General features: G+C 41.1%; 20 protein-coding genes and 2 long non-coding RNA genes across 49 annotated transcripts; 17 read left to right on the top strand and 5 right to left on the bottom strand.

Moving 5' to 3' along the window:
• Positions 1 to 48319: 48319 nt before the first annotated feature.
• LOC121901987 (A disintegrin and metalloproteinase with thrombospondin motifs 2-like) lies at positions 48320 to 161950 on the top strand. Of its 5 annotated transcripts, none has more exons than XM_042419120.1 (22): positions 48320 to 48378; positions 52062 to 52486; positions 102806 to 102980; positions 132979 to 133184; positions 142734 to 142817; positions 144544 to 144700; positions 145718 to 145823; positions 146094 to 146237; positions 146665 to 146797; positions 148668 to 148781; positions 148924 to 149069; positions 149367 to 149542; positions 151673 to 151806; positions 151896 to 152019; positions 152564 to 152644; positions 152751 to 152914; positions 153484 to 153640; positions 153762 to 153897; positions 154125 to 154332; positions 154615 to 154744; positions 155189 to 155275; positions 158720 to 161950. In XM_042419120.1, the coding sequence occupies exons 2-22, from the start codon at positions 52106 to 52108 to the stop codon at positions 160729 to 160731; spliced, it is 5055 nt and encodes a 1684-aa protein (XP_042275054.1). In that variant the 5' UTR covers positions 48320 to 48378; positions 52062 to 52105; the 3' UTR covers positions 160732 to 161950. The 5 variants fall into 5 exon arrangements, with proteins under 5 accessions (XP_042275054.1, XP_042275053.1, XP_042275052.1 ...); XM_042419119.1 differs by lacking the exon at positions 48320 to 48378 and adding an exon at positions 49228 to 49575; XM_042419118.1 differs by lacking the exon at positions 48320 to 48378 and adding an exon at positions 50002 to 50300.
• Positions 161951 to 167971: 6021 nt separating this feature from the next.
• Positions 167972 to 170379, top strand: si:dkeyp-72g9.4. The gene is made up of 2 exons (XM_042419599.1): positions 167972 to 168163; positions 169273 to 170379. Exon 2 carries the CDS (start codon positions 169275 to 169277, stop codon positions 170076 to 170078), a length of 804 nt encoding a protein of 267 aa, XP_042275533.1. The 5' UTR covers positions 167972 to 168163; positions 169273 to 169274; the 3' UTR covers positions 170079 to 170379.
• A 10717-nt stretch (positions 170380 to 181096) lies between these two features.
• On the top strand, positions 181097 to 182479 carry LOC121902213 (C-X-C motif chemokine 10-like). Its single transcript, XM_042419471.1, has 4 exons — positions 181097 to 181281; positions 181489 to 181606; positions 181969 to 182046; positions 182224 to 182479. The coding sequence occupies exons 1-4, from the start codon at positions 181218 to 181220 to the stop codon at positions 182291 to 182293; spliced, it is 330 nt and encodes a 109-aa protein (XP_042275405.1). The 5' UTR covers positions 181097 to 181217; the 3' UTR covers positions 182294 to 182479.
• Positions 182480 to 183421: 942 nt separating this feature from the next.
• LOC121902541 (putative monooxygenase p33MONOX) lies at positions 183422 to 191349 on the top strand. Its single transcript, XM_042419892.1, has 8 exons — positions 183422 to 183559; positions 184508 to 184630; positions 184807 to 184994; positions 185192 to 185303; positions 185588 to 185715; positions 189084 to 189271; positions 189529 to 189695; positions 190235 to 191349. Exons 2-8 carry the CDS (start codon positions 184603 to 184605, stop codon positions 190438 to 190440), a joined length of 1017 nt encoding a protein of 338 aa, XP_042275826.1. The 5' UTR covers positions 183422 to 183559; positions 184508 to 184602; the 3' UTR covers positions 190441 to 191349.
• Positions 191350 to 201246: 9897 nt separating this feature from the next.
• gfpt2 (glutamine-fructose-6-phosphate transaminase 2) lies at positions 201247 to 219869 on the top strand. Its single transcript, XM_042419970.1, has 19 exons — positions 201247 to 201359; positions 202587 to 202694; positions 203642 to 203749; positions 204119 to 204244; positions 205222 to 205280; positions 207187 to 207321; positions 208349 to 208410; positions 210229 to 210308; positions 213120 to 213237; positions 213430 to 213593; positions 213996 to 214091; positions 214545 to 214642; positions 214832 to 214952; positions 215220 to 215377; positions 215682 to 215796; positions 215996 to 216123; positions 216266 to 216433; positions 216750 to 216911; positions 218707 to 219869. The coding sequence occupies exons 1-19, from the start codon at positions 201353 to 201355 to the stop codon at positions 218749 to 218751; spliced, it is 2058 nt and encodes a 685-aa protein (XP_042275904.1). The 5' UTR covers positions 201247 to 201352; the 3' UTR covers positions 218752 to 219869.
• A 696-nt stretch (positions 219870 to 220565) lies between these two features.
• mapk9 (mitogen-activated protein kinase 9) lies at positions 220566 to 236053 on the top strand. 4 transcript variants are annotated; one of them, XM_042418548.1, is made up of 13 exons: positions 220566 to 220815; positions 221813 to 221919; positions 226818 to 226964; positions 228356 to 228485; positions 228962 to 229020; positions 229375 to 229513; positions 229939 to 230104; positions 231733 to 231804; positions 232635 to 232817; positions 233250 to 233374; positions 233481 to 233544; positions 233668 to 233739; positions 233944 to 236053. In XM_042418548.1, the coding sequence occupies exons 3-13, from the start codon at positions 226849 to 226851 to the stop codon at positions 234078 to 234080; spliced, it is 1263 nt and encodes a 420-aa protein (XP_042274482.1). In that variant the 5' UTR covers positions 220566 to 220815; positions 221813 to 221919; positions 226818 to 226848; the 3' UTR covers positions 234081 to 236053. The 4 variants fall into 4 exon arrangements, with proteins under 4 accessions (XP_042274482.1, XP_042274481.1, XP_042274483.1 ...); XM_042418547.1 differs by lacking the exon at positions 221813 to 221919; XM_042418549.1 differs by lacking the exons at positions 220566 to 220815; positions 221813 to 221919 and adding an exon at positions 220822 to 220920.
• LOC121901652 lies at positions 235051 to 238685 on the bottom strand. Its single transcript, XM_042418552.1, has 2 exons — positions 237389 to 238685; positions 235051 to 236431 (listed from the first exon to the last, which is right to left on the bottom strand). Exons 1-2 carry the CDS (start codon positions 238405 to 238407, stop codon positions 236194 to 236196), a joined length of 1257 nt encoding a protein of 418 aa, XP_042274486.1. The 5' UTR covers positions 238408 to 238685; the 3' UTR covers positions 235051 to 236193.
• Positions 238686 to 282775: 44090 nt separating this feature from the next.
• Positions 282776 to 302644, top strand: LOC121901607 (ras-GEF domain-containing family member 1C-like). 3 transcript variants are annotated; one of them, XM_042418452.1, is made up of 14 exons: positions 282777 to 283161; positions 294984 to 295199; positions 295430 to 295552; positions 295770 to 295907; positions 297009 to 297230; positions 298398 to 298472; positions 299350 to 299448; positions 300049 to 300151; positions 300248 to 300327; positions 300424 to 300519; positions 300642 to 300737; positions 300822 to 300945; positions 301077 to 301149; positions 301239 to 302644. In XM_042418452.1, the coding sequence occupies exons 2-14, from the start codon at positions 294990 to 294992 to the stop codon at positions 301261 to 301263; spliced, it is 1464 nt and encodes a 487-aa protein (XP_042274386.1). In that variant the 5' UTR covers positions 282777 to 283161; positions 294984 to 294989; the 3' UTR covers positions 301264 to 302644. The 3 variants fall into 3 exon arrangements, with proteins under 3 accessions (XP_042274387.1, XP_042274386.1, XP_042274385.1); XM_042418451.1 differs by having other exon boundaries at positions 299347 to 299448; XM_042418453.1 differs by lacking the exon at positions 301239 to 302644 and having other exon boundaries at positions 282776 to 283161; positions 299347 to 299448; positions 301077 to 301153.
• A 1366-nt stretch (positions 302645 to 304010) lies between these two features.
• tmem126a (transmembrane protein 126A) lies at positions 304011 to 304933 on the bottom strand. The gene has a single exon (XM_042418454.1). It carries the CDS (start codon positions 304747 to 304749, stop codon positions 304123 to 304125), a length of 627 nt encoding a protein of 208 aa, XP_042274388.1. The 5' UTR covers positions 304750 to 304933; the 3' UTR covers positions 304011 to 304122.
• Positions 304934 to 307157: 2224 nt separating this feature from the next.
• Positions 307158 to 314265, top strand: clk4a (CDC-like kinase 4a). 2 transcript variants are annotated; one of them, XM_042418449.1, is made up of 13 exons: positions 307158 to 307304; positions 308404 to 308564; positions 309781 to 310030; positions 310696 to 310792; positions 311112 to 311178; positions 311320 to 311436; positions 311557 to 311723; positions 311835 to 311929; positions 312037 to 312166; positions 312261 to 312343; positions 312437 to 312516; positions 312727 to 312817; positions 313513 to 314265. In XM_042418449.1, the coding sequence occupies exons 2-13, from the start codon at positions 308404 to 308406 to the stop codon at positions 313696 to 313698; spliced, it is 1524 nt and encodes a 507-aa protein (XP_042274383.1). In that variant the 5' UTR covers positions 307158 to 307304; the 3' UTR covers positions 313699 to 314265. The 2 variants fall into 2 exon arrangements, with proteins under 2 accessions (XP_042274383.1, XP_042274384.1); XM_042418450.1 differs by lacking the exons at positions 307158 to 307304; positions 308404 to 308564; positions 310696 to 310792 and having other exon boundaries at positions 310013 to 310030.
• A 530-nt stretch (positions 314266 to 314795) lies between these two features.
• On the top strand, positions 314796 to 437069 carry col23a1a (collagen type XXIII alpha 1 chain a). 4 transcript variants are annotated; one of them, XM_042419197.1, is made up of 30 exons: positions 314796 to 315889; positions 316527 to 316596; positions 402990 to 403034; positions 406295 to 406302; positions 407595 to 407621; positions 414270 to 414296; positions 414387 to 414413; positions 416526 to 416552; positions 417454 to 417480; positions 422205 to 422264; positions 423926 to 424042; positions 426433 to 426459; positions 426700 to 426726; positions 426856 to 426909; positions 427011 to 427070; positions 427194 to 427238; positions 427350 to 427427; positions 429949 to 429993; positions 430151 to 430195; positions 430355 to 430435; positions 430530 to 430583; positions 431036 to 431110; positions 431210 to 431236; positions 431330 to 431389; positions 431499 to 431570; positions 431667 to 431693; positions 431804 to 431857; positions 432178 to 432264; positions 433361 to 433399; positions 434196 to 437069. In XM_042419197.1, exons 1-30 carry the CDS (start codon positions 315608 to 315610, stop codon positions 434244 to 434246), a joined length of 1725 nt encoding a protein of 574 aa, XP_042275131.1. In that variant the 5' UTR covers positions 314796 to 315607; the 3' UTR covers positions 434247 to 437069. The 4 variants fall into 4 exon arrangements, with proteins under 4 accessions (XP_042275131.1, XP_042275133.1, XP_042275132.1 ...); XM_042419199.1 differs by having other exon boundaries at positions 433723 to 437069; XM_042419198.1 differs by lacking the exon at positions 407595 to 407621.
• Positions 435708 to 457394, bottom strand: phykpl (5-phosphohydroxy-L-lysine phospho-lyase). 3 transcript variants are annotated; one of them, XR_006097438.1, is made up of 14 exons: positions 457303 to 457394; positions 457068 to 457186; positions 456775 to 456934; positions 456609 to 456683; positions 456434 to 456521; positions 456228 to 456344; positions 456020 to 456102; positions 455708 to 455933; positions 455160 to 455314; positions 453902 to 453991; positions 453613 to 453746; positions 453417 to 453463; positions 452989 to 453072; positions 435708 to 437566 (listed from the first exon to the last, which is right to left on the bottom strand). XR_006097438.1 is itself a non-coding variant. In XM_042419201.1 (13 exons), the coding sequence occupies exons 1-12, from the start codon at positions 457392 to 457394 to the stop codon at positions 453441 to 453443; spliced, it is 1362 nt and encodes a 453-aa protein (XP_042275135.1). In that variant the 3' UTR covers positions 452844 to 453072; positions 453417 to 453440. The 3 variants fall into 3 exon arrangements, 1 of the variants encoding a protein (XP_042275135.1); XR_006097437.1 differs by lacking the exon at positions 435708 to 437566 and adding an exon at positions 447275 to 447360; XM_042419201.1 differs by lacking the exon at positions 435708 to 437566 and having other exon boundaries at positions 452844 to 453072.
• On the top strand, positions 440345 to 444688 carry rack1 (receptor for activated C kinase 1). Its single transcript, XM_042419211.1, has 8 exons — positions 440345 to 440583; positions 441057 to 441228; positions 442367 to 442514; positions 443034 to 443129; positions 443365 to 443475; positions 443822 to 443962; positions 444222 to 444332; positions 444576 to 444688. Exons 1-8 carry the CDS (start codon positions 440475 to 440477, stop codon positions 444639 to 444641), a joined length of 954 nt encoding a protein of 317 aa, XP_042275145.1. The 5' UTR covers positions 440345 to 440474; the 3' UTR covers positions 444642 to 444688.
• Positions 444780 to 447457, top strand: nme5 (NME/NM23 family member 5). The gene is made up of 5 exons (XM_042419213.1): positions 444780 to 445612; positions 446349 to 446554; positions 446798 to 446898; positions 447006 to 447124; positions 447274 to 447457. Exons 1-5 carry the CDS (start codon positions 445487 to 445489, stop codon positions 447355 to 447357), a joined length of 636 nt encoding a protein of 211 aa, XP_042275147.1. The 5' UTR covers positions 444780 to 445486; the 3' UTR covers positions 447358 to 447457.
• Positions 448760 to 452102, top strand: hnrnpaba (heterogeneous nuclear ribonucleoprotein A/Ba). Of its 4 annotated transcripts, none has more exons than XM_042419207.1 (9): positions 448760 to 448855; positions 449351 to 449583; positions 450026 to 450194; positions 450280 to 450438; positions 450523 to 450654; positions 450755 to 450845; positions 450976 to 451131; positions 451238 to 451323; positions 451768 to 452102. In XM_042419207.1, the coding sequence occupies exons 2-8, from the start codon at positions 449366 to 449368 to the stop codon at positions 451306 to 451308; spliced, it is 996 nt and encodes a 331-aa protein (XP_042275141.1). In that variant the 5' UTR covers positions 448760 to 448855; positions 449351 to 449365; the 3' UTR covers positions 451309 to 451323; positions 451768 to 452102. The 4 variants fall into 4 exon arrangements, with proteins under 4 accessions (XP_042275141.1, XP_042275142.1, XP_042275144.1 ...); XM_042419208.1 differs by having other exon boundaries at positions 448808 to 448909; XM_042419210.1 differs by lacking the exon at positions 448760 to 448855 and adding an exon at positions 449061 to 449142.
• Positions 457395 to 457532: 138 nt separating the features above from the next.
• LOC121902032 (protein FAM53C-like) lies at positions 457533 to 464009 on the top strand. Of its 4 annotated transcripts, none has more exons than XM_042419206.1 (5): positions 457533 to 457581; positions 459943 to 460190; positions 460298 to 460358; positions 460438 to 461270; positions 462488 to 464009. In XM_042419206.1, exons 2-5 carry the CDS (start codon positions 460107 to 460109, stop codon positions 462743 to 462745), a joined length of 1236 nt encoding a protein of 411 aa, XP_042275140.1. In that variant the 5' UTR covers positions 457533 to 457581; positions 459943 to 460106; the 3' UTR covers positions 462746 to 464009. The 4 variants fall into 4 exon arrangements, with proteins under 4 accessions (XP_042275140.1, XP_042275137.1, XP_042275138.1 ...); XM_042419203.1 differs by lacking the exon at positions 457533 to 457581 and adding an exon at positions 457891 to 457970; XM_042419204.1 differs by lacking the exon at positions 457533 to 457581 and adding an exon at positions 458003 to 458148.
• Positions 464010 to 464437: 428 nt separating this feature from the next.
• On the top strand, positions 464438 to 480798 carry LOC121902167 (C-terminal binding protein 1). 4 transcript variants are annotated; one of them, XM_042419415.1, is made up of 11 exons: positions 464438 to 464617; positions 465773 to 465821; positions 466184 to 466326; positions 469993 to 470147; positions 470485 to 470629; positions 470747 to 470953; positions 471136 to 471350; positions 472183 to 472313; positions 472421 to 472548; positions 476730 to 476847; positions 476935 to 480798. In XM_042419415.1, exons 3-11 carry the CDS (start codon positions 466266 to 466268, stop codon positions 477119 to 477121), a joined length of 1347 nt encoding a protein of 448 aa, XP_042275349.1. In that variant the 5' UTR covers positions 464438 to 464617; positions 465773 to 465821; positions 466184 to 466265; the 3' UTR covers positions 477122 to 480798. The 4 variants fall into 4 exon arrangements, with proteins under 4 accessions (XP_042275349.1, XP_042275351.1, XP_042275350.1 ...); XM_042419417.1 differs by lacking the exon at positions 464438 to 464617 and adding an exon at positions 464647 to 464851; XM_042419416.1 differs by lacking the exon at positions 464438 to 464617 and adding an exon at positions 464858 to 464962.
• A 6754-nt stretch (positions 480799 to 487552) lies between these two features.
• On the top strand, positions 487553 to 501500 carry spon2a (spondin 2a, extracellular matrix protein). The gene is made up of 6 exons (XM_042419253.1): positions 487553 to 487697; positions 491595 to 491823; positions 493715 to 493935; positions 498329 to 498520; positions 498910 to 499081; positions 500569 to 501500. The coding sequence occupies exons 2-6, from the start codon at positions 491598 to 491600 to the stop codon at positions 500754 to 500756; spliced, it is 999 nt and encodes a 332-aa protein (XP_042275187.1). The 5' UTR covers positions 487553 to 487697; positions 491595 to 491597; the 3' UTR covers positions 500757 to 501500.
• Positions 501501 to 503282: 1782 nt separating this feature from the next.
• kdm3b (lysine (K)-specific demethylase 3B) lies at positions 503283 to 528860 on the top strand. Of its 4 annotated transcripts, none has more exons than XM_042418622.1 (25): positions 503283 to 503817; positions 513789 to 513953; positions 514544 to 514657; positions 514889 to 514994; positions 515583 to 515707; positions 515800 to 515859; positions 516005 to 516706; positions 516925 to 518086; positions 518178 to 518394; positions 518543 to 518757; positions 520247 to 520399; positions 520556 to 520663; positions 520804 to 520931; positions 521034 to 521334; positions 521435 to 521688; positions 522394 to 522666; positions 522836 to 523007; positions 523137 to 523227; positions 523408 to 523538; positions 523663 to 523782; positions 524507 to 524530; positions 526236 to 526375; positions 526871 to 527047; positions 527171 to 527305; positions 527858 to 528860. In XM_042418622.1, the coding sequence occupies exons 1-25, from the start codon at positions 503611 to 503613 to the stop codon at positions 527936 to 527938; spliced, it is 5361 nt and encodes a 1786-aa protein (XP_042274556.1). In that variant the 5' UTR covers positions 503283 to 503610; the 3' UTR covers positions 527939 to 528860. The 4 variants fall into 4 exon arrangements, with proteins under 4 accessions (XP_042274556.1, XP_042274554.1, XP_042274553.1 ...); XM_042418620.1 differs by having other exon boundaries at positions 516889 to 518086; positions 521037 to 521334; XM_042418619.1 differs by having other exon boundaries at positions 516889 to 518086.
• A 2483-nt stretch (positions 528861 to 531343) lies between these two features.
• Positions 531344 to 543731, top strand: reep2 (receptor accessory protein 2). The gene is made up of 8 exons (XM_042419549.1): positions 531344 to 531637; positions 534081 to 534153; positions 536105 to 536181; positions 536520 to 536640; positions 536786 to 536899; positions 537833 to 538013; positions 539710 to 539876; positions 541315 to 543731. Exons 1-8 carry the CDS (start codon positions 531606 to 531608, stop codon positions 541384 to 541386), a joined length of 837 nt encoding a protein of 278 aa, XP_042275483.1. The 5' UTR covers positions 531344 to 531605; the 3' UTR covers positions 541387 to 543731.
• Positions 543732 to 548738: 5007 nt separating this feature from the next.
• LOC121901291 lies at positions 548739 to 549582 on the bottom strand. Its single transcript, XR_006097229.1, has 3 exons — positions 549537 to 549582; positions 549148 to 549174; positions 548739 to 548827 (listed from the first exon to the last, which is right to left on the bottom strand). It is a non-coding gene; the product is annotated as an uncharacterized LOC121901291 (long non-coding RNA).
• Positions 549583 to 569597: 20015 nt separating this feature from the next.
• On the bottom strand, positions 569598 to 570259 carry LOC121901389. The gene is made up of 3 exons (XR_006097275.1): positions 570178 to 570259; positions 570020 to 570046; positions 569598 to 569683 (listed from the first exon to the last, which is right to left on the bottom strand). It is a non-coding gene; the product is annotated as an uncharacterized LOC121901389 (long non-coding RNA).
• Between the last annotated feature and the right edge of the window lie 6457 nt (positions 570260 to 576716).

Below are 576716 nucleotides of genomic sequence, written 5' to 3'. Positions count from 1 at the left end.
CAGTAACACACACATGTATGAACAGGCTGTTCTGCCCCCTATAGCACTCCATACCATATGTCACCCCTGGAGGAAAAGCTAGCTCAGGCTGTTGCCATAATAGTGTGGGTATGCTGCACATCATGCACCAAACATCACGTTAACACATTAAAACACACAAACATTTCATTACCCATCATTATGTGTGCATTTTCATGTGTGTTTGTGCATATGCTTGCATTAGTAGTTCTGTCATCACACTTCAAACTTGTGAAACCTGTTAATATATTTGTGTATTAATGCTGCATGCATATTGCTTTGTTTTCTTGTTTGCCTCTCTTCCAGCATGAAGTCTCATCTCCTCTCCATCGTCGGTGTAAGTTGTAATGTTAACAGGCTTGATGTTGTCTGGGTGATGGGCTGATTAGTGGCAGAGCGGCGTTCTCACAACCTCCACACACATCTGCATGGCAACCAACTTGTTTTTCTCCTTCCTTCTCCTGTCCTTCCTTCATTTGTCTCTAACTCAGGGTTATAGCAAGCGATTAGGGCTTTGTTAGAGGGAGAGTTTGTGTGCTTGTGTATGTTATATAATGAAGCTGTTTATAATACAGAAGCATTATAGTCAGTGTTGCTTGTAAGGAAATAATGCATACACCAATTGACTTATAGGACAAGTTAACCTTATTTTTAACCCCCAGACTTATTAGAATGTTGTTTAACACCATTTATGATGTATAGCACAACTTGATTAATAGTTTCAGTCTGCATCAGCGGCTCACTGGGCTTAAAACTTCAATAATCAAAATTTTTATATTGACAATGGCTCACATGACTTTGTATAATGTGAAAGAGTTCACTTGTATTGACAAGCCCTCAGAGATCTATCATCTGACTCTGCAGTTCTCAGCTCTACAGAGCATTTTACTGTATTATTTTGGTTTTACAGCCCGCAACTTTGCTCTCATCAACCCTGGTCTGGTAGCAGCAGGCACTAGTCTGTATTCAGCAAAAAGCTTTGATAAACCCACTCTAAGCACCAAACTGGAGATAGACAAAGTTAGCAACTAGCTGGTAAACATAGTGTCGAATTTAGCAGCTAAAGAACTAGATATTTCCCTCAGGAGTTGGTGGGGACCAAAAACCGAGTTTAAAAGGATAATGAATGTTAGGCTCACATTCAACAGGTGGACAGAAACAAGATGCCAAATGAATGCTCATGTTTCTCTGTGTCTTGTAGGCAACTGTTTGCTAACACCTTTGCTGTAACAATTTTGTAGGTGATAATATGTCAATAGTCAAGTTTCCATCACAACAGATTTTAACCAAATTTCCAGAAAATCTGTAAAAGAAAATGTGAATTCATGTTTTCATCCAATACTGTTATGTGAATATTAGGAGATGTTAGGTACATATAAATAAATATCTGATGGAGCTAATTCTCCAGTCTGATGCCATCAAACCATTGCTGAAGAAAGGGGCACAATGAGATGACAAAATTAAAAAAAGGAAAACCATGTGGAAAATGTGATGGAAATATGGCATTTATGTTTGTTTCATTTATCTATTTATTTATTTATTTATTTAGACAGAAAGTCCCCTCATCAAGGACATAGAGATCTGAGTACTGGTTTGACTGACATTTAAGTCACATACGCCGTGTATGCCATGATTTATTCGTTAAGTCTGTTTCCATTGCACTTAGTCGCATTTTCTTTTGATTGATACACCAACTCTTCCAACTCAGCCAAAAGTACTGTTTTTGCGATTTATTGCGCTCACTCAGGCTTTTTATGCGCAAATTGGAAATGCATTTAAAAACAGGTTGACGGAAATGTCAGACTATGTCAGTCATCATGGTTTTAAGAAATCTAAACAATTCTACTGAACTGGGTTCAAGCCCAGCGAAAAGAAACTGAAGTAGAGTTGAACATCTATAAACTATCAGTGAAGGGTGTGCAACTTTTTGAAATAAGGCCAGAACTGCCAAAAAAATGACAAAAAAAACTAGTCTTAAAAGCAGGGAGGAGAGACAGAGACATGCAGTAGCAGTGTGGTGCTTCATCATTTTGGGCTTTCCTGTTTATGACTGCTTCTGTCTGCCTAAGTCAACAGCCAGACATGGAAAAAAAGAGAGCTGGTATGCGTTTTTCCATCATACTCACACTCTCCCTGTTTTGGTTTTAATTGGCTGTTCCTTTCCCATCTCTCTCTCTCTCTTTGCACTCTTCTGTGTATATCTTCACTCTTTCCCTTTTCTCTCTGTCTATCTTTCCCTTTTGGTTTTTCTTTTTTTTTTGCTAATTCTCTTGTCTTTCCCCCAACTATTTCTGTTAGTCTGTCTGTCGTAGTTTCCCTCTCCCTCTTCCTGCAGAGGCACTGTGTTTGTGTCAGGTCTTGGCATGGGTGGCATGCTTCCATATGGAAGTGTTCAGGAGATGATATAGAACATATGTGACCCCAGCTCGCTGGCGGGGGACTCTGTGGAGATCACACCGTGTCATTAGTGGCGGTGAGAACGCCAGCACTGCAGTGGAAGGGAGGAGAAAGAAGGATAAGGACAGATATAATTAGGTTAAGGAAGGGGGAAAGGGTGAAAAAGGAGGAAAAGAACAAGAGATGGTGCTGAGTACATTGTGTCCTTTGTGGAGCTCAGTATGTGTGTGTGTGTGTGTGTGTATGTGTGTGGTTAGGTCTCGGCGCTGATGTGAGGCAAACTTGGCAGAAAGGCCAGGTACACTCTCACACTTCACTGTGCATTCAATGTTTGCTTTGAACCTGACTCCATTGGGACCACCTTTAACAAATTGATTTTGTCTGAACCTGTGTGTAACAGGATCAGTCAGGATCTATTAACTTACTATTCTAAAGGAAAAGTGCGCTTAACGTTTAATGCAATACTTTCATAACATTTACCGAAATGATAGATCACAAAGTCGTGAAGACATGCGCTGATGTCATACAACTTCCACAGACCTCAAAATGAGAACCAAGACTTGATCTTCCACATTTTCCACATAATCCCTCACAGTGTATGAATCTGTTTTGATTGTTGCTGTCAAAGCCTGGCCTGTGGAATGATTTGGTCAAGCCACAGTTATTTTGGTATGGCTTGTGAAAATCTTTATTTCTCACATTGCATATTGTGTGAGAAATATGGCTCATATGAAGCCTTTTCATTGCATTTTTGTGCTTTGGTGTGGATTGTAGAGCCACAAAGGGAGGTTTGACTAGGAAAGACGTAAGCTGGTCTTACAGTGTTCATAGTAGTAGAGGATAAATGTCCTTTATGCAGCAATACTTTTCCATTAAGTTGATCTCTTATCTATCATGGAACCAATCTTCTATTGTACATACAGTAGATCCTTCAAGCTTTAAATCATAGCACTGAACCAAATCTAGGAGGGACTGCACTTTCCAGCATGGAAACACAATAAGTAAAAGTCATGTGACAACTGCTAATATGAAAAATGAATGTAATTTAGGAGCATTCATTATTGTCATTATCATGTTATAATCACATTGTAAGTATGAACACAATATTTGATTCCCAGTCAGGAGAAATGAATCTCATAGCAGGGAGTGTATTTAGAAGCATGGAAACTCTTAACTTTGATCACTAAAATTTAAGTTTATAGCCTATTTTAGCTACATAGAGATGGAAAAGAGAAAGTAGATTTTATTGCGTGAGGCATAATTTTTATTAATGGTACAGGAGCAGAAAATTGTGAAAGAAGAAAGACAATAGCCTGTGGGATGAGATGGAAAGCTGAATAATTTAGAAGAAATTAAGAACATTTTAAAGTAAAAATTGGAGTTAATTAGCTGACAGAGTGCATGTAAAATAGTCCATATTGAATAAGACTACGACTATCTGAAAGAAAGAGGGTCAGAGAGAGCGAGACAAGACAGTGAAGCAGAAGAACTATCCAACAGAGAGAAAGATGGCGACTGAGAGAAACAGACAGAGCTTGTTTGCTCAGGCATTGATTCAGGGCCCCTCGAGGCTGCGTCTTCCATTTACCAATTTGTGTCTTTCCTTCTCTCATCCTCACCTCCGCCCATCTTCCCTCTCTCTGGCGGATCATTCGTAGGGAACAAACAGCGTCGCTCGGGAACACCGGACCCTTGGTTGCTGGGCAACCACACACTGACTTGATGGAGTGGAGGCAACTTCAGAGGCCTGTGTGAGAACAGTATCAAGGTTGTTATTAGACCTTAGTCCCGATAACAGCCACAACACACATACATGCAATCTCACAGAAAGCTCAGAACAACACATGTAGACAAACAACACATGTGGAAACATGCTGGAGACATGCAACTGTAGTTAAAGATATGTGTAATCTCTGCTCCTGTTACCATAAAGCAACTGGCAACGGATGCATGTACCCCCTCATCATATGTATTAGCGACAGAAAAAGCAGCGTGGCAGCAAAACGTGTTGGCCAACTGCTATTACAGTCCATATGTCCTGTATTTTACTCCTGTGCTGTGAATTTCAAACTTCTCTTTTGCCACCCTTTCTGGTTTTTTATGAGGTATAGAGGGACGACTTCCTCTCTCCTCCCTGCTAAAGATGAGTGTGGCTTTGATAATAACAGGCAGTTATTAATTAAAGGGGGAAACCTGACTGACTGCTACCCTCTTTAATTCACGACCATGCCACATGAAGCTGAGACGTGGACATGTGTGTGGTATGTGTATGTACGTGTTGGTGGTGAGCAATTTCCATTTTTTCTGTGAGGTTTTTTTTTGTGGGCATTTATCTGTTCCATATCTGTATATATATGTGTGTGTTTAAGTTACTACAGTAATAGCAAGTTTCAAACTTTTCAAAAGTGATTTACTAAATTGTGTTGTACCTTTTAAAATTTAAGAAATTTCTTAGCTAGAACTCGGGTTCTAATGTGTAAATCAGTCACTAGGAAACATGCAGAGCTATCCAATCAAAAGCAAGAACAGTAAGTCACTGTAGCATCAAGCTGTGGAGCACAACCTCTAAAAATCATGTTTTTAAACATACTGACTAAGTATTTCTAGACAGAAGTTGAGGCTTTTTGAGTGGGAGTCAGTTGAAGCCAGCATCTAGTGGCCATCTGTGGCATTGCACTTTAAAGGACTTCCACATTGACTTCAGCCTCAAGCTGTGGCACTTACCACTTGGATACAACCGGTTTTTATTAAATGATGTGTAAACCTCCAATCTGTAAAAATTTACATTATAACTAGAGAAGGCTAAATTCAAACTTTAGAAGAGCTGGTGCAGTCAGCTTCACATGTAGGTATATTCTTACCAACCATGACTCCAACACACACATAGAACCACACAGCCCGTCCTCACAATAAAAATTACAGCATAGGTCTAAAATTCAGCTGGCAAAAACAGCCTACAGTTATGCTATCTAGTGGCTGCAGAAATTATGACTTGGGTAGGTGATGCAGTTCAGATGACGTCAATATAAGGTGACAATTTGCCTTATTAGGAGGAGGAGGCGGGTTGGGTGAATGGCTAGATAGTTAGATGGCAAAAAGTGGACTTAGCTGCAGGAGACCGCTGTTCACCTCCCATTTCCAACTGTGAGTCAGGACATTTTTTTAAAAACCCTAACAATGATTATTGTGGTGTTTACTGTTGCCATGACGATGAAGGTTGTGTAACTTTAAGGAAGTAGAAACCACGCTTCACATGATCATGTCAACCCAAACCATGATCTCTCCCTAACCCTAACCAAGTGGTTTTTGTGCCTAAACCTAACCGGGCCTTAACAGGTTGTCAAAGTATGCCAACAGCATTGTCACACCATAAAACATTATTATTTTTAACAGTGATTTGTAATGGTTTTGGAAAGCAGCATATTACGTTCCTACAGGTCATTCTTAAAACGCTCCTATGGGTCGTTCTGGAGTGCAGGTACAATCGACCTATGTGGTTGTTTAATTATGAGGATGTGTTGAACCAGAATGTCCCTTAATAGCTTGTGCAGACAGGACATACCCAGATAAGTTGCTGTGTAGCATGAGAGTCTCTTAAGCAAAAACAAACAAAAGAAAGAAAGTGAAAGACAGAGAGAGACAGGCATCATTTAACACTCGGTCACCACTGAGTCCCTCTGTGCCAGTGGGAATGCCTTCATGCTCCTTCTTTCTGTTTTACAGAAAAATACTCCATCTCTACATTTTCTAAATAATCCTGCTGGGAAACAAAGAAGCTAAGATAGGCTTTTATATGGGCAAGCTAATGCATTGCTTACAAGCCAGAGGATATGCTCCAGGTATAGGGAGCAGTATGGAATCTTAGCAATAAAATAGTCTGAGGCGGGATCTTTCAAGTTCAGGAATGGTGATCAAAGGAATGTGGGGCTATATCTTGCTCACCTGTAAGACAAGGGGTGTGGTGAGATCTGATGTCTGCTGCAAGAGAGTCCAACCCTCAAGGAAAAAAAGAAAAGAATAATTAAAACAAAGCTATATAAACAAAAATCCACTCAATTAAAAAACTTAAAATGGAAACCAACAAATCTTTACTAAATTACACTTGTAGTGATTACAAATTGGCTATTGAAACAAAGAAAACAATGGTTAGTGTCTGTGCCCACTGAAACACAAAAAGGTGAAGACAGAAGTCATTTTTAAAAGGGACATATTATGCTTTTTACAGGTATATATATATATATATATATATATATACACACACACACACACATATATATATATATATATATATATGATGTTACAATGTCAGATGTTCATATTAAACGTGGCCAGTTTCAAATAACGAGGTACACATATGTCAAAGTAATCCCTGCTAGCAAAAAGCTCAGGCTTCAGACTGCTCTGATCACTGAATACCAATGTTTTTTTCTACTTTCACAATGAGCTGATGTCCCAGATTTCTGTACATGGTCGTGCATAGATATTCCAAGCCAAAAGCCTGTGAAACTACAGTCCTCTTGGAAAATGTATGTACTGTAGACATTCTCACAAAACAGTCTACTTAAGTAGTATTATAGGCATTTAATGTACTCCAGCATACAAATAACCAATGGCGCACTGAAATACTATACACTTATTTGGCAACAGCAGAATAACATTTTACTAGCTACATTACCTTTGTTATTTCCTGACAGCAGACATTTTCCACTTCAGTCGGCATTTTAACGCATTTCCCACACGTATTAACGGGGGTATATATGGAAAGATTTTTATATACGGCTTGTGATTGAAAGACTAAATCTACTGTTATGTCATGTCATCATAATATTTACCGAACAGAGACATCCTACTATAATCATAGGTGGAGTTTGAACTTTAAGGTTGGGGGTTCACAAAAAAAAAAAAAAATCTAGAGGAAATTAAATATGTACAACAGAGGCTTCATTTACATGAAAATTAATAATCAGGATACCAGCAGATACATTTTCATATCCCGACTAATATGCCCAATGAATGATGGAATATTATGACAATTACAATAGAAACCAAACTTGCACAACTTGAACACATATGCATGCATTTAGCCTAAAATTACTGCCTGAGAATTAAAAACAATGAATAGCTTACCTAATGCAACAAAAGGCGTCTCTTTTTAAGGCTGGCATAAATGTCCACTATCTTCTCAAGTGACAGTTTTGAAGTCAGATCACCCTCAATGTTCAGCAGGGCCATGTTAGAGAATCTCTCCTAGGCCATTGTAGATATCAGTTTATCAGCAGTTTCTTATCCTCCTCATAGCAGAGAAACTTCTCTCCGATGTTGCTGATCCAATTGGCAGCATCAGTGCCAGTTGGAGTAGTGGGAAAAGGTTTTGGTAAGCTGTCCTTGCTCACTTCTTCTTGAAGCTTCTGAAGGGTGATGGGAGATGAGATAGCACATCTGATAAGGTCCATTTCTGCTGTTACCAGTTGTGGGTGGATCTTATGGCTTGCATAAGTATTCAGAGGGTGGTCGATGCCTTTCTTCTCACACTTTATCACAACATCACGTGCCATTGCAAGGCACATGGCTTAATCTGAAAATCATCTGTCCAACTTGGCCATCATGTTGTCCAGCACAGGGACCTATAGGTGACAGTAGAAGGTGTTAGCCTCAGATCTTCCATCTATCTCCCCATTACCTCCATCTCGCCACCCAAGTGCAGCCCATACTACATACTGATCAAGTGACAGAGGGGGTCTAAACCCTCTGTCTCAACCAGCTCCAAGCGAGCTGATTGAGGGCTCGCTCTCTACAGTGAAACCGACACACTGACATCATCACAAAACTGTTTGATCTGGCTCCATATGCCATCCCAAGCTTCCTCCTCTCCTCTGCACAGCTGGAAGTGGATCGCAGAGGCTGCATCTGCAAGTGTTGTGTTTGTGGACTGTAGTAGGTCCTCAAGGATAATGAGGCAGGTGATGAATTGTGGGGTGGTCATGTGCTGATACAACCACTTGCCTCCACTGACCACTTTTCTCCTTCATCTTGCATCTTCCTTCAGACAGTGTGTGACAGCAACATACTGTGATTTAACAGCATAGAGACATCGCCATTTGCATGCCCAACGCGTCTCACTGGGCTGCACAATTTCCATGGGCTTCATCACCAGTGCTACGTAGATGGCAAAGGGATATTCTTCCTTGATACACTGCTGCACAACAGTTAAATGCCCCAATATAACTGAGGCCCCATCATACAACTGTGCAACTATCAGAACATCCTGCAGTCCATATGACTGCACCCTTTCTTGATATCCTTAATAATCCCAGCAGCATCACGGGAGGCGGAGCAGTCAATGAAGCAAATTAATCACTCCTTAACCTGTAGCTACTCTGTGTATCTGATGCAAACAGACAGTTGATCGGACTTTGATGATTTTGCTTATCCGCAATAACAGTGAAAAAACCAGTCTCACGCACTGCATTGGCAATTTCTCCTCAAACAAGATCTGCACGCATAGCAATTATCTAATTTTGAAAGTTTGAGCTAGTACAGTTGAAGTGCTTATCCTGTATTTTATGAAAATCTGGATCATACTTAGAGAGAAAATCACATATAGTCAAAAAAGTTACCTCTTGCTTCCGAACTGTTGCCTTCAGGGTGTCCACATAAAGGTAGTACAAGTCCAGAGAGCAGTTTGACATCTACAACTTTGCACAAGTACTCCCTGTTTTTTTCCACCGCAGCCTGGTGGCTGTGAGACAGTTTGCTGCCACGATCCAGATGTTTCACTCTGCTTGTAGCTCGCCAACAGCTGCATGCAAGTTAAGTGTGCCTGGGATGTTCCATGCTTTGTGAGCCTCTCAGACAATTTACTGCAATACCGTACACCTTCGTTATTTCTTCCCCATTTTCCATAGAGAAATGGCAGCAGCAAAAACAACAGACAGCGTCCCTTGACATAAAGTGCTCAAGCCATGGATGCTTAGAATAGTACAACGTAGAAAAGGCCCGATAAGTATTGCCAGTGGCATGTCTGGGGTAAATGGGAAGCACTGGTTGCTTGGGGCTCGAATGTTTTTCACTTAGATCGCTGGGACATTGCAAACCATCTGAGCCATTTGTTCCAGGTATCTTGCTAGGATCTAGACCAACCAGCCCTTGGTGGCCAACAGGAGCAGGTGCTGCTTCAGTACTGTTGCTGCTAGCAATGGTGATGCCACCATTAACGATAGCAATTGCAGTGGTATTCTCATCAGGGCCGCTTGACTCAGTCTCTCCGCCAGCAGTTTCTTTTCTGGGCCATTGTTGTTTTTTTGCAAAGAAATAACGTATACCCATTATTTGATCATGTCAAAAAATTCAAGGCAGTGGTGGTGAGCTGACGAAACATATAATCTCTCATTCTTTGCTTGTCATGGGTGTGTGTGCAGGAGTGCCCATGCAGGCTACCATACCACAGCATTGGAAATAATACCAGAACCAAATGTTTTATAAAAATAATCACAGTCACACAATTAGTTTATCCTCTGTATTTATTATTATAGAGCAAGGCATTACAATAAAATATTAGTTCTGTGTTATTATAAAAAATATATAGATAATATTAAATCCATACATGCATTTTTGGCTACAGCCAATAGGGGGTTCAGTGAGCCCCCTGAACCAACACACCAACTGCGCCTGTGGCTGTAATCTTTGTTGCTGCGGATGTTCATGCTGTCCACTCATATTATGTATTGGATTCAGGCTCAGACATTTATGGATGGATTTGAGAAGATGTCATTTCCAGTCAAGAACGTGAAATTATGTTACTTATTAGGTTTACAGTTGCTTTCAGAAACTTCACACCAGCAAGAGGATGAGGTGGTGCTCACAAGCACTGGGTGCTGCTCCTTGGCAGACATCTGGAAGTTGGCCAATCAGAAGACAAGGCCCCCCTAAAAGTGGGCTTTTAGGGGGGCCTTAAAGAGACAGGAAACAGCTTGTTTAAGACATAAAACAAACTGAGGGGCTGCATAAAGTGCCAGCATAAGATACTTTTTTTTTTTTAACTGTGAAGCATGCACAGCTATTGTAGTGGAGTCCCAGAATAAAAATGTAGAGCTGGAAATGAGCATAATAGGTCCCCTTTAAGGAATGTCCAAAAATGAAAAATATATGAATCTCTCGCCAAATTTGCCCCAATAATATTTTTAATACACATACAATACTTATTTTATTTGTGTTTTAACACTAATTGCTTCATTCCAAGTATTGTGTACTACTGCGTTTCTTTGTATTCACACTTTTTCTTTATTTACACAATTTGGTCAATAGTATGTGGACACCTGAACTTTTCCATGTTTGATTATTGAATTTCTTATTTCCAAACCCTTGGCATTAATGCACTGCTTTAACAAGGCTTTCCACAAGATTTTGGAACTTGCTGCAGCAATTTGTGCAAATTCAACCACAAGAGTACCTAACCCTAACCCTAACCCCCCATATTGTATGAAATAGCCTCATTTTTGTTAACTGGAAATGGAGCACAAATCATGAAAAACAGCTACAGACTGAAAATACAAAAAAGTTACATGCACACACCCTGTCCACAACTCTCTCTCTCTCTCTCGATACATATATATATATATATACACACACACACACACACACACACACACACACATATATATATATATATATGTGTGTGTGTGTGTGTGTGTGTGTGTATACCTATCTATCTATCTATGTATATATATGTATGTATGTGTACATATATATATATGTGTGTGTGTATACAGTATACAGTATATATAGTATACATACAGTATGCTTTGGCAACATGTTTTTTCTATTAAGATGTCATGACAATACAGACGTGTGTGGAATAGAGCAAGAGAGAGAGCAAAAAAGAAATTTAAATGGATTTCACACACACCTGCAGTCCAGCTGCCATGGTCGAGTCCCATACAGAGAAAGTGAAAGAGAAAGGATGGTAAGTGGGGTGAAGTCTGCTCTCATTACAAACAAAGGAAAAAATGTGAAGAGTGTGTTGCTTGTGGCTGTGAGCCTTTGTATGTAAAGTATGACTCAGTGCATTTATACTGCATCTGTGCACCCTCTGCCCCCCTCACACTGAGGCAGTTTGGCTTACAAGCCCATCCTAATACATGTGGATGAGATATTACCTTTTCCAATATGAGTGGTGTTGTTCCAGTGACCTGGTCCACCCAGGTATTTCTCTGCTCCCCTCTAATACCTGCTATCATCCTCTTAGTGGGCCATAGGTTGATTAAGCACAATGAAATGTTCCAAAGAGAGGCTAACAAGGAGCATGTGTGTGTGTAGGTTTATGTGTGGTGGAGGGGAGTTGTGTGAATGGTGTATTACGTGTTTGCGTGTTGATTATTTCTGTTATAACTTATTCAAATCTCATAATTTTTACAATTAATAAATATGTGTTAATTATAATAGTAAAGCATTGTGTAGACATGAATGATAAGCTTATATATCCTCCTCCTTAAACTATGTTTACAAAGTGCCTTAAGTAGTAAAATGGGTTAAAGCTGGAGTGTGGGACTTTTGTCTCACCCCTCTGGCAGTGAGAGTAATTACAAAAACACTGTCGACACGTGCTTACCTCATAGGCTCCGCCGTGACTACTCCATCGCCACTGTTGCAACTGTAAAATGGTGGATAAATTATTTTGAGTGTCAAACAACCCTCGCAAAATGACTCATTTCACTATCAGAATTTGATCCATTCGGTCCGATTACATTTGGAAAGTCTAGAAGCCGCATAATTCAATTATTTTATCACCATTCAAGTTAGTGGAGAGATAACCAGAAGGTAGCCAGCTCAGCCAGGGATGTGTGCATGCTCTGTCCATAGAGCATGTGCAGTGCATTCATCCAGCTAACACAGAAATGCCAAACCTAACACCAGATTAAAAACTCTGGGATACTGTGAAATACAGAGATTTATCTGGCGGTGATAGGCTTAATCAGCATTGTGTGAACTCGTTTGGCAAGGGCTTGAATGTAACGGACATTCATTTATATGTAAAAGTTCCACACGGCAGGTTTAAAACAACATAAAAGTTGTTGGAAAACCCCCAAAAATTACATAAAATGTCTATGACAATATCTTTTCCAACCTGATTTTTGCAGGATTTCTGGTTATTCCAAAGCTCAAGTGCACTAATGGCAAAGACATGATCATCCTCAGCTCTCAGTCTTGATATACCAGCAACCAGTGTGGCTTTATCTGACAATTTGACATAGCACAGAAAGCTCATAGTGTCAAGGAACCAGACAGAATGTACTTTTGATATAATCAATAAAATCTGTAAGTCTTTTCAGTGAGTCAGTGAATGGATACTGGGTCGGGGTAGTTCTCTCTTTTCTACTAGTTTATAGTTCAGCTGCAGCTTTCGGAACAAGTGGGAGGTGTGCTGGGGACTTGATGCCAAATCCAGAATCCAGAACATTAACACAGTCTAGACGGTTGTGATAAATGCACGGATAAAGGTTTCAAGGTTATTAACATAGGAATGTTATGATCTTAGAAAGTTGAGGGAAGGATGACTTCATCACTGTTTAACAATATGGCTGGTGATTTTCTATATCTTTTATATTTTAGCAAATCTCGTGCAGAGCCAAACCAACAATAAATTGATCCTATTACAAGTATTGTGTGTGTATCCAAAGCCTGATATATCATATTCCTCTGAGCTGCAGACCTCCGTTGTTGTCTAAAAATTAATATGTCAGTGAGTCACACTGCTCTAACGCCATTGTGCTGTTCCATTTACAGAGCTTCAACTAGCTTGTTGTGATACACATCACATTGCTTGACTTTATACCACTTTTTAATTTCTTGAGAATTTTCCTGAATAGGATTTTAAGTTAAATTTTGTGCTACACAATGCTGGTTGCAGGACAGTAAAACTGGATATCGTCAGCATAAAAAAATAGAAACTGATATTGTGTTTTTTAGGGGTGTGCCCAAATACAAATACATTATTTGGCAAAGCGCAAATAGTGGGTTTTTTATGAATATTTGTTTCATACAACTATTTTAAATATTATTCATTTTTGGGAAGAAAAAAAACAAACATGTCAAATACCAGCGCACAGGTCGGTTACATCGCTAACTCAGTCTCTCTCCTCTGCTCCGCTGTTACACCGATCAGCAGGTCTCAATGAGGGGAGTCACATCCACCTGCTACATGACGCACATTTCCTAATTTGGACATGAGTCCCAGACTTGGAGGTGTTCCTCTGAGATAAAGCTGGGCTACTGACACAAGTGAAGTGCTCCGAAGGGACTCTCCATCACCAGTTGTTCCCTATCTCCTTTCCACAAAGTCAGGTTGTAAAAAATAGGCAACAATGAAAAGTGCAAAGCAGTAATTGCCTTTGAAGTTCTTCCCTACATGTTACACACTGTGCTGTCTCTGTGTTATGGGTGTATAAATAGGTAGAGGTCTGTCTGCAATGAGGCGATGAGTTTTAGCTCAGTAGTCAGAGCAGTTGTCTATGATCCGGTAGACTCCAGTTTGAGACCTGGGGACCTCCTTTGTAAGATACATTATTCATGAACACTTATTGTAACACTTTTATTTTCTAAAATTAAAAGTGTAATAAAAACAAAAACAGGATTTTTAAGTCTCTCTCCAACTTTATTCGAATACAAATACAAATAATTTTGCTGCCTCAACAAATACAGATACAGATACAAATACTGGGCTCTCTGCACATTCCTAGTGTTTATGAAACAAACGGCTCAAACGTAACACATACAGTGTATGAGACAAAATCAGTCCCAACACCAGGGTCATCCCACAGAGCATCTTGGTGGAAAGAAGCTGATGATCCTGATCTTAACAGTAAAATTCACTCTTGAAGATACAAACTAGTTTAAAGCAGTCAAACCAGTGCTCATGAGGGTCAAGAGGGTTAGAGTGATCACTTGTATCAAATGCAGCGCAGAGGTCATGGTGAACTAGAACTGATAAATGACCAACATCAGCTGCTAAAAGCAAGTCATTCATCACACTAAGTACCAGTGTTTCAGTGCAGCCCCATAGCCTAAACTTCTCAAAGAGATCATTCTTGTTCATAAAAGCAAATTGCAAATCAGCAACAACTTACTCCAGGATCTTGGCAAGATAAGTAAATGTATTGTTGTATTGTATTGTATTTATTGTGTGTAATTGTTTACGTTCCATCATGCTGATTAAATGTATGCTTAAAATCAGTTGTAAAAGACTGTACTAGTATAGATAAAAATGACTACACACTTCAAGAAGCAATATAGATGCCCACACCCAAGCTGTAGTCCTGTAGTCCAGTTATCCCAGGACTTTGAACCTGTTGACCTTATATTACCTTTTTTATCTCTCTCTCTCTCTCTCTCTCTGTCTGTGTGTGTGTGTGTGTGTGTGTGCGTGTGTCCATCCATCCCTCATCTCTCTCTCTCTCCTCTTCCTTGCACTAAGCTCAGGGACACATCCATTCAGGGACATTGACAGTGTACTGAGACCTACTGTTTCAGGTAGAGTAAAAGTATGACTACTAGATTGAAAGAGGGTAAATGAGAAAGAAAAGGAAAAAAATAATAATGCTGGAACAAGAACAACAGTGACAGCAAGTTCCTGGCGGTGTAAAACAGAGTGTGTTTCCTGAGCGGGACAGATTGGACATGTATCTGAGGGAGGCCTCCCAGAGAGCTGTGTTTCCAGATTGCTCCTGACACCCTCTATTACAGGGTTATGTGGTTGTCAACAGTGGTTTGAAAAAGGGGTCAATGTGTGAATGGGGGTGCTATGAGAGGGTGCTAAAAAACTGAGACTATTTCACAGAAAACATGAAGGCGAGAGACTCTCCATTTACCACAAACTCATCTCGCACTTTCTCTCACCCAAACCTCAAATGAAGCAACACAGCTCCCCAGCTGTTGCTGAAAATGTTCCAGCATGTGACGAAATGTTGTAAATCCTCACCGTTGTTTTATGACGACAGACATAAAACTAATCACGGTATGATGTGCTGTTTATTGGATTTTTTTGGCTGCACATATATCGGATCAACTTTGCCTCCAGGAGGCCTGTTGCAGATCAGCTGTTTGGCGGGGCCTGTTTTACCATGGCGACCCTGTTCATTTGCTGCAGACCCCGAGGGTAGGCAGGGAGGAGCGAGGTCAAGAGGAATTGGAAATCTGATCCCCCTCCAAAAACAGTGAAATGACATTCCAATAAACCCTTCTTGGACCTGCCTCAGATAATGGCCTTGGGCCACTGTGTGCATGTTTGTGTGTGTGTGTGTATGTGTATGTGTGTGTGTGTGTGTGTGTGTATTTGCATTTTATTTATACTGCAAGTTTGCATGTACATTTATGCATGTGTGTGCATGTGTTTGAACGTGCATATACGCATTTGCATTTACGGTTAAAGTGTGTACAGGCTACTGAGCACTATTCCAGCATAAAGAATGAAACCTCACAGCTGAGCAACAATTGCTAGCCTTTTTTAAAACATTCAAATGCACAAATTTCGAATGTGTTATAAGCTCTAAACAAGTGAGAATAAAACAAAGCAGAATTTTCTTTGGTTATGGCTACAACATAAAGGACACAATTACATGATGGGAGAAGTAAAAACAGCATAAAGATCAGGAGTCAGTGTGAGAGACAATGTTTTGTGGATAAAGGCAATAATGAGCAGTACAGCATACTGTTTCTGTACCACTGTTACAGTGATAACGCTTAACATGACTGCTTGTGATGTTTGACATCACCAGGACTCACAGTGTGTGGTTTTCATGTTGAGCTGGCTGAACATTTTCAGGAATGCCTCAAAAGCTTGCCAAAAGAATGTCATCAGTGCCATCACATTGTTATTCAAAGCATTGCTCAAATGCTAAACAATTATTCTGTTAATGTTATCTGAAGAAAAGTGTGTCCAACTCTGTGTGTGTGTGGTTGTGTGTGTGTGTAATGAGAGAAAGAGAGAGGGAGAGAGAGAGAGCAAATGAAATGACAATCTGTGATGTTTTTTGTGTATGTGGAACACATCTATGACCCAGCACACTGTCTATTTTTCCATCTTACGTGTGTGTGTGTGTGTGTGTTGACTTCAGCCTGTCCAGCTGGCAGAAGACTCTGGAGATTCCAGGAAGTTATAGGTTGAGTAGGCGTCCATTTTATAATTGGGGGTGGATTTGTTTAATATGTGTATGTGTCTTCCGTCTGGGGGCCGGATGATTCCCCATCATATCAGCAGCATCCTGTGTGTTGCCAAAGAAAAGAAAGCTGTGTTTGTTTACTCCAACAAACATTGTGTTAAACACACTTATCTTGTGCACCAACAGTATGCATACTAAACTAGAAAGAATAATGAAAAAAACAGAAACAGTCATTTCCCCTCACAGTTAGGCAGAATAAGCATAATATGTAAAACATCTTCTGCTTCATAATTTCCTCAACGTTGACCTAAAATTGCGTAATCATGGCATTCCTCTGTTGAGATGTAAGCATAGTTTTTCCCAGACTAGGTCAGGTTTCTGGTTGTCAGTGCCGCCTGTGGATCTCTCCAATTTTCCAGTGCGGTAAAGCCAGCAACACTTTCCCCCTAATGTTTTGTGTGCTTCTTGGATGAAAAACATTTTATGGGTCCTTTAAGTGTCAGCTCAATGTTTTCAAATGCCTTTCAGATCTAATGTAAATAATTAGCAACATCTCTGAGTCAATTACCCCACATTATTGGTTGAATGAAAGATACTGCTCATCTGATGTGGATGACCCACCACAGTTGGCCAAAAGCAGGCTTGATATTTTTACTGCCTGAAGTACTCTGCGACAACAACTGGGGTCCTTTCAACATGAGTTAAGGGCCACATTATGTTGTGGGACCTCCTGGAACATATGCTGGAGGTATTGACATTTTAAGTGAATTTAGTGAGGTCACTAATGAAAGTGATTGTAGCTTTTCTGTATCCATTGTGCAGCAGATGCATCAGGCAGGAGCCAAGCCCAACCATGTGTTGTGACATAACACTTTATTAAAACAAAACATAGCCTCATCTGGGCATCATCTCCGAGAAGTAACCTTCAATGGCCAAAGGGAAACATTAAAGCTTGAATTTAATTCTCAATTTGGTCAATTCATCAGTCACAAAACCATAAGTTCTTGTCCTGACAGTGACCTCTTGTTTACTGTGGTGTTCAAAGGAAACATCCAACCACTTTTTAGGATAAATGAAGACATTTATTAATAGCTAAACATCTTGAGGATACATGATAAAGCATAAGATGATAAATTAAAAAAAACTAATAATAAGGCCTATAAATGATAATAAAATAAAATACAGAAAATTGTTCAGGAATAGTGACTCAAAATGACTTGAAGCTAACATATTGCAACAGGGAATACTGAGGGAAAGCTACTTCAACTTCTCTAAAGAAATTATCTTTTAATGTTAACGTTATTCAACATCAACCCTTGATCACAAAGCCATGTTATGCCTTACTGTTGATGAGTTTCATTGTTGTAGATGTCAGGTCCAGCATTGTTTTGGTAGTTGGCTGCAAGTTACAGCTTGGCAGTGCAGTGTGGTCCGTGTTACAGATGAGTCTTAGTGGTACAGTGGTATTGAACCTATGTATAGAGGAGTCAAACTGTTTCAGGCTGCTCGGGAATGAGTCTTCAAATCCGCTTAACTCCTATTTGCTGTATTGCTCTTAGCAAGCACAGATCCAAGGCGTCGCTTTCTTCTTCAGGTGTTTAAGTTGAGGATTCAGACTTTGGTTGTCTTGTAGTAACCTGAGTTTAATGCTGAATCAAGTTTAATGTGACTTCACTCAAATCTTCAGCAGCATTTACTTAAAAATTAAAATACTGTACATGGAAACACAAGACTTAATGGTACAAATAAAAGCAAAAGCAAACTAAACTTGTTCAATAAAAGATTAAATACGCATGTACTTGGTCAAAAAACAAGTAAACGAGACATCTTAAGAATTTTTCTCGAGTTCTGGAGACCAGAACATAAAAATCTCTTTGAGGCTTTTTTATAAGTTTGGACAAAATGAGCAGAGTTTTGGGTGTGTTTTGAATGTTTTTGCACCGAATTACTGATTCTTTTTTTGTTTCAGGGACTTAAATTGTGGTTTATTCCGACTGGAAATGGCAAATAACTTTCTTACACCGGCGATTTAAGTTATGGTCTTAAATGCAAATTCACACTTCAGTCACTATCTCTGAATATTTCATGTACCATATATTGTAAAACTATTCAGAAAAACATTTCAACATTATGCATTCATTTTGTAATAAGTCAATTTTTCTATCAACATGTCAAACATTAACCTTCATACTAATAGGTCCAGGTATCATCGGATAATTCGTAATTCATTTCTAATTCAAAAGCCAAAAAACAGTAAATCAGTTATTTGTTTCAAAACAAAAAACGGAAAACCATTTTTGGTGTCAGAATCAAATAACGATAAACCAATCAAACCCAGCCCGTTTTTGTTTTTTGCCGATTCGTTTTATCGTTATTCGTTTTTGCGTTTAAAACCAAAAAAAAAAAAAAATCAAAAAATTACATGTAACAGTGGAGGTTGAATAAAATGCATCTAAAGTTCAGTTTGATGAAAATTACGAAAGTAAAAGTGTAGGGCTTAAATGAGAGATGTGAAATGTAAAGTTCAGTTTTATAACCCTGTCTTCAACCCATTTACACACACACGCAGCTGTCGCTGGCGTCTTCACCATTGGTCGCTGAGGATCATGGGTAGGCTAATGTAGCAGCTTCCGCTATCGTATAAAACTGACAAAAATAATTGATTTCTAAACCAAAATTGCACGGTCTTTTGAATTTGGTTTTCTGGATTTTCGTTGGGAAACAAAAAAGGAATAGATAACGTGATTTCGTTTTTCGTTTTTGGTTTAAAATGAAAAAAGGAAAAAAACATGTGACTTCAGTTTTTGGTTTCAAACGCAAAAACGAATTGGCTGAATGTCCGCAGACCTGTGCAATATTCACTCCAAAAAGGAATAACGATAAAACGAATCGGCAAAAACCAAAAACGGGCCGGGTTTGATTGGTTTTTCGTTATTTAATTCTGACACCAAAAACGTTTTTTTGTTTTTTGTGTGGAAACAAATAACAGATTTACCACTTTCTGGTTTTTGAATTACAAATGAATTACGAATGATACCTGGACCCTAATATTACATGATGTCCAAACATCCAACCGTAATTGATTCAACTTTCTCAAACCATCTACACTGAAATAAAAGTATTAATACTTTAGCAAAATGAAATAAAGTTAAAGCAATGACTATGTGACTAGATTATACTTACAGAAACATATTCAAATATAATTATAACCCTTATCTCATAATATAAAAGCATTTAATATGACTATTGTTTAATAATACAAGAAAACTTCAACCTAAAATTCTTCAAACATATCTTTACATTCCCATTACTTCAGAAAATGCACTCTTTCAATACAGCTACTTAATTTAACTATTAAAATATGATTGTCCATGAGGTTAATAGATCAAAAGTTAAACACTTAAGTGATTTTAAAATACAATTGCATCATTATCGTATAAACATTCATTAACTTTAAACATAAAGAAATTCAAATATTACCACTCAGGGGCAGTATTGTCACATGTAGTAAAAAGGTAATAAAATCAAAGTACAGAACTTTTGTCTCCCCCTTCTGGCAGTGAGAGTAATGTGCACCCCAAATGCCAGGCACACAGAGAGGGCTGCTGAAAATGGATGTTTTGACGGTCCACCAGCCCACCTGGATTTGTCCCAGTATGCTCGATGGCCAGTACACCACCACTGGCCGTAACCTACTGTTGCAGATGTAAAACGGTGGATAACTTGTTCTGAGTGTCACACAACCCCCGCGAAATGACTGAGAATTTGATCCGTTCAGTCTGATAACATTTCAAAAGTCTAGAAGAACCATATGATTTACGGCCAAATGGCCAGCATGAAAATGTCACCCCTGACATGAGATTTAAAAACTCTGTATATTGTGAAATACAGAGAGATTTATCTGCCAGTGATAAGCTTAATCAGCATTATGTAAACTCATTTGGCTCGAATGTAACGGACGTTCATTTATATGTTCCACACTGCAGGTTTAATATCTCCTCAGTAGATTACCAAACAACTATTAAAGTTATACCATTCTTCGTGCATTTACATGACAAATAACATTACATAATGCAATATAGACATTTAATTTACATGAAATTCAAGTTTGGCTCAGATATGCAGAGAGACTCCAGGAATGTGAGTTAGAGTTTATGGCTTTGGTCTGGGGAAAGATAAGAGGCCCAAAATAGGGGGGGTTTCTGTCCATGTTTACTGAGTTGTTGATCCTGTCTCCTGGTTCAAATGACCTCAGAGGTCATTTATGCTTTTAGTTCAGGCCATTATTCAGTTATTGGTCAGAAATGGTTTCTCAGGAGGTCTGTTCAATCTCCATTTTGTCACGGTGTTTAAGTGTTGGGGTGATGTCCTGCTAACAGACACCCACTTGGCAAAAAGTCAGTTCAGGGTCCAGGGGTGAGACATTATCCATGTTTCTCAGTTTGAAATTAATGAAAGGCTGTTTTACCCATGAATTATCCATGAATCATCCTGGATGTCCCACACGTGTAAATCCACTCCATCGCGGATCATTTACTCCCTAAATCATTAGGGCTGTCTGGAGAGGAGACAGGGTTCCCCAGACAGGGACAGCAAGCCAGCAGAACACAAACTTCAGACAGGATAAGTGGCTTCTGTTGTATGTTTACACTCCTCAATCGATGAGTGTTGCATAACTTTTGGTCAGGCACTTATCTAACCGCTTGTCCCTTTTTTTTTCTCTCCCTTCTGAGGCGCTACCTCTTCATCTGCGAGGAAAGTCAGCCAATCACATGGCCCAGAGAGCTCTGACCACGCCACACTGTTCCCTCATTCACGCATGAGCTGGTCCCTAATTGGCAGATGCAACATGTGGTTCACTGGTTTCTAATTAACTGCTGCAACTGAATAATTGAAAGAAGGAAAGTAAATAGGTGCTGAATCATACAATGAGTGCAATATAAATATAAATGTTTAGGTCCTGTTTAGTTTCACAATGTCACATACTTCATGTACATCATGATTTATTCACTAAGTCTATTTCCATTGCATTTGTTGCATTTCATTTTTATCGATAAACCTACTTTCCAGCTCAGCCAAACAAAAAACTTTTCTGTGATATTTCAAACTTTCAGATTTACATTGTTTCCACTGAGGTTGTTTACTCACAAATTGAAAATCTGAGTGAAAACAAGTGGATGGAAACGCAATAATAGACTTCCTCTTGCTGTGAGTTTACCAGGCAACTAGTGGGCAAGATGGCCAGATGGATAAATAGATGAAGGGTTTATCAAGAAATAGTTCTAGTTTACTGATCAAACAAATGAGATAAAGCAAGTTAATTAAGCTTTAGAGGTGTCAGTGTTCAGATTTCTGAACTTTGGACAGAGCCAAGCTAGCTGTTTCATCCTGCGTCCTGTTTTTTATGCTAAGCTAGGCTAACTGCCACCTGAGTCCAGCTTCAGCACAGAAACAAGAGGTAGAAATCCTGTCTGACTTGAGATGAAAGCAAATATGGGTCTTTTCCAAAACACTTCCTGTCACTATTTTCTTAATACATGTTTTCACAGCCACATCCTAACAATTAAATTTAAATTCCCCCTCCACTCAAAAATGTGTTTTTCTTCTTGTTCCTACAGTTGGGTGTTTGAGCTTCATTGTGCAGAATGATGTGCAGAGTTTGACACGGAAAGGTTGTTTTCACATTCATCTGCTGAAAAAGGAAAGTTCCTCTGTGTTCGCTGAAAATCTGAGTTTAAGGCGTGTACCTACGAGCATGATTTGTGACATCACAAATAGTTTGGAAGCCAATTCTGATCCAGTATCAAACACAAGAACGATGTGGAAACTTGGAATCTCCAGTGCACATACACTGAAAATGGACTTTTCAATGAAATAGGAGACAGCAGTTAAATGTTTGAAATAAAAAAATAATTTGCATATTCATAGATTCTGGAATCGTTAATGAGGGAGAAGGTGTCACATTAAGGATTTTAACGAGATAATTGAACTTTATTTGTGGAAAAACCGTACTAGATACAAACTCAAAGTAGGGTGTTTTAGTAGGGTGTTTTATATACATCTTAAAACATGTCTGGGGGGATCTTTATAATATCTATAATATCTTTTGTGTTTTACAGTACAGAAATTAAAGAAAACTAATAATATCAAAAAAGTTCCCTATCAATGATTCTGTTGGAAGAGCTTCAGCAACCTGCATCACTTCTTTTTTTGTTTTGTTCTATTGCATTGTGACTGTGGTTATATTCTTAGTGATATATTGCGTTGTTGCTGTACTCTATTGTACATTAGGAGTCTATATTCTAATCATAATTGTGAGCAATTCATTGGGTCCAGCTGGTTCTCTCCAGGGACATTTTGAGATGTTTTCACCTTTAAGGAGATGCCAGACAGCAGCGTGCTTAGTAAATACTGGAGGTGTGCAGCCGAATACATTACTGGACAGGCGACAGGCAGGGATTTATTTGTTCTGTGTGTGTGTGTTTGTGTGTGTGTGTATGTGTGTGCACGTGCATGCGTGTGAAAGAGAGTCTGCAGAGAGACGGGAAGAGAAAGTATGTAAATAATGTACCGTAAGGGTGTTTGTGTAAACTCTGTGTTTGTGTGGATAATTCATCTTTGATGTGTATACACATTTGTATAATAATCAATACAGAACATGTTCTCCGTGTAGTCCTGAGTGTTAGTGGAAATCAGTTCTGTGGTGGAACGTAAGCTGGAGGTTTGAATTGGGTTTATTGATGTCAGACTCTGGAACTGTCTCTCTAAATCCCCTCCCAATGTGCATATGTGCATATATATGTGTGTGTGTGTGTGTGTGTGTGTACGTGAGCATATGTGTAATTGTCACCTATCCCCTGCCTGCAGAGAGGGCTGTAAGGATTTTAATTGAATACCGCCTGTAGATGCAAAGTGTATTTCTCCAGAGAGAGTCACAACCCCTTTAATGTTCCCTGTATTGTACTGTATCTCAAAACATAAGATGAGGAACCTCTATGATTCTCAATTTGATCAGAATTTGTTTTAATACAGATTAACGCTAAATCTGTGTTATTAATGTCTTTGATGCGGTTAAAGGCTTGTCTACTGTACCAGTGTTTGTACACAGCATTAAAACTGGGCTTTGTCTTTCATATATGCTTGAATTGATTGTTAATTTGACAGTTACCTAACATAACTGAATCTCTCAATGACGAGTCAATCCTTCACTTACACTGAAATAACTGAGTTAGCTGACAGAGATCATTTTAGCTGGTTTACATCATATTAGCCTAGATTAGCTAAACCAAGCATGAAAAGCAAGGCACAGGTCTGTAAATTACATTTATTACAATTGGTAGTGTAACATGCAAGATGTTGAGTATCAAGTGAAACTGATATGTGTTGAATATGTGACTATGCCTGTAATTTATATCAGTCAAAATAATTTAATAGTGTATTTCGTTTAAGCAGTGTACACTATTCTATTGTATATCATGTAGCCCACTCAATATACTTCCCTTTTAACAAAGAACTCACTCACCTCCTTGACACAAAACTTCAAATACCATTTTCCCTGGAAAATCAAAATAATTTTGTACGGTTTAACCCTTTAATACTCATACCTAAACTGATTTTTAATTGATTTTGAAATATTAGACATTTAAATTTAGAGACAGTTTTCAGGTTTATTTTGGCATGCATTATATTATTTTACAAAAGAGCATTCTTTAAAAGACGTTATCATAATGACCAAAAAGTTAATTGATCAATATCCATATCACATATTCAAGTAACTTTTCATAGTAGCAGTCCGTGTGTGGGTGATAAAAAAAATTAAAGATCCCCTCCACACATGTTGTAAGAAATATAAAAAATACTCTGCTTGGACTAATAATATGTTTTTTCCTCAAATAATTACAATTACCACATTAAAAATTGTAAAATTCCATCTGTTGCTTCTTGTCATTGGAAAAATCTATTGACAAATATGCAAATATTGTTCATTTCAAAAGTTTAACTGCTTGACACAGGATCTCTCCTCCTTCACTGTAAAATCTATTCTCAGTGTAAGTGCACTGGAGGCTTCATGTTTCCACATCACACTTGTGTAAGTTGCATACTGGACCATGATTGGCTCCACACTAGTTGTGATGTCACAAATCATGAACATAGGCCCACCCCTTAAACACAGATTTTCAATGAGCACAGAGAAACTTTCCACTTTCAGCAGGTGAATGTGAAAAAGGTCTTCTAATGTCAAACTCTGCACATACATCATTCTGCACAGTGAAGCTCAAAAATCCAATTGAAGAACAAGAAGCAAAACACATTTTTGAGTGGAAGGGAACCTTGAACAAAATTATTACATGGAATACCTCCGATTTTTCCTTTTTCAAGTTTTTGCAGAAGTAAATTTGAAGTTTACTTTTGTTTAGTTGAGGGCAACTAGCTAAATAAACAAACCTGAAACAGGACAGCTAGAGTGTGCAGCTAGAGTGCTATGTGCAAGATATAACACCCATTCTAAATTATGAAAGTTTATATTGACCAAATTCATCTGGGAGAAACATCTAAGCTGCCTTTTTTTTCACTGCAACTGCATTGCTTTCTGGTGGTGAGATGGTATTTTTCTGAAGACAACTTTTATCTGGATTTTAAAATCTCAAAGAGCACATGAGAGTAGCTTAACCTTGAGACCGAACACAGTTGACAAAGAATAACTCTGACCAATATTAACATCTAAATCTTTTGTGTAGTCTTCCATGAAAAATAATTGGCTACCACCAAGTGAAAAGTGAACCACGCGAATGCGGCTGCCTATTGAACATATGTGTTCATGTACAGCATGTGTTTGGGGCTCTGTACTGTGTATCTTGGCAGCAGTTGGACCATGATAAATGAGCATGAGGATTGATCCAGTGTTTTTACAGCTGGATAGTATTGCATTTAGGAATGAGGAGTGTTTACCAAAACACCCGACCCTAGTTTGTCTTCATTATATAAAACAGACACCACTGATTCCATAGATAGTAAGTTATGATTTACATGCACAGTTGTACATATGTATACACACAATAACATACACCCACACTGGTAACCACAGGAAACGAAACCATTAAGACCACCCAATTTAGGGTTCTGTATGTTCAGATTTTGTTTAAGTATTCATGTATTTTTAAATTTTCTCCTTCTCCTGCATTTGTGTGTGTATGTGCTCTGCAGTAAGCGTTAGAAAGGGCCAGAGGTCATTTGGCAGTAGTGTCAGGTGTGTCTGGCAGACAGCCGGCTCCTCACTGGGACAAACCCTGTCTCTAATTCAGGCCCACTCTGTTATTGGCATATGGATACAAGCCAATAACAATAATGTAATACTTATCGCCTCACACCATGGATATTACAGCAACTGACAAAGCATTATCAGTTTTTATCTAGTAGCTTTTATTACCTGTTTTTCATTATATTTGGGAATGATACCACAGCGGTAGGTTGTTGAAGGAGGGGCTGATGTGTGATTCAATCCCACAACATTAGAAGTCGATGGTTTGTATCTGGCACACTGTGCTATGTGCCCAGAAAAATCACTTTTAATGGAAATATGTGAAGACATGTTTTCTTTGGTCAGCAAATTCCTGAGAAAAACCTTCCATCCAGTTTTGTTTATATCTGTTTTGTTTACATTCAGCTGTTGAACCAAATAGAGAGACTGTGTTGATGCCTAATCTCCAAAATGACTTCCTGGCTTGGTAAAGAATGATCTTGTTTAAGTAGTGAATTTGTTTGTTTGGCATGTAAAGCATGTAAAAACCAAGCATATGTTTAACACACCCTTCCTTCTAAAAGTTGAAGTTCACTGAAGTTCTTAGTGTTTTATTAGTTTCTCCTAACCAATATTTTTTCGTTTTTCTAAATACTTTTAAACTATTTTTATTTAAAGCATTTTTCTTTTTTCCAGATTTCGTCAACTTGATGCTATTTATACACCAAAAAACCTGTAATTGTGAGTATCAAATGCTTCTTGTTGAAAGTTCGCTCCAACAGTTAGATTCAAGATTAAAGATTCAAGAAAAGGTTTCGAAATGTCCACACAAACTGGTGAGGAGGAGATCAAGGTTTTAACTGAAACATGGTCCGACGACGTTATAAAAAGTCTAGTGGAAAAAAAATAAAAATGCCGACACTTTCCAGGTATTTTCAGATGAAAGAGAGAGGATCTGAGAGGATTGGAAAGCAATGCCACCTGAAGACAGTAATGCCATAATAATATTATTATAGTGGCAACAAAATGAATCTGTTCATTTATTTTTCTCCATTAATTCAAACAGCGATATAAGACTACCCATCGAATTGACAGCACACCAAAGTCAGATGCACGCCCGTCTAAAAACCAGTTAATGTCAAGTATAGGGAGACGCTGTTTTTTGACTCTTTGTGTTTTTGTTGGCCTGAGTTTTGTGTTGCACTTATGTTGCCTGGATTTGGTTTTCTCTGTGTTTCCCTTGTGTGTTCCTTACTCCTCCTGTGTTCATGTGCACCTCCTCTCACCTGCCCTTGTTAGCCCAGCCCTGCTCCTAGTGTCTTCCCTGGTTTATCAGCTCCCAGTCTGCCCATGTGTTGTGTCACCTGTTGTCTGATTACTTTAGTTCCTGATTTATTTTGAAATGTTTTCTCCTTGTACCTTGTTACCTTTACTTCCTGTGTTTTCCCACCTTTGTTGATTGCTTCATGTGTTTCACTTGTGTCTTGTTTCACTCACCTGTGCTCAGTTTGCAATCACACCATGTGTATTTATGGTCCAGTTTTCTGCATTTGTTCTGTGTTTCTGGTTAGTGTTCCTGTGACTCAGTGTCTCCAGTGACTTTTGGTATTGTTTCATTAAAAATTCAGCCTCGTATTCAGCCTGCCTGCCGTCTCTTGCGTTTGGGTCCACCTGCTCCACTCACCCACATGACAGACGCAGCCCACGTAGGTGATGACAACAAGACATAGGTATGTCATGTAAAGTTCTTCAAAGTTCTCCATAACTGCAATGTAAAATCAAAGCTAACCGGATCAAATATATTGTAACAAAAACATGAACCTTGGTTTGGACCTTGGTTCAGACTTTTGGGTGTGAAAAGGCAGTTACAGCCGAGGTGCTCCATGAAGAACAGCCTTTTTTACAGCCAACATTCAAGACTACAAATAGTGAGTATTTGATATTTAAAACATTTTAGTTAGAGCAATTCTTTAAGCTAAATATCTTGTGGGACAGCTTGTAGCTAGTATGTAGCTAGCCCTGGGTTGCTGTCTCCCGTAACTCAGACAGGGGCTCATTAACTCTGTAAATTTGTTACAACATCAGGTGGGTGAAAAGTAACAAATATATAAATATAACATAATTTACTCCAACCAAGAAAGATCTCCTTCATCACAGTCAATACAAACCACAGACTGTGTATAAAGATAGTCGACACGTCTCTGAGAGCTGCCATCTTGCTTGTGTGACGTCATTTGCAACCTGTAAAGTTGGGTGGCGGGATGATGGCCCACGCCCCTTCAGCCATCCCATCACTTGACAGAGGTTTGAGAGCGGCTGTCACAGCTGTCAACCATGACGTCACACCTCCTTTTTATATTGTCAAATAACTAATTAAAAAGAACTTACCAGAAAAATGAACACTTGACAATACATCAGCATGATAAGAGCTAACTAAAATGACAGTGAAAATCTATTTGACGTACACTTAGATCTTTCAGTTTGGCTTGTGTGAATAGTGATAATCACCAGTGGAGCCTGAAAGGTTATCCCAATAATTTACTGGGAACTATGTGTGAAAGAGACTTAAGATTTGATCACAACACCTGCTCCTTTGGGACAAATCAAATGCATCTAGAAATGAAGTTGATCGTACAAGTGTTGCTGTAAGTCTCAGTATTCTCTTTGCTCTTCTCTTTCACCTTTACTGAATTACCTTTGCATAATGTGCAATGGTCCTGTTTCTGTAATCACAGCAAAGTAAAAACTGGAGTAGAGAATGAAGGTTACAAGTGAAATCAGTGTTTAACAGTCAGGGCTGCAGGCTTAATCGTTTTAAAAATGTGTGACTAAATTGAACAGATTCTCTTATTGTTGCTGTAAAGACCTATATCAAATTCAAGGTAAGAATGCCTCAGGTTGACAAGATTAGTGAAGAGCTCAGATGATAATGAAAAAAGGTCACAGTATATGATACTTACACATGTCATACAGATTCAAGGGTGAACTAAAGTGGTAAGTGCAATTTTCTTTGCACCCATCTGTTGGAGCAAGAGCATCAGAGCCGGCGACTCTAAGAAACAGAACAAACTGATAAAGGACGTGGGCTCTGTGCTGGTGACTGCTCTGGGTTGTGGAGAGGATGTTGCACTAGTTGTCCAACATAATGGACAATACTACACACCACCTACACAACCTTCTGGTCAGACAACAGAGTGACTTCAGTCAGAGGCTCTGCTGCAATAAGGACCGTTACAGGAGGTCATTGCCCACCACAATAGCATTTACAATGACTCCCCTCTGTGCCGGGAGGGGAAGCTCCTCCACTGATTGGCAATGCACAATATACATTTTACATTTAATTTGCACATTAACCCATTCAGAACCTAAGTATGTTCAAAACACAAAACAAATATTGTAAATTATTGGTGGATCTCTACTCTAAATGCAGTCATAAATCACTGGCAATTAAAAAAATGATTAAAATACTTTATTATGTGTGTCCAAGAGACCTTTTCGACAAAAAACATGAGTTATTTTTTTCATGAATGTTAACTCACATCAATGAATAAAGTGATGCTTTAAATATATATATATATATATATATATAATTTTATATTTTTTTAACAAAATTATTGATTAAAAAATAAGGGGTCAGTCCAGACTGGTTCATTCAGTTCATTGGGTGTACATAATCAGTACGATGCATTATAAGCTGATTGTATCATTATAAAATCAAAAACAAAAAGTGAGAATAAATAAACAGTATTTCCCTATTCATTCCCTTATTTCCCTTCTGGTGACATTCAGATCCCCTGACTATTCCAACGGACGGATCTTTTTGAAAAAACCTATAAATCTTTCATATAATATTTTGACTGATATATTTTGACATGTATAATACATATAGTAATATAACATGTTTACTTTAAACAGTGTAAACAAATTATGTACTTATGTACAATATGATTAATAGATTAAAATGTGCCTTACGCTTCCCCCTTGCCTCACTGTTGGCCATTCTATCTATCCATCTATCTATCCATCTCTCTATCATCTATCTATTGTCTAAAGATGCAGTAGTATATGAATGTGAAGGGGATTAAGTAGCTGAAGGCATGACCTTCAAGAAACAGTTTCCTCCTCTTCAGCAAAGGATTTTGACACAAAGCACCAAAGGCATTGAGAGACTGCAGCTGTCTACAGTATGTGCTAGTTCTGTATGGCAAGACAGATGTTTAAGTGTACAGTAGGCCATATGTGTTGTGTTTGTGGATTTTTCTTGTCGCTTCCTTCTGCCAAGTCCTTATGCGCTTCGGTTCCACAAGAGTCCAATGATCCTCATCTACAGACAGTGTGTATGTGAGTGTGAGGTATTGTGTAAGGGTTAGACTGTGAACTAATATGAACTCTGGATCCCTCCCAACGTTTATGGATATGGAAACTAAATTGCACAAATATTGGAGGACTTTACAGTTCATCTGTTTATATCTCCACAGTTCTCCTCCCTCTGCCTCTGTCTCATTCGCTCCATTTCATCTCTACTACACATGATCTCAAGAAGTCTGGAGTTGGTTGAGGATGCTGGTCTCACCTGTCAAGTGTCTCACTTATGGAGAATGTGCTGTTGATGCTTGCAGTGGTTAAGCGACTAGTCTTAAATAGGGGTTATCTACTGAAAGATAGACAGCAAGATTAAATTGGTTAAAGACGGATTTAAGGGGCTCAGAGGGAAAGAAAGGTAGGAGAGATTCGACAGTGAAGGTATGTATGATGTATGCTGGTCTGAGTATTGAACTCTGACTGAACTTGTAAATCATGTGTGTATGTCACCTGTGTTTTCCTTCACTCCTGCCGTCCCCCTCTTCCCAGCTCGTCTTCTCTCACCTCTGCCCAAACATGCAACATAGCAAACATTGGTCCAACATGACTCACTAGCCACTTATCCAACACTTTCCCTTACATTTTTGTGACACGCTGTTACTTACAATTTACCCACAGACATCGCTGGGATTTACCTTGATCTAACACTGTCCCATGACAAGGATTTTTTACTCATGTCCTCTCTATAATGACAACCACCACACTCAAATCTTATTTCTTGATGTAAAGAGCTTAAAATGGCAACTCATCTTGCTTTTATAAGTTTAGGCTGTGGAGTAAAGGAACCAGATTGTCTCAAATTTGAGTTCCTGATTTCAGAACTGAGAGTCTTATTGTGTCAGCAATGGTTTTACCCATGCACATGGAAGGTAATGGACTTGAGGACTGATTTTTCAGTGATAGTTATTTTGAGGTGACAAGTGCCAATTTCAGAGTTTCATAGAGCTGATATCGGTTGTGGACGCTCTTCAAAACGGTCAGATGTGTTAAATTAACTGACTGGTGTGGTCTCACTGTACATAAACATTGACACCGTGGACATTATAACACTAAGGGGCAGATTAATACTGACAAAGAGAATATGACAGAAGACGTGTAAAGCTGCAGCTGAGGAGGACGTCTCCATTAGCACCTCTCCTCATCTATTATTTGGAATCTCTGGCGATAATATCAAAAACAAAGAGGCAGGCTATGTTTCATTATACAAAACATTTGTCATGTCATGTCAACACTTACGTGAATTTATTACAGAAATCTGTAACCATTAACTATCAAGACTGTTTTTCCACATTCTGATGTACAGCATGACTTCCTGGAATGAATATTGGCTCGGCATCAACAGGACTGAAGAAAATGGGGTTTCCTGGAAGGACTCAGTGATGTACATTTGAAGAGTTCATAAGAATGTCCTGTTGCCTTGGTGTATAAACACACACACACACACACACACACACAAACACACTCCCTAAAACTGTGCAACATAGGCATAGGCGACGACACGCTCACAGCACACAAACACACTTGAATTGCAGACTTGGCAACTGTTTTTCTTTCTTTTTTTAATTAGAGCAAAAGATCAGAGAAATACCAAGTGTCAATACCGCCGAGAATGAGAATATGGCAACAGCGACCTTTTAGAGCTCCCTGATCTTTTATAATGTCAGGAAAGGAGCATCTTGTTCTTTTCTACCACAAGTTTATGCCCCTTGCCACGTCCCCACATGGAAAGATGGAGAACTGCAGACTAATAAGAAGTGTAGGTATTTTCTAGCGGCTATATTTAGTTTTCCTGATTGGCGGAAACAAGCTGTTTGGCATGAGACATGTGGCTGATCTCAACAGGTCTTGAACCCTCTTGTTAGACAATGTCAACAGACTTTTTAGTGGTTGTCAGCAGTGTGCTGATACCACAGGAAGATCAAATAATGAATAAATATTTCATATTTGCCATGACGTGCAGCTGCAAAAACCACAGTGATTTTATGCCCTTCTGAAATTGCCATCATGCATGTTCATTTCCAAACATAAGCCATATAGCTGTTAAAGTTTAAAGATATGTCTTATGTGGAAAAAAAGACGTATTAACTTGTTTTTCTTTTCTTTAATTGGATCCAGTTTGAGAACAACATGCAATGCCATGAGACATTATTGCTACACTTTGCGACAGTGGCCATATGCTCCTTTCCCAGATTCCCAAGTAGCAGGCAGAGGATGAAATAAATCATCCAGCCTAGAGGCCCACTGTCTGGGATCATCTCTATCTCTGCAGCCCTCCCTTTCCCCTTCCTCTGGATGAAGGTGTTAGCGGTTAGCACGAGTATTAGCCGCAGGCTGTGGGACATGGGAGGATTTCTGTGTGGCGCTGGTGCCCTGGTCAAGTGGAAAGCAGCCTTATCTCCTAATCCTGTTAAATAAATAGCCTGCATTTATGTTGTCAGTAGACTGGAATAAAAAGGCCCAAGTAAGAAGATATATAATGGCCTGTGAGATAAATGTGCTCTTTGCCCTTCTCTGTGGATGGCGGTGGAGGTGGTGAAATGATAGCTAGGGAACTCCATGACCTTCCACCAGTGTGTTTGTTCTTCTCGTGAGCCACTTATGACTTACAGCGATACGTTCAAGCCATAAAAAAGACTTTATCACTGTAGGCTTGAGAGATGCTGTAGATTTTCTTGCTAACATGATAAGTGCAGCAGCTGAAGAAAGAGCGAGTAGAAGAGATAAAGATAACAACAGCAAAAAGGGCAAATTTATCAAAGGATGCATCAAAATGATTGAGTGAAAGAAATAGGGTGCTTGAGTAAACGGTAGTCACAAGGAAGAGTAGCTGTGTGGTGTGTGAGTGCATGGCTGTGTAACCGTGTGTGTGCATGCTGCCCTATGTGCAAAGCTCATACAGTATCTGTGCATGCTCATGTCCATACGTGTGTGTGATCTCATGTCCATGCATGGCTGCCAGTGGAGTGGGTTGGCCTGGCTGGTGGCCTACGTTTGTTTAGCTGTGAATTCTTCCTCCTGATCCAGTGACTCACAGCCTGTGGCTTAGGCAGTGTGTGTGCCCAGAAAACACTAATCTGGAGCACACAGACCCAAGACCACAGCATCACTATAACTTCATCGCTTTCAGTGGACGTTCAGATTCTCAGTTTACAAGCTGGAGTTAGTAAAAATGTTGAAAATTCATTCATGGTGAAAGGAAACGCATTAAGCAACAAGTTGGTTTGTTCGTGCAAAAGAGTTGTGCGTAAACTGATAAACATTAGCTGACTCTTACAATCACTAATCATGTCATATTGCACCAATTAGTAAACATGGCTTCATGTAGGGAGCAAAAGCTGGCCTTTTTCCCACCAAATACAACTGTGTAATCATTTGATGCAATAGGCAAACTATTTCTGACAGTAGTAAAGTAGTAGAAGTAAATAAAAATTTGCATGAGATTTTACTAAATGTACAAACAAACTTTGTATTTAGAAGACAAAGTAAATATCATAAACATCTGTTTCGGTAATTCTGCCACTATGACTTGATCCAAAAAGCTGATACGAGTAGTTTTAACGGGAAGTTTCGGTTTCCTACAACCTGGATATTTTCATATTTTTGACATTCCTCTTGGTAACAATAACATTGCACTACTACTTACCGAGTTACTTGCTGAACTCTCAAAAGATGAATTGCCCAAAAATCTAGCAAATGGGGACGCCTCATGTCAGCCAAAGTCCATGGTGATTAAATATAGTGTTATCTTATCAATGCACAGTATTTTTAACTTGGTCAACTCTGTAATAACATATCGTGTTGAGTTGTTTGATTAAATGAACGCTCGCAAGTTGTTAATATGGGAATCTTTTCTATCTCTACCATCATTGCCATGACATGAACACATTATATGTCTCACTGTCTTGCTGAAGGACACTTCAGCAGACTTGATTAATGCCTGTATGGCAGCTTGAACAGTTTCCAGGTACAGGCTGAGAGTCTCTCTGGCCACTAGTCTAGCATCCTACCTTTGACAATCAACCATTATGATCAACAGGTGCTCAGTTCAGAGGAAAAAACACCCAGTTATGTCAAATGCAGCTTTTAGACAAGTATATCTCGCCTTCCTTGCACTTTATCTGTAATCACAGCACTGTTTTCAGTTCCCACACAGCAGTTGTGCCATTTCAGCTTCCCTTGCTAATGTCACAAGTCTTGTCAGTAATTTCCTAAACCTTAACAGTAAAGGCGGTGAAACAAAGCCAATCTGAGGAGCAGTCATAACGCTGCTCTCACTGAGTCATAGCAGTGCAGCCAAAACTGAGTTGTACAGCACATGTGACTTGCTGCCTGGAGCAACGGCATTGAATGAATAACATGTATTAGGAATGTGTCATTATTTTGGAATTGCGTGACAGCCATAAGTGGAGCTAATGAGAGGGAGAGAGAGAGGGAAAAGCAAGGAAGAGAATTTATAAATAGTGTGATCGTGTGAGAAACAGACTTTGCAAGGCCAAAGGGACATGAAGGGGGTGTGAGGAGCAGTACTGGCAGTACACTCCGTTATTGTGTGTGTGTGTGTGTGTGTGTGTTGGACCCAGATGGACTGTACTGAGGTTACTTGGAGAGAAGAAAAGAGTCGTGTTGCTTGGGAAATGGACTTGCCTAAAAAAACCTGTTGAATTTGATTTGCTTTATCCCTCCAGAAAAACACTTCTGGACGAGATGTGCTGCACAGCATCGATGTACTGCATTGTAAGCTGTCAAACGCCATTTGTTCTGAATTTAGGGTTACACTAAGGAGGACTAGCAGAGAAAATTAGAGGAACAGAGTCTGAAAAGAAAGTGAAGGGGACAGGGGAGAATTGAAAGAGAGAGAGGGAGACAATAAGAAAAGTTGCTACTTTGTGCTTATTTTTGCTTAATATTTGTATGGGATGTAGTTGAGGGAAAAACACCTTACTCACTAAATGTTAAAGTAAAACCTTAACCTAGATCCTTTTTGTTCACGCTGTATCAATGCTTTGACCACACACACATGCACGCACACACATGTAAAGATTGTTCGGTGTTATACAAGTGGCCAGCTGAGTGGAAATCAATCAGGTAAACTAGGTCAGGGGAGGAGAGGAGAGGGAGATGCGGGAGGTCTCAGAGGAGCAGGCCTTTGTTCCACATAGGAGGTGGATACAGAGAGATGTATCAACAAAAGGCCTCTAGCCTTTCCCTAAGGTGCAGAAAACACATCAGGTACCCAGTGCGCGTCTGCATGTGATGCATGAACACATGTAGACACATCATTTCTCCCATGTGTTTGGCGATGCCCTTGGCACAACACATGTGCGTCCGTGGGTTACACAACATCTGATCCACACATCTAGGCTCAGTTGATCTCCTTCCGTCTCCGAGGCGATGCCTTTAGACCCTGAGCCCAGTATTACTGAGGCATTACTGTCCAACTGAAACTCCAATAAGAATCCACCATGCTAAGCCCCATCCAGATAGACGGATGACCATGTTATGTCCTCAGTAACCTAATAAAGGCATCACATAACGCTCAGCAGCTATGAACAGAGAGAAGCCGTGTTGGATAAAATGTATTCAGAACCAATTCCTGTGTATCATTCCTAATAACTGGTGTTATTGCATCCACAGAGTTTGCCCGTATACATGGAGAAATAATGAAGCGCAGAATCAAATCAATGAAATCCACCCACTTTCATGTAATAGAAAAGATGCATTATAGGTTTACATGGTTATTCATGCTGTTCTTTCAATTATGCACTGCCGTGTTCTCAGGATTTATCAATATTTATTTTTAGGTGTTGAATTTTAAATCATAAGTTATATAATGATTTGATTATGCATCGACACAAATTATTTTGCATCCTCAGTCTTTGTGTGTCTATGGCGTGTGTATGTGTGAGTGTGTGAGACAATCTGCTTCTCCGCATGAGCTGCAGGGCAGTTCCATAAAGTTTAATTATATGTTGCATTCCCAGTGGAAGGGCTGAGATTAAACTAAATTAAATCGTGTTGGGGTGCATAAAATGTTTCTGTGCTGTGAAGGATATACACACACATACACACACATGCACATAAGTGCACACACACAAAGGAAGCATGCCGGGCTACAAAAGGGGTAGAAACCATGGCACCGCTGTTAGCAGTCTGAGTGGCTGCTGTCTGCCTTGTCTGATATCACTGGAAATGGCTAAGTGCAGTTATTTAATGTCTGTGTGTGTGTGTGTGAGTGTGTGTGTGTGTGTGAAGAGTTTTGATTATTTCCTAAAGAGGCTCTCAAACTAAGTGAGATCTCAAAACCTTCCATCAGATAAGACAAACAAAAGGCAAACTATTAACCAAACACTAACGAAAAAATGATATGATATTGTGCTTTACTTCAAACCCTGGATACAATTATGATTTTCAATGTTCATTGCCTTTATTTATTATCTTCTATATGACATATTACCACTTTATAAAGTTTATGTTAACAAACTGTTGCCTATTTACACATCCATCAGCAGACATTACCATTTATTTGGTGAGGTTTTTCTCATCACCCGTCAAATGTGCAGTAAGTCATAATCTCTCTTTTTGGGTCTATTTTGGTTTCTGCAAACTCCTAAGAAAAAGATCAGTCTCTCTAGCTGCTAAATGCTTCACCCACCATTTTTACCAGCTAATCACTAACTTTGTCTGTGGTTTGGCGCTGTACAGGTATGGTAGTATACTGCCAACAGTTTTGGTGAGAGTGAACCAACACAGTAAAGTTGTGGCTGTGCAACTAAAACAATGAACTGAAGGACACTAAAACGCTCCTTAGAGCTGAGGGGAACTGTGTGATGCTTCTCTGTCACGACTGTCACTACTATTTGTAAGTGTAACTTTAAAGTAAGGCAACTAAAACCTCTCTGTTTTGAAAAAGATCAACAGCGAGGTAAAAGGACCAGCAGTGCCAAAAGGGCTTATATTCCTTGACCTCCACACCCTCACATTTTATTGCCATATACTAACATCATACTACTTCCTGCATTGGCAGAACACATTGTTACATAAGTTGTTACTGCAGATTCGCCAAACAGGAACATAATTTGTCAGCAACTGAGCTCTAAAAGAAAATGTCTTTCCCCTTCTTCACCCTCTTGTTCTGCAGACATCAATCATACACTTTCATGTCCAAACAAATTCACTGATTCATACTTAATGCACTCTTTGGACTGAACAGCTGCATGTCCGGCATCTCACACAAGAATTTCAGGATCATAATGTTTATTCATTGTTGTGAAATATTTGTTTGTTTACTGGGTCTGGTCTGTTTTGTTTTTACTTTCATAAATTGTGGTTCAAATAAAATGTGTCTCAGTGTGCAGTGCCAGTGTCCCACTATTTTGAAATGATATCAAAACATGCCATGAGCTTAATTAGGATTAGGGGAGTGATTATGTTTTATTATCAAAGCAATAATAATATGGCACATTTTACATTTAGCTATGTTAACCCAGGATAAGTGTTTATAATTCAGAGCCAACTATGGATTGGAACATTGTGTGCTTGCTGTCCTCTAGTTTTTGTGTTTCTTTATTTTGACTTTTTTTGCAGCTGGACTTGTCCTATTTATTTTTCCCTCCTCCTCTAATGTCTCCTTTTTCAGTCTTCTTATATTTTAGCAAACATAGAACAACAGAGAAGTAAGTCAAGTCATCAATGGTTTTTGGGTTTAGCGTGTTTGAACAAGTGTGTATGCGTGTCAGAGTATAATTATAGCGATCAGAATCAGTACTGATGTTTTCCATGTGGGGAGTGTCTGGTCATGGTGGACATTATTAGCCTACTGACACAATATAAATACCTACAAGCAAAGGAGAGTGGTCATTCCCCTATTACTGTAGGACTCAATTTAATGATGTGGCTTATAAAGAGCAACCAATGTAGGTTTCACTCTTGTGGTTTGAGTGACATGTCACTCTTGAAGTTATAAGTGATGTAATCTTCTAGCAGGTGCATTTTCTATTTGTTGGTATGTGGTTTCCTTGGACTACATCTGCACTGTACTTACGTGGCTGATTCTTCAAAAGTTGTTTACGTGTGAAAATGGCTTGTGTCTATTTTTGCAAAGATTTCAGTCCACACTAAAAAGCCAGATTTTCTTCTTCTTCAACCTATTTAACAGTGCTTCACAGCCAACATCTGGTCGGTAGCAGGACTGTTAAGCCAGGCTGGCTTTAACCCCAAATGCAAAATGTCTGCCAGATCAGTTGTCGTTTGGGGTGAAGTTTGACAGGGGTCACATCATCTGATTAATTGCCTGGACGTAAAAGCAAGTACATGTGTCTAAAAACTGCAGTCGTGACTGGGACTGAACTGAACTGGAAACTGAACTTAGCTGCAGAACTTACGGATCATATCACATCCAACCTCTGTGGCTCCATATTTTTCTTCTTTTTTTTGTCTGGCTTTCCGTTCATAGAATAATTGCACAAAGTAATGTTGCCTGTCTCTGTTGTTGATGAGATCGTCTTGTTTGAATAAACTTTATTGGAATTAACACAGGACAAAACCAACCAGGGGTTCTGTGCTTACTTTGTGGGAGTACCCACGATGTGGCCTGTCAGTTGATCATCACAGTGTGAGCGTAACAGTTGCAGTTTCTGGATTTGCAGAAAGGCTGATTAAACTGTGTTGTGTGAGTTCACACAACGTATAAGACTTATAAAAACACACAGTGTCTGCCCAGCTTCAGTCTGCTTAGTTTAAGGTTGTTAAACCTCTGTTCTCTCTCCTCCTGCTCTCTATGATCACTTATATTGTGTGCAGCCAAATTGACAATTTAGTAGATCTCATTTACTCATTTTTCTGTTTGTGTTGTCAGACAACTGAACTAGAATAAAATAGGTCGTTGGTCATAAAAGATACCTGTTAACGTGACAAAAAGCATTCCGAAATGTTAATAAAATCAGTTTTGTATGAAGGTAAAGTCATCTAACAAAATCAAGATAAAAACATTGATGACAACACCTGTGCTTTGTGATTGGCTTCATTACATTTACATTTAAAGTGAATGGTGGTTTAACCCACTTTGTGAGTGGTCACAAAGTGGGTTAAAGATGAGAGTTTTCCTCTTAACAAAGGCAGGAATATGTCATGTTTTCCTATAAAGATTTATCATCATATTTTTAATCATATTTTCCATTCAGGAGACCATATTAGAAAACTCACATTGTTGGGTGAGAAAAATGCAGGTTTGATGAGAACAGAGAGAAAGATGCGACTCTTGGTTTGCATGGATCATTTATGAATGCTTGCTGGCTTTAAACAGGAAGCCTCAACTTCCTTCCATCTTCGCACTGCTCTGCTCTCTCTACCTCTCTCACCCTCTCCGTCATTAGATGTCTTGCTCATGTCCTCGCCTCTCCTCTGTCTGGTCCACCATTCATCATTCTCTGTCCTCGCTGATGCCCTAATTTGTCAGCCGGCCTCCCCCTTTGCACACCCTAATACTCTCATTCCTTTACCCTTTGGCCTCAGACCCTTGACCTGCTGAAACTGCTTCTCAGGGCAAAGACCACAGGAAACACCTACCACTCCTGGTTTTACACACAGCCCAGGTTATCAAGCACAAGTACATATTTGCATTTGTGAGAGAAATGTGCAATTATCTCAATTCAAATATATTGTTGTTATGCCCTCATGACAGTGTTACATACGTAATTTATCGTGATATAGTAGACATAGTGAATGTTTTCTAGAGTGCATTTTAAGTTTTACTGCTGGGAGACAAGGGGAAGAGATTTCCTTGTATTTTCTGAATAATGCAACTTAAGATTAATATTGTTTATTTCACATTATTTTCAATGACAAGGAATTAGCTGGAATGCAATGGGTATAATGACTGTCCTGTGCCTTGTCTCATTTTCATTTGAAACACTACACAAAATAATTAAAATTGTACATTTAAGCAGGCTCAACAGACCATTCTTAACGCCGTACAATGCACATGGCATTGTAATCATGTAACTTCCACTGTGCCTCATTAGGTGATATCTTCACACACTCGGCTTCTATATAATGATTAACACTGGCTGACATCCTGTATGTTGATATCAACTCTGCATTCGATTAATAGGCAAAGAAATAATAGAGTCCACTACACCAGGGATAACAATCACATTGGACTCATGCTAATGCATCAGTAAAAACTGTTTCTATTTGTGTGTCACTATAACACCAGTGTCACACCAATCTCCTCAGAATTGAATGGTTCACGTGTGACTGCGCCAGCCTCGACCCTGAACCCGCACTATGCGGGAGAGAAGAAGAAAGGTTTCCATTCAATCACTAGGCTCTCTTGCCCTCTTGCACTCTGCAGAACTGATAATGTACCTGCAGTATATGCGTATACGTGTGGGTGTGTGTACGTGTGTGAGTGTGCTATCCAACCTCTCATTCTTCTGAAAGCTAGACATGCCTCTGAGGGATTATCCCACCTCGTGAGCAGCATTGTGACTAAAAGTCCCTTTGTCCACTTTATAGAAATGTTAGCCACATTCTCATTTCTACCAGCTCTTATAATGTGGGGAAGGTAATATAACACAGCACAACTCAAATCGAATCAACACAGTAATGGAGCAATGTACAGGCACTTTTCGTTTACCTCAGTTTTGATGCATATTAATATCTTTCATGAAGTCCTTTAAACTAATACCTGATTATTCTGGAAACCTCAGCATGAAGAAAGCAAAATTTCCACTCGCTGTTTTCACATTCATTTTTTGATGTCGTCCCACACACTTTGCTTTCAAATTCATTTCACTGTTTTTCCAATCTGTACTACATTTGCATAATAAAGTTCATCATCAAAGTGCAACTGTTTATTATTGTTGCTACGGAACAATGTTGGCACCCATTTTGACGTGTGAAAAACAGAGAACAATTTTCGGTACTGTATGTGTGGCATTAAGTTATGCTTGACTATTGTCCTCTATTTTGTCTTCTGGTTTGGTTTGTCAGTTTTCCACCAAAATCTCATGGCTAACATGCATTAATAATGCTAAGGGCCCATTCACACCAGGCAGTAGCAGAGCAAAGTTTCTTGTGTCATTATGAGCACCAGGAGCTTGCTAGCACAAGGAGCACATTACTGTAGAAACACATGTTTCTACAGTAGCCCAGAACAGACAAACCAAATGCTGCCTCTAGAGAGGGCCTTTTGCATATTTACGAGTGTCGCGGCCTCCATAGGTTCTCCTACACACTTGAAAGAGAGGGGTGAGGGTGAGGGGTATTCAGTTGGTTGCAATCTGCAAACTCACTGCTAGATGTCACTAAATCTTATACACTGGTCCTTTAAGCTAGCTATTGATGGTCAGTAAATATCTCCAAATTGTAGGCTGGCTGCTAGTTAAACCAAAGAATCATACACTTAAGATATAACATATGTCTTTTTGAAGCTGCTTAAAAGGCACCTTAAAAGCTGACTGAGTAACAAAAGTTAAGTAACAGGTAATCTAATTACTTTTGCAGTTAAGTAATTTGCTATTTCTAAATTACTATTGTTTTTTAAGGAGTAATATGTAATTTGTAAATAATTCCATTTTTCTAGTAACCTACCAACACTGCTGACTACACACAACCACAGTTCGATTGAAATAAATCTCAGGGATCATATGGACAGTTTTTTGGTCTGCACCCAGCTTCAGAAAATGCATTTATGCCACCGAATTATTCAACAGAATATTCCCTGATTTCACTGCTGACGGTGTGAAAGCACCTTTAGAGTTGTAGCAAAGGGGGAGAAATTTTCTGCCTGCCACCTTTGTGCCACCTTTGTGCACACTCTGACCCAGTCCTATGACACGAGCTTTAAAAAGATCCCAGCTCAGTCTTTGCATTTCTTCCTGAAACAGATATGTACTCTTCTTTCTTTCTTTCCTTCCTTCTTCATTTCTTTCTTTCTCACACACATGCACACAGACATACTTTCCCACCGATGATTACAGTACAACAATAGTACTCATTCCTGGGCAGGACCTTAAGCTTCCTGTGGTCAGGTTAAATTCAGTGACCACTGTGCCACAGAGGTCAGGGAGCAGAATCTGTCTCTGCTGGCACGGCTGCCTCTCCGTGGGATGAGACACTGCTGAAATTACAGGTCAGACTGCCCTCGGTCATCCAGGCCCATTTGGTCTTGCGGCAGCCTGGGAAAATCCACTTGCCCATTGCCCTGGTCACTGGCACAAGCCCAGTCCAGGCAAAGATTAGCAACAGTAAAATATAAAAATTGAATCCTAATCTTCTTACAGTAAGAGAGTGGAGGATTAAGAAATATTAATTCAGTGCAGGGCAAGAGAGGAATTTCGAACATAATACAAGATAGTTTATTTCCTCCAACAACTCCTTGATTCTTTTTGTTAGAGTGTGTGAATATTTTTCTAGTGTACTGATCTACTGTATACTGCAATAATACCAAATAGTAACGCATTTGATTACTCCATTTTAGCACAGCTGCAATAGACAGAAGCAAACACGCCTCCATGCTCCAGATACATGGTGATCACTTATCAGAAAGGGCACATGGGCCAATCAGATCAGTTAAGGGCATAAAGGGAAATAGGCCACAGGCACCCACTGAGAGCTTAGATAACATATGGTGCATAAACAGTCAATAGCAAAGGCAGTGTGTGTGTGTGTGTGTGTGTGTGTGTGTGTGTGTGTGTGGGTGTGTGTGCGTGTAACCAGCTAAATAAACACCTGAGGGTGGTCCTTCATTGGATGGCGTTGTATTGGCATTGCCAGTGAATAAGTAAAGGTACTATTGACCCGAGGGTCAAACTCCATGGGCTTTCACAGTACTCCAACCAATGAAAAGTGAAGGTATTGACAAAATCACTCAGTAAACCTCACTGTGAAAGAATAACATTGTGCAAAAAATAAACAAAACAAAATAAAAAAACAGTGAAATCGGTGTATGATTTCTGCATCCATTTCTCAATACTCTTGTGTGTTTCTCCAACCCTTCAGTGAAATAGAATTTGTATATTTTTGCATCAGCTTCGGATGGAAAAAAAAATTCCAGTACACTTTCTCACTTGGTTAAAGTCTATGAATCCATTCTTTGTGTCAGACTCTCAGAAATCAATACCACAGTCATTGTTTCTCTTCCTGGTGCTTTTAACTGTTGTTCATGATGATCAATATGCTTGTTGAAGGTGCAGACTAGCAAGTGATTGTTGGTCTTAATGGAGTTAGTATTTGGACATCACCATTGATCAGTTGGACCAAGTCCCTTTCAAATCTGGTGTTGGGCAAAACTATTGTACAGTTTGTGGTGTTTAAGGATTCTAATCTTTTTGCTGTTTGAGTCACTGCCAGTTGTTCCCACTGAGAATATTTAAAACATGTTTTATTTTTCAGCTGGAATTGGGACTATGAAAGTGACAGGTGTGAGTTTGAGGATTAATAACAGAAGCACACTGTGTTGTGAGTGACATAGTATTAGTAATGGTTATCCTATAATCCATTTCATCCAGGTTTTCACACAGTACCACTAGGCTGAAATCTATCTAACTCTTACAAAGTTCACCCTCTGGCAGCTCTGTATGCAGTTAACAGTCCTTGTTTCTCATGTCTGTCCTTTTACTTTTTTACCTTAATTTGCTGGGAATTACATTGTGCCCCCTGGCTTATTTGATGGTTGTGTCTGGCCCATGTATCTGAGACACATCTGAGTTTCTTCACCCTTTTCTGGACATATTGTAGCATAAATCAACAAGGCAAACTGTTTATTGATGGACGTACCTCTCTGTTGGTACAGCCACATGAGAATTTTCAACTTGAACATATGTGTCCACGGCTATGTAAGTACTTACTATTATTGTGTGCACACCATTTGTACGCACATTCATGCACAAATATGCACACACACACACACAGACACAATTTCCTGCCCACAGCTCTCCAAGTGGAGTTATATGAATTGACTTTCAGTAGGCACCTGTGTCGGGGTTCATGGCTTTGGCCTGATGTGCTGTCATGGGGCTTTGATGTCTCATCATGAAACCTCTCTGAGATACTGGGAACACCTGTCCTTGCACTCATAAGGCATGCTAATACATGCGGACACATGGTGGCCTGCTGCCTGACCTTGCTAGGACAGCAGGAGTCATTGGAGAGACAGGCCATGGCGGCCATGCATGACACAATATTATATACTCACACTGTATAGCCATTAACACATGCAGCATAATCAAACTGCCAGTGCAAAAAGGCACATGATGCTTAGGTGAACTACACTAACAGCACTTAACAGCAGTTAGTTAAACCAATACAACACAAATTTGAGCAAACAAGAAAAATATTTCAAAAAACCTTGTAATAAGCACATCCCTTAGAAACTAAATGATTTTTTCTGTTAGGCAATCAGAGGTAATTATAATAAATGAATAGTACAGTAAGTGTGTGTGGGTTATATTTTTGCTCTGTGTTGTTGCTGCATACTATAGTGCACAAAGTTTTTTTAAGAATTTGCTTGAACGCCACTATACAGCGGTGACTCTAATTCATAAAACTCAAGGATAACCACTTGAGGCAATCAGCGATTATGACCATTTGTAATTAGAATCTATATTACCACATACAGCGCTGAAACAGTGCAACACGTCGAGAACACAACAGATTTTCTCCACTTGTCTCGTCTGACCATGTAGCTCTATTTCTCCACTCACAATCTGTTTGCACATGCACAAGCAATGGACATCTGAACACCCACCTCCCAGACAAACGCACAAACACACGCCTGCACACACACACACACAAAACTCCACCCTGCAAAACATAGCTATAATAACCTGCACTAACACATGAGTTTGTGTGTGTCTGTTTGTCTGGGAAGAGGGATATTACTGTCTGTCTCTCCCTTGCTCCTTCCAAGTGCACTTTTCAAGGTAGAGGGCTTGGTATCTCCATGGCAACAGCAAAGCGACCAGGAACGGTGGGAGGGAGGAGGTGGTGGGCGTTGAGAACGGAGGAGAGGGGAGGGGAGGGGGGTGGTAGGGGAGTGGTGCAACAGGGCGGAGGGGGTATCCTCTGGTCACAGATAGGCATGCTGGGTACATAGACTTGGGAACACTGACATTTTCGTGTGTTGTGTCGTGACTGGAGGCAAGAAGGGTGTGGCTTTCTTTCAGAGGTGTGTGTGTGTGTGTGTGTGTGTGCATCTGTGGCATTGTCTGTCTGTCTGAGGGTCTGTGTGTTCCCAAACAGCCTCTTAGAGATCTATGCACCGAGAGCCCAGGTGTGATCTCGATGCTTGGTGAAAGATGACCTCTCACTGTACAACACACACACACACACACACACACACATTCTCTCTCTCTCAGTGGAGGGTCAGTGTCTGTGTTTGTATAGCAGAGACCTCCAGGTATTATTGGACTGTGTTTACATGTGCATGTGTCTACAGTGGCCCAGATATGTCCACCCCTGTAAATTTTTCTCCTCTTTCAGTCTACCGCTCTCTCTTTTGACCTTTACTCTCCTCTGGTTACTTTTGCCTGCCTCTCCATCTTTGTTGAACACCTAGTTCTCCTTTTTTTCCCAAGACAGACACTCTTTTTCGATCCCTTTCAATCTGAATTTTTGTAACTTTCACTACAGGTGCTAATGCATTCATAGCCAACTGTCAACTGTATTAGTCACAGAAACAAGATTAAACTGCTGTAAGTTGAAAGAATTTAAGAAATAAGATGACTGCCTTCAGTATGACTTCACACCTCTGTGGATGCTGGCATACAAGTCCTGAATAGCGCACAGTAAAATAGCGGATACTGCTTCAACAAAGAGGGTGGTGAAAATGTATTCAGTCTGCTCTCCAGAGCTTCCTGTAAAAGTTCAATGATGATGTGGCAATTGAGGAGTCCCTGGAGTTTCCACTTTTCCTGGAGTTCATGAAACCACTCCTAATTAGGGCCCATGGCCATCACAGAATATAAGAAAATCAAGAGGAGTCAGTGATGCCCGACAAGGTGAACCAACAGACTAGAACAAATCAATCAATTATAGGTTTCTGAGAGACAATTTAAAGCCTTAGATTTGTGAGCTTGAGGCAAGTTTACAAAACTATAAAAGAGTAAATCCTGTCAATCAATGCAGACAGACACCAAAACATGCTTCTCTTGAAATCTTAATATGTTCTTCATTGGTTTAACAGAATGTATTGAGAGAAGCTGATGTGGGTTTTCCCAATCACTGCAATACATACTCTTTTCTTGGAGCCAGCTTCCAGTGGCCATTAAAAGAACTACAGGCACCTTAGAATTGCCTTTGGTGTTGGTGATCAGTCATTGTGGTTATGACTAAAATCCAACCTAATGTCACAAGATGGCTGTCTGTATACTTACAGATCCACCCCCATGTTTAACAGTTGGCAGCACAAATTGTAGCTTAAATACATTCCTTGGTTTTCTACACTTAAACCCATGTGGTTGTAGAAAACTGTAAAAAAGTATTACTGCATCACAACATGTGTTTTTGTTTTGTTTTGAGGCTTCCATAAATTGAACCAGTTTTAATGATGTATATGGCTTTAGGGATTCCCTACAAACCATAAACCACTGTCATTCAAAAGCAGCAGCTGATTTACTGTGATGTATGTACATATGAACATGCAGCATTACAGAGAAACTTGCTCCATATAACTCACTTTTTTGGAGTTGCTATTGTTTGATAGCTTGCTTGTCAGTTAAAGAATAGTTACTGTATGTTACAGTGTACTATATCTGCCGCCCAGCACAGTGGTGAACAATGGAACAAAAATCAAGTGTTATGACACTAAATAAGGTGATTAAATCAGTGTATATTTATATTTACTGAGGTAAGCAGGTACAAAACATCATGAAGATGCATATAAAGTGCTTCACTATGTAGCTTATAAATTTTGGAATAGTGGAACAATGAAGAAAACCGAAAAACAGGACAAGGTCACATCAGGAAATACATTTGAAAATTCTAATCTCATAAATCGGACCCCTCTAACTTTAACTTTGTGTTTGGCCTTTTGTAAAATGTGAAGAGTGGATTAACCTTTGCAGCTCAAATGTATCAATGTTGCCTAAACACATTATACAGTATGTCCTTATAGCTACACAAAACATCAAATAGTTGCTGAAATCACAATAGTTCAGATACCAGGATGGATGATACATTTCCATATTATGCAAATGAAACTAAAAAGACCATTTAAATAATACAATCAACCACAAATACTATATTTTGAACTTGAACTTGAATTATTTGGAACATTTCCAAAGAACCAAGCCATTTAAACAGGAAATAAAGATGATACAATTCAAGCTAGAACAGGGAAACAACAGCTATAATTTAGTTAATGTCATAATAGTTAATGACAACAACTTTGAGTTGCTTATAGCTTTACTTTAATATTTAGGTAACATTTACTACAATCTGCCTCCAGGTTGCAAGTAAGCTAGACTTTACTAAGCTGACTTAACTTTGCAGAGACATTAGCTAATCCAGTTAGAAAGTTTACATCACCTGGCCTCTGCTGACTGTCTCTGAATAAGTGAAAGGGAACAGATAGGTTGTTGGAGGAGTCTTAGTCATTAAAGTTACTACAAGTACTTTCATTTTATGTTTATTTTAGAGGTCCCTGTGGACAAAAGCGGTAGTGTTTTCCTTGAATGAAGACTGCATTTCCCATGAGCACCACCGCCTCATTTTGTAAAATTTTGGCTTGTCAGTGCATTCATTTTGGAAGTGAGTGAAAGAAAAAGACACTTAATTTTGATAATATTTTTCTTCTTTAAACACAGCTGTTTGCAGGATGCATAGCGATGTGGTAATTTATCTATTCATGGCTATGTAAGATTAATAATTGTAATATGATGGTGAAGCAAAGTTTTTGTTTTAGTACTGTTCATACATCTAGGTTACATGTAAGGCTGCATGTATACCAAGTCTGGTAATGCGGCACCCTCTCACAGGGTTGTGTGGAGGTGTGGGCGTGTTTATTTGTGCTTTAGAACGTAACCGCTGTGAAACAATCAGTTTGCTTATGTAGGTCATATAGAGGCATCATGAGACTGTTTCATAACCAGTTAAAAGTTCCTTGTAGTAACACGAAACACCACTTAGCTCTTAGTTTATCCAACTGACTCCTCCTTGGCTGCAAAGGGACGTTAGATGACTTGAATAGGGGCACCAAAGCTGTAAACAGTAGGTGGACTAACACTTGGATTTGTAGTGTGATGTATTTATGACATATAGGAGTTGAAAATCAGACCAGAAGGAGCAATGTTGAAAGAGAATTTTATAAGCCAATATAAACTGGCTTTCAACCACTTATGTTTTGAGCAAAAATATACTTTTTGCATGTTAAAAAAATCCTTAAAATGCATACTAATGCTCTTGCAAAAGGGATATGAACAAAATGTTATGCAGGTCTCTGAAGCTTGGGAACTGTTAGTTATAGGATGAAAAACAAAAAAAGGTTAATTTTTATGCAGAAATCAAACTCTTCAAATATACATAAATATACCTGTAATTCATACCACAAGTATTTTACTCTTACTGTACTACTGTTTGGTATCAGGGGCTGTTGTCTCCTCATCTAGCTGTCAGTGAGCTTTACCAATGTTCCATGACCACGTTATGATGTCATAGAGCTTTATGATGTCATAGGTCACTCATGACCACTGTGCTGATGCTGTTCATTACTGTTTGGCATAACGGTGATGACTTTTTGAGAATACAGCTGCCATCTTTTACAGATTTTGTAACCGGTGTACCTGCAAACAGACACTATTTTGCTTCTTTTGAACTCTTCGTGTTGCTTTGAAATTCTGGGCATAAAAGCAAAAAATCAAGTGAAACCAAAGACTATAAATAAATTGAGACCTTTTTTGATGTTGACACACTGCTAATTAGCACTCAACAGATTCACCTTAATAGCTGATGTTGGTGTATCTTCAAAGAATCATTTGTCTGTTGTTTTTTTCTATTACTTTGTACATGTTTTCTTAGAAAGAAAAAAGTACCCCCAAAAATGTGTTTTCTCAAAATTTAATTGGTTTTGTTTATGCTGCTCAATAGTGTTTAATATAAGATTAGTGGTCAAGAAGGGTAAATGATGTGCTAAATGAGGGCAATGCAGGTTAGGGCTAGTAAGACTTCTCTTTTTTTCTGTCTGTAAATTGGACCCTTGGGTCCTGCGAATCTGGGTGCGTTTCCGCCAGTGAGCCACACGGGGCGCTGCTGCACACCCAACCCAGGACGCTTGACGGGATATTCAAAGTTTATGCAAGCCATGCAGCTTGTGGGGAGACGCGGAGGAGAGACTTGAAACAGTAGTTATGATAACAGAAAGAGCTTCCAAGTTGCAAAAATTACTTTTGGGCGGGCCACACACTGGAGGTGTGATAAAACATCTTGCTCGTTAATTTCACTGCATTTGTTGTCGATGCGAGCTGTCTTTCTGTCTGTCTGTCAGTCAGTCAGTCAGCCAGCGCTCCCTGAAATATCCTCTCATCTCTAACAGTGGAGACACATGGAGAGTGTGTGGGCGCCCGGTGCCCGGTGTGTGTGTTAGGTGTGTGTGTGTGTGTGTGTGTGTGTGTGTGTGTGTGTGTGTGTGTGTGTGTGTGTGTAGAGTCGGGGAGTTGTCAGAGCACTAAGAGAAAGAGTGGGGGAGCACGCACTATGCGAGAGAGGAGTTGAGAGAAAGAGAAAGACAGAGAGGAAGAGAGTTGAGTGAGAGTGTGTGTGAGTGGGAGAGAGAGAGAGAAAGAGAGAGAGAGAGTGAGAGAGAGAGAAAGAGAGAGAGAGAGAGTGAGAGAGAGAGAAAGAGAGAGAGAGAGAGAGAGAGACCTCGGCAGAGAGGAAGAGAGAGAGAGAGAGGGGAGGAGAGCTCCGTCTCTCCGGTGCACTTGGCAGTCTAGTTGCGGGCTGCTGTGCTGTTGCTATCGTGGCGTGGCTGGTCGCGCCAGGCGGGGAACTTCACCACACTGGAGCCCGGAGTCCCACTCTCTCACCTGCGCAGTTCGGAGCTGCCATGGGTCTCTCGCCTGGATTTACTGTCCTAATTATTCTACCGGCCTTTCTGCTGCACACCAGCGGCCTTTACATCGCCAGTAGCGTTGGTACGTACAGTACAGTTAAACGTGGTCAGTGTTTATGTTGTTCTCCGTATCTGCTGATCTCCTATCAGCAGGGCTACACTGGGCTCCTCAGGCGCTCTCTGGAAGTCTGGAGCTCAGCGTAGCGGCAAAGCACTGCCCGGTTTCTCCTGCTTGCGCTTCATTTGTGGCATGCTTTGGCAGTTTTTGCAAACAACATTGCAGGACGCATTTGAAACTTCTGTGTGTCCTGCTGTGGTGCTTGCAGAGACTTTCCGGAGGTCCCTCAGCGGTGCAAGCAGTTGTGATTTTGCTTTCTCCTTTCCAGGGGATGATAGTATCTGGGGTGTAAGGGGCCATCTGATGCGCCGGTTTACTGTCGGATTTTGCAGAGAAGTAGCTCAACATTATCTGATTCGGCCGCTGTCGCATCTATCGATCTGTCACAGGACACTGGAGTCGGATGTCAGCTTATTGATCACACTATTATCAAATCATTCCTCCAACATGGGGGTTGAGAATATTAACAGAGTCTGTTTGGTTTTGTCAGTCAGTAAACTTTAGAAATGAGATATGATACATGGACAACCAAATAATAATGTTTATAATAACAAGGGCACCTGAGGACCACATAAGATAAGGTGACAGCATAACTCTGACCCTGTGATGGCATTGACAGCATTAAGTGGCCTTGGTTCAGAGTGTGTGTGTGTGTGTGTGTGTGTATGTATGTGTGTGTGTGTGTGTGTTGGGGGGGTGGGGGGGTGGGAGCATCCCTCAGGTCGCCTCCAAAATGCACCTGCATGTCACTTTCACATGGAAGCAGAAAAATGTTGCTGAATCCAAGAAAATGTCAGAAGCATGAAATGTGACTGTTAAACTGAGATGTGTATCTTTTACCAACAGTGCAGCAATTATCGCGTAGTTAAGCTACAGTAATGATGATGAATGATGATTTGGTTGATGGTGATGATGGCAATAGGATAAATGATTACTAAATGCATTCCATTGGATTTTTTTTTTCAGTCGATGTCGAGGTTATAGATTTTTTTTTTTCTTGGATCGAGCAGCCTGACAGTGAGAAAACAGCGTGAGAAAGCCGCAATTAGCACCTTGATCTTGTACTGGCTTTCCTGTTGACGGTGGAAGGGCACAGAAGGTGTCAGGAGCGCAGCGCGCACTGCTGAGGCTGCCGTTTCCAAAACGCGCACTGCTGTGCTCCGGGGTCGCCTCTGGGTTCATGGGTGGGGCTGTGCGTGTGTGTGTGTGTGTGTGTGTGTGCGAACGTGCGTGTGAGTGTGTGTGTGTGTGTGTATGTGTGTGTGTGTGTGTGTGTGTGTGTGTGTGTGTGTGTCTGTATGTGTGTGTGTGTGTGTGTGTGTGAAAGGTTTATGCTTTTATTTCTTTTATTTATTATTGTGCTCCATGTGACGCAACTAGGAATAAGGAATCAATAATTCCATGACATACTTGACATTTCTCTAATCCCTTCTTTTTCCTCCTATCTCTTTTTTCCATTCTTCTCCGGTATTCACCTCCTACACATGACTCCCCATTTTCTCCACTGTTTATACCTCATACTTCTCCCATGACGTGTCCTCCTCTCCATCCTGTGTCCCCCTCCCCCACCCCCCAAACTCTAATGTTCTTTTTTTCACACCATTTTCCACATTTGCATCATAACATTTTTCTCCCCAAATAACAATCTTTCTTCCTCTCTCACCTGCTCCTACCTCATCCTCTCCTCTCTCCTCTCTCCTCACACCCCAACTGTCCTGCTCTCAGACTCCCTGCAGCATGTCCTGGGGGAGTATGGACTGGTGAGGCCGATGAGTGTGGACGCAGAGGGCCGCTTCCTGTCACACGTCGTCTCGGCTGGCCGTGTGGCAGGAGGGCAGCCCCGTAGGCGCCAGAGGAGGGAGGTAGGAGTTGGCAATGATGAGTGGGAAGGACCAAGAGGAGTCGAGGAGGACCAAGAGCCGGTGGCCCGTCAGGAAAGGCTTTACTACAACGTCACCGTCTTCGGCCGGGAGTACCACCTGCGCCTGCGCCACAATGCCAGGCTGGTGGCCCCCGGAGCCAAGATGGAGTGGCGTGATGACAGCGACAGCACCCGGCACTCTGAGCCGCTGCACGATGAATGCTTGTACGTGGGTGACATCACAGACACACCAGGAGCCACTGTGGCAATCAGCAACTGTGACGGCCTGGTGAGTGGACAACCTGTGTTACCTGTGCCTTGCTTTTGTCTTTCTGTCTTCTTTAGTGTTTGTTCTCTGAGCTTACTGCAAAGGTGTCTGTGGACAGAGGGACATGAAGGGACACAAGGGAGCAGATGATGCATGTCTGAGTCTTTAGAGGAAAAAAACTGACAAAAAGATATAATGAAATAGCAAACGCAAGACATTTTTTGCCCCTTGACCCTATCATTGTCTCTGGTGAGTCTTTCTGGTTGACCCCAGAGCTGCACTGCTGTTCTCCCTGTTGTCCTCTAAACCGGTTGTAACACCAGGCCTGCCATGAGAAATACCTGAGTCATGTTTTCATCCCTCTGTTCTCTGCCCCTTTTAGTGTACTCATGTAGAAGGGGGAGGGATTATTAAAGGAATACACTGATGCTTCACAGATAACCTTAGCATTTATGACTATATAGACACAACGCTTTTGGAATAACATTTAACTGGCTCACACTGCTCACAACACAGAGATACAGAAGCAGTGCACAAGTAGTACAATAGAATTTGAATTGAAACAGCCATCATAAAATAGTTTTAACAGTAGCTCAAAGAGCTTGAATTGTGAATAATTTTAAATAGAGCTGACAATGAATAGAGGAAAAGAAAAAAAAAGAGATAGCAAGCAGTTCGTGAACGGCTGTCAGCAAGGGAGAAAAGTGAGATGTAGACAGAAGAGTGTGCACAGGAACTGCTGAGATGAGAGGATGCAGAAAGATGGAAAATAGTGTCCAAGGAAGAGGTGGAGGGATGAGACTCAGGGCAGCGGAAAAAAAGGCGAGTAAAACAGCCATAAAAATGGGCAAAGAACGTGTACAGGGAATGATGGGATTGGGGGGAGGAATTCCCCTCATTAGGAGAATGTTCATTAGTCAGCCAGATCAGCCCACCACTGGAGCTGAGTAGCAGCAACTGGATCCGTTTAGGGTTGAGGACACTGGGGACTGAGCGAGCTGCCGAGAGAGCAGGCAGGGAGCCAGGACAGCACAGGCCTGACATGCCCATTTAGCACGACACCAGCCAGCGGCAACTGACTGCTGCTGCTGCTCGCTCCGGCCTGTCATTCCAGCGCCTACTGGCAATTGTTACGAAAGTCTACTATCAAAGTATAGTTGGGTATGGATAACAGATGACCGGTCGACACTGGCCGTTGGTTTGTGGAGTCGCTGACTTCACTGCCGAGCAGGCCAGGTTTTTAAAGGATAGGTTGATGTTTTCAAGTCTGTCTCACGTAACGGTACTTACATACTCCCTATTGGCTGTTAAAATATCATATTAACATCATATGAGCTTGTGCTACAGTTAAGAATGCATTTCTGTAGATAACTATGGATTTTGCCCCCCATCTCTTACACTGACGTTGCTTTAGGAAGGGATGCGACCAAAAACTGTTTCACTGTACATGTGGGCATGAGAGCATCGTTTATGTAATGTTTTCTTTCAGAATGAGCCTTTTTTTGAATTGCTGAGACACATGTATCAATAATATGTCAAGTTATCTTACTCCACCAGTGGCAGGCTGTGTATTTTACACCTAGGCCTTCAGTGCTATCCTCCCGCAATTAAACCACCTTTGAATAACCTCACTATGACACAAAGGCTATAAGCCATTGTCATTTGACGATCTAAAGCAAGCAATAATCAATAGTAAAGATACATAGAAATCCATCAAACTTACCAAACCTGCTCATCATTTGAAGACAAAGTCCATCCTCTTTTTTTTCTTTATAAAGAGTTTAATGACATGGTTGTAGTAGCTAAATTGGTATGTTTCAGTTCCAGTAAAATGTCTCGAAAAAGGTTTTGCCAGTAAATCTGCCACCAAATCCATTTCTTCTCCTCCTTCAGCCATTGTGTTTAAAAACAACAGAGCTAAGTAAAAACCTGAACAAAAAAAAGGAAAGCGCTACATCTAAAAATCTGAACATCACAAAAGAAAGTTTAAATAAATTAGATAGTACTGGCTAGTTTTACTTTGTTTAAGCCAGGCTGACGATGAAAAATGCTGACATAGGCAAGCTAGAAGGCTCTGGAGTCTCAAAGAATACGCCCAACATGACAAACCGGAAATCTGATTGGTAAAAGAATATGACAATCAACAACATTGTCCCCATTTGCTTTAAGAGCAGAGGGATTCACTCGAAACACTGAAGGCCTTTGGGTAGATTTTTCACCCGGAGACAGCACAGGGGAGAAATCTGATTGGATAAAAGCTCTAATTTATATGAGCTGCACTGGAAGCAGTGCATTTGATAGAGAGAGTAGCATTGAAATGACATTAATAGACTGATGGGAACAAACTTTGTAAAATACATATAGCATTGATGATGTATATTAAATTATAAAAATATAATTTTCTGATTCTGACAGTCTCTAGGCCAGCAGAGAAGGCTTTGCTGGCCATAATGGCTCACCACTGTACTTTACTCATTTGATCTCCTAAATATGTACAATAATACAATAATGTTTTTGTTAAAATTAACATTTTTTGGTCCTTTCAATGAAAAATTATAAAAGATATCATCAATATTCACACAGAATGGTCAAAATAAAAAAGAAAGAAAAAACCCTTTTAATCATCACATTAGTGCTGTCCACTTGTATTTAATTGGTTTCTCCCCGCCCCTGAACAACTCATGTCATTACTTATCAATTCTTACAACCTTCTTAGGCATGCCAAGAAACACAGCCAAGCTCTGTCAAGCTCTGCCCATATCTGCCTTTTTAAACCCTGCAGAGCCACGTAGCCATGCTCTGCCCTGCTGAGCCCACTTCCTCAGTGACCCAGACACCTGGTTAGAGCCTCTCTGCCCCGTGTTGCCATTCACAGCCAAGAACCTCTTTCTGGCTATGATCCAGGGCGTGTGACAAGGGGAAGAAAGGAGAGAGCCAAAAGCCGAAAAACAAAAAAATAAATAAAAATAATAAAGAGGCAGAGGACGGGAAACTGAGGAGGGCAAGGGGTATAGATTTCAAGAAGTAACAAATGACCAGAATAAATAAGAAAGGAAGAGAGAGAGCACAGGGAAAAAAGAAAAATCTTTGAATGGACAAATGACCTTTGGAGGGAATTGGATTTCTGTGAACAGAGGCTGTGATCAGCTGGTCAGTTCTCTGGATGGTTGAGAGGAGGCAGCACACTGTACAGTATGAGAACTGGGGAGTGTGTCTGTGTGTGTGTGTGTGTGTGTGTTTTAGTGCTAGATCGGTGTGGGGCAAAATGAAATTAAACTGCAGCTGGGGTACACACACACACACACACATACACACACGCCACGCTTGTTTTCTGTGAGTGTGCAGAAACGGGGACTGCTTGAATCAAAGAAAAGAAAAACTTATAAGCTCAGGAGGTTTCCACTGCATGCATGAATGTTGTTGTGTACAGTATTTGTGTGTCTGCGAGCAGTTTTTTGTGCATATGAATTAGAGTAGAATGTTTTCTTTTGGGTTCAGGATTGTTACTTCTTGGGAATATGCTACTTATTTACCTGGAAAACCACAATTTCTTGGTTCCCGTTTTGATTTTAAAAGGCAGAATTTGCAAATAATAAATCAGAAAAGGGTGTATGTTTAATTGTTTTGTTGTCATTCTTTAATATTTGTCACTGTATGCAGATTATATGGATGCATTATACCGAGGAATAATCCATTGTATGCAGCAGTTTTGGAAAGTATTTTGTTGTTGTAGTGGTTGGTTTTGTTTTTTGCATGTCAGATGAAGCCCCTTTTCTTTGCTTAACTTTTCTGTAGTTTACAGATTTTGTAGTCTGTGTATGCTGTTCCATTCACCTCTATTCTAACAAAATTCTGCCATACAGGTGAGCCATCATTTTGGCATTGAAGGAAATTGAAAAACAGCAGCACGATCAAAAGTTGAGCCAGTTATATTACTGTAATAACTGCTTTTTGATGTTGTACTTCAGTATCCATTTCAGTATCTTAAGGTGGTATTCAGCACACACATACCGGTAAGCACACAGGCTCAGTCACAAACATGGTAACAATTCTGGGATCCTGCAGGCATTTTTGGCTAAAGAGAGTGGATTAAGATAAATCCTGGTAAATACTGGGACTTTAAGTCTAGGACTTCAACACTGTGTGAAGGTACATGTGCATGTGTGCACATTTAGGCTCAAACAAACTACTATTTGCATTATCAATTACTCTGCCGATTATTATTTTTTGATTAATCAATTGTTTGGTCTATAAAATGCCAGAAACAAGTGAAAATGACCACTACAATCTCCTAAAGCCCAATCTGATGTCTTTAAATAGCTTGCTTTTGTTTGATTGTCTTTCAAACACCAAAATTATTCATTTACTGTCACATAAGAAAAGAAAAACAGCAAGTTGTCTCACTTAAGAAGCAAGAACAAGGGAATGTTTGGTATTTTTACTTGAAAAATGACGATTAATTGATTGCCATAATTGTTTCTAATGAATTTTCTGTTGATTACCTGTATGTGTTTGAACCTCTGGCCCCGTTGTGACCTTTCATTCAGCCTCACATGCAGTATTTGTTCAGAGATGAGGAGGCTTTTAGCTGTGTTGGCCTGATTTTGTGTGCATGTGGGTTTGAGGTCAGGTGCATTCATGTGTGTGTGTCTTTTTGGGATCTTATGTGGAATGTTGAGTGTCAGCAGAGCTCTTGCTTTTCCTCTTGTCCAGAAGAGACAGAGAGACATGGTGATGTGAGACCAGGAATTACTGGCATTTTGAGAAATGATTCTGTCATTGTGAGACACTGAAGTAGTTAAGTGGGGACTGTCATATTGAAACACAGTGTGCTTACTCTCTAAATCCTCTGCCAGAGGCTGGAAATTAATTATTTTTTATCATGTAAATAGTTGCCACATGTCTTTTTTGTGGTTTTCTTTTGGTTCTCATGAAAGTTGGTTATGAGTCCTGTTTAGCAGAGCACAGTCGAGCTTTAACAGGGTGAAATGGTCTTATTTTCTAAGTAGACCAGAAATTCTGTCGCAAATGATTAGTATTATGTGACCAGTTCTAACACTTCAAATGCTCAGCGTGCACTAATGTGACCCAGCAAAAGGTAAAAAAAGGAGACACTGGGAGAGAAAAATCAGAAAAATGCAACAAGTAAAGCAGAAAGTATGGATAGAAGGTTACAGAGTACGACTTTTAAACCAATCTATAAACAGATACAAGTACAGCCTTAATGTCATAGCTGTGAAGCAAAACATGTCATGGCGGACAGATAATGTTTAATTCAATTCAATTTCTGTAATGGAAACAACATATCGTTATTAATAATCCTAATTATTTGCCGTATACTTTACTTTGCCAGTCATAGCTGACACACACACTTGTCGTACTGCTACACATCCAGACATCTATCTCTATTGTGAGACTTCAAGTCTTCCAGATGGGCCACCGCACCCGGGATAATCAGTGGGTTCTGACAAATGGTAGGGCAGCTTCAGGTTACTGTGGGAACAGAGGGTCACACAGGTCTACGGAGCCAATAGGCGTGCATGCAGGCCAGAAATGAGATCCAGCTGGGTGAGAAGTGATCTTCATGTTTGTAACAGAGGAAGTGTACTACCTGTCATCTTGGGGGTTTACTCCTAAAATCCAGGTGGGTGCACACCTGGATGACAAGACACGTGTTTCTACAGTTGTGATGTACATACACAGCACACCTTCACACACACACACACACACACTAAACACACTGCACACCTTTGCTTAAGTGGGAATCAGGTGCTCCAGCACACGTGATCACACCTACAGCATGGACAGATGCTCAGACCCGTGACGGGGGACAGACAGCAGCGAAAAGCAAAGTCCCCTTGAACCATCATTTCCTCGCTGCATGAGAAAAACCTCTGCACACATTTCTCTCATTGTCTCCGCCCCTCGCTTCTCTCGTTCCTTTTCCTCGCTCTCTCTGTCTCGTGTGTCTTGGCCAGCAGCGGTAGCAGCAAGCAGGAGAGCGCTCCTAATGATGGTATTAAAAGAGTCAGGAAAATGACAGAGAAAGAGAAAGAAAAAGAATGTGGCAGACAGCTTTTTGCTCCCCAACACCCACAGATTCAGAGCTCCGGCAAAAAAAAAAAAAAGAAAGACAGCAAGAGACAGTGTTCCTTTAGTGAGCAGTCTTTGTCTGTTTTTAGCAACAGCTCTGCTTCCAAGCATTGATCAGACTAGTGGTATTGAGGGTTAAGGGTCTTGCCCGCTGTCTATATCGAAAAAAGTTGAAAGCTAAGGATCTAGATCTCAGAATATATTTTATGCCCGCTTTTTGTATAGTATGGGCATCATCATTTGTTGGCATCAGTTGGCGGATAATTAGCCCATGATCTTGTGCAGGTGTTGCCCTTTGTATATTCTGATATATTTATGTGTGCTTCCGTCTGTTCATGTGTGTTATTAGTGCACAGCAGGAATGCTGGAAGGCAGTGGTGTTATTTTGGTACTTTCATTGAAAAGACTCAGACATCAACAGCGAGGAGAAATGCCATAGCATTGACAGGTGTTTTATTTATTTTTTCCTGTGGGCGGGTGCTTGGAGATGGCACATTCTTTGCAAATACTATAAAAATAATCTTAAGCATATATCAGGGTTATAATACTATTTCAATGTAATGATGTTATGACTATAATAACACTAAAAATCGAAAGGTTGTAAAGTTACCCAAAATTACAAAGGTACTTACACACACACACACACACACACACACACACACTCACATAGAGCCACTTCTGTGCCAGCAGAGGGCTTAATCATGTGAAAGTGTGTTGACAGAGGGGCAGGCCCATCACAATAATATCCCCAGAACTACACTAAATGCCAGAGACATGGACACTTGCGCCAGCCATGCCCCAGGAATACGCTCAGTCATTACCTCCGCATTAGGAGTCAATAGAGAAGGCAGCCCTGGGCTGAGCCAACCCATCCATCCATCCATCCACCCAGCCAGCCCGGCAGTTAAGCTTGGTCAGGCGTGGCAGCTCACTGGGCCCTACAGTGTGTTATTCCACCCCGGGTCACACGATAAGCAGCTCTCAACTGTAATCAGCTCAAATTGAAATGATGACATCAATTACAGCACAGCGCACAGCTGTTATTGACCCTAGCCCTCACTGACTGTGTAGGGTAGGCTGTGAGTAGAAAAAAAAAAAACAAGTGGAGGGGTGAGGGTGGAGGAGTGCTTGCAGGAACCGCAGGGCTGGAGGGAGGGCCGGGTGTGGAGAGGCCAGACTGCTGAGGCATGGTATGAATGGAGAGGCAGACAGTGAGAGAGAGAAACGTGTTCTCAGTATCTGATTGCAGGTTCCACCCTGCAGTGTAGCTCCACTCAAACACACAATTACTCAATCTAGAGCTATTATCAGACAGAGAGAGAAATAGAGGAACAGAGAGAGAGAGAGAGAGAGAGAGTCAGAGTGAGAGAGCTCGCCCATTCTGAGGAACGTTGCACAAAGCAAAGGAGTGCTTTTACCAGAGCTGTGATTACTGCCGCTCACTCAGTGCACTTAACCAGCCCCCTTGCCTCTCTTTCCTCTCACTCTCTGTCATTCACAGAGTGCTGGCTCAGAGCACACGGATTGTTTGAGTGGTTGAAATAACAGGGTTCGCCTGAGGAAATAGAGCAGTGGAACCCCAATGATTATAGGGAAACACCTCTGTGATGTCACGATTGCAGCAGGTTATTTTAGATGACACTAAAATGAGCAGAAAAATACTGGAGTGATGCAGCAGTGGATAGGTGCACTGTAACTGTGATGTCATAATGAAATGTGGATTTCCTGGAGTCTGAGATGTAACAGAGATTCCAAACTCAATGTTGCAATGACCAGTAAGAAGTGCTCTGTTTTGGCCTGTATTTGTACGGAAGGGTCCAACTGCAGACCTCGCATCTGGGCACCACAGGTCTGTGAGCCATTGGGAAGAGAGCAGGGTCCCCAGATGTGAGGTGCATCACTTCCTTTAGAGGTCTTTTTAAAAAGTTCTATTTTACTGGATTTTAAAATGTTAACATTTCTCTCTCTGCTCAAGAGAGTTAACATTTTCTTTTTCAGTTAAAAAAATCTAAATATTGTTTCTTGTTGTGCATTAGGTGTGAAAGAAATACTGTAGTAAATTACTGAAAAAATACAACCTGGTTGTCATTACATAAAGTTTACGTTAGTTTACGTTAGCCTGTTGGAGAAGCTAACGTTATAAAGCTATGTGAAAGAGACCGTTAATATAATATATCCACTGGAATGAAACTGAAATCATAAACCTCTTTTGTCGCTAGTGACAGTTTAGTGACTTATGTGTGCCTAAACTCATACTGCCTTCAAAATATATACATACAATATAGAAATTAAAAAACATTACTGTATGTTCCAGCATTTTCCCACTCAGGATAAAAATGTAACAATGCCATTACTTAATTGACAAACACAAAATCACTGTATTCAAAAAGCTTGTTAGCATACTTTTTCCACACCTTGCTAATGTTAAAATGCTAATGTTAGCTACAAATGTCTTTATAAAAGACTAAAGATGCATTTTATCTGTCCAGTAATACCTGAACATTTCACTCTTTGTGGCTTTCTTGGATTTTTTCTCACATGTAACACGGTATGTTTTACATGGAAGACACTGTTACCTTTTCATTCTGAGTGAAAATTAGTTAAATTTAGCCTAAAAGAAATAGTCTATTTGCTTTTATGCTTTTGTGGCAGAAAAGGAAGTGATGCACCTCACTTATGGGGACCCTGCTCTCTTCCCATTTGCTTCCAGACCTGCAGTCCCCAGACATGAGGTCTGCAGTTGGACACTCTTGAAAAGGATTGGGTTCAGTGAAATTAACATTAGTAAATAATTATCTTCCTGGCTAGTCACATTACTTATGCCATTTAAACAGATGGGCCATTCACTACAACACATGATGAAAATGACTCAAACTCCATCCATTATGTTGTCTGAGAGGTGCATAGTGGGCACAGTAGGGCATAAAAAATCCAAATGGGCAAAGCTCATTTTAAGGAGAAGACAAAAATGTAGAGCTCATAGCATGTCTTGTGCATTTCTAACAATTTAGTGTAACAATGAAGAGAGCAACTGTGATGTTGCAGGGGCGAAAATAGAATTAGCACATGCTCGTAATGAAATAAAAAAAGTAAAACAGAAAATAGAGCAGGCTTTGTTGGAGTTTTTTTCTTGCCTGCTGGAAAGCCGCTACCAGCACGCCTGTCAATCAGTCAATCAGTCAGCCAGCCGGTCTCATAGGCCACAGGGCTGTGCAGGAAACTGATGGATGCGATCCACATCAGCAGTTCTCCAGCTTCCAGGTCCCAGCAGCCTCCGTGGAGGATCTTGGAAACAGGAGGAGACATCCTCCCCGTGTTCCAGCGCCTTAACAAGCTTTCTGCCTGCCCACCCCTGGCTGACCCGGGCCCGTGTCTCCCGTGGCCAAGCTGTTTTACCTTCCAGCCATCACACAGGTGGCTTTGTACTCTTAAAGCTTCTGCTCGTCTGGAAGTTTTCACTGCATAAACCTCACAAACAAAACACAACATGAGAGAGAGAGAGGGAAAGTGGGGGGGGGGGGGGGGGGGGGGGGGGGGGGGGGGGGCGAGGGTAGGTGAAGGGAAACGACAGTAACACAAAGGGGGAGGGAGGCAGAGCGCAGTGGAATCTTAATGTACCCAAACCTTAACAAGAACAACAGCCACATCATAACCGTCACCACCTGCTCAGTGCTCAGTCAGGAGAGATGGAGTATAGAAAGAGAGAGGAGGAGGGGAGGAGGAGACACTCTTCTTGATTAGCATGAAGAATTTCGCTTTTTATTGTCTCTTTCTCCGAGCTAAGGTCACTTGCCTGCTTCCAGGAGCTTAGACTTCTCCCGACTGATCATGGATTTTTTATGTTTGCCAGTCACTTTCACTGCATGAGTGCACACTTGAACCCCCCACACTCTAAAAATATGAGTGCATTTTGTCCTAGCCTGATCTAATTAGTTGTATTTGTTCTTCTTCTGGGTTGAATTGTTTAGCTGTCTCATTTGTGTTTTCTGCTTGCATAATGGAGTGTCTGTCTGTCTGCATACAGTATCTATGGTCGAAAATCAGTTTGCTCGGTGCAGCAGGCAGCTAAGCCGCAAGAATCGCACCTCATAACAGAAACTCACACCCTCCTCATCTTACTAAGGCTGCTGGTTTTTTGTTTTCTGCAATAGAGAAATAATCACTTTTTTCTCTCCCAGTGTATCATGTTTGGGGGGTTTTTGCTAGTGCACAAGGACCTCGGGAATTGTTAGTGTACCAGCATATGTAATATATTATATAATAATATATTGTATTCTAATAACTGACTCTGTGGGGGTTGGAGTGAAGCAGCAGAAACAAAGAAACACATCTAGCGCTTTGATCACTGTGACTGATCGTCTGCCAGTGTGTACAAGGAAAGCTTTGGATACTGCCATACAATTATATAATCTGTTTTCCAAGATCTAATGGAGACTTTGAGATGACCTTGTCCATGTATAGCTCCGTGTTAGATTGAGTTACTGTGTAGTTGGGCTTCCGAGATGTGTGCTGGATATATCCTCTGAATCAGGGACAGGGACCGATCACTTCATCAACACCCGCAGCAACACCAACAGGAATCAGGTTCAAACCTTTGCATCGCATCTGCTTTTCTGAAGTGTCCTTGAGCAGCTCAGAGCAGCTGCTTTGTAGCCAACCCTGACCCCTGACTTGCCTAGAAAGAAGAAAAAACCCCAGCAGGGATCTATAAAGCATCATGTTAATAGTGAGGCGTTTGCTGTCACCCTTTCTGTATGTTCATGTATTTGTTTGTGTAAGTGCTGTTGAAGGCTACACTGAGATGTAGATGGTTTATGTTAGGAGTGTGTGGTGGCATTTGTGTACAGTATGTGTGGCCTTAGTGTGTGCATTAAGTGCTCAGCTATTAAAACAGGAATGAAGGAGCAAAAGATGAATGATTAAAAAAAAAAAAAAAAAAAGTTCTGCTGTCAGACTTATTGCTTATGATTACTGTATGGCCGCAGCCAGTCACACACATACAGACACACACACGGCTCCTCTTACAGTGCGATGATTGACAGCATCACTTGGAACACAAAGGGAAATTATTTTTTTTTTCACACAAGCTAATCCTTTGCCTCTCTCTTTCACACACACTGACACTCAGACACAGACACACTGGGGAGAAGGGACTTATTGTCAGGTTGTGCTCTATCTCCACAGTTCATTTCTAATCCTCTTTCTCCCTTTCTCTACTTCCCCCTCCCCACTTTCATCGACTTCTACACATACCACCACCACCGCCGCCGCCGCCGCCACCACCACCCAAACTGTAGTCTAGTAGCTCTATCCCAAGCAGGCTGGGATCCACCACTCAAGTCCCTATTGTGGCCAAATCAGGGAGACTGGCAACATAGTGAGAGGGGAGGGAGACTGCTGGATGTGAGGCAGGCTAGATGAGGAATGAGATACAATTGAAATGAGACACACTGGAGAGGAGAGACTAATGGAGGAATAGGACAGAAGGGGATGTTCTTTTTCTCTTTGCTTTATGCTCTAGTTGTCCCTTGTTTCCTCTCCTCTCCTCTCCTCCTCTCCCAGCAGCAGGGTGTGTATGCTTGCAGGGCGGGTGTGGCTGCAGCTGACTCTGATGCGATGTGACAGGGCCCTCCTCTCTGTCCTTTTTGCTGCTGTGTGACAGCATGAAGCCGCCATCCACCTCCATCTCTTCTATTCTCAGTCCATCCAGTTTCATCTCTTCAGTTGGGAGAGGCAAAAAAAAAAAAACCAAAACCGAAAAAACACATTTCTGGGACTAGCTATGTACCCTTCGTCTCAAACTGTCTCTCTGTCTGTTTGCATGGAGATGTGTGTACCTTTCTCTGTGTCAAAGCTGTTTTTTCCAATTCAACTGAGCATGTAAAAGCACCATATTTGTGGCCAAAGCAAGCCATGACAATACAACAAAGAAGAAATAACATCTGCTCAATCACGAATCAAAGAAAATTCAATCAATCAATAAACATTGCAGATAAACACGAGTAATGATTGAACATGATTGGAAACTTGTATTTCATCTGATTTCAGAGGGCTTGCAGTTAGTGTGGCATACTCTCTTTACTCTTGGAGTTGCATGTCAGGTATTTTTGATCAAATTAACTCTAGAATTTTCAAGATGTTTTCCAAATATTTTGGCTGTGATTGCAGCACAGACAATTATTTGAGAGCAGGGTGACCTCCCAGTTCTGTTGCTGTGTCAGAACATGCTGATTCAGTCTCTTCAGGGTCAGTCACAATGGCCAGGCAGTCTTCCATTGTGTATAGTCTGCGTAAGACCTAGCATGTTCCTGTTCACTTTATTTTGTCATTTCTCGCTCAGTCCCAAATGTGTGACATGCATTCATTTTGTTTAAATTCAAAAAATACTGTTGGAGTAAGACATAATTTAAATTACTTACAGTCAAAATGATGTTTTTCTTCTTGTTGCTACAGTTGGATGTTTGAGCTTCACTGTGCAGAATGATGTATGTGCAGAGTTTGACACTAAAAGGCTGTTTTCACATTGAAAAAGGACAGTTTCTGAGTTTAAGGCACATACCTACAAGCATCATTTGTGACATCACTAATTTGGAGCCAGTTGATGGCCAGTATACAATTTACACAAGTGCAATGTGAAAACTTTAAGCCTCCAGTGCACACACACTGCATATTCATATGTTCTGGATTTTTAATGAGGTTGAAGGAGAAGGTGCCATTTTAAGGATTTTTAAAATGGTAACTGAACATTTTTTTTGTGGAAAAAGACATCAAACACAATTTATTATTCCTAACGGAGGATTTTTATGTGTCCTAAAACATGTCTGGAGAGATCATTAAGTAATTGTAGTTATAAAATCTTTTTTAGCTTAACTACTCAGTCTAAATGTGGACTTTTTTCTCCTGGAAAATCATTGCTTTTGTTTTATTCAAATCTAAAATCCAGTCCTGTCTGACTAAACTTTTTCAGGATAATTAGTCCCAATTTAGAGGTTGGTGAACAGTTGACCCGAGCAATCTGTAATCAATTTAACTGAGTCATGAGAAATATTGTAACCCATGTTATTTAAGGGCTTTGAAAACACGAAAAGATATTTTATAGAGCTGCTAACAAGCTCAGCAAGTGTTTCATAGTGTTATAGTATGACTCAACACAGTCAGCTCTAAAATTGTCGTTGCCTCCGAATGTTTCGTGGGATCCTGTATTAGTCACACCGTCTTCGTTGTACTGTAGTAGTGTTAGGGTTGTCACTTCTATGGGTTTCCCACCAAATTGCTCTAGTTGGAAAGCAAAGTAGTCCAACAATTCTTGCAAAAGAAGGTGATCCAATAATCACCAGTTGGAGATTTGTTTTTGCTGAGGCCCTTAAATTTTTCACTTGCTTAGGTCAGAAAATGTAAGAACAAGCAGCTTAGAAGTAGTTTGGTCAAGCGTGTGTCTTTCTCAATATACTTTCTCTCTCTTTCTATGTAATTTCACGGCATGTGTATGGAGGAGTGAAACTGTAGGTATAATCACCAATAGAAGTGTTAAAACAACTAACCAACCTCTAACCACATGCGTGTAATGTGTCTCGATGGGGCAAGAAGTCTAGAGCCTAACACAGAGAGAGAAAGGTGCTCAGATTAGGTCGATGTTTGGGACTGAAGCGCTCTGTGTCTGATGTGCTTTTTTTTTTGTTGTTTCTCTTACCTCCACTGACCATCCATCTTCATATCTCTTTTGCCCTCTCCACGTCTCTCTCCCTCCCTCCCACTACAGTGCATAGAGGTCATAGCCCCGGCTGAGCCACAAGCTGTTGTTGCCTTACACCGGCTACTCTACCTGCTAATATGACCGGCGAGCCCGGTTTATCACGTTACTCTCAGGCTCTTCGTGGGGGAAGATCACACAAACAGCGTTAATCTTTTAGTAGAAATGGATCGAAAGCTTCATCAAAAGCAGTAAAAGTAAATTTACAATTAGACAACCACACCTGGACTGGCATTTATACTTTGAAGGGGAAAATCTGACATTCTTGGTTGTTTTAACAGTGTGTTGATGAAATCTTCAGTGTTAAGTGATCACTGTTGTGGTGTTTTTGCATTCCACCCCCACAGATAAATGGTAATGAGTGTTGTGCTCCAAAATAGAGGTACAGAAGCACATTTTGTACAAAAAAGTAAATTTATTTATGGATGTATCATCCAGGCAAATAATGCGCTCCAGATGTTTGCATTTAGATCCACTACATAGCCTTTGATCCACCAAGAATTTGCACTAACTCAGACTGATCAAAATGAAGAGATGTGAATCTAGTGAATTAATATAATTGACTGAGTCACTTGGGATGCAAATGGATGGGGTGCAAAAGTGACTTACCAGAGGGGGAGGTGTAACTTTAATGCACTTGTACTGCCCTGGAGACAAGCTTTTATGCTCTGAAAGGTACAGTTCTTTTTCCTTTTTTCTCCAAAAGGGGAGGGTTGTGGTTTGTTCATTTTCTGTCAGTGAAGAGTGAATTTTGTTGGTGCTCGTCTTTTCTTTCTCTGTGTGGCAGTGGCACTTATTTCAAACCAACTGTGCCAGAGGTTTTATAACTGCAGTGTAAAAGCTTTCATGAACTGAATATAAGCAGCAGTAAAAATGGACAAGTATTTATATGAAAATGTCCGGGTTTTTCACTTTCAGTGAGTAAATGTTGCTCATCCATTTTTTAAACTGCTTTCGATTTTCCTGCAGAAATATGACAGCCAGGATCTTTGTTTGCTCGCCGTGTTTGTTTACGCCCGTTTCTCCTCAAATGCTGCCGGACATTGCTGCTGTCTTTTTGAGGCGGCTGTTTTCTGAAGCTCATCTCTCAGTGTCTACAGGAGAAGGGGGGGCGGGTGATGCGGGGGTTGGGGGGGGGGTAATTTGGTTAGGCGGAGGTAACTATGAGATATGGCAGAGAGGAAGGCAGGCTTTTTGACACAGCCACTCGCTGGTGCTGTGCTGTGATGTATAATGGCAATAGGAGTGCGCTCGCAGAGAGCTGAGTGGCCTGCATGAACCACACACAGACAAATTACACACATACTGAACCTATAGGCTTTCTTTCTACCATATGAATGCACAAGCCCTTGTGTGTTCTCAGGATAAAGGTATCCGTTTGATCTCAATGAAAGTATTACATGAAAAAGAATAATGTGGAGGACGTCTCTCGGCCAAATTGTATAAAATCCTTTTCCACAAGGAGCTCAAGTCATTTTTGCTCTCTTTCAGAATATGATAGTTTAAGTGGCTATTGCTGAAGCCCTGGCTGGCAGCACACAGCTCAAAGCAGAGGCGAAAAGGGGCTGATTTCCTCCCAGACGATTTGATTGTATAAAACTGTGGCTGTTGACTCCGCTTCCAGGCCCCAGTAATTGGGGGCAATAGAGGAGCCTGGTGTTTCCCCTGTAGATGAAATCTCTGGTCTAGCTCAGATGGGGTGTGAATTACAGTGTCTACTGTATTCCAAAGCCCAGGAAGAGGATGCACATGTGTGTCAGTGTGTGCGTGTGAACATGTCTAAAGGGTGTTTATGGGTGCACAGGCACATATTTATTTGTTTGAAAGTGGTGGGATTCCCTAGCGATTGTCAGTTTGATAGCTTGCCTCATCTTTTATTTTTCTGCTGGTGAGTTTTTCTCTGAGGAGACTCTGTATAAATCTCTTTTTTTTTCTGTATGTGTGACTGAGCGTGTGCACGAGTGAATAATGCCGTACATAGAAGGGAGGGCAGGCTTTGGACTCGTTTATAGATCTGGGATTAGAGATAGCTGTTTTCAACCTGATATGTTGTATTAACAAAAAGCCTTTGGATCGGATGTTAGAGAAAGGTGTTGATGTGTCAGCTTTTTAATTGGCACCCACAAATGTATGCAGTGCAACATATACTCAATGTATGCATTCACACACTGACACAGCCTCAGGCTACATCCTTAAACCCTTCTTCCCTTCCCCCTGTGCCTGCTTGCATACTACATACAGTATATATATGCAAAGTATGGTCTTTATTTTAGTAGCAGGCTGTAATTTAACACTTATTTTAATGAGTTGTAATGAGAGTAAACAACTTAATTAATTGGTTTAACAAGTACTATTATTGTAATTTTGACAATATAAAGTCATTCAACAGAGTAAATACTGTTAAATTTTTGAGGAGGCTGTATTATTGCCTAGAATGCTGATTTTTCAATGTTACAGTACAACGTATTGAAGTCTGGTCAATTTAGCAGCACGATCACATGACCAGGACATACTCTCATCTGTTGAAGATGCAAATTATTTATTAGGAGTGCGAGGGGCTAAAAAGAGCTACAAATTTCTAAAGAAATGTTACCAGGTAATTTCAAATGATACGTATATGTATACACCGAGTCAGACCACATACCTCAGTGTCTATTGTCCATGACACCCTTCAGATAAAATAGGGAGTAAGTGTTTTTCCAGTCTTTTCATTAGTGTAAATGTTGTAGATCCTGATGAAAGAGTCCAAATACATGTTTGTATGCATGTCCTGTACATGGGAGGAGGTTGTGCATTAGGTTTATAGCAACAAATTCAGTTGAACAAATTGAATTGTGTTATATTTGAAGACAAACATTTAAATGTTTAATTGTTAATGTTCAGCTTTGTATGCAAGTCCAACAAAGTCTCAGGGACATCTGATGACAAGCACAAGGTTTGGCTATGTTAAAAAAAGGCTCTCTATTCACACCTCTCTACACTTGACCATCGTATGCAGTACATCCCCAAAGTATATATTCAGGAATTTGCAGTTTTTTTCCATTCTTCACATTTCTCCACAAACCCAGTTCTTTTAACAAGTGTCTCCAGGGACTGCTGCACACTTCTGCAACAGTAAGACTGTAGTGGATTGACATACTTCTTGCCGTTAGAATATTTGACCTTCTTCAATAAGTCAGAGTCACATTTTTTTCTTGACATCCTCTCTGGCTGTGTGTGGAATGGGGTATTTGCACTTTTGTACTATCCCGTCTTATTGGTTTCCTTCAATGTCTGTGTATGTCATACACTTTGGGATTGCAGTATTTATCCTCATTTTTTATAACAATTAGAATTCATAGGCAGTATACCAACATTTAATAAATAGTTTAAAACACATTATAATAATGTATGTATATAATGTATAATATGTGATGTATTTGTCAGCAGATATAAGTGTTAATATATGAATGTATTTGTCAACAACTATTAACTCCTCCCTATAAAACATGACTTCACAGTTGAAGTTATAATTGCTGACATCTACTATACATTGATAAACACTTCAAAATGTATTTATATCTGCTTACAACTACATTATAGTGTGTTAAAAACAATTTATTAAATGTTTGTATACTGCTTATAATGCTAAACAGGGGGACTTAAAGTGTTACCAAGAAAATATATCACCGAACAATAAATTGGACCCAGAAATTAAAATAGATCACTAGTTGCAGTTTATAAACATGTTGGTTGAAATTAGTTTGGGCTGGATTTCACCTTTAATTCTGTATGTGGTAGTGACAGAATGAAGAGTAGTGGGGGAAGGGTTGACACGTCACCTCAGAGTTGTGTTCACAAGGTCTCCATATATCCTTAAAATACTCAGAAGCACAATGAACAGACACCCAAGTCTCTGCTAGTCCGTGATGCTTAGACAGCTCGATTTGTATGTAATTCTCACTTTGCCAAAATGCATTTCATGTTAGAATTATGACGTGAGGAAAAAAAAAAAAAAATCATCATCGTGGGATTTTTGTGTGCATATGTATTGTGCATATGTGTCAGCAAGTGTGAATTTCTGTGTGAGCACCTGTTAAACGCTGTGTTTGTGTATAATTGATAGTTTGCAAAGGCGCAACGATAAAAAAAAACACATAAAATATTCTCTCCATTTTCTTTTGCTTTTATCAGTCCCTCAGCTTGATGGATCCAAATATTCCAAGTGTTTTTGATACCCAAAGAGGAGAGCAATCTCTCTTTTTCTCTCTCTCTATCTCTCTCTCTCTCTCACACACACACACACACACACACACACACACACACAATCTCCAGGCAGAGAGAGTGAAGCTTGGAGCATGCCTGGGAATATTCTTTCTCAATTTGTGTGTGAGTGCTGTGGATACACGGGTGCTGGCGGAGGCCCTCCTTTGTCATGGAAACACCAATTTTTAATCTGGGGTCCTTAAACCAATGAATTCAAGCCTCTCACATCAGCTAACTAACTCACTGACTAATGCATGCACCCCCAGTGTCACTGATGCATCTGAAATGTCTGTTATATCCAGGCACGCACACGCTGTATCGGAGCCAGAGGTGTGCAAAGAGGCAGAATACGATGAGCCGAGGTGCAAAAGGTTCAAGCAACACCTGGATTGTTAATAACGTGGTTGGATTTGTATTGTGGCAAAGTCAGCATGCTAATGACTGTTAAAGGTAAAGTGCTAATTGGAAATGAATAATACGTCCTTCACAGCATATGAAGAAACAAAACTAGCTTTTGCACATTTGACGAACAAGAGATGAAATATCAGTTGCACTAAACATACATTTACACAGTTTTTAATATATAAAAATGTAAACAGTAGCATAAATTTGTTCCCTTAATTGTGGAATCTTTGACATGAAGATGTAGCCGTCGACCAACAAGACTTTGGCCACACCCATTTTCTACATTTTCAGAGGCGGCTCCGATGGTATCCCTGGCTACCGCTGGTAACCTTGGTGATACCGGTGGAGATATGCTGCAGTCAGTGGGCGTTGCCAGGGTGTGATATGAAAGCATAGCTGGAGCAATGTGTCTGTGTGTGCGTGTTTATGTGTGTGCATGTCTGAGATCCCGATAGCAGCTTCTGCCAGAGCCTTCATTTTGACGTATCCTTTGATGACGGCATTGGCATTCAAGCGCACACACACTCACACACACACACACACACACACACACACACACAGAAGAGGGGAAGGTGGGAGAGATCGAGGGAAAGCTGTGAAATATGAAACAGGAGCATCTAAGTTCAGGTACACTCTTGCATAAACATCTATTAATTAATCATGGAAGCCAACAGCTCATATGAGAAGAGGCTGTTAAGTGGGGTTTTTTTCATAGTTTATATACTTCTGCTCTATAAACTGAGAGTGTCCATGTCTCTCCCCCGTGGGCCTGAGAGGCCAGAGAACAAGGACTGGTTTCTCTCTGTGTGATTTATGGCCGAATGATCATGCTTCATCAACAGTATTGCGTACTGTATCTCCACAGCGACGCAGCCGGTGCCACTACACTTCCTCAGCATGGCCACTAGTTCTATATTTGTTAGGCTATTAGGATTTGATAATAAGCTAATCAATAGAGTAATTAGCATTTGGAACTACATAGTGCAAACATAATGCGACTGCAGATTAGGCTTTGAACTGCAGCCCTCCTTGGGCCATAATGAATTAAATCAGGTTTTAAGTTTTTTATTTAGGCTAATTTAGTCAAAATTTTCCAATATTTTGCACAAAAGCACTTGTCTTGGAGTCACCTCATTAGTTGTTCAGTTGGTTCGATTCATCACTGATAAGGTATCATGTAAGTACCAGTCAAAAGTTTGGACACACTTTCTCATTCAATTTAATGGGAAAGGATGTCCAAACTTCTGACTTTTGAACACCAATGACGAGAACTGACATTTCCTGTTTTTATGCTTAATCCTACACACCTTTCTTTTTTAACGTGCATAATCCCTCCCCGTGTTATCTCAGGCTAATGTACAAGGAGTAGCACAGCCGAGTGGAGGAGATGCACTTGCAGGCTGAAGCTAGCAGCTTCCCAGAGAGGGTTGAGGCGGAGGCCAGTGATGTTCACTCGTCTGTCGAACACGCACACTGTCTGTCCTCCACCAGAGAGAGATTCCCCTGGCCTGGGCTGCCTTCATCAACACATTAGCAATATGCTGCGGACAGCGTTTTCGACTTACTACAACAACACACAGACGCTATCCAGAGACAGAGGGAAAAGTGGGGAGGAGGTGTGAAGAACATAGTCACTGACTACAGACAATATGGAGATGACTTTATTGCCATTCTGTCTGTGTTTTGCCTTGTTTTCACTTTGCCAGCCTTGGCTTCGTCCGTTAACATTTTGTCTCTCCTCTCCTCTCCTCTCCTCTCCTCTCCTCTCCTCTGCACTCTTCTCCTCTCATCCTTTCGGCCCCCTCCAGCCAGAGAAGGAGGTCATTACTAGATTCCCCCCAGGTTCTTCATAATCAAATATTTGACCTAATGAAGGGATTTAATTACTGGTTGCCCAGCACTGGAGGTGTCAGATTACTGCTCCCCCTTTTCATTTTCCCTGCAATTTATCACTATCCTGACAGCAAGGGTGTGTATGCATGTGTGTGTGTGTGTGTGTGTGAAAATATTCTTTGTAGCAGCATGTTGAAGGAGTGAGTGTGGACCTGTGTACAAATTTGTAGTTAGTTGGCCACTTGAGATTGTGATAGCAGAATGGCATCTAAACTATGCTAATGCTCGTACTTTTGTGCACAAGTACAGCCATACTTTACATTCTTTCTGTGAAGTGCCCAAACAGTATGACGATCAAAGCTGTACCCTCATTGCTGGGAAAGCCAAAAAAATTACTTCCTCACACTGAGAAGTTGCTATGTGTGCACACAATATATACTATATGCGCATGTGCATCTTTATGCATGTGTGTGTTAGACGTTGGAGGGCGTGGGGTACACAGTGGTGGCCCATCCGAGCGTAAAATGAACAGTAGTGGAAAGGGTTATATGAGTGTCCAGACCGTTTAGATTTAACTATGAATTAATAACCAGACAGGATCACAGCAGTAGAAGAAGGGCAGGCGGCTGAGGGGGCGAGACAAAGGAGAGCAACAACAGAGAGAGGACTGAGGGGCGAAAATTACTCCTAAAGCCATTCTCTCAGAACGTTGGCGGATGCCAGAAAACATTACACAGGGAGGATCTTCAGTGCAAACACTCAGCTTGACTTGTCTTCATATATATATATATATACACAGTTTGTAGAGATATGAGGTAGAGGACAAAAAATATCCAAGGGCAGCTATCCTGCAGTTACATGTTAAGTAATTCTCTTTACACCAATGGTCGATTAACCAACTACTTTGTGATTTTCGACATCAGTGTGATTAAAAAGGCCGCCATGAAAGCTTTTGGCGGGCATCGCCTAACATGAGGCATTTGTCATCTAGGACAGCTGCTCCCAACTGTCTTTAACTGTTTACTATTGAAAGTGACTAATTCTTCATATTTAGTGGGTTTCACTACAGACAAACATTCATGAGTCATTAAACGCTGACAAGCTTGCAAAAAACACAAAATCAGTGTTTTGTTCAGACTGCTGGGGCCATGCTTTTCTGGGGGTCGTTTGAAGACGTTTTTGCGGGTGTTCCTTTTATACATGCAGGCATTTGTGTCCACACCTCTGCGTGCCTGTTTGACCTTCAATTACCTATAACACCCTTCTCTCCATAGACCTATGGATATATAACTCTACCCAGTGTTATCTAAAATGCAGCCTATAAAAAGTGCTACTGTTGTATTAGTTTTATCCATCCATCTTGTTTCTCTTTCGTAATAGCGTGTCCCTCTGTTTCTATACAGACTGCATTTACTTTTGGTTAACACTTACTTTGGAACTTATGTACTGTGTGTTCGTGTGTGTGTGAATACAAACAGTTCAACCTCAGGGGACAGCAACTCATAGATTAGTACAGCTGTTGGATGAAACACTGAAAAAATTATATGCATGGAGTCTTACTTAGCATTATTACTGTAATAAGATATACCAATTTTCCAGTTTAAATACCAACACAAAGTTGGTATCACAGACATACATCATGATGGTGATGAAAACTTAGTTGAATCCGTTTGTGTGTACTGCAGAATGTAAACTACTGTATATGCTGACACACAGAGACAGCGTGTGTAGAAGGATGCTCTGTTGTCAGTTATGCTCCACTTCTTCATGACACCCAATAATTTTTCCACCGTTGCCCCTATCTCAACTGCCCAGATCAAGTCCCTGAGGCCTGATCCTGTTCTGTCGCTCCCTTCTCTGCCTCTTGACCCAGTGAGGGTTAAATAAGTGAGAGGGAATTTAAGGGAATGTGGCAGTTTTCCCGGGTCCCATTCCCTTCCGTGGGTCTGGCCAGGAATTATTAAACTAATTCTAGCTAATGAGGGGCGTCCTGTTGCATGATGGATAGATGCAGACATGGAGCCAGGGTGTGTCTGTGTGCGTGACATAAATAGCTGGCATCACCAACATTATCCCTGACCTACTGACCTCTGCATTACCATGGCAACCAGGGAAGATTAAACACTGAGTTTACTGCTGCTGCATTAATTTCCTGGAACTTTTGGTATGGTATTTGCTTTTAAAGGTTGCCTAACTTTATCTGCAGCTCCATGTAACCCATTCAAACCCAACTGTGTGACTCTGAAACTCAAAACTGCTTTGTTTCTGTTTCTGAGTTCTGAGTGTCTAAATAGTTCTCTTTTCAAAGACGCCGGTTTCATCTGAAAGCAGTTCTCTGTAACCTTACAGCTCACTGGAATATCAATAGCATTACCACTGTGCTTTCCTTGACACATCTTGAAGCATCTCCTCCTCGCAGATAGCACAAGATTGTAGCCGATAGATGTGATGCTTTTCAAAAGGCTGGCCGGGCTGACAGATATCTTTGCTGTACATGCTGTGCTCTTCTCTCTAGTGTTGTGCCTGCTGTGCGGAGCTGTTATGGCTGCCATTCACTGGGTGGCCTTCTACAAGGTTTCTGGCATAAAGAAGAGTTGACCTCCAGTGTGCTTGTGCATTTGTGTTAGTGTGTGTGTGTGTGTGCGTGCTTGATCACTGAAAGAAAGAGGCCAGAGGGTGAAGCAGAAATGCAGAAAAGCAGTGTTTGTGTTTGTGCCTACTTACTGTACTGCATCCTCACAACTTACCATACCACCCAGTTATACAGCATTCAATGTTTCTCCTGTTCATTCAGTGCAAAGATGCTGCTGTGACCATAAAAATAATAACATGAAAACAGGTTTATTTGAAAAGCGCTTGTGATTCATAAAATGTGTTCGCATCAGGAGTCATTCATGCTGTATGTAGGTTGCGTGACTAACTGTGTATCCGTCATCTCTGATTGGCTGTTTGACCACAAACAAACTGGCACAGCCGGCGAGAGCAGAGTAGTCGAGGTTGGGCTGTTGAGTGGATTTGCAAACCTTGGAAAAGCTAACAGCTAAATGACCACTTACATATCCTTTTCTGCTACAAAGATGAGCTTACCATCACAAAACAAACATCTACACTCTTTATCTTTGTTAGTGAGATGAGCTACGATACCTGCAATACCTTCATTAAATAGACCAGCACTATTAGATAATAAAACTCCCCACCTTGCCAGAAGCAGTGTGTAAACAAAAGTACTTTAGCCACATTCTCCACCAGTGTATTCTTAATCATTAATCTGACGTGATGTGTAATGCGCTGACAGTAATGGAGTATTTTATCCTCTCATCTCGCCCAATCTTTCATTCTCTCTGTCTCTCTCATTTTCCCTCATGTTCTTGATAATCAGAAGCACTCCATTTTGATCAGTGCAGATGTCAGTCATCACGCTGTATCTAGCTCAGTACTCGAGTCCAACATCGTGTGATTTTAATCTGTTTGAGTTGTAGTCTGATGTAAGTGCCACAGGATACTGGGGTTACATGATAATTTTTTGCTACCTGTTTATTTTTTACACATTCGATCTGCACCTGTTCAAACAAAATGTGTGTGCTTAAACACAGTTGTTATGGTATTTGAAGAGCTATTATTGTTATTTATTCATTTGGTTAATGGTCTGATTATATTAGGGCTGCCCCCTAATAGTCAACCAAACGTTGGTCGATAAAAAGAGTGTCAGTTGATCAAGTTTTCATTGGTCGGTGAGTCGCAGTTGATTATATGGCCTTTTCCCAAACAAGACTGGTGGACAGATCTACTCAAGTTGGGCAGTCCTTAGTGTTTAATGTCCTCCAGGTCTGAGCTTCAGTCAGAGAATTTCAACTAATTTTAAATCTAGTCCCCTACAGTAGTTTCCTCACCTTTTTTTTTTATCACAGTGCGGTCATTTTAGTGCCACCTTTAAAGTCAGCAATTCTCCCCATGAAATGTGTTGTTCAGTGGTCCCTCAGCAGTTGTCATTTATTTCTTCACATTACACAGCTAAGTGTAGAAAACAGGGGCCGATAGATGTGGTTTTAAAGCTCGTAGACCTCAGAGGATCATATCTAACCTCCTCACTGAGTCTGTTGACTGTATCAGAGGGCTTAATAGTTCAATTTTCAAATGCTCCCTGTGGAACTCAGTATCTGGTTTCATCACTTCCCATGCTCTGAATTTTATTTTTCTTGTTGAAATTTGGTCTGATGTTGATATTTCTCTCACTGAGGCATGTTCTCAGGGATATACTGTGCATCTTTTAATAGTCCAGGATTATCTAGTCTGGAGGAGATCTTGAAGTCATTAACAAGTTTTGTTTCTTTTAAACTTCTCTCAGAGAGAGAGAGAGAGAGAGAGAGAGAGAGAGAGCATGTGAGAGCGTGTGTGTGATGGTGAGGCTGCAGCTACCAGAGCAACCAGCCTACCATCTGAGAGCAGGCTGAGCAGGCAGAGAACGGGAGAGTTTCTGCTGAAAACAAGCACCAAGACCTGGGGAGACATGAGAGTAGCTGCTCGCTAACAGCTAGCGTTATGTGTGTTTACAGCAGAGAGCAGGGGGGAGGACAGATATCTCACTTCACTACTCTGTGCTGCGACTCTGCTGCTGTGGACGGTCGTGGAGAAGACACTTCCAGTTAATAATTGTAAAAAAGAACTAAATGAGTTTTATTTCTATAAAAAAAAGCAAAACGGCGGTGTGGCGATGGGCAAGTAATGTTATCGGTGTATGCTCGAACACCGTGTATCACCGGTATTTTTACACACAGTAACACATTTTGCTCAGCACCAACCCACCTGAGTGGTCACTCAGAGTTTCCGCTAGAAACTCTGAGTGACCACCATGTTCTTAGGTCTGATTTACTGTCCCCCACAAAACAAACAACTGATCCCTCACTGATATTGCACACCTACTCTCCATTATGACCACAAATTCTAAGACAACGCCATTCATAGGAGACTAAAACCATGAGTATTTGTGTCTTCAGTTGCTTGATCTCACGATACCTTTGAAACTGCCCATCCACAGGCTACACCTTTGATTTGCTAACAACTCATGGTTGTAAACTTGTAAATCTCTTGTGATGCCTTAAATTTCCCCCTAACAACCACAAACCCAAAAAGTATTCAATTTCTTATAATAGAACTGCAACAATTAGTCAATTAATAGGTTAGTTGATGGACAGAAAAGTGATCCCAACGATTCTGATAATCAATGAATCATTGTCAGTCTTTTTTTAAAGGGAAAATGCTTGTTCTGGCTTTTTAAATGTGAATATTGTCTGGTTTCTTTTGTTCTCTATGATAGTAAACTGAATGTCTTTGGGTTGTTGGCAGTTGTTTGGGACAAAACAAAATATTTTAGGTTGCATCTTGGACTTTGAGAAATTTTCTAACACAGATGAATCAATAATGACAGTACTCATCAGTTGCAGGCCTACAGCATATTATAATAAGAAACAGGGACGAGCAAGTAACGCTTCACTTTTTAGAAGCTGTAAACAACAATTGTTTGGCATTTGGTGTTTTTTGTGGTAAATTGAGTAAGCTGGTTGATCCGTTAGTACTATTACTATTCAAATTTAAACAACCACCTTTCACTTTTCAGGAGGTGAGTATTCACATTAAAATGCATATTTCCTTCCACAAACCACGATGTAAAACCCTCCTCATGTTGCCTTTTTCATGCCAACAATGACAAGAGGAATGAAAGCTCTTAAATCCCTGCCAGACAAACACACACACACACAGAGGACTCCATTGGTAGGTAACTTCCTGTCTCAGTATCCAGTCCTCTCTGCTGCAGAACCAAGGGTGCCAGAGGCCTCTCAGTTGTGTTTGAAGTGCAACAAGCCATCTCGGTCCTCCAACATGTCACAGATGGGGAACCCGAGCTTGGCATCAGGAGAGAGAAGGGGCATCCCAGAGAGATCAGTCACAGGAAACAGAAAAAGAGTACAAAAACATGGCCTCTCCGAAAGGGAAAGTACATGGAACACACACAGAGCACCTTCTGATCTGAAAAGCTGAGAAAAAGGACTGAAAGTGAGCCAAAAGCTGTTTGAGCATCAATGTCACTTCCGCTGAATCCCGTCTGTGTAGGTTCTACATTTCTGACCTGTCAGCTTAACTGAGTTTGTTTATGATCATCTTCCCAAATCCTTCCAAACCCTATTTTCTGTTTTCGCTATCATTTCTCTGATCTTTGTCTTCCCCCTTTGTTTTCTATTCTAATCCCTCTTGTGTTTCGATTGTCTATTTCTTGTGACGTAAACCCTTACAGTATCAGCACACACTGATTTACACACCGACAGGCAATCTCATGTGTCAGATGAGTGTGTTTGCACTTGAAGAACAGTCTTGACATTCTGATCTGATGCTTGTCTGCATCTATTTGGAACAACTGGGATAGTTTACCTCTTGGGGAACCAGTGTCAATTAATCAAATAGTGTATTGGCAAAAAGTTTGATAATCAATTCATCATTTAAAGGTAGAGTCAGCAATTCTAATCCAATACACTTTTTGTCAAATTCAGCAAATATCTCCTCACGGTCCGCTAGCTGTCCCTTCTGTGTGTGCACTGAGAAAGAATCTGGTGTCCATACGTAGCCCAAGCTCTGTAAATGGGCATGTAAACACAGTGGCTCAGAGTGAGCCACACAACACTACTTCGGCCAGTCAGCAGGGGGTGTTTGTGCTCGTGCACAGGACTGGGAAGTCATCAGAGCAGCTGTCTGTGTGAGAACATGACAGTCTCCCATCTCTAGCACCTGGTAGGTGAGAGAGGCCATGGCCAATTCACATAGAAAGTGTTTTCTCACGGTACACATGCGCTTCCATTTTATTAAATGTAACAATCCACACTGAATCCAAGACAGTCTCACAGAGACCCTGCATGTTTTTTTACGCTCCAAGTCTGTTTCTGTTGTGTTTAGTGAAGCATAATCTGAGCAGGCAGCTGTTTAAATCACACAAATGTCCCACTGTATATGTGTTTTCAACTTATTAACCATATCAATTAATCAATAAATACAAACACTGTTGATTTCTTCCTGTGGAGCCGACATGCAAACTATTTTGGTTCATTAAATTTCTGCTGTCATTCAGCCTGATGAAGGCAGTTTGTCCAGCCGCTGTCCTCTCAGCTCCCCAGGAGCTGCAGCTGACGGACGGCTGCTTCTGTGGACAGAGATGCTGAACGCAGGTCGAGTGAGAAGTGGGAAGGCCTTAGAGAGGCGGAGAGTGTGGATAGACTGTTGTGCTCACATGAGACAAAATTCTTTTTCCGCTTGTGATATAAGGCGTTTCTCTATATGCATTCTTGTCTGTGTTTGTGTTCTTGTGGACTTGTGAACTTTCATCAGTCACAGCCCAAGTACTGTCCGCATCTAGCCAAGTACAGTCCAAATACTCAGAAGTGTTCTCGCTCTGCCTGTTTTATCAGGGATGCATCAGTAGCTGACTTATGTGGACTTGGGACAGCCAAGTATCCCGAGAACATTTCACATCAACCTGCAGCGATGGCTGAGACTTTGATCCAGTCTAGAAACTGTTGTAATTTTCGCTGTAGGATTATTAATATGTCACTTTATTAAGTTTTAATATTTTTTCAGTTGAGAAAGTAACCATGTAGATTCCTAATATGTGGTTAGTTTATCCAAATAACACCTGTTTGGAAATTTGCTCTGACGTTTTTCTGAGATGTTTAGGAGCTGTTGACCAGGTGAGACCAGCTGGTCATCTCAGCTGTTAGCCACCTGACTCCTGAGATGATCGGCCGGTCAACGTCTGTCGCCATCCCAGGGAGAACATGGTCCAATTAACTGATCTATGCAGCTTTTTGGTGATAAACCCGCTGGCTCTAACGTCTCTGTAACATTTTGATAAATGATATAATTCCTGTGTTATTCCGGTGTTAGTGGAGCTTTGAGTTGAGATTACTTTGTCACAGTACAGTCAGGTAGTTGTGTTAAAGCTGAGCTGCTGTTGTCAGCAAGTACGCTGCTGTTCCAATTGCAGAATGACCGTACTGCGTCCTCCCGTCCCCGGAAGTTTGTACTCTTGAATCCGAACTAGCAAGTACACCAAGTCCAATCTTGGCGTACTTGGTATTGCGCATCGCTCTGAATTTCACCATATTTCTTATTTCATTCATATTTCATTTCATATTTCTTTCTTTTGGTCGTTGCCTTAGCAATGCACGTCCATGAATTTGGGGGGTTGAGCTTCTAAAGGAGTACGCAAGGAGGGGTGTATTTGTATTCAAAAAATCAGACAAACCAATCATTTAAAAAATAATCATTTAAATCAACATTTTATTTAGTTCTGGTGTAAATTCAACCAAGAATTTGTTAAAAAAAAAAAAAATGTGTGTAGCCTTCCTTGCAGTAGTGACATGAATGATGCCCCGAAAAAACATCATATTCACAGACAGAAAGTACAGACAGGTTGTGTCTAGATACACACATAATAGGCACACTTAGAGAAACACACACATAGTACATGTACACAGTCAGACAGAAGAGAGATCAGAGATCAGATGTACACAGACGGTTCAGTGCAGACGGTGCCGCTCACATCTCTATTGGCGTCTGGGCCAGAAGAGGAGACATCAGGTAATTAAAAAGAAAAGTGAGATAAAGAAGGGGTGGGGGGCGGGATGGGGGGAGAGAGGGGGAGAGTGGGAGGGAAGGAGAGCAAGCGGCCAGTAGGGAGAAAGATAATGGACAGCCTCATGCAGCTTCGCCTGAAAACATAACTTGTCATTAGCAGTGCCATCAGCAACCGCCATGTTAAAGCCAGTGGGTTCTGCCACAAAGACCGTCACTTAGGTGAGACACAGAAAGTTCTCTTGGACTGTATTGCTGTGCAGAGGTGTGCATGTGTGTGTGTGTGTGTGTGTGTGTGCCTGTCCAGTGGTTAAATATTAAGCTGGAACTGTCAGGCTTGCTTAGGAGGAACTTTGCTTCCAGGCACGTCCACCTCGAGCTCCCAGGGAGCAGGAGAGGGAAACGAGGAGGTGAAGAAGTTCAGTCATTTGCAGCTGAAGGTGAAAACAAAAACACTATTACAGAAAGAGAGAGAAAATTTCACAGGGAAGGATGAACACAAGTGACAGATTTCTCTCCCTTCCCACATCCTGCGTTTCAGTCATCTGTCCAGACCAGAGAGAGAGAGAGAGAAAGAGAGACAGAGCTGTCATTATGAAAATGCAGTATGTTTTCATTTTCTATTTGTTTTCTGTCGTCATGGAAGCGGTAAGTGAAGTTAGCTTGTGTCAGGTGCCTGTTGGTTTGACCCCCTTCTTTGAAGCTGACAAGTGCTTGAAAAACACACAGAGGAGTTTGGATGGTTCACTTTCACACACCCACACAGGCTCACACACATGCACAGGGACACACAGGCGTGCACCACACACACACACACACACACACACACACACACATACACACACACGGTAAACCAGATCTCAGATGCTAAGCATGACAGGGGCGGGCTTGCAGGAAAGTGTTGAAATCGAAGGTGATCCTCTGTCTCCCATAACGCCCATCATACATAGATGAGTAGAACTGATTTAATTTTAAAGAGAGATAGTAAAAGAATAAGTGTAGAAGAGAAAAATGCAAAGTAAGAGTTGTGAAAGAGTGAAGACCAGACACCTAGCACGAAAAGAATTAGCACAAAACTTTAAATAAGGCTCTTAAATGTGCACGTATGAGAACAGAGGCCTGCTAGAGTAAAAAATGCAGTTAGATTAGACGCGAACAAATAAATTTGTCGCTGCACTTCCTCATCTTTAAACCTTCACCTGTAAACAAACTGAAGCAAAAGTCCAACATGCCGGGGCAAAAATGAATAAGTAAAACAAAACACATGCACATTATTCATGCGGTGCTGTCCATTTGAACTGTATGTGCTGTACCTCAGTGCAGTGAAGAGGTAGGAAAGTGGCACAGCTCTCTCTCTCCCTCTCTGCTCCAGCTGATTGAGGAAGTGAATGAGTCTCTCATTCTGTGAGCCTTGTAAATATTTCAGCAGTTCAGGTGCCTGCGCTAAGCCTAGCCACAGCACTAACATGTCATTGACCATTAGTGCTAACCTGCTGCTTCTGCATCTCTGCTTTATCCTCTTTTCCTCTTTTGTTTCTCCCAACTTTATTTCCCTTTTTTTGCTCCTTTCCCCTTTCAGACCTCTCCTGGGTGTGTAGCGCAGATTAAAATACTTCTCGTTGAAATGGTTTTAACCACAGAGAAGCTTGCATGATGTTCATACATGTTCAAATGATGAAGAATAATACATTGCTAGAACTTGAAAGGCAAAATCTGTTTTCCAGAAATCAATATGTTGGCCATAGCTACTGGAAAAACAGGAAAAACACTCAGAGCATGCCAGCTCGACTTGAGTCATGGCTTGGCGTGACTAACCCCATAACAATGGAAAAACACCATAATGCTAGCGGAGTGGAGCAGTGAATTTGTGCGCTGTGCGTGGAGTAGATGACCATATAAAGAATTCCGTCATGAGTTGATGTCGGCTCAGGCTGAAACTAGAAAAAAACGTTGGAAACCAAGCATTCAGAGCAGTCTGAAGCCGGTGCTTTTTGCTCACAGAGATTACTTCTAGATACGTCTACCTCATTATTTGACTCTTTGACCACAGTTAATATGAACATTCGACATTGTAACATTATATATATGACTTGAAAATAAGAAAAAGCATAATAGGTCCCCTTTAAGGAGAGTTAATATTCTAAGATCACACACATATTACACATGTTGAGTTTGATTTTGATTTTTAGACTAAATCTGAATCTTTGTTGGATAAAAAAAGTAATTAATTAAAGGAATTTACTATTCTACACCATAATGTAAGAGTGTGAGTAAGATTGGTTTGTCAAACTAGGGGAATTAAGTCTACAGAAAAATTTATTCAACAAATATAATATTTTGAGTTTTTCTTTAAATACTTAAAATGGTCAGTTTTGGTTGGTGGCTAATTAAAAATTTCTTTGTCAGTTCTGACCTAACCCTTCTAAAATCCTGGCTACAGCCCTGGTTGTAGTGCTGGGTATCAATTCACTACTTGTTTTGGCACTGACCAAAATGTGTCCTTAGGTCTGTATTAATCATACATGTTTGCCAAAATTAGACTGCATTTTTACAGGCAGATTTCCTTCACAGCTGCTTGTCTTTGGACGTCCTTTAACATCTGAGAAGTTTGGCTTATTTTGTAAAATGGAAAAAGGGTTGGCTCAAAAAAAGTGTTACTACAGATTTGGTACTGAAATGCATGTATTGTATTGATTTTATATCAAAAAATTCAAAAATAATACTCAGACGTAGTTCTTAGTTTTGAGGTGGTATTTGGAGCTCATGAAGCAAGTTAGCAAAGACTCAAAGAAATTGAGTTTCCAGGTTGTCTGACCTCCTGAACTTTCAGTGCAGATTTTGACAGACAGTGTGTGCTCAGGGACGCACAAATCAGGATTTATTAAAGGTATTTAAACAGAGGACGGTTACACAGCATGGAAACAAAAACACACCAAAAGCCCAAGTATCTTAATCATTTTATAAACCTTTCTTTTCTGTCTTGTATAGGCACACACATACACACATACATACACCCACATAACACAGAGGTTGGATCAATCAAGAGAACAACAGGCCCGGCCTGTCAACTGAGGCACAGTCTGAGCCCAATCGATCCAGAGGCAGATCTTATTGGTGTACGCTCTATTCGGGCTGGAAGATACACACACACACACACACACACACACTGTACAAACACCAAATCTTCACAGACATACACAGACCTGAGTCATAAGCTTTTGGTAACGCTTTTATAGTGGCTTTGGTCCTAGTTACTAATCCATCTCTACCACATAGATGCCGTTGTGGGGATATCTTTATATGAGTCATGCGTGTGCGTTAGTTTGTGTGTGTGTGTGTCGGAGTCTCTGGAAAATATCAAGGGAGTTGACAGATAAAGTAGGCCCCTTTAAGAGTCCCAGTTCTGCGCTTAACCTGCCAACGATTCACACTGAAATGAAAAAGACTTGGAGAACATGGAGAAGATGGAGCAGTGGAGGGGACTGAGAGAGAGAGAGAGAAATGAAACTGACCCTTTTTTTTACTTTGCTGGGTGTGAATGACCATAAGACTCTTAAATGTAAAGAAGCCCAAACAACTTGAAAGTGATTTTGTTTGTGACACCTTTTCTTGATGCTTTCATCCATGTCCAGGAGTGTGTTTCCCAGAAGTGTTCCTGCCAAACAATTGTCATAAATTCTGTTGGATGAGGCACCATTGGGAGTTTTGGCGTTCCTGAGTGGTGACAAATGGTCACAACTGCTACTCTAAAGCTGCACAAAGCCACACCTCCAGAGATGTAGTTAGAAGTGCAGTTTGTCATTAATTATTGAAATTACTGCTGATTTCTGTCACTGTGTGAATGAGAACAGTAATGTGAGGTTCATGTGGATTGATTTCTCCATAAAAAATGACATAAAGCCATAAAGCTTTAAGAAACAGACTTAAAGACAACATGAGCTTGAGCATGAGGAATAATTCATCACCTTGCAAACACATATCAGTGATAAAATATTCTAAACTTGAGATTCACTTTCTAGCTTTTGACCAATGAATGTTATGTAACTTGCTCGGGTGTCATCAGGTGACTTAAATATGTAAATTTGGTCATTTGATAAAAGTGATATGACCCCCGTCCCACCAACACCCACCCACATATATGACCATAATGAAGAGGGCTGTATGATTTGTTGAAAGCTCTGGAAAAAGCTAGTAAGTGACATTTGAGATTAGGTTATTTTATTATAGTTTTAAAAGTGGTTTTATGGAATTTAATATAAAAAAAAATCCAATATAATTACATTTTGAGTTTAATTAAGTTTTTAAAAGATTTTGGGGGGGCATTTTTGCCTTTTTTTTCATTGGATAGAGGATAGTGAAGTGGCAGGGGGAACAAGGGGAGAGAGATGGGTACGACATGCAATAAAGGTCACTGGCTGGAATCCAGCCAGGGACGGTGCAGTTATGTGGCATGTGCAGCAACCATTCAGCTACCAAGGTGCCTCAGGTTCTTACGCACTGCAGGTTGTCTCGACTTAGGACATGTCTGGACATGATTATGGTCATGACGGTCCTCACAATTGTTAGTATATAGCATATTATAAGGCAATAAAATGTTAGGGTTGTGTATCTGGCAGCTTAATTTTGTGTTTTTCTACCTCCTAGTGACCCTCCTAGTGACCAAAGATTGATGCAGCTTTGTGTGTAAGTATAGATGTTGCCAAGCAGTGGTCATTTTTCAGGGAAAAACCTCCCAAATTACCTGCTGTCCAAATATTTTATATCATGCTAACATGGTAACTTTCAGACAGTATTGTCAAGTTTTATACTACAATGACTTTTAATGCCATCTCTCGCTCATATTGCCACTCCCTTTTTAGGCCGCCCAAAGCTAAACTGTTCCCACTGTGTGTGTTTTTTGGTTCTGTTTGACAATTGCCCCGTCTATGCTGAAGTGAGGGCCAAGTCTGTCTGGTGTGTCTTAGCTAATTAAAGCTGAATTATTGATACTCTAGTGAATTATTCAGAGGGGGTGATTAGATATGGAGACAATGGTAAACACAGGTACGACTGCACAACAGAAGAAAGGAGAGATAGGAAGTGAAAATGAGAGGGAGAAGGGGACAGTATGGCCTTTATTCCTCTGGCTCTTTGCCAGCCCACTCGCTCACTGTGCCCCCCCCCCCCCCCCCCCCCCCCCCCAGCTCCCCCTCCTCCTGTTTCATTCCCTTTCCTCCATGTTTATATCATTCCCATCACTCCTAGCCTGATGTCTCTGTCCTTGACTCTGCAGTGTTGATCTCTCTCTCAGTTTCCTCCCTTCTTCCTTCCCTCTCTGCCTCTTTTCCCTCCTTTATTCCCCTCTTTCGTTCCATCCTTCCTCACTCAGTTTCTTCCACTCTTACCTCCTCTTTCTACCTGCTCTTACTCCTCTTCTCTGTGCCGCACCCATTAGACTTTCCTTCTCCCTGTTGCTATGACATTAGCTAGCTGTAGCAGTGTCAGGCTGGCCTTGAGGGATGAGACTAAAGAGCTAAGTCTTGCTCTTTTCATTTAATTACTCCTCCCTCTCTTTCTCATCGCCTCCCTCCTCCCATCCTGGTTCCCCTGTATATCACACCCAGCCTTCCTCTCCCTCCCCTTCTTTTCCCCTCTCATCCTTATGCTTCTTTATGTCTTTTTCTACCTGGTTCTACCTGTCTTCGTGCATGCATCTGCAGCTCTCCCTCATGTTCTGTCTGTCTCTTTCTTCATCTCAGAAAAAGAGGAGGAGGAGGAGACAGGAGGGACATAACATCACACCCACATCCCTCCTATGAAACAGTTTAGACCATGTGGGATCCTATAGGACTCCACCCATCAGCTTCTTGCTTTTGTGAGGCTATACTGATCGTGAATTGCTAATTCCAGCTGTGCACACACACAATGTGGTTCTGTGTGTCCGACTGCGTGCATCTGTTTCTGTGTGTTGGCCTAGGCTTGACCTTGATTACCACGGTGACGGTGAGGCTCCTCATTAGTGCTGGACTGGAGGAAACAGTTGGGTAATGAGGGAGCAGCATTGTCCTTAGGCGCACAAACACACAGACATATACACACACACACAGATGCCAATGCACCACTTCGTATTAGTGCTTGCATGCACCTGCTGACACCTGCGCTTATGCAAGAAGCCTCATGTACTGTACACACACACACACACACACTCCTTCTGAGTACATCTCAGTCTCATGGCCCCCCACTCAGTTGTCTCGCCTCACCTTCTGTTTAGTGTTTTTTCTCTCCCACACACATTCTGCCTCTTCCCCCCGTCTCCTGTCTTCCTCTCTCTGTTCTGCCCACCAGACAGACCTTGCAGACCTCGCTGCCCACTGAGTTCCTACAGGCCTGGAACATCACAGTGTCGCCCTGTGGTGGTAGTGCTCGCATCTCGGATGGAAATGGCTTAAAATCTCCAAATGGGATTTCATGATATGTCAGGGTATACTGATTTGACTTGTGTCAACTGTAAGTGATTTGGATTTTGCACAAAATGGTCAAAACTGTTCATTATTTTTTTTATAGTAATTGTTCACTGCAGTACATATCCAGAAAAGCTGGTCACTAAAATATTTGTTTTTCTGTGGAGGAACCCAGTAACTAGAGGGTGTAGATTTACACTTTCTTTTCACATTTGATTGGCAATTCCAAACAGTTCTAAACGAGTTTTAAACTAGTTCGCTGAGTAAAAATTGTTTTGTGAAGTTCACACTGTTACTTTATAATGGCCTCCTGCTGCTTGGAACTTCAAAACATTTTTTTTTTTTTTTTTACTCTGAGTGAGAACCAGTTCACCTTGTTGAAACTGCAGATTCTGCGGGTTTAAACGCATCCGGTAAACAAGCGTGACATCTGATAGGCCACAAGATATCACCGTAATTCATTTGCATTTATTCGTGTTTTTTGGGGTTTGAACAGATGAGAAAAAAATCTGTTTCTGATCAGCCCTAAAAGCACTTCCAGAATTAAAATATAACTTTGGGGAAACAGAATACAGTAGCTCAAGTTTCACTATTTATTATACTGTACAAGTGCGTGCGAAATTGTGGCCATTTAGGTGTTCGTCATATGTTCTGTGTATCATTCTTATTTTTAAAACGGTTCTACATGTGCAGTTTTTCACACCTTTGTTATGTCCATAGTGAATACTCAAGGAAGAAGCGCTTACATTTCTTGCTACACTGTAGAGCAAGAACTGCTGTAAGGTTTTGCATCGGATGTGTGCAGATAAATTTAAATGAAATTGCAGCATGATGTTGGGGCTGTTTAAGCTACAGTGTGGTATTCACAGGTATTCACAGGTACTACTACTTCTGTCTTAGTCTTGCTTCATAGTTAACCACAACTGACCAGGTCTCTCCCTTCACACACAGATAACAAAGGCTGATTGAAATACACACACTGTCCTCCATACACATGCCAGATAGTAACAGTATCCAAAACACCTTTTCCCAAATAAGATAATGTTGCATTCTCTTTCACTCGTGTAAGCATAGATTCTGTCTATGAGCACTCATACATGTCAGTAGCTCTACAGTAAGAATGAAAGGGAGAGAGGAGCAGAGTTAGGTGGAGAACAAAGAGGCTGTGTGGTCTTTCTGGCCTCAGTTCCCATTGTTTTTTTATTCTTCATGCACCAGCCATCTGCAACCAGTCAAGTATACTGTACATAGTTGGCGCGCTCTTGTACTTGCACTTTTATGGAGAGACTTGTCATACTTTTGCAAAAGAAATTATGACACGCTGGTGTTAAGATCCTACATTTGCCATTATGTAGGCCAGTAGGCTTTAGCTTCTGCAGTTATTAGTCATAAAAACTGATGAATGAATCAACAACAATTCCTTTTAACTTTCCATCTCCTTAAATGTAATTCTTTCCAGCCTGCTGCTATCTATGTGTCAGTCCAAACTTCAGCCAGAAAGTGAAATAATTTTCCTCCCCACAGAGATGAAAATAAGTTTCCACTAAGCTGAGGTGATACACGTAGGAAAGATTATGTGGTGAAATAACCTGAGAGGTAATGTTGCAGTATAACTGAGTACATCAAATACACAATGTTGACAGTACTATAGGAATATTACCATAAGGCTCTATAAGGTTGGTCTATAAATGAAATATTATATAAACATTTACATTCCTGCCACAGGATTATTATCAGTTGGATACTGGATCACAGGAATATTACAGTCGCTTCTCTGCAGCAGGACTACAACTACAGCAGAATTATGAAGCCCCCATCAAAAATATATTTACAGACTAAATTTCACACAAACACCTGCTGTCCTGCTTATGGTGCTGTTACTGTACCACTGTACCATGTGATCTCTGCATTTTAAAGGATCCTACATTGCACACTACAAGCCAAGTTGGTACATCTGCAAAAGAAATGTTTATATTTTCAAGTCTGCATGCAAGACGCAACTATATCATTGAGGAGTTGCGCTTAAATACACACACACACATTGTGCACAAACCTACAACAGATTTCATACCTTGAATTCTTGGAATACCAGTTGGAGGCCTCGGTTGTCTTTTTCTTTTGTAAACCTGAAAGTATTTTATAAAAAGATAAAAGATCTCAGCCTCCCTCACTTATGACACGCCTATAATAACAGTTCCTGGAAAGTTTGCTCCTCTGATTACACTTAAATACTGATTATTTTCATTCACAAGGAACTTGATTGTATTTCCATATGTGCATATGATGTCAGGGCGCACGTGAAAGGGAGCGTTTGTAGTAACAGATGTGTAAATTTGCGTGTGCCGAGATGACTATCCCTTTCCCCTGTCTCTTCTCCCTCTGTCCCTCCTTCCCCTCTCTCAGCTATCCAACAAGAGTCTGATTAATTCTCGCAATTTTCCCACTTTGATCGCTCCCCTCAGAAGCGATGCAACTGGAGCCATCGACAGAGCAAGAGAGGGAGCTTTTACAATTCAAAGGAAGGCAAGGGATCCTCTCCCTCACACGCTGCCTTTCCTCCTATCCACGTCCATGGTGGTGGTTGCGTTTTGACAGATTCCAGTGGAAATGTAAAAAAAAAAAAAACTAAAGAAGTGTAGGGCAAGGAGGGAGTTTAAAGAAAAAAAAATAGAGAGAGAGATGAAAGAGGAAAAGAATGTGCTATGCCACACAGATGTGTGCAGCAGGCATCTGTGGATGATGCTATACAAACTTTACAACAGAGAATGACACTAGACAAAGCAACAAATGGCAGCTTAAAATGCAACAGTTGAATTGAAACAATGGAAGAATAACGTTTTTAAAATGAGTACTGCTGAAGGAATTACATAAAAACATATTTATAAAAGTAAGTTTTGAGACATAGCAAGTGAGCCTCAGACTGTCAGGCAGGACGATCCACAGTCTGAGCTCTTACAGCAGGTCACATTTGGCTTAAGTCTAGATTTTGGCCAGAAGAGTCCTCTCTGAGAATCTGAGAATGCGATCAGGCTCACAGGAAACCATTTGGTCAGAAATGTATGTAAAACACTGTGGTTTAAGTTATAAGTAAAACTTAACAATCAATCCTATATTTAAACCATTGCATATGTAGAGACGACAAAATTTCTGCCCAACCTGAAAAGGACTATCTGGATCTTAGCCTCATAAGACTAAAAAAAAAATCAAAAATAATGATTTCTAATTTGTAGGAAGTTCAAAATATACAGCTCTGACTGTCGAAAACATTGTCTAGGACTCCTGGTTTTGGCAGTAGGTAATCTGTATCTAAAGTATCATCTGCACAATAAAGAAGACAGTACTGCATGTCTGCACAACCAAGACGGAGCATCAGATAAGAGAAAAAAGAGTTGTATGGAGACATAGAGGCTTTTTAACACAACAGGTCCAGATGTCATCAAGGCTCCATAGCAACAGCAATGTCTATAGATGGACACATGTTGATTTTGTACCACAATAGTACAGCAGGAAGCCACTAGTCACACACTTTTACCATCACACATTTCATTCATCACCACATGCGGAGAGAAATAAATCGAGAAGTAGTCAGTCAGCAGTGGTCAAAGAGACAGAGTAACACAGAGGACATATCTGATTAGACCAAGATGTCGCTGGATCTCCAACAGAATATAAATATTGCCTGACAGTACTGAGTTAACTGTGCTTACAGAGAAAGACTGTTGCGATATGAAATATATTTCACCCATGCAGCGGTTTTATATGCTTCATTGTAGAAGCTTGGGTTTTTTTGTCAAAAGTTATACTCACACATATACAGTCATACGTGTGTGTATATGGTTTCCACAGGTAACATTCCTCTCTGCTAATGAAGGATCGGTTGTTATGAAATCAACAGGCAAGTCAGCCCAATCCTTTGATCTCTCCTGGTGGCCTCAAGAGATTTGTGCTAGTGTGTGTGTGTGTGTTAGTGTCTGTGAGAGGCAACGTGCACATGCCTCGTGTGTGCGTGCGCATGCTCGTTTCTTTGCCCACATGTGGGGTCAAAAAGGTGGAGAGTGGGGGGCAACTCCCAGCCATAGCAAACATTTGATTGGCTCCTGTTGCTGCCCCGAGACAAACCGATTGGCTCTCGGGTCCAGCAGTCAGCGCAGTGAGCAGGTAGGGGAGGGTCTTCACTCGGCTCTGTTGCTAGGTTACAGGTATACCCAATAGATGGGGAGATATAGAGATAGAGTAGAGATAAGGATGAGGATGGGTGTGGATCTGCGCGTGTGTGTGCTAGTGTGTGTGTGTGTGTGTGTGTGTGTGACTGTCAGTATCAGGGAGGGGTCGATAAGACTGAGGGTCAGGTGGGTGGAAGGAAGAGTGAGACAGAGGAGGAGCGACAACAAGTGAGAGAGATGGAGGGATTTCTTGTAACTGAGAAGAAAAAGCAGGTTTATTGTGTTTCAGCGCAAACACTGGTACATACAGACAAACCTCATTTATCCACATTCCAGCAATCTAAACTGACACCTTCTCCAAACAACTGTAATGGACCAAATATGGAGAGATATGAAATTGCCAGACTTTTCTTGTTGTTCCATTTTGTTGTTTAAACATAAGTGACACCTGATTCTTCATTTTGGAACGCTTGTAAAAAGACACAGAATGTCATGTTTTTCACAAGACGCCCTCCAAACTCAGCGTTGTAATTACTACTGTCCGGCAGATCTCGGGCCTGTGGTTGGCTTATAATTCATTAGAGTGCTGTTGTATTAATCACAGACTGCTTTAGACAACGCTGCTCTGAGAACAGCTGCTCCGCTGCACTTAGATTGCAATCATAGAGCGGTCAGTCGCCACTAATCGGGGTCATTTATCAATCCGGAAGACCACACACACAAATGCACATACTCCAAAATACACACACACACACACACACTGATCGATGGCTGGGCTGGGCCAGTAAGAGGGATTGATGGGTGCTTGGATGGTACTATATATGTGTGTGTGTGTGTGTTGAGCACAGCGACAAAGGTTAAAGATCTGTAAAGATTAACCTCCAGTCGATTGAAATGTGTGTCAGTTTTGTCATTCACAAACTGACAATTTTGACAAAAGGTCCACGTACTAGCTTTTTCCGAATTGTGTTGATTCGGAATTGAGACTGTTATTGTCAAACTGCTGAAATCTGATATTCCCAAGTACAAATATTTATTTAGCAATAAGTTATCACTTGAGGGTAAATAAGCACTTTTGTGTACACTACACTAAATACCAGCAGCTGCTTCACAGTAAAGCACGTGTACACGACATGCTGAGTCAGCAACCAAATTATTTGGATAAAGTTGGTCACAAAGTGGATTCGTTAAGATTTCGGTGCTTCTTTTTATGTAGGTCAGCACAGGATATTGTGAAATGCATATTGGATATACATCACCTTTGAATGTGAATTTCGGCTGGTCGGTCCACCACTTTGGACTACTGAAATAACAAATTGGACGTCTAAACATTAATGATCAGCAGAGGATGAATCCTACTGACTTTGCTGATCCCCTGGTTTTTATTCTAGGGCCACCATGAAGTTGATTTTGTTTTGTAGTGACATATTTCAACAACTATGCGTGTTTACAATGAAACTCGTTTAGTATTTTGTCAAAGAAAGTTTCTTGGATACTATTGTACAATGTGGAACCAACCATTTCCATATTGTTTACTGCTAGGAAATAGGAATCAAACCTCAGTATTCTGTAAATATGTGTCTGTTATAATGTATAACTCCAGGCTCCTGCATTTGTTTGAGTAGTTTTATATATGTATTATATGTATATATTCACAAATGTACACAAGGCAAAATTAGTCATTTCCAAGGCTTAAACAAACACTAAGCCCTATAGGCATGCATCTCCTCAGAGATCGCCTTCGGTGCACTGCCCCAGGGTCTTTCCTTAATGGCATTTTGGCATTGCTGCAAATGTAGCACAACATCTCTCCACACACCAGCTCATGACTGGTATGCACCTTCTTGTGGGGCTGGAGTGAGTTTGATCCAACTATGTATCAGCTTTATGTTTTATAGCCTCTTTGCGCTCTGCAGTAAACCTGTCACCCTCTTTAGAAAGTACAGGCGCTCTCCTAATACCTAAGCCACACTGTGAAAAGACAACAGTAGAGACAAAGTGTGAATGCTTATGATGATTGGAGCTTGTAAACATTCCCCACACTTGTCCTGACTCCTCCATCCTGGTTAAGCCAAGAACATTTGGCTGTCTGGGGAAGCTGTCAGACTGCTGAGATAAAAAGAATGAAAGGATGAGACAGAGAGGAGAGAGAGAGAGGAATAACAGGAGAGGAGGAGGAGGAAAGTTGAGGTGGAGGAGGACCTTTATGAATACCAGTGCTGAGTTGATCATGGAGTGAATGAAGCTAAAGCTCTAATTTGTAGATTTTCTCCTCTATTTCCCCTTTTATCCCTGTCCATTGCCCCAGAATGCCTTTCAGCTGTTTCCCCAAAGCAGTCTTGTTTCCACTACTTTTTCCTCTTTTTTTTTTTTCTTCCCTTGTTAATTCTCATGCATCACTTTCAAATTGTGTCATTTTTACTTAGCACTTCCTTTACCCATCACCTCTTGGCAGCTGGTTATCACACATTTCTTTCCCTCGGACTCCTCTGCTCATTCTGTCCCTGGTTCCTCTCCTTGTCCCCTCCTTGTACTGCTGATTCATAATCTCTGTTTGGACAGAAAACAGAGGGAGGGAGCTTCTGTCCTGATGAATAACAACAGGAATAGGGAGAGGGAGAGAGAGAGAGAGAGAGAGAGAGAGAAAAAAAAGCGAGAATGGGATACTGAGGCAGCCTTCCTTGCAAACTGTCTGTCTGGCTGGCGCTCTGTCTCTCAGTCGATCTGCCAGGCTGTCAGCGACTGTGTTTCTGTCTGTGTCAACGCTCTTGCCCTGAACCAAAATTTCCACAGATCATGCGGTCAGGCTAACCAGGTTTGGCGTACGACTGCTATTCTTAAGTCTGTGCCATTCAGAGTCTGTTTGAATAACATGGCCTGTGCTCTGTTGTCTTTTGTCTGTCGTCTTTTTCCAACACCTGGGCCTGCACACCATCTTCACTCCCACATTTAGAGTGCTTCTACCACTTAGTATTACGAGAAACGGAAAGAGACGGAGTAAGGGAGGACGGGATGGTAATGGAATTGTGAGAAAAAAAAAAAGAAAGACAAATGAAAAGAGAGACGACGATGGAAAAGAAAAAGTGGAAAGCAGAAAGCCATGGAGAAAAGGAACAGAGAAAGAAGTAGATGTTATAGGAGATAGAGGAGTTGTGAAAATAGGAATATGAGGGCGGAAACAGAGAAAAGCCCAAAACCAAAGTGCACTCATAAGCAGGAAGATGTTGCTGATAAGTGAAGCCTTCGAGTGGCATTGTGGGGGGACTCACACAGAGGGGCTTTCCTGTTTATTCATGTCTCACCCTCTTCCTTTCACTGCTAGATTTTTACAATTCCCCTTTTCATCTTTTAGGGGTCACAGGCAGTTGGTGTGTGTGGGCCTGACCGGAGAGTTTAAACCTGAAATGACCCAGACTTTCTCTCCCTTCCTGTGTGTGTGTGTGTGTGTGTGTGTGTGTGTGTGTGTGTGAGACAGTGCACAGAAGTTTGGCTGACATACTGTGAAAATGTAGGTCAAAGATGAGCAATTTGCAAATGAGTTGGAGAAAGCAGAGAGAGAAAGAAATGGGGGGAGTGACTAGAACGGGGTTGCCATGCATATGTATATGTGTGCGGTTGTGTAGGTGTGTTGTGCTTACAATACAAGCATGCATCTGTGTGAGTTGTTGCTTTTTTTTTTTTTTTTTGGAGTGACCATTTTTAGAGACCACTCTATGTAATGAGCTGAGCAGGGTGACAGGGACAGGGCTACATCGCTAAGTCCTCCATGGCTTAAATCACACTGGCATCTGGATTCCACCCCCCGACAAATACACACACACACTCGACCTGACAGCGTGTGGGGGCGTGCATACGTGTGTGTGTGTGTGTGTTTGTGCAACTGACAGAGGATAGAGTATAAAAAGGGATGAAAACAGGGGCGTCACATGCAGTCAGTTTTTTTAAGGGGGCACAGTTTCACAATGCATAATGTTAATGTTTACACCAAACCAAGTTGTTACCAGTAATTATGCTTTGTTATTATGCTACAAGCTTTGGCTTGTATGTTTATGATCAAACTGCCCCCCTATCAGTAATTATCTACAAATATAACTGAATGACAGTTATTATATAACTATATTGCATTCAGTTGCAATATTGAACAAAAAATGTTAGCGAAAAGTCTTGAGAGTCTTGTCTAGTCTTGAGAAATGATCTAAACAGCAAAATGAGCTGGGTTTTCCAATAGTTATGAACATTTATTTTCATTCAGATTTTTGTGGCTGCTTAATGAGACACTCAAATTTGATATCATATATGCATTTTGACTATTTCAAGCCAAATTTCAGGAGGCTTTTGGGTTATAGTTTAAACCACTGCTGGTAAAGTCACTTTGAATAGAGAAATTCTGAGGCTTTAAGTCATTTACAAATTCATTCAAGTCATACTGTTTATGGTGTAAGCTGAGATTCATATATTCATGACATTCACACTTTACACTGTGGTTAAAAACGATCCTACACGTCTTCCACAACCACACAGCTGAGCGGCTCCACTAGCTCTGGTAGCGCTTCCTAAACAGACTGTGTGTGGCAGTCAGAGTTAAACACCAATAAAACATGCAGAAAAAAGCAACTTAATTAAACTTAACTGATTAAAAACACTTATTGTGAAAATAGAATTGAACAATTTTTAAAGTCATCCAGTCTAAAATATTTGAATATCAGGTTCAACGGGCATGACGTCTCTGTATGAGAAGCTTTACAGTAAGTATGGCGAGGCCCCCCCCCCCCCTTCATGTGTTTACACCTGATAAATTCTGTTTGCTGCATCGGATTTATTCTCCACATCCTCCCAGCATATCCATGATTACCATAATTGGGCAACCGCCTCGCTCTTCAGGACATTAAGCAAATTATTTATTTCGCTTAATGAATCTGTCTCAATACTTAACCTTAATTGCAGTTCTCTCACTTCCTTCTCCTTCTGCTCTCTACCTTTTTTGTCTCCGACAGTAAAGCTGTAGAGAGGTTTGCCAAGGGTCATAAATGTCTTATATATTTAGCATCCCAGAATGTTTTAAATAGCTTTTGCTTCATGCCGCCTTCATAAATTTCACATAAATCTACATTTTCGCTGGAGCCACCGTCACTCGTAATCCAAACACAAAAGACGGCTTTCTCGGAGATTTGCGGGGAGCATAAAGGTATAATTTGCCGCTGATGCGATTAAATAAAACACTATTAATATTTATGGTGATGTGTCCTCTTAATCTCAGGCTCTGAAGTGTGTCTAATTTTTCAAATCAGCCTTACTATTGTACAAGGCTGATTCTCTTTATGACTCAAAGGTTGAATGAATTGGAGGGTTACACAGTATGAGTGAGTCACTATCAAAGCTATATTTGTGCGTGGATGTGTGTTTGTGTTTGTGCGAGTGTCTGCCTGCCCGTGGATGCATGTGTGCAACTGTGTGTAAAGTTAGCCAGCAGTAGCAGGGTTATGAATCAGATCAAACACACTCATACACACATAGTGACACCAGATCAAACATACGCACACAAACACACGCTGCCTGAGCTGGACTGAGCTGAAGGGCCCCAACCGGGTGTGACTTTGATCCTCACCACAACATCCGCTCTTCTACTCCAACACTGCTTTTCTGCTACTCTTCTGTCTCACGTGCCCCTCAGGACACTTACACAGGACTCGAGTTACTCCTTTCAGATCTTCAAATAGAGCTCAGTGTGTCTTCAAACACAGAGGATGCTCCTGTTGTAACGGGACACTCGTGTGTAAGCTCCAGATTTGGAGCCTGCAGATGAGCTTCAGGTCTGCAAGGGAAGGTTGTGGTTAATGTCACCATCTCAGTGACCATGAGAGTAATAATAACCCACTATATATATATGTTGAGTTGTGAGCATGAGCCAGATGTGACTATGTAGTAATGGGTTGCAGGTGCGAATGTTTTCTCTTCTTTAATCCTGATGATAAATTACTCAGATGTCATTCGCATCATTATCCCTGTTTGAAGGAGCTTTATGATTTATAAGGAAGTGTTTAAATTGATGGAAATATGACCTGAAATAGATTTGACAGCCCACCAGTGAGACATCTTTAGAGCCTTGTCTATGTAAAGCACAGTCAAAAGAAAGTCACATTTTTGACAACCTTTAATTCACATGTATGTGTTTTAACTCCTGGCTCTCCTCAGTATCAAAAAAGGTAGTGACACAAAGTCAGCCATATTTAAAATACATGTTAACTGCATTCTGCTGGTCTGTTTATGAATTATTAAAGCAATTGTTGGTTGACTGTTACCTTTTGCTAAGCACAGGTTACAACTAATTAGATCATTATGGTAATTAACTGTTGCAAATTCAACACAAATTCAACAATTGTCCATAACAGTGTGCATGTTCAGAAAGCATCTAATAAGCTGAAAAAAAGCCTGAAAGGGTCAGTTCGAATTGAAGAATTGAAGTTCGTTTGTGGTGCTTAAGGCACTGAATCATGACATTTGGAAACCTCAACAGGAATGTTTCCATTTAATTAGATATAACTTTCATTGGAACTGTTTTTCTGGAAGATCAAAAATCATCATGATCAAAAAAGAGTGAAAACTGTCCACAGCAAAGTCTGTAGATTATTTTGACATCATTAACATTTAATACAGAAACACTGGCCATATGAAGTAAAACGCTCTTCATGTTATTTATTGTATATTTCCTTGACTATATCTAATTGATCAGATGTTGTGGTGCAGAGACAACAACTTGGAAACAGTGACCTGCAGATGTGCAGTGATCTTTCTAGTCTGTGTTGTAAGAATTCCTTATAATCAATGACGACGATGATATAAATGCAGAAAGCAACTGTGTCTCTTGAGGGGTAGGAGGGCTAATAAGCTAAACTTGAACACGTCAAACCTAATAAAACGTCTTCAGGCTTATCACCCAGAGGAGCACAATGAATTTACTGTAATAAGAGAACAGCAACTAGCAGCACAGCTGATGCTACAGCGATCCCTCAACAGGCAAGAGCAGTCACAATAATGCTGAATAATAAAGCTTCTGGCAATTACTGAAGAAATGGCAACATTCATGGCAGCAGATGAACAAAAACATTAGATTCAATCATGTTCTGCTTTACTCTGAGCGAAGATGTACACCTCCGTCTCAAGATGTCAGCGCAGTGGTAAAAAAGGTGTGATGATAATATTATTTACATTTGATTAATGGTGACAATGGCATGAGTGACTAATTCAGTTGTCGCTATAAGGATTAGTTGATTAACTGATTATTCAATTGACAAAAAAATGTTTGATAATCAATTATAGATACAGATGTGCCCCAAGAATGTGCATTAGATGTGCCTCCAAAACATAAATACATATATACAGTACATGTGATTAATTGTTTACGTCATTTTTTGAGGAAAAATGCAAAAAAACCCTCTAATCCAGCTTCTCAGTTGTGAATATTTGCCGGTTTTCTTAATTCTCTATGATAACAAAATCAATATCTTCATAAACATATTTATGTTTTAGATTGTTGTTTAAAATTAAAAGGCCTCAACTTCGGCACTGGAAAATTGTGAGGGGATTTTTCAACTATTATCTGACATTTCATAGACCGAACAATAAGCTGATGCACCTAATTAATGACTTTCGGCTTGGACCAGTTTTGAAAACAGTGTGTCAAACAATGTTGGGAGAATCCGGTCGCTCACTACATCGATTGCTTTGTCTGCTGAAGAACTAGTCACAGATATACAGTGATACTAATGAGGAGTGTTTAACCAACAGTGTGCCGTCATGGTTGATCTTTATCTATAGCTTACTCTAGATGTGAGCTTCACTCCTGTCTTTGAATAACCTGACTTATGCTGGCACATTAAGGCTGGTGGTCTACCTCTGATGAATCAATTGTTCTGGACACAGTGTTTGGACAAGCCTTCCTATAATCCCCTCAACCAGGACTTGGCTGCTCCTGCTTTAGAGGAGATGAAGATAATGCTTCTCACTATGGAAATGTGCTCAGATGCTTTGATGCTTTATTCACTTCAGCTTTTCAAAGGACGTGTCCAGTTCTTCAGCTCCCTCACACCTTCCCCTCTCTCTAACCCTCCGCCCCCTCTATGGCAGCTCTGATCGATCCAACCATGTCTCCCAGTCCCACATGTCATTTTTTTTTTCTTTGACACAGCTCTCCTCTCCTCACTGCTTGGTATTCTGGAGTGGGAATGCATGCACCATCGCAGATCCATCAGCTCCTATCGGAATGCCGCACCACGGCTCGGGGAAATGGAGGGATGAGAAGAGAGAGAGGTGGAGAGAGAAAGAGGGAGAAAGGGGGGTGGGAGGGGGAGAGAAAGAGAGGGCAGGTCAGTGGCTTGTCGACATCCCTCCGGGACCAAAGCCTCAGGCTGACAGGGAGAAAGAGAGAGACAGAGAGAGGAGAATGGGAGAGTAAAAGGAGAGAAAAAGAACAGCTTTTTCTTTCTGAGGGACCACTGTGTTAATATCCATATCCTTTCAAATCAGCCTCTCTGAGGTATTCAAGGAACGTGCAAGTTCTTTCCTCTGCAGCTCAAAGGATTCAATAAGTAGTATGCATACTTGTATCCACATTAGAACTGATTTTTAGAGTCTATAGATGGTACTTTCATAAATTAACACTGCTCTCATATCTGATATCTTCAGGCTCCAGTTACTATACCGATAGATACATCATGGATAAAAGTATGGCCCATGAAATAAAAAAGTGACTTATTTCATAACTGCACTTCATGTCTTTATCAGGTTTCATATATTTAACCCAAGTCAAGTCAATTCTATTCATGTAGCACAATGGCCAAGAGAGCGCAACACACTTTAACTCAAGCAAATACACGCAAGTAGACAAAACACATGTAAGTAGAGGAAAAGATCTTCATCATCTTGACAACATGTGAGCGGACAAAAAAACGTTAAAAATACACAAAATACAAGTTAATCGAGAAACCGTTCACCAATTAAAGAACGTATACTGTCTGCAGAAGCAATGTGCTGCAAAAAACAGAAAGCAAACACAAAATCGTACACAGCAAAAAAGTTTATTTTAGTTATCACATTCTGATTTTGTGATTCCAATATTATCGACCATACACCTATATTTTGCCTTTTACTAATAAGTAATTTCCAGTATTCCATTGTTGTGTATACATTCACATGACACAGTGAATGTTTTTCTTAATTTGCTTTTTTTCTCTACATGTACAAGTTTTCTTGAGGCCAAAATATGATACAAATTGGTTTTAGAGGGCTTTACAGTACAATCTGATTCAAATTCTACTCAATTCACTGTTTTAAGGGCGTACTTTAAACAAAAAAACACTTGACCAAGAAAAAAAAATAGAAAAAAGGAAAACATGAGCCACAGAGGAGAAATGGCTCTTCCAGAACAAACAGACAAACAATATGTGCTGAACAGTAGACAGCGGCAGCAGTATTACAATTACAACATAGAGAAACGGAATTGCTAAATACAGTAAATAACATAATTAATCAGTATTATACATTAAAAGAGTCTCAGGCAAAGTGTGCAAAGTGTTAATCTTGCAAATGACACAATCTATCCAGCTCACAGTGTCATGAGATGTAAGATTTTGTGGAGAAACACAACCCAAAAAAATAAATATAAATAAAAATTCTGTTGATTTTAGTAATTTGAGTGTTGCACTTCAGATATATATATATATATATATATATATATTCAATTTCTGAAATATGTCTTGAGTAAATAATGTCATGACAGGCTATAAAATCTGTATGAACACAGTTTGTAGTTTAAATGTGATATGTACACTCTCACAGATGTAATAAGCTAACACCATTTGTAGCAGGTCACTGTGCTCCAGGGTGGGATCTCTGACTAAACTGTCTTTCAGTAAAACTCTCTGCAGCACAGCCCGCACAGAGCTCTCCATCGCACACATCTTCTGTAATGTATACTGTATCGCTTTGCTTTCCTCTCTTCAACTCGCTCATCATCCCTTCCTTTCTCCTGTCAGAGTGAAGGAAGAAGTAGACAAGCGCTGATCGTATTGATGTTTTCTCTCTTCTTCATTTATCGCTCTCTTTCTTTGGCGCTCTTCCTCTCCAAAGCCTCTCCATCCTCTCTGTGTGTTCTCCCCCATGGCTTTCCTCTACAGCAGTGCGTTGCCTTGGTAATTACTAGTTGTCTTAAACAGACAGATGGAATAAGAGAGAGTGACGGGCAATTTTCCCAGTGCCTATTTTCCCCGCGTATGTGCACGCAACTTCTTCTTCTTCTTTTTTTTTTTCTTTTTTTTTTGGCGTGTGTGTTCTGTATGCTTGCTTCTTTACTCCTCTCCATCTCACTCTCACTCTGTGAGTTTGCATTTGTGCACGGCTGATGTGTGTTTGCGTGAGTGTGTGTGTGTGTGTGTGTGTGTAAGGAGGACGTAGGGAATTACCTGACAGAATGTGTTAGTCCAGGATGGGAGTGGGACAGTTTCATCTCCCGTTGTTGTGTTGGCCATTTTAGATGCCAGGTGTCACTCTGGCCCTCGGGAGGGATCACTACTCTTCTTTTTTTTTTCTCCCAGCATGCCCCAAACCGTGCAAGCAAAGGGCTATTTCTTTCTTTAAACTGTCAGGGCAAGAGAGGAGGTCAAGGATGGATGGAGATGAGAGTGAAAGGCAAACAAGGGGTGGGGCGGGCGGAAAATTAACACAGTGACAGAGTTCATGTACTGGTATTCATATTGTCCAATTAAATTTCCACACTCTCTTCTTTCTCTCTCTGTTACAGGCTGGTATGATCAGGACGGAGAAAGAGGAGTTTTTTATTGAGCCAGTGGAGAGGGGCGATGGAGTGATTGAGGAGGAAGAGGGAGGAGGAGGAGGAAGGACGCACATCGTCTATCGCTCTGCAGCTGTAAAGAAAGCGCCCATCAGCAGCACAGCAGCAGAATACCACAACAGAGGTCAGTCTGCAGCTCCCACTGTCCAATCTTCCACTTTTATACACACTTTCACTCCATCTAAACCATTTTAACTTAAACTAGTCACACATGGAAACTGATTTTAAGCCTTTAAGCCCCCTGATCATGCACCCTAAATTTTAAACCTACACAAGTATCTTTTTTTTTTTGACTTCTTGTCATCATTAATGTTCTCCGCAATACATCCAGAAAAACTGCACATGCTATGCTCATTTTCCCTCAAACTACAGACATGCATCTTAAAGCATTTTTCCCCTCACACACACCTGGTTATATAATCATATCAAACTATTGTATGCAAAGACAGCGAGTCACAGCGTGAGCATACCCTGCTGTCAAAAAGATTACACCTACACACAGCCGAACGCATCCTCCTGTCACTGCACTAATTTTCCGAGCGAGAGAGGAGTGACATATGGAGACACACGTGTTTGATCGGTAAAGGTAGCACCTTCTGTAGCTTTTATAGAATGATACGCTGCCTCAGCTGCCTTAACAATTAACAGCTGGCACTCAAGTCTTTGGTTTCTCATTGTTGTCTGCTTCCATTTTCCACTCAACAGATGAAATTAATGAGCTGAAACAACAAGAAGGGGAGCATTTAGAGGAGCGTCATACTTTTAGTTTAACATGGCATGTCTGCTCTAGGAAGACGAGTATATATTAAATTAGCCGTTAATGCTGAAGGTCTGAACATCATCGCAAAAGAAAAAAATATATTTTCATTATAAGAATTAATGAATGTATCTTTGGTATATTGAATTACTTTTACAATCTTATTTCTTCACAATAAAATGGGAAAAAAATGAACTAAATCTGTTCATCTTCACTTGGCTCCAATTTAGTGAAATAAGGCCGTTCAACTCACTTCAAGGTGATGTCACAGGACTGAAGAACCATTTTGAAACCAGATGAAGAAAATTTAAATAATCAAATGAAATGATCTTACCGTATTTTTTAGGTTGAACACAAAATAAGTGAGAATTTTGGTCAATTAGGAAAAAATACATACAGATAATATGTATGTTTTTGTTATGTTATACAACCCAAAGGCACCAGATAACTTCAGTATCTTCAGCAAGATGAACTGCACCTGTAAAACAGCGCAGAAGCACATATTTTCCAGATCTAAGACAAGATAACAGATAGATAACACTTGCACACAGTGTGACACTTTATTACTTTTCAAGCTAGTTTCAAAATTGAATGCAAATTAGTAACAAATTAATAAAGCAGGCTCAGAAATCTGCATTCATTTGGAGAATACGACTTAGAGACTGTCCACATGTTGGCTCACAACAAAACCTGAAGTTTATATTCAGGATATGCTGTGGGACTTGCACATTGTCCCTTTAATAATATTAAGTGACTTATTCAAATTGCAAAACATTTTTATTGTGGGAAAGGAATCCCTACCTGGGGTTAACACTTAATAAATTTAACATATACACATTATAAAAAAATTGTAGGAGTTGTTTTTCATATGGTGCAGGTCTCATTGTGGAGCAAAACAAAACTGTACTTTCAAGGGTTTAAGAACTGTGCTCGCTGGAGAAAAAAAAAAAAAAAAAAAACATCACTGCAATGCATGCCTGCGGCTTGTGTCAGTAGACAGTGGCTGTCCAATCACTGTGATTGATCTGAAGCCTGCAAGTCAATCAATCGTGACCCCGACCGGTGCAAGAGTCTGCATCTCAACTAATCAGCAAAGCAAGAATCTTCTCAGAGAATCTCCTGTAACATGTACAGGCGCAAGTTGAAGCGCTTTATAACGAGTGTATCGCCACGGATGAGATCTGTGTCTTCCTATTCTGAGCAGTTGACTCAAGAATGTCTAATAATATACAGAGAGAGAGAGAGTTTCCATAGGAACACCCAGTGAGGACAGACTGCATTAGAGTAACACAGATCTGCTCCCACTGTTACTGATACCTGGCAGTACATCCACATACACACGTACGAGCATGCACATACTGAAAAAAAAAAAAAAAAAAAAAACTCAGGAACTCACACATACATACAGGATGTAACCACATGCTGCTTACACAACTCCCTTGATCATACATTTACACTTTTGAACACACATACATGCTTCCTGCGCACAGACATGCAGACACACACACACACACACACAACACGTCTCACTGCTCCTGTTGCCTTTGAATTTTTCTTTCTAATGAAGAGTGGGGTGCAGATCAATAGCGTAGGATAGAACAGGCCACAGTGTGTGAATGTGTGTGTGTCTGTGTGTGCGTGCATGTATGGCGTGGGCATGAGTTCTGTGGTCGTCTGGTTTCGAGAGCTGGGATTTTCAAGGCTAAGCAGACAGACAGACAGACAGACAGACAGACAGACAGACGAGCAGGCATGTGCTGCTCCCTGTAGCATTTGATGTGGATCTCTCTCTCTCTCTCTCTCTCTCTCTCTCTCTCTATCTCCCTCTTCATTTCTCTTTTCTTCTTCCTTTTTATCTCTTGCCTTAGCTATTCTCGACCACAATATTATGTAAACATAAGTTTACCTTCCAGTTGTTATATCATATCACTGTAATATCAGAGCAACATGGAAGCACATTATAGATGTCTTTACATTCTGCTTCTCTTTAATCCATCTACAAACCCAAATCAAACACTTTCCTCTCCTTTTCTTTTATCCTCCCTCATATTCTCAGACAATCACTCCTCCCCGTAGATCAATCAGGAACATTAGCGAATTAATTAATAATCAATCAATCATTTTCGGAGATCTCTTTTGCCAAGCCTGCTTAATTCACAGCCAGTTATTGAATGTTGGACTCATTTCCTGGCTAAAGACAGAGGGAAGGAAGTTATATTTAGTAAGGTAATAGAGGAGCTCAAGAAAGAGAGAAAGAGAGATGAAGATGGAGCGAGACTGATCGGTTTCTTACACCATAAGCTGAGGAGGTGTGAATCAATGTCCTAAGTGGGGAGAGCAAGCTTTATTATTAATGTGGCACATTCGTCAATTAATCGCAGCGGCGATAGAAAGCGAAGGATCGCCATTCATTTTTGCCGGGCGGACAGAGCTCCATCCTTCAATCTGTCTTCTCTTCTCCTCTTACAATTTCATTTTATCTCCTTCTTTTATCTGTGTTTTGATCTATGTCTTCCTGTTTTGCTGATTTTATTTTCTTCTCCTTCCCTCTTTTTCTCTGGGCTCAGCTTGACTCGCTACTTTTTGCCTCCAAACAAACTCTCATCGCGCTTTCCTCTTTCCTCTTTCCAGCGGTGACTGCAGAGGCGTTGGTTTCTGGACAGTGAGGAGGGTGGAGTTTAGCGTTTGGTCTGGGGGACTGGACTGTATGTGTGTGTGTGTGTGTGTGTGTGTGTGTGTTACTGCAACTGCGTGCATGCAAGTACGTGTATGCACGCCATTGCAGTGTTGTGTCCAGGGTAGTGAGACTTGCCCAGACAGATGGACTACCAGAGGGCTTTTTCCCATAATCCCTCTCACCCTAGTCTGCTACCTTATGCTCCCACATAAATATTATGTGTAAAAGTCATCAAATTTCAGCAACGAGAAGAAATGTTTTCTTACTTTATTCTTGTTAAAATACTATTTTGGGGGCTAAAAAAGCCACATTATGTTAGGCTGTATCTTGTTATTATAGTATCATTCAGCTCTGTTCTGAGTTCTTACACACTAGGCCATACTATTGTGTTACAGAAATGCAGTTGACTTGTTTTCATTGACATTTCAGAGACCTGTATTGTTCTTGAGGCAGAAAGGCTTCCAGCAGCGTCTGAGGCAAAGCGATTGCAATTAGTTGGTGGGTAGACACTGGGCGGAGGACTGAGGCAGCGACACAGGACCTCATGCAGCTGCACAAAGCCAGCATTTGTTTTACCAATCTGGAGCTGCCACTCTTGTATGTTTTGTGCCAAACTTTATTATGCTATTTTCTTCTGAGCCGCTGTGCTTGTGCTGTTGTCGGTGTGCGCCATGTTGCACAGCACTGATACAATGACACGTCAGCCTAGGCCTGAGCTGAGAGGAGGTTGGAGCGGGTCAGCCAGGGGCCAGCGGTGCTCGTCACTGTGGCTTAATGTCTGTCTCTCGCATCCAGAAAGTGAAGGGGGCTCCCACGAGAACTCACTCTCTTCCTATATCTCTCTGCCTCTCTCTCAATTTACTCTCCCCTCCCCGCTCTGTCTCCGTCTCTGCCGGTGTGACACAAGGATAGTCATATGGTGCAAGGGTTTTAAGAGGACACTCGTGACTAAGCACTTAGAGAGACATGAGCACACACACAACCACACACACAAATGGTCTGAGCTCATTTTCAGTATCTAACAGGGGTCCCAGCAGGCATTTTGCAGTACATCTTGCCTCTTGTTGGAATCCCAAATAGAAACACTGGGAAGGTGACATTCTTCTAACATCATTATGGGTCATATTTAAAAGATGGAGCTAAATTGCTACTTTACTACTACAGCTTATGAATAAAGACAAACTCAAAGGGAAAATCAGGTATCATTCGCCCCAGGTCTTATTTCACAGAAGTCAGACGGGGCAGAAACACGAGCAGTCAGACAGGTTTTTAAACAAACCCTCAGGTTAGACAAACTTATTTGGAAGTAAAAAGCAAAGGTAAACTATAGAATTATTACACAAGTTGTCTAGTATAAAAATTCCATCATATCCATAACCTCCTGGTTCAACTTTAACCTACCAAACTTATTGTAGTTGTAGGCGCACAAGTTTTTCTGTGCAATAAGGAATTGTTAAAGAAATTTGCACCTTTAGGGGATTAGCTAAACTGGTCATCCCTTCCTGTATTATTAGGATGCTACTTAGCAAGTAACTATTACACAGTCACGCTCCTCATTATACCCCATCATCTCACTTCTGACTGCCAGACCAACGCCTCTGTACGCTTCCGTTATCCAGCCCAGTTCCCATGAGCAAGATGACCGTTTAAGCCATATGAACAAAACCAGGAGCTGTCTGTCCTCTGCGTCCTCAGGCTGCTGTTTAAAGCTCTAAAATGAGCAGTTTTGGAGGTGAATTCCTTCACTTTAAATAGCCTACGTAAACAATGTTCTTTGCCAAGGCCTGTCTGAGGCTGTGCGATTTTAGCAATGGAAACCCAAAGCTTTGCAGCAAATTCCAGAATTTGGAAACATAAACTTTAGATAACCATCATTGTGTGGTTAAATATAGGCTTCAAAGGTTGAAATAGCAGTCCAAAATTCAACATACTTAGCCTATTCAGTAAAAAGAGGTGTGAATTGTAAAAAAAAAAAAAAAAAAAAAAAAGAAAAAAAAATTAAATTTAGCAAGGATTTACACAGGATCCAGTGAAAAGAACAAAGTCTCTACTTGTACTATAAAATACACAGAAAATGTATTTATCAAATTGTACCACAACCACTTTTTAAGAGTTTGTGTTACTTTTACTAAAGCATTATGTTGTGGTAGAACGCCGACTAAAAGCTGCCTATAACGGGGTACTAGTCTCAGATCAGATGGTGAATCAGTTCTTGCCACATTGCAAATGCATCTGCAGCTGATTTTAGGTCAGCGGAGCAGCAGCACCACACTGCTCGCAGCTTGCATTATATATGGAACGTGTGTTTTATGTATGTAATAATGTGTAATACTATGTAATAATACGGGTGTTATATTGGGCCGTATGGACACACATTGGATCAGCAGCGTACACCTGCATAAACGTGTGCACATGCAGCCAAGCAGAACATACACACACAAAAGAATAAACACACTCACATGTGTGCACTGTACACACACACACACACACACACACACACAGTGATACAGTATATATGTGTGAATGAGTGCCGGCCCAGGTGTGCCTCTGGGAGGAAATTACAGTGCTAGGAGGGGAAGTATTTCAGCAGCCAGCTGCTTCCTCCCTCCCTCTCTTTGGCCACTGGCTCTATCCCTGGAGAGCACGGCTGGCTTATTACCACGCTCAGCATATGTGTTTGTGTGTGTGCACAGTCATGCATTCCTGCATGTATGTGTGCTTCCCTGTGCGTTTGCTGGTTTTATTTCTTGCCTGTTTCCACTCACGACTGACTGACTGCATTTGTGTGTCTACCGGTGCGTAAGTGTGTATTTGTCCGCGTCCCTCTGTGTGTGTTCTCCCTCTGGCTCGTCTGACTCCTCACCTGCTAGTAAGCTCCCAGCAGGCCTTCCATTGAGCCGTCACTCAGTGTGCCACTGCACTGCCTTTAAACAGAGCAGGACTCGGGGGATAATAGCAGGGTGCGGCCGACCTCTGCTCCAGTCTGCAGCCACCACTGCCGCACTGACCCACACACAGTCTGTCTGTGTGTGTCTCTGTGTGTGGGTTTCTGTCTGTCTGCGAGACAAAGAGAGAGTGAGCGAGAGGAGGATGAGGTGGAGAAGAAGGAATGCCTTGGAGGGATGAAGGGGAATAGTATTATTACAGCTGTAGTGATTGAGAGAGCGTCACTATAATCATGGTGATCATAGTGTTTTGACAAGATTAGCACCTTTCTGAGTCGCTGTGTTGCCTCTGATGTGGTGTTCATATTTTCAATACCAAACTTTTGATGTTGAAATCCTGCTACGTAGCTAAGTGCATTTCTCAATGTAGGAGTCAGGATATATGTTTTCAGACTTTTTTTTTTTTTCATTTTCAGACTTCCTGTGATAAACAATGTTCAACGCCAATGCAGGAAAGTCATCTAGAGGCCAGAGTTTGCATCTCATCACAGACTTAATGTTTTTTTTTTTTTTGTAACCACAATCTCAGAGTTTTTAAAATGTTGGCATTAAACATTAAAAACATTTAATGTAATCTGTGGTTTTACAGAAACGTTCAATATCAACAACCTCTTGAGGCCCCCACCTCTCCAGACTTTTTTTTTCATGTTTCATGTTTTTTTAAACTCCGTAACAGAGAAAAAAGTGTTGTTGCTGGTGTTGGATTAAAAAAATGGATAAATTGCTCAGAAATGTAACTAAAAAGTATAAAAATTTTATGAACAATGTAGCTGGAGTGTCAATGTGCAGCTACACAATGATAATATAGTGTGGTATATAACATTACAAGTATGTTTTAATGTATGCAGGCATAAAGGCAGGGCTTGCACACCGCAGCAGGTAGAACTGTGTGGCTGCAATTACGTGCAACAGACCTCCCTGAAGGTGGCCACTGTTCTGTGTTAGCATCAGTTATGTAACCAGTCAACTTAAGGGACAGAAGCTCATGGAAGATGAGATGGCGTGTGACTTCCTTCCTCCCACTACTGTCACAGTGCTGCAAACACACTCTATACACACACACACACACACACACACACACACACACACACGCATACGCACACACACACATACATGCTGTGTTAAATCTGGCGCTCCTTAGAGAAGTGTGGGAGCCTGTGCCATCGCTGAATAAGCTTCCTTGATGTGCACGCTTGAGCAGAAAAATTTGACATTGTTTTCTAATGTTAAAGCATTTACGCAGCCACAGTGAAAACACAGATGTTTGCAGTTATTTTGACTGATTATGGCTCCTCTCAGGACTGTGTGGGTGTTCTCCTGTTAGTTTTGTTTGAATCTGTTAGAGCAGGACAACCTTTATGATTCTGATGAGTACACGGAGTTTATGGTTCCACCCAACATCAACTTGAAATGAAGTCTAATCAGCCAGAATAACTGAAAACACCTGCATGTGGCGTGCAGGGCCTTTAAACTGCGATATAATGGTATGAGCAACCACTCGCTAAAACACTACGTAGGTAGTAATGTGTATGTAGAGAGGATGTAATACTATGGCAGCTGATTCAGAGGTTAATGGAGCCTCTCATGTGAATGAGGCTTTCATTGCTCTGGAGACCCAAACACACTCACCGTGATTATAGCAGTTTCCTCATTCTGTGTGTGTGTGTGTATGTCTGTAGCTGTGTGTGTGCAGTAGCTACAGTATCTACTTTCAATGAGGAATAAACATGTTGCTTAAATGCAAAATCATTAGAGTTATAGTGAATTGTGTGGTTTTGTCCTTTTAGTACTGTATGTCTGTGATAATATTTATTTTCCTATGAAGACTGTGAATTTTCACCAAGCCAGAAACTTGTGCGCTCTAAAAAATGGACAAAATAATCCTAACTATGACCTATGGCCCACTTAATAGCTTTTTCTGGGGCTTTTAACCATATCACATGATTTTCATCATCAGATTGGGTTTACTAAATTGGATCTGTTGGTATATGAGCTCAGTAGCTGTTATGATTTCATCCATAATCAACACCTTTAGGACTTTTTGTCCTTGTTGGCCTTTAAGTTAAGCATGAAAGTTCATTCTTGGCCTTGGAAACAAAACAATTCCAACCCAAGGTCCACTTACTATGTTTTTTCCAGAGTTTTCAATACACTTTTATGTTTAACTTACAAGCACAAATGACAAATCCTAAAAATGCTACAGATTAAATCATAAAAGCTACTGAGCTCACATGTCAACTGCACAAACTCCACTTCACTGATGAAGCTCTGAAACTGACATCTCTAAACACCAATTTTAGATTTCTGCAGCTTCAAACAAGAGGCACCAAATATTTCTTATTGACCTGAACCTCTTTTGTCTCTAGCTCGAAAAAAAAAATCTTAAAGGAAGACAGGATATATTTCTTATTTGTGTACACAATGGCAATAATGCACAGACTTTCATGCGGTAAGAATGAAACTGTCAAAGTGGAGTGCGCGCCTCATGGCTGCTGTCTGATTAGCAGAGTGATGTGTGGTGGTGGGAGTTTGTTAGGCTGCAGTTCATTTGCCGCTGCGCCCCCTAGGGAAGTTTAATTGAATAAGACAAAGCTCTGTGCTTCTTCATTCAAAGATGGCTATAATACTAGCCACAAGCGTTGAGATCAGACACACTAATTTATGGCTCAGACAGACAGTGGAATAAGAGTTATAAGACAGATTATGGATGGATGTAGCATGGATTTTATTTTAAATGTGATGAACTGCTGATTCTATACATGAGAGACAGAGAGAGGGAGAGGGAGAGAGAGAGAGAGAGAGGGGGAGGAACAGAGAAATTCCAATCATCTCCATCTTCCTGTGTTTTCCATTCTGTGCTCCCACTGTGCCGGCCGATATGTCTTGTAGCATTAGTCTGATGTGTTCAGATTTAGCTCGAATAAAAGTGGAGAATGGCTGCAGAGATGAGAGGATGGAGAGAGGGAGGAGACAACAAGGCCTGCTAAGAGCTTAGCAGGAGCTGAAAATACACATTTATCATTCTGTTTACTGCATCCAATGAACCAGAGTGACTGTCAAATCCAGATGGGTCATGTTGTGGTTGTCCGTAAACTGTTGATCCTTGACCTTTAATTGTGTGCGCTTATGTGCAGCAATTACAGTAACACAGTGATGGTAGGAGGCAAACTGCTGGCTTGGTTATATTACCGTTATTAGCCCTCATTTTTCAAAGCTACAATTATCTAATGATACATTTTAATTGTCTTTTCCTCGTCTCACAGGCTCTGTTCACACCCTGTATCCTGGCTGCGGCAACATAAGGTAGTCACCGTCAAGTGGTTAAAAGGCCGAGCAGGGGAATAAAACCTTATCAAACTATAATTAACTGTGATTTAATAGAAGTGTTCATTCAGATGCAACAAGCATAGTGTTTACAATTACAATCCATATTATTAATTACAGAAAATAATCTTCAATATTAGAGCAAACTCAGTTATTGTGGAAAATTGACTTGTCACTCAGGAAACACACAACAAGAGCATTAGCTGGTTTTGAAATAATGTAATCAAAAATACAATCAGAAGTACAATGCATTGTATTTCTGAAAGAAAGAAAACATACCAATGTCACTTCCTAAGATCCTCATTTCTCTCTACCAACTGGGCGCTCAGCCAGTTCTTAAGTACGTCTGAACAGAAGCAAAAATGTCTACAGTCGACCCCAAAGGTCAGTGAAAAGGTTTCACATAGGATCATGGTTCAAAGGTCCAGTAGTATAGGGGTAGAATGTCTTCACAGGCATATACTACAAGACAACACAGTTGTGTTATCAAGCTTCAGGAATAAACAGTTTCTAAGGCTGTAAGCTGAGGTATAGAAAGACACAGCAGGTTGGTGCATGGACCAGGCTTCGAATACACAACCTGTTTACAAGTGTCCCTTAGATATCCCAGGATTCATGTTGCAACCCAACTGTCTTCAAGGCCATGAGACAATACAGAAAGCAATAGGAGATATTAAACAGAAAGACATATAAATGATTACCATTATTAAATTACTTTCATATTCTACAGTTTCATTTAATAGTTCTGTCAAGAAAATAAAGCTAAATTTCAAATTTATGGAGTGAAATGTTTGCTTTGTTGAGTGGTTAGTGGGTGATTGTCACATGCAAATATAACAAAGCACACCTTGGCTCTTGAGGACCAAAAAAGATGGGTGATGGGTGATGGATGAACACATCACATAGCCACAAAAGATTAAAAATTAATGCATAACTTAAGTTGGATATCATTCATGTGTGTGTCTCTGTAATCCTATCTCTGGTTTATGTGTATGTATTATAATACATAAAGCAGCTGGCATTACATTACACAAAACGTATTTGATAATGCAAGTTTTGTCAAAGCAAACGTTTCTGTGCGACAGCAATGCTGATAATCTCATATCAAAAGCTACATAAATCAGATCTGGGTTGGATCGGAGTGTTATTTTTACTCGACTGGCAGTGTGAGACAGGATGGGGTCTGCAGTTTTGGAGGATTTTGTTTGTTCCACTGTGGCATGATCTGCATCTGAGGAGCGTGTAATAGAGATAATTGAGCCACTGGTTAACACAGTCGGTTTCAACTGACTGTGAAAGCCCTTTGCTTTTATGTAACGTGTCCTCTGCAGCTGTGGTCATAATCACGCTGAGACAATTACTAAGCACGATGGCGTGTCTTCACCTCCGCGTTCTTTGCACGCGCGCGCACGTGCGTGTTGTCACAGAACAGCCTATGCACTAACTCTACTTCTCCTGCCATATGTGTCGTCCTGTAGCGATGAGAGAGAGAGAAAGATTGTCCTCCACAGCAGATGTGCTGACGCCAGAGAAAAGTTTGTTCACTTCCCTGGCATATTACCCATGTTACCACTGTGATTCTTCTTTTTCCCCCCGACTTCCCACCATCGCTCACAACTGAGAGATTTCTGAAAGGATTCCCAGCCAAGTTGACAAACCCCAGTGTTCTGGCTAGTGATCATCAGTGTGCATGTGTCTTATCCTGCTAATATACCACTATCTCGCCTTCCTTTTCATCCCTTTGCTTTCTCCTTTTGACCTCTATTCCTCATCTTTTTTTCTTCCTGTCCTCCCCCACTTTATTGAACCATCCGTTCCTTTCCTCTAACTCCTTCATTGCCTCTCTTTCTCCTTCTCCCTACCCTCCTCACTCCTTACAGAGCAACTGCACACCCCGTTTTAGTTTGAGCTTTAGCTTGAGCTCCTTCACAAATTAAAAAAAAATGCATTCAAACCCAGACACACACACTGTAGAGGATGTGAATTTGCCCCAAACACTAAAACACTGACTAAAACAAGTAGTAGTGCTCTGGGTTGCACTCTGTCTGTCTCATAATACTCTCCATACTTCTGACAGTTGATTTCTATAATTATATGTCAGTGGATGAGGGTTATATGGGGGGTGAACGCGTTGCCTTGTAATTCAGAGGGGCTGGTGCATGATGGTTTAAGAATTAATGACTAGTAATTCTTACTTGCTTAAAGCCTTAAGTGTGATAAAAATGCATACCTAGGATGTTTGAGGTAGGTTTGTGTCTCAGGTTTTTCTTTAGTAAAATGCAAATATGTACTTTTGCAATTGACTGGAACAAGGATCAAATGACATTTTAAAATACAAAAAAAGTGGTTTTAGTGTTGAGTTACTCTTTCATTTACTTGATTACTCCCCATTTGTGCTGTCCCTGAATCCCCTCTGGCCTTCCTGCTGTAATGACTTTGAGCCAGGTTTAAGATCACAGCATGTCTCACCATACAGGCCCTCTCAAAGAGTGACTCACATACAATACAGTAAGGAATATGGGCCAAGTTCAGTTCTGGCTTCTTCCACGTTTCCTCCCACTACAATGCGTCTCTCTGTGTTTGAATTCCTGTACAGCATCGATATCACAAGAGCGTAGTAGATGTTGACTTTCCCAAAACTCCACTTGTAGGTCATATTTCATCACTTAGTTTGAGAATGTTAAGCGTGATGAAAATGCATACCTGGGGTGTTTGAGGTAGGTTTGTGTCTCTGTGTCTTACATATGCTGTTTGTTGTCTTTGGAGATGAACCAGTAATAAGTCAGCGCAGATTTCAAAGGGTTCTTTTATTAGGGAAATAAACAAGATAGAAGACAGAAACAGGACAGGGAGTAGAGAATGAGCAGAGGACAGGTAGAAGAAGTAAAAGGAAAAAAGGAAAAAAATGAGCAGATAAGAGGGAAAGATGAGGAGATGAGAGGGAAAGGGCTTTCTCGTTAAACTTCTCATCACCCCAGTTCAAACCTCGGAGGCTGAAGTTCATGGCAGCAGTATCTGTAATTTAGCCATTGAAATGATTTAAAGCCATTAAAAAGAGAAATACTGTAAACAATTAAAGTATTCTTAAAATAACCGCTGGGAACACTGTTAAATGTTTCACCAACAAAGCTGTCATTGAGACCTTTCAGGAAAAAATCTGCCATGAGGAGCTGTTTTCAAATTTCCGCGAACAAAACATGAATACTGCTGCCACACTGTCACAACCTCTCTGTGTGGGTTATTTTTACTCTGAAAGCAGATAAATACGGCAATTACTAATGTTTAGCTGAGCTGCTGCAGCACCAATCTTGCTAAATCCTGCTAATTAAGACCAGAGAGGTAAAAAAAGAAGGAATTATTCTGTACAGATATAAGAAGACATTATTTTTGTAGTCGAGAAGTTCTAATCTACTTTAATCACAGCTTTGACGGGTTTGCGGCTTTAATGCCTCTACTCTATTGACACACCCACACAATCTAAAAATGAGGAGATCCCTGGATATACTTTCTTGTGTGTTTGTGTGTATTTGTGTAGTGGGTTTTTTTTTCAAACTGTTTTTCATGATATTAGCGGGCGTATTTATTTCCCGTAGCAAAACTCACCCAGAGCACATGAAAAACACACACAGAGGCAGACACGGTGGTGGTGTCTGCCTGTGGCAAGCGTGTTGCTCTCTCTGTCTGGGTAGTTAGGGCTGAGATTGCCAATAAATAGTGGCCGGTGGCCTTCAGCATCACCAGCGGGGAGAGATTTGTGTTCTCATACCTGATTGGTCGAGGCCTGAGGAAGAGAACAAACCATCTCGTTAATCAGGGAACACTGTGTGGACACAATGTGTGTGTTTCTGTGCCACTCACACTCAGTGATGGTGGCACATTGTCAAAATACTCTGTGTGTGTGTTTGTGTGTGTGTGTGTGTGTGTGTTAAAGAGAGAGAGAGAGAGAGAAAGTGAGTGGTGTGTGTGTACAGTATTATGTCAGGCAATTGAGACAGCAGTAGTGCAGAGCTGAGCTGATGGATGACAGATGACTGGGTGTTAAAGGCCGCAGGAGCAGCCATGACTCATATATACACACGTGTGTGTGCACAAGTTTCTTGCTGCCGAATCTGTCACATTACAATCCTACCTGTGCTTACATTCCTCCTAGCACCAATTTTCACCTTTAGGGCTGCCAAATAAAGCCTAGTGTGATGTCAGGTTTGAGTATCATCACTCTGTCGTCTGAAGACAAAGACTTAGAGACCTCAAATAATGTGCTAAATTCTCAGCTTTTTCAAATGCTGAACTTTACAGAAATAAGAAAAAGAAAGACAGTGTTTTCAGATTGATAACTTTACTTTTTCAAGCTGTTTTAATGACTATGTGCTCCCTTAAGCGTTGAAACTCATAACAACTGTTCTTGGTCCTGTGTGTCTAATTGTGTTAAACTGCCAGGTGTAGGGGCTCACATTTTTGTTTTGCTTTTAATCAGAAGCAACAAAAAGTGCAAATGTACACAGTGTACAAGGTATAGTGTTGTGCTAACATATGGAACAGATATCTGTGTAGCTTCAATACTGTGTGAAAAAAACACAGCTGAGTGGACATTCCCACAGTGCAGCAGTCACAGTAACTTTACAGAGGACCTATTTTTTCCAGTCTTGTAGAAGCTTAAGTATTGTAGCTGATTCCTTTCTCTTTATGCTAAAATCATTACCATGACAGCAGCAACTATTACATCTGACAATGCAATGACAGTAAAAAAAGACCATAAGGATGTTAAAAATGACAAAGACCACACTCATATCTGGAGATTTTTTTTTACCGAACAGAACAAAATGTACCTCGTAGATATTTAGTAATGAATCAAAACATGCTTGAAATACTTAGTAATGCAGCTTACTTGTACAATAAAAAGTTGCCAATACTCAACCTCCTGCAAAGAAGAAAATGTCTCCTTCACTAAAAACCACAGAACAAAAAAAAAAGATTGCCCATCAGGTCTGGTATTTGACATATTTGACCATTTGAAGACACCTTGACATTGTTCAGAACTGGAATGATTCCGAAGTTATGATAGAGTAAATAGAGTCAATTGTTGCTGGTATCTAAGTGAATCCAAGATAGTCACCTCTCAAACACAGTACCATAAATCCAACACAGTCCACAGTCTTCTCTTCAGCTCCTCTCCTTGTCTCTACGTTTACATCACCATCCCCCACTTATTCCTCTCCTTCTCTACTTTTGCTTTGCCTTCCTCTAGCTCCATCACCCGTTCTGTCCTGGAGGTAGCCCCAGGGCTGCCAGGTGTGCGTGTGTGCTTGTATGTACTGCATACGTGTGTGTATGTGTGTGTGTGTGTGTGTGTGTGTGTGTGTGTGTGTGTGTGTGTGTGTGTGTGTGTGTGTGAGTACCTACTTTTTTACAGCTTGTGCACAGCGAATCCACGTCTAACTTTTTAGTTTGGTGTGTCCAAATGTACCCGCATCTAAGTTTGATTGTTCCCTCTCTGTCCATGAATCGTCAAGTTTTAGCTTCACATTGGACATTTGAATTGTCTCCACTGCTCTTATACAAATCCCTCTTTCCTAAAATACAGCCATCCTCGGGAGGTGCAACCCTTATGTGGTCACTTGACATACAGACCGTGTTGTGGGAAATTTGTAAGACGTGTATTTATTTCTTAACCTAATTGTAAAATAATTGCAGTTGCTAGGAATAGACTTTTTTCCAAATAGTTTTCGCACAGTCTATTAGGAACCTCTAAATGCATTTATAAGTCTGCGGCAAAAGTATGCCTGGTCAAATTCACATGACATCATGAGAACATTTTTCATTAATTGCTGGGGGTCGTGAGAATTTAAGGACCTAAAAACTGGGTTGAGCAATATTGCTTCACAAATCAAAATAAATGAAAAATACATAAGTAAGATGTCTTTGAAATAACTTAAGTATCTTTTTATGCTTGAATATTTATTTTTTACATTGACATTTGGCACTCCAAAGCTTTTTAAACGTACCTCTATTAGCCTTTTAAATCCACAAATTCCCCACAAAAACCAATTCCATAATAAATTCTGTTCACTCAAACAGTTGACAAAACATACCTTAACCATCCACTGAAACACACTCACAAAAAACCTCCCAAAGCAACAGTGTGGTGGGTCACAGTGAAAATAATCTCCCCCCTCTACCACCACCATCCATATTCCCAGTCTGACATACTGAGCAGCCAGCCACGGGGTCAGAATCAGTGAAGGGAAAGGTGATGTGCTGTATTTAAACGAATGAAATATTAATAGAGTCAGCCAATTAAAATAGGTGCAGTCGATGTGTCCCAGGAATCCAGAGCAGACGTTAGCACAGCGCTAATAAGATGATTTCCATCAGCCGCAGCCAGACAATGCAGGTAACGACAGCCGTGGCCAGAGAGGGGGGGGGGGTGGAGGAGGGCCAGGTGGTGGGAAGGGTGTCAGTCAGGTGGGAGCAGAACAGTGGGACGACCTGGAAAGATGGATGACGGCAGCGGCCGATAATTTAAATGCCTAAAATAACCTTAGGTACAAAGATAGATAGTGTGACATTGTTATAGAGCCTTGACTTGTTCACATGCTGTTTCCTACAAACAGTCAATGTTGCTTTCTTTAACCCATAGCTACAATCTTTCCCTAATGTTAACCAAGTACCTTTTGTGCCTAATTTTTTTGGAAAGCACCCAAAAACACACATCAGAAAATTAATATCAGTTATTTTAAAAGGCAATGACAAACAACGTATTTAGTTTGGAGGACTTTTAATGGTGAACAGTGTCTTGTATGTATCGCATAGAGAGCTCTGCCAGTATGTGAGTGATAACAAATTGGGGGACACTGCTTCTTCTCTATCTGTAAGCAGGATGTTCACTTTATCGTGTAACTGCGTGACAAAAGCAACACAGATTACCTTGTCTCTCTCTCTCTAGTTCTTTCTTTCACTCCCTCTCTCTTCCTGTCTCAATGCAGTTCAATGTAATTCATCACGGAAATTGGAATTTTTGTGGGTTGGCCACGTAAATACAGCACACTGCGGGGCACATGCACAAAAACACAAAGCACTTATGAACTTGTAAAAATACTGCCTGGAAAACATTAAGAGTGGCATGTTTGTATAAGACAAATATATTCCTCTTTCAGTATCAGTATTTTGTAATATTGATCCTCTGAATGCTTTTAAGAAACAAATATTTCATAAGCCAATAGTTGCAAAAACAATATAACTGTAAGTTTTAATTCAATGCCAGCAAACGTTTTCAATTAGTGAACACCTTATTTTGGATTTCTTTCCGTTGACCACGTGTGCCGCTGTAATTTGCTGACTCATCATCACTAAAGGACACACAGCTCATCATATCACACTCCTCTTTCTACCCGCAACCTCCCTTTCTCTCCTCTTTCATGGCTAGCTATTGCTATTCTTAGCAGGGGGACGTAAAGTTCTCCATTACAACCCAGTGCATACTGATGTCTGTGTGTGTGTGCGTGTGTGCGTGTTTGTGTGTGTTGTGTCTAGTACTAAGCTAGCTTAAGCCAGCTGCATCTCACACGCCTCATGCATGGCTTAACTGAGCGAGTGCCCGTCTGTGTGGGTGTTTCTGTATATTTGTAAGTCTATGCATCTGTGTGTGTGTGTGTGTGTGTGTGTGTGTGTGTGTGTGTGTGTGTGCTTATCCAATGTTTAATTCTTTTTCATGTGTGTGTGTGTGTGCATGTCTGTTCATATTATCATATTACCCATACGCCCTCTATTCCTTCTTCTTTTCTCTCTCACACACATAAAACGCATAAACTGACACAGACTGGCAATGGATTCATCACCACATATTAACCTTTAACATTCTTACTGTTATGTAATTCGATATTATTTAATTTACCTCAGTAATGCAATGTCAGTAATCCTTTTGGAGTGATTCACAGCGTAATATGCCAGTGACAGGCAGAACAAATACTTGGCTCACACATTGTGAGTAGGCACTCTTCCATATGTGTAACACACACACACACATACACAGTGGTATTCACAGAGTAATCAGCGCTGCAGCTATTATTAATGAGAGAGAATCAGGTCATTAATATTTAAGCAGTGTCACTAGGGCCACCGCCATGTGTGTGTATGTGTGTGGTTGTGTGTGTGTGTGTGTGGTCTGTTTGTGTGTGTGTGTCCACATATAGAAGAGGGGCAGAGGGACTATAAGGCAATTTCCTCAGGCAGTGTAGTGAGACCTACTCCATTACAATAGGATAGACAGAGATGGAGACATATTACTCCCTTAAACAGAGAGGGGGAAGAAGATAAAAACAGAGGAATCTGCTTTTTGCTTCTTGTCCTTTAGTTCCCATCCTCCTCTCCTCTCCTCTCCTCTCCTTTCTGTTCTGTAGAGGATGAAGAGGCTAGATTGGGAAAGAATGGGCAGATATCTCATTACATCACGCTGGACAGGATGGGCCTGGGAGCTTCCTGTGTGTGTGAGCGTGTGTCCGTGCTGCTAGCGTGAACCCTTCTAAATGAACACTGTTGGGGATTGTGACTCTTTGGTCTGTGTCTAGTCCTCCACACTGGGCATGCTCTGGTGACAGCGCACACACGTATACACTTTCTCTCACACCCCCCAAACCAACGTGATGGGGTTTAAGAGTAAGGGTGCGAATGGTTGAAGGAAGGACTTAGCATAAAAACTGTAAATAATGACATTAGCTCTTGCTCTTCTGTCTCTCCTCCTCCTCTCTCTCATCGCCACAGCCTCTTCCTGTGTCTGGGATTAGTGGGTATTACTTGCTCTGCAGAGCGAGGAGAATGAGACAGGTCTTACTGCCAGTTCCTAGATTGGGAGAGCAGGGAAAATATTCCTTTATAATAACCTCTTTTTATTAAATCTAGCTGGAGGACATATAGCAGCCTGTTTCACACCTCTGAGCCAGTCTGCCAACAGTTGTCCTCTGGAAATGCCAGAGTTTATGTTGTTTTGGAGTTTTTTTTTTGGATTGGGTCAATGTTAACATTGATTGAAAGCTAATTACTTCATAGTAAATATTGTTTGGGGATTATTAGTATGAATGGGATTAGTCTAAATGCATTTTATCCAAACATAAAGCAGATAATAGTTTATAAGTAAAGAATGTGTCATTTTCAAAACCTATCCATACAAATTAGTCATCAGAATCACTTTTAATCTTTTATCCCACACAATCACGCTCAAAGCAGCAGAATATCTGTCAGTCCATCATTTTTATTGTGACAAAACTTTAGGGAGTGATGTGATTCATTGCACGATTCCAGCCCTTTTGAAGTTCCACTGATTGGCGCAAAGGGAGTGGTAAAGTGTTTATTTAATAGACTGTACATCAAACTCAATATCACAGACTCTGCCCATCAGATTTTTACAGCACATATGAGCTGTGACTGAATGGTGATAGCATTACTAGCACCAGAGCACTTTAGAGTTTCTTTATTGCTCCTAAATGAATCAAATTCATAGACCTTTTTCACAGCTGGTATTTTCTCCTCTAAATCGCAGGTGGAACTAATAACATTGATGGTGGATCTGTTCCGGCAGTTATTGCAGTGCAATGCTGCAGTTACTGATTGTATTAGTTACACTTGTGTTTGACAAATCGGAATATCTTAGAACCACTGATCTATGCAGAGAATGAACAAGACTTTTACTTCTGGAAAACCTGGATGCCTGAAATAACACGTAGCAACTCTAGTCTATTCCAGCAAGCGAAAATGCATCTTCAGCCATATTTAGCTCAAGTCAGCATGTTACCATGAAGGCACACAGTTTCTTCAGCTGTGTCTGTGGCAAACTTCAAAACGGAGTCCAGTGCCATAAAGGACACATGTTCAATCTAGATGCAGAAAGAGAAGAAAGGACTCATTTGTAAGTTTTAAAAACTTTGTCATGATAAAAATCGAAGAGCCCCGGTGACTGGTCCCCTTATTGGCCATCTGCCTGTGTGTACAGTGATTTGATTACCTGGGAGCTTCATTAGGATAGAGAGACAGGGGAGGCCACGCTGGTAGCTCCCCTATCCTCCCTCCTCGAGTATAGAGTTACCTTTGCACGGAAGAGGCTGCATTGATTAGCCATATGCCTGGGAGGTGAGGGGGTGTAGCCTCACCCTGTGCCATCAGGGTTGCCTCTGGGGGACTGAAAGCTGGGGAAGTTGGATGTGCAGAGATACACTGTGTACAGGATAGGTCCTGCTTTCCCCCAGTGCATCTTTGCATTAAGATTTTATCACGCTTGGTTACCAACAAAGCAGTGATAATCTGGATGTTAATATGGGAAGCCTTGGCTAGGGGTTTCCAGGAAAATAGCGGTGCAGGAAACTGCATGTCAATCAACAGAATGCACACAGATAGACCGGCACACGGCTTCAAACTGAAGCAGACACACGCTGTACCGACAGTCACCAAGGGCCTAAGGATGGACTTGTTTGTGTGAAGTCTCTAGCATGTTATAAGTTTCTTCACAGCTTGACTTTAAATCTGTTCTCATCCTGTTTTTCTCCCCTGTTGTCACTTTTTCTGCACAGATCCCGCTTCAGTGGCCATGTGTTTGTTTGATAGACGTGCGCAGTGTTCTGACCGGTGAAGCTAGTCAGAGGTGTGATCTTTACATAAACATACCTCAGCTCTGTCAAGATTAGCCTCTGTTAAAGAGCGCTAACTGATTATGGTTTTGATTACATTTTATCAGCTCCTCTGTCAGCACTGCTCCCCGTACGCAGGCGGCTTTGTAAGAATGATGAATGGCTTTTTTAATTGTTTCTAATTGATAACTGCTCTGAAAGACTTTGTTATGAAACACTGCCAATTTAGTAACACCGATACACTGTAGTGCCTTATTAATTCTCTCCCGTCTGGCTCGAGCACTATGCAATTGAAAAGAACTCCGTCTGTGCATCTGTGGGCCGACTAGGCAGTAATATTTCTTGGTGCAGGAGCATGCCAGTTTTTAAATGCCAAAACACTTTTATTTTTATTCAACTGCCTGTGTCCAAAGCTTTGGTGTGTTCAAACACTCCGCGCCTTGATTGTTTACAACATCACAATGTAATCTCTGCTGATTTACTACTCTGTTTAGGTAGCTGGGTCAGAGATGGTGAATAACTATGTTACAGCCTAGCTTATGTGTTTATCATTATCATTTATGATGAGGTGATATTGGATGATAAATCCTCCTCCTTCCACCCTATGGCAGGCAGGCAGGCAGGCAGGCTTGGGCTCTGCTATGCTGGTGAGCTGCTTGGAGAGAACATTTGCATACATATTGTCTCACACCTTTAGATAGACTTTCCCTTTCTCCCGCCCACTCTTAATCCATATCTACCCTTTCAAAAGCTACTTTCAAATATACACTTAATGAAGAAAGGAGGAAATGAAGGAAGCAGGAGACAAGAGGAATGTAAAGGGCGAAGGGAAAGTAGACAAGAGCTCGGAGGTCAGCTGGTCTATAAACTGAGACACCTGTAACTTGTTTGGCCATTTTGTCTTTATGTTGGCAGTGTGACCTGTTGTGTTATTTCACTCTGGCTGTTTCCACCTGTTTTGCCTGTGGGGCAAGTATTTACTGGTCCACCTGTGTTTGTCTTGTCAAATAATCCAGGTGTTAACAGCACAAAATTAATAATGAGTGAAAAAATCAGAGAAATACAGCAAGAGTGATCAACTCAAAAACAGGGAGCAACTATAATGGACCCAAAAGCACAACTCAGAGGCAGGCAAGTTAAGTTAAAATAAAGTTGACTGTGCCCAGAGTGTCTGTTACCAGGTAAAGGCTATGACAGTCTTACAGTAAAGGGCGAAATATATTAGATACTTCAGTTTCACTGCAGGTTGGTCGTTTGAAACATCAACACCAAGGTGCTGCTATTTGCACTTTGCCAACGGCAAAGTATTTTAACATGACAGGGATCCTGTTTATAGTGAGTTTATGGTCTGTTTGGAGGCTTGTTGCCTATTTCAGGGAACTTTTACCAAACAGGTGGCTTCCAAATGGTGCTAACTAATAAGATAAAGATGCCCTCTAATATTGGAGTGTAAAATGGAAGATGAACAAGGTAAGATGCATTTAAATTAGGTTCCAGGAAAAAAGAAAAAAAGATTTTACCTTTTGCTTTTGATACCAGAATGAACAGTCATGCTGCTCCCTATTAATGCTTCTAAAATCAAATGAAGAGTGATTCATCAAAGCAGTTTAACATTTTACAGGACAACTCGAGTGCACGTTTGATCATTAAAAACAACAACAAATGATCCGGACTTTAGATACTGGTGTCAGTTGTCACCCAACCATTTGTATTTGCCGTTATAAAAACTGAGTTCATAATAAACAACTTACAAGCCAATAATGTGTACAGTAAAACTTTCACACTTTGTCAGAAGATGATTGGAACCAAATCCCTAGTTCAACCAGTATCATCTCTCCGCTTTCTCAATTCTTTGCCTTTTTTGTGTTGTTTCTCCTTCTTCACTTGTATCTTTCCCTCCCTCTGTCCCCTCCCGCCTCCTCCTCACCTCCTCTCCTCCGCTCCCTCCCTCCCTACAGTGCTCAGGTTGACAGATGTTTGGCTGGCTGGCCTGTCATAATAACTATGGAGGTGGGTGTCTCAGGTGGCTGGCGTTGGCTGCTCTCTGAGTACTTCACAGCCAGGACAGGGCATGACATCGCCTCAGGCTGTGGCTGAAGGAAGGAGAAATGAGGATAGGAGCAGGAAGGAGAGGAGTAAGGAGGATCAGAGACAAGACTTTTAATATTTGTTGATTTCATAATGCTCTTTACATAACTTATTAATACACGCTGCTTCAGATTCTCTCGGTAAAAGGAATAATGGACATGTTGCACTACATTACATCCCTTTACAACAGAGAAGTCATACGTAAGAGGTAGGCAGTACAAGGCAGAGAGCTTTGAAACTAAAGGCTGGGGTTCACATCCTGTATCCCACGTCTTGTTAGGTTACGAACTGCTTGTCTTATGGTTTAACAGCTTCTGAAACCCACTTTGGGGAGGGGAGGGGGTCTTTGTCCAACAATTATTATAACTTCCCAAAGCTGACAATCTGACATTAATACCCACTTCACACAGTGATTGGCCAGCTGTGCGGAGGTAAGAAAAGAGCCTAGGTCTAAACTATTTTATCTAGCACTCTTTTTTCATTCTTTTCACAACTGGTTCTGTCACATTTTATGCATAAAGCCAAGTGCAACAGTATGAATGCCCCCAACTGGCCGAAAACGCAATTATTGCTGCTTTAAATAATGCTTCAAATTTAATATTTAACCAAGAACTCCCTCTTTCCCTGACATTAAAGAGTAAATGCACCCGTAAATTCTGCAAACCTTTGTCCCAGCATACATGGATGTACATAGTATGTGATGATGCAAGGGGTTGTGAGGAAACTTTCTGGCTGCCGCTGGTAGTCAGAGCTGACCAGTTACGAACAGCAATTGTCTCTCTGTGTCTCTGCTGGAAAGACAGGGAGTCTGGCGGAGCTTTGACAATCATGTGAAGTACATTTATGTGCCAGTGACAGAGTCGCTGTGTTGTAGCTCAGCTAGCGCTGCTTCTCCTGGTGCGTGTTTCATTAGAAAGTGTCAATACTTAGTCATAACCCTGCTTTTTGGTTAAGTTAACGTTATACCCTGAATATCTTGTTAAGCTCTGAATATCGCACAGTTATCGGCGGGGCCATGTGTTTTGTTGACTGCCACAGAAGAGGAATAAATCTAAATATGTGAGAGACACAACTGGGGATACAATCAGCAGTGTTCCGTTATTTACAGTCTAGTTGGTGTGACAAGTGCTATCACAGTTGGGGGGGGTCAACAAACAAATCAGAGTCTTGCCTCACTGTATGTCACAGTAAGGGAGGGGCCAGGGGAACTTTCAAATCCAAACAGATGTGGACAAGCTAATTTTGCACATAAAAAACACAAAATATGTGTATTGTTGGAAAAATCACTTGAAGTTTGAGTTGCCAACCATAAAAATGTTATTCATGCTTATGTTGCCAGGAGCAGATGTAGGCGAAAAAGGTATATGATGACAATGAACATTCATACATTCAAAATATTTGCTAATGGAAATGAGTCGTATATACACATCATATTTAGGAGACAAGATTGAGAGGATGAGGTAGAAGAAGGAGAGAGGGGCTGCAGGCTAAGGGAGAGAGGTGGCAAGCGGGCCACAAACCCTTCAAGACAGCGGTAGGCTGTCTCTGCTGAGATTTATAGGTACTCTGGGAGCCGGACCTTGCACCTCGCTGTCAGCCTCTGTCTCTTTATCTCCCTCTTGATGCACACACCGTTTCCCAGTAAGATTGATCTATAGCTGTACAAGTTTTCTTAAAGTAGACATACAGGCAGTGGGGCTTGATAAGACCTCAACTAGAGATGCAGATGAAGAATATGTCTTGTCTGCATATCCTGTCGTCTGCATAGTGATGCTATTATGTGTTTATTTTCACTGCCCTGTCATGGCTGGAGATGTTTTCCAATTTTTTGATTTCATAAGAGACCTTTATAAATGTCTGACTTTCTGAGGCTGATATAGACAGACACAGGGAAGGACAGGCAGGCAGACAAGTCAGTTTTAGACTGGATGAGACCTGCAGTAAGCCCTATATCAGCCCGGCTTTGCTGTCTTATTGGACACTAAAGCTCGCCAGTTTACATCGAGCTCCTTAGATCTGACCACAGAGCAAAGAGAGAGTTTGGGGACATGATTGATCTTTGCTAACAATATTGCCTCTGTGGATGGCAATGATTAGATTACCGTGTTTTGAAATGTGTTTTCAATGTTTACATGGGCTGTTCTTCCTTGCTGTAATTATTGATGTGACAAGAAACACTCACTTGGCTCCTTACGAGAAATATCACCACTCAATTTGGGCTCATTTGTGACAACATTTGCAATCATGAGTGTGAATTTTGTCAGTTTCAAACCTCAGTAGAGCTTATTTCATGTGGTGGCTTTGCATTATGAATGTGTATCTCTGCATACATTATAGAGTTTATGAAGAAATGGCGCAGCTAGGCTAATGAAACCGTGGCACAGCAGGACACAGGGGGAATCGGTGTGCACCACAGCACCTCCCCAGCAGCCAACAGCCCCGTGTGTTTCTGACAGACAGACAGTTATGTAAGAGGGGAGAGCTAAAGGTTGCCTTGTCTCCTGAACCACCAGAAATCCACACAGACACACCGAGCTGCGGTGAGGATAGGTGGCCCTCTAGCCTGCTGATTATAAAGGCTGCTTCATGCAATATTAAAAACGGTCCTCTACTCAACTTCAGGGAGCACAGATAGGTAGATATAATGCATCAGCCTAAATATTATGGATCTCTGGACATGGAAGTCGCAGCCAAGGCTCGACCACTCAAAACATCTCATCAGCATCATAGAATCACTGTTAAAAATAAACAGCCCTAACCTAAAGCGGTTATTAATAAACGGGCAAAGTTCAGTGCTTGATGTATGAATAATTATTATGGTCTTTTGGGAGCTGTCCATGTAAAATTAGATTGCTTATTGCCATCCTAAATAATTAACAGCAGTATGATTATGGGAAGCGTAGTTCACTATGTGTACCTCACTCTTTAGCCTTCACAGCTGTCATTTGACAGCTCAGAAATAATGAGCATTCAGTATGGGGACACTGTGTGGGACAGCGAGGCATGTTGCTACCTGCCCAGATGCTAGCAGCAGCATTAGCAGTCCTCTGTCCAAGACACTCATCACTTTGACAACCCATAAAGCTGTCACCAAGGAAACAAAATGTCCATGCCCTGAGCTATGTGACTAAGACGTGTCTGTAAGTAAATTAGTTCATGTGCGTGTGGAGCCTTGATCTCAGGTGAGCACTGATGAGTTCACAATCTCCCCTCCTGCCTGCTGCCACTCATAAGCAAGAGCTACGTTTACACAAGAAATTTTCCTTTACACAGAAAGATTTAGATCAGACTGTGTGTGTAGGCAGAAACTTGGATCTGTTTGGGCTACAAAAGTACACTTTTTAGTGTATGACCTGAAACACACAAGCAGAATATATGATAACTTCCACAACTCTACAACAAATACAGCAATTTCTAAACCCTGGATTGTTTTTTTTTTCTTCCAATGCCGTGAACGCCTCTTTGAATTTAAGTGATTAATCTAGACATACAGTACCAGTCAAAAGTTTGGACACACTTTCTCATTCAATTGAATGGGAAAGTGTGGATAACTTATATCAAATCCCATAAGAAATGAATACAACATAGTGCAGCATTTACATCTGGAGTAATTCAGCAGCCGTGACCTGTTTTAACCACACAAGTTAACACTTAACTGTATTTTGTACAAGACTTTACAAGTTTTGAGACTCTATTAATGGCTAATCAATCTGTATTCCTACATTTACTTGCCTTTCCCTGCTTCATTTGGTTTCTGTTAGTCTGTTTTAAAAGTTTACAGGCGCTATAAACCAGCAGGCATTACCAGCCAACCAACCCCGTATTTACACCATTGTGGTCACGTGTATATTTTGCTATGTCCACGTGCGAGTGTGTATTTACAATACAATACTGCATAATTCACTATATTGTAATTACTATGTAAATACTGCATTTACTGAGTCTGCTTTGCCACATAAATCACTATTCATGAGGCTCAGTGTTGTAAATATGTGGCCTGTGAAATGTACTGTAACATGCACACTGATCCAAATGCAGATGTTTGCATACACACACTGTCACGCATGCCTGCCTCGAGGCTGGTTGGAGTAGCCGCCATAAGGTCAAAGCCAGTCATTATACAGTAGAGCCTCTGAATGCGGAGCAGAGCGATGTGCCACACCTGACTGCCAAACATTCACCTTAAACCAAAGACCACTGCTCACTAGTAAGATGTTGCTTGACCTGAATTATCATCACCATCCCCTCTCGCTCTCTCTCTCGTTGTGGTTTGTAGTCTCCCCTTACTCTCTCAACCCCCCCCCCCCCCCCCCCCCCCTCTCCCCCTACCTCGTATTCAGTGGGCAACCAGACATTCTTGACATTTTGCAAAGGTTGAAAGACAAAGAACCTTTGTCTCCTAATAAGGCCGTGCTCTATACCCCACCTGAATGAGAATACTGGGAGAAAGAGGGTGGTGTGTGTCGGGATAGTGGGGGTGATGGTGGAGGTGGAGGGGGGGGCAGTTTATATAGGGACATAGAAACCAGAGTATGGAAATGTAAATGAGGACTGAGAATGGGTGGGTAGGAAAGGAAAAGGAAAAGAAAGCTGCAGGTAGGATGAGAGGTTGTGTGTGTTGTGTGTGTGTGCATGCATGTAAGGGGTATAAGAGGAGGAGGTTTGGGACTGAAAACGATCCTTTCTGAGGAAAGAAAAAGAGAACATTGTAATGAACAATCCCAGAGTGAGAGTGATAACGGTTTGGTTTCAGACGCTAATGTAAGGTATTGCCGTGAGAAACGCGGCAGCGCATCCCGATGCTTCGCCCGCAGTCACACAGACATACAGGGATGTTCTACAAGTGAGCGATATTCTCCATCACTGCAGGAGCTTGAAGCGGAACTCGCAACACCCAAGGTCCTTCTGGTCTCTTCTCATCTCTCTGTCTCATCCATCACACCCCTCAGCTCTACCTCTCACCTCCCTCGCCGCCTCCCTCAATCTCTCTTGCACCTTATTTCTCCACAATTTGCTCAGAAAAACTTGCTCCAAAACAGCCCAAGCGAGAGAAAAACAGTGTTCTAGCAAGTGTAAGCAAGGACAGAAGTGCGATGAAACTGAGACATTTAAATAGTTAGAGTTCGCCACCTGGTCAAACACCTTTCAACCTTTGGTTTAGTCACTCCTCGTTTTCCACTCTGCCGGTGTCACTTTGAGTTATTCCCTCCACTTAACATACAGCTGTGGTCCGTGTTATGCAATGTCCCTGCATTGTCTCATTTGCAGTTTTCAAGGCACTGCAATTTTTTTTTTTTTTTTTTGCAAAGGCGCAGACTTTAAAGTGAGAACACAATACTGTTTTTCTGTGTTTTGTCTCAACATTACATAAGCAGAAGGTAAAAATATCTGGACCTGTCTTTAAAAGCAGATGGTGTGGTTATGACATCAGGCTCGTTAAAGGCAGCTATAACTAGGAAGAGCCAAGGGTTGTTGTGAAGTACACCGCCTTAAATCCAGCTTCCTCCACTAACAAGGACCAGAAATGTTCAGTGTGTGTGCGTGAGTGAGACGAGCTAGGAAACAGCACAAAAGTATGTGCTGCAAAAGTCTTTAAATTCTCCTCTCATGGTGTCTTGTCTTTCTCCGTATTAGTGTCGATCCCCCCACCGCCACCCCCCCACCCTCCACCCACCTCCTGTTTCTCTTTCTGTGTGGGTACAGTACTCTGTCACTCAAAGGAATGTGGGCAGATATGGGATCATATTCAGACTTCCAGATTCATTCTGCTAGCGACTCAGAAGCCAATATTAGCCACGCGGTCGTTGTTTTACCCATGAGCCCGTTGCCTTGGAAACGTTGCATAAGAGGGAGTGGGAAAGCGGGATGCCCCTTGCTGATTGGGAGACAAGGTGGCAGATCTCTCTTTCTCTCTCCCCTCGTCTCCCCCTGTATCTTCTCCTTGCATCTTGTTCTTTTCCCTCCACTCAACACTTGCTGTAACTGTATGTGTCAAAACACAAGAGCTCCAACTGTCCCTTCATGCCACGTGTTGAATCAACTCACCACCCAGCACCTCCAAATAAAACTCTGGAGTCAAAAACAGCATATCTGTTACAGTTAGCCAAGCTTCAGCTAAATTAGAGCTCCTGTTGCAGCAGTGATTTATAGCCCAATTGGAAATGTTTGTACACACAGTGTGTGTACGGTCACACACAAGCACACACACACATACACACACACACACACTACTCCATGAGCAGCATTGTGTATCATCCTTGGCTGTGGGAGGCCTTGGCTGGAGTCAGAGAGGATAGTGCTTTGTTGAATCCACTGAGACCACATGTTCAAGACTGCAAGACGGCCTTCCATGGCTTCCATACACGCAAGGCCATGCTGTGTCTACATACCAGGAGGATGAGAGAGAGAGCGAGAGGAGGATGATGAGGAGGAAGGGCAGGGAGTGAAGGGAAGATGGCCTTGGCTCTGGAGACAGGACGATTTATCTTCTCTCTCCTCGCTAATTCCAGCTCTTTGCTTGGTTTAAAAAGGAAAAAGAAACAGGATCAGAGCAGATACTTAAAATCGTTTACTGTAGGAGCCAGAATTGTAGCATCCAAAATGTCCAAACAACACAACAGCACATAGTATGACATACATACCTATGAGGGCCAAAACAGAGACGTGATTAGTGATCTGATCAAATCAGGGCTGCTATAGGTTGCACAGTTTCCGATAACCTCAAATCGAGTTTCTTGGGTAATTTGCATTTTCCTCCAGCATGCAGCAAGCCAAGAAAAGAGCAGGGTGGGCAGCCCCTGTGTGAGGGAGCTGTCTTAATCCATGTGTTTAGCAAGCACCATCTGCTGCTTTTATTCAGATGGGAGTAGAAATATTTGGTTGATTAGGAGAGGATCTGTGAAGGATAGCCGCACCGTTACCACCGGTTACAGGGGACACACATGCTCGATTCTATCAACTGGTGTCTCAGAAAGCAAACAGAAGACAGACACACAGACATCAACATGCAAGGGCTCAAATGAGTACACATGTGCATATGGAGGTGGATGTGCAGCACGGACACACACTAAGAACACAATAAAAGTGTTCAAAACATTGTAACGTTGCAGAGAGAAAAAAGACACACACACTAGCTGGGCAGATTTGAAAGAATGCAAACACTTAAAGATTTACAAGAAATTGCTGCTTAGTGAGGTAACGACAAACAGGATAACAAACAGGATAAACAGGAACATACGCCATAATACGAGCCATGTTTGGTAAATGTCAGGACACACTTAATGTATGCTTTCTATAGATAAAGGTTAAAGATAATTTTTGAGTGTTTCTTTCCGATGAAAATGGCTACTACAGAGATTCTATGATTCAGCCTGACTATGGCTTTAATTTGAGTTAACTCAGCTGGTAAAACATTGGTTTGTGACAACAAATAATTCACAAAATAGTGCTGGCTGCCATGGTCCTCGTCCAAACTTCAGGCTGGTTGCAGTTTATCACAGATTACAGACTTATTTAATTAAAATACCATCTCTTTGTAGATAATAACACAAGTTGGATGCAGTTTAATGAGATTTTTATACAGGCAATTACTCATTTCAAATAAAAATAAAGGAGTTTAAGTGTTTTTTTGTTTGTACTTGTATGCAAGTATATCTGCATCTAATCTCCTGCTCTCATTGCACATGTTAGCTTCAAAACTTTGTGTTTTCTGTGTCCAGGTGCAGATCTCGGTGGTCTGATGGACCTGGAGTCTCTGTACCGCGGTGTGAAGCAGAGTATCAACCACACACGAGCGGGACGAACACGCAGACAGAGCCTGGACAGGGCCTACAACATCGAGGTGCTGCTGGGCGTCGATGACTCGGTGGTCCAGTTTCACGGGAAGGAGCACGTCCAGAAGTACCTGCTCACACTCATGAACATTGTAAGTGTTGGCAACTCACACAGGTGGATGCGCACAATGACAATCAGGCGCAGTAGATGGATATATGTCAAATAATAGAATGTTTGACTGAATCCAGCATTGTCAAATAAATTGCCAACATTTGAGGTTATTCTAGGGTGTCACATTACAAACATACTATCAAAGAAACATATAAATGCATCTTCATGAACACTCATCATACACAGGTTCCCAAATGCTCAAAAGTGACACTACTTGTCTTCCTTTAAAAAATGAAATCATTACAGTAAATGGGAAAATGGTTCCATTTGAGTTAAATGGGAAATAAGTCACAGAGAGGTCAAAGAAAGAGGGTAACACACACACACACACACACACACACACCAACCAAATGAGGATTCAATTCCCTTCCTACATGTTCTCATCCAGCAATCAGCCGCGGGTAATCCTTTCTTCTCTATCTGAATATGATGAGATTTCATTTGTGTGTGTGCGTGTGTGTGTGTGTTAGGTGAGCCCTCTGCTCTCCTACATATCGTTTCATCAGGCTTTGTGTCATGTCATCATTCATTGTGAGTGTGTGTGAGTGTGTGTGTGCAAGGGAGAGAGAGAGAGAGAGAGATGCAGAAGCAGCAGGCAGTATGCTCCAGGCCACAACAACACTTAGCCAAGCACTCACACTCCCAGGTGTTTTTGCATGTGTGTGTGTGTGTGTACATAAGCTTGTGTGTTGGTGTGACACTGAACACACTGCAGACTTTAATCTTTGCAAATTAAACCTGTGGTGAGAGTGCTATTTGCACGCATTTGTACGTGTGTGTGCCCGCATTCATGTGTGTTTGTGTGCGTGCTCCTGTTTGCTTTTGCTTGTATTGCGACCCACTGTGCAAGGAACCAATCTCCGACTGTTAAGCAGGTGCAAGCATACAGCAACAAATCCTGCCACACCTCTTTGTCTCGGCTCAGCGCTTGAGAAAGAACAAGAGCCGCTGTGCTCTCTGCCTCCCCTTTTAGATATTTGTTAGACAATATAGGAGAAGGGAGTACGCAGCTCTGTCGCAGCCCCCCTCTAATCTGTGGGGAAGAGATGGAGAGACAGAGGGAGAAGGAGTATTTTAAACACGCATTCGGAATAAATTACTGACAGCCAGATAAACAGAAATAAATAAATAAGGGCTGCCTCCTACGCGTGGCATCTGGGCAACTTTCTTCTTGAAAGTTTGCTTTGCTCACTTCAGGATGGGTGTGCTCTCTCTCTCTCTCTCTCCTCTCTCTCTCTCTCTCTCTCCGTCTTTCTCTCCCAGTCTCTAAGCAGCACTAACTCACTCTACACTGAGCTCCTTTGCATTGTTACCCCTCCCTCACTCGGGAAGTTGATGGCAATAAATCCTCAACGATGTTAAAAAAACTTTTTAAGTATTATGTGAGTGACAATGAGATATATTTTAGTAGAAGGAAAATTTAGGATACAGAGAGAGATTTAAGAACATTTATTTGCCACAGGTTCCGTTTGAAGACACTCATACATAGAACAACTTTTTGAGTTATTGTAATGAGAAAAAGTTGCCGTAGTGTAGCTGCTTAACCACACAGGCAAAAGAGGGAATCCTTTTCTCCAATTTATTGCATTTTTCTGAGCTTTTTATTAGTAAATAGTATTTTATTAATTTTACTTTAAGAACTTATTGAATTACATATGACTATTTCCATATCATCTGTATAATTTATAGGAAACAAAGGCAGGGTTACCATCTCCAGTACATTGTGTACTTACAGATATGACTCTGATGCTTTCTTATCTAATTTCAAGACAGCATTAGTCATACAGGAAACTAACAATACTACTAAGAATTCTCCTCTTCTCTCCACCTGTTTTACTTTACTTGAATTCCTCTGTCTAATTTCTCTCTTCTCTCAGGCTTACTCTTATTGTATCTGATCTCCGCCTTTCTGTATGCGTGTGTGTACGTGTTTATACCTTTAACACATACCTAAATAAGTGTGTGAAGTTCCACACACCGCTGTCTTTTGTTAGAGCAGCTGCTACACTACACAGCCACCTTCAAAAGATAAATGAAGCGCTGGTGTTTTAATGCAGAAGGTTACTCTGTAAAACTTAATTTTCATCACTCTCATGTGTTGTCATCTCTGTCTGTCTGTTTGAATGACTGCAGACAAGAGCCAAGAGTCAAGGTGGACAATTTGGTCAATTGGAATGTGTATGTGTGTGTGTGTGTGTGTGTGAGTGAGTTTGCATGTGTATGGAGGATAGGGGGCGGCACTGCTGTCTTCAGGACATCAAAGGGCTCCCACAGAAGACCACTAAATCCTGTCTGCCAAGTTCAACCGGAGTGTCAAAATGTGTGTGTGTGTGTGTGTGTGTGTGTGTGTGTGTGTGTGTGTGTGTGTGTGTGTGTGTGTGTGTGTGTGTGTGTGTGTGTGTGTGTGTGTCAATGTGTATGTTGAGTTGAATGTGTGCATTGGTAATTCTTCTTCCCACTCCTTTCCCATGTGTTACCTCCATGTTGTCTTTCTGCTCAATTTCATCAATGGACTAAGAATGAGTCTAGCCATGTGACTTGATTAACCACTAACGTGAACCATCAATGAATGAGAATGTGCATGCCAATATATGCACAAACAAATAACCATGTATAATGTAAAAAAAAAAAAAAAAAATCACATTCAGAATGGGGAACAGAGGAAGCAACATGACAAGGAAATGTAAACGCTCATTTTTTTCTGCAAACGGCCACTGGGGAAATGAACAGCAATAAACGGACCAGACCTGCATCAAAAAAGCAGCAAAAAAAAAACCATAGGATTAGGATTTCATTTGAGTGATGATTTCTTTGAGAGGGAGACAGAGATTAAGGCTAAAGTGGGACAACTCGAGGCTAAACAGACATAAACACCTTGCACTGTTGAGCAGAGGCTTCATCATTGTTGTCATCATGTTCTCTCTACACTTCTATAACACTGTCAGACTCACAATGGACAGTTTTTCAAAGTCAATGCAGCAGAACCAGAGATATTGTATTTTTTATTCCATACATTCTTCTTCCTTGTCAAAACTTTGCACCTACGTTACCCAAAATGTTCGACTCTTGACAGTCAGAAATTAGAGTGCGTTATGCTAATGCGTTAGCCTTGAGCTGCTAGCCTCAAGCAGAGATGAGGAGCAGGAGGTCTGGTAACCTCACCTCTTTCTAGTAACCGCATGTCCCCATATTTTTTTCATTTTCAAACAGGTAACATTGTCTGGGGCTTGATAATACAACTTATCAGATTACAAGACCTTTTTACCCCCCATTTATTTCAGTGGAGTGTGTGACTTCAGCACTGTTGGCATCCAGTTTCCTAATAACAGGAAAAGTAAATGATCCCTTATACCCTAAATGTAATCAAACCTCAACCATAGTGCTGGCAGATCAGAAAACCAAAAAATATGAATAACTTTTGTAAAGCTTATTTGTAAGAGTTATGACTAACAAACAATATTGTCCTGCCAATAAGTGCTTTAAGATATCAAACACTCAGGTGGGTCGTTTAAGAACAAATTACATTTTTTGAGGTTTTTATATCATTCTGTAGCTTCCCAGGAGTGTTCCATATGTTCCTCTTTCGAAGTACGTATGTTTTAGTTTATCAAAATGCCATTTTCCCAAGCCCTTCTAAAAACCTTTTCCCACGTGACCTGACATAGGTTTCTGCATGATGACATTGCTACATATAAACTGATAGAAACCCCCTAACCCTCCTAACCAGTAGCCACAGAGACGGACTGAGCACTCACTGTTGCTACTGTTCAAAGTTTAAAAAAAAAAAACTCTGAGCTCTCCTCCTGCCAATAAATGGCTCCGGATCAGGGCAGAATCCGGTGTGACTCGCGGGTGTTATTTGTCCCAAAGCTCTGGGCCTGCTCCCAACTCTCTCCTCCAGAGCTGCGGGCACTCAGCAGCTGTCTGTCCCTCCGCTCCGTCCGGACTCAGCGCAGCGACATCACTCGTAGTATATCTGGACAATTTTTCATGCTCTAGCGTACAGCGAGCGACATACATTTTGTATGGCAGATAATGCCTGTACATTAATTTGCACATGACTGTATGAGGATTTATAATTACATTTCCACTATGATGGACTTTCTACACCTTTTGACACAATGAAGGTGGTTTATCAAAAAAAAAAGGAAATGACAGAGAAGAAAAGCATTTCACTGAAACGGGCTCTTGAAAACAAGAGTGTCTTAGTAACATTGTTGGGGTAAATACTGTAAAATATGCTGTGTTCCAAATGCCAAGTGGGGGCCATTGTGCTGTAATCTTCCTGTGGCAAACATCATGGTGATAGATTTAGTAGCCGATGATGATCAGTCTGTCTACCTGTCCGTCTCACCCATTAATGGAGACCTTTAGAGGGGTGCTGCAAAGTGTTAATCACATTCTCCATGGATATGAATAGTCCCTGCTAATGAGGGAGGGGTGTGTGTATGTGAGTGTGTTATTGATGAATACATGAATGTGTGTACATATTTAATTTTGATGATGTATATTGTTGTGTTCTGAGAGCAACACATTATTGCCTCCAGTATACAATAAGCACAATTTAGTAGATTCTTCAGCCTCGTCTTTACCAAAACCCTGAGCAGTGAAAAGTCATATTGTTAAGTGGCTGGAAGAGCTGGGAAAGGAATGGGAGTCCAGGTAATAATAGACACCTTGTTAGCAGGAAGTGTCACAGATACTGTATGTAAGGAGAACTGTCAGATAGGAGCTCAAATTCTGGGTCTCAATTTCTAAGTATTCCCATGTGTGTTGACAAAAAGACGTAGAAATGCTGTCCAAAGCCTTATCTAATTTATGTAGCACTTGTGCCAAATTTTATTTGATGACTCAGTTCTGTCTCATCAGCAGCTGAGAGTGTTTTTAATGCATATTTTTAAAATGGTTTCCTGCGAATTAAGTCCACTCTCCATGATGAGTTGAAGAAAAAACATGATAGTGAGCTCAGTGTATGAAGCGCAGTGAAAATATTCATATTATTACAAAGTTAGCTGGAATGTATTTTAAGCCCTTATGAGGGTATTACTACTATGTATCCCTTGGTCTTTAGGGCAAAGAAATAGACAAATCCAGACAGAAATAGACATATTCTTATCATTTATGTCATAAAATATAAGGTGAGGTATCATTGTAATAGTAGATGTAGGTGTGGACCTACTAAATATGAGGTGCCAGCAGCTAATTAAGTGCAGATTAAAAGTGGCGAAAAGTCGCTGCCCTGTGACAGAACTGCTTGTGTCTCAACTATCCCTCTCTTATTCTTTCCTTCCTTTTCTTCCCCCCCACCTCTCCCTTTCCCTTTCTTTGCCTTCAGCATCTTTTTGCCTTTCTTCCTTTTCATCCGTCAGGTTTTAATTCAATTTCTAACTCAACGCTGAAACAAACAAACTGATTGACAGGCATGTACACGCACAGACCGGCAACAGCTAAATTAATATTTTCTGAGGCTGTCAAAGGTTTATTCGCCTTAGTTTTGTTTGTAAACATGAGTAAAACAAGTCCATATTTCCAATTATGAGGAGTTCACAAACAAACAAAATCCTCATTATTCAAGTCAAACATTTCAATTATACCTGTAATTTATGGTTAAACAGTTACTGATTCAGTCTTCTGTCGCTCTTTGCTCCTCCTTTGCTAGTTTTTTTCTCCTTCTTTCTTCATTTCATCCTCCTTCTTGCAGCGTTAAGTGACAGGCCCTGACTACATTATTTATCTGATAGTAATGATTTTGTGCCTCACTGACCTCTAGGCCTGCATTAGTAACCACACACACACACACAGACAGACACACACATTCACAGCTGGGCAAATCTAGGCTATCTTGCATACCTGTAGGCTGGGAGGTAAGAAATGACACTTGGCGTAGCCCCTCAGAGCATCAGCCAGCAGCAATAATGAGAGACATGCCTGTACAGTTGTTAACAAGGAACTCTGGGTGTGTGTTTGTTGGCAGTGTGGGTGTTTGTATGTGCATGCATGGGTAAGCTCGGTGAATATGTGGGTGTGTTTGGGATTATGAATCGCTGTGGCATATCTGTCATGTAGTGTACAGTATCTGTGTGTGAATGATCCAACTGCATGTGAGTGTTAAAATGCATGAAGACATATAAAGCTCAAGTTGGGACTGAAAGGACACTACGCTGCCTCTCTGCATGTGTGTGTGTGTGTGTGTCTCATTAGAGTGGAACTTGTGGTGACGAGGTCACCTGGAAATCAACCACCCCTAATTGGCCTAACAGTTGTCAAGGAAACAAGCTGGATCAGGCGACGTGTGAACTGACCCACCCAAGTGTCCATGTCATCTGAGATAAACAAACACAGCTACAAACAAACACACACACACACACACACACACACACACAGACACACAAGTGTGTGTCACTTCCTCACATATACTTCAGCCTGCCAAGATAACAAGGGAATGAAACAAACGTTACAGAGTGAGAGACACAGACAGAAATACCAGTAGGTAGCCAGACAGGCAGGCAGGATGAAAACTGCTGACACACAGTCTCTCTCTCTTTCTCACACACACACACACACACACACACACACACACACACACACACAAACACATAGTCTCAGACAGGGTTAAACTGAGAACAGAACTCTCTGTCTTTGTTTGGTGGTTGCCTAGCAACTCCGTATCTTTTTTAGTTAAAGGAGCATCCAAAATATGAAGCTGAAGGTCACTAGAAGAAAACTTTCCCGCGTCTTCTCCTGTGTCTCTTAATCTTAAATTCTTCCATTTCAGAAGACCACCATCAAATATTAAAACACAATCCAAGGAGAACTTGGAAAATAACTTACATTCTTTGTCGTTCCTGAACTTTTTGTGTATTTTATTTATAATGTTATGCTTTGGTTATATGGGTTATTATTTCAATAAGGTGACACTGCACTGATTTTACATGTTAAAGTCAGTTTACCAGAAACAGGAAGTATTAGTCAGCCAGTAAAAACAGTTGCATCCTACCGTGTAATGTCTTCTGTGGCTCTGGAGGAAGCGACAAAGTTTACTTCTCCCAGCTTGGTTTGGACACTACAGTTTTTTAACAGAAAGCCTGCGTTGTGAGGGTCCAATGAGAAAATGTTACTGAGTGAGTTTGGAAGCATAGGATGCAATGTTTTTTGGAGCTCACACTGCAGCTCATCCTGTACCAGGGACTCAAAGTCAGGATATCTCAGCCTCTGCTGCTTCAGTTTTGAACATTGCTAGAGTACTCTTTAATGGCTTTGTGTTGCATAGTCGTGCCTTATGGTCACAACTTCAAGTGTTTTCCTTTACATAATGCTCTGTTCCATTCACAGTTAGAGGTCAAAAATTCCCAGTTAGTGTCATATGCTAATTACAGTCTCCATTATTTCGAGAGTGTTCCAGCTCGGAAAACCAACATATGGGTTAGGGTTAGGGGAAAGTCAGGCAAAAAATGCTGTTTCCACTAAAACCACTAATGTCATTTCAGTGATATTTGGCCACATTTGTAAGTTAGCATGTAATGCTGTCATTTGTAAACTAAGGTTTATTAGTATTTGATCATTTAGCAGACAGATGTCCCTAATTACACAAAGGCCACGCATTGCTGAAAATCAAAATAGCCTCTGTTTTGAGGTTTCTGAAAGTGATGTAACACTTAAATTAGAGCCATGTTTATATGTTGATGTAATCAAATAAGTTTATTCCAGAAAGTTTGTGGTTAACAAATTAGAAATTTTGAAGGATCACTCCAATGGATTTTTCCTATAACAAGATGTTGGAATTTCCTACTTTACACCGCGTATGGAACAGAACATTAAGTTAGTCTTTTTTTTTTTCTCATTTTTGAAGTCTTCTTCGCAGCTCTATGCTACATTCATTTTCTAAGGAGGCATTGTTTTCTTTCGCTTCCAAGCTCTCTCTTTTCTCAGTTTGCCACTGTGCTCCTTTCTCCTCTCTGCTCAGCTTCTTGTGTCTTTCCCTCTGTCACTCCTGTCTTTATTCCTCAACTCTGTCTCATACCTTTCTCTCACTGGATGTATCTGCAATTTTGTTCCTCATCTCTGCACCTGTATGTGTGTGTGTGTGTGTGTGTCTCTTTCTCCGCAGCATGTCCATCAGCCATCTCATTATGGCTGTCTCTTTTTACATCCCCTTGCCTCATTAGGCACCACACACAACCACTGAGGACAGCAGGCCTCAACTCCCGCGCCAATTTGCCTCTCTCTCACTCTCTTTGTGTGTGTGTGTGTGTGTGTTTTGCCAGTATAGTGCTCTCTGCATCTCCCTTGTCACACATTACCTTGTTTCCCTGCATTAGGTGCTTTCCTTCTTCCTTATTTCTTCATCTCCTCTCCATCTGTGCTCATGGGAAACAGAGTTCTTTGCACTCTTGTCACCTTCCTTTTCTTTCTTTTTTTGGTTCCTTTCTCGTCTTTTCGTCTCTCTTATCACTTTGTTCCTTAAGTTGGTGGAAAGCATTTAGTCAGATCCTTACTCACTCTTGGTTGTTTTCTGTTCCATTTAATTATAAGGGAAACATGTTTAAAAGTTGTACGTAATGGATTTATTCATGGTATAAAAGTCATATAATTATGCTTTATAATTCAGTTATAAGCCATTAGTAAGAGGTAATTAGGTTTACAGGTTGTGAAAAATACCTTTGGTTGATTTATATCAACCTCCAGCATGACACTTGCTTTATCTGTTTAGCTAGCTCTTTAATTAATCAGGGAGGCAACTGGAGTTGACCATTTACCTTCTGAGAAAGAGCTGCAGAGCATCTGGACAAAAAAAATCAATTTATTTAAGGAGTAGTTTGACATTTCTGGAAATACACTTATTCATTTTCTTGCAGAGAGTTAGATGAGAGGATTGATACCACTCTCATGTTCAGCCATCAAATATGAAGGCAGGCCAGCAGCTGGTTAGCTTAGCTTAGCATAGCAGTCCCAGGAAGTCACTGCTCACAGCCACAAAAATAGTCCCACACATAACCACCCTGTCAAACCACAACTTGTTGTCTATATGTTTTGTTTTTGTATGGATTAAAGAAATGAGACACGGTATATGTTAATTAGTGAGGTTTAGAGGTGCTAATAGGGCAATTTTGTTACCTTTGAACAGAGCCAGGCTAGTTGCTTCCCTGTTTCCAGTCTTTGTGCTAAGCTAAGCTAACAGGCTGTTGGCAGTGGCTACTGTGTCAAAAGGCAAATAAGTGTTTTCCCCAAAATGTCAAATTATTCCTTCACAACTGTAAAAACTATTTATTTATGACTTTGTAACATTTATAACTGTACACATGGTGGCTTATTAGAAAGTGAGAAACACACATGCATTAATAAATGAATTATCTCCATCACATCACTACAAAAAAGTAGTTCTTATTAATGTCTTAGAACTGATCTATGAAGAATTGCATTATTCATTAACCATTAAAAAAAGCAATTTACAAATCCTAGATTTTAGATTAGATTTTGCTTCATTTCTTCTTTTGAAACTTGTGTTTTTTGTGTGTTTGTGCGACTCCAGGTGAATGAGATCTACCATGACCAATCTTTGGGAGCAAAGATCAATGTGGTGCTTGTGCGGATTATCATGCTGGGCTACGGCAAGGTAAGACAAAACATGAGATCTACGTAAAAGTTGACTGAGATGCAATTCCTGGAAATTAGATGCCCTGTCTCTCTATCAGCACTATCTTTGATACTAGGACTTTGCTACAATCACTTTAAGTATCTACAGTAAGCAAAGCCAAGTCGTACACACTTATAAACAAACAAACAGACACACACACACACACACACACACACACACACACTCATCAGCACGCACTGATGCCCGGAGCCTGTTATTCCAGTGGACTGAGCAAAAGAGGAACTAAAAGCATGCAGTATCCCAGGGGAGTGTTTTCAAGTCGCACGCCTTCACAGTTCAGCACCAAAGCACACAGAAACTCTGCCCGTTATGCAATCAGCCTTCCTCCCAGTAGACTGCAGCACAGAATCATGGGAAGTCCAGGCAAAGATAAACAATCAATGATCGCCCTCCCTCATTCATAAACAGAGAGACCGGACGAAGGGGGTAGCATCCTTTTCTTCTCGACTGTAATTCTATCTGCCTGTCTGTGCTGAAGAGAGGAAGAGAGGGAAAAAGAGAGATAAAGCAAGAGATGGCAGGAATAGAGGAGGGCAGGGATTACCCCACAGGATGATACAAATGATTTTACTGCTGAATAGGTGCTCTGTGATGAACTTACACTGCTGTAGCCTTATCTCTTCCTCTCTTCTCTACATGTCTACAGTCCCACTAGAGCCCTGGAACACACACTCCCACACACCTACACACACGCACACACACTCCTACATTGGTCATTCTGGGCCAGCCCCTATGCAGCTTCAGCCAAAGCTCCGGCTGTCCATCATCCCCAATTACCGTGGCAACAGAGCTGCACCCAGACAGCCTGCAGATTGGCTATGTGACCCTGAATGCAGGCGCACCCACACACCCACACTCACACACTCCAACACAACATGCACACACGGTACACCATTAGAAACACATCTTTAAAGATCAGAAAAACACACACGAGCACCTGATGAACATGATAAAGCACACACACACACACACACGCACACACACACACACACACACAGTGCACTCTGTCTACTTGGTGTTTGTGCAGACTTCACACTCCATCATGTGTGCAGAGGCAGGCCATATGTCTTCGCTGCAGCACACTCACACTACACACACTTTTGGTTCAACTGTGCATTGTGCATGTGTGAAAAAAGCGAACAAAATGTGGAAAGCGAGGCAAAAAGAGAGCGGTGAGATGGAAAGACTTGTATGGGAGCAAGGAAAGGGAGGGGAGGAGAGCGGAGATCCTAATGAGGAAGAGCATGAGAGGTGAAGGTGAATGAAAGGAATTGCTGGCATCTGGGTGTTTGTGTGGGTGTCGGTATTATGAATTTAATCATAAGTAAATATTCTGTAATTGGACATGTTTTTGACTATTAGTGCATAGCTCATTAATAGGCAGCCACCGTGTTCGGTTTCATGTTCATTATTGAAATCATCAAGATTACAGGATGCTTTTATTGTGTGACTATACTTTATATTACTGTGTGTGTCTGTTTCTGTGTGTTGTACACCTCAGCAATTTGCAGGATGTGCTGACAATATATAACATTGTGACACTGCCCCCTACAGGGTTGAATTAAATGTTGTTGTACCAGAATTGAATTAAAAAAACAGTTTTAGTACACAGTCTCTTGGGGGTTTCGTTATAATTTCTCTTTTTCACTCTCTTTGTGTGTATTGTCTCTCTTTCTATTTCCAGTCCATGAGTCTGATTGAACTAGGGAACCCTTCCCAGAGTCTGGAGAACGTGTGCCGCTGGGCCTTCCTGCAGCAGAAGCAGGACACAGGGGATGCTGAGTATCACGACCACGCCATCTTCCTCACACGACAGGAATTTGGCCCCACGGGCATGCAGGGTAATGAAGGACACGTACACATTCTGATGATGCATGAATGTATCATCCAAAACTGTGTGTCCACCCTTTTTCGGACCTAAAACGAACACATAGAAAACTCCCATCTTCCTTCCTTTGCCTCATACAGCTGCATAGTGCACTGTGGGTTTGGTGGTTGGTGGTTTTCTGTGCAGCAGAGTGCAGGCTAACAGGCAGGCCCAGGGGAGAGGCCTCTAAAGGCAGTGGCCTAGCTATCCAGAAGCCCTTCAGCTGCCCTTGGGCTCAGCCTTCAGCAGCAGAAAATCAATAGACAGAGCAGGACCGGCCACAGCTCCACAATTAAAGGCAGTACAGGACAGACAAGCACACAGGGAGTTGGAGATTGGCATATGTAGGGGTGGAAGGCGACGGTTTAGGGTTAGGATTAGACACACAAAGACGCACACATTTGTGCTGGTGTGTGTGCAATAGACTAATACGTGTGTGTGTATCTTTAGATAGTCGCAGGTTTACGTTGAGAGGTGAGCAACCAAATCACTTTGATGTCACTGATCACTAGGGTCTTTTGACTGACATGACTGACATTTGCACATACAGCATGATAGCATTTAGTGTTTGAAGTCAAAGTGAGGAATTCCCTGCAGAGTGACTTAAAGAATAATAATAAAGTATTATTCAGTTTAGGAAAATGTACAGAGATTGAACAATTACAGAATATGGACCTAATCAGAAATATTTATGATTGTCAGACTGTTATTTATCTTGTAAATGGAATACCTTCGATGTTTAGGTTACTTTATCATTTTGAGAAGGGGGTATGCAATGCAAGGTTTTTCTTTTCCCTGTTCTTTTTAAATGTGTTGGTGTGTGTATAAGTTTGTTAAATTTGTGCATATTTTGTGAGATGTGTTACATAAACAAACTGGTCTGTAAGTTGCTGAGCATATTGTCATTGGTGCAAAAGTTTTGCACTCTCCAAAGGTTTCAGTACAAGACCAAAAAAAAGTGCATACTGTATCTTTCTTTCTGGTTGCTTAGGTTACGCCCCAGTGACGGGCATGTGCCATCCAGTGAGGAGCTGCACTTTGAACCACGAGGACGGTTTTTCTTCTGCCTTTGTGGTGGCGCACGAGACCGGACACGTGTAAGTGCATTGCCATACTAATGTCTTCAAGCCTATTCTCATGATACAGCAAAAGACAACAAAGCAGTCACTTAAAGGACTGTATTGATTTATTACAGTTTTGGTCCATTGGTCACCTCAGCCAATATCTGATGAGAGAATTGCTACTGCCTCCCTCCTTTGTTTCTTGTGCTCCTTCTCCTCCCACACATTCCCAATCTGTCTGCACTGCTCTGTCTCTATTCCCTTCACTTCACTCATGTCCTCTGTTTTTTCTCCCTTTTGCTGCAGGCTGGGGATGGAGCACGATGGCCAGGGCAACCGCTGTGGAGACGAGGTGCACATGGGCAGCATTATGGCTCCGCTGGTTCAGGCTGCCTTCCACCGCTTTCACTGGTCCAGATGTAGCATGCAAGAGCTGGGACGCTACATTCAGTGAGACACAAACACAGACACAGTACACACTCTCACTCATACTAGGATTTGATTATATGGGTTTTTAAAGGTCAATACTGACATCAATATTTTACACAGAATTTGCGTCAAGTTGATCTTTTGTGCTAATATTTATTGTTTTTCGGATTAGATATTATTATCTTGAAAATATTACAAAGTGTACAAGTCTTACTGCCAAAATTGGATTGTTTTCAGCCCATATTTCAGGCCAGTGGGCTATGAAACTTTTCATAAAACCCATTTTAATGACTTTTTGGCCGGTTGGCGGCCTCTGAAGGGATGCTGATCCTCCTCACGTAATCCATCACATATGAAACAGTGGAAAAACTAAGGACTTTAAACAACATGAATAAATAGGCAAAGAAAATAAAAATTTCATCACAGTCTCTTCTGACTCCTCTCACAGTTCGTATGACTGTCTCCGTGATGACCCCTTCGACCACAACTGGCCATCATTGCCTCAGCTTCCTGGTTTGCACTACTCCATGAATGAACAGTGTCGCTTTGACTTCGGTGTGGGCTACACGATGTGCACCGCGGTAAGAGATCCCCATAGTCTGATAGTCACTACTACTAACATAGCTAGATTATACCAACACTTACTAACATTGTGAAGGACATAATGTACCCTCCTCCAACTTCTGCTGCCACCACCTTTTCAAACTTAGCATCACTTTATCTTAGAGTGGGGGTAAACTCACTTTGAATTCAGTCAGTTCAAGCTGATTTTTTTTGAAAGAGCATCCTTTTAAGATACATTTTAGGGGGAACTTTAGTGAATGGACATATATCTACACTATAATGGAATGAGAGTCGCACATACACAGCTATTCACATTCTTCTGATGTCCTCTGCTTTCCTCTCCTGGCCACTGGTGGGATTGACATCTTGCTTAAAAGCAGGTAATTGGTTTTGATAGCTATTTCTTTTTTTTCTGTTATTAATGTTAATTATAATAAATTATACATGATTTATTTTAACACTTAACACTTACCTTGGTACCACAGTGCCTTTACATGAACCCGTTACAACCAGTGCTTTTGTAAACACAAAAAGTCACACAGTAGATAAGCTTCACCCAGCTGCAGCATCTTGGCAGGCATCTTACCTTCCCCCTGTCACCCTCACCTGCTCTTATGACTGTGAAGCCACTGTGGCACGCTGTTGGGAAGCTGTTGCTTGATTGACAAAAGGGCTTGTTTAGGAGCTTTGCACACATTGCTAGATTACCCTCTATTCTCTTGTCAAACCCATTCCCTCAGCTACAAAAGGCGGGCCAGTCAGGAACGCAGGTAAGGTTACCCCACCTCCTGGAAGACATGTGGCCCGTCATTTTTTTTCTCTGATTTTCTTTTTCTATTTGTCCTCTGAAGTTGTAATTGTTTGTAATGTTGCTCCTTACTTTTCTTTTTTACTGTACTTCGTTTCTCTGTTCCACCCATCGTCATATTTTGGACGTTAGCCTGCAGGATTCTAAAATGCTCACATTTTTAGACAAAGTGGCTGTGAAATGCCTAAAAACACTGTGACTCACCTGGTTCACTGGTAGCTATGGTACGGTTCAACAGTTGAACCGTAAAATAAACCAACTCTTCTCCTGCATATCTGTGTTAAATCACTGCAGAGCTGGCAGGAAGAACCGCATTATATTGGCACACTCATGACTATAAACGAGTGGAAAAGGTTGGCTAGATCTCTTTCCCATCCATGGGGAAAGGGCTGAGCCAGAACAGAGGCTGTTTTCCCATGTTTCACCTCAGCTTTTAGGATCCTCCAGTCTGATGTCATTGGTGATTACCTACCACAGTTTAGCCATTGATTGTGACTTGCCCTCTGACCTGCAAAAGTCCCCTGTGGTCATGGTGGGTAGGGAAGTCTGTGGAAAGGAGGGAGGAGGGCACGGCCCCTCAGACACTGGACTGCAGGTCAGTTTGGTGGTATCCTCATCAATGGTTTATATCAGACAAGGAGGAGAATTTGGTCCTTGATCTGTGTCTAGGGGCATTTTAGAGGTCAATGAGACCTCACCTTTTGGCCTTTTAACCTTTTGCCCTCTGCCCTCTGACCTCCCTTGTGACCTAATTAAACCATGGGCTGTCTCATTCAGAGAGTTTTGCCTCTCTCTCATCCTTTGGTTTAGTTTGCATGAATGGCTGTGTGTTTCTCAGTGGAGCGTAGTGTACAGTGTAGTGACACAGTACAGGGTTTATGTTGTTATTGTTGAGTATAATAGTGTTGTGGTTATTGTTGTGATATCTCTCTTCTCATCTCTTTTTATTTCCTATTTTCAGTGTTTAGTCTCATTCCAGCTGTTGAATTGTATTATTGAGGGTCAGTCTGTTGCCCAGTGTGTGTGCTGTATGTTATAGCGTTGAATTGTAAGAAGGAGTTTCTCTTTTTGCCCCGCAGTATCGCACTTTTGACCCATGTAAGCAGCTGTGGTGTAGCCACCCAGACAATCCCTTCTTCTGCAAGACCAAGAAAGGACCACCCATTGATGGCACCATGTGTGGGAATGGGAAGGTATACAAACACTACCATACTCTATTTTCTTTAAGAGGCATTGCCACTTTTCTGTTGAACCTGTCATCATGAAGTTAATTAAATATTTAAATGGCACACTATTCAAAGAGCAACCCTCTACTATGTTCTTGGCCTGTTGCAGCATTGCTTTAAAGGTCACTGCATCTGGCTGACCCCTGACATCATCAAGCAAGATGGAAACTGGGGTTCATGGAGTGAGTTTGGCCAGTGCTCCCGCACCTGTGGTGGTGGAGTACAGTTTCGCACACGCGAATGTGACAATCCTAGGTATGAAACTGTGTTTCCCAGTGTGTATAAAAGATTCATTCTGTGCTTAATTATGCTGAATTTCTCTGAAGCACTAAACTATCTCAATATAAATTATTTTGTTTGTTTGTTTGTTGAACTGACTCTTGATAGTGATTTGAATTGAATTGCACAGTGGCAACTTGCTCCATTAACATATTTCAAGATGATTTATGGTGTCATTTCTAGCCCATGATTTCAAATAAGAGCAGATGAAACACAACATACATTTAGTCAGGTAAAAATATTCATGCGTCGTCTTCCCTGCTGTCCTCCCAGACCAGCCAACGGAGGCCGCACCTGCGTGGGGGCGATTTACCAGTTCCAGATGTGCAACATCAATGAGTGTGAGGATATCTACAGTGACACGCGAGAGGAGCAATGCCACGCTTTGGACTCTCGCTTTGAAGTCCACGGCAACAAGCACCACTGGCTGCCTTATGAAAACCCAGAAGGTGAGTATACACTCGCAGATAGAAAGATGGATAAAGTCATATGATGGAGAGATGGAAACAGAAAGGCTGTCAGAGCAGAAATACCAGCCTGGGAATGACAAACTCTTAGTCATGATACACTGTGTAAGTTGTAAATATGAAACCAAAAACAGGGAGCAAACTCATAATCCTGAATGTGGTTGGGTTTTAGAGGTTTTTATATATAGGTTGTGCTCTGTTATGGTCATTGACATCTGGCTGTCCTGCTGAGTCTGAGTGCAGATTTGAGGTACGACTACGCCCTCCCATAAAAGCACTCCATGTCTTTGAAAATCTCTTTAAAAACAATCTTCTTTGAACTTTCTTCATCTTCTGTTTCTCCACCCATTCCCTGATGTTCCCTGTGAACCTCACTAACCCCCTCTTACCTCCATGGTTTTCCCCTTCCTTATAGCTTCTATCAGTTGGCACATATGGACAAACTATCAGATTTACATGCTAATGTTCTCCACCTAATATCCAAAAACCTCTCCACATCATTGAGAAGTGCGATAATGTACGTGTGTGTGTGTCTATGAGGTTGTCAGACCCACCCTGTCTCTAAGTGGAGGTGTCACTTCTTTCCTGATACTGTAGGTATTAAATTATCATCCAACTAAAGGGCAGCCCTAGAGAAAAATGCTGAGCTGTCTCCATATCTAATCGGAGGTCACGCTACGCACACTCCACTAAGGGGGGCCTTGCTAAATTGTTTTTCTCCGCTCCTATCATTTCTAAATGCCATATTTTTCAGCAAGGCTTTCTCAGTCTCAAATTACTTTTCCTTGTATGTGTGTGAGAGTGTGCGAGGACAGATGTGCGTGTCTGTGTGTGTGAGAAAGAAAAAAGTACATAGGGAGGTGAAATTGAATTCCATTCATGGTCTGTCATCTCCTGAGTTGCAGATAGTGCGAGGAGAAAAAAAGAGTGTCTGCTACGAGTGTGAAATTGTAGTATTTGTTTAGAGACGTTTGACACACTGTTGTTTTTGTGTCTCTATTTGGGTCTTTTCCCAAGTCAACAGATAGACTGTAAAATTCTTTTGAGCAAAGAAACATTAAATGTAAGGCTGTCCTGTGTGTGCGGATGTTTCAACCAGCTGGTTAGAGGTATCCAACCAACCCTTTGGTCTGTCAAGATGTCTCCCATCTCTCCTTGTAGAGTAGTATGCGGAGTATGGGGGGTCTCGGCAGGTGTTGGACCCCTTAATTAACACCTTGGGGGGTCTAAAAAGTGAAGTTAATTATGTATTTTTCTACACTGTGAATTTATTTGCACGTTGAACTGTTGAATACAGAGAATGCTGACTGACCATGAACAGGCAGCTAATGTACATCAGCTGTAATGTACAGCTGTATATATATATATGTATATCTGAAAAACTGGCAACTATAAATAGTCTAACAAATATGTTTAAAATATATTTAAAAAGCCTAATTTAAGCCTTTACAGTCCAATAAACTTACAGTAAACCAGAAGATATAAAAGACAAAAGTCTTTATAATGGTCTTCATACCAATAGGAAATAAACTTAAACTATATATATATACATACATATACATATTTATATACATATATATACATATATAATAAAGTATAATGAAATGCCATAATGCATGCAGCACAGGCCCCTTGATCATCATAGTGTATTTCTCACAATGTAGATGAGCATTCAGTCAGATCACTGAGAAGGCAATTCAGATATTGTTTCAGTGCATTCTCATTTCAACATGGCAAAAGTGTGTTTTTTCCACATATTATAATTCTACAGTAGTATGTCTGCCACCTTCTTATTAGTGTCAAAGCACCATAAGAAAAGGTCTTTGGATTATGTCCATGTGTAATAAACGTGATGAAGTAGGCGTGTTGATCCTGACTGGGATGAACTGCCAGGTTTTGTCTCTGGAGGCTCATGTAGTTGTAGTATGAGTCACACAGACACAATGAAACACAGCGTCACGCTGACTCATGCGGAGCTCATTCAGAACATAAAAAATAATCACATGTTGCTTGTAAAGATGAACTCATCCAAATGGATTGCAAATGTGTCATTCTGACAGTAATTGGAATAATTGAGTTTTTGTGTGTTTTTTTTTTTTGTTTGATCTTCAGCTAACAAACGCTGCCAGCTGCATTGCCAATCCAAGGAGACACGGGACGTGGTCTTCATGCAGAGAATGTTCCTGGATGGCACGCGCTGTTCATACAAGGACCCGTACAGCGTGTGTGTGCGTGGGGAGTGTGAGGTGAGTGACGTTAATGTGTGCGCAAGCAAGAGAGCTGCTTGTGTTTAGATGTTGATGTGTCGTTAAACTTTCCATGTCCTCATGAACAGAAAGTTGGCTGTGACCATGTTGTGGGCTCCTCAAAGCAAGAAGACAAGTGTGGAGTGTGTGGAGGAGACAACTCCAGCTGCAAAACCTTCAAAGACACCATCACACGTACTGCCAAGAAACAAGGTACACATTTATTTATTTTACGGTCTATGGGTACACACTCACAATCACAGGACCTCTTGTCTAAATCTAGGACGGACTTGATTTGGTTCCATCAGTATAGCACCTGTCTATCAAGCACAAAATAAATACTTGGCCAATGTTAAAATCTGGACCCATTTTCCCCTATATTTAGTAATGTTCAGCTAAACATCACCCTCTAGAGGAAGATTTGTAACACTGTTATGAATTTTGAGTTGATATGTTTCCATGTGAGTCCAGCATTGCCAAGAAGTTACATTAAATCTCACTCTATGATCTAACGTTTATATTATCTAACTCTTGACATTGGGAAAGACCTACATTATAGCACTGAAATTCCCAGAATCAGATGTTTACTCTAGATGAAAATAGTCAAGACTTCTGGGATTTACACCAGTGAGCAGGGATACTTGGTTTTAATGAGTTAGAGCTCTTTATTGAATTAGCTGAGGCTCTTTGTCAGGAAACTGTAAAATGATATTTTTATGATGTTGAATTCACAAACCAGATGTGTGCTTAATTTCAGGTTTCCTCAAAGTTCTTGAAGTGCCCAGAGGGGCGAGACACTTGCTGATCCAAGAACTGAAAGCAACATCACACACTTTAGGTATTTGACAATTCATATTGTTTTCTTTTGTGAGCGTGTATGTCTATATCTTTGTATATGTGTGTCATACAAGTATAATCAATGTACATTTCTCACCCATCTACAGCTGTGAAGAATGTGGCATCGGGACTGTTCTTTTTAAACGGAGAAAATGAATACCCAGAATCCCGCTCTGTCATAGAGAAGGGGGTGGAGTGGGAATATGAGAATGACAACGACAAGGAGACTCTTCAGACCACTGGCCCTCTCACACATGGCATTCTGATTATGGTACACACTATGCACAAGCATTTCCTGTATTACTTATATTTCCCAAATTACACTTACATTAAAGGTGCAGTGTGTAGAATTTAGCGGCATCTAGCAGAACAGACATGTCAGAAATGGAATATAATATTCATAAGTTTGTTTTAATTATTGTGTAATCACCTGAAAATGTTTTTGTTACCTTTGAATGAGCCCTTTATATCTACATAGGGACGGGGACTCTTCCACAGAGCCTGCCATGTTGCACCACCATGTTTCTACAGTAGCCCAGAATGGACAAATTAAATAGTGGCTCTATAGAGGGCCTTTAACATTTTTTGCGAGTTTCATGGCCGATGTATGTTCTCCTGGAGGGGGGGGGGGGGGGCGGGGGTTCAGTTGGTTACAGTCTGCAACCTCACCTGCAACCTAAATCCTACACATTGCACCTTTAAATTATGAGAGTTTTCTGTTTTATGCATGAGGATTTGTCACATGGCCCAGTTAAAATTCCAGCTGTTTGTGCCTCAGTCACACATACAGCAAAGTGCTTCTATCACAGTATTGTAATGAATTTCTTTTTCTGTCTGTAGGTAAAATTACACCGAGATGAGGACGTGAATTTGTCCTATAAGTACATGATGAACATGGACAGTGACTCTGCCATTCAGAACAACATGCTGGTAGAGGACAGTGCCTATGAGTGGGCCCCAAAGAGATGGTCCTCCTGTTCCAAACCCTGTGGTGGAGGTGCAAAAGCAAAAAACTGTTGCTGCTTCTTTTACATTACAGCTGTTGTGGCAGATTTGCATGCCTGTCTTTGTCTATTTGTGCTTACATTTGTTTCTTCTTCTATTAACTCCTGCTGTAGGGAAACAGTATCTGCGATACGGCTGCAGAAGAAAAGTAGACAGTAAGATGGTCCACAAGAGCTTCTGTAACAAGTCTAACATGAAACCTAGAGGAGATACCAGAGACTGCAACCAGAAGCCCTGCCCTCCACCCATGTATGCATTGTATTGTGCTGTATGTTCAGGAAAGAGTGGTTGATGGATTAGTATTAGTGTTTGTATAGTTATAACATGTAAAAATATAACTTGGGAGATCTAACTAAACTGTGATACAGACATTTTTATCCTTTTTCCACATTCAGCTGGCAGTTTTTTTCCTTTGTAGTTCTTTACTTCAGCATTTTGACACTCTGAATGCCCTCAATATTCTTGTTTCTCTCCAGTTGGGTGACAGGGGAGTGGCAGAACTGCAGCAAACCATGTGGAAAGACGGGGATGCAAATCCGCTCAGTGAGCTGTGTCCAGCCGTCAGATGACAACACCACACGCTCCATCCACAATAAACACTGCAACGACGACCGGCCAGAGGCCCGCAGGTCCTGCAACAGACACCCCTGCCCCACCCAGTGGAAAGTTGGACCTTGGTCACAGGTACTGAACGAAAGCTGGACATGGATAAAACTGAAAAACAGAAAATAATGTCCAACCAATAAGGGTTTTTTTCAGAGTAAAATACCTGTAATGATATTTTTGAGTTGATGCCCAACAGCTGCTATTTTGATCAGACATTCAGTGTTTTTAAATATAACAAGACGTCCTCCAAACTGTATTCTTGGCGGGTTTAACAAGCTTCCTAGAAAATCAAGTGATGTTCAATGTGTTGCTCAGAGTAATGTGTTGATTTGTGTGTATGTGTGCATCCTGTTTCTCCAGTGCTCACAGACATGTGGAAATGGGACCCAGCAGAGACAAGCTCTGTGCCACACCAGGGACAACACTATCGGCCTATGTTTAGACAGTAAGCCCGAAACCATCAGAGTCTGTCGGATGGATCCATGTCCCAGTGAGTGTTAAGGATGCAAACATGGACACTCAAATTTATTAAATTGCACAGAACTGTCTTCATCTCTTACACATCACTGATACCAAATATGTCAGGCTGAAATATGTCTAAAATGATGCACAAGAAATCTAGAATATTTCCATTTGATGGAATGGTGCAGCCATAAAAACATGTATTGGATTTGAATATTTCACTCAGTTGTAAAGATCATATAGCTGCAGTGACAACCTGGAACAATCTGATACAGAATACTTATATATGATACTGTCAGACAGTGAGGAATAAGATGATTTCTGATCTTTAAAAGTCAGCCAAACAGACCCTGACATCAGAATAGAAAGAAAGAGGGATAGGACAAAAGGGACTTAAGAAAAAAACATAACCAGTAAAAGAATTCCTGTGCCACCCTAACCTTCTCCATCACTCCTCCTTCTTTCTCTGCAGAGGGCTCTTCAGACCTCAACAAGAACGGCAACATGTTGATCCAGTGGCTGTCGCGCCCTAACACCAACTTCCAGAAGACCTCCTCACGTAAAAACTCCCTCTATAGTTCCCAGCCTGGCCTCCACAGCGGCAGCCGCAGCTGCATGTCTGTCCTCTGCTGGGCCCTGCCCATCTCTGTCCTCCTGTCTCTGCAGGGCCGGCCCCGGCTGGCCCCCTGACCCGCCCCTCCCCTACGCCCTGTGCCTGTGCCCACGCCCGTGAGCGAGCGGCAAAGCTTTCGCTTCTCTTTTGGGGGGGATGTTGTCTCTCTCTCTCTGTGTCTGAGACGACTCTGACTGGGGGAGGTCTCTGGCTCCTGTGTGTGCTAGTTGGTTCTCTCTTGCTCTGTCTCTCTCTCTATCTCTCTCTCTCTCCTTTGTGGAGCATTGTGTTGTAACCGCTGGCCAGTCGAAAACTCAAAAGATCAACAAAAAATTTGATGTGAAAAGGATTCGAAGTGGCAAGGTGAACAGATTTTTTAGTGGCACCTCCTGAGACGTGTCGAAGAGTCGTTCATGTGTGAGGGACCCCCTCTGCATGTGGCGGCCGTGTTTTGCGCGAGCTAGCTGCGTGTTGTCATGGGTTACCACTCCTGAGATGCAGCTGCGCTTTTTTCTTTTTATAGCGCACTGTCATCGTGGGGAGAAACAGGTGTGAAAATAAACAGAAAAGGTATATAAATATCTATATAGGAAAAAAAAAAGTTATAAAAAAATATGAAAGCTTTATTGTGAATGTGATCTTGTCACAATGAGGACATCTTTGCTAAAGTGCTCATCTGACATCCTGGTTCCATTCGGGGATGAGAATGGTGTCTCATTCTTCATTCCATTCTCAGATTGACAGGAACTCAGCACAGGGACAGGAAGTGACATACGTAAACCTTTTGATTTTTTGGGGGGGAGGGAACTGTGAGGTGAAGAATCTTGAAGTAAAAGCTAATAAAAAAAACAACAAAAAACAGGGTAGTCTGACCGCTTGAGGTTGCTTCCCATTTCACCTCATCATCAGCCATCCTCTCTTTGACTGTTATACTAAAGTTCAATAAATGCAGCTTATTTGTGCTTGCAGACTTTAAACAAATACATCTATAAATATATTTGTATTTATATATACCTATAAATCTAAATCTATATGAGTAACAATAATATTAATAATGTTTTACCATGAATAAGCTGTAGCTTATTTGCCTAAAACCTTTGGACTGCTATTGATCGCTTAGATCCTTGACTGTTATGTGTATTTTTTTATTGATTTTACATGAATACAGATGAATATTTAATAAAGGTAAAGTGTTTCGGGGGAAAGGGGTTAGACCTATATTATGCAGGACTTGGTCAGTTAGTTGCCTCTCCATTCTCTCAGATGGATCAGTGGTTTACTGTTGCTTCTTGTTTTCTTTAAGCATAGGATCACGTTTTGTCATGCACATTTGCATCCATCACTTCTATGTGTGTGTATATGTAAGAGTGTTAGTCCATCTGTGTGTGTGTGTCTGTGTGTGTGTGTGTGTGTGTGTGTGTGTGTGTGTGTGTGTGTGTGTGTGTGCGTGCGTGCGTGTGTGTGTGCGTGCGTGTATGCGTGTATGTGTGTGTATGTGTCTGTCTGTCTGTGTGTGTGTGTGTGTGTGTGTGTGTGTGTGAGTGTTTGTCTTGTATGTAAGCTCAGATGAGTGAGTAAATGAATGTGTGAGTGTATGAGTAATGCCAGTCTTGTTGGTGAAAGTGTGTTTGTTTGTATGTGTATGTTTCCATGTGTATTTGCTGTGTGTGTGTGTGTGTGTGTGTGTGTGTGTGTGTGTGTGTGTGTGTGTGTGTGTGTGCGCGTGTGCTGGTGTGTGTGTGTGTGTAAGGGTGCTTCATCATTCGGGCTTTTACACATTGCGATCAGATACAGAAATACCTCATAAACCTTGATTTGAGAGCGTCCGATGATCTCATTTTATTTTGATGAACATTAACCACATGAACAATGCCTTATCTTGGATTGAATGTAATGGCATTTATCTGTGAAAGAGATGGCTTTACTCATTCAATGTTTCACTCGGAATAGAGGCAGCTTCAAACCAACTTAACAAACTCACACCCGCCAACCATCAAACCTACCAAGGTGATGTTGGACCAATGTCCGACTACTGGGAAGGGTTTACAAAGGGCCTAGGGTATTGACACATACGGCATCTAGAAAAAAAAAAAAAAACACTTCAGACTTGTCATTGTATTGTGATCACATATTTCTGTTGTGACTATGTAGCGAGCTATCCAAGGTTTCCTTCTGCTGGAGTTGGACTGTATGAGACCAAGCCAGACCTAGCAGTGCGATACTGTATATAACATTGGTGTTGACTGTATTTAATAATGTTCATGACTGTTATCTTCTTCTATAATATTCTATACTATGGGTAACTGTTTTGTGGCTTCACTGGCCTGCTGCGTGGGGCTGGCTAACGTTTGGCTAACGTTGAAGAAACATTCAGATGGACTACGTGCACTGCGTCTATATGCACTTTGATTTATCAGGGAAATTTTATTAATGTTTTGTAAATGTTTCATATGACACTTAATGTGCCATTCCAGTTTTTACATCATCATGGAAATTATGTATTTTATTTAAACAGCAAATATCATTTATGTACTTCATTTTTTTTTCAATCGATAAACAGATTGACTGGTTGATTTCCAAGTAATGAAGTGTTTTACCAAAGTGACTGTGAACTTGTAACTTTCGATACAGTTGAATTATTTTTCTTAAGAAAAGAATATATCTATATATTGAGCAGGGGGGGGCGTACATCTCATTGTTTCAGTTCCTGTCATTCTCAACAGCAAAGTTGTATCAATAAAAATGTTTTAAAAAGTGTGATCTTTCTCTCACCAGGAATGTTCACTGGCTAGATTCTTTGTCAGAGAAATGTCAGAATGTCAAACATTGCCAGGAGAACTTAGTTATTTTTACTGGCATGGTACAATAAGGGTACAAGTCAAGAAGTGGAGTATTCCAGTAACATCTGGGAAATGACGCACACCTGAGACAAAGGCAACTCTTTGTGCATGAGTGAGTGGGAGTCAAAATTAGACATCAGATGTTTTAGATGAAAAATTCAGAAGTCAAACAATTATATTGACAACACAAGACTGGCGACCCTTCTTTTTCCATTTCAGTTGCTCTGAACTCATCTTATGACTGCTCTTGATGTTTGGGTTTTTCTCCTCTTCCTTCCTGCATCCTCTGTTAATGGTCTGGCTTTACTACTTAACTCTGCCTGGTGTGGAACCACACAAACACTAAAACACACAATTACGCATGTCCTGTATATATACAAACATACACATGCAGACTAATGCTAATGCAGCTTACATACTCTTGTTGTTGCACATTCTTTCACATACACCAACATATCCCAGGAATCAGACACAAACACATATACACACCTCCTCGTAGTCTCTACCCCTGGCTGCGCCCTGTCTCAGCTCTCTGTTCTCTCCTTCACAGGCCAGCGTTGTCATGGAGACCGCTCAGTGTTCTGTCGTATGGAGGTGCTGAAGCGCTACTGCTCTCTACCGGACTACCAGCGCATGTGCTGCAAGTCCTGCAGCAATGTCACCATCACAGACCCTCTGCCCAGCTCCACCCCCAGATCCACCCCCATCACTTCCATCTGGCCCAGTGTTACTGCTCCTCCACCCACCAGCAGCCTCAGCTCTGGTTTCATCACCACCATCCAACCCACCGAAGCTGTAATCACCACCATTTCAGCTTCTACCATCAATCCCTGGACCATCACTCATCCTCCTACCTTCACGACTCCCGTCCCTCATTCCACCCCAACCTCACTGCATACCACAGAAATGGTCACCACTCAACCAGCACCTGCCACAAGTGTCCCCGTCCTCCCTACCACCTTTTCCATGGCAACCACTTCAGTTATTACATCTCCCAGTATCACTGCTCATCCCCTGCCTCTGCCTGTCCCAGACATAGATGAGAGCACAAATCCACAGTTACAGAGCACTACAAATAGTCCAACAACTTTAGATCTGATAACGACCACAGACTCTCCAGGAAAGACCAGTCCAACCATGACGAGTCCCACAGAAAACAGTACCAAAACAGTCACCCCACTAAAATACAAGCCCAAAAAGAATATTCCACCAAAGAAAAATCCCAAAAAAGTGAATCTACCAAAGATCAATCCAAAAAAGAATACTGCACCAAAAAATACTACCAGAAAAGATGTTCCACCAAAGATTAATCCCAAAAAGAAAACAAACACTATTCCCAAAAAGAATACTCCTGTAAAAACAAATCCCAAAAAGAATACTCCTGTAAAAACAAATCCCAAAAAGACCACTCCAGCAAATACTACACCTAAAAGGACTCCTCCAATAAAGACTACTCCCAAAAAGACTCCTCCAGCAAAGAGTACTCCCGAGAAAAAACCCAAACTTACTCCCAAAAATAAGGCTCCACCAAAAGCCAATCTCAAAAAGAACATTGGGCCAAAGACAAAAGTTACAAAACAAACCCAAACAAAGACAAACCCCAAAAAGAACTCAAAAACAGGTCCCAAAAATGCACCAAATTCACAGACCAAGGTTAATCAAAATAAGGCCACAGTGAAAAAGACAAATCCAAAAAAGACACTTAAAACAACATCTTCACATTATACCACTCCATATACAAGCCCAGAACCATCAAAAGAGTACTTTTCTTCCACAGTTTCCTCCACCACTAGTGTTTATGCTACAGCAGTGAGCACGCCTTTCCCTGAGTCAAGAGTCAATGTCACATACATCAGCAACAACACAGCAACAACAGATGAAACTCCACTGTGGTTCCATGACAACACAAACTCTGGAGCCACAACTCCTAGCACTTTTGATGATGTCCTAACACCCACTGGAAGCATCCACTTTGAAGACACCACAATGCCCAGTGGAACCATGCCATACAGTGATGTCACAATTACCAGCAGCGGTGACACCACAGCAACCAGTGGGGCCATTCTAAGTGGCGATGACATCACAGTATCCTATGGCAACATGGGGGTGGCCAGTGACACCATGGTGCTGGATGATGGTCTCACTATGGTGATACCGACCATCAACAGCGAGGATATGACGGATCTGGCTTCTTCGCCCTGGGTGGACCTGTCTGAGTACATTCCTGTGAGTGTCCCTGTTCCCACGACAATGCCAGACCCCACCACCACCACCTCACCTCCCACCACCATTTCTCTGACAACAGAAACAACAGTTACTGTAGCTACAACGACCTCTACAGTAAGACCTCAGCGAAGGCCAGAGGAGAACAGTGAGAACAACTCTATCGACATCTTATACAACAGGATCGTTGGCGTAGACAGTGACGTCTCTCAGAACAACCTGATCCCAAAACGTCGGGTCAACCTCCGGGAAAGAACCAGGAACAAACGCATTCAGGAGCTTCTGGAGGAGAAGCGGAACTTTCTCCTCAGGATGAAGAGAGGCCAGGCAGCACAATAGACCAAGCCTTCTCATTTCTCTTATAGAGATGAACGTTTTCCTTACAGACTTTTGTAAGCCCTGTTTAAACCCCTCTGAACTGCTATGGTGCTTTCTATCAGGCCTTTCCACACACAAAAAAAAACAAACTTTCATATCACTTTTGTGGCAATCAGGACTGTCGCGGAGAGAAAATATCATGACCAAATGTTTGAACAGTTGCTTCGAATAAAGAAAAGCCCTTTAGAGTACAGACTGTAGCAGATTTGAAGCAAATCACCTCGCCTGTGTAAACACAATAATGAAAAAAAGAAGGGATGGAAAGCATACATCCAGTTTGACCAGCACTTTAAAAATGCAAGATTTTATCCTTCCAAACCCAAACCATCCACAGCCTTGTTTGAGGATTCATTCGGTGATGATGTTGATAAGATGTAATGTAGTTTGTCAAATGGTATCATCGCCACCGGCATTTATGGAGCCACAAAATCTACCACCTAGAATCCAAATCTGATATATTACTGCCCAGGACTGCAGCTCATTTCCCCCAAAACAGATATGAGTACCGCTCAACCCCCTAAAAACAGCTACTGTAGGACAAAATGAATATGTATCTGTCGCCTTGTTAAGTGGCCAGCACTCTGAATACCCTATACAATGTGGAAATTGGAGCTTTTGGAGGCCTGAAAGTGATATGGTAATGCTACACAAACAGAAAGTCAAAGTTTACTTTCAGTTAAATTGAATTGTCAAAGTTTATACTGCTTGAGTTGTGTTGCCTTTTCCAAACCAAACGTCTGTCTGAGCGCATGCATGGGGTTTCTCATCTCTCAGGAAGTTAAGATATGGAGTGGTAAGGGACATTGCCAAACACATGGTGCTTCCTGAATCTTGATGATATATTTTAATATCTCATTAAGCTATAGGTGTTAGAGCAAAGAAGAGAAAAAAATATTTTTATGGCGTTTTTTTGTTTATCTTGGTCAGTCAACTATGGTGCTTTTTTTTGTCAGTGATGCTAAAAGCAAAAATATAATAATAATAAAATAAACAAGTCTGTTTGTATTAACGTTATCCAAATAGAAGTTTTGAGGGCCAGTTTATTTTTCTTTTCTAAAAGTTTTATTATTGCTACATTTCTAACTTGCAGCAACTGCAAAAGCACCTACGGATCTTTCTGTACGATATCTGTACATATGAAAAAGAACTTAATGTTTAATATTTATTAAAGTTTAAGTGCCTGTGGTATTTTGCAAATTTGTAATTGTTGTGTGATTTTTGTTGCAGTGTCAACTATCATGCTGCTGCCCTACTTTATCTTTTTGATTGCATCAGTATCTGTTATATCACTCATGTGTGACAACCACTGCGACCCCGACTGCTGATCAGTTTAAGTCAGTGATGGAAGACTTCACGGCTTCTAATCCAGTTTGAGTCAGTTAAGCAACAATCATCAAATTATCACAAGCATGCTACAAGCTTTTCCTCAGTCTATATTAAACTTTCATTTGCACAGTAATGCAATATCTGGCACATAGAGGGAGACACAGCACTTAAATTTATGTGCATTGTATTCTGGTTGTGTTCATGTTGCCTTTGACAGAATCAGAGTAGCAGGTTCGGGAAATGACTATCTTTGGACTTTCTAAAAATATAAAATCACTGACTGCTAATACTGACACTAATATAGCGATGATAAGCTAATTTCCTTTTAATGGAGCAGCTCCCAGACATGAGTCAACATGACATGCCTAAATGCCCCAATGACAGGGCTAAATTTTTAAACAGGAAACTCTTTGTATAGAAGGTTAGAAAAGTTATGAAAGTAGTTCACAACAAGGTCTGGATACTGTTTCTGAAAAAAATCATGTTCTTAATTTATGTTTTCTTTAATTTAAGTACCATAAGATTCCATCATTTCTAGTGTATTGTGGTGGCAGATAGCCAAGATAATACTATTAGATACCAGTAGCCATGCAAACTGACCCTTTGACTTGAGATGAGCCCCAGAATAATTGTGTTTCTAAGAGTAGAAATGAGTTGTGAACACATTTAATGTGATTACTGACACAGGAAATATACCGTTACATTGCACTCACTCTCTTGCTCTCAGATTAGGCTCTGCGTCCAACTTTACATCTGGTTACTCACAGATTGTGTGAAATGTTGAGTCAACTCATTCAAACACTTGCCCTTTGACAGTAAACAGAAACCAAATTTAATTACCATTCTTACAGTATATGTAACATACAATAGTTCCACATGCAAACATGAGGAAAATCATTTTTCTGATTCTCTAGATGAACAAGACTTGACGTTGAACCCTAATTGTTTACATCCTTTATCTATCAGTAGATAAAGATTTTTGTTTTTGTCTTTTTTTGATTTGCTTCTTCTCCCAAAACTGGCCCCAGCTGGCCTCTGTAAAGTATCCACACCATTCTTGTTATGATCATTAAAGGTTGCCCTGTGGCTGTTAATAACTCTAAACAACTTCACTGCATCAGAATATTAGATTACTCATAAGTTCCTGTCAGGAAAGCTGAGCAGCAAATTAGGACTGAATGAAAAGTGTTATGTACACCCAAAATGGTGTTGGGAAGGAAAATACGAAGGTCTAACATGTGTCTAACTCCTCATGAGCTCAATTGACACCTTTCTGTGCCTTATGATAAGTCCACAATACGGAGAAATGTTTTTATACAATAGCAGATGATATTATATTTTTTATATTATTATTTTTTATTATATGATATATTTGTTGACCTTTGAGACAAGTGCTTAGCTTGTTAATTTATTCAGACAAACGCCTTGTTGGATTGAAACGATGCAGAAATCAGAGAGCCATTTTGAAAGCGGCACATGGTTCATGCAATTATGTGGACAAAACACACCAGTAGAGAAATATGAATAGGATCTATTCTCAGTGTGATATGATGATTAACAATCATAATTAAAACAGTGCAGTGTCCCCTTAATACAGTGTAATGTCAGCCCTCATGCCACAAACTGTAAGGCTCATCAATGTGTTTTATTTCTGGTCTTGTGAGATTGGATTCTCTTCTTATGAAATCAGGTTTCATAAGAAGGCTCCTAGTCAGGCTCCTTTAGACACAGTAGTGATGAAACATTTTTTTCCTTTTTTGAGATAAAAACGAACAAGTTCATGACAGCTCACGTGACTCATGGATGGTATACCCCTTGTGCTTCACTACTCAAAGCATGTACATGGTACAAGGGGTTGATACAATAGTACAGTAACAGTAATTGTGACACCTTAAAGACTATTGCAGTCTAAAAGCCCTTTATAATCAGTGCTACTGAGGTGAAGATGAAGCTACAGTTTTGCTATAATATATCTGATAATGCCATATAAGCGACTGTTTTTCACCCCCTGTGATGTAATCTTTTCTGCAAAAATATTTCAAAACAACTTATTCTTGGAAGAAGACATCTTTCTGAGGAATCCCCCCTCTCTGCCCTTCAGAGGATGACTACCGCATATGACCATTTCCCAGAACCCCTCTGGCAGCTGGAAGCTTGTTGATGAAAATCAATATCCAGGCTCAACAGTCGCACCCTTTCCATTTATCCATCTTTCAAGCTAAAGAGTCCACCTCTCTCTACCTGTACACTGAAGCTTTGATCAGCCATAAAACACAAGCATCCTCCTTTGTCAATCTAATTCATAGCAAACCCATCAGTGGATGAAAACAAGAGGTTCAAGAAAGAGAGAAGAGGCACGCTGAAGAGGAGTTGGAGTATTTAACCTGCTTTTTGCCTTTGAGCATAAAAACATGCCTTTTTCTGAAAATCTTTTTGTATACAAATTTTTGTATATCATTTTTTGTTGTAAGCTGGGATAAAAGGTCAAATTTGGTGGTTGAAAAAGTCTTGTCAAAATCTTGATCTCGTGGTAGATACAGAACAATAGGCCTTTTTCCCTGAGGACGTTTTGACATGTCACAGGAGGAAAAGGACAGGTGTTACTAATAACATTAACGATGGCTGAATTTTAGTGTTCCTGGTATTGTGCATGCTGGCTCACTGTCACACTGTCATAGCTTAATAGGACACTTGAATAGAACAGAGCCATTGTTAATGTTTTTAGTAACATCTGTGCATTTCCTACTATGACAAGTCAAAATGTCTGCTGTGAAAAAAGGCCTTGTTGCTCTGCATCTTCCATGAGATCAAGATTTAATATTCTTTCAACCATCACATTCAACCATTCAAATGTCAGAACACCCTCTCTGTTGTGTCACTCTGACAATATTGTAAATAATAAGCTTTATAATTGACCTGCATGAAAATCAATGTTTAGAGAATGAAGAAGTGCAATTTCTACTCATAAAAAGATGAGTTTATCTGCCAGAGCCTGTTATTTTAAATCCATGTGTTGCAGTGGGCAGGACTTGTAACAATCAGTAACAATCTTCATATATACACATACATGTAAAAAACACACAATCACAATCGAGGCAGCTGTGGCTCAGGAGGTAGAGTGGGTCGTCCGCTAATCGGAAGCTTGGCGGTTCAATCCCTGGCTCCTGCAGTCCACATGTTGAAGTGTCCACCAGTGTGTGTGTGTGTCAATGTGCATTAGATTAGATCCTGATGAGTAGGTTGGCACCTTGCATGGCAGCCTCTGCCATCAATGTGTGGATAGGTGAATGTTAATATGTATTGTAAAGCGCTTTGAGTGCTCACAAGACTAGAAAGGTGCTATATAAATTCAGTCACCTACGCAGCATACTCATATAATGTTGTGTATTTATGTGTTGAAAAATATAGATCTACAGTATGTGATCAAACAAACAAAAAATAGACAGAAGTTGAAGAATATTATCACTATGATGACTTTTTAGTAAAATGTCATATGTAAATCTTGAGGAAAAAATTGCACAGCTAATTTTAGACTTCTTTCTGCCAAAGTTACTTCAAAAGTAGGTATGTTTCTATGATCTTACCTTAATAAGACAGCAGTTGTTATGACGTCACAGTGGCTTATTGCCTTATCTTTCTACAGTACATACATCACACACATAAATGGCATTGGGCTACACAGCATTGAGGTCATCAGCCCATTAAAAAAACAAATGGACCTATTCATAATCGCTTTAACATGTCTGCTGATAAGACAGCTATTTCCTTGTAAACACACACAGAACAATAAATATGAATACCTGGAGCTTAAAATGATCTAGATCTTGTTTTTGCTGTTTCTCTCATGAATTCACTCCAGGCATTTTATTTAGATGTGAAGCCTGGCTGATGTTGTGCCTGCTGTTTGTGATTAGCAAAACGCAGTCAGTTCGGTGCCTGAGAGTCTGTCAAGACTATAACTGAACAAAGCCACGTGCCGGTGTGTGCGCGTTTGTGTGTGTTTTTGTGTGTCTTTGAGGCAAATTTAGTTCCTTGTGACCAGTCCATTAGAGATCCATAAAAAGCTGGGAATCTTTTTATAGGTTGGATGCAAAGAAGATGTGACTCATCTGACTCATCAGGGGTCATGCTGCTTCCAGTACACACACACACACACACACACTCTTACTGAAAGCCTTTTTCCCCAGACACAGGGGCGAATTGTTGACTGAAAGGTCTGAAGCAGGATGTTCGTGAATCCTCTGGTGAACAGTTGTGTGATCCTACACAAATATACACACCATGTAAAATATTGATAATCAATGTGTCACACCAGAAATATATTTAAATGCATATGTAGCTCTTTAGTTGTCTAATAATACATATAGAGCATCCAGTATTATTAGTGAGGATATGTGAAGTAAAATGTGTAAAATTAGCCTTCTATCGAAATGTCTCCTGGCTGCTTCTTGTGAAATGTGTTTGCAATAGTAGTCCTCTACTCTAAAATAACTGTAGCAGGTTTCATAATAACACTGTAACTTCATAAACATCACAACAAATTCTTGTTTAATCTGCAAAAAAAAAACAGATATTTTTTTCCTTTGGGCAGAGGTTATGTTTGTGAAATTAACTCCTGTAAAATGAATGCAGTTATTACAAATACCACAGTGGTCAGAAGCCTGACTCTCCTTGTGATTTGACCTTTTTAAAAATTCAAAAGATTATCTCAAATGTCCAAAAGCACCTAATGCCAGAGAAACAATCTTCTCCATGAGATCAATTCAGTTTCACAGTGATCAACATCGGAGCAGGGAAATAAAAAAGCACCACCTGCTGTCCATTTATTTATTATTTATCATTAAATCTTTATCTTGATGCAAGACACGAATTACAGCCAATTTTTACCACAAAGCTGATCAGTGGACAATGGTTTTGCTTATGTAACTCTTTCTACATCTGCCCCAGATCCTTAAAAATGGGTTCTTCCTCAAAAAGTACAGTCAGTACAAGCTGAAGTGCTTGTTTGGTGTTAAAATATATGCTTTTTTATTCATTGCTTCGAAATAGGTCTTTACAGTCAGTGTGGTCTTCGCTGAAGTTTATTTTTACACTAACTACAGTCTACTGGGGCCTAAACCACAAAGTCTTGGGGAAACACATTTCAGTAGCCTGCATAATAAAGAAATGTTTGTGGAAGATCAAACAGTTATACAGTGTCTCACAGATTTAAAGGTTTAATGAATAACTGAGAAATGCATCCAACGGAGTGAGATTGTTGACACAAGTGACTCATGTTAAGCCTCGGGTGAAAAGCTTGTTAAATCCTCTGATCTCAACAATGTGTCTTACAATCACACACACACAGTAAACACGTGCAAAGCTCTCACATGCACATCTGATTGTCTACATTCTTTACACAATTAAAGCCAAATATGTTTACAACAGCGCCACAGTAAGTAGATGTCTGTTGTTAAAAAGCATCATTCATTTTGGCAGATTTACCAAAATTGCAGGGGGTGACTGTCAGTGTTTCACAGAAATGGCACATTCTTAAAAAAGAGAGACAAAAATAAACCTCCATCTCTTTCCCTCTTACTGTTTTGTTTTCTTTCCTCTTTGTCTGTATCACTCTCCCCATTTCTCTATATTTATTTCTTAGTCCTTTCTCTTTCTCTCTTCCCTCTTTCTCTGCCTCTGTTTTTCCTCTCTCCATCAATACAGTCAGCCAATGACAGTGCTCGGGCTGAGGAAATGGATGGTGTGTCTATTTTTAGAACCAGGGAAGGAGGGCAAATCAAATCAAAAGTAAGCTAGGGAGAGAGAGAGAGAGAGAGAGGGAGGGAGGAGGGTTGTGAGGAGAAGATAAATCTGCATTCTACTGCTGCCTCTGGTCAGAGACAGTTGGAGCTACAGAGCGCGCTCAAGGAGAAGCATCATCACTGGCTGGAGTCACAGCATCATAAATAAAATAAAAAAACAAAAGAAAAACAGATACTGAACTGTGAAAAGGCTCCAGACTAATATTTGAGGTTGCAAGAGCACAAAAGAGAAGAAAACATCTACTGGACTCGACATCTGCGAGCAGGTGAGTGTGAAAGCAAATTGAGCAGAAAAAACCTTACATAATCATTATTACTGCAAATGCATGATGTGAAACGACACAGGGTGCCTATTCTGTGCTTCAGCCCCGGAGCTGCAGCCTCTGAACCATTTTTAGTGGCTGTATACTGAAGGTGTGGTCTAAATTTAGCAACGGTTACACCTTGGAAGAATCTGGGAGAGGCTGGCATTTTGGTTTGGCATGCTCTATTTTTGGCATGGAGGTCGAGACTAAAATATATTGTGGGCTACACTCGGGGTTATAACAATATGGGGTTACATAAGAAAACATAGGCTGACACATTCTGTGGCTTTACATGAGTAGGATGGCATTTAAAATACTCATCTATTTACGTTGCCTCTCTGCTCCTTGCAGGGATTGTTTGTATTTTGGGCTGTTTACACTGCCACTCCAAAGTAAGCAGGGGATGGTGTCTGAAATGGGGAAAAGGGAGAGTCAGGAGGAGGACAGATGAGCTTACATGTGAATTAAATTTGATTGATACAACAGGGGCCAAAATAGATGGTTGTGTTTCAAAAGGCTCCAGTCTACTAACTGTTATTTATCATGTGAGTGACATCCAGATGTAACAGCAAAATGATCTCAGAACAAAACACATCAGGCTGAAGAGGTCTTGGCACAAAGGACACTTGAAAACACACAGTATCCTTCAAACATGTTGTTTTCTGCTATGTATAGATATTTTGTTTCATTTCCAAAATGCTGTTGAATCAGATGTTTTCTTGAATGGAAATGGCATGGATGTGATCATGTTTTCCAACAAACCAGAACCAGCAAGGCAGCCACATATAACCTTATACCTGGACAAATCACATTATCATTTCAATTTGAGGATTGATACTATTAATCAGTGTCTATTGTTATCACCACGTTGAGTATATGTGTTTAAATCTGCTTTTGTAAGAAAACATCTTAAAGATTCAGTGAATTTAAAGTAAAATTGAAAATAAATCATTGAAAAACACCTTTCCCAGGTTTATATGCATTACTCTGACTGTATACTCCTGTACATTTATGGTTTTGGCAATAAACATGGCACCCTTCTCTCCTCCCTCCTTGTCTCCCTCTCTCAGCTATGCGGCCGCGGTCCAGACTGCTGTCCAAGAGAGGACTCCTGCTGCCCACAATCAGAGAGGGCACAGAGGAGACAGTGAGGGATTTGAATGAGGCCAACACACTCCACATGGCTGGCCATGGCCAGTCTGTCTCCTCAGAGGACTACCTCCTCTCCATCTGCCACCTGGCCCACCCCACCTTCCCCACTAGGGATGTTTCTCCCAACAACATCCACATACGCCAGCTGGACACCGTGCACCAGAGGCTGCGGCTGTCACGACTCAGTGGGACTACATCAGCCACCTTTGAATTCAACCCCAGAGAGGAGGCACCTGCCGTGGGTGCGCAGCAGGGAGAAGAGAAAGAACTAAATGGTGAACTGATGTTTGGCAACTCTGACCCTCTGGAGTATCTTTATGGACACCAGAACAACCTCTCCACCTGTCAGTCAGAAGGTGTGAGGGGGGCATTTGCGGAGGGAAGGTTTATAAGACAGAATGGGAGAGTATGGGAGGGACAGGCTCGCTCCAGGGCGCACAGCGTCCCCCGTGCTTCAAATCCAGGCCTCCCACGGCAACGCAAGAGCAGCTGCCCAGAGTTACACACCAGCACTAACAATTCCACTCCAAACAACTCCCCAAAACACAGCCTGTCCAGGTTAGAGGCCAGGAGAGGGAGCCTAGCAGACAGTGAGGAAGAGGGGGAGAGGACAAATCCAACCATCAAACAATCCTTCATCTCCCAGTGGATCTCTGACTGCAGGTCAGCTTGGAGAGAGGCGCGCGTGCGAGCCTGTATGCTGCCCGCCATTGCAGAGATATAGGATGCAAAACTGGACAGTCATTAGAAGAAATTTCTAAATAGTATCCTACTCTTTTCCTGTCAGTGACACTAAGAGACATTAAGAGATATGTGGAAATGTTTCATGCAGTTATATATAAGGGATATGATTAAATACACTTTAAAAAATACTGAGACAAGTAAATATTGTCATGATTGTCCATCTGTAACATTATATTAATGTCATTATTTACTATTACAGCCCTCCTATGCTAAGGCTATGTATGCTGGTGGTCATACAAAATCATAAAAAATGGACAAATCTGCAAAATCCTTTTATCCAGTGTTTTGTGAGCTAAGTATAACTAATTAAAACATTCTTTTGATACTCTCAACCAGTGTGATCAGTGTTTTTTCTCCATGCTGTGATCTTTGTTTTCTTGCATGTGCATGAACTCCCGTTCTTGGCTCTGCTGGTGCAGCCGCCGGGGTTTCTATGGTAACTGTCGTGGGATGCAGCTCTGGTAAACACAAGTGTGGCGGATCACGGTCTGAGCAAAGATGACACCATTGAACCCAGACATGCAAGATGGAGGTCATCTGTGTTAAAACAAGAGGAATTATCAGGCATAATAATGAGCTGAGAGGCGAAGTTACTGATTCACATGAGTACATTTCAATATTACAAAGAGCAGAAGATGATGAGCAGAGATGATCTGTGATGATCATTTAACCAGAATTGTTTTCGTCTGAACAGGTTTTGCCAGAAAACACACAAAGCATCCTTAACTGTTGTTTTGAATCTTAAACACTAGAGGGCAGGCTTATGGCATTTACTACTCAATACATAATCTCAGTCATACCTAATAATACACAAGACATGAGCAACACATCACACATTTTACCTTAAAATCTCAAATAGGCAGGTCAGGTCCTTGCAGTATTTATGGTATTGAAGGTGTGTAGTTATTTTCAACCTGACAATTTAGAGTTAGTTGCCTGCGCCCAAATGTGTAGGGCCCTCCTTCCCATAAGAGGACAAAAAGAACACACGTTTGTCTGAAAACTGGCACAGAAAAAAAGTTACAGAAAAAAAGTTCAGCCCAAAATAAATAAATAAACAAACATATATGTATCTAGATAGATAGATTAGCCTTTATGGTTATTTGTCTTGGGCATTTGAGGAAACATGGCAGCACACAGCCTTAACTGTCGTTTGATTGTATATGTATATGGATATATTGTGTATATATGACACACTATAGCCATATACATATACAATCAAACGACAGTTAACATGCAGTAACACACACAGATCCGTATACAGCTGAATGTACCCACCAAGAATGTTACGCGATGTACCACACCAGGATATTGCACATTCCCCTCAATAAAAACCATAACCTTTCACCCTCCCAGCCCGCCCACACACACACACACACACCGAAATATTGCACAGATGACCTACACCACGATGTTGCAAATTCCCCCCAACAGAAGCCATAATGCTTCACCCCTCCTATTGCATACACACACACACACACACACACACACACACACACACACACACACACACACACATTGCATCTCTTACTGTCTAGTAGTTTGACTGATAGTGGAACTAAGGAGAATTTATTCCTGTTCAACTTACAGTTTGGTCACCTGTACCTTCTGCCTGAGGGCATCAGCTTGTATACTTTATGAAGGATGTGGTTTGTGTCACAGGTGATTTTAAGGCCCTGCCTCCTCACTGTCTCCTCAAATATCTCCTGGAGAGAAGATGGGGGCAACATACCAATTATTTTCTCATCCCTTTTGATCAGGTTTTGGAGTTGTGATTTGAGTTTAACAGACAGGTTACCAAACCATGTTTTGATGCCATAATGAATAATAGATTCAATGGCCACCCTGTAGAACAATAACATAATGCTTTTATCCCCTCCATGGACCCTGAGTCTTCACAGAAAATGCAGATGTTGACTAATTCATTAACAGACATACTCCACTTGTGATCACCAACAGAACTGAGATCGAAGACCATTTCTTTAGTTTTTTTTGACGTTTAAAATCAGGTTGTGCCCCTCACACCACTGCACAACCTCAATCTCTCACTTATACACAGAAATGTCTGAATCTTTTTTCAGTAAACTTGAGTATGGCTGTATCATCAGAAAACTTAATAATGTAGTTGTTTGTGTACTGGTTATTACAGTCATTTGTATATAATGTGAAAAGAAGGGGAGAGTTTACTCAGCCTTGAGGAGTTTCAGTACTTAAAACCTGTATGTCAGAGAGAGTTGAGTCAACTTTCACCTGCTGTTGTCCTCCTGTGAGAAATGCATGATACCACCTGATTATATAGGGATTCTCTCTCATCTGTTTCAGCTTGTTTAATAGTAGTCTGAGGGAGAATGGTATTAAATGCTGAACTAAAGTCCATAAACATCGGTCTAGCAAAAACTGTAGGATTTTCAAGGTGTTTTAAAATAAAGTGAAATGTGGTGTTTGGAGCATCATCAGTGCCTCTACCATCATTATAAGCAAATTGGTAGGGGTCTAAGAGATGTTGTACCTCACTTAATAGGTTCCCTACCATAACGCATTCAAGTGATTTCATCAATATTGATGTCAATGCTACCGGTCTAAAATCATTATTTGCCTGTGAGCAAGGTTTTCTTGAAACAGGAATAATAACAGCTTTTTCCATATTGTAGGAATGGTACTGACCGATAGCTAGAATAGAGGGTTCCAAGCTGGAGTCAACTCATCAGCAAATGTATTAAGAAGAAGAGCCGAAATACCGTCTGGCCCACTGGCTTTCTTAGTGTGCAACCTTTTAAAAACTTTGGCCACAGCACTTGAATCAATTACTACTCTATGTGTTGGATCACATCACAATAATTGACAAGTTTCTACATTCATCAGTACAGTCACTCCCTTCACAATCAAAATGTTTATGGAAATTGCTGAGTTTATTTGCTTTTGCCAGTTCATTCAGTATATGCAATTTCCTCTTGCCCGAGTTCAAGTTGGCCATTTCTTTCACAAAGTCCCACAGTTTTTTTGTGTTCTTTGTTGAAAAGGCTTCTCTGACATTTGTGGTTGTCGCGGTTCCCTTAGTTTCTTTGAACTGCTCTCAGTTCCATTATATTGTTCCGGAGAACTTGTTTCTTCTGTGTTGGGCCTCAAACCACGAGGTCACACAGAGAAGGCCTACATGTAACCTGTGAGGCCTGACCACGAGATGCTTTTTCCTTTGTTTCCCCCGAGACAAAGGAATAGCGCCAAAATGCTGCTTACAGACAATGGGAGTCCATTGCAAACTCCATTTCCAAGGATGCCAGGCGGAGACGCTCCCACATGTGTCCAACCCTGTACATAGCTGTTTTGTTTGGTAGAATTAGATTTTAGAAAAGTTGTTTATTGAATGAAGCATTTGTTAACTTTGTTAATTTTGATAAGTTTGTTAAGTATTTTGTTAAGTTTAATAAACATTGTTATATCTTTAAAGAGAAGTTCTTTTGTCATTATTGTGTGTAACATATTGTTAAAAGTGGCTGATTGAAGGAGTCAGAGCTTGAATTCAACTCTTCTTTGTTCACTCTCGAATGTTGATATCTCTCAGATATTAACATTCTAGGTGAACTCCCATTTGTGAGACTATCTTGTTTGGTTATTGGTCCCAGTTTCTGGGTGGTGCCCCGTATTTGTTAATTCATATTGATAATTCTACTAATTGTCATAATTAGTTAATTATCTTTGATAATTGATAATTATTGCAAATAATCAACTGTGTTCCTCACAGATCTAACATCTGTCTGATGCAATGTCTGCTCACAAGCCACATAGTTAGTTTTGTTTTTATTTTTCCAGGTTTTAATTTCTGCTTGTGCGACCATCCTAGTATAATGCAGGCGAATGTCTCCCCAAAAGACATCACACATTTTGACCAGTTTTCATTGAACAATGGGGACACTGTTTCTGGAGAGACATGTTGCTGTTATATTATTTAAATGTAATGTCTTAGTGATGTAAGCACCACAAATAAAAATCTACCCCCATTGTGTTACGGTAGAATGCAGGCAGGATGTCTCAAAAACCTGTGCAAGTAAAACCACACTAACTGCATGTTCACTGCCACTTCAGTAAGTGAGAAGCTATGTTACTTGTAATTTGAATGAATTTACCTTAAGATGAAATGTTATTCTTTCCAAAAGAAAGAAATATCTTAAATATTCGACATAAACAGTACAGAACCACAACATAAAAACACAAGTTTATCATAACTCCAAAGGTAATGCAGATGATGATAAAGTTCATGCTGAAGTCTTATCAGTTGAACATTTTGACCAGGTGAAATAGCATGGAATCATTTGGTTTTACATTTTACAACCTAGCTTTACATGTAAGTGAAGCAGCCCCATCTGGAGACTCTTTCTCTCCCAGAAATAAACAGCATTGCCCATTTGTTCTAATAGTTGAAAGTATAATTAAAGTTTATTACAACTTATGTCTTATATTTTGTATTTTTGGCCCAGCATCTTATTGTCAATATTAATGATTTACTCAAAAAGAGCAGTCAGAGGATCATACATGTTTGAAACCAGCCCCCCAGGTTAGGGAAACATTTGAAAGGGAAAACAAAGGCATTTGGTGACCTTATTACCAAACCACACTTAACAGAAAATTCCCCTGGCAACTTTTGCCAACTTATTTGCCAAATACATATGTATATATATATATATATATATATATATATATATGTATTTATTATATTTTGAGTGTACACTTTTGGTTCTGCCAACAAGTAAAGTTAATCTGATCATCTGAACACTTGTGTGTCATGTTTCTAGATCAGCTACATTTATCATAATAAAAGATGGCAAAAACTATCAAAACTATCAAATAAGACTCAAATTGTATTTTATCAGAAATATCCTGTCAAACAACTTAGGAGTAGCTCGTTAGTGATCACAGAAACATGAACTGGAAGACAGACATACCGGAATAAGGGGGGGGGGGGGGGGGGGGGGGATACATGCTGATGGTTCCTGTGAGAAAACCACCGTCACCGTCACAAGAAAAAAAGTCATCTACAGTGGCTGGAAACTCTCAAAAAAGGCTCATGTGGTCATATTGACTTGCAACTTGCAACCCTCTTTACGTTTGCTGCAGTGCACTCTAGTCAAAGGAAAGCTCTATTGTTACTTAACTGACAGCTACTGACAGCTACTGACAGCCGGTGGTCCCGTGAAAGGATGTGACATGTATATTATCAAATATAAAGACATTTTATCAATTTTGTTTAATGAGTTTTACAATTTTTAAAAATCTGTCCTTTCTGCAGGCTATTTCAGACAAACCAAAGCAGCTGTCTTGACCCCTGTTGGCTCTGTTTATGGCAATCAGGTTTCATTATTGTTTCTGCACTGCCTATAAGGTTAAAATCACCTGATTTAGCTATAATGTATTTGGTATAAATATCATAAACTGAATAATATGGGGCAGACAAGGGATCATTTCAGCCACTGACCACACTAAAGAATCATCAAAACATCAAATGAAACTAATTTTTACCCTTTAGACCTTCATCATCTGTCCAGAAACACAAAAACACTTCTCTTTTTGTACAGCTTGACACACTGAGTTACTTATGTTGCAGAGTTGTGTATGCATGAATCTCCACAATCGTATATATATTGTAGGGTGACAGACACAAGCTGTTACCACTTTGTTCAGACAATGACCAATATGGATTTGTAGCTGCAGCAAGAGATAAGGCGGTTATCACGTGTGTCCCAACATTTGTACAAATGTATTTTGTCCATCCATCATTTTCTCATTCTGATTACTGTGTATTTCATCAGCTTTTTCCTAATGTAAGTGATTTTGACTTTTAAAGTGAAATGAGAAGTGCAACCACACCAGTCTCAAAGTCTGCAGAGGAAGCGACTGCTGACGTTATTAGTTCCTGTTGGTTCATTCCTACACGGGTCACACATTGTGGTTTTGACATTTGGTGAGCGATCACAGCTTCACACAAAGGAAATACGAACTATTAAAAATAGTTATGGTTGATAACTCTCTTACATACCCAAGCGCACATTCAACCCTACACAGCCAATAGGGCAATCAGAAAAAAACTATTTCCACCAAACATGATGGTCATATAGGTACTGCCACTCAGATGTAAACCGCAAAGTATTTAGTTCCTGTGCTTTAAGTCAGAATGTGCAAAGGAACATGCTGTACTGAAATGATGTGAGTCGATGCACTCTACAGTCCCCAATAAGTAAAACCTATTAAATATTCACTGGGGGGATATATGAAATATTCAAGCCTGCTAAGTGCGGTCTGTCTTTCAGAATGAAAGTGGAGTTTATTAGAGGTGGCAATAAGTATACTGTGCCACTGCAAACTGCTGTGTGATTCCTAAATCCCCTGACAAGTCAACCAGAAAATGTCTTGTGACTTACATTTTTGATGTGTTGTAATGTGAATGAGTGGGTATAGACTCATTTTAGAGAAGTCACTCTTGCTGACCACTTGTGTTTAGTCTGCACCATATGCAGCAATAGATGGAAGTCCCTTCCACTAACCTTTATTGTCAAGGAAGACCCAAGTGTCTTTAAATAGCATGGACTGGTTTTAACAGATTTCAACAGAATTTAAAATTCAGTCTTTATTTCAAAGATTTAGAAATATGTTTGATGAAACATCAAGTAAAAATACATTATTACCATACACCAATTTTAAAATCTGACTTGAAGACAGTAAAAAACACCTCATGTTTAGACAAGACAAAGTTAGTTTATGTAGTATAGCACATTTCAACAACAAGGCCAATGCTTTACATGAAACATTAAGCATTAAGACAAAATGCAAAAGAAACACATTATAAAAGACATTTAAATACAATTAAAAATAGTTATTTAAGAGTTAATAGAATAGAAAATGAAAATAAGCTAAAATAGAATAAGACATAATAAAATACAAGAATAAACGTTACAGTGTAGTGTAAGAAATGAACAAGTATTTTATTTAAAAGTCTTCAGCCTTGAGTTTATTCCAGATATGTGATGCATAAAAACTGAAAGCTGCCTCTCCATGTTTAGTTTTGACTCTGAGAACAGAAAGCAGACCTGTCCCAGACGACCTGAGAGATGTAGATGGTTCATAACGTAGCATTAGATCAGAAATGTATTTTGGCCTTAAACCATTCAGTGCTTTATAAACCAACAACAGTATTTTAAAATCAATTCCTTGACAAACAGGAAGCCAGTGTAAAGATCTGAGAACTGGAGTGATGTGATCCAGTAAAGACACTGTTACAGTCGTCCAGTTTACAGAAGATAAATGCATGGACAGTTTTTTCCAAATCCTGCTGTGACACAAGTCCTTTAATCCTTGATATATTCTTCAGGTGATAGTAGGCTGACTTTGTAATTGTCTTGTAATTGGCAATATGGCTGTTTTTCTGGCTTGGTTTGTGGTTTTTAACATTACCGATTGAACCTGAGTGCTGACTTTTAATCGTTCTTTCTTGGCTCCAAAAACAATTCAGTTTTGTCTGTTTCGTTAAAGAAAATTCTGGCACATCCAATCATTGATTTGTTCAATGCCCTTACTCAGTGCTTGTAGTGGACCATAGTCCCCTGGTTATATAGTTTTGTAAATTTGTGTGTCATCTACATAATTATGGTAACATATTTTGTTGTTTTCCATAATCTGAGCCAGTGGAAGCATGTAGATGTTGAGCAGAGAAGGCCCCAGAATGGAGCCCTGAGGAACTCTGCATGTCATTTTTGTCCTCTCAGGTGCGTGGTTACATATAGACGCAAAGTTGTCCCTGTCCTTTAAAGGACCAGTGTGTAAGATTTAGTGTGACCAAGTGGTGAGGTTGCAGATTGTAACTAGATAAATACCCTTTACCCTACCCTTCCAAGGAGAAACTACGGTGGCTGCGAAACTTATGAAAAACACAAAAGGCCCTCTTTAGAGCCAGTGTTTGGTTTGTCCATTCTGGGCTACTGTAGAAACAAGGCGGTGCAACATAACGAGCTCCATGGAAGAGGACCCGCTGCCTATGTAGCTATAAAGGGCTCATTCTAAGGTAACGAAAATACAATTGTATTTTGTATTATTATACACTAATTAAAACACATTTATGAATATTATATTCCATTTTTGTCAAATCCATTCTGCTAGAGCCACTAAATTCTACACACTGGTCCTTGAAGTAGGATTCAAACCAGTTTAGCACTGTACCAGAAAGTCCCACTCAGTTTTCCAGTCTAGTAATATGTTGTGGTCGACTGTGTGAAATGCGGCACTGAGATCCAGTAATATTAAGACTGAAATTCTACCACTGTCTGTGTTTATGTTGATGTCATTGAAGACCTAAACAAGATCACCTGAGAGAAGAGACATGTTGACAATTTGTAGAAGATCTGAGGCCATGCAATTAGAAACATTTTTGAAAAAGCCTGTTGGCAGAATATCAAGGCCGCAGCAGGAGGTTTTCAGACATTGTATAATGTCCTCCAATTTTTTGTGGTTGATCAGATAAAACTCATGGTATTTGGGGTGATTTAAAGTGAAAACAGGGACAACACATACCCTGTACCTGATATGGAGACACTGACTGCTTGTCTAATTTTCTGAATTTTGTCAGAGAAGAAGGAGGCAAATTCATTGCAGGCCCTGGTGGCTGCTGACAAAGAAGGGTTTGTTAGCCTGTCGACAGTTGCAAACAAGGCACATGCATTATTATCATTTTTGGCGATAATGTTTAACTATGTATCTCCAAATGTGATGATTTTAAAGATAAGTTGAAGGTTAATATGCGCCTACACCCTCATAGCTTTCAAAATGCACCCATATTACAAAGAAAGAAAATAAAATATGCTTATTTGTTTGTGTATTTATTTTTGTAGTTTGGGGGAAGTTGACCTTTTGGAGATACATGATTTTCACAAAACAGAAACCTGCTTGGATAAGTAATGTGGCAATATAACACTTTCATCTAGTGTCAGTTAACATCTTTTTAACAGTCACATGTTTTCTAATGCACTTCATTGCAAAATGGCATAGTGCGATTTACAGGACAAGTATGTCAGTATTTTCACTAGAAGATGACTATGCACTTTTATTTTCATTTTATTTTGTTCCTTCTTAGAATAAATGAAGAGGAAAAGAGAAGGACATTAAAAATGGAGAAGGAAAGAATGACGTAAGATGGGATTTCAGTTTGCCATAGAAAAAAATGACGGAGAACACAAAACTGAAACTGACATTAAACCACTGCTTCTGCTGAAACCAAGCATTTACCTACAAGCCTGTGGCCTTGGAAGGGCATATTGTTCCAGATCAACTACAGAATATATATATATATATATATATATATATATATATATATATATATATATATATATATATATATATATATATATATATATATATATATATATATATATATATATATACACATATATAAAGAAAAGATATTCATGGAGCCCATCAGATAATGTTGATCATACTGATTTATTTACATTGCAAACGTGTCATTACAGTAGAAAACTACCACGCAACCACTGTGGAAAGAAATGAAATCATACTTCTCTTCATTTTTTTCCAGAGTACTCACACATTTGATTTGGTGCTATAAATGCTAAAGGTGTTAACCACTGATGCGCCCAAAATATGAACAGACCCCCAAGCTGCAAAGATCCCCTGCCCACACTTTGTCTGGCAAATACAAAATAAGTCACACATACAACATTTAAAACCAACTTGATTCAAATTTTCATCTCAAAACTATCACCAAGTATGTCAGGAAAACATTCAGTGCACTGACATGTCAAATGAGATAAACTTCAGAAGGTGTGAAATAATATACTGAAATAAAGGATTTTAACAAGTCATCATTCTATTTTCTTTCTTTATTTGGGGTTTTATTTTGTTGTTATTTTGTCTTTGATGAATTATTTGTATCATCCATGTGTCATTTTATGCAATTAATCCAACTCAGCTTTGTCAGTAGACAAAAAAGACATGAATACAAAAGTCTTACTTTCCACCATCACAAATGATTACACATTTACTGTATAATGTGTGCGTGTGTGTGTGTGTGTGTTTGTGTGGTCTGACTTTTGGGGACACATTTTCAGACTCAAGACCTGTTAATTGTGGACGTCTTGTCCAATTGGGGACAAAAGCTGTGTCCCAAATTGGTAAAAAGCTGTTTTTTGGGTCAGTGGTTAGGGTTAGGCAAATAGTGGTTATGGTTAGGGTTAGAGTAAGTCTCCAGGAAATTAATGTAAGTCTATGTAATGTTCCTAAAAGTGATCTAAATCTAGGCTTAAAACCAAAGGGGCCTGTGGTTTTACACTTGTTCTTATAACTTCCCCCAGTTATAAAAAATGTTTTGAGTCAGTCAATAGTTTTAAGAAGCTCTCAAAAACTCGTCTGTTTCATAATGGTAATGTGTAACTTTTATTGTTTTTATTGTTTGTATATCTGACTTCTGTGTTTGCCTTCTGTGTACTTTTATGGTTTGTATTGTGTTTTATGTTGATATTTCCTGTTTTTAACTTTCAATTTTTTGTCAATTGTTTGCATTGTACAGCACCTTGTAACTCTGGTTTTGAAAGGTGCTTTATAAATAAAGTTTTTATAAAATTTACTTATTTACTTACTAGGTATGTGTGTGTGTGTGTGTGTGTGTGTGTGTGTGTATGTGTTCTTTTTTTAAGTATTTTTGGGCATTGTATGCCTTTATTCATAAGAGACAGTGGAAAGGTTACAGAAAACAATGGGAACAATTTGATATAAAAGTTTTACTTTACATGGGTGTTTGCATGTACAGTATTTACCATTACAATGTCAAATCTGGTCAAATTATTAGTACTATATCTAGAGGAGGAGTAGAGTGGGATGATTGGGGGTTTTTTCTTACAGTTTTGAAGTTTCACTTTCCACTCGGAAAATTCCCCTGAACACAGGAAGGATGAGAGTATAAAAGATGACCCTCATCCTTTACTCCTCACAGTGCATCTGTCACCTAACCTTCTGTCTTTCACTCAAGCTACACTTATTACAACGTCTTTCTATCATCTTCACCACAAGGAACAAGATTTTTTTTCTAGCACCAGTGCCATTTTGACCAAAGAGGAAGCCAACAATGTCGAGCATCATTAAAGTGACACTGCTCCTGGCTGTCGTGGTCTGCATCTCTGCAACCCAAAGTAAGTTTTTATCCCTCCTTTTGTCATTTTGGATAGACAATATTACATAGACAACATTAGGTTTGTATTGTTGACAGACAAACAATGAGAGTACAAGAATAAAAAGTGTTTATTTTGGCTATGTTGGTAGCTATGAGCTGGAATTCTGCACAGTCTAAATGATTGTTGATTAAATTAATTTTTTTTTTCCCTTGTTTTCCTCTCTAGTGGAGGAAGGGCAGCATTGTCTGTGTCAACGTGTCAGGAATCAATTTCCCCCAAAATCTGAAATAAAAGACATCCAGATCTACCCAGCAACCCCCTTCTGTGACAAAGTGGAGATTGTGTAAGTATTTGAAAAATTCAGTTGATATAGAAGTGTAGCTCAAACAAAGCCCTACATTTATAAGGAACGACATGCCATATAAAATGTCACATAATTGTCTGACCTGAATGAAAGCACAGAGTTAGTTATAATTGTTCCAAAATATATTAGCAATAGAGAACAGCCACTGAAGTTACAAACAACAGGATTATTAACTCCTGCTCAAGACACTGTGACATCTAAGCAAGCACTGCCATGACTTTTGAAAGGAGATCTCTAAAAAAAAAAAAAAAATACAATCACGATACCAATGAGTCTGCCTGCATGACTCATCTGTTAGGTGTTGGTTCACTTGAACTCACTTCTACTTTCCATTTCAACAGTGTCACCATGAACAAGGGCCTTCGCTTTTGCCTGAACCCCAAGTTAAAAGCAGTGAAAAGACTCATGAATAACATCCTGTGAGTATACTTAACAATATCATCTTCAGCATAAACTTACCACGCACTCATGATATTGATATTTCTGTGAAACACTATTTTTGATAGAAATAATAGTGCTTAGTAACACAATGCTTTCTGCTCACTGTTGTAATGGGTCTAATGTGTATTCTTCTTGTGTTATTATGTGTGATCCAGAAAGCAGAAGTCTTCTACAACAAACAGACCAACTGAAGTCACTTCAACTCAGGTCACCGCCACCGTCTGACTGTCTCTTTAACTCCATGGATCAATAAGAGGCTCTGCTGACCTCTGACAAATGCACCTTCAACCAATGTAGAAATACAATGGATTAAATGTTATTTCTATTTATCTTCTATTTATACTGACACTGTATATCTATTCTATTGTATCTCCACCAGCTTGTTTAGATAAATAGATGTATTTGCTGTAAACCAAGTTTTTTGCATTTTTGTAATTTCGTTAATATATATAATAAAAGAAAAGAAAATCAAGGGAGCGTTGAGTAATTGTTTTCTGTTCCAAGTCTGTTTGTATCCTATATCAAGAGTGCTACCTTGTGGTCCAGGGCTGCTAATGCAAGAAATATACAGCATATGTGCCAGTTTACATATCCTCTGATCTCAAGCAGGCTTAGGTTGCCAAACATTAAATATCAGACCCTAAGGTGTCCTCTAGATGTGATTAATGTGTTGTACTAGTCATTACATGCGTCAGATATCAGAGGACACCAAAGCTCTGGGATCACAAGGTCAATATCCTGCCACCACTCGTGTCCCCATTCAGCTCTGACGGGGGCGGCTCAGCTCAGTTGAGTCTCATAGGCTGTAATCCTCTACACCCATCACACACACACACACACACACACACACACAAACACACACACACACTGGCATTCAGTAATTCCCTGGAAACTCACCCCTAACCTTATAACCATAATCACATGAACCCCAACCCCTACCCAATAACTTTAACCAATGGGAACCAGCTTTTTGTCTACAATGTGATGTCATGTGTGAACAGGTTTTTGTCCCCATAAAGTGAGTGACACATATATATTAAGCTGGGCACAATTATATATATATCACATATAAAAGACTATTTCAATTCTTACCCACATTTAATAGAAAACCTATTATTAACCTATTAAAACCTATTATTATCAATCTCAATTTTGAAATACAACAGCATTGCATGTTTTCCTCACGCTTGTTGGTATTGCTGCCTATAAAACTACAATTAGGCAATCATTACACATAGCACTACACTTAACACCCAAACAGGCTGCAAGGCTTTTTAAGTTTCCCGTCATTACTTCTTCCGCCGGCTCCGCTGACGGAGAGGCGCGTTCCCGGGTGCTGCTGTTTACTCTCTACATGTCCAAAAGTCATGGATGACCAAACCGGTGAGCAAACATACAGTATTTGTTCGGTCAGTCTGTCAAATCGGCGCGACTGTGACAGAAAAATCACTGCCGCTGCGGAATAACTTCGACAGGAGAGGAGATATTGAGGTGGGTGTTTAATATTCTGCAGCATGCATGACAAGCTGTTGTCCTTAAACGCTGCCAATGACTGTATATTTCAAAAGACACCGGCTATAATTAAATTTAATGCATGCAGAGATTTTGGAACATACCAGTCAAGATACGGTTTAATAATTTTCATAGTCTCTCGGAAAATACTCCAAAATGCTTTTGTTTATAGGCTGTAATATTAGTTTACATGTAGACGTTATTCCCACACCCCCATGGCGTGACTTCGGTTCCTGTTTTTGCAAGTCACTGTATCTGGCTTCCCAGTGCTGACGTGAGCAGTGTTAGATATCAGCTGTCTGGAAAGTAGACTACAAATACCAACAAATATCTGCAAAAGGTGAATTCTGACAGAATTTCTGCCCATCAACAGTGATTTAACGTGGAGAAGATGCAGGTGGATTCCAGTGGAAAGTGAGCTCAGACCAGGCTGATTAGGAATACTGGTCACAGAAGTGGACAGGTTCACTATAACACAATAGCACTATAGAGAGGCTTTATCTGGTGTATAAACAAGGAACTAACTGCAGGACAAGTTCTACCATTTCCTTTATTCCAAAACTATAATTTCCTTGTGAGAAATAGTCTCATATGATTTATAGTTTGGCTGTTCTTTCATGGATGGACGTAGAGGCCGGTATGTGAGGCTGATTCTGACATAAACTGATATTAATGACACTGCCGGTAACTGAACTCTCTGCTTCTATTTGAGGCTGGTCAGAAACAGGACACCATGCGCTGTGCACAGTAAATACAAGTCCAGTCTTAGACGGTGTGTTTATTCTCTGACGTATTACATAATAAGAATATTAACGTGCATTTATTTATCAACTAGCCTGACCATTGTTGCATTACACACCTTGCTTCCACAGGACCAAGCCTCTCTATCAGCCTAATGATAAACATGTGTCGTGTCATGTGATGAAGTGTTCAGGTTTGGAGTCCAAAGCCAAGCGGAGTGGACCTTCGCACCGTCACCCTCCAAATTCTCCAGTGGTCAGCCCCTCTGATCTGGTGTCGAGATGGCCTCCAGACAGGGAGACATGCCAGGTAATGGGAGAAGGATACGATAAAATAGGCAAAAATTGTTTAATGCATGGTCTTCATTGGCAAAGTCATCGATATATTCACTACTGATTGATACATTTTCTACCTTGTGAAATGGGCTGGTGGTTTTGCAGAGTTATCAGAAATATTATACTTATGTAAAATACATTATGCCTCAGCGATAGAGTCTGGCACGTCACCCGGACTCTTCTCTGCCATGTCGGCTCCTATTGGAATGACCCGACGCAATATCAGCTATGACGAGCACATGGACGCCCCCATGAATTCACCACCTTCAGACTTGACTGTCAACATCTTTTGGAAGGATCCTGTCATCCCACAGCACAAGTTTAGGAACACTGCAGAGGTGCTTCCCTGTTTTTTTTTTTGTACTTTCCGACCCAATTTGTTATGGAGATATGAATTGAGAGTTACTTATACAGTTACTGAGAGTTACTTGAAGAAAATGTGCATGTGCATGCCTGTTCACATTTGATGTGCTTGTCTATTTGTTATGTAATTGGTTTGTGAGTTAATCCTAACAGTATAAACCTCTGCAACCAGGAAGGTGAGAGCGGTGTGAAGATGCCGACTTTTGAGGCAGCGTTGCCAGCCAAGTCCCCAGTGCCTGTGGTGAAAGCCAAAGCCACCTCTTTAATGAGCTCGCTTATGATCAGTAAGTCTACAAAACCAACTGAGTAACTTAATTGAAGAACATTCATTTGCATTTTGATAAATATGTGGACATGTAAGTTACAAAAAAACAGATAAACTAATGTCTTCACTACATGCCACAGAGTTATATAAGCTTCACCTCCTGGGATTTTCCCAATGGCTGTTGTCTTAGCTACTAAATATGGATGAACAAGCTGCAGCGTAATTTGCTATAATGGATCACAGTACATTAAAAGACTGATTAATTTAATTTCCACTGCTGACTGTATGTCCATCTTCACATAGAGCACACCCAGGAAAACCTCCAGAGGTTTGAGCACCAGGCAGGGCTGACTGACACTGGGTATTCACCTCACAAGGGCCTCTCTGCTGAGGAGACCCGCTTTCACCGACGGGCTGATGGCACACTGCCAGTGAGTATGAACATATATGAGGCCTTGATGTGGCCTCAAATAATAATGGAAAATTATCTCTGCACACCTGAATGTGCAATATGTGTCGTAGGGCAGTAAAACTCGAATACAATTTTAAAAACTTATGCACACTGTCTTGGTGCTGGTTTATTGGAAGGTTTTTGTGTAAACAAAAGATCTGATTTTCATCAGGTATACCTGTTCAGACATACCCGGTGAAGACTGTTAAGAGTGAAATGTCATTAAAAAAACAGCAGTAAGTGAGACTGTATGAGAGTTTTTTTCACTTTTATTAAAGTTTATTTGCCGTTAGTGGACTTTTGGCTAGATTCAGTTTAACAGATTCCAAGGTAGTGGAGAAATTTTGTTGAAAATGTTACAATGTAACACAAGCTCTGAAAATATGTTTTCGTGATCATAATGTGGTGCACAGAATGAACACTGAAAACAAGAATGTCTCCAGTATCAAAATATAACTGAACTGGCACACACAGAAAAAACTGTGTTAAATGTTGACCAGTTGTAATGATTAAACATTGTCCTCAATCTTCTGTACACGGATCCAGGTGGGAGCTTTAGCAAAAAGACTGTTTTAGAAAGGAACAGAAGAGGGCGCTGTGCATGCATCTTTGTGCTTGCACCTATGGCTTGCACACAGCACCTGAGAGAGTGTCCATGCACAAAGGTTGTGTTTTATTTTCTGTCTAGATTTGTCCAGTTTCACTGCCCACTACAGCCCATCAACCATGCTCACGTTTCACCTGCTATGAATTGATCGGTCCAACTTGTGATGCTGAACAAACAAGAGCAGAAGAGCACATTTTCAGGGAAATATTCCTTCTTAAACATTATGGTGTCTTACAATGAGCAAGTATTATTGCGAGAAATATTGTTGTAATTGCAGGCCGGACACGGAAGAATATCTTGGTAAACAAATTACGTAATCAGCCCTGTGCTGCTCCCATAGACTGGAGCTATATCAGCAGTGTTGCCAGGCAACGCCTTTAAATGAATCGAGCCCCCTTATTTTCTCAGATGGACCAATCACGGAGCTCCTAACAAAAAGGGACGGTTTGGAGGCCTACTGCGATCTGTGTACAGTTGTGTCGCTTGTGTTTTCGAGAAATAATCCTCCCTTACACTTGTTAAAACAGCTAATTATGGACAAAATGAAGAAACATGACGGACTGGAACGTCAAAGAAATCCTTTTATAAAAAGGTATGTGAAGAAGTTATTAACGCTGCGTGTTAACTTGCATTCTGCGGCCGGTTAACAGGCCGTTAGCACAGCAACCTTGTTGGCTAGCTAGTAGAGCTGACTTTCAAGCTAACTCGAGTAAACAAATGTCTTTATAAATCTAACCGGCAATTATTAGCCTTGAGTCAACGTAAGATAGGTTGCAGTGGAGCTCATAACTTAGTCAGAATCAAAGAGATTAACGTTAACGTTACTTACACAGTAGCGTTAATGCTTATTGTGTAGCTTGAGGTTGTTATGTGGCAGTCACCGTTAGCACCTAGCTGCTAACTAACGGTACACGAAGCTACATTTAACGGCAATCTTGAAAATGAATTCATCACAGACCTTCAATGTCCGTGGAAGATTTCATTATTTATACATTGCCGAGGTGACCTATTAATGGTTATGCCCGTTGTGTCCTGATTTAAGTTAACCCTAGCCTCCTGAGTGGATATAGCCCCAATTTATGCTCCTCATGTAGGTTAACTTGATGTTAATACATGAAGTTCAAACTGGGGTTATTCCACCTGTCTTGTCATGTAGGGGTTATTCAAAATAAGCTTCACGCTGTTTTCAGATGGTACCTCACATATTTTATCATTGCAAGATGATAAAAATTTCCCTCATGTACAAATACATGAGAGGCACTGGGGCTAGTGTGCAACACATTTTTTACACTGGTGTACAAATAAGAAGGCAATATTGAAATTTGACTTTTCCACTGCCCTAACCCTAATTTATAAATTCAGAACAACGTGTAACTACTAGAAAGGCTGTGTAGTTTGGCTGGGGTCCAGCAGGGTTGGGGCACTGATTAAATCTAAGAGGATATGACCCAGATAATACATAGGGGTTGCCCCCTGTTATTCATTTGCACAATGGCCACAGTCCTGAGCAGAATACTGGACCAAATATTCAAGGTGGATGTGAGTTTAGAAGGACGTCCAACATATGGATGGAAATATACCGACACTGAATGGAGACTGAACATTGCAGAAATCCTATCAGAGATTGTTACCAAAATAAACCTAGATGTTAAGGCAAGTATTGTTGGAACATGTATTTGGTTTGCTAGAATAATCAGAATCTGAAATTAGCTTTTGCACAGAAGAGGATTTGATAGAAAATCAGAGGGTATATGTTTAGACTGGTGGTCTTGCAGGTGCTGCAGATAGATCTGCAACCAGTTTTCTGAGTGAATTTCAAGCATTTGACATTCATTGCATTATTGGTTCTTAAATAGTACAGGTTTCTTGGTCAGTGGTTAATTTAGTTCTGACAGTAATATGAGTGATTTTGTTATATTTAACAGAATTTAATCATGAGGAGGTTCTCTCTCTTTTTCCACCCAAAACACAGGGTGACAGGTTATTGGTTCCTAAGATCTGTGACGCACTTTGTTGTTTATTTTTTTATCTGTAGCTCCAGAAAAACACTGTTGACCTTTTGTATTGTGTATTCAGGGAGTGTTTGCTCTTTAAGTGAGATCAATGCTACGTCTCTGACAAATCTGTCACAAACATGTGATGGTAGTCTAACATGGACATGGGATAAAAATAGCATCACAGGTCTGCTGTTTATACAAGATACATAAGTCTAGGGCTGCCACTAACAATTATTTTCATTCTAGAGTAATCTGCTGATTATTTTCTTGATAAATCTGTATGATATCCATATCTATAAAATCTGACTCGGCTTTGAACTGCAGACGTTATGGCATGCGTCTTAACCAGTAAGCTACCAGGCTGTGCCCTCAGTTTAAACTTTTTAATCTTTAAACTTGTAACAGCTCTTTCCCCCACATATTTTTTTTGTAAATTTTATATTATTAAGTTTTGTGCATATTTTGATTGTTATGCACCACAACACAAAGGTAAATTCCTTGTCTGTACAAACCTATTTGGCAATAAATCTGTTTCTGATTCTGAATCGTTAGTGATCGATTTTCTGTCAATCAACTAATGGTTGCAGCTCTACATAAGTCACAAATGAACAACCAGCCAACTGTGGTTATAGATATAAAAAGCCTTGTTTAATCACTTTGTAATATATACAGGCTGATTCTGGATCAGTGGAGGGCATTCTTTCATTGTTTGTTTGAATTTTTTTTTGTCTTTTCTCTCTGCAGAAGTTGAGAATGCCAAGCGGGGACTTCAAGGAGGACAGGCTTATAACATCAGCACAATCCACCCCGAGTGGCACCCCTTGTGTCACCCCCTCCGTTACACCCTCCGTCACACCCTCTGTTACACCCTCGGTCACCCCATCTGTCACCCCCTGTGTTAGTCCCCACTCATCACCGGCTCTTAGTCGCAGGTAGGCAACATGCAGCTGAAACATTTAGATCATATTCAGCTCATACTGTTATTTGATCTAAAATCTTGTATTTGTAATGGGTGGAAGTAGAGCCTATGTACAGTTGTTGTTGTTCACACTACATCCTGTAGCGAACTAACATGCTGCATTTCTGAATATGACATTCTGTTTTGCTCATACTAGGTGCCATATGGCATCTCCTTGCTCTTTTTTTTGCTTGTATGTTCATGTGATGCTCTATCTTGGCGTAAATACAGGAGCTGGTTCCAGCTGAGTCCTGTGCCATTTCTTGCAACCCCAGAACTCAGCCCCACCACAGACATGGGAGGAAACGAGGGAGGAGGAGGAGAGAGGTGGAACTTCTTTGGAACTCGCTCTCTGGTACAGAAGTCCCCCACTGACCCTGGCTCTGACACCAGCACAGGTGAGAGATTTATACTTGGTTGAACCCTGTGCCCCAGTGTTTTGTTTTTTCTCTGAATACAATAGTACTGGTAGCACTGGCACAGATGAACCCTGTTTGCAACTCAATAGCATGTGAAATCAGTGGGAATTTTCCAGTGTCAGGCTGGGACTACATTAAAGCCTCTATCTGTGATTCAAATGTAAACAAAAAGGTAACCCCACCACCAATTCAAGACTCACTGGGGGATTCTCCATCACTCCTAATAATTGGCAGGTGACTTTATATAAGAACTAACTCTAAAGAAACAATAATTGTAAGTCATGAAGAAATTACTGGAGTTAAGCAGGCCAATACTTTAAATTATGAACAGCTGAGAAATTCACAAAATGTTTTTCTATCCAAAACCCAAACTCTCCAATTATGTATGTGGACATATTTCAGATTTTTGTGGTTTTAAAAAAACTATCACTAGGGCCTTTCAATCATGACACTAAAACTTGATCACGAAAACTAGGGTTAGGTCATTAAAGCCATATTTTCTGTCCTCTCTCCTACAGGCTTCTCACTGCAGTCCTACTTCGGCCTGCAGAAGTCCTCCACCATGGATGGCACCAACACCCAAGTCAACCTCAAGGTGGAGGACCCTGCCAACTTCATGCCCCCTAAGATTGAAATCACAGGCATCGACGCCAAGCGGGTGTCGCCACGGCCACACAAACTCAAACCTCGGGACATGAATGTTTTAACACCTTCGGGCTTCTGAATCCAAACCAGCCGCGTACTGACACCTCTGTACCACATGCTCCGTAGTTTTCTCCTCCGTGTGGTTGCTCATTTTCTTTCCTGGCCTCCTCCATCCCCTCTGCCTCCCTGCACTGAGACAGAGGGGATGGAGGACCACTTATACTTTTAGCTCACCAACCCCAGAGACATTACCGCACTGTTACATCCCTCAGCGGACCCGACTCAGATGGATTGCAATCTTGTTGTACTTCACATCATCTCTTCCAACTAATTAGTCCAAATAAACCATCAAATCAAATAACTTGATTTGTTATCCCTAATGGTACTGCTTTGTATTGTTATTGTAGTTATGTCACGTAATGGGTGCACTGGCATGCATTGCCTTGTTGTCCTCGGTCCATTTTCAGTGATGTGGCACGAGATTGAAGTTGTTGAAATATCTCGTCAGTCCTTTGCTTAAGCTAATCCCTTTAGCATTGCCTCTCATACTAAAACTGACCAGCTATTTCGGTCCATAATGCTCTTTGGCCTGATTTGTATTTTTTTTTTTTTTTTTTTAATAAGCTCACAGTTTTGTAGTTGTGTGGTGCTTTTCTCTGTTAGCATGCAGAGTATAGTGAGGTATGACTGATATTGTGCCTAAACGTGCAGCGTGTTTGCTTTTTGCATTCGTGCCACTTTTTTATATATATATTATTTGGCATTTTATTTTACCTGACGAAAGAGTATGACTGCTGACCTGAAGTGATTTTTTTTTTTTTAATTATTATTATTTCAACCTAAGTATATTTCATATTATTCTGCTTTAAATCAACATTGTTCATTCTAAATAGTAGTTTGTATGTTGGGTTTCTCACATTTTTATATTGAATCACAATATGTTTCAATATGCTATAAGAATACAAAGCATTGAAGTGGTCATTTTCAATTTTGCATTTTTTTGTGTGTCACAATCCAAGAATCCCTGCTGTTTTGATTGAAAATGTTGATGAATTCCAGTAAATAATTGCACAAGGGAGATTTTCTCCTACATCTGTAAATAAATCTGATATTAACAAGCAAAAGTGGTTCTCAGGTTCATTTCTTCATGAAAACATAATGCAAATATAGGCAACATGAAAATGCACATTAAGCCTTTATTATTTACCCTTATTATTTTAAAGTTAACCATTTACTTTTAGTCAAGCACTGTAATTAACTACAAATTTGAGACACTTATACTTTACTTGACTTTCCGTTTCAGGCTACTTAATACTTGAAGGATAGGCTCACAATTTCCTCAGTCATAAAACAATTGTCAAGTGCCCACATGAACATTAAAATAGGTTTTGCTTGCCGTAATTGTTCATACTGACCATTAAAGGATCCCTTCCTAAAGAGCTTTTAATATAAGTGATGGGGGACAAAATCCACAGACCTTGTTCACTGCAGAAATGTAGTCAAATGACTCTGAAGATAATATGAGGCTTCAGTGGTCCTAATGAGTCAAATCAAGTGAATGTCTTCCAAAGTTATTTTAGAACAAAATTCCCTTTTTTATATCATCCTGCACTGCAGCTCAACAGGGAAACAAAGATGTAATTTGATACTAAAAAGACTTTGGAATATTTCCATTTGATTTGACTAACTGAAGCCTCGTATTATCCTCAGATAAATATTTGAATATATATCTGAGGATATATAGTCATCATTTACATTGAAAGCTCATTAGGTAGGGCTCTTCTGATGATCAGTACTAACAGGAAAAATGATGCAGCATTAAAAAAACTTGTTTCAGTGTTCATTTGTGCACCTGACTGTTGTTTGAAGACAGAATTAGAAAAATCATGAACTTATCCTTTAAACTCCACTACAAATCAGATGCAAATATTTTACTTTTTACTCCACGACATTTAAGTGACAGCTTTAGTCAATAGTTACCTCTCACATAGACTTAACAGTCCTTATATATCTTTAATACAAGTTTATAAGATATGATGCACTTTTATAGACTAAACTACACAACAGTATTAAACTTAGCTCCATGTCAACTATTTATTTTACTGAATTATGCTGCTGTTGTTGAACTGTTGCTTTTGATATTTTAAGTACATTTTGCTCTTAATACTCAAAGAACTACTTATGTGACATTTTCAGTGCAGACTTTTACATGTGATGGACTTCCTTCACCACTAGAACTAGACTGATGAAAACATTGTATTCATATTTAGTCAGTGTAAACCGTGCATCAAAGTAATAGTGATATCATTTTGGTAAATTAACAACCTCAAAAGTCTGGCACCAAATAAAAATTTCCACTACCATGCACTCAATACATGAAGCTGCCTGAAATTTGACCCCTGTGGTGATAACATGGAAAGATTTTAGACCAACCCTCAACTATACTTGTTGGCCAGAAGATGGCAGAATAAGCTCAGCATAGTTCATGGGAAAGGTCCTGTTCATTAGTTTGACTTTTATATTTTATTTGTTTAGTTGCTCAGACCTTCATCAGATTAGAATTAAGAACAGAAGTGTGTATACTGCAGTAAAATTATGTTTAAAGCAGCCATTACATCATTTTTGTTACACAAAGTAAAAAAGTGTGACGGATAATTGCTCACAGGAAATTAATTTCACCACACAAGCATAAAGGGCAAAAATGAGAAGAATCTGGAGGAGAGTATTACAGCGTCTCTGGCGACTAATCTATCGGGTCATCTGGTGTGTACACATTGATTTAATTAACTGTGTCTTACTGTTGTCTGAGAGAAAGATTTTATTGTACCAGAAATTTTAATGTCACCAACGATATCTGAATACTATTAAGAGCACAGCCTCCTCTCTTCACATCAAAGCAAACATCCAGGCAAGCAGACAATGAGCCAGCAGGGAGAAACAGTAGAGAACAGAGTCCTTCCCCGTGGGCACAGCCATGAACTGGAAGGGTTTATGGCCTCATTAAAGCTCTCAGCAGTTATTGTCTGATGTGTGTGTGTGTGTGTGTGTGTGTGTGTGCGTGTGTGTGTATGTGTGTGCATGGGAGGGTGAGTGGGTGTGTGGGTGGGTGGTTGGGTCTGTCATAAGCTACTTTCGGGGACAAATTTCAGATTTAAGACCAATAGATTGGGGACGGCTTGTCCAATTGGAGACAAAAGTCACTGATTTTTTGGTCAGTGGTTAAGGTGAGTTTCCAGGAAATGAATGTAAGCCTATGTAATGTCCCCAAAAGTGACCTAAGACAACATGTGCGTGTGTGTGATATGACTTCAGTCACTTTCAGGGACACACACCAGATTTAAGACCAGTTGATTTGGACAAAGTCTATATAAATACCCCAAAAGTGACTTAAGTTAACCTGAGCGGTGTGTGTGTGTGTGTGAGAGAGAGAGAGCAGCAGTGTCTGTGTGTGTGTGTGTGTGTGTGTGTGTGTGTGCGTGTGTGTGTCTTTGTGTGTGCATGATATGTGGTAGATTTATTACAGGATGTGCCTGTTGCTGTAATGTTGTTACTTATAGAAACACACTAGAATGCAGATACAAAACAGTTATACTGTATGTTGCCTTATTTTTAAAAGGATAAGTCAGCACTGCATCCTCCTTTCGATTTGGTCTTTTTGGGATACGGGTTTGAAAAAGTAGCACGGCCTTGACTTGAGGCACTTACATTCTCATCAACTTTAAACTTTAACTTTCATTTCTCCTAAAGGGAAAACACATTTACTTAATTACAGACTGCTGGGCGTCCACACGTCTGGTTTTCAGGTGGTGCTAGAGGAGTGAAGGGGAACATCAAATGAGACAGGCAAGTGCGGACAGAGAGCTGCCCATCAAAAGCTTGGAGGTGGACAGTTATTAGCGGCAAATAAAGGGATGGGTAGACAGACACAAGATGAAATGCAGAAAGATGGATGAAGAAAGCGCAGCCATGATTTGGTTTAAAAGTTTGGTAAAAAAAAATTAAAGCCAGATGAAGATATTTAGTCTTGGGTCACATTTCTATTACAGGCATGCAGCATTGCACATAAAAAAAAAATGGGCAGAGGTGTGTCAGTTCCACCAAACCAAAAACACTCTGCAATAAAGCTAGAGCAAGAGAAATAGTGGGTGGGAGAGTCTGGAAGGGAGAGAATCGGGGAAACAGAGAAACAGGAGCAAAGGGTGGAGTGCCCCGGCAGTCATGACATAATACAGATGGCTCTCTCTCTGGGTCTGACATGACGTGGTTGCGAAGCCCCGTCTTCTCCCCTCCCCACCCCCATCTCGGATCCCACACAGATCATGCAGCTCACACACAGATGTGCGATGGCAAGCAACACCCTGCCAACGTGACCGCGCACTAAAACAAACACTTGGGTCTCATTGTACAATCTAACACGATGCACTCACTTACTCATCTATATTTTGAATAATTAGTCTGGCTAAGTTCCTTCCTTAACAACCTCAAAACAACAAAAACCCACTCCACCTTAAGTCCTCACACCCATATGACACAATTTAGACTTGCCAGTCTGGCCAAACTACTATGATCCGGACACATATGTAGGAAAAAATGCTAGTAATGGTTTACAAGAAACCACATGTTTTTTGTTTTTTTGCAGATCAGTTTGCCTCAGTGATCCAGGTTTTTTGTGTACTAGTAATAATGTCTGGGAAAACAGTGTTAAAGTCTAAATGTGTATAAAGGTCATCTTTGAGGAAGAGTGTGTGAACTTTCATCTAATAGATGAAGGAGTGGTAGAAACACTTTATGTCAGGGTGACACCGAGATTGTGCAGGAAATCATTCCAGAAGCTGTTGAGTGTGTTCATTCAACTATTTTATAATAAATAGATATTTAGTAGCTATCGTCAAGTGGCAATAAACACTTTTAAAGGTGTGCATCTCTTTGGTGTCTTTGTGTAAACTGCTCATTTAATTATTATTACTATGCCTTGAAAAAAACACTAGAGACACTGAGATAATGTTATCTGTGAGTCATACGAGACTTACTGGAATTTCATCTCATTCAAATCTTCAAAGTATCCATAATATCTCTTATCTATTAAATTCAACCTGTTTGTGTAAACGTTACCAACCCCAGAGATGACTAATGTGCTGTTTTTCAGGGGCTATCTACAGCTGATGACAAAACTTAACGAGGGATTTGAGGGGGGTCCCTTTTGACGTGTGCTGCTGGGTGGGTTCGCTGTGTCGTAGTGTACATTCTACGCCATCTGACTCCAGAACCACATCTGGGTCTGATTCACAGTGAGCTGGCCCTGAGGTGAACCCACCAAGCTGAGAGGAGCTTGTTTGGGGGAGGAGGAGGAGGAGGAGGCCGGGGGGGTACAGGGACCCGAGCAGAGCTGATGGTTGTGTTCAGGTACTGTATCCTGTCAAAGCAAACGTCAGTCATGTCCACTACCTGGGAGGGTTACCATGTTACGGCTGTTGACACAGATGTAGGTCACACACAAATCAAATCAGTGTGCTTATGTTACGTAATAACAAACCGCTGTACCTCATAAATTCTGAAGACCTCTGTTGCTGTCCCTGAAGAGCCCCTGCAGAAAATGTCTGCATCTTTGTGCAGCTATGTAGGGATGGGCATACCTGCTGTCTTTATATATATATATACAGTATTTATAGTTTTCAGAAGTTAGTCAGTTTTTTTCATTAAAGTTTTAATGTTTTCTCATATATTAGCCAAAGTGTGTCTCTTTTGACCTGTTTTATAAATGCAAAATGTGTCAGTGAGGATTTCTCAGCTCTACCTGTTCGCCCACAGCTCTACATCTAGGGATTTCTTTCCTGCTGACACGAAACTATCAAGATCTAATCTGAAATTGTGAGTCTCTGTATGCTGCGGGCAGAACACTGTGTTACCATTCAATAACAAAATAACCCTCCCTGATCATGAAAACACACATCTAGCTCTGCACTCTTTGACATACCCAATTTTTGCATAACAGCAGTAAAATAAATGAATCATATACATTTTACATACATTTTTTTTGTATTTTTGTCTAATTTTTTCTTTGCTTGTCATATTTATTTATTTATGTATGTATGTATGTGAATGAGGTGGAGAGGAGTGACATATCCTTTCTCACATGAAATGCACTTTTTTGTTTTTGCTCTTTGTTGTTTTGTTTATTGTGCCTTTTTTTTTTTTTTGGACTGAACTGAAAAATCAATAGATACATTCAGCTAAAAGTGTTACCTGGTTTATGTAACCCAGTTTCCAGTCTCTTGCCATCAGGCTGTGTGTCTCTGTGGTGTTCATCAGGCATTCTCCTGCCATCCCCCACTGAGAGAGAGAGAGAGAGAGAGAGAAGCAGAAGTGTATTGTTGGGCCCTCCTGTACTGGCCCCCAGGCCCTAACGTGAAGCAGATGTGGAAGGGAGATCCCCTACGACAGGGTCTGAACAGTCAGCTGGAGGTGCTCAACTCACAAGAGCCACATCCGGCTGATGCACTCAGATCTTTAACATTTATTTCAAGCTGCCGGTATTTAATGCTTAAAGAGAAGATTCAGACACAAGAAAACTTTTAACACACACTGCGTGTCCGACTCTGCCCGTGTGAGTAAGCTTGAAAGCAAAATGTGGATGTGTTTGAGATGATTCATTTCTTGGCTACTATAAGGGATGAATTTAATACCCAAGCGACGTGTTGTGCAATTGACCAAAGTACATAATATTTCATAATCTTAATCATATAGTCCAGACTGCAATGCTTCTAATTAAATCTAGCCAGAGATTAGGGTGTCTCCATACAATTTATCTCTGTGACTTGGCTGTTAAGCTGCTTTTATCGTCATTCAAACAGATATTGGTTTATTATCATAAGTAATGTTTACATAAACTCTGAGTTAAGATCACAGTTCAAACATCTATCCATTTACAACCCTCAAATATTCAACGACTATTGCCAACATCATATTTTGTGCATATTCTACCTGCCACATGAAGCAATTAACATTTATTTTTTTATTGTGTTAGTATAGAAAAATTAATGGGTAGATTAATGTTTATTTGTTTTCTCGTCATGGTGGTTTCAGACGTTTTTGTCGTCTTTGAATGCTGTCATTCCTATGGGCTCACCCACAATTGGAGTCGTTTATGTGTCTATATCTGTTACTGCCCCTAATCTCATAATAACCTGGTATTCCATATAACAATGAGAGAGGATGAATCACTAATGCTATCTTTCCGAAACTCAGCAAATTAGAAAACATGTACATCTCAACCTGGCTCAAACGTATGTGACAAAAGAGGGAGACAGCACATAGTCTTAAAATAATGCTAAATGTTTTAATTAAGTTAATTAAATAAGCAATACAATAGGGTGTGTCTGTCAGTGAGTCAGTATGTATGCAATCTCTATGTGAGTGGTGAGGAGTGTGTGGGTGCATGTAAGTGAAACACAAAGGACAAACAAATGACAGTATCAGTCAGCAGGCCAGGGGAAGAGAGAGAGAGGATCTTGCAGATTTATAGGCTGAATCCAAATGTCACCCCTCCGGACCTGTGGCCTGAGGGGGGGACCGAAGTCTGCAAGGCTGTAAGTGCGATGAAGTCTGGACATTTGGATTCAGCCATAGCATCCTGCGCCCAGGCATCTCTGACAAGGTCTGAGCTTCACCCATCAACTTCCTGGAACAAAGGGAAAATTCACAGCCAACAAGGAAGGACAAGATAGGGCCAACCCTGAAACTGTCATAGATGTGAAAGGTTAAAAGCCTCAAAAGCAAATAGTGAAAATTAAATAAATGGTTGGAACGCCCTAAAACTCCTTGATAAGCTGTGAAACCTTGCAGTCTGCACATCATTTTATATCACCATAGCAATTAAGAAACCTTTGATCTTTGGGGTGGATCTCATTGGATAACAAAGTCATAGTGCAAACATGATTATACTTATTAATCCTTTAAGCCAGGAGAGGAATGCAGTTCTTTGGCTTCTGTCACTGGTTTTCACTCACGCACATCCTCAACACACCTAAACACATGTCAATATATAGTACAAATTAGGATTCTCACATGGAAAAGCGTAGTGATGTTGGATTGTGCTAAAAATGGGTTTAAACACAACTTCAGGACACTTCAAACACACAAATACATGTCAAGATACATGTCAGTGATAGATGTACTGCACCACTACAGTGTTAGTAGGTTTGAGTAGCATTTCCTCTATGCGGGTTTCCCCTTTTGGATGACTGGATGTGGGATATTTCAAAGCAAATATGGGATTATCTTTTTTCATACATTCACGATAGGCCACCCCCGTTCTTCTTCATCATGATCACATATGGGCCGATGTGGTTTGGACAAAGCGAGGTGAGGCGTGTGACTTGGCCAGACACTCAAACATTCCTCAAGCAAAGATGTGGATAGTAAGTGGACACGGTGTGGTCAGGGAGAGAACACAGTATGAAATGTGTGCTCACCCATTTCATACTTTTCTAATTCTGATTTTGTGCCACTTTTTTGTCATTTTTGTAGGTTTTCCTCCCTAAACACTGTGTCTCACACACACACACTCTCATGGCCTGTCTCCCTCTACCCACTCAATGTCTGTTGTTATTCATCCAACTGAGATACAGGCAGTGACTGTTTCTCCGACTCTGTTTTTTCCTCGCACTAACATCTTTCATATGTTTTTATATATGCTGTCTGTAGTTCAGATGTAGTTTTAATAGACAATTAAACCATAAATTATACAAGAATCTGAACTCCCTCAGTATCTGCCATGCAAATACACATGTTGGTGCATATAAACACATCAAAGTCAATCAGTTCCCATCATTCATTATTGCTTTAAATGTTGCCTTGACATCAGATCTGAGTTTTGGCAGGACTTTTGTGTGGGGAAAACTAGAGTGAGTAGGAGTAATCAAGGTGATAAGGTTGAAACATTACAGTATGTGCTTGACTTCAGTGCTGGAAGGCTGTTTTGGTTGGGCTTTTGATTTATTAACATGGCAATAGAAATTAAGTGCTAAGACAATACTGTGTATTATTGAATAACCTATTTAGTTTATTCATTTTTCATGTTTGACGTCACTCAGTTTCAGCTCAACTGTGCTCAGTCCAACTAGTTGTACCTCTTACCTGGGGCATCTATAAAATGTTTTGCTGGTATTACCTAATGAGGAGTAGTCCAGCTAACCAGGAAACTGAATTGAAATGTTCCAGAGTCCAGGAAATATTCATAGATGATAAGGAAACAACCTGTGTCAGGAAAGGAACACAAGGAGACTTGTCCAAGTCAATCAATTTCTATCATGCCTTATTGCTCTAAGTTGTGCTTGGCATCACATCATCATCAGTAGGAGTAGAGACATGTGACATATTCCTTTTCATTCCACACAGAGCACAACTCAAAGCCAATCCTGTGCCAAAGAGGATTTGGTAATCTCCCACTGTGTCTGCAGGTTCCTTGGAAAAGCAGGTTAACAGTAACATGAGCAATTGGGGGGGATAGGTTTTGACAAGAGAGTTCTGACATTATTTCCTTTGAGTGAATGTACGTCACTCTTCAACAGGGTAGATCAGCTCCTTCTTAGACAGGTATGCATAAAGTGATTGATTAGTTCGTTCAAAAAGGAATGAGGAGATGGTTAAGTAATGATTAATTAAAATGACAAGTATTTCCTGAATAACACTGAATGAAGGACTGATAATGTGACCTCAACCCTCTCACTTCAAACATGAGTATGCATCTGACTCTGTTTGGAGCCCCTTTCCTTGTACTTTCTTCCGGGTGCCTCTCAAAGTTCAACACTTCATCCTTACTGCGGGAAGTGAAAACAGGCAAAGTAAAAGGTTGCCAGAAATGTAGTCACCTGGATCTGTATAGTTTAAATGTATTGACCAACAGCACCAATGAATCAGAGAGGACCAATCGGACGCCCAGTGAATTCAGCATATTACAGAAAACAGTACAATGAGCCAGCAGCTCTGTGGCTTCAGAAAGAAGTTAGTCATATTCCAAATGACACAAAACACATAACATCAATACTTCCTTATTACTATTTTTGTTACGGTTGCATAACTTTCCTTAATTAGGGACATTCATAACCATTTTCATTAAGAAGCTCTTAGTTCCTTGTTTGTTCTTTGCTCATTTCTTACTCACTCCCAGGTAAGTACAGTACAATTCACTTAGCAACAGTTCATAGTAACAGTATGAAGAAAATTGTTTCTATGTAAAGACAAATTAATACAAAAATATAAATTGTGTCTCCAAAAACATGAGACACATGAGACATAACATTGAACTGAATTACATTCACCACTGTTCATATCAGGTATTAATAATACTACTATACTATAATACTTTTTTCCTTTTGTTATTAATGTTAGTATATAGAGCACAAGGTTTTCAAATAAAGTGATAGCAGATATTTTATTATAAACAAGAAGCAGCAGGTAGAAAAAACTAAAAAGTCTCCCAGAATATAGACTGAAGACTGACTGCTGGCTCTGTTTCAGTTACAGTCTGATTCTTCATTCAAAGTCAGGTGAAAACACTTCAAGTTCATACAAAGAAATCAGTACAAAACGACCACCTTCGCCAAATAAGATGATGCTTGACGATATACTGTGTAAGTCAAACCTGACTGAACTATCTATGATTTTGTTTTCTCGTCGACAGTCCACAAACTCTTCAGTACTGCTGACGTTATCAGGTGGGGTGAAAAATACCTGAGTTAATAGGCACCTATCCATCTGTGACAGATGAAGTGGTGAACACCTGCGGGGAGGCAGGACGGTGACAGGAGTGGCGTTAGAGGAGGTGGGGCGTGGGACGCTTGCCCTACCAGGAAACACCATTTAAATGCAAAGTGGGAGTGTGTAGTCGTCCTGGATTTAACACGAGAGAAGTCGAAGCATCACTCCGACCGGGAAACTACAAGTCTTTTTGTCATAAAACAGTGCCCAGCAACGACGGCAAAGCTTGAGTCATGTGTGGTAAGTTCTTTTTTAATTGACTTAATATTTTTTGTTAAACTTATTGGAGTAACTGCGCGTATTACGCATAGAAATCGCCTTTACGGGCTCCTGCAGTTCCAAGTGGCCTTCTACATTACTGTTTTATTGCATGTAAACTACGCGATGAAGCCAGAAATGTGCGAGGTTATCAGCTTTTACTTGGTCTTATGTAGTTTTACCGATCTTGATCAGTTGTAGTGGTTAAATCGCAACACTTGTAAAAAAAATAATTCTGTTTTCTGAACTGTGAGGATTCCTGAAGAGCTTTACGCACAACTGCTACGTGTCAGTATTTTTTTTTTCCTCACTGGTGTTGACTGCAGAACAGTCAAGTCATACCAATCACACTTCAAATAAGATGCAACTGATGGTCGTTACCGTGTGTCACTGAAGTGACTCACTCACATCCACCCACCACAACAACGTAAAGTTGAGCCCAATACTGGGTCTGGCAACTTTTGACAGCTTCTCGCAAGTCCAACCATCGAACAGGGACATTTACAGCCGAAAGTAAATCTTTAACAGTCGTTCGGCCTTTCCTCGCTTCTGCAAGGAAGAGGCCAAGGTTGTGGGAGTTGACCGCAACCTGCCTACCTGGCTGCTGCAACACTGCGCGCAATGTGCGTCCGTCAATGGCCAGCTGTGTGCCAGCGGGAGCAGAGCTTCCCGGAATATTCCTATAGGACGTACGTGCGCGATCTCACACATACAAACACACACACACACACACAGTAGGGGGGAGGCTGCACTTAATATATATATATATATATATGGACAACATACCCAGTAACCTCATGCTGTATACACACTGTTATTTTTTGATCTAATAAAGAGAAGCATCATCTTGACTAACTCGTGTAATTAAATGTAATTAGATGCCATTCCTGGTTTCTCAATCTGCCTGTTGTGTGCTCCCTTCCCAAGAATATTAGGTGAACAACTTGGGTGAAGATTATAGATGATACAAATGATAAAGCTGAAATCTAAGAGTCAACCTCACTAACCAGCTTTGTTCTTCCTTAATGACCAATCGACAAACCAGACCGTGGATATTATATGGATATTACTGTCACATAACATGGCCACTGTTAAAATATCAAAGATTCAATCAAAAGACTGCACACTTGGCAGTTGTGTAAATTCTGCCTACAAGTTTAAGCATCTCAGAGGATTCAAGTTCTGTTTCTCTTTCTCCCTCTCTAAAAGGGATCTTTGCCTACCTAAATTATCGAGTGACTCGCACCAGAAAGGAGATATTTGAGACGCTAGTGAAGGGACTGCAGAGACTGGAGTACAGAGGCTACGATTCAGCAGGTGAGACACTCGGCTTCACAGTGTTTCCATACACACACACACACACACACACAGACACACACACATCATGCACAAAAGCCTAGTATTCCTTGCCAGCACCTGTGTGTCACATCCAAAAATTAATCTAGGCAACATTTCATTGCGGTTAAAAAAAACATTTTATTATTTGCAGGTAAAAGACTACTTGAACATTATTACACATTCATCTGTGTGAACATTACACACACAGATTGATGATTCATTTTTTATGGTTATACTAACAATCAATATCACGTCACTCGTTGGTTTAGTACAGTAAGGACACGACAACACCCTGACCCACTAAACTGCTTCCTACCACATGTTATTAACACCATTTTATTTTGAATGGAATGATGTGTGACTTGTATTACAGGTGACACATACAATTACTTGACAGCATGAGGCAGGTGCCATTTAGGCACACCTAAATCATTAAACAGAAGAGGAAGTATCATCATAGATACTACTAGACACACTCCCACTGTACTTTAAGAAGCTCCAGTGACTTCAGACTTCAAAAACCTCTTGTCATCTGGATAAGTTATAATGTCCACATGCAACAGAAACACACACCCACAAGTGTAAGTACGCTTTGTGTTTGTTCATCCTATTTGAGCAGGATGAAGCCACAGGACTAAAAGGTCCTTTCATGGCTGGTAGATGACATGTCTTACACACACACACACACACACACACACACACACACACACACACACACATACACAATGAATAATACCTCAGATACAGAAGTACTTGATCCTCACGATTGACTTCCCCAATATCTTGTCTTGATGAATCTAAAGCTGAATTTGACCTTTCACCACTATTATATAGAATACTTTGAATCTGTGACAGTTGTGTGTTTAGTGTCTTTCTGTGTGACCCTACAAAAGTACACATTTCATTCCCCTCCTGCTTGTTTGCAGGTATCGCTGTGGATGGCCCAAACAAGACGACCTCTGACATCAACAGCAACACCATCTGTTTGGTCAAGCAGAAGGGGAAGGTCAAGGCTCTGGATGAGGAACTCTACAGTGGGTTTTCCACATTTGATTAATATTTCTCTCAGCAGATATTCTGTGTATCAATAAATAAGTAAAGGGATTTTGTTCGCATGATCATGTGATGATAGTAAATAAGTTTTTAGTGACTGTGCTCCATGTATATGGGCAGAAAATGCTCCATTTAGTTGGTTATGGTTATTTGAAAATCTCGTTATTGTGACCTGTGTTATTTTCCTCGTCCTTTCTTGATGCAAACATTTTGAGGAAAATGTGAAAATAAAACTCAAAAGCACCACTCTCCCCTCACTGAGCATCATGTGCTGCATTTTTCTGTCTTTAAAATTCCCTGCAGTCTGTTCATGTCAGTGAAAGGATTGGTGTTGTGTTTTGCTTGTTCAGAGAAAGACTCGCTGGAACTGGACGAGGAGCTCTGCACACACTTTGGCCTCGCTCACACTCGATGGGCCACACACGGAGAGCCGAGCGCTCTCAACAGCCACCCTCATCGCTCCGACAAGGATAATGGTAATTTGTACTTTCATGCATGCTTACATGTTCAGTATATAAACGCATCAACAGCCATAATCAACCACCATAAATCTATGCAAAAAATATGTAGGAACGTCAGTAAACGTAACTTCAATGAAACACGCTAGTTGCATTTGATAATCATTAAAAAAAGGAAATTAATAATAATGATCATATTTTGTTTTCCAATGACTCCAGTAGTCACATGTTATGAATACTTTATTTGTCAGCCTATAATAATAACCTCATAACTACAAAACTGGGCATTAAAATAGAAGGTTAAGACGTCATATACCTGTCATACACACCCATACACACCTTCTATTCTAATCAGCTGTGCACCCTTCACTTTGCCATTAGTGTGCCATGTTATTAGATCTGTCAATAATGTACCTTGGCTTTAGACCAAGGTATGTAACCTCATAAAAGTCCAAAGTGTGAGACTCTCGCACAGAACAGGAAAGAAACTGTGTTACCAAGTCACCTCTGTTTGTAGTATATTACAGTTTAGTAGTGTTCTACATTGGTATATTATTAATTGGCCTGTCATTTATGATAACTTATCACCTTGTTTGTTTGTAACCCTTTTGGAAGTACATGTGGTTGCCTTTGTTATCCCGCTCTACCATGTCATTGTGGTAACACTGCATTGTTGTTATCTTAGCTGCTCCTAAATCCACTGCTGAGCACGATCTTCCTGTGCTCAAAGTAACATTCTTTGAATAATGACAACCAGTTTGACCTGGTTGGCAGTTAGACTTGCTATACTTTCCAATTGACTGCAATAGTTAGGATCTACGGATAAGGCAGATGTTTTTAGTTTGTCGAGAGCTTTGACAAAACATGAACGCAGTTAGAGTATGAAGAATCACTGAGAGAGAACAACGAGAGGTCTTATTACAGCTTTGCTAAGACTAGCTTTTGGCCTTTAGCCCCTTTATCTAATCTTTTCACTCTCGCTGACTTTTTTCCAGAGTTTGTCGTCATCCACAATGGCATCATCACCAATTATAAGGAACTGAAGGAGTACCTGGTAAGTCATCCTATCACAAGGAATTCCTCTTGTACAAGCTATATGATTGGCTATAATACTAAATTCTAAATAATGTGTCAATATACTGTAATGTTGTTCTGTTTAGCCCATGGTTCAAAGCAGGCTGAAATACCAACACTTGCCACAGGTTAGACAAATGTAAATTGCTGGCTATTTCATTAGTTTCGTACATTCAGTTGGGTTAGTTATATAAGTCAGCCTGTCCACTGCCAAGGTAACCAAGCACGTCACAGCTGCGGGTGTTATGGGTGTTGCAACACTGGCACTTTTCACAGAAATATGATTCCACCCCCCACCTCCAACTTTTTCCTGAGGTAGTCATTGATGAAACGAAACTGAATTCCCCGCACATGAAAACCTATTGGTCAAGTTAGACTGATTGAACCGCCATCCAGCCAATCACAGCCATTTGAACAACCCACCAGGCCAGGACAATTGAAGTACGGTGCTTCTGTCACTCCGGTTTTGAGTAGAGTTCTGTTTTTGTAATGTGAAAGCTGCTGTGTTCTTGCCAATTTCACCCACTGACGCCTGATTTGAGTAATGGGTATGCTGGACAATGTAGCTCAATGTAGCTAGTTTTCATCTTGTTGTGTATCATGGATGAAGAATAAGAAAGATAAGAAAAAAGAGATTTAAAGTCTTATTCTTTATATTTTTATGAAAAGCGTGTTTTTTTAACAGACACTAAAAAGTCTGAAGTCATTGCTTAATACTGTGGTATGTGAATGCTGGTGAATATAATATCTTGGAGTGAAGGGTGTGGTGCTACAATGTACATTTTGAACTCAATATTATTTGCATATGGTGTTGAAGAAAATGTAGAGCTGCATGGCATTCAATTTGATTTGGCATGTTGTGGAGACTGGAACGGGGGCCGAAGGCAGGGGGGGTTACGGTTCTCATGTCCCACACCTACAACCCCCACACTTTTGAAATCACTGCTCCTGTAGGTAACCACTGCAAACAAATGACCTACTAAACAAATATAAGTATATATAATGTATTTGCAAGAATGCAACAATATACATACAGAGACACTAGAATATAATTGCATGTTTTTATATTAATGGAGAAGAAAAATTTATGAGTTTTCTAATTTTCTGAAATCACTCCGGCCTTCAGCACCAGAACTGTCTCTTCACAACATTATATAATGTTACTAATAAACTAAGAATGTTTCAGAAGTGATTTGTTCTCACATTAGTCGTTATGAATGCTTTTTACAGGAATAAATAGCAGCGGGAATTTACTTTTTGTTGATAGAAGGAGAAAATCAAATTATTAAATTAAAACTTAAATACATAAAAAACAATGAATATGAAATTCTTTTTTCTGAATGGTGGAGAGTTGTTACATGTGAAGATTGTGTGCTCATGTGTAAGCATAAAATTACTGGAAAATTAGTGTCATCCACTGCAGTGTGTCACTTTAGCAAACTACTGAAGATGTTACTTGGTTGATCAATAATATTTTCACTTAACTATTGTAGGTAAATAGCTGTTCACTCACACCAGTGACATGAGAAAAGAAGTAATGCTCATTATTTCAATTACCTCTCGGTTCATAAGTTTGCAAATATAGCCCCGCCAAATATACAATGGCCACTGTCCTCACAAGACAAACAACAGCATGATTGTTTGTTCAACTACCGACAATGTCCTGACAGTTTTTGTGTGTAAATGTAACTAATCCTTAACAAGTAAGGTGGAAGATCATGAAATTGACATATGAACCCTTTTTTGTAACTGTCGTTCGTACAGCAATGGTTTTTGAGTCATTTTGGATGCCTGCTACACCCCAATACAGACTTCATATCCTCTGCATGTTTATGTAAAAATGATATGTATATGTTAATATATACTGTATCTCTTACCTACCTCAGATCACCAAAGGATATGAGTTTGAGTCAGAGACAGACACTGAGGTGATTCCCAAATTGATCAAATATGTTTATGACAACCGGGAGAGTGACAGCGTCTCCTTCTCCACGCTGGTAGAGAGGGTCATTCAGCAGCTGGTGAGTAGCTCACACATCAGCACATCACTGACAACACTGACTGCTCCAAAACAAAACCAACCAACACCTACACACATACACATACACACACAACCACACATTTAACAGCTGGACAGGTGGTGTTACAATACTACTCTTTTTTTAGTATGTACAACATGAGAACTTCACTTTTATTTCCTCCCTCCACAGTTTCTGTGGCGTTTTTGAGAATGGAAACTTTTATAAACAGTTTTCTGGTAACTATGAGGGACAGCATCATGTCACTAAGTGTCATTATCCGGTCATACACACATACTCACTCATTGGCTCATTCTACAGTGTGTGAAACTGCTTAAATTTCCTGTCCATTAAAACACAGTACACCATCACAAAACAGCCGCTATGGCAACCACCCTAACAGCATCACAAGTGACATCACCTCTTTACAGAAGCTGAGTTTTCGGGTGAGGTGAAGCAAGCCTCTTTTTTTCCATTGTATGACTTTTACTCCTCGGAGTTTGACACTTTTGAGTTGTCTCTACTTAGAAGAACAGAGGAGGTAATAGCAGCCATTTTGAATGTGGAGTAATGGGAACCAGATAGTTCGACCCACAAACAGCCTTACTACGACCATGACATGCTTACCCCCGCCCCCCCCTAAACTTTCAACATCACACGCACACAACCAGCCAGTTCTGCTTCTAACCACCACAGGCGGCATTGCAGAAAGTGCTTTCGAAACACAGCTGATGTTATACAATAGAGGTCTTATTTCCCTCACACACACCCCACCACCATTCCCTGCTCCTTCCCAAGACTCAACCACACCCCCACCACAACTACTAAACCCCACAGGGCCAGGAGAAACATTTGTTTGTGTTCAGAAAATGTTTACGTTACTCTCTCTAGGAATACTTGATTAGCGCTACATTTTTTAAATTTGAGATTATGAATTGTTTTTCTTCCTCCTCCCTGACGCTAGTGTATTATCAGTCTTTCATCACACTCATGTAAACTCTGCGTTTCCTCTTGCTTCTTTCTGTCTCAGGAGGGGGCTTTCGCTCTCGTGTTTAAAAGCCGTCACTTCCCTGGAGAGGCTGTGTCAACCAGGTTAGTACGCGCACACACACAGACACGCACACACACACACACACACACACACACACACACACACACACTGCTGATGTTTCACTTCACATTATGGTCCAGTATCTGTGCAATGATCTGGACTCAATGGAGATGAGTCATCCTCGCTGTGAAGCAATCCCAAATACGATTTCAGGAGATTCCTTTGATTCACTCATTCTGGCTTATGTCAGCTAACATCCATTACATTTGACACGTTATGACTCTTGCTTGTGCTTTGCTTACGCTAATGGCTAATTCTACTGTTTTTCGAGCGCGTAAGTGTGCGTAATTTCCCGCACAACTGCATGTGTCAGTCCTATCTGTGTCTTAAGACCAAGGCAAAGAGGGAGCAGAGCAGAGGTTGAATTCAGTTTCCCTCTCTACCTCCTGGGCCTCTGGCCGCCGGGTTGCTGGCCCTCCACTGGCTTCTCTGTGACTCATTACCGGAGAGACTAGAGAGTTTCCTGTTTCGGCCTTGGGGAAATGCCCCTGCCAGCATGACTCCTGGTTAATCACCTCTCATCTTTTTATCTTATTTTATACCTACCTGGTTCAGTGAGCCGTCGTGGATCATGGAGAGGGAAGGTGCCTGAGCAAAGGAGTGAGAGACTTAGAGAGAGAAAAAGGAGGAGGGCAGAAGGGCAAAGAAATGTAGAGAGATAAGTGGGCTTTGATTTATGGTTTATGCAAAAAGGTTTCCTGGCAGTGCCAACGCTGGCAAGGATAATAATTCTCAATTGTCCATTGTCTGCTTGTAGTTAGAGAAATTTCTTCTAGATAATATATTGCACCAATTTAGATAAACTGAGAGACTGTAGTTTTGGCAAATATGCTGAATTATCAGCATTGTCGCTCATGATACCGGAATGTTTGTTTAGTGATGCTTGTCACCCGCCCTTTGTTGTCAAGGATCGATCTCCTGGCAGGACTTTTACTCTCTTTACAGCGTTTCTTGCTTTGTCTCATTCTGTTGTTCTTCCATTCTCTCTCTTTCCACCCCACCACCTCTTTCTCTTACTTTTCTTTCATCCCCCTCTGCTTCCCTTCTTCCCGTCTCTCCCTCCCTCAGGGTAAATATTGTATTGGATAGCGACCACATGTTTCTGTTTGCAAGCCTCCCTTTTCAAGCCCCACACCCCTTAAAACAACCAGTGGTCTTACGTCAGTGTAGCCGAGCCCCGGAGAAAGCTTAACCGGAGAGAGAAAAAGGGATCCAGATAGAGAAAGAGGGAGGGGAAAAAGAAGAAATAAGGAGAGGCCTTTTGGACTGAGTTTCTCAAGAGTCTTGTATCATAATAACTAACTTGCCATGAAGAGGTTTTGTTTTGATGCACTGTGTGCAGTCTGTAAAGCTTTCTTCGGATTTAAGGTTGGTTTCATCACACCCTCCTCACTCACCTGTCTAGTCCACATGTGGTCGTACCTTCTCAGCATCCACAGCCAATCAGAAAAGCCCACATAGAATCCCTCAGCCAATGAGGAAGTAGTGTGACTCAGTCCAGGAACTGTGAGGAAATCCTAAAGGGATGTAGACAGATGAAGGATCAGTTTCTATGTTCAAGATAAGATATTAGTGGGGAGAACTCTGACACAGGGGCAAACCTCAGAATTGTGTGAACTTAATGTTACAATGATGTTTAGGATAATACGGTAGTCAAATTGCCTCAACATTCACAGCAAGGTACAACATGAGAGTGTGTGTCTGACATTGTTGTGTGTCTACAAAACATAATCCTCTCCTTTCTCCCACACTTTCTCCCCCTCTCTCTCTCCATGCCTGCTTCATTCTTGTCCCGGCAGGAGAGGAAGTCCGTTGCTCATTGGTGTGCGAAGCAAGCATGAGCTGTTGACCGAACACATTCCCATCCAGTACAACAGTGGTGAGCTGTGTTCCTCTCTCTCTGTCTGCCATTATCCGCTTACACTTCAACCTCAATTATTGCCTAAATGCACTCTCACACACACAGACCTGCTGTAGGTACATACATTCACAGCAGCATACGCAGAGGTTAGATAGACGACATAAATTAAATTTATGACAGAGTATGTAGTATTTCATTATCTAATTTAATAGCACTGCTGATTATCGCCTTACAGCATACGTGCCTCTGAGCACTAGATACTCAGTCACATAGGTAATAAATTGCATAAGTCATATGTGATAAGACTGTTCGATACTGTATTGTCAGCAGCCATACCATCATGTACCCTGTTTCTGCTGAATGACGAAAGCTAAGCAGGTGTTGGTTTGGTCAGTTCTTGGATGAGAGACCTCCTGGGATAAACTAGGTTGCTGTTGGAAATGGTGTTTGGTGGGCCAAAAGGGGGCAATCTTTCCTTTGGTCCTAATAAATCCCAGTGCAGTGACGGGGACACTGTGCCGTAAGAGATGCTGTCATTCAGATGAGACGTTAAACCGATGACCTGCCTCTCTGTGGTCATTAAAGATCCCATGGTAGTTATTGTAAAGAGTAGGGGGTTCCCCGGTGTTCCTGGCGATACTCCCAACCTGGCTCTCTCCATCTGGCCACCTAATCATCCCCCAGTGTAATTGGCTCAATGAATCCCTCCCTCTCCACCTCAAGCTGATGTGTGGTGAGCCTTCTGGCACGAAATGGCTGCCATACATCACCCAGGTGGGTGCTACATATTGGTGGTGGTTGAGATGAGTCCCCTCCTTTCACTGTGAAGTGCTTTGGGTATCGACGGGTATTATTATTATTATTATTATTGTTGTTATTATTATTATAATGGTCTGTGTTTAGCTCCACATATCTCTGTCATAGTAGACTGAGACGTATTGAGTTATTGTTTAAGATATGTGGATCAGGGTTAGGTGGACCAAGAGCTGCTTCCTCAGTCTTAACACAGCAAAAAAGTATAAAGAATAAATGCCAAAATAAAACATAAAACACAAATAAAATGTATCACATTTAACCTTTTCTAAAACCACTTTTAAACACAACTTTAAACAATAACACTATTCTACATTTGTTGTCAACAAAGCCCATGAAAAGACCAAGAGCAACAATGTATTAGTCCGTCTCTCAGCTTCATGCACCAAGTGAGGTTGTAAACCTTGAAAAAACGGGTGATGAATATACTATTTTTAAAAATGGCTGAATCATTTCCTGAGACAGTTGGGCAGTGTACGTTTTAGTCAACATTATTCAAACAGGAGTAAAGAGTAAATATTTGTTGGGGACTATTTTCAGCCACTGATTTAGTATGCTAGCGAGTTATTTACAGCAGCAGGATTGTGTATGTGGGATTTAGTCAAAAGGAGCAACAGTATATGTGTTCATAGCAATGAAAGAAATGTCACCAAGTAAAACTGTGTGGCTCATTGATATAACACAGAGGAATAAGCTATGCTGCACAGGTAGTGCTTGTTAGCAGGATCAATAAATTGCTTCTAATTTAACAGGATATGCAGAAAGTTAAGAATTTTCATTAAGCACAGTCAGAGTTCACTCATACACACCACGTGGCCAACTTACACAATACAGTAGCCATAAACATATATCCTATGAAGGGGGTCTTTTCTCACTGGAGTTTAATGTTGCTCTATTCATTGTCTCAGATGTATTGTATCAAATCCATATTGACTCTGTCAGAATGTTTCTCTTGGCCAACTGTTTAAGTACTACAGAATGTTTTGTGGCTCTGTTATTTATTGTGCAATAATTCTGGTAAACACTTTCTTCTTAGAAAGCCCTCTTACTTGAAGAGTTGCCATGTATTTCTGTGTGTAGTTTTACAGGGAATTGTTCTTCATTCAGATACTTTCTGCTCAGAATGTGGTTCTCGCCCAAACAGAGACAGAATTTGAGATTCTTTGTAATATTTCAAACAGATGTGTTTCGAAGAAAACATCTGTCATCATGATTATTCATTGTTAGTAACAACGTGCGTGTTTTGTTTTTTTCAAATTTTTGCTTCTTTTGTCTCTACTGTGCGTAGGACTGTGTCTTAAAGATCTTATCTGTTTACTTAATATTTATGGTTCTTAATGGCTCGAGTGAGATGTGTCCAAAGTACAAAGAAGAGGTGGTGTGATGACAGGAAAAAGCTAAGCTGGGTGTGGCTTTTCAATGCTTCTTGGACTTTTCTTTTTATAACATTTTATGTTTTTCACCCATACATGTGAAGATGATAAGTTGTGTAGTGACAAATACCTCTATTATCACATACTTAAATCGACTTGTATTGTGTTAGGTCTACCTTGTGCCTGTTTAAACAGCATATAAACACCACAGTGAAAGTGCCAAATAAGACCATGCTTGACTCTTTGTCATGCTAGTCCTATTGTAAACTAAGGAGAGGATTGTCCTTGTCCCCGCTCTTCCTCCTGAGCCTAAAAAAGGACACATACACACATTCAGCAAAATAGAACAAATCTGATGACAAATAATATGCATTGATGATTTTCACAGGATAGAGGCCTATCACATCATTTTCACTCCTTGTTCATTTGTTACCGTAAAGCCATTTAGAAGTTTCCTCTTATGATCTTACCGACGAATCAGAATTTCACAACACAGCAAACCCACCCACTTCCACAGCAGCGATCTGACTACATCTGGAAGTTGAGAGGAAGAATTTAAGCGATGAGAACATCTTGATTGTTTTAGTGACTCAAAGCCACCGTGCGACCTCTGACACTTGTCCTCTGGCTTTTGACCCTATAGCTCTCTTCAAGGATGGAGTGCAGGAGAAGAACAGCCATAACCGTCCTGACTGCTCCAACAGTATCGACTCTGTGGGGGATGGCAGAGCTGTGGAGTATTACTTCGCCTCTGACGCCAGGTGAGAAACTAATTATCTGTTTATCCTTTGATGAATCCAACATGGGAATATATCGTTGAATTGTCATTTCTTATTGACTTCTTTCCTCTAGAACAAGAACAATAATCCACAAAAATAAGAAACATGCTTAGTACCCTAAAATCACACTAAAAGACATCATCAGCATGTCTCTGTCTTTTCCTCGACTCACAGTGCCATCATTGAGCACACCAACAAGGTGTTGTACCTGGAGGATAATGACATCGCAGTGGTGACCGGAGGGAAACTCTCCATCCACAGGGTAAACCGGCAGGCCGGTGAGGACCCAGTGAGGGCAATCCAAACACTACAGATGGAGCTGCAACAGATCATGAAAGGTCAGATGATGGATCAAAAAAGCAATTTTGCATTGGTGGAGCTTATGATGACCAATACATTGCTTTTATTTTATTTTAGAAAGTAATTTTGCTTAAAAAGGAGATTATATGAGCATATAAGAGCTCAGACGTTACAAATGACACTAACAAAGCAGCCTCTAACAAATTCTGTAGCATACAAACGGTAACATGCATGTAGTACAGGCTACGAATAAGGTCTGGTTAATAGAGTTATACTTGCATGCCCTCTCCTGGCTGAATAAGTTAAAACATAATACTGCTGGGTTTGTTTGTTTTTTGCATAGACTTTGGCTCCGTATACCACTGTTTTTTTTTTCTTATCTCTTAGAAGGATGTGTCATGTCCTGGGTCATAATACAAAATATTCTCCTCCCTTTGCAGGAAACTTTGACGCCTTCATGCAGAAAGAGATCTTTGAGCAGCCGGAGTCGGTGGTCAACACAATGAGAGGCCGGATTTGTTTCGACTCTAATACAGGTGACCTGTCCTACCTTCAAGGTTTAAGGATATGTCAGACACTCCACCAAGTCCCTGATCTTTTGAATAGGTATTAGCAGGGACTGATTCAGGTTATGCACACAGGATCTGTAGTTTGCCGTGTGTCCTGCTTACCATTGTCTATTCAAAGTACAGTCATAGACTAAAAAAATATTTGCACATCATTACAGTCCACATTTAAACGCCCTCTCTGTCATTCAAATCCTCCAGCTTCCACGTTATACATGTACATGTAAAATGATTTTATACATTTGAAATTGTTCAAAGATGCCTGATTTACTCACTAAACTTGTACTACCTTTTAATTGTACACATAATATGCACAACAAGGCAATCCTTACATGATTGAATGTAAAACATATTCAATAGCTAATGCCTAAGGGACCAGAAACGTGCAGTGAATCAACAGTATGCTGTTTTCTATTTCCTCAGTGGTTCTCGGAGGGCTCAAGGCAAACCTGAAAGAAATTAAACGCTGCAGACGGCTAATTATGATTGGCTGTGGCACCAGTTTCCATGCTGCAGTGGCTGTGAGTAGAGAGATCAAAAATTAAGTTGACCTTGATGATGGCATGTTGTAGGAAAGACAGCTTAGATAATTAGTTTTATATCATAAAGGTAAAATAGAGTGTAATACATGATATTGCTGTTTGCACTGAGAGTGGTAATGATGATGATGATCATGGTTAAGCTGCTGCTTTTGTTTTGATCATTTTCAGACCAGACAGATCCTTGAGGAGTTGACAGAGCTGCCTGTCATGGTGGAGCTGGCAAGCGACTTTCTGGACCGCAACACACCTGTTTTCAGAGATGACGTTTGTTTCTTTATCAGCCAGTCAGGTGACAGCAACACACACACTCCAGGACACCTGTTCTCACAGCACAGTCTTTGCTCATATTTTTTGTCTCCTGAGGTCGCTGGTTTAGTTTTGTTTGATCTTAAACACTCTCTTGAGATGACTGTCTTTTTGTTTCTTTGACAATTCTTACCTGAAACCTCCTTCAATATGATCCTCTTTTGATGAACCTCTCCTTCTATAACAGTGGCCTCCTTGTGCTGTAATTCTGCATCATAAGCATATCTTTTCATTCCCTTTGCTCCCTCAGGAGAGACAGCAGACACATTGATGGCGTTGCGCTACTGCAAGGACCGTGGTGCTCTGACAGTGGGTATAACCAACACTGTGGGAAGCTCCATTTGTAGAGAAACAGACTGCGGAGTCCACATCAATGCCGGGCCTGAGATTGGAGTGGCTAGCACAAAGGTACAGTTTCTACAACATTCAGATAAACTTTGTCTTATCACATGGTGGTCAAACTAAACACAATTTCCTCAAATGTTCACTGCATTTTCATCTGGCAACAGCAATATGCAAAATACACATGTTTTTCATATTTAATATAAGCTGTCCAGCAGTATTAAAAGCACTTTGCACACAATTTAATGATAAAATTCTTCTCTGTAAAAGCTGCACAATAACACAGCAGTGTTATTTTCTAAATAGGCTGATACCACACTGTTCAGTACAGCTTGGGGTAATATGAGTGTTTCTTGTGTGTGTGATCCAGGCGTACACCAGTCAGTTTGTTGCCCTCATCATGTTTGGTTTGATGATGAGTGAGGACAGACTCTCCCTACAGAAGAGAAGACTGGAGATCATCAACAGCCTCAGAGTGCTACCTGGTCAGTGTTTTAACAGACACCAATAAACAAGCAAGCCTATGCCCTTCACAGTCTCAACATGAGCACATCTTTAAATGTAGACAGGCAGATGCTCAGTGATGTTTAGCCATATATGACAAATCAAGCTAACAAAACACTGTCATAATCTCATCACAAGACCTCCACATCCACATGACGCATTATTATTCTGCTCTCCTAGAAATGATAGAGAAGGTGTTGTCTCTGGATGACAAGATCAAGGCCATCGCCCATGAACTGTATCAGCAAAAGTCTCTTCTGGTCATGGGCCGAGGTTTCAACTATGCCACTTGCCTAGAGGGGGCGCTGGTGAGTCTAGAATACTTCAGTGTAGTATGTGTAAAAAATGCAATTTGGCATATGATTATGACACTCATAATGTCTTTTGTGTGTGTTATCTTTATTCAGGATTATGTTCTGAGCTACTTTTATTCCTATTTTTCTAATGCAGAAAATCAAGGAGATCACCTACATGCACTCAGAAGGCATCCTGGCTGGTGAGCTGAAGCATGGACCTCTGGCACTCATAGACAAACACATGCCAGTCATCATGGTCATCATGAAAGATGCCTGCTACACTAAGTGCCAGAACGCTCTGCAACAAGTCACTGCCAGAGCGGTAGGTCCTGGAAAAATATATTAATAGGGCTCTGAAACGCACAGATGCATGCACACAAACATGACATTCAGAGAGCAATAGTAGAATAAACTTATAAAATAAAATATATAACCAATCAGTCATAAAAGTATGGCAAAGAGCACAGAGCCCAGGTACGTCATGTAAGAGAAAGGTGCAGGGGTAATAAATTAGATAAGAGTCATAGTAAGACAACCGCACACACACACACAGAGTATTCTCATAAATGACGAAATAAAAATGGACTGACTAATGTTAATGGTTTTATCCTCTATGCCTCTCTCTCTCTCTCCATCAGGGTCGGCCCATCATCTTGTGTTGCCAAGACGACACTGAAGTGACCAGAAATGCCTACAGGACCATCGAGCTCCCACATACTGTGGACTGTCTGCAGGGCATCCTCAGTGTCATCCCCTTGCAGCTCCTGTCATTCCACTTGGCTGTGCTGCGTGGATATGACGTATGTAGACATCTTTTTTTTTTGACTCAATGCAACCTTGCAAATTCTCAGTGTATAGTAGTATAATAGTGTAGTGTAAGTATAGTAGCAGTAGTGTATGGTAGTATAAAAACACAGTCTTTCGTACTTCAAGTATTTTTTCTTTAAGATTTGTGTTAAGTAATGAACAAAAATGTCAAACTGTCTGCTAATTAGTCGATTACTAATCTGGGTCCCAGACATAAGGAAGATCATACAAACAATCAAATATTAAGTCTTTCTATGATATACTATCAGGACATGTGCGTCCAGAAGGGTCCAACTGCAGACCGACCTCCCTCCTGAGGCATCAGTTCTGTTAACCAATGGGGTTTGAGCATGAGTAGTAGGGTTCTGTTGTATGAAGTTCGTAAACTTTCACTTATTTCACCTCAGCAGTCCACCACAGTTTGTTTCTGAACAAAATTGAGACAAGAAATAAGCTATCTAGTTGCTGAATCTTCACTCATATTAGATTTACAAGGCCTAATTTAAAAGTTTGTTCCGACTTTCATAAGACAAGGGCACTGTTGCACTATATATTGTCTTCATATATTTATAATTAGATTTCTAATATGTAGTTTTCATATAATTATATTTTGTCAACTATGACCTGGCAATCGAGTTCTGAAACAAGATACAATACATCCTCCAACCAGGGGGGGGCGGTAGTACCTGCATGAGAGAGGTCTGAGGAGGGAGGTCTGAGGTGCTGCAGTTGGACCCTCTCGAAACTGTCCTGTCTAAATACTGCAAATATCATTGTTTTATTAAAATACAATATAATCACTGGACACACTGTATTAACCTGAACTTATTAACTATTAACTTTTCATCAGATAATTTTAAATAGGTCCGTAGATATTTTCACACATTGATATCAAGATTATACTATGATGCTAATTCAAAACTGTGTGGGAGTATGAATTTGACTGCACATATATTTTAAAACATCTTGCACATATAATTTGCTATTGAAATGTTTGCAGTTGCTTCTATCTGCACGTGGCTTTGACACAGTTGTGTATTTGTTTAAATGTCATGATATGCATATGCATGATTCAGATACATGCAGCAGTTCAAGCTTTTTCCACCAGATGTGGGACTGGGTGGTACAACCTAAAAATTATATTTTAATTTATATTAAAATGTGGACTTAAGTTGAATTTAAATGCAGCACATGACTCTGGGAGACTATGACATGTAATAGCCTGCAGTTAATTAATTATTAATATATTGTATGGTGGTTGTGTGTGTGTGTGTGTGCAATTTGTTTCACTTTCTCATGGCAGCTGCAGCACTGCTTGAAATTAAATGTTTTAAGTTTAATTATAAATACTGTGAACTGAGTGTTTAGACATTTGCCTTGAGAGACATCTCTCTCACCAATTTTGACAGGCACCGTTCTTTACATGTCAACATGATGACCCACAGTAATATAATTACTTTTTTTACTATAGGGTCAGGGACCCAAGCATCAGTGTGTGCATTATGGTTTTTTCTTTCTTAACACTACAATGAGAGCTTTTTAAAATCTATTTTTTGTTAGCCTGCAAATGTGCACTTGTTTTAGCATAAAATGAAAGTGTATGCTCCCTTGTTAATATGCAGTACACTTCATGTAACATGCCACATATAGCCAAATCTGTATCATGGCATATCTTCACATCCTTGGCACCCTAATACAATGTAATGTTTCCAAAGTGGGAAATATGTACAGTACAGAATCACTGATTACAGATAATTTGCTCTAACAAACTTCTGTCTCTTGTTGCAGGTTGACTGTCCCAGAAACTTGGCCAAGTCTGTGACAGTGGAATAATTACAGTTCACAACGTACAGGAAAGGAGAGAGGAAGGCTCATAGATTTACAGTGCAATTGTAAAATTGAACGTTCAGTATGTTTTTGTGTGTATGCATGTGTGTGTGTGTCTGTGTATGTGTGTGTGTGAGCGCAGATGAGAGTCTGAGTGACAAATGGAAGAGGGAGGTATACGGTACAATGACTTTTTTTTTATAAAAAGAGAAATGTGAAGTCCGACCAATACACTGCTGAGGAAGTACTAGTGCCATCGAGGCCTTGCGGAACAATCTATGAAAACACCTTACACACATCCAAAGCAACATGCTGTGCCTTTTTCTTATTATGACTTGAGCCAAAAATACACACAACAGGCTTAATAGAAAAGCATTGATATGGTATATTGAAGTGTTTACAGTTGTGCAATATGGGAACCAAATGTACATTATGAATGTGCACAATCATGAATGAAGTGATCCATTCTCTTCATTTTATGAATTTCTTATGTCCATTGGGGGCTTCTAATCTATCCATTGCATTATGGGAAATGTAGGAATTATGCAGTTTTGTGCCAGAGATATCTCTTGGTTATGAAAATCTCATGTTATATGTATTTTATTGCACATTCATTCAGTCACTGTGCCTGGTGGGTCATTATCCCATAAATACAATATTTTCAGCAGAAGCTAAGAGAAGATATCTAGCTTTCAAATTATTACTTGATTGTATTCTTTTGACATGTTTCTGCTCCATTTTTATTATTTCATTTTAATTTAAAATATACTGTATGTCTATTCTGTTTGACAGAATGGCAGCTTCCAAAGGTAGTTTGTGGTAGAACATGATCTTTTTTTGCAGGCATTCTGTATACATGTCATAGGGTAGATAATTTCAATGGACATACTTAAAAATTATTTAAAGAGCAATCATGCAGCAACATAAAAAAGTACCATGACTTTTAATAATACTTTGTTTTGTCAGCTGTTTGTATGGGTTTATCATAATGATAATATTCTGTATTTATCTGATTTTTATTTTATAGGGGTTAAAGAGGGGGTTTGAATTATATCTGTAACTATGATTGTATTTTATAATGTATATTTTATAGACACAAACAGACACTATCAATCAATAAATAGACAAAGCATTCTACTGAAAGTGTGTGGCTGTTTTTTCCTTATTTCTCCACCTGCTAGTGTTTGCTGTAAGTAAGATCAGATTTTGATGCTATTTGCTAGGCTAGGCATAGTGAGATATGTTAATAGTATTTATTTGAGTTTGTGTTTCTAATGTATTATTTACAGGAGATGTATAAAATGGGGCTAGTTCAGTCTATGGCTGCAGTGATCAGATATATTGCAGACAGAAATGATAGTAGCAACAAAAATATTTAAAATCCACAGCAGATTAAAACTGCATTTTACTACACTTGGTTATCCTCTCAGACCTCACCGCAGGTAACTACTGAACTACTGTCATGTTCAACAAATCATTATGCTTAACTGTGCATCTTATACAGTGGTGGGATGTAAGAAGTATGACTTAAGTATATCAGTACAATTTTGAGACACTTTTACTTGAGGAGTCCTTCCATATAATGCTACCACTATATTTCAGAAGCAAATATTTTTTACTCTCCTACATTTATCTGATAACTGTACATTGCAGAAAAAGATTTTACATATAAAAAAGTTACATGATTATAAACTATGAGGCATTTTTATAAATCAATTAAATGATCTGAATCTGTAATTTTTACGTGTGCTTTTAATCAATAAACATACAGAACAAAAAGTTTTTGGTGAAGTAAGAAGTTTGCGCTCACGTAAACCGTGCGTGATGACGTCACCCGCAGGCTCTCCGCTTGTTGTGGCGTTCCCTTCCTCCGCAGCCGTCTCTCCCATGGTCTCTCCGTGCCGCCGCTGGAGTTAGCTTGGAACTGTGGGGAAGGTCTGTCTGTCTTGACAGCCCGGCCAGCCGTTCACCTAAACTTTTCTGAGTCTCGGTTGTGACTGAAAGACGGAGAGAGTGTTTCCTCTGTGTTTTCGATGCATGGGAGTGCCCTGGGAGCGGCGAAGGGAGAAGGTAGGTCTCTGCCGCCGACGCCGCCGCCGCTGCCGCCTCCTCCGCCGCCGTCCGAGCTTTCAGTTCCAGCTTCCCGGCCCCGACTACCGCATTGCTGCCACAGAAGTAAGAAAGACGGGCAGTCTAGGCCTCGGGAACTTCATAAATCTGCCAGACGTGGTGCGAATTTCACTGGCTTTGTGTAACTGAGATTGCGTTTGTGAGAACCGTTGATTTGGGACTGTTAAGCCACCGTACCAGCGTTGCTGCGGCCGCGGTGGTTCATATATGGGTGACTTCATACCTCTGTCCGTGTGTGTATGTGTGTCTGTTTTATAGCGGGCATGCATGCTGCGTGTGGTAATTATAATAATTCTCAGTTTTATACCTTTTTTTGTGACACATGAATGTACGTGTCCTTAGCTTACCCATGGACCTACGCAGCTGTACATTTTAGCTGAATGAATGACATCCCTGTAGGCCGAGTACGATCAGGTTTCCAAACCAACACCACAGTTACACACCAACACAGGTGTGCACGTGATGAAAGCTGGTGCTATAGATCCCCCCCCATCTAGTTTATTTTGCCCGGTGTGTCAGAGGCAACTTTCAACTGTGACACAGGATTAATCTGTCACGTCTGCACTGAAACACACCCAAGAAAAAAAAAAACAGTTTGGCACGGGTTGTCTGAGCTAGTTACACTGGCAACATAGGTACACACACAGTACACACACACAACAAGGGGTACCAGGATTGTGTCTAGTCATGCCATGTGTCAACAGCATGTGGTACTGCCATCTTTTTCTAATAACACATCTGTAGCATCCTTCATCCTTTTTAAAGAGACTAGTCTCGGGGCTCAGACCACATCTCTGGTGCAGCAGCAGCCCAGTTTTTGTTTTTTTTTAATCCGCCCCTGTGTGTGTTTTGTAACTCTGCTTCATCACTATGAGATGCTGAGTCTTTAGGCCATGCTAATCAGATATCATAGCCAGCTCACTGACTTCCCATCCAGCTCTCAACTGAGAGCCACAGCCATGTCAGACCCCAAGGCTCGGACTGGACTGAACTGGACAGTAGTCATGATGAGCGAAGGTTGAGGATGGTGATGTTTGCGTGAAGGTCAGTCGTTCAGCAGTAAAATGAGCAAAATCATATGCTTATATAACTATGTATTTTAAAACACTAGAGAAAGAGACATTTGTACTTGCCTGCTGCCACCGTTTCATTCATATTTCAACCTTTTGCCATTTTATATCTGCCTGATATTTTTAATCATGGTACATGCTACTGCCGTTAAACTTGAGGCAATTCATGATGTATTGAATGAATACCATAAGATTGAGCGAGGTGGCACGATAAAGGATGAAAGCAATTGTTTTACTGGATAATGAGGCAGCTGTAACTCATTTGGTAGAGGGGGTGGATGTTAATCTAAAGGCTGGTGGTGTGACCATGTCCTCATGTTGAACTATCCTAGAGCAAGACACTGAATCCCAAATTGCTCCTAATGTGTGTCAGTGGGAATAGAGCTGCAACAGTAATCGATTAATTAATTAGTAGTGATTAGTTGCCAACTATGAAATGAATCGCCAACTATTTTATGTTTGATTAATCATTTTGAGTGATTTTCTAAGAAAAAAAAAAAACGATTCCAGCTTCAAATGTGAATATTTTCTGGTTTCTTTAGTCATCTATGACTGAGTGTCTTAACAAGACATTTGAAGATGTCATACTGGGCTCTGAGAAATAGTGAACATTTTATGGACCAAACAACTAATCAGTTAATCAAGAAAATAATTGGCGATAACAAAAATAGTCGTTAGTTGCAGCCCTAAACAGGAAAAAACAGTACGTTGCTTAGACGAATGAATGTAATTTACTTTAGGCTATAATTAGACTTGAATGTAGTATAATATTAATATCACAGTTTTTTATTATAATGATTTACACATCTTTAGTAACAAGATAGTTTTGGTTTTGCACCTAATAACACTGTTAATAAACATATAAATAAAACATTAATATTTTCATCTAAAATAATAATTTCCTCAGTCTTTCTTCGGTCCGTCTCCTTAGCTTAATATAAATAAAACTGGATCAAAAATGTTATGAGAGAGCTGATGTATTCCTATGTAGAACATGCAGTTACATTATACTGGTGGGTCGTCTGCAGCTGAAATGATTTGGGCTTTAATAACTGGGAAGTAGAAACTGGTTATTCACAGCATTCTCATCATCAGGCAGTTTATATGTTAGAAACTGGCTCTTTACCAGGCAACGCTCTAATTATGGCTGATCAGGTTTAATTATTGTGGTAACCAGATTCGTGATCACCATTATTATATGATTAATTGTCTGGCCTATGATTGGTTTCTTGTTTTTTTAGTATTTTGCTATTTAGGGGCATGGTTTCCTCCACGTTTATAAAAATGTGCTCTAGATAAAGGTTTTGCAGTACTATCCGTATTATCATACTGTCATAATGTGGGCAAATAATTAGATTTTACTGCTACAATTACATCTTTATTACATATGTGAGAGATGGAACAAGCGGTTATGTTTGTTTATTCTTTTCTTTCCTTAATATCCTCATAGCGTTTGATGTGTCCCACTTGTAGCCTCCCTGCTGTGGCCTAGATTTCCCGAGGGGACATTAACTTTCATCTCCACTAATCGAATCGAATCCCCCTCAATGCCTGCTGGACAGAACTATAACAGGTGTCTGCAAGCGTCTGTCTGGCTGTCTGAGCTTCCCTGCAATTTTCACCTTATATCAGTTATTTCTAATCAATGTCCCGATATCTGTGCTGAGTCAACTGTAACTTAGCTTACAGGCCTGCCTAGCTTGGCAGCAAGTGAAGGATGGTGCATTCGCTGTGCCTGCTGCGGCTGAAATGGGTTTTGGTTATGATTAATTGCCCTATCATTATGCTCTTTAGTTTGATGTGTATGTTCTGAGTCAGTGCGAAGGATGTTTACTTAAAAAAAAATACTGGAGAAAAATATCAAAATGCCACTGTTAGCTAATGCAGTTTTCAAACTGAAATAGCAACGCCTGTATTTTTCTCAGAGGGAAAAGCGTTTCAGTCATTTTTGTTGCACAGAGGTGTTTATGACCTAGAATCTGTGCTGCCTGCATGTCAAGGAAACTTTCATTTTAGTCTAATTGAGCACAGCCTAGGCATTAGCATGTTGTTCCTTTTGCAACTGCATTTTTGGACATTTATGTAACCAAGTGGGAAAAGCTCTGTCTGCATGTCATAATCCCAATATTCAACAAAAGTCTGTCAGTACTATTCAGGCCGTCAGTGGGGATTTCTTTGAGGAAAGCCACAGGGAAGATGGAGGAAACCAAAAAAAGGACAGAAGAGTGAGGGAATGACAGGAGCATGAAAGGATGACAAAGGAAGACAAAGCCAAGGAAAATGGAAAGAGTGAGAAAAGCGCAAAGAAAGTACAATTTTTTTTGCAGCTCTCCCCTATGGGTTTAGTAACAGGGCCAGCTGGATGCACATGTGAGAAGGAGGAGAAAAAGCCACGGAGGCAGAGGAAGAAAGTAGCTCGAGATGAGACGGATTCATTTTTCATCTGAGTAATGGTGTGGTTGCAGACCCACACCTCCTACTGTACATCTGAAGGCATATTTTCACAGTTTGTGTGGATTTACAAAGCAGCACGGAAAAGAGAGTGATTTAAAAACCCACATTTACAGAAGACAAAGCAAAGTGGGATTAGATAACACAATCAAACAACGACAGAAACACGGTGGAAGGTACCTCAACGAGATGTGTAAAATGACGAGGGAAATTAGTAGTTGCCATGAAAACGAACAGAGTGATGAATGATAGTAAGTGGGAGGGATGTGTGTTTGTGGAAACACAGCTAAGATGTGTATTTACAGGGGGAGGTGGGGTGGGTTGAGAGACTGTGTGGGCTGTGGAGTTAATTGCATTTTAATCTATTTTTAATGTATTTACACAGAATAGTAATAAATGACTGAGGCCAATAAAGATAGTGACAGACCTCACTGTGTTAAGACAAACATTGTTATACTATTATTTAAAACATTCTCAGAATAACAACCAATTTTTCCATTATTTGTAATTTCCTTTTTTATTGCATCTTTATATATACATTGTTGAAAAAGAATGAGGATTAGCAAATAATATATTATAAAACAATTAAGTAATATATATATATACTATATGTTTTCCTCAAAGTACTAATGTACCAATAGATTTAACACTCATTTCACTATTATATGTGTGTTGGTTTGTTGAGTTTATTGGTGCCCTGTGTCAGAGAGGTATTTGTCAAAACTGATTACATCTGTGAAAAAAAGATATCAGCTGAGTCTGCAACGATGAGTCTATTGATAGTTTTTAATCAGTAATTTAATCAAAAACTACATTTAAATAAACAACTTATAATTTCTTTTTAAAGATAAGTTTCTCTAATCACCAGCAATAATAAAAATAATGATTTTATTACTAATACTACTGTTAATGATAATAATAATAATAATATCACTACTACTGCCACTAAATAATAATAATAGTAACTAATAATTCAGCTGACTTTGTAATTATTAGCATTGTACAGTTTTTAAAAAATCTGTCATAGATGATTCTTAATTGTGAAGAAAAGATTTCTTTCTAATCCTAATTTTCTACCTTGTGATCCAAACTGTGGCTGCATCTTTGGCTGCTGGTCATTTCATAGTATGAAAGAAAGAAAAACCACAAAATGTTACTTTATTCGATGTTAGAGGCAAAATCTTCCATCACTACACTAATCTTTTCTGACTAACAACAGTCAACTGACATTTGAGCCGAGCGGACTTACTGATGTAGCTCACCACTCACATGCTGCAGCTCTTTTTAATTCTGTGAGTCAAAGCTGAATGAATAGCTTTACAATTCGAGCAGCTTGAGGTGTTTTTCTGGCTCTTTTCGATCACAACCTGTCCCCTGCTGCTCCTTTCTGTTTGGCACCGTTTCTTTCTGACCATGAAAAAAAAAACCCAGTGAGTGCTCGCGTCCTTGTTGCCTGTCAAACAGAACGGCTAAAATATCAGACTCCATTTAACCTGTGGCTGTTTTCTGAAGGAATGACAAACAGCCGTGACTCGCTGCTCGCTGTTGCATAGCTACACAATTGCGTGTCCTCGCCCACACATACACACACACACACACACACACACACACACACACACACACACACACACACACACACACACACATACACACATACACAAACCCCAGCCAAGAATAATACTCCTCCTCCCTGCCCGAGGAATCAATGCTAACACTGCCATATTTTTTTTTATAAACACACAAACACATCATGCTTTAACATCTATTAACATGTATCAAGCACCATGTGCTTACCCCATGCTGATGGCTGCACACACACACACACTTGTAGTGAAGCTGGATGCAGATCAGAGAATAATGAGCAGGCTGTCCACATGAGTGTGTGTGTGTGTGTTATGTATGTGTTTACCGAACATGAGTGTGTCAGCATGAGTTTAGAGATGGCAGTGAGAGCCTTAGGAACCCCAAGCTGTCAGCTGCCTCTGCTCTACACTGCACACACACACACACACCAAAGCATGTACAGCCTCCAACCTACTTCGTCAGAAGAACAAACTGGGCTAGAAAGCGATAATGGATTGGTTGGCTTTAGACTGGGCTGAAAGTGAAGGGAGTGATGCCAGGGACAGACAGATGGAACCATATTAGGCCCTGCCATTCACTGTGGATCATTTGAGTGACTGAGTGGACTTAAAAAAGGTTTCAAGTCCTTCAACAGTGTAAGAACCTTTAGTATGTTGGCACTTTATGTAGGCTTTTTAACATGCTGTAACTCGTTTAGCATTCTGCTTAACTGCTTGGAGATAGGAGATGTTGTATACAGTAGAACTGCCTGGTATGGAGTCAGTCATGCCGTTTGTTTATCTGAGTGTGTGTGCGCGTGTGTTTGTTTATGTGTGTGTTGTTGTTGTCTCCCTGCAGACAGTGCTGGTGGTCCTGACTGTTCAGCAGGATGAGTGAGGCGGAAGGCCAGTTCTACAGCGTTCAGGTGGGAGACTCCACCTTCACCGTACTCAAACGCTACCAGCAACTCCGCGCCATCGGCTCCGGGGCCCAGGGCATCGTCTGGTGAGAGGCCGTACTTTTCATTAATGTCAGCCTAGAGTTTTGTTAATACCCTGAGTCCCTCCTAATTAGATACGCATTGTCATTGTTGCATGACTAAAGTAAACTTTTGCCCACCAAGTGGTCAATGATGGCTGAATCTAATTAGCTGCTTCAGTGCCAGGGTCCTGGTATTGTGCATGCTGGCTCACTGTCAGACTGTCATGGCTTACTGGGACACTTGAATAGAACAGAAACATAATTAATGTTATTAGTAACACCTGTGTTTTTCCTACTAATGACAAGTCAGAATGTCTGCTGTGAAAAGAATGATGACGATAGTTTGTCAGTGTCTGTCCAGCACATTAATCCAAAGCAAGAAAGTATTAGCTAAATTACCATTAACCCCTTAACATCAAGTTTCCCCCTTTTAAGTAGCTTTAAGGTTAGAAAAATCATCATATCTCAGGCTGTTTTATTTCACTGAAGCTGTGAAAACTCCATGTTTGTTATAGCTGCATCATTACATCAAATGGAAATATACAAAATGTCATGTGCATCATTTTATACAAACTATTTTTTTTTACAAATTTCTCCTGAATTCACTCTGACGCATTTGGCATCGTTGAATTTCCACTTGAGTTTAAAATAAAGTTGTGTTTGAACAATGTTTGGCTGCGCAGCACAAAGTCATACCAACAGTGTGATTTAAGAGTTTACATTTAAAACAGATTTTCCCCAAAAGGATTCTCTGTAATGGTTTGGTTAAACTTTAAGCACCACTATCAGTTCAAAGTTTTCCCTTCGAACAACATGGTGGTCCAGAACAACGTTATCAAGAAAGCCAATGGCCAAATTTCCATAAAATTTGCTGCGGACACTCATGGTCTTCATAATATTTATTGTGACCCCTTTGACCTCACTGGCAAATGTCAGACTGTAACAGGCAGTTTGCCATGATGTCATATTCAATAAGCCCTTTCCATTTTGGACTCTCCATGAGCTTTCCTCAATTGCCCCCTGAGGCCAAAATTTCACAACTGGACATAAGGTTTTTCATAATGTAACATCCATATTGTAAAGGAATTTGCTGGCACTTATGATAACCTAACAGAATTTTTTTTAAACATTTCTTTAGGTGGACATTTCCATATTGTAGGTTAAGCCGAGTTTCAGACTGAAGTCATGTTCTTTATACTGATTTTGAGGATTTGATTACTTTGTGCAGCCACTTATTGTTTAAAGTGAGGAGAGAAAAAATCTATAGTACTTTAAGAGATGAAGAGGTAGTTGGCTTTTTGCTAGTCAAGTTGGTGGTGAGTCAGACAATCTTTGCTCTGTGGGATGTATTTATTTTCTTCCTTGCTAACCTTGGTCTCTCTCTCTGTTCCATCTTCCATACAATGTGTACTCAGCTCTGCACTAGATACAGTCCTCGGTATACCAGTGGCGGTGAAAAAGCTGTGTCGGCCCTTCCAGAACCAGACACATGCTAAACGTGCATACAGGGAGCTGGTGCTGCTAAAATGTGTCAACCACAAAAATGTAAGACTCAGATTTGATGTCAGCTCTTTTTCCCTACCTGCTGGAATATGCGCTGTATGTTTGCTACAGACCTATAAAGCAGCAAACATACACTAGTAAAACCTTTCCATAAAATATTCCAGGTAGTAAAAACTGTTGGCAGTCGAATCGAAATGTAACTCTACATCTTCTCATGTATTGTTTCATAAGACAGCTCTGAGTTATAAATTATATCCTTCTTTTGTTTAACTGATGTGATTTGCAGTAGGAAGGGAAATGACAAAAACAAAGCACTCTAAAAAAAAAAAGTAAGAATGAAATAATGTACAAACCTGAGAAAGTGAGAGGGTGAGCTTGCTGCTATACAAATATCAGAGCAAAAGATTTCAGACAAGCCCACTTAGTGCTCTGCCCTCAGTTGGCTAGATCTGCACTGTGAAGTGTATGTAGATGGGAGAGTAACAGAGTGGACTAATGGCCTGTCTCTTTGCTTGCAGATCATCCGTCTGATCAATGTGTTCACGCCTCAGAAGTCCCTGGAGGAATTCCAGGATCTGTGAGTGGCAGTTTAGCGTGTTTTTTAGCTGTAACAATCTATTCTGTCCTTTCTTTTTCTGTGGGATTCAGAGATTTTAGCGGAAGCGTTTCCTTTCTTAAAGTGCTTTATTCCATTGTACTAGCATCCCTCTGTTTACCTGTCAAACTCTTCTGCTCTATGTTGCTCTATTAATTTAAATAGCTTCTTTGCTTTTGTCACTGCTCCTTTACACACACGTTTACTACCTTTTCTTCCTCTCCTTTGTGCCTGTTTTTCCTACTATCCCTTTCTCTGCACTTGTATCTATTACCATAACATAGCCATTTTTTTTTATCCCTACTTCACTTTTTTCATTCTTTCTTCATCTTTCAGATATCTGGTGATGGAGCTGATGGATGCCAGCCTATGCCAAGTGATCCACATGGACCTGGACCATGAGAGAATGTCCTACCTGCTCTACCAGATCCTCTGTGGCATCAGGCACCTGCACTCTGCTGGCATCATCCACAGGGTAAGGACAGTGGATTGTGCAGAGCAGTAAAGGAGTTAATAATGAATAAAGCATTGAGTCTTACAGTAAGTACTTTTTTTAACCAGGTCAAAAAGTGGAAGGAGAACATTTGAACTTTTGAACTCAAGTCAGCTAATTTCAGGAATTTGCATGAGAAAAGTATCATTTTTTTAATACTTGCTTGAGTAGTTTGGACTTGTGTGGAGGTATTTAACCCGTTCAGTCCCACTGTATGATTAACAGACTTCAAGATTATAGTGAGACTAAAGACATTTTATAATGGTAGTTCAGTGCACCAGTGTGTGGCCTTGCTATGACTTATGTCTAAACTTTCATCAGCTACTGCATGTGTTGAAGAAAATACTTCCAGGTGGATGTTTTATGTCTGTATGTTTCTATAGATTTTGTCGTTTCTATCTCCTCAGGACCTGAAGCCCAGTAACATTGTGGTGAAGTCAGATTGCACTCTGAAGATCTTGGACTTTGGCTTGGCGAGAACAGCCTGCACTAACTTCATGATGACCCCCTATGTGGTGACCAGATACTATCGCGCCCCAGAGGTCATTCTGGGCATGAAGTATAAGGAGAACGGTAAGAAGGACAACTGAGCAGCAGTCTTAGTTTAACAGATTTTGTATCTCTAAAATATTAGCGTGAGCTGAGAGAGATAGATGAAGGAATAAAGTTCCTCTGCTAAGACCACGTTGTCATAAAACACTGCTGCGTCCTATTGGAATTATCTTTAAATTCAGCATCAACAAAGCTCTTGTGATCATTTGATCAACTTTCATATGTTTATTGGAAGGACATGACAAAGCAGCAATGGTAAACAGTTCAGAAATAATAAATGCTTCAACACAGAGAAGAGGCACTCATGTAGAGCCAGTTATTCACTTTTATCAACTGACATTGTTGATAGTTTTTGTGTCTGGCAAATGCACCATGAATAAATTATAGGTGTTGTAGTTCTGTGCTGAGCCTGATACAGTGTGACAGAGGCCATCACCCTCGGTTCATATTGGCTGATCACACATTCAATCAAAACTTGTATCTATGTCAGCTAGTGTGCAAAAAAAATAGCTAGAGAGAGAAAAGCAGGAGGTGATTTAGAAACAGTGTTGTCAATTCTCAAACCATGTTCACTGGTAAAAACTCTTGTCTATAAACGGTGACAAGTCTTTGATCTGTTATCAGTCAGGTTCTAGTCAGTTTTGATTTTTTCACTATGCCGCTACTCTGCTGCAGTGGACCTGTGGTCGGTTGGCTGCATAATGGCTGAAATGATCTCTCACAAAATCCTCTTTCCTGGAAAGGACTCCATTCTTCCATTATTGTCTCTTTAGACTTACCAGTTTTTTTTTTCTCTGAGTGGAGGCAGGAGGAGAGGATGTTTTAAAAGTGTTTGAACAGAATTGTTGATTTAGTTCATTAGGACATATCCCACCGACAGAAATAAATAAATAGTAGTTTCATTCATAGTTTAACACAGTTATTTCACTGCTGAGACCTTTACAAACTAACTTAACTACAAAGATTTGCATCAAACGTCTCTTAGAGGTATGATTGCAAACAGGAAAGGAGTCTTATCAGGCCTTTCTGTGACCTGGCTAAACAGGAAAATGTTTTAGCCCTGTACCAGATTAGAGCAGTCATGATGCATAATGTAACTGTTAAAATGTATGATTAATGTTGTTTATGTAGTTTTGACTGGCAGTTTTCTTAAAGTGACCAGGAGACATTATTGGAGCACCAAGAGCTTTTAGTTTAATCTGAAATAGAGGGAAGAGATGAGAGATGGTTATTTTCCACATACACACGCTCTGTATCAAACAGTCAAGTCAGAGAGAGAGAGAGAGAGAAACAAACTACATCCTACTGTGTTTAGCACACACTCTCACAGCAACAGCTGTGTAAACTGATAAGCAGAGCTGAGGAGAAAGGCCTGGGAGGCAGCGTGTGGTTCCCAAGCCAGAGAGAGAAAAGAAAGCCAGCCTGAAGATGACTATGATGAAAGCAACAGGCCATGGCACAGCTGGAGGATATACAAAAATACAGAGCACTAGTGTTCTGCATTTCAGTGTGTGTCATTCAAATTTAAACCATGGAGACTCCGTGTGTCGTTTTCTTTGCATTTAGTGTGAATCGTACTATGTTGTTGATGTTATGTGATCTTTTTTTACTGAATATCTTGTCTGTATGTGTGTGTTCTCTGTTCCCAGTGGACATCTGGTCAGTGGGGTGTATCATGGGAGAGATGGTAAAAGGCAGTGTCATCTTCCAGGGCACCGACCGTATCCTGCACCGCTCTCACTACTGTCTCCGTCCTCCCTCTCCTTCCATCTTTCACATCTCATTTATCTTGACAGTTTTCTTGTCTTCTGGTTCTTCTAGCACACTTGTATGTCTAGACAGTTCCTTCTTCTGCCCTCTAAACATTATCTGTTGAATAGGACCACTCAAGACTTCCAGCAGACCCCAGTTTGAACAGAGAGCTATGTGTTTTCAACCCCCTTCAATAATCAGTGGAGCTGTTATTCAGATATCTGTAGTACCTTAAAGGGACAGTTCACCCCCCAAATCAAAATGACATATTTTTCCTCTTACCCGTAGCGCTATTTATCCATCTAGATAGTTTTGGTGTGGGTTGCTGAGTTTTGGAGAGAGATATCCGCCTTCTCTGGAATACAATGGGACTGGATAGGTAGAAGGAATCAAATTGAAGTGATTTTTAAACCATTTGCATTTATATGGGCAGTGTCTCTGTTTCTAATGGGTTTGGTCTCCTCTTCACTCACCAGCTCCTTTCAGTGGCACTGTCCATTTACACCTGAGTAGCAGCATATGCAGGGTGCCGCGCTATTCTAGGATAGATTGCTTTTTCATCCGGTGAAAGTAATAGCCTTTCACTACCATTGTAAGTCAGCAGGCTTCTTGAATGTGCATATCAGTGTTTATTTTGCTTTTTTCCCCCGCACTGAACACTCTCAATATATATACATGGTATGCAATTTCACCTATTTGTCCCTGGATCCCTTACCTTCTCATATGTTCCTTTCATCTGCGTACATATGCACATCTCCATAATGCAGCAAGGTTTTTCCATAACTAGCGTGTTGTTCAGACATTGACCAGTGGAATAAGGTGATTGAGGTCCTGGGTACGCCCAGTCTGGAGTTTATGAACCGTCTGATGGAGACCGTGAGGAACTATGTGATGAACAAGCCGCAGTATCCAGGCGTCAGCTTCGCAGAGCTCTTCCCGGACTGGGCCTTTCCCTCTGACTCAGAACATGACAAGCTTAAGAGTAAGTATTTTGGACACTCAAATACACTTAATGTAAATTCATATTATATTCGATATTTTAGAAGATTGTTGGATTATTTAGTTGTAAATCTTTTACTGAGGACTGGATGTATAGATCATAGTGACGCTGAGATATTTGTCTGCAGTATATTGATGTAATGAGACATTTCCTAACACAATTACAGGGACACAGAGGCTGAAACAGAGCCTCTTATACAACTAGTCCAGAGAATAACGACGCAGTTTTTCTGCCATTATTTGTGGCATTTAGAGATCACATCACTGAAACAAGATGAACAAATCTTGACGTTACCAGAGACATTACCCAACACCGTGAGGGGAAGTAATCAGCTGTCATGAAGACCGCTTAAATGAAATGATGTCATAGTCCTGTTTCCATAGTAACAGTGTCCTTCCTCTGTTGCCATAACAGCGGGTCAAGCACGGGACCTGCTGTCCAAAATGCTGGTCATTGATCCTGAATGCCGCATCTCTGTAGAGGAAGCCCTCAACCACCCCTACATTCACGTGTGGTACGACCCAGCGGAGGCTGACGCGGTGAGGAGACTGTTCCACTCCAGGCGGTTCAGAGGTGTAACGCTTAATCATTGCAGTGACTCTGTGTGGCCTTTCTGTGATATATGTATTTGTCTTTGTGGCACAGCCTCCTCCCCAGATTTCAGATAAGCAGCTTGAAGAGAGAGAGCACACCATCGAGCAATGGAAAGGTAGGACGCACTGCCCTCTAGGGAAACATCACAGCAGTGCAACTTTGATTTCCTGTACATTTTAATTATAGCTTCATTCTTAAGACACTTTGATGACACCTAACATTTTGTATTTCTCCTTAGAACTCATTTATGAAGAGGTGATTGACTGGGAGGAGAGGAACAAGAATGGCCTAATGAAAGAAGATTGCTCAGGTGTGTACATCTACCATCTTCATTCATTATCTGGTATATTGTGAACCAGATGAGTGGTGTTTAAAGCATTGAGCTTAAGACTAGTTTCATGAAATATGCCACTTTATAGACGATGTATTAGATTAACTCTAAATATTATCTAATTTGTGCAATTTCTCTTCTCTTCTCTTGGCTCTCTCTACTCATGTACGTGTCATGTATCAGATGTGGTGTCCGGCTCAGCCTCTCAGTCCTCCTCAGCCAATGACATCTCATCCATGTCCACGGAGCACACCTTGGCCTCGGACACAGACAGCAGCAGCATCGACACACTGACGGGACCACTGGACGAGAGTCAGTGAACACAGTCCATGGCCACATGTGTCTGCCTGCCTCAGTCCCCCCACCCCCCCCCCCTCACATTTTCAATATCCAAATATCAATCAACCATCACCTTCCTTTCTTCTGTTTACTCCCTCACCCCCACATTTTCTGATTTTTTTTTTTTTCGTTCTGTGTTTTCCTTCTTTCTTCTCAACCTCAATGAATAGGTCTATTTTTCTATTTTCTTTTCATGTGTGATCTAGTTGATCCTCTTCAACTTGTTTTGGACTGCTGCTTAGAGGTCAAAGCTGTGCTATCTGTTGGGTCAAAGGTTTATCATTCTCTACTTTGTGGATATTGTTTAACTTGATCGAGTATAAATGATGTATGCATCAATATTGATTTTCAGGTTACCAGGAGTAGGTGGGGGATTGTTGTTTGTTCTGTATGCCTGTATTTTAATAGTTTTATTTTTTTAGGGAATATTAAGTTGAGACCAGAGGTTATTGTCATCAAATTTGAGCAGACGTGCACTGAACATAAACCACAGCTGCAGCTGTTCTAACGCATGTTACGCCAAAACGAACAAAAGCTTAACATAAGTTGATTGCACCAACCATCTGATGTTCATCAAACACTAATTGAAAGTTTGAGCGATCCTTTTGCTAGCTAGCGGTGTTGCAGATCCCCTCGGTGGTGCTTTCTGCACTGTGGTTCTTTTTTTATTAATTGGCTTGAGTGATATGGATTTTGAGCTTTTACTCCTGACAGCATGGGGAAGCTGTGGTTGCAGTGTTACAGTTTTATTTCCTGATTTAACGTACTGTATGTTAAGATGTCATGATCTGACACTTATAGTGGCTGTTTCATTACAAATAGATAAAGTGTGTTTGTTTTCTTAAGAAATTCACCGTACCTGTAAAACTGTGTATTGCAATCACCCCCATTTTACATAAGGTACTGATTAATATCAATGTGTATATCAAAAGAACATCATAATCCTTAAAATTTAGGAGAGGCAAAGAGATACATGTGGTATTTATTTTTCTGTTCTTGCAAAATGTTGCACACAATCACGCCGAGGCCCATAAAAATCAGTCCTCTTGTCGAAGCATTTCATTGACAAACCAGTGCATGGGCTACTCCTTTTCTAAACCATTCCATTAGTACTGGAGCATTTACCAAATCAGTCATGAATCAGACACCATGTAGAACACATGTAAAGGCAGTAAAACACAAATAATGGTGTTTAACTTGCATGAAGGCATTAAAGATGCTGTTAAGATATTGTAGTTCTTGTTATAAAGAGAAAACCGTTCAGGGCAGTTCTTTTACTTACAGTACCTTGATGTTCTCGGTTATGAAAGCCTGTTTGAGAGATGTTGTATTTTTTTTTTTTTTTTTTTTTTTTTTTTTTGCCTTGTAAGCCTATATGTGTGTATGTGTTATCAATATGTACTGTGCAGCACTCTCCTTCGTTGTCTCCTTTAAATTGTCCTTAAAGACAGCAGTCACCCCATTTTGTAAAGGCAAAGTCTACGGAGGAAGTCGGCCCAACGACAAACGAAAAGCAGACATGTTGTGGTTAGAAATGAGGATCTGAACCCTGCAGCTCCAGATGGAAACTTAAAGATAAAATGGACTGTGGAGCTGCTTTTTTGCAGAACTGATTGCACAGTGTGATGGACATGCAGAAATATGACATTATGGAGTCACTGAGGACTAAAGCACCATGTTGTACACTATATTTTTCTTTTAAAAACCATGACCTTGTTCTTTGAGTCATGCCTTAAATGACCTGAGGAGTGGCCAATTCACTCCTGAAAATCATATCAGATAAGGACTGAGCATTACAATGCTCAGAACATCTTGTGTGTTTATCATGTTTTTAAAAAAGCTCCATTGTAAACACTGTACATCTTGCATTTTTGTTCTGTTTGCAATGATCACAATATTATCACTTGGCCAACATCTTTTGCCCGTACGCAGCTAATAAAGTGGACATCAGTGATTCATTTTCTTTCATTTATGTTGTTTTATATATTTATCTGATTCCTAGGTAGGCCTAGGTAGAGACAAACTACTACACAAGGTCTTGCACCTTTATACCCACACGTTACACACTCGTTCACACACCACACATATTCTTTCTCAAAAGCTCTTGACAATGTACTCTGTCTTCTTGGCCTCATTGTTGAGTTCCCCAAAGGTGTCAAAGAACCCCTCCATGTCTTTCTGCAGCGTTGAATTGCGTAGTTCTGCGTCAGCCCGGGCCCTTTCAGCCTCCACGATCTTAGCCTGTATAGCCTGGTACCAGTGCCGCTGCTGCACGAGGTTCGTTTTCAACCGAACGACCTCTACCTGCAGCTCCTCGTTTCTCTGCTCCAAGCTGAGGTTGAAGACATGGTGGAGAAGGGGAGACAAACAAGGTTTACAAAATTAGTGGGTTAATGTAAAAGGCAGAAACTAGATTGTGAAATTCTACCAATGGTTTAGAGTGAGAGAAAAGGTCAGTAGTGGATTTGAAGGTCATTTGGTTTTGGCAAATTTGATTCTTAACTTATAAGGAATAATATGAATTATACTTTATAATAATGGAAAATCTTTCCTTTATTATACTATTATGAACTGCTATATCAAGCTAATTGCATTGTAATTTTCCTCTTGTCCTTTCCAACCATTGCCAATGTCTGACATTACACTGAGACTTGCTCTAGCTATATCAGTAATAAATGAGGTATGTGTTGTGTCTAGGTCAGCAGCATGGCCCCTTAAATTAGCTCTCTCTCCAGTGCCATGAGCTGTTTCTATAGGTCAACTGCATAGGCTTTTTTTCCAATTGAAACTCTACAAAACATGAGATCAAAAGAACACACACATGCAGAGCGTACACATAGATACGGCATATCAGAGTAGTTAAAATACAGCTTTACACTCTAAACTGGAAACATAAAAGCAGCATTGGCGACAGAATAGACAATAATTGTTTTACATCTTAACATAGCCAATGTTCCCAGCAGTTGTTGATACAATGTGAACTAAACAGGATATAAGGTGAAGCTTGGGGTCAACTGAGTGACCAGAGCAGCACAGCTGACTGGACACACGCACTTTCTGGGCCTGGGAACATTGTGTTTCCCTTCACTGGAAATACACCAAGGGGCTAGAAAAAGCTCATACTTAAGTCAGTGAAGTGAAAATGTAATATTGAAGCCAAGAGCGTAAGCCCATGAAATTTAGGACATTCCCTTTTGTCTTTAACACTGTGTGCCTAATCTCTGTAAAGTGATTATGTGAGCTGTGTAGTTTGAAATTGAAATGAAAAACAAAACAAAATGAACATTACCTTATTATTCGTGCCTCATACTCCTCCCGCTGCCTGACTATCTGCTGTTGGAGGCTGGTGAGGAGGCTGCGAAGCGCGCTGGCAGAGGGGTCAGCCTGGGGTACGGGAGGGGGCACCCTAGGAGACCAAGGTGAGTGCTCTTGTTGCTGGGCTTGAGCTTGGGGCCAAGGAGCTTGGCACCCAGTTTGGCATTGCTGAGTGGAACTTGTTGCAAGTTGTGGCTGAGGAGGTGACATCGTTGGGGACAGCTGGAAATGCAGCAGTGGACCCCCCTGCTGAAATCCACAGGATCCTGAGTCCAGCTCGGGCTCCTGTTCATGCTCCTTTTCTTGGTCTGGATTCTGGTCCTGGTTGATGGAGTCACTTTCAGCGAGGATGATCTCACAAGAGGACCAAGGGCTCCTCTCTTCACTCCCTCCCTCACCTTCCATCAGTCCCTGGAGCTGCTCAGGGGCCCATGCTTGGTACATCTGTTCCTGCAAGTGCTCCTGGAAGCTTGTCTCCATGTCAAAGGTGTCCTGGAGGCTGTCAGGGGTGACAGCGTCAGGGAGGTTATCATAGAGAGACAGAGCACTCCGGTGCTCCTCGCTCTGCGATGGGCTGGGGTTCTGGTTCGGATGAGCTCTGTCTTCTGCTCTGAATTCTGCTCCCCAGCTACTTCCCTGCTCTCCCCCTCTCTCTCCTCCTTGTGTTCTGTTCATGCCTGGACCCAGCTCTGCTCCCCAGTCCTGTCTTCCCAGGCCTCCTCTCCAGCTGCAGTAGCTGTGATCTGGCCAGGCGCCAGGCCCTCTTCCCCCACCAACTACTGTGGGAACCTCAGCCACAACTGGGGCCAAACCAGGCAGAGGGCTGCAGGGGCCTGGGAGTCTTGTTACAGCAGGGCACAGAACTCTACTCTCCATTTCCTTTTCCCTGGCCCTCCCTCGCTGGGCAAAAGGTGGGCAGTTGTCGTACAGGGGATCCGTGGAGCAGGAGCTGGCTGTGGTGGGGGTATCAACAGGAAGACAATGCAGCTCCATGATCCAAACAGGCACATGTGGGTGCAGACAGCTTTAGATAAGTGACCTCCCCTCCTCTGGGAGCCTTAGATTGTGGATTTGTGAGCGTGCTATGGAGCCTCCCTGGTGGTTGTGCCAAGAAAGAGGTAATGTGTGGTGGGGAGAAGAAGATGTAAGAGCCCGCCTCCCCTTTGGCTGGCTCTCTGCTGTGCCCCTGACGCTGCTGTCTAATGGTAGTCAGGTTGTAGTGTGGGCGTAGCAGACAGGGACTGTGTGTGTGTGTGTGTGTGTGTGTGTGTGTGTGTGTGTGTGTGTGTGTGTGTGTGTGTGTGTGTGTGTGTGTGTGTGTCTTTAAGCAAGACTGACATCAGCTGTTACTTTAGCACAGCTTCTGAGGGAGGGACCAGGGTGTAATATAGTCTGGCTCATTCCTAAAGACAGTCACACATAACTGCAACCACAGAAATAGACGGTGGCCATGGGTACAAAGTGTGAAACACACACAATAAGCCCCATAATCTACTGTATCCACAATGTTTGTGCAACGAAATCTGCCAAAGACACACATGTATAACCACAAAGATGCAAAGATTTGATATGATACAAAATTTGAATCAAGCCTGTTAAAGAGAAGACACATTTTCCAGATTGCATGCTACTTGCCTGGGCTTACTACTTTCGGCTGAGTCATTGAGTTCACCCAGCGGAATGTACTACAGAGCATTTATCTAATTTGCGAGAGCTGCTCTGCACCGAACCACTGCTGCCATCAATGAGAGCCAGGTGACAAATCACACCATCCCTTGGTTTAATCAAATCAAGAGAGGTGGCAGCTTTATGGGGCAGGAGGGAATTCTGGTCAGGAAAGTTTTCTTTTTTCAGGGGTACAGGTGAAAGACACAATGGCAGGAGGAGTTCGTCATGAGAAAAAAAGCAGAGAGGGAGAAAGGGTTAAAACAAGTAATTGGCTAAATAGCCACACTCACACACACTCTCACTGACACAGCTGCCATACTCAGCTCTGAGGATTGAAACCACAAGGTGGAGCTACAGACACATTTATGAAGAGATTCTACTTTAAATGGGCGGTGTACCTTGAGCTCATTTAAGACATTTAGTTGGTTTTTGAAGCGTCATAGAGACCAGGTAAGAACTATTGATCCACTATTATCTACTGTATCTATCAACCGGGTGAAGAGCTTCCTCATTATCTTGGTGCCATGGAGGAACCACTATCAAAGGCCCTTTGTGTTGATCAGAGTAAACATCAATACGCATTTCTGCACTTTGTCCTTAAATTACCTCCAGTAAAACAGCTGAGCAGAGTGTCAGGAAGTGACGTCTCTCAAACTGTTTTTTGGTGGGGTTTTTTAACCATGTGTGCTGCCTATGAGGGCACTGTTTTTACACCACTGATAACAACGCATTCCACGAGAGCTTCGGAGTGTCACTGCAACGCTTCACATATCAAGGATGCACCGCAAACTTCATTCCAGTCAGTTGTCCATCAACACTGATAAAGCTCCGCTCTTATCTGCCCTATGTAAATCACTCTGCGCCCTTCAAGGCTACACAGAGGGAATTTCAATGTTTTATCTGTTTGTAGACGTACCATGCAGGGTTTAAATGTGGGCAGAGTTTCCTAAAGTCCTTCATGTGGCGTCATAAACTGATACAGGAAGATGATTGTGGGATACTTTTCGGATGTTTCTGTTTCCAAGGTGAGGCTAGAAAATGCTCTGAAATGTTCATACTTGAGACGGCAGGGACAACCGAATGAAAACAACCAGCTGGGATACCAGACATTTGCTTTAATCATTCTCATGTCCCTCTGAGACTTTGCCCTGACCTTCATCTGTCATTGAAAAAAAATGATGCCGTCTTTACCCCGTCATCCCTTAACCCCGTAACTGGATCACAGCTGGATCTCTGCCACGTAGAGGTTAAGCTTCCTCCAAGACCCCTCATCACTCCGGCCCTCCCTCCCTCCATCCCTCCCTCCATCCCTCCCTCCTCCTTGGTCTTTCTCCACTTCCTGTACATCTGCGTAGTTGTTTGTAGCCATGACGACGGAATCCATGGCAGCAAAGATCCCTGTTGTTCTAAATAATAAAGGTGCATGGATGAAGGAGGGAGGGAGGGAGGGAGGGTGGAGAGGGGAAGGGCTCTGTGGCTATTTTAGCTTGTGTCTCGATGGAGTAATTGAGGAGGGCTCTTGTTAACAAGAGACAGGGGTCTGCTTAACAGGCGAAGCTTCCAAGGGCAACGCACAGCCGGCATCTCTTTGAACTGCTGAGTGGTTATAGAGAGGCATAATGCACATATACTCCAGGATACAAATTCATCACTTAGTATAAAACTAAGTAAAATCAGGGGAAGTGTGGCTGTGGATGTTGACAAGGAGACAAGCAGATATGCAGCAACTTGGACTGTAAGTGAGAGAGGAGAGATAAGGGAGAAAAACAGGTAGAGTTGGTCTGTAATGCATTGGTGTATTCCTGCATGCAGGTGTGTTTTTGAAAGATTAACATTCCTGCCTCTCTGTCCTCTGATCCCCAACCTCTCTCTCTCTGCATGTGCGCTTTAAAGCTGCAGTGCTACCTGAGCAGATTATATACCATTTCCTTGCTGTTTACTTGTGTTTTATCAAAACAACCACAGTTTGCTATTCTGCAGTCACCTCAGTAGCTAAGAGTCTGCCTTTGATGATGTGAAAAGTGTTGTATATGACTCTAGGCCAAGGCCTTTTTTTCTCATTTTATTCATATTTAAAGAATAGCTCCAATCCTTTGAGCTTTAGCAACTAAATTCAATATATTTAGTTGATAAAACAATTACAAAAGGTCCATTTAGCAGCTTTTCTGGTTCTCTCGATCATATCAGATGATCATTAGTAGATTGAGTTTGCCTAGTTTTCATGAACGTCTTCAAATTTCCTTTTTTTCCCCTGATAATTTTAAAGACTTCAGATCAATGTTGGCTCAAGTATTGAGTTTCAATACATTTAACTGAGTCCATTAAATCACAATGAAATGATATATATAGAGCGGGGGGGGGGGGGTTTCCTTAAAGGATACACAAAGTCTTCTTCCACTCAAAACTGTGCTTTTCTTCTTGTTCCTTGACTTGGATGTTTGAGCTTCACTGTGCAGAATGACGTATGTGCAGAGTTTGATACTTGAAGGCTGTTTTCACATTCATCTGCTGCAGTGTGAAAATCTGAGTTTAAGGCGGTTACCTATGAACATGATTTGTGACATCACAACTAGCTTGAAGCCATTCTAGGGCTGGTAAACAACTTACCGAAATGTAATGTTGAAACTTCCTCAAGTTTTAAGGATTTTTAACCAGATAACATTTTTGTGGAAAAAAAAATGTCAGACACAATTTAATGTTCCAAGCAGAGTATTATTATATGTCCTAAAACATGTCTGGAGGTGATTTTTAAACTTATCTAGGCACATCTGACAGGTGTGAATCATTGGCTCCATTTTAAGGAGTGGGATACATACAGGTGCAGTGACTCAGTCTCTATTGTTCAAGGTTGACACCTCAACTTTGTTTATCAAATCCAGAGTCAAAGTCGACCTTGACCCTGTTGAGCAGAATCATAACTCTTCATGTCATGAAGCATCTGTGCATCACTCTCATCCATTTTAAAGACATGTCTGTTTCAAGGTTTCACTCACCACAGAGAACATGAACAAGGTGTCTTCTGGCAACACACACTCACATCCACGCAAACACACACACGCTCTCTCTGTCTCACTCTGCCTATATTCCTCTCTCTCTTAAACAATCCTACATGAATTTATACACTGGAGATGTGCGTCATCGGTATCCCTGTGTGGGTAGGTTATGTTGCTGCCATGCTAAATTGGATTATATTGCTTTTTTAAAACCATCCCTCCACTACACGCATCCTCAATTAAAACTCTTGGCACATTTTAACTTCTTGACACATTCACGCCTGCGTGTGAGTGTCCACAGGCTCTACAGTTTCATTATAGCTCATATCATTAACATTTTGATTAGATAGCTCTTACAGTTATCTCTTGAGGCAGCTGTGTGATGTGATTATCTACCCAGTAATACGATGGTATACATTTGTTTGCAGGATTTTTTTCATCACACATTTTGACAGTCAATTAACAGACCTGGCAGTGTTACCATGGGAACAACTTCTTTTAGAGTACACAGCACGGGAGAGAGCGCTCCAGAGCAACACCTTTAACAACCAACCTGCCTGTCTGACTAACTGCATGTGTTATATGTATACATGCAACGGACACTCTTTATCACACAGCTGTCGTCCCAGAGTAAGGTGAGACAGATGTTCATTTTACTCAAACTGAAAATGAAATGGAGGGAAAGAGAATTTTACTGGAAATCCCCTTTTGAGCCGAGCAGTTATTAGTGTGTCCTGCTGTCACATTCCTGGGTGAGTAGAAGAGGAGGAAATCTGTGAGAAAAGGATGGGAATAAAATAAAATTATTACAGATATTTTGGATGGGTAGAGAGGAGTGAGGGGTAAAATAATGGAAATAAACAGAGAAAAGGAAAGAGACAGAAACAAAGTAAACAGAATAAAGTTAGATTTGGAAGAACTGAGGAGAGTGAAAAGAAAAAAACTAAGCAGGATGAAAATATTTATCCACAGGAGTCAAAAGAAACAGAACAAGCACACAGACGAGAAGATGGAGGGTAAAGGGGAAAACGCTGCCGATTTGAGGACTTATTCAGGGTTTCTTCTGAGCTCTCCTCCAAAGATCTCTTTGAAAAGTAGCATGTTTGAAGTGTCTGCATATGTGATTGTCTGTCAGTGGGAGGTGGAGCTGAAGGCTGGTAGAACAGACAGAAAGACAGATACAGAGAGTGAGGAGGTGAGATAGCAAGGGAGGAGGGGGGTTGGGGAAGGATGGGTGGATGTGAGGGAGGGAGGAAGACGGCATATCAATGCTCTCTTCTGCACACTGCGGAGCCCTCAACAGCCGTCAACAAGGTTAGAGCACTAAAATGAGTTTTTAAAAGGGCCCAATGCTGATCTTTCACACTTGATAAGGGGAGGAAACAAATGCTAAAGGAAGGCAGGAGTGCAAAATGGGAAAGAAAGTGTTTTAAAGTGTTAATTATACAAAAAGGAAAAATAAAAACTGAAAAAAAAAAATCTGTGAATTGACGTAATTGCACCTCAGGAATTGCAATGATTATCAGCTTTTCTTCTCCACGCCCTTGTGAGGAGTAAGGACATGTCCGACCGTCTAGCTGGCAGCTAATAGGCAAACAGAGTCCTGACAGTTTCTCAGTTTAAACAGGACGATCTGGGCTCACAGTGTTGGCTCCCAGGCCCACAGAATGTGTGTGTGGCTGAGCACACACATTTGAAACACGTCCAGTTTGCACAGAGCGCCTGGAGAGCGTGGCTCATTGGCCAGCCCTGGGTCGCCGTGGGAGACGGTCCTGGGATGGCTGATTGGGTCTGGGGGAGCAAACAATGGGATGATGGGAACAGCCAATGTGAGGGTCAGAGGTCAGCAGTGTGGATTACATATATGAGCTGTCACCTTCCTCGGTGCACCCTGCACATACACACTCAGGACACATGACGGGCGGCAAATATCCCTTCATGTAAATGAATGCATAGTAATCTTATTATTCTTGGCTTCTCCCCAAGTGTGTGTATGTGTGCGTGCGATTGTGCTGAGGCAGCACTGCATGTGTAGCACTGCCCAGGTTAGCAAAGCCTTAATGCAGCATGAGTGAGACACAGGCTTTACCCCAGGACCCTTTCTATTTATAAGCCCCGAGAAAGCCACAGCTCATATTTATTTATACAACTGATACACACTGAGATAGCAGAACTGAGGGCTGTTACGCTGCAGATAAACAGGGATATGTGTATTTATGAGCTCACGGTTGGTGTGGTTTTATGAAACAACACAGATAGGCTGCGCTGTTTAATGGATGAACATTCATGCGACTCTGTCGCACGCAACGCTGTGCTTTTACATAGCACAGAGGGTTTTAAACAGAAAGTGGGAAGCCGATCATAATGACTCCACGGGTGATGACTGTATTTGTAGTGATGGTGTGTGGCATGTGTGCGTACTGTAGATTGGGTTTCTATTGCTGAAGCTGCCAGGCTCCCATCCCCCCCCTGAGAACAGTGGAGGAAGGCCGTTTCTGTGCTGTTTACACTGTAAACGGACAGGAGCTGTGCCTCGCTCTCATTACTTTAACAGACACACAGAGCCACTGCTGCTCTACCTCACCCATCAACATATAGACCCAAATGTCTCTCATGGGAAAATTATGAGTTGTTATAACTTGGGGGTCTTATTTTTGTAGTTTTGGCCATCATTTCGATCCATTATGATAACAAAGTAACTGCTGTGATCTGGGCCAAGCCAGCAATTTAGTCACATTATCTAAGTGAGCATTCTTGAAATGACTGTAATAATCCCTCAATGGGGCGTCCCTGTGTCATTTGCACTTTGGTATTTCATGTACAAACTTTTCACAGCTATATTTTTGCTACATGTATGTTTTTGTTCTGTGTTTACCGTGTGAGCCATGTCAAAGACACATTCCCATCTCCTGGCGATGGACAATAAAGATTTTATGTTTGCAATGTTATCTAAATAACCATGTAATCGCAATGTCCCGGCTCAGTTCAGGCTTGGGTCCTTTGTTGCATGTCATCGACCCTTCTCTCTCCCTCCATGTTTCATGTCAATCTCTACCGTCATCAGTCACAATAAAACCTTCTTTTCAGCAGTTTTTCAGGTGCTTTATTTCCACATCTCAGCAATTAACTTGAAGTTATTACTCATAGAAAAAACTATGTAAACAATACCCATGTAATATGAAACTGATATTTAACATCAAGATTTGGAAAGGTAAAACAACATTGACAAAGAGGACAAGGTTAAAACTTAAGGGGTAAAGATGAAAAGAATGGAATAGGAAAGTAGGGCTGCAACTAACAATTATTTTCTCCATTAATCATTTTGTCTACAAAATGTCAGAATATTGTGAAAAATGCCAGTTATAATTGTTTCCAAATCCAATCAGCAGTCCAAAATCCAATTTATCGTGTATGACACAGAAACACTTCAAATCCTCACATTTGAGAAGCTGCAACCAGAAAATATTTTGCTTTTTTTTTTCTTTAAAAATTACTAAAACAATTATTCAATTATCAAAATAGTTGCTGATTAATTATCTGCCAATCAACTGATCGATTATTCAATTAAACATTGCAGCTTTATGGGGAAGAGAATGGAAGAGACAACACTGTTTTTGTAAGTTTTTTAATGGTGGATATGTGAGTACAAATGAAGACACACACACACACACAAACACACACACATACAATACATACACAGAGACACAGGGACTGATGCAGCCAAACTACAAGTGATGAACACATGTCAGCTTGTAAACTGATTCCTCTGTCTTGCCTCTCTCTACGTGCTGCCTCATGTGTCATAGCCACATCTCAATCTGAACAAAAACCTTTTTTATAACATTTAAGATTTTAACCTCATACTGTACTTCACACCGTCTGTACGATGGCATGAATTTATATGTTAATAACTGCAGAACAGATTAATCATTTCTGTCATACAGATTGTAAAGATATCACAGCTCACTTTATTACTTTATTTGCAGCAGAGTGGCAGTTCCCCATTTGGTCATTTTGTCAACCTGACCTGAATGTTAATGATACAACTGTTAACAGGAAGCTTTCAAGGAAGTGTACCCAAATGACTTTGCTCATTGCCAGACAATGTAATTAATAAATATTTGCTCTCTGGTAAATGCTGGAAAGATAAGAAACATGATAAAAATGTGACGTGTCTTTTTATCTGCAAAGCTGATTGCTGTTTGTTATCTCAGCTTCCTGTTTTCTTATTATATGTCTGTCTGCTCCATTGCTGCTGTAGTTGGTGTGCAGAGATAAAGAGTGGTAAACTAAAGAACAGACATAGAAAGCAGAGATGAAGCTGGGTGAAAGTAACACTAAGAAGAGCCAGAGGCATATGTCTCTATTTCACACCACTGTCTCCTTCAGTGGGAGGGCTGATGATCACATACTCAACTGTCTACTTCTCTGCTGTGTGTGCATGTTCGTCTGTGTGTGTGTGTGTGTGTGTGTGTGTGTGTGTGTGTGTGTGTGTGTGTGTGTGTGTGTGTGTGTGTTTCTGCACACCTACCACTTCCAGCCCTGCAGGCACAGACATTTGCTATCTATAGAAAGATTGCTTGCTCTTTAATTCGGGCTCAGAGGAGACTTGTGCTGCAAATGACAATAATAAAAGATTCACAGCGCAATCGTTGGCGTCCTTCTCTGGATAGTCATTCAAATTTCCGTAGAGGAATATGGGAAGGTTTTATGGTGCACAACAAGAAGACCAATATTCCATCTGTCACACATAATTCCCAAACCATTATCAATCCTTCCATGAGTACATCCAGGTATTAATACAAAGAGTCTTATCCTCTACAAGATGTGATTATGGGTGAGAGGGGAGACCATAAAGCGGAGATGTAATAAGCAGAGACTGCGTTCTTTTAACGCACCTGCTGTTGCAGAGGCCCACATTCATCAGATACTCTTTAAATTCTCCCACACAATGACAGGAAATAGGCTCATTCAAGCTTACAGAGTATCCATATAAGATCAAATTATTGAATATAATGCTTTCCTTCTCTTCTCTCTCCATCTCTATCTCTCTGCCTGGCTCGTTTGCACACATGACCGCCTGCTCGCTCCTCCCCAATTCCACTCCGTCTTCATGAGCAGGATTTTTGAAGATTTTGGAGATTTGGTTCCCATCAGGAAATGTGTCAGGCAGAACAATTGAAATATTATTTCTATTTGCATTAGAGGGAGGGCGTTCATTTGCTTCTCCGTATAAAGGAGGATCATTGTAGAATCTTCCGGATGTGGCGCCCGTTTGCACTTTGAGCATGAGAATTAAGAGAGATGACAAAGAAAGCGAGACATCTTTAATCTATTTTTAGAATGAGAACATTGTCGAGTAAAAATTGCACAACAGCGTGAGGGAACTCACGTTTTAATGTCAGCTCACATCATGTCCATAAAGCTCCGCAGTGACAGTGATTCATACGGTATTATTACATGTTGTATGGATGCAAGGCCACGTCATTCACAGCGTCATCTGTAAATGATGCTTTCACAGCCATTACAGCCTCGTTACATGACAGTCAAGAGGCTACAGTGCTGCAACGTCTCTCTTGTTTAGTTGTATTTCTTTCTCTCTTCCTTGCCCACCATCCCTCTGTCCAGAACTATATCCCAATTTGACCATATTAAAACATAATGTATGGATACTAATTTTCAGTTTTTTTTGCAGCTGTGAGTAGCTCTTCTTTTTCCTTCACACACTGCATCATGTGACAACGGTGTCCACAACAACACACGCAAATATGAGCACATATAATATGCATACTGAAACTTCTGAGCATACTTAATTCTTTTAACTCCATTGTATTTGCACAACATTCTCAAAACCTGTTTAGACTGTTGTTTGGGCGCAGCTCAGGTGTAATCAGCTGATTCTTCCCACCTGTGAACAGTAGATTGAGCTCTAACTGGTAATGGTTAGATTAAAATCCACCGGGCCAACTTTCTACATTTACACTCTATGAAAGGATACCTTGAACAGAGCAAGTCTGTTCTCTCATTGACTGTTGTAAGTTTAATTTGCATTTTGTGTTAGAGTTCATTGCATGGAAAAAAATCTGTGTACCCATACAACTACAGTAAATACAGAATTTGAAACACTCAGTTTGCAAAATCTACTGTTCATTTTCATTTTGTCTTCCAAATAAGTCCAGTCTGATCATCTGGTCACTCATGTTTCCTCCCCTGTTTCTGTGAGATGTGTCTATAGATAAGTGAGGCATTTTTGCATTGGTTTGGGTTTTGTTTGATGATTAAGGCTTGTCAGGATGAGTTTTTTTTTATTGCCAGCTTTTATTTGGCAACAACATTTTCATCCTGTTCCTCCACTTGTTTGGTACAATCAGTGTAAATATTGTAAATAGTAATCTCGTTGTAAACACCACATGTTTTGATTTGCATTCTTTTTTTGTTCTTGTTGTTTCTTGCTAATCTCTTTTTGTCCTCCTGTGAGTTTGTTGTCCTCATACTTTTTATATTCGTGCTGGATGTATTTTTTTGTTCTCTCAGTTTCCCACATTAGAGACATAGCAAGACAAGACCTACTGCATTTCTGCATTAAAATTACATTTGACATGAAATAAGAATATAAATAATTACATCGGATAAATTCTGAAGAGATTTTCAATATTATAGACACATTAAGTGTGGTATAATGATAATAATGTTTATCATATTTTTATTCACTGACTGTATTCTACACTTAAAGCCCCCCGCCAGTTTTTTGAAGGTGTTCTTTGTAATCATTAAACATGCTTTTCAGTACAAACTATGACTGCTGAAGGAGCTGGAGGCGTTATTTGTACCTGAGCTTTAAAGCTTGCTGCATTCCTACACAACACAAGCCTGTTTCATCACATTTGCGGAGACGTTTCCTCTTACCTTGTTAGTGTAATTGCTTTCTCCGTTTCATAAGAGGCCTCATTAAAGGAGAGGCAACACCCAGTCTCACACACCAATAATGACTATTCCCCTGGATCTTATTAGGTCTCCTATTCAAGAAATCAATTAGAACCTAGAGAGAGATTACAGAGACTACTAACCCTGATCAGCCAGCAGTTAAAGATGAGATGTGTAGTCATTATTTAACCGTTAGATCAGCATCCAGACAGGAGTAGAGGAGGCAACAAGCCAGCTCCAATACCACAGAGTGGCAGTAATGATGGGAGCAAGCATGAGAAGGAAGATGGGCAGAGAGAAGGGAGGAAGGCTACAGAGCTCTGTCAGAGGGAGAAAAATCTAAATTGGCCTATCGAAGAGAGCAGAAGAAGGGAGATGAGAGAGGACAGAGAGAGAGAAAAGCGGTGAGAATGTGGGCCAGGTCTCTTAAAGGTTCCTGTCACATTAGAAAGGCACCACTGTCTTCAGTGCCTCCTCTTTAAAGGTAAACCTTGTTTGAATGAGATATCATTTTAGACGGTTTGACTTCTTAAATCAAGATTCATAGCTTTTATAGCCAAGAAAACCAAATTCAATAGAGCACATCTCAGTTTGTGTGGAGTATGAAAATGTGTCCAGAGCTTTTCTAAAGGGCTGTGATGAGATTTGGCCTGTCTCCTATCCATAGTATTTTACAGACAAAAGAGAAGCCCATTCCAGCACCTCCTCCTCCTCCTCCTTCCTTCCCCTGCTGCCGGTAGCCATTTCTCAACTATCCATTAACTGCACCAACTACATGCCTGGAGGAGGAGAGGGAAAGGCCCTCACTCTGTTAAAGGGATTTTCTGAGAGATGGAAGGACACTGAGAGAGGCAGAGAGGGAGAGTTAGGTAACAATGAATGGGTGGTGGAAGAGAGAGCTAAGAAAGAGAGAGAGATGGGGGAGGGAGAGATGGCTTTTAAAAAAAGGGGGGTAGGTTTGATAGAAACAGGAGGAGGTGGATGGATGGCATTCAGCTGGATGAAAACATGATGTAGAAAATACCCCGTGACCTACTTTTGCCATGTCAGTCATTACGTTCCTCTTGGCCATTTCCTTGTCGCCGGTCAGTCATTAACTCACTGTATAGACTCTTATTCACTATGCATGAGATGGAGCCATCAGTTAGAGCATGGAGCGCTGCACTATCTGAAGGAGATATGCTTTTGCTATCTGTTGGAGAATGAAAGAAGCAATATTACCGGAGGAGATGAAGTCCAGCCCCCTTTTTCAAGCCGGACTCAGTTCAAGTAACCTCAGCCTGTCAAATATTCTTTTATTAGTTTTTATGAAAAGTTGAGACATAATACTGGAGCTTTCTGTCCATATTTTAATCTATCTGGGTACTAGCTACCATACTGGATAGTAATATATGACTACCCACTAATTTTAACACAGATAAAGCACCGATTGTCTTGATAATGTTCAACAGATTTCAAGAGTTTTGTTGTTGCTGCAGTTGTCAGATGCTAACAGAAAAAGTCGTTGCATTATCTTGTTCAAAATGATTAAAGATCCCCTCCAGATATGTTAAATTATCTCATTAAAATCCTTAAAATGACATCTACTCCTTCTCACTCATCAAAAATTCCAGAAAAGTCGATTCTTAGTGTGTGTGCACTTAAAGTTTCCACATCACACTTGTATAAGTTCCATACTGGACCACGATTGGCTGCAAACTAGTTGTGATGTCACAAATCATGCTCGCAGATACACATCTTAAACTGAGATTTTCAATGAGCACAGAGAAACTTTCCCCCTTCAGCAGTTGAATTTGAGAACAGCCTTTTAGTTTCAAACTGTGCACATACATCTTTCTACACAGTAAAGCTTAAACATCACAGTGAAGCAAGAATAAGCAAAATACGTTTTTGACTGGAGAGGGACTTAAACTTCTCAATTTTTACCGTGCACTATAGTAGTGGATACCAATTTATTTCACAATATGGACAGAAAACTGCAGTATCATGTTTTCAGTTTGTCAGGAAGAGAGCCAAAGCTTCATTAATCATGTCAGGCACTGATGTTGGGTGATAAGGTCTGGCTCACAGTTGGCATTACAGTTCATCCCAAATGTGTTTGATGGGGTTAAGATCAGTCCACTTTTTCCACACCAAACTCTAAAAACATTCTTTTTTTATAGATCTCGCTTTGTGCACAAGGTCATTGTCATGTTGAAACAGGAAAGGGCCACAATCTGTTGCAACAAAGCATCAAATTGCACACAAAAAATCCCAATAGCATTAAGATTCCCCTAAATTGAAACAGCCCCAAAGCAAAGAGTACACAAGAATATGCAGACAGGTCAACAGGTAATTCCTGAAGATAAATAATATTGTGGAAAAACATGAAGGTGTTTTGGGTATATGAGCTTAAATAATACTGTACAATTAAAGTACTTCTACTTCATACACAGGTTAATTTAAGGACACCAGCTGACGTATCTAATATCAATATTACTTTGTGTCACTTTTGGCACACTCGTGTGTCTTGGCATTTTCTGCTGTCTCACCTTGTGTGGAGGTTGCTGTAAGAGATAGCCTTTACTGTGACTGTGTTAGATTCTCTCACTTGTCTCTGTCCTTTTGTAAGCATGTTACTCCCCCTGAAATATTGAAGCGTGATGCTCTTGTCAGGGGTCACTCCTTGTCCAGGAGAGCATAAATACACAAAAAATTCTCTCTCTGAAGCGTAGAGTGAATTTATAGATCAGCCATGCATCAGAAACTGGGCCGTATGCCTGCACCACACCACGCTGCACAGCTCTCTGGGTAATCTTCGCTGCGGTAATCTGCTGTCACCCCTGGGATAAGGCAGAGGTTCAACGTCTAATACTGTGTAATGGAAGGAAGGGTAAGACTCACACACACATACACTATCTTAAGGAGGTCAGGAATTGGACCATCACACTGTGCATCACCTGATTCCCATCACCACACCACACAGTCCCAGTTGGATTCTGTAGAAATAGATTCCTCTTTCTGTCAGGTTGCTAGTTAACTATGCAACCAGTGCCTGCAGCTGCAAGGAGGGCTTTCTGCTGGTGGGCAGCCAGAGCCAGACGGCTGGGAATGGCCTGGATTTAGATGTAGATCTGGGTTCAGACTCCAGACGCAGCCTCTCTGGCCTCCAGTGCTTTCAGTCTCCTCTAACCTTGCAGACTGAGGTAATGGATGAGCTAAATGCTTTTAGGTCTTCTTTGCGTTTTTCGTTTACTTCCCTTCAATAACCGTAACAACATTTCTTCTTGTCCATCTTATCCAAAGCCTGTGGTCCTGTCAGCCTTACTTTTTACAAATACATGAATGACACACTGAGTATGAAAAAGTTAAACAAGACATATTATGCTTTTTGTGATCTTTAAACTGTTGTCATGTCAAATATCTATGTTAAACATGGTCAAAGTTCCAAAACTTGAGGTGAATGTATGTAAAAATGTGCCCTAAAAGTCAAAAGCACAGGCTTCAGTCTGCTCTGATCCATGGATGTATTAAGGATAAGTGGTTCTGTGTTCAAAGATGGCACCCACTCATGAAAGTTGCTCAAAAAAATCTGCCACATTACTGCCATGTTTTCGCAGACTTCCTCACCAATCTGTGTTTTTGGGCCTGTAGAGCATGCAAGTACTTCTGCTGGCTGGCTGAGCCGGCTGACCTCTGATTGACTCCTCACTCACTTGAATGAGGATAAAATCACTTAATTATGCGACTCTTTTAGACTTTCCAAATGTTATAGGATTGACTGGATCAAATTCAGATAATAAAATTAGTAATTTTATGGGGATTGTGACCCTCAGAAAAATGTATATTACTGTGTATGGGGGAAATGGGGAAAATGCTTTTTGGGTCAGTGTGCATCATGTGACTGACGCGGACATTGTAATTACATGGTTTGGCCACAAACAAATTAGCTTCACAGCCCAACGCTGTTCCTCCTTGCTCTGAACACTTTGTTAGTGTCGCCGCAGCGGTCAACGGAGTGAGAGGGAGAGAGAGGCCTCCAACCAGCCGAGAGACAGTCGTGGACCAAGCGAAGCTGTGGCAACAGCACAGCAGCAGCAGGTGCACACTGAGCACACAGAGCAGCAGCGGAGACACAGCAAGCAGCCAAAACAGCAGGGGACAAAAGGAGACAAATGGACCGGAGACAAAACAGCAACGGCTCCAATCAGCTGGTGGTGACGTCCGTCTACACCACCGGTGGACTCAGCCAGCTGACAAAGGTTCCCTAACATAAAACAAAGTTAGCCTTGCTACACTAAACGATAGAATTAAGGGATTGCAGGAGAGAAGCAACCTACCTTTAGAGCATCCAACACAGGCACAGGAGAGTGAGGAGAGAGAGAAACCCGCACGGCCACCAGCATTTACCCAAAATAACCGCAGCCAGGCAGAACCATGGAGCGAGGCACACTAGTGCTGCTTCGACGGACCAGAACTCCCGGACTGGAAGTGAAGCGATGGGGGAGCGCAAGAGGAAGAGGCAGGGGAAGACTGCCACCTTTATATAAAGCTGAACCAATGACCACCACCAAGTGGAATCAATTATAAACAGCAACCTCCATGCTGCTACATTAGCAATGTTACCTCTAACTTCCTCCTCATGATGACTTCAGATTGTTCACTCATGCCCACAAATGGCCGTCTAATCTTCAGCCTTTGTTGCTACGGTTGTTCCATGGTTGTTAACATTGTCCACTCATTGGATTGGATTCTGGCTCGAACATGTACGGCTGTATTTGAGAAGTTTTCATTTTGAGTAAAGAATGACAAAAAGAAGTGAAATCTGACTACTATTGTTTGTTTACGTAGCCTCCTGAGCTGCCAGAGGTCTGCCGAGGAGCAGCTTCCAGAAGCTAACCAATCAGAACAGATTGGGCTCATTGGGAAGGGGGCCTTAAAGACCGAGTAGCTAAAACAGTCTGTTTTAGACAGAGGCTGAACTGAGGTAACCTCACACACCAGATGGTTTGTTCCACAGAACCATCTGAGAAGTCACCCTTGTAAACTGTTTGGAAAAGTGCAGGCACTGTCAAAAAATACTTGGTAGGTGATTGGATGAACCATCTGTCTATCACCGTCTTACCTTGCGAGGCAGCTGAATTCATGAGCTCACGAGAGAATAAGGACACTGATTGGTCCAACCACTGGTGGTTCGGACACAAGCGGATAACTTGAAGCCTGACAAGATGGATTCTTGCATGATCTTGTGATGTCATGATCTCACGAATCCAGCTGCTTCGCAAGGTAAGAACTGAGGGGCTGCATAAAGGGCTGGTATAAGATAAATAAGGAGTTTTTTGAACTGTAAATCATGCAAAGATATTCCAGTAAAGCCCCAGAATATAAATATAGACTTGGAATATTTGTGCATAATGCGTCCCCTTTAAATGCTTTCAAATTGCCTATTAAGTGGGCATGAATGTGTAATGAGCAGCAACAGGATATATTAACCCAAAACGATGGGTTCAGACCCATTCTCTAGCAGACAATGTTGCTATGACGACTTGGTATGTGCATAGCTGAGGACCTGTTAAGGAAATGCCTATCATCTAGTGACAAAGAACGATTCTTCACAAACAAAAGGATAAAGATGTGGGAACAATGAAATGCAAACATGCAGATTAGCTCAAAGTGAAGTCCTGTGTATTGTGTGCAGAATGATGACGGGCACAGCCGGGCATCTTGTTGTCTGGCTTTTCTTTGATTTTAAATCCAGGTATGATGAGAACTTACATGTACCAGATATGACAGCAGGAGTAAAAGAGAGATGCAGGAGGGCTTTGTAAATCACCATGAACTGGGGAGAAAAACAATATAATAACAGATCGTCCTCCAAGGGAGGGCACATACAGTAAACAAATGATCTGCTTCAAAATGAATTCGCATGGTTATTCTCAGTGGGACAACTGGCGAATAGCTGTGATTGTATTTTGTTCCCTTGTGTGAGTGCATCCGTCTGAATCTGTTTCTTTGTGTGCAACATGTATCCCCCACATAATCGAAATGTAATATATATGAACGCTAAGCTGAAGGATATTGACCCGCTCTGTAACAGGACCTCTCGGGCCTCAGAGAGATAGAAATATCTATATCTGTATTCTTCCGCTCTGTCTCTGCCTTCTGACTTTAATTCTCACACATTCAGCCTCCTCTTTGTCTGCAGACATCTCTGCTTCTCCTGTACAAACGTCCTTCCATACGCCCACATCTGATCATTTTTCCTTCTTCTTCCTCCCTTCCGGCCTTCACCCCCACACCTCCTCTGTGCCAGAGAAACATTCATTACAACTATAACTTTCCAGATGATCAAGAATCTGTAGTGCAGGGCCAATAAAGGTTATTTATCTCCAGACAGGGAAACTCATCCCTTTTTCCTTTTAATTACTTTAGTATACAACTGATTTGTAACTGATTTTTTTTTTCAGCATTTAACAATGAATGCAATCTTTCACTAAGCTTGACTAAGAGGCTTAGTTGCCTAAAGATAACCATGAAAACCTTCATTAGGCTTTAGTTGCCACAAGCAGACACTATAGGGAACACAATTTTTTTTTTTAAATGCTGATTTTGCAGATTTAGTGTATTTTGGGTGACATCAAATTTCCTCCATAATGTATAGTTGCATATGCAAAGAAAAAGTTGGGACACATGATAATTAACAATTATGTTTTATGTTAGCACATGATCCTTAAGCAAGTTCATCCACCAGATTTCATTTAAAAAACATCAAGAAGCATGTAATGTTATTGGTCCAGTATGTTTATAAATACATGATTAATTCAGCAATCAAATGAATAGATAAAAAAAACTACAGGAAGTTGTAATTAATATGCTTTACATCGCTTCTTCTTTGGTGGTATTTCCACAATCTCTATATAACATACAGCCATATGAGACAAAGCAGACATACTGATAAATGTCTGTTGCCTTTCAGAAAATTGGATTTTTAATTGGATCCACCTGACTGCAGGACAATACAATATCTTCACGAGTTTTGTCTGCAGTGTTGTTGTCTTGAGATGGGTGTTCACAAGAAGTGTGAAAACTTTGGTGCACCTTGAACAGTTTGGTATAGACTTTAATTTAATATTCACACATCATTAAGTACTCAGTCAACTGTGACAATAACAAATGTGTCGTAACTTTCTGTGAAGATTGAGTGTTTCTCCGTGAAGATGCTGGTCATTTATATGCATGCATGGCTCCCTCTTATATTTCATGTACCACTCTCTCATTGGGTTCCTCTCCTCTCTCCAATTTCACATTCAGCTCTCCAGCCATCACTTTCTATGTGTCAAGCCCACTGCAGCTGATTGTTTCACTGTTAGAAAATCTAATAAGCATTTAGTCTGTTTGTAAAATTCCCTGTGACAGAGCACTTAATGACTTGGGGCTATTTACACGTACATGTCAGCTTTAGCATGTGGGCTAATTCATCAACTGTCACACGGCCACTCTCATATACTGGCCCCCCTGCAGTTATTTATCATAATACTAATATTATGGATTGAGATTGCTATTTTATTCTGGTCAGCTCAAGCATTCCTATAGTAATGCCAGATGCCAGACAGAGACTGTATTGCTGTAGCAACTCAACTTGAAAGCCAAAACACCACTGACGGAGGATAAATGAGGCGGATCCAAGCTGCCTCTCATTTATATGACAAGACTAAAGATGCTTTTCCCTGCAGGCAGAGCAGTTTGAGTTTCCCTCTCTGAAGCAGGCTAATTGACCACAGGTGGTCTGTCTAAGTAGTTCTGAATACATTTTGTATCACATCACCTGTCCTGCAGTGTGTGAGGCATACGTATTTGAGAGAGAGAGAGAGAGTGTGTGTGTGTGTGTGTGTGTGTGTGTACCATCTTTGTAAGAGGTCATTTCAATTTCAGACCTTAATGAGGACTTTTTATTCTTTTATGGAAAATTTTGGCCAGTTCTAACTTAATCAAGTTGATGTTTTAAGAGCAAGGAATTGGTTTTTAGGATCAAAAGGGTGCACCAGTGACTACAGGTGCAATTACATTACATTTCCATTGTACATGCTGTGTATTTAGGTGTGCATTTCCTGTTTTGGTGCAATGTCTAGCTGGCTGCAGTCATAGGCTGTATATAATTTAAATATATACAGTTTTATGTACAGTCTATGGCTCAAGTGGATTTGCAGGTCAGAGTTCACCTTTGTTCAGCTTTGACCAGGCAGATGTGCTCGGTCAGCCAATAGAAACAGTGTTGCACTGTGTTTGAAAGTTATTATTCTTGTGTGTTTTATCACCATTTTAGTACGTTGTCACATTACCAGACTGCAAAGAGTAGCGTCATTTTTTCACACTTTGCAGTTTGTGATGACTATAATCAATATTTATTTGTTACCCACATCAGAAAGGTGACATCACTTCCTTTTTCTGAGCATAGTGCAGGGAAATTTCAGTGAACGGAAACATCATGTTGACGCACCTTTAGTGTGGAATTTTCACAAAACTGAGGGACTCAGAAGAGACATATTTCTTTTTAAAGATGAGAAATAGTATTGGTCAAGCTGCCAAAGCGTTGGATCAAACATATCCTATAATGCAACTTCATAGCATCAAGCCAAGATCTAATCTTGATGGCTTATTATTTTATTATTGACAAGCTGCTCCAAAGCCACAAAAGACATCATACAACAGTTTTTACTCACTGAGTAGTACTCGCCATGATGTGTAAACTGACCTTTATGTGTAAAACGGGTGGAGTTATAGTTTTAATGTAATAATATTCATATACTAAATGTTTCAAATAATTCACACTCCCAGTCGATGATGATTTTAATGTTGAAAATGTAAGCTGGTTATTCAACATTTCAAAAGAAAAGACAAAAAACAACTAATGCTACTGCAGTTGTATAATTAAAATATTAACTGAATTAATCATTTCATTACAATGATCATCATGCTGATGATGATGATAATGTTTTGGAAGGCAGAGTGGGGGGTAGTTCATGGGGAAATCATTTACTGCTCTTTGGGTCGGGTAATAAGGTTTGGGAATATGGACTGCACTGTGCCAGTAAAGATCCTCATAAGTATAGTATTACAAACATGATGAATGAGAGTGAGAGGGGGGAGTGAGACCACACACCGGAAATGTCAACGTAATGAACTACAATCTGATGATGACAAATAGGAGAACAGAAACACACCCCACTGTAAAATGAGATTACTGAAGCATTATGGGTGATGATGTCACATGTAAAGGGTTTTGCGGGTAATGAGGAAGTCAATGTGGGTACGAGGGCTAAAGTCCCAGTTGCAGAACAGCACATATTGTATGCATGTTCACTAATATGAAAACAGAAAATGAAACACAAATGAAGAGTTTTATTCTGAAATTAGGATATCATCATTTGAATCAATTTTAGATTAGATTAATAGATTTTAGATTAGTCTAAAGAATTTTAATTATTATTGATGGTGAGTTTGCAAAAACATTAAAACAGTGAATAGATAAATACAATATTTTTTCATATACAATTAAATATAGAAACGGCTCCAATTCCTTCACTATTCACCAAATATGTGAAATGTCATCTGCACTTTAAGCTCACAACAACTCAAAACTGCACTTGGACATTTTATATATTTCAATTTTGTCACATTATCTCATGTAGAGCAACTTTTTGCAGTTGGTAACAAAATATCCTGCTAAGCTTACAGTCTGTTATATTTTCTTCCTGTAAAATATTCAACTTTTAAGTCTGGAGAAAGAAATGTGAGGACCTCAGCAAAATTTTTTGGCAGATACAAGTCTCTAATCTGTTTATATTTTCTTCAGAAGAAACAAGAACAAAGGGAGTCTCAGTTTTCGCTTCTCACTTCCTCTCTTTGGCCAACCATGATTTTTTTTTTTTTTTTTAAGTTTTTCAAGTTTGAATGGCCTGAACACACATACTCTCTCTCTCTCTCTCTCTCTCTCTCTCTCTCTCTCTCTCCTTCTCTCCCTCTCTCTCTCTCTTTCTCTCTGATTGGGGAGACCTTGTACACTGGATCATGTAATGAATCACACAGGAACACAATCAGCCTAAAACACAGACCATAAATCTCTCTCACATACACACACATACACACACACACAGCAGGTTTCTTGTTGAGCTGGTGCAGCACAGAGGCTTTCTTCACTCCATAACAAGTGTCTGAGCAGCCTGCGGGCTTGCGGAGCTTTTTCTATATATCAACCGGACTCCCAGGGGTTGGAGGAGGACATGTTGTGCTTTCCTTCCATGAATAACTTGTGTACAACAGTCTGATGTTACCCATGCAAGTGTCCCATCTGTCTGTAAGTGTGTAAGTGTAGGCATGCATGCAGATATTACTGTGTGCACATCTGCTCATATTCCCCTTTTCTGCCTGAGCTAACCGTTTCTAAAAATTACTCACCCGTTCCTTTACAAGAATGAAGCCTGTCTGTCCAAGGGGCCTACATGAGTGTTGTTGTTCATGTGAATTAAAGCCCACTTACGGGAATGGTTTCATGATTGAGCTGAGAGAGAGGGAGAACAAGGGGACAGGGGCTAGTTATCCACTTGCTGATGTGGGACCTCATGTAAGGAGCAGAATATAGCAGAGACTAATCTTTCACCCTAATACAGCTCTATACCAGCTGTCTCCCAAGCCCCTGCAATGAAGACAGATGATAGTGAATGACTATGATCAGTGGGAGCGGGAATTCATTTGCTAGTGTAAGAGAGTGAGAGAGAGAGAGAAAAAAAAAGCGTGTGCGCGCGCTGCAGCTGTAGAGCAGTGATAGAGAGGAGCGAGCCATTCTGTTTTCACAGGCCATTTCCCCCAGGCTTTCTGTGTGTACAGAGACGTGGCCAAGATATAGAGACAACTATTCATGTAGCTTAAAATATTCAAAGTAATAGATGAAGCAATCATAATGACTCTGGGGTTGAAAAAAGTTATAAAGATGATTCAAAGTAAGCAACAGTTTGCACTCCTTTGAGCAAACTCTGACTTGCAGATTAATATTACGATAAACAGCGGTCTACCCCTTTGCTCCAGACTCAAATATCTTGGAAACTGTTGGCTGGATTGCCATGAAATTTGGTGCAGATGTTTATGGTAACCAGAGGATGGGTACCTTTTGATCATTACCTTAGAAATTGGCAATAAGTTGTCACTTATCTAGCGAAATATCTTGAGATTTACTTCATGAATTGGCACCAAATCACATCATTCCTAGAGGAATAGAGAGTCTTAATCACATGGCTGTAATGAACTTTGCACACGTTTTGCCAACATTACACAGTCTTTTAAGTATGAACAGCTGCATGAAAAGCATGAAAGCTGATAAAATTCCCCCTGCATCAAGAATATACCTCTTATTCATACCCAACACAAGGCCACAGAATAAATAATGGTTTACCCCTAAGAAATTTGTAATTTATATCAGTGTCTTTCAGCACAATTAAACACAACAAACCTCCTTGTGAATGCAATGTAATGTACTGGAAGCATTGAGATGACTGTGGCGGTGCTCTAAACTCTTTTATAAATGCAGCCCGAGGCCCTGGCATAGATTAACACAGGCCATCTGGGTACATGTGAAGTGCAGCTGATGCCATGCTACCAGTCTCTCTCTAATTAACAAGAAATTGTGTGACTTGTTAGGAATCAATCTGAAGAGCAATTCATTTCCATTTTATAGACGAATAAGTGAAAAATCTACATGGTAAATATAATCCATGAAAAAAGGCACAAGCACATTTTCTGCTAGTGTTTGTTTCCGTTTTTTCCCCCTAATTTTTTCCCTGTGTATCAATAAGACAGTGAGAGATTAACAGCCTCCCCCTCCTCACTGGGGTTTAATTCCCCTCAGGAAAATATGAATGACACAGAACAGGAGGTTAGGTAGTTATGCAATAAATGGAACGTCGAATGAGGAGATGCCCTTTTCAAGCACTCCCTCCGCTCTTTGCACCTGAGGGACATTTCAGCGCCCCGAATCTGCTGACTCATTAATGCAAGCGAGAGAATACTGCTTAGTACACACTCCATGGGTGTACACGCTCTACACACACATATACACGTTTCTCAAAGTAATCCCCTTGCTCTGTTTTTCCTAGCCTCAAATCAAATTGAGCAGCCACCACAGTGAACACCACAAAAACAATCTGGCTCCCAGTTCGCTGTGGAAATGGTGAACAATCATCAGATACAGTAACTGTGGCTGGAACATTTGTAGAGAATCTGACACCTCGCTTCTATATAGACTCTCTCTCTCTCTATGCAGCGGGAATACACACTGAGAGATGTGATGGAGACAAAGCGAGAGCAGGAGGCTGGAAATGACAGAATCACAGAGACGCACAGATACAAGCGTTCTCACACAAACACAGCGTGTAGGCATATTTGCTCACACACTCATGCATGCACGTACATTCTGCAGCGACAAAATGTGTTGCACGCACAGATAAGCACACAAGTGTAAATACAGGAGATTCTGAAGACGCAGCTACACATGCACAGAAAATGAACCCACTCTTATCACCCCTTCCCCCAATAACACATCTCACACATGCACATGCATGCACGAGTGGGTTTGAATAGTAGTTTGGATAAGCTGCCCTGACTGATTGGTGTGGGTGTGTGGGTAGTAGTGGGCACAACATCTTCAAAGTCTCATTGTTTAGTGATGAGGTACGCATGAAAACAAATCCCCAGGACGAGGAGTATAAACCCTTATGCTTCATCCACATACATACAGTATATGTTTTCTATAGAACTATGACAGCTATGCTGTTATGTAATCAGCTGTGTATTGAAGCTGTCAGAGTCTTTAGCTGGCTGCGAAGACGTGCTCTATACATAGACGCCTCTTTCTGTTCCTCCTGCGCTAGGCCTACACACTCTGACTCACCAACAGCTCCACACTGATCCTCCAACACCATGTATCTTAAAGATAGGCATCGACACTGCCAAACTTTTAGAGCAACAGTACGGTGGCTTTGTGAAAGGCTTTGTCTGCTATCTTCTGACTTTAAATAAACATGATTAAAGGAAGTCAACAGGGATGCTTTCAGTGAATTCTGGCGCAATGAGAAAATGGAAATGCATTGTAACATTGGTAAACACTGTTTCTCAGTTCTTCACCATAGTAACCGCTCTGCAGGGAGATGGGCTGTGGCGGGAGGCTGAGTGGAAATGACACAAGCAAATGCACTGAGCTGGGAAGGCTCATGGACGTTAAGAGGAATTTTCTTTACTTGGCCTGTGTTCATTTGCATTTCAAACTGTGCCCTCAGGATGTGGGCATTTCAATAGTAAAAGCGCGGGTGTTATGTAAGAAATCACTGCAGATATATGGAGCATACCCTATATTATACAATATAGTGTGACTGTCACTCATCTTCCACAACTCTGTACATGAGAGTGGTCCAATCATCAGAATCAGAATCATCTTTATTGGCCAAACTTACACATACAAGGAATTTGACTCCGGTTTACTGGCTCTCAGTGTAATTACACAGAATAACAACACAACAGTCTTCAGAAATAAACACAATGAATAACTATACACAGGTGAAACTGTTTCTATGAGCTATAAACAGGATACAAATACCGCGAAGAAGAAAAGCACATTATGCACAGTGCAGTCCACATTGCACATTATGTGTCAAAAAATGCTAAAATAAATATATATAATTTGTGGGTACAGTAGGTATTGTAGTGTTGAAGGGTTATTGCACAGTGCCACAGTGAGTTAACTGTTCATAAGTGTGATGACGAGGGGGAAGGAACTCTTCCTGTCTGGTGGTTTTGGTGTTGAGTGTTCTGTAGCGCCTACCAGAGGGGAGATGTTGGAACAGGTCATGTCCAGGGTGTGAGGGGTCTGCAGTGATTTTCCCTGTCCGTTTCCTGACTCTGGATGTATAGAGTTCCTGGATGGTGGGCATATCGGCGCTGATAATCTTTTCTGTAGACCTGACTGTCCGGTGTAGTCTGTTCCTGTCCTGTTTGGTGGCCGATCCAAACCAGACACTGATGGATGTGCAGAGAATAGACTTGATGACTGCAGTGTAAAACTGGATCGGCAGCTCCTGAGGCAAGTTGTATTTCCTGAGCTGGCGCAGTATATCCTCTGCTGGGCCTTTTTGATGACTATGTCACACTCCCACTTCAGGTCCTGGGAGACTGTAGATCCCAGAAACCTGAAGGATGCCACAGCCGACACAGTGTTGTTGAGTAGGCTTAGGGGTGGCAGTGTTGGGGGGCTCCTCCTGAAGTCCACTGTCCTATCATCTTCACAGTTTTGAGTGTGTTCAGCTCCAGATTGTTGTGACTGCACCACAGGGCCAGCTGTTCTACCTCCCATCTGTATTCAGACTCATTTTCGTCTCGGATGAGGCCGATGGCTGTTTGCAAATTTCAGCAGTTCATGTACAAAGTCGCTGCATTCAAATTAATCAAATGATAAAATATGTTAATAAATCAGTCAATAGCGGAATACTTTAAAGGTGATTTATATGGATTTCTTTGCTTCATTATGTCAAAGCGCCTAATATGAGATGAGTTTTATCACAGCCATAAACAGTGAGAGTGAAGCATGCAGTGCGGTGAATATTTACTACCATACAACTTGTTCCAGTGACTCACAATCTCTACCCACACAATAGCCAGTGGGATACATGTGTATGAACACACATGCATACAATATGTACACAGACACAAAGACACAAATCCAAACACAAATTTAGATATACAGGTTCTGTTTCTCCATGGGAACTTTTTGTACCAGGCAACAGCAAGCTGCCTATGCAGCATGTGCACATGTAAAGGAGTGTCCTACTGTACTGCACTGTAGGTGCACTGTAACAATATTTGTGAAAATCTGTGTGACCAACTGAAAAGGAACAAGATTAGGAGTCTACAGCCACACAGCTCTGTGAGGTGAGTGCTTTGAACTAAATGCTACTATCAGCATGCTAACATTCTCACAATAACAATGCTAACATGCTGAGGTTTAGCAGGTATAATGTTTACCGTGTTCACTATCTTAGTTTATTATGTGTGCTGAGGCTGATGGGAATCAGTTTCCTGGGTATTTTAAAGTACTGGACGAGTTAAAATGTTAAAATTAAAAATGACCTGATGATAGTACTAGATGAAAAGTTAAAGGGGACATCATGTTTTTTGTGATTTTCTGTTATTTTTATGATGTCGGATGTCTGTGTTAAACATGGTCAAAGTGAAAAAGAAGTGAAATCCGACTTTTAGTGTTTGTTTACATAGCCTCCCGAGCTACTAGAAGTCAGCCAAGACCGTCTCTGGAAGCTAAACCAATCAGAACAGAGTGGGCTCATCGGGAGGGGGACCTTAAAGAGACGAAGCTAAAATGACCGGTTTCAGACAGACGTTGAATTGAGGGGCTGCATAAAGGACCACCATAAGTTTTTGTACTGTAAGTGATGCAAAGATATTCCTGTGAAGCCCCAGAATATAGACCTGGAAATGTGCATTGAGAGATTACAATTACAACCTGATCCCCAAAGTCATTGAGATTCATCGTCTGGCCACCATGGATTTCTGTACCAAATTGGCAATACAGTCAATAGATGCTGAGATCTTACAGTCTGAACCAAAGTAGTGGATCAATCATCCTGGAGCCACACCACTAGCATTGCTAGAAAAGAGCAAAACTTCTCAAGCTTTTTTATTTTTCTCAAAATTCCTTGAAAAAGCACTCACAGCAATCAGTTATAAAAAAAGATTACACTGATCCATTTTATTATCTTAAAATGCAAACATCATTCTGTTCATCTTAAAAGAGAATAGATTCTCTAATAAGTGATAAGAAAAAAAGAGGAAAGAAAAAAAACGGCTAAAGTGGCTCCAGCAGCATTAAATGAGAGGTAGATGCAGAGTTGATGGCTAATGGGTGACCTCTTTGATTGCTGCCAATCTATGGGAGTCTAGCAAAAGACTATGAGCCGGCAAAGGCACATACCCAAAGAGCCTTGCTTCCATTAAAGTAATTAGAGGGTAATCAGGATGGGGACACTGCTTTCCCCCCTCGTGCCAGCCCTCACAGAGACCTGTTGCTAGGAAACCCAACAGAGGGCCCGTGGAAGGACTATCAAAAACAAACCAGCCTTGTGCCTGATAATAAATTCCCTGCATCATGGAAGACATCACGGAATGGCAAATACAGATGTGATGGAGCAGCTGTAAGGCTGAAAGACAAGGTTGGGGCTGTGAAAAAGAGCGCAAATAGCATTCCCTCACAGGTAGGAAATTGGTTTTGAGGGCTGAGAAATGACATGAAATTTATTATATGGTTTTATTTGATGCAATCTGAAATGTATCCATTTCAGTAAGGCAGGTTAAGAACGTAGGAAGAAGCTGTGAATAGGCTGTGACACATGTTATACTGTGTCTCCATAGGAGTGTTATCAGCGCTGTTGTATAGGGTGCCCACCCAGTCACACGGCAGTTTGTGAAATAGTCACAAAATTTAATCTAAGGAATCATGTATATGGACACAATTTTTCCATTTTTTTTTCATGACACTCAGCACAACTTTCAAACTAATGTATTTCAATTGGAATATGTTTCATTCCTGCACCGCGTTTTTTTTTTTTTTTTCTGTCAGTCAGTGCTCAGGAGTACAGAAGCTGTACTGTTTTTCTCAATTGTAATTTATTTTTTAACTATAACCACTACATTAGTATTTTTCCTAGGATAGGAAGTTATAAATATTGAATTGAGAGTACACTGAGGAGTTAAACACATTTGTGTGATCGGATTTTAAATATCTAAAAGGTGAAAATTAATTTAATCATACTTTACTTATATTTGAGAGCACCTTCAGTTGCGGACTATTCTCACATGATAACTGAGGTCAAGAGCTCTCTATAACAGTTGGTCCGCCACTTTTGTTGCTAAATCATAAGCCTTCAAACATGCACCAAGGTCAAGGTTCAAAGGTCAGAATGTGAAAGCAGGAGCCATGTAGATGCTTCATACTGACATATGTTACTCTCCAGGTTGACACCTTTCCAATGATGTATTCGGTTTAGCTCCAAGACAAAGTTTTAATTTTCTCATTTCATGGACACAAGCCATCCCAGCCTAGTTTCATAGAGCACTTTGAAGGCCCAATATATATAAAATGAAGCTTTTTGTTTGTTTGTGCGTTTTCTCTTTTTAGTGGAAATAGCGACCAAAATGAGTCACTTTCAGAGATTACAATACTGCTGACAATCTAGTGCATTACTCATTACTACAGGCACAACGAGTGTTTTATTGAATGATGTGATTCAATATTAATTGAGGAAGACTCTATGTTTTAAGAAAGATGATTTCATATCAAATATCCTCAGCCACATAATCTTGGAGATATAAAATTAAATGAGCAACTTTACATTTTACAATCACAAGCTATAAAACACCTTTTTTAACAGAGAAAGTGGCGTTTTGATTCAGGTTGTGGTGGACTGGTGGCAATTTGAAATGGAATGAAGCCCATCAACGGCAGATAGCCCAAAACAGGAGTCGAACACGCCACGTCCGCCCACAACACAATGCACTTCCTTAGCCTACCGCTATCAAAAACTGACAAAAAAACATTATTTCTCAGAATCGAAGGAGAAATAATTAAAACTGATGGCCTTAACATTAACCTATTGTAGTGTTGAGTTACCAAGGACACTTTTGTGTTTTTGTGTTGAAAAACGTTAAAGATATCGTATATAAAAGAAAACCTTAACACGGTGAGGAAAATAGGCTACTTACGGGTGGCGGGTCATCCAGTCCGCCCACCGGACTTACGCAGGCCATTGACTGTACTGATAAAATTAAAATAAAAAAGTAAAAACAAGGATAAAATCTTGTGATTAAATGTTGAGTAATGTAGTGGTTATAGTTAAAAATGAATAACAAATGAGAAAAAACAATACAGCTTCTGTGCCCCTGAGTCTTGACTGAGAGAAAAAAAACGTGGTGCAGGGACGAAACATACTTCCAATTAAAAGTTGTGCTGGGTGTCACGAAAAAAATTTGTATCCATGTACACGAATCTATAGATTAAATTTCGTGACTATCTCGAAAACTGCCGTGACACTGGGTTGACGGTGCCCAGTCTGTATCCATCCCAGTAATGATGGAGCAGCGTGTTGCTAATTATGGAGAAGAGGGGAAGACATGGGTTAATTATCATGCATAATGAGACAAGATGTTTCTTCCTCACAAATCTTTTTCATTCCCTCTGCCACTCTCCTCTATTTTCTCTCTTTCTCTCTCTCTCTTTCTGACAAACACGCAATCTAACTACCTCTCTCTATCTGACACTCTTGATTTGCCTCCCTCTTGATCTGTTCTCTGTCTCTCAGACTCACACTAATTATTATACATTTGCTTTCCTAATTGCTGATTCTCTTGTCTTTGTGAATTCCCCCATGGATGCAGAAGTCCTGCAGGCCTGGATGGAGACTAGCTGTACTGAGAAATCAGGGTGCAGAACGAGACCAGGGAGAAAGAGAGAAAAAAGACAGAGAGCAGGAGGTGTTACAGCACAGAGGGTGCAATGAAGCTCTCCTGGAAAAAATGTAGAAAGTGATGTTTTCGTCAGGGTATGATTCACTCGATCAGCTGCTGCTATCAAACACATGGCAACAATGTCTCACAACACAAGACTCTAAAGTCTTCCAGAGTCTGAAGTTGTTTTTCAGTGAAGGAAGTTTATGTCGACTGCTTAAAAAAGGGGAATCCTGTATGACTTTCTCTACCACGAGGGACAACTAGTAGCACAGTAGCTAAAACTACAACAGGCTACTCGGCACATGTTGGGCCCTGGACAAGGTGACACACACACACACACACAAACACACACACATTACAGACATACATAAAATAATCCTAACCCTGGCTACACTGTCCATGAGTCATATCAGCACTCTCATGGAAACTCTCTTTGCATAATATATGGTACTCGAGGGATCATAATCGTACACCCACTCAGTGCCCCTGAAGAGTTCTCTGCAGCTGTCCGTGACTTGGAGCGATGATACAGTGATCTTCATGCAGCAGCAGCAGCAGCAGCAGCGGGGATTTTTGTATAATAATCGGCAGACTATGGATTTTCTTGTAATGTAAAGCCACACATGTCATGAACAATAAGCTATAACCAACATAAGTGGGCTTCTGCATCCTTTCACTGAAGTAATGGCTCTAATGGAATGTCTTTTTTGCTTGTGTGGACATGAGTCCAAATGATTGCATTTGGATTTCCAATGTCAGTCTCGGGGCCTTTTTCACTTCTATGTGCCTGTCTATGTGTAGGCATGTTTCTGTGGATGTGACGCTGCTGAGGCGTTTTCTCTGCAGAGAGCACATTTTTTCACTTTTTTTTCCTTCTCATACTCATAGGGTGCTGTCAGAATTACTGATACATGCGCTGCTGACTAGCAACTACCAGGACAGTAACCAGGGTGTGCGCAGGCAGAAATGTGCTTTGTGTGGTAAATTTCATGTTTAAAGTATTACCCACAATCCCTCACCTTTTGACAATGCATTTAATCCTACTGTCAGCGTTGAATGCTGACAAAACCCCCCAGGGTACAGTAGGAACACCAGTAGAATATATTTTAAAAGAGTGTTGCTATATTTTATCTTATAACAATAACAAAACTGATATTTTTTTATTATTTTTTCAAATTATTTTGTGCAATGATTATATTTTTGTGTATCACTTCAGACTTTTGTGGTTTATTAGCTTAACTTTTCAGTCATTTAAGTCTTATTCTAAAGAATATACATGTGTTTTGCCACATGTGAAGCAGGTATAAACAGAAAAGCAATTTTCAGGATTCAATTAGTGGAATCAAAAAGCAAACCTCTTAAAAAAAATCCTCTCATGTATTTTGGAACTATTTCCTAACAGGCTGTTGATGTCAATATGGATGTGTGACTGTGTGCTTGGTTTTACACTATTTCGCCACTTTATTAGGTACGCCTAGTTGAAGCTAATGCTTTTTTTTTTGGAACTTAAGTTTTTATTTTTATTTTTTAATTTTTGAAAGACATGGAAAACACAGTCATACTACAACTAGTGTTAATAGCAGTATTCAGAGGGCATAGTATCACACACCATGTAATAAAAGTACAGTACATGTAGTAAATCCACAAAAAGAAAATAAAAGAAAAAAAGAACCCATAATAATAATAATAATAATAATAATAATAATAATAATAATGATAGATCCATACATATTATAAATATTATGAGTTTCTCCACTCATTGACGTAAATGGGGTGGATGAAAGACTGGAAACATCTGATTAGAAACATATAAAGGAATACATTTCAACAAAATCTAAGCATTTTATCTTCTATAAGAGTACGGTATTACTGCAGGGCTGTTGTATTAGACTGCATTAGTTTTAACTAGGTGTACCTAATATACTGGCAACTAGCTGTGTGTGTGTGTGTGTGTGTGTGTGTGTGTGTGTGTGTGTGTGTGTGTGTGTCTGCTCATACTTATCCAGGTCTTGTTGGATCATAGGGGTGCAGAGAATATAACCCCTGAGGCATCCTCGTCATAACTGTAAACACCATTCACCATGTCTGAGCATCCGAAATGATGTTCATTATCCACCCGTAATTAAACATGTCACATACCTACTGAACAATATAGGTGAACTGCTGTCAAAAGTGACAGTATGGGTGTGTGTTTGTGCGTTTGTGTGTATACCGAGAGAGTGTGTGTATCCAGCCCCTCATGACTAATCTGACAGTCACACTTGTCCACCTGGTTTTTCCTTCATTATCACTGCAGACAGCTCAGCGCCTCACCTTGTTCCCTTGTCTGCTTCGTCTCTCACATGTCTGGTTCCCAACAGGGAGATAATATACTCACCTTCAAATACGGACACTCTGAAAATATGGCACCTCAGAAAACTAGGAAACAGAGAAAAGATGCAGCAAACAGGGTCCAGGTGTACAGGCACAGGCGCTTGAGCAGTGGAGCAAGTGGAGCAAATGCATCCCCATTATTCAATTAGGGGCAGCAAAGTTACCCCACTTCTTGTCTTTTTAAAATAAATTTATCATCATTCAGTCCCTGCAATCAGGTGATTATATTTAAGCAGCTTATATCAATGATCATTTTACTATTTTCAGCAACTGACAAAAACAAGTAATAAAAAAAACTCCAACCCCTAGAGTTGGTTCAGTCAAACCCTGATTGTTTGCCATAGCATGCTTTGGCTGTCAGTCACAATCTGTTAAATCACACTCGAGTGACTGTTTACAAAGGTGAGAAACATGCCATTTAGCTTAACTGTGATCATTGACTGAAAATAGAACATAGGAAAAGATAGGCGTATGTTGAATGAACCTGCTTGGCCAAACTTTAAATTATCTTAAAGTAAGATTGTAGTGTTTCTTAAATGTCGAACCACTTTGCAAGTCAGTGTTAGCTAACTTTACCAGCCCACCCACCTAACGTTAGCTCGCTGAACAGACAGGATTCAGCCGTGGAGTTGAGGCATTCTCGAAGGAGCCAAATCAGAGTCAGCTCTTTTAAGTGTAATGTGATTAACATTTATTATATAATTAACATTTATATAAATTGTTTGACCTTGAAGATGGCCTATTAGCCTGCAACCCACTACCATTTTAGGCTACATAATGATTTTATAAATATAATTTCAAATATGAATAGCTCCTGTCCTGATCCACCCATTCCTGCATCCCTGGTTTTCATAGCACCCACAATCTAACTAATCTAGTCTAGTGCAGGTGACTGTTTCTTGACTTAATCCAAGAGGTTAAGTGATAGAAATGCCAGAAATTTGTTTTAAATTACAATCCCCCCACTAAAATACTGACCTTGAGCTTGAGAGAAGCTAAAACGTTGCATTACATAGTAATGTTTAGCAAACGTGTAAGAAGATTTAGATGGTTGACTGCCGACATTAATCCTATAATTTACTCATTCCTTTGAATAGCAGGACAACTGAAAGTAACATTAATGTTACATCCACAGCACTTGATAATTAGTTTACCTTTTTATAAAAAAGTCAGACGTACTGCTACTCTGCTTCTTATTAATAGTAGTGTAACTGTTCAAGCAGCTAAATCATCTTATAAACAGGAGACATTTTGGGGCGGTGGAGGATACTGTTTTACTGATCCAGAGCGATACAGTGTGTGATTCCACAGATGCGTGTGAGTAATTGAATAAGACTTTGCATTAAAACAGCGATAAATTTATCCATTTGTGTGTCTTTCACATTATCATTTAGTTTTTATTCACTGACAAAAAAATGTAATGCCTTTTGTCATAGCTCTCATTTTCAAATGTTACTTTTTATTAAGCTTTAGTCTTGTTTTCATTGTGGGAAAAAAGGTTGCCAACAAATAATTTTCATTAAAGTTTTCTTTGACGAAATGATGACTGCATCTGAGAAACCAGAATCATAGCAGTAAATAGAAGTGGGGGGTTTTGTGGTTTTGCGTAGGGTGGCATACTTTCAGAGTGTTGTCTCTGTTCCATCAAGACCCACTCAGAGATGAAGGCATGACCCCCACAGAGCTCTGACCACACAGGAAAAAATACCTTTGATAAGAGTATGATAAGCACCGTTTCAGTGTGTGTGCCCACTCACACATTCCAGTAATGTTTGTCATTAAGTTCACCAACAGTATTTTACTCTCATCTCCCCGTGGGAACTCACCTCTGGGGGGAATCTTTATCTTTATCTTTATCTTTAGATTTCCCCCAGAGGTGAGTTCCAGATCTTTTTTTTTTTTCATTTCTTTTTTTTATTTAGAGAGTGTCGGTCTGTTTCAAAGGAAGAGAAGAACGCAGAAATCTACAATATGTAGTGTTTTTCAGGGCTTCACTACTGTTGCTGCTGAGGAGATCTAACAGAAGACAGAGCTTAGTAGGAAAAAAAGATGAATCCATTGATTCATTAGACTCACCAGCTGTTGTACCTACACATAAAAACACTGTGACTGAATATGAGTTTGTGTATAGTAATGAATAATAGAACGTGAGCAAACAAAAACAGCAAGAAACACAAAAACAATGCTGTACACACACACATAGGCAGATTTTCAGGAGCCAACATGTGTAATATGAGGCATTTACATACAGTGCGTATGTGTGTGTGCTGTAGGGCCGCCGGACAACTGAACTGCCCTGTGTCCTCATGTGAGACACCTACAGGGTGAGATAACGCTCAGGAAGTTGATAGGCTCCACTGACTCTCATTACTTTCTTTTCTTGTGCGTGTGTTTGTGTGCGGGTGGGGATGTGTGCATTTTGTGGGTAAGGTCCAATGAGGTAATGTCACACTCCATTATTCTCGAATAGCCCTAATACTGTAAGTGCGCATTGTGTGTGCGTGTGTGTGAGTGGTCTCCAAGGAGAGCCTATCAGGATGGACTGGGGTCTGATGAACAGAGCACGGGAGCCGAGACTCAGCGCTGTTCAGATTACTGAAAGGGAGGGAGGGGAGGAACAAAAGTTTGAGCTACATCCTCCTCTAAAGGTCTCTGTCACATTAGAGAGGCTCTACTGTCTTCCTGCCCTGTAAAGGTAAACCTTATTACAATAAACTATCATGCTGTATTGGCTTCCAAAAGTGAGAGCGTGACTCTTACTTTTGGAAGCCAATACAGCACTCAATAAGAGACAGAGAGAGCAACGTTTGTCTGCTTCTGCTACAGGTGAAAGAAGTAGTAATGTGATTTTTAAAACCTACAGGAGCAACTGTTTGTTATATTTGTGTAATAGGTGTAATATTACATGATAGTCTGTTTGTGCGATTGTCTTGTAAGATACAGCATACAGAGGACGGACAAAATAAAAGAACCACTTGACAATACAATGCAAAGCAATAAAGTAGTCCTTAAATAAATAACTGGCTCTGTGAGGCTTGTAAGTTTTTTTCATAGACAGAGAGATGAGGAGGGGGTACGGTTGATATTCAGTGGAATCGGATAGAATGAAATAGAACCCAATAGGATAGAATCAGAAGGGATGGGATAGGATAGGATTGGATTGGATTAGATCAGATAGGATAGGATCAGATACTGTAGGGAAGGAAAGGAAAGGAAAAGGTTGGATAAGATAGGATTGGTTTGGATAGGATGGGATAGGAAACAATAGGGTCGGATAGCATAGGATCGGATAGGATTGGAAAGGATCGGACTGGTTAGGATGTGAATAGGATCTGATTTGATTTGATTTAATTTGATTCTGAAACAGACTAGAATAGCAAAGGATTGGATCGTATCAGATAGGATAGGATAGGATAATATCGGATAGGGTCAGACCGGATTGATAGGGTGGGATAGGATCGGATCAGATTGAATCAGACAGGATAGATTCTGATAGGATCTGATTTTATTTGTTCATTCTGTCATAAACACACTTGTCCAAATTGGATCGACAGGAAAGGACGTGAAAAGAAAAGGAAATATTCCAGAAACAAAGCAGGTGTGCATGATGAGATTTCCTGCAGGTTCACACATGCGCATATGAGGATTTGAATGCACCAGATTTTTTAGAACAGCACATAGACAGTCTAGATATGAGTCATTCTTCACACCTGGTTCAGTAGGATAGATGCTCAAACTCTTTCAGGAGTGATCAAGGACCTGTAATCGTTACTAATAAAGACACCAAAACAGATTATTAGACACCAGCAATTCTAATAATTGACTCACATTGGATGATGTCAGTGTCTCCGTAGGGAAACTAGCTGAAGGATGATGTCATGGGCTAAAGCTAATCATGTCCAAGGCTCCACATTGGTGTCTGGGAGCCTGATTGGATTGGCGACATGGACAATGGATGATGTCATCCATCTCACTTGGCACTGGCCCAATTGTGCCATGGGCACTGCCTGTGTGAATGATGAACTGTGCTAATAGTAACACTGTTGTTATTCAGTAGCACTGAGCTGATGCTTAGTGACAAGAGAAAGCCCGACAGAGGAAAGGAAGTGGATAGTGAAACAAAATGAGAGCCTGAGAAGTAGTTCCCTCCAGGCTGTTTCTGACCTGTTCTAGATGGTTTTAAATAAAGAACTCCTACCTTGGAAAGGGCAGGCAGCCAGAAAATGGTGCTAGAGAGGAAGAATATTATGATTGTGAATCACGGACAGGCCCTCACAGGCTCTGGCATGCTTTTTATGTCGGTTAACACTCCAGCCAGAGAATAGTGTGCAAGATTGGTGTTGAGCAGAGTGTGATAGACTATGAGACACTGTCGCAGTTAAGAGACATAAACTAACACTCACTGTACATTGTTTGTGTGCACCACTGTCATTTGTCATGGGAAGTGTAGGATTGACTGAATCTCACCTACCCCTCCTCTCTCTCTCACTCACTCACCAATCTGAGGTGACAGAGATGGAGACGGAGTGCTTCGGCAGAGAAATCCCATCTGTCACCCTGGCAACGGGAGAGGTAGGAGGGGTATTATCCAGTGGAGACAGAGCACAGGCCTGTCAATCACACTGCCTCCTGGAGCCTCTGGTTGGGAAGTGAGGAGAGGATCAATAAGGGGAGACAGGAGGAAGAAGTGTATAGAGACAGAATGCGGACATGAGAGAGATTAAATGGTGAGTGATACTGAGGTAAAGATGAGTTTTTTACTCATTTATTGTCAGCTCACTGTTGATGAAAAGTTCAGAGAGGACATTATTCTCTGTTTCTTATGGGATCTTGTTCAGTCCTATCCACTGACAAGCTTGTCAATCCATCATTTTAAAACTGAGCAGTGTGCAGGTTTGAGACAGAAATAGCATCAGTGTTCCTGTCAAGTAATGTCTTCAAAAACTGGTCACAGGTTCCTGGATAGTGTTCAGATCAAAGCTCTTAGTCGTAGTAAAGCCCTCAGAAGTAAAGGCTCTTACAGTTAATTTTGCGCATATTACATCAAATTAGGACAGCTTAACTAGCACGTACAGGAAATTAACAACTTCAAATGCACCCCAAAATTTTTCCTTTTAAATTATGTCAACTAAGGGTACCAAGTATAATTAAATTAAGTGCTACTTTGCTTGTGGTTAATGTAGAAAGTTAAACCTGCAGTGTGGAACTTTTACATATAAATGAACACCCATTACATTCAAGCCCCTGCCAAACGAATTCACACAATACTGATTAAGCCTATCACTGACAGATAATTCCCTCTGTATTTCACAGTATACCAGAGTTTTTCATCTGGTGTCAGGTTTGATATTCCTGCACTAGCCAGATGAATGTATACTGCACAGAGCACGGACACTAAAGTCTTCTACCGGCCAAGCCAGCTAACTTCCAGTTAGCTCTTTGCTAACCTGAATGGGGATAAAATTATTTAATTGTGCAGCCCTTCTAGACTTTTCAAATGTTATCGGACTGAATTAATTAAATTCTGATCATTTCGGGGGTTGTGTGACACTCAAAACAATTTATCCACCATTTTACAGTCGCAACAGTAGCGATGGAGTAGGCTACAGCAGAGCTTATGTGTTTTTGTAATTACTCTCACTACCAGAAGAGGGAGACGAGAGTCCTGCACTGCAGCTTTAAGAAAATGAACAAAAAAGTATCATAAAAATATTATTTTCTTTTTCTCAGTAAGAAAAGCTCAGAGCAAAGACAAGGTTACAAAAAGGATATAAAGTAAGATGATAAAAAGAAAAGTGTTATAAGGTGATTCAGTGTGCTGAATAAAGGCAAATAAGAAAGCCAAAGGAAATAATAGCCATTGATTATAAAGAATTCAGCACTGTAGCCTTCTGGCTTTGTTTCAAGCCTTCATGGCCGAAAAGATTTGTTTGCAGAGAGTAAACAAGTGGCAGAAGACAAGTAAAAGAAAGAATGAAAACGTCTGTTACGTAGCAAGGTGTGAATAAGTTCCCCACTGAGATTCTAATGTACATGAAGGTTTTAAACCGCACTCCCTCTTTTACAGACCACTATTAATCATCAGTAAATACACCTCCGTGTTCTTAACATATATCGACCACAAAGGCTTCCATTACTCACGAAAGACTTTGGATATAAATGACTACAGTTGGCAAAGGTCATGTGAAACCACCAGTGGAACCATGGCAATGGATGATTTTTTTAAATTCAGATTCATATATTCGGTGCCAAGAAATTTAATAACAGCAGCACTTATTCTTTCACCCTTTATCATCTATCTTGCTCTTAAGTCTTACTTTTAGTACTGAATATGATTCAAATAAATTAGGTTTCAGCTGTTTTGTAACCATTATTATCGACAATAATTTATTGTAATAAATAAAATCTGTTGTCATTATAATTAAGTAGTATAAATTCTAAATCTGGTTCATACATTTTGAGATTATGTGAGAATGAATGTTTGGCTTCAGTGTCAAACCTTTGTGTATCATCTATTCTGTTAAAATTGTAAATGAGTCAGTGTAAACAGGTAAATACTTGTATTAGGCAACTCTGAATAATCTCATTTGATCCGAAGCTGTAATATTTTGTAAGAACTGACTGCCACTGAGGCATGCAGCCAGTGTGTACAGTGTTTGCTCTAAAGCCTTGGGAGATACATGATGTCAGGACCAATGCTGTCAACATGGACTGCTAGAGTCCCACAGTGACCTTGAATGAACCAGTCAGTCCCGTATCCTTTCTCTCCGTCTCAGTGTCAACATACAACATAACACATGTCAGAAACCGTCAGGCACAACAATGTCAGAGCAGCTCAAATACAACACGCTCATGCCCTTAAATCATTGAATGCATAAGCAAACTACACAAGAAGATTCATGAGGCTGTATGACAAACGAAACTACACATCTTCTCCCCTTAGTCCTGCTAAATATTGCAGCTGACATGGATTTGGATCAGTGCTGTTTGCGCATCTGTGTCTTTGATAAGGAGCACAGACATCAACTGATACATCAAATAATCATTCTCTTAAACAACTGAGGAACATAGTAACCCTGAAGATTCCCCAACTTGGATGAGAATATTTAGGAATGTCTCCACATTTTAAGCATTTTGATAGAACTATGTTTAGTGCTAGATTCAATGATTTATAATTCTTGCTCACTCTAGTGTCTAGGAAAACAAATCTGAAACCCTCAAGCAGAGAGCACATTTCCCTTTATGTGGTCATGTAATCCCCTCTACCCTGCTGATCCCAGAACCACAGGGAGTGTGGCAGAGGCCTCTAGCCCATTGAAGGAGCTCTGTCCTGGGCACACTAAACACAGACAGACACCTTCACCCCGGGAGTCCCGCAGCAAACATGAGAGGGATTACGATAGCTGCTGGAAAACTCAGCGTGTGATTGACGTTCAGGCACACACATCATGATAACGTCATTAATTACATCTTCCTCTTTGATGGAATAGCAGGGGCGAGTGCTGTGTGTGGGTGGATGAGACCGTGAATAGATGCTTATCATCACTGTCTCCTCTGGTTGTTAATGACAGGTGGCAGCTTGCGCAGGTGAGGAAAGAAAACCTCAAGATGATGAAGCTTCCTCATACACCCCCACGGACTCTATATGGAAGGTTTATAGGAGCTTTCAAATGATGTGTGATAGCGTCTGGCAGCAGTAAACTAGTCGGGGTCTTCAGACCTTGAGCAACAGCATTTGTGAATTGCTGCTTCTAAACACACTGGCTTTCTCTATAGAATTCAGTAAACTTTTTTATTTCCTATGCAGGCATCAGAGGTAGAATTTATTTATAATCTGTTGCCACAAATTATTAGGTTTGGCTAAGGTAAAAAAAAGAAAAAAAAAGAAATATGAGACAGACATGTGGGTGTATCTGTTATTAAATTCTGGCTCTGTTTCTTTCCGTACCTCCCCGCCTCTGTCTCTTTCTCTCTCATGCTATTTGTCATGGGAAGTTTGTGTGAAAGTACTTTGCGGTCTGCTTTTGCAATTATTATGTACAGCTAACACAATGCCATCTGAATTACCATCAATTTATCACCCTATTGCACAGGCGCAGTTAGACGCACAGTGTATAAAAATACACACTGTACCCCACAGGAAAAAAGTTTTGACAATTTTCTCATGTTCCTACTGTACAACATGCAACAACTCTCCTTTTAGTTTTCACACATACAGTGTAAGGTAGATTGTATCCCCTTACTGACAGAGTGAACATAGATTTCTAAGACACACACATACACATAAAAAAACTAAGAAGTGATGCCCCAGAAACCAAATATAACCCAGATTTAAAAGATGCCACTTGATTGGAATAAAGTTTGGTATATCAAGTTTTTACACATCTTTGTCTTAGCCTGGAACACAGTATTCTGGCTCTTGTGGGTCTCTCTGGCCTTGTTATTGTGTCTATTTAGTCCTCACTACTAGTCCTCACGATTTGCCTGCCAGAGGGGGGCCCACGACTGGGAGTGTCAGACAACCCTCCCTTTACTCCTCAGCCATCACAAAAGAGCGCCCCCCTCCCCTTTTTTTTTGGTCACCTCATCCTGTTTATCCCTCTTTCTTTTGAAAAGGGGGGACACGGGACGGGTGGCGTGCAGGCCGAGCCATTCGCCCAAGGAGACAGAGAGGCGCCTGGGGAAATGAGGGTGGCAGACTAGACTAAGATCTGCATGGCACTAACAACAATTTGGCCAGCTTGCGCTCTTCACAAGTAGCAGTGCACCAACAAATGACAGACAGCAAAGGTCTCTCAGCTCTCATAGATGCAAAGCGTCCGGGAATCTGTCCTGTGAAGTCTTTGAATCTGTTCAAAGACTTCACTTTGAGTTCCCTATTCATGCTTCTCAATCTATCTCTCTCCTGAATGCCTCTTCTCTGTTCTCGCTTTCCTCCCACTCATCCTCTGGCAACTAGTTGTCTGTCCATCCTATTGTGCGCAAGGGAAGTTCTTCTGAACATCCTCATGTTACATCATAGGTCCTCCTCCTTGAATGTGACAACCTATTTTATCACGTACAGGAGGATTAACAGGGTCTAACTGCACAGCACAGTACATTTGCAGCATTAGAATGGAAGCCTAATTTGTTTAGTAGAACTTATAGCCCCATTTAGAAGTGATTTATATTTGTAACAGATGCAAATGCAATTTCATGTTGTTTTGGTACATTTTCAGCAGCATAAATAATGAGTACACTCCTGGCAAGGCATGTTGGGCCCGGCAGGAGAGCCAAGGAAACAGGGTTGTTAGAGAAAGACAGAGGGGGAGAGGTGGGGACTGGGAGCAGACACAGAGACAGAAGCAGAAAAACTAAAGAGCGACCGGGAGTCAGGGAGACAGCAGAAGAAAGAGAGAGAAGAGAAAGTAAAAACTCTTTGCTCTGTAGAGAAAGATTTCTAGGCTTTGGGTCAATCAGTAAACATTAATGAGACACCTGCGTTTAACAGCTGACATTTCTGCAAAGTCACCCCGACTGTCTAAAACGGCTTTAACATCGAGCTAATATTGTTGAACACCGCCGTTTCTGTGAATACTATACTCGTGAACACGGCATTCTTACCTATACTGGCTGTTAGGGCTTGACTTGATCTGTGACTGTCAAGTTTATTAACAGCACTTCTCTGGGATGTTTTTCCCTCATGCACCAAGCAACAGCTTTTGATAAAGGCGCAATGCGGGTGTTAGGCCTACATACTGCATGCAAATCATTTTGAAAAAAGGGGGAAAAAAAAGCAAACAAACTTTGAGACATTGTGAGTGTGAAAGCTGCTATCAGCATCTGTCACTGATACTGTTGCAACGCCTTCAGTGTATGTAATGTGGGGGGGTGAGTTGGGGCAGGGGATTCGAGGCGATGTGAAACATTTGAATGCGCCTCTATCTGCTTCCTCTGCGATTCTAGAAAAGCTGTTTGGAAACTATAACAAGAACCATTCTCACATGTGCAGAGGCACCACAACACAGCTCTTGTTGTGTAATCATTAGTTGAGGCTTCTGTTCAAGTGACTACACACACGCACAGGCGAGGGGAACTAACCTAAGAGACTGATTAGAGAGGCAGAGTAAAGTAAGCGAATGTCTGAAACACTGACAAACATCCTCATATGGAAACTAACCTCAGTAAATCAAACATTTTTAAGCTCTCCGTGTCCTCTCTCATATGCCCGGCTGAATCATTATTGTGCTTTGGTTTCTCGTTCATCTTTGGCCTGCTCTACTTGATTTATAATCTCAACGCAATCTTCTTTCTTTCTTTTTTTAACATCCAGTGCCAACGATTTTTAAAAATCTGTGCATGGAAACTACAGTACAGTTAAGGTTAGGGAAAGATCATAGTTATGGCAAATAATCTCTGTCCTCTGCTGCAAAGTCAGATGTATTCTTTCCCTCATGCAGAAGGCCCAGCAGCAGGCGTTAAAGCTCCAGGGACGGCTAGTTCACACACAGCCCCCTCATGGCCTAACAAGGACCTCTACCACTCTGCATCTCATCCGCTTAATTATTTCTCTCACTGTCCATTGCTTCCTCCGTCTCTCTACAACACTTTCCTTCAAATTAATTACCCCCCTCCAATAATTTCCATCTCTCCCGTGCAGAAAACGTGATGACTGTAGCAGCCAGGGTAACAAAAAGCAACGCCCCAGTCCCTTAACCCATCATTCTAGCTTCTCATCTCCTCTCAGTAGCGAGGCTTGGACATTCCCTCATTGTTGCTTTTAAATTAGGTTAATGGTATTAATTAACTCGGGTTTTAATGGAAATACAGCCTGTCTTATTTCCATATTCAGCGATGGCCCCTTCATTTGGGGGTCATGGTTAGCGAGTGTCACTCAGGCCGTGTTAATGGAAGAGGGTTTGCCTGGGGATTACAAATGAAAAGTGCGCTCATTGTTTCTTGTAATCTGCCCACGAATGTTTGGATAACCTCGCTAGTCTGGAGCTTGGGAATAATAGGTTGACTCATTAGCTGAGTGAAGAGCAATTTTGAATAATAAATTTTGATTCAATATGGTCCTGGTTGGATTCAAAGCTCCGCTGTCAGCATCTTTCACAACTTGACTGACTAACATGCCACAGGACAAGTAATTTCATTAGATGGACAGATGTTTAGGTGTAGATTTAGATGTTTCATCATCTTTAAGTAGTTCCATCGGGTGAAACAAGGGTACAGTCTACAGGTGAGAGAGTATGCTTGAGCATCAGAGCTCTACTGAAGTGTGTGCGTGTGTGTGTGTGTGTGTGTGTGTGTGCGTGTGTGTGTGTGTGTGTGTGTGTGTGTGTGTGTGTGTGTGTGAGTCTGTGTGTGTGTGTGGGGAGAGAAAGATGGGAGAGAGGTAGAAAGAGAGAGAGAGAGAATCTACCAGTTTGCCTGCAGCAGCATCAAACCACAGAGACTACAACATACTACCGGAAGTCATTTTTACCTTCAAAATAAAAGCTACAAGCTATAAAGTACTGATAACATTGATGATCGTACTGATTTTAGTTCCGACAGAAACTGCAAGTATGTTGCGAGTTTGTATACAGGTACAATGTTTTGGGCTCTTGATGGTCAGGTCTGGATTACTTACTGGGTAAATTGAGCAATAGCCCCCAGACCCAGTCAGGGGCCCCAGTTTGTAGTTTGTCATTGGATTAACAGCAATTTTGTTTGGGCATATGCACCCAAAATTACAGTTTCAAATGAAGCTAAAATGACAATGCTCTTTAAATTGGTCCTGCGTTAAAGTTACAACAAGGAACTTTAAACTGGTTATGAAACAGTCTCACTTTAATACTGATGCCTCTCTATGACCTACATAAGCAAACAAGACCATCAGCGAGAAGATTGGCTATTTCTATATAGTTATTCTAAATGTCTGCCGGACAGGGGGAGGACATTTCTCTTCATTTGATAACATTAAAAGTAAGTTAGACTTGTTGTTGGCTTCCTGACTCATTTCAAAAAAGCCGAGAGAAAAAGAGAGAGAGAGCGCAAGACAGAACCAAGGAGTGAATCTGAGAAATAAAATGTTATTCTCTTATTGTTCCACAGCGGCTACATTCTAAAGCACAAATAAACACTCCCACGCCTTCGTACAATCCTATGGGAAGGTGCCGCATAGCCGGATTTGGTGTGAATGCAGCCTCACATGTAACAGTGTATGAACGGTACTAAAATAAAGTTTACTTTGCTTCACCATCATCATATTACTGTTATTAATCTTACATAACCACAGACAGATACATTACCTTGTCATTATGCATCCTGCAAACAGCTGTGTTCAATAAAGAATAATAAATAAATATAGATATAAATAAAAATAAGTTGCATCTTTCTTTCACTCGCTTCCAAAACAAATTGTTTAGTCACTAGTTAAGATCTTTACGACACGAGGCGGTGGTGCTCATGGGAAATTCAGTCTTAATTCTGGGAAAACATTTTTGTCCACAGGGGCCACTGAAATCAACACAAAATGAAAGTTCTATGTAGTAACTTTAATCTGGAAAAAAAATAGTTTTAATACCTTCATTATTTAGGTCTGTATCATGCTCATATGGTGCCATGACATGGTTTAATTTGTTTACTTGAAGGTGACAAGATATATACACAAAGCACAGAAATTTGTTGTTGTTACTGATGGTGTCAATAGGTTTCAAAGCTCATTTGTGTCCAGGGGCCCCCAAATGTGAATTGTGCGCTCTTAATAGTCTCGGACTTGCCCTGTTTAATACAGTCAGGCTTCTACAACCCAGACAACAGTGCAGCCCCTATTCGTCTCTAATTTTGAAAACCTAAAGCGGAAGTCATATTTCTGCTCACTTGACTATTGTGAGTAGCTCCCTCTCTCTCCTCTCCTGTCTAACCACTTGCTCCGAGGACGTGTTGATGCGCTGTGCGGTCCGCGGTGTCTCCGTGGCGCAGGACAGGACGGGTCGCCACGCCTTCAGGGACGCACTCTTTCGCGGGGTCAGCTCTCCGTCTGTGTCCGCTGTTCACCGGTGGAAACCTGTCCACAACCAGGACATTTAACAGGCTGCTATCAACAGACATTTCCTCCACATCCATCAATCAGGCTGTGCCTCTGGAGTCCGGCTCCACTTCTCCCACCGGTGCCAGTTGACCGGGCTGTTGTGTGAAGGCTAATTAATCTGGGAATATCAGCAGTTTTATTGATTTGTCATCGGATACAAGTCGGATCAAAGATGGGGATCAGAGTGTAGTGCTGGTAAGTAACCCATAAAATCAAGGTTACCCTACTACTACAACCGTATTAGCATATTGAGATTGCGCTCACGCCCACAGCCAGTGTTTGTGTGTGCGTATTTACGCGTGCGAGTATGTGTGTGTCGGGATGTTCCACGCATGCGTTTTGTTTACTGTGACAAGAGAACTGTGTCGTCACAGTTAAAACTTTACGAGCAACAGTGATGACATCATAATTCCTTATCTTGTTAGAGATAGTGTACCGCCGCTTACATCCCTTTACTACGATGCAAAGCATCACAGTCTGTGGCGTGAGTCAGCGGTGTGCACTGTGCCTGTTTCAGGGCGTGTGAGGGGACCCAGCTCGTGTCAGGGACTGGAGTCACTGCGTCTTCTGGCTCTGACACATTTAAAGGAGTGAATATTGGATACGCATGCATCTGACATTGTAATAGTGTGTTTACAGCATTGAAAACAAAGATAGCTAACTGATAACTCGGACAAATAGATTGTCACATGTTTATTATGTTGTTGACTGGGTTTGGCTACATGGTGCAAAGCTTATCTCGTTTTGTGTAATTATTAACGTGGGAGTGGAGCCTCTATGTAAACTCACTGCTGATTTCCTCAAGCACACCATTGCATCTCTTCCCCTCTACCTCTGCATATATACATGTGAGTTGTGTTATTTCAGAGCCTGAAGGAACAGGTGTGGCACTGGTGACATTTTTACTCTATTTTAGCAGGAATGAAAAAAATCTGCATCATCCACTAAAGCAGCCTTTTTTTTTTTTGCCCAAGGGCGATGTAGCTTACCAACACAAACCAAAAGGATTTGTTATCTGTCTTCTGCAGCTTAGGTGCATGAAAGTAAGACCGACTCTGTTGGAAACCAGTCAGGTGGGGAGAAATTCTAGCCTGGGTTGTTGATATTGACAGTAAAGCCACTTATGGTGTCTGCGCTTCCCACGCCCTCAGCTCTGCTCTCCTCCAAATCTCAGCCCCTCCAGGAGGGAAGCACCGGAGTGGGGCATCACATTTATGGGCCCTCCTCTCTCAGCATGGAGCTCCAGGAGGCATTGGCAGCTTCTCTCACTTTCACCTTTGCTGGCACTATGTGCTTCTGTATGCCCAGAGGGGTGAAAAACAAACATTTTTTTCCTTCTGTGTTGTGCTCGCTGTATGAGAGTTCCCTTTGTGAGACGCTGTAAATCAATTCCTTGATTCTCTCCAGTCTTACATGTCATCCAAATCTGGATAAAATCTGAATTATTTCTATTTTGTGCCATCATTAACATTCTTTGACTTTGTACCTCCAGTGATCAACCCTGTGCAGCTCTTTGTTCTACCTCTTCTGCATTTACCTATTCAGTTGAGCTCTCCCCTGCTGAGCCCATAAAACCACTCTATGCCCTTGGCTATAGAACGGTTCTGATTTGAAATGGCAGCTTGCTCTGACAGTACAGTAGGTAAGGGTTGTACAGGCATGAGTCACCCGAGCGGAGGTCTGTCAGGAGTCACCGATAACAAGTCTGCAGGTACAGACATTGACTGCAGCACATGTTCCCCTCCAATTCAGGCCAAGTCTGCAGAGAATAACAGGTGTGCTGTTAATGAGGGCATCGTTTGTTTTTGTTTTTTTGACGTGAGATTGAGAGAGGCAAGTTCCCAGAGAGTGAGACCAGTCATTTGTGTGTGTGTGTGTGTGTGTGAGTGTGTGTGTGAGTGTTTGGAGAGTGAGAAAGAGAGGGGGCAGGGTCTGTCTGCAGCAGGTCGACAGGGAGGTAAACACAGTAGCTGTTAGTCTGGTAGCAATGACAGCTTTATCACCACCACAAGGTTATTACACATCTGTCCGTTCCTGGGAGAGGGATCCCTCCTCTGTTGCTCTTCCTGACGTTTCTTGGGGTTTTTTTTCTTATTCGAATCGAGGGTCTAAAGACAGAGGATGTTGTATTGCTGTACAGACTGTAAAGCCCCTTGAGGCAAATTTGTGATATTGGGCTATACAAATAACATCGACTTGACTTGACTTTATGGCTGTGTAAGGGGGAAGGGGTTTCTGTATGTGTGTGTGTGTGTCTTTGGAGTTATAGATCACAGGCTATTCTACTCCACAGACATGACAGAATTCCACTACCGCCTTATTACGGAGCAGTCGAAACAGGAATCCACTCCAACATCTTACTGGCAGTTCTGTTACTTGCGCATTAGAAAGTTAAGCTCATACTGTGGCTGTTAAACACACATGAAGCAATCAAACAAAATTTTCTATTGAGTGTTTATTCACTTGTCCAGTGCATGCTGGGATAGGTTTGAAACCCAGCCTCAAGCTGTATGTGTTGAATGGATGGATGATCAGTCAGAGAGGAACGGAAATCTTTTGTTCCTGTTTTTTTTTTTTTTTGCTGAAGCCATTTTTCGATTTATAAGGGGTCCCTTTGGGAAATGACATAATAATGAAAGGAAACCAAATATAAATAGCACAAAAATGACAGTTGCAGAAAGAAAAACACTGTTCCCACTTAAATTTTTTTACCACCAGTGCCTCTAGACTGTCAATTTTTTTTTTTTTTTTTTGCACCAAACATAAACAGCTCCTCAGCCCAGCGGGAGCTCGACTGAAAAAGGGACAGAGCGTCGTGATGGCCTGTGTACCTGACTGTGTCCTTCGGCTGCACCGTAGCTTTTGCTGCTGCTGACACCGGGATGATGAGACTGATCTCGCTGACAGGTGGAGGCAGACAGGGTTCACATGTGGAATCACTCTGTCACAGCCTGCTGCTCTGTCATGAGAGCGAAAGACCGAGAAAGAGAGAGAGAGAGAGACAGAGAGAGGGGGGAAACAAGGGATTATGGAATGAAAGAGAGAAGTGGGGGGGGGGGGGGGGGGGTCACAGTAGGGACTCAACAGGCATCTAATTACCTCCCAATAGGAGCCCTGACTCCATGGAAACGCTCTACGCTCTCCAGAGCTGGTCTTAGCTGCCTGCACATGGCCTGCATGCTGGCATATGGGAAGCTATTGACAGTCTGTCTTTATGGATTGGTTGGGTCAAAAAAAGCAATGGAATATGATTAGATCCCAACGAATCTGTTCAATAAACCATTGAAATAAGCATATATTAATTCCATCAGATATAGGACCCAAGTAATGAAATGATCCTCATCATGTCAACTGTATGAACGGTTTCATCAGAATTTTGTTTGTTTAGCAGACCGTAAAGCTTCTGCACAACTGAGGTACAAGGTGAAAGGTATATAAATCACCAGAAATCACCGCTTGATCAATCAATGCTTGATCCGATTCATACTCTCATAAATCGCTATATATTCTCATTAAATTATTTATTTGGTATTGCTACTGGGTGTCAGGTATCATATTGGCACTAGTATCAAGTAACAAAAGTTTGATTTGCTTCCAGGTGCATAGTTGGAGGGTTGGAGTGAGGTTGAAAACTAAACTGACACTAGAAACCTAGTCCATGAATGATAAAAGCAGCTGTAATACAATGGTTCCGCTTGTAAATAGTTAATTTTAGCATTCAGTACACGGAATATGTTGGCAAAGTCCCTTTCTTGAAATCGATGGCACCAGCATGCCAACGGGGAAGTCGCTGTTCATCTGTGACTGTTGTGGTGCCATACTGTTGCTGTAATTGAGAGATCAATTCATCCAGCACAAATGGAAGTTGTGGCATAGAAAATATGGATGCATCATTAATCTCCTTGCATTTCAGAAAGCATTTTTCAAACAAGCAAATATCAAAAAGCAAATATCAACTTAAAAAGCTGGTTGTGGATGATTGAAGCCTGCTTTCTGACCTCTGCTTTTCTCTAATCATATCAAAATACACGAGGCATGAGTTACGAACAGACCAGACCCTGCAATCCCCCGGCACTAATTAGTAAGCTTTGACATCATACATCAACAGTGACATACCGCATGGCCTCTGCCCATGCTGGTTGTAATGAGCAGATAGATGTACTTTAGCAGGAAAGCAGACAGCCATGATGAAATTAGTAACGTCTGCTTATTAGATTTGCATCTGTTACCATCTCGCTCATTAGTTCGCTGCATCTATCTGGCAGGTTTGATTGCGAGTACCACAATGCTGAGTGGGTGTTTAGATGAACAGTCGAATTTTTTTTAAAGGCGCTCAAGGGACTATTGAGGTAGCTACACATAGGCATTGTTTCATTCAGCTTTTCTTTTTTTCACTCCACTCTGTTTTTCACTCGCAGATTCTTGCATTCACTTACTAAGCTGGTAATTCCTCATAAGTGGCACTTCAGGCAAAATTATGTCTGTTTAGGACAGAGACAAAATCACTCTTGCCCGATTCCCCTCTAAGGAGCATTGCATCAAGGGTGGTTGTAAATTGGGATATTATGAATAATACATGACTGTTTTTTAAAGCATTATGACCGTTGTGAATGACAGATTTAGGGCACTCAAGGCTCAGACACATGCTACGTGCCCACTAAGAGCCAGCCTGTGCTCAGCTCCAATTATCTCTATGTAACATGACAGATTGCACAAACCCATCATATGTGTCAGAGACCTTCAGTTCATTTTATTATACCATTTTTAAACTGGGGAAATAGATTCAGGCATGTATTTTTTTTTTTCACACATGAAGTGGTTTGAAAGTGGAGTCGGTGGATAATGGTGCTCCTCAACCTTTAGAGTTTGTCTGAAAAGCACAGGCTTTCTCTGAGGCTGATGATTTTGTGTAAATGCTAATCTTCATTGCCTCTAAATGTAAATTTTAGTGAGGTAATAGTTTGACTGTGGGGATTAAAAGTGTGCAGGTTCGCTCATGTCACGTAGTCTTTGCATCTTGCTTTTCCCCTCTCTCTCTCTCTGTTTTTGCCCGAGATGCGAGAAAACATCGAAGCACAGCCGCACCTCTTGGAGAACAGCAGGACAGATGGTTGCATTCACAGTGAAGGAGTGACTTCACTTGGACTTAGATACACTCTTGACTCTCTCAGCCCTTTCACAAGTCCATACACATAAGTGCATGCACATACACAAAGAAAAACACATACATGAACACGACTGTGTCCAAACTCGCTCAGGAATGAGACTGGCTACGCACATGCACAGGGTGTGTACATGCAGGAGAATTCCCAGTGAGCTTTACATCGGGATTTGATGGAGCGGGTGGGTGTGGAACAGGTGCCAGGATGTCAGGGCGACCCCTCTCAGACACTACGGGGGAATGCCAATAAAGGGATTTAGGGAGTGTGTGCCTGTTGAGCCCTGAGTGTGATTCCCAACCTCTGTCAGGCTCGTATCACAGAGACTGGCTGGGGAATGGGTGGGGAGCTGGAATGCCTCTGCGGTAACTCAATCCTGTGTTTGGCTGCTTGTGTGGGTGCAAGTGTGCATGCATGTGTTTTTTCAGGACACAATGAACTCATTTGTTTTCAACTCCGCTCCTCCCCAAACACACACACACACCATTAACCACCAATAGTGCGCTGGTTTGATTTTGTTGCGACGCGTGTGCTGTGACATATGTGCGGTATTTTGCGCTCTCTCTCCGTTGTCAGAGCTGCCAGGCAGTCACTGTGTAGCTCAGCAGCCCGATTGGCTCTGCCCATGTATCTCGGCGTTCAGTCTGGACGCCAGTACACTTTTGGGCTCCTGTGGAGACTGGGGATGATGGTAGGGGCAGAGGGCCAAAAAGCCTCCCATGCCAGCAGCTCCCACTGGGAGAGCAGGCTGCTGCAAGGCCATCTGTACAAGCGTCCTGACTGGGCACATTGGAAAGTAGGGCGTGGAGAGGGAGATAAAGGAGGAGAGAGGAATGGAGGGGGACAAGGGGAAGGGGGAGTGAGGGAGGGAGGGGGAGAGGCTGGGTGACAAAGAGGTGTTTACTTTCTTTTAAGCCCCTGCCATCATGAGAATACTCCAGTTTTTTTTTTTTCCTCTTAGTCGCATCATTTCAGCTTTCAAAGAACACAGTGGAAAATTTAGGCCATAGCTGCAATACACTAAGGCACGCAAAAACAGTGTCAGTACCAAAAATACGCGAGGAACTGCTTTTTTAGAGCACACTCCCAAAAATAGATGAAGTGTTGAAATTGGAATGTGTTAAAGGAGTGAACATGTGGGTCTTAAATTAGAAAAGAAGTGTTGGAGTATGTAAATTAGTTAGTGAGGAGGAAGCATCGGGCGTCATATGATGGAGTCTGCAAGGGAAAAGAGGAGTTTAGCGAGTCTGGCAGGAGGCAAGTTTAACATTCAGAGAGCCTAGACTGTCTGCACACTGCCCTGAGGGGAATATCACCCCCCTTCCCCCTCCTCCCCCTCCCTCCTACAGAAACAAAACACAACGTTGCTGCAATACCCATGCCGGATATTTGCTGTGCTTACCTCTGATGATGTGCTGCTCCTCTAAGAACAGCATTGCAACACGTCCTAGGTTTCACTCTTGCTCTGTTGTGTTTCTCAGTATCAATATGTCATATCCTTTCTGTAAAAAAAAAAAAAAAACGATTGTAGAGTCAAGGATATGAGTAGACCTCATTTAAGAATGCACACAAATAAAACTGTAGACATATAAATCAAAGTTTTTCATATTTTGAAAACATAATATCATGCAATTCCTGGGAAGCTATAGAGCAGTGGTTAACAAACTTCCACACCCTGCAGTATATTTGATCTGTTCATCCAAGAGCACACACCTAATTGACACACCTCATCAAGCTTGTCACCAAAAAAAGAAATCAGGTGAATAAGGTACAGGAATAGAGTGAATTGGCTTTTGTGTATCAGCTGTACCCTCAAGGACATGAAAACAATTTAAGAACACCCTTGTCTCTGACTTATTCAAGCTTGAGGAAGAATACTATTGGACATAGATATAAATGTTGTTTCTGAATCTGGACAATTAATACATAAAAATACAAAACACTACAATATTTTTCTTCCCTCATATACAGTAGAAATGACAAAATATGTCATTTTCAAAGAAATTTGTATCTATTAACATCTTTATAAAGGATCTAGTCTCTCTATATGACCTGTCGACAAATTCTTAGCCCGTAATTTTCAATTTGGGTGATGATTAATAGACGTGGCCAGCACTGCCAATGAATCAAAGTCAGCTCTGATGGCCTTAAAAGTCACGAAGACCTTTTTGTAATGTCCCTAACTGCAGACAAAGCCTATATGAAGCCTTGAAACTGAGCCAAGCAACAGAGCATTAGTACAAAAAATGACCCCACAGTTTGGATGCAAACAATGCTGCAACTGTACTCCATCTACCCCGACCAAGGATCCTTAACTCCTCACCTTTGACCCTTGACTCTTTAACAACAGAGGTCAGACAGTGGTTTGATTTGTTCTGAATGAGCCTCTTCAGTCTTAATGGAGAGCTGTCTCTCATCCATTAACCCTTTAAGTCCTTAGTGGCAGAACAGACTGTCAGCATCTGTGTCATCAGTCTCTGCAGGTATGAGTAATACTATCTATGTGGTGAAACAGGTTTTACAGAGAGTGAGGTAGATGGGGCTACTAGAAAACAGAGATTCACAAAGTTGTGAAGTTGCTTGACAGCTTCAAGCTGCTAGGTCGTGTCAAGAATACCATTGTTTCATCATCACGGTGACTATGCACCTCCGATTTACTCCGCACATACACACAGAGACAGTCAAGGGTGTTCTGATAAAGATTGCCTGTCTCCAGACAGTGCCATTCTGTTAATCATGATAGAACAAAGCAGGCAGATCCCCCGATGGTAACGATAACAGCCTGACAGAAACACAAGACAACACACACATGTATACATACGCTGCAAGGGGCCTGAACAATGACACTCCCCCAGCTGTCTAGACAGAGTGCAGGGCTGCTGGTGGCTGGCTGCTGGAGATCTCAGGGGGGATTAGAGCACACACCACTACACTCACCTGTTCTGCTCGTTTCTCTGTGTGTTTTTTCATGCGGCGTTGATGCAGTATGACAGCCACAGAGGGAGCTGGGTGTATCATGGGGTATGGAAACAAGTTATACATAGAATACAGCTGTGGATGACTTCTTGGTCACACTGTAGGAAAAAAGTGGTGTAAGTAATATGGTTGTAAAATAATAAATGTGGTTATAAAAAGTAGTAAACCGTGCTTTTCTTTGGAAGTAGCTGTTCCAGTTTGCATTGGGAAGTCATAAAACTGGATGTTGGGTGTGTTGATCTTTAGTTCCTGGGGTTTAAAAGAAGTGATGGATTTTATTAAAGGAAGTTAAAATGAGCAGTTCTCGCCTCCACTGTTTGATTTCAAAGTTATCTATGGGACTTAAAGCACAAAAACTCTACTGGAATCACAGCTCAGCACTAGAGATGTTGCCAAAACCCAACAAAGCCCACACAACAGGATTTTGCAGTTTTAAAGCAAGTTCGAGTAACTTTTGAAAGACAAAATAACCCAATCTTGGTCTAACAAATAAAAAAGTTGAATTCCTAAAAAGTAAAACTCTCCATTGCTCAATTCAATACACTCAGGGGTTTTTCTGCTACAAACTCACTTGGTCTGGTACGACCAGTAGCTTAAAGTTATTGTCTAATGTTAGCAAACTTTAGGTAGGCTAGATATTTCTGTATAACTGACATTACCGAGTTCAGTTTTCTTACTTTATGACTCTTCTCTAGTACATGCCTGAGTAAAACAATAAGTGAATACAGTGTAACTCACCTAGAGACATGTTTTTTGTTTTCTGTTCTCATTACCAGTCAGGTCGCCTAATGATGAGGAAGCAACTGACCAAAGTGGCTGCTGTTCAGCAGAAATCCTGCTTTAACTCGATACAAGCACTTTAAAATGCATCAATGCAGTTTCCCTCATCTTTGTGAAACTATAATGGGCTCAACCATTTCAAACTCTGACACTATTTTGATCTTAAACCTACCACTGAAATCTGTTTCACAACTATTTTAATGGCACAATCAGATCAAGGCCTTGGTGTATCACACACACACACTGATGACTGGCCTATCATAAAATGTAAACATAAGCAATATGAGAAATAAGAAGAGTGAAGATTATCACAAGCAATGAAGGGAATCATTGACAGTGTGGGCACGTAAAATAAAACTCTCACTCACCCCCGTATATATATGAGTACAAACGCTGTAAAGGAGGGGTGTGTGTGTGTTTGCATGCATGAGATGACTCAGATAAACTCCTGGATTTAGTCACACAGGCTCCTAGAGCTGTGCACACTTTGTATTCCTGTCTGGCCTCACAGAGAAAGTTCCTTCCAGTTACCATAAAGCTTTCCCACTGCATTTATGTTGTTATAGAGGCTTGTTGGATTTGTCTATTTCTCTGTTTATCAGCCCATGTCTTCACAGTGGCAGCATGTTGTAATCCAATCTAGAGGAGGTCGCTGCAAGGGCACCACAGGCTTTCCCCATTTGAACCGAATCCAGACAGTGACAATCACTTTTGTGGAAAGAAAACAGCTCAAAAGAGCAGCATTTTAGATTATGGTAGTAATATTTTTCAACTGGGGTTCCCTTGTAATGTCTAACCCTGCAAAATAGACCATTTGAAAGCTCATTAAAGTCTATGTATGCATGGCAGCATATTTAAAGGGGACCTATTATACTTTTCCTTATTTTCTGTCGTATATATAATGTTACAATGTCAGATGTTCATATTAAACAAGGCCAGTTTTAAATAATAAGAAGAACAAATGATAAAATAATCCCTCTGAGCAAAAAACTCATGTTTCAGACTGCGCTGAATGCTAGATTTCCAACATTTTTTCTTTTTTTTAAGACAAGCTGACGTCAACTCGTGACAGATTTTTTATATAGTCATCTACTCTAGGCACAAAAGCCTCTCAAACTACAGTCTTCTTGGTAAATGTATGTAAACAGACAACTCCTGTCTCTTTAAAAAAATATAGACCTGGAAATGTGCATCATAGGTCACCTTTAAGAAAGTGTTCTACCTAATCGATATGGTATATAGTTTCAATATTTATATGCTCGGTTAAATACCTGTTTTTCCTCTCACAGGCTGTTGTCAGTGTTTCACAGAGTGAGGAGCCATGATTATAGCTTTTAGGAGCAGACAAGATGATGTCGGCCGTCTTAAATCACCACATACGTTTTTAGAGATATGGCTGTGGGTGTCAGTGGTGTAAGAAGGAAGGAAGGTTCTTAAAGCGCCTCATAGAAAGTCTACCCATCCCCCAGCCTTTTGTGTGCCTGTCTGTATGCGTCCGTGTCTAGGTGTGTACAAAATGTACAAATAAGTGTTTGCATGCTCATGTGTTGGGGATCGGCGAGAACAAAGGACAACTGAGCCCCTCACACAGGAAACTTGAGACATGAGCTGCACTTCTACACACCAGTGTGTGCTTGACCTTTTACCCCAGGGACCCGTGACACCGGTTTATCGAGGTGGCTGATCAGCGAGGGGGGAAGGGAACCTGAAGGTCAACCGAGGATGAAATGATTCCATTCCCAGGATTCTTCCAGGGACTAGGGATGATAGCTGGTTTTGCCATTAATTTCTCAGATCTCAGGTTTTCTTTTAATTGAATAGCTGCATAATTTTTGGTAGGTTACAGTCTTATAATGACAATTAATGTCTCTTCTAGTCAAGCTCTGCCTTATCGAACAACATAAAAGTAGGGGAAATAGTTCTTTTTTCACCTCTATTGTGCTTTCCTTTTTTATATATATATTTAGTGTGTGTTCATGTGTACATGTGTACTCATTCAGGCCCGGCCCTGGCAGTTGTCTGATCTACAAAGAGCAGGAATAACAGCAGTGCTTACATCTGAAATAACTTCCTGCATGTTGCTCAAGGTCTCATTGTCAGCATGTGGGTTTGCTGCCTTTCTCGTGACTCCTGCAGGCAGAAAGGCTTCAGGCCACTGAACTAGCCTGAAGGCACCCAGAGATAGCAGTCGTCTTTGGTGATGATGAGTGATTCAGGTGGACATAGTCGCCAGGGTTAGTCAGCGAGAGCACGAGCACAGCAGAGGCTATTTTTATGTCAAATTTCATAAACTAACATAATAAATCAAAGCTTATCATCAAAACTGTTTCTGAACAATTACTTGCTAATTGCTTGTACAACATTTAATTCAATTGAATCCAAATCTTATATTTACTCTAACTTGCCATTTTGAAATATTGACAAAAGAGAGGTTACAGGTAGATGGACATAACAGTGCTGAGTAATGATGATAATTGTACCCTGAGGATCATAATATACTCTGTCTCCGTAGTATCTCTACTCTAGCGTACAGTACAGTAAGTGCTCCTTTCCACTACAGCTGCAGGGTTGGTCCATTGAGGGAAGGAGCATGTTGAATTTTTTAAATGTGTAACCCAAAGCATTCTTGAAGGGAAAGACATGCAGGGCAGAGATGGAGGCCGCGCAATTGCTCTCAGGCAGCAACGGTTTCCACGGCGACTAAGTGACCCACATTTCCGTTTTCTCCTCTGTCTTGTCGACGTGGGAGACGGGGCAGCTGTTGGGGGGTATTCTGTATCCCCCGACGACAGCAGTGGGTCATCGGTTGGATGGAATGAGTGCATTGCTGTGTAGAGTTAGAGTGAATAGGAGATGATACACTGGGAGGATGAACAGAGGACTGAGAAGAGAGGGAGAGGACTGTTAGAGAATTCAGGCTTGTAGAGAGGCCTTGTAGATTGACTGCAGAGAGAGTGTTGGATAAAACACACTTCCCCTTACCAGATCAAAAGTGCTACCCTACTTCAATTTTTGTTCAATAAAAAACAAACCATATCCTTATTCCTCATTCTGCCTATATTGTTGCTGACGGTATATTGTCTCTGTCTATTTGTATTCTAGCCAGGAATGCCCCAGACTGTGTGCTCAGGCACCATGTTCACCACTCCCAGTGGCTTCAGCCCCCATCTGGCCTGCGCTGAGCCTGGGGAGGAGGAGGAGGCCGCACAGGAGGGCCAGGGGCCCGGGGCTTGCCTGGCCGATGGGCCCCCGATCACCTCTGCCTCCCTGGACACCCTTATCCAGAACTTGGTGCCCACTGCTGATTACTACCCCGAGGTAAATGACACCAACAGCGATGAACCACAGTCACACCACTGTTCATTATAAACTCCTTCAGAAAGTCCATTTCAGTTTATAGTGGTAATGACAGTAGTTCCAATTACATTCTTAGTACCATGTCTCTGTTTAAAGTGCTACTTTTCTTCATTTAATTACAGAAAGCTGCAGTGTTTTTTATTGATGTAGTGGCAGTGTCTTACCGAATGTCCCCTTCTGTCAATTGACAGAAAGCCTATGTGTTTACCTTCTTGCTGAGTGCCCGTCTGTTCATCCCTCCTCCGGAGCTGTTGGCCAGGGTGTGTGAGCTGTGCATTAAACAGCAGCAGCTGGATCAGAGCCCACTCGATACGGTCAGTACTGCACCACACACAAATACATACAGTACTCCTTTATGCATGTGCACTAACTAACTAACAAACAGACTGCCTCAGCAAAAACACTCAGACTCACTCGTGTTCTGCATCTAAGCAACCACTACTTTTTTGCCAAACTGTCAAATTGTTTTGTTCTGCTTATGGAATCACAAAAATAGAAAGTGGTAAATCTCTTTCACTTCTTCAACTACAGGCAAAAGTGCGCAAGTTTGGTCCCAAGATCCTGCAACTGCTGACAGAGTGGACAGAGACGTTCCCCACCGACTTCAGGGACGAGAAGATGGTTGGACACCTTAAAGACATCATTCACAGGATAGCTCCATGTGATGAGGTACACAGATGACATGAAACTGCATGATAACATTAATGTGAGATGGTTCAGTCATCTTTAAAAGATAGGATGCTTTTTTGTACAGTTTTGGAAAGACCCTAGATCTTCTTTTAAAGGAATAAAGTTAAATAATAGCCTGCTACTCATCAAGTTATCTGTTTCTACAGCGTAACAATTTGTGATGGCCTGATTTTGATCTACACTGTATTTGTGGCCATTATAGCCTCTTATAAGCTGTAGCCGCAGTGAGGAATGCTCTGATGGGGAACGAAATTCAATTATCATCACTACCTCTGTGGCGAGGTGGTGGAAGGAATCAGAGTGTCAGTGTAGGGTGAGTAGCCACAGCTCCATGTTACACAGTCTTGCACTATAGAGAGAGAGAAAGCGAGAGGAGAGAGGAAGGAAGGATGTTAGAGGAGTGGCTCTATCTGCAGCCTCATGGGATAATCGAGCGAGAGAGATGGATGGAGAAAATGGGGGGGGATGGGATACAGGGGCACAGAGAGCAGAGGAAAAAGGTAGAGGTGGAGGATGGAGTCAGGGTGGAAGACAAGGAAAAACGGAGGGAGGTGAAGGGAGGACAGAAAGAGGGGAAGGGCAGGTGGTGATGAATGTGCTGCTATTTACAGCTGGCTGTCTACAGTATGTGTGTGTGTGTGCATGTGTGTTCGTACATGTGGGAGCTATGGCTCTGGGTCATTTGTGAGACAGACTGACCTAATGGCCTCAGTGACCAGTCATCTGGAGGGAGGAGCACAGAAACACACATTCCTGGACACAACACACAGCACACTGCTGCTTTTGAGTGAAAACCTGTTTTAATGCAGCTGAAAAATTACACAGTTCTGTAAATTCTTGGGCTCATCAGTGTGCTTGATTACTTATTTTATATTCAATTGTAAGTTGTTAAGTAAAGAGATGACAAGGTATGCTCTTTTGGCAAATAATTGACCACTTGCTCACAACCCAGTAACACAGAAAGTCTTTTGATTTGTGTCTAATACTGATCTATAAAGCATTAATAAATTATTCACATTAATGAAGACCTTACTGACAACTCCCTATCCTCTCCTCTCCCTTTCCTCTCCCTCTCCGCAGGCGTACTGGAAAACCCTGAACCAGGTGCTGCAGAAGCTTAGCCAGAGGCTGGCCTTGATGAGCCAGGGGGAAGAGAGCATCGTCAAGGTCTCCCTCAATGCCTCCTCCATCTCTGACAAGCTGGTGGCCTTCAAGACCAAGCCTCCGCCCATCCAGAAGGACATGCTCTCCATCTGCAATGACCCGTACACACTGGCACAGCAGCTCACCCACGTGGAGCTGGTGAGTAGAAGGAGAGGGAGGGAGGGAGGGAAGTGTGGGTTAGACAGAGGTCAGGGTAAGAGATGATAACAAGGATGGACGAGGAGGAGTGGAGAGGATGCTGGAAGGGGGCGGGGAGAGAAGGAGCTGAGGATAGTAAAGCAGGGGTGGAGACATAGTTTCAGGCAAGGACATAAACATGGAATCTGAGACATCAAATCGAGCGGGGATGGAGATGAAAAGATATGAGGGGTGATTGAAAATGTATGATTCTGAAAAGAACAAAGGAAAGATAGTGGGGGGTGTAGTAGCAAACTGAAACTGGCACACTTAACTCTGGTCCGAAGAGCTCTGAGGTCTAACCTTGATTATTACTTGTCAGTGATTGCAGCACTAACTGGTCTTCACCCAGTGTGTTCAAAAGAACAAAGGGTGTAGTGCAATGAAACATACATGGGCGAAAGATGTCTGCAGTGTCCCTCACAGTGCATACATGGTGCCGTCAGTGTGTTCATGTGTGTCTTAATGTGGGCACGTGTATTTGGGAGTGGTTGTGTGTGTGTGTGTTTGTGTGTTTGTGTGTGTGTGTGTGTGTGTGTGTGTGTGTGCCTGAGTAAGCGTGTACCCTTGTCTGAGCGGTGACATCACCCCAGAAGTCAGTGATGTGCCTTAGGGCTCAAACAAAGGGGATAAAACCGCTGTGGATATATATGACCTGACAGCTTCACACTCTGGCGCACACACACACACACACGCACACACATAGAAGCAGAAAGAGAGACAGGCATGTACAGTGCTCACATACATACAGACCACTTTTGTGGGTTTTAACAACATGCTGATTAAAAACAAGATGTGTTTAGTAGTGAAGCGTTTCTGTCACTATGTGTGGTATTCGTGTGTGTATGTGTGTGTGTGTCTGTAGTACTGTTTTGGTTTTTTTTAATGTCATGAGTTGAAAATAGGTCTAATGAGTCATTTTGATATATATACATATATATATATATATATGTGCGGTTACCTTTTAATAGAAGTGAATATTACTTCAAGTGTCAATTTGATGAAATATAATTCCAATGAGTCATGTCAATGAGTCATTACTTCCTCGTATTGATTGCCTTCCATTACTGAAATGAAAGAATTATTAATGGGACTACAGCTATCGTTGTGTGTGTGTGTGTTTTCCAGGAACATTTAAGTCATATTGAACCGGAGGAGTTTGTCCAAGCCTTTGTTCAGAAAGACCCACTAGATGGAACTCAGGTAAACTTTGATTTTGAATATTGATATTATTTATAAATCACCATCCATTCTTCATGATGTTGAATGTAAATGTTTGAGCTTCGCTGTGCAGAATAATGTATGTACAGAGTGAGGGAGAGGGAGTAGATGTCATTTTAAGAATTTTTAACATGGTAATTTAACTTTTTTATGGAAAAACAACATCAGTCATGAATTAGTGTTCAAGCAGAGTATTTTAACAGTCTTAAAACACATCTGGAGGGGATCTTTAAATATGTATATAATGTATTTCTGGGAGAAATAAACATATATGAATTCTAAAATTGATTTCTTATTATCAAAGGTCAAACCACAGCAGTTTTTAGAGATATGTTCCGTTTTGTTTTATTAAATATGAACATTTTTGGTCAAAGGTTTCTGATGGTGGCAGAATTTTACACCAACCTGATGTAAAAAGCCCAGTCTCTTATGTTGTGGAGAATGTGTGGCTATGTCTAATTAAGATTTGCTTCTTCAGGGCCACGTAATGGTCAGCAGGCCACTAAGGTCACAAACAGCACATCATTGTATTGACACAAGCTATAGCAGCACACGATTGCTTCATCTGTCCTGTCATTTAACTGATGAATGCTTTCACTCTCTCACTTTCCGCCGGTCCACTGTGGATTTTTCCTCGTGTTTGGTTGCCGTCTCCTTCACTCTGTCCTTCCTCTGTTTTTTTTTTTTTTTGTGCTCTCCATTGATCGTGTTATTTCCGCTCCCAGCTCGCTGTCTTTGTCATTTACACTCGCGAAGGGGGGTCAGCCTGTAGATAGGAAGCTAATTAGGATCAGAGGAATTCCCTATGGTAGCACTGCCTATACTCACGTCTGTTTATGTGTGTGTATGTCATCAGCAGCCATGCTTCAGTGACCAGAAGAAGAAAACCTCCAACCTGGAGGCTTATGTCAGGTGGTTTAACAGACTGTGTTACCTGGTAGCTACTGAGATCTGCATGGTGAGTGGCAAATGCTGATGCACCAGGTCCTCATTTACTCTGACAAACACTTCAGAAGCAAACAGAACACAGAATAGACTCATAATGCCAAAAATAAAGTGAGTAAAAGGTGTGCAAAGCATTATGAACACTGTTCACAAAATAGGACAACTGATGAAAAGCACTTTAATCGTGAAATTGACATAAAGATGAGGAGACAAGATATTTTTTGAAGACTAGTAAAAGGCAAAAGGTGTTTAGATTATACATCAACATGTCAGTAACACTATTGTGTATATTTGGATCAGTATTTTAGAGTATTTATGTACATATTTTATATTTTATTAAGCCTGGTATTTCATTTTTTAAAATATTTTAAATAGTATTTTTTGAAATTATTTATTACAGTATAAAGAAAAAGAGAGGGAGCATGTCAAGACAGTTTGTTGTTATGAAGCGTCACTGCCCCCTAGTGGTTATTTTGTGTCACTACTTTCTTGGGTACTAAATGGATTGTGTAACTCTTTGTGCCAGTGTAAATTAGGGTTGTGAGAATTATAATAAAATGTCTTCAAATTGAGTTCATGTGGTGTGTAATTCCTTCTCGTCTTATCTCCGCAGCCTGCGAAGAAGAAGCAGAGAGCCCAGGTGATCGAGTTTTTCATTGATGTAGCCAGGGAGTGTTTCAACATTGGAAACTTCAACTCCCTCATGGCCATCATCTGTGAGTGTTTAATTTTTCGCATGAGCCTATCAGCAGTTCCAATGAATTCTAATGCCCGACACTGTATTAACAGTTACAATCTACTTCCTTCTCTAGCTGGTATGAACATGAGTCCCGTGTCACGGCTGAAGAAGACTTGGGGCAAAGCCAAGACCGCCAAGTTCTTCATTCTGGAGGTAAACACAAACTCACAGACTCACCAAGTAAAAAGTACAAGGCAGGTAATAACTTGAGGTTGACAGGGTATTGTTTGTTTCCATTTGCTTTGACAGCATCAGATGGATCCTACAGGAAACTTTTACAACTATAGAACTGCCCTGAGGGGGGCTGCCCATCGCTCTCAGACTGCCAACAGCAACAGAGAAAGGGTAGGGTTCGGCTCCGCATCGTTGGCTGTTTCTCTGGAAGCATGCAGGCATCCATTCAGTCATTTCTTTTCATCGTCAAGTCAATATTTTTCTATATCTTCCTGTTTGTTTTCTCTCCTCAGATTGTGATTCCCTTCTTCAGTCTGCTGATCAAAGATATTTACTTCTTGAATGAAGGATGTGCCAATCGGCTGCCCAACGGCCATGTCAACTTTGAGGTGAGACCGCCCCTTTTCACCTGACACTGCCTCATGTACTAATAACCTTAGAAAACATTCACTCAGTGTCATTTCGTTGTTTAGAAATTCGTGGAGCTGGCACGGCAGGTCGGGGAGTTCATGACGTGGAAACAAGTGGAGTGTCCGTTTGAGGAGGATCGGGCCATCCTGCACTACCTCCACACTGCTCCCATCTTCAGTGAGGACGGTGAGAACCTACCATGCTGTTTTCATTTTTAGAAACTCTTCTGCACATGCTTGATCCACGTATTTTCACCATAGTTTTTTCCCCACTAATTTACTTATTTTCTATCTCTTTCTTTTCTTATCCTTCTGCAGGACTCTACCTTGCATCCTATGAGAGTGAGAGTCCAGAGAACCAGGTAGAGAAGGACAGATGGAAAGCACTCAGGTGAGAATCATAGCACCAGTCTATTGAGAGATGCCACCCAGTGTCTATAGATACACCTTCCTCAATCAACATCTCTTTTCTCTCGTCAGGTCTAACGTTCTGGGAAAGACATGAGGCACTGACGGCATCTAACCCTCCCACCAGCGAGGGGGCGCGTGTTCTCATTGCACTAAAATGAACTGTGAAGGAGCCTAGCTGGTACTTAGGTGTTTTTCTATGAAGAAATGACGACAAAAAAAAAAAGAAACCCGATGAACAGGATTCATCAAGAAGAGTGTGAAAAAATCATAAAAAGAAGACACGAGATAAAAAAAAAGTCAAAAAATTAAGCTATGGAAACTGGAACAAAATGCCTTTACAGCATATGAACTATCAGTGATGAGGTACGGTGTGTTGGAGAGGGACACAACTTCTCCTTCTCCCCTCGATGTGTGTTTACTCTGTGAAGACATGTTTACTACCATAGAGAGTACAGTTACAGGGAAAACCACTTTATAAAATGAAATTCCTACTGATGCTATTGTTGTTTTTGTATTTGCTTCTCTCCCTATTTCTCTCTCTTTCTCTCTCCCCCTTTTGGTCCAAAGCCTTGTCTAGGTATTATATTTTACTTTTATTTCTCCTTACTTGTAATGTACTGTAATGAAACTTACAAGGGCGCTGGCTAGCCCATATCAGCTGTCAAATATTTTATAGGTCTACTGAAGGAATAGCAGAAGAGGACATGCCTTGAGCATTTCACCAGTTCGTCTCACATGTACTTTTTTTTTGCGTGTATGATTGTGTATGTGTGTGATCCAGATGAGAGACACCTGTTCATGCATTCATGTCTGTTCAGGTTGACAATGTCTTGCATGAGAATGACTGGAGAAACCTGTTCATAGGTCATCTCTTCCTATGTTCTTATTTATTGTATTTTATTTGGAGAAAATGTTGGAGTGGGGAATATGAACTGTTTTAAAAAGAAAAGTGTTTACTCATTTTAAATGTATTGTGCCATTAATGCAAGAAAACTACAGTATAGCTTAACCAGGCCAGGTGTAGATTGTGTACAGGTGACATTTACCCCTCATCTTTCTGCTCTCCAGGAAGTTCTTCTCTGACTGACGTTCAGTTGTCTGATATATTTATGGAGATTTCTGTGCTGACAGACGTATTGTTTTTATCGTACTTTTTCCTTTACTGAATATGAAGTGGAACGGCATGCTACGACAGGTGTTATTTTTTTGTTTTTTTAAAGGGGCATTAACAGTATCCACCTTGTAAAGACTACTACAGCAACACAAACTTTGTAGTGATGATGCGGTGTTGCATTCTGTGGAAGGACAATGTAAAATTGGAGACTTTTGTTTTTCTATCAAGTTGAGAGGGAAACTTGTGCCATATGAATCGCTGTTTGTCATGACAAATCAGGTTCCTCTGACTTGAAATGTGTTATTGTTTCGTGGGGTTGTCACTGAGCTTTGTTTTTGGCAGTTTTTTCGTTGTGGTTCGGGAGACGTTTTTAAGGGTGGGTGGGGTGGGTGCGGAGGGTTATGGGGAAGGGAGAGGGAACTATGTAATTATAAGCTTTTTAAAAAAAAAAACAGTCTTATTCAGTTTGCGATAATTGATTGATGTCAGTGTTTCCTCTTAAGAAGCACCTTCCCCTCTCAATAACAGACTGACTTTAACTCGCCCTTCCCTGTTTGTCATCCATACACTTGCTTTCCCTGTAACACGTTCCCCAGATAAGTTATGACTATAGAGAGCCAGAGATGTGATGTCGAACCTGCCATTCAAGGTGATGACCAGTTTTAATAAAACTTTTCCTGTGTTGAACATGTGTTTTCAATGACAATCGCCTGCAGTACATCAGTTCTGCTTTTTTTAATGGTGTCATTGCACTCCATCTTAAAAAACTGTTTTCTCACACACACCCATTGCTGTGTGCAGTTCAAGGATTCGGGTGCATACAGTGTTTACCTGGTTGTTATTTAGGCCAAGCAGACACACTTTGTTTTCAACATCACTGGAAAATTTGTGAGAAGTTCCTAAGAAGCCTTTAATAAAAGTAAACCATGTTTAGTCAATTGACTGCGCTGGATTTTGTTTATCATAATGTTTAGTTTGATTCATTTCCATTCAATTGTTTGTGCCTTGATGACAGCATTCTATCAACCATACATTCATACAAACAGTCAGGGTTTCCAAGATGATGACGGACATATCCTGACATTTTATTGATCTGCAAGCATCTAATTTCATTTGCATGTTGAAATTTTTCAACTGTTTGCGTGAATAGCAAAATGTCTAAGTGGATTGGCTGTTTACCAAACAAAGATAAATTCATTAGAATGATCCTAAGAGCCCATTGCAACCTCATGTTAAACGATATCTTAAACAGGGATGCAATCTTTTCAATTAATCAATTAATCAGCTGTAACAACTTGCCACAAAGTAGTGAAAAATGCCAGTCACAATTTCCCAGAACCCAGGGTGATGGCTTCATAGTTGTTTCTTTTGTCCAACCATCTAAAATCAAAAGATGTCAGATTTAAAATGTAAAAAACAGAGGAAAGCAGTAAATCCTCACATTTCAGATGCTGGAACAAGCCCATCTTTTGCTTGATTTTGCTTTGATTATTAAAATTGTTGCTGATTATTTTTTTCTGAGGATGACCAATAGATTTTCCAAATAATCATTTCAGCTATTTTAAACTACTTATATTGTTTAAGTGTATGCAAAAAGTGAACAACAATAACAGTTTCATCTACATACTGATTCTCGTTAAAAATAATCATCTTCATGCACAAAAAGCAGTGGATTCATGCAGTTACTTCAATTTGAACTGTGACAATCTTTAAAAGAAAAAAAAACATACAATTATGTTTTAATCACAGACCCATTCCTTATGAAATGGTTTATTATTACATCATACAACTCACGCAACAAACCTGCAACAACGCAAAAGAACCAATTCATTTAGATGTTTATACATTTGAGTCTTCGAGTTCCTCTCCACCTGAGCCAAATGTGATCTGGGCCAGTTTTGTGTACGTTTCAAAGTTCCTGGAGCTCAGGTAGGTCCCGAAAAAGGCCTGGAGCACCAGGACTGCCCTCATTCTCCTCATGATCGGTCTGGAGAGGTCCACACAGTGCCGGAGGACATTACCCTTCTCTGGCATCGGTGCTGTGCTGTACCTGGAGGCGAGGCCGAAATTCACAGGTAAGGCCAGGAGGATGGGGTACACCCCACCGCCGACCACACCGACAAGTGCACCTCTTAGCAGGGCACAGGAGGGACAGTTGAGGTCGCCGGACAGGAGGGGGCTGGACACCGCTGCGTTGTACAGGGCAAATGTTGTGAGGAAGGGCAGCACGGCCATCGGCAGGCTGGAGGTGACCGCAGCCTGCGTGACGTTCAGGGTTCTGCGGTACAAGCTGTTGGCTACTAGTCCTGCAAGACCAGCGTTGCCACCCAGATACATGGGTCCATAGAGGAAGAGTTTCTGATCAATGTCAGGAAGTCTCTCGAAATTCTTCGCCAGCATTTCAGCAATTACTGCTCGTGTGAGCGTCTTTCCAGCGACGCCCTCCTTCAGGATATTTTCCGACATCTTCACAGTTTATGCACGACACCGACAATGTCAACTGTTTTGTATCTTAAACAATTCAATTGTCACATTTGGGTAAAGGTGGTGCAGTTTCTTAGGTTCAGGGCGCAGCCATGTCTTACCCACAATTCCGAGCGCAATTTTAACAAAGGGTTATTTTACCCTGAGTGAAATCTCTCAGGCAAGACACAGAACTTTATCGTATATATACAAGAATACAGTGCTCTCTCTCTCTCTCTCTCTCTCTCTCTCTCTCTCTCTCTCTCTCTCTCTCTCTCAATTCAATTCAAATAGCTTTATTGGCATGAACAAAAAAAACAAAACATGTTGCCAAAGCAGTTTACAAAGGATTCATATACGTATTAAATACACAGGTGTCACATGCAGGTTCTATATTACACTGATGCAGTACAATACAACTGATTGCAATACAATATAGTACAACACAGTTTTATAGAATTGGATACAGTTACTTAATATCTTATAAATATAGATTTTAAAGTGATTGTGAGTCCCTCAGGCTGTGGCAGGCAGATACATATTTAGCTGCTAGAGGAGCTGCTGTCCCTTCACCCAGGAGAACTGCCAGTTTCTCTGGAGTTAACATTTGGAGGTTTGGTATTTTCTTGGCTATTTCCCGGTAGCGGAAGTCGAGAACTTCTGACAGTGGAGGAGGAAGTGCATCTCTGTCTCTACCTCCCCTGTCGAGCAGTGACTGCATACACGCTCCTCTCTGTGCAGCCATGTCTGTCTATATCTTCCTGTTTCTACTGCCAGTTGGTTGTCACTGAGCCTGTATTTGGTCAGGATCCGTCTCTGCTTCGTATCTCTGACAGAGTGGAGATACTCAGCCTGTTTAGGGCCAAATAACAATTTAGTTTGCTTTGGGTTTTTGTTTAATTTCTCCAATGTTCTAAATATAGATCTTTTGATTGATTCATAATTAGTTTTATTCTGTTGTGTTGTTTTGAATCAGTGCTTTGAAAGGAAGTGTGTCTTTTGGGCTTGAATTTAGATGTGTCCAAAAATATTTCCTGTTTTTGTATATTTAACAGTAATGGGAAACATCCCAGTTCTGCTCTGCAGGCGTTATTTGGTGTTTTCCTTTGAACGTTTAGAGTTCTTCAGAAGAATTCGGTGTGGAGGGTCTCTATTGGGTGTTTGTCCCATGAGCCATGCTCCAATCTACTGAGCGGGCCCCGAACCTCACTTCCATATAAGGCTATGGGTAAAATCACATTATCAAATATTTTTGTCCAAATTCTAATTGGAATATTAATGTTGAATAATTTGTTTTTTACTGCATACGTTGCCCAGCATGCTTTTTCTTTGAGTGTGTTTATTGCCATATTGAAATTTCCTGATGCAGATATGTTCAAACCAAGGTAAGTATAATTTGTTGCGTGTTCAATAAGGGTCTTGTTCAGAGTAAAATGGTATTTGTTTTCAAGATTTTTTTTTTTTTTGAAAGATCATGATTTGGGTTTTCTTAACATTTACATCCAAGGCCCAGTTCTGGCAGTATTGTTCCAGGATGGTCAGGTTATGTTGAAGACCATCAGATATCCTGATATTTTCAGGTAAACCTGTTCATCAGTCGAGGTTCTGAATCTTAAAAGGTCCTAGTAGAAACAGGGTTCTCCACGCATCTTCCAACAAAAAGCAGCTGAATCAGGTGCTTCTCTGTTTGAGGACAGCAGACCACACTGATTAATTTGCAGCCTTTAATAGTGCAAACTTGTGCTCCAGTCCCTTCTGTTTTTTGAAGTCTGAAAAGGTCCTGCTATGGTCCCTTTTTCAGACAAATAGGAACAAAATTAATGTTTTAAGTCTGGTTGGGGTTTGGATACAATAGAGAATTTTGTGCAGATACAGTTTTCAACTAACATTTAAACATTATTGACAGCCTCAAACTTTCTCTCTTTCTTTCTTTCTTTATTAGGATCCCCATTACCACCAGCATAAGCACTGGCTATTCTTCCTGGGGTCCACCACTCATACAGCCATACATTCATACATATTATAACCACATAAACACAAACCAGCTCATCTTCTTGAATTAAAAATCAAGTGCATACAAGAGAAACTAAAATGTCATTCTTTCAAAAATCAGTCACAATTCATGGCAAACTTGATTTATTTTTCTTTCTCCATACAAATAAATAGTCATTCATAATAAACATAAATCTTTGCCTGATGACATTCTTAAATTATATATTTAACAAAAAAAAACCCTTAAAATGATTACACCATTGCTGTGTAAAACTATTTAGCCTCAGTCACACGTTGATGTTGCTACATGCAGCCTGAGCGAGCCTGAGAGGAAGTGTGCACCTGCCAGACTGAACCCAGGGCAACACCATTCGTACTGTCACGTGAGTGGGCGTTGTTATTGTGAGTTGCGTCATGGAATTTGTTTTAGAACGTTCTGTCGAATTCTAGAGAAGCTCGCCATCTTTGGAGACAACTGTCTAGAGATATTTCTCCGCCTTCTTTGTTCATATTTTTCATATAACTACTAAATTTAGTGTCGCGAACCCCGTAGCTGTTTAAGGAAGGTAAGACCAATTCTTGGTTCGCACCCCATTACCACTCTATTACGTTAACTACTGTTTAATGTAAGCTAACATTAGCCAATTAGCTTTCCCGAAATTCGACGTCTCGCCAACATGGCGACAGGCTAATTCACTTTAGCTAACTACGAGAATTTATTCTCTCGGATGTTGTAATCAGGCGAATTGGGATGCAGCTTTGTACTATGGTGGTCGGTCGGAATTTAACTACGAAACTGGTAACGTTAGTTAGAATAAGTAACGTAATAAGTTACGCTAGCAGACGTTAATAATATTGTTTCATAACAATAAACGCTCATGCGCTCGACGGGCCTTTGGTTCGAGATCAATCTAAAATTCGACGATCTCCTGCTTTATGTTTTCACATTCAGTTAGTTGACAAGTTATAATCATAAAACTGTTTCTAAGTACCATATGTATAGTGACAATTAACAAAATAGCAATACAATAATGGATGTTAAGTGGTGGTTGATGTCTGGCCGTGAAAGGCCTTTAACTTGTTGACGAAACGTCGACCATACGTCAACGTTTGTCTCAGTGTAACGTCCAAGTGTGCATGTGGTCCCCAGACATTTTTCAACCATTGTTTTTAAGTTAGCATTACGAAGAATAGATGAATAATTTTGATTCAAAGTATTTTGTTTTTTACAGTAGCTCCTAAAGGTATTTCATTGCATATTATCTATTTGTTTGCAGTCAGCTACGCAGTGTTGACTTGGTGAAAGAGTTGCAACCAATATTAACTTTCACTGGTTTATTTTGATGTTTATTACCTATTAGTATAAATGGTGCAGACCAGTTCTCGTGGCTGACTGATCACCTGATTTGATCATTTTAATTTTACAAAGGTGGCCTTAACAGTTATACAACTTCCTGTTTTAGCTGGCAGCAGACACATGTAATGCATAACAGCGTCTCTCTTGCCAGGGCTCTATTCAAAAACAATCACATTTGTATCGTTTTAATTGATCCCATAATAACAGTTATGGTAATTTTTTTAATATATGGATTTAATTTGTTTTAGTATTTGTCAGAATTTCAAGTTCCGTTTAAAGTTAAAAATTTGTTTGTCCATGTCTTCCAGATGCGCCACTCCAAGCGAATGCGCTCCCCAGGTGTCTGGCTGAATGAGTACAGCTGGGAAGAGAGAATGGAGCGTCGGAAGAGAAAGAAACGAGATTCACACAGCAGTGAAAGAGAAAATAAATCCAGAAGAACCCACCGTCACCAAAAGACCTATGAAGGGTAAATAACTATTTGTTTTTGGAATTATTTTGTCAAATTTAAAGACCAAGATTTTATTAGGTTTTCAGTTTAGGGAGGAACTACTTGCAAATCAGTTAAGAGTCTACATCCTATTAAACAGTATCGGACAAATCAACTTACACTGTTGTTTTTACTTTGAGAATTATTTGGCTTGTGCTGCTGTGCTTAGGTTAGTAAAGTTTATGGTATAAATCAGATAGACAGATAGGACTTCATGCATCCTTCTTCCCTTGTATGAATTTCAGTATCATCTTTTGTGATATGTGTTTTTTGCAATTCTAGCTTCTTGTGGGCATGAATGATAGCTCATGGAGTTACATTAGATGTTTCCAGATGTAATCTAATTTTAATTCTGTAGAGAGGCAGACTTCTTCCTGGATGACAACTGACACCACCAGGGTGCTAGGGCCCCAGGGATTTATTGGTCTTTTTTTATATGCTTAGATGACCTGCTGGGCGGGTGTCCTGGAGGTGATTGGAGATATACTGAGGGAACATAAAAACTTTGGCAAGCAAATATTGAAATGTTAATAACCAAGGCATATGTGCAGAACTGTTGGAAAGCAGTATGAGTTGTTATGTTAGGTGGAGACACATCAGCGTCTTTTCCCCTTTCTCTCCACGCATTTCATACTGGCAGAAATGTTCACTTCTGGCGTACAGAGATCTGCATGTGTAGAGTCACAGATCATATTACGCACCATCAGACTGAAAAGCTTTCAGAAACTTACAGTGTCTCACACTTCAACTCTGCCAATGTGGCCCTCTGTTAGGTTGCATGCATTTTAAGGAAATCCTACGTGGTTGCTAAGGAAACTGTATAAATGAAGCTGTATAAATGTTAAAATCACCCAAATGTGTGGCATTACATGTTGGCATTTGCATGGTCCTTAAGGTACTATTTATGCAGTGATAATCCCCAAATAAAATGCTTTCTGAACTGCAGCCTCTCATTGAACAGGAAGTTTGGTGTTAAGTGGCTCTAGATTAGTATGTTGCTAATTACAAATGTTACATAAAAAGGTTTAGGGTATAGAGTGTCAAGCAATAAGTGGACTATTAAGACCATCGTAGCCAGTCTTCATTTTAGAGCTTGATCACAGACAAGGAACTGTGCCGTTCATGACCTGGCCTAGTCTTTTGAGTCCTTGTTTTTGATCTACGTGTGTGCTTCTTTTTGTTTGTTTGACTGCAGGCACTTCCTGGAGACCCGCAGTTTGAACCAGAGGCTGGACTCTAGGGAAGGACAGACCCGGGACTGCAGTTTGGACATGGCCTGTGAGGACAACAGCCGCGATGCTACCTGCAGGGAAAGAGACCGTGACTGGCACCACTACAGCAAGTCTTCCGGGCGCAGTGGTCGGAGTGGTCGCAGCAGGCGAAGCAGCCGCAGGAACGGAGACAAAAGACGCAGACGTAGCCACTCTCGCCACAGGTCCTCCTCGGTATGGGAAACTCCTTCTCCCCTCTACCCCCTCTTCTGTCTATACCACCAAATCGAAAGGGTCATTATCACCGGTGTTTAGCCAATGCTTAACACCTATCTCTTTTTTTCTCTGTATCTCTGTGTGTGTCCTACTCTTCACTGTTAAGCATGATTTCCAGTAATGACAAGTAGGGGGACTTAGGGGCTCAGAAAAGTAAGGGATTGTGAGTGTTAATAGATTTGGAGGAGAAAAAGTGGACCCAGTATTAGTGCTGAAATCTTAGTGGGCTGTTATGGAACATGATAGTAAAGATTAAAGCTGTATTGGAAGAGTTGCAAAGAACTACATGTAGAAAGACTGTAATCACTCAAGTTGAGTTTTTTTTTCTGTACTACTCTGAGAAAGTCTCTCATCTGAAAATCTTGTTGCCATGTTTTTCTTCTGTAACACACACTATGTGGTGGCTGGCGCCCAATTTCTCTGATGGGGCTGAATTTGAATTTGCTGCTCCGTCCTTCCGTCCATTCGCCTGGCGGTGTTACTGAACGGGCCGAATCTATCCACCCCTACACCTCCCCCCCTTGGCCTGGTTGAATGAATGACGATGTCGCGTTGTGGTGGCCTGGTGCTGGCTGACTGATGGGTTATTGATGTGATGGCGGATTGCGGCGGTTCCGGTGCAGAGGAGGAGCCATCACCGCAGGAAAAGATCCAGGAGTGTTGAGGATGATGGCGAGGGTCACCTCATCTATCACAGTGGAGACATGCTGAGAGCGAGATGTATAGAATATATACCTTTTTTTTCTACTGTTGTTCACACTTTGTCTCTCTCACACTCTTGTTGTCTGGTTTTTATTTCCAAACATTAATTTAGAGGCAGAAGTATTTGGGCCAGTAGACTTAAATTTTTTTTTTTTTGGTTAGATATTTTTTGTCAGTTTAACATATTTAGCATTGAGTTGTATGCAAGTGTTCAGAAGCCTGTTATAGTAGTGTAGCTAAACAGAGCCAATGTAACATCAGGCAGTGAAGCAGCCAAAGGGCAGTGTTTCACTTTGTCAGTGCTGTGTTTCTAACTCCAACTTTCTATTTTCTGTAGATGAGATTGTGTGTACTCTAGGAGAGGGTGCCTTTGGGAAGGTCGTTGAATGCATTGATCACTCAAAGTAAGTTAAAACAAGAAAATATTACTTACAGCTCAATGTTTTGACTGAATGTTTTTCTTCAAGCTTGCTCTCCTCTCCCTCATTGTTTTCTTGATTTTTTTTTTTTCTTTCATATTTAATATTTACATTTGTGTGTTTCAGTGATGGAGCTCGAGTGGCTCTGAAGATAATTAAAAACATAGACCGCTACCGTGAGGCAGCTAAGTCAGAGGTAGAGGTGCTTCAACAGTTGAAAACCCTCGACTCTGATAGGAAATAGTAAGTAACTATATGTCACAGAAATCCGCTCACTTTGCTTGAAAAAAAACCAAACAAATTCTTAATTTTCCTCTACAAGATACTAAACTTTGCATTTCCTTTGCCTTTCCTCCTCATTAGTGCATGTGTGCACATGCTGGACTGGTTCGACTATCATGGCCACATTTGTATCGCCTTTGAGCTGCTTGGCCTCAGCACGTACGATTTCCTTAAGGAGAACAACTTCCAGCCTTTCCCCGTTGAACACATAAGGCACATGTCGTACCAGATCATCCGAGCTGTTCGATGTAAGTTACAGACACATGCGCACATAGAAGATAAAGTATGTTTTCAAAAAGCAGCTGGGCTCAAAATGCATGATTTGTTGTTGTGTTTTGTTTTGTTTTTTTTCTTTATAGTTCTGCATCAAAACAAGCTGACTCACACAGACCTGAAGCCTGAGAATATTCTCTTCATTGATTCAGACTACGACTTGGAGTACAACCTTAAAATGGTAAGATTCCTAATTTATCTAAATATTAAGTAGCAGCAAAAGTCAAAAACCTCTTTGTTTGTGTCAGCAGCTTTGTGAGTAGCATGATTGGTTTTTTTTATCCACAGAAACGGGATGAACGAACATTGAAGAACCCAGATGTGAAAATAGTGGACTTCGGTAATGCCACATATGAACATGAGCACCACACCTCTGTTGTGTCCACACGTCATTACCGTGCTCCCGAAGTCATCTTGGGTAAGCGGCTGTTTTTAAAAGCACTGCATCGAAGCTTTAAACAGATCCTTTAGTGGGGATAAGTTATTAATTAACTTAACATTGTCTCTTTCAGATCTCGGCTGGGATCATTCCTGTGATGTCTGGAGTGTAGGTTGTATCCTCATTGAGTACTACCTCGGATCAACTCTCTTCCAGGTACGCAGCAACAGAGAGCATGAGGAGAGTATTAATATTCTGATATATACCATAGCATTTGGGCAAGTTGGCTTATATTGTTTTCTCCTTCAGACACACGACAGTAAAGAGCACCTTGCCATGATGGAGAGAGTTCTGGGCCCCATTCCCACAAACCTCCTGCAGAAAACCAGGTAAGGACTCATTTACAGACCTGTTTATAACCAGTTTTCATTATCAGAAGAAGATTGATGGCAGAATCTGATGTAATTGGGCACCATTTATTATGATCTCCATAACATTTATGATGATCTCCATAACATAAGCAGCACAGGGAGTTAATTCAATGATTTTGACTGTTAATCAGAGTGAATTCTGCTAAACAGTTATTGTGTATTGTACAGGAAACAGCGGTATGTCCACCGGAGCAAGCTGGACTGGGATGTTCAAAGCTCTTCTGGGAGATATGTCAGGAAACACTGCAAACCACTCAAGGTAAGAAGAACACCTCTGGTTAAAGAAACAAACATTTTGGGAAATAATACCTGTTATCTATTATTATTATTATTATTATTATCATGTTTGTGCATTTGGCAGAAATGGTTGCTTTGACATGTAGTCTAGTTTAGCACTCAGAGTGAAAGCAGGGGGAAGCAGCTAACCTCAGGGGCTGAAAGTGATAAAATACTCTGTTCCAAAATGTTACAAAACTCTGTTTACATGCTGCATCATGTTAGTAACCACAGAGTTCATCAGTACATCATAGACATGACTCCTGAGTCCTGACATGCAGCAAGCGTTCACTGGTGCCCAGTCGTTGGCCACAAAACAAATCCAGTGTGTTAAATACACAAAATACATGCATGCAGTTGCAAGCTGCCTGAGCTGAGTTTGCTGTTTCGCCCCGCTTTGTGTTTGTGTTTAGCTTAGTTAAACTCACCCCAGGCAGGTCTGTATTTGAGAGGAATGAAAGTGATGAAATGAGATGAATAAATGCTTCTTACAGTCTTTATTAAAAACAACCTTTCAAAATCGAGCTTTACTAAACTGATACTTACTGCAGGACTCCTCTGTGTTGTTCATTTACATATTTGTTGTTGTAGTTCATACATTTCACATAGAACTACACTAGATTTTATCAACATTATAATAGACTGACTTATAATTGTGCCTCCTTGTTTCCCCATCAGCATTACATGATGTCTCAGGATGAAAACCACCACCAGCTGTTCGACCTCATAAAGAAGATGTTGGAGTATGACCCAGCTAAGCGTCTCAGTCTGGATCAGGCCCTCCGTCATCCCTTCTTCTCATGCTACCGCAAGAGCAGCAGAAAAAGCAGCAGAAGCAGCAGCAGCAGCAGCAAAAGAGACTGAGTCAACCTCTGACCTGTAACCTCGGTCCAGGCTCGGCTGTCACCAGGATGTTTATCATGGTGCTCGGTGCCAGCCTCTACTTCCTGACTCTCCAGGAGAGGTGAACCTTAACTGACTGTATCAGTCCACTGCCCTGCTCTGCTGTGTCCTGTCTTAAGCCAGTGTGTTTGTCCACAAATCCACAAGTCATGTTTTTTGTCTGTGAAATGTTTCGGAGTAATGAATCCTTCAACCGATTTCTATTTATTTGCCATTGTAATTTAAATTGTAGATTCTGAGCATTCTGGTAGAGCTGGGTTTTTTTTCTTTTAATTTATGATTTGTCCAATTTTGTCCATATTCTCTGTGCATTGTCAAGTAGCTGATGGGTAATGTAACAGACTGAGAAGTGCTTTACACTGCTTGTCTCACCAGTAATTTATTCAGAATTGTATTGTAAAAAGAAATGTCATTGCAGGCAGGAAACCCATGTACATAGTTCAGATATATCTTTTTTTTTCATTGACTTGTTGTGTAACTTTTGCAGTATCATGTACTTTTTTCTCAATAAAGGTGAACAGACATGAAGTTTGTCGACAGACGTTTGTGTTCTTTCATTTATAGATGTTGTTAAAGTTGTGCAGTAGCCGCCTCAGTCCGTAGGATGGCAGTAAAGAGCTTTTGTGTCACTTGAGTCAGGAACAGAGTGACCGAGGACCAGCATGGTAGAAATAACCTCAATCCACTATTGTAGCATTTACTGCCGTTGAAGAAATCTCATTCTGAGTTTGTTGAGGGCATTTTAGGTGACAAATGTCAAAGTTCTACACGAGTCTGATGTTAAAACTGATGAAAATGATTATTTGAATAATCATCAAGGATAACTCGGAAAACAATCTGAATTAACAGACATTAACACAGCACCTGTCTCAAACTATAAGGAACATTTCACAAAGCAGTATTAAAATAACAAAATGGATATCTGAACTGTGTAGGAAAAGTATTCTAAATGTATCAAGGAGTCAAACTATATTCCCTTATTTTAGTAGAATATAGAGGTTTAAATTAACAGGTTGAACTCGGAAACACCAGCTGACTGTCCTCACAGTGAAGTATCAGTATTTTAAGTCCTGCTTTGTGAAATATTCCTCTTTGATGAGGATCACCGCCCGCAGTACGTTGTGCATAAATGAGTTCCCTGTATTCACAATAAAGAGCAACATAAATTTAGAGTCACTCAAAACTTGTCTTTCACAATCGTGGGAAACTGGCCAGATGTGTATTTGTAACTCGGACAGTTTATCACAGAATTTGTCACATTACGGGCTAAGCTGTCTCTCGGCCATCATCAGTCGCTGCTCCGCTTGTCCTTATAAATTTTGTCGACTACAATTGGTTTATTTCTGGCGATAAATACTAGATACAGGTGTGTTGTCGTAGTGAACTGTGGTCTATCAGCAGCGGGTCCAGCCAGATCGACGTCTCTCTCACAGCTGTCAATCTGCAACCTCCCACGTGGTCAGCAGGGCGGGCGCATCTCAACTAGTTGAGCGTGCAACTTTTAGGGAGGCAAACAATTGGACCCATTGGTAGTTGCACTTGCACATGCATGTAGGATACTCCCCAACAGGAAACAACGACCTGTAAGTCAGGAGGCGCCTTTTCTCTTGTTGCCATCCAGATCGTTCTCATCTGTGCCAAGCGTAAACCCGGTGCGCACTGCCTCTGTCTCTGGTTCCAAGACTAATTTAAGACAGCGCTTTGAACCCCGTGCCCAGTGTACTGGAGCTGGATGATGTGAATGCGTTAGGTGCGCTGCTTATTTGGTTCAAAGAGGCTGATTAGAGTTTTGTCGCAGAGCTCCACCACTGAGACAAGTGATTTCGCTCATTTTCTTTGGCTCAAAAGAACTTCGAAGCAGGATTTCAGCATGGATACAGCCAACGGCTCTGTCGGGGAAAGTAAACCGGTGTGCCAGTGTAAGCCTAAGTCCGCGATCCAGCGGTGTCCTCCAGGTTTTCCCATCGCACTGTGCTTGCTGTTGTCCCTGAGCTCCATCACTGTGTGTCTTCTGATGAGCTTGAAGACCTACCAGCTCGAGACCCGAATGGAGAAAGCGTCCATCTTCCAACCGCCACACATGGCTTTTTTTAACGAGGATGGGACCCTAATTCCTGAGCTGAGCACCTCAATAGGGGAGCTCGTGGAAGAGGTACATGTAGTCTATTGTGGATATAATTAACACTAAGTGATGTCGTTGATAAATACATGTGTTGTGTTTGTGAACTTCTGACAGACGCGCTGCTCGCTTGTGCGTAAAGTGTGCGTAATAACAGGGAACATATGCAGTTTACAAACGCGCAGACTTGAAATTTTTTGGTAATTGTACCCTAATGATTCCCACTTAAAATCAGTCCCTCTTTAATGCATGACCGAAGGGATCAACCGTGCTTGCAGCTGGCCAATTAGTTTGCAGTAAAGCTCTTTATAGGGTGACATAACCACTGATGATAGACACTAACCTCTAATTTTATCACACGGAAAAGAAATTGAGGAAACTCTTCATCCTAGAGATACTTGTAATGGGAGAAAGATTATGATCTCATAATTGTTATTGGTAGTCACTGAGATGATTTTAATCTCATTCCCATCTATGAAATTTTGCCTAATGATTTCAATATATTCTCATTTGTTTAGACATTTTTCCTATTCTGTAGCCCACGAAACCTATTCAAACCACACAGAAACTTAAAGTTTCGTAACTTCCATTGTTTTCTATTGAGAATATATTCATGTTTAAGACTTGGGGTTTTATCTTACACTGGAAATCGCTCTTTGTGTGTCTGCAGAAAGTGGTGGTGCTGATGCCGAAATCGCGAACAACTAGGGATGTTGGCCCAGAGTGCTCCTGTCCTCCAGGTATTTGTCTCTGTTCTTTGCACTGGTTGCACTACAACAAAAACTTCCAAAATCTCCCAGACAAACACAACACTTAAAATCCTTATTCTGTCTCAGGTAAAAGCTACAGTCTAGGCACCACTTGTGAAACCAGATTGTCTGCCAATGATGCTTTTGGCAGCCCTCCTGGACTTTAAGAATGCATGTTACTGTGTGTGTGTTTCTTTTTCTGTGTGGAGGATTACGGCCCCTAAGCCTGTGTAGGGCCCACACTGTGACAGCAGGGCTCAGCACTCAACAGATCAGTGGGGTCGGGACGTAGAGCCCTAGCCCCGCAGCCTCGTGTCAGTGGGGGATGCTCACTTTAATAGATGAAGCAGCCGTGTGCCAAGATTGGCCACGTTTGGCTTGTGGTGTTCATTACAGGGTTTGTGATCGTTCCTGGGGTGGAGAACAGTGTGTGATCCACATCATGTTACACACAAGAGTCCCCCCATATGCCAGCAAATTAAAGAGAGGTGGTGTTTCTTTTATTTTGGGTAATGTTGCATCTCTGATATTTGATGAGTTGCACCTGCTGTGAGAAAGAAGCCTGAACTTCAGTGGTTGGTGTATTTAGTGGTTTACTTGTTCTGTTTTACCTCACCTACGGGAAGGTCTTAAATGCATCATAGCGGAGCCTTTGGCTTGGACAAACAGGATGACCGTGTGTTATTGAATCTGGCATTCATGACATTCCAGTTTTTAAAAAAATCTGCAACTCAAGAGGACTTGAGCCATTGTTTCTGAAGAAAGGATATTTGCTTGCACACATTTTCTGCTCTTAAATGGTTGTATCAAGAAGTCAGGGCAGAAGTCAATTTTTTGAGATGTTTATCCGCAAATCTGGGGAATTTCCTCTCCTTGCTCCTCTGTCTTTCTCTTTCTCTTTGTCTGTGGGTGTGAATAGCCCTGCAACAACAAGAACAGGTGAAAGCATTCACAAGTGGAATTTCTGGCCCGCTTTCAACACATTCTGTTTTCCAGTCTGAAGTCTCCTGTGCCAAGATAGCTTGCTGGCTCTGTCTGGCTGGTCAGTGAAGTTGGTGCGAGGATTTATTTTTTGGTTGGCATTCAAATAAGATTCAGCACAGCCAAAGCCACTGATACCGTTAATGCAATTCGTGGCTTACTCTGCTGTCGTTCCACTTTCCACAACTGCATGACTCACTAGAAATGCAATCAGAGGTATCTGCACCGTGTAAAAATGTGTCTGATTAGGACTGGGCTCCTCTCCCTTTGCTTTTAGGCATGCATTTTAATGCAATTACTTCATTAGAAGATATTATTGTATCAGATGTTGCATCCCATTTTCCTGTCAATTTTGCTCAACTGCTGTGTAATCAAGTGGTTTTGGCTTTGAAATACAGTCCCTCCACAACTATTCAGAAGTCTATTTAAAGTTCTCTCTTTCCCATTTCTGGCCTTTAAATATGGTATTTTCTTTTTTGGCGAAACAAAAGGCTATTTTGTTTATTGCGGCTTTGATGCAACAAAATGCCTGCGGACATGTACTTTTTGATGTAAGTCTCAAACATTAGATTGCTCGATATAGACTTGTTAATGTTTCTCTGCCAAATGTGTTTATTTCTAAAGAAGGTCTCTCAGCCAATAAATGTGTATTTGTTTTTTATTGGGGCATGAACTGGTTATTATTGGGATTGCGCATATGAAGTGTTTGTACCAGTATATTTGACTTATGTAAAATGTTTATATGTGCATTCATCTGAGCTGTGTGTCTGTGCCTACATGTGTGCATCCCATTTGCATGCATGTGTGTTTTAGTTTCTGTCCCTGAGCCTTTGAGGGGCCGACAGAAGCACCTCTCTCAACACGACACTGTAAGCAGAGACCCTCTTCTCCCTTTAGCACCAACTCATGCCACCTGAAACCCAAATGTCTCATCTCCAGGATCACAGGCCAAGGCATTTCTGCCTGTATATGTGTGAGGGACACACTACCACAGGCAGCATGAGTGGCATTTCTGTCATTAAAGCTATGCCCTCTGTATAAGTGCTCACCTTTCAGCATGCAAAAAGACAGAGGTCCAACAGGGGGCAGCACTTCCGCAGCAGCACTGGAAATGATGATGTTGGATTTGTCATTTGCACTTCTCACTGAATGACTTCCTTCTGATGAAAAATAGAAGTATTTTGAAGGTGAGGCTTCCTGGTTTGGTCACTGCAGGAGCAGCAGAGACACTGTGTCTGTGAATAGGCTTTGATTCGAGGAACATTTATCTCTTGCGTCCCCTCAGTGGAGGCAGCGCTGTGACACTTTTATGCTCACAGATACGACAGGCCAGCAGTCGTTAAGACTTAGGCAAACTATGTCAACTCTGTCCAACTCTACAAGCTTCAGGTGTTTGCAATTAACACCCGCCTGTTCTCTCAACAGACACAGACACTTGCACACAATCATACACACACATTCATTACTTACACATGAACACAACACCTTTATGGTGCCTCGGTTAATTAGAACCATGTGAGGACTGTATGTGTCCTTTGTAAGGGGAGTGTATTGTCATCTCTGCAATTTGCATTTAAAGGCTGTTTAACAGGTCTGATACTGACTAGGGGGCACGTAGTCTGCCCACACCTGGGCACAGGGCCCAAAACTAAATGCCAGCCAGAGACACCCATTAATATTATTCAGTCACCAAACACTGCACTGCAAGAGCGGCTGCTAGAACAATACAGTCATCACAATGCAATGAAATGAGAGTTTTGGAGATTTTTCATGTTTGCTGTTATTGGCTGTGACCTCTTGACTTCTGAAATGTTTTCTGCATATTTGGATCGATCAAAAAAATTCAATGAACAGGTTATTTGTGCGTTGCTTCTTGAAAAACTGCCATTTAGGACATCAGACAGCAATAATTTGATATCCTCACAAGAGACTGTTTGAATGCATGTTGCTTTGAGAAGCTGTTGAGATGTATTGTTGGCACAGCTTATTTGGTTAATTGATCAGTAATTCTAGTATACCACAAACTATATGTGGTTAAATGTTTGTTAATATTAAAGTTAAAGTATTGCTCAGGTCTGTATCTAAAGTCATAGTCAGGACTGAGGCTGAGCGCCTTCAGTCAGTGTGGGGCATCTTAAAGGACCAGTGTGTAGGATTTAGTGCCATCTAGCGGTGAGGTTGCAGACTGTAACCAACTGAATACTCCTCACCCCCCACTTCCAACTGTGTAGGAGAACCTATGGTGGCCACGAAACTCATGAAAATCTTGAAAGGCCCTCTCTAGAGCCAGTGTTTGGTTTGTCCATTCTGGGCTACTGTAGAAACATGGCGGTGCAACATGACGGGGTCCATAGAAGAGGACCCACTCCCTATGTAGCTAGAAAGGGCTCATTGTAAGCTAACAAAAACAGAATGATTCTTATTTTCAGGTTATTATTCTCTAATTAAAACATACTTATGAATATTGTACTCCATTTCTGCCAAGTCCGTTCTGCTAGATGCCACTAAATTCTACACACTGCACCTTTAAGTCTCTGTTCGTGTGTATGAGGGCATGAGGTCAGACCCCTGGCTGTGCGGTCAGATCAATTTCCATCAGATAAGAGCTCATAAACACACTGAATGGAATTGTGCGTATTTGTATAATTGAGAGGGCATGCTCATAGTGGGGTTCCTTGATGCCCGCTATGTACTATGTACGCAATAAGATGTCCTTTAACGTGCATTCTTGTCTGTTTTCTGTACAAGAACAGTTTTTTGTATTTACTGTGTTCTCTATATAGTCCTGCTTTCTACAGCAGTGTAATGTTTAATAGGCTGAGAAATACAGTATAACGTCAGCAGTCTGCTGGTGTTAACCTGTCTGTCTGGAGATCAACCTCTCACCCACGAGTCAGAGGCAAGGTGAGGTGAGGCTTCACGCTCTCTCTGCCCAGCTTCCTGCTCTCCCGCATGGAGGAGACAGGGGAAAGCGGGCTTTAGGGAGACGGAGACCCACGACGGGGCCAACACCCCCCCAGGGCTGCATTTGTTTTTAAAGCCATAGTAAATCAGACAGGAAGCTTCCAGCTACCTATGCAGTCTATCGCCACAGGAAGAATACACAGGCCATATAAGATCCATTAATGACCATTTTAAAACAGTAAAGGCAGGAAATTTGTTTTCATAAATGGTCTCATTTTAGATTTGTTCCACTGTATGGGCTGTAGGCAGTTTCTTCAAGTATTAATATGCTGGAGCAACTAGTTCTGTGTGTGTATGAGTCTCTGCTTCCTTATATGTTTCTATTTGCCCGTGTGTGCGTGTGTGCCCATGTTTGTTTTGATGTCTGCAGGCATTTGTTTCAGTGTGTGGCTCCCAGTGACTGACTGCATTGCTTTAAATTCGTGGTGTATGAAGTCAGTTATGAAGAGCGTATCCTGTGGCAGAAAATCCAGGTGGCTTATTACATTATGCTGCAGGGGGAAGGAGATTCCAAACCACCAAAGAAAGTATACAATTTTTATAATACAAAATACTTTCTGTCCTGCTGCTGCACAGAATCAAGTGAGATCTAGTGTCCGTGCACGTATGTGCACGCACAGATTCCCTAGAGTTGGTCTGTATGGAGTGTAAATCTTATCCTGCTCCAGACAAAGATGTAGATCATAGTAAATCCTCCTGCACTCAGTTCACCCCACTTTTTATTTGCAGAATATATTTTTCCTAATTATTTAACCTGACATACTGTACATATATACGTAATATATATGTACAGTATGTCATATATATTATAGCTTCAGTCTACTGTAGCTTGAATGTGAATTTAGTCTTCTAAGGGCGGAAAAAGTATAAATAATACTGCTCAGAAAATGTCAATGATTAATTTATTGGTTGTATGGATATTGACAGGAAGGACGTAACTTAATGCTCTCCTTTTCCTCCTTCCTTCTTTCCTTGCAGCCAGATCACCGACTGCGTATATCATCATATGGACTGCAGCTCTAATGCTCTGTGTCCTTAAGTTACTTTTATCCTTCAGTTGATCCGTCTGTTATTCTCTCCGGTCACTGTTAAAGGGGAATAAAATTGAGTGACTCTTCTTGATATCTTGTTCTTATTTGGAAGATGATCTTGGAAAGCTTGAGTGTGCACAGTTTATTTGTAGAAGAAGAAGTGAATGCTGCCTCTTGGATCGCTGGGGATATTTAGTTTGGAGATGGTATCTGATGTGTGCCGTTGAAGTCAGAGGATGATGAAGTGGGTTGTAGGTTGGTTTTAGAGGGTTTAAGAGGTGCTTTTGGATGGATGGACCACATTCTCCAGGATTGGGTTGCACTAACTATTTGTAAATCCATCACTAAATTTGTGTGTACAAATCCTTCCTGAGATCTTAGTAACTTACTTAATTGGGATGCATCATTAAAACTGAATAAATGTCTTAGCCAGTAAAGACTTCAGTAATGTGGTTAGTTGTAAGAAAACATCTGTAGCACCATCCAATCAAAAGTTATCAGATCAAAGATGGGTTCTGTCCGAAATTACTCCCTTGTTCACTCATTCACTACTTCCCATATATTTAATTGTTCTGCTGTGGAATTTTTGAGGGATATGTAGTGGATACATTTCCACATTTCAGACACTCAAAGAAAATGTAGGCTACACTATGTAGTAAATAGGGAGAGATTATTAGTATAATGTTTGTTATTTGACTGTGTTTTTTGGGAAATGTAATTTAAAATCTTATCAGTTCATTCATTATTAAATAGCAATTACATTTGCTGTCAGGTCAGCTATGTTGACTGTAATCCATTAGGCTTACCTCTTTGACTTTTAATCTAAACAGGTCAGATGTTGGCACGCTAACATTAGCTTTGTCTATTGGTTCAGTTAGCTACGTTAATAGTTTCACCTGACAGTTAGTAGTTGTAAGTATTTGGTAACAACTAATATCTATATAAGAACTAGTTTGAGGGGTTTTATTCGCGTTTTAGTTTATAGATGCGTAAATCTCCGCTTTGTAAACATTTGCATTGTAAGTAGGCTAAGTATACCTGCAACCAGCTAGGTGTGTGTGTGTGTGTGTGTGTGTGTGTGTGTGTGTGTAACCCCTCTTGAGCAAAGGTTAGTGCGTACACACACACACACATACACACACACGCACACACACTTGGCACACTCATCCACCCACACACAAACCACATCCAGACCCCTCCTCTCTCAGTCTCTCATCAGCCTTCTTATTAAAGTTAGCTTTTTGAAACCGCAGTGTTTAACAGGAGGGCCGACATTCTTCTTTTTGAAAAATAAACAGCTGGACACAGGCCGGCCAGTCGGCAGCCCCTGAAGGGCCACAAGGACCTCAGGAACACACAGAGTAGCAAAAGGCCGGGTGCCGTAGGCAGTGAAGCCCGGGATGTGCAAAGCACACACCAAAGCCAAGATGAACTTTCTGAGCAGACAGACTTATGAAGTCATGGTAGTTACAACACTGGTTCATAGAAAACATTGCTGGATGCAATTATCTATCTTAATTCTATTGACATAATATATAGCTGTCAGAGTTGACTGAGGTCATTAAAAGCGGGAAATGATGTGGAGTAGATAAAGAAGGAAACATGGATTGTAACTTATTTGAAAGATTTTACATCCATGTGTTCATATTTAAGCATCAGATTATAGGCAGTCACCTCTTGGCTAGCAGTGGAAAAAGTCGTTTCCAAAGAAGTGCCAGCTATTGAGCAACAGCTCTGCAGGGCCTGTTTATATTTACATCATTGTCTTTTTCCAGGCAAGTCGGAGAACGGAGGAAGTACTGTTTATGGAGTTGAGTGTTCTCATGCCCTGCATAGCTCCATATAGTGTTGGAAGGATACAGAAACAAGAATATACACCCCCCCAACAAAAACATGGGTCAGGTGAGCGTTTCTTGTTAGCACAAGTGGACAGAAATGTTCTGCATTTTTGAGAAATATTATACACTGTGCAAAGTATAAAGGCACAGTTTAACTATAAGTTGTTTTGATTAAGTGTTAACATATAAATCAGTATTTACAACCAGGCAATTTAGGACACTTGAAGAGTGTTTGCTTCTAAAATGAGATATCAATCATCTGAAAAACACATGACATCAAAGTAAAACTCGATTTGGGAGAACATCTGATTTGCTGCTTTTCATACAGTAATGCTTTGTCTGATGCACATGATTTCAAAACACCATTTGTTTTCAGCAGTCCAGCGTGCATGAAAAGCATCAAGCGGTGTGTTAAACCACAGGGACATAATTCATTTCTTCAGTCTTGGACTGATTTAAGAGCATGGCCGCAGAGTCATTCATGGTGTTTCTGGAAGCCACACAATCCGTTAACTTAGCAGATGGCCTTTAGAAGGGTTATATTCAATGAAAGACAGTATTTTTTTTCTATTTGGTAATTATTTTTATTGTGTTCATGTCACATATGCTTGCATTCAATGGTCTTGTCATGTCAGTGCATGATACGACTTTTCATCACTTTAGTGACTTAAGTAGCAGGCAAAACAAACATAACTGACATCTAATATGTTACTTTAAAAAGGAAAACATGAGTATTGTTTGGCACATCCTTAGCTTTATGTAGCACATTACAGCAACAAGGTAGTTCAAGGTGCTTTACATGATACAACAAGCATCAAGATAAAGTGCAAAACAGTCATTAAAGAGCTAAGAGGATAGAAAATAAAAACAAGCTTAAATAGAATAAGACAGACGAAATACAAAAATAAAAGTTACAGAGCAGTGTAAGAAATCAATAATTATTTGATTTAATAAAAGGCAGTGGCAAACAGAAAAGTCTTCAGCCTTGTTTTAAAAAAACTCAGAGTTGCAGCAGACTTGCAGTTCTCTGGGAGTTTGTTTCAGATATGTGGAGCATAAAAACTGAACGCTGCTTCTCCATGTTTAGTTTTGAGTCTGGGGACAGAAAGCAGACCTGTCCCAGACGACCTAAGAGGTCTGTATGGTTCATAACGTAGCAGCAGATCAGAAATGTATTTTGGCTCTAAACCATTGAGTGCTTTATAAACCAACAGCAGTATTTTAGAATAAATTCTTTTACAGTTATATTCATAAAGTGATAGTAGGCTGACTTTGTAAATGTCTTATTGTAGCTGTTGAAACTCAGGTCTGAGTCCATGACTAAACTGAGATTTCTGTCTTAGTTTGTGGTTTTTAACATTACCAATTGAAGCTGAGTGCTGACTTTCAGTCGTTCTTAGGGTTAGGGTTCACTCCAAAGACAATTACTTCAGCTTTATCTTTATTTAATTAAAGAGAATTCTGGCACATCCAATCATTGATTTGTTCAATGCACTTTACTGAGTGCTTGTATTGGACCATAGTCCCCTGATTATATAGTTATGTAAATTTGTGTGTCGTCTGCATAAGTATAGTGACATATTTTATTGTTTTCCATAATCTGAACAAGTGGAATCATGTAGATGTTAAACAGAAGAGGCCCTGGATTGGAGCCTTGGGGAACTCCACAGGTCATTTTTGTCCACTCAGATTCTAATGTAATTACCTATAGACACAAAGTAGTCTCTGTCCTTTAAGTGGGATTCAAACCAATTCAGTACTGTGCCAGAAAAACCCACCCAGTTTTCCAGTCAGTCTAGTAATATATCGTGGTTGACTGTGTCAAGTGCAGTACTGAGATCCAGTAATACTAAGAAATGAAAAATGAAATTCTGCCACTGTCTGTGTTTAAGTGTATGTCGTTGAAGAACAAGAGCAGTCTCAGTGCTGTGGTATAGTCGAAATCCTGACTGGAAGACATCAAACCATTGACATTACATTGTTTAGTGCCAAGAAGTTGTTCAGCTGTTGAAAACACCCTTTTTTCAATGATTTCACTTAAAAATGGGAGGTTTGATGTGGGCCTATAGTTGTTCATTAGCGAGGTGTCTAGATTGTTCTTTTTTAAGACTGGCTTGATGACGGCAGTTTTCAGAGCCTGTGGAAAACTGCCGGGGAGAAGAGACATGTTGACAATTTGTAGAAGATCTGAGTCCATGCAATTTGAAACATATTTGAAACGTTTTAAAAAATACATTTTATCCTCCTTTACATAAACAACAATATGTGATAAACTACACATATCATAGATAACCTTAAGAAGCTTCAAAAGAAAGTGTTATAACATAACAATAAATGTCCTAACTTCATAAAGTAATCAGTCAGTATAAGAACATTTTAAAAGAAATATTTTCAGCAAGAGGAGCTAGTAGTCTGGTTGACAGCAAGTGAGAGTGGCAAGAGCATAGAGAGCGGCGCTGAACAGACACAGTGCCAAATGTGGAAGCTATTATGATGTTTTCTTTAATTATCACAAGTGGCAGGTGACAAGGTGAATAGTCTTTTAATGGGGGAGCAGAAAAACTCTTTAACACCACCATGTGGCATCTGGCTAGCCGACAGCACTGTGAGGTCAAACGATCCCTCACTTCACTGCAGTATGTGCCTGAAACTGTTTAATAATTCATCTGAATTACTGAGACTGAAGATAAAAACCTGATCATGCACTGTTCAGATGTTTGTTTGTTTTTTTTTTTTAAAAAAAAGGTTGTTTACAAGAGAGAAAAATGTCATCACTTGAATTCTCCAACAACCTGCTAAGTATATAAAGAGACTTTGATTGAAATCCCATCATCAGTTAAACTGTCCAGCATGGCTCAAGATCCATAGAAATACTGTTTTTGGTTTTCAGTATCAGTCTTTAGTTGGCATTTACAAACCAGTTAATCCATCAGGAATGTAGCGAGGCTGAATCCAGCTGCAGGACGGGAACTCACGCGAACACACCTGGATTTATTGGACAGATAGCATCTCTGGACGTGAACCCAGACAAACAGGGAGGCAGAGTTGGAGTAGAGGTTATCGTTCATCCCTCCATCTCTCCCAGACGCGCGGAGAGTGGAATGAGCAATCAAGGTATCTTTCCTCGGGATCCGGGAGGGGTGTTAGAAGTGTGAAGTAGAGCGCCGGCGATCCAGATGGTCTCACAGTGCCGAATACGCTCCTGCTCAGAGTAAAACCCCCTGACAGGCTCGTCACTCTCCAAGCACCTCTTTAATGAGAGCTGAGCTCGTAAAACTAGGCCTGAGGCCTTTGAACAAGCCCTCAGCATCACTGGTCCACGTTATTCTGTCATAACACGGAGGCAAGGGCATGTTGGAGTGGAGCGCAAGATAGCTCTCAACAACTTTACACCACTGCTTGGGGGGGTGTATTTACATGTGGCATGCCTGCTTTCTCTCTCAGTTTGACCTTTCCAAACGTGTCTTTTTCTCCCTTGTTTTTCTCCCTGTGTCCCAATCCTCTTTTACAAATGATACAGCTCTCTCTTTCTGTTTCGTCCTCTCCATCCTTGTCTTTATTTATGATTTGAGAAGTGTATATTTAAGGCAGGCTCTGGGATCTGGATGGCCTGAGGCTTCTGTACTTCCACAGTGGGTCATTCTGTTCTCAGTATGTATACATTAACCCAAAGTTCAGCCAGGAGTGAGGTGGGGGGAGCGGAGATGGTTATCACGCACACTGTAAACAGACAATGAAGGGATGCAGAGGGACATTCACAGGGTAAGTGGACGCTCCCTCAGGTGTGTCTATCCAAAAAGCTAATTTCCTGATTTTTATAGCTGCTAGTGACAGCAACAAGAGTCAGTTACTGGCAACTCTATTTTGCTGAGACAGAGAAAACTTACTTGTGGCCCACAGGCCTCATAAGTTACAACTCTGCTTTGGAATTAGAAATAGACCAGATAATGACATATTTGCCTTTTTAATAGAAGGACCTATGAATCATCAGAGGTCTTAGTCAATTTTGAGAAAGTCAAAACAAGGCGGAGACATGACCCATTTAAAATCAGCGGTAGTATAAATTCAGAAACCGCAAATGGCAAGAGCTAAGACGCGCAGTTTTTCTTCTCGCATGTTTACAGCCGTATGCAACACATCTACGGCTTAACATTGAACCACAGTGGCTGCAGTTAAACTATCAGCTTCATTGTGTGTGAAACAGCCTGCCAAAGCCCGTTGATGGGTCATTTCACTCCGCTGAGGTTTCTCTGACACCAATTCGAGGATTTTGCACGCAGTCGTTTCCCAGCAGTGTGGATATCAGAACATAATTGCAATAATGTTACACCAGAATTACCCTGCCTTACTGGATCCGATCATCAGCCGTGCTGAAGCTTGGGTACAGATCTGTGTGTGTAAATCCATATGTGTGCCAGCAGTTGTGTGTGTGCATGCTTATCAGCAGATTTGCAGGCCAATGGTGCTGTAACAGTGTGATAATGGGTGCTAAATAAGTGTTAATGAGTGCACAGTGTTCGACACGCACCACGACTTGCCTCCGTTAAATCGAAACACTTGGTTTCTGTCAAGAACGCTGCTGTCGCCGCTGTTCACTAACCGCCTGAGCCAGATGAGCGAGGGATGGAGGTGAAGGACGAGGAAATGGAGGAACTCAGTATACTGAAATATACTGCACATGTTGAAACTTTTTTTTATCACCCTTCCATCTGTTTTTTACATATTGAGCAAACGTTTGTGTGCGTCTGCATTCTTGTTGCGATATGTATGTGTGTGTGGGTCTGCATGCTGGCCCACCTCGCATGTTTCTGTCCGTGTGTCCGTCCTCATGCATGAGCGTGTGTGTTCCTACGTTTCTGCATACCATCCAACAGCCCATCTCCATTGCCAGCCTCTATAGGGACTTCCTATCTCCATATTTGCTGTTTCACTCAGAATCATAATAAAATGAGTCCTGAGTGCATTTTCAGAGCCAGGAGAGTATATCACAGATGTCCAGTCAGCTCAGGTTACAGTGGAATATCTGGGTTGAACATGTGGACAATCTATCAGATCCACCATCTTTCTCTCCTCTCATTCTCTCATTTTCTCTCTGACTGCATTCAAACTTTTTCCCCTCTCGTTTTTTTTTTTTTTTTTTTTGTTTCCCCTACTTTCTTGTCTTACACATCTGGTTATTCTGGTCTTTCACTCTCAGCTCACATATGCAGCTCCTACTTTGCTCACATTTAGGGTCTTTAGCTGGATTGGAAATCTGAAGGTGTTGAAGCATTAGATGTGTGTGAATGTGATCGCATAGTTAAGTTTGTTTGTGTGTTTTTTGTGTCTGCTACAAACCATATTGATACAATATCACAGTTCAGGAGTTGCAGCCCTGGCGCACATCATGAAGAAGAGGGCTGCTGTGGTTTTACAAGGCAGCAGAAACAACAAATGCTTTCACACATACACACGCACACACTCAAATATACACCCAGAAACACCCGGATGCAAGTTTTTATGGTGCTGTCATTGTTTTACTTGCTGTTAATACTTCTTAAATCCAGGCACGAGAGATGCACTTTTGGAACCGAACAGGTCCTTTTTTGGTCTTGTTTATTTACTTGGAGTGTTTTCTCACGTCCATGTGGTTCTGATTGTGTGATTTGGAACGAGGACAAAGACAGGGATGAGTAGAGAGGGAGTAGGGAGAGCAAAACAGCGGTGAGAGGGAGTGTCAGAGAGACTAATGTGTACAACCTGATCCTGATGAATGGAAATACAAGAATGTATGTAAAGTGTACATATGGAATCTAATATTACAGTTTGTTTCAGTGTCTTTATGTCATTTTAGATTGCACTATGTCATTTCAATAAGCACATATGCCATTATTGCAACACTATCTTGGCATGCAGTGCTGCCTGCTCTGCCCCGAGCCCCATATGATTCCTTTTAAATCTTAAACAATGGGTTCGGCTGTTTGAAGCATGGATTCAACCAAAAAACGTATGTATACACAGCTATAACTACCCAAATTGGCCCTTAAATAGGGAACTTGTTTATAACACACAACGGGCCAATAAAGAGACCTGACCGAAATCAAGCTGCTCGTCATAAAACATGTTGTTGAGAGTCACAGCCAAACTGCCAGTGCAAAGCGCTTCTCTAATGCAGTTTTAATTATGAGAATTGGCTTGAGTTGCAGCGTCCTCAGTCTAGCAAGCAAGAAAGTTGACACACAAGGAGGAAAATACAGCTGATTAAATTAGCAAGGATAATTATGGTTTTGTTTGTTAGAGGCGTCAAGATGGGAGGTCGGATTTCTGGCATGTGGAGGAACTTTTCTATGGATCTGTGTGTTTTCTGATCATCTTTTACAAAGGATTGTATGGATTTGTTAGATGTTTTGAGTGTTTTTATGTAAAGAACTGAGTGATCCAAGCCTAGTGCTCAAAAGTGACATCTGTTATGTCACTGCTGAGTGACAGCTGTGTGCCTGTAAAACTAGCCTGATCAGTTTTGTTCCGCTGGTGGAACAAAACTTTTTGGTTTTTTTTAAGTTGAAGAAATCCTGTGATTTAGCAGACACGCACAGGGATTTTCACCGTATATTTCTGATCACCGTTTGTCTGTCTGTGCCAGTCTCCTCCTCTGAGGAGCCTATATATAGCCTCCTGTTTTATAGTTTTATAGCCTGTATTATAGCCTCCTGTTTTATTAGTTTTCTAATAGTGCAGACCTGGTTTTTAACATGTACCTGGCACATTTGGGAAACAGGAGTCCTGCTGATCCTATTTAACAAGCAGATGTCCACTGACATCTGTACTGGCACCGCATGTCCTATTGATTTATTTGTGGCAGATGGTTTGATCAAATCAGACAGACATGACAATTTGTCTGTTACCCCAATTAATTTGCAGGGAAGATCAGCTGATTTTTTTTTGGCCTAATTACATCTGAACTTTTAAACTCTGTTTTCACATCTCTCTGGAAGTCAGACAATGGTAAACGGAGCCTTAATACCCAGATGCTTATCTTTCCTGTCCAGGATTTTTGCCCTGTGCACATCTGAATGCCTGTATGTGTGTTTCTGTATGTGCAGGTTATATTTATGTGTGTACATGCATTGCTGGACAAAGCAGGTGAAATATACAAGACATTACTTGTGGCGTCTTTGTCTGTTGGAGTTACAAAGAGGACAGAAGGTGACTGCAGGAGATCGGAGCGGTAGGAGGGGTGTGTGTACCCCAAGCAAACAGGCCAGATAAGATCAGAGTGGAGGGAGCCCAGCTGGAAGCCTTCCTGAGTTGACCCCTTTCTCCGCCTCTCTCACATTCCTCCGAACCCCTCACTGCCCTCGGTCTCCCCGTCCTCTCTGTCCCCCCCCTATTTTACCTTCCAACATCTCTTTCCTGCTTCACCTCATCTTTTCACTCCCCAGCCCCCGCTAGTCTATTGCTCCATCCATTATTCTTTATTTTTTCAAAGATTATCTTCATGTTTAGAGTTTCCGTAGATCGTTTTTCTCCCTTCTGTGTGGTGTCTCCCCTCCTGTTCTTCACTTTACAGCCTCATCTCCATCTTTCTTCTCCTCCTCCTCCCTTCTCGGTAGGACCTCAGTAAAGTGGGGTCAGCCTTTAACATGTAATGCTATGTCTCTCCTCTGTTTCTACCTTGCTCTTTGACCACATTCATTAATACTAGCCTCTCTAAACTGACCGATCGCCTTTCATGTTTTCCCCTGGGCCATGTCCTAGACATGACAGTAGACCTAACATTTCAAAGTGAGGCCTCTCCGCCAGGGCATGTACGCTTTTTTTGTGTGAATTTACATTTGTGGGTCTGTGTGTTTTAATAGGATCAAGACAAAGCAAAAATAGTGCAAAGCAGCTGTGCTTGTTATCTTCTGTGACTTAATTTAATCTCATCTCATTAAACCATTACAGGTAGTGCCATATATCAGGAGCCAGTGGCAACTGAATGTCTTTGTTCTGCTGCAAATAAAGTCTCACATTAAAAAGAAAATACATGAGGAAGATGAAGAGGAAAGGGGGAGAAATATGAAACCCTCGCAGTCAGTGATGTCTTGGAATGATTGTCATGTATATTTAGCTCAGTGTAGATGGCAACACAAAGACAGCTGTTGTTGTCGGCTCACTTCTATTTTGGCCTGCGTTGGTCCCTTCTGTCACTTTAACCAGACCCATATCTGTAAATAGTCTGTGCCGCTGACAGGCTGTTGAAGCAGATCACACGCTGCAGAAGCCAGACATTATCTTCAGATATTAATACAACGCATGCAGGGTTTAGGGATCTAATAACCCAAATGAACTGAACTCAATCTCAGGGTCAGTTTTTAAATGTTTGCTTCAGGCCACAACAGCATCACTGGTGTTGTTTGTCCAGTCTCTTCCAATAACTTTGCAACCTCTTGACCTTTTAGCAAAAATGGAGCCCCATAATCTCTCCTGCAGTAAGCTTTAAACTCAAAACCTATTTAGTCTGTCCAAAACAGGATGCCAGAAATGCAACCCCCACCGCCACCCACACCCACACCCTCTGGGGACTGGACCTTCATCGGCACCCTGGCACTATTCTCAATCCAGAGGTGGAGTGGGGAGAGTAGAGTGAGTGATGGGGTGGGTGGGTGCTGTTATGAGGAGAAGAAAGTAGAACTAGAAATTAGATAATCACTCTGGCAAAATATAGGGTTTTAAAAATACCATTTGCAAATCAAGCGCTCTGCAGTTTAAACATTAACTGTTTTTTCAGTTACCTGATATTTAGAAGGAAATCGGGTGCATAATCAGCAGCTCATTTGCAATTTTGCCCCACTTTTCTTTTCACTTTTTATTAGTGAAGGATTTTCTGAACTGAGGACCTCTTTTACTCTACGAAAGTTAAACTTGGCTCAACTTTCACTGTAATGCAACGTGATGCAAGGCGCTCTGTCGGCCTATCAGATACATGCAAGTGCATATTCCTGATGGATTCATTTATAACTTAAACTTTCCAAACGTCAGAGGATAAAATTATTGCCGCTATGATAACCTTTCAGAGTTGAAAAATTTTGTCAAATAGTATTGTAAAGCGCTGTGCAGTGTTCTGGCGTCTGATAAGCCTTCAAACTAATGAATCCAATATTCGAACTTTACTACTTGGATCGTATTTCATCATTTCACCAGTACCTGAGACAACAGATAAAAACTGCAGGTCTCTGTAAGGGGTAAGTGGTGATGGGGGGGGGGAAGCAGCAGGGGAACTGGAAGAGGAGGGGGTCATGGTGGGGGTGTTGAGGGTTGCAGGACAGGCCTGATCTGCTCACTCAGGGGGTCAAATGCCCCTTCACAAAAACCAGATCAAATGACCTGGCTTTAATGGTCCTGAAGTTGTCCGTCTGTCTTCTTGTCAGTCTTTCAGCCTGTTGGTGTGTTTACAGGTCTGCCAACTGTCAATCATCAGTCACTTGGTCTCTCACATGCAAACACACACACACACACACACACTCTGCCCTGGCCCCTCGGACCAATATCTGACCCCAGGCACCGATACAGGCCGTGACTATGTTTCACGTCAAGACGGAACTCAATCGAGTTAGTGGAACTTTTTTTTTGGATCCATATAGCACAAAACAAAAAAGACCCTGAGGAGGAGTTTTAACCTGGTTACAGAGAGCAAACAAATATGTCTCAACACAGGGGCCAGTATAAACAGGTATTTATGAACATGTACACAAAGACAAAGCTTGCGTGCCAACACATAAATGCAATACAGAACATACATGCACAGCCATGTAGCCTTACTGTATGTAAATGTGATAGAAACACATTTTGGATGCAACCCAATAAACCCACAGAGGATGTCAGACACACACACAGAGACAAGAGCCGAGTGTGGACTGAACCAAAGTATGGGAGGCATAGAAAGGAATAGCAAAAAGAGGAAAAAGAACGGCGTCTTTCCTGATCCCATTTTTCCTCCTCTTCCCTGAGGGACACAGAATGAGACTATTGTTGTCTGTCCTCTCTCTCCTCACTCCAGCCATCATTTATCCCCCTTTCTTTTCATCCTATACACAACTGTGCTCTTCACATAGTTTGGATACCCTATGTGATCGACATCGGGTGTGGAAAACAGGCCTGCTTCTTGCGTAGGAGACCATGTCCCTCTTTCCTGCTGGTTGTGATTGTACGAGTGGTGTTGGATTCTTTAGTCTTCTGTACTGTGGTGTCACATTTATGCTAAGTGGTGTGGTATTGTGGTAACACTGAAGGGGCGGAGGGCGGACAAGCTAAACAGGGCTTTCCTTTAAAGTGAATAAAAAGTCTTCAGAGTGAGTCAAATCCTGTTTTTCATTCACGTTTCTTTCACACACTCTGGCATAAACAGACATGTGTGCGCGCTTGAGGTACACTGACGGTCCTGTCTCCGATTAGATGTTTTCTGCAAGTGCAGCCCATGTGTGCAGGGTATGACGCTACCTATGGAAGCACACTCACACACTGCAGACGGCTCCAGGAAAGCGCCAGTAACATGCGCTTTGACCAAAAGAACATGCATCTGGCTGTCGTAATGAAGAACAGGGCCTCCTCTTCTGAGCAAGCATGGGAGACATTTACAGGATCCTTTTGAGTGTCTGAAAGAAATTTATGTTAAGTTTTAAAACATGTTAATCAACTAAGGTAATCATGAATTCTTTATATGTGTGGACAGCAATGTCCATCCGTTTGTCCATCCAGTCAGTCCACCACTTTGGTCCAGACTGAAATATCTCAACGACTATTGAATGGATTGTCATGAAATTTGGTTCAGACACTCATAATGAGGAGAGGATGACTTTGGTGATCCCCTGACTTTACCTTTGTGCCAACAGATGGTCAAAGTTTCCACTTATCCTGCAAAATATCTCAACATCCACTGGATGGATTGGCAAATATTTTTGACCTTCATGGTTTCCAGACAATGAATCCTCATAACGTTTGTTATCCTCGGACTTTTCCTCTAGTGCCACCGTGGGGCCAACATTTGTCCTTTTGAGTGAAATATCTTAAAAAGTATTAGATGTATTGTCATGAAATTTGGAACAAACATTCATGTCTGGATTAATTGTAACAATTTTGGTGATAATTGTGGTGTTAACTTTTCATCTAGCACCATCATCGTGTCAAAGTTTTGATTTACTTTGGCTTATAACCCCCAAAACTAAAGTCATTCCCATTAACCTTGACTTTTACTTTGTGTTGTGCTAAACAGCAAATGTAAGCATGCTAACATGCAAAATAAGATAGTGAACATGCTAAACATTATACCTGCTGAACATCAGTATGTTATCATCACTAGTGAGCCTCAGTAGCCTAACAGAGCTATCATGTTGTACTCACTCTACGACAAGTTTTATCCAAATGTACATCAACCCTTAGATGAATATAGAAGGGTTAATGCAATAAAATAAACCTAACTGGAAGTTATGTCTCTAAACAGTTTCTTCATGTCCTTTCTCCTCTGTTGCCCTGTTACATTTTTAGAAACTGCTTTAACCATATTCAATAAGAAACTCATGCTTTTGACAGATTTTCTTTTTTATATTGATGGCTAAATTGATCTTAATCCGATTTTAAGAGCCCAAATCCTGCTTCAACCCCAGTTCTTGTCTGTTTCTTAAATATTTTGTTTGACTGGTTTAGGCAGACCAGGGCTCAGCCAAAACCACCACTGTCACTTTCAATTGACAGGATCTCAGTTGTCGTTCGATTGGTGCTTGGCTCTTTTTGGGCTGTGATTCAGTCAAGATGTTTCCACTGCGGAGGACTGCAACAGTATAATGCCATAATGAGGTTGCCAGCACATTATTTGACTTTACAAACACACACACACACACACCTGCAAAGCAGTATGGGAGTGCTGGGATTCTCATTAGTTGGATCAGGGCTTTTTTTCTGCAGAGCTGTTAATACCGTTCTTCTGGCTGTTCACTCTGCTGTTTCATGCTTCTTATTTCTCATCAGTCCTCCTCTTCTCTCTTCTCCTCTATCCTCTCCTCTCCTTTCTTCTCTCTAAGGAGGAACACAGATGTTAAGGCCATTTGCTGCCCTTGTGTCAGAGAGACGGGGGTATAAAAGGGGGACAGTAAAAATCTCAGACCACTGTAGAACATGATCCTCAATACTCTGTTAACCATCAGCTGACCTGAGTTGATCTTTCCTTCCACCCTGCCTTCCAGTTCATTATCTACTCTCCCTTTTTCACTCTTGTTCTCACTCTGTCAACCATTTATACATCTTCCTCGCTCTTTCTACACATTCTCCAACCCCTCATCACTTTTTGTTGTTTTTTTTCTTTCCTTGCCCCTTTCTCTCCGTCTGTATATCTTTGCCAGATAGTATTCAGGCATAATATGGCTGCTTCTGGTTTGATGGGTTTCAAAAAAAAAAAGAAGATAATACAAAAAGTGATGCTAAATTACCATGCAGCATTTTTTGTTCTGCATTGTTCAATACTTGTGGCACTGCAGAATGAAATTGTATTGTCCTCTGTGGAAAACCACAAACAGTAGATGCCCTGAGCGAGTTAAAGCAAACAGTAAGAATGATTTGTAGACAGTTTAATCCAGGTCTGCTATTTACAGAGCAGGACTTGTACTTTTCCACTCACTTACCCATCCGTTGACCCGGCTGACCTCAACATCTTAGGAAGCATCTCTTTTTCCACTCATTTCCTCCGCTGCTCTCATTCTGTTGCTCCCCAGGGTATTTGGTGTCCACAAATTGCCAGAACGTGGGCTCTCTCTCCCCCCTATATAGCCCTCATGTGTCACCAGAGACACGCATGTTAGCCTATTAGCACGCTAAGTAGCCCTCTCTAAATTCCTCTGATAGTTTTTAATGAAGCCAGTTGCTGTAGGGATCAGAGGAGCAGTGTTAAATTTAGGCTTTCATTAACCTCTCCACGTCTGAGTTTCCTATTGTCAGACAGCAGGCGTGAGTGTGGTGGACAGCAGGGGCTTTAGGGAGTATGTGTGTGTGTGTGGGCGAGTGTAAAGTTAGTGCCCTGATGATCAATTCCAGAGACCGGAGATGAGTAGAAGGATCATCACCTCAAGCGAGAGACAGATAGCTGGTAATAGATGCATCGATGGACAGAGTAATAGGATGTATAGATAGACTTAGTGATAGACAGTCGAAGGTGTGAAATGAAAGCACCTGGTCCAGAGAGTGAGGAGGCCAATCCTGAGAGGGATCAGTGGGTCGTGACCCCTGACAGGTGTGGAGGATGGATGCCATCGCTGCGGCGTTCATGAGGGACAGATGAAGACGGCAGAGATAGGAAGGAGTTGCCCATACTCAGAGGGAAGAAGCTGCAGGGGCAGATCACACATCAACACTTCACTGATTCTGCTTCCTGCTGTGTGTGTGTTTTTGTGTGTGTGTGTGTGTGTAGGTGTGTGAGACATGTGTGCTCACACTTCCAGGATCTTATATCAATGCAAACTTGCAGACGAAGTGCTTTCTAAAGGCCTCTTTCTAATTCAGTTTTGAAGTTGTAGCCCTAAATTCTTGTCAAGAAATATTGGTGTCAGCAAGCCAACAGATCACTCAGCGAATCTCATTTATCCTGTTTGCTCAGGTCCATATATGGTATATTTGACTTATGTTAATGAGAATTTCTCCTGCCAAACCAGAAGAAGATAAATATACTTCAGAGTTGAGCATAAGGGAATCACTTTCCTGTCAGTCTCACACTGAGTCAAGACTCACGCTGCTTGAGCTTCTTTTATACTGTATTAAACAGATTTGAACATTTGAGCAAAGTTTGACGAGCAACAAGTTTTTTGCTGAACTATGAAAATGATTTGTTTGAGCATAAATATTTGAAATGTATCTAGGGCTGCATTATTGTTATCATTGATTAATCTGCAGATTATTTTCTCAATTAATCTCAATTGATCATGAAATGTAAATAAATGTCAAAATAATGGCACAATTACTCAGAGCCCACAATGATATCTTTAATTTGCTTGTTTTGTTTGACAATCGGTCCAAAACCTTAAGATATTCAATTTATTCTTAAGTATGACAATGAAAAACAGCCAATCATCACATTTGAGAATCTGGAATCGAAGAACATTTGGCACTTTGTCTTGAAGAATGATGAAATAGTTGCAGATTAATAATCCTTCGATCAATTTATTGATTAATCAAACAATCGTTGCAGCTCTAAATTTATCCAAAGGATTTCAGTCCAAATTGGAGTAATTACGAGAGCTGCAGCAATTAGTTGATTAAACAATTAATCCTCAGCTTTTAGATTAGAGCCCTAGTAATGACCAAATGCTTTGACCTTTGACACCTCACACTGGTACTTTTTAGGACCCACTGTGATAGAACACATTGCTATAGCTTTTACATCACCGCAATAAACGTTAAAGAGAGAACTTGCTGGCAAAACACACACCTAAACCCCCATCTCGGTGAGTTTAGGATGAGTAGAGAATGTACAGTAAAGAGCTTCATGACACTGCAGAAACTAAAATAAGAATCTTAGGTTGTTTCCAGCTGATTCGAATGAATAAGAAGGAATGAAGAAGGGAAAAGAGAAATGAGGTCAAACTGGGTGATGTCTGATTTATGTATTATGGCTTTGAATGTGGCACCAGCTCGTGATTTCAGTTTGGTTATTGGCCGTTCATGTGTGGTTGTGGGTAACTGTGTGTGTGTATGTATGTGTGTGTGTGTGTGTGTGTATGTGTGTGTGGGATTGTGTGTGTGGTGCAAGGGATCTGGCAAATCTTCACTGACGGAGGCCAGGATGCCAGGCACCATCGGGAATGCTGGGAATGCTGGATGCCCTTTCGCAATGACCTGTGTTTGTCGTGTGTGTGTGTGTGTGTGAAAGAGTGAGAGATAATTGAGAAAAGTAAGGGAGTAAGCGAGTGGCCTTGAAGAGTGTATAAGATCTCCCGCCTAAACACAGTGACCCTGTCGGGATGCTCTGTACCTTCTAACAGCCGAGCTAAATGCACTAATAAATTTTCCATGCCTGCCATTGCAAATAGACTCTCATTATACAGAGCTTGTTTCATTTAAAAGGCATGTAACCTCTTATGCTCGGGGTTTAACGTGGAACTATTTCTAGTTTTCATTAAAATTCTCATTCTATATTTGACTGGTTTTTTTTTTTTTGTGAGCTGTCTAATTAAAAAAAAATATCTCAGGAAATCAAGATCAGCTTTGGACACTGAATTTGCGGTATGAAATAGAGAACAGATGTTTTGGGACTAATTAAGTCAAACATTTATTTCTTTGACATTTTTTTGGTCTCGTTGCTTATGTTTCTCTAACCCTTATAGTGTAATAGTTAAAAAAAACAAACTTCAAAGAAATCAGAGAGTGGAAGAAGATAGCTACGATGTTTGCCAAGAACTAACAATCTTCTCTGCAGATTTTAAGGGAGCTGTGTCGTGGCCATTTGTCTCGATGATAAGTCTATCTGTTATTTATGCCCTTCGCATGGAAAATCCAGGCCTGGTGTTTAGCATCCATCATGCTCTTATCAGAACTGTAGGGGGTAAACCTTCCTGATCGATCGGCTGCGCTTGCTAAGTGGATGCCCCCAATTTGTTAAACAGACAACCCAGAAAAATCCGATTTTACTCTCAGAACCAAAGAGAAGACCGGAGAGGAGAACATGTTTGATGTGGCACATAGATCACTTTTGGGAACACTAAAGCTCAGGAGTGTCTTGCACCAGGAGGGTGAAGGCCATGTTTGGAGGAGTGTGGAATGCTCTGGCCTGTTGTCGTCCCGCTGGTCCGGTGATGGCGGTGTCAGGTTGACTGTGATCCAGAGTTACTTGCATTCCCATCGTCCCCTCCCAGCTTGGGCCCGTCCGAAAAACATGACACCAACCAGCTCAGTACTAGGACTGGATCATGGCATCAGCCCACTGGTCATTATGATCCCACCAAGCATTACTGCTCTATCATTTAGAGACAGGTATGCTAATCCTTATGTCCACATAAACACACATCAGATGTCAAAGGGGGTTAGATTGGAAGGACACAGTCACCTTGTACAAATGAGACCTGTTGTTTTCAGACAAATGGATAAACAGCCAGACAGACAGAACAACAGACCTGGGCTCAGTCAAGACCCTTAAAACAAAGCCCACCGGAAGGAGCCAGGCTTTCAGGCTTACGATTATAATACCCTTGCACAAAAGTATATTTGAATGTGAACATAGCCTTAAACATGCATGCATATATATGCGGGCACATAGACACAAGCTATTCTTGTCCAGCCACTCATCTGAAAAAGTGCAGAGCTGGTAACTTTACACTGAAAGGGTCTGCGGAGGATTTGGAGGGGGCAGATTCTGAAGCTGGATAACCTCTCAGGCAGTTTAATGTCACTGTCATTGTTGTTCTCTGCGCTGTGCTGCTGACTGCACAACTCTCTAATAAACGTCCCCAATATGGTAATAATTGTTCTGGTTAGGTGGAATGTGGGTTCATTCTGTGTGTGGCCAGACATCGCCTGCCTGTAATGTGGGTCTAAATGCTTTGCTCCCCTCGGGGAGGTTTGCGTTGCCGTGCTTCCCTTCGCTGCACCTTCACACTCACTGACCGTCGAGGCTGCGTGCACGTGAGAAGTCAAGAGCCCTACACTTCTGTCTGGGATTAAATGGAATAATAATGTTAAGGCGATTAAGATCAGCCACATATAAAATGTAGAGAAAGACACTAATGAACAGAGAGTGAGAAGAGGGAAAACGGAGGATGAATGTAGATTCATTTTGTCATTTAGATTGATGATCACAATGCAGGAAAACCTATTCTTCAAATAACTGCCATGCTGACAGGAGTATGTCTCCACTGTCATTGTTTGGACACATAGCCAACGGAAAAATCATTGAATTACCAGCCAGTGTGGTTTGTACTCCCAAACTTTATAAAGTCCTGTGTCAACACATCCCCCATTTCCAAATTCCACTCAAAAGCCTCAGGAATCCTCCGGACTGTATCGACCACTGCCTCTGACAGAATTGTCTCATTGTTAAAATCAGTCCCATGAAGGACGTTTGGACTCAGCTTTCTATAGCAAGCAGTTGCGGTACATCAGATAAAGAGAATCCAGGGAAATGAGGCTCCTCTAAAATTTTTATGTCAATTACATGATATCAATAGATTTTGTCATTTTCTATTGGAGGGGGAAAGGGGGAACAGATGTGGAATTTAGCACAAAAGCTAGCCTAAAGGATAAGGCTGGCAGTACTCAATGTTTTTCTTACTGTCAACCGATCCCATTAAAAGACCAAAACCAACAAGTATCTGATTGACAAGTATTTCCTGTGTAGCCTGTGTGCTTGATTTGGCTTACTATGTGTCATAAACTTGTAATGTTTTCCAAAAACTATTAAAAACACATCATTGAGCCACACGTGGCACTGGCTGCTATACTCCTTCACTGATAAACATAAGCTCTATAGTTTATTGAGTCAGTCCCACGTACATCATAAATTATCACTAACACGCCAAATGTATATTAATGTGCCACTGAAAATAGTCCCCAGCAAATGCGCTCCATACTCCTGTTTGATTACATTTGCTAAAAACTACAGTGCCCAGCTGTTTTAGGAAATCATTTAGAAAATTGAATTATATATTTGTGGCCAGTTTAGATTTTTCTCTTCAGTAGGAAGGAATGGGTTTGGATTAGAGAGTCACAGGCAAGCTTGGAAAGACAGAAAGCAGTGAGAGATGGTGCTGTGGTTTTTGTTCTTTTGATTTATGAAGATACAAAAAAATATAGAATAATGTCAAACTTACACATCAGGGTACTGATTTGTAGATTGCAATGCAGAACCATAGTATTTTTCTAAGGAAATCCCAAATCATTACCACTGTGTGGCCTGGCATGTTGCAGTAAAGTGTGCAGAGTGTGTTTGGCGTGCAGTCGCTCTCTGATGCCTATCACTGTGATTAGAAGTGTCATTAGTTCCAGCTCTGCCAGCTCCAGCAGAGCCTGAAAAAACGTGTTTATCTATGGACACGTAAAGTACATATGAATACACATACACACACACACAGATCCATTTAAGCATGAAGATGTCTGTGCGCCACACGCAAACAGACGGGCAATCACAAAACCTTCCACTCTCACTCTGTATTTGTTGTTTTGTCTGTGTTTGTGGTTTCAGTCTTGTCCTTTATATGTGTGTATATGTTTTACATGGTGTCTTTGTCATGTGTTTATAGTTTCTTTTGGATTAACAGAGGATGTAAAATGCCTTCATTCCATGAGGACCCAACTCTTTTCGCGTCGCCTGCTATAGGAAACAGTTTACATTTCTCTGTATTAATGAACATAAGTGCTGTGTACTGGGTGACGTGGTCGCCAGGTTAGATTTGTGTACTTTCTGCTGGATGAGCAGATGTTTGCTTGTAAACAGCCCTTCTCCTCCAGATGGAACATCAAATGAATCTCCCTATGGCCCGAAAAAGAAAACGTGTCCTTGAGTGCTTTTAATAGATGATTTATGGATACAGATTGTGTGTGATTTGTCATTCAGAGAATCTTCCCACGCTTTAGGCTGGACTCCTGCATGAGCGCATCTTGTGTAAAGTATTATTTCTCCATGTGTATTCATTTCACTAATATTACTAATTGTTTCCTACCACGTTTCCTGCCACACACTTCCTACCACATTTGAGAGACTCGTTTGTACAATGGCTTTATTCTCTCAGATTTGGTTCATCATGTCTTAGCCTGCAAGGGATTATTGTTTAGTCATGTTTGCAGGAGTGTCCGTGTACAGATTGTAATGTCTCTGTATGTGTAGAGGAATGTGTTTGAAGCGTTGGTAGGAGTACGCTGCCCTCTGCTCCTCTGTCTCCGGCATGCTGTCTGAAGCGCGTTGGCCTTGCATCCTCCACCGTCTCTCTCCCTTGCCCTCTGCGCCCTCAACGTCTGCACTCTCGAACCTTACCCCTTAGCCTACTTCTCTCTCCTTCTACCCTCACCCCTAACCTTTCCCCATCCTCTGCCACCTCTCCTCCATCTTCACCCGGTGTCCATGCTGCCCCCTCGGCAGGTCTTTTGCATGATTGACACGGGCTGAAGCAAGCAGTCCTCGTCTCGGCTTCACCCCTTCAGCCTCCGTGATCTGGAGTTCGATGCTGAGCGGAGAGGAATGTGTCCGAGGCTGGAGGTCCTCTCCGTGATGAACCGTCAAACACACGTACAAAACTTGTGTTTTCTGTGGGAAGGAAACAGCAATATTATGGTGTGAAGACAGATGGCTGCCAGTGTTCATCATCTTCTCAATAACTTGACCTCACATCTGGCCTGAGGGAGCTGCCACAGGGCAGGTTGTATGTATGCACATGTGTCTTCTGCATGTGTGCGTGTGTGTGTGTATGCAGAGGGTAGAGGTTGGATCCCTGCGGTGCAGTTTATAAATCCTTGCTTATTAGATTAGTGAAACATAAACGAAGGGCTGTCATTGCCAATAGATTATGTTCCTGTATGATCAACTAGATCTTTTGGAGACACATCATTTCTTTATCTGACATGCTGCTCCTCATCCACATGTCTGTGTTCATGGCCATGTGTTGAGTTATAATTGGTCTGCGATGTTGAGCTGGTAGAAGTCTGATGACCTTTGGACCTGGTCCCTGAGAGAAAGTTCATTACCAGGAATGGAAACATCACTCTTCTGTTGGGCCACACAAACTGCCCCTTACACAAACATAGCTAGCTGGCCAGCCGGCCAGCCAGCAAGGCTTGAAATAACGACAGTCAAGGCGCTGTGGTTTTGAATCATTCAATTGAGAAATGGAAGCAGAAGGTTGCAACACATGTCTCTCTGAAACCAGTATTGAAGTAATCTACAGATATCATTCAACCTTGTTTGACAGAATGAGACATTCCCCCTAAAAGCACACGCGCGCACACACACATACACACACACACTGTCTCCTACTCATCGGCCCAGATGTCCCTCTTGCCAGAAATCCTTTAATGGAGCGTGAGAGTAGTGATGGGCAACACCCAAGTTGTTCTGCTCTGACAGAGTGAAATGTAGATGCTTTTAATCTCTCTTACATAAGCACATTAGCAAAGAGAGGTTCATGTGTGGGTAGTTTACACCGAAGGTACAGATATGATCAGGCTGACAGCTGCTGAAGGCACAAGGCATTTTGGTCATTTCTTCTGTTAAGTGGCCACTCCTGTGTGATTTACTGAGCCCCAGAGTCTCATTGTTCCACATCAGCTTTTGTTCCAAATATGTATGATTCTTTTCTACAAATAAAAATCGAACTGAACGTGTAGAGAAAGGCAAACTTCTACATTATTTTCTTTGTATATTCCTCTAAAGATTCTATGACCTTGCCCCTTGCAGACAGCAAGACAACAACCCTCGAGCGCTGACGGATGAATCTCACACTGAGTGGAACTTTTGATATCTTCCTCTTCTTTTCCAACCCCTTCACTTCATCTTAATTTTCCCCAGAGAAAGGCCGGAGCAGGCCAGGCCAAACTGCTCAGTGTGGGACAAGCTAGGCTTCCTGGTGGGTGATAAGTGACGGAGCAGGGCCTGAGTGGTCAGGGTCCTCGGGGAACAACCCTGGAGAGGCCCTGAGGGGTCAAGGGGCATGTCAGAGGTCATGTGTGAGGAAGATGAAGAGAGACTGGGTTGAGCTCCTCGAGGTACCACAACACAGATGGCGATGAGGGGTAATAAGAGAGGGAGCTGGTGTCGCGGTGCAGGTCGAGGCATGGGACCTAATACTACAGAGATTTTTAAATATGTGTGTGCGTCTGTGTGCGTGCGTGTGTGCGTGTAAGTCACACCTCTAAATTAGCCGTCCGACACTAACGAAGCACTCCACTAGCTCAAACACCCTACTCAAAGCACAATAATCAAAGAGGAGAGCCGTGAGACCGGGGCAATTAAGAGGTTTGTTTTCTGAATGCCTGTTTGAAGCAGCTGACATGCTGCCCATTAATCTTTCATGGAGCTAGAGGCAGAAAATCCACATTACAATACCGATAGGTGCACATATTTGGGGGAACTGTTTATTTACCATGAAATTCAAACTACCAGGCTCGTTAGCTCATATTATAATTTGTGTCATATCTGCTTTTCTGTTATGCTCTGAGCTTCCCTTAATGTGGTCTTAGTTTGGAGCTGTAGTGGATGGCAGGTGTGACTAATTAAGTTGTGTGTTTGTGAGAGTGAGAGAGAGACATGTGGATATAAGCCTGAGATGAGAGAGAGAGAGGGAAGTTCGTGTTGATGTCTGCATGCATGCTTGTACACATGAGTGATTGTGTAGGGCTTTTAGCGTGTGTATGTATTTGCAGGGGATCACAGGGCCGGCCCTCAGCTGCGGGATGACCCCTAGCTGGGGTCCTGCAGGCCCTCGGGGGTCAACCGCTGATCTGGGTGCCTTCTGTCTCAGTAGGCGCTCTCTGTAACAGCGTCCTGTTGGCCCACACCAACTCTGTTAGCTGGAGTAATGAGATTTTTAAAGAGCATTATAAAAGTGTTATTCTCAAGGAGATACAATCTGAGTTGAGTTAAACTCAGGAAGCAGCACAAAACAAGGGAACATAAATGGTTTCACAGTCTCTTGGTCACATCATCAAACTTGTGTGTGTGTGTGTCTTTTTCTCTCTTTCGGCATTTTAGGCTAATTACCTCCTGTCCTGCCTGTCTCCTCCGCGTAATAAAAATCAAATCTCTTCGCAGACGAGGATTTCCTGTTTGGCAGGAAGTGCTAAATAGACTTAGGAGATAAGTCTTATTTGCATAAAGATGGCAGAAGGAGGAGAGCAGCATGTAATTATTTGCAGGGGAGGAGAGTAAGCTCAGAGCTTTTTTCTACTCAAGGGTAAAATCCTTGTCCTGATAGTGGTTTGGTTATTTTTACACCAATCTTTTGACTCACTTGCTGTATTTGATGTTGTCTTATCACAGATGTCAGCCTAAGGACAGTTCCCATGCACTTGGTGTAGCAAAATCATCACGAAGTCCAAATGTACTGATTTATTGAGATGCAATCAGGCGTCTAACCAATGTCTCTTAGATATGATACAACAGTGAATTTATCACAGTGGGTGTGTTTGGGACAATGTTTTCTGTTCATTTTATGTGATTTGGGACACAAAGGCCTAACTTAAATGGTTTAACATTTTTGGGCTTTTTAACATTTTCACTTTCTTGCCCAGAGTTAGATGATACCTGTACGCGTATGTGCTGTTTAGCTTACATTAGCACAACACTGGAAACAGGGAAACAGCTAGGTGAACAGCTAGGCTCTGTGTGAAGGTAACAAAATCCCCCTCCCAGCCCAAAAACCAAAGATTAAAGATTCCAAACTGCCTCACGGTCAGGTCAAGACTTCAGGAGGTCACTGCACCCAGCCAAGATGTTGCCAGGCACATAACCCCAATAAAACGCCAAACTTGTCATTTTTACAGTTCTGTTTCTGTACAAATTAAATAATCGACGTATAACATGTTAATTAGTGAGCTTTACAGGTGCTGAGAGGCATATTTTTTCTTTTCTTTGGATAGACCAAGGCTAGCTGTTTCCCCTTGTTTCAGTCTGTATGCTAAGCTATGCTAACTATCTCCTGGCTGTTGCCTACAGACATGAAACTGGTATCAATCTTGTCATCTAACTCTGCAAGAAAGCGGAGAATCATATTTCACAGAATGTCAAACTATTCCTTTAAAGAAAAATAAGCAATATACCATTTTGATTCAGTTAGCAAAAGTAAGATGAGATAGAACTTTATTAATCCCGAAGGAAATTCTTGTGATGACATGTAGCCTCATGACCTTGATGAGCTGTTATCACCTTCCCCTCTAAAAGGGTTCCTACAACCCTCCTCAGTCAACCCACACAACCAACTACAGCACCAGTCAACCACCATGCAGTCATCCATTTATTAGCGCAAGCTCACCTTCCAAAGACTGGCTGACTTTCAAAGACGGACTTTGCTTGCATATGATAATGTGGAGCTGTGGTTATTGTGTCAGATGAGACATGTTTTGGGGGCTGTAGAGATGTCTGAGTGTGATAGGGTTTGGTAGGAACACGCTACTTTCCGCTTCAGAGTGAGGTCGTCTGTGTTGGTTTGTGTTTCTGAGTCAGGTAATGAGCCGAGGGGGCGCTCATGTGTGTCACTTCAAACAGTTGCTGTTATTGGATCCTCATGTCTCGCTTACATTTTCAGAATTCCTTCTTCGTCTTTCTTTCAATGTTTTAAATTTTATCTCGATCTTTGAAATTCCAAATGCAGCGAGCTCTGAGTTTATATTAGTGATATTTTTACTTTTCAAATGTGCTTCAATATGTCTATGGCCAATTTAAAAGAGAGTGCTGCCCTGTCATCCAGTGGCACTAGAGAAGTGGAAACACATTGAGTGTTAACTCGGCACTGGAGTCAGAGATTGGCTCTGGCTTTCTTCACCCAGCCTTTGAAACACAACAGACTGAATGTGCTGAGAGCAGATCATCTCAACTCATGACTGACTGACAATTTTATACAGACTTTGTGCACAGATTTGTTGAATATGTAATTGTGATTCATTAATCTAACTTGGGTTGATGGTGCTAATGACCAGTCAGTCAGCCTGTCAGTACATCTTGTCTGTCCAACATTCTCCAGATGAAGATCATTATGGATTTTCCCTGATGATTTTAAATTTCCCTGTATTGCTTCCATCAGGTCAATACAGGCTCCTGACCCCCCCCCCCCCCCCCCCCCCCCCCCGTGGGAGTGTGTGTGTACTGGATGCTGGGAGATCAAAGATGTGGGATTACTGTAACAGTTTATCACATTAGGCCAGCGCTAGCACATATAACTTCCAGTAGCATGATTGATTGCAACGCCTTTAACTTGCCAAACTTCACTACCAGTCTACAATTTACCCAATCACAGACTCCAACGCTACTGACTGCAGGATCAGAAGTGACCTGATTGGTTAAGAGAGACTTCGAGTAATACTTACTTCTTCTGTGGTCTTTTTAGCTGACCCTGTTTTTGTGGGAATGAGTCTGGGATTGGAATTAGTCTTTAAACTGTGTACAGAGCCTGTTCGTTCTAATTCAAACACATGCGATATTATAAATGTTTGTGTCTGCTCTGTTTTTAATGGCAGCTTTGCATTATACAGTCTTACCTAACACACACATTTGATTTCCTCACATGCTCGCACACACATATACAAACACTCAATGTGCTTTCTTAGAGTGCACTTCATGAGTCAGCCGTTACTATTCTTGTCATTGCGTGGGAACATACCTGTCAGTTTATGGAAATAAAGTGCAGGTGAGGAGAAGAAAAGTTTTCCTAACTGTGCAGGCTCATCTGTTTAACAGGAGGAGCTCTGGTTTATAAAACTAAAATGCAATCCAGTATGAAATAAAATTTAGGTCATGATCTACAAATTATGTCATTTTTCAATACATACTTTTCTAAGTGTGTGTTTAGAATTAAACTTTTTAATTACAATTATGCAAATTTTAGCTTGCAGAGACATGGAAATACCTCAGATATTGCCAATAATCCATACAGTGATCATTTAATTGCATTTATTTATACAAAGTTACATTATCATCATGTGATAGTGCAGCTAAATTTTCCTCCTCAGGTTCAGGAAGTTCCAACATTCAAGACTTGAGAGTTAGCTGCTTGCAGGCGGAAAATCAGTCTAAAAATTTGTTGTATTCTTTGCAGTCTGCAGCTGCATCAAATATATGTGATTTGATGGTCTAATACATGAAATGCCACATAAAACTGCTTGTCATACTCACCGCTGGTGGCTCCTGTAGAGCAGCTGGAGCTAAGTGTCTCACTCAAGGCCATTAACGTCATAGCTTTGAGGTTGGGGAAGAATACTCCTCTTTCACTTATCTCTTCCAAATGTTCCCATCCTGTCTAGAGATCAGCGACCTCAAAGACCCAGTTAACCTCTAGGCCATCTCCGCATTAATTATGGGCTAATCAATTGTATTTATTGCCTGGTATGTCTACAGAGAGATATTTCCTCTGCACTGATATGGCGAATAATACACATTAAATCTTACTTCCATAAAGGTCCTCTAATGTTGAATGCTCCTAACAACTAGCACCTGGTTCCTGTTTCAGAGAAGCATCTGTACTTTTGTTTTACTTCGTGTGGTTTATTCCTCCAAACCAACAGAATGACTAACATGTACGGTACATGTCCTGCTACGGGGGGTTAAGTCCAGATTGTTGTATGACTGTTGTGAGAGTGCATTTGTGTTCAGGTTACATGAGAGTAGATGAGATAACGTTAGTGGGTAATGTAATGTCATGCTGCTTAGAAAGCCAGGTGGAGGTCCACATCTTCATGCCATCAGAATCCACTAATGGAAGAGTGGAAAATTGGACAGCTCCCTTTTTTTTTTTTTTCTCACAACCTGAGTGCAGCCAGAGAGGCCCCTTAAGGGCCTTTTCAGTGCTTCCTCTGAGATCAGGAACCAGTAAAGTTGATTAATTATCCATCTTTTTTTAAAAAACATATTTTAGACCAACCTATAAATTATCTAATGTTGTTCCTGCTTTTCATTTATTTTTTTCCTTCATTTTATATTTTGTTTGGCTTAGATTTGTACATTTTCTGATTTTCTGCTTCATTTTGAGGCCCTTTTTTGTTGTTTGCTTTTGAAAGTGTTGACATTATTACTAGAGTTATTAATATTAATGTCCCCACATTTTATTTTTATGTTTTCTGGCCTGTGTGTTTTGTTATTCTTCTTTTTCTGTCCATCTTCCATTTTTCGCTCCTTTGCTGCCATATTTTCCTACCTTCTTTTGTCACGCCAGTGTATGTTCATGGTTTGGAGGTGATTTGTGTGATGTACCTGTGCAGTCTGTGAGCACATGCCTGTGAAACAGTCCGATCATCTCTCAGTGCTGCACAGCTGACAGTGGTGCAAAGGTCTGTTTGGTGGCCTCTGATCGGGTTCAGCCTCAGTCAGGATGCCTGTTAATAAAACTATAGCACAAGCTCCCACTGTGAACCCCAGCAACAGTCTGGGATAAATTCCAAATGTTCCATTGTTTTCTTTTTCTTTGGTTCTGTGGCTCTCTCATTAAGTTGAGCGCGTTGTGTGTGTGTGTGTGTGTGTGTGTGTGTGTGAGTGTTACACCATGCATACGAGTGTGTGTTCTTGCACAACATGGCAGCAGTCTGTGTGAATCTCACTTGTGAGACTCAGTGTCTCAGTCACATGCTGAAATGGGATGTAAATTTATGAATAGTTTGTGTTGAATAGCTGGCAGCACACTTGGAGGAGAGACTTTTTGTTTTAGTTGGAGCATCACACTGACCCCTGTCCCACTCCTACAGCCTCGGCCCCCATCGAGACTTTCGCCCATACACATGTGACCCGCAGTTTGTTGGTTGCTGTTATCAATAATAGCATAAGATAACACTTTTAAGAGGGGAGTTTGCTTGACTTTTGGATTCACGTTTGCTTTTTCTGTCTGAGCCGTTTTTTGAAAGGAATTCTTTACAAAACAACATATTTTAAAGGAGTTTATAAAACAATTTCTCTGGAATCTAGAGTTTAAGTCTGCTGCTTGCTTAACAGTCTGTGCTGGTATAAAGGGCTCTGATACAGGGCTGTGAAGTTTATTAACTATCCCTGTGCCTTACAGTGATGACTTCATTACAGGAAGACAAAGGCAGGCTGAGCCTGAGGGTCTGACAGGTGTTTGAAGGCTCTCAGGGGGTTAAGCTGCACTTTCAATGAGCGTCCACATGTTTGAAAAACAGAGTCTTACAGTCTTCCTGCCCCCTGCCATCTTATTCCTGTCCAGCTGATCTGATATCTTCTGCCACACACACAAACAAACCCACAAAGTGTTAACTCATGCTGTCTTGCTGAATGGATATAAATCTAGGCTTATTGTTATCTGGATGCTCATTTCCTGCATCTCACACCTCACTGCTCTGCACTTAAACACACACTCAAGCCACATTCACAGCAAGCCCGGGGGTTTGAGGGAGGGAGGGAGATTAAGAAGCTAGTCATAGAGGTTAAAGGGTTACTAAGTTCCTGCCTCCCAATGATTCTGGGTCAGTATGGTGTGTGACTGTGTGCAACCTTGCATGTGTGTTAAAGGTGGACAAAGCAGGGCCTGTGTGCACAAGTGTGCAGCTGCAAGGGCCACAGTGTGTTGATGAGGTCTTAATCAGAGCGCTTACAGCTGGGGTTAAAAGGTCATTTGGTGACGCTAGGTTTTGATTGGGCCTCTGGGAACCTGATTGAGCCAGAGGGCATGAAGGCAGGGTGGCAGTGGAGGGCCACGGCACCATGACATGGCTGATTTCTCTCGGTCAGTGCACCCAGCGTGCTTTTTTGCACATGAGCAGGAATACAATCACACACACATTTGATTGTCCACCACACACAGACAATAGCCAGAGGTTTGTGATTATAAGGCAGGAAGAGCCAACTGTGTGGCTAAACCAGCTCTTGCTCTGCAGCCATCATCTCTTCTGCCCCAAAACTTTTAAACCACAGACTGGTTCGTATCTCACTCCTTTCCCAATCAGTACAATGCAAAGTCACTTTGAGCAATACAAAGGCTATCAATCAACTGAATGTGTCATTATAAATGAAATAATAAAGTGAGGAACAGTTTATTGGGCTTACAGCGTATTGCTTGATCTCATGCCAAACATCTGATGACTCATATGGCGGTGGAGTTTAGAGGACTGTAAAGGCGTGGGAGATCAGTCTGCGTGTTTTGTATGTGTGTCATGGTCACACATTTTTTTAAATCTCCTTGAAATTTCAGAAAAACTTTAAATCAATCAAAAGCTGCTACTGGAAATTTGGAGCAGAGCTTTCCTGCTCATATTTGTTTTCTTTAGCGTTCAAAAGTGCAAGAACTTCACCCTGCGGGCCACTGAAGGTGATTTGTAACTGCAGCCCTTTTTCCAGTGTGTTCTGGGAAAGAAAAATGAGGCGGTTTTTGACCAGACTACTGTATGTACGCCGCCTGAAGCAGTAGAAAATGTTGGCAACATGCTATAGCAGCCGGAGAAAATACTGACCACACATAAACCATTTCATCAAGAAAATAAGACAGCCAAAATGGTAGAAAACAACATCCAAGGGCCAAAATATGGACAGTTTGGGGTCAGAATCCTCTTCTGTTGCGCCAACAGCATTTTTAAAACTGTGGGAAATCAGTCGCAAGGAGTCTTCGAGGTTGATTTGTGCAATTTAATTGTTTATGTGAAATGCGAACATACTAATTAAAAGTTACAATAATATTGCACCAAACACTGACCACGTTCTCCCAGCAGGCAGAGGTGGATGTGGACATGGATAGACTTTTTTTTTCCATCAGTCAACTGAAGGCCTAGTTTGGTGAACTGTGGTCAGACTTCCAGTGAACATCCTGTTGTTCCTGGGTAGAATACCTCTGTGATGGGCTAATGGTCTCGTCTAGCTTCAAAGCAGACATCCCCCTCTCTCTACTAAGCTCTTAAAGGTTAGTGAAGATAGCTATAAAGTGAAATATGAAAGAGGAAAAAGGTGAGGGAGAGGTCAGTGCAGAGCGGCTCCTCTGTGGTGACTGGTTTTCCTCCATCCAGTGGACTTTCATGGGAGGGACAGCTGCAGTCAAGGCCAATCAGTTTTCTTGAAACCCAGTGAGTGTAACATCTACTTATGTTCTGAATAAATACTTGCCCTTATACCTTTCATATAGAGACATGCCCAAATCCTGTCATATTCAGCATATATCCAGTTTAATTTACAGTATTAGATCCACATCACGTTTCTCAGTGATGCTGAGCATCTGTCTTGTCTCAGGAGGCAGATGCTTCGCAGCACTCTGTATTTTTCTCAGGATCACTGAAAATTGAAGACCTTCTTTTTTGTGCAAGGGGCGACATATTAGAGTAGTCATTTGATGTTTGCATGCTTGTTTATTCAAGCCTGCTCCGAAGTGTTCTCAATTGCTCCCTGAAGACGAATCGGTGGGCAGTGTGGTGAGGAGTGGATGAAAACACATCATCCCAACTGGACTAGCAAGAGAGAGATGCCTCCTGCGTTTAGCCGCCGATACGAACATCTTTTTCTTTAATATACTCAGCTGTTAGAACAATAGATGTTGCACACAGACTCTCTGTACTCCTTCCATGGTTTCCCATGACTTAATGGTTAAAATTCCTTCACCCTGTCTGCTCTTGCATTCTTTGTTTCTCTTTGCAATTTCTCTCTCTTGTGCACAGCTTCTGTCTGCTTTGTCAGATGATGTAGAGCTTTGTTTGCCTCTCATAAAAGTCCACATCCAGACCACCTAATTCAAGCATTAGCTGTTCACATGGATACAAGCAGCAGTTCTGGTGCTCCTTCTTTCCCATGAGAATTTTTGCAGACAGATACAGGATCGACTCACACGTTACATTTTTTACAGCTGTGCCACGGTCTTCTAGTTTTGATAATTGTCGTCTCTATTGTGTCTTTGATACTTCTCTGATTTCCTTTAGTCAACATGTATTTTGTTTATGCACTGTGACACACAAATCAAGATCTTGATCGGTTTTCGGGAGCATCAGTCATCATCCACTTGTATGCAGGAATGCTGTTGGCATGGTCGTCCCAGTGGTACACAAGCACACACACGTTTGCGCTCATGCTCAGACACACTCTCACGCACGCATATGTGAGAGGCTAAAGCGCTGTAATCAAAGCCACATTGGTTCATTTCATACTTGCAAAATCCTTTCTCTCTTGAGAATCGATCGCAGTAATTGGAGATGCCACATTATTGCAACATACCACTTTGGAGTCCCTTTGCAGTACATTAAAATATATTATGTATAACGTGGTATAGTGTGTGATATGGAAAATTGTAAATAGAGTTAGAATATATGCCAGTCACACAGCTGTGTTAGATCAGTCACTGAAGTAAAATCGATAAATCTGCATCACCATTACATTTGTTTTGGAGAATTTTGGCACCTCATATTTATTACAGTACAGCTTATGCATGCAGAAGCGTACTTCACTCTGCTGTTGGTCCATGTTAAAGCTGCAGTATATGACAGTCGGGGGGTTTGGGCCATGTAGAGTCTGCTGGTTTGAACTACAGGGTGTATCTACAGGGGATTAGTGGCCTTCCGCTGACTCAATGCGCTCCGTTAGTTTTAGGACTTAACATTGTCTCGACAGGCGGGTGAACTGCTTTCCCAAACAGCTCTTTTATTCAGCCCCAGTAACTGGGTGACCCACAAACCGGGCCGGGCGGAAGGGAAGAGAGGAATAGCAGAGGAAAGAAAGGCATGTGGGAAAAATGGAAAGCATAATGACATAACCATCCTGATGAGTCACTTATTAAATTATTGCCATTGGCCAGCAGCGGATGGTCAGAGATTAAGGGGTAGATCATTATATTTATCACTGATTAATTGATAATTGATAAATGCTGCTTTGCAGAATGGTGCTGAAAAGCCCTTGAGCAAGAGCATGTGTAACCTCTGCTCAGCTCCGAGATGAAAGACAGACCTCCCTTCAGTGTTTTAGTTCTGTATCATTTTTTGTTTTTTCAGGAGGCGTAAAAGCCAACAAAAGATCTCGATCCAGTCCGCTCCATAAAGGGGCGGGTGATAGAGGAGGCAGGGCAGGGGACTTCCCTGCCAGGGGTTGCCAGATGTGTGACCTGGCCCATCACTCTGCGATAAGAGCGACAGTTGACTCTCAGCTAGGCGCATATGTGAACTCGCATCCAGTCTGCACGGGAAGAAAGAAAAAATGATAAGTGCAGGAGGAGACAATGGTTGAGATACGGAGAGAGAAGATGGGCAAAATGACAAATAGACAATCCAGAGAGAAAGCATGGGAAAAAAGAGGCTTCTGTTATTCATCTGCAGTTCACATGTGCAGTCCTGATTCACTAAGTGTACCAGCGAGAGGGTCCTTAAGGCATCCACAACCAGCCACTCACTCAACAAGTTTCATCCCTCTTTCCATCACTAACAGGCTGTGTAATAAAACCAGTGTGTCTCACAGGGACTCCTTTATTCAGTCTCTTTCCTTATTCACCCCCCACATCCCCCTCTCTGGCTAATTATCTAACTTACAATGAGTCAGGCTGCACAGGTTCACAAATGTGTACAAAGCTTACGGCGGACAGGAAAGGCGATAACGATTTATTAGCCAAGTTTGTATTTTAATAAACTGCAGACGCCTCATGACACGGATGCTCACTCCCATTGGCAGAGAGCTTTTTTTCTCAGGCTCTGATTGGCTGAACCAGAGATGTCATCAGTGAGCTATCGGGATGGTATCTCTGTGATCTGTTCAGCATTAGACCCCCTGTTGCGCGGAGAGCCTGGACGCTGCAGAGTAAAAACTGGCCACATGTTGATCCATGTTGTTTTAGCCCGCTGGGGAGAGGGAAGAGAGGTGATAAGGATCTCTGTGAGGTTTAGGCCAATCCCTATTGTTCAATAGACCAATGTGTGTGTGTGTTTCTCTGTGTGTTTTTGTCTGAAAGGCCAAGAGACTGAAAGGCACAGGAATCCACTGCTCTATCAATTCACTCCATAGTCAGTCAAGGCTGCTTCAGTGATGATGTTTGACCTTCGATAAATGAGGTCAGGGTTTAAGTGAATTATTTTGTACGATCAGTGGAGGTTTTGCAAGTGTGAAAGGAGGGGGAAAAGAAAAACGACGAAGCAAAGGAAGAAGCTGTGTCGACAAAAAAGAAAACAGGAACTCGGCTGAACCTCTTAAATCGCAATCAGTGTACAAGTCGATCCATCTAAGTTACATTACCATAAATGTACATTGCACACATGTCCCTGAAATATCAGATATGGCAGGGAAAGAGCCCAGGAGAATGTTTTCATTTACTTTATGAGATCTAATAATCATTATGAGTTACAGTGGATAGAGCATGCAGGCCTGCAGTCACCACAGGACCACCACAACCACGGGGCTCCTGTATAGAATATCGCTTTTCATCTCTTCTCCCACGGAAGTCATCCATTATTCCTCGAATTACCTCTGCGTACAACAAAATGATTTATCAAACTACAGCGAAACAATCATTTATAAATCACATTACAACATAACAAGTTTGATCTCCCCCACTCCATCCAACCCCAACACCCGACGGCCCAACTGAGGTGTTCAGAGAGGCAGAGGAGAGCCTGCAGAAGAACAGGCATCTTCAGTTACAGTCCGTGTGTGTGTGTGTGTGTGTGTGTGTGTGTGAAGCCAGGCACTCCAGAGCCTTCTCATTACAGCGCCGTAAAGTAGCTGTAATGAGAACAGCATGGTTTGGGCAGCAGAGAGAGAGAGAGAGAGAGAGCAAGAGAGCAGATGAAAACCAAAATACTGAGCTGACCTGCTGGTTATCAATCGCTCTTTACAAGGATACGTCGTGAGTAGACTCAACAATTAGTCAACTAATTGATTAATTGGACTGATTTTGATCAATCATTCAGTCATTTATTAAAGAAGTGCCAAACATTTTCCAGATCCAGCTTCTGAAATGTGAGCATTTAGCTGCTTTTCTCTGCTTCATATCATTTTAAATCGAATAGGGTCATTACCTGTTAGTGAGACATATTATTTAAAGACCTCACTTTAGGATTTAGTCATTTAAATTTTATAATCCATACCTATTTGTAGATTATACATGATTAATCACTTCATTTAAAAAGCTTCTCATATTGATGTAAAAAAAAAACTCCACATAAAAGGAAAGACCATTTATTTCCCCTTCTTCTCTCTTCAGAGACATTAGGTTGTTATATTTCAGTGCTCTGGTACTTTATGTGTGTGTGTGTGTGTGTGTGTGTGTGTGTATGATTAAGACTCCAGACTGCGGCGAGCCCAGAGGAAATACAGCTCAATAAAATATGCAAGCGTGTCGAATGGAAGACGTACATGCGAGTTATGTAGGGCACAGAGAGATAACAAGATTTAAGACTTTCATTGGATCATAGGATAGGCCCATAAAATCGGATCAATGCACCAGATGAAGTGCACTGAATGTGATACTTTTGTTTTACTCTGAACATTTAAAGATACATTTTTGCTGCCACCTGCTTCTTTTTATACGCATGGTTCCGTCGGGTGTCTTATGTCCTCAGATGCGTACAAGGTGTTTGTTGTTTGCCAGTACCTGTTGTTCTGGATTCAAACTATTCTGCGGCACTGCTCCAAATGATGCATCTGCTCTTGGATGCTTTTGTCAGGTTGTTTTAAGTGCTGTAGCAGCTTCCCATCCTGGAATACACCTGATATTTGTATCTGTGCTCCCTCGGCAGTCATTTAACCTCTCTCTTTCTATGTCCATGTGCAGCGTGGAGAGGATGCTTCAGGCTTCGGGCCTATGCGTAACTTTTTGAAGTTAAAAATGAAAGTGCAGATCTCGGTTGATCCTCGTTGATCCAGATCCCGAACTGTAAAAAGCTGTAAAGATTCTGACTTTGATGAACTGTGCTGAAATAATCTGACTTTGATGAACTCAACTGTGGTAATCTGACTTTAATGAGTGTCAGAGGCACTCCCATTCATTCAAGAATAAGACAGACATTGGCAGGAATGCTGGAAGTAAGATAAAGAGAGTTATCCCTCACTGGATAGAAGAAGGATAAAGGTGGACCGAGAGATTCATATGATGAGTCAAAGCGAAAGAGGGAGATGAAAGAGAGCTGATTTGCGGGAACAGCGTCGGAGGCAGAGATGGATGAAGAAAGACAGGGAGGAATAGAAGAGAGAGACAGCAGCCTGTGTGTGAAGTCCGGGCCAATCTTCTCAGGCTGTTTAGAAATGTAAAGTGATGTTTACGGTCATCTTGTTATTATTTGCAGGTGGAGATGTTGAGATCACTGTTTGTGATTTGTCCTCTCTACCATGTCTGTCAGTAAATTACACTCTAACCAACTGTCACTTTGAAACACCAAAGATATAAATCAGTCAGAGACCAGAGTTTGTGTTGGAACAGTATATTACTGCCATTAAAGTGTCATTAAATGGTTTTGATTAATGGATAATCTCTTGTGTAAAGTGTTTATGACCTGGCAGAAGTTTCACCCAAACAACAGAATATATGAGTTCATCATGTCACTATTGAATCCTCTGTCAGTGAATCAAAGCTTCATGTTAAATGCAGCTTCTTACCTGCTCAGCCTGCCAAAAGGCTCCCCCTTGTGTCCGGAGCCATTTAAATGGAGATGTCCCTGAACATTTTGTTGCTTCAGGTTTAATACTTTATGCTGTTTGGCTTCAAATTTAATACACATAGTCCTTTAAAAGATCCCTTCAGAGTTTGATCGCCATTTAAGACGTGAAAACATCTCACTCTCGGCGACAAAAGCCTCAGTTCTCATCGGAAATAGTGGCAGGTGGATCAATCAGGGGATGCTTACCTAAAGAAATCAGACACCAGGACATACATACGTGTGTGTGTGCGTGCGTGCGTATGTGTTTGAGTCATCTTACAATGGCAATGCACACATGGGATACATTCATGTAAACATTTGAATTCAGGCTCACGGTGGGTGAATTTCTGATGCTGGGAGTAATGTGGAGCCGGTGCACTCCGTGGTCCGGCTCCTGCGTGCTTTTGTGAGACTTTGTGTCCACACGTACCTGCCAATAACCTCAGATCCTGCATTAAAACTGTACAAGCAGTGAGAGAGAGATGGTGCGTTTACTGTCAGGGCTCCAGACTCTGGAGTCTCAATCTCCCCACTGTGTCTTCTGTTAAATCTCAAGAATTTTACAAACACACATATCTGCATAATGTGATCTGCTTCTGTGGTCTCTTTTGATTAATTTTACATCATCATTTTATATCATCCAAACATTTTCTTTTATTTTATTGTTCTAGCATCTGTTTTGTGTGTTCCCCTGTGAAGCACGTTGTAACTTTGTTTTAAACAGTACTACACAAATAAAGGATATCATTATTATTGCTATTATTCATTTGTAGAAATGCTGTTATCTTTGATTTCTCAGGTGTGCGTACATGTGCTCTTGTACTTACAATTTTGTGAGGATTGATTTTAGTTGATTTTAGAAAGTTTTAGATTCTGGGAATGAGGACATGTGTCCGGTGCTCACTTCTTCAAAGGGCTACTTGAAGGTTAAGACTTGATTTTAGGGTTAAGTGTATAATTAGGTGTAGGTTAAGGTTAGGACAAGGGTTGGGGTTAGGCATGTGGCCATGATGGTTAAGGTTAGGGTTAGGAGTTGGTGAATGCACAATGTCAATGCGGATCCTTACAAGTATAGAAGTACAAATATGTGTGTGTGTGTGAGTGTGTGTGTGTGTGTGTGTGTGTGTGATTTGTGGTTTGCAAGAGGTTTATTTTGATTGGAGAGCTGAGACATTGGCAGACAGCTGGGTATGTCACCGGCCGGGCTCAGGATCACACACACACCACCTCACACATCATAGCAAACGCACATTTATGCATGCTCACAGACACATGCACACAGCTGAAATTCATGATATTATTCTGTACCATTAACTGCTCTCTCTCTCCCTCTCTCTCTCTCTCTCCCCTTTTCTCTCCTTCCCTCCTTCATGTCTTTATGATGACGTCTCCCCTGTGGCCCACCTTCCTTCATCTCAGGTATGTGGTTCAAGTTTTCCCCTTCCTCTTCTCTCCATCTCTCCACCTTTTCCTATCTTTCGTTTTATCACGCCGCCACATATTCCCAATTTTCCAATCACTGACTCTCTGCCTCTCACTGATATGTTAAACCACCGCAATGTCAAGACACTCAACACATGAGAATGAATGACCTCCATGTGTCGAGCCAGCGGTGGTATGAATTGGGGCATATAGCTGTGGTGCATATATATATCGTAGGCACATTGACATTGTGCCAGTAAATATCATTAATCACAGACTTGTTTTGGCTCCTCTGAGTCAGCCATGTGGAAGTGATTTCTGCGGCTAAGACACTGTTTAACTCTGGGTGCTGCATGTATTCTACGTCTTCAGCATTTTTCTGTATGTTTTTTATTTTCTGTTCTGGTCAGGGTTGCTCACCTAGTGACTCGGCAGTTACTCACCGTGTCTAAAAATACATCCCCCCTTTCAGCCTCTCCTTCCTCAGAGGAAATGGCAGTTATGAAAATACAAGCAGAGTGTTTTTTTTTTTCTTTTCTGTCTTGTTTTCTGATTAAAACGTGTGATGAGAACAACTTTTAAACACAGCCTCAATTGGGTGTTGGCATACTGTGTGTGCAAATGCCTAATGCATGCTAACACGTCCTTAGGCGTTTCCTGATGGGTGCTTGGTGGGTCTGGCTGCTTTAAACATCCCAAAAGGGAGACACAAGTGATGAGGACTCCTTTTGCTTCAACCACCTCTTTGGGTTTGTTAACCAGAGAAGGCTCCTGTGGTCAGGACTGGTGTAGTCAAGAGTTCAGGGTGTCTGCTGGTGGTGTTCAAGGGGAGGGGGAGACTATCTTCTGTCTGCCCTGCAGTGACTCATCCATGACAGAGCTTTATCAAATCTCCAGTCTACGAAGACGCACACTGGGACAATCACAGAGATAATTGGTTTCAGCGGCACTTTCAGTCTGATTTGTAACCCTAAGTGGTGGTGAATATAATCATACGCGTCTGGAGTTTTATTGAGTCTGATTGTCTGGGTATGAAAAGCAGATAAAAAAGTCACAGTATATGCCTGACTTGTAGACGGCAGCGCTGACCCCTGTCTATCAGCCGTTTTTACCCTTGCAGACCAACGTCATTGCAGTTGTAGCTGCTTGTACTTTTAAGTCCCTGAATCAGCTTCGTACTATAATCGACGGGGTCCTACATGAGCAATCGACTGCCTGCCAAGTTTAGAACAGTTTTGATTATTTCATGTGAGAAATATCTGTATTTATGTGTTTGGCTTTGCTTTTTTTCTCACTGGTTTGAAGTAGGCGGGGCTCTTTTTGAAAAAGGCGATGTCACAAAAGTATGCGCACCAATCAGGATTTAACAAAATTCAAATGAAATTGTGATGAAAGTTGTGGGATTGTTTGTTTATGTTGCAAGGCAACTGTCAATCAAATCTGATCAAAACACACCCACTCTTCATAAATATTACCTAATGTTGTTTTTTCCTTCAAAATGTGACTTATTTAATCATGAATGATTTATGTTTGAAACCAAGTTTTCATTGGCTTAAACATCCAAACATAAAGAAGTAGAGAATTATTGTTACACATTTCCACACTGAAAAATGAATCACAGAACTCGAACACATGCTGCAGGTTCATACTTTAAGTTTGACCCAGTACAGCTGGCCATTGAATCAAAAATATCCTGAACTGAGCAGCGTTAGCCAGTATTTGTTTTTGTAGAGCTCTTGCAGAATTATGGTCCCCGTACACTGCAAATCATCCTTTGTGCCCCTGTCATGTTGCCGTAGCCCTGCAGCAGTTTCATCCTTGCTTTCTGCTGAGGGATTGCAAGACACAGCGGTGGCAGGTCTGAAGCATATTAAGTCTTTTCTCAGACCGACTGAAACTTTTTAACTATCTACTTCAACCCCCCTGTCAAATTAAAACATTCACAAGTTTTAGGTCAACCCTGAGTATTCAAAATACAATTTCATTCAAAATGGGACCATTAAAGAGCTGAGTATACAGGTGAGAGCCAGTAAGTGTGGCAGCCTCTGCTGTCACTGCTGGACTGATGTCCATGTAGCACAAAATCTGATGACGCTGTTTCTCAGTGGAGGTTCGCCTGGTTTCCCTGCACTTCAAAAGGAAATGCATACAGTACAACAACAAACTGAGAGCTCAGCACTTGTGGCCGCTATTGGATACTGACTGTAGAATCAAAACAAATGTGATAAAGCAAATAGGACCCCCTTCCCTGGCCCAACGGATGCGTGCTGGGGGGGCACAGCTTGGCCTGCTGGGGGGCTCTTTAATGTGCCGGGGAAGCGTCACGCAGGAATGCTCTGCACAAACAAGCCTCAGCTCACATGTGTCGAAAACCAGTACATGTCTGTGTGTGTGTGTGTGTGTGTGTGTGTTTGTGTGTGTGTGGTAAGGGGTGGGAGTAGAAATGCGAGTATGAGAGGGAGGGTCGTGTTGTGTATCTGTGTGGTTTTTCTGCCAAACACAGTCCAGGTTTCATTTGGACCCAGTATCAACCACAAAGCCACATTGTGGTTGTCAGTGAAAACACGCCCGCAGCAGCTCTAAACAGTGAAGATCTGGCTTGAGTTTTTCCAGGTTTTTCTGAAATCACAGGGATCTTTATCTTTTTACGGTCGTCTCCTGAACAACACCAGTGTTGCCGATTACAAATTATAATTGCATAATCACTCTTTCTCTCTCTCTCATCTTGTTTGTTTCCAAAAATAATTTCATAAGAAGCATGTGGTAATAACAGTAAAAAGGAACTTAAGATTTTGATCAAATGAAAAACATAAGAAATACCTTAGAAGTCCATTGAATACCTTACATTATGTGTTGCACATGTAGTATGTACATGATATATAATGTACACTGTAATTGGATTACTTCACATGTTTTACTTTTTGTAAAAATGCATGCATAGTACTGATTATTATACTTCTATATTATAAACCCATTCACATCTTACTCTTCTCAACTAACTTTAAATGAACTACATTAAAGAATCTCCAGTCACCTATATATTGTATATTGTTTCAAGTATCAAAACAATATTAAATTGTACAAAACTTGTCTCATGTATCTTTCAAGTCTCATGAAATAATTCTGCTGATATCCTGCTTTTGTTGTCATACGGCTCCTCTGTAGCGTGTGTGGTCACATGTGAGGCGGGGTGAGGTTTGCCTGACCTGTGATGGTGTGATGTTTGTCTGAAGTGTAAACACATGGCTGAAATGAAGAAATGATCAGTCCTAATAGGCAGCTGTTTTGTTCACTTTTTTTTTTCACGTTTGTCTCAGAACAATACTTACATACTTTGAGCGAGTTTAATCTTTTGTGTAAAATATGCAATAGAGCCTGGTCTGGCACAGATTATCTTTAAATGATGTAAAATAGGGGAATATTTACAGATGTCGATTGTTTTCAACCTTGGATATCTAATTCTATCTCGGTAAACAAGCTTTCTGGAGTGGTTTATATTTTTGTGTTTTGTATTGCTGTTCTTGTCATGCTGTGAGTGCTGCCATTTTGTTGGTGTTGGATTTTGCCTTCTTCTGATACAACCACTACCAACTTCATCAGCCTTGTTTACATCGTTGTGTAAGCATATCATGAAGTGTAGAAAATTGAGCCACAATAAAAAGAAGGGGGGAAGAAAGTGAGTGCTTTTTTTTATTAGAAAAAAAAGTGCATAAATGATTTGGTCTCTTAGGTTGTTTGAAATGGTTGACCATCTGTCTTTTAATGCTTCATGGCAACCGCATTGATGGGTTTGCGTTTATAATTTGAAGTCTTTACTGCCAAGCACTTAAAGGCAAGACCCACTGAGTCTGCGGGAATAACCTCTATGAGACAGAGAGGAATGAAAGGGATGAAAAGAGGGTTTAATTAGAAGTCTGTCCTTCATTAATGTTTTCATAAACAATAAATTATACTGCCTGATTATTTCATGAACTCATGACAAGGAGGTAAACAGCCACGGGGGGTAAGCGGAAAACGAAAAACTCCATTTCACTACTTCATACTTTCATTCTGTATTTCCATGACTAAACATTTGTCACACTGGTTACAGTAGCCTTTATTGTTAGTTTCCAACCACAAGTCCGGCTGATATTAAATTGCATGGGGTTTTTTTTTTTTTTTTACTGCTACAGCAAACATATTTGCTCTTTAAATCACAGTGTTCTCCTCTGAGAACAAATCTGAAACCAAACTAGAGAAATTTATGTTTTTTGGTTTCAGAATGGCACCCACTAACTTTGTATTAATATGTGTGAATACCGTTAGTTCCCCATCTATGCAGTCAAAAATGCATTTGCATAAAGCAAATTCAGCGTTTTATCATAGGCAGGTTGTCACACGTACGTTCTTTCCTAACTTACAAGCATGAACACATATCTTGTCCTGCACCTTAGCTTGTTGAATGAGCCACCAAACAAACATTCACAGAGGAACAGCGCACCGCTGACATCAGCTAGATAGCTAATTAGCTGATAAGCTGCACACATTAAACATCATATGAAAGAGGAATTAACACTGTGTCACCTATGTAGTAGAAATGTGCAATTATTTTCGAAATTGGTGCCCTCTGCCTAGAGAAAACTGAGAAAAAGATTCCCCTTATCGCTCCGAGGGGGAAAAAACTACAACAACCAGAATATATTGCATACATACAAGGCCACTGATGGTGTGTTTACAGAAGGCAGGTGACAAATGCGTTTCCTAGCAGAGCAGCTGGTCAGTAAAGACAACTTAACATTGAATAACATTATATCTCTTTACCAAAGCTTATTTTAAGCATTTTTCCTCATCAAGTGCATTTATATTGTAGCAGTGTGGAAGCATCATAAAAACAAAGTTTTGCCTGCCTGTGTTCAACCTGCCAGCTGATTTAAAGCAACTCTTAACATAGAATAATGTGCATGGATAAAGAGATTTTCTACACTCGATGTTGTAAGTTGGACGACACACATGTTCATGTGTTTTAAATGTCATTAATTACTCGTGTTAAAAGGTAACACACACAGGTGGGTTTCCCCATGAAGACAAATGACACACACTCTTTAACAGCACATTTTGACAAGCACTCATAATTTTTACAGGAATATTCAATTCCAAAGAATTTCATGCCGATGCGTGTTCATATTTGGACGAGGTGCAACACGCTCCATCTGTGTGCAATCTCTTGCTCCGTCTGCCAATGCCCCTAATAAAACACAATTTACAACATTTTACATGAGATGTCTGGGCATCAGACAATAGTTAGCTGCATTATATCAAAACATATCCACTGACTGATGTGTGACTGTGCCAAGCAGCTCTGTGCTGTAAATCACATCTGACAACAGCTGGAATGCTGATGATGAGCTCTTTAGATCCCTCATACATACACTTCACATTGGATCTGCTGTAGTTTGCATGTAACTTGGCAAATTTCCGGTATATTTCCCACTGATGAGCTGTTGTTGTATACTGGAATACTTTTCTCCAAGTAAGGAATTCATAAACTGTCCTTTCACATCTGTCATTGATCTGTCATTCGCTTCTAAAAACCATGTTTTTTTGTTAGTTTTTTTAAATACATTTGTAAGGTTGACTGCAAAGTTGTACATCTGACAGCACATTAAGACACAGTCTGATTTAACTGCACAAATCAACAGGATGTATTTCACATGCGTTTTTCACATACTATATGTTCTTGCGTTTGTGAGCATCCTCTCACTCTCAGTCTTTCTTTCTTTTCTCTATCACCTCTGCTGAAACAGGCAAATGGTCCAGATTAATAAAGTGTGGAGACATATAAAGGTGACAGCACTGACCTTGAAACAAAATACCAGTCCACACACTGTAATTTCATGTGTGTTTTTACAGTGCACAGACAAAGAAAACATCGGAAGGAACAATTAACCTCAGTGACTTCACACTGATGCATTAGCTCAGCAGCCGGTCATAACCATATGTTCTTTCTATCACAAAATGTGAGGAATCCTAAGCTGCTCTGTGGCCTTTTTCTGGTGTTTTCCCTCCTCTGCTTCCCTCGCGGTGTCACGTCAGAAACAATCAGCTTCCTACAGAGACGTCAGGTTGAAAGGTTAAACGTGATCGGACCCTCTGCTCATTATATTAAACCTAAAGCAGAGAGAAGAAGAGGGAGGAGGGACAGAGAGGCAAAGAGAAGAGAGAGGAAAGTTAGGTTTCATCCACATTTATCACTTTTATTCACAGTTTGAATTTGCCCATTAAAATGTCCCGAAATTTCAAAATTCACCTTCCCGACATGAGCACCGAGACAAAGCTAGCCAGGGAAAACGTAATACGATATAGACAAAAAAATACACAACACGGATGAAGAGAAACAGCGGAAGCAAAAGCCATGTGTAACAGTGTTTAAATCAGACTTGTGGAGAGATGTTTGCTCTGTGACTGCAGTCGTCTGGCTCAGAGACAGACCTCAACACTGATGGATGTGGTGAAAAACATTAATACACACTCTGTATCTGCAGGGTGGAGCACCAACTGCTTTCTGATGGACTTGTCACGCCGTCTGAAACTCCCTCTATACTCTGGGGCTCTGTAAATCTCAGCCCACTACCCAAATGAGAAACTTAGTCTCACTCTGAAACCTGCACTCATTACAACCCATTTCTCCCCACGTCATCAGGTTCTTCACTGTCATATTTATTCATACAATATCCTGTCCTGATTTCCTCTCTCGTCTGTATTGAATTGACATATAATGGGGGCTTTTAAAGTCAAAGATATAATATCAGGAGAAAGCATCCAATGTCAATAGTATGTAAGGTAAATGTTGTGTATCAGATGTTACACTGATGTGGTTACAGATTTCACTTTAGCTCCTCCAGCGATGGGAAAGTTTCAGATAAATATCGAAATAAAACATCAAAACAGCTGGTCATACAAGGCAAACATGAAAACAATATTATGTGTGTGTGTGTGTGTGTGTGTGTGTGTGTAGTATGTTTGGAATTAGTAACGGACAGAGGAGGTCTGCACATGTGTGGGGATCAGCGTTTATGTATTTGTATTTGTGGATGTACAGAATGTCTCCATCTCTTCAAACTAAAAGTTATTCACCAACAACGCTGCATTCATTCTCAATTCACAATAAGTTGGATTTGACAACAGTGTGCCAAATATGCATCAATATTTGTGTTGTGGAGAAAGTCCCTTCTCTGAATTGATTACAGTGCCAGTGAATTAAACCCAGCTGTACTCTGCACTTTCCTACATGTGTGTCTTTAGCGAGCGCCAATGAAGAGTCAAACACACTGGTGAGCGCTCATTCATCCCTGATTAAGGGTCCTTGGTCCTCATTCGTCTAACACCAAAGGTATACTTGATGACATATCACTTCCAGGAACTACAAAGAGAGCAGTGGGTTGGTTGAAAGGGGGTCGGACGGTGATGTATCGCCTTTATTTAGCAGGGACAGATGGCCCATTACTGCTTATTACAGGCTGTTCTCTCTACTTACAGCATAATTTGTTTCTAGTTATTTGTACAGTAACTCTGGCTTTCCTTAAACACATATATTGGCATGTATGCACACAAACCCTTGTATAGTCTTTTTCTCTTCACACACACACACACACATACAGGCTATTGTCGGCCTTCTTGTTATATCAAAGAGGCCTCCTCTAAGACCATAAAAGAGGCCCCCTGCTCTGTAATGCACGGCTGCAGCCTTAAAAATTGTTAGATGTTGCCGTCTGATTGAGTAACTCCTCTTACTGTTGCATATCAAGTTGAAAGTGTTTTGTATCTGTGCATTGGTTTATCACTGAGGGATGTAATGTTAATGTTCAGAGCAGCTGGGCATGCTGGGAAGAGCTGGACAGGATGAGACGGGTAAAGAGAGAACAAGCAAGGGAGGATGAGGAAGAAAAGACAGGATGGAAAATGCAGATTAAAAAAAAGGGAAATGTAGAGCGTTGCAGGGTAAAAAATAAATGCAGGAATGCCAAATGTGTTTGGTCAGTGTAAGCTGAGCCAGATTCACGTTAATGAGCGATTCACTTTCGGCCAAAGACGGCTGAGCCAGAGGCGCTGATGTCACTGACTGCTCCTTCACTTCACCCCTTCACTTTATTTGGAATTTGAGCCTGATGTTTCACAAGCTGCTTTTCTACTACTAGAGTTCATATTTTTATTGTACAGAGCAGTCATCTCTATGTCAAAGGAGAAAAGAGCACTTTTTAGCCAGATAATCATTATACTGTATTTTAAGATTTACATTTTTAAATTTAGATATTTTTTATAATGCTGTTCAGCAGGGACTAACATGTGGTAACATTATCTTTGTCCAGATGTCTCTTCTCTTTTTTAAAAAGCTCCTCAAGAAGGACACATGCTGACCATCTCTTTCTCGTCACTCAACACATTTTAATTTGCCTTCACATCACTTTGATGGGATGAAAAAAAAATATATGGAAAACAAAAATGAACTGGATCAAACTTAACATGAATAGTGCCAAGACCCGTCATAGTATCTGATGAATCATTTGCAGTAACACTACGCGTACATCTCGACACATGGAGTTCTAATCTTATAAAGCAGGTGATGCAGACCGTAAACAGAGTGACTGCCAAGTGAAATACAATTTGAATTTCTAAAGCCTGACATATTGTATGAAATATACTCTACCTGACATATAATATATCTGTAACCAAAAAGTAAAGCTGTTTGCACTTATTTACTGCAGTGATTTACTGATCTCACGCAAGTTTCAAGTCTACGCAAGTTGATTTCATGCATGTCTTGAGTGAAAAAGGCTAAAAATCTATCAACGATTTGTGGCTTGCCGACAGTAACAAAAAAAAAAAAATATGAATCAACTTTAAGTAATGGTATAAAAGCTGATAAACCACCAGTATAATCACTTTAGACAAGCTTTTCTGAGGCTTGTGACCCATGTCAGAGATGGATGTGTGTTGTCCTCCCTGTGGAGCGTAGGGTGATGTAGGAGCATGTGCCACCGTTTGATCCCCATGTCAGGAGACTCCTGTTCGGGCTACAGGTCACTTCGGCCCGGCCTCCTCTCCGCAGGGAGAGAGGGACACCTGATCTGAGGTCCTGTCAAGCATGGTTAACTAACTCCACGCCTGAGGGGCTGGAGAGGGGTCACATATGTGATGGGAGCGGCGGGGTTGGGGGGGATAAAAAAAGGATAAACTAATGCATGAAATAAAAATGTTATGTTTCTATGGTAACTGCAAATGCCGCACATATACAGATGGAGTCAGACTTTTACTCCATTGTTGGAGGGTGTAGTTTGCTGTTTGGGCTCCACCTGATGCCTTTAGCTATCTCATGTGTAAAAGCCAGGTGGAAGTGAAGTTGTGTCATACTAAAATAAATCCCCCACTGGTGTTCACTTAGCTGTCCTTCTCTAGGGGGGGAACCATAATTGCCAGTCATGCGTTTCCACTGTAAATGATGACGTTAGCTCAAGGAGTCACTTAGTTTTACCAGGCAAATCATTTTTCGGTTCACTGGCTTTGATAGGTTAGCTCTGTTTTGCTTTGCGCTGCGTGATTGGCTGCTAACTCCGGACTCTTAACTGAACTTAAAGACAAAAACAAAAAAGCTAATTAAATAAATGAGGTAAGTGTTCCTTTTTTGTGTTTTTTTTTCATGATCAATGAATGGCAACAGTGTCTGCTTCGTTAGATTAATTTAAAAACAGAAAATGACTAGAAAGTAGTTCCTGGTTAGCAGATGTCGATAATAAAATATATCCAACCTTGGGAGTGTGTCCCAGTCTGAAAGGTGTAAACTGCCCCGTCCTTAAACACCATTGTTTCCACCAGTTGGACTCCACCATTAAACAAGAGATGGGGACAGCTAATGGTTAGCGTATGATGCGGATACTGACAAATAATCATAGCTTGTTATTTTCTATGATGAAAACCCTCTGTGACTCTCATTGACTTCATTTCACTAAAGCTTTCTCTAATTCCTGTAAATCTTGGCCAAACTGCTGAGAGGAAGATGCAGTTTAAATAATGATTAGTGTGTTTAGATGGAGTTGACATGTCTAAGAGGTTCAGGAGAAAGTGTCTGGACTTTATAAATGCTTCTGTAAGAGGAGGAGAGAAGGCAATGACATGGAGAGAGGATTTTTGTGGTTTTACAGTTTACACTCTAGATAATCCATCCAGATATTACCATTGCAGTCCATCACTGACGTGCTTCCTAACAAATATTAATTAATGTCTTATAGCCTTTGTTGCAAAAAGGCCTTCCACTCAGCTCAGTATTCCTCTGGCTGTAGTGCCCCTGTCTTTTTTGGCAACCTCACAGAGAAATTCCACAGTAAATTATTCATCTATGTTGTCCGTTGTTGTGAAAGCCACATAAAGTGCTTTGTGGTCAAGATCTGAAGAGGTTTTTATTGTGGACAGCAAATAAAAACTAGATGTCAGGTTGCACAAGACCTTAATGTCTCTGCACATGACAAAACTGAGAATATAACATGACATAAAAATATTAAATGCATTATTGATCACTTCGAAAATTCCCAAAGACCAGTATTTGAACTCAAGGTGCCTGTTCTTCATGAATGCTTCCATGGCAAAAAATTCTATATTTAGTTTAGTGAGTACAGTTACAGCTCTGTGTGTTCGCCGGGATTTAATCATAAAACCCAACACGCATTCCTGCCACTTCTTTATGATCACTTCAGGACCTGTCAGAGCGAATGGACCTTTTTTACCAGTTCAATAAGAGTCCTCAAAATGAAAAAAGTCCACAGTAAAGCCTCTGTGTCGGCCACAATGAGTTAGAAATGAAATGATAAAGAGGGAGATATTAAAAGTCATAACCTTAGTTTTCATAAGCTTGTCAGGTTCAACCATGCGGATGAGCTGTCGACATCTCCAGCAGCCCAATGAACAGAAGGTGACATGTTTCTACAGTTAAGTACATTAATCCATCAATATGTATTAACCTCATGCCTTTATTTTTTTGTTTGTTTTTGCTCACCTTGCTATGAGAATACTTTCATTTCCATTCATTCACTTCTCCATGTTTTCTTTTCTCTCTGTCGGTCTTGTTCTCCTGTGAGAGCATGTCCTCTGTGATGAAAGGGATCTGCTGCTGGCTGTAGTTTGATTGTCTGCTTGACAGCTGGCCCTCTTGTTTATTTTTCTATTTATCTCTGGCGCCCTGAACCAACACATGCTTGGCCGCTCGCGACATCAGCAGGTCTGGGTCGGTGAGAAAGGAGGAGTGATGGACAGATGTGTGGACGGTCTTGTGTATTTCACATCAAAGATTCTGGACATCTGGACATCATGGACTACAACGTGTGTTTGTGGATGAAAACACACACATACGTATATACTATAGATACACACAGTTACCCACGGATGAATATCTCCAACCATGTTTACATGGGGAAACAGTGGATTTCTTAATCCAGAATCGTGTTTATCTATGTGTCATACACCCAGAGCTGTTTCCTCGTCTTCCACACAGGAGTTTCTGATTCAAAAGACACAAGCTCATCCGCTGACTCCCATCAAGCTGTGTTAGGAGCCTCAGTTGGTTGCATATGTTCTGCCCCGCAGGTGGAAATTAGTAAGTATGGTACTTTCTCCTCCTCACTTATGAGTCATCATCTCAAACAGGGCTCAGAGACAACAAAGCAAAATGATGCATATAAGCAGATATTTTTGCAATTACTTTTTTTCTTTGTATGCACAGGAAACATGAACATCCTGGATAAAAATGCATATGGACAAAGTTCGAAACCAAATGCACACAAACAAGCATCTTTCTGATTTCCCCTCCCCAGGCTGGCAAACAAACAAACCCTTGTAAAAGTGCATCACTACCGCACCAGCGCACATATGACATATGTAGCGTAGCAGGGAGCGACTTCCAGCCTAGCGTGGCATGTTTTGTGTCTGTCCGTCCTCAGGCGTTGCAACAGGTTTGTTCCACTGGCTGGAACTGAAGAGAAGGGCAGGTGAGGTTACACGGCCTCCTGACCTCTGACCTCTGCTGTGTTAACCTCTGGCACCGGCTGTATCTCCTTTTAGCTGTTAACAGGATACAGCGTTTGCCCCGAGAGGTGGCTGTTTGCTCTGCCCATCTGTGTCGACGCTTTGACCCTGACCGGACATTCCCAGACCATTCCCACACCTCTGACCCCGCCGGAAAACTTCTCCTGCTTTCTCTGTTACTCATCCTTCCTCGCTTCTCCATTCACCGGACCTCTCTGTTGGCTACATTCTCGCTAACTGAATTACATCGTCGCTGCAGGGGAGGGAAAGATGAGCCAGGCGTGAGGACAAACAATCAATGACAGACAGACTCATCAAAGAGAGGGGAAAACAGTGTCTCTTGCTGTTTGTTGTTAACAATGTTTTCTGGAGGGCTGACAATGATGGTGATGGCGGTGATGGCGGTGATGGCGGTGATGGCGGTGGTGGCGATGATGATGTGAGCTAATTTGTAGAAGCAAGAAGGAGCCCTGTTAGTAAACTCCGTCCTGATGGTGAAAGCTACAACTTGGCTCCAGTCAAATGTTCTGCTGAGTGATTTGTCAAAACAAGCCTGTGATCTCTCTGATACACTAGAGCAGTTCTCTATATACATTCCTTTATTCCTTTTGTTGCATTGTGTGTGTGTGTATTTTTGTGCACACATGTCATTGCATAAGAGCACCAAGAAACCTGAACCATACGTCTGCAGTCTCCTCGGTCCACATGTTCGTCTCTGGTGTTGTTTAGCGCAAAGGACAAAAAAATCAGTGTTGTTGCTCTCTCAGTCCCTCTCTGGGGACGGCTGAAGAACACAAAGCCTCCTCCAAGTGCAGTCAGTCCGTTCTCTGAGTGGAATCCATCCTTTTCATTCTGAACTTTGATTTGATCTGTTCAGCTGTTGTTTGTGCTGCTCTCTTGTACAAGCTGAAGCTTCCACAGCCACCACAGGACAGTAAAGCCGGCCACACTGATCAACAGGGCAGACATGAGACCATTAAACATGACCAGATCAAAACCAGACACCCAATTCTGGGAATAAAGCTTGACTTTTTTTTTTATTATTTTACTGTCATTTCTGCTGAAATACAAATGGTGTTTACCTCATGTTCCATTAATTTATCTTTGTGTCTCGAGACCTTCAGTCGGATCCAGTCCCCTCAAATATTCTGAGGGATTGTCAGTTTGCCATGTTTGCTTTGTGTCAACTGTCTTTTTGTCACTGTTTGACGTTCATCTTTTAGCACATTATTTTGGTCTATTTTACTGTTTTGAACTCGGTCAGCATCACTCTGATGAACAGAAACTGACTTTTCTGGCAGCTGGAGACAGTGTTGAAGAAAGAAAGCTACAGTATTTTTCTCAGTTTATGTTGCTACCGCAAACTTGCATTCTGCTACTTCTTCTTCAGACAGTTCGTCTTTGTATGTTTTTAAGACCTGACAGCTCACTAGCCAGACTGAAATCTATCAGTTACCAATTTTTATTCTGTAGATTGAAGTCTGTTGGCTGTATAGAGCAGAAGTAGATCAGACACACTGCCACTTTAAAATATAAGCCCCCTCAAAAGAGCAGGTCAGTTATGAAGGAAGTATTTTGATACTCAAATTATGTAAAAGCAGCACTACTCCAAGATTAAAATATTCCATTAAAAGTAAAAGCCCTGCCATCAACATTTTACTCAAGTACAGAATGACTCTATATATCATACATTATTGGATTATTATTACTGATACATAAACGTAATTTTTATATTGGAGCAGGTTGAGGTTTGGCTAATTCTAATTACTTTATATAATCCTGGATAGTCTCATCTATAATGATGGATCCTGTAATGTACAGTACCAGTCAAAAGTTTAGACACACCTTCCCATTCGCTTGAATGAGAAAATGTGTCCAAATGTTTGACTGCTACTATATGTTAAATTTTATTAGCTAGTAACTGTAGTTGTTAAATAAATGCAGTACATTAAACTGTATGTCAGTAAGTACTTGAGTAACTGCACTTTCCACCACTGGTGCAGCCTGTAGTGTTACAAGTTGTTATATATCAATGTTGAAACAAATTTCTAAAACTTTTACCAATATTTCTAATCCTAAAAGTATTTTATAGTCTATTGGGAATGTCACTGAAAGTTGGTTGTTGGTTGTTTGTACTTGAAAGTACTCTCATATGTCACTTTTAAGAAAGAACATTGTAAAATAACTACTAATGGATGTAAAGGGAAGTATTATAACCATTTCATATTATTACCATTTAGTTTGAAAAACAACTTCTACATTCTCTCTGCTCTATTAGTCTGTGGCTGCAACTAAAGATTCATTTCATTGTCAATAAATCTGATAATTATCTTTAAATGAATCTATAAAATGTCTTAAAATATAAATATAATATATATAAATATAAATATAAAATATAATATCTCAAAGCCCAAGATGACATATTGTTATGTCCAACAACAGTCTGACAACCCAAAAATATTAAATTTACAAAGAAAACAATGAAAAGCAGCAAATCCTCACATTTGAGACGCTGGACCCAGAGACTGTTTGGCATTTTATTGCTTGATAAATTACTTAAACGATTATCAAACTAGTTGTTGATTACTTTCCTCTTAATCGACTTCCTGATTCGCCATCTAATCGTTTCAGCACTAGTGCAGTCTGACAAAAAACAAAAGTCTTCCCTTATGTGTGGGGAGTAAATTGGCAGCAAATTGCTCCCTGAATGACAAATGAAAGCAGGTGAGGACCATCGGGAATAATTTGATCTGAATACACTTCGTCCATGTGTGTTTGTTGGACTGGGAGACAAAAGCTCATGTCTTCAAGGTGTCTGTGCAGGATTTCCTGGGACAAATTCAGTGAGACAGGTTCTTCCTTGAGGACAGATGCTAAATAGAGACATGTGGCGAGGAGTGATGCACCCGGCCAGGTATGTCATTATTCCACCATCTGTTCGCGTGGTTGATTGGTTGAGCAGCACCTCAGGACAGTCTCACTGTCCTGCTTTCCAGCGTCTCCTGTCTCTGGAGAGAAGTGGATTCATATGAAGACCATTCGTCTGTCTTGGAGCAGCTGTGCCTCGCTACTCACAGTCCTCGTTCCCTCCTTTTTCATACTTTCCTCCCTCTGTCTTAGATTCACGTGTCATATCCATTTGTTTGATAGATTTTGATCAGACCTCATCATTTCTGCCGCACACTTCACTCGCCTTGTTTATGTCATTGTCAATATTTTCAGTATTTTCTGTTTCGCGCCTGTTTACCATACATCCTTTTGTTTTATGGAGGATGGAGGCGGTAAAATCATTGTGTGTTTCCTTCCAGAGTCCAAGAGCAACAAGACCATTACTGGAAAGAGGCCTTGCTAACTGGCCTGTCTTGTACACATGGTTTAAAGATGAGGAAACACTGTATCTGATTTTTTTTTTTTTTTTTTTTTTGAGGAAAATCAATCGTGAACAGCTGTTATACTCACTTATTTAATGAAGGCCAGTGAAGAGACGTGTATTGACAATATGCCACAGGAAAAATACATTACCATGTAAAATTGATGCCTTGAAGAGGAATCACTTCCTCTCCTTTCGTCCCTTATCTTCACTTTTTTTTCGCATGATTTGCTGTTATCAAAAATAAAAGAGTTTGGGGACAGTAGGATTTGATGGTCTCGATGGTCATGGTCGGTACTCATAAAAACAGATGCAGTAAAGATAATATAGTGCTGGAGACTGCCAGCAGGTCTGTAGTAAAGATAATGTAACGCCACCAAGATGTCTGGAATCGCCTTGTGAGTTTTCCCAGCAGCATGCTGCAGGCCTGCGAGGTCTTACTCTAATTCACTGGAGAGAATTAACACTGATATTCCCCATCAAAGGAACATTTCTCCCTCCAGGCTATAAACAGCCGCGTTCTCTTCATCTGAGTCCAAGGTATTCTGGAAGACTGACACTCACTGGGACAAGGTACATGACCTGTGCCCTGAGATTTCTCTTTCTTTATTTGAGGCAAATGAAGAGAGGGGAAAAAAAAGGCAGAGTGAACAAGGGAGAAAGTGTTAGTATGACAGAGATGGGACTGGGACACTAAAACTGAGGTTTGGCCTCCCCCTGCAAAGTTTCCTGGAAGCAGCTGTTCAACCAAACTACCACGAGGTATTTCAGAGTGGAGGAGTTCACTTACCATAATTCTCGTTTTGTTAAGAGTGTTCTTTCTTTTACTTCCCGAGGGTATTTCGTGTTGCATTTGTAGGAGAAACATTGAAAAGATGCATCTCAATCCTCCACTAAAGTACCAGAGGCACTGTCAAGGTTATGCATGTCGGGTGCGTCTGTTTATCCGTTTTGCCAGATTTGTATTCCCCAAACACATCTGATGGTACTTTGATTTCATCAGAACTGTCAATTTCCTTAAACACTTACATCATCTATTTCTTCTCTGTCCAACCACATGTGGCCTCATCTGCTCGGTCTGAAAGTGTCTCTGACTGTTTTCTTAAGGCCTTTACCGCTCATGCGATCCCGAGGGACCGGTTACCTTTCAGGTTAAACTCTCAGTTTAAAAGTCACCAAAGTCATTTAATGAGCCATGTAATCTCATGTCATTATTGTCATTTAAGGTTTATTATGATGTTCTTAGATGACGTAATACCTTTCTGTTCATCTCTGTGACAGATAAAGACATCAATGGTTAAGTCTTCACTCCTTCACCGTGTCACTGCTTGATATAATGACTACTAGCTGCCATTATCTCAATGGAATATGAGCCTCACACTGTCCTACATCCTTGTTTTTGTGAGGATGATTGACCGTTTACCTGCTGGCGTCCATCAGGCTGATAAATATGGATTGAGGCCTTCAGATCTGTAACCTAGGTCTATAAATTCTTTAGGAGGACCTGGATTGATCAACAAAGAGCAGGAAATGACTTGGCAGGTGGCAGACATGTAAGAAAGGTCGAGGGAAGTAGTTGTGGTGGGAGTGACAGGCCACCATCACTGTTTCACTTTTCTGCAATAATCATGTCCACATTTTGGAAGTTTGTGCAGGTGGAAAGAGTATATGCCTCTATATGCTTTGGGTAAACGGTAATTGGCTGAGTATGTGTAGGGAAACCCTTTCCAAATATACAGAGCAAGTCATTTTCAGCTCCCTGCTAAAAGGGCGTGGGGCGCTGCAGACTTGAGCGGCCTGTAATGCACGTTAGCTACAGGCCGGCAGTGATCAGAGGCCAGCTTCCACTCACGCCATCTCAAAGACACTGCAAATAAACAGAGAAGAGAGGAGGGTGGAGAGGCATGGGAGAAATCACATGGAAAAACAATAAGCAAAAAGAGAGATGATGGAAGGATGCAGGCAGGGAGGAAATGGAAGGATGCAACCGAAAGAGAAGAAAATAGTAAAGGACATCAATAAACAAAGGCATCCCAGTCCTGTCTGCGACCGATTATAGACGGGTTTTCTTTTGTTTGTTGATAACCCTTAGAGTAGCATATTGTTTACCCGTCTTACCGCATGGCACCGCTTATTACACATGGCATTTGCTAAAAATGTGCTGGCATGGGAATTTTTACACAGAACAAAAGGTAGAGGAGAGGTCAGGCTGTTGCCATTGTTTGTTTAACATCTGGCTAACAGAGGCTTAGCCTCTCACTATGTATTTCATTGTTTTCATAATATTTTAGTGTTGATGCAGCATGAATGACCAAATGTTCACCCTGTTGCTGTTGCTCTTTTAGACCTTCAAGAGTCCACGTAATCATTTAATCTCAAACCTAATTTGCTCTGTGCCTTTCAACTGCCCGATATCTGTGGTAGCCTCGGCTCCTGTTCAGCAGCTTCAGAAGAGTCTGGTGACGTCATATCATCTTTATCGCTGTTTCTCCCCAAAGGACGGGGCCCTGAGTGTGAGGCGGCTGAATAGAGTCCATTCTTTATTTCTGCAGACCCAATATCAGCATTAGACCTCCCTCACTGTAAGAGTCTGTGTGTCTCTCTTTAACTTTCGTCTGCTCTATGTGGCTTTGTCTCCTTCTCTCTCCCCTCTCTCATGGTAGCTCTGCACTGCCACCGCCCTATCTTATACACACACACACAAACACACAGACACACATATACATTCCTGCCTTACAGCTCTCGTCTCAGGTAGAATAATATTGTCTCAATCGAGTGTCCGTCGTTCATACGATCTTCAGCGTGGGACTGTAGATAACCATGTCCAGACGCTGCTGCTACTTAAGAGGCTCTCTCTCTCCATTGCTCAGACTGTACCGCAGGTCATAATTAACCTAAGACAAAGCACTGACCTGTGACAAATAGACTGTAACACTACACTCCCCTCCCTGCTCAGCATAGCACAGTCCGGCACGGCACGGTACTACAGTGTGATGGAGATGGAGGGCTCCTGCAGATCAAACTTGGCCTGAGGCAGAGAGGGAGCGTTCCAGAGAAAGATGCAGCTAACAAGGAGGAAAAGTTTGAGAAAGAACTCTGGAACTGAAGGAGAATTACTGCTGAATTATATTGAATGAATGACATTAATGTTCTCCAACAGCCAGAATGAAGTGATGATATCACCCTGTTCTCACATGTGCGATGGTTATTTATACTGCAGCTGCAATGAGGACTATTTCAAATATACTGAGAGTAAAATGACTGTGAGAGCACCTCAAGGACAGCTGTCTGGCTAGTTGGCAATACACTGAGGTACTGGCTTATTAAATACACTTGTACAATCTAGTGTAATACAGTACAACAGCCCTGCATTCTTTGCTTCCTTTAGGGAGCTGATAATCAGGTTTCGATTCAAATTTGTGGTAATTTTTGAGGGCGTAGTTGTTGGTTTGTATCATTGTGAGATGTGTGTCTAATAATCAGTTCCCTTCACGTATTGTACTGCATGTAAACAGGGTTGGACCCTCAAAGTTTAAATAGTGTCACTAGTTTTTATATAAGATTTTGGTTTGTTAAAGTATGCAAGTAAAGAGATAAAATGGTCTGAATGAGAGGCTAGGTGAAATACTACACATATGCAAATAAGGTGAGGGGAAATGAGATAAAATATATTGTTGAAATAATATTTTTACTGTGCAAAAAGCTATTTTACCATGAAGGAAATAAAGAATGAAATTTTCTGTAAGTTTTATTTTTGCTGGTAGGCTGTATAAAGTAAAGTGCATCAGGTGCAAACAGGAACACACAAAGAGCTGGTATTACTTGCAGCAAAGTGGATGACAGCTTCATGCCAACAGCACTTGTCAACCACTATTTATGGTGTCTGTCATGTCTCTGTTGGTTATTCTTAACTTGTTGCTGTACTGCTGTTTTTCCCTGGTGATTCAGTTCATCTGTGTATGTCTGTCACAATTGTTAAGACTCGCATATCAGATACATTTTCTTTTTTTGAGTGACGCACCTGCTATTTGGACAAAAACAATTTCTGAGTTGTTAGTCACTTTGAAAAACTTGCATATGAAAGAGCTGAGCACCAGATGTCTTTTATAGCTTGCAAATGTTGCAATATAATATTTAACCTCACATGACCCACCTTTAAAGCAATATTAGAAGACGTGATTATGTTGCTTAACAGTTAAAACCCTGTAACAGTCACAGCACAGTAGGGTTTCTTCATAAGCAGATCATGATGTTGGAGATTTATTGTTTAATATAAAAAATGTGTTAAATGAGCCTGAAATATATACTGTATTCACTCTATAACCCCATCATACTCAAAACACAACACAAAAGAAAAGAAAAAACTCGATACTCAGTTTTCTGCCTAACTGTCAGCTCTGTACGTGCTGGGGTCATGAGAATATTGGGACCTACAAACAGAGTAACAGAGTAGAAAAGGTATATAAATGCCTGTGTACAGTAGTTCTGCAGTTTAAGTTAGTTTTAGTTAATCTCTTGTATCCTCAGAATCTCTCCCACATAATCCTGTCATCCCTTCTTTCCGTCTTCGACTAATTACAACAGAAAACACACACAGACGCTCTCCTAAGCTTTAAACCATGCAGTTACCACAGGTATGTTAACTGGGCCTGGCTTTGGTCTCTGTGCATTAGCTGCACATTCCAGTGGTGTGGATAATGGGAAGTTCTATTAGAAGCTATTTGTGGCGGTGCTGTGGTGTGTTTCACCAGATTCCATCGTTAGCCGGGGTTTTAACCTCGTCGGGTGAAGGAGACGAGAGGAGTGAGGGGTTGATGCTTTGTCTCCATTTGTCTTGTTTGTTTCTGTTCTCGGCCCTTCCTCCCTGTATATTTGTTCTGTGTCGTTACAGACCGCCATGGGAATGCGTGTTTGTTTACTGTCTCTGCAGCACTTATAAATACTGTATCCGAGCTCCGTTGTAACCGGTGTCTCTTCACACATGTAACACGGGTCTCATACGTGCATGAAAGTGTACATGTTCTCCTCTACATGGTCCCTGCTGCTTATGTTCATGTACATGTACACTATACATGCACGTGGACTCCCGTGTGTGCGTGTGACCGTTGGCGACCTCGTGGCCGAGGCAGCGAGGGGTGGCCTGTTGACACTGAGCCGTGGCAGGGGAGCTTCCTTCTCCCCGGCTTATAGAAAGCAAACAAGCTAATCAGAGCCAGCGCTTCGGCCCCCTTTCAACTCTGCAGCCATTCAGTCAGCCGGACAGCCGAGAGAACGACGGCCGTCCTGCTGCAAAGGAGTTACAGTTACAGTGAGAGAAGGCTATGAGGAGTGTGTGTGTGGGGTGTGTGTGTGTGTGTGAGACGAGGGGAGAGGGGAGCATGCAGATGTGCCCCCAACAACCTCTTGGAAACGTGGGTAGTCTAAACTTTCTTAACGCTTCACTAGCCACATCCTGATAAGCAGCCCTTATTAGCTCTTTTTACCACTTTCCACTGAGAATGTGCAGATTTTTTTTTTTTACAAGAACATAACAGATTAAACTGATGTTTTACCTGCTTACTAAACAATCTCACCTCAAGGTCTATTTGGTAGCTGATGTGGAGCTTTTGATCGTATCAAAAGATCTTTGCTAGACATTTCAATTTGTTTGGAGCACTTTAAAGACTGCTGGTTCATGGTACCTTGAAAGTTAAGGTTTGAAGTTCATTCTTAAACTCGGAAATATGATTTATGTTGTTGGGATTCAATTTCACTTGGATTCAATGTCCTCACTTGACAAGGAGTTTGTTTTTTCTGTTGCCAAAAGAGGCTTTTATGAAAACCAGTTTAGTACCATTTGTATGAATGTATTTATATTATTATAAGTATTTATTTTTTAGCGGAATTTTACTCTTTTTTAATATTCAAAATAAACGTATTCGTAGGTTTTTCTTAGAAAAGTAAGAAACAGAAAATAGTGAGCCCTATTAGCTATGTTTTTCCTTCCACAGTTTATTCAGCTGTGCTGATATTTTCTGAATGATCTCCTCTGCCAACCAGCTGATCTCTCTCTATCTAATACTTCTTTCCTCTTCATTCACCTGTGTACGTTAAATGACCTTTTATAAGTCAACAAATATAATATCCCACTCCACCACCCTACCGCTGCTGTTTGGACTGACAAAAGTGATTCCTTTGAAAAGTCTGCTTGTTGTATACAGGTCGCAGTCAGAGTTGCAAACATGCAGAAGTTATAAGACTTAACAAAGTTACAATCGTATAATCAAAGGAGTGTTTTTCAGTGAAAACACTTGAATCCCCCCCTCCCATGTTAAAGTGGTTCTTTCCAGATGAGACTGCAGAGGCCAGTGTGTGTATGTTTGTAACATCAGGTGCAGGTTGAAACTCTTCCATAAAGCCCCCCCCTCCCACACACACACACACACACACACACACACACACACCCTCTCCTCCCCCTTCCCTCAAAGACCACAAACAAATAAATCTCAGACCTCAAATTAGCATCAGTCTATTCACAGCATGCACACCTTGACACAAGATGACCTTCGTCTCACCTAGAGAGTAGTAAAGAAGCTGCTTTTAGGCAGGCTCATGATTACCCATGATCCTCCTCGGCCCTCCTTGACCCTCTAGAGGCTAACAGGAGCGAGTTAGAAATAATTTATGTGAACTCTGTGTGCATCCCTTGAACCCTTTGCTCTATGTCAAGTTGTGTCCGTGAATTTTGGTCCTGGCCATATCTTCTTCTGTCAACACTCTCACGCTCAACATCCTGACCGCCCTCCACCAGGGGAGAAGGGAGAGAAGGATGGACACTGCGAGGGAGGGATGTTCATGCTACACAGCAGCTTTCCCTCTGTCTCTCTGCTTCATGACAGAGGCCATTTGGCAGCTCCATTATCTATCTCTGCTCTTCTTCATTCAAGGTCTGGCCTCAGCCCAAGACCAGACATCACACGCACAGAGAGTACAGAGGTGCACTGAGAACATTTATCACATATTTTCTCCCAAAAACATAGATTTCACTGAAGGAGGGGTCTAATGGGTTGAATTCAAGAACTCGTAATCAGCATGTAAACTCAAGATGCAGTCTGAGTTTTGTGGCTTTTAATGTAATGTATTGTATAATTATAAAAAATATGATTTTTAACCACATTTTAATACTAAAAAACACACAAAAAACTTTTATTTAATATTGTTAATAAACCTGAGATTAAGTGCAATTGTTGTTCAAGAAAGGGAAAGGAAAGACTGCCATGTCATATTTTTAATTTACTGTGATCATCATTCTTGTAACATGTATGTCTAAAGCGCTGCTTCATTTCTGTGAATTGGTTTGAATTTGAGATGTTAGTAAAATGTAGTAAAATAGGGTTTTCTACTTTATGTTGTAAGTGCATGTCTTATCACACCATCTGAAGAGGGGGGGTACTAACATAAGGCAGATACAAGTGATGCCTATTTCTTAATCGTATTAATGCACTATGGTTTCCCTCACTACATTATGTTATCATTCATAATGTGAGTGAATGTACTCCCTGATAAGAGTCCATATTTTGCACAACTGATATTGTTTAGACTAGTTTAGGAAGTCGTAGATGATTATTATGACCAGCTTTTGGCCTATTTCCTTGTTTTTCTCAGTATGTATGTGTCCAAGCAGTCCAGTACTGTGAATTTCATGTCAAGAGAAAGGGAAACATTGAGAGGAAGTCAGGAAGAAACACACATACAGTATTCATGCATACATCCACACAGCACCGTAATAGAGATGCTTATCGAACACAGTCCTAAGTGGAAAAAGGTGACGTTCCCGGTGACATAGATGCAGTTTCTCACTACCGTGAAAATGAAAGTCCACACAGACGTCTACATGTGGCAAACACGCTTGTTATCAAATCAACGGCTGCCTCTGTTCTTACCAGTGTTTATGGCATCGGTAACTTCAGAACACTATTGAATAAAAGGAAATAAGCCTTCCTCATGGCCACGCAGTGTGTCGGTGTCAGATGGATTACTGAAGCATATATAAAACACATCACAACACACATGGTCCCTGAACTCTCCACAGGGACTGTTGCACAGTGGCCCAATCTGCAGCTTCGGTCAAACAAACATCAAAGAAACTGGAAGTTTAGACAACTTGATAGTCTATGTACCGCAGCCGAGGAAACTTCATACTCTGTTAACCTGAGACATTCGCTCCAGAGTACTGCTCTTATTTGCTTTTACATGCATACACCTTCCTTTTCCCTGCTCCCACTGATACATCGCAGGACTGACACACCTCAGTGGGATTAGTGTACATGTTAGCGTGGTACGAGTCTGTGCAAACTGCATGACTGCGCCTGCACGACTGGGAAACTAGGGCACATGCATGCGGTGTGTGTCTGGCGTATGTTATGTAGGGATAGACAGCATGTGGAATATGTCTATCTCGGTGTATCCCATGTGAAAGTTTGTGTGCATGAAATGGAGTGCAGCTCCCTGACTCATAGCAGGTACTCGTGTCATTGTGGTGAGTCATGCCGTAAAGGACCAGGGGGATGCTGGAAACTCTTCAAAGTGAGTTTGTTGTTGCTGCTGCGGTGAAATGAGCTGAGAGGATCTGGACTCAGCAGATGAAAGAGCCGGAGCGCGGTACGACTGGTACACAGCATGGCTCTGAGTGAAGGAGATCTGGGCCACAAGAAGCAGCATCTGCATTAATATATGTGTGTCTGTAAGTGTTTGTGTGTGTTTTGTGTGGGACTGTTTAGGAGAGTGAAGAGCAGGGTTAAATTTAAGGGTAAACAGCCAGTTCTTGCTCTGAGTGCTTATACTACTGACTGGGTTTATGTGGGTTAAAAAGACCTGCAAGCAGATTGGAAAAGAGTGAAAAACTGAGACAAATGCATAAATAAATTGTCCGGAAAACCGTGTTAACGTGAGAAAAATATAAGTGTAGAACACATGATTGCATAGCTTTGATGTGGTAAAAAAAAAAAAAAACTCTTTGATGTAAATGTACTGCTTTGAGGGAAAAAAAACGAACTGTATTATAATTTATTTATTATGCCTCATTTGATTTCAATATCAGGAAACATGGCATATTATGTCAACATGCAATTACGCTGAGAAAAAAAACATGGAGGATTGAAGCCAGACTCATATATTTATACCAATTTTATTGACACCATCAGGAAATGTGCAGTAAGAGACCAACCACAACACATGACGCACTGTTCCTGCAGCACATTAATAACATACATATACATACAGTCGCAAACAGTGTACATAATTGCTGTAAGTTTTATCGTGCAAGTGTTTACTGTGCATCAAGCATTCGATACAGACATCCTGAATTTTATAGCGGCCACCTGGCTGACCGTGCAGCTGCACTGTGCGACGCTGACCACGAGTACAACTGCGTGACAGCGAAGCCTGCAGAGCCGTAATGAGGGAATCCATCAACAAGGGGCAAAGAGTCAGCACAGGAAGAAGCAGGTGTGACTGTATACTATACCATCTATTTAAAAAAAACACTGTTCTGAAGAATCTGGAGACTTTTTATTCTCAAAAAATGGAAAGGAAACGATTATCGCAACTTAAAATTATTCTTCAGGGCAAACTTTTTTTGGTGAAAATCCTTGAAACATAAAGTCAATGACTTGTTGACAAATGAACAGGCTGGATGATGAATAGAAAGACCTCCGGCACGAAAGCTAAATCATTTCCTTACTTTTGCACTCCAAATTTCCAGGCACTTTTTTTTTCTTTAAGTATGCCAGTGACAAAGATGAATGTGGAAAATGATGAGGACACCGTTTTTTTTCTCCTGACATGGATTCTCTCTATAGTCAGTCAGTCTAGCCTCATATAATGTGTCCTAAACGTGCTGTGTGTGTGTTTCCTAACAGCTGGGCTGGTCCCGCTGAACCAAAGCAGCATGGATGGCTGCTAATAACCCACCCTAATAATCCCTACATTACCTAATGTCTTTCTGCGTTCAGTGCCATTAAATACCCATTCATTATCATGCCAACAGTTAGTGCTATTGTGACCATGGTCCCAGAGCTGGGACCTGATGCTAGACGACGACTGGCTGACTCTGAGGCGGTACAGCGGGCTGGCTCATGCCCTCGGGTGGTGATGCTTGGTGATTACCCAGGGTCCAATAGAGGTGAAGCCCAGAACGGAGGTCCCTCAGCAGGGCATCTGGTTAATGAGCGCTGGGCGTGTTGCTGGAGCACCCAGACTGGAAAGATAGGAAATATATGCACAAGCTAGATACTGTACTAAGAGACAACCACACACACACACACAGTCTGAAGGAAATGTTCATTTGTCTGTGCTCCATTTCCTCCTCACAGCAGAACACAAGGAGAGCCTGCTGAGAGGACTCACAAGACAAGTAGCTTAACATTAAACACACATTTGGTGGCTTACATTAAAGTCACATTTTCTGAAACTGGCAAATTTAACTCTTAACAGCATTCATATGTAGATGTTATACTGTAATGTAGTAATGCAGAGGGTTCTGCTCTGCTGCAAACCTGCTTAGACTGCGATGCCGCACAACCTCAAGTGTTTTATCCCAGATCAAGTCTGAGTTTTAAGATAGCATGAGGCTTAGCAGTACATGTCTTGATTACACTAGTCTGAATGTAGGGTCTAATTGGACACACGGAGGAGGCTCCCCTGAAGGGTGGCTGGATATACACTGGGGACTCTGGGAACCTTACTGGAAGCCATTAAGGAAACAAGACATTTCCGACCGCAGGGAGCAAGAAAAAACGTCTGAAAAATGAAGAGAAAGGAGAAAAAAAATGAGACGCTTCAGGGCTGAATTGTTAAGAACATGATTGTGGAGTGTGTGTGTGTATAAGAGAGGAGTGATGGTGTTGTGTGAGGCCTCTTTGTCCAGGTCGCGTGCCAGATTACAGGTTGGCATAGTAACAGTATGGCTCACACACAAACTGATAGACATACACGCATGCACACACACTAACCCCCAAGGACATAAGGCTGGGCTAAAGTTGCCCGAGCAACAGCCCATTTGCCTCCTTTGGCTGAGCTGCCCCTCTGGAGGAAAAATAAATAAATAAATATGAGTAGCCTATAATTGCTAAAGTTAGACCAAATTAAATCACCATATCATCCAATCTTTTGTTACTTTTTGATAGGCATGCCTCCGCGGGACACACAGATGGAATCCAGGGGAAAAAAAAAAAAGTGATGTTAAGCGATGCCCTATACCTGTTATGTAACATTGTACCCAAACTTGGTGTTGTTGTCGTTGTGTGAGGGCTCTGGGTGAGTCTTCTGAAGTTGTAGAAATGATAAACAACAAATAGTATAACCAATGGGAGGCCCTGTGAATAAAAATCTCCACATATGCTATATTTTTGTATTACCACTTATATTATGCTATCACATGAACCAATCTTAGCTAGCTAGCTATCTTGCTAACATATAGGCAGCAGGGTGCATGCAAGATAACTCCTCAGTTACCATTACATTAAGTGTGCGTTTTGTAGAGATACAGGGATCTGATGGTTTTGACTATTGAATCATGCTAGATTTGATATTGTCTACAGTCAATATGAAGCTACATTTAGTGTGCAAACCAGCGACGTAACGCCACGTTAGCGTGACTTGGCAGGCCAAACGCCCACAATAGCTTCTTTCTAGCTTGTGACATGAGCTGCTAGCTTTGTTCTTGAACATGCCTTATTCAGGTTGTGATGAATTTTAAACCAACAAGCAGATGTAGCTGATAGAAGTCACCTTATTTTTCGTTATGAGTAACTTGTAATGTTCAAATTGGTTAAAATGTAATTCATGGTTTTTTTTTATGTAATGTTAATTTTGGGTGCTTACAGGAGGCTACAATGCCTTCCAAAAGGAGGAGACTACAACAGAGAGAAAGAGCTGAGGGAGGGAGGGAGGCCATTAAGAGGAGTGTCTGGGCTTAACCAGGAATCATTGAGTAAAGCCACTGTCAGCATCAAGTCCAAGAAAATTCAACTGGCTACACTAAAGTGTTCAGTTGTCTTAGTGAAATTTTTGCAGTGAGAGATGAGGTATGAAATGTTTCATAGTTGTGTGGGTTGGGGGGAGGTTTTTGAACAGCCACAAAGAGGGTTTGCGGGCTGGAATACTTGAAGATGGTAGGAAAGCACACACAAAAACTCCTCATAATGTGTCATATACAAGTCGTATGAATAGACCTTTGTTGTTATAGGCTTGCTATTATTGGGGCTAATGTTACCCCAAACTTCAACAGATGTCTTAAGTTCTTTTTCTCTAAATTGTATGTATGTCTGTAAAGTGTCTTCCTTAAAGTTTGAATGCTTTACAAAGCTTCTGCTGTCTATAACAAGTAATTAAATGAAAGACCATTGTGCCATGTTGAAACGGTGTCATCACCATACAGGCCATACTGTATAGATGGCTGTGTTAAGCTCAAGACGCACAATCATATTGCTGCTGAAACTAGTTACAAGAAACTATATCTGCAATAATGTTTTAACTTACACTAACAGTGTGCAGTTTTTTAAATTTCATTTATCTCTAAAATTTTAAAACAATTTACAAAGTGGAAATTGATTTATGGTTAGTTATTTATGGTTAGCAACAGCCCCTCAAAATGTCTGTGCACATCCCTAACTCCATGCTGTTAGGTTATCACCTTTGTCCAATCAGCTCCCACATCCACATCGTCATCAATCAATCACTCATTGTCATCAAGTTTCAATTTTGACCTTTAACTTGTTTGCCCCCTGTGGCAGCGCCTGCTAGAATCTTCAAAAGCTCTGTGTTTGCTGTGCACAGGGGGGCGTAGCTGCAGAGTGAGGAAAATACACAGTCGCAGTCTTCAGAGGAAGCCGAGCAGTTTAAATATGAAACCCACAGCCTTCATGTCACTTTCAACTCCTGCTGGAGAAACTGACGGAAACTCTTCATTGCGGTTGTGCTGTGAAACGTTATGTGAAGCACGGGGTCGGGGATTGTTAGCAGCAGCGCAGTTGAATAGTGGTGGAATCTGTATTGGCACCTGGAAGTAATTGTGTTTCCCTCCCTGGAATATTTATGTATTGGTGAATTATTCTAAGCATGTTCCCTGTGTTTATTTCTACAATGACGTCTGGCTGCATGGCAGAACAACCATGCAGCCAATCTGTCCACTCAGAAAGTGGATAAATTTAAAAAAAAAAAAAAAAAAACAGCTGCGTGTGTGTGTGTAATAGAGAGATAGAGAGAGAAATGTGCAACTATTGACAGTGCAGCAGCAAACTCAATCTGACTGTATCTCTCATTAAAGTAGAGTCAGCCCACCTCCCCTCAGGCTTCTCTTTTTATACGCACCACCCCATATCCAAACACTGTTAAAGACTCATAAAAACTCAGCATAATATTTTCATATCTGTCATCTTATGCTGTTATAAAGGTCCCAAAGGGAGAGGAAGTTGCCTTCGTTTGTGGTATCCATTCCCATCATAACACACAAGCTCCAGTTTCCCATGGGTGTGTTTGTTGTGATGTCTTGTGGCACCAAGGCAAACAGACACAGTCTACACAAGGCCTACAGGCCTGGTGGATTTGTTTAGTCTTGGTGGGCAGGACACAAGGAGAGGATTTTGGTATTCTGTGTATGTATGATTGTTAACTTAAAACAAACACACAAGGGGTTGTGAATTTCAAAAGTATATGAAATGACTTATCCTCCTCTATTCACTGTGGTCTCTGTGTATAAGATTTATTGGCCTTTGTGAGTTTTGCAGCATTGAAAGATAATCCTGGTTATTTCAACACGGGTCTTTTCATATATAATTGTCTGACATTCATGGTCCCCAGAGGATAAATCCTACAGTCTTTGGTAATCTCGTGACTTTTCCTTAAGCGCCACCATGAGGTTGACATGTGGTAGAGATATTCATGTACACTCCAGATGGTTTGTAACAACTAGTTTATGATTTAGTACCTGCAAAACTAATGACATTCAATGGGCCTCAGCTGTACTTTATGTTTACGTAGTGGCTTACACAGAACTACTCTCCGGAGACTGAAAATGTGATTGCTGTTATTTCTCTTTCTTTCTGGTTTCTAAACAAACTACCTTGACCATAATCTTTTTAATGAAGGAACATGTCATCCAGTGTGGCGGTATGACTCGTTGACGTGTTTTTAATACTTCTGGACAACAATGGTCGGTCTACAGCCCAGAAGAATAAGATATATCAAGCTTTGGATACACACACAATGCTTAAGTAGGATGAATTCAATGTTGGTTTGGCTCTGCTCCTTTAGCTTGTCTTATTAGCATTTCAGTAGCTCTGCATGCTAACCTATTCACTGACAGCAGGTCCACTAGCCTAGCGTAGTAGCTATACATCTCTTTTTGTCAAGAGTACTACAAAACTACTTGATTATTAACCAACCTTTTGTTAGAAACAAAGAGACAGACAGCCTCTGTACTATGCCTTTTTAAATGATCTTTACTGCATATTATTTATGCCCTGTATATACATTTTTTCAACCCTTTACAGAACCAGAATTGTCCCTTAAAAGCAAACATTGAGTGCAGATACCCATCAGCCCCCTCTGTAGGATGTTTCCTTAACAAGCAAAGTGATTAGATAAGCTCCGAAGTGACGGAGGCGTGTGTTTATATGTGTCAGGGACGGAGGTGGGTATGTACCGTATGCTGAGGGGTGAGAATGGTGCTGAAGGGATGGGGGAGGGTGGCGGGTGAAAGATGACACTCTGACAAGTGGTGTTTATGAGAGTACAGAATACCAAAGGACAAGTGTTGGCTGCCTTGAATATGAGACAGAGGGAGAGAAAAGTAAGAGGAGGGTGACTGAGACAGAGATCTGCATGAGAGAAAGTGAGAGGAAGACTGAAGTCGAGAGCCAGGCGGGAAGACGTGACATGGACATGAGCATCCCTCTCAGACTGACACCAGCTCTTAACCCAGAGGTCAGAAAGAGAGGTGTGGCAAGATAGAGTGAGAAGGCGAATTGGTATATATTGTATGACACAACCACAGACGGATCCTGAGAGAACCACATAACAAGTTGCAACATGTGTTTGCATGTTAATTTCACTATCAAAGTCTGTCTCTTATCAGTTGAATGTGTGCTGGGCGGCGATGCCTGCAAAGAAAATGTGAGTGGGTATGTGTGAGGGTCAAAGGTCATCTGTCTTGGAGTGCAGTGGCAGATTTATGGTTTTCACCAACCTGAAGGCTGGGGGTCACATGCTGACTGTGTTACACACCTTAGCCATCGCACACACACACACAGAGAAAGTTGTGGTACACGGAGAATACCAGCCTGCTGGTGCCAGGTCATGTGCCTTTAGGTCCAAGTAATAGATAAAGCAAAGAATGAGGCCTGACTGACGTGTGCACGATTGTGTGTGCAAGTGTGTCAGCTTTGGTTCTACCATCTGGCCTCAGGGTAAAGCATATAAAGTCTGATTAAGATGGAGGACATGGGACATTGATCAGTAAAGAAACAAGCTTTGGTCCCGGGATGAAAGAACAAAGTCGGATCATGTTGCTCTGTATCATTAATACCTATCAAGAGCAATACGAAGCTTAAAACAGCCAGACGTGGATGGATGGGAGGATGAGAGGCCGAAAAAGAAAAAAAGAGCGAGAGGTTTCTCAGGGTTACACTGCTGCCCCTCTCTTCCTTACTTTATTCATTCATTATCTCCCTCCCTTCTGCTGTCACTCTCCAAAGAGGGCTTATATCTCCAATTTGGTGGTTTAGTTATGAAATCCAAACCCACATTCTGCAGTGCATTTTTCTGCTAGTTTATACTCCTCTTTCTCTTCTGATGTCTGTTGATTTCAGAGGTTTATCTTACCTGAAGGGATCCAAACATTTGTATACTTGCACTTTGGGGAATATGCTTTCTTGCCAAGAGTAAGATGAAAAGATTGATACTGCTTAGCATAAAGACTGGAAACAACTCCGGCTCTGTCTGGCTCTGTCCAAAGGTATCAAATCCATCCACCAGCACCTCTAAAGCTCATTAATTAACACATTTCATCTCATTTGTTTAATCCGTACAAAAAACCAAAGTATCAAAAATAAGGTTGTGCTGTTACAATGGCTACTTTTTGTGCTAAGCTTAGCTGACCAGCAGCTGTCTGCAGCTTCATATTTAACAGATAGACATGAGAGCGGTATCGATAATCTCTTCTAACTCTCGGCAAGAAAGTAAATAAGGGTATTTAATAATGATGGGCTAAGCTAACGTTTATTATTAGACTGTATGCCTGGTATTCATCTGCACTCCTCTGCCTTAAATGGGTGCTTTAGGTCTGACCTGCTCCTCCTACACTGTAATCTCTGACAGCCAAAACTGATAATTAAGTCCTGTTAGCACTCCCTTGCCAAAATCTGAGTCCTGTGTATGTATTTACTAAAAGCAAGCAACATGAATTTAATGTTGTCATCTGACCTCATCTTAATTTACTACAACAACAGAGCTGTTGAAAATGTGCTATTAGAAATGGTTTTAACAGAACATTGACTGATTGTGCTCTAAGAAGCATTTAAGCATGTTTGGTTTTATTTAAGGTCATATTGCCTTAGCTCCAGTCAGGTGCACGCAGACAAAGCCTCCATTGTGGGAAAAACCCAGATAGTTAGTTTTACTATAAACCTCCTCTGACCGATTTATGAGGCGGCCCCCATCCTGTGAATAAAAATATGAAACATTTTGAAAGCGCTACCATTTGGCGAGGGCCCTAAATCACTTTCGAGGTGACCGCAAAATGTATTTCTTGTACTGTTGTATCATTTTACCCACAACACCCGTTGATCTGGGGCTCCGGGACGCCAAGAACCTGTCTGTTGGTCAGAGGGGCGTTACGACCACAAGCAGTTTTCTTCCACTTGACCTGGCAGACGAGAACTGAAACCTGAAGCTGTTCTAGCGCTGTACACCAGGGTGGCTCCAAACTTTGATTAGTGTTTGGGTGAGGCTGGGGATGGGTCAGCACGTCCTTGCTTGGTTTTGGTCCTATGAGTGGGGTCGTAAAAAGACGTTCCTTTTTGGGGCTTGTGTCACTGAGCAGACAAACTCAGATATGCAACGACTTTTTTTCCTCCTTTTTCCACTCTTGTTGGCTCTCATTGAGAAATGAGGGAGTTTAGATTTTGCGCCAGTGGCAACTAAGGTAGCTGGGGCAGGAACAAGGTACATCAGGAGAGCTGGAGACTAGTCAATGTTCGTATTGGGTGTGAAGAATAAATTCCATTACTTGAAATAGTAAACATGCATAGGAGCAAATGAAGGTGACATGACTGACTTTGGATGAGGCGTTAGATGAGTGTGTGTTGAGTGAAATGAGCTAAATGATCACTCACTCTCTCTCTGCAGCTGTGGTCCCCTATCTTTTGCCTACGTGCTCCATCTTGACCCTTATGCAAGGTCACTACGTTATGAATGCTGATACAGAGATGTGATTGGTCAACAAGGGTGAATGGCACATACCTACTGTCATGCACTCCCAGCTGTGTTTAACTTTCATTACTACACATGAAGGCTATCAGACATATCAGCTGTGTCAGCCATCTATCACAGTCGCAGCTGTCGGGCACGAGGACTAACATAGTTTGAGACACACAACCTCTACACACACACACACACACACACACACACACACACAATTGTAAATACCCTCAGACACAAATCCACACAGCGGCGGTCTCTCAGGCAGGGCCATCTGCTCAGAGAAATGTAAAACTGCAGATACCTTGACGGATATTTATTGAAGATGATGTTATATATTGCATGTGCGAGAATGGTTGAATGTAAACTCACAACAGGCTGAAACATCAGACTGATCCCAATCTATCACCGGGTGTGTTTAGGGCGTGACAGCCATCCCAGCCATGTTCTGACCCCCTTGGAACCTGAGCAGCTGATTGGACCAAATATGGAAGCCACCAATCAGATAAAGTGACGCATGACCCCCTCCCATAAAGTTCACACTGGGGCAAGTCTGCACCTGCCATAGGAGCAGCTTCACAACACAACACACACACGAGATACAGTACACTGTTCTCGTCCTTGAATCACGCAGCAGTGAAAGGGGACATGGTTTATGTTACCTAAGTAACATCACAGCACAGAGATCGAGAGGCATCCAGAAACTCTGCAGTCATGGCATCATATCTCGAGGCGCTATGAAATTATATCCTCCTTACACACACCTGTATGTGTCTTTGAAATAAACAGATGATCATCTTTAAAAGAAACAGTTCGTATTGAAATCCCCAAGAGTTTATGAGTGATCACAGAAGCGTTAGCACTGACGTAAGTGACAGACTGAGTTCATGTCCCAGCAGGCCGCAGCAGCCGCTCAGATGACATGATCCTGTAGTGCAGTGGCGCCCAACAAGTCGATTGCAGGGTGCTTACAGGTCGATCATAAAATCCTTTTTGGATAGTGAGTGTATGTATCACTAACAATCCCCGACACAGAACTTTGTAGAGTCAGTGTCAACCAGTCAGTCTGCGCATGTTTATTTTGTTGTCACATACTGCCATCTACTAGTTGGTTAGTTAGATGTAACGTTAATTGAATGCAAGTACCGTGATGGGCTCTTCAATGACAAAGTGAAAGACAGTTTGGTTGAGCCATGGATGTGCTGACTAAGCTGCAGTGTTAGCATTCTTCACAGTATCGGCTTGTTTTTTTCTTTTAAAAAAAAAAATATATATAGTCTCCATCACAACTGATGGGGCCCCCGAGATTGTGGGTCGTGCAAACGGTTTTGTTGCCTTGTGTAAATGACACAATTCTTTCCCAGACTTTGCCATTATCATTGCATCATCCAACAAACGTTGTGTGAGAAACCTTCAGAGGACACTCTTCTGTGCTCAGGTGGATTGTTAAATGGTAAATAGACTGCATTAATATAGCACCTTTCTAGTCTTATCGACCACTCAAAGCGCTTTACAGTTCATGCCAACAATGACCCATTCACATACACATTCATACACTGATGGCAGAGGCAGCCATGCAAGCTGCCAACCTGCTCATCAGCAGTGTTACATCACTTCCTATCCAAAGTGCCCCACAATGTCTCTATGCTCACCCATTTATACACACCAATGGCCATCAGGAGCAATTTGAAGTTTAGTGTCTTTGACACTTTGACATGTGGACTGGAGGAGCTGGGGATCAAACCACCAACCTTCTGATTAGTGGACGGCCTGGTCTACCTCCTGAGCTACAGCTGCCCAGTGGAAGAGACTGAAGTGGAACACACTGAGTTGCCATGCGATGGCTGAGCAGAGGCAAATTTCTGGTGAGATTTTGCGAGCTATTGCCTGAAGTGAAAGAATTTCTCAGGCAGTCTAAAGATGCAGTGTTTGCCCAGTTTGATGACCAGCAGTGGCTCAGGGACTTGGCATTCCTCGCTGACTTGACTGGCATTCTGAATGAGCTGAGTTTAGAGTTGCAGGGAAAAAACAAAATTGACATGATCAGCGCTTTGATCACTTTAAAGCGCGAACTACAGCTACTTTCAACCAAGCTCCAGCGCCAAGACTTACACTACTTTCAAAGCATGCATTCAGAACCGGAGTGTCAGGGCAAAGATGCAGCTCAACTCGACAATGCCTGCTACATTGAACATGTCCAGAGCATTGTATTGGTGTTTGGAAGACGTTTCACAGACTTTGCATCACTTGAGCCAGGCGCCTTATACATGTGTTTCCTGTTTGGCACAGATATTGATGTGGATGACATTGCCTCCAAAGTGGGAACACTTTTCCTCCTGGACACTACTGCAGTGGAGAAGGAAATTCTCACCCTTCAGAATGATGTTCAGATGAAATCCAGGGCATCCGCTGACAAGAAGACTGAATTTTGGCACCTGCTCTCAGAGAAGTAAGAAGATGTGCCTTTTGCCTGTCAAATCCTATTTGGATCAACCTACCTATGTAAATCTGCCTTCTCCTATATTAAAAACCACAAAGGCCAAGTTCAAATCCACCATGACAGATGACCACCTATCCGCCTGCCTGAGACTCGCCACCAGCTGCTACACTCCTGAGAAACTATCATCCTCCTCCCAATGCCAAAGATCCCATTAGGGTAATCACTCCCTTCTCTGAAATGGAAAACATGTGTCTGCAGAATAAATATTGCCATCCCCCTTATCTTACTGTCATACTGTATATTACTGCACAAATTGTGCTTCACAATCATTTTTGCTGGGTCCTAGAACTTACCCTTTTTTCTGTCTCACCTTTTTAGAATCTGCGTCAGCCAGAAAAGACAGAATATGATATTTAGGGGGGCAAATGTTAGACTGCTCAAATAGGTCCTGGCAGTATCCCAGCTATAGAAACACAGGGTTTTGGACAAGTATTAACCCCTCACATCACAGCAATACTGAGGTGCTGATATATGTGCTGACATCTCAAAGATCCATTGTGCGCCAGTTTGTCCTATGTTTGCACACATGGTGGATGTACAGTACATATTACCTGTATGTGTCCGGTTTTCACTGAGCCAAGACTCCTGGAGTGCAGATGTATTGCCGTTTTGTTTTGTTTTTTCTACAATGAATGGACTTTGAATTGTTTGAGTAGTCATGAATATTTTCTCACATGGATATTTTCTTGCCAGTTAGCCTCTAAGCCTACAGTGCAGTTTCTTTATTCAAAATCCTCTATTTGAGTAATCAAAAAAGATATTTATGTAGCCTGTTTCAGAAAATTACACCATGTTTCCCAGACATTAACCCTTGTAAGAAATGTGGCTGATTTTATTTACTGCTCGTTCACCCCATTTGGCTTTGCTCCACGTAATCAATCACATCCCTCCATGATTGGCTGGGGGCGACCCATTCCACATTAATGTTGATTCTCTGCCTTCGATTCTTGATCCACATGTATCAGATGGCATTTTGGGATTATTTGCTTAAGCTAGTGAGTGGGTTGGCAGAGCAGAGGGCTTTGCACTGAGATATAATTACTACCAGACCAGTGACAATAGAGTATTGGTGCATAGTGGATGGATTGGGCCAGGCGCAATACGGCAGGACTGGTGGAAGGAGTGTGTTCAAGATTAGGAGTAGTGTGAGATATTCTAACATTCAGTCATAACATTCTTGATCTTAGCTTCATACAATCTTCAAAAGCAGAGTTGAGGGAGGTGGTTATACAGTGGAAATGCAAATAACAAGTTTAGTTGGAAGTTGGAGTTAAACAGGAAAGTTAGATGTTAAACAGGAAATGATTGTTGCGGATGGGCAATAGTGTTTGGCTGTTTGGCATGTCAGTTTAGATTATTTTGTGGCACGCCAAGTCACGTCTGTGTAATCAGCCTCTGGACAATCTGCACCATATTCCACTGGGTGCACGGCTGGCTGCATGCTCTCACCTTGGCTTCCACAGAGGCTGTAATTACCTGTCTGTTTCAGGTGTGAGAGAAGAAGAGACATATACCAGAACAAGAAGCTAGCTTAAGATAATGGCAAAGGGCATCAGGGGTGAGACACCTGTGAAAAAAGATAGAACTAGAAATAATGATGGAGACATGAATTTGATTTCAGTTGACTGGGATTTGGTTTGAAGAAAGAGGAAGATAGAGGGGGTGGAATTCTTTCCAGTAAAACTGTCGGGGTTAAAGAAGGAGACTAGCTGGAATAAAGCTCCTCCTTTTGAACATTCACACCATGTTTCCTCAACCATGGCCCACACGTCGCCCCACACACTGTCTTCTATTACAGCCACACACAAATACTGCAGTTTTCGTTTAAAGTCATGGTGATTAGTGCACTTTTCTCTTTATTCCTTTACACTTGAAGACCCCACCCCCCATTCCCTCCATGCCCAGCTCTCCGGTTTTGCTCTAACATGTTCCAGAACGTCAAACTAGAACCACATTTTATGAATGAATAAAGGATACAAAGATAAAAGAGCATTTTAGCCTGTTACAGACCACCATTCGACATAGACTGGCACTGGACGAAACTGACACTTCAAAAAATCCTTGTCAAATTACCACAGCACACATTGATGCCACTGATGTTCATCACTTTAAAGAGTCTAATACAGTTATCTTAAATCAATCAATCACATAACATTATTATCAATCTTAAGAATGTGATCCAAATGCTTAAAGGAAGCACACAGTAGTCGGGTACTCTCAAGACACAACCTTGCCATCGGTCACACCACCTGAAGGCCTATGCTCCTTCAGGTGACCCGTGTATTATCTTAATCCCCGCCCTACATGCGTGCCAGTTTGTGTTAACCCTTGTGTTTATTCTCCATGAGGACTGGATTTCACACCTCGAGGCTTCCTGGAAGTTCTTGTAGCATTGGTGGCCCCAAATTGATCTTATCTACAAACATAACCCTCGTTCTCACCTCAGCGTTGCAGCAATGGCTGCTGTCCCCTTCCTTCAGCCAGATCTCCCATTCGTTATGGGATTCACTGGTTCTCACATCTGAGGGTGGCAATTCGTCATAGGAGGTTTCTCAATAGCCAGTGCTGTTGACACTTTTTCTAAGATAGCAACATGAAAAATGTGCAGATATTTTTACTGCCAAGCTGAAGCCATAGAGGATAGGCGTGTATGTGCGTGTAAAGGTGTGGGGATTGCTCATTTGCGTTCAAGTGTGTTTGTACGCTTAAAATCCTCTTGAGTACCCAAATTCCAATGTCTGTGGTTACAGTCTCTTCTAATGGAAGTACCACCCAGGAGTTAGTCTGAATTGCGCTGAAAACCAAGTCTTTCTTATACACACCAACATGACCAGCATCAACAAACACACATCTAAGTGTGAAGGTGTATGTGGGTGCACGCGCATGTGATTCACTTTCAGCTAAGCAGGGTTTGTTTATCTGGGGTCAACTCATTTAAAACATCGTCACGCAAGGGCATTCTTTTAAAAAAAAAAAAAAAAAAAAGGACAAGCATGCACAGACTCATAGACATGCTTGTATTTACTTGAGCTCATAACAAACTCTGAGCATCCAACATTTTTCAGGGTTTCCCACCTTTGCTATCTTCTAAAAAGTTAATACACTTTTATGATATATAACAACTTCAGGGAAGGAACACAATGAATGCCATATATTTATGAGTGTGTCTAATGTTTTGGCTGTTATCTACTAACTACAGAGAGATGAGGCGAGATGTGTCATGACCTTAGCTAAACACTCATTCCAGTCCTCAGACTACCTTTTCTGCCTCCGTTTGAGTATGTAATACAGCCGGTAGCACCTGAGGACAAAGCCCTTGTCTTCTAACTGCTGAACTTTGGATGTTCTGGTCAGCTTTGTTGTGATCTGCTCTTATTTGCCGTGCTCGGCTGGTGCTGGCTGTGTTTTGCTAGGCCGCTCTCATTGTTTTGACTACGTCTGTCTCTCTGTGTGGGGTGGGCCTGTCTGTGCCTTCGCCTTTCATTAGCTGTGACACACAGTGACTACCCAGGCAGCCTTTCAGCACCAGCCTGCCAATCAACGCGAACCACCTGCCGGACATCACAGAAGCAGACTAGCAGAACACCACTGTTTCTCTCTTCCACCTCCTGGTTCTGTTTCAAACATGCACATGCTCTCAAGAAAATATAAACACATAATCAAATTTTTCCATAGGGGACATTTAGTCACACCAAAAGCACAAATTCATTGTCAGAGATTAGAAACCCAAACAAATGCAGGTCTGGTGAGCTTTTCATAGATGGTGCTCATTAGGAGCAAATGAATAATGCAACAGACATAAACACCTAAATAACCCTGCAGCTGTAAGAGCATGCATGCATACACACTCACACACACACACATGGGTTTACACCAGCGTCACTCAGCCTTGACAGAGCGTGTCAGGAAAACTATATGTTGAACACACTTGCATGGGGCATGAAATCGGCATCCCTTCTCTCACACAAATACACTCTCAGATAGCCTCTCACACAGACGGCCTCTCACCCAGCTCAGAGAAAATCCACCCTGCAGTCACGCAAGGCTTGATACTGAAAGTAAAACAGGAAGGTCGACTTGGTACCGATGTGCTCTCAGCTTCTTGTTTCCCCATCGCAGATGACCTTTGCATGAATACCACAGTGATGTTTACTGTATAGCATCTCTCTCTAACCACATTTCAACAGTGAGAGAGGTGAAGTATAGTCCACAACACAGACAGTCTGTATGCTCTATTACTGGCTGTGTAGTGCTTATATAAGTCACAAAAATAACTGTTCATGGCAGTGATGTGTTCAAAAACAAGAAAATTAGAGATAATAACAGTTTAAATTATTGAGATATTGTGATGCAGGTGTATTGCAGGTAACTGTTTCCTCCAGTTTCTGGTTATCTGCTGGTGCCCACTAGTGTGACTGGATGGGTATGAACCCTGTCTGAGGGGTTGAACCCGGGCTGACCCAGAAGAGACGCAGGGCAGCTGGAGAATGAATCTCCAGCATGTGAATCACATCCGTTGTCTTTTCACTTTCTTGTCGCTGTTTACATCCACCGCATGTGTCCCCCCGTCTCATTGGAACGAACGCTGGACAAACACAGGGAAACGATGATAGATCAGGAGATGGTGAGGGAGAAGTTGTGTTGTTTCAGACAAAGAGGCTAAACAGCTGCGCCCATTTGTGCAGAGACAAAACAAAGTGAGGGGAATCCTCACGGAGATATCTTATGTCAGTAAACATTCTCAGCAATTCCAATTGACTGAGACGTTTCATTATGAGCAAATTAATTCAGTCTTTGACAAAACAGCTCACTAGCTAATTTTAAACAAATGATGTATGTTATTAATATTTCTTCAGTCAAAACTTTGGATTCTTTCTGTCTGCTCTGCAATGATTGAAGTAAAATGCAGTTTTTTGGCAAAACGAGACCTGATTTTTAGTTTGTTCTGACTGTTGTGATTGTAATTAAAGCTAATTAGAGGAAAATCTGCTACTGGGATTTTTATTAAATACCATTCTTAAGTAGGAAAAATAAGTGAGACAGGAGGTGCTGCAGAGACACATCGCCTCCAGCTAACATGGAAGCAAGAAGTTGACCTTCCCCACTTACACCCTTCCTCTCCACACCCACACCCCACCTTTCTCTTCCTTTCCAGTTAAATTAAATTTTCCCCTGTCGCAGGAGGAGAAGGAGGATATGCAACAGTGGAGAGTGTTGGGGGGGGGGCAGATGGATAGATGGATAGATGTAAGTCCTGTGGTTGTGCATACGGAGTATCACATTCTGCTATTTTCATTTGGCTCTTTATTGCTCCCAGTTGTTGGGTTAAACAAAATGGGGCCTAAACGAAGAGAAAGGGAGGGGGGGGTCAGTGTTCCACCAATCCTACGCTTTGTTCCCTGGAAGCACTTTGTTTGCGAGAAATGTCACAGTAGCTAAATCAAGCCGAGCCACGGCTATGAGAAACAGACAGAGCAGATGGAGGATGTGTGTGTGTGTGTGTGTGTGTGTATGTGTGTCTAAAGCAGGCTCCAAACCGAAGGTCATAGAGATGCAGGGAGGATACTGAGATGCATTTGGTAACATTCACTGTTGCTCTGTATGTTTTGAGAGAAAAAGGGAGAGAGATGGAGACAGAAATTCAAAGAGACAGATTGTGTATCTTTGTATCTAGACACCCTTACTTAAAACCAGTAAAAGCGTTGATGGAGAAGTTGTGTGCGTGTGCGTGTGTGTGTACAGGACTGCAATGTTAAGTATGGGTACTTTTCCGGTTGCTAATGAAGGGTGCTGATGATCTGGGCAGAGATCCATGTGTTTGTTTCTCTTGGTCTCAGCTCTCTGACATTATCTCACTCAACACACAAACACAAACTCACACATAGAGTTCTAGGAAGGGATGGCCTGCTAGCTGGCCTCCAGCCAAACTTTGGACCGCATGCTTTGCAGCCCCACAAATATAGAAAAGAGCGGTTAACTTTCAGCTACAGGCAAACAGTACACACAGCCTTCCACAGTCAAATGCAGTTCATCTTGTGTGTATGTGTGTGTGTGTGTGTATTATCATCCCAGGGAGCTGTTTACATGATCGTATTCATATTCGTGACAGCTGATGCTGAGTGAGCATAAATGGTTGTGTGTCTCACAGAGAGATCTATGCACAGGATGTTGTTTTCTTTCTTAGGGGCATGACATTTGTGGAAGTCTATCTTTCTTTCTTGGGGGTGGTTTCAACACAGAGAAGGACAACCTCCTCGTTCAGTACTTGTCTTCCAATCTCTGCACTGTACTGCATCTTTTTTTTTTGCCTTGAGCCATGAAACTTTAATAGTCAAATTATGATTCAGCCTATTACTGTGTTGGTACACACATTGCGTAAAACATGTCCTCAACCCCCAGTCCATCCCTATCTGTTACTCTCTCTAACGTACACACTGTGTCTATTTTGGTGTGCTCGTGTGACATTTTCTGCCCCCGGTATGTCACAGTGAAACAGGAAGTCAGTGCTGACACCTGAGTCATGTCATGTGTCTTAGCGTTTATGTGTGTTTGTTTGTTATTATGTATGTGTTCACTCTTTCTCCTGGAATAGAAATAAGAGCCACTTCCACACTTAAAAGCACACACACAAACACACACTCTGCTCTCCTGCGCTGCTGTTTTTCCCATTAATTTCTCCAGTCAATCCAGTCCTACATCAGCTCGACACCCCCCCCCCATTCCCCCTCAACTCAGCCGCTCAGGACCAATCTCGGTCCCACCTTTCAGTCACTCTGACGCCCGCTTCTCTAGCGTTTGACGGCCGACGTGCCTTTTATGTCTCAAATAAAGGTAGAGCAGAAATGGCCCCCCATGACCCATATCCCGTAATGCATATCCCTGTTTGAGGAGACACTTCAAACGCCCAGTGACCATGTTATACAAGTATTTTTAAAGGATTGTGAAGTCATGCATGCATCTGACTTCCTTCATCCATTTATGTGCCGCTGCTCTGTGTCATCTTCCCTCCTGGACTCTCCTGACATCTCTACTGTAAGTGCAGTATATCTCTCTGTCACTCCTATCAAATTTTCCTACCTCACTGTCTTTCTCCCCACCACACTCCCTTACACATTCCTCTCTCCCCCATTACCGCTTGTCCTCCCCATCTCCAGCCCTCCAGCCCCAGGGAAATGGCCCAGCCCTCTCTGCAGAGGCCTCAGCCCCAGCAGAACAGCTCCATGCTGTTTATGGCTGCGGGGGCTGAAGCAGGGGAAGTAGATTCCATCATGAAATATGGAGGCGATTAATATAAATGTTGTAGCTGGCACGGTGTGTGTGTGTTAGTTGGCATCTGTGTCTGTGGTTTGAAACCGTCGAGGTGTTAAATGATTAAAATTATTCAATCATCAATTTCAAATGAGAGTCAATAGGTGCGCAGCTGTACTCATTTTTCATTGTTCCATTGTTGTTTTTTTTCATTGTTTTTTTCTCTCTCTCTCTCTTTTTCTGGCAATAAAGTCTAGTGGCAGCTACAAATGGTAAATGGAATCAGAGAAAGAACAAAAAACAGTAGGATTAGGTGACATTTTGCTTCACTGGCTCACTTAGCCCGAGCACAGGCGACTCTTTTTGTACTATGCTTAATTTCTTCAATTCCGAAGTCATTAATAGCTTATTGCTGCTGCATAAAAAAAGGAGGGAAATAAGGATGAAAGAAGTGAGAGAGGTAGACATGAGCAGGAGGTGGAGGAGCACAATTGAGCTTTCTTTAAAAGGGCTGGCAGAGTCAGGAAGTGATTAGGCCGCTACAATAACTCCAATAATGACAATAGGGAAAACATGTCTGCAGCCACAACCACTTAGCATCAGGAACATTACCCGGTATGGTTCCTATTTCATCACAAGAGCAGGACTGAGGGAGGGAAGGGTGGGCACATGAAAAGAGAGACAGGAGAAGTAAGGTGCTACATGTTGCTGAGCAGTAACCGTGTAAAACAATAGCTCTGCCAAATGACCAGGCAGACGCTGACGCAAATCAACAGCGGTGTAGAAATGATTCATGGTCTTGCAGCAGCATGAGGTCCGAGACTGTAGGTCGGCCACATCATCTCCTGGTTTCTCCACAACCCCTCCTGCAATTTTTTTTACAACCAGACTTCTCCATCAACAGCAGAAAACTTTTACCGGAAATGTGTCGGAGTGTGAGGAATAGGTCTGATGAACTTGAGCTGCAGCCAGAGTGAGGGGAGAATCGGTCATAAACACGCCTGAAGGTCCGGTTTGTTCAGCTCCAAATAAAATCACACACTACATTTGGTTCTGAGTGTGACGGGATCTTTCTATGATTTTGTTTTTATTTCTAGCATCTGAATTAGCGCTTACCTCACTGACCTCCAGTCGATTCCGCACCGACACACAATGTGGTGTCTCATGTGCCAGCTCATGCAGACTTAATGCCAGGCAACTCATGATCACCAGCAGTGAAACAGCAAGCAACGCTCGGTTGTTCTCTACTCATGCCTGCAGTGCTGATTTGGGGGATTTATTTCTCTGTCTGTGTGTTTTCACAGGGCCTCCAGGAAAGCGTGGAAGGATGGGAAGAAGAGGGGATCCTGGTAAGTGACGCCCACCACCTGCATTGTTTGTTTTATTTCTTCTCTCTCTCCCTCTCCCTTTTCCTGGAAGACTTTTCTTTTCTTTCTCATCTCTCTCTTGCTCGCTCCCACACACACTCTCTCTCTTTTCCTGGGTGACTGGATAAGTTTGAGAGCCGGTAAAAGCGGTGACCCACGAGTCAGGCCAGTGGATGATGGGCTGCAGTTGGCCCTTCTCCCTTTACCTCCCTATTTGCGCCGACATAGTGCTAACCTTGGCCATGTGGTTGCACTAACTTTGCCCAGATGTCAGTCGTTCTCACTGAGCGGTAGCAGCTGCAGTAGTACGGGCCTAATGAGATTCCCCCTTGCCAACATCACTACCCACCATTATTGTGTTGCTTTTTCCTTCCATCCAGACCGCAAAACATTTGTCGAAGAACCAAAACAGTGCAGAGACATAACTCTTGTTACGCAACAGGTTGTCATGACAGATAGAGCGGATGTTTAAGTTTGAGTCATCTTCTTTTTAATTGGTTTTTACTAAGTGTTGACTCCACCAAATTGCGGCGCAACAATAGTAGACGATTTTATCAAAACCTGCAGGACTGTTGCTACTCTGCAGGATATGTGTCAGATGGGAAATTTCCGATCTGGCTGTGATTCATTGTTGTGGATATTTTGTAGATGAGATCTGCTCCTGTGAACATGGTGACTTAGTGAGCAATCACTACTAAGCTTTATTGCTCTTTGATCCTTCTGGAGTATTTTAATTTCCTCTAAAGCAGTAAAGCATCTTGAAATACATTCTTGCAAGATGTTTTTTAACTTGTCTGTTTACTTGATTTTATTTGAAATACAATATTCAGTGATTAGTTGAGGCGAATATACAGTTTTACACGCTGTAGTGCCATAATGCCTATATTTGATATCCACAAATCCAGACTCTATTGATAGATGAAGATAAGACGATATTCTATATTTTTCTTATTATCAACAAATCCGAAATCAATCATATGTTAGTCCACCCCTTAACATTTTTCGATGCTCAGGCCAAAGCCCATTTGTTTCTAATGAAGATGTAACTCTAAAAAAAACAAGTCACAGATATTTACTTTTGTTTTTTAAAAGGCTAAATAATTTCCTAAATCATGTCAGCCTGTGCAACAGTGAAGCTGATGTGTTTTTAAAAGTTTTTTTGACAACAATGGAAGTTAGTGGCACAGAGGAATAAGCTACATAAGGCTTTGGCTGCACAAACAGTACTTGTTAGTGGAATCAATTCATTGTTGGTTTTGGTCTTTTTTTTTATGGGATTTGTTGAAAACAATGTATTGAATATCATCAGACTCAACTATCCAATTACATCTTAATCAACATAGACTACAGAAATCTGTCTGAGTTCTCCGCACCCGTCAGACGAACACCAGGACAGTTAAATGACCGTGTTATTCATCAGGGAGGTATGTACTGTATATTTAGCCGCTTGGTGTTTTTTCAGGAGGATTAGCATTACGAGAAAGCTCGCCATTTAGGCTTCGGTTGAGATCGGACACTGTTTGGCCGCTCACTGTCTGTCGCCGGATGGTTTGTATCTAAAAGAGTGATGTGGTTCTGTTTAGGTTCTCGCTGTCTTGTTGTTTAGTTTTGCATCCTCACGTTGCAGCCTGGGTTATCGTGCGGGGGTAGGTGGCACGTACAGGCTGTTGCACCATGACTCCAGGATGACTTTTTACATGACCAGAAGAGTACCCCAGAAAAAACAAATGAGAGTGGAGAAATAGAAGGACCTTAATAACAGGAAAGAGGGCAGACAGAGTAGTTAAGCATCTTAAAATCAGCGCTCAATGTCGCCTTGTCTCTTGCGTCAACTCTCACTATTTTCTCTCTGTTTGGTCTATTACTTGTTTTCCTCTTCTCTTCTGTTTACTTCTATGTTTCTCTCTCATTCTCTATCTCTCTTTCTCATTAGTCTCCACACACACACACACCTGTCTCAAAGTCCAACGGTTAAGGCTGCTTTTACTGCGTAGCTTCTTTAGTCAGTGTTTGTTTGTTTACCTAACTGTCTGGCCCAGGAGATCCTCGTCCCTGCGTCTAGACTTGACAGCTAAACTTGATTGACTTGGTCGTCATGCCTCATAAACCCCAACACCTCTCTCCTCTTCTTTTCCTGACACCTTCTTTGCCCTAACCACCTCCATTTTCTCATCTCTTTTTCTATTTATCTCGTCCTTAAACTGCCCTTCCCCTTGCATCAAATAAACTTCAAGCCTCACATAGATTCTGTTCACATCAGCGGGACTTTTTTTGTGTTTAAATAGTAAAAAAAACACCACAAATATCCCACTTTTCCTTATAGAGGGAGTCTGTTTTCAATCTTGTTGGGTTTTGGTAGATGTTTAGTGTTGTATCCATGTTGATGAGCTGTGTTGTACCAGAATTGCAATGGTGGCATCGCTCCAAAACGTGCCATAGACTATAACTGTGTTAACAATCACATAAATCAGCATCATGATTGGTTTTAAACAGAAATCAGATAAATATGAACCAGTTACTAATATAAAAGCTTTTAAGAGCCAAGTCATATGAAGTATATAGTTTGTATACACTTTTTAGGGGGTTTGGGTGGTTTATTAGTGCCCTCGGCCTTTCACATTTAAAAGAATGTTTTTTATGTTTAAAGAATATTCCAGTAAGACCACTAAGAACGAGAATCCTTTGATCATTACTGTTGTTTTTGGTTAGGCACAATATGAAAAGCAGAATGTACTTTCTGCTGCTGAGGCTTAACATCAGAGCATTTCAATCAGATCTGAAAGACTGCCCCGCAGAAATCTCTCAGACATCTTTTTTTATACTTTAAAGGAGCACACAGTGTGCCAGCACACCCAAACCTTTTCACTCCCTGTTTGTCCTCCATCTAATACACCCATATCTTCTTTGGAAACAAAGTCTTGACATGACTTCATATCCTAATGCAAAACATGAACCATTATCCAGAAGTCTGCTTATCATAACGGGTTCACCACTAACTCTATTGGAAGCAGCTCTAATGAGTTTGTTCTGTACCATATTTAGGTGGTTAATTACAGTCATCATCTAACAAACCACATTGCATGTACAGTTTTTTGTTTTTTTTTGTTGTGTACCACTGTTCAGAGGAATTGATGGCTGTACAAACCAGAAGTTGCCATAACTCACACATGTTTTACTTCATGTGTCAGTGGAGATGCACAGAACTTACTTTCTAATGTCTGATTTCTCTTCTTCTCTTGCAGGACTTCCTGTAAGTACAATTTCATCTCATCCAGGTAGTATTAAGATCAACTTATTGAGCTGGTATTATCTTTTGACATTAAACACGCAAACACGCTCATGTACTCACACACGCATGTATCATCCCTCACTGTGCTCGATAAAATATGGTTGCAGCCAAAAATCAACTTTTCTCCCACAGCAGTAAAACTTGAACACACAGACACACAAACTGTCACAGACTCACTCACACATGTGCACCCACAGAGCACAGCAATAAATGGACCACCTAGTGTGTGTGTGTGTGTGTGTGTGTGTGTGTGCTTGTATCTGTATGTGTGTTCCAAGGTGATGGTTAGGGGAGCAGTGACTTATTAGCAGCAAGTTATTCTCCTCTGTGGGACTATAACTCCTGCTGACACTCATACACACACACACACACACACACACAACAGGTAAAACACACACACACCAATACAAACACAAAAACTAACCGGACACTGCTGGTGCATTCAGGTTCAGGATTTTTGGAATTTAAATTTGAAACATTGTGTGAGCAGCTTTGGAAGAGTGACACTTTTTATTGTGTTTTTAATTTAAAATTTGTTTGGTCACATGTGGCACACATCAGATATGCACAAGCAGAAATGGGCCGAAAAACACATGAAGGATGTTCCGGAAATATCAGAGCGGAGAAATGTTCCGGCTGACGTTTTGAAAATCCAGTGAAAGTTTACATTGGCGAAAACTGTCTTTACAGCTGGTTTACGCTAAGTGTGCATGAAACGATGGATAATTCCTGTTCCTGAGCACACCCAATATCCTGCCTACAGCCCATAAAGCCAAGGGAACATCACCTGCAGCTCCACAAATCTGTCCAAATCCACAATCTGTCAGTTTGTGCCTAACATTCAGCAGAGTCAAGCATGAGAGCCTGTTGCTGTCAAGAAACTGATGGAAATGCAAAATTTTCTGACACAAAAAGACAAAAACACAAAAATCAGATATCACTTTTGACAGTAAATCTAAACAGGTGTCAAAAAGATCAAATAACAGACATAAAACTCTAAACTAGGAGTCAAAAGTTATGACGTAAGCAAATCATCTCTTTTTAATTCCACAGAGAGTAAATTAGCTAATTGGATAATTGTGTACATCCGTACAAATCAGTCAAAACTGAACCATTATCCTAAATATATTTAAATATCTGCTTCCTCCTAAAATGAAGTGTAAGTTAATATATATTCAGCGTGTTGTGTGCAGCTGTTGGTTTCTGTTCTAACCTGTCTCAATGCTTCATGCTTTAATCTCTAACCTCACCAGGGCAAGGCTGGACGGGATGGATACCCGGTAAATTTGATTTGTTATTTATCCTGTCACTCTTCAATTCACCCAATCAAGTCTCTTTTCTCCCTGTTGTTGTTCTGCGTATTGATTCCAACTTCTTACACAGCTTTATTAGACCTTTCTCTGTATTTCTTCTCTGCTCTTTTTTAAGAAATTACCTTTACTCTAATCCTCGCCCCAATATGCTCTTCACCACTGGTATATCCTGCCCCGTGAATGAGACGTGTAGAGATTTAAATACAAATATTTACACACAAACAAACATTGTTGAGAGTGGTTAGATGAGACCAAAGTCTTTTGACTGTAAACATTTTCTCTTTCAGGATGATGTCAAGGCATATAAAAAATATATTTAGTGCTTGTATGAGAATGAGTAAACATGAGGAGCTGTAAACGTTCAGGGGAAATTTTTGTGAAGATATCATCAGTAAACACAAACCGCAGGAGCACGAAATGTGAAACATTCATCCACCGACACACATCATGCCCTTCAGCTTTTAAATTGGATTTAATAACGTTTGAGTAATATAACTTTGTACATTCATGACTACTGAATGCAAAGCAGATCACTGATTTCTACCGGTGAGACGCACATGTAGCACAACACTGACAGCCAATCACTGTGTTATCCAGAGATACAGCAGCCTCTAGTGGCCACATGGACCTTTGACTTTTTCAACACAGCTGAGACAAAACAGCTCATGGCTCTGAAGCTGATTTGTGGTTCAGCAATCATGAAATAACACAGATAAACCCTCATCATCAAAGGTTGTACGAGCAGATGGACTAATCAGAACTGGATGCCTGCATAGTGTTGCAGCTCACAGGGGAGCTCAAATGGGACATTAGCATGTGCAGGGGTCCATGTGTGAGAGTGTTAGATGTTCTGTGAGACGTTCTGTCCCGCTATCGTGTGACCCCGACGTCTGGTTGCCACGGCGACCCACGGTAGTCGCCTGGTGTTGTGTTCCACGGGCGTCTCGTTCGCGTCGTTCCGTATGTTGTCTCACTGGGAATTTTGGGAAGTTCATTCCCCCCATGGGGCTCTCTCCCAGTCAGATTCCCAGTCTGCCTGGCACTGCACAGCCCTCCTGACGGGAAATGCCTGCTGCTAATTACACACAGGTGGACTGAGCCGCACAAAAAAAGTGTGTGAAACGTTTGTGTTTGTTTGCCTGTGACTCTCTATCCATCTTTGTCACTGTCTTCATTAGACATCCCAAAACGTTTGGCAATTTCTTAGTGTTGTTGCTGTACTTTTTTAACTTTAAAACATCTGTTTAATTACGTGATGTAATGTAACGCTTTAAAGCTTCATAATCTGGGTAATCTTTCCCAGTCTAGTTAGCATAATGAAATCAATCCTTTAGCTCTATAATTGAATAGATAAAACAATATTACGACTAGAGAAGCTCTGTTTCCTAAATGTAAGAGACAGCTTCCTGCTATGATGCGTATGTGTGGGTATGAGCGGAGGATAACTTGGGATGCTGCGTGTATGAAGTTACAAAGAAACAACAGTAGATTAATCATGCTGACAATTAACATAGACAGCACATCATTTCATTCTGCAGCAACAGAGATGATCAAGTTTCCAGCACCGACCCTTAAAAAGGGGGCATTCTTCCTGTTGGGTAGCAGTGTTTGTGTATCTGTGTCCACATGTGCAGATGTGTGTGAACTCCATCCAACCACCCATAGTTTATGTATATCTCCGTAACAAAGGCCAGAACTGTGGAAGCGGTCAGAAGTCTGCGTGTACGTGAATGTGTCTCTGTGTGATATGTTTTCACACCAATAACTTCTCTCACATGAGCTGCTCATATGGAGAGGGCATGTGCACATCAGCACAAATGAATCGAGTCAGTTTCCTGAAAGCACCGCGGTGCTAAATGTGCTGTGCCAGTGACTTGTGCCAGCGAGATTTCTTTCTTTATTTTCCCATTGTTAAAGCAAACAGCTAGATCGCTTTCCAGCACTTTTCTTTCTTGCCCTCTCTCACCTTTAATATGTCTCTCTTACTTTAATTGAAGGCCAATTTAAGCCTTTTAACCCTCCGTTTAATTGTGTAGCTGTGTGCAGACACATTAACGCGTAATTGAATAGTGTTAGCATTACGAGCTTTATATAAGATGTGTGCATGCATGTATGCCAGTGTGCGAGCGTGCGTGAGTCGCACTCAGGTGGTGTGCACATGTCTCACAGGTGTCAAGTTCATCAGACTAATGCATGCAGCAGTCCACTTCCACTGAAGCATTAGTAGTATGATAAACAGCATTAATGACATGCGGTTTCTGTGAATCTCAAGCATAACACTGTGATAAGTGCGTGTGTGTGTGTGTGTTTGTGCATGCTGATGTATGTTTTCTCTCTTCACGTAACCCCTGTCACTTCCTCCTCTCATAAATCACAAGCGAGGGGTTTGAGTTTCAGAAACGAGCCTTTCCACTGTCAAACAATCAAAGTCTGAAATACTGACAGAACGGTGCAGAAGGGGTAAACACACACACCCACATGCACCTATTCATTCTCATTCGTATGCGCAGTCACCAGTGTGCCCAGCCACTAGCTAGTGTTTATACAAGAGTGCCAGCCTGTGACAGACAGTGGACCTCACTCAGCAGAAACAGGCCAAGGCCTCCATTGTTCAGCCTTCCAGGCCACTGAACGCAGATTAAAGCCAGACAGTCACCCAACAACATGTCAGTAATTTTCTGTCCCAAACACACAGCACTCTGGTATGCTTTATTATGCTCTTTGGTTCTGGGCGCAGCCACTACTTTTTTTTTTTTTAAGAAGCAAATGTCATGTATCACAAATTATTCTCATGTAGCCTTGGCATAAAGTGGAGTTTTGTCCCTGCGGCGACATGAGAGGAACTGGAGAGGAGGAGGGACGGAAAGATATACAAAGGAGGTTTGGTGGATCACTGCAAGAGATGAGGAGATAATTATATCAAAGGGTGGAAGAGAAGGAAGGAAAGTAGAGCCAGGGGTGAGGAAAAAGGGTCCTTCATTTTGATGTCACACAATAAAAATCATTGAGGCTAACGTGTGCGACACATCACCATGTGTGTTTGGTTGAGACGTCTGCTCTGATGTGCAGACACCAACGTTTCATGCCGCATCCTCAGCAATTACACCCTACTGGATAATTACGAGTCTACACCGTAGGGAGCACAATAAAGACAGTAAAGACACCCCTTGCCCTGTTTCATTGGGATTAAGAGACACACACACACGGGCACATATGCATGTATGAGCATGCACATACACAAACATAGACACAGACTTATGCCCTCCTGCAGGCCAAGTTATTTTCCAGAAATGTGTTTAAAAGCCATCTAATTGGTGGGAATGCTGACTCCAAACGTTCTTTTATCTGCGGAGGGGCACTGCGGGACAAGATGGCACTGCAGACTAGAAGTACACACACACACACACACACACACACACACACACACACACACACACACACACACATAAAAAGCCATTATTTCATTTTCCCCCCAAATTCACTTGAGGTTTTGGTTGTAATCTCAGGCCTATTTTCTCACTTTCGCTTAACATTAATCTTGGAGCTTTTCTTTACACTCCTCTATCTGTCTTCCCTCCTTTTACTCTGCGGCCTGTTCGATTTGTGGTATGAGATGAAACGATTTTAGTAGTGGCTCTTTTTTTCAGCCTTTTTCTATTTTTTATCTGATTTCCAACTATTTTTCCTGCTTTGCAGACTGTTGTGTGGGTTTGTACCACACAGAAGGTACAGTAGTAGCTGCACAGAAAAGAAGAAAAAAAGCACAGAATATGTTACAGGCCACACATCAAAATCCAATTCCCTCTACTTCTGTTTTCATATTCACCCATTTTGTTCTTGGCTTTTATTAAAAACTCCTTGTGATTCCTGATCTGATTTAAGTAAGGCTCATATATTTTAAAGTATCTTATTATCAGTCACATAAGAACTTCTGGATTGCTGTATCGTTAGTTGAATTATTGCTCCAGGTAGTTATAGTAACCCTGTGTCCTAATTTATTCCATACTAGATTCAGTAAGTAAGGTCATACAAGTTATATACTGTATACTACAATATGTAAACTGTCAGCCGCCAGATAGTACAGACAGGATTTTATTGTTGAGAACACACAGTAACAGGATCTATAACTCACAGGCCACTGTGTGGCTTGTTAGCAGCTGTAAATCAGTTAGTTTTTTTGCTCCACTTCAGACTCTGCAGCAGCCGATGACCTCACTGTGTACACCTCGCCTACTCATCCTGACGAGTCTTGAAGGAGCCGGGCTCTGATAAATGCTCCCAGATGCAGAGATATCACCCCATTCACACACACACACACACACACACACACACACACACACACACACATATAAATACACGGTATATATCAATGCACAGATGCAGAGACAAAGACACCAGAGAAAACTCACTATGACATTTGCTCATTCGATTTGTCACATGATAAACAGGGCATGCTGCATTTAATAGAGTGAAACTATAACCTCTTCTGTATTGTATATAGCATTCAGTGAAGGAAATACAGAGGATTACATCCATACTCTTCACACTCCTTTCAACTTTAGACAACCATGGTGAAATTATTGCCCTCTGATTGGTGCCAGTCATTTGTTCCACCCCAGTCTCTCAGCCACCTACTACTGATTTTCACAAGAGGCCCTGAATCAAAAAGACATCAAGAGCCTTAAAAGGCTTTTCTCCATATTTTTTTTTTATAAATCTCTCTATACAGACTAAGCATGCAAGTGCTTAAAGAGAGTTTACAGCCATGCCATCCCATTACAAGGCTGAAGAGAGGCATCAAACGATCACATGAGCTATTAATGAGCTCCAAAGTTTTTTTCTCCCCCACCCTTCTTCTCCTCTTCCCTTCATCCTTATGTGTCAAAGCATGGAGCGATGACACTGTGGTAGGTTTTCACTACGGGACCCAAGCCGAATAGCACCCAAGGGTCTAGTAAAGCAGGGAGATGAAGAGAACTTATGTAAGCCATCCAAAGCCAGAGACGACAATTGTTAATGATGGTTTCCAGTCTGCAGAGCCACCAGGATTGTGAGGCGTTGAGCAACCCTCGACTCAAGGGACCCTGTAAAAACTGTTAGCTTAACATCAAGTACGGTTGTTAAGGAAGTCAACATTAGCCTTTAACACATACATCACATTTAAGTGTTTTTGGAAAGTTTGATGCAACTGTTCCTTTATGTTTGAGTAAAGATCTAAAGGTTTGTACCTTTTAACTGAGCGTTGTTTTGCGAAGGAGGTTCAATGACTGCTCGGCTGTTTTTTGAGGGATAAACAATGTGGACAACTTCAACTGCTGTTTCAGCACTTGGGTGAGGTTGGATAGGGACTTACACACACACACACACACACACACACACACACACACACACACACACACACACACACACACACACACACAGTAGATGTGGGGTTGTGTGGCAGATTAACACAGCTGGACCAGATCCATCCACAGTCTATAACGCTGAACATCACACGGTAAATCACAGAATAATTATAAACCGCAACCACCTGGAAACGTCTTAATATGAGTAAAACGGGGCAGGATATGCGTAGTACATTTGTATAAAAAGTTACAACCGATTTCCTCTTTTTTCTTTCTTTTTCACCCTAAAGTTTCCCATAATCGCAGCTGTTTCTGTGCTGTTTACAGGCACACTTTTTTACTCTCCTCACTTGATACGTTTGTCTTGCCAAATCCACTTAAATGTTTGTCCAAAGCTAAAGTCATTTAAATTGTTTCCTAAGAGTTGCTAAGACAAGACTAAAACATTATAAATACTAATAAATAACAGGTGGTTTATGATATTTTGGAGGCTTGAGAAAGTTTTGTCAGTGTATTAAAACAAACTGTCTTTATCAGATTCTCCATTCACGGCAGATGTTACAGTCAGTAGAGGAATAGTTTCACATTTAGTAAATTGATTTAAACTTGTTTGCTATCTTGCTGACAGTTAGATGAGAACATTGATAACACTCTAATATTTAACTAACTTGAGCAAGGAGGTTAATCGGAAATGTCTCATGGGAAAAAGTGGTCAGTACGATCAATTCACAGATATCTACAAACTAATCATTATTATCACTATTATTAGCGATTTGTCAGTTATCAGGTCGTCCCTGATTTGTTCCTCACTAACTAATCAGAATTTTGTCTTCTGTGTTGTTGTGTTGTTACCAATGTTAGCATAGCATAAAGACTCAAAGCAGAGGACAACAAAACCTAAATGTAAAAACATCTACCAGCACCTCCAAACCTCACTAATTAACACATTATATCGTGTTTGTTTAATTTGTAAAAAAAAAAAAAACTGAAGTGCAAAAACAATTATTTTTTGTTTTCAGAGGGTTATGTAAAGGACTATTTCTTGGCTTGGCGCAGTGACTTGCTAAGCTATGCAAGCTGTCTTCTGCTTTAGCACTGAACTTAATGCACAGACTTGAGTGTTTTTGATCTCTTCATCTAACTCTCGGCAAGAAAACAAATAAGCGTATTTCCCATAATATTAAACTATTCTCTTTATGGTTTTGTGTCAACATGGCTTCAGTAACTTTGTTTTGTCTTTTCATAATTTCTCTTATCTGCCTTCCCACAGGGTCCGCTTGGCTTGGATGGCAAACCAGTGAGTATCCCCATAATCAAACATACAAAACATGCTTTGTTGTAAGTGACTGACTATAGTTTTAATTTAACTCTGTCTTTCTCCTTTCAGGGTTTACCAGGTCTCAAGGGAAGCCAGGTACACCATCACACAGCTGTTGCCTTGACTTGGTTTTATAATATCACATGTCAATTACATTGAAGCAATTCCTACTATTCCTAATATTGTCTAACTATGAATCCAGGTGGGTATTTGGCCTGTGAGACAGATGATGGTTTGCTAGACCTCATCAATCACTTTTACTGTTCCTAAGGGAAAAGCTCACGGTAGCCATCTTGTTTCTTGTTCCACATCTTAAGTCATCCCAGGGCTCCTGGCCACGGGGGAGTCATGGCTCAACTGAGCCAAGTGCTGAACTCCCCTTTGCACTTCACCTCTGAGTCCCATCCATCACCTTTTCCCTGAAACCCCACCGCACTCCCAGACACACCCAGGTGTTGCGTGGAAACGGGCAAAGCAGAGCGAATGGGTTACACACCAGTGGGAAAAGTGAGAGAGAGGATAGAGTTTATAATCTATAACTGAGGCTCTTTAAAAAGTAATTACAGTGCCCTCCACCTCCCCTTCAGGCCCTTCTCTCCGGTCGCTTTGTCGACTTAGAGAGGGACGAGTCATCTGCTGAAACATAAACCCCTCACAGAATAATGAGAGGTGCTTGCATAGCCTCTCCATCAAACACCATTAAGCTGTTGTTTCCTGCTAAAGAAGATCTCAAGCTGGTTCTGTCTTTTAAAAGGACTCTCTGCTGTAAAACCCCAGCAGACCCCCTGCTCACCAGCACTTCTCCCTGGAAGTACTGGTGAGTTGGAAGTGAAAACAGAAGGTTAAGGATAAAAACTGTGAAAATAAGATTAGTTTGTTGATAGATGATGGCCAGTGAAGACACAAGAATGAGTGTATGGGAGTAAAACAAGTTTTTTTTAGTACAATAAACACTTAGAAGAGAAAAGTAAGTTCAGTGACATTACCGTGACCTAAAAGATAAAAAAGTAGGACACAAGGAGCTATTAAAAGAGCCCTGTACCTACAAGAGTAGTGGTAGATGAGTTGTCACTCCCTCTTCCTTCATCTTTCTCTACTCCCTAAATCGAAGGAGAGAGCAGCGCAGGAGATGAACTGCTGTCTGTCATCATATGGCTGGTCACATTAAGAAACTGCTTATCCTCTCCACCGGAGCCCCTCTTCAGCTCCATACCCCTGAACACAATTAGCGCTCCGCTGCAGGCAAAACGTCTGCCAGACAGAGAAGACGTGAGGAAAGGGGGAACGAATTATGAGAGGGAAGCTTCAAGGCAGATAGAAGAGAGGAATTAGAGACAGGGGAACTTTAGTGAAAGCAGGATGAGGGAAAGAGTGTGTGAAATACAGGATGGGCAAAGGAAATGGACACTTTAGAGAAATAGAGACGTGAAAAAGTCCCTGCCCACAGTAGTCATTTTTAGACAGACTGTAGCTGGGATCAGAGGCTGCTGGTGGCAGGTTTCCATTTAGTTGTCTCTGTCTCTGTTGGTGTGTCACAGTCACAGAAGGCCTGTAGTCAGTCTGTGGTTGGTGTTGGCACATTTGGGGTCCTTGCGCCACTTGTGAGCATTGGACAGCCTGAGATGGGCAGACTGAGAGAAGGATGAGGCCAAACCATCAGGGATTAGCTCATCTTTGGGCCTGGTGTTCATAAGACAATGCCAACACACACAGTGTGACTGTGCAGCGGTGTCTTTACATACTCTACATGAGTGCACAGGCCTGTTTTGAGACCCTGTGTTTTCAGTTAGCGTTTGTAGCGTTCCACATCTAAGACAGCCGTCAAACGTCGAAAGAGTTTCCCTCTGAGAGAAAGACTGATGGAGGAACAAAGGAACATGTCCCTCTTTCGGTTTTATCTCTCAGCAACAGTTTTTATCTCACAAAGAGAAATCTTAAAAGGGATTCTTGAGGCATTTGCTGAACTAGATTTGCTGCAAGCTCATGTCATATGGTCCTCTTGTTGTGAAATATGCTCAGACAGAAGTGACTTGGGATTGAGCAGTCTCAACGGCACAGCTGCATTAGGTGGTATTACTTGCGTGCCTTACTGTTTGATTGAATGCTCCCTGCTAGAGGCCAGTTGAAAATGTATTGCACTATGATGTATGTTGCTTATATGATAACTGATTTATCTTGACCAAATGTCTCTGATTATCTCGCCTACAGGGACCAGCCGGACCCAAGGGAGAGAAGGTATGCTTCAAAATGGATTTCAACAACCCTCTTAGACAAGTCAATGCACTGTATGGATGTATTTCTCTCATTCATTTACTGGCAGACAGCTTCAAAAAGACAAACGCAGGCACATACAGCCGCACAGGTGTTCTCTCCATCGCCCTCCCACGTTCACTGTTTCACTGCGCACCCATCAAACGAGCCATAGATTACATGTAGTTATGTAGGAGCTCATGTGTCTCCACACATTCTCACGTCAAGGCACTAAACAGGTTTACAGGCCTTCCGCAGGGCTCGATGATAGCCAGATGTTTTCCCGCTCTGTGAACCTCTGCCCAGCCTAAGATGTTAGCGAACGTAAGAGCCGCAAGAGCTGGCAGAGGAGGCTTCTGCATGTGGTCATTTGTGTACCCACTGATGGGTAGCTTTGTGTGTGTGTGTGTGTGTACGTTTTTGCACTCAAGCGAAAATTGTCCAGATAAGCATGACCACAAGAACAGTGCAACTGCCGTAAACAACATTCAGTCTGATGAGCAGGGATTGCAAATGACGGATGATGCTGAGGTTTGGAAAATTGGCTCCCTTCATGTAATCATGCTGGTAGCTCTGTGATGAGAGCATGAACTCCAAATCCTCATCAGGGAACCAACAATCCCCAGCACGTGCGCTTCCAGTTTTACTTTCCTGTCAGATGATTCCAATTGGCTTATCAAATGATTTAGACAGTAAATGTTGATATCCTGAGCTGATTTGTGGATAGATGACCTCTTAGTCACTTCCTTCCCATTCACAAGAATTTGTTTCAGGCCTGTCTGTCACAGCTGCTCTACCGTAGCAGTATTCTGTTGCATGCCAAATGCTGTGTGCATGTACAGCAATATAACTGCTGACAATTGTTATTTTCCTGTTTTTCTCCCAGGGTGACCAAGGAGACATTGGGCCAAGGGTAAGTCGTGTTTTCTGTCTTTGCCAGAGAAGGTGAAATTAGATATTTTTGACTGTTATATGTACAGTTTAGAAGCTATCATGTCAATATGTTAAAATACTGTGTTTTGTTCTTTAGCAAAGCATTTCCCACCCTGAGGGTTGGGGCCCCCCCAAGGGGTCCAAAGAAAAATCTGCGGGGTCACAAAATGATTAAATGGATTAGAAAGAAAACCAGATTATATATTATAGGATATGTTTCTGGTAAACAAAATTGTGTCCATTTTTCAGATTTTTACTTTATTCCTTTTATTATGAAATACTGGATATTTTCACCTTTTCACTGACACAATTTGAGAGGGAAAAATCAGTTTTGGTTGAACTGCACATATTACTAATTTCCATACTAAGACTATAACCTCTGATGAGTTGTCACAAGTAGACATAACTTTATGTTAAGGGGTTGTTTCTTAGTTGAGTTTATTGTCATTACAACAAACATTGTAAGGAACTTGTCTCTGTAAGCTCATAGTGCAGGATAGACAGAACAACATTAAATGCAGCAGTGCAATAATAATAAAACCATCATATAAATACATACAATACAAAAGAACATATTGCACAGAGCACCATTAACATAATCAATAAGCTAACAATCTACCTTACAGTGCAAAAGGTTTACAATTCAGAAGTCAGGTAACCTAAACATTAAAATACCCCAAATATCATTAAAAAATGCAAAGAAAACCCTTAACTAGAGACAAACAACAATTTTCTTGAACACATTTGTTTCAATAGTAGTCATATTACCAAACTGAGCTGTGATAGAGAGAGTTAGCACACTGTCGATGCCAAATGTGTAAAACTAGACCACAACTTTTCTTTCTTTTTTGAGCTTCTGCAAAAAATATAATATCTCCGGAGCCAACTTTAAGATTTTGTAACCTTTGCTTTCCCTAAATGAGTCATCATGAGTAGTCCAATCATTTGTATACAAGGAAAAAAGCAGCAGCAGAATATTATAAACCAACCAGTATTTCTACACTGGAACACTGCCATGTCCCCTTTTACCTATTCATCCACAGTGTCACTGGACTATATAGCAGGCACTGGCTGCACAGGTTGCCAGTCTATGTCTAGACAAAAACACGCACAAACACACTTCTAATTTACATCTTTGGGCAGCTGAGTTGTCGGTGTACCTGAACTGAATGTCTTGGGACTGCAGGCCGACACAGGGAGCATATGCAAATTTCATAGACAAAGGAAAAGGGCTGAAATTCAAACCCAGACCAGACAGAGTATCAGACCATCACAAACTGGAAATCAAAGTCCAGGAAGAGAGGAATTGTCTTTCTTTTTTTTTTTATAACATCTGAAAAACTACTCATCATTTCCTTGTTATCAAACCGAGGGAACATTGTGCTCATGCAAGCAGACAAACGTGAAAAACACTTGTGATCATAAGTTTTGTCAAGTTTTGGTCTGTCCGCATAACCTTCAACACTCAAGGCAAGTCTTTTAATAAATCAAAAGAAAAGTGTGTTTATCCTGCGAGGCTATCCCAGCAACTGCACTAACAACATAGTCCGGCTCCTATGATGAGGTTTGAGTTGCCCACATCTCCAAAGCTCCAGAGATGAGAAATGATGATATTAAAGAACGATGGAAATACTTAAAACCTCACCATCAAAACCCAACGGTTGGGGCAACACGCCAAAGCTGCCATCTAGTCTCAACCAAACTGTTTCTTTAACATTACGGCGGAACCTCGCTCTGTATCTGGTCCATGTTGTCAGTGTTGTCTTTTCATATGATATCATTCCACCCACCATGAGATCTGTGTAATTATGTCAGTGTGGTTTGAAAATAGCCCCCTGTGCTTTACATGGTGACCAGTTTGGATTCTTTGAAGAAGTAATGTACCCTGTGAATTCTGAATGTTTTCCCTGTTTTATTATGTTTAGAATATAATATCAGGTCAAAGTCACACTTCTTGGCCTGCAAATAAAAGCTGGGATGAGCTATTGAGGTAATCTATGTATTGTTTGGGATTTCAGCCCAAAGATCCAAATCTCTTTCATTTTTTTGTACATTTTCTCTGTTTCCCCTAAGATGATAAATTGCAGAGACGAAGAGGAAAAATTGCACACTTATACTTGTAGAAAAATAAAATATAGTGTCAGTAAGCCACATGGGGGAACTGTCATTGTAATTCAAAGTTTTATACTTTTTCAAGGTCATAAATCCTCTGAATCATGCAACATGCACTCTCACATTCTCAAGATTGTGTATAATTTGCGTTTCACTTTTTTTTGTTTGGTCGCTGATTTTTCTAAACTTGGTATATTGCCAGAGTTGCCATAAGTTACATGGCCAGCAGGAGCTTATGAAGATTGAAATGGGTGTAGCCCAACAAAACTGCTACCATTTGTTTCATAATAATTAGTTTTAAATGTTTAAAATACTATGAACTTCTTCATCAACTTTAATTAATTATCATTTCTAATTATTACTTAGTCTCACTAATTTGATGTGCACCATAAAGCATCTAAACAGTAATTTCCATACTGGCGGTGGTCTGTCATATGAGGTCCACAACCATTTTAACTTTAAAAATATTCACTCATACATTATTTATAAAATCTACAAATGTTCCTTGTAACAGGCTTAAACCTCTTATGTTGCCACTTACTGCCTGTCTTTATTATGACAAACATTCTTCAGCAAGTATCCCACAAAGGACTAGATTTGTAATAATAATTAGAAATAGATGACTGTGCATAAATTTTCTCAGTGTTGGAGTCTGACAATATTGGCATAGCGGTGTGTGTAAGAGTATTGGAAGGAAACTGAATGGCTATTGTTTTACAGCAGAGCACAAATGGAGTGTAAATTTGTCAGGGCTGCCTAGCGGAACCATATTTATGATGTGGTTCAGAAGCATTACAGGAATTCCTGATTCCTATCAAGGCGTAAGCCATTTGATTTCCCAGCCTATCCTTCTAGATTTTGAGGTAACTGTTTGTGCTAGAATTAAATTTTTTTGGCATTCTGCGTTACACAGTTCTTCCAAACGGTAAATATTGTACTTGGAAAGGGCTTCTGGAGCTTTGATGTCTTCGGATATGTCTGCAGCCAAAAAAACCTCAGAGTATCGCCTAAAGACAGGCTTGATTCAAAACAAACTCTTCAGCTCCTAAAACTACAGTAGTTGTGAATGAGGTTTGGCTTGAGGTTACATTTTCATAGATATGGAGATAGGAAAAACTGCAAATGAAAAACTGTTGGTTTCTGAATAAAATGTTAAATGAATTTTTTCTACCTGCTGTGAATCAAAGCTCTCCTGTGTCCAGTGACGTTGAGTAGATAAAACTTGTGAGGTTGGAGTTATCATCCCAGTGCAGAAGCATTACCTTTCCCTGATTTGAACATCGTGGCCTCTTTCACCTCTGAACTCTTTGAGAGGCAACGAGAATACACGCGAAAACAGGAAGTGCCCATGAATCTCTGTCAACCTGTAACTTCCTGTCAATCCATCATTTTCAGCGCCTTTGTAAGGCCGGATCTGGTCTGAGGGCAGATTACAAACATCAGGATAAGAGGGGCATTAAAACATAATCAGATGTTATAGAAGCTCCAAGAACATGTGACAAAGGGTCACGCTTTCTGTTGCATCTTTTTCCAAAGCAGAAACCAAAATGGGTAGCCATTTTTCCCAGCCTCCATACTGTCAAATCCACACAGAGGAGATTGTCATTTGTTTAGGTTTGTCTGGCGACTGTATTGAAAGACATGATGGGAATTTCATCCCCAGCCAAAGCCGTCTTTCGCCTCCCCCAGAACAGCTACAAAAAGGCCATGGTTAGACAGGGCTCTGAGTTTGAATGGCTGTTTGTCTTAGTTTTAGCCTAAGGTCTGATGAGAAGGAGGTATAGGGAAAGCCCACTGTGAAACAACCTATTCTCTTATGAGATGTTTAAGGAGCATATGTGTATGTGGTCTCCATGGTGGGAATTGTGTGAATGAGTGAATGTGACAGTGGAGAGAGGGGGGGTGTTAAGGCAAAAAAGAGAAGGAGGAGGGGTTTGCGGTGTTGGAAAGAAACCTCAGCTATCCAGCGCTCACCGCAGCCTGTTAACGGAAACCTCATGAGCAGACGAGCATCTCTCCTTCTTACTCCCCCCCCTCCCCTTCCCCCGCAGTTCCTCCTACCTCCACTCTTAGGTCTTCCCTCCACCCTCTCCTCCCCTCCCTTCGATGTGTTTTTGGAGGGAACTCAACCAGAGAGGCAGCGTTATGCTCGGAGCTGTCTGGCGGCAGACGAACTTTGCTCCTTTCAGCTTGACAGACAGTCATCACAGTTACTGTCTGTTGGCTGGAAACAGCTACGCCACCTCTGTTTGGTTTGGTCGCAAAGGGGAGAGATGAAGATTGAATAGAACACACACACACACACACAATTAAATACATGTTTGAATGGGAGATATAATTTGTGAACGGGCATAGAACGGGAGGCAATCACTTGTAATTTAGTAGTATTTCTCAGATTTTATGAAACATGGATCTCACTTTTTGCAAGTTATGTTTTATAGTGCTGTGCAGTAATCACTCTGAACTTTTACATGAATATCTCTTAATATTATATATATAATATCTCGTGTCATGAGGCTACTGATCTATGCATTTATCAAACAAATTGATGGTAAGTTGCTCACCTTTCTCTTTATCACCTCCTCTATTCAGGGTCCTCCAAACCACACCACATTTGCAGGTCTGCACAGTAATCAGATTCTCACCGTCAAGGTTTGTCCCTCACAGCAAACTGTTTCTCATCCCTCCCAGCAGCCACTGCTCTCTGTCAGGCTGCTGATCTGTCACTATCCCTGCAGGTGGAGGAGAAAAAATCTCCTTTTGAGCTTTCTTGTATGGCCTACAGCCTGAGAGGCCACTGGACACTCATCTCTGTTTTTCCCACAGCAGTTGTTCCTACTCCTCTCTTCTGGACTCTCACAATATATTTCTGATTTCATTACTCATTTATCTCTTTCCTCTCTTCTCCTCTCCCATTCTCTTCACACTCTTTCCTTCCACTCTGTCTTCCTGCTTTTTTTTTTTCCTTTCTGCGCCTCTCGCACCTCAGATGGTCTTTCCCCGATATGACCATGGCTTTCTCTCTGGAGACCAGTCCAGCACCTTTCAGAGACGTTTTCTGAAGGTAGACAACAACTAAGGCATGTGTGCACTTTTAACACTTTAACCCACCTCTCTCATTCAAGTCCATTTGCAAAAAAGCAATGCATCTCCCTTCTTTCTCCACTTTTCATATTTTCCCCACATTTCTCTGTCATGTTGCATTTAATTAATTTAATGTTTTATACCATTTTCCTGTGTGTACTGGCTTGCATAATTGAATTAACATGACCTATTAGGTGAAAATGTGTGTATGAAAGTTCTACAGTATCCACAAAAATTAAGGAAACATCTTGAAGGATGAACCATATGTATTGTAGAGCAGCTCAAGAGATGTGTGCTTCTCATTATGAGGAGGATAGAAGAGCTTTGTTGGTGACAGTTTAGTTCAAGCCTGAGCTTAATAGAGACATAATAATTATCAGTGCAAGGAAAGAAGGTTTTAGTCTGCTATAGTTCCTTAGTAATATCATTTTCATGAAAGCGCCTGCTGTACCAGCTTGCCGCAACAAAGCAAACCATAATGCACCACATGTCTGTAGAGATGAGAGGGTGCAGAGGAAGTGCCTATAAAGACAACACCACTCTTACATCCCCCTCAGTGGTGAGCAAGACTCCTTGTGCGTTAATGGTTTCTGTTTGGAGTATACATGAGGGTGGAAGTCATCTGAGGGAGACACATCCCCAGTAAGATGTAAATCCAGTGATGAAAGGTTCTTTAATATGAGGTGACGGCTCAGTTTTTGTTTTGTGACGCATAATCAGAAAAAAAAATGTAACTTCGCATGAATGTTGTTCTCAATTAATGGTTTCTCATGTGAGAGTGCATGTGTCCGCATGGGTGTGTTTTAGTTTGTGACTAAATATCAGTCTGACTCACATTGGAGCATTAACTGCCATAGAGCCAGATAGGTCCCTTAGGAATTAGTGGACACTGAAAACAGAGAAAAAAGGAGAGTGAATATTGGATTTGAGTGGACACGAACATGATGTGTAAATAGGCGATTGTTTGCTAACAACTTGCCATATCTACTTAAAAGATGACAATATGTCAGTCTTGTGTTCACAGCTTGTGAAAGTCAAACAACACACAACATTTTTTCTACCTGTTATCAGATGATCAGGATTTCTGCCAGTTATCTCACCTGTACTTACACAGATAAATCTTATCTGCAGGCTGTCAAAGATGTTTTGCTTTTATACAAATACAAAAATGCATCAAACACATGTTTTTTTTCTCTTTCTCTCTCTCATTCTTCTGTTTTTCTCATCAGGGTGACCAAGGCCAGGCCGGACCCGCTGGTCCTCCCGGTCCACCAGGTCCCCCTGGTCCCAGAGGTCCCCCAGGGAACACTGGCAAGGACGGGCCACGTGGTCCTTCTGGAGAGCCAGTAAGACCCTCTGCTCATTATGTCACAGTGACAAATGCACACCCACTACACAAAAACAATGCACCCATATACACACACACACCTCTTAGTTGCTGTTATTCTCCTCCTCATTCACTCACCCCCTTTTCCTCACCCTCTAACTGAGGTTACACCACAAAGAATGCAGTCACTTAAAACACCTCTGTCATCAGGGACTGCCGTTACCCCAGTTGTGTTGACCCGGTATAGTTCAACCGCAGGGGTGTGACAGATTGCAAATTGTGTTTCTGTGTGTGTGTATGTGTGTGTGCCATGTGTAAATGTGCAGTTATGCACATGTATTAAGGGGGAAAGGGTCCACGCAGTAAATTGCAGTGAACCCATATTCTCATTCTTCCGGGTTTGCCAGTGAGCTGTGGCTTACCTAAAAGCTCCCAGAATAGCAACTCTACTCCTGGCCTCATCTGTTTTGTGTAAGACAGCGGCCACAAAGTTCTCTAACACGCCCCCATTCTCCCACCCTCCTACCACGATTGTGTCACTGTGCGCCCCTGAAACAGATATGCCACTGCGGCGAGTTCATGGGCAGTTTGCCGGCCTCACCAAACAATAGCTGCGCTCCTCGCCCGAAGCCGTTTATGTTTCTCAAGATTAACTTTCTGCTTCCCAGAGTTCAGTTCATATGCAGAGGCAGCTTAAAGCTGTGGTTGTTGGATGTAAGAGAGAGAAGGAGGCTATGAAGGTAATTTTTGTTTATTCAAGTGAAGGAATGAATGCTCTGTTACCCTCAACTGGCACAGGACAGCAAAGGGATTCAAGTGAAAAATGCTGGTTTCAGAGTGGGTGATTTTATGCAAAACCGACAAAAGAGAAAGCCAATGCAGCTCAGAATATGACTAAAAACAGACGGGTTGAAGAGAAGGGGCCCGTCCTTTAACCTAGTCAATTTCAAATGTTCTCTCCAAGTTGATTAAAGGCGTTGCAAAACCCAAAACAGCAAAACAAAGAAGAGTGGCGCTAAGAGCCACTCCATGTTGTGGGCAGATGTCTGAGAGTAGGAAAGGCTGAGCAGGAGAAAGCCTGTCTGTGTGGGTGTCCTCAAGCCCTTGACGTTTATATCTTTAAAGTGGAAAGAAGTAAAGGAATGACAGCTCAACATTCTCTCTATTTGCTATATGTCAACATATGTAAGTTCAGGAAATTATTTAAGTAAATTCAGCGTCGTTGAAACGTAACTGGAAATGTATCTGACATCTGAACTGATCCTCATCCATCCGATTCTGCACTCAGGATAAAAGAAGTGCTAAAAATTATTTGCAACGGTGATTTGTTTCACGCTGCTGCGGAGGGAAGATCAAAAGACGAGGAGGAGGTAAGAGGGGGTGAGAAGAGAGGTTAAAAGGCTTCTGGAGCAACTGCGGATGGGAATAAAAGAGGACCACATAGCAGCAGAGGAGATCAGAATGACAGTTTGTATGTGCTGATGGAGAGCAGGAGGAAGAAAAACAGCTGGGAAACATCTAAGTAGCTTCTACTTGTTATTGTAAAATATGAGGACAGAGTGGAAGGCTAGTAACCTCCAATTTATAATACTTTATTATAACGATCAAGACTGATCAAGTAAACATAACTACTTGATAGCAGAGTGTGTGTGCGTGTCTGTGTATGAGACAGCAATTGAGAGAGAGATGGAGGGGCTCTACTGCAAGCCGTCTCGGCCATGGATGACTTCATAACAGATGTTTAGCTGTTCATAGCCCACATCCACCTGGCCCTCACAAACACACCCGATAGGTTTGTTTACCTAAATAAGCCAAATCACTGATGGACAGATGCCAAAAAGCAGACATGGAATACTCTCTTACTGTTTGTATTAGGGGGCGCTGTGGCTTATTGCTCACCATACATCATATGAGTCCTGGCCACGGCTCTTGAATCTTCTCATAGCAACTGAAAAAAATGCTACATTAGGTGTCTAAATGTTTTTGGGCTACCATAGATTCTCCAAGTCTGTGAATTTTTCTATTTATTTTATTTATCATAAGATATTTCCCCATTTGGTGTTTTGGTGATGGTGGTGGAGAGCACTGTCTAACGCACCGTTCCAAAATCTCCCTTAGGTGTTCAGCAGGGTTGACATCAGGCACATGATTCAGATGATTTTCATACTCATCAGACCATTCAGGGACCCCCTCATTCCCTGCATGGAAGTGACTACATTCATTACGCTTCAATTCAAGTTTTTTTCCTTTAACTTGTCACCCAACTTGTCACCCAAAATGAACACTTGATGTCAATGAACTGGTTTTTCCTGATTCAACACTGACATCTAGTGGCCATTCTGCCTCATCTTTGAAGCTGGTTTACCTGAAATTGTATACAAGACTTATTTTCTCCTCTGTCCTCTTCAGGGTTTTCCAGGTCGTGATGGCACTGATGTGAGTACATTTCAGGTCCTTTTTTTCAATCAATCAATCACCCAATCAATCAATCAGTTTTTATTTGTCTAGCACCAAATCTCAACAAAAGTCATCTCAGGGCACTTTTCACATAGAGCAGGTCTAGAGATTGTTTGAACCTCAAGCAATCTAACTGTTCATGTCATATTATTACTATCTGGTGTTGATGATTTGTCTTTGTGTAGACAATCATAGTAACAAAATATATTTCTGCTTCAGGGACAACAAGGATTGCCTGGGAAGCCGGTAAGATTGTTAATGGATTATTGACAATGACTTAACTATTTCTCCTACTTCTTGTTTCCATCAAACACATCAACCACTTTGTCAATCTTGCAGCACTTTTGACCTTTATTGACTGTTATGAACTGACAGGGAGAAGATGGTCAGCCGGGCTACTCAGGACCACCAGGGCCTCCAGGGTCAAAGGTGCAGACAAGCTTTACTCCTCAGTTACCATGTCTCATGCTGATTATTTTAAATATGTCTTTTCATACACTGACCTTGTATGTTTATTGTGTGTTGAAAAGGGTGAGCCAGGTGTTGGAGAAAAAGGAGAGAGCGGCATGGATGGACTCCCAGGACTTAAGGTACATTTAACAATACAAACATAAATAATTTTTCTTAGTCATAACATTCTTATAACACATACAAAATATTAACAACCTGATGTCTGAGAGAGTTTCACCATAATGTGTCTGTGTATCACACAGGGAGACAAAGGGGAAATTGGAGATCAAGGACCACAGGGACCTACGGTATGTGTATTACTTAAAGGGTTATTTTGCTAAACATTTGCATTATCTTTAGTTGTTATCATCTTTAGTTCTTTATTCATATTTCGATCATTCTTTCTGTATCTGCTTCAGGGTTATACTGGTGAAAAAGGTGCTCCAGGTTCCTCAGACATCATTGACTTCAATGGGAAGCTTCTAGATGCTTTCCAGGTGAGTAATAACCCAGTGTGAGAAAGACCAGATTTATGGGTGCACCGTAAATTCCATCCTGCATTTATTATCGGATCCCAAGTTAGGAATCAGCAGAACTTGAACAAACCCAGAAATGGCAGTGTGGTAATCTTTTTTTTTTTCTTGACAAAACTGAAAATGTTGCCATTTCTTCTTGACAGGCCATCCACACCATCAGTGTTTCGGTAATCTGCTGTTGTTTTTGCATGGTTTTGGTGCTGTGAACAGTAACTAACACCTATAATAATACATAGACGCACACAGACTTGCATATACACACACACACCCTGTTTGTATCGGCTCCTTCTCCCACGTGCCTCAACCAGTGGATCTGTGTGTTTTTGTAGATGCCCTTTACCCAGATCTCCTTATTTCAAATGTATTGGATGTCACTCTAGAGGTCACATCTAAAAAGTATTACTGAATGTCTTTAGTTTACTAGTCTACCAGGCTCTCTCGTGTATTCATGTGGGATGAAACGCGCAGCCCCAGCAAATACAGTTCAGCTGTGCCGCTCTATCAGATAACATGTAGCCTAAAGAAGCATGCTTAATCATGCAGAAAAATCAACAGCCTTTGTTTCATTGTTCTGAGTGTGTATTCATGCTATATGCCTCACAACATACGTGGCTTTAACTTGCTATAGGGCAGCATGGTGTTTTTTTGTGGTTCCACATAACTCAGTTGATGCACAGGGGGAATGCATTGGAGAGGAAGCATTCACAGCCTCCGCAGTCTCAGTTTCACATCGCTCTCTTCATACACAAAACCCTTTGATTCCACCATGTACCGTGCTACATGCTAATAACAGATGGATATCTCTGCAGTGGAGCGTGTATTTGATTAAAAACTACTATGAACCAGGTCCCCTTGGACCATGTCTGAAATGGGCTCCTGCATGCAACACTGTAGACAGCAGCATGGGATAGTTACAAAGGAGTCGGTGAACCTGAGATCTTATCAGAAGCATCTTGCCAACGCGGCTCCATTGGCACCAAATCACACGCAAGGTCTCAGCTAGAGTTATATCCATGGAACGAGGAATGCTCATTGACCACCCAACTTGTGTTAAGATCCATTTGCTTGTTTGTGTGAAAAGCTGTATTAGTTTCGTCTGTGGTGAGATTTTAGGTGAATTTTACTGGTTTAAAACCATGTTAAAATTGGTTGTTTGTTATTATCATTTTCTTTATGCCTTTTTGTATAATTATTTGCATGAGTAGACTTCACTTTCCAATGATGGAATATCTCAGATCAAACAGTTGTTTGTAAACATCTTTTGGTTGCCACAGCTTTAATGGAGGACAAACCAAAAGTTAGAAATTGGAAAGCAGCTGCACACCTCCGGGAAGCAACATGGTTTCCTTTTTTATTACTTCAAGATGGCCGAAGACTTCAGAGGGAGAAGTAACAAGTGTTATATTGTGGATGTAGAGATTAAGGAGTGTGATTTAAAGGAGCTGTCACCCATCAACCACCATAGAAGATAGCATGGGATGGATATGGCATGCATGTGCACACTAGTCTTGACCCATTGTAAGTGTTACATGAAGTTAAATTAATGTTTTGTTTCTCCTCCTTTTGTCCAACAGTCTCATCCTGCGTCAAAACAATCAACAGAATGGAAAATGATGCTTATTGTGTAGTACAAACCACATTCAGTCATTTTTTACAACTGATACGAGATAAAATTACTTCAAGTTGGTTGTGATTAGTGAACGACGGTCATCAGCTTTGTTTACTGACAGGCCCACATTGTGAAATCCATCAGCCTTGTTGTATTGTTTTGTGTTGGCAGAGGTTCAAGCCTTATGGTGAAATTCTGCGAGCTTCCAGTTTTTGCACCATTGTGATAAACACTGAGTATTAACAGGTCTATGTACTGTATACACTGTGTTCATGTGACAAATCTGATGTTATTTTATTAAAAACCAATCTATATAATATAGTAAGAAATCGATCTTCCCTCAGTTTTACGGAGCTTTATAGCTTCTTTGAGCTCATTGTTGTTGGATTTATGGCCCACAGCTTTACTGTTTTGGTAGTTTTATTGTTTTCGGCCACAAGAGCCAGCCATTTCAACAGAAAAAGCTTTGATAAACTTAATGTACGCTTTCTACCCAGCACCAAACAGCAGACAAACTTAGCGACTAGCTGGTGAACATAGTGGAGCATTTAGCTGCTAAAGAGCCAAATCTTTTTCTCAGGAGTCAGTGGAAAGTAAAACAGAACTAAAAGGAGAGTGAATAATGGACTTGCATTCATTAGAGGGACACAAACACAACTCCAAACAATTGCCAATTTTGCTCCATGTCTGCTAGATGTGAAACTAAGCTAATGTTTGCTAATAAGTTTGCCGTATCAACATCATGTTTCCACTGGACAGACATGTTTCCACTATTGCAGGTGTAACATGAATAAATTGTACTTTAGTGAAAGATTAGACACTTTATGAAGTTTATCTGGGTCAATTTCTTTCTTTCTGTTTGTCTTACACCAGGGCCCACCTGGACCACCCGGACCTCCAGGCCCTGCAGGGGAAAAGGTAAGGGCCTCTGAATATATTGCACCCTCTTGTCATCCTACCATTGCACAGCCATCAGCTAATAATGAGATTTAATGAAAACCAAAGTAGCTTTCATGTTAAAACATGACTTTTTGTGTTAATAGAGTGAATCTTTCCTCTCTTTGTCTTCTATTAGGGTGAGCTCGGTTTACCTGGGCCAGCAGGAGTTGATGGGGAGAAGGTATGATTGCAAAGAGGAAGAGATTACACACAGTGTGTGTTAACTCTTAGATGCTATCATTTGTGAATAGATACAGTATATATAGTGGTCTGAAATCTTGTTTTCCTTTTCTCTGCCGTTCTCTGTGCTGAATGTGACTCCTTTATTTTTTGCCTCCAGGGACCTAAAGGAGACATGGGTGAGACAGGACCTTCTGGAGAGAGAGGAGAGAAGGGAGAGATGGGACTTTCTGGACCTACTGTAAGTAGTGACAGCAAACTTTTTTTTTTTTGATATACAAAACGGTGAAAAATATGTTAACAGTTGGAAGTTAATCTTGCTCTTTGTGGGTCAGGGTATGGACGGACATAAGGGGGAGAAAGGCGACTGCAGACTGGATGACAACCTGGTCAGTGTAACACACAAATTCTTCACATTAACTCTACATTCACTTATATGTTTCTACATGAATGCTTTATGCTTTATTACCAATTATGAATACTTTACATTACCGCCGACTATTCTGAAAACCTTTCTGCAGATTTTTGAATAGCTTTTCCCATCTGTCAGGCAGCCATAGGTTTATATTGATATCTGTATGGCATGAAAATCAGTTGGCAGATTCCTCATCTGTGAGTTGTGTCACTGATTCCAGTGAACATCAAGGCTGCATTTCAAGAGTCTAATTGATTTTCACACCATATAGAAATGAATGGAAACTGATGGCTGGTCATAAAAGCTTGCAAAAACACTGGAACAGCCCTTTATGCAGTCAGACATCTCTGGGCCTGACATGCGTTAAATTGATCCACAATGTGCTTCCTGCTCCTGTTACACTCTTTTACTTTCACCGGTGCTCAGGTTCAGATGATTTCCCAGCCGGGCCCACCTGGCCCACCAGGCCCACCAGGAGTTCCCGGGTCCCCTGGATCCACTGTGAGTACTTATATCTATCCCAATCAAGGTAGAAACTATTCAAGTTTGTTGTTTGCACCAGCAGTTGTCAGCACACTCACAGCTCGCCATGTTTTTCAGGGGCTGCATGGAATGCCTGGTCCGAAGGTAAGACTGCAAGGCAGTGTCTCTAGTACAGCATGTGGTGGAGGCTATGATGTGTGATTGTTTGGTGCTCAGTGTTTCTGTGTTCTAATGCAGGGGGAGCCTGGATTTGGCATGAAGGGAGAGAAGGGGGACAGTGGCGCTCCTGGACTCAGAGTAAGTCACACTGAGCCAGTGTTATCATAATGAAACATGGAATACTTAATGTATGAAACAGGACAACCGGACATAATGCATGGATGATAATAATGAACCTTAACTGCAGGGATCGGATGGCCACCAGGGTGCACCTGGGTCTGCAGGGTTAGTGGGTCTTCCAGGTGCCAAGGGAGAAAAAGTAAGCACTCTATAAATGTGTTTTCTACATCTTTTTTTTTTTGTCTTTTGTCTTGAGTTAAACATAATTTTCATGTTTGTGAATATGTGTTCACAGGGCAGACCGGGTGAGCCTGGACTAGATGTGAGTTTCTCAATGAGAATTTTTGACATTTTCGATTAGATCATTTCCAATTTAATTAACTTATTCAGACAATAAGCTACTTTCTGACCTGTTTGTGCATCTATGTCCAGGGTTTTCCAGGAGTGATGGGAGATAAAGGTGACCGAGGCGAAAGAGGAGAGAAGGTTGGTGCAAAACACACAAAGAAATATGATATTATCTTCATTTAAATACACCCAATTATATATTTTTTACTGTATACGCATGGCTTTATTTGACCTTTCTAGACATGTAGTGATTGTTTCTCATTAATTCAGCCATTTAGAATGCCTAAAGAGACTATATCTGCAGTTTGTGTGTGTGTGTGTGTGTGTGTGTGTGTGCGTGTGTGTGTGTGTGTGAGTGTGTGAGTGTGTGTGTGTGTGTGTGTATGTGTGTGGGGGGGGTGTGTGTGTGAGAGAGAGTGTTTGTTTATGTGCCTAACTGTTGTTCTCTTCATGTCCAGGGTGACAGGGGAGCAGTGGGAAAGAGAGGTCTAAAGGGCCAGAAGGGAGAACAGGGTCCTCCAGGCCTGGATCAGCCCTGTCCTGTGGTATGTCACCTCCCCACACACACACACACACATTAAACTGATTTACTTACCATCACTTTCCACTTGCATTTAACTCTAAAGACAGACAGTATTTCCTCGTTTTCTGTTTCACTCTCAGCACTGTTTCTGTCATTTCCTATGCTTTTTTTCTGCAAGTTTCTTTCTCAACACTGTGAATGTAACTGGCTCTTGCTGACAGGGTTGTGATAAGACTAAAGGTCTGTCTGTGGAAGCAGGGCTATCTTCCCCTCCTCCTCCTCTTCCTCCTTCCGGCCCCGAGGCCCCCTGTCCTGTGGTACAGTATCTCTGCCTCCTTCCTCCTCTCTCATCACCATTCATGCACTATACTGCTGTTGCTATTCTCTATTCAAACACTGTCTATTTTTTGTCTTTGTCATTTCTATCAAACTCTGTTATGCATGTGGCGACAGTCTCAAACCCATAGTACACGTACTGTGTGTCTAGTTGTAGTTTGTCCTTGGAAAAAAGCCTTCTCATAAAATAAATTGCAAAAAATAAAAAGTGTCAGTATTAACTGGCTCCTGGAGCCAGCTGGAGCACAGTGATGTCAGGACATTGATCCCTATAATCACTGAAAATCAAAGGCCTTTCTCCTCATTAGTGAAATGATGACAACAATGCCGGGTTATAAGAATCTCTTCTCCAGCTACGAGAAAACACAACTCCAAAAATACAGATGTTTTGGCATTCTGTTCTCACAGTTAGGAGCTTACACAGACACATCAATTCTCCTGTTAAACGAAGGAGAGAAAACTGAAAATGTGCACATTTAGAATGTGTTACTTTGAGCAAAGACAAATCTTCCAGATTACAGATAAAAACAGCACATCAAAATGTAAAAACATGATTTTTGAGCATGTTTGACTTTTTAAATTTTTCTCTTTTGCCTGAATTTGTGCTCTCATAGTCACACTTTGATGATGAGGAGTCCACACCTTAAACAGTGTTGCTGATATATAAATTAGAAGGATACAAAAGTTTTTTGTAAAGTAAAGAAAAAACAAACTGTGTCTAAGCGTACATCACTTCACATTTTCTTCCTTGTTAACCTTCCACTGCTGTTCTCACCCCGCAGGGACACGATGGGCTGCCCATACCAGGCTGCTGGCACAAGGTGAGTGTCTCTTCTTCAAAAAAAAGCATATTGTTAACCAATGAAATGATTAGCATTTGGTCATGACAGCAACTGGCACGGTCAGAGAATAGTAAAAAAAAAAAAAAGCTAACACTATCTGCAATGAAGATTGTCACTCATGGATTGTCATTGCTTGACTCTGATTTGATACAGGGGCATTTTGTAAGTATATTACAGTGTGTGAGCTTGTAACTGTAATGCGTGCACATTTGAGCTCAGTAAGTTTAATACAAAAGGGCTTATATTTGGACTTTGATTTGTTATGCTACTAATAATTGATGCCTACTATTCTTTATTTGCAGTGATGACTAACCAGCAGCATGGAATCTGTACATATTGATATGGTATATATTGCAACTGAATACTACACCAACAACCCACTCCCTTTTTCCTTTTTTTATAAAAACATTTTATATAATATATTGAGACTTTTTTTTTTTTAACATGGACAGTATTATGAAAAAATTTAAACTCTAGAGATCCAGTGTTGTTGCAGCCATGCTTTTAAAGAGAAGGAACTGAACTGGTAGTGGGACTCTTTGAAGGACAGTCCAGATGACAGTGTCGGAGTGCCCAGACAGTCTAACTGCCTTACTAACACAGTCTGACTCGCTGCCCGGTTGTGATCATAAACGCTGTATGGGAGTGACGGTGTGTGCACGCGCTCACCCAGTCTCACAGACGGGTGCTTGGACGGATGGACGGATCTCTCAGACTGTGGCAGATGGAGGAGTGTGGGTCACTACTCTCTTCTCCTCTCTCTGTTTTCTGAAAGGAGGAGATGACGAGGCAGAAGCTCAAACGCAAGCGTCTCTCTCAGCCCTGAAGGAGTGCGGGGGAACTCGGTGGAGAAAGGACACATAGACAAAGGGGGGGCAGACTGGCCTACATGAAGCACAGCAAGCCATGTACCGCCTCAGTGCCAAAGTGAACACTCATATCCTCCAGTATGGAAACTCTCCAGGAGGGGGCGACAGAGAACACTGCATTTCCATATTCACCCGGGAAGAAGAGAGGACACACCTGTGGCTGATGATGTTGCACGACAGCTTGAGAATCAGTTGTTTGGGAGTCACTTAACGTCACTGGCACATAAGGAAGGATTTACTGCACAGATACATTGAACATGATATGGTGATCTCTTGTATGGCTCTTTTGTTAAGGTCTTCACTAATTAAATGCATGATCATAACAAGGCACAGCGTTGTTTAGCATCCCGACAGCTTGTAAGACTGACTTGTGGTCCCTCGTTGAAACCTCAAACGACAGTAGATTCATTTTCATTTGCAGTCTTTAATAGTCTTTCCATTTTAACAAACCACTCAGACAAAGTCAGTAAGTCTACCTTTTTATGGCTTACACTTGAGGCAGTGGTGACCTGTGTGTTGTTTGTTTTATTCTGTTATATTCTTATATCGTCGTCCAGTTACATTTTGCATTCCTGTGCATTGCCATGTTTGTGGAATTTATAGATAAGGAAACTTCAAAGCCAGATTTGAAGGAACCATTTATAGTATTCATGATAAACCAATGTGTCAGTGTTTCAACTAGAGGGCAGATCAGCTTACTACATTGGTTCTGTTTTAATTGCCTTGACAAATGATTGCCAATCAATATTTTCTTAATTGTTTCCAGTGTAACATCCACTGCTCATTATCTTTTAATCACATATGAACACGTAATGTTTTAATCGCTGTTGCCAGTTTCTCTGGATGACAGTTAAAGTTCTTGCTGCTGACTTAAATGTGTGTTTGTTTGATATTTTTTTGAATCATTATTAGTCATCTGGACTGAAGGACTAACATACTAAAGTATGAAATTTGAATCAAATGTATTCACAACCATTTTTTTGGAAATTATTCATTTTTATTCAGCAATACATTTTACCACAATGGTTTATAACTCAGTTATTTTACATTTCCTGTGTGTACTTTCTTTCAGTTATCACAAACTGTTTCATTCTTTGCCATCACGCAACTTTTATTAGCGTGTTTTGGTCTTTGTAATACATTTTTCTCAGATGTAATAATTTTTTTGGTGCTGAAATACTTTCATGTATCCATTGAAAGCTCTACTCCTCATATACTTGGCAGATTCACACATGTGCACAGATACACATGGATCGTTGTTTAAAGATATTGTAAGGAAAAAAAGAATTTGTACTTGGCTATTTTCAGATATTCTGCTACATGTATACAGGTCAGAGATAACATGGAGTCATTATTATTCTGTTAACATGAACACATTCATAGAAAATGGTATTTTACATTTTCTTAGTGGGCATCTGTATATTCTACATTAATATTAGTTGCACTTTTTGATACAATATTAATCATATTCAGTTGTTATATTTTTGTAAGGCAGCATACATGTTCAAGTTATCCACCAGACAAGACAGCTATCATTTACAACATTTTAATTGTTTGATGTTTAATTGGTAAATTATATTTTGTCACCATCCACATACAGGCTGCTAAACATTTCTAATTCCATTTCTCTCCCACAACCACCAACACTGCAACTTTTGCAAATCCAAACAGGGTCAATATAAGCGTTATATACAATATACAATATATGTTTGAGTTTGTTCTTTTTAAGTATGTTTTTAGACATGATCTCCATTTTAAACACATGGACATGAATGGATATGTGAGGTGTGAAAAAGTGACAATGACAGTTTCCAAATGGCGTTTTGAGCTAATCAGTGGTGTATTTACATGTGCCGGATCTTTTTACATGATTTAAATTCTTGCTTCATCTGCGATTCCAGTTAGGTAATTTGTTCAAATGACAGTGTAGGAGAGCTGCATTTCACTTACACATTTATCTCTTAATAACTCTTAATTAAAAATGTCCACCAGCTGATCTGTAAACTGCCTAATGTTATAGTACAGTAGTCATGATGTAGGTCACATATCCCTCCACTGGTGGTTCCTGTTTAGGTCTGAAATTAGAGCAAAGTCGGTGTGTAACGTAACGTCTTATCAGCTTTATTTTTGCAAGGGTCAGTTTACATATACAGTACTTGCGAAATGCCAAAGTTGCATTACTGACTTCACACAAAACAATTTTCATATTATAAGGATGAATTTGATGTAAAGTCCCACTAATTTATTTTATTTTTTTATGTTAGCAGGGTCAGCGCAACAAATATACCTGTACAGTATCATTGATTTATGAAGTTAAAGTTATTCTAGAAATGTTTTCTGTAAATGAGATCCATATCAATAAGCTAAGGTAGAATAGCAAAAATACAAAACTTTATTTGAAAGACATGATAAACAATGTCGAATGAGAAACGATAAAGCAGAATGGTTTAACTCTAAACCACACTGTCCTTGGCATTTTCACTGCAAGCTGATGGTTATCTGTCACTTAACATTATTACATGTGTTTATTTCTTTTGCAGATTCTATCAGTTTCAGTTTTAAGGCTTAATGGAGTCAGCACACGGCACAGTGTCTGCATACGGTTTGGTGTTTAAGCAAATTATATATCGCAGTATTAGCTTGACTTTGTGAGAATGTTGTTTTGGTTGTGTATTTGGTTGTAAAAGAATTAAGCTATTTTTGTAATTACTTGTCTAAATATGTATAACGTGAAATTTGGTGAACTAAACATGCAGACTGAAATAAACTCTCCAGTTTTATGGTTTCTTGTTCATTGAATCATAATCACAGAATTATTTATGAAGTATACATTCATTTAACATTAATAAATTATTCAACCAACACTACCCCGTACTCTGTGAACAGAAAATACAATGACATAACACATAGGCATGTAATTACTTAGAAAAGTCATCAAAGCCTCCAGTGACAAATGAATTTGGTTAGAGGTGCAAATTATAAATGGGACAACACCAGAAAATCTGGTCCTTTAAGTTAAAGATATTCATTCCCTTTGATATGTCTCTACACAAATGAGCAAAAAATTACAATCAGAGGCCAATACATCATAATTGTAGGTACTACAAGTGAAATAACTGCCCTGCTCCATGTATGAGCCCCTATAAAACTGAACCAAAGCTGCATTTAAATAAATACAGTACAGACATTAGTGGAAAAGTCTCCAGATTTGATGCATCCTGCTCAATGTGTTCATAAATTCGTCTCACCTCGAAGTTGCTGTTGACCTCTGACCTCCCTGTGGAAATCAACAGAGCATTTCATTAGCTTAATCTAACTCCACACAACACTTGTTGAAAATGTTCTCATCCACATGGTGTTAGTTATGGCATCGCTGTTTTCCTAATAAGCTATTAAAAGTGAAAAAAAAGTTGCTTTGGAGCATCTGACTCAAATATGCCTATATGAAGCGCAGATAATGGTTCGTTAGCCATCAGGCCAGTACAGATGTGTGCTCTTGATTTTACAAATGTAATCAAACTAATGCAGAGACATTTTCACAAATCATTCGCATATGTCCTCCATTGTTACAGTTGAATGAGCTCATTGTTTCTAAGACTCAACAACAGGTTGCACAATTGGTTGCAGTTAAAAACTGGAACACAGTCATACAGCATTAACATCTGCTTGAACTGTTAACAACTCTGAATTTTATGTTTTTAATTTTAAATAACGCTAGTTTGAACAAATGATCCTATATTTGTTGTTCAGTGTTTGTGACTATTAAATTGGTGCCACGTTTGTTATAGTCATAGACCATCATGGGATTATATATCTGTGTTGCATTCATCTATATGTTTAAATGAGGTAATAGGTAAATACATATTTTTTACATAAAAGCATGCATTCACAATTTCAGTAAATACTTCAACAATGTGTTTGAACTTTGTAGCTTCAGCTAACACATAAAAAACAAAGATTATTTTAAAAAAATATCCTATCAATTAATAACATGACTGCACTGCTGACATCATGATGCAGATTTCAAAAACAGTCGATCTAAATGGATACAGTATTAAAGGTTTGTGATCTCACTGTTATCTTTAAACCTTGTACACTGATAGGTGGGTGTAATAATAAGAAAGAATTGTCTCTTAACTCCTGTTTAGAGAAGTGTAAATAATATAATATGTTCAAAATTACATACAGTATTGCTAATGATTTTAAAATGATCACTTTGGATATACTGGATGTACATTTTCTTTTTTCAAAAATTTAATTTGGCCTTACAATAACTATTCTTGTAGGAACAATAACAATGCATTCCTATCAATAACAATACAAAGACCTTAGAAAAAAAGAACAAAAACAGCTGGCTATCATAACCATAAATGAACAAAGAACATAGATCAAGAAAAATAAATTAACATACATGGGATCAATCCTCCTTACAAAGAGATTTTAAAAAATGTCAATAATTGTTGTAGCATTGATTGTTCACATTCAATAAAACAGATGAAGGGACAGCAGAAAAAAACAACCACAATCTTGGTCACAAGTCAAGACAAAACACATGAAACCAAGACAGTTCGACACAGTTGTTGTACTGGCTGATGTGTTCGAACTTGCATCTGTAAAGAAGAAAAGTAATTCTTAAATTCATTTATAAACCAGGTTAATCCATATGATATTACCTAAAACAGATATTTCTTTACACAGATGATCTAGATAAACTAGAATTTCAAATGTAGTCAAATGGTAAGATATTGTTAACCAATTATGCAAGCTCAGCCAAAACTCTGATGGGAACATGAATAAAAAAGATTCACATCGACCTCAAGCTGAATTTGAAAAACTTATTGTACCTAATATTGTACTTTCTACTCCACTACATTTATTTGACAGCTTTAATTAGGTTTCAGATGAATATTTAACACAATGGATCATATAAAAAGCTTTTAAAATACAACACATTGCTGAAGATGAAACCAGTGGTTTCCAACATTTTTGACATCTAACAAAAAGCAGTGTGTAGTCGGGTTCACATTTCAGATCTCTATGAGTTGTTAACAGCTCCACCAAATACTGATTTTTCCCTTTAAACTCCTCACATGGTTTCATTTCAATAAATGTTCAAACGATCCAATATTTCACCAAACATCAAAGATTAGAGAAAAAGTCCCAAAACTGAAAACAGATTTGAATATCAGAACTTTGTTTTTTCTTCTTTCGTCTCCCATTAATCATCTCACGACCCCTCAGACTTATCTGGTGACCCTTTGGAGGGGCCCGATCCCTAGGTTGGGAACCACTGGACTAAACCAGCTAACTGTATATAAAGTAGTTCAAACTAGCTCCACCTCCAGCAGCTACAACAGTAACATGCTGCTTACACACTGATGCTTCAGTATTAATAATCTAATGATGTCATATATAATAATATATCAGTCAGAGGGACCAAACCACTACTTTTACTGCAATACTTTACTACATTACATAATACTACATTTAGCTGCCAATACTTATGTTCTTTTACTCAAGCAGGATTTTCCATGCAGGACATTTACTTGTAATAGTATTTTGTCATACTATTAAGAGTATTTTTACATTGCAGTATTGGTACTTTTACTAAAGTAAAGGATCTACCACCGCTGTCTAGGAGAAATTGTCAATTTAAAGAGTATTTATTTGATATTGCAGTCTTGTTGTCTCTTACTTTGACTTTAGTGTCTCTTATAAAATCGAGAAAAAACATTTTTAACGTTTTCCCTATAATTGTGTTATTACATTTCTTATCACTGATGAGTATCTGAGCAGTTTGTAAACCTGAAAGCACCACATACATTCTCTATGGGTCCATGTGAATGACTGAGAGTGTTGTATGATGTCAAAAGGGGAGTATTTGTTTTACAGATGCGGTTTAATTCAGAAGCATAAAACCTCCATTAGATCACAAACATTTCATACTAAGTTTCTCAAACCAGTGTAGGTTGAATATTGTGAGACTTTCAGCCATCTGCAAGTGAAAAAGCGTGAAGTCCACATCTCCCAGCATCCTCTGCGGCCTGCTCACCCCTCATAGTTATTGCATCCGGGTGTGAACTTCCTTTTCCTCTGTGCCCAGATGCGATGAGGACCTAGGTTGCCTTGGACCTCTGAAAAATCCGAATCCATCCTTGCAAAAGGCGCCACCGAACCTCGCCAAAATGACCGAGCAGATGACAGTGAGGGGGACCCTGAAGGGGCACAGTGGATGGGTCACCCAGATCGCTACTACACCCCAGTATCCCGACATGATCCTGTCGGCGTCCCGAGGTGAGGCTTCCCCCCGCCGGCTCCGCCAACATGGCCGGGATAGCATTAGTCAGCTAGCTGGTTGGCTGCCGTAACGTAAGATAAACGACGCTACGTGTGTGAGTGAAACATTAAAGATGTAGAAACTACGACGGGGGTGTATAACGTTGTTGTAGTTTCTTGTTACACTGACAGAAAGTGCTCAAACTTTGTTGAAAAGACGCCGGTTAGCCGAGCTAGCTAACACTGCCTAGCGTCTAATGAAACTCAGCCTCAGATACACACATTGCATGTTTGACACGTGTAATAACAGACAAGTGAAGTGACATAGTTGTTTAAAATCTTCGTATATTTAGCCTGTTGGCTAAATGTTTGACCGTGTTCTCTTGCCATGTTAGCATTGCATGCTAATGTCTAAACTTATCTGCTCTTTTCCTGAATGAATTATAAACCTGGAGTAAAAAAAAATCTGCATGTATTTTTGTTCTTTTCAGACAAGTCTATCATCATGTGGAAGCTGACCCGTGATGAGACCAACTATGGCATCCCCCAGCGCTCCCTGAAGGGCCACTCTCACTTTGTAAGTGATGTTGTCATCTCCTCAGATGGACAGTTCGCCCTGTCAGGCGCCTGGGACGGCACCCTCCGCCTGTGGGACCTCACCACGTAAGTGCAGGTTGTGGATATCTCTTCACTACTGGTCAGGTGGTCATGTAGTTTCCTCTGAAGGGCTGCTGTAGGCGATTTGTATGTGTACTTGTGAAACACCTGTGGGACTGCAGGTAAAAGTAAAGCAGAAGTTTCCTTAATCTTTCATGCATGATTCAGCATGCATAGAGTCAGATACGACCTAGGATATGATTTCTGTAGCAGGAAACATGTAATCTGTCTTTTTTATGCTGATTCTACTTAAAGTAATTAAATTTCATCCCAAAATTTTTGTAACTGCACTGCATAATGAGTAGCAAGTTTGTTGTAAAACTTAATACACTTTACCAGGACCTGGTGTAGCTCAGCTGTAGGATTCACACATTTTTTGTGACTCCTGTAGCAGAGCTACACCAGGTCTGGGTAAAGAGAGTTAAGTTGATAGAAACACAGCCTAAACAGTGTTTCCAGTTACTCTGGTTGACATTGCATCAACTTGATGGATCTCAAAATAGACAGAAATGTGACAGATGTTAAAAATGGCCTCTATCAGGGTTTAGGGTAATATGGCTAATATCTCTAAAATACAAGTTTAAATAACTGAGAAAGCAGAATTATGTGAAATCTGGTTCTTTTTAGTCAGTCATATGATGCTGCAACATATCATCTACAAACTTTTGTTCTGATTTCAATCAAAATTAAAATTGTACTTTAGATTGTCTCTCATTTCTAAAACACCAGGAAGCCACGCTGAAAGTATCAGCTGTTACTGACAATGTCTTTATCAGCACAAGTCTGACGGGACGAAGTGGCATTACTGGCAGAGTTTGGGACAAAAATCCATCCAGTGATAAGATTACATATTCATGGATTAAGGATGATGCCAATTCACAAAAATCTTTTATTTTTTACCCTAGAGATGATGAATTAAATGGTACATATACCTTCTCCAGCTTTAACTTTCACCGTGTAGACCCAGAAAACGGATTAAAGAAAAGTTGTATTGACTCTTAAATCAGTGTGTAGCTTTTGTAAAAGAGACATTAGTTCATACCCAGTGTAGCTGTAGCGATTGTGGACGCTTCCTTCTACTTGGGTGTCTTGGGTTTTGCGACAGTTTGGTTGCTCTAAAATGTGTTGTGTGATGTCTCCCCAGTGGCCTCACCACCCGGCAGTTTGTTGGCCACACCAAGGATGTTCTTAGCGTGGCCTTCTCTGCTGATAACCGTCAGATTGTGTCTGGCTCCCGGGACAAGACCATCAAGCTGTGGAACACCCTTGGAGTCTGCAAGTACACTATCCAGGTGAGCTGCCGACCCCTGTTCTTGTTTGTCAGTGCAACTAGATTCTAGTGGATTCAACTGTTATGACTTAACGCTACTTTGAAAACAGAGTTGATGTTAGATAGTATGGAAGTTTCAAACTGCCCTTTTTAATTTGTAGTTTCTCTCAAATGCAGTTCAAATTAATGTCATAAGGAAAAATGCTGCTCAATTAGTCATCAGTGGAAACATTTTTTACAAAACTAGCATGGAACAACAGTGAAGTTGATTTCCTGCATTGCCGTGCCTTAATATCATTCAACAAATGATAGTGACCTTTTGTTGAACCTGTGTGTGTGTGTGTGTATATATTTAGGTGTCATGTTTTAACGAATGAGCAGCCGAACAAAACACTTAACTGTAAACATCCATGTTTGTCCCATCTTGCTTGCCTTATCATAGAGACGGCAATGATTTAATCTCATTGTAATGAAACTAATCACTAATGTTTGGTAGCCAGCGAATCTTTAGTGAGAACTTATGAACTTCTTCTCTTTGCAGGATGAGGGCCATTCTGAGTGGGTCTCCTGCGTGCGCTTCTCCCCCAACAGCAGCAACCCCATCATTGTCTCTTGCGGCTGGGACAAGATGGTCAAGGTATGTTGTTCCTTTTTAAAACTCACCTCATATGTTGCCTCAAGTCCTCTTGTAGCTCTTAAAAGAAGCTGAATTAAACTGTTTTGTTTGCCCAGTGGTTTGGAAAAACTGGCATGTATTATCTGAGCTTCTCACTGATAAAAATGTGTTTATGAGGGCACAACCCTTATAGCTTTATATGATCTACCACCATACTACCGTGTGTGTGACGTAGTCTTTCTGTTGTTGCTCGTAGGTGTGGAACCTGGCCAACTGCAAGCTGAAGACAAACCACATCGGCCACACTGGCTACCTGAACACAGTGACCGTCTCTCCTGATGGCTCCCTGTGTGCATCTGGTGGAAAGGTATGATATGAACCTATTATTGTAGACCGCCACAGAATGATTTTTGATATTTCACATATTTAACATTTTGAACTCAATTGAAGAACCAGTTGGAAATCCAGCTTGCAGGTTTCAACAGTGATGGAAACTTAATAAACGTCTGTTTAACAGTGATGATAAAGAGGCTGTTTCTGAGTGTTACCTGCACTAAAAAAGATAATTGTGTTAATGCCAAAGTCTCGTAAAAATAATCATGCAAACAACTTAGTAGTTGGCTTATAAGAAGCATGTAAATATCTTAGAAATTGACTTTGCTCATGAATATGGTCATTAAATCACATTTCCCCCCCCCCCTCTTTCCATTCAGGACGGCCAGGCCATGCTGTGGGACCTGAATGAGGGCAAGCACCTCTACACCCTGGACAGCGGTGACACCATCAATGCCCTCTGCTTCAGCCCTAACCGTTACTGGCTGTGTGCCGCCACCGGCCCCAGTATCAAGATCTGGGTAAAAGACTTCATCCTAAATACCTCCTGTGCAGTGTCTGGTGAATTAAAGCTAAAGTTTAAAGGGCGATGATGGAACTTTCAATGCCAACTGTATTCTTTGATGATAAAGAGGCTGTTTCTGAGCTCTATCATTGACCTATCTGTATCATTGTGTACTTTCTGGATCTTTTAATTTCTGTTATTGATCCTTTGCTACCTCTGTGCAGTTACTGATTGCTCTGCCTCTGCTTGCTGTTTTTCCTTTTTTACTCATGCAGGATCTGGAGGGCAAGATTATTGTGGATGAGCTGAGACAGGAAGTGATCAGCACAAACAGCAAGGCTGAACCCCCACAGTGTACTTCCCTGGCATGGTCTGCTGATGGACAGGTATAACACTCAACTCTTTAGGATCTTTAAGTATAGATGTCTGGCTACCCCACTAGTTGGTGGTGGTGATGTTTAACCCCCGGTGATTATACCCATTCACTTATAACTCTGATTTACAATGGTGACAGTCCTGCAAATATGAGGGGTACTACAAACACACTTGCTACAGTATTAATTAACTTATTATAGGTCTGTAAATTCTGTGATCAGTGTTGACCTCTGTCCCTCTTTATTTCTTTACAGACCCTGTTTGCTGGCTACACTGACAACCTGATCAGAGTGTGGCAGGTTACTATTGGAACCCGATAAGAACTTTTCATCAAAGTAACTTTGAATAAAAGACAGTTTGAAAAGAACATGTGTGGCGTGTTGGCTTCAACACTTTATGGTCAATTCAATGATTCTGACAAGCACAAATAAGGTTATTGCAGGTAAAACTTTTTTCATCTTTTAATATAGTAGATCATCAGCAGGGACAGCACTGCAAGTTGGAAGCGGTTGAAAGTCACATTACATCATGTGTCAAAGGGGTTAAGAGGACAAAAAAAAATTGGACAAGTAACGATATATATGTGGCAACACCTGAATCATACTGTAAAAATTCAACACTAGTGACTTTATTGATCAATTTCAATATGAATTAAATGAAAGAATGTGTACTCATGTCAAATTTAATTTTTTATTTATAATAAACACTGCTCGTGCGTTTCAGCCATAGCTCTGCCTCGGAGCATCCCTATTTCTGTTTAGCGTGTGTGATTTCAGATAATATACCGGTACAATTAAGAATCAAGGGGTTGGGAATATCTCAAAAGTCATAAGGTGGGAAAATTATTGACTAAAATGATTTTTTGTTTTGGGAATCGGACTACATTACCCTCTTTGTGTGGATTGTCCTTCTTGGCTCGCCATAGACTTACCGATGGTATCCTAGCAACCCAAACAGTAGATATTCAGAGCGAGAGGCAGCGCGTCAGATGAGCTAAAAAACCGCACATAAATTGATAAATACTTTGCATCTACACCGTATGTGCTAGTGTTACCAGTGCTAACGTAATTTCAGTTTAACTTTAATGTTGCGTAGACAGAACTGTCTAAACACATTTAACTTTGAGGATACACAGATGCTTGTTTAGCACAAGTTACACGGGAAGATGGACCAAACCCCATTTCGTCGTATTTATGTGGAGAGAACTCTGGCCCTCATTAAACCAGATGCCGTCCACAAAAGTGAGGAGATAGAGGACATTATCCTCAAGTCGGGCTTCACTATCCTACAGGTTGGTTCAAATGTCTTCAAAAATACGGTAGCGGGCGTTTTGTTAGGAAGAGGTTGAGGATTTTGTTTGTGTTGTTACTTTCTATTTATAAGATGCTCCTTCATGAAGTGTCACTGCAGTATTGATTATAACCTGGCTGATACATCGGTATGGATATATTGTGATCTCTATATATGATAGCTGACAAGTAACAAGATACTGCAGAACAAATACCAGAGATGTTTAAGGTAAACAGCCATTCTATAGTTTGTCCACCAGAGAGCACTGACTAGTGTATTTTTTAAAAGAAAAATGCCTTTCTTAGTATATCATCATGGTTACACTCCTTTAGTAACCAAATGTAAGGGATCTTTATCAGAAATTAATTATCACACTCTTAAATATTAAGGTCAATATTGGCCTCAAAAATCAGGTGAGCTCTAATTCTCATTGGGAGGACAAAATAACCCCAACAGAGATGATCAGCATGGAAGAAATGCTAAATGTTTGTGACATAAACTGCTTTTTGACACTGATTAAGAGGTGTATTTTTGTCAAATCAGGTCAATTTCTTACCATGTGGATGGTCTCCAATACTTCCTGACAGACACTGTCTCACTTAAGTCTGTGAAAATTCATCTCAATCATCTGGATCTGAGTTGAAGATAAATAAGTGGATTGTCTATGATCCAGTAAATTGGATTCAGCTTTCTGCACACATTTCACTCAAGTTTCCAATACTTCATCCCTGCGGCAGAAGCGGAAGCTGCAGTTAAGTCCAGAGCAGTGCAGTGACTTCTACGCAGACCAGTATGGAAAGCTCTTCTTTCCCAGCCTGACTGCCTTCATGAGCTCTGGCCCCGTCATCGCCCTCACTCTGGCCCGTAACAATGCAATTGCCCACTGGAAGTCCATCATAGGACCTGTCAACAGCACCAAGGCCAGAGAAACTCATCCAGAATGGTCAGTCTGATAACTTAAAAAGTGTTCCTTCTATGGCACATGTGCTTTTATTTATATGTATTGTATTACAGTTGTGGGCATTATGTGTGAATCATTGCCTTGGAAGGCTGACAGGAAAGTGGGGCCTACACACAAACCAGGCCTGTAATCTATCCCATAATATCATGCAAGATAGTTAAGTGCCTGCTAATGCATCGAATGTCAATTTAGAGGTTAAACATTTGTGCTGTTTGATTTCTTCAGCCTTAGAGCAAAATATGGCACTTCTGACTTGAAGAACGCACTTCATGGTAGCGAGTCATTTCATGCAGCTGAGAGGGAGATTAAATTCATGTTCCCAAACTGTAAGTAATACACACACACACACACACACACACACTCTCTCGCACAGACTGTTATTTGTATAAAAATGCGTCTACGATTCTGTAACCCAAATGCGTTCTTGCCGCAGCTGTAATCGAGCCCTTTCCTACAAGAGAGGCAACCGAAGAATACCTGAGCAGATACGTAAACCCGACTTTGCTACATGGACTCACTGAGCTCTGCAAGCACAAACCTCTCAACCCCTGTGTAAGTATTCAATGTTCAATATTTATAGATATACAGGTGGACAGATGTATTCATTAGCCAGTTATTTATAGCCATCGAATGTTTGCTAGTGTTAAACTTTGGTTCCTGCAACATCTTACTCTATTATCCGGCACTGTTGTTCTCTGTAGATTTGGCTTGCTGACTGGCTGATCAAACACAATCCAAACATGCCTCAAATATGTGAAGAAGCCATTGTGGAAGAAGCAGAATGACATCTGGGGAAAAAGAGGGATGAATACATAATTCCAAGTGATCTAGCAGATTTGTCTGTTCAGTCCTTTGATCAAATAAAATGCCTTTTTTTACCACTAATCATCTGTTTGTGTTGCAGTGAAGTTGGCCTACTTACAAACCATTTGTTCTTTTTTAACTCGTTTTTTTTTAAAGGGTGCGACTTGTTTCACAGTCTAAAGCAAACACAGAAGATTTATATAAGAACACTAGCAACTGGTTTTAATCCTTCAATAAATGGAATATCTCAGATTTGTTTATAACTCAATCTTTCACAAACACATCAAATAAGTATTAAAGTATTTTATTCAGGCTGTTTCACAGCAGCTTTCATGACAGTTAAGAGATTGATTATGCAAGAAAAACAATCTCAAAGACCACTCTAACACTAGTATGTTTTTTTATTGTAGTTCAGCTATCACAGAAGATAAATATTAAGAGATTAATTGTAAATATTGAGACATGGATGATTAAGTCTTTAAAAACAATTTGACTGTTTGGTCTGCAGCAGTTTGTAACATAATGATTGTAGCTTCATCTTTGTATGTATCTAATTCATTGTGTAGCCAGACCTTGCCAAGCTGTGGTAGATTGAAGATCTGCTGGAGAGGCTTTCTACACAAGGAGGGCTTAATGGGTATACAAATAGATGGATGGATGATAAATCAAGTCATATCTCCTTTATCAAACAGACCAACACATGCCAGTTAATTTCAGATGGTCTACTATTTACAGGATTTAGAGAAAAAAAGAGGAGCAATTTACAGTGGATTGCAGTACATCATATTATGGCCACATTGATCACCATGGAGTTGAATCAACACCTTTCTGACAGACCCGATAAACACGGAATATAACCACAAAATGAGTGTCCATTGTACTTTGTGTTTTATTTCATTATTTTTGGGGTGTCTTGTTATTTCATCCAACACCTGTTCAATGTTTCTTGTGTCACTGAATAAAACGTCCATGTACAAATATAAAGAGCTTAATGACAGCTCTTTATGCGTTTATCCAATAATAATATTGCACAGAGATGACATTTTCCACACACTTCGTCCGTTCATTTTCGCACAACCGTGGACTGTACTACCGTTCCATTGGACTACTTTTTTGTCAAATTCATAAAGTAACAGTAGAGACTAAAGCTTTGTAGCGTTATTCGACGCAACAGTGTGTCTATTCAGCATATTTTAGCTGTCTCAAATATAAATTTCCGTGCACTGAAGAAATCTTTTCTCGTGAGACACAGAAAAGGTACTCCGAGTTCCTTCCTGTGTGTGAAGGGCGTGAACATTTTCTGTGAAAGAAAGCGTCGCGATGTAATTGGCCGTCTCCATGATTGGCAGCACGGATCAGCCAATCAGAAGGCTTCTCCGCAGAAATGTAGTTTTTTTCTGCCGGTGCTAGAAAACCAACCACGAGTTGTCGTCGTGTGGGAGAATCCATCTTAAAGAGAGCTCTACGGCGGTGTGACCAGTAAGCAGGTTTTCCTACTTCTTTACCCTTGGTTTTTTTTCATTATATTGTCAAGTAAGTACTCTGGTTGTTGTAATTATGAGTTGTATTTTCCTGTAGATGTAGATTTAAATATCTGAAATGAGTAGAAAACACAGGCCTTACGAGCACGGCCTCTGCATTACGTAACTGCGAATTTGAGTTGCACAGTCCGGGCTCGGTTTATCAGTGTGATACAGATGGTTACACGTTTTTCTATCGCTATAGCAGAAATGTGCTTTAAGGGTGGCGGGTGGTTGCTGTGTTGTGTAAGTAAACGATACGACGCTGCCATTTGCTGGCACTTGGGGAGAAACTGGGTCTTTCTGTGAATGTATGGAAAGCGACCGTGCCGGCCAAAATGGTGGGAAATGCATGTATTGGCACCGTGTAAATGGCGATGCATGCACGGCATGAGTGATTATATAACCAGTGTGATTTTGTAATTTAACGATTTTTCCCCTTCTTTGGCCGCAGGTATAATAGTGCAAAATGTCTGAGACCGAGCAGCAGTATATGGAAACATCGGAAAACGGCCACGAAGTCGACGATGATTTTAACGGAGCCGGCCACACCGAGGAGGCGACCGACGACAGCGCCGTGAATGACTGCGGAGAAGGCGCGGGGCCCGAGGCGGACGAGAGCTCGCAAAACGGCGGCGGAACGGAGGGCGGCCAGATCGACGCGAGCAAAGGCGAGGAGGATGCGGGGTGAGTTTGAGAAGACATCCTGCGGATCTTTTACTAAACCGGCAGCACTCGTGCTTTTCCATGTTTCTTTGTTCAGCCGGCCTTTGTTGGCGCCATGTGCAGAGCGGAGGGGGGATGGGCGCATGGGTAGGGATCAAATCTAACATGTATTGGCTTATGTGAATCTACGGAGACGCGTGTTTTTTTTGTAATATTTAAGCCATTTTCAGTAAATTGCATTAATGTAGTATAATAGCACGAGGCTAAAGCAGCTGTAGCCTGCCTCCCTACGTCACTGGGTCAACAGATGTTCTGGAACAGTGTGTACGTTTGGCCCCCCTCCTGCCCAACAACCCCCCCTCCCACCCACACACATACACACACACAGAGACATATATAAAGTTGGTGTAGCTCTACTGCATGCAATGCTCAACATGTCCCCTCCCCCTCTTTCTGTGCATAGGAAAATGTTTGTCGGTGGTCTCAGCTGGGACACAAGCAAGAAGGATCTCAAAGATTACTTCTCTAAGTTTGGTGAGGTGACAGACTGCACCATAAAGATGGACCAGCAGACGGGCCGGTCAAGAGGCTTCGGATTTATTCTCTTCAAAGATGCAGCCAGTGTAGATAAGGTGAGTGGAGATACAGTTTAAGGGGGTCTTAATGTGTTTTAGAATACTGGCAATTTTCAATGTTTTGTTATGTTTATTTTATTAGGTTCTTGAACAGAAGGAGCACAGGCTAGATGGGCGACAGATCGACCCCAAAAAGGCCATGGCCATGAAGAAGGATCCAGTCAAGAAAATCTTTGTGGGAGGCCTTAACCCAGACACTTCCAAGGAAGTCATTCAGGAATACTTTGGAACCTTTGGAGAGGTACTATCATTTGCCAGTGTGTTTCTGGTTATTGAGTAATTACAACAATGCCGTTGCTTCAATATTTCTTTAACTTTTGTATAGATTGAGACAATTGAGCTTCCTCAAGATCCAAAGACGGAAAAGAGGAGGGGTTTCGTATTTATCACGTATAAAGATGAGGCTCCTGTCAAGAAGGTTATGGAGAAAAAATACCACAATGTCGGTGGAAGCAAGGTAATGGCATATCACACGTTTGTTACATTTGAAATAAGCTACAATGTATTTGATTTTGTAAACTTAACAAATGTAATTATGCTCTTGTGTGATGTTGCAGTGTGAAATCAAAATAGCCCAGCCCAAAGAGGTCTACCAGCAGCAGCAGTATGGTGCCCGTGGATATGGAGGACGCGGCAGGGGCCGTGGAGGTAAGCGCTTCTATTCATGTATACCAAAATCTGTTGAACTTTTCATTGGTAAACTTGCATTGTTGCACAGTAAGTACTTGGGTCCTGTGTGCCTGAGAGTTGTGACAAAGGCCTCACCTGTTGTTTCTAGGCCAGGGCCAGAACTGGAATCAAGGCTACAACAACTACTGGAACCAGGGATACAACCAGAACTATGGCTACGGACAGCAAAGCTACGGATATAGCGGCTACGGCAACTATGACTACCCTGCTGGTTATTACGGCTATGGGGGTGGCTACGATTACAGTAAGCGATAAGTGCCCCCAGGGAAAGAAAAAAGAATGAGAACTTTATTTTCTTGGTCCTCCTTGTTGTACAGAAGAACTCAGTCCCTTTTTCTCTTGTCCTCCAGACCAGGGCAATACAAGCTATGGGAAAACTCCAAGACGTGGAGGCCACCAGAGTAGCTACAAGCCATACTGATCACACGTAGTGCAGGTATGCATTTTTGCATCATCCGTGGTAGTATGAGAACATAGCTGTGACCATTGGTGCCTTTTTGACCCCCCCAAAGATCTCCATCTACTCTAAATCCATTCAAACATTGTGGTGGGGTTAGGGTAGGCCGTGTTGTGGGGTCTGTGATCATTAAAGATGGATTCATTCCACCTGTCAGCCATCTTAAGATGCATCTCTACAAACACTACTTGATCAATAAGGGTTGAGTTGGTGGTGGTTGAGAACAGGAATTAGGATCGTTACACCTTTCACTAGGGTGCTAGGTGTAACAGCTAGCGGTTGTCCCCCCCCCCTCCCAAAAAAAAAGTGTCTGTCCATTCACTGACCTGTCAAACTCATTCATGCACCTGTCTGTCTATGTGTAACTGCATGCCACATTTGGTTTATTCTCAGTAACGTTAAGCACCGTGTTTTTCTCTTAAGGTCTAAAGTAAATAAGAAAAAGAGATCCATGGTCTGACCACAGCGAACATGGGCTCTGGCTTTTCCTTTGGAGTTGGCAGAAATTTGGACTCATGCTCCATTTGTACAGATCAAGTGAGGAACTGGGGAAGCAAATGTCACTTTTCCACTTTTTATTTTATATTGTTTTGTGTCCATTTACATTTCCAGTGATGGAAGTGTTATTTTTACTGTACTTTTTGGTACCTTTTTGAATCTAATGTATTGTATGGTTGTATTTTTACATGTCTACTGGATTTACAGACGAGCAGGAGCAAGAGCTTTTAAAGCTCACGAATAAAACAATTTTGCTTTTTTTTTTTTCCTTTTCTTTTGGTGTTTCTAGATCTTTAGTTATCTCCCGTGCTGAGTGTTGGATGCGAGTTGCATGGCTTCAGATGTGGGGTGAGGAAAAATAAGGGATTTAAAGTAATCAAAGGGTTCATTGTAAGCGTGTCAACTGAATGTTTGCAGATGGCCTAGTAGACGAAGACAACCAGCATCTTTTTTTTTTTCTTTTCTTTTGGCTTTTAAGGAAATTCTTCCCCCCCAATCATGTCTGCAATTTTAAGTGGCTTTACTAGTGTAATACAACTGAACGCAAGCCTGTTAATGTAAGAGGGTACTCCCTCTCTCACTGGAAACTCATTCCTCTAGTGTCTTGGGCAAATTGGTAGAAATAAACTTTTGATTTATATTACAAATGGATCTTTTTGTTATTATTTGTAAAGTTAATGTTAAATGTTTTGTACTGTTAAATGGCTTGCTTGATTTTGTCACGAGTAATGTTAACATCTCTACGGATGCCTCTTTGGGAATGCTGTGGGAGAGGGCTTCACTACCTGCAGGATAAACTGGCCGAGTGTTAATACTCAACTAGATGTGAAACTGCGATACTTGAGCATATTTGTGAATGTGTCCAGGAGTTAATGATAGTGGTCTGGTAAGTGCTTAACTCAAACATACTGTGTATTGAGAACATGTTGCTGATCAGTGTTAAGTTGGGACTTATTATTTTAAATATTTTTACTGTTGGAAAAAGAACATAAGAGTCAAGATGGGGGGAAAAAAAAGGATTAACTGTTTATTAGTATCTTGATAAAAGTGTCTGAAGTTGATTTGTGTCACATTAGCGTCTTGTAGATTGGTCATACCCCAGGGTGGTAATGGTGTGCTGTAGCTGGCATCACTGTAAATGTTTACCTCCAATTGGCTGGGTATCATTAGAAAGGTGACTGCTTGTGTCTCCTCATTCTTCCAATATGACAGTGAATTGGCACTGAACACCTGGCGGGAAAAAAACAAACAATATTTCACTTTTAGATTTAACAGCTCCAGAAAATCAGTCATCCGATATTGACAATAAATTGAAATCTACTGTCACCGCTTTGATATTCCCATAAAAATCTACAAATACGAAAGCAGATATGAATTTCAAAAATGGATTGAGTCCCCACGCTGGTCAGCGTTGAGTGGAAAGCGGCAACATGTTCTAAGTGAAATGAATGAACTTGTTTGATCTACTGGAACCTCAAGTATAGACCTTTCATATCTCTACCTCTGAACTTCATGAATGTGACCATCTGACAATGTCTGATGCAATTAAAAAGTTTTCTACAGGTTTAACAAACCTTTAGATGTCTTCCTTTTCCAGTTTAAAGGTCATTGGCTTCCATGTCTAGGAAATAAGACATTTGATGATTTATTCTGCACTTATTGTGTATATATATATGTATGTAAACAACTCTTTCACTGTATTCAGATATATATGTAGTTGAGGTAAATGCATACCTACATACAGTCCTGTGGTAACGTAGTGTAACTAACCTGTGAGGATGCGGTCAATACAGCGTACCACCAGCTCTGCGTCCTCCATGCTGAAGCACATAGGAGGTTTAAACTTCACAACATTTTCCCAGGGGCCATCGGTACTGACACAGATTCGATCCTCCTCTTTCAACCTGATTTAAAAAATGGGTCATTGAATTAAATCACAGAATACTACATGGCAGAGATGGTGTATACCAAAATTAGGTTATAGGTGGTAAGTCCCTTCTTTTTTTTATTATAGCAGATTACAACCAAAACTATCGACCACTGTTTTTCCCTCTAATACCTCTTCACCAGCCATGCTGCTGTTTCTGTGGCAGGAGTCCTCTGCTCTCTGTCTTTCACCAGCTCAAGACCCACAAACAGTCCCACACCTCTGTGAAAATACAAAAATATATTTTAGCTTCCATGTTTGCATAGACACATTCTTGTCAAAACAAGAAAAATAAATGGTAAATACTTATGTAAGGTGTATTTCAGAATTACGTTTAGAGAAAGTAACTGTATATCTGCATATTATTGAAGGAAGTGTGATTGAATTTATATTGATATAGCCCATTACAAGAAGACAATTATTTTGACAAGAGAAATACTTGATTTGATCTGTTCAACATTCAGGTTAAACAAAGTAATTCAGTGCCACTGATGGGTATTTATGTCACTTTTGCCCTCCTTAATTTTTGCTCAGTATTGAAATGAAAAGCTTAAATTTGTACTCTTGGGATCAGAAATAGCAAGTCTTATGTAGGTTGTTTCCACAGAACACATTTTGATGATGACAGTAGGAAAAACAGGTGTAATTAGTAAAATTAATGATGGCTCAATTCTATTGCTGCTACAGTATCTAGGGGGTTTCAGGACACTTTGTCAATGTTATTAGTAACACCTGTGCTTTCACTACTATGACAAGTCAATATGTATGCAGTAAAAAAAGGCCTGATACACTACAAAAAATGAAATCGGTTGTGAAATTAATAATGCATCCAGGAAATGGATTTTTGTGTTTGAGGAGACACATTTTCACTGAGGACATTTTACACACTTAAAGTTACTTACACCTCACTTACAACATCTCATAATACATTTACTTTGAATTAGTTTCTGGCATGAAAAATTACTGTAGCCAAACTTAAAGAGTATGAACTGCTTTGCCTAAACTAGTGCAACAAAACTAATAAGAGTCAGAGAAATGACAATCAAACACTGTCATTGAGAAGAGGTCCAATCAGTCGAGATAAATTAACACCTGCGAGGATGTACCAATGGGGTTTAACGGCTTTAATTAGTCAGTATAATTAAATCATACACTGTAAATGGATATCAGTGGCCAGATCTGTTTCTCTGATTTTCTCCTTTGGCAAGAGAATCTTAATGATGACCATGTCAGCCTTGTGTCATTATTGATTAATGTGTTTAATTATTTTATGTATTTTTAAACACGTTAAATGCGTTTCTGATTCTAAAACGTCATGGACTCTGTGAATGGACTTCTGGAAATCTTAACTGAATTCATTGAGACTGCGCACTGGTCGCTGCATCCTTACCGAACTTCTCCAATTATTTGATGTCTTGTTTTTAGCTTTGAGAGCAAATCTTTCAGATGTGCTCCCACCCTTTTGGCATTTCCTCTTAGGTCCTCTTGCTCCATCACATCAAGGACAGCCAGACCGATTGCACAGGACACTGGATTCCCTCCAAACTGCATGGAATCAGAGAGAAAACAAATCACTTTACCTTGATATTTGCAGAAATGTGTGTCCACACCTTCATTAGCAATTAAATTTGTGTCAAGTCGATTTAATAGTGTGTATTTTATGCAGTACTATGGCCAAACAACAACCTCTGTCTGTGATCAATGTAGCCCCCAAGACCCTGTCTTGTAACTAAATCAGTTTAATAGTAGTTACCATCATGTAACATTATACTGTGAATGTCATGATTTATGAATGTCTTTATTACAAAGTTGCATAGACATCACTGGATTTTTGTAACAATTATCATAACTGTGACTCCACAGTCTTTATAGCTAGGAAAAGGTTAAGATGTCAACTTGAAGGATCATTTATTTATATTACTTGAAAGCAGTAATTACTGTGTTAAAGTACTCCACTCCGTTGGCTGTGAAAGCTCCAGCTATCTCTGCTGTGGTTGCCACACATGCCAGGGGATGTCCATTGCCCATTGGTTTGCCCATGGTCACTATGTCCGGACAGAAACCGTCCCCCTGCAGCTGGAAAGCCCAGAAGTGACTTCCCACACGTCCAAAGCCTGTTTGCACCTCATCTGCCACAAACACCCCACCAGCTGAGCGCACATATCTGTAGAGAGCATGAGGGAGACGCACCGTGTCATATTGTACACAAGGCTAGGCAAAAACTGAGCCTGACATTGAGCCACTACTCACTCTGCAACTTTAGCTGAGTACCCTTGGGGCAAGAGAATCTGTCCTCCGACACTTGGCAATGATTCAGCAAAGAAGGCAGAGATCTATGGAAAAAGTGACAAATTGGTTTCTATTGCAGCATTATTCATTGGGTTTCTGTATGATGAATGTATGATGATGTTTTGAATCTCACTGGTTTTGCTCTGCATGGGACTGTGTCAAAACATACCTTTCGACCTTTCCTGTGCACCTCATCTATGAGGTCTTTGACTGTATCAGCATACGCTTGGCCTGGGTTTGGATGGTCCTCTCTGTATATGCCTCTGTAGGTGTCTGGTAAAGGTGCCTAGGAGGATGAAACACATTATTTCCGAAAGGCAGGACTCTACTGTCGGTGAGCAGTTTGTGCAATGATGGTCGTATAAATTTACACACCACATGAACCCATTCTTTCTGTCCTGCCAGTTTCCGGAACTTGTAAGGACTAATGTCGATGAGGGACATTAGATGTCCATGGTAAGCACTAGTATAAAAGGAGAGTTGCATTGTAATTTATGAGCAGGTGTATTGTGAAGGGAGTGAATTTGTTGCATTGGAACAGAAATCTCACTGGTCGAGCACGATGACGTCCTCATGTTGGGTGTACTGCTGGGCCAAGCGTAGTGCGAGATCATTGGCCTCTGAACTGTCAGAAGAACAGATGTAAAACCACTGGAAATGGTACCTCAGCGGTACCTTTCTGTGGATCTAAGGGTGTATTACATAGCATTGCTTACCCAGAGTTAACAAAGTAGAAGACAGACAATTTCTCAGGCAGGGTGGCAGACAGGCGGTCTGCATACAGGATTATGTTGTCGTGCAGGAATCGTGTGTTTGTGTTCAGGAGGTCCATTTGTGCTGCTGCAGCCTTTGTTATACTGGGGTGACAATGGCCCACTACAATAGAAAGCATACTGTATGTTACTATTTCATCTTTTTGCCACTAGGAGGCAGGAGTGTGGTATTTTTCAAAGTTGTTTTTCAAAGTTTTAAAAATCATGGACTGTGCACTGGATGATGAATGTTTTACCATGATGAACGTTACTGATGCAGTCCAGATAGCGCTTGCCATTTTCATCGAATAGATATTGTCCCCTTGCTCGTACTATTTTCACGGGGTCATCTGAATAAAAGAGTCTACATGACTGCCTATAAATCGAAGGAATGACAACATGTCAGTCCACAGGTCACTGTGACACACAATGGTGACAATTAGCTAGCATAAAGAATAATACAGGTAGTTAGCCCGTTTCACGTTTGCATACCCGATCAGTCTCCTCCTCATTGCGAGAGTTTCTTCTTTCCTGAGTTTTTCTGTTGCCATGTCCTCTTTGGGTTCTTTCTGTGTGTAACTCATACAAAAAGACTGCTGTAGCAGTAGGAGTACGAAGGGCTACGCAATAAAAGATATCAAGGTAGTTCAACGATTTAGCTTTTATGGCACATTATGCTAGATCTCGACAACCACTGCGCATGCGTCAATGGTAAGCGTTGGGTTCATAGGAATTCTGCAACACAAAGTTTTTTGTCTGTCGCAGATATAGGTAGGCTAGCTCAATTAGATATGTATTACATGGTGCCATATATTCCAGAAATAACTCTTACTGAATCTCTTAATTTCGTTCAGACATTGTCGGTTTTGATTCCATGCTGTTGCTTTATTTAGAAGGGCCTAAAATGTGGGGCTGTCAACGGGAGAGAGACGTGTATAACAAGTGCGACATATGTAGCTAAGAATTAAGCTTCAGTTGGGAACATGTGAATAAAATCAATATCTGAAAAATATGCTTTCAACAAGTATAGCGGGATTTCCTTAAATTGTTATTTTTGAGGCAGCGTATACAAAATACCTCTATATTGGTATCGCCCAAAGGCTATATATACCCCGCTGGACTGTGTGCAGCTTCGGTTGCTAAGGAACCGCTGAACGCAGGTAATACATCAGGACAGCTGTAGCACGCTAGCCTGCAAACAAGCTGCGTAACCTAGCTAACGCGACAACTGACCAGAGATACATTATCGGCCCAGCCGTGATATCTTTAACGTCATTTTTCATATTTTACTCTTACGAATCATGGCTACAGCCGGGCACAATGACAAGCCATTAACCGGTAGCAATCAGACCGAATAACCAAAATAACGCCAGTACTAAGGGCACTTGTTATCATACTAGCTAGCTAACAGAGCCGGCTAATAACTTCGTGTTACACGGGCTGCATCGTGTTGCTGAGCTAGCTTACTGTATACTTTGCTCACCAGCTAATATCTGTATCCGATTTAGCCAGTAAAGCTTATGTTAATAAGTCTCACATCGTCAATGACGAGCAGTTGTCCTGCAGCTAACGTGATAGGTTTTTAACTGGCTAACAGAAACTTTGTGTTTTTAGTAGGCAAGCTGTCTAAAACTTATTTGCTTTTTAAGTGTCTTAAGGTCAGAACTACTGTATTAACCTAACTAATAGTTAATTAGTAGTGTCTTGTGCTAGATTTCCCTTGCTAGTTGTTTTGAGAATATCATGTCATTCATTTGTGGTAACATTAAAGTTTGTAGGCCAGGTTTAAAAGTGCTAAAGTTTAAAGACAGTTGGTGGCTGACAACACTGCTCTGGGCTGTTTCTGAGTAAATGCAGTCATCCTGTGGGGTTCAGAGCTCATCATGAGGTCCAGTCTGTACTCCTGTGCCGGTGAAGCAGCTTGTCTTCTGGCATGTGGGACTAGGCTAGCAATGTAGCACCATGTCTGCCACCAGGAGGAAGGCCCTGGAGGCCACATCTGACTGCTAACAGCAAGTGTTGAAGCAAAGTATTTATGAGTAGGGCTGAATATCATCAATAGTTTTAATTCAGATTAAGAAAGATTATCTTAAGAAGTTGATACAGTTCATATGTTTGTCAGTTATGGTGTCAGCATTATATGTACTCTAGATTTTGGGTGCTCTGGATTTAAAAAGAGCTCTGGAAAGGTGAAATGACCATGTTGGATTTTAATTCAGTGAATATATTGTCTTTCTGTTTTGGTTTCAGTTTGCAATGTACCTTTTTTGTTCACAGCACGTTTATGGAGCTGTGTAGAGGTTTGCTGGGATTTTCTTGTGTAGTGCAAGTAAATTTTACAGTCTGTTTTGTGGATTCAGGGGGCTTTTGCATGCAAAAAAATATTAGAGGAGGGTGTGTTAATGATATGGACACACAGCCTGTCTTATGTTCCTCTGCTCTCTGGGTGCATCATGCCATTTTGGCTTTGCCTTAGTAATATAAGCCCTTAAACCTGGTCACCATTCTTTTGTCCCCCTTGCAAAGATACTATGGCATGCTTCCAACCCCTATCCCCATTCATTTCGTCTCTCCCTCCCCCTTCCATTCTCTCTTCAACTCACAACTCTTGTCATGTCGTGTTTAATTGGACTCAACTGACTTTGATTCCCATGGTACTGCCACAAAGGTTTCCACTTAGGACATTATCTGTATTTTCTGTGATATTGCACTAGTTTGTGTTTGTTGTCCCAATAAGAAATGGCCATGTTCACTCACTAAGTGTGCATGATGGAATGTGAAGTGTTTCTTTGTTCTGGGTCTCCTCGCGTCCATGTGTGCTCTCTCTGCCTTTGCGAACGTGAACTTCTGCCTTTCACGTGTGAATGAGGCAGCATATAGATTCCAGCCTGGGTCTTGTATAGAAATATGTAGTCAGCACTTAACACTTATTCAGGCATTCTGTTTATTTATCTATGGGCTTTTCTGCACTACATTATAGCATGTTTGAGCACTCCTATCCAAGGCCTGATAGATCTGTTATGCAATATATAAGCTACTGTTCAATGAAGTGCTTTCTCGTAAATGTTGTCACAAGTTTCAGTTAATCATTGACATTGTTTCATACTGATCCCTTCTCAACTGTCCCTCTAGGTGGCACAAAGATGATGGTGGCATAGTGAGAAAGTTGGGTCAGTCTGGCTGGTTGAGGTGTGGAGGGGACACCACAAACCACGCCAGTATTCTGACAAATTCCCACTGCCCTCAGTGAATCTCCTCATCGTCTCCATGTCTATCCCTGAACCATAGCTACAATTATGGTGACGCTTATCACAGAGCAGCTCCGTAAGCAGAGTCTGGAAGAGCCTTATCACAAGGCTTTCTCGTTCAATGTGAATGTGGTGAGTAGGATACCAAACTATATCTTTTTAATTTGCTCAGTTTTTTTCCTTTGGTTCACTTCGTTTTATGGGTTCTGGTAATTTAAGTTATTATGTTTCTGTTTCAGTCATTACCCGCAGTGGGCTCCAGTCCCACTATCTCGTGGAGTGCCTGCAGATCGACACAAGGCAAGTTCATTGAATTAAGTGCAGCATTTGCAACCTATCGGTGAGAAAATGTCTCATGTTTCCCTTTTGGCATTTTCAGAGACCAGCTTAGCTACACACCCATCATCCAAAGCCAACCCTCAGGATACTTCCTGTGGACTAGACCCCCTATGGCCTCCTTACCAAGGTGGGGAACCTCTGCACAGACCAGAGGTTTCCATTACAGACAAGGCTTTCCAGAGCTCTCCTCCCCCACCTCCTCCAAAACGCCACTGCCGTTCCCTTTCTGTTCCAGAGGACCTGTCTCGGTGCCGCTCCACCTGGCATCCTAGTGCATCCAAGGTTTGGACCCCAGTAAAACGTGGTTGCCAAAGTGGAGGAGCATCTAGTTCAGGCTCTGGAGCCAGCTCTTTGCCACTTTGTGGCCCCGGTTCCTCATTCACCTCTTCCTCCCTACACTCCTCCTCTAGCCCTACTTTCTTTAGCTTAGCACTGTCCTCTGACTCCCCACTACCATGGAGCTTCCCATGGGACCCCTGTGACACGCTTAAAGGAGCCTGCTCTGCCTCCTTTGCTACCCCTTCCTCCTGCTCCTCTTCACCGGCCCCCCTGGTTTCTCACTCAGTGCTACATCGCCGCTTCTCCCTCTCCCCTGTGCACATTCAGGACACCTCTGTGGTGCTCCTGCCCCCTCAGCCCTCCCCTGCTTCTGCTCTGACATATGGCTGTTCTGGCATGGAGCACCCTGCCCTGTCTCCATCTCCCACTTCAGCCTGCAGTACACCATCCTCCTCTAGGCGCGACCTGCACCCAGCGCTGCCTCGATGCCATTCGCAGCCCTGCGACATGCGAAAACCTCGCTTGAAGAGGCGCCATGACCAAGATGTCCTGCCATGCCCCAGGCCAGGCCTCGACTTCAGCAAGATGACACAGGTGAGGAAGAAACACCCAATGGGCTGTCAGGGTAGCTAGTGTCTTTCAATCTCATCATTGTGGCCCATATATTGAGATGCACATAGTTACTGGTATCAGTAATGGAGTAATCAGCAGTTCTGGGTTCACCTTTGCTCATGGTCCCCGCCCTTGGACCTAGGAGCAAAATAGTAGGCCTCTGACTCTGGCTCAGCATAACTGAGCTTGGCCCACACACAATCAACTCTCCTCATTTCAGACTAGTGTTTATGTTGGGACCATTAGTGAGAAATGGACCCCCCAGGTCTGCTTCCATATCTCTGTATCACTCACAGCAGTGCAGTCAGGACTGGGTTCTGGGTTGCGTTGTTGGTGCAGCCAATTTTACCTAATTGGAGACTAAAGTCACTACACAAGTGTCTAAAGCTGTAGTTTTCCTATCACCACTAGAAGTTTGCTTTCATACAGTAACCAGGATATGATACAGATGCACTCAGCTGAAAACAAGTTCAAACCATAATGAGACTCCGGTCACAGGTTAATCGCTGCTTGCAGCTGCTTACTAAAGCAAAACTAACTTACTTATTCATTATGCCTTGATATGAGAAGAAAAAGTTAACAAAGGCTCTCCAGACTAAATCCTTAAATGCAGACTTTGCTGCCCTTTTCAGAGATGGAATATGCAATATTTCTGGTCTCATCAATCTGTTAAAGTAAAGGTTGTGTGTTGTCTTGTGGGTTTTTTAAAAAATTTATTTTGTTCCTTATGTAAATGTTCATTATAGCTTCATTCAGACATGGGGCCATTATAGAAGGCGTTATACTGCTCAGCAATATTATACAAAAGTAACGATGTGAAGGGTAAAAACGTGATTTCTGCTCTGTCACAGGCTGCATCAGTAATGGATTTTATTTTTGCCATTGGTGCCATAATAATCATCAGTGCTCACTCACTCATTTGATTTTTTTTTTTTTTGGTTCATATTTATACGCCCATTCACTCTATCAGTTCATCTATACTTAACCAAAGAAACTGGCACTTCCATGCAATCAGACGTACTTCCTGTGATGTCATCACCACGCCACCTGTATTTTATTACTTTTTGGTGTGGACGGTGATGGTTTTGGGGGTTTTTTTGTTTGTTTGTTTGTTTGTTTTTTTGGTGAGGTGTTTTGTCACATGTTGAAGTGCCTAGAATTGTCACGTGATGACCATGATGCTTCTTTCTCCTGTGTAGATTGGTAATGGCGAGACCCTAGTTTGTGGTACCAGTGGCTGCATAGTTCCAGTGTCTTCCCAGGCAGAGCAGCACTCGGCCTTCTCCCCTGCCGAGTTCCTGGGACGAGCGAGCATTGGGCCACTAAGTGAAAGTGAGGAGGAGGAGGAAGAAGAAGATGATGATGATAAAATAAAAAGGACTGTGACAGATGGAGGACAAACGATTTTTGAAAGAGACTGCACAGAACTTGACTTGAACCTTATAGAAGAGAACTGACCACCACTCCTTGGTGCTCAGTGTGATTACAGCATTCATAACCATGTTAAGCACACCTGTAGGCTTTGTGCGCTCTTCTGGCAGAGTCCTTGGGAACCTGCTGCCCTCCTAAGGCATATGTCTAGAGTTCATAATCAAGAACCAAGCAGTTAGGAGCTATTATCAAACTACAATGGTATGATTGTAACCTTTTTGAGCTAGTTCACTGTTCAACATTTCACAAAGTCACAGTGCCTGCCTATTCAACACTCCATAGGGAAATGTGCATGAGCAAATACCGTAAGCCAGTTTTCATGCACACAGAATTTTGGCTAATATTTCATGTTGATACAATTCTTAATTAGCGTTAACCATTGGTATGCATCTTGATATCCTTACATATACTCATGAAACACTATATACTGGAGTAAGCAGAAGGTTCCTAATATTTCCTCAGAAGGGATTTGAATACACAATAAACAACAGTTTAATGGGATAGAGGAAAGCATTCCTCAATGCCCTATTGGATACTGGACATGACTGTATGTAAGCTGTTAAAGATGGACATAACGCTACCATGTATAGGTCAGAAATTTGATTTGCCCAAACAATATAAGAAATATTGATCTGTACGTAAATGTAGGTTTAACAGGATACATTCCAGGATTTTGCTGCAATCCCTGAAATCCCCCACAGACCCTAAAGACACATATACTTTTACTGCTGTTCTGTCATTGATTTTTAGTTTTTGTCCTTTTGGAGTTACTCTACTTCATCAAAGGGAAACTTTTCTTATACTGGCAAAAAGGAAAGCCCCCCCCCCCCCTTTTTTTTTTCTTTCTTTTTGTTCATATGTTGTTTTTGATTTCAGCTTGAACTTTTAACACACCTTCTCAACAGTAATACTGATGATACTGTAAACTGACCATGCCTTAAGCTTGAAATACAGAGTTCTTGGTGCTCTGGTCTTCTTTTCACAGCCAGACATTTTTGCAATCTCCATTTGCGCTGATTCAGATAGTTTTGAATGGGTGGCACATGCACTATAATAGTCAATTGAATAACTGAATCGATGCTGCAGCTGGACTCCATAGGGCACAATGTAACGGACTGTACGGTGGTTGGGAGTACACAACATCGAGCCAATTCTGTGAGTGTATGTGACAAAGGCGGTAGTGATGCAGATGATTTGGTGGCCTTTCAGAAACGATTTTTCATGTGTTTTCAGATGGAAATATTCCTGTTGCACAATTTATGTACAAATAAAATTTAATAGAGAATGATATTTTTTTCCCAAAAAGTGTCTTGTCTTCCATTCAAAAACAAATAGATAAGGAAAGATGAACTCGGGGGGTCAACAGATTAGATTATTGTGACACCCAGTGGCTGATTTCAGTACAATACTGATAGTGCATAAACTTGCAGTATTTAGTCCACTCTTACTTTACTAATAGCAGGTTTTGATGTATGACCAGTTCATTTTTTTTTTTTTTTTTTGTCTGTAGGGGTCAAAATAAAAGTTTCAATGATTAAATTAAGCTCGATTATAACTAGTTATAACTAACGATGACTTGACGTTATCTTTTGGTGGGTGGGTGGGTGGGGGCAAATGTTTACTTCTTTGTAAATAATCAAGTTAAAGTACACCAGCAAAGTTTTTGATAATGACATAAAGTTGTACTGAAAAGTCCTACATGTCTCTGTCAGGTAGGTAGCCGTTCCGCCGTGGAAGGTGAGGGCGCTCCTTCCAGTCCACCGATGCTTTTTTTCACAGACTGACCCCCCCACCAACAAGCCACTTCCTCTTTTGTCTAATTTCATGGCGATCGGGAGAGAGGGAACGCCACCGACGCACGCACACTGTCTCAGCACTCTCGAAAGAGTTTATTCGGGGTAAATAATTGACCATTTTTGCAAGATTTCGGTCACTGGTTTACACAGTAGTCCTGCTTGAATTCAGTCATGTGGGCGATGCACCTTTCCCTGTAGAATTAATCGTTTTTTGAAGCTTGTGGGTCAGATATTTCACATTGTAGCGCCACTCGCTGATAACAAACCGGACGAAATGGGCTCCCCCTCCGCTCGCATCTCTCCCGCACGCTAGTTTAACGGCGCTGGATAGCTAACGTTAGCAATGCTGCCAACGTCTCATATATGTAGTTATGTTCACGGTTAATACGGACACCCTTCACAACTAAGTTTCAGCCAAATAATACTAAAAGCTGTGCATGCCAGGGGGTTAGCAGGGTTTTGTTTTTTCAATTAAAATGTTAGCTATTAAGACCCCTCAAGTGTTTGTGTTTGGGTTAGCTAGCCAACATCGGCTAGCTAGCTGCCTTGCTATTGAGTTACTTAGCGTTAGCTCGGAATGCTAATCAGAAGTTAACGTTAACTAAACTTATTGAGAAGGGGCAGACTAGTTATTGTAGTTGGTTTTGTCGCCTAACTGGAGCTAAATACGTGGAGCATTTGCACGGATCAGACAAATATCTTCCGCCATTCATTGTATGTGCCCCGATTATTCTCGATAGCTGAGAGACGGGCTAGCTAGCGCTACAAGCTAACATTAGTTAACGGTAACTTGGCTGCGAACAAGAAGGATACATTTAACTCTGGGAAATAACCCAATTAAGTTAAACTTCCGTTCAATTTGCCACTGAAACATTAACTGATAGATGTTTAACTGTTTAATTCACTGTATGTGAATGCGGTGTTACTACTGGAAGCTAAAGTAACATTTAAGTCGACCACAAAGTTGGAAACCGTGATCAGCAACTCTAACAAGTTGAATTAAAAAAAAGTAGTTTGTTGTAAAAGTAAAGTGAGTGAATATCAGCCAGTATGAGCCTGTCCTGAACGAGTTATGAGCTCAAATGACCTATATCAAAATGTTTGTCATCAGGAGTTGCACATAACACTGTATTTCAGCGACTGCTTCTAATTTTGGTGCCATGTTTTTGTCTTCTTTCTTAACGAGCCACCCTAAATGATATCAACATCATGACATTGTCCTAATCTAAAGTCAATATACCATTTCTGTGTTTACAGTGTAAACTAAGTTGTCAACCTGACTGGCACAACGAACATTGTTCTACAGGTGAGTGTCTGTCTACAGTACAGCCTGTGACTAAATGTACTTTAAACTTAATCAACTTTGAAAATCTTATTACAGAATTATACACTACTGCTGCTGAGTGTAGATTTTTTAAGTTATTTGTCTTAATCATCTTTGTGTAAGTTGTTACATATGTAAATATTACTTTTTTATGCCCTCCCAATTTTAGTTATTGCTAATTTTTAGCACATAGCATATATACAGCATATATTCTATTGAGTACTGGTGAATTTGCCCTATTTTTAGAGTTTAATAACTTTTCCCTCAGAAAATGGTGTACGTGTGTGTTTTGTTTCTTTCTTTTTTTTTTGTCTTTGCTGATTATTATACCTGTGTGTTTGCAGGTGGAACTAAGTGGACTTTATTAAGGGGCTCCCTAGCACTCGGATCTGTTCTTCTCTGTCCCAGGTTCAGACTGCTTGGTCTATGGCTCTGATGGACAAACATAAACAGGTCAAGCGGCAGAGACTTGACCGCATTTGTGAGGGTGAGATTTCATACATACTTATACACACAGTAAAAGTAAATATGTTGGAGCTTGTGTGCCTTTATGGGGTATGTTTTGTTATTTAAATGCAGAGATTAAGATAAACAGCCAGCTAAGCCTTTTATTGGCCTGATTGTAAAAAGACATATGTTTTGCTGTGTCCACATGTTGAAACTACTTTTTTTTTTTTTGCTGCAACCTGCATCTATGTTAACTATGTAGACAGACCAAAGTAAGATTCAGTGGCAGATTTTGAAAAATGATCTGTCATGTGTATTCTTTGAAACCAGATGCAGACACTTCCATATCATGTTTGTAGAAGTCTGCTTTTTAATGGCTGCTTTTAATATATTATACTGGCACTCTAGGGATGTTGTGATTTGAAGATATTTCCTTTGTTTTAGTGTAATGAAATGCTATAAAACCGATGTTTGTTTACATTGTAATGGACTGTACGATGTATAGTTGGTGTATAAGCAGTAAGTAGCAAAAGTTATAGAAGTAAGCATAAATAGGTATAAAACAGTAAAGCAGTGATAAGGTGGCTTCCCACTATGACAAAGGCAGCCACCAGTTAGTCCGACTGACGGTGAGATGTCACTTTTGGGTAGATTTAGTTTATCAAAGCAACACAGTAATTAAAATAAGCACAGCAGAAACATCACATAGGTCAGACCACCGGTTTAACTATATATCTTCAAACGTTACTGTTATGGCTGAAAATGACAACAGAAATAAAGAAAATAATTCAAATCACCTGCCAGTTGTCTACGTGGAAGTGACTGTTGTTGGCAGCGTGACGTCAGTGATTCGGTCTATTGATGAACATATTTGTCTGTAGTGTTTTTCTGAAGTAGTAATCTGGTTAAAATGTTGATCTTGATTGTATTTATTACCTCCTCTCTGTGCATTTGAGAGTGGTGGCGTTTGCTGTTTTAAGTTATTTATAAAATTTCTATGCGAGGAATGCGCAGTAAATATATGGAGATGCTGCACTGAATTTCAAACTATAGATAATAGAAAATTATTTTTACTTTTGTTGCATAAAAGTATATCCAGTGATGGATGGTACAGTGCACATGCCTGACTTTTTCTTGAAAAGCCAGTATTATGAGTAGCAGAGTGATGATTGAGTTCAGACATAATGGTGATCTAAAATGGAGGGAACAGTCTGGGAGAGTCTCTGGAGACGGGTGAGAGGGAGAGGACAAGGTGAAGGGTCGTGGCCGCAGCTACAGGGAAACGGGCCAGCTGTCTCTTTAAAAAACGACAACAGCCCCAAACCGCCCTCGGCTTCGGCTTCGGCTATGCTAATGAGGTTAGTGCTGGTTGGCTGGCCCTCAATGGAGCCGCCCGTGATTGGAGGCTGGCCGTGGGGGAGGGGCTGGGCGTGGATGACAGCTGGGATCCAGCCAGCCAAGAGCAGGCTGACAGAGAGAGAGAGAGAGAGAGAGGGAGAAAAAAAAAAGAGCGATAGAGGGAGAGCAAGGCGAGAGAGGGAGAGAGAGAGAGAGAGGAAGACGGGCTGACAGACTTCATAATGCAAGGTTAGGCCCTGTGCTCATGTGTTTTCTATTTTGGAATGTATTTTTGAAATTTGTGATCTGTGGGGGAGAGATCTATGGTTTGGGTGTGGTGCAGCTATGTGTGTGCAGTTTCCCTTTTATGTTCAGCGCGTATTGGTGTTCGCAGCCGTTGAGAAGGAACTGAATGACTGTGTGTGTGTGTGTGTGTGTGTGTGTGTGTGTGTGTGTCTAGCTGCGTCTGGGTGGAGTACCGCTGCTTGCTGCATTATCATCGTTCACTGCCCCTCCCCCCTCACCTCTTACTCCTCCAACTGCGGCCAGAGGGAGAGTGAAGAGGAGGAGGGAGTGAGGGGAAAGAAAGGGAGAGGGAGGGAGAATGAATGAATCACTGAATGAATTGTATTGTGTGCGGCCATGCTTGTGCTTCGTAGGCCTCGGGTATGCCAGTGTCCTTTACTCAAATTACTCTGTGTGTAGGCCTACTTGTATATTTCCAGAGCAACTTTTTCAGAGGCGGTCTTTGTGACGATCCCCTTGGGGTTTTTTTCTACATCGTAAGGGTCTCTTTGTGCTTCCAGTATGTAGAAGTAGGCCTGTTTAGCGTTCTTGAACCATCTGCAGTGAATGCTACGTCGCATTGCTAAATGGAGAGCAGTAGATTGTATGTTCTATACGGTTACCAGGCTGTACATTTTTTTTTCCTTCTTATTTTTTTTGCCAAAGTGCATTTCACGCACGCGTTGGGAAATCTCAGACGTCAGAGGAAGTGTTCACAAATATTTGTTTTCCACCCTCCGCTACCAGCTCCCAACTCCCTTCCCTCCTCTGCAGTCTCACCATTACCTCTTGCCCTCTGTCCAAGTAAATGTTCCAGCTAACACACTCCCCCACCCAGGGACATACACACACACACACACACACACACACACACACACACACCTGTCACGCAGCAGGGACAAGACAGTGTGCACTGGTGCATGTGTGGGGTTAGTCCAAGCCAAGAACTGCTTAGGAGAAGAAGAAAGAAAAGAAAGGCATAAAAAGCGTTTGCTGATATTACCGTTCCACTTATTTAACACTTCTACATTGGCAGAGATGTAACATTTATTTATGTCATTGATTTGTTTTTGAAATGCAATATTTCTTTTGTTGGTATAATGGAAATTGGCCATGGCGCAGATGTTTGCCAGCAAGGTGTATGTGTGTGTGTGTGTGTGTGTGTGTGTGTCTGAAGAAAAGGGGGAGAACCAGAAAAATAGGAAGGAAGGACTCCTCCAGACGGGAGAATTTAGGTCATGACTCAGACCCCCTTGTGAACCCCCCCACCACCTCCTCTCTGAGACCCCGCAGTTTTCTCCACCCCTCCCCCAGCCGCCACACTCCCATCCTCTCTTCCCCCTCCCGTCCCAGCCCCCTCCTCTGCGTGTGTGTGTATGTGTGTGTGTGTGTGTGTGTGTGTGTGTGTGTGTTTGTGCGCTCTCCTCATACAGTAGGCAGGTCAAGTTCCCAGGCTTAATACTCTATCAAGTGCTCTGCCTCACTGACCAGAATCTAACCTTCCCCTTATGAGGAGTCTTGAGCAGAACAGAGATTGATCGATGGCAGGACGGTGTATATCGGTTCCACGTGTTCCTAAACAGAGCTGGAGTTCAGTACCAAATAGGCCAGAAAGCTGGACGTTCTCCATGCCCCATCACATTTTTAGTTACACGTTACTTTTGTAACACAGCTTCTGAAGGAACACACTCACACATCATCCTGGTAGTTCCCTTTGGGTGCTGGTGGATGCATTGGAAAAAGAGAGTCATAAAAGTCTGAGTTATTATTGTCTAAGAAGTGTGGCTGTTAGTCCTGTTAACTGTAGCCATGTGTGCAGGGTCCAGACATGAGAAATACAGACTGTTGAGTCACTAAACCTCTCGCTTAAATTTACGAGTACTGAAATACAAGTGTCATCAACAAGCTTCGTCATTAAAGCAAGAAAGAAAAACAAATGTTTAACAGAAAGCTTTTAAGTGTTGGCAACGTTGTGTGCCTTCATTTATTTTATTTTATTTTTTTGTATCCTGGATTTGTAATAATTTTGTAATTGAATATTTAGCCTTTTATTTATTGTGATTGTTCTTCCTGCTGTGCTCAGGTATCCGACCCCCCATCCTGAACGGGCCAATGCACCCGCGCCCACTGGTGGCCCTGCTGGACGGGCGCGACTGCACTGTGGAAATGCCCATCCTCAAAGATGTGGCCACGGTGGCCTTCTGCGACGCCCAGTCCACACAAGAGATTCACGAGAAGGTAAAGGAGACACACCCACACATGTCTGTACTTGAATCACTATCCATGAGGGTCATTATGATGTAATATGAAAGAATTTAACATCTGCACTGCGTCCAAAAATAGGTTGGCTTCTTCATTCTCATGTTCTTCACTTTTGTAAATAATGAATCTCGGATGTTGTACAAAACCCAAACTGTTGGTAATGTTCTGTCTCCGCCGCACAGCCTGACAATATTTACTTATATTTAGCCAAGCTGTGTGGCTTTACTGTCCTTGATCCTTGTTTAAGGGGTGTAATATTTAAATAACAGGCACAGTTTGTGAGATGATTTAAAAATGTGTTTGTCTTCTGTAGGTGCTAAATGAGGCAGTGGCCGCCCTGCTGTACCACACCATCACTCTGTCCAGAGACGATTTGGAAAAGTTTAAAGGCCTTCGAGTAATTGTCAGGATCGGCTCCGGCTTTGACAACGTCGACGTGAAAGCAGCAGCTGAGCTCGGTGAGGGGATAGAACTTGTACATAGTACGCACAATTGTAGTTCAGAGATAAGCTAACGCACAAAATAACACTCAATGTTTAATATTCCCCTTTCCTCTTTTCCACGCATCCGTGCAGGCATTGCAGTTTGTAATGTGCCAGCCTCCTCGGTGGAAGAGACAGCCGACACTTCGCTATGTCTGATCCTCAACTTGTACAGGCGAGTCACCTGGATGCACCAGGCCCTCAGAGAGGGAACTCGAGCCTCTAGTGTGGAGCAGATCAGGGAGGTGGCAGGCGGTGCCGCGCGTATCCGGGGTGAGACGCTGGGCATCATCGGTCTAGGTGAGTGAAGAGCATGGATGAAGTTAGTGCCTTTAATCAGACAGTTGATGGTCAGACAGTGTGCTGTAGGACCTGTTGGGTATTTATGCTTCAGTAAGAAATTTCCAATCTTATGTCTGTTTTAGCTCCAGTGAAAGAACCACAGTTGTTGTTACTAACTTCCATTTCTCTTGGCTGTCCAGGGCGTGTTGGCCAAGCGGTGGCTCTGCGGGCTAAGGCCTTTGGTTTTGGCGTGATCTTTTATGACCCCTATTTGCCCGACGGCGTGGAGCGCTCACTGGGCCTGCAGCGCATGGCCACCCTGCAGGACCTGCTCATCCACTCTGACTGTGTATCCCTGCACTGCAGCCTCAATGAGCACAACCACCACCTCATCAATGACTTCACCATCAAACAGGTGAGTAGGACGCACTCGGAATACGCAAAAAAAAAACAAACACATGTTGTCTCATGTTTGAACTTTCATCAGAAGGTATTTTTCCAACCTCCTCAGTTTTATCTGTGCAATTATGTCAGCAAATTGCCAGCCTGTATGTTAGAATTCATGCGCAAAAATGTAAATGGTCAGTAGATTAGAGAAGATTGTATCTTGTATTAATGGATTGGTGTACGGTTTTATCAAATTTTGGGGAATTTGGATCCAGTGTTTGATCCATTTTTGAATCTCATGCCAAAGGTGTTTTGTTTTTTTTTTCTCTCAACTTTTGTGCACCCTGTCCTGCCACAATTTTCCTCTTGCTGTGTGTGAGAATAAAAAGGCATTTGTTTACTCAGAGGCTTAGTTACATTAGCTGTAGAAATAGTATAATATCTGCTTTATCACTTAATAGATGAAGGAATGGAAAAATTATTTATGCACCATGTCAAATCTAATATCCGTAATTCTGAACCATCTATTAAACCATTAGTTGATATTTTGCGACTTATAGAGAAAGCTAATGTTATTTAGAGTCAAAGTTCTGTTCTATATACAGCTTAAAGCAGTTGGCCAACAGTGCTTAAGCACAATTGTAACAGTTTAGACAACCTAGATTTTAATTTGTACAGAATGATAGTTGAACCAAACATTGCTCCCAACCTGTAATATTGATCAGAAGAATAAAAATAGAATCTGTTTGTCCCAAATCATTTAAGACCATGCTGTTTTGTTTGCTACAGATTGAAAGTTTCAGCCCTCTCTGGCTCGGTCTGCTCCACATTGTTTTAATATTACTAACTCTGTGATACAGATGCGTCAGGGAGCCTTCCTGGTGAACACGTCAAGAGGTGGTCTGGTCGACGAGAAAGCATTGGCTCAGGCCCTAAAGGAGGGACGGATACGAGGGGCTGCCCTGGACGTCCACGAGACAGAACCCTTCAGGTACCCATGACACGCCAGAGCCACGTTGCCACACGTACACCCAGAGATGTGCATAATACACAACCTCATTCCTCTTCTCTATAACAACCTTTCCCCCCCTTTAACAGTTTTTCAACAGGCCCTCTGAAGGATGCCCCCAACCTGATCTGTACCCCGCACACATCGTGGTACAGCGAGCAAGCGTCCGTCGAGGCTCGCGAGGAGGCAGCCAGGGAAGTGCGCCGCGCCATCACTGGTAAGTAGGGATGTGTTCAAGTTGTTTTTTTTGTTTGTTTGTTTGTTTTTTTACCCCAATCCCAATCTGAGCCCTTTTAATATTGGGTATCTGTTGATACAGAGTCCAAGTCCTTTATATTTACCTAAATGAAACACCTGCCCATGACACAAGATAGAACTTAATTGATCCTGAATTAAATGTTTGATGCTCAGTATACTCTACATCGTAAAAATGATCATATACACGGCAGTAGAAGATATGCAGCAATATGTATATGGCACATTAAAATAATGAAATATATTAATCACTATGTATGGAGTTGTTTGGATTACAAAAACACTTGTGACTGTAGTGTTACAGGTGGAGTTCTTGATCAAAAATGATCTTCAGCTGAATACACACACCAGGTTGCAGAGAGCACACAAAACCAGCAGCCAAGTTTCATTTGGCCCGCCATCAAGTTACTCATAGAATCAACATTAATTAGCGACAGCTGATATGACCTGCAACCTGCGATCTTTGTCATTTTAACCAGCAAAAGCGTCAGCTGGTGATAGATAACAGTATTGGATCGCGCATACTTCGGTGTTGTGTGTCGTTGCCCGCCAAAAACGCTGTCTTGTCTTTTATCCAGCTTAAAGACACATTTTTATGATACATTTTTTAGATCTTGGTTGTTTTTAACTGTATCTTTTAACCGGACGAAGGATTTTAGTCATCGGATGCTTGGATTTTAAGTTATGAGTGAGGCAGTGGCTGAGTGAAACCATACATCTATGAGGGACAGACGTATTGCATACCATGCCGCGTGTTGACTGCTACCTACTCCAGAAAGCAAACAGGAGTATCACTCACCTCAAAGAAGACACCTGCAGACTATCAGGTGAACTAAAACAGAAGGATATTCTCTCGTCCAGTTACATTGATACTGCCTCTGTTCAGCCAAAAAAGATAGCTGCGATGAGCTCAGCTGTTTCCGACACTGTCCTGTGGGACACTTCGGCACAACCAAGGCCATCCTCCTGCTTGACCCCTGCGGGAGCCGTGCCTGCAGCTGCCTACACTCTGTCCAGTCTCACTGTCCCTAGCTCGGGCTGCGTTGCGGACACTACTCCGGTGCTTTCAGTCGTCACCACAGATGAACCACCTATGGCCATCCCTGCCCCTACGGCTGCTACATCCAGCCCCTCGCCTCCATCCCTGCTGCCTGCACCCTCCCAGGTTTATCCACCCAGGCAAAGCAGGCAGAGTCCCGAGGTGTATCCCAGGACTGTGGTTCCCTCCGCAGGAAGAGGACCTCGAGGGGACGCCTTCAGCTTGTCCCCTTCTCCCTCCTGTTTCATTGTAGGCTGATCCATTGTCCAGCACATCTACTGTCTTAACACAGAAACCTTTTGCTATCTTGGGGCTCAGGTATTCCACATTAATTCATTGCTTCATGGACTGCTGCGGGATAATTCTCCTGCATCCTCAGTGGTCACACATGTTGGATCTAATGATATTAAGCTTCAACAATCTGAAAGTCATCTGAAGTATAATTGTAAAACTCTTGATACTGTCCTGGAGTCTGGCAGACAGTGTGTTATTTCCGGACCCCTGCCTTCTCCTCAGTTTGGGCATGTGAAATTCAGCCAGATGCATCAGCTACATATGTGGCTTAAAGGACAGTACTGTGCAGTGGGAATTCCTTTTGTAGATAACTTCCTTGTTTTTCGGAAGTGACCCAACCTCTTTGCACGGGATGAACTTCATCTCAACAGAGAGGGTAAACGACTATTAGCCTACAATATTGAACTCACACAGTCCTGTAAACCGTCAAAAGAACGACCTCCACATCATTGTCATTTTGCAATATCAATCCATAAAAATACCCACCTGTTCCTACCACACTTCAAAAGCTGTGAATAGTGACATATTCTCCATTCCTGTATAGTTAACTGTCGCAATAACACAAAAGAAATATGAGTTGCCTCACAACAGCTCAGCCTCACACAATAACGTCGTACTGATCCTTCATTATGGCAGAAACACACGCAACCTAGTAAAATTGAAAATCAGTCAGTCCCAACTGACGAGGCCCGACCCTGAGCCAATAAAGTAGGCACTTTTGAATATTAGATCCCTCTCTAGCAAGACATTTTATATTAATGATTTTATTTCTGAACATGGTCTTAGTTTTTTATTTTTAAAACAGCTTCAGCTACTTTGTTAGTCTCCTCTTAACTTCACCTTTTTATACTCCAATAGACAAAGTAAAAGAGGGCATCAGATCGCTACTTTTCTAGCACATTTTCTAACATTTGAATACTTAGCAATGATTATTAAAGCACACCAGCCTGTACTCATTGTGACTGTCTGTCGGCCCCCAACACATGACAGCAACTTGTTATCTGAGTTTTATGATTTCACGTCCACTGTTCCTTCCAGTCATGATAAAATCACATGGTGGTTTTAATTTTTATGTCAACAACCACACTGATTCAAGGGATTTCTTGGATCTTGTTGCTTGTCTCGATCTTGTTCAGCATGTACAGAGCGCCGCCCACATTCATGGAAATACACTAGACTAAGTTATTACTGGGGGTATCGATGACATTTCATCCATGGCCAAAGCCCCTGTTTCTGATCATTTTTGTGTCTTTTTTTTTAATATCACTCTTTCTACATCAAATGACTGTCCAGAGACTGTTGTTGTGAAGCATAACATTAACAATGAAGTTAGAGACAAATTTCAAATCTGGTGAACACCTTTCCTCCATCCACCACTGGCTTAGTTGATAATTTTAATGTTGATTTAAGATTCTCATTAGACATATTTGCTCCCGCACAAATAAAAAGGCAATTAATTTGCAAATCATCATGGAAAACTACTGCAATTTGTCAGCTGAAAAGAAATTGTCAAAAAGCTGAGAGACGATGGAGGAAAAGCAGACTACACGTTCACTTTGACATTTTTAAAGGACAAGTTATAATCTACAATAACGCAGTCTGGAGAGAGAGACAAGCCCATTTCTCAAACGTTATTTCAGAAAAACAAAATAATCCCAAAGTGCTTTTTTCCACAATTTACAATCTTCTAAATCCATCACCTGCTCTCATTCTTCATAACAACTTGACTCTCAAATGTGAAGAATTTGCTTCATTTTGTAAAGGAAAAATAGTTTCCATTAGAGCCAGCATTATAAATAGAGACGCTCAAACTTCCTGGGATCTCCCTGCCTTGGGCATCCATCTATCATGTCATCCTTTTGATATGATGTCAGAAGATGTTATCAGTGAAGTAATTAATGAATGAAGTCTTCCACTTGTGTTCTAGACCCCATCCCCATCAAGCTGTTTAAATCCTGCTACCATAGTCAAGAAATCCAATCTAGATTACTCAGAGCTAAACAATTACAGACCCATTTTTAATCTACCTTTCCTTAGTAAATGTTTAGAGAATACTGTTTTTAATCAACTACTTGTTCATCTAACCAACAACAGCATTTTAGAAAAACTCCAATCTTGTTATCAAGCAAACCACGGCACAGACAGCCCCACTGAAAGTTGTTAATGACCTGAGAATTATTGTGGATACAAACAACGTGGCTGTCCTTCTTCTCTTAGACCTCAGTGCAGCATTCGATACAACTAACCACCAAATTTTAATTGACAGACTTGAGAAATGGGTGGATCTCTTTGACCGTGTTTGCTTGGGTGCTTATGTATCAGAGACTCATGGTATTGAATATGGTATTCCTCAAGGAGGCATTCTTGGCCCAGTTTTGTTCTCTCTCTCTCTCTTGGAAACATTATTAACCGTGGAAGACACTCTCTGGATATTAGAATGGCAAGCTCTCTATTTTTTTGATCTGGCTTTCAAATTCAATTTGGAGTAATGCTATAGCTTTAGTTTTTAAGTTTAAATCATTGGTTTTTATATCATTTATCCCTGGTGGTCATTGACTTTTATTCTATTTTCAAAACTTTGTTTTATTGTTGTGATTCTAAGTCTTGCAAAATTTTATTTATTGTCTATTTTGCTTTTATTCCAGCAAATGGGAGGAAAGTATTTTTGGTGGCCAGTCTGTAAATGCTGTTTATCAATTTATATTTGCAAATATCCAAGAAAGAAGAAAGCTGATAGTAGTAAGAACTTTGTTTTTCATCAGAAAATCTCTATGAAGTAGTAATGGTCAGGTTTTTTTTTTCTTTTCTAGGGCGTATCCCTGACAGTCTGAAGAACTGTGTGAATAAGGAGTATCTGATGGCAGCCTCTCAGTGGCCCAGCATGGAGGCCGCCACTGTTCACCCAGAACTTAACGGAGCTACCTACAGGTGAGAGGAGTGGATGTGGAAGATGGTTAAACATCAGGGTGGGTTATGAGGCTGAGCATGGATCTGAAATCTTCTTCTGTGTTACAGATTTCCTCCAGGTCTGATCAACGTTGCAGCAGCAGGGGGTCTCCCAGGAGCTGGCGCAGGGGTAGAAAGCCTGGTTTCAGGAACCCTGGCGCACGGCATCGCCCCAGTCTCTCATCCCCCACGTGCCCCCTCCCCGGGGCAGCCTAATAAGGCCGAAGCCGACAGAGACATCCCCTCTGACCAATAGCCCCCCCCGCCGCCGCCAGCACATTCCGTCACCTCTGGAAACCACCCCACCACCCCCACCCCACAACCCCCACCTCTCAGCATCAGACACAGCCCGACCCTCCAGTACATCATCGGCAGCACCAGTTTGACCTGACGTGGATCTACACAGTCTTGTTTCTCAGATCACATAACCAGCCCAGGATAGACCCATCCCATCCCCACCTCCCAGAACACACACCCTTCCATCCTCGTCCTCATCTCACCCACCCACCCACCCACCTACCTGCCACCCCGTCCCTCCCTCCCCTTCACTCCCCCACAACGTCAGCAATAACTGTTCTCAAGGATTCAAAGATTGGATTGGTTTAGTTCCTTAGTTGGCCGTTGTTTTAATGGAAATTTGATCTGTTGTGGTTCTAGGTGTTAATGTTTGTTTGTTTGTAAAAAAAAAAAAAAAAAAAATGCATTTCTGACATGAGGCTTTACAGTTTGCAGTCCTCTGACCAGAAGAGGCAGAAAGGTTAAAGCCCCCCTTTGTACATTAATGGCTCATGTTACTGCTCTCTTCTTCTTTTCTTTTTTTTTTTTCTCTCCCTCCCTCCACCTTTCTTGTGATGGGGGAAAATGTGTACTAAAGTAAACCAGACAGAATCACAAACTATACATCCTGTCCTCCCCCACCAGGCATCTAGCTACCCTCCGCCCGGTTTTGCTCTTAGCTCCCCTGACACTGTCGTCAGCTTGCTCAGCAGAGTGCTGTCAGTGTGGAGCTCTCTCAGACTGTCAGAGTGTGTTTTTATCTGATCAGCTCATACTTAAACTCTCAACCCCCCCCCCCCCACTGAACAATGTTCCTTTTGATGGAGTGATACCCAAGATCCTTTGTCACCTCTTACTGCTGTGACCGTCTAGTTGAAGGACAGTCATCCCCGTTTCTACATGCTTCGCCCCTCATGGATCGTTTTTGTTACGAGATAATAGCTTAAGAGTGTCATATCAGAGAGCACCTACAGCCGCAGTGCTGTGTGTGAGGTCCTTACACACGGTGCCCACACAGAATCAAACGCAGCAGCTTTTTCTTACTGGGGGGGAAAAAAAAAAAACAGGAGCATGTCAGGGGCCTCGCCAGCAGAGGGCACTGTCTGTCTGAACACTCAGACGCTCACACGCTTTCTGCAGCTCACTTCAGTCAACCAGACGGGACAGTTACGGGTTAGCTTTAGTGACGTGATCACACACTGCCGACATACAAAACACAGGACGGGTGACCAGGGATCAACCACCGCCTTATTGTTTTAAGATCTCACCGCACACCCCACCACCACCACCACCACCACAATCCAGCACCCACCCGCTCACCCTCCACTCCTCTCCCACTGTCATGGCCCACCCTACACATCTGCTCATGAACCAGTATGCATCCACCAATTCCTTTAAACGTGAGGGGACAGTAGAGTTTAGATACCCTATAGGAGTAAGGGGGACAGTGTTCTGCTGGCTTTGTTAATGACAGTGGTGTGTTTGTGTGTGTCCGTGTGTGCGCGAGCATGCGTGTGCGTGTGTGTGTGTGTGCGTGCGTGTGTGTGTGTGTGTGTATGTGTGTGTGTGTGTGTGTGTGTTCCCTCACTCTGTTATGATAACAAGCTGTTGTCTTTCCAAAGGAATAGTCCCTAGGAGTAACTCTTTAACGCTGTTGCCCTGGTGTCAAGGGAACACCTTTCTAGTACCTCAGTAACAGATATTGAATGTACCGTGCATACCCTTTTATTTTTTGTACAGATTTTCTAGATACTTCTTTACTATTCTTTACCAGAAGGGTTGTGAAATTGTAGCAGTAACGATACAATAAAAGAAGAACATTGCCCCATGAAATAAATTGACAAAATCTTTGTAGGTTCTCTATAGGTTACTGAATACTCAGGCTTCAAAACCAATGTTTATCTCTTTGCCTTTACCTTTTTTGTTCCTCATTGTGGAAAATTCAGCACAACGCTTTCCCGTTCTTAGACTCCAGCCTGTAGTTGATGTGTTTTGACCTCCATCTTACCGGCTAATGAAAAATGAGGAAAAAAGAAAGGTGGTCGTCGTGGTCTGCTAGTTTTCTTTTAACTAGAACAAGTAGTTGTAGATGCTGTTTTGTTTTTCTTTTTGAACCCCCCCCCCCCCCTTTTTCATTGTCAAGCTGCTCTATCTATAGTGCATGTGAGGTAATTTTTTAGGGGAAAAATTATTGGCTTAAAAATTTAGTGTCATCTTTGCTGTTTCCCCTCTGCTCCCCGGGCCTTTCCCTTCAACCCCAGAGTGTTTTCAACCCAAGTTGCCATTTTGTCGTGGTCAGTTTCCATTGATGTACAGTTTTCCCCTCAGAGTCTATGAGAGACATGGAGCATGTCTGTGTCCTGAGATGCTAGGCTCCTCTGTCATGTGATGAGTATATATTTTTTAAAAATAACCCCCATAGTTCGGATTATGAGCATAATAGTAATCTTAAATTTTGCTGTTGATGATGATTATATATATTTTTTTTCAGTTCAGCAGTGCACTGTTATGAAAACCGTTCTGTTTTATTGTAGGATTTCATTTTTATGGATATGCTGTCTGTGTTCTACATGTTGTACTGAAACATTTCAGAGAAAACAAGAGATCCCTCTCCCAGTGATTTTTTTTTTTTTTTTTTTTTTTTCTTTTCTTTTCTTTACCCATCTTATCCCAACTGTCCTTCCCAGCTGATATCCTCTGGGCCTTACTTGTATTCTCCCTGTAAAAGTAGCTGTTATAGAAAGTCGCCATGGAACCACTCACTGCCTTAATACAGTTGACCACAGCAGGTGAAGTCAGGAGACACACCCAGTCGAAAAGAACGGGCCAGGAATCAAGGCCACTCCACAAAAAGCTCCTCACACCCCAACTAGGTCTAAATCTACAGCACCTTGCATTTCCTTTTCAGTAATGAACCACATAAAGCCTTTTGTTTTTGGCTCAAACACATAAATACAGTGTGAATTTTTCTGTGCATTAAAAAGATGCTTTTTTTTTTTGTTTTGTAGTTTTTAAAAGCTCAAGTCAGCCCGGCAGTGTGTATGTGCATAGGCTAACAGATAAGCACAGCGTGTATGCTCACAAAACCACAGCTGATATTTCACTCTTGGGTGTGAGAATGCCCCCACCCCACCCCACCCGCCGCCGCCACCACCACCACCACCACTCTGGGTCTCTTAAAGCGTCTTTCACACTGCTGCCAGAGCCCCAGTGGAGCTGGAAGGAGGAGGAGGAGGAGGAGGAGGGGGCACAGCGGACACTGGTGTGGTCTGTCAAAAAAATTTAAAAAAAAGCTGAAAACTATTACGGTGAGAATCGGTCACTTTTTCTCTCTCAGGGTTCAAATGCACACATATCCTCCAGCAGTCGCCCTCTGTCTCGTGTCCCTCGTCCCAAGTTTTCCTCCCTCAGAATGTAGAACAGCCTCTTGTGTTGTTTTTTTTTTTGTTTTCTTTTTTTTTTTTTTTTTTAGAAACCGCTCTCCCCTCGTTCCCCTTTGTGCACAGGTCTGAACTTTTTCTTTTTTTTTTTTTTTTTTTCCTGTTTTGCTTCCTTTTGGCACTGACATCTAACCATCTAACGAGGAATGAATGAATGAATGTTTGAAAGTGACTGTGTGTAATGTTAAAATTGGGAAATGTATTTTTACAACATGTGAACGTGTTTTTCTTTCCACTCACTCTCATTGTGAATTGATTTTTTTTTTCTTTCACCAGACTGCAAAAACAAAAACAAAAAAACAAAAATGGAAAAAAAAAATCTCCTGTAACTAGGCTCTTAAGCTTTATTTTTGTTTTGTTTACTTTTTTATTAGAAACAATCATGTTTGTGATGGTAACTTCCAATGGTAAACTCCACACCGTATTTTAATAAAATCTTAAAAATTAAACATTTGCTGTTTTGTTTAACTTTCTGAATGATTCCTCGACTGATCTCTGGAATCCTGTTGTGTACTTGAAGTTTAATCTCTGCCTTCAGTCATTTCAGCTGAAAATGTTTCTGTACTTGATTATAGTGGTCAGTGAGTTGCTGACAATTAATGCCAGTTGCCAGTGTCTAATCAGTGTCCCACTGATTACACGTAGCAGCTTGAGGTCATGGATGGAGCTGTGTTTACAGAGCTTTTGTCATAAACAAAATTGTTTACTACCGCAGTTTGTCAGTTCTTTTATATGGCAACGAGGGGCTATGCAGTGCCAAGACGTCGGGCACAGCTTTACGAGTGGGCAGACTAGGTGGGGCGCATGGGAAAAGGGGGCTTCTGTGTAGACCCACAGGATGGAAGAGGGCGGGGGATTATCAGCCCCAAAATTGCTACCACATGCACATAACCGGGCGCCTGCACTCTTAAACAAATGAAGGGACTGGAAGCTGACGTCCACTCACTTGAGGCAACTCCAGGAGCCTGCTGGCCCCTCAGCAGTGTTGAACATCCGTGTGTATGAGTTCATCATGGAAAAGTTAAAGATGGATCCTGTTTATTGACTCCATTAGTTGTTCATTTAAAGGATGCATCCGAAGATTTTTCAGGCTTCAGACTAACAGTTTTTTGCTTTGTCAGTATGTTGGACCAATACAGTAACCAACGTTTAATTAGCACTAAGCACAAAGTACAGCTGAGGCTGATGTAGGTTTGCAGGTATTTGGTTGTAAAACAAAGTAAAGACAAAGAGGGCGTGAATGTGTGTATCAAATTTGATTGTAGTTAATGGTTGTCAAGAAATTTCACTCAAAACCACAAACATCAAACCTCATGGTGGTGCTAGACGAGTAGTCGGGCGATCACTTAAGTCATGAAAGATCCCCACCGCACATTTTTCACGATATAAAAAAACTACTAATAATAATATTTGTGTCTGACATGGTTTTTCAGCAAAAAAAAAATTCAATAACCTTGTTAAAATTACTTCTACCTGGACAAAATCCAGAATCTATGAATATGCTAATATTTTTCATTTCAAAAGTTTAACTGCTGGACACAAACTGTCTTGCATTTCATTAAAATGTCCATTCTCAGTGTATGTGCACTGAGTTTCCACATCACACCAGTATACTGGACCACAATTAGCTCCAAACTATTTGTGATGTCACAAGTCAAGCTCGTCGGTACTCGCCTTAAACTCTGGTGAGCACAGAGAAACTTTTCCCCTTTCAGCATATGAACGTGCAAACAGCCTTCTAGTGTCAAACTCATAGATCATCCTGCACAGTGAGGCTCAAACACCCAAGTCAATTGATAAGCAAACCACATTTTTGAGTGAAGGGGGACTCTCTGGGTACCATGAATGTCTGTAAAAATGTTGTCCTTTTCAATAGTTGTTGAGACATTAAATTAAACCTAATTTAAAACCTGTCAACGCCAAGCTGACAAAAGAGGAAAAGTTGAGGGATCACCAAAGTCAGAAGGCTTCATCCTCTGGGGATCATGCATATTTGCACTAAACAGTAATCAGTCCAGTGGTTGTTGAGATATTTCAGTCTAGACCAAACCAGCTGGCCGCCAATGTGCCATCCCTACAGAGTTGTCTTACTTATTTTGACTAATACTTACTTCATTCTTAACATTTTTATGGCTACTTGGAAACAGCGGTCAAAATAACAGCAGTCACATACTGTACTTTACTGGCCAGTTTCTGTCGAAGTGAAAGACAGGCAGATTATGTAACAGCGTGAGTATACAAGGTTCTGGTTTAAGGAGGCCCAGGACGCGAGCAGTATTTTAACAGACCTGATTCACACACACTTCAAACACATTGTGGCTCGCTGCTTCCGAAGTCTCATTCGGAATTGTGCAACAAAGTGCAGCAGAGCATCATCCGCCTCTCCCAGCGCCATACGTTACCCCTGTCAGCAACCATGCAGGGAAGCCGGATTTTCTTATTTGTTTGTTTAGTTCAAGAGGAGGAAGAGGGTAGGGGGTGTGAAAGCCTCAGGGATTTGATCAGGTGTGGGAACACATTGGTCAAAGCAGTAAAATGGGAGCACTGGTTCTCATAATGCTGCTGGGTAAGTAGCTTTGGTTAACTGCTCTGTAAAATGGGTCACCCTGCTTAGATAACTTCTATTGGTTTTAGTGAGTGGGTCACTAAACGAAAAAACAGCTGAAAACGGAGCAAAGGTCATTAAAGATTATTTGAGCGAAGTTCTGAGCTGAGAACATCAACCAGGTAAAATTAGATCAGGATGTGTGTGTTTGTGCTATAACATATCCACATGTCTGCGTGATGAATTAGTCTCCAGACAGATGACCTATCCCACTTGGAGGGATCGTACTACCAACCCCAAAGCCGAGTGGATAAATATTTGCCTTCGGTTGTCTTTGGAATGATTAAATATTATTCCAGCCACTGAATGACTCAGATGTTGCATCATCATCAGACAGCACCAGCTTTTGTTTCCTTTTTAATAGATACTGCGCTGCGTCTTTTATTTGTCCAGCTCTAATTCATTAATTTTCTTGAAGTATATGTTTGGTGATATTCTGTATTTTTCTTATTGTCAACAAATCCCATGAAAAGACCAAAACCAACAATGAATTGATCTACAAACAAGTATTGCCTATGTAGCTGAAGATATTACTCCTCAGTACCACAGACTCTTGATGTTCAAAAACTGTTAAAAACACATCAGTGAGCTACACTATTGCACTGCTGACATGCTCCCACATCACCATGAACACGCCCACTGTAGTTTATTTTGAGTCAATTCCACATACACGGACCCGCTGCCGTAAATACTCATTCGAACACCAAATGTGTATTAATCCCCGACTGAAAATAGTCCCCAACAAATGTTCTGTTTACTCCTGTTTGAGTAATGTTTGCTAAAAAACTACAGTGCCCAGCTAGGACATTATTAAGCATTTTTTTAAATGACATACTTGTGACCCATTTTTAAAGATTTACGTCTTTAGAAGGAACAAATGTGCTTGCCTGAGTTCCACAGATGGCATAGGGAAATCAGAAAACATTGAGAGATGGACTAACACATTGTTTGTTTTAGTCTTTTCATGGGATTTGTCAATACAAAATAAAATAATACCAGGTACATCTTTTAACATTTCTATATAAAATGAAGCTAACCAACCATGTACTATATTATTAAACTATCTGTTTATTTGCTTCGTCCAACAAGTATTCCCATACTCTTCTTCCATAATATTGGAACACAATACACCGACAACATTGCCATCTGTTCTTAATGATGCTCTTTTCTTGTGTCTGTCTGTCTAGAGGCTTTGCTGCGGTGAAGCCGAGACACTGGAGCTAGTATGGCAAGAGCCCAACGCACTGTGATTAGCTCATGGTTTTCCTCTCATTGCTTCACTCGCTTGGCTCGCGCAACTTTGACATGCGCACGTGATTGACAGGAAGGAAAACCTTCAGTTATCTTGGAGATTTGCGTCAGTCAGGCAAACTGCACTCCTTCTGCTGCTGTATCTGGTGTCCTAATGCTGGCGTTCGTGTGTGTGTGTGTGTGTGTGTGTGTGTGTGTGTGTGTGTGTGTGTGTGTGTGTGTATGTGTATATGTGTGCGCTGCAGAGTGTGGTTTTATTGTAAACTATGAACCAGAGTGGCCCAAGTAATCAATGTTCACTATTTATTGGTGTACGTGCCGGCGTGAGTTCAGACTTTGAATCATTTTGTGTGTCCACTCACGCATACTCACACCTCTGCATTTAACACTGCGTCTGTGACATTTCACATTAACATGAGTCAATCTGGAGACTGAGTTCACTAACATTCATCAGCGGGCAGCAGCAGGGGAAATGTGGGGTTTTCCCATAACCTACTTTCAATTGCACAAACAGATATATAGATAGACAGTAGATGGATGGATTGGTGCGGATAGATGAAGAGAGGAGTGAGAAACTGTTTTGATGATGGAAAGGGGGGATGAAAGATAGAGAGGAATGAAGGAAGAAAGCAAGCCACAGATGGAGAGGGGGTGTAATTATCCCCGCCAGGCGTAAGCCTGGAGGGGATCATGCATTTGGTCATGTGTATGTGCGTGTGTGTGTTCGCGCGCGCGTGTGTGTGTATCTGTCAACTAATCTTGTGTACTACTGGACCTATCAGGCTAATATTTTTTGTGTACATTTATGACTGTATGCTCAAGGACCTCTCATGGTTGCAGTTATTCACAATTTTTGAAAACTCTATTTTATACCGCCATTGACTACTGACTCCTCTTAACCCGCCGGTAGGGGCCGCAAGTAATCAACAACAGCTTCAGTTTGGAATCTTGTTTCTGCTCGGGACCATACATGTGTAAAGAGAACTTGATACAGGGTCGGAGGCGGGGCCCCGTTCATTGCTATGAAAGTTGCTCAGTGACGCATGAAGCCAAAGAAGCCACTTCCCACTGTAAAGAAATTACCCAGATGAATCATACTGATTGATGCTCACTGGAGTCTGCCAGCTGAGACAGCTAACTTCCAGTTTAGCCCTCCGGCTAGCTTGAATTGGGATAAAACAATTCACTTGTGTGGCTCTTCTAGGCTTTCCAAATGTTATTGGACCGAATGGATCAAATTCTGATCGTGAAACGAGTCATTTTGTGAAAAATGTATCCACTGTTTTACAGCCACTCCTTTTCCCATGATTGTGTGCGGGAAAAATGTTCTTTGGGCCCCTGTCTGTACCAGAAGTTGTAATTCCACGGTTTAGCCACTATGTCAAATTGGCTTCAAAGCCCGGCACTGTTCCTGTGGGCTTGTTAGGTACAACCAATCAGGCCTTGTTGCCATGTTAGATTAATTGGCGACACTTAACTTTGGTACCTTGAGAGCAGGTTGTGTCGTGAATTCAAATAAATACTGATAAGATTCCTTATGAGCACATCATAAAGCTTTGACTTTTTTCTTTTCAGCAGTCCTTGCCATTTTATGACATGTGTTACAACATCGCAAAAGGCATTTCCACAATCAGCTAAGCTAAAATCAAGCCTTACCTAATCTGTTGTAGGCCACATTTTGGCTTTTGTCATGGCTCAAAAACATCCTTAGAAAGGTTTGGTCTCATCTTGAACCGGAGCATCTGCTGATTAATTCCATACACGTTATGTTATGATCTACTAAATCTAGGCACGATACAAAATGACTAAATCCCTGTTTTGGTTAACTTCGCCGCCATCTTGACTTGTCACTTGGCGGAGGTCTGCACTCTAATGAGTGCACTCCTCTAGTTGTTTATTTGATTGATTATGACTGTGGGACACAAAGACCAGTCAAATTGTTACCTGATCCAAATCTAATCCGACTTCTCCTCTTTCCTGTCTGCTCCTCTTTGTCTCGCCTCATTCCCAGGAGGTTAATAGCAGAGCCATACCGTGACGTGGCCGAGTCTTGGCTTTGCAGATCCCAAATTTGCAAAGTTGTCTTAAAGATCTGGCTGATGTTAGCCAGGTCATCTGTGAGAGGGTTGATAGTGCAGATCTAAGCCCTAGCCAGGGTATGTTTGTGCATTTGAAGTAGATTGTTGAATGAAATATTAATCCTACCAAGAGGCTGACTACTTTGTTGCATCATGGCCGTGGATAATGGTCAGGAAAGTAACCAAAAATTCTAAGAGTTCATGCGGCCTCATGTAGTCTGCGCCTTGACACGTTGATAAGTGAGTGGCGGCCGGTAACAGAAACCTCCCTGGTTGTCCATGTGTGTACCAGCTGTGGGAACTGGTGACCACACATCTCTGACACACACACACACACACACACACGTACACCCTGACCTTAAAAAAAGGGGTTCCTCGGCTGAGATCACAGCTGGATCTGCCACAGCACCGAACTATTTAAAGGGAAAAAGACCGCAGCCATTTAAAAACCCTTTGATTCTCAGCAAGTGCAATCAGAACATTACTGCCGAAACAAAAGCCCGTGCTTCCACCCAGACTCCACTCGTCTGTTATCCAGGTTGCATGTCTGTGCGTGAAAACCCTATTTCTCATTTCTCCCTCTATTTTTCTGCCATTATTCAGCAACTCTACACCTCTTGAGTCTTGAAAGCGGGAGCTGAAGAACAGGGTAAAAAAATACACAATGCTGAGTGGTGTATGTTAAGAGAGGCCAATATGGTGTTGATTACCTTGTCAGCACTGAGGTTGCTGAGTTTACACAGCCACTGAAAAACCAGAGAGAGAAAGGGAGAGAGACGGAGGAGAGAAAGATAGAGGGAGAGAAGAGAAGGACAGTGGAGGAGAGGAGTGGAGGCTGTTAACTGCCTTTCCATACAAGGAGAGGTAGGGGGAGAAAAGAGGAGGAGGGGGAGGAGAAAGCGAGAGGGAGTGAGGGAAAAGGGAGAGAGAGAGAGAGAGAGAGAGGAGGGTAACGTGAGGAGATACAATGAGAGAGAGAAGGGAGGAGGGAAGAAATTTGGAAAGAGAGATAAAGACGGAGGATAGAGGGATAAAGGCTGATAAGGTTGCACCAGACAGCCAGTTACAGTGGAGCGAAGGAGAGGAGACAAGTGAGTGAGCGGAGCTGTATCCTCTCTGAGGTCCCGACAGTGCGATCCTGCTGCAGCTTCTGTCTGTCACTGACTGACTGATCCAACACAGGTAGGACGCACACTGAGCCTCCATTCATTCTCTGCTCAGAAAGAGACTGAAAGTGCAAGTGTGAATGCTTTCTTATTTAGTCACATCGGATCCAGTGAGTTTCTTTTTCTTTGGAAGATGTCTGAAGATGCAAAGTGAAAATAATCAGTTCTGTTCTGCTTTTAAAATTTGATGTAAGACTTGAATATTATCAGAAACTTAACACATAGAAGTAAAAGTACTCATTTTGCAGAACAGCAGTATTCAGAGTGTTATATAGTTGTACATATTATATTACTTGATGAGTATTATTGATACTTTAACATGTTAACAGCATTTTAATGTTGCAGCGGTTCAAGGAAGCGGTGGAGGAAGTTTGAACTCATTCATATGCTGTATAGTTTAATCTATAAAAATGCATCATATTCTCATAAACTCATCCTATATTTTAATAACAGTAATTATAGCTGTCAGTGTTATGTGTGAAAAGTGTAGTATTTCCCTCTGACAAGTCATAGAGTTTCAAGTCGAATCAAATGGAAATATTTAAGTTAACAAGTGCCTCAGAAAAGGAAAATGTATTTTCCACCGCTGAATTTATGGCTTTTTTTTTTTTTGTTGGAATCACATCTTTTCAAATGGACGTCTCATTTGGTTGATTTATCACATCGCTGAATACAAATCTATAGTCACTGAAATCACACATCTATAATCATTTTTGCATAAATTTCCACATTTGTAGCTACTTAACCATCATTTTCCATTTGTGTACAATATAGAGGTATATGCACTCATGCGCTGTCCTTTCTCTGAGGTCTTGCTGCTGAAAATGTGGTTTTAGTTAAGTACTTCAGGCAAACCTAACCTTCTCCCCTCACTTTCCTCTCTGAACTGTTGCCTACACTGTCATGATTTCCCCTCCGCCTGCATGAGAAACAGTCAAGTTTCTGACCTCCTGTTGTGATGCATGCCTGACCGAGTGTGTCTATCTGTCTGGGGGTAAATATATATATGTGTAAAGGAGAAATGGTGTGTACAAGTATTTGCACAATATGGATAAATGGACAAAAAAGGTGATTAAAGACAAAGAGAGACATCTCTTTCTTCAGCATAATTCTCAAATCCACCACTCAACACCAGTGAACAGCAGATTTTTGAGAAAATCTTATCACCTCCCCACCATCTCCTTGTTAAAAATGAACGCACCTACTGCTGTGCGCACAAATCTGCACTTGTGCGTGCATACCTGCATGCCTGTGTATATGAGATGAGGTGAATGTGTGTATTATCTCTGCATGAGCCTACTGTAATTACACAGTGAAGGTGCCCACGGGGCGGCAGCCGCTACAGTTGGCTCCTCGCCACATCCCCTCGTTTTATTGTGTCTTGTGCCTGAGAGGCTTGCGTTGAATGATGAGATCAGGCCTGTAGTGTGTGTGTGTGCGTATATATGAGTGTAAAATTTATGTCGACTGGAAATAAGAGTGTGCCTCTGTACAGAATGCATCAATAAATACCATACAGTCTATTATTATTACTGTACTGTATGTATTCCCAGCAGCAGCAGACATCAGCTGGTTGCAGGTCTATGTGCTGACTGATAAAGTTCAGTGTGTGAGTGTGGGAATTCAAGAAATGTCTCTTTAGTGTGTTATAGTGTCAGTATGACAAGTTCAGAGGGAAGGTCAAAGGGTGCACTGAACCAGAGATGATTGCTATGGCAACATACGTCACATGACAGCACTAACTGTCCAGACTGGCCTTATAGTGCATCAAAAACAAGTAATTTTAGACAGAAAAGATCATGTTCAGTGTGTGCACCAGTACATTTTTATTGCTGTGTGTTCTTCTGGTTAAGAAAGTTTGATCTTCCTTGCCTGGAATGCGTTTGTAAATGTGTGTGTGACATAGACATATAGAGGAAAAAACGGCTAAATCTTTGCAACAGCTTGTGACAGGACTGACCTCCTTTTCTATACTAAACACAGTGGAGGGAGCAGACGGGACAGTAGCAGTTAAGATTGCATACTTATGTGAAAAAGGTCCAGGTGGTGAACTTCCATTCACCCGAGCCCACAGTGCTCGATCACAAGTGCAGGACAGAATCTGCTTATTGTCAGCCTGAAAATAATATTACTATGTCTTTATTCCAAAAGAAAGTTACTTTTTGGAGCGAGTTTAACATCTCAACCTGGAGCTTTATCTGCCTCCTGCAGAGCTGCAAAATTGCAGCCAGTGAGATGATCAGATGACTGAGCAGTGAGATCAAAGCTGGGCTCTGTGTCTCCATACTCGAGGTATTTTTATGGCCGGCTATTAAACTGTGCAGTGGTTAATATACATTTAATGGAGACTGGGAATTGATAAAACACTCCGTGACATATAAGGCTGCGGTCAGAAAAGTGTCAGAGTTGGAGTTTTGCAGCTATATTGGCAGAGTAATACTATCTGACCTCTGGAAATAGACTTCAGGGACAATGTGCAGCAGGACATGAGTCTTGTGTGTGTGTGTGTGTGTGTGCACGCATGCGCATTGGTGTTTGCGTGCACATGCATGTGTGTTTGTGTGTCCGTCGACTTGCCCAAATTTAACTGTCTGCATTCTGCAGCTGCTTGGAGGTTTAGTTATAGTATACTGTAGTAACCCATAGAAATCTGCCATCAAGTCATAAAATGTCATCTCAAAGGTAAAACATCTGCCAATAAAATAGGAAATGGGTGAAATAACATCACTTTTCTTTTCCAGAGCACTAAGAATTTTCTTGAAGTACAAAAGGTGAAAGTGTTCTCAGCACTATATTGAAAAAAGGCATTTCACTACTAAACTAAACTAACTGTGTCACTCGAGTGTCAACTTTCTCTTAGTGGCTTTCTGGAGTAAATTAAGGTAGAGATGTTGTTGCAGTAGATACACATACTCTCACACGCAGTAGAGTAGTTTTGTTTGTCTGTCTGGAAACAGACGGCAGGGTAGGAGAGCAGAGACGGAATAAGAATTTGGGTGGGGAAGGGCAGAGAGATGGATGTGTGTTCAGAGGGAAGGAGTGCAAAGAGACAAGTAGCATGGCACTGATTCATCTCTTGGATCCTGGTAAAAAAAATCCACACCAGCAATGTCAGGGAGCAAACACTCAGCTCAGGTGCACATATACAAAAAGATGAAAACACAAGTGGTTACTATCAAGTTTCTTTGCACTGCATGATAATATACAATATAAGGCTGAGGGAAAATGTGTTTAGAATTATTATGCACGTGCCCTCTCCCCTTTCCGCCTTGTCAGTGAATGGTCAGTCGGTGAGGTCAGTAGAGCAGCGGAGCAGACAGGATTTGCATATATCCTTCGGGATGTCATCCATGTTGTTTTATTTTAGGACAGCTTCTGTAGCAGACATTACCACGACAGTGACGAATGTTAACCGTTTTGCCGTGTAGCCACAGATTGGCTGTGGACCAACACACACTCGGCCTAGCCTGAGAGAATGGGAGAATTTTTTTTTTTAACGAAGGCTCGAGGGTCAATGGGTTCAATAAGCTTTGTTCTGAGATAAAATGGATGAGTTGTGATACCAGGGAAGGGATGTGGAATTTCCACCCCTTCTACTGATTTTCCAGTGTTGTCTGGGTTTGGTTTCCTAAAAATTCATGTTGAGATCCTTTCATGTGTTTGCCGATGGACAAATATTACATGCCAAAGTACTTCTGAGAGACTTATTTAACAGCTTTATGATTTTAATATGTGCCACAAATTTCATGGTAATCCAGAAAACTCAAAAGCAGGAGCAGCATTTTTTTCTACAATCATCATCATTGGTGTTTCTGCAGAGAACCTGACCATGTGTAAAAACTAGATACAGTGCATCCATACTGAGGTTGAGTAACGCTTACATGACCATTCTTCATTCGTCTGTTTCTTCCAGATAATGTCATCAGAACACCTGGCCTGTGGTTGGCTGCAGCAGCTGCTCATTGTGCTTTTGAAGCTTTGCCTCACTTTTGCTGGGCCTCTGCGACCACTCAATGGGACAGAATGCACAGCCAAGGGTCCTGCTTCCTACATCCTGGTCTTTACTGGTCACTGGAGCCCGCAGGCCTTCCCAAAGCAGTATCCGCTGTTCCGGCCCCCTGCACAGTGGTCCAAATTCCTAGGTGAGAAAGCGACAAAATTGCACACTTCTTATGTACAGTTTGACCATTGCATGATATTGCATTGAGTTATGGCAGAGAGAAGGACATTATTTGACCTCTAACAGTCATGTAGTTTCCATTTCAAGAGGAGAAAAATAAGGGATAAGGATGGCGACTACAGTGCTCCTCATCATGTGTTAGAGGTTTAAGGCCTCATTGTCAGCATACACATATTTACACAGACACATACACAGAAGTTAGAGATGTTAATGAGCAAAGCAGTGAGAGTCAGATGGCAGTACAAACGACAGCCTAAATGCTACCAGATGGGGTTTCTCTAGCTTCTGTCCAGCCGTATCTTTAATATTTCTCTATTTCTCTCGATCTTTCATCCTTTCCCACATTTCTGCTGGTTTACCGCAATGTTGGCAGTAAAAACTGGAGTGGAGGTTTCGGGGTTGGTGAAGGTGGGTGATGATAGTTGGGGTGTGGCAGGGTCAGACCACTTACCTCAGAGCCAGGAGGAAGGAATAGAAGAAGAGATTCAGGCCCTTCTATTCTGTTTTTTTCCAAGTCGTGGAGCATAGGATGGATGGCAGATGTTTGCGTGTATGCACGTATGTATGTGTGTGTTAGACTACTCTTGTGCATTGCTATCTGTGGTGGCTGTGGCTTTGTCTGATTTCCAGCTCTCCCAGTAGTGCCCTGCTGCCCTGCCAGAGGATGATGGTCTACTTACTCCATATAGAGCCAGGAATCGGAGATTCTGACACACCCATAATGACTTTAATGTGTCAGGGTCCTGGGCACCGGTGGACAGGAGGGGGACAAGGAATGGGCTTTGTCACAGGAGAAGAAAAACACAAGGGCCTCAATGGGCTGACAAAAAGAATGCTGGAAATGGAGTTTGTCACAGCACAAAGAAAAGCATAATCTGTCGAGGCGTTTAGGGGCCTGCAATGGTTTTGTATTGCTTTATTGTGGAGACCAGGGGGCAAGGGACCAAGGACACTGCCATAAGGAAAATGGATGGAGTTTGTCACGACCATAAAAAAACCCAAGCAATAGAGAGGGCGGGAAGTGGGCTTTAACGTCTTGGTGGGGCTTAAACGTGAGGCGTTATCGAATTTCAAGGTCTTGACGCTTGTGGGAAATTTGTTAGGATGGAAATGCAATTAAGTGCATAAGTAATGGCAGTTTGGGGAGAAACAAGATAGTGTGTGAAGTGTGCTGGGCACGTTGTGTGTGTGGCTCAGTGTGTGTGTTAATACATGTGTCACGAGTGTTTAAGTATGAGTGCATGGTTGTGTGTGTGTGTGTCTGTATGCAGCTCTGAAAAGTGAGTTAAGGCAGAACCATCAGAGCATTTGTCAGTGTGTTTCTGGCTAACCTTACTCTGCCCTTAAAACCACTGGCCCAGGCCAGTGGCTCTGTGGGTTTCAATATGGAGCTCCAGGACCTGCGGTACAAACAGTTTAACCTAAATATGACTCTTGATTCGTAACAGGTTTCAAAATCAACTAAATATGAGAATGTGAAGCAAATGGTTCTGTTGGCCTAAAGGGTATGAAAAGGAATCAGTGAAGGTTTGTTTTTGTCCTCCGTTTGGCTGCTGACTCTGAGATCCTGACCTATCTCCTGGCAGCCCCAGCTTGTCTTGTGGTTTTATCAGAGATAGATGGAGAAAAGATGTAACTATAACCGTGAAAAAATGCCAAAGAAATGCAATTTCTTCTGAATTATCTGTTTAAATGCAGGAAGTAGGAGGCAGCCATAGAAATACATACAGGCTCCATGGTGGAAATGATCTCACCGTCTGGCTGAGGCTCTGTGGTACTTCATTGACATTGATATGCATTCCAGTGAATAAGCATCTTACTCCAGTCTTCTCCTCTTTCTTGTGTTTCTTTAGCGGTGAGCCATAATCGCCATTTTCGTCTGTGGGAGGAGGGAGCTCCAGCCAGTGCAGGGGTGCAGAACTTTGCTGAAATCGGGGTCACGGTGGAGCTAATGAAGGCAGCCAAAGAGGCAAGAAAGAGACGCACGGTTGGCGCCATGTACCGAACAGCCGGCATCCCTAATGGCATCGGGCACAGCTCCACCGAGCTGCTCATGCAGCCCCGGAGCTCACTGGTAGGCACAATAAAACTTAAGTAGAAGCAATACTCATTCACAAAAAGCACACATGTGCTCACAGTTGCTCATGACACAGTAAGTCACACAAATAGTCTGTTTGACTAAATCTATTCAGTCATCCGGTGACCCGGGCCTCCCCATAACACTGTCCATCCGCTCTGACAAAACAGTTCACCAACTTCTTTCCACTATTCAATGTTAGACTATGTTTAGCTCAAGCGCTGAAGCCCTGTAGCCACAAATGCCCACATCCATCCTGTGCAGTCTGCACTCTGTCTGCTGCCTGTCCCGCTGAACTCTGGGAGTTCAGGAGAGGGGCCTAGGATGAAGTTTAGTAAAAGTTCGGAATAGTCCAACATTTTAAGAAATACAGTTATTTGCTTTCCTGTCGAGAGTTAGATGAGAGAATAGATACCACTGTCATATCTGGAAACAGGGTGACAGCTAGCCTGGATCTGTCCAAATCCAAAGATGTCCAAAATCTGTGCATATCTTACATTGGTTTTGTACTAATTCAACAAACAAGATATAATGTGCTGGTAAGTAGATTTTACCTTTGGGCACAGCGAGGCTAGCTGTTTCCCCACTGTTTTCAGGCTTTATGCAAAGCTAAGTTCACCACCACTCCTGGGTCCAGCTTCATATTAACAGAAAAAGTGGTATTGATCTTCTCACCTAACTCGATGCAAGAAAGCATATTTCCAAAATTGTTGAGCTGTTTTTGTACTGCAGAGGGTAAATCATAGATTTTTCTATCTTATTACCTCTATCTTAATGCAAAACCTTCATGCTCATATATAGTTTTAGAGAGTTGGTTGCTGTAATGGTTCCTCTTCTCCATACTGGCCTTGAAGTGAACTCCTTGCATGACTACGATGGATGAGATGGTGGACAGTCCTTATTTCATGCAAAACTGTATTCTAATGTGCAGCCAAAGCTAATGTGAGGCTTCAGCAGTCTGAGTTAGACGACCAAGAGAATATTTTCTGAGGATATTTTTAGAACAAATTCCCTGTTTATGTTCTTATCCCTCCATTGCAGCTCAGTGAGTGGGGAAATGCAAAGAGAGACATTTGCACTAAAAAAACTAACTTGGAAGATATGTACTTGATTTGACCTGCTCAACTGTTGAAGCCTCATATTAGCTTTGACTGAACGCTAGGAAGCAATTTTGCTCAAAATGAGGAAGGTACATTTTCCCCCATATCTCATTGGAGTAACTGGAGGAAGGAAACAGGATGGACAAGAGAAAAGATTACAGCAATCAGCAACTCTTTCAACGTACATATGCGCATCTAAGTCTATCTTGTGTTGAGATAGATTTGAATGAATCAAAACCTGTCCTTTAAGGTTAATAGTTTGACATTTTGGGAAATACAAACTAATCCATAGGGTTAGGGTTAGGATTAGGGTTAGGGTGGACATTTTTGGAAATACTCCTTTTTACTATCTTGCTGAGAGTTGGATGAGAAGATCGATATACCACTCTCATCTTTGTACAGTAAATATGAAGCTACTGCCAGTGGGTGGTAAGCTTAACTCAGCACAAAGACAGGAAGATATCTTGTTTGTTTAATCCATACCATGGTATAAAAACAAGGAACTGTGGTTTTTTGGCCAGGCGCAGTGACTTCCTAGAGTCATTGTAAACAAATGAGATAAAATGTGTTAATTAGTGAGTTTTAGAGGTGCTGGTAGGTGAATTTTGTTACCTTTGTACAGACAAAGGCTAGCTGTTTTCCCCTGTTTCAAGTCTTTAAGCTGAGCTAACAGGCTGCCGGCAGTAACTTCATATTGAACAGACAGATATGAGAGTGGTATCTATCCAGAAAGCAAAGCTTTGGCTGCTACAATTACCTTGGTATGGAGCTCACGGTGGGCTGATAGCTGCATTTTCAGTTATAGTACAACTTTGCTTGTCAGGTACCAATGCCAAATAGTGAGTGAGTCTGGGAGCAAAGGTCAAGGCAGCACTCTTTTTTTGAGGCTTGAGCTAAATTTGAGGCAAGGGCTTAAACAAAGGCAAAGGATTTGAGGTAGGAATGAGGTATGGCACTGTGGAAAAAAGTCAGACTATTTTGCCAAGTTTAAGCGAGAAATAAAGTATCCCTTTATGTGTTAAACATATGTAGCTGATGAATGAGAAGGAAAGAGGTGAAGAGGAAAGGCGTTTTTAGAAATAGGTGTGCCTGCCTGAAGTCTGGTGACCTACATTTGTTTATTGGTTATTCCACTGCCTGAACCCGGGGGCTCTGAAAAATCATAAACAACCCTGTTGGAGGGCATCTTTGGTAAGTACTTGCCATAGACAGCAGCTTAACGGCTGTCGTCTAGGTACGTGATGTGTGTTGCTGCTTTTAAATGGGTCTGTCTGTTTTTAGATCAGTGGACAGTAAGGCAAAAAAAAGCAGAGTAGGGCAATCGCGTGTTGTTGTAGAACGTGACAATGACAGACTGGGTGATGTGAATCTGTTGACAGCTTAATCTGTTATTCAGATTTTCGGTCTGTCTGTGTGACACTCTCTCCCGCACACACGTTTTTGAATCCCATCCTTTCCTCCTCGCTACAAACCAAAACATTCATAAGCAATGCCCATAAAATCCCAAACACATATGATTTCTATCTCCATATTCCTGAGCCGCCTGCTATTGCTGTTTAATGTGCAACTCAAAACAGACAGATAACATCAATTAAGTACCATTAAGGGTCCTATTGGCATTATTCTTTAAGACTCAATATTTTGTAGGATCAAAGAAAATGGGACAACAGCTGTGTATTAAGCTACTAGTGCTACTGGACTGGATCGCATGTTTTCTAGGACGGTTTGTTCTCTCCAGGGCTCTGTGGAAGATTTGCTATGATGGAGAAAAAGTGAGAAGAATCATGGGAGCTTTGAGTAACTGTCTGTGCTCTGGAGATACTTCTTGGCCTGTATATTGCAAACCACCATGGTCTGATCAAGCCAGTGACGAGGGATACCCCTGAGTAGACATCCTTACTGAGTGGCCCAATGGATCTAGCAGGAGGGCTTCTTGGAAAAACCGTTGTTTCAGAGGAGGATGAGACGGACAAGAGGAGGGTGGGATGTTAGCAGAGGAGGGAAGAAAGGAAGGAAGGAAGGAGGGGTAAGAGAAAGATTTCTGAAAAGCAACAGAGCTGCTTCTGATTTGGTCTCTCTGTTTCTCGCTGTGCGTCACAGGCAAGAAACAGACCCCATGTGTCATGCTGACACTAGCTGCCTCTTGTCCCGTGTGGTTTGTTCTGCCTGGTGAACTGGTTTGATCTCTGTTCCAGCACTCTTCCATCCAGCCCTCTGTCCGATTTCAACCCACCCTTTCCTCGCAATCCAAAACCATCCAAGCCCACCCATCCTATCCCAAGCTCTTAGCAGCTCAGCCCAGGTCCTCAAATATCAGTCTGCAAGTGGGTAGGCGTTTCCAAATGTGCTGTTTTCTGGGCGTCTGCCACTTCAGCGTGTGCTGACCCCCAGGCCACTTCCTGTATGAGGTCACTAGCTCTCAGGAAACATCCATCACACAGGAGACACAGGCTAACCCTGCACAGGAAAGTGAGTGGGTGCATGCATGCACACATATGCAATCCCACAGTCCCTGCATTTATAAATTACACACTTTATAAATCCTGGCATCAACAGTATGTGTGTGAGATGTCATGCTCATTGCATTTATTGTCCTAGCTATCTTGCTTTTTTTTATTCCTGTAACAGACAAGGGTGGGGGTATCAAAATAGCTAAATCTAGATCTACCTTCTATTCCTATTCTCCTCAAAAGAGCTGTGTGTCAGCTCATATTCATCCAGAATGCTGCAGGGAGACCTTTCATTGAAATAATCATCTCACATGTGCTTAAATCAGTCCATGAGTGAAATAGGGCTGATTATAATCTCTGTCTTCCTGTGATTAAAATATTGCATTTTCTTTGTAGTTTCACTTGCAGTTACAATTTGACACAGCAAAGACAGAGAAGAAAGCATCAAGTCATAAATGCAATATCAATATTCACATACAGCACATGCTGTATAAAACAATTATCTTGTGTAAGGGAGAAAAAAAAGAGTTCATTGCATTCTTCAAATTACTTCAACTTTATGACAAAAGGACATTTGGTTTGTAGACAAGCATTAAACACATAGGTAACATGAATACACTGATGACAATGAGCAGCAGCAATCTATAGTCAAGGACATAAAAATAATATATATAATATGTTATTAAGTGATGTTGGTCTATAATGGGATGTTTTGGGATATTTCATCTGTCTTTAATTGGGCTTTTTAAAAAATGTCTCTCTCTGTTTTCTGTCTTAAACCAAATTTCCCTTTTAGACAATAAAGTTGAAACATTTGCTTCCTCTCTCTCTGGTCACCAGCTGTCTCTGATGGTGAAGATGATCCCCAGCCCTGACTGGTTTGTTGGTGTGGACAGCCTCAACCTTTGCGAAGGCAGCCAGTGGAAACAGGAAGTGACCATTGACCTCCAACCTTATGATGCGGGGACAGACAGTGGATTCACTTTCTCCTCTCCCAACTTCCCCAGCAGCCCCCGAGAAAACATCACAAAGGTGAGTAAGCTCTTCTGTTTGCAGAGTTCACGAGTACAAAAAAACACGTAATTTGTCTCGCACATTCACTCATATACTTAGTTGTTTATACTTTCAGTCCAGCATGAGACAAGACAAGGTGGATATACTTCATTTTATTCTTTAAATAGGTTAACAGCACATGGGAACGGGACGTCATTCTTAGCTGTCTCCACTTAAGTGATTGCTTGGCAGACCTCATGCCTGACCTAAAGTGGTTTGAGTAAAAAGGGCCTCTCTTACATAATCGACCATCTATCCCTGCCCAGCATGTGTTTTAAAGTGGGCTATTGTGTAGTTGAACTTTTTTTTGAGAATCTGCTGGCTCTCCTTATGAATTATGCCGGACTGTTCTTTTCTGTCTCCTTCAGATCACGTCTCAGATGCCAAACCACCCAGCCAACTCCTTCTACTACCCACGTCTAAAGGAGCTTCCACCAATCGCCAGCATAAAGATCATGAGGCAGAGCAGATCACCTGACCGTCAGACCCCCATGTCTAATCATATTCTGCCAAACTCTATCAATCATCAGCACTTCTCAGGTAAGACCACAGGACTCTCAGTCGGTGGTATGTAGACATTTTAACAAGAAAAAATTAAACCTTGGTTCAACTAAATGAGGTAACAGCAAAATGGCAAACACATAACATGGCATTTTACTGATTTGTATTGCATTAAAATTATGATATGGTCCTAGTTCCCTCAGTTTAGTTTCTAATATAATTGCTCTGCATGTTTATAAAAGGGGCATTCCAGCCATTTAGTAACTTATATGAAGTTGGGGGAGTTGCATTAAAAAAGATCAAAATTGAAGCTGAGTTATCCTGATATTTAAAGCCCTGCTGCAGTTTGTAACAAAGGGCTTTCCATTAGGATTTGTAGTCTCCAAGCCCAAGCTGACTTCATCACAGTTATTTTATCAAATGAATTTTCGCCTTGCATCATTTGGACGAATTTGACTGCTGGACCGTTTGTGTAGTCTTTGTTGATTCGACACAAACAGCCAATACACTGATTGCATAGACGTTATCTGTAAGGTAGCTGGCAACTGTGTTCAGCCTCTGACTGTCATTGCCGTCCAGTCATTCTCCTTATCCCTATTTTCTCTGTAAATGAGAGACAAAAAAATGAATAAGTGTGATATTTTTGCTCAAGGTGATAGATCTTAAATTCACGTTCATGTCAATTCATGCCATCCCAGGTGAACTTGCATCTAATCATGTCTTTCTATTGACTTTGTACACAACTGTGCCTCCTCTAAAACTCACATTGTTTTCTGTCTGAACACAGTCAGACTTTAAAAAGTCCTGAGAGCCACAGAAGACATTATACTGTCCTCACACACTGAATGGTACTCCTTATTATGAGAAAACTGAACAGTGGATTGCCCCTTTAATGTACGTTTGCATAGTGCCAACATTTTCAGAATGGGAATGTAATCTACACTTATCGAAGATGTACTTTCTAAATGCAAGGGACTAATGACATGGGCTGATACTATAGATCCAGAAAGCACAGATATTGATAAAGTTACATTTTGCCGCTTTTTTTATTGTTCGCTTTTCACTAAATCTCCAGTGTAAGTCATGTATAGTCATTGCAAAGAATACTGTTTATTGGTCACTTTGAAAGAAAGCAGTTAAAATATATACAGTATAGGCCTTTATATGGTAACACCCAAAATGGTAAACACAGTCATGAAGAACCGACACATCATGATCATGATCTTCACTGCGGTTTCTTGTCAAATCTGCCATCGGAAGATTTGAAGCACTTTTATTGGCCTTGATAAATCAAACTCATTAGACACATGGAGAGGAGTACTCTCAAAATGACATAAGTGGAGAAATGTTAATTTTTTCATCTGGCTGGTTAAATCAAAGGTGATAGTGGGTAAACTTTGACCCTCAGACCCCACTTTAGACACCCCTCCTCTATAAAAAACCTACAGATGCTACAAGAAAATGCAACACTCCCTTTGTTTTTCACTCAAACATACTTTTCTCATTCCTCTCTCCACTTAATACAGCGACACCACTGGACTGCGAAGTGTCTCTCTGGTCATCCTGGGGTTTGTGTCTGGGTCCCTGCTCCAAAGGCGGTGTTCGTCACCGCACACGCTACATCCTCTTGCGGCCGGCCAATGCTGGCGTCCCTTGCCCTGAGCTGGAGGAACAGGCTGAATGCGTACCACACAGCTGTATGAAACTCCAGTAGCCTACTGAGCACACAAGCGCAGATGCTGCCAGTATTCAACACTGGGACTCGTGTTATTACTGCTGGACTGAGAAATGCTGCTGCATCTTGAGCATTTCCTTGATAATGCAAAGGATTTTGGTCTTTGTCTCAGCCAAATTGTGGAAAAATAAGACTTGCTGCATTACCTGTGCAGCCCATTAGTTTTAGTGTATACACTCCTTCAGGGTGTACTTTAACAGCAAGAAAGGGATAATGAAGTGTAGCAGAGTGTTGGAGAAGTTTGTGTTGAGGTAAAAAGTGATTTTTATATTGAGAGGGAGATGCATGACAATGTGTCCCCTCAAAGTCCTGTATGAGAACAGTTCATAATCACCCACACATGCATTTAAACTGCACACTGATCACTGCACACCAGAGTTACAAATGCACACACTCTTACATGTAGGCAACACAAAATTCCTTACACATTCTGCATACTTTTACGGCATGGAGGCATTAGTTTAAATAGGTAACCTATACACGCTTGGCACATGCAGCTCTTTCAAAATAACCTCACACCCCGATTTATAAATATCACCTTTCACAAGAAACGACTAATGGCTGACTTGAAACTTAGAGCCAGTCTACAGTAGCTGGCCTATTTTATAACAAGATGCAGGTTTTTATAGAAAGAAAGAATTAATATTTGTATTATGATCTCTTTTGATATTTTAATGTTGAGATTTTGTATATACTGTATGATGTATCTTGTATAACTCATGAATAAATATGGAGGTGTGTTTTTCAAATAGGAAATGTCTGTGCTGCTTTGTTCCCCTGTGTGGCTTTCCAGTTGGAAAGTATCAATATGCAAAAGCAAAGACAAAATTTGAAACTCTTGTTGGACCGGAGAACATTCCTGACCTGTGCGTCTCCAGTAATACACAATGAAGTCAACTTATTTGTGTATGCCAGAACATCATTTTGCCAGTATTGACACTTCTTTATTTGTGTCCAAAGAACTTACAGCCTACATGCAAAAATACACAGCCATAAATATCACAGTATGAAAGGGTTATGATGTCTTATATTAACTAAAATAGAAGTCACAGTACGTCATATTTATAGATAAAAATTCTATCTATCCCAAACTTTATTACAAAGTTATTTTCCTTATTATATCTCGATGGTTGACAACTGAATGTAAATGCTAACTTTTTGTCAGTGTGTCTTTACCCAGAATATCCTTAGAAATACTGACTCCCTTCGCTGCTCTGCAATGAGGAGTTTGTGGCGGTGTAGCACCTCCTAGTGGTCCCAATCCACAACAACAACAATACCACTACCATGTCAACTATACTACACTGCAAAATAAAACAATAAAGAAAATAGATTTGTTGACAACTTCATTAAATGTGTCACTGCTGAATTTAATACTGAGGTGCTATGAAACCTTTCATTGTTTCTGAAACAGTTTCTGCATCTATGGCGGACTTTTAAAAGCCCTTTAGTAAAAGCTTCAGAGGTTCAGATGTAAAAAAAAATTAAAGAGATCAGAATTTTTAAATCCAAGTTGAAAGATAACAAGTTATAAGGAGTGTTGGGTCGCATCTATCTATCTATCTATCTATCTATCTATCTATCTATCTATAGAACATTAATGAAAATAATTGTTAGTTGCAGCCTGAGAAAGTTGAGGCCACTTAGTTTAGACTGAAAAAAATAGCCTCATGTGTCTGTTCCTAAAATAAAACAAAGTAAAATAAAATAATAAAGAGATAAAGGGTTTTCATGATAGACTGTGTAGCCCTAGGTCAGATTGATGTGACATTGTTTTTGTGTTTGTAAAGTAAAACCTACAATTGACTTGGTAAGATTTAGAGAATTTTAATGGTCTGAAATAAGAAGACAGGGTTTCCCCCAGGCACTACTTTAGCAGAGGTTATAAATTAACCTAATCTTAGTATCAGTTTAGTTAATACATTATAGATTAAATAGCTAAAAGTCATTACATATTTGCAGTGTGAAATACAAGTCATCTTTTCATTTAGTAAGAGGATGTTTTTATTTATGTTAGCAGAGGCGAGGTGGCCCAAAACACCGCAGGAAATCCTGACAGACGAAGCATCCTACAGCCACAGGCCGGTGTTACAGAGTATTTGGTGACCCATCAGATTCTGTGACCTGCAGCGTTGGAAGTACTCAGATCCTTTACTTAAGTAAAAATATCAATACCACAATGTAAAAATACTTAATTACAAGTATAAACCCTCCATTAAAATGATACTTAAATAAAAGTATAACCAGCTAAATTTACTTAAAGTACTAAAGTAAAATTACTAATGTTGCAGAAAATCGGGCTATCTGATTAAAATTCTGCTTGTGCATTAACTCATCAGTATTAATGATGTACTTTGTCAAATTTATTTAATATATCAGATACTTTCCCCTTAAGTAAAGGATCTGAGTACTACTTTAATCACTGCAGGTCACGGAATCTGATGGGTCACCAAATGTGTTGTAACACCGGCCACTAGAGGCCGCTGTTGCCGCAGACTTTCGCTCTGTCTCCGCAGTGCTGCCTGTCTACGAGGAGTGCGTTTGATTGTTGCAGGGCTCAATGGCGGACATAGTAGGATAGTCGCTTCAGCAGCGAGGACAATAACATCTCGACTCCCGTGAATTCCTGGCGTGCCTCGGTCAGCCGCTGCGTGCCCTCCCCCTCCGGTGCACCGCTTGAAACGAGCTCTCTTGCGCTTTAACGTGATATACAAAGTCGCAGCAGCTATTTTTCCTGCGCGTCTTCTCGCATTGTTGAGTTCTCAATCCCGAGCGAAGAAGTTACACTGTTCATGGTGGCTCACTGAAAAGGCAGCTAGCTTGCGAGCAAACCATGGGGGACTCTCTTGAATTGATAGGGAAGCGTCTGCTTTTGCTCCTCGACGACGACAGGTCCGCTAATGGACCCGAGCCGGAGCAGGCTGCCTGGGCCCGGGACTGGCTCCGGGGGACGGTGCGAGCAGTCAGCGTCATCGGCCTGGCCGCTCCGGAGGTTAGCGGAGGAGAGGCGACAACAACAACCACTGCTGCAGGGCTGACGGTCAGTGTTTACATACTAATGCTGCCGCGCTGCGTAACTAAAAACCAAACAAATTCAGCTTTAAAACGTGTCCCAGCGATTAACTATGATTTCCAGCTCCTCTGCGCTCAGTTTTAACCGTTGCTGTTTGTGCATTTATTGGCAGTTAAACGTTAGCTTGTACGTATTTTAGCTCGGAGGCAGTGAGGCGAAGCTAAACTCGAGGCCGGGGATTTTCTGGCCTTTGCTTTGTTCGCTTTCTATCTTTTTAACGAATGACATTCACCTCCCGTAACATTAATTATTACCTCGTAGCAATCACTTGCATAGCACAGATGCGCCAGCGTTAACTAAACGTCCACGATATTGTAATAAATCACTGGTAAAGCAGCAGTGTCACAACAGCGTTAGCTTGTCATTTACCTGCTAACGATAGTCTAGTTTAAAGGCCTCACAAGTTCAGATGAGGGTGAAGCAGGAATTCCTGCCACCGTACTGTGGCATCCAGGTTGTTAAATGCACAGACTGGTGAACAAGTTGGTAATCTAATAACCACTTGAATGAGGGCAACTCCTCATTTCAAAGCTGTGTTTAGTCTACATTGTGCAGGGCTGCTGGATTGCACAGACAGTTGAGTGAAATTTGTAATAATTTGGGGTGGAGGCAGGTGACCTACATACATCCAAATACCTCATAGTTACAGTGCAAGCTGTTAGAATAGTAAGCAATTGCAAAGTTTAGTAAATACATATTTAAATTAACATTTACACATGATTTGTGTGTTACTTTATAAAATGTCATGGTGTAACAGGTAATAAAACAGTGATTACTCATTATCTTAGTTTAATTAAATAAAATTACATAGGTGAAAATAATAAAGAATGAGGATAAATAATAATAACTAGGGCTATGTTTAAAGACCCCCCCCCAGACCTCTTTTAAGATGTATATAAAATACTCAACTTTAATACTTTGTGTGAATAATTTGTGTTAAAATCTTTAAAATGATATCTAGTCCTTCTCCCTCATTAAAAATTCCAGAAACTACGAATATTCAAATATTTTTTTATTTTAAAAAGTTTATCTGCTGGACTGTAATGTCCAGTCTCAGTGTTTGTGCACTGGAGGCTTCAAGTTTCCACATCACACTTGTGTAAGTTGAATATTGGACCAGGATTGGCTTCAGAAATAGTTGTGATGTCACAAATCCTGCTCATAGGTCCACCCCTTTAAATCAGATTTTCAGTGAGCTCAGAGAAACTTTCCACTTTCAGCAGTTGAATGTGAAAGCAGCTTCTAGTGTCAAACTGTAGGAACAAGAAGACAAACATATTTTTGAGTGGATAAGGACTTAAAATACAGTAAAATACAGTTTTGTTTTTCGGGGGGAAATTATCTTAGGTTCTTTTGTGTTGACAAAGAAGTGAAGTCTTTTTCTTTGTAGGAAATAAATAGGCTAAAACATTTAAATGTGTGATTGTTTCTTCTGAATTATGTGCACATTGTAGTCTTTTGAAGAACATGACTGGGTCTCTCCTGAGGTGTACATTCATCAGAACTGATTAATGTGGCTGGGGATTGAATTTTTGAACGATTACAGGATAATCAATGAAGTTTTGTTTCCCTGTGTGTCAACGGTCTTCCTCACAGCACTGTCACACTGCTACTCTGTTCTCAGGATTAAGGTCTTTAATACACAGGGATTGAGCCAAAGAAAGCACATTAGTTGTTCCAACAAGTTGTCTCCTACTCACAAATCCTTTTTTTACTGTGACAAACTAACAAGGACATTTAGGCGCATCTTCTCAGTGAGTAGGAAACACATGTCATGATTTTTCTCTATATGTCATAAGGTCATAAGGGGTCATTCCAATTTTTGTGCTGAGAAAAAAAGACAGTTCTGTGTTTTACATCTCCATGTTCCAAGTTTTATCACCCCTCTTCTTGATTGTACAGAATTAGGGGCAGAAATGAAAGGTCTGGAGGAAAATAAGGAAAAAATTGGAGTTCCTGGTAAGCAGGCATTCATACTGAAAACAGTCCTGCCTTAAAACACTGCAGGGGGCTGCTGTGGTGGAAGTGTGTTGCTTCAGGTAGACAACGAAATAAAATCCCGGAAGTCCAGTTTGAGTGTCCCATTAAGGCGTTTAAAAGCTTATCATACTCCAAAACCCTGCACAACGGTTTTACAACTCTGGAAAGTTCTCATGGTGTCAACTATTTGGTCATAACAATTGTGAGGTAAACAGTAAAAATTCGATGATGATTTTATAAAGTAATCTACCAGTAATACATGTGCTTGTAAGTTGAGCCAGATACAACTTTTTAGCCAGACGACTCTGTATTCTTCTGCCAGAGCCCTCTCTGTTTACATCCCCGCTACGCCGCCAGACTGCCCCCATTCAAATGAATGAGAGGTCTGTGGTTTTACACACAGGACTGATATCAGTCCTAGTTCAGTCTGACAATATGACAACATGACAAACATCACGTTTGTTGGGGAGCCCATCTATTGGCCGGTTGTGTCCAAAACATGCAGATTGAAAAATGCTCCAAGCAAGACATAAATTCACTGCAGGCTATACCTGAACTCACCTTGCTAAGAGAAAGGAGCATCATCTTGGCTCAAAGAGAACACAGACACTGGCTTTTCAAAAATCGATTCATGCTCAAGGCAAAATAGCACAGTTCTGCTCCCTTTCTGAACTGCTCACATACTCTGTTTGGGAGCCAGTTGATAAAATTTAGTTGATATTGTGGTTCTTTTTTTTTTTTTTAGGTCCACAAGCCTATCATTAAATTTTATACCGTAGAATGCTGTGTGACAAAATCTTGCTTCACATTTAATCAATGTGGAAGTACAGTTTGATTTTGTCTTCATTTCCCAACTATAGATTTGAGGCTATATAACCACCTTATAGTACTTCAAGTCATTTAAGTATAATATTGGTAATTTCTGAACTGATCTGTTTACGGAAGCAGCGAGACGCCAGTGTCATTTAATGCAGACATGACTACATAAACATTATATTTTCCTTACGCTGCTGTGCTTGACTGGTGTATGCATCTGGTTTATTGTCGTTGGTCTCTTGAGTTGTCTAAACGTCTACAGGAGAAGTGCAGTGAAACCTGCTTGAGTTCAACGTGTTTCTTCTATTGACTCACTGTTCAGTTTTGTGCCTGAAAGATCCACATTTTAATTCATGACTCAGGTGTCACCCCTTTTCCTAGTGAATGCTGGAGTGTGAAATATAATCAGATCAGTAACTCTTTTTCTAACTCTTTACAGTAATCCAAGACAATCACTGCTCCGTCAGAGGCATGCAGTGATTGGCTGTGTGATTTGTTTAGACTAGAGATAGAATTTTTTTTAGGTTTATGACAAGACTAACATGAAATACAACATATCAGACTTTGTCAGGGATTGAAAAGTCTTAGACTTTTTTTCCATGGATGTCCCTAGTAGGGGTGTAACAATACACAAAATTCACGGTTCAGTATCTACCTCAGATTTGAAAAGTTTTGAAAGTTTTGAAAACGACGGGGGTGTTTTGAATACACCCCTGTTTTCACAGGTAATTTGTTAGTCTGTCCCTCCCGCCGCAGGAAATAATGGATTACTCGTGGAAAGCTATTGATGTAGCACTTTTCTCCTTATGAAAATAACACAGAGATTATTCGACCAATGAGAATTTAGTCGGACGAGAGCATATCGACCAACTAATCGACCAGTCGACCAGCAGACTACAGCCCTACAAATAAGAGATGTCATGGTGTCTTCAGTATGTGTGATAAATTAGTGGTATGAATCTCACACACAGAGTATGAGAATAGTGACCTTGTGTAGTTGTAGTTTGATCATAAAGTGTGAATCAGTTCATCTTAGGTTATTTTGATACAGAAAGAGGATGCATAACCAAAATATTTTGCAATAAGGAACAGGGTTACTGTAATCACAGAATATTCTTTCAGGATCTATTTTGATTGTCTCCTCAACTCTTTTGCAGTTTCAGTTGCTACAGTGTCGCTACAGTTGTCAGGGATCGAATGATAAAGTCTTAGACTTTTTTTCCATGGATGTCCCTAGTACGGGTGTAACAATACACAAAATTCACGGTTCAGTATCTACCTTGGATTTGGGGTCACTGTTCAGTATGATTTTGGTACAGGAGGAAAAAAAGAAAGGTAGAAAATAATGTTTAGGTCCTTTTATTTTGAAAAATATAAACATCCAACAAAGGCTTATTGGCCATGATTAGTTGTGCTGCAGTGGAAAAAGGAAAATAACTTTTCTGATTCTGCAAGGAGTCAGGACACCTGCTGACTGTTGTGTTATGCTCATTTATTGTCACTCAGAACTGACAATTTGTCTGACCACGTCTGAAGTCAAATGTGTTTTATAGTCGTTCTGAACGGCTTCACTCAAAGCTGACCATCACAGAGAGGAGAGGGGGGCAGTGAGACGTGATATTGTTTGATTATGGGGATAACGGAGCATATTTTAATCATAATGATGGCAGTGACACTACATGAGCATGGGTAACCAGGGTAACTTGGTTAAGCCGGTGAGCATACATCCATGAGATTGCTACCCGAATGCTACAGCTAAGTGGTGCACTGCCAAAACGTTACAGGTGGAATTTAAGCGATAGAAATATTATTCCGCACATTGAAGTAAGTGGATTATTGTTTGTGTCAGGGAGCATACTGAACTGAAGAAAGTCGCGTACCGAATTGAACATCCTGAACCTGTATCAAACAGTTCAGGACAAATACACAAACCTTTAAACCCCTAGTCCCTAGTGTTCTCACAGCCCATCAACCATTTAACAAGGTGGAGACAACTTACACTTGATGCATCAGGTGGTTTTTGCTTAATGGGTCGATTGACCCAAAAAACACAACATACTGTATTTCTTCATTTACCTATAGTGGTATCTAGCCAGGCAGACTCACAGGTCAGTCTCTACACGCTTTGCTCATAGAAACTGTGGATAATCTCCCAGGTTTCGTTGTTAAAACTGGTGGAAACAATTAAAGAGTTTAGAAGTGTTTTCTTGACAAAATGTAAGGGGTGTAGGTTTGTTAGTGGTTAGTTAGTTGTTAGTAGTCAAGCACTGCTGTACGTTTAGAAATCCTTAGACTTCGGTGGGCGAAGATCTCTGATGTCTGGTATTATGAGTGTACTAACCATGCAAATATTTATGGTTGCATTTGCCCAGGGTTTACAACGTTTGTGTATTATCTAAAATAATGGAGGCATTGTCTCTGGAAAGTGATTTTTAATGTAAATTTTCAATGCTGTGAGCACCATAAACATAAATCCATTCACTACCACTCTATTGGGGTGGAGGCAGAAGTCTCCGAGATAGATTTATCACAACCTCAGCAAATGAATCCTGATGCAGATATCTGCTGGCTAGATTTGCACTGTAGGCTGATGCTGAACCATCAGTAGCATTCAATGAACTTCCCACTCTGAGTTTTAATGTGGCCAACTGATAACACTTCAGTTTGTTTCTCATATCTTACTCTGTCAAATAAAACAGATGTAGCCAAACATGGAGCTGTATGTGTTGTTTTTCTTCACTTGTGTCCACAAAATAATAAACTTCCACTGTCAGCTTTACAGTTGTGACAAATAAGTAGGGCTGTAGTCAACCAAAGAAAATCTTGGTCGACTAAAATCGTACCTAATCTTCAACTAATTGATTAGTCACGCGTGGGATGTAACAGGATAGAGTGCACAGTAAACTCAGCAGCCACACATTTCTCTGTTTTGTATTTCTCTGTTTTGTGTCTTCAGGTTAGGCTAACCCATTGTTGCTAACTTTGGAGCTAACCCCCTTTACTTTTCCAGCATTTGGGGAAACAACAGACATGACTTTTTAGCATTTATTAACTTACTGCTAACCTTTTCCTCTGCCCCGCTCGCATCCACCGTTACTTCTCTGCCCCTCGCTCTTTCCCACTCGCTACGCAAACATACTCCTTAACGGAGCCACGCTACCAATAGTTTCCCAGGCAACGACAGAGGTTGACTCCTGTACCGAAACAGCTGCACAACTGCACAGAGACTCCCAAATGCTGTCGATTTCCGAATGAATGGATATTCATTTGGATATCAAATATTAAAACTTTTTTTTTTTTGGCCTGGCGGGGGTTCTTGTTGTTATCATTATGGAGAAACACAGATTCAGTAAATGTTCAGTATGGTCAATAAACGTTGAGTACAGTTAGACCCAGCAGTCTCCATTAGGTTGGGCAAGTTCAAAGTTTTGAAAACGATGGGGGTGTTTTGGATACACCCCTGTTTTCACAGGTAATTTGTTAGTCTGTCCCTCCCGCCGAAGGAAATACTGGATTACTCCTGGAAAGCTATTGATGTAGCACTTTTCTCCTGATGAAAATAACACAGAGATTATTCGACCAATGAGAATTTAGTCGGACGAGAGCATATCGACCAGTCGACCAGCAGACTATAGCCCTACAAATAAGAGATGTCATGGTGTCTTCAGTATGTGTGATAAATTAGTGGTATGAATCTCACACACAGAGTATGAGAATAGCGACCTTGTGTAGTTGTAGTTTGATCATAAAGTGTGAATCAGTTCATCTTAGGTTATTTTGATACAGAAAGAGGATGCATAACCAAAATATTTTGCAATAAGGAACAGGGTTACTGTAATCACAGAATATTCTTTCAGGATCTATTTTGATTGTCTCCTTAACTCTGTTGCAGTTTCAGTTGCTACAGTGTCGCTCGCCCCTCTCTCATTAAGCTTAGTTGAGAAACCCTCGAGCAAAAACACTTAGCCCCCAAACTGCTCTCATGGGACTTTGCAGTAGCAAACAGATAAGTCTCTGGTTGTGCTCAGCATCTCCCAGGTGTCATTATCTGTGAGTGTGAAGCAGGGAATTGATAAGAAAGGGGCTGTTGCAGTCATCGAACTGAACCCAGATTAATAGTAATGTGCAAAAAAGGGACATCCATTTGAGACATTTGTAATGAACAATGACTGATGTCGATCCACTCCTGACTGATTCTAGCAACCCAAGTGGGAATATATCATGTTCTTCATATTCAAATAACAATTGTAAGCAATTTTCTTGAAATCAATTAAGGTTACAGGCACAAAGTGGTTCAGTGTCTTATTTTCTTTATTTTATACTTTTACTCAGGGCGCAAAATTAACTTTCTTGTCCACCGGCCAAATGATTAGTGAATGTTCACATTTTAGCAGCCACTCAATAGATTACCATTATTTTTTTGGCTGGTGAGAGAAGCAAATCTACCAGCCACTTGCATATTTTACCAGTATTGGGTTGGTGGCTGGTGCTAATTTTGTGCCCTGCTTTTACTACAGAATATACAACGTGCATGTTAAATAAATAGCATTCAATATGCTTTTAGATTGTCTTTATATGTTGTGTTTTATACTAAGGTTGAATTTTTAACTTGTTTGTAACGAGACCATTTGAAGCAAAGTAATAATCAACTTTCTTTGTTAAAAAGTACCTAGATACAGTATAAATAATGATTGACAGCCACTCCTCCTGTGATCTAGTCAGAGGAATTATGAGTCAGTCACATCCCTGTTCTTTGCAAAATCCAATGTGCGACCCAACCAGCTCTACCATTTCAGGGAGAATCTGACAGTGTGTCTGTGGTGTATGATCATATTGTACAAGTATCACATTCAAGTTTAGATGCAGACAGATTCTGCCATACTGTCATAGACATTTTCCTTTTGTGCTATTTTCTCTCTCTATACAAAGCAAAGAATCGCTGTCTGTCTGTATGTATGTGTGTTTGTTCTTCACATATCTCGAGAACCGTTCATTTGATCTACTTCACACTTGGCCGGTGTATTGTTGGGAACACAAGGGAGTACAGTCTCGAATTTGGTACAATTTGGTCACTCAACACGTTCAAAATTAATAAACTTGGAATAAACAAGCGATCAGCGAGCCGCTCCACTCTGCAGCAGCGGAGCTTATTGGCTCTGCGACTGCATGATCAGAGCTGTACAACCCTGCCATGAGAGAGTCGAGGGGACAACATCTGTCTTCCTTTGATAACGTTAAAAGTTAGGCTTTGTATTGCGTTTCCCGACTCATTTTAAAAAAAGAGGGAGCGAGCGCCAGAGAGACGGCGTTGGAAAGCTTTCTCTGAGAGAGAGAGAAAGCCCATGAATGACAGAAATACGTTATTTTCTGATTTTTTCATGGCTGTCACGTTCTAAAGCACGAATAAACGATCATCAAACACTCAACAGGTGATTTACTGTGGAGAAAGACACTCTTTTGGTGCAATTCGGACACGCAACACGTTTAATATTAGTAAACTTTGAATAAACAAGCAAACAGTGAACTGCTCAGCTCCATGTCTGAGTGCAGCGAGGGCTGTTTGATATAAACACCGTCACACTACAGTGGGGCAGAGCTTCTGGGCTCTGACTTGCTGAGCAGGACAAAGGCAGGCACCCTACTCAATTAAACTGCCCAACAGGAAAGAACGAGCGCACACAGACGAAAAAAACGGGTGGAGGCAAAAAAACACTTACAGCAAGGAACCTTTGCCCATGGTCTTAAATGAAAACAACATTCAGGATGTCCATGTTAAATAAAATCTTAAAATATATAAAATATTCAGTGCTTAATTGTTAAATTACATTGAATTGCAATATGATGCCTGATACCTTCCTCTTTTAAACATGGTAGTGAATGAAACAATAGCCTGTGTCCACATCATCAAAACTTGATGATAACTTACAAACATGAACACGTCTTGTCCTGCAGTTTAGCTCGTTGAACGAGCCGCCAAGCAAACATCCACCAAAGAAAACTGCACCGCTAACATCAGTTAGCAGCTACGTAGCTAATTAGCTGCTTAGCTACAGCACATTAAACAGTGGGTAAATAAACCTGCAGATGTCACTGCGGAGCCATTAAACGCTAGTTTGGTCGTTGCTCTTCAAAATCGCTGTTAGTGACGCGCTGTCTGTCCATGAATTGTACTTACAGCAGTTTGTTTACGTTGTTGTAATTGACACATTAAATTTTTCAATTAATCTGCGGTTCACATGTGTGCCGAACCATGGATCACTGATCAACTACGATCCGTTGCACCACTAGTTCATACAGTTTTAATTGATATGATTGCCAATTGCTACATATATATGCGGTTCTCGAGAAATAATAAGCAATCATTCTAAACAGGCATGTTTTGAACGGGAACTGCACTAGTCTAAATAAACCTAAAGTAGTTTAGTTAGGGAGTAAGAGTATATGCACACATTCCTTTGCTAGTTGACTACATTTTGAGATAATATCTAATGTGCTTTTGGTCACTGAGAAAGATCTGTGTCCCTGTCAGGACTGGCAGATAGTAGGTTGCCAGTCACATTGCAGTAATTCTTTTTTTTTTTCTCTTCATGTTACCTTTAGAAGATTTTAACGTGCTCATATTTATTCTTTTACTGTGCTTTTAATGAATTTGATTTACTAGTTGCTTGAACTTCAGATTTTATGAAAAGGTCACTGAAAATCACATAAAAAGGAACTTGCCAATTTTATGCAAATCTGTTTTACAAGTCACAGCAGCACATGTGAAAGAAGTTGTATAAAATCATTTGTGGCACCAGAGGGAACTTCGTTAAGTCCGATAATGTCCCCCAATTGATGTTGCTTGAGTCAGTGGCGCTGATGACTACAAGTTTGAAAATAAAAATAAAAAATCTGGGGTTGTGGAGGTAGAAAGAAGTGAGGTTGCTGGACCTCTGTAGCCTGCTCCTCATCTCTGCTTGAGGCAACAGCTTGAGGTTACAATAGCAGTTACTAGCATAACACATCTCTGACCAAACTGTCAGTGGTGGAGTAAAAAAAAGACTATGTCTGGTTCTGCTGCATCGATTTTGATACTTTTAAAAAAACTGTCCATCGAGAGTCCTTAGCTTATGCTCTCTTTCTCTCTGTTTTTCCAACTGCAGGTATTTGTAGAGTTTGAGAACGCTTCACAACGGTGTTCTTGGGTGCAAGTGTATGACGAGGGGGTGAAAGCTGTCTTGGTGGAAGACTCCATCGTTTGGGCCAACCGGAGTGATAGTACTGGGACTACTGGAGCCCCAGCATCAACCACAGCCTGGCCTGGTCTGGTGAGTACTCAGTTGGACAATGGGTGTAAGCTTGAACGTCCGAGTCATGCATACAAGTCAGAAGGACACACAGGAAAAGAGCTAAATTTGTGTACCCCCCCCCCCCCATGCATGAAGCTTCTACTGTTGGGGCAAGTGGGGGCAACTTTTACACTTTATGGAAAATCTCAAATCTCATCTAAATACATATATATTTCCAGGTCACTGAAATTTATTTGGAATTAAAATCTGCACTTTATCCTCACTCTGGTGTCTCCCCACTTTAAAAAAAGAAGAGGGAAAGTGTCATTTGACCCTGATATGGGCTACAGACGCCTTTCACTGCCCAGGCTCACTCGATGCCAGCTCATCCTACTGCTTAAATTCTTGTTTTAATTTTGTTTGTGCTTATGCCTGAAGTTTATTAATTTGTGCATGTGAGTGTTTTGAGTTGAAACACAGTAAATTGAGGAAAGTGGCCTAGATTGTTTAGATTACATTTTAAAAATCCAGTTATCTACATCCTTTTTAGATTAAAAATCTTTTACTGTTGACCTGAATGTTCTTGTCCATATGTCAAAGAATTACATGCTATTCTCTTTTTTCCTCAGGCCTTCCGCTCCCTAGTGGACAGAGTGGGTTTAGGATCATTGGTTCCAGTGGAATATTTTGGAAACAAAAATTTTGAGTTCCTGCCTGATAACAAATCAGTCCAGAGATTTGAGGTGTGTAAGCTAGTTTTACAAAGTATGTTAATTGTTTAGAAGTGTTGTTAAGGGCTAAAATGATGGACAGAAAATAAATGTTGGACAAATTGTTTAGGATATTATCAATGTTTTGCTGGTTTGCTTTTTTCCTTTTCTTGACAGTAATTGTTAATTCAGTGACAATGTTATTCCTCCGTTGTAGCTGTATTGGCACTATCTCAGGACAGTGTGTTTTGTGTCCTTTTGCAGGTTGATAAAGACATAAGAAATCCTTTGCTGCTGGAGCAGCCCACCCTGCAGGCTGCCATCTCCAGCTGGCGTAGTGACTTTGAACTGCAGGAGATCTTCAGGAAGGGTAAGACCTAACTTTCTCCAGATTTTCATTTGTTTTCCTTTATTACCTCCATGTGCTATCTGGTGTTTCCCTCATGTTTAGTCTTCTGTGTCCTTATTTGCAGCTGGTCTATATTTACCAGACTTTCACCCATGAATTCACATGCAGAATATAATTTTACAACTTTTAAATCATATAAATGGAATATTTAATCACACAAGACAGATGTGAGTATGTAAAAGTTGTGGCGTCATTGACCTTTTGCTTAAGATTAGAAAAAATGCAGACAGAAGCTTCAGATAAAGATGATGTTTTAGTGAAGTAATTTCAAACAAGAAAAAAGCAAAATATCCATATTTGTATTATAGACTATGAATGCAAATTCAATAAAAACATTGAGCAAGAAATTTAAATAAACAGAAAGCAAGTTGCTGCCAAGTCTCTCTGTAATGCTGCTTAGCTATTGGTGGTGTTTCTTTCATGCTTCAGACAAAATCAATTTTCCCTAATTTAGATACGATCTACTGTACCAGCCATTCTGCATTCCCTGTTTTTCCTTTAAATGTGCCAGAACATAACTCTTGGTTTTCTGGCTGTTCCTGCACTTAGGTTCATACACTATTCAAGGACGCAGGGTTCGTGTGTACCAGCCAGAGTTTGAGGAGTGCTGGGCCTCAGGACTGGTTTCACAGCACGACCCTATCTCGCACATAATGGATATTACCATGGACAAGGTAAATAAGGCTTATGTTTTGCCTAAATATATTCTGTATTCTGCTCATGGTGTCAAAGGATGCCTCTTAAATAACACCTTTTTTTGCTGTAGGGTGAAGAAAATCAGATGGTTGATCCTCGTGTGATACATGTCATGCTGGCAGAGGAGGAGGTAAAGTTGTCTTATTATAAATCTACTTAGATTTGGTAGACTGTGCTGTATATTAAGTTAGAATGGTTGTAATGTTTTCAACTTTAGATTGATTTAAAAAAACAACAACAACGTATTAATAGAAGTACTTTCTAACATTTTTTAGCTTGGTAAGAATGGGCGGCGAAGGAAGGACAGTGAAACGATGAAGGGTGATAGTGGTCGCAGACGTAGGACTGCCTCCGAAGGTGAGGATGACATGAACTTGAAACGTTTTAAAGGAGCAGGAGACTTGGGGGCTGATGGACAAAACTGTGGCGATACGAACAAAACGCCAGTGGATGGGACAGTGATGTGGGGTGGAGACTCTGGCGAAAGAGTCAGCAGCACAACCAAAAACGGAAGCTCTTCAGAAGGAACCTTTCCTCAGGGCAGAGTGTCATCCCCCAACACCAATTCCTCACTCCAGATGGACCAATCAAATACTACTCCTCGTTATCCTGTCCATGTCAAAGAAAACGGTCGCTCAATCCCCACACAAGGGGCAGCGGACTCCACCACTGCCGTTACTCATACCCCTACCCCTCCTCCCCTCAAACCAGCCCCCTCTCCCTTCTCCACCACATCTTTTCCCTCACTAGGCCAGATGCCAAGCCTGGTCCCCGGAGCTCCAGCCCCCAAGGTCTCCCCATCCCCCCAGCCAGACAGAGAAGAGGCCTCCCAGTCGGCTTACTCCAAAACAGCTGCTCTTGTTTCCCCGGGGCCTGTCACCATTTCTTGGTCTTCACATGACAGTGGCCCTAGTGTGGCACTTTCTGCTTCTGTGGGTTTTAGTCCTAAGGCTCCTACCTGGGGAAGCCAGACTGAGGTAAGATTATCAATATGATCAGTACAGACAATACCAATATATGATGCCTTTGCAGGCCATCACAGTTTTATTCCTGTTATCAATATAATTTTACTTATTGCACTGAACGCAAGCAGACTACCTGATCTTCATCATCATCACTCACAGTCTAACTGCTGCATGCACATTGTCTTGTTTCTTAGGGCTCTAAGACTGCATCTGGTTTTCGTTTGCCCCAGGCTGTGCCCACTGCTCCTGTATTTGGAGATGTTACCTCTCAGACCAATGGAGCTCCTACCACTACTACAACCCCCCAGGACACTCCAAGGCCCTTTGGCTTCGGCTTTGGTGGCGCAAAGAGTGAGCCCCAATCCCAGCAAGACCAAAACTTGTTTTTCCAGTGCATGACCCAGAATTCTGGCTCCATCCCAACCCTTGCTGCTGGTCAGACCCAGTCCAAGGACACTAATTACTTCACCACAGTGTCTGAGAGCCTGAGTAAAGAGCCCCCAAGCCTTTTCAAGTCTGCAACCCCCGCTGAAGGGCTGAAAAAGCCTGAGCAGCCAAAAGTGCCTGAGGCCCATCCAACGGGAAATGGTGTGCTCAACAAGTCGTCATCAGCCTTCCAGGGCATGGGTGGCTCTGCAGGAGGAAGAGGCTCTGGTCTAAGTATTGGTGGTCTGGCAGCAACGTCTGGAGCCCAAAGTACTTCTAAGAAGAGCAGTAATAATGGAACGTCTGCAGGAGGCTTAGGGCTGCAATCTGGCTTTAACACTTCAGATAGCCACCAGAACCTTTTTCTGCAGGCCTCCAAAGAGCCCGCTAATCCATTTCTGGCATATGGGGACAAAGCTTCCCACACATCTTTTGCTGGCCTCTCTGGGACCGAGCCACAGGCCCTTGGTTCTGCCTCAGACAGCAAGCCAAACCTATTCACTATGGCAGAGCCGCCGAAGGGGATTCTGTCCTCTCCTTTCCCAGCAATCGCAGCAGCTGCTTCACCTAGCTCTTCCTCCTCTCCAGCACCAGCCTCATCTCAGAGGTCACATACTGAAGGGACTGTGACAAAGGAGGAGCAGGAGGTTGGGGAGATGCCTACATCCACCTCAGGCTCCTCTATGTTTGGAGGCGCTGGCCCTGATGGAATGGATGAGGTACCTGTGTCCTTTGACCAGAGCCAGACTCAGAAGTTTACCTTGGAAGAAAGAGGCCAATCATCCAAACGGGACTCAGACTCTAGCAGTAACAGTGACTTGTCAGACCTGAGCGAGAATGAGGAAGGTCTGGAGAAAGGCCAAGTTCCAGGAGGACCACCACACCCTGCCAAGGATGGGGCCTTGCTGCAGAAAACTAAAGTCCAAGGGGCTGCTAAGAGCCGTCCGCGTAACAAGCCTTTCAAAGGTAAGTCTGGTCCACTCTTAATAATGTCAGAAGCATTTGTGGTGACATAAACAAACTAAGCAATGGAATTAACACAAGTTATCTCTTCCAGTGGGCCAGTCTGTACTAAAAGATCAGAGTAAGGTGCGTCGTCTGAAACAGTCTGGTGAGTCCTTCCTCCAGGATGGCTCCTGCATCAATGTGGCCCCTCACTTGCACAAGTGTCGTGAGTGCCGTCTGGAGCGTTACCGTAAATATCGCAATACAGACGAAGACAGCGATGATGACGATGACCCAAATGTGGCCTGTCGCTTCTTCCACTTCAGAAGGTAAGCGATTATATTCCTGTGCACTTGGTTGCAACAGTATCTGGGATTGTATGTTTGAGCGTCATCAAGGAAAGTTATCAGAATAGAGACAGCTATGATTCTTAACAATTACTTGTCACTGAATTAACCTTTTTTTGCTTGTGACCAGGTTGGCTTTTACTCGTAAAGGTGTATTGCGTGTGGAAGGCTTCCTGAGCCCCCAGCAGAGCGATTCAATGGCCATGGGTCTGTGGCTACCTGCACCAGCTGTCCAGGAGGGTCTTGATCTGGATACATCCAAGTACATCCTGGCCAATGTGGGAGACCAGTTCTGTCAGTTGGTCATGTCTGAGAAGGAGGCCATGATGATGGTGGAACCTCACCGTGAGTATTTAGAGATCTCACTCATTTCATCTTCACATGTATTGTTTTGTGATAGATTTTGTCTTGTTGGGACGGGCAGGAGTGCGTTTGGTTATTAGCAATAATTCACAATTATCATAGATAATTGTGAATTGTGAAATCAAGATATTGTTAACCTTAATCAATAATTTGGGCACCAACTGTTGGATCTGTGAGGAACACAGTTGATTATTTGCAATAATTATCAATTATCAAAGATAATTAACTAATTATAACAATTAATAGAATTATTAATATGAATTAACAAATACGGGGCACCACCTGGAAACCGGGACCAATAACCAAACAAGGTAGTCTCATAAAAGGAGTTCACCTAGAATGTTAATATCTGAGAGATATCAACATTCACGGGTGAACAAAGAGGGATGAATTCGAGCTCTGACTCCTTCAATCAGTCACTTTTAACAATATGTTACACACAATAATGACAAAAGAACTTCTCTTTAAAGATATAACAGTGTTTATTAAACTTAGCAAAATTAACAAAGTTAACAAATGCTTCATTCAATAAACAACTATTCTAAAATGTAATTCTACCAAACAAAACACAAACAGCTATGTACAGGGTTGGACGCATGCAGGGGAATGCGTGTGTGTGTGTGTGTGTGCGCCAAGATGGCGACTTGGCCTGACGTGATGACGTCGTCGGTCTGCGACGCGGACGTGACTATGGGAGGACCAAATGGCAGAAGTACTGCGGTATCTTGGTTAGATAGAAGCAAGATGGCGCCGCCTGGTGGTCGTCATCTTGCACTCACCCAATTCCGTGAAAAACACACGTGTCTGATGGCGGATAAGGAAAGACAAAGCAAAGCTTTGTCCGCCGTTATGTGACGTTATCTGACCAAGTTCCACGTCTTCCTGAAGAAACTCCGTTTCTTCCTTCCCGAGGGAATTTGAGCAGCGGTCTCTGTTGGTTCCAGGAATGTGTTCGGGTGAACACGGGCGAAGTCTCGTCTCGTCCAGCGAGGGGAGTCTTCGATGAGGGGAAAACATGTGCGTGGGGTACCCCCTTTAGTCAAGCTGACTCACAGAGGAACAGAAGTTACCCCTAGCTCAGCGACATGAGTAAGGCGTGTTTTTCAGGGTGAGTTCAGTTTTTAAAGGGGCGGTGATGTCATGGCTGCATCATCAGGACGCTCTGCTGTGCAGGAGCGTCTCCGCCAATGAGACACTGTATGTTGATTGTTCCCTGCTGAGTTGTGAAAATGGCAAAGCATCCTTGGAAATGGAGTTTGCAATGGACTCCCATTGTCTGTAAGCAGCATTTTGGCGCTATTCCTTTGTCTCGGGGGAAACAAAGGAAAAAGCACCTCGTGGTCAGGCCTCACAGGTTACATGTAGGCCCTCTCTGTGTGACCTCGTGGTTTGAGGCCCAACAGTCTCAACACTACCTGTCAGAAGTGTCTATCCTGTATATAACCCTGTTACGTTTTGGCCTGTCCTTCAGAGAAAGTGGCGTGGAAACGTGCTGTACGAGGTGTTAGGGAGATGTGTGACGTGTGTGAGACTACCCTGTTCAACATCCACTGGGTGTGTCGCAAGTGTGGCTTTGGAGTGTGTCTGGACTGCTATCGACTTCGCAGGAACAGGCCAAGGGAGGGTAAGTCCTCACTGTGACATTTCAAGAACTGGAGAATTGTGAACTTAGATTTTATTGCACGTTTTTTAATACAGTTATCTAAACTTCTCTAGGTATTTGAATCTTTTGAGGGTGAGTGTGTTGGAAACTCATGGGTCAATATATTCTTTCCTTCAGATGTAGATGAAGGTCCAGAGGATGAGGTTTTCTCTTGGTTGAAGTGTGCCAAAGGTCAACCTCATGAGCCACAGAACCTCATGCCTACACAGATCATACCTGGGACAGGTAACACTCATGACTTGTACATTATGATTGAATTGTAAATCTCTAAATCCCCACCTCACAAGCATCACAAGTATTACATATGGTCTTGTTTTGGTACAGTAAGAATTGTGATGATTGATTTTATTGCCTTTCTCTTTTAGCTCTTTACAACATAGGTGATATGGTGCACTCAGCAAGAGGCAAGTGGGGTATTAAGGCCAATTGTCCCTGTGCCAGTCGACACACCAAGCCTCTAGTGCGCCCTAGTGCCCCCAATGGTATTTCACAGGTACTATGGTGCTACTTCATCTCTTTCTTAGTTCTGCATTTTGACACATGTTAAAGGTGTTTTTGACTTTAAGGCTCTAATGTCTAGTTGTGCTTGTCTCAGCAGTCTACAACAAGCAGTGGTAGCGGCCTCGGACCTGCAGCTTCTGGTATTGGCAACACTCCAAAATCAGAAGGAGAAACATCAGCGATCAAAACAGAAACTACACAAACAGCAGCAGCATCAGACAGTGGGGGCGGGGAAATTGTGGGCAGTACTAGTAACTCCACCAGTGGTACATCTTCCCCTTGTAACCTCACCCAGTCCTCTGTCAAGGAGTCACGCTCATCAGGAGAGGGCAACAGCTCCGCTCTGCACTGGCTGGCAGACTTGGCCACACAGAAAGCCAAGGATGACACCAAGGGTAAGTAGGAAAGAAGAAATGCTGAGTCTGTGTAATCTGAGTGCATAAAAAAAGTCAGAATCAATATTGAATTTGAAATTATATCACCATCTTCTTCCAGAATCTGGTTCACTGCGCTCCATGATGAGTCGAGACAGTCGGCCTCCTTTTGGCCTGGACTCACTCGGTGCCCTGTCAAAGCCTTCTGCTTCCAGCCCTAAGCTATTTAACAGCCTTTTACTGGGCTCCAGCATGGCTCAGTCCAAACCTGAGGGGTCCAGTCTCCGGGACCTGCTCAACTCTGGACCGGGCAAGCTTCCCCAGGGCCCTGGAGAGAGTGGGGTACCATTCCCTTCCGTCTTTACCTCAGCAGGCGTATGTATAAAACGTCTTTGTTCAATGTAGTTTTATGAAGTGTACATCTACTAAAAAGGCCATCAGCAAGATCAGTTTCTGAGCTAGCCGTAGGCTATGGAGTTCAATTTGCCCAAAAAATATATTGTATGACACTGGTTGCATAAAACTGAAAAACCTAGTGTCAATTCAAATCAGACTGATGTCTGTTTGAATGTGGAAAGTATTTTATAACTCTCAACACTTAATTATGTTTTTGTGTATTTCAGCAAAAAAAGAAATACAAAGTGTCAGATACATCTCTCCTACAACTCTATAGACAAATAGGATATATTGTACCATAGACAAATATCACAGGAAATAGAGATAACTACAGAAGCAAAATTCTGTGATTTGTTCAGTGTTAAAGTCTCATATTTATCTCAGTTTTTCATATTCAAATAATTAATCAAATAATGCATATGAAACTGAAAACACTGTCAATAAGAATAATTTAAATGGTAAGAAAATTAAGATGAGGAATAACTGCAGCATAGCTTCATGCCTTGAACAGTTGTATTACTACAGGTTTGGTAACGGACCAGAACACTTACTTTGAAAATGCGAAGGGAGGAACAACTAAAAAAAATATTACTCACAAAAAGTATTCTTTACTTAAAATTATTCACCTGTAAGTACAAATACATACATCGATTGGTAACCCTAAATTCCCCTTTTGTCTGTCAGAGTGACAAGCTGAAGAGCAGCCTTCCAAACTTCCTGGATCACATCATCGCCTCGGTTGTGGAGACCAAGAAGGCAGAAGGCAGACGGACTGGAACCTCTGAGGGGGGCGAGCTTGGTGTTTTGGGGGGCCGCAAAGACGGAGTAATGGGCCTAAGTGTTTTGGAACCACATACCTCACACTCCTGGCTCTGTGACGGACGACTCCTTTGCCTACAGGATCCCAGCAACAGCAACAACTGGAAGATCTTCAGAGAGTGTTGGAAGCAGGGACAAGTAAGAACCACAATAAATAATCAGTACTTCAGAGGCATTTTTCACAGAAACATGATGGAATAAAGCAGAAAAAGAAAGACGACTGTCGATGAAAATTGGGTTGTAATTTGTAAATACTTTTGCTGCCATTGCTCTGTCATGTCTCTAATCTCTTCTCCTTTGTGTCCAGCCTGTATTGGTGTCAGGGATACATAAACGCCTGAAATCTAACTTGTGGCGGCCTGAGGCCTTCAGTCAGGAGTTTGGAGACCAGGATGTAGACCTGGTCAACTGTAGAAACTGTGCCATCATCTCTGATGTGAAGGTGCGAGACTTCTGGGACGGCTTCCAGGTCATCTCAAGTGAGTGCTCAAACAGTTGTTGCTAGATTATGCTTATTTGTTCTTTGGATTGTTTCTGCGTTCACTTCAACACTTATTCCCCACTGATGTTGTTCCAATGGTAGCTGATGTGTTTTTCTGTAAATGCAGAGCGACTGCAAGATAGTGAGGGTCAGCCAATGGTGTTGAAATTAAAGGATTGGCCTCCTGGAGAAGACTTCAGGGACATGATGCCCACACGGTGAGAAACTCACCACCAAGCAACATGCTATTTTTTGGGGGGGGAATGCAAAAAAATATTTGTGAACCAATCATTTCATTATTATTATTATTATCATTATTTAAGATCCAAAACAATATTGTCATATTTGTGAAAGTGTCATATCACTTATTTTCATACATTCTCTAATGCCTGTCCCAGGTTTGATGATTTGATGGATAACCTCCCGTTGCCCGAGTACACAAAAAGAGATGGCCGCCTAAACCTTGCTGCCCGTCTGCCCAACTTTTTTGTGCGTCCTGACCTAGGACCCAAGATGTACAATGCCTATGGTGAGAAGTAATGGTTGAGTTTGACAGAGAGTTTTAATTCTCAGTCACTTCACCACATATTTGTCCTCTTTTGTCCTCATCTCTGTCCTATCTCTCACGGTCTCATTGTCTTTCCTTCCCTCAGGCTTGACTTCGTCTGAAGACAGGAAGGTGGGCACCACTAACCTCCATCTCGATGTGTCTGATGCTGTCAATGTCATGGTCTATGTAGGCATACCTCAAGGAGATGGAGACCAGGAGCAAGGTCAGTGGATGTGCACACACACACACTTTCTCTGTTTTTTTTCCGTCTCTCTCTTTATACTTGTAGTAGGGATGTCAGTTTCGGTTAATTTTGCTTTTGATAGACCGACACCCATAAACCGGTAACTAACCGGTTAATTTTTACAAAAAGTTGTGATGTAGCTTTCATTTGTGAGAGCTGTCCAGCAGTTGGTGGTCAGAGCTAGCTTGACTTTTAATTCATCCTTCTTCTCCTCAAAGTGTTTTTCAATGTGTGTCGTCACAGTAGCTCTCGATGGCATAACATACTCGGGCTCAAGGTACCAAACTAGCTCTTTCAGTCCCTCTACCACACTGATTGGCAGCATATTAGTCTCAATCATTCAGCATCCAACTGGGTGATGGCCTCGGACTGGCACGCATCAAACCCCCCATGAAGGGGAAGAGTAGCATCACAAAATTTACATTTGACTTTGTTGCCTTTCTGGAGGAAATGGTCCCACTCCAAGCTTTGTTTAGCGCTTCACTTTTTTTTTACCTCAGACTGCTAGCTAGCAGCCAGCCGGTAGTGGTGTATTGTGTATGCAAATTAACCTATAGACTGACATGTGTAACCGGTCAAAAGTATTCTCTGTGGTTAACTGATTAATGGTTAACCGTTGACATCCCTAACTTGTAGCACTACTTCATTAATTGAGCCACATTAATTGAGCCATTTTCATTGTGGCAACATTTCTCATTCACAGAGGCAGATATCTCTGGACGCAAAGGTCTGTAGACTTTCAATTGTATCACTTAAGTAGCATGCCCTTCTTCTTGACTAACTCCCCTTCTTCACTCCTCCACCCTACCCCTCTGTTACTATCTGTGCAGTAGGGGCCAGAGCACTGTGACCCATCTGACAGTTTCTACCGTGGCATGTTTATACCCCCTTCTACATTTTTATGTAAATGCAACCTTTATTAACACGTAGGGAATAAAACATTGCACTGAATTTTCTGTTATTGCCCTTTGGAGATCCACACTTTCTTCTCTTATGTAGATTTCAGGGCTGGGTTTAAAATGTGTTTTCTTTGTTACGAATTCAATTAATGCAGTAACATGAATTCCATTAATTGACATGGAGTTTAAATATATTCTGACTGTACAGGTTTTCCTTTATTTAATGTCTTTAATTTTTCTGTTAATCGGATGAGTTGTGCTCTGGTCCTTGCACTGTTGGAAAAAAAGTTTGAATGAAGGGCATCTAGAATTGGCTTCCCTATTCCCTGGCAGGTTTCCTCTCACTCATTACAGTGACACAAACCCAACAGTATGACTATAGCCATATTGTCCTCATTTAACGGTCCCTCTTCTTCTTAGGGCCAGGGGATCTTACACACACACACACATATCACACATAAAAAAAACACATTCAATGTATTAGCCTGGTAACATTCCTTGAGGCTGTAGGAGTCATATGTGCGAGTGATGAGGTATGATGATGACTGTGCCAGAACACACACACAGATACACACACTATAATGTCAGCTAAGTACTTACACGTGATTATATACTGAACAGAAACACTGGTTGCAGACGAATGTCCACCAAAACAAACCCATCATTCCTGAATGTGTTTGTTTCCACTTGATTCTCTGAATCTCTAATAAACTTTTACTAAAATGACAAGTTAATCAGGCAGCAGTGTTAGCTTCTCTGTCAGGATGTGATTGTGATTGTGTAGTCTGTCCTTCTCTCTGCCCCAGTGGTTCTCAACTGGTCTGCCACAGTCATTTAAAGTGTAAACTGTTATCTCAAAATTAATAGTTTAGCAATAGAAACATTGGTCCTGCCGTGGCATTTTCAAGTCTCTATTAATAGTCTGTTTAGACGGATTTACATCACAGTTGTTTGGATGAACACAGGGCTGCTGCTCGGGATGTGTGTCATGATCGCCACATGATGCAGCTGTAAGCAGTATTTTAAAATGAAAGGATATCAGCAAATCAGTACACTTTAAAAAAAAAAAAAAAGAAGACGAAAAAAAAGAAACAACTTTTTTTGTTGGGTTTTTTTTTGTAGTGGCCACACAATCCTACAGTCGACATGAAATGGACCTGTGACCCACTACAAGGCCATGAACCAGATGAGAACTACAGCTCTGTGTCATTTTTGTCAAACAAATGATGGATATACATTAATTTGGTCACTTAAGAATTATGCTATGAAAGATGTGAAAGGCAGATTTATTTTGGCGGTCCAACAATATCCCAAGACTGAGGCAAGATACATCCAGTTATCAGTTCTAAAAAAAAAAAAAGGAAAGCATTAACAAAGGTAGTGTTGTAGTTATGTTGATACATCAACAATCACAGTTGTCAGAGGCCACATTAAAAAGAAGCATCACTGTAGAGTGCTGTCAGCATAGAGACACTGCTGATAACCCTTTGCTGTCCTGTATCTGTGTGTTGGTGTTTATGTTTGATCCTCCAGAGGTCATGACCACTATTGAGGAGGGTGATGTGGATGAAATGACGAAGAGGAGGGTGTACGAGGGAAAAGAGAAACCTGGAGCTCTCTGGCACATCTACGCTGCCAAGGATGCTGAGAAGATCAGAGAACTGCTCCGCAAGGTTTGCAGCCAGTAGAGATCTGTCTTAAATAGCATCTGATCCCTCAAGTTGCAACATCAGTGGTTGTACTAGCTTTAAGAATGGCGCTGTCGGTCTGACTTTGATCCAGACTGAAATATCCCAACAACTATTGGATTGATCATCATGAAATGTTTCCCTGTAGCACCACCATGAGGTTGACATTCTTGGTTCAGTGTGAAATATCTTGACAACTGTTGGATGCATTGCAATGAAATTTGCTAAATTTATTCAAGAGGTCACAAGAGGATCAATTCTAATGACTTGGATGATCCTCTGACTTTTCCTCTAGTGCCACCAGCAGGTTGACATTGTTGGCTGTTATTGAAATATCTCAATTATTTAATGGATTGTTGTGAAATCTGGCACAGCACGTTAGCCTGCTGAGGTTAGCATTTAGCTTAAAAGCACCGCAGGGCCAAAGTAGCTTAGCTGCAGGTACGGCTGTAGACTCTTAGTCTTGTTTATTTGTCTTAGGTGGGGGAGGAGCAGGGCCAAGAGAATCCTCCAGACCACGATCCCATTCATGACCAGAGCTGGTACTTGGACCAGGCGCTCCGCCGCAGGCTCTATGATGAATATGGAGTCCAGGGCTGGGCCATTGTACAGTTCTTAGGAGACGCTGTCTTTATCCCCGCTGGAGCCCCACACCAGGTCAGACATGTCAACGTATATGAGGAGAAATATATATTCTCATCTAATCACTTATGAGTGTCCTATGATACATGTCTGTCTTATCTTCTCTCATTTATTGATTCTCTGTTGTTCGCCTCTCAGGTGCACAACCTGTACAGCTGTATCAAGGTGGCTGAGGACTTTGTGTCTCCTGAGCACGTGAGGCACTGTTTCAGACTGACTCAGGAGTTCAGACACCTGTCTACTACTCATACAAACCACGAAGACAAGCTACAGGTTGGTGTACTTTAACTGAACTTGTAGTTACATTGTTGCTTTGTTTAGTGTAATATGTAACTACGAGGTGTGTAATTCAGACTAGGCTTGTTAGTTGCTTGGAGAAGTTTGATAAAAAGCATGAATTTACAAAAATGATGTACTGTAAATGTTATAATATTGACACATGAAAGCAACACAACTAAATTACATTGTGTTCAAAACAGTAAAGCCTGCTAATTATCTGCCCATTATATTGAGGTGAATTCAGATATCTTCCAGACCGCACTTGAAACCTTGATATAATCGACAGGAATAATTCTGTTGGGGATGGTTGTAATGGACAGTAAACAATGTGCAGGACTACCGATGATGACTACTTTTATTATGACTTCATTCTGTATATGAACAAGTGGCCAAACTTGACACAAGCACCAACTGGTTCCTCATGTTTGTTACTTTTACTGCTGTGATTGCTGTAAAAAGCGAAGCGTTCAGTGTTTTCTTCTAGAGCAGGAGATTGTTTCCATGTCCGTTACTGTTTTAAAAGCCACTTTCTGCTGTTTTCCTCAGGTGAAGAACATCATCTATCACGCAGTGAAGGACGCTGTTGGCACACTGAAGGCCCATGAACCGAAACTAGCACGCCCTTAGTTTCTCTCACTTAGCGCTGTCCCAAGACAACCAGCCTCTCAAGACCACTCCTCTATGTACACACACAGTATACATTACATACCTACATACACATGTACAATCTGAAAAGTGCAGAGTACAAAGATAGAGTGTAGGTTTTTTTGGGGGGCAGTGACGGTCTGGGTTTAGGGAAAGGGCACATTTTGGTTTGGGGAGGGATTAGAAAGGGTGTGGGGCTAGTCGGCGCTTCGATGAAGGAAGTCCTTTATCGCTGTTACACAGTACGCTCAAACTTGTCTAGTTGTTTTTCAATTTTTTTTTTTTTTTGATTAACTCTGTATTTAAGGTCAGTGTGTTTGTTCTGTTGTTCTCATTGTATATGTAAGATGTGAGAGTAAGGGAGGTAAAAGCTGACGTGCCTTTAGAGCAGAAGTTCAGCTACCATATAAGCGACTGACAAAATGTGAGTACCAGGCTAACTTTCCTATTTTGATGACGTTGATATTATTTTTCTTCAATAGGAGCGAGGTTAACCTGTTGCAGTTTTTAAACCGCTGATTGCTTCTGCCCTCTGTGGCTGGAGTGAATTTGCGAAGCAGCCAGTGAAGGGAAGCAGACCAAAGTTTTGTATTTTTAGTTTTCTTATTTCACTTTTAGAGTAAGAAGTCTTTTCTTTTTATGAACCAGAAGGTAATGAGCAGGAGGACTTCAAAGAGGGCAGATTTGTTTTTGTTTTTTTTTGTTTGTTTGTTTGTTTTCTTTTGGTCATGGGTTTGGTCACCTATATTTGTCCCATGGGCTGAATTAATTGCAGACTTCCAACAACATTGTTCAAGAATCACATTTGCAGCTGAACAGAACTACTGGCCATTAACATTGTATCAATATATATATTGATCTTAGCAGTCTGTTTGATTTTTCACAATAAAGTTTACAAAAACTATTGTTTGCTTAATGGTTATTTTTACCTGCAGAATCACTAAGCATGAACAACCAGGGTGTCTGCGGGTCCTGGAAAGTGTTAAAATGGACAAATTGGGGCTGGACTAACTTATTTTCATTATTGATTGATCTGTTGATTATTTTTTGATTAGGCTCCTAAAGCCTGTGGTGATGTTGTCAAATTGCTTGTTTCAATTTACGAAGATTTAACAGAAAATGAGCCAATTGTAACATTTGAGAAGCTTGAACCAGTAAATAGTTGGAATTCTTTACAGATAAATTGACTGTTATTAAAATAGTTGACAAATATCTGTCGAGTGATTGTTTCAGCACTCAGTCTTGAATCTAAATTTAAGGTTCTGTGTGGTGTTAGATGCAGTTACATATTGTGTTTCATCATAAATTCAGTTATAGAAGTCTTAAAATGTTGCTTTTTCAGAGACGTCTGGTAAGAAATTCATTCGGATAAAGTTTCTTACATTCTCACATTTTTCCAGTGCTGGAATTGGTCTTATTTTCCGTTGTAAATGGCATTTTAAAAGTATTAAATTGTTTAAATCACAATAAAACAGGTACATTGACAAATAGAAAGGCGTTCTCCGTGCATCTTCCAGCAGTATGCAGCTGATTCAGGTGCCTCTCAGGACAGGGACAGCAAATTTCAGATGAGAAAATACTGGAAGACACTGATCGATTTGCAGCTTTTAATAGTGCAAACAGTTTATTTAGGTACCTTTACAGAGAAGTACTGTATTGGTTGCAATCAGCTGTATCTTTTTAACCAATGCTAACAGAGCACTAAATCAGATTGTGTTTTACTGATGCTCTCGTGTGGCCTAGCTTCACTTCTCTAAATTAGTAAGTAGATCACAGAAATGGGGCAGGGAAACTACCTAACCAAGGAGGATGCACACAAGAATTCAGTTAGTTCAAACCAACAAATACCTACCATTTTATACTACAAACAGCGTCTGTACAGCTACATCTGCATTTAATAATAGTCACTGTATAATATCCTAACGTAGCAGAATATAGCATGCAGTACATAAATAGTTCAGCACTCAGGTTCCTTTCAGATTATTATTAGTAAGTACTTGAGCTCACTGGATTGTATCATTGCTGTGATCACAGTGAGGAAAAGCTCGTTCAGTGTTCATATGGGCCACTGACTTGCTTTAAAGGTGCAGTGTGTAGAATTCAGTGGCATCTCGCAGAATGGACTTGACAGAATTTGAATATAATATTACTAAATATGTTTTTCTTAGTGTAAAAGTGTTTTCATTACCTTAGAATGAGCCCTTTATATCTACACAGAGAGCGGTTCCCCTTCATGGATGCATATAGAGAACTGGATACAGCGTTGCAGGCAGGGCACCATTCTTTCCTATGAAAGTTGCTCAGTCGCCAAAAAAGTCACTTCCTGCTATAAAAAAATGACCCAGATGAAAACATACTGCGCACGCTCTATGGGCTGCATGCACTCATGGAGCATGCTTATTAGAGACTTCCGCCGGCTGAGACAGCTAACTTCTGGTTTAGCCCTCCGGCTAACTTGAATGGGGATAAAACGATTCAATCATACAGCTCTTCTAGACTTTCAAAATGTGATTGGACCGAACGGATCAAATTCTAATAGTGAAACGAGTCATTTCACAGGTTGTGACGCTCAAAAAATTTATCCGCTGATTTACAGATGTCTCTTTCACCATGTAAGTCTATGGGAAAAAGTCTTTTTGGGCCAGTGTGCATCTCGTAACGTTGCAATTACACAGTTTGGCCGCTATGTTCAATTTGCTTTAAAGCCTGGCGCTCTTCCTGTATTCAGTTCTCTTTATACATCCCATGGATGTATTATAAGAGCTGGATACCAGACTAAAAATGGCGCCCATTCAGTCCTATAGGAATTGCTCAGCTGGCGCATACGCCAGAAAAAGTTTTTAGCTTCTGGGTTTGCTTCCACTTTATGCGGCCCACTGAATATGCGCAGTAGTGTTTCCCCTGCTGGACCCGCCCACCAGTTCCCACTTTTTCTACAAGTATAAAACCTTCATGGATAAAAAGTTCATAATAGAAAGAGTCATAATTGATGTTGTTTGCAGTTCGAGGTGTCCTGTCAACAGTTTTACAGACGTTTCTTTTACAATGGTGGTCTATGAGGAAAATGCTTTTTGGGCCGCAGGGGGATTTTTTGCTGCAATACCGCGAGTGACCACTGGGAAAAACTGGCTGCAAGGTTGAGTGGAGGCGACCTATCAAGCTCTTATCATACATCCATGATACAATCCATGCTTGGTCCCCTTCCATGAAGGCTGCCATGTTGCGACGCCATGTTTCTACAGTAGCCCAGAACGGAAAAACCAAACACAGGCTCTAGAGAGCGCCTTTCGCGTTTTTTTGCAATCTGCAACCTCACCGCTAGATGCCACTAAATTCTACACACCGGCCCTAAAGACAACCTTTAAAAACTGTGAAGCCATCCTTTAGAATAACACATTTCAGAGGCGGGTCTGGCCCTTTAAGAGTCGGTCTCTCTCTCTCCAGCAGCAGCAGTGGTGAAGAGCGGAGCAGCGCAGCCCGCAGCCAGAGACTGCAGCACATCTTCAGCTGCCGCTGGCCGACCCCACTGACTGACAGCCTCCCGGTTCACATCACAACGCACCGCGTCCTGGAGGGGGATGGGGGGCAGCTAGCCCGCCAGCTCACTAACTAACTAGATTTCCTAGAAGCGGAGAAGGCTCACGACAAGATGGTATCGTGGATTATTTCGAGGATAGTTGTGTGAGTATGGGCTGGGCTGCATCTGTTGTTGTGTTTAAACGTTTAGCCAGAGCAGCGGCTCCTCCATTCATCAACTGTCTGATGCTCTGTCATCCATTTTCTGCGTGTTTATAGTCGAATTTCAGCCAAGTAGAAAAAATACCACGAGCAAACTGCCATTTAGACACTGAATTATTGAACTATTACTTTCGTTTCTCTCTGTCTCCAATTAAAACGATGATGCAGTACAATCTGCATCCACCGCCTGTTAGCCGCTGGTAGCTAACGTATGCTGGCTAGCCAGTAACTGTAACCACCTGACAGATAATGTGTTGGCAGGGAAATGAGCTGTTAGCCGGCCACTTTATTGTCAACTGAAACCCTCTTAATATGCAAGTCTCGCTGCAGATAAGTAAACAAAATTGCCTGCCGTGTCTTTTTAAAACATCACCGCCTGAATAATGCTGGACTGAAGCATCTCAGCACCATATGGTGACATGAGTTGGTAAAATGTGATGGCAAGGCTAAACCCAGCAGCCCAGTCAGGGATGTGTTTGCCACTCTGTACATGACTAGGCCAGTTAAACGTGGATGACTTGTTTGTTTTGTGCAATATTATAATATGCTGGAGTGACTTTACAGATTTGGCTCCTTGCTGTTATCAGACAAGCAGTATCAGCAGCTCAGGCCTCATCCTCCACCTGTAAAAACTACACCCCGACAGTGTGGATGACTCAACTAAAGCCAGCCACTGTCATCATCCTGATCCCTTATGCAGGCCTTTTTTACCCTGCTGCATTAGTTTTCCTGTTAAGTGGCCGCTGTTGAGTGTTTTAAGCAAGATTTTTTATGTCGTCTGTCCATTGAATGTGCCTGTCTGTCAGCGATGCTGTCAGTTTTGTGTGGATTTAATTTAATCAGCTTGTACTTCACCTTGGTAGTCTAATCCTCAAACAGGTAGGTAGGTGTCTTTGAAAGGCCCAGGTGTATGAATGTCATTGGTTTTTCATACCTATAAATATTCTTCCCCACGTTATATAAGTAGAGGATAACATTGGCAAACTGTTGGCTTTTAATGGCTTCCAGCTGGCTCTTCCACTTCATCGCACCTCACGTAGTCATGTGTCGATGGGAGACAAACAATGTGACTGAATATGCATCATAATGGCTGCTGCACATCTAACACGAGATCAATCATTTCTCGTCTTTACTCCGTTTTAAATTTACAGCTGCTGCTTTGTTTTTTGTTTTTTTTTTAACCTGGAAAGCTCCAAACAGGTGAATAAACAGCTTAACTCAAATCACTTTATGCTCAATATATCAGATCTTTATAGCCCAGTATCACGAATCACAAATTTACCTCAGGGGGCTTTTCAATCTGTACAGCATACAACATCCTCTATCCTTGGACCCTTGATTCAAATAAGGAAACACTGTCCCCCAAAAAGCCTGTAATGTGGTTAAAAATGGAAGAAACCACAGGAAGAGCAACAGAGGAGGGATCTCTCTTCCAGGACAGACAGACATGCTGAATCTGATCAAGAGGACATCCAGCAACTTCCAGGCGCTGCCAGACAGGCAGAACCGGAGAGACACGACCTCCCCTCACCATGGTGACCTGGAAAAGAGGACAGGAAAGGAAAGAGAGAGCGAGCGAGCGAGTGAGAGAGAGAGAGCCTTAGTGAAGGGACTGTTAAACTCGTGTGCGAACCTGAGACGGGGACACAAAGAGGCACAGGGCGTCTGCTGAGGATGTCTGCTGGCCTAGAGGCCTGCCATGAGTCGCCCCAGTCTACCGTACAGAGCCGCACACATGACTGAACAGGGGCAGAACACCTACTTAAATGCTGAGAAACACAGTAGATACAGTATGCTGGCTGTAGGTACCAACAGATGGGAAGCAAGTGTGTGTGTGACATACATTCAGACAAGCTGTAGTTAAAAATTTAAACCCACACAGTGAGAATACAGACACACTGGTGACATTCTGGACTGTGTGCTCCCTACTGTCCCTCACTGGGCATTCAGCATCCTGTCACATCAGCACAAATCACCACAGTGGCACAGGATGCGACCAAGTACACACCAACAACACAGCTCGGCGCGCACAGTGTTCCAGTCTGCACGTGAGCCACCACATAGTGACCCACCCCTGGCAGACTTGTGTGTGTTTTTCCACTTTATCTCTCTGCAGTCTTCCTGACTCCATGATATCCATTATATTGTTTTGTACCCACTATCAGGCTGGTGTGTTTTGACAAGCCGCTGCCTTTCAACTCTACCGTGGCGCCACTATTCACATCAGAACCACCTGAGGGACTGACTTTACTGAAGCACATCATATTAAGACAGCTACTTGTGTTTACATAAGCTTAGAGAAAACATGGCTAACTTGCTTTTTAAGCATTTGTCCAGCTGAATCCCCCCCCCCCTCCTCTGACCCAGCCTTCTTTGTTTTTTGCAGCCTTGCCTTTGGGACGCTGTACCCGGCATACTCCTCGTACAAGGCTGTCAAAACGAAGAATGTGAAGGAATATGTGAGTATCATCTTTGGTTATTCAATCTCACCTGATCGTTTTTTGGCCCCTTGATGCTGTCAGTGTTTTTTTTTAAAAAGAAATGTAATATAAAGCCGATAGATGTAATTTAGGCCAGACACACACTTGACATCGTTTCAGTTGTTTCATGAGAGGCAGAGGACACGCATTAATTACCTGGAGTCAGTCTGTTTTGATTATTGGCCACACAGACTATTCTCTTCATTTTATCTCTGTCACTTAAAGACTGATGACTGAATTATCCAGCATGTCTGATACTGGTCAGCGTCTCTCAGATGAGGTTAGAAGAATGGCAGTGCAGTTATTTTAGGGCACACCGACCTTCATGAAACTGGGTCGCTGAGGCACCGTAATGACCTTAAAAGACGAAATTATACCCGCATGTCTCTGTCTCGATCCCAGTTCCTCTTTAAATCCTACATGGACATGACAATGTCTGTGTCAACCAGAGCTGAAAGTTGATTCAGAAAACTATTTTGATAATCTATTAATTTTCATTCAAAATGCTTAAACATTCCTTAGTTTTAACTTCTTAATCATAAAGATTTTCTGCTTTTCTTTGTCTTTTGTGATTGTAAACCTAAACAAAACAAGCAATCTGATGAAGTTGAGCTTTAGGAAATTGTGATGGGTATTTTCACAATTTTCCGACAATTTACAGATAAAACAATTCATTAAATGATCAAGAAAATAATCAGCATGTGAAAATAATCGATAGCTGGCAATTTGGAGAGTAGAATAGAATTAGTGGTTGAATTGTTGTCAAATCCGTCTGCATCATCTCGTGGGCGTGTGGCATGAGACAAACACGCACACCATGTTAAATGCATTAAACTGCCCAGTCCCTTGATACCATAATGATTCATACTTCAAATGTACACTCCCTTATTTTGTTATATTGTCCACAATAGTGCCTGCAAGTCTTGAAATATCCTCTCAGTTCCCTGGAGATATGTTGCCTCTCAACGCAGCTCACAGTTGACTTTCAACATCAACACTAGACTGGGAAGAAAGTTTGGGATTTGGCAGCAAAATCGGAGACAATATCTTTTTAAATAACACAACAAATAAAGTGATAATGAGATTAGGACAGGACGAGCAGTGCTGCCAGTTGAAACCAACATAAAAACGATTCCCATTCTGTCTTTGGCTGAGAGTCTTTTAAATAAACGGGGTCCTCCCTGCTTACCTCATCTCTGCAAGGGATGAGAGAGAGAGAGAGAGAGAGAGAGAGAGAGAGGGGGTCTGGGAGGAGGTGGAGGAGGAGGAGTAGATAGCTGTGCTCTGGCCCTCCGCCTAGATTTGCGCTGGAGAACAGTCTCCTCCTGGCAGGTTACCATAGCAACCCCCCCTCTCGATCGCTGCTCAAGCAGACGGCCACAGAAGGAGCGAAAAGAGGCAAGGAGGAAGAGGGAGAGAGTGGAGGACGCCATTTTTAGAACTGATGTTTTCCCCTTTTTTCCTCTTGTTTGGCTCATTTCTAATGAGTCGCATGATTCAGCATTATGTGTGTTTACAGAAGCACGTGCCTGTGGCCTCTTTAATGCCTTGAAGCGTACCTTTTCCATCCAGTGCTTTTTCTCTAACATTATATATATCAAAATGTTTGATTATAGATAATGTATTTCCACTCAGTCGATGACATTTAGCAACATTTCCTTAGCCTTTTTATAGCATTTTGTTAAATCTTAACAACGCCCTACATTTCCTTTGTCTCCGGGAGATTAGTCATGCATACTGATGTGATCTGACACAACTGAAACATATGCTGTGTCTCTGTGTTGGTATGTTTCTGTATGTAGCTGCTGTTGAGCTCTTCATGTCTCAGCACGTGCGTACTGGACGCTGAGAGTTTATATGTGCTATTTTTGTGATGTTCTCTCTCTCTCCTCACGTGTGTGTGTGTGTGTATATGTTTGTGTGTGTGCAGGTGAAGTGGATGATGTACTGGATAGTATTTGCGTTGTTCACTACAGCAGAAACAGCTACAGACCTGCTCCTATCATGGTGAGTCAGGAGCTGCTCGTGATCGTGACCCTCATCCCCAACTAGCTTAAAATAAATAAACAGCTTATATCAATAGACGCATTCATGCGTTTTTCCACCGCTAAGTGTTCTTGATATTTTTAGTATAGTGATTTCTTATCAAAGAGTCTTGTTTTTCAATGTAGCAAAACAAAATATAACTCAGCCTTTTTTTTTATGTATCAGATCAGTGTTTCACAGCTTTTAGCTTCTCTAGTTGTGTCTTGCTGTTCATTTCTCAGGTCTTAATACGTTCTTCAAAGTATTTATGTTTTGATTTTCTTCCCCACTGATGTTTTGTTCTGTGTTTCATTACCCAGGTTTCCATTTTACTTCGAGCTAAAGATTGCCTTTGTGATCTGGCTCCTGTCTCCATACACCAAGGGCTCCAGTGTCCTCTACCGCAAGTTTGTCCACCCAACCCTGTCCAACAAAGAGAAGGTAGGAACATGACATGGAAAGACATTTAGTCGGTCTCTCAAATGTAAACTATTTCGCTTGTCCACACTGAAACACTGATATTTTTTTTCTTCTTCTTTGTCCAACCTTTCTTTGTGGGCTTTTGACTCTTCCCCTTCAACTGTAGGAGATAGATGAGTACATAGCACAGGCCAAAGACAGGAGTTACGAGACCATGATGCGGTTTGGGAAGAGGGGTCTCAACCTGGCTGCAAATGCTGCCGTCACCGCAGCCACCAAGGTGAGCTGTGAGCTCTGTTTCTGCAGTGGAAGTTTATAAGAGATTTTTAAAATGATTTTGTCATTTGGACAAAGTCATCAATTCTTGTGTGTGTGTCATGTTTTTCGACTGCTTTAATATCTTAATTATAGATGATTTCACAAGTGTGTTTAATCCTTCAGACTAACTTCATTGGATTCAGATCTGTACAGATTGGTAATCTGGTTGTGATGAGGTTCATCACTGATGTGAGAATGTGTTTCAAATGCTTCTCAAGTGACCACAGAGATCACGTGTCGCTCATTTCCTCACACAGGACTTTATCAGTGGGGAAACTGGGAAGACAAACAACAGCAAATAAAACTTATTTTCACTCAGTCATACAGCTTGTAACTTTTTCCAGGGAACAGACCTCAAAACTTTGCCCGAGTCGTTGATCAGGTGGTCTCACAGTTTAGTCACACAGCAGGGGCCTGTTTCACAAGAGGTTTGTGAGTTCTGCTTACCCGCAGCTTGCCAACGGTGCCAGTGCCCCGTTTCACAAATGATTGTTACTCGCAAATTGCAGATATATTTGTGAGTCCTGCAGTCCTCTCACATTCCCATGCATGGGGCACAAGTATGGTGTTTCTTTTGATTAGTTAAACATGTCAAAATTACCACCAGAGGAAATTCTCTCATGTTGCATGTTACAGATTTAGTGAATCAGACCCGAGATTCCCCAGCTGCTCTTTATAATTACCAACATTTCTTCCACATCTGATATAAACTTCATTAGTGTTTCACCAGACGTGAGAATTGGGAAATGCTTTCAAGAAAGCGTCTTTATTCTAAGTGACTGATTCACATAAGACATAAAAGTGATGCAAAGGTAACCAAACGTTTACTCTCGTGCTGCTACATATCTGACGTGTGTGTGTGTGTGTGTGTGTTTGGTTTTGCTGTGATGTCCAGGGGCAGGGCGTGCTGTCAGACAAGCTGCGGAGTTTCAGCATGCAGGACCTGACTCTCATCAACGCCGAGGATGATCTGGTTCTGCGCCCATCAGATGGTCGCATGAGACGGGACCCGATGGATGAGATGGGCTCGGGGGCCAGCACGCTTCCCCGGGCCAAGAGCACTGCAGCACGGCAGAGTAAGGCCACACAAACACGCACATCCCACACAGCTTCATTTGTAGAGTTTGTTCTACATTCATTCTGTGTGTCCAGTTCGCTGATTGGACCGAAGTGGCACACAGAGGATTTCCCTTCATTTAACTGTTATAAGAGCAGGGCTGGGGTTAGTCGGGCCAGACTGGAGTCATGTGATTTAAAGCACTGCAGGATGGCAGGGAAAAGGAGGAGGTGGAGGGAGCGATCGAGAGAGGTGGGGTGGGGGGGGGGGGGGAAAGCATGTGATTCCAGTGGGTGGAGAGGCTTGGAAGGAGGACTCTTTGTGTCTCACTACACTGTTGGCTAGCAGGCTGTGTGGGCCCGACAAGCTGTGAACTGAATACAGACAGAGAGACACAGAGACAGTGTAACAATGAAAGAACAGGGCACGAGTGGCACATTTAAATTCATACAGACAAAAAAAGCATTTGTAACTTCTAAAACCGAGACTGAAAGAAAAATGGATAAAAAAAAAAACACTGAAGTGAAAAGAATCAGACAGTTGGAGTTAAATGATTCATGTGATTTGTGCATTGATGTTCTTTTAATAACCTGTAGGAACAATATAGTGAAAAGAATTCAAACTCCAAGACCCATTTATTAATGATTCATCATCTTTACACTTTGGATTTTAAAATAACAGTTTAAAGCCACCACACTTTTGACGGGCAAAAAAGAAAAGATGATATTCTTCTCCATTTGTAAATAATAAATTTGATAAATTTTCTTTACACGATGTTAACGGACTCAAACATACATTTTTTCACCACGACACCTAATGAAAAAATTAATGTATTGTAAATTTCTATTTTAATCCACTAAACATACTGAAAAACAGAATAATGGACATAGACCTAAACAAATTCACATGTATTTTCTTTGTTTTCAGTTTCTTTTTTTTAAAACCTCCATTTAAATCAGATTATGTAACAGCAGCAGGCAGAGTAGGAGAAGCATTTACACGCCCTGCTCTTCCAGACTGTCCACTGGAGCTGAAAAAACGACTTAATCGATTGATCAGTGAAAAAAGTATTCACTGACAAACTTGACAGCTGATAAAATGCTCGTCATTTGAAGAGGAATGCGGGTTGCAGCTTCTCAAGTGAGGAGGATGTTTAGGGTTAAGTCTGTGACTGTAGATATTTAAAGTTAGGATTAGAGGCTGGCCAATCCTGGTGGAAAAAGGCTTGTGTTTTTTTTTTATTACTAATACATCTTTGGAATAAGTACTGCAGCACTAGAGTCATTTTGGGGGTTTACAGCAAACAGATGACCCAGTCTATATTTTTATCAACCCAGCACATTCTCTTACTCAGATAATGGTAACTTGGCAGAAGAGGGTCCTATTTAGTGTGACCTTTTATTACACAGCTAACATTCAGCTTTAAAACTATAGGCTTTGAGAAGCTGTGACTGCAGTGACGTACTGGTCTGCAATTACACATTGTTGAACACATTTCATCTGTCAGCTGTTATTAGATTAGATGTTCATAAAGTAAAATCACTGTGGTTCAGAGGCAAGGTCAAACCACATATCTGCTCATCTCTCTCTTAGCTGTCAGCTGAATCATCTGGGGATTATGTTTTTTTTCATGTAGCTGCTTTAGCTTCACTCTGAACCCCGAGCTTCGCCGTCACTGAGTGACCGCCAAATTTTTTTTTTGTCCAATCCCACAGCTCGCTCTTTGGCGGCCGCATCCCTCGCTGACGAAACGTCATCTCAACACAGCTCTGACCTATCAGACACAAGGACTGAACACTCTGATGACGATGTGGGAGAGAAAGCCCCGAAGCGCAGTGCCAGCGTCAAGGCAACCAAGAAACCTGCTGCTGCTAAGACAGAGGTAGGGTGAACACACGTTACAGAGGTCTTGTTTTGGAAGAAAGTTCATCAGTTATGTATCATAAAATGACATTCAGCTGAGCACAACATTGCTTTAAACCTTCTTTTTTTTTCAAATATGTTGGGACATTTTTATGCCTTTTTATGAGATAGTGACAGTAGAGAGAAGTCTGGAAACGAGGGGAGAGATAAAAGCCTGTTGTCCAAATGGAAGCCTGTTAGGCTGATGAGGCGCCATTACTTTAACCCTTAAACTGTAGTGGCGGCTCCATGTTGGAACATATGCACCATTTCATCATCATAAAACTGTTGATCCTTTCAGTTTGACAATATGGCTGGAAGTTGATATCACAATATTTTTTTAACATTTATCAATACTACCGTTTAGCAATGATACATACAAAGGCCCAGGTAAATTATTTCATTTATGTTATACATATAAAATATTAATGTAGTTTTAGATTGTGAATAGTTCAATTTTCATGTAGTGTATTTAGAAAATATGTCATTTGGATACGAGTGAGGTTTCAAGGATAATTTAGCTAACTTAGTCTTGATAACGCACATCAAACTGGAACTGTGGTGTGATTTTGAGTGTAGATTGAGTCAGACTAGCGGCTCTGTGAGGCTGTAATCAGGCACAGGAGTGCTTTGTGCTAAATGCTAATGATGGCATGCTAACATGAGCACAAAGACTGTCACAAATTGTATACTGTATATACTAATTGTCTTGGTATACTGCTTTTGCGGTTGGTATACAAAAAATTTTTCTTTGATATTTCTGTGCCAGTTTAACTAGATACCAGAATGTTTTTCGAGGATTTAATAGCTTTGTGTGTGTGTGTGTGTGTGTGTGTGTGTGTGTGTGTTTTCTGAGGTGCTCCTAGTTTTTAAAAAATGTTTTATTTTTTTGCAACGATGTGCATTTCACTGGAGTATACAATAGTGTCCATTAACAGAACACTTAAAATCAAGCGTTTTTTAAATGTAACCTCTTATTCTGCCTTTTTAAGTAAACTTTATTTTGTGACCTATGTGTGAAAGGTGTAGTATAGAATTGGGACACAGTTAAGGACAATGCTAGCATGCTAATGTTTAACAGGTATGTTTACCATGGTTACCATCTCAATGTAGAGCGTTAGCGTGCTAGCATTTGTTAATTATCACTCAATACAAAGTATAGCTGAGACTGATGTGACTGGCATTAGTTTTGCAGGAATTTGATCCTAAACAAAAGTATTGGATAAACAGAAACTTTGACCTGATGATGCTAGGCTAGAGGGTTACAATTTATTCCCAGGGGAACATGAATGTATGTACCAAATTTTAATGTCAATCTGTCAAAAAGATAAGTTTAAAAATTAACCTTTACTGTTAATTAACCATGTTAATTACTCTTTGCTTTTTCCACTTTTCTTTGCTTCTCCTCCGTCTGCAAGACTCAAACCAAGGTGGTAAAGAAGCCGGCAAAGAAAAAGACCACGACTAGTAATGCAGAGACGCCACCATGAGGCCTACGGTCCACATCCGCCGGCCTACACTCTCTCCACCCACAGCCTGCAGGCCCTCCTTCCTCTGTTTGGTCTCCACACAAACACATAGACACTATTTACTATATCAAGCAACCAAATTGTGTCACTGTTGCTGGTTTCTAGAGTGCAGGTTTAGTTTGTCGCCGTTTTATGGAAACGGTTCTTCTTCCATTTACTGGGTTGTGGGTGGATTTTTAAGTCTCATAATAGGTAATCGTGTATTCACAAATGCTCCTTTTTGTTGTTTAACCCCAAAACATATATAGAGGTCCCCATAGCAGATGAGATGTGAGCTGGCTGTGTGCAGTTTTCCACACTCATTGATCTTACTCACTGTGTCGCCTGCTGTGTGACTTTCTTCAGGCACAGTTTAGGCTTTCTTTCTTTCTTTCTTTCTTTTTTGTTTTAAGTATTTCCAGTAAAATCCTACATTCATCACTCTAAATGATAATCCCGAGATTCTGCTGCGTCTTCTGGGCTCCTCCTACATGGTTCCAGTTGAAAAACAAGACATCACTCAGAAAGCTGGTTTTAAGAGTATTGTACCAGAGGTTTTTCTTCAGTGAGGAGTAAGAGGGGAGGGGGGGGGTTGAAATCGACTTTAAGGCCTGCCCTGACGATGAAGGTCAAAATCCTTATATTTATCAGACCGCGTAGTTCCCTCGTTACCACAGCTCAGCTCATCTCACCTGCCAATCAGCAGTCACCATGTCCTAGCCCATGTCACTGTCAAGTTTTACAGGATTATTTCTGCTCAAGCCTGTTTTTGTTCATTTATTTTACTTTCCTTTTTTAATCTCCTTTTACTTCATTTTAGACCTCACAGCTTGTGGAAGAGTTTAGTTTGTATCTTCTTCTCAGCTCTGAGTGAATCTGGCTCTACTAAGTTCAGGTCTCACTCACCACAACTTTCCTCCTCACTGCTATAATGTGACTATCAAGTCATGTACAGTGCTGGTGATGGAGTGGCTTGTTTAGTGTCGGCTTAGTTAACCTTCATCTAGACGTCACTCTTCTTAGGCTGTGTTTATCCCTGATCATTTAAGTGTGACTCTTCTGTTATCCAGTCATTTCTGTTCATGTAATATTACTCATTCATATGAGTTGTGCATATCCAGGCCTCTTAAGGTGATGCTGTTTTTATGAGCATATCTGCTTTCACCACAGTAGTGATGTCTGCATATTGTTTGTGTTTAGCATTAGAAGGACACGAAGAAGCTCTGCACTCTGTCACCCCTTTTGCCCAACTGTGTCGACACACTTAACCTCTTCAGAATATTTATAGATCACAGAAGAAGTCAGGAAGAATAAAGCAAGGCAATATAGAAATAATTCAACCAAAACATCAGGAGACAGTGAGGAATTATTCACTCATCCCCGTGCTGTTGTTTCAGATCTGGAGGGAGTGTTGGTCTAGGCTGTGGGTGTTTCTGAACACACTGGACTTTAGATCTGGGATGGGCTCTTCTGGTCGCCAACAACTCATTGGTTTCTTCCGAGTGCTCTGTGATGAGAGATTTAAAGCATGAGCTGCTGTCTGCAGTGTGACACTAGTATGAACCAGTAGGGGGAGACAAACCCCACCTCAACTGTTGGAAACTTCACTTAACAAAATGTAAACTCAGTGTAAATAGTAACTTTGACTGTATATACAGTATGAGCTTGCTTGCCTTATTCATTTTCTGGGCTTAAATCAATTTAATTTTTTAATCATTTGTGTGTGTGTGTGTGTGTGTGTGTGTGTGTGTGTGAGTGAGTGTTTTTTTTTTTTTTTTTTTAATCTCAGTCTTGATGAATCATATGTTCTGAAACCAGACTTCATCATTGTGGATCTCTGGTGTGAGAAGTGATTTTTGTGTTTTTAGTTAACATGTTTACTTTTCTGTCTTTTCTCATTAAGACATTTTAACTCCTCTCCATCACAAAGTAGGGAATCTGCAGACTGAGTCTGAACTGATACATTCACATCCTGCTATGTTCTGCACTCAGACTGATTAAAAGGTCTTTTCGGGCCAAAAGTTAAAGATCAGCCCATTTTTATGTTTGCACTGAATAAAAAGAAAACGGCACATAATTACTAGACATTTTGTCTAAGATACAGCTGTGCATTTTTATCTTGTGTTCCTGTCATTTTTTTGGGGATATTTATTGATTATTTTCTGTTTAAAATCAGTATTGTATACAGAGATGTTCATTTGTATATTGTTTGTGCCAATTCTTAAAGCTCCATGTCAAAACAGATAACAGTATGTGTGCTGGGACAATGGTATCTAACACAGTCATGTATCAGTAATAAACTACTAATAAAGGAAGTTAAATCAGTATGTTACTGTTTCCTGTACTGATGTACTTCAGCTGATTTTATCATGTCTTTCCATTTGTGACAAAGCTTCACTCTCAGTGAAGAATGACAGATTGATTTGACCTTTTTTCCAGGTGTAAGACCACAAAGCTGTGTTTTAATAGAATATTAAGGGTGTTTTTATTTGCGTCTTATCGTAACGACAGCCAGAACTGGTTGCTGACTCTAGATGCTCTTTCTGTTTCTCTGTCCTCATCCCCTAACCCATAATCACTGTGAACCAGAGAGCCTTGGTGGTTTGACTACAGGCCACCACACCTCAACCCCAAACAGTTTCTGAATGGAAAAAAGATACATTTTGTTAATGGAACAAAGCACACATGGAGTCTCAATGTCAAAATTCAAAAAAAGTTTATTTTGTATGTATACATTTCTGTATAGATTGTAGTTTTAAAGATTCTCAATTCGTTGAAAGTTACATAGGGATATGAAGAAGCCACAGGGTGTTGCTTTGCTCCAACATATGTTTACAAATTTGAACTAATTTCATGTTGAAATCTGCAGTTATTTTTTCTATCATGGCTCTTTCAGCACTGTCGTTAACCATTTTATTCAAATCTTCATTCAATATTTCATGAACTTCTGGAGCTAATTTAAAAGAATCGATAATGTTTTTGCCCCACTGCAAATGTTCATCATGTGAACAAGGTGGTTTATCTTTCAGGGTTTTTAAGCTCTTCAGAACAGATTCGATATTCTTTTTTCGTTCTTCTCTTTGTTGTTTCCCTTCCACAGCTGAAATTGTGCCAAAGATAGACTTGTTATTGAAGGACATATTGTCCAATTTGAAAGGACAACTCTCAAATTTTTGAATGCTTTGATCTAAGATGCTGGAAGAATTTCTAAAATAATTTGGTCCATTTAGTCCATAGAACTTTTCAAACCCCACCAAAGTTATGATTCTGTATTTTTTCCATTCCAAGGCTTTGTCACGAAGCTTAATCATGCAAGGAGTCATGTGTTTTTTCTTTAAACACGGGCTATTGTATGTAAAGATGAAAATATATCCAATTTTTTTTTTGTATTTGTCCACTAAAATATCAAGTCGATTGATTAAAATTTCCTCGCAGTGTATGTTTTGTTTATAATCTGGATAAACTACGGGCAAGATGATGTGTGTATGTTCTGTAAAGACGATGGCAAATGCAAATTGATTGTCTTTTTTCTCAATTTCTTTAGTGCAATGTTCTATATATGGCTTTAGGCCTTGTATATCCACTTTTGCATCAACAGCTGATTCACGTTCTAAATTTGAATGCAATTTCATTGTTTTACTGTAGCAGTCTATATTTTTAAGACTTTTTGTTTCTTTACAAAACACTTTAAAACACTCAGTTTTTGGTGCACGTTCCAAAAGTTTAGGACTAACTTCAATAGGGCAAACAGTTTCAACAGCCCCAAACTTTTCAATATTAAAAAGTTTGGGGGGGAAAGATCTATTGCTGGTGAAATTGCCCAAATGATTTTTCTGTGTCTTTTCTAAAATTATTACATTTTTCTCCAGCTGTAAAGTTTGTTTTTTGTGGGTATTTATCTTATGACAGTGGAATAACTGACAGTTTTCAACAAAAACATTTTCTGGAGGGACTTCAAAATCAGATGTTTTCTGCCCAGGTCCGAGGGGATTACCGTCCTGCTGCTGATCCTTTTCCCTGAATAAGAGACAGGTTAACCTTGATTTAATTCACAAGTCAAAATGATATGGTAAACCTTATTTAACTGGTCAGCTGCAATGTGTTGCATATATAGAGTTATAAATGCCCAATAGACTCCATGGTAAGTGTGTTGGATTACATTGATATTTCTTGTATACATGTACCTCATAAATTGGTGACTCAGGGTTTCACTTATGAAACTGGTTGTAAAATTCATATCTTGTTTATTTAAAGGTCAATTATGTAGGATTTAGTGACATGTAGTGGTGAGGTTGCAGATTGCAACCAAATGATTACCCCTCACCCTCCCCTTCAAAATGTGTAGAGCCAGTGTTTGTTTTGTCCATTCTGGGCTACTGTAGAATCATGGTGGTGCAACATGGCGGCCTCAGTGGAAGAGGACCTGCTTCCTATGTAGATATAAAAGGGCTCATTATAAGATAGCAAAAAAACATTCATTCTTATTTTCAGGGGATTATACACTAATTAAAACATACTTAGGAATATTATATTCCATTTCTGCCAAGTCTGTTCCACTAGATGCCACTAAATCTTACACACTGGTCCTTTAATACATTTCGAGGCACAGAACCAATATGAAGTACTACATGTGTACAGTGTGCTGAATCTTCTCAGGATGTAAATAAGCTGACAGATATATATATTATTATATAAGTGTTAATGACATGTACATTTAATTAGCATATTTTACAGTAGACTATGTGTTTCTATTAACTAAAGTGAGATGTATCAAACTCAGTTGAAGTAAAAATTAAAGTTGATTTTATTTTATTTCTAAAATGCTATCATTTAAGTTGATAGAACCAATCAAATTCAACAATAAATATAGCTGTAAGCGGCAATGATCAGGGTCCAAGCAGATTGCGAGCATTTGGATGCTTGTTTGACTTAATATGACCTCAATAAGCAGTTGAAAACATAATACATGCATACATTAGTTGCCTGGGGATTCCATCCCTGGACATTTGTATTCCCAGAGAAGGTGACTTACTGACTGCACCACTGGGGAGACATGGTGCCACATACCCTCTCACAACTGGAAGCAATGACATCACATGTGCAAAACTGTTTGTTTTTTTTTCTGTATTTTTTAAAGTTAAAATGCTTACAACAGTCAAAATGTTGGCAATAAAATTCTGAAAAAATCACACATCATTCTGCTGGTTTCGGGTGTATTGTCAAATATTTTGGTGAAATTTGTTTAAAAATGAGATGAAATAGAAAATTTTGTGCACAGAATGCAAATTACAGCAAGATATTGAATATCACTGCAGACTCACCATTTGACTGAGCTGAAAACCAATTGACACACTTGATATTTACCATCTAGAGAATGTTTGTGTCAATTTTGGTAGCATATGAATGAAGACTTGTGGAGATACAGATGTTAACTGATTTTGCATGTTTTGAAAAATATAGAGTGACAGACTTCTGAATTGACCATAGGTTGCAGTGAGGCAAACTTTTGTCACCAGTCAGTGGATGTGCTGAAAAAATTACAGTTCCGTAGGACTTGTGGGTGATTTATTTTGATTTTTTAAAGTTTGAAATGTGAAATGTCTAGAATTTTAGATTAGTTGTAATAAGCCAAGCCCACTTTAATCGACCATCCAAGATTTACTGTTTAATACTTACAATGTTTTTGTGCCTCCGCTGCAAGGGGATGTGACGTTAAGAATGACACTGAGGACTTGGGCATCTTTGTCAGCCTCAAAGGAGCACAGTCGAAGGATCCGCTTGATGATTTTGAAAATTATATTTGGAGATCTGCAGGAGGTTTTGACAAAGTTGGATGGAAATTAAAGTTAATTGTTAACTAAATATTAACTTGAAGTAAGATTTATTAAAGTCAGTTGAAGTAAAAATTAAAGTTGATTTTATTTTATTTCTAAAATGCTATCATTTAAGTTGATAGAACCAATCAAATTCAACAATAAATATAGCTGTAAGCGGCAATGATCAGGGTCCAAGCAGATTGCGAGCATTTGGATGCTTGTTTGACTTAATATGACCTCAATAAGCAGTTGAAAACATAATACATGCATACATTAGTCGCCTGGGGATTCCATCCCTGGACATTTGTATTCCCAGAGAAGGTGACTTACTGACTGCACCACTGGGGAGACATGGTGCCACATACCCTCTCACAACTGGAAGCAATGACATCACATGTGCAAAACTGTTTGTTTTTTTTTCTGTATTTTTTAAAGTTAAAATGCTTACAACAGTCAAAATGTTGGCAATAAAATTCTGAAAAAATCACACATCATTCTGCTGGTTTCGGGTGTATTGTCAAATATTTTGGTGAAATTTGTTTAAAAATGAGATGAAATAGAAAATTTTGTGCACAGAATGCAAATTACAGCAAGATATTGAATATCACTGCAGACTCACCATTTGACTGAGCTGAAAACCAATTGACACACTTGATATTTACCATCTAGAGAATGTTTGTGTCAATTTTGGTAGCATATGAATGAAGACTTGTGGAGATACAGATGTTAACTGATTTTGCATGTTTTGAAAAATATAGAGTGACAGACTTCTGAATTGACCATAGGTTGCAGTGAGGCAAACTTTTGTCACCAGTCAGTGGATGTGCTGAAAAAATTACAGTTCCGTAGGACTTGTGGGTGATTTATTTTGATTTTTTAAAGTTTGAAATGTGAAATGTCTAGAATTTTAGATTAGTTGTAATAAGCCAAGCCCACTTTAATCGACCATCCAAGATTTACTGTTTAATACTTACAGTGTTTTTGTGCCTCCGCTGCAAGGGGATGTGACGTTAAGAATGACACTGAGGACTTGGGCATCTTTGTCAGCCTCAAAGGAGCACAGTCGAAGGATCCGCTTGATGATTTTGAAAATTATATTTGGAGATCTGCAGGAGGTTTTGACAAAGTTGGATGGAAATTAAAGTTAATTGTTATCTAAATATTAACTTGAAGTAAGATTTATTAAAGTCAGTTGAAGTAAAAATTAAAGTTGATTTTATTTTATTCCTAAAATGTTATCATTTGAGTTGATAGAATCAATCAAATCCAAAGATATTCCAAAAGTCCCCAGGATTAGGGAGGTATACTTAAACTGTGTTAATAAATATGGACTATTATGAAGCACTATTATTAATATTATCAAACTCATTATTCTAAGTAATCAGTTATTATTAGAGATTATAAATTTGCTTAATACCATGTAGTAATAATTTATTTCCTGTCTTTACAGGTGAAGGTAACCCAGTTTGATGGGACTAGTTGACATGATTGTATATTGTTTCATCTCTTTACCTTTGGGGTGAGAAGAACTGCAGCTCGATGGAACTGGTTGAAGACATCTCTTCTCTCTCAAGTCTGTCTGGAACTTGTTGTCTGCATCTGTCCATCTTAGTGAGGAAAAAATAATATATCACCACTAACATAAATTTTATTAAAACAAAATTATTTAAACACTGCTGAAAAGCTGCAGTGCAAAATTACTGATGTGATCTCAATAGTCACCTAATGGTGTCTTATGTGGCTTGTTAAAGATCTCTTGTTGTTGGTTGACAAACAACATGCAATTGAGATATCACTTTACCTAAATATTAACATAATATATAACATTATAACACATCAGTGTTGGCAATTATTTTAACTTTGAAAAACTGTATTTTGTTTAGATATCCAACCTTTGTTTTAATATAAAGGGCAGATTTCCATTTACCTGCATGGCTGGATGGTGGTGCCGACGCTGGAGAGAAAAATTACATTAGATAAACAATAAAAAGAAATTAAATGAAAACAAAACTAACCAAAAATATATGACAGGATTATATACAACACTAAAACATATTGAAAAACAGGTTCCCTACTGGTGTTTTAGATTGTTAAAGATCTGTTGTTGGTTAACAAACAACATGTGTTGTAAAATTACTTAAATATCAACATGCTATTTCAGTAACTTTTATTAACTACAGAAAGAACCAAACTATGTAGCAAGCTTTTTAAAAACTAAATGAATATCATTCAACCAGTCCTTATAAATACCAGTTGTATTGCTTTAAATTTATGTTGATGCTTATTAGAATTTAAGAATTAATTAAGTTGTCTTACCAGATTTGGTCCTGAACGGTAACCCACCCAAGCAAGGCTAGGAAAAGCTAGTTATCTACAGAAATAAGAAAAAAAACGGGAAAAAAATGAAATCTTAATAGCTGATAAGATTTACAAGTTCTGTCTGTCGATTACGAGGTTTTCCTAGCCTTGGCTGGGTTGGTCGTTGGGGTGGTAGGGAGGATATGTTAGTTGGTGTTATATTTTGTTACTGTTGCCGTTACCTGCATATATGTATCTGTGCTTGGTATCAAGTCCCTCCCTTCCCAAGTGTCATTACGTACCTGCTGGAATGTTGGTTGTCACGTCTCAAGGGTGGAGCACCAACGTGTTTTGTTGTTAATATACTGAGGGAGATCAAATAAAGCAGTGCAGAGAGTCGTGCTGTGGTAAAAGGTAAAAAAAAAACAGGGAAAAATGAAATCTTAATGGTTGATAAGTGTGACGTCCCCGGAGCCTGTTGCCTTTGGTCTTGTGGTTTGAGCAGAAAGCCGGGAGTTTTTGTGGATTTTTTTTCCTTCTTTTTTTCTAAATGAATTAGTCTTTGTTAACTTCTATTACGTTTAGTTGAGCGCTTTGTTTGCAGGGAGTACGTGTTGGTCCGGTTAGTTTGGCTGCGCGTGGGGAAACGCCTTTAACAGGAAGCCTGGGCTCTCATGCAAAAGTGACGCACCTGAGGCGTTGAGTTGGCAACGCATTTTTTCTGGTTGGTGACTGAAGGGAAGTGTTTTTCGTCCTGCAAACTGTTAGCTTTAAACTGTGGATATTCGCTGAGGCATAGGAAGGTAAGTGTTAATTCACCTGTGTGTGCATTACCTGTAGGAGTGGTTCCCCTTGTAGGATTAAGCGGCGTCTCCCCTTTGGGTTTCGTCGAGGGGGGCTGGTAGTGTTGGGGTACGGCGGTTAGAGCTTCCTTTTCCCTTTTTCCTAAATTTGCTCGGGAGCACTTCCGTGGCTCGGCGGGGTTGCCAGCTTTCTGGTCGCCTCTGTCGGTCGAGCGGGCTTTGAGTGCGTAAATACCCGCCGCCAGGTCTCATGAAGACTAGGGGGAGTTATGTAACTAGTTTTTTGTTAGGCAGTCAGCTAGCGGGGAAGCTCCGTTTGGAGGCTGCCTATTCCTCCTGCGCGCACTACTGGGTTTTTAACACGTTGCATTCCCCTGTTCTCTGGTTGCGAATATTGGTGAGTTATGGAGGAGATTGTGAGAGCGTTTGTGGAGGCGCCCTCTGAAAAGTTTTTGGATCAGTGCACAAGGAATCAGCTGGTTAAGATGGCTGAGTTTTATAGTTTTGATGTGGGTGACAGACAATGACAAAGTCAACAGTCGGATGCTACATTGTGACAATAGCAGTAGCTAGCTTACACGGTGAATGAGTTAGCCAGAAACTCTTTAACAATATAAAAGTACAAAATTCACCTCTTTCCCTCGCAATGAACAACAATGACGAAATAAGTATCAACAATGTGTGTCGCTAAGTTTATAGTGCTTAAGTACGATAATCACCTTCAAACAGGGAAAATAGTGAGGGAAGAGGGGTGAAGAAACCCGCACACTTCTCTCGTTTTCACTCGTTTGTATTGAGTGAGGCAGAGAGCGCGATTCCCCCTACTGGAGTCATGAGGCATTACCAATAGATCAACGCACAATCAACCCAGAAAAAGAACACATATTACCTATTTGTACGGTTTACATTCTGGCTGGATATTCTCCACAGTAACAACCTTAGCAACATAACCGAAATAACATTAAAATTATATATTAATGAAATAGAATATATAAGACATATAATTGCATAACTCTGAAAAGAAATAAAATCATGTTTCTGAAAAATCTAATTATTTTCAAATTCTAAACTACCACATACTCCCCCTCAAAACAGATGTTGTCCCCAACATCCTGACATTTGACCTTTAGTGCAAATAAGAGATTAAACTACATACCATCAATAAACATTCACTGCCACATTACATACTATCACTTTTGCTATACCTTGCCTTATGCTCTACAAGTGTTCTTTTACAGGCTGGAACTTTTTTCATACATTCCTTCATATGGGTTAATACCCAGAGTCCATCAGTGTTCTCTTTTGGTCTGTGGGGCCTAAAGTGTCCAAGTTAACACAGTCCATTGCTGGCTTGTAACATAGTTCTGCTATTGCAGCATGTCCAAAGCAACTATACTCTCCTTTGATAAAGGTCCATGAGAGTGAGATGATTAACTGCAATCATGTGATGTTCTTTAGATGTGTAAGGTGAGCTGTAATCACAGTCTAAATGTGTACCAATTGTTCAACAGTCCCTTTGAATGTCAATTCTGTGTTGAACAGTCCATTTGCTTTGTCTAGAGTGTAATGTATGTGCATTTACTCCGTTCAGTGATCTGTGCTGTGTGTGATCACAATGTTTCTACCACTCATGTCCATAGGGTTGCTGGTAGTAGTATGGCTGCACAGTGTGTGTCCATGACACCTCAAGGTTTGTATGATGTGATAGTGTTCTCAGATTGTAGCAAGCTGGTGAGCCAAGTCGATCATATGTGAAGACCTTAGGTCGCCTGTGCTGTCTAGGCTGCTGAGGCCCCGGCTCACTGGTCCTGTTGTGCTCACTTGGGACAGGTGAAGGGATAGCCTCTTCCACAGGTAGGTCCTCAACATAACTGTCCTCTTGGTCCGGTAAGTGCTCCAGTTGGTTTATCACTTCATGTTCTCTCTCTGATTCAGATGACGCGTTTTCCCCCAACTGTATATGTTCAGCAGGTTTATCCGTCCTCTCAGGATTTGACATCTGAGGTTGACATGGCTGAAATGGCTGCTGAGGTGGCACTGGATAATATTCATCGTCGTCCTCCTCTTCCTCTGACTGCTCCACTTCCTCAGTTGTCTCTACAGTTCTTTTCTTTGCTCGTGGCTGGACAGACATTTGGAGTGGCAGATGGTCACACGGTAGGAGAAGATTGCAGTGTAATATCCTTGATCTCCCTTTTTCCTTCTCAGGTCTGAGTTCATAGACAGGGATGTCTTCACTGACTCGACGGACAACTGTATGGACCCAGTGGTTTCTCAACTTGCCTGGACCACCACAAGGTGTCATGATCCTGAATAAAACGCGATCACCAGGTCTTTTGCTCCTTGTGGCCGCTTTTGTGAGCATTCTCTCTTGTGATCCGGTCTGCCTCTTCCATGCCGTTTCCACTTTTCCATGTAGTGATGATGATTACTGTCTCCTTGTTCTGGGGTCAAGTTAAACAACATGTCAACTGGCAAGCGTGGAGAGCGTCCATATAACAAGTAAAAAGGAGAGAAACCAGTCACCTCACTTTGAGTACAATTGTACGCATAGATAAGTTTGTTCAGTGAGTCTTTCCAGTTGGTCTTTTGTCTTTCTGTGAGTGTCTTTAACATTTGGAGTAGTGTTCGATTAAACCGCTCCACCTGTCCATTCCCTTGGGGGTGGTAGGGAATAGTTCTTGACCCTGAAACTCCACAATAGTTTTTCAGTTGTGCAAACAGCTGATTTTCGAATTCGCCACCCTGATCATGGTGTATTCTTGTCGGGAAGCCAAATCTTAGAGCATAGTCATTAAAGATTTTGTCTGCAGCTGTTTTGCCTGATTTGGAAGTCGTGGCGTACGCCTGGGCGAAGCGTGTAAAATGGTCAATGATGACAAGAATATATTCATAACCACCCTTGCACTTGTCAGGTGGAGAAAATCAACAGAGACAAGCTCAAACGGGTGAATTGTGACAATGTTAGTCAGTGGTGCTTGTGTGTCACGGCACGGCTTCTTGTGTTGAAGACACACACATCTTCTCATGACAGAATCCTCTATCTCTCGTTGCATATAGGGCCAGTAGAACCAGTCCCGTATCAGTGACGTTGTCCTATCTACACCTTGATGGCCCATTTCATCGTGGAGTTCCCTCAACACTGTACTTTTGTGCTTTCCTGGTAGGACCAGCTGTTTTCTGCGAGCTGTTTTTCTGTATAAGACCCCATTCTCACTCATCTCTAATTTGTCCCATTCTCTCAGAAGACAAGTGATCTGTGAGCTGAGTTGTTTCAGTTCTGGACCTGATGGCTTTTGCTCTGATAGTTTACACTGAATCACAGGTCCAATAGTCAGATCACTCCTCTGGTCCTGTTTGATCTGTCCTGTTGTCAGCGGGATGATGGATGTGTCTGTAGTTATGGTTGCACACTTGACCGAGACACCCATGGACCATGACACACTAGATTCATCCTGATTTTCCACTGCCTGTGAAGTTGCTCCAAGCACATCATATGACATTTCCTCTGAGCACTCTTTCATGAACTTCTCCATATCTATAGGCATCCTAGACAGACTATCTGCGTCAATGTTTTTCTTACCAGGGCGATATTTGATTGTGAAATGGAAATCTGCCAATTCCGCAACCCATCGGCACCCTGTTGCATTCAATTTGGCAGTAGACAGTACATAGGTAAGTGGACTATTGTCGCTATAGACTGTGAAGAATGGTGCATAGTAGAGGTAATCACAAAATTTTTCTGTGATTGCCCACTTGAGGGCTAGAAACTCTAACTTGCCTGAATGCAGATGGTAATTCTTCTTGGCTGCAGTTAAAGTACGAGAGCCATAAGCGATTACACGGAGGTTTCCATTCTGCTTTTGATACAATACTGCACCTAGTCCCTGGTTTGATGCATCAGTATGCAGAATAAACAGCTGCAAGAATTCTGGGAAGCCTAGAACAGGAGGCTGAGCTAGACAGTCTATCAACTGCTCTAATACTGACTGATGCATGTCGGTCCACTGAATAGGTGTACTCGATTGAACTCCTCTGCTGTTTCGTTTTGTTTGCCACTTTCTCCTTTTGTTTTGCAGAGTTTCAGTTTCTGCAGGTCCTTTAAGCAGGTCATACAGAGGGCTGGTGATCCGTGAGAAATCCTTGATATACTGTCTGTAATAACTCAACAGTCCCAACACTGCTCTTAACTCACCAACAGTACCTGGCTGTTTGTTTTTCAGAACCATCACTGCAGCAGCATTATCGGCTGGATCTATCCTGTTTCCCTCTGCAGACACAATCCTGCCAAGGTACCGTACTTCCGCTTTAAAGAGGTCACACTTCCTGGGTTTTAGTTTTATTTCATGCTCCCTCAGCCGTCGCAGGACCGTCCTGACGTCATTAACATGATCCTCAAATGTTCTGCTAAACACTAGGACATCGTCAAGGTAAGGCACACATATTTTGTCCCTTAATCCCTACAAGCACTCTTCCATGCAGCGCTGAAATACTGCAGGCGCGTTCATGAGTCCAAATGGGATTCGTACCCATTCACATAGGCCCCAGGGGGTCACGAAGGCTGTTAGATGTTTACTGTCCTTACCCATGAACCCCTGTTGGTATGCCTTACCCTGGTCCAGCAGTGAAAAGAGGGTGTTTCCACCCAGATTGTCCATAATGTCCTGCACTCTGGGGATGGGGTGGCGATCTGGGTGAGTTTTCCTGTTGAGCTCCCTGTAGTCGATACATAAGCGCAGGGTACCGTCTTTTTTTCTCACACAGACTACTGGGGAGGAAAAGGACGCAGTGGATTTTTCCACCCACCCCTGCGCTATCAGATCCTGTAAGTAGTCTTTCATCTCCCGGTACAAGGGCTTTGGAACAGACAGATATGTCCTCAACACTGGTTCATTATCTTTTAGTGAAATGTTCATTGTTCATGTGTCCTCACTTGAACTCTTAGCCTGGACTTTGTGGACTGAGGCAGTAGATAGGCAGTCTGATTTGAATATGTTGGCAGGATATACTTATCTAACAGACTGCATTGTTCCAATAGCAGTCCTTCCTGACAATGTGAGGTCATGGCTGGTAGGATTTTGCATACTGACAACTATTTTTGGGGTCATGCCTGCCTTCACTGACACCTTTTAGCACTAGCATGGGTATCAGTAACTCTTCATCATTAGCAGTAAATTTAAAGCTTACCTCAAGCCAACCAATGTATGGCATTTCTGTTCCATTGGCTGCTTCAATGTGCAAAGGGTCAAGTGGATCAATTAGCTCTGCTACATCCCTTAGTTTTGCATCAGGTAAGTGGCTCTCTTTCCAGACCTCATCTATAGCACAAATTTGTGAACCTGTGTCCCAAAGTGCCTGAATTCTCTGTTTGTGCAGAAAACACCTGATGACATTTCTTTCCTACTAACTCCCTTACAGTTGGTGTTTTCACTGGTTCGCAAATTTTTCTACACTTGGACTTCTCACATGACTGTGTTTCCTGTTTCTTAATGCCTGAACATGTGTATGGCTTACAGTTTCTTTTGTGAGCCTGCCAGTGGGTCTCTTGGCATTCTTTTGAACAGTACAGTGTTGTTTTACAAACAGAACAACATTTTAGTTCCTTTCTTTCTTTCTCTTCTTCACAGCTAGCACAACAGGGGGACTTATCTGTACTGCAGGTTGCCCCATGTCCTGCGGGAGCAACCCCTCTTAGTTTAAAGGGCTCTCTCCAGCTGGTTTTGTCAGTCTCTGTGCTTTACATCCTGCATGAAAATGCTCACTACTTCTGCACCTAAAGCAGTGTTGACAGTAGTCCTCACCTGCCTGGATACAAGCAAAACACCTAGGGCGGGGGCGTGGTGCTGGGTAATATCGCTGTGGTGCAAATCTTTGCTGGAACTGTGCTTTTTCCCTCACATGTCCAGGTCCAAGTGCTGGTCGGTACTCCTGCTGGTGGTAAAACTGCATACAGTTTTGTTCAGCCTTAGAGGAGGGCTGTGGGGTTGCAGGTGCTGATTTTTGAATGGTTTCTCTAATCTGGGAAACTTCAGCTCTCAGATCTTTCAGCAGCACCATGTCAGAATGCATTTCTTTCATTTCTGAGAGGAGGTCCGGGGGTAGAGTGGCTGTACTTTGCTGGGTGGTACTTTTCCACTGGGGATTCACTGTGCTGGACAGTGTTTACATGAGTCACTTGTGATGGGGCTGATTGTTTCTTTTTGTCCTGTCTCTCCTTTTCATTGGCATGTGCAATGTTCACCTTCTCCAGCAGTAGCTCATCTGATGTATTTGTTTGCAGGAGGTAAGGCTGCAGGTCACTTTTAATATTATCATTCTGCAGACCAGTCAGGACAGTATGCATGAAAAGACTCTGGACTAGTGCCGTGTCATATTTGAGACTTGATTCAACTTCCTGATAAGCAAACAGAATTTTCTGTCTCAGGTCCATTGCCCTTATCAGGAAATTTGGGGGGTTTTCTTTACTACTCTGGACCTCATAGGTGAGTTGTATATATAACTTTGTGGCACTTCTTTCCTGGTAATGGGACCTGAGGATTCTCCTAAGAGCAGGCAATGTGAGGTTTTCTTTTCCTTCAAGGTAACTCCTTAACTGCAGGCCTGGTGTGATGGCACGGATTACAGCATCAGTGATCTCTGAGTCTGGGTAGCCTTTGCTGAGCCCATTTTCAATTTGCCTAGCTAGACTGGAAAAGGTGAGTCTATCTTTTTGTCCGGGCTCCCCTATTTGGCCAGATATCTTAAAATCTTTGCGCCATATAGAGCCATTTGGCAGTGCTGAAGCCATGTTCTTTACTGGGGTGCTAGAACTCAAAGGTAAATTCATGCTATTTTTCATCAGATCATGCATTGCACTCTCTTTTTCACGTAATGACAGCCTTAATACCTCTACCTCCTTCTGGAGGCTTTCCTGTTCCTCAATTTGATTTAGAAGTTCACTTGCAATATATTCTTTGTCCATTTTTATTTTGTCTGAGCATTAAGGAGTTCAGACATACCTTCTTCCTCTAGGTTGGCTAACTCTTCCCATTCGAGGTACCTTATGACATGTGAGACTAACTGACTGCGTGTCTTACCAGTCACATGCTCTTTTCCTGGTCCTGAGATTTGAAGTGCATCACATACTTTAATCAGCTGCTCTACAGTCAGTTTATATAGTGCTCCTTTAATCTCCAGCTGCAGTTTCTCTAATTCAGATTCCATTTTATCAGAGGAGTTGGCATAAACAGTCAAATGAGGGTTTATCAAGCTTGATTGGTTTTCGCTGCTCCCTAGTGGTCACGTTGCTCACTTCAGGACACAAACCACCAATATTGGTCTGAAAACCACCTCTGCTGTTTTGCTGAGCTCCTTTCTGATGCCTGGGTAGTTTGGAGGGATGATCGACAAGAGGATTTCTCTTACAGGTTAGGGATGGTCCTCCAGCCAAACATCCCAGCGGTGCCTCCAAATGTTGTGCCCTTAAAACAGGGAAAATAGTGAGGGAAGAGGGATGAAGAAACCCGCACACTTCTCTCGTTTTCACCTGTTTGTATTGAGTCTTAATTATGTACAGTACAACCAAATTCACATATTTTCTCAGTCGGAATACACTCAGTCTCAGGACCACAGTTTCCACAACTAAGTTATCCTCTGTTTTTTCAAAATAATGTAAATTATATTTTTAACCAACATAAACTGTAACTTAAATGAAATACATTTACCTTTTTAACTTTCATATTTTACCTAACACATGAAATGACCTTTTACCATAATAAAATAATGTTTTTAAACCTTACAGACAAACTTAAATGCAGAAAATGGCGGAACAGTCGGATGCTACATTGTGACAATAGCAGTAGCTAGCTTACATGGTGAATGAGTTAGCCAGAAACTCTTTAACAATATAAAAGTACATAATTCACCTCTTTCCCTCGCAATGAACAACAATGACGAAATAAGTATCAACAATGTGTGTCGCTAAGTTTATAGTGCTCAAGTACGGTAATTACCTTAAAACAGGGAAAATAGTAAGGGAAGAGGGGTGAAGAAACCCGCACACTTCTCTCGTTTTCACTCGTTTGTATGGAGTGAGGCAGAGAGCGCGATTCCCCCTACTGGAGTCATGAGGCATTACCAATAGATCGACGCACAATCAACCCAGAAAAAGAACACACATTACCTATTTGTACGGTTTACATTCTGGCTGGATATTCTCCACAGCAATAACCTTAGCAACATAACCGAAATAACATTAAAATTATATATTAAGGAAATAGAATATATAAGACATATAATTGCATAACTCTGAAAAGAAATAAAATCATGTTTCTGAAAAATCTAATTATTTTCAAATTCTTAACTACCACACATGCAGCTCGAGAAAGAGAAGGAAGTTGCAGTAGAAAAGATGCGCCGGGGTATGGAGATGGAAAAGGTGTTGTCATTGGAGAAGATGAGACAAGAAACTGAACAGGCAAAGCTTGAGCTGCAAAAACTAAAACTGACTTTGATTAGAGAGGGGAAAGTTGCGGCTGATGTTCTGCTTACTGATGGTTCCTCCGTTTCAAGTGGGACCCAGGGGAGGTCCGTGGATGATTTAAGTGAGTTGAGGCTGGTTCCCAGGTTTAATGAGAGAGACCCAGAAACGTTCTTAGCGATGTATGAGCGGCTGGCTGATGCGCGGGGCTGGCCTGATTCCACTCGCACTTTTAATGTTACATTATGTGTTAACCGGCAGGGCTCAGGAGGCTTATTCATCATTGACTAGCAGTGATTGTTTGAAATATGATTTAGTGGAGTCTGTTGTTCTCAAGGCATATGAGCTGGTACCTGAGGCTTATCGCCAACGATTCAGGAGTTGGAAAAGGGGTGACAAGTCGCATTTGGAGTTTGCTCGTGATATCTCTACTCACTTTGATCGTTGGTGTGCTGCTGCTTAGGTTGACTCTCATGAGGCTCTGCGTGACTTAATTATTCTGGAGCAGTTTAAGAACTCTGTACCGGAGCGCATCGCCACTTATATTAGTGAGCGGGCAGTTAAGACAGCAACTGAGGCCGCTGCTTTGGCGGATGACTATGTTTTGACGCACGGTGGGGAGTGTCCTGTTGCTCAGGGTGGCGGTGGACACAGGGAAAATTCCTCGGCCGAGGGTGCGTGGTTTGCTCGTCCAGTGAGACTGGTTGCGCTGGAACAGAGACATGAACGTGGTGCTCTTGAGTCTGACAAAATTTGCAATTATTGTCATAAACGAGGGCACTGGAGGAGAGACTGCTACGCTTTAAAATCTAGGACTAAGCAGGCTAGTGCTAGTGTTAACCCCAAGCCAGCAATGTTTGTTGCACCTGTCTCTGAGCAGGTTTCTGAGCTTGCAAGTGGTGAGTTGAAACCACAGGTGTCTAGTCCGGAGCTGGAATCGTACTTGCCTTTCATCACTGAAGGTTTTGTCTCTCTGGTAGGGAGTGATGAGAAAGTGCATGTAAGATATTGCGTGACACTGGTGCTTTTGATTAATTCATTTTAGCATCAACTTTACCATTTTCAGATGACACCTACATGGGTTCTTTCATTCCGGTGCTTGGAATGGGCTTAAAAATTCTACGTGTACCTCTCCATAAATTGATGATGTTCTCTGATCTGTTTCAGGGTGAGGTGACGGTTGGCGTGCGGCCGGCTCTGCCTGTGCAGATCCAGATATCTGGATGCAGAGGTCAAATACATGCTTGATAGTGGTATTGCAGAGCCATCTTGTTCTAGCTGGGCATCACCTTGTTTGCTTGTGCCAAAGTCTGATAATACTCCTATGTTTTGTTCAGACTTTCGTAAAGTTAGTAATGTCACAAAACCAGACTCTTTTCCACTTCCCCGTATGGAAGACTGTATTGATCAAGTCGGCTTGGCTAAGTTTGTTAGCAAGTTTGACCTTCTGAAGGGCTACTGGCAGGTTCCGTTGTCTGAAAGAGCACGTGAGATTGCTGCGTTTATTACACCCACGGGGTTGTACTCTTATAATGTGATGCCTTTTGGTTTGCGGAATGCGCCAGCAACCTTTCAACGCTTGATGAACAGGGTTGTTGGAGATCTGGAAGGTTGCTCGGTGTATCTTGATGATGTGGTCATCTATTCTGATGACTGGGATGCCCATCTTGACCGCATTGAGAGGTTGTTTGACCGCTTGGCTCATGCACATCTGACTGTTAATCTTGCCAAGTGCGAGTTTGCGAAGGCCACAGTCTCTTATTTGGGTCGTGTGGTGGGGCAAGGCAGAGTGTGTCCCGTGCATGCGAAAGTGCAGGCTATTGATGACTCTGCTCCACACACAACTAAGAAGGAGCTCATGCGTTTTTTGGGATTAGTTGGTTATTATCGTTGCTTTTGTAGGAACTTTTCTTCTGTTGTTGCGCCTCTCACTGACATGTTAAAAGCTAAGGCCAAATATGTGTGGTCCTCACACAGTGTCAGAAGGCTTTTGAAAGTGTTAAAGCCCTCATCTGTAACGCTCCTGTTTTTGGCTGCTCCACAGTGGGAGAAACCATTCAAACTGGAGGTAGATACAAGTTTTGTGGGTGCAGGGGCCGTGCTGTTACAGCCTGATGACTTAGGAGTGGATAAGCCAGTTTCTTTTTTTTTCAAGGAAATTTAATAAACATCAACTGAATTACTCAGTCATTGAAAAGGAAACACTAGCCTTGCTTTTGGCTTTGCAGCATTTCAGTGTGTATGTTAGCTCTGTCCCTGTTATGGTCTTTACAGATCACAATCCTTTAACATTCTGAGAGGCTGATTCGCTGGGCTCTGATGCTCCAGTTCTATGAGTTAGATATTCGTCATATCAAGGGGCAGGACAATGTGGTGGCAGACGCATTGTCTCGGGCTCCCTGTGAATGATGTCTTTTTTTTAATGTGGTTATTTTGCTCTATTTGGTTCCATCATCTTGTTTTCTCGTTCTTTCCTTTTAATCAGCTTCCAGGATCCAGTTGCTGAGGATCGAGAGGGGGGAATCACGGGAGGGAACAAACGGTGAGGTGTTACTTTATTTGGTATTATGTATGTGTATATGTGTATATGTATATGTGTGTGTGTGTGTGTGTGTGTGTGTGTATGTATGTATATACATATACATATACATATATATATATATTGTAGCGACCCTGTTAATGTTCTTGTACTGTTAAGCGTTTGTTGGTAGCCACATGTTAAGAGGGCGTGAGTAGGGGAGGGGCAGGGATGTGAGTGTGTGTGTGCGCGTGCGCGAGGAGGAGAGTGAGTGAGAGAGCGAGAGGCGCGAGTGACAGCAGCTACAGTTCTGTGAGTTCGAGTTACATTATTGTTGTTGTTTTTTTGGCGTGGTTACGGCCAACAGTAACCCATCCTGTTCAGCTAAATAAACGGTACAGTGCCGATCAGTTGCCTGTTATTTGAACACGTCCTGGCGGACGCTACAATATATATATATATATATATATATATATATATATATATATATATATATATATATATATATATATATATATATATATATATATATATATATCCACACACTGTATTGTAGTTTATACTTTGTTGTTTTATTTAGTAAACATTAGTTATATGAGAGAATCACTTGTTTTGGTGCCAGGGTTCCCTCTGGGACCCTGACTTTATGGGGGGGTGTGACGGCCCCGGAGCCTGTTGCCTTTGGTCCTGTGGTTTGTGTCTGTGTGTTTGCAGGTCCTTGGATGGGTGGAGCCGATGTCATTCGAATACTAACTGGAAACACCTGGCCAGTGCCCCAGAAAGCATTTAAACCTGCCTGCACTGATTCCTCTCACTCTGATCACTTCTCCACTCACCACGCTGTGGTTGTTTTTTGCGTTGCCTTTTTGGTTTTGTTTTGCACTGATAACACGCACCTTACATTATACGACCCATCCACACACTTTCAACCACCACTGATACTGATTTCCACACCCCATTGCAATTATTGTTATTTACTTTAATAAACTTCAGTTTATTATCGCTGAGTTTGGGTGTGCGTCTCCCTCCTTTGTTGTGGCCTGCGAGCCAGTCATAACAATAAGATTTACAAGTTTTCAGTTCTTTCTGTGGTGATTGTGGAGATAATTCTTGTCTTCTCTTGTTGAATTGTTTTGTGGAACTTCTTTAAGAATTAATGTGGACTCGGTAAGGAATATTAGTTTTGTGTGTTACGTTACCTGCATATATGTATCTATGCTTGGTATCAAGTTCCTCCCTTCCCAAGTTTCATTATGTACCTGCTGGAATGCTGGTTGTCACGTTTAAAGGATGTGGCACCAATGTGTGTTAAGTATTAATATACTGAGAGAGATAAAATAAAGCAGTGCAAAGAGTCACGCTATGTAAAAAGGTAAAAAGTTTGTCAAACATCATTTCAAGATGTCAGCAACCTGGCAGTAACTGATAGGTCCTAAATTTATTCATGACATGACAATGACCCTGATCTCAACATCATGGAGTCAATCTGGGATTACATGAAGAAGCACCTGAGATGGCCTAAATAATAAATCCACAGAAGAACATTCTTTCTCCAAGTTGGTTGAACTATCTGTCATTTTTCTTGGAAGGACAGTCCTTATCCGTCAGTGGTCGGGGTGTTGATAGCGATGATCCCACTAAGTTGAAAACCAGCCTCTTTTTTAAGATGTTTGCACAATAGTAAAAAGAAGACGGTACATAACTGAAATGGCATCTAGTTTAGATACAACTGCATTTATCATCTTGTGTTCATGTCATCTTAGGTTTATGGTTGATTATTTTCTCTGGTGTTTAAAATCAGTATTATAAACATGGAAGGTCATTGCTATATTGTTTGTTTGAATAATATGTATACTGGTGACAAGGCCATACATTGGTAATAAAACTACTAATGAAGGAAAAAGAAATAATTATGTTTCAGCATTGTGTGATTTGGCCAGAGTCGATCACTTATTGTCTCCTTCCATGACTGACAAAGTGGTGAAGTGTGAGATTGGTTTGATGTCTTTTGCCCAGTTTTACATTTTCACTCAGAACTAGATTTTAACCACACACTTTTGTGTGTTTTATGGTGATTTTTTTTATTCTCTTGGTCCTCACCTGCTAACACAGTAGGAGTGGTAAGCCTTCATTTACTTCAGAAAACAAAAAAAAAGAAAACTTGTCGTAAGTGTTCACTTAGACCTAAAGAACACAATAAAACTTCAATGGTTTAACCACAGGCAGCTGACACACCAGTCTTTTTGATATTACAGGATACTCAGTATATCATACCACTGTGCGTTTAGTGGATGAAATTAAGTTGTTACTGAAGGAACAAAGCAAACAAGTCAAGTTTAAACAATTTTACCACTCTCGGTTTAGATAAGGAAAAACTCGTCTATGGAAAAAAAGTTTGTGAGAAATGTCAGGAAGAGCAACAGAGGAGGGACTCCTCTCCCAGGATAGAAAGATGTTTTATACTGTAGGTACAGAGTGAGTCCTCTGGAGTGGAGACTCGACTGAAAACTGTGGATCAGAGCAAAGATGTTGAGTAACTTTCACATGCTATGAGGCTTTGACGTCCTCTGTGTTATTGAAACCTGGAGAAAGAACATACGCACACATACAAGATGCAAAACTCAGGTACACCATGCACACACAATCATTTATTTTCTTTGATGATTGCAGCAGATAAAAACCTGTCAGTCAGGTTTTTCCAGCTGAACCCTTTGCTGTGTTCATCTGCAATTAAACCATGAATGTAATATGTGCACATTCACTGTAGGCAGGGACGGAGTTTGTACTTCCTGCATGTGTAGTATATAAAATTATAAGACATCTGACACAGATGTGATCTTTAGTATTATTCTATTTTTATAGGTTAACAGGAAGGAGACAATGAGACTCAAATTTACATGTAACTTTGCCATATTGAATTCAGAAAATTCTGAATTATATTATTAATTCAGCACATTTTCATGATCATTTAGTGTTGCATACTCAACATTTTCAGTAGTTTGTAAGTTCATCAAATTATCTCATAATTACATCCATCAGCTTTTCTCCAGAAACAACTTCAATCATTCTCTGAAAAGATAAACTACTTTAATTCTTCTGTCATATCATCTCTGATGAGTCACCATTTCATTCTACTCCTGTTATATTTTACATACTTCGCTTACATATGGCAGAAATATGAAAGAATCAATGTTCTGTTGTCCTCCAAATGATCCTTACACAGACCAAATGAACTTTCTGCCTCACGTTTTCTTCACACTCTTTAACATATGACGGTGAACTGTAGATGTCACTATTCTTAAAAATGTCTCCCAAATTGTTATGATCCAATTTGAAATGAATGCCTTTGCCTTTTTCAATACATGAATGAAAATCACTGCTAGGACATGTGATGATGGTAATGGTGAGACTTTTAAAATGGTTTTAGAACCAAAAGCCACCGCGTATGTTTACATGTTTACATATATTTTGTTGATGAGGGAACAAAGCACACAGACACTGACTGTACTGTAAATATTTTTATGCCAAGAGCTCAGGACAGAGCAGACAACAAATATCCAGACAAAAGACATACTTGAGGTACAAAAGTAAGTAAGTTAGTGGTCTAATTACAATTGGTACCCAAAGTTAATATTACAATTTTGAAAGGTAATTTTAAATTTTTTAATTTTAATTAAATTAAAAAAACAAAAAAAACAAACAAATAGGCTTTAATAATTCAACACATTCTCACAACCATCTAATATTTCATACTAGAAAGACCACAAATGTAAAGTCACATATATATGCATATATATACATATAATACACACATATATATGACCAAAATCAAGTGTTTTTAACCAATTGAAGAAGCTTTAATGGATTGTTGTTCCCCAAACATAACTTAAGGTCTTTTCCAAAACATTTAACTACTGCAGGGTTTAAATCTGCAGTTATTTGTTCTCTTATAGGTGTCATTGAGCTGTTGTTGACCATTTCGTGCCAATTCTTGGTCAAAGTTTCACAAATTGTATCTTGGACTTGTGGGTGAAATGTGAACTTAGAAATCATTTCATTCCCACGTTCTGAATGTTCTTCTCTCAGAGCAAAACTTTCTGCCAGTTTCATCAGGTCACACAGAGCTGATTTAATATTATTTAATAGTTCATTTTTATTTCTGTTAACATATGAAAGTGTCTTGTAGATATTACTGTTTAGATTTTTTTCCCTACAATGCTTCCATTCCAGTTTAAAAGGGGTTGCTTTGCATTTTTCAATATATGGATAAAAAACACTGCTGGGATGTGAGATCATAGAATACGAGAGATCTTTAAAATAATTTGAACCACATGGTCCCCAAAACTTTGTGAACCCCACAACAGTAATAATTCCATATTTAAGTTGCCATTGGTGGGCGCTCTCTAAAAGCTGAAACATACAAGGGACAATACATTTTTTCTCTCTCTTTAAACATGAACTGTTGAGAGTATAAATGAAAATACGTTTCACTTGAGATCCAAAGTTCTGTAGAAACTCATTAAGTTGTTGAATTAAAATTACTTCAGTGTGTTCTGTAAATTTACTGCTCTTCTTCCTCTGATAATGTGGATGAACCTTTTCGGAAATCATATATTCACCATTTTTCATTAAAACAACAGTAAATCCATATTGTTTTTCACATTCTTTATGTGTCTTAAGATAATGTTTTTGGAAAGACCTCCACCATTCTCCTACATGTAATGAATCAATACTTAATTCTGAAGAGGATTTCATTACGTGACAAAAAAGTTCAGTTTTGTCATCATTGTTTGTTTGTTTTTCCCATCTGTCTTTTAACCACTGAATACTTGTTTGTATAGGGGAAACCTGTCTTACATTTACAGTAATGAATTCAGTGGGGCTGTAATTTGGTAAACAATTTGCAACCCACCAATCTTGAATATCGGTAAAATGAAATCCAGTTCCAGTGATCTGGGTTGTGAGAATGTGTCGCATTTTACTTCCTCTCTTCTGTTTCTCAAATATCATTTTGTCTTTGTATTCATACGTTGCTAGACCATTTTCACCAGGATTAGCAATTGCATGTAAATGTAGGAATTTGTTATAATTTAGATTCAGATTAGACAAGTTAATAACTTTTGAATTTGAAATTGGATTTAATGGAAAATTAAAATCAAATGTTGGTTTCACAAGGCCCAAGGCAAGATCCTCCTGCTGCTGGTCCTCTACCCTGAATAAGGAAAAAGGTTAAACTTTAATTCACAGATAAAATGATATACTGAACATTATGTTATTAAATTGTTCAGTAGAAAGATTCCCTACAAACATAAAGCTGTATAGCTGTAAACAGCCAATTTACTGTCAATGGTTGATTGCTGTTGGATTACATCTTACTGAAAGACATTTCTAATATTTTTCTCCCCTTTTTGGATATTGGGGTGAACAAAACATTATAAAACTACTCGTTATAATGAATTCTAGGACAAGAGCAATTATATTAAATAAAATTAGATATAGGATTGAATCAGCACCTCTCTGACGGTGTCAACAAAAAGTGAGTCAAACATCGACAGGTTCACAAAAAAAATGTAGCACAGTTGTTGAATTTGACTGTGTTGGATTGTTTACCATGCCTGCCGAGCTGGCAGGCACGAGGAGTCACAGGTAGTTTTTCAAAAAGGATGGTTTTATTTACCCAAAGAAGAAATCAATTCACAAAATATGTGTAACAGAAGTTGGGAGCTGGGAGAGGTCAACTAAACTCAAGCTATGCCAACATATATGATGACTGATCAGATCATTTGGAAACAAAAGGGGTAACACACAAACAACACAATACCAACTGAACTACAAATGAGAAAAAACAGGACAATTTCTCAAGAGGTTAACTTACTTAAATATTTACCAAAATAAAAATACAGAAACCTAATATATTCTAAAGAAACAAACAAAACATTCAAACTAAGAATTATATCCCCCCCTATGATGTGGCAGACATTTGGTAGAATCTGAATGGCCACTTCCTGTATTTAACAGCTCTGCTTTATGGAGAGCATTGTTGTCCAATCCGCCAATAAACACAAAGAAGAAGAAGAACAGTACATCTTTTGCTGAGGCCAGGCAAGATGTACTCCAGCAGTGGCACCCTCTGCACTGGTAACTCAAAAATACAAATTAGAACAACTTAAGACAAATAAACTAAAGACAAACTAAAGTGTTGACCGTACAAATGTACAAAATAGAACTAATGTACTGTCAGAACTACTAAATAAAGTATAAGTATGATGTATGAAACAAAACTATGTGTCATGTAGTTTATTGGTTGCTGATGTGCGTAACATAAAGTAAACTGAATTAGGACAAAATGAACTACAAATGTAAGCTATAGAAAAACTAGTGTGAGTGTTGAAGGTTTACTGACTTTTAAATCAGTTGTGTGGCTGCGGGTGCGGCCATCACAACATGAAACTGTGCTTGTAAAAATCATCTAATCTATTCAATGTATCTCTTTCAAGGCAAAAAACCAATATGAGCTACTACAGTACATGTATGCAGTGTGCTGAATCCTCCAGAGGCAGACACATTTTCTGTTTAATACTTACAGTATCTTCGTCCCTCCACTGCTACAAAGACTGAAACAGCAGATATGGGAAGCTTTGTCCTGCACAAAGGAGCAGAGCTGAAGGGTCCACCTGGCCATTTTATATAGAGATCTGCAAGATGTTTTACAAAGTTGGATGGAAATAAGCTTTCAAATATTCAAAGTTATATATATATATATAAATTAAATCCCCCTCTCACCCCCCTCCCATAGGGGTGGTGGTGATGGTGTGTCTTCCTCAAGCTTGGGTCCTCTACCAGACATGGAATACGAGCTGTTAAAGTGACGGCTGCAGACATACGTAGGCGACTCTGCAATATGCAGAGCTTACACACAGTGATAAACCTGCTCTTTTAAGAAAGGAACAAGCTCTCTCAAACTCTCTTTTGATGTTCTTTATACAACTTTTTCTCTTATCTCCTTCCTTGTTAGGATTTTTCACTCAGCCTTCAAGTGTGCCTGTTCGGAACTGCGACAAACCCTTTTAGACACAAACTAATCTGTCATGAAAATAATATCCCCAACAACATAAATGGTCTCATTCACAATGTTTCCTAAACTTATTTTATTTTCTTTGTGCATTGGAGATGATAGTTACGTGAGAAATGTGTGATCTCTATTATGTGAAGTGTTTTTCTGGGTATGTTTCACCTTGTGCTGCTGAAATCTTAAAGTTTAACACTCAAAAATGTGTTTTTCTTCTTGTTCCTTCAGATGTTTGAGCTTCACTGTGCAGAATGATGTTTGTGCAGAGTTTGACACTAGAAGGCTGTTTTCACATTCATCTGCTGAAGGAGGAAAGTTTTTCTGTGCTCACCTTAAATCTGAGTTTAAGGTATGTATCTACGTACATGATTTGTGACATCATAACTAGTTTGGAACCAGTTGTGATCCAGTATGCAACCTACACAAATGTGACTCGGAAACTTGAAGCCTCCAGTAAACAAACACTGAGGATGGACTTTTTATTGAAGTAGGAAACATCTTGTGTCCAACAGTGAAACTTTTAAATGAAAAACATTTGCATAGATTCTGGATTTTTTAATGACGGTGAAGGCAAAGATCAAGAAGTTCTCCAGTGGCGGCTGATCAATGAGGGGTGCCACTCCCATAACAATTATACAGAGAAGAAAGGCTATTAAAACATGTTTTACATAACATAACATAATTATATATTATGAAATAACTATAAAATAAAAATGTTTATTCTTATTGTGTCTCGTAGTAATTTGATTGAAAATGTGTTTTCAAATTGTATTTGGTTCATTTGGTGTGAATATGTACACTCCCTGTGTGATTTCACTACCTGTGAAGCTGACTTTGTGTGGTGTGTGTCAGCATTGTCACTGCTACTAGCTGCTGTTTCCTACTGGAATGTGTGTCATATGTAAACTTTTTGTTTAAATATTGCTTTGTGTGTGTTTGATAGTGTTCACATTTTAATATTATTGATAATAAGCCCACAAAGAATTCAAATTCACTGATGGGCTGAACCTTATTGCTGCTTTAACAGTATTAAATTGTCCATTTTTGCTGAGCTAAGCAGCAGTGGTGCTTCAGTGCACCCTACTGGTGATACAGGGTTATAGCACACCTGTCAAATGGCTTTTTACAATTATTGTACATTCAGTCTTGTGTTCCTGCATTGCTGACATTATGTGTTTGTTACCCCTAGTTGACATAATTGTACAATGTTTCATCTCTTTACCTTTGGGGTGAGAAGAGCTGTGGCTCGGTGGAACTGGTTGAAGACATCTCTTCTCTCTCAAGTCTGTCTGGATCTTGTTGTCTGCATCTGTCCAGCTTAGTGAGGAAAAATGAATATATCACCATCTATTACAAAGTGCACATATAACTAAAGTTATTAAAATGCTACTGAAAAACTGCAGCACAGAATTAGTGATGTGATCTCAGAAGTCACCTACTGGTATTTAACTGGCCTACTGGTTTTCTAGACTGTTATAAATCTCTTGTTGGTTAACAAACAACGTATTCATAAGAAATTACTTAAATATTAACAGTTATAGTTATTTCCGTAACTATAACTACAATAACTCTGTTTCATCAATCATTTTACCTTTGAAAACTGTTTTGTTTGGATATAATTTGTTATAATATAAGGGGCAGATCTCCAGTTACCTGCATGGTTGGAAGGAGGTGTGGACACTAGAGAGAACAATGAGATTAGATTAATGATAAAAAGAAATGAAATGAAACAAAAATATATAGTAGGATTATATAAAACACCATACTGTTTTGAAAAGAGGGAATATTAGTTCAAAATAGTTGTGACTTACCAGTCTTGGTCCGCAACCTTTTACGCACCCCAGCAGGGGTAGGCAAAGCTCGTTTTCAACAGAAGAAAAAAAGAAGTGAAACTTTACTGGCTGATAAAATTCACAAGGTTTATTCTGTAGAAAATTAGCTTTGCCTACCCCTGCTCTACCCCTTTTGTACACTTTTGTGTACAAAAGTGAAGAAAGGTGCATTAGGGTGACTGTGTGTGTTACTTGGTAGCATATATATACTGTATATTGTATTAAATCCTTCCCATGACCAATTGTTTTGACCAGTCTTTTGTTGCCTTGCCAAGTTGTATGATGTAAGTGTCAATAGGAAGTAGTCACACTATATAACACTGCAGAAACATTTCATAGACAAGTGTTGCTCCTTGGAAGAGAGACAGATATTGTATTATATATGACAAAGTCAGGGTTTATTATGTTATTTATCTGACATTTCAACTGGTAAATAGCGGGGAGGGGGGTTGAGCCCCACTCATGTATTCTGCCTCTGGGTTTAGTTACTTTACAGATTCAAATCTAATCCCACAGATGTGATTGGATCACTCAAAAGTGGTCATAGGTTATCAGATGCAGTGGTCTGCATTTGTATGTTGGGTTAATGGGTGAGGTTAGCTAGTCACCCCAAATCACATCTGATTGCATACATTTATGTGCGCACTCTTGAGCTCAAGATGAGTCATCAAAAAAATATTTTTACACTTTACAGGAAAGGAAATGAGACGGAATTCAATATCAAAACATTTAATAATTATGTTTGACATCTATACAGTATGTATCAAGAGATAAGATGAATAATTAACAGAGAGAGAGAGAGAGAGAGACAACTGGATTGTTATTGACACTGGACGTATTCTTCATTTCACTGTGTCTTTCATCCCCAGACCAAAAAATTACATTCATGTTATATCCCCATTTACCTGGCTCTCAGTGTCTGTAAGGGACAAAAATGGATGTATTGCACCTTATTTTTAGGATAACCAAAACTATTTGAAAATGAAGAAACTCTTGATGTGAACAGTTGCATTCAAGATACTTAAATGATTATATAAATGTAAAATTTAGGTTTGTCTATGCAGTAACTAAATGTATTCACAAGCATTATGACAGTTTCTAATATCATATACAGAACAGAACTTGGCATCATAATAAGTAACAGCAAGCAGAAACTGATAAAGTGCAACAACAAACTTTCACTGAAGTGTGTGCTGGGAAAAGTCAAAAATTAGCAGAAATGTGTTATTACTTACCGCAGATGAAATGTTATCCATTTATCCAGGAGATGTTATCACTCTCCCAGTTGAGGGATTGAATGGGGTGGTGGCTGCTTGCAGTGATGGGAAATGTTGAAAGCAGGAAGAAGAGCTGAACACTTACTTTGCAGCCCTGAAAGCATATTGCAGTCAGGGCTGTAATAATATTTTCTAACATAAGAATGAATAATATAGAAATACTACATACAAATAAATACAGCAAACAACTTATTATTTATCTCAAGAATCTTCTACTTTAAGAACACACACACAGTGACGTGCAGCCCAGGGTGAGCTTCAAAGTCATTAAACTTTTTTACTTATTGATGGCCTGAGATAAAAAAGTAAATTTTTTCTGCATGATATTGTGAAAACTTTTTTCTTATTTAATTTTAATTTTTTTACTTTATTTTTTTCTAATTCTGTATGGGAAAATTTTGAAGAAGTTATTGATTCTGATGTTTTACACATACAGTGATTTATTGATCACATGAATAAGTGGTGTGATGTCTATAAGGGAAACAACCCTGATGAAGATGAGATAGCCGAAAACATTTGGTGGACAAAACATGGTGTAGTGGAGAAGAGCTGTGCAACGTGTTTTAATGTTAATTATCTCAAGAATACAAGAACAGGTAGTTTTTTCAAGAAACAAAATAACATATTTATTATCTTTACAAAGCAAATAGTGTTCACTTGAAATAATGACATAATTTTACTTTTTGTCACTGAAGCTGCAACTTTACAGAGGAATGTGCACTATTTCAGTGATTTAACTGACTATGTTAACTTCAGAAAACTGAAAGGTGCAGATTAACTGGATTACAACATGGGTCAACAAGATGTGAGCGCATGAGTTGCGGTGGTGCACTTTGAGTGTTTTTGTGTCTGGTGGCCTTGACACATGGAAACAGAGTTACAGTACTGTTTCCAAGTGCATATAATCACTGGTTGTGTTCAGGTTTGGTGAGGGTCCATATAACACCATCAAGTTGCTCCACGCATGCATTACAAAGAGTTTCAGCAAAAACATAAGAAAAAAAAGATAAAAACCACAAGAAGCACAACAAACAAACATTTAAATAAATATATGAATCAAAGAAAAGCATAAATATACAGAATGAACAAATCAGGAGAAAGAAAACATCATTAAAATGCCTTTGTGGAAAAAAAACATCAGGAAGGTTTGTGCCTCTTATATTAATAAAAATGCCACACAAGTAGGTGCCATTAATGTTTACCGTTGCAGAACAGATGCAACACATGCTCTCCACACTTGGTGGAGCTGTCTGCCTGACAAAGAAAGCGAGAAGAGTCTGGTGATTTATAATCTGCATGTGGCGACACATAATCTGAGACAGTTCTGAGCTGAAGGGGGCAGCCACACTCTGTGGAGTACAGTTGGCTTAATATTATACCAGTTTTATGTGAAAATGAAGAAAAACTGAACAGAGTTTTGCAGAATTTTTATTTATCAGAGAGTACACATTTATTTCTGTATAGGCTACAACCTCTTATAGAGTCAGAGTCAGTTTGCTTCGCAGTGTTCACGACACATACTTTATCCTCCTCCAGGTATCACATGTGAGACGATGTCTTTTAACCCAAACACGGCCCCATAAACTGACCTGTCAGAGGCTGCTTGGCCGCATCACTACTGAGGTGTAAGGGGGCAACTGTTCCTACTACTCTCTACCTCTGAGAAATATAGTTTTCGACAGCTTATGTAACATGTCAGCTAAATAGGGGAGACATTCGTGTGTGTGTGTGTGTGTGTGCGCGTGTGCACACGTGTGTTTAAGGACATACAATATCAGTGTTTTACATGGTTGAAGGTGTTGGCAGGGGCAAGGAGTTGGGTCAGAGTGTCAGGTCCAATCTGTCCCATCTTCGTGTGTGTGGTTCATGTGGTGTTACACTTGCACATGTTTGTAATTACTGTATGTGCAAGAGTGCATGGTGTGCACAGGTGAGTGTGTGTTGGTGTGGCAGGGGGTCAGTATGTCAGATCCTACAAAAAGGGGTTGCCCTTGGAAACGCCCACGCAGGCTCCTGGTATGAAGCCTCAGAGGTGAGAAATGTCACTAACAGGGTCTGATGAGTAAAAAAAAAAAAAGTGGAAAAAAAGTGCATCTGCCTTGTCTGTTCTTATTTTATATATCGGGACACATCATTGTGTATTAATGCTTGCTTGTGCATCCTGTTATGTCCCATAAGACATAGTTTTTACACCTTCCAGTGCCAAACACTGCTTTCTGCAGCTGAAATGTTTGTGTCAGTTAGTGTAAGAACATGAGAAGTGAAACCTTAGATTCAACAGTTTTGTGCTTGGTAATGGATTTGTTGCTTGTCCTGGACAGAGAGAGTCTGTTGTTAAAGTATGTCTGACAATGTAGCCAACCAGCCTCTCTGAACTAAACACTGTTACTTCTTCCTTTGTAGAGCTTTTGTTTGTTTTCTCCCCGTTTCTTGTTTCTGCTCTTGTTATTTCCTCTCATCTCTTTTATCTATTTCTATCTTCTTTCTCTCTGTTTTTTTTCCAGCACAGTGATAGAAAGGATTGCAGGTATCCATAGCAACATGTTTGCGCGTGTGTTTTGTGTGTGTGTGTGTGTGTGTGTGTGTGTGAGATCTGCGTGTGTAGCCTCTTGTCCGAGACACAATGTGGTAATTACTGGAGCTTACCTCTGCGCTAATTAACCGTCGCCGTGGTAATCGGAAGGGTCAAGTGAGCAGGACGATTGGCTCACCTTCCGAGCATCATCCACCAGTCTCTCCTTTACCATCCCTCTCTCCTTTTCTCCTCTGCTGACAACTTCGCTACTCCACTTTCACCCCTGTATCTCACCCTCCTTCCCTCCTCTCCTCTTCCCTCCTCTCTGCTGCCCTTTCTCTTCCTCATGCCTCCCTGTCAGCCTCTTTACCGTCACTTTGACTCCAAAAGGAACATTGCTCTCATCTCTCCGTGACTTCTTGGTGTTGTTGTTTTGGATGGAAGCATTATGAATTTCACAAGATCCTTGGCTCCCATCCATAAAAAGCAACCCCGGCCCCCCCCCCCCTTCTTCCCTTGCCTGCTCCACCTGATTGGGCAGACTGACAGCTGGCTGCCAACCAGGGGTGGAGCTTTTGACCTTCACAGCCTCCAGGAGTCCACAGCAGCATCTGATTAACTTACCTGAATTTTGTGCCTTTAGGTGGAAGTGATAAACAAGGGTGTTTTTGTACTCTCAAACATGAAAAATGGCTCATTCCACGCTGTATTTCTGCTGTAAATATATATCTAAAAAGCCTGTTTTGTATTTAATAAGTAAGGTCAACAACCGAAATTTATTATATAGTTCATAAATTGGAATGACTTAGTCCCTCACCTCTGGCATTACATCAGTCGCTGCTGGCCTCAAATTTAATCCCGTCAGAGCTTTCTGTCCTCTGTCTCTCCTCCTCGACCTGTAAATCTCTCTAGTTTACTGTTGTTTGAATCAAAAACACAAATCTGCTCATTCTTATTTCAAAAGCAAACATTTTGCTGTGAAAGGAAAAAGAGGCAAAAGAAGAAAAAAACATGAACGTGACACATTTTCTTTCTTAATCTTTACATATAAAAAAGTTGTTTTTATGCAGCAACATCATCTGATTTTGTCTTTTGATGTCCTAACACTACCTACATATATATTTCACTGTTTGTATTTCTGCATGGACTATCTACATCTTTCCTGCTTTTCTAGCAAACAGCTGATGGTTGCCGAGGTGTCTGCCACTTTCTAAGCATCACCCTCTTCCCCTGTCCTGTCCCCTCTATCCCTCCTTGGGGTTTCAAATTCTCCTCATCTTTCTTGTTCTCCAGGCTCATGAAAAGAAATCCATCTGCCCTTTAGGAGAAAGAGTAAAAAATAGTCCTGCAGCCTAAATCAGACAGAAGAATGGATAGAGGTCCTTAGGAAAGAAAAAAAGGTGGATAGTGGAAACTAAAATGTTCATTGGAGCACCGAGGTGAGGAAGCATTGAAATGTTTGCTGATAGAAAGAGAGCGAGCCGTCGACGTTACATATAGACAGAGAAGGAGAGGAAGGAAGACACTGAAAGTCAAAAGAGTGGTAAAATAGAGGTCAGGAGAGAGTGTTAGATGCAGATAGAATAGAGGGCAGAATGAAAAAGGAGCTGGAGAGAGAAAAAAAGCACAGATTGATGAGGAAGAGGATGGACGGAGAGAGCGATGAGAGAGCTGGAAGATGGGAGATAAGGTGAGATGTGGGTTTGACATCATTACCGTCAGCCGGGCTTGTGTTTACCGCTCAGCTCCTGTTTACTGAGCAACTCATACTGAGAGGACACCTGGTGAGCTGTCAACGCACAAATACACACACACACACACACACACACACACACAAACACGCGCACACACACTCAGAGCAGCCGTCACGGTGGCGCTCTCCATGGTGCTGAACCCAACATGAAGGAGCCCAGTGCATAGCAGAATGGGGCAGGCCTCCTCCGCTGCACTCCATATGGAGAGGCTCCTGTCAGAGTGGGGGAACCGGGGGGGTGGGGGGTTGAGAAGGGAGGGGAGGGAGGAAGGGTCTATATTTAACCACTGTCCTCATTGTTTATTAATGAGCGGGTGTTTAGTCAGACCTGGGGTGCTGTTTAATGTATGATGACAACGTCGCTCTCCGGGGACCTTTCCCATACTCCTCGCCCCACGTTTTACATAACCGACATAGATTTGGGGGGGGGGGGGGGGGGGGGTTGGGCAAGTTGGCCATGGGTGGGGGTTGTAATTTTATGTGTGTGTGCAGACAAGAGGATATCCTCTCCCTTGCTGCTGAGTGGTGTACACATGGGGAGGTTTAAAGAGGGGCCACACTGAGGTTCCCATCTCTTCTTTATGCTAGAAGCAATCTAGAAATGTAGCTGTGAAGCAGCAGTCCTCTTTTGATATGATGTGGAGCCACACATTAATAACAAAACTAACTTAATACTATGTACAACTTGTCTTGGCTCACTATCCCTCCCCACAACCCATCACTGCAGGAATCTTATTCTGCTTAAATACATACATGAAATCGATGGTTCATTCTGGTTTCCATTAGCTCAAGAACATTTCCAAAATTAGAGCATTTCTCTCTGCTAAAAATCTGGAAACTGATGTTTATGGATTCTCTACTTCCTGCCTTGACTACTGTACTGTTATGCCCTGCTTAGTAAAGGAAAAAAGAATCCTGTGAGCTGCAAGCTCAAAATTCAGCTGCCAAGATTTTTAACTGGAACCAAAGCAAC

Source organism: Thunnus maccoyii, chromosome 8 (genome assembly GCF_910596095.1).
Source record: "Thunnus maccoyii chromosome 8, fThuMac1.1, whole genome shotgun sequence".
NCBI lineage: Eukaryota > Metazoa > Chordata > Actinopteri > Scombriformes > Scombridae > Thunnus > Thunnus maccoyii.
Note: the sequence above shows the minus strand (reverse complement) of the source record. Positions and strands in the feature narration are given on the sequence as shown.

What these genes read in the sequence shown, in the direction of transcription:
- hnrnpaba (XM_042419207.1), top strand. Translation starts at nt 449,366, where the DNA reads ATGTCTGAGACCGAGCAGCAGTATATGGAAACATCGGAAAACGGCCAC. An exon ending in AAAGGCGAGGAGGATGCGGG is followed by an intron (nt 449,584 to 450,025) that starts GTGAGTTTGAGA and finishes TTCTGTGCATAG; the next exon opens with GAAAATGTTTGTCGGTGGTC. An exon ending in ACGCGGCAGGGGCCGTGGAG is followed by an intron (nt 450,846 to 450,975) that starts GTAAGCGCTTCT and finishes TGTTGTTTCTAG; the next exon opens with GCCAGGGCCAGAACTGGAAT.
- spon2a (XM_042419253.1), top strand. Translation starts at nt 491,598, where the DNA reads ATGTCATCAGAACACCTGGCCTGTGGTTGGCTGCAGCAGCTGCTCATT. An exon ending in ACAGTGGTCCAAATTCCTAG is followed by an intron (nt 491,824 to 493,714) that starts GTGAGAAAGCGA and finishes GTGTTTCTTTAG; the next exon opens with CGGTGAGCCATAATCGCCAT. An exon ending in TGCAGCCCCGGAGCTCACTG is followed by an intron (nt 493,936 to 498,328) that starts GTAGGCACAATA and finishes TCTGGTCACCAG; the next exon opens with CTGTCTCTGATGGTGAAGAT.
- LOC121901987 (XM_042419118.1), top strand. Translation starts at nt 50,213, where the DNA reads ATGGGTCTCTCGCCTGGATTTACTGTCCTAATTATTCTACCGGCCTTT. An exon ending in TCATGCTGGGCTACGGCAAG is followed by an intron (nt 142,818 to 144,543) that starts GTAAGACAAAAC and finishes TTCTATTTCCAG; the next exon opens with TCCATGAGTCTGATTGAACT. An exon ending in AAGTTGGACCTTGGTCACAG is followed by an intron (nt 154,333 to 154,614) that starts GTACTGAACGAA and finishes CTGTTTCTCCAG; the next exon opens with TGCTCACAGACATGTGGAAA.
- col23a1a (XM_042419197.1), top strand. Translation starts at nt 315,608, where the DNA reads ATGGATACAGCCAACGGCTCTGTCGGGGAAAGTAAACCGGTGTGCCAG. An exon ending in CAGGCCCTGCAGGGGAAAAG is followed by an intron (nt 429,994 to 430,150) that starts GTAAGGGCCTCT and finishes GTCTTCTATTAG; the next exon opens with GGTGAGCTCGGTTTACCTGG. An exon ending in GAGGCGAAAGAGGAGAGAAG is followed by an intron (nt 431,858 to 432,177) that starts GTTGGTGCAAAA and finishes CTTCATGTCCAG; the next exon opens with GGTGACAGGGGAGCAGTGGG.
- phykpl (XM_042419201.1), bottom strand. Translation starts at nt 457,394, where the DNA reads ATGAGTTACACACAGAAAGAACCCAAAGAGGACATGGCAACAGAAAAA. An exon ending in CATCAGTAACGTTCATCATG is followed by an intron (nt 456,935 to 457,067) that starts GTAAAACATTCA and finishes TTTCTATTGTAG; the next exon opens with TGGGCCATTGTCACCCCAGT. An exon ending in TACTCAGCTAAAGTTGCAGA is followed by an intron (nt 455,934 to 456,019) that starts GTGAGTAGTGGC and finishes TGCTCTCTACAG; the next exon opens with ATATGTGCGCTCAGCTGGTG.
- LOC121902541 (XM_042419892.1), top strand. Translation starts at nt 184,603, where the DNA reads ATGGCCTCCAGACAGGGAGACATGCCAG. An exon ending in CAGACAGGGAGACATGCCAG is followed by an intron (nt 184,631 to 184,806) that starts GTAATGGGAGAA and finishes ATTATGCCTCAG; the next exon opens with CGATAGAGTCTGGCACGTCA. An exon ending in GGGCTGATGGCACACTGCCA is followed by an intron (nt 185,716 to 189,083) that starts GTGAGTATGAAC and finishes TTCTCTCTGCAG; the next exon opens with AAGTTGAGAATGCCAAGCGG.
- gfpt2 (XM_042419970.1), top strand. An exon ending in TTTCTTTATCAGCCAGTCAG is followed by an intron (nt 214,953 to 215,219) that starts GTGACAGCAACA and finishes TTGCTCCCTCAG; the next exon opens with GAGAGACAGCAGACACATTG. An exon ending in TTGGAGTGGCTAGCACAAAG is followed by an intron (nt 215,378 to 215,681) that starts GTACAGTTTCTA and finishes TGTGTGATCCAG; the next exon opens with GCGTACACCAGTCAGTTTGT.
- LOC121901652 (XM_042418552.1), bottom strand. Translation starts at nt 238,407, where the DNA reads ATGGAGCTGCATTGTCTTCCTGTTGATACCCCCACCACAGCCAGCTCC. An exon ending in TATGAGGCACGAATAATAAG is followed by an intron (nt 236,432 to 237,388) that starts GTAATGTTCATT and finishes CTTCAACCTCAG; the next exon opens with CTTGGAGCAGAGAAACGAGG.
- mapk9 (XM_042418547.1), top strand. Translation starts at nt 226,849, where the DNA reads ATGAGTGAGGCGGAAGGCCAGTTCTACAGCGTTCAGGTGGGAGACTCC. An exon ending in CATGAAGTATAAGGAGAACG is followed by an intron (nt 230,105 to 231,732) that starts GTAAGAAGGACA and finishes CTCTGTTCCCAG; the next exon opens with TGGACATCTGGTCAGTGGGG. An exon ending in CACCATCGAGCAATGGAAAG is followed by an intron (nt 233,545 to 233,667) that starts GTAGGACGCACT and finishes ATTTCTCCTTAG; the next exon opens with AACTCATTTATGAAGAGGTG.
- nme5 (XM_042419213.1), top strand. Translation starts at nt 445,487, where the DNA reads ATGGACCAAACCCCATTTCGTCGTATTTATGTGGAGAGAACTCTGGCC. An exon ending in CGGGCTTCACTATCCTACAG is followed by an intron (nt 445,613 to 446,348) that starts GTTGGTTCAAAT and finishes TCCCTGCGGCAG; the next exon opens with AAGCGGAAGCTGCAGTTAAG. An exon ending in AGAGAAACTCATCCAGAATG is followed by an intron (nt 446,555 to 446,797) that starts GTCAGTCTGATA and finishes TGATTTCTTCAG; the next exon opens with CCTTAGAGCAAAATATGGCA.
- reep2 (XM_042419549.1), top strand. Translation starts at nt 531,606, where the DNA reads ATGGTATCGTGGATTATTTCGAGGATAGTTGT. An exon ending in ATTATTTCGAGGATAGTTGT is followed by an intron (nt 531,638 to 534,080) that starts GTGAGTATGGGC and finishes TGTTTTTTGCAG; the next exon opens with CCTTGCCTTTGGGACGCTGT. An exon ending in ACAGACCTGCTCCTATCATG is followed by an intron (nt 536,182 to 536,519) that starts GTGAGTCAGGAG and finishes TTCATTACCCAG; the next exon opens with GTTTCCATTTTACTTCGAGC.
- si:dkeyp-72g9.4 (XM_042419599.1), top strand. Translation starts at nt 169,275, where the DNA reads ATGCGGCCGCGGTCCAGACTGCTGTCCAAGAGAGGACTCCTGCTGCCC.
- LOC121902032 (XM_042419206.1), top strand. Translation starts at nt 460,107, where the DNA reads ATGGTGACGCTTATCACAGAGCAGCTCCGTAAGCAGAGTCTGGAAGAG. An exon ending in TGCCTGCAGATCGACACAAG is followed by an intron (nt 460,359 to 460,437) that starts GCAAGTTCATTG and finishes TGGCATTTTCAG; the next exon opens with AGACCAGCTTAGCTACACAC. An exon ending in ACTTCAGCAAGATGACACAG is followed by an intron (nt 461,271 to 462,487) that starts GTGAGGAAGAAA and finishes TCTCCTGTGTAG; the next exon opens with ATTGGTAATGGCGAGACCCT.
- kdm3b (XM_042418619.1), top strand. Translation starts at nt 503,611, where the DNA reads ATGGGGGACTCTCTTGAATTGATAGGGAAGCGTCTGCTTTTGCTCCTC. An exon ending in GCGTAACAAGCCTTTCAAAG is followed by an intron (nt 518,087 to 518,177) that starts GTAAGTCTGGTC and finishes TATCTCTTCCAG; the next exon opens with TGGGCCAGTCTGTACTAAAA. An exon ending in ACAGATCATACCTGGGACAG is followed by an intron (nt 520,664 to 520,803) that starts GTAACACTCATG and finishes TTTCTCTTTTAG; the next exon opens with CTCTTTACAACATAGGTGAT.
- clk4a (XM_042418449.1), top strand. Translation starts at nt 308,404, where the DNA reads ATGCGCCACTCCAAGCGAATGCGCTCCCCAGGTGTCTGGCTGAATGAG. An exon ending in GATCATCCGAGCTGTTCGAT is followed by an intron (nt 311,724 to 311,834) that starts GTAAGTTACAGA and finishes TTTTCTTTATAG; the next exon opens with TTCTGCATCAAAACAAGCTG. An exon ending in TCGGATCAACTCTCTTCCAG is followed by an intron (nt 312,344 to 312,436) that starts GTACGCAGCAAC and finishes TTTCTCCTTCAG; the next exon opens with ACACACGACAGTAAAGAGCA.
- rack1 (XM_042419211.1), top strand. Translation starts at nt 440,475, where the DNA reads ATGACCGAGCAGATGACAGTGAGGGGGACCCTGAAGGGGCACAGTGGA. An exon ending in CGCCTGTGGGACCTCACCAC is followed by an intron (nt 441,229 to 442,366) that starts GTAAGTGCAGGT and finishes ATGTCTCCCCAG; the next exon opens with TGGCCTCACCACCCGGCAGT. An exon ending in TGTGTGCATCTGGTGGAAAG is followed by an intron (nt 443,476 to 443,821) that starts GTATGATATGAA and finishes CTTTCCATTCAG; the next exon opens with GACGGCCAGGCCATGCTGTG.
- LOC121901607 (XM_042418451.1), top strand. Translation starts at nt 294,990, where the DNA reads ATGCCCCAGACTGTGTGCTCAGGCACCATGTTCACCACTCCCAGTGGC. An exon ending in ATCAGAGCCCACTCGATACG is followed by an intron (nt 295,553 to 295,769) that starts GTCAGTACTGCA and finishes CTTCAACTACAG; the next exon opens with GCAAAAGTGCGCAAGTTTGG. An exon ending in ACGGCCATGTCAACTTTGAG is followed by an intron (nt 300,738 to 300,821) that starts GTGAGACCGCCC and finishes TTCGTTGTTTAG; the next exon opens with AAATTCGTGGAGCTGGCACG.
- LOC121902167 (XM_042419415.1), top strand. Translation starts at nt 466,266, where the DNA reads ATGGCTCTGATGGACAAACATAAACAGGTCAAGCGGCAGAGACTTGAC. An exon ending in GAAAGCAGCAGCTGAGCTCG is followed by an intron (nt 470,630 to 470,746) that starts GTGAGGGGATAG and finishes GCATCCGTGCAG; the next exon opens with GCATTGCAGTTTGTAATGTG. An exon ending in AGTGCGCCGCGCCATCACTG is followed by an intron (nt 472,549 to 476,729) that starts GTAAGTAGGGAT and finishes TTTCTTTTCTAG; the next exon opens with GGCGTATCCCTGACAGTCTG.
- tmem126a (XM_042418454.1), bottom strand. Translation starts at nt 304,749, where the DNA reads ATGTCGGAAAATATCCTGAAGGAGGGCGTCGCTGGAAAGACGCTCACA.
- LOC121902213 (XM_042419471.1), top strand. Translation starts at nt 181,218, where the DNA reads ATGTCGAGCATCATTAAAGTGACACTGCTCCTGGCTGTCGTGGTCTGC. An exon ending in CTGCATCTCTGCAACCCAAA is followed by an intron (nt 181,282 to 181,488) that starts GTAAGTTTTTAT and finishes TTTCCTCTCTAG; the next exon opens with TGGAGGAAGGGCAGCATTGT. An exon ending in TGTGACAAAGTGGAGATTGT is followed by an intron (nt 181,607 to 181,968) that starts GTAAGTATTTGA and finishes CCATTTCAACAG; the next exon opens with TGTCACCATGAACAAGGGCC.